Source organism: Jaculus jaculus, chromosome 18 (genome assembly GCF_020740685.1).
Source record: "Jaculus jaculus isolate mJacJac1 chromosome 18, mJacJac1.mat.Y.cur, whole genome shotgun sequence".
NCBI classification, from domain to species: domain Eukaryota; kingdom Metazoa; phylum Chordata; class Mammalia; order Rodentia; family Dipodidae; genus Jaculus; species Jaculus jaculus.
Window position 1 is genome coordinate 58,516,205 of NC_059119.1, and position 512,073 is coordinate 59,028,277.

At 41.7% G+C, this 512,073-nt stretch overlaps 4 protein-coding genes across 19 annotated transcripts in view; 3 read left to right on the plus strand and 1 right to left on the minus strand.

Annotated features, from left to right (window-relative positions):
• Ehbp1 (EH domain binding protein 1) overlaps window positions 1–15,311 on the plus strand; it is a 265,866-nt gene extending 250,555 nt beyond the window's left edge. For all 9 annotated transcript variants that reach the window (XM_045137250.1, XM_045137248.1, XM_045137249.1 and 6 more), the window contains 4 exons: window positions 6,465–6,564; window positions 7,582–7,655; window positions 13,939–14,053; window positions 14,264–15,311. In XM_045137250.1, the coding sequence (XP_044993185.1) occupies window positions 6,465–6,564; window positions 7,582–7,655; window positions 13,939–14,053; window positions 14,264–14,354 (380 nt within the window). In that variant the 3' untranslated portion in view covers window positions 14,355–15,311. The remainder of the gene's footprint in view (window positions 1–6,464; window positions 6,565–7,581; window positions 7,656–13,938; window positions 14,054–14,263) is intronic.
• Window positions 15,312–18,792: 3,481 nt separating this feature from the next.
• On the plus strand, window positions 18,793–26,595 carry Otx1 (orthodenticle homeobox 1). Of its 2 annotated transcripts, none has more exons than XM_045137621.1 (5): window positions 18,793–18,814; window positions 20,029–20,098; window positions 21,745–21,949; window positions 22,811–22,962; window positions 24,353–26,595. In XM_045137621.1, exons 3-5 carry the CDS (start codon window positions 21,853–21,855, stop codon window positions 25,157–25,159), a joined length of 1,056 nt encoding a protein of 351 aa, XP_044993556.1. In that variant the 5' UTR covers window positions 18,793–18,814; window positions 20,029–20,098; window positions 21,745–21,852; the 3' UTR covers window positions 25,160–26,595. The 2 variants fall into 2 exon arrangements, with proteins under 2 accessions (XP_044993556.1, XP_004660147.1); XM_004660090.2 differs by lacking the exon at window positions 18,793–18,814 and adding an exon at window positions 19,511–19,592.
• Window positions 26,596–82,488: 55,893 nt separating this feature from the next.
• LOC101606968 (WD repeat containing planar cell polarity effector) lies at window positions 82,489–345,171 on the minus strand. 6 transcript variants are annotated; one of them, XM_045137782.1, is made up of 19 exons: window positions 344,843–345,171; window positions 312,299–312,424; window positions 281,107–281,190; window positions 273,925–273,972; window positions 273,017–273,061; window positions 271,380–271,450; window positions 271,053–271,112; window positions 241,484–241,598; window positions 238,414–238,547; window positions 234,836–235,027; window positions 209,620–210,229; window positions 196,347–196,535; window positions 192,872–192,995; window positions 163,929–163,992; window positions 144,467–144,569; window positions 111,470–111,626; window positions 92,836–92,915; window positions 89,859–89,887; window positions 82,489–83,041 (listed from the first exon to the last, which is right to left on the minus strand). In XM_045137782.1, the coding sequence occupies exons 1-19, from the start codon at window positions 345,117–345,119 to the stop codon at window positions 82,991–82,993; spliced, it is 2,559 nt and encodes an 852-aa protein (XP_044993717.1). In that variant the 5' UTR covers window positions 345,120–345,171; the 3' UTR covers window positions 82,489–82,990. The 6 variants fall into 6 exon arrangements, with proteins under 6 accessions (XP_044993717.1, XP_044993720.1, XP_044993719.1 ...); XM_045137785.1 differs by lacking the exon at window positions 344,843–345,171 and adding an exon at window positions 332,431–332,526; XM_045137784.1 differs by lacking the exon at window positions 281,107–281,190.
• A 740-nt stretch (window positions 345,172–345,911) lies between these two features.
• Window positions 345,912–363,443, plus strand: Mdh1 (malate dehydrogenase 1). Of its 2 annotated transcripts, none has more exons than XM_045137454.1 (9): window positions 345,912–346,057; window positions 352,542–352,640; window positions 353,564–353,660; window positions 355,834–356,009; window positions 358,227–358,349; window positions 360,586–360,762; window positions 361,652–361,765; window positions 362,228–362,317; window positions 363,100–363,443. In XM_045137454.1, the coding sequence occupies exons 1-9, from the start codon at window positions 346,055–346,057 to the stop codon at window positions 363,223–363,225; spliced, it is 1,005 nt and encodes a 334-aa protein (XP_044993389.1). In that variant the 5' UTR covers window positions 345,912–346,054; the 3' UTR covers window positions 363,226–363,443. The 2 variants fall into 2 exon arrangements, with proteins under 2 accessions (XP_044993389.1, XP_044993390.1); XM_045137455.1 differs by lacking the exon at window positions 345,912–346,057 and adding an exon at window positions 348,450–348,470.
• Window positions 363,444–512,073: the final 148,630 nt, after the last annotated feature.

Sequence of the window (512,073 nt, forward strand, 5' to 3'; positions counted from 1 at the left end):
TTAAATGAAAAGTAATGCAGATGTTAATTACATCAATTTAGAGATGCCACAGTGTGTGTGTGTGTGTGTGTGTGTGTGTTAAATGCTGAAAGAAGTTATCCATGACATTTTTTTTTTGTCTTAAAGTTAGAAAGATAAGGCCAGTCATGGTGATATACGCCTTGAATCCTAGGGAGGATGAGGCAGGGGTATCACTGTGAGTTCAAGACCAGCCTGGGCTAGAGTAAGACATTGGAACCCAAGGGCTCTGGAGACTCTGCAATATTATATTTTCCTCTGTACATTTTGTATGTGCGTGTGGTCTACTTGCAGCGTGTACGCACGCTCAGGTGTGTGAGCGCCTTGTGCGTGTGAGTGTGCATGCAGCAGCCCCGGGCCAGCGTCAGGCCAGTTCTGCCTCGTCCTCCGAGACAGCGCTGGAGGGGCCTGGAGGTAGTCCCCACCTCCCTAACTCTAGGATTGCAGGCGCTTGCTCCCACACTTGGCTTTTTTTTTTTTTTAATGTGTTTATTTTAAAAAATTTATTTATTTGAGAGTGACAGAGAGAGAAAGACAAAATGGGTGCGCCAGGGCCTCCAGCCACTGCAAACGAACTCCAGACGCGTGCGCCCCCTTGTGCATCTGGCTCACGTGGGTCCTGGAGAATTGAGCCTTTAATCCCAGCATTCCGGAGGCAGTGCTAAGCGGATTGCCATGAGTTCAAGGGCAGCCTAAGACTACGTAGTGAATTCTAGGTCAGCCTGGGCTAGAGTGAGAACCTACCTCAACAACAAAAAAATTAATTTTTATGTTTTCACCTTTATTTTGGCAAGCAGTAGATTTTTAGCTGTGTTCCATTAGCCCATAATTTTCAATTTTGAACATTCAACAGCATTTCATTTTTAAATACTTAACATTGTTATATGGTCTACTTTACTTTTACATCTCTGAAACTCACTTCAAATAACTAGACTGTCTTTACCTGGAGTCTAGCCACATTGTTGAGTCACTGGCTGTGGACAGCTTCTCTATGTGGCAGTGATGTTGGGTTTGGGTTTTTTTTTTGTTTTTTGTTTTTTTTCTGGCTACAGAGATGGGTTTATAGCTTCAACCTTTTCTTCTCATGACCAATGACACACTAACCTTGATTAACAAAGATTTAAAACGTAACTTGTGTCCGCAGAGTTGAGAAACGTATCCTAGCTCTGACTCTTCCTGCTCCTGCTGTGTCTGTGAGCTCCTGTGAGGACAGGCAGGGAAGTCATCTTGGTCATCTTTACCTTTCTCCAGTTCTTGGCTCCGTGTGGCACACACCGTCACCCCCCCACTTGTTGTCATCTTTAGCTTGCATTTTTAATCTTTGGTACCGTGCTGAGACTTGACATAGATCTTCCCGGTTCATTCCTGTGAGAGCCATTCAAAGTGACTATTACAGACGTGGAGAGCTGAAGCCTGGAAGGGCTGCCAGCTTATCTCAGTGATAGAACCTTTGCCTGGCTTCACCAAAGCCCTACGTTAAATCTTCAACACTGTGAGAAGAAACAAAACAAACTGAAAGCTATTCCACAATCTAAAATGGGGCTCAATTAAAAAAAATTAAACTGGGGCTGGAGGGATGGCTTAGCAGTTAAGACACTTGACTGCAAAGCCTAAGGACCCAGGCTCAGTTCCCCAGGACCCACATAAGCCAGATGCACAAGGTGGCACATGCGTCTGGAGTTCGTTTGCAGTGGCTGGAGGCCCTGGTGTGCCCATTCTCGTTCTCTCTCCCCCTCCCTCCCTTCCTCCCTCCCTCTGTCTCTCTCTCTCTCTCTCTCTCTCTCTCTCTCTCTCTCTCTCTCTCTCTCCCTCTCTTTCTAAATAAATAAATAGGATAATAAAAATTTAAACTGAACAAAGACTATAATGCCTATGGATTCAGTGTTTATCTTAGCTGCATCATATCCAAAATGATCAATTTAACCAGCCACAGAAACTACACAGTATTATACTTGGCGCTGTCAGAATTTAGAGTCATATGCAGAGGTGTTTCTCAGAATTAATGCAAGCAAAAGCTCTTCTTCATTTATAAGAAGTCTTTACTTAAGGTTCATCAGTTCATTTTTAGTTAAGTGCTTTTTCCATAAAATGCTTTGCTATTGGCATATGTGCCCTAACCATATGGCCCTACAGAAATTTTAACCTACTTGAATATATGGTTTATGCGTCTCTTATCATACTTAATTTTGCCGTGTACACATATTTAAAACCACATATCTTAAAACATAATTACAAAAGAAAGGTTTTCTCTATTCCCATTTTTCCCAGACCCATTCCCACTTTTCAATAAATAATTTTACTCATGTTCATCTTAGCATTGTTGTGTCCATCACTCTCTAGGGCGACTTTTGAGTCATGTCAACAGCAAGCCTGTCAGAGGGCTTCAGGACATGGAGTGGACAGAAGAGAGGGCTCAGGAAGGAGGGCAGCTGTACGGTGTGACCCATCGATGGGGCACCTTACAGCTCATGCTTCCTCCTTACTGCAGGGTGGCTAATTGATTTTCTAAGGATACCACTCTCTGCTCTGTGGAATCATGCTTATAAAAGTAACTCGCTGTGTTTTATCCCATTTTACAAAATACACTGAATGTACCTTAAAAAATAAATATACCTTTGTGTTCTAAGAGCCAGCTTGAGCCAAATGTCTATAAGTAGTTAAGATAGTCATGCATTACCTAAAATAACAATGCCTTTAAAGGCTCTTAGCAATGAAATGTTATGGGTAATTTTTTTTTAATACTAAACTGTGGGTTGGGAATGTAGAACAGTGGTGGAGTACTTGCTTGCCACGTCCAAGACCCTGGATTTGAATCTTAGCACTGTAAAAAGGCAAATAAAATCTGATTAATAATTTCAGGTCTGTGACATCATCCTTATTTCAGTCATACTACTTGTGAAAAACAATGAAAACCACATAATCCTTAGAGGAGCTAATGAATTTCTGAAAGAAATCATAGTGTCACTTTTAAAACTTTTAAACCTTTTTTCTTCAGGAGTTGGGTTGCTCTGGTTAATGAACATGTATTCAGCATTTATCATGCATACACTAGAGTGTTGCATACCCTGCTTTCTAATATGTGGATGTCACAACCTGTGTGAAAGGAAGGATGACATGAAATAATATTTACGGACCGTTATTTTTTTCCTACTATTATCTTTAGCTTTATTTACTATCTTCCACAACTCATACTCCAGTTACAGTAAGCAATTAAAAGAAAAAAAAAACTGATGTTAAGAGATTTGTGATGTCAGAAAAAAATGTTGCATTGCTAGAGGCAATAAAAGAAAACCGAATTCTGTAAGAAAGCAAAGTAAAAAATTATATACATATAATTTTCTATGTTACTAGAGATGGTGTTAATGCTAAGGTGAAAATCACTTTGTTTTCGTGATTTTCTTATAATACAATTGTAGTATATGTGAGGTCTATCTTGAACATTTCAGGTCATGTAAATGAAAACAATTCAAGATTTACAAAACTTTCATTATTGACTCTAAGGTGACAAAATGTAGTTGCGATTACAAATTGAAAATAATTTTGAAAGAGAAGTAGTTACTAGGCAAGGTTAAACAAGATTAAATGATTTATGGCCATTTTATAATATAATGACAGTCTTCATTTTAAGCTACAATGTAAAGTGCTTTATTCAGAGATTAGGTATTGTGGCAGAAGCTAAAACTGCCCTTTTTTATAACAGTGCCAGAATACAACCTCTTTTTCTTTTTGCACTAACAAGACTGCTTTACCACCACAGCCCACTCTAAGTAATTAAATCAACCCTTTGTACTTACCGTATTCTCCTCTAGTGACGGCACTAGATCTGATTATATGCTTCATGCATATTCAAAGTACCGCACTGACAGCTCTTTAATGAGCTCTTACTTAATCAGTATGAACAATGTTCATCTTGTTCTTTTTTTCCTCGTGCATTAGAACTAGGAACAGTTGGGAAAAATGAAACATCCAGCATTCATTTGAAAAATATATTGTACTTTGAAAAGTGTCTAAGCTGAGGAAGTTGCATTCTGCCCTTTAAAAGTCTGATGGACAAATTGGATTACTAGTATTGGATTAAATAACAAATGGTTAAAGGAGAAATGAGAAAAGCTCACTGTGATCACAGGCCTTAATATTTTTTTGTTACTTATAAAGCTAAAGGGGTCTTTAACCAGTTATTAAAGTCAAGATTAATTTGTAATGGTTCAACTTACTGGCTTTTAAAAAGCTTTTTAAATTTAAGAAATTTTAAATCCCTATAAACAATATATTAGAACAAGCTTTAATTTTTATTACTAAGCCAAGTACAAATTTCAGTCATTGCCTGCTACCTCAGATAACAATTCAGTGATACAGAATCGGTTTAGTTGATTTCAGTTAATTTAAATAAGCTATGTAGTGATGTGTCATGTGTCTTAAAATATTTGTTAGGCCTTTAGAAATATGAGGTTCTTTTATTATTAGTCATTTCCTAACAATTAAGGGAGGATACTTACCTAGAAATCATAGGCATGAGTTAAACTGAAAATAACATAGCACCACATCAATATTACAGTCAAGGAGGCAGTGTTCCATTGAAGAAAATGATGCTAATTTAGAAGTAGGCTAGTTGATTCTAGTTCTGCCTGAAAGCCTCAATTATAGGTTAAGTTAAACTCAAAACAAAGTTTTAATATGTCTATATTTTTAGAAGCCATTTGAGTTATGAACACAGGACTTATTAGATCCTTAATCAGAGAATAAAATATCATAAATCTACACCTATTAATATTGCACACATGTGTCATTTCACTGATCAAAAAGCTTTCACTAGGGTACAATTGGCCTTTTTCCAAATCGCAAGCTTTTTCTCAGCTTTTTCTCTTTACTCTTTCTTCTTTTGTTGCTACCCAGGGATTTGTGCCTATCGCAGCCTGTATCACATGACCAGTGTCAAGACATCACATGGTCCAAAGTGAATACAAAACCAGCTACCCTGAAGGAGATTAAAAATACTGTAAAATAAGAAAGACTTTTGTTTAACCTCTAAAAGAATCTGTCTTGTTGGCTTCGCACCATTCAGTTTTAACAACACTTAATGGAGGCACCTATGGTCACTGTCCTCCCTAATGATGGAACAACAGATAGCTATTTTACAAGCATGCTCTGAAATTTATGTGTGATCTTTTGCATACAAATCAGCTTTTTGCGTTAGAGTTTAAATTTTTCCTTTAAATTTTTGTTAATTTGGAAATAGCCAAATTAATTATGGCATGCCCAAAATTTATGTAAGTATTAAAATATCTAAGACAGCATGATAAAATATATCATGTCATTTATATAACATCTCACTGAAGTTAAAAGAAAACGTGTATGTGTTTGATAAATGTATGTGTTTGTGGTTTGCAAAGCAATATGCTGACTGTGCTAAAGGAGGGAAGTGAGGCAGGTAAGGTAAAAGAAGACATGATTTTTTTTGTGCCATTATACCTCTTTATAATTGTCTGACTGTTTTTAAATAGACCATCCATTTTCAAACTTTAAAAGGTACTACCTCACTTTAAAAGAAAATAAAATTTAGGGGATGGTCTTAGCAGTGATACATAACTTTTTATTAGATATTTATGTTAAACCTACAGATGCTGTGCAAGAGTTGAACCAAGAATATTAAATAATGATTTAGCAAAGCAAGGTGTAATTCAGGAGAGAAAGGAAAGTATAATTAGGGCCTGTATGCTCTACAAGAACAGCATCAACAGTGTCCCAGCCTTTGTGAGGGGCAGGGTGGAGGGAGAAGGAGAGTGGAATAGGTAAGTGGTATGGTAACTTGTAACTGCCTCCTGCTCATAGTCCCTTATCCACACTGCTTGATTCTTTCTTGAATGAAATATGTTAAACATCGTTTTCATTGTCATTTGTTTTTGTTTTGTTTTATTTTTTTCACAGAGTGCTGTAGGTATTTTTTGTAGTCTTGTCATTTACAATGAACGTAAGAACTTGTAAGTGGTTTATCTTACTGGACTGATGAGTTCCAGGGTGGCATATACACATATGTTATTTTATTTTCCATTAGGAAAATAAGAAAAAGTAAGTTGTTACAAGTAAAAGCTTTCACACAGTCTCTGGACTTCTCTGATCTTCCTCCTAGTATTACAATTCTCATAATGATTTTTTTCAATTTTTTTTTTTAAATCATGACCATATGTCTGTCAGCACCGAGCTCCTCGTTGAAACATAATAGCAAGTCAGCCTCTGGGGAGGATTTAAAAGGTGGAACATTTTGTTTACAGTACTTAGTGTTAATATAATCTACAAGTATGTTCAGGGGGACTAAAATATACTTACTGAATAATACCAGCTTTAAAAGATTGGCTTCTGAGTTTTTGATGTCTACGAACAAGTTGTGTGCTAAACTGTGCTTTGGCCTGCAAATGTTCTGTAATTCTGCTACTCTCTATGAACTGTAGGAAGGAACACTGAAGAAGAGGAATCTATGATGCAGGAGTGGTTTATGCTAGTGAATAAGAAAAATGCCTTGATAAGGAGGATGAACCAGCTCTCTCTTTTGTAAGTACTCATGGTGACACCTGTTTTCATAAAACACGGATCAATCTTGGGCTTTCTGTTGTTACCTGCTTTGAGGCTTCATATTTATGTAAGTTAATTTTTTTCCATGCATTAGAAACCTAGTAAATAACAGATTTCATCTATTCAGTAAGAATTTGTACATGGAGTGATAAAGACCAAAGAAAAGTGTTTATGATTTTTCAAAAGTCAAGGAATAGGAAAAATCTTTGTATTTAATTAAAAAAAAATTACTCATGCAGAAGAGAGAGGAGAAGCCACTAGGAAAAATTGAAGTTTATTGGAGAATAAATTCTATGCTAAACAAAATAAAATTTGGTTAAGAAATTAATGACTTCACATTAAGCCTAGTATGAGTGTACTAATTAAGTGGGGACTAGGCCCAATGTAAATAAACATTCTTAATCTGCAGCAGCATTTAGCTCACCAGAGAACTTCCTGCTCACTCAGGTTCTGCTCCCGAGCAGTTTGTACCCTGTGCCCCCACATGGGGGAAGGGCTCAGTTGACCATGTTTACTTCAATGAAAAACTGTGATTTCGTCATTTCTACCTTGCCCAAACTCCATAAAAGAGTCATGATAAAGCACAAAACTTACCCAGACCCTTTCATTTGTGTATTAACTTTGCACTGGTAATACTGTGATGCTTCTTATATTCTTTTCATATGGACTTTTGAAGACAGGTGTTTACTGTGAACGATGACAAACATTTAAATAGATCCCTATTTTCTCACCTAGCACAAGAAACGTTAAAGAATGGGGCTGCTTATCCTTTAATTAAAATATACCTCTGTGCCATGCACTGCAGGAAAACAGTAAATAGCCCCAGTAAATACTCAATTGAGGAAGATTTTAGGTTTATATATCATTTGTTTAGAGTGGCTTAATGTTAAGTAGAAAAGCCAGTTGTGAGTCCTAAATCAATGTAACCTAAAGGTTCTTTTAAGTGTTTAATGATTTAGTAATTAGCATATTGATGAACTTTTGCAACTTGCCTAGGGAAAAAGAGCAGGACTTAGAGCGAAGGTATGAGCTGCTGAACCGGGACCTGCGGGCCATGCTGGCCGTGGAAGGTAAGAAAAGGGGGCGAGCTTTGTGAAATCTCACTTGGCAAAGAGACTAAGCAGTGGAATACACACCTGGCTCTACTAAGTGTGATCTACCAGCTACCTGCGACATGCAAATAAATGCCTTGGAGGAGCCCAGTTCAGATAGATAAATCACTATCCATGCAGTTAAGAACAAAGTGACCTTAACTTGTGCTTCGGTAAGAGTAAATTTCCATAAAACATAAACTATAAAGGGTTCATTGATTTCTTTATTTTTATTTTTTTGGTTTTTTGACGTAGGGTCTCGCTGTAGCCCAGGCTGACCTGGAATTCACTACGGAGTCTCAGGGTGGCCTTGAACTCACGGCAATCCTCCTACCTCTGCCTCCCGAGTGCTGGGATTAAAGGCGTGTGTCACCATGCCCAGCCTGGGTTAATTGATTTTAATTACATTTTACTTACATGTAATTAAATGTTGCTTCCACTGAGGAGTTTTAGAAAAGACTCTGATTTTTCACCTTTATATTCTAAATTCCACAGTAGTATTTCATTGATACCAGTATTGGAATATGTCACACACCAGTCGACTACACTACTGTAGTTCTGTTCTGTTGTTTTGTTTTGTTTCCCGAGACAAACTCATCTTGCTCTTTATCCCAGTCTAGTCTGGAACTCACTATGTAGGCCAGGCTGGACTTGAACTCATGGTAATCTTCCTACTACTGGGATTACAGGTGTGTGGCTCTACATCTGTCTTGTACTATTGACTTCTAAGACTCAAATTCCTGTTAAGCGAAAATCTAGGCAAGAAGAAAAACCACTTGCACACTTTCCATAATTTGAATAAATTGCATTGGAATCCTATGCATGGTTCATAATATCAGTAAACAACAGCTAGTTTAATTATAGCATTCAATACATAGGATTTTTTAAAGTTCCTAGGTATTTTGTAATACTTTTTTCCTTATATCTCTTAGTTGAAAATGTCATGTAGTTCAAAGATTTCTGCTAAAAGCTAATCCTTGGAGCTCTGTAAAATGGATCTTTTGTCTAATCAATGCAAATTGATTTTCCTATTCTATATTGACCTCTTAACCTGCCCACTGTCCATGGTAATTTCATTCTTCACCTGATAAAGTACCCGATCCATAATAAGTCAATTCTAATTAGTTCAGAAACTAGAAATTTAAGTTTGTAAGGAAAAGCTAAGTGAAGTCTTATATTCTTAAAATATCTTAAATAATATTACTAAGAAATAAAATATAGCCTATTTATTTGTGACCTTATATGTTACAGAAGCTTTATTTTCAGTTACATTTACACCTGTAATCTCATTGATAAATATCACTGATAACACTTCTATATCATTGAGATAGTTGATTTACTTTAAAAGGCTTTAATTTGCTGCATTCTTTCAAATGACTATCAAAGTTTATCATGTATTATTAATAACTATCAAATTTGTCAAGGTAGCTTTTTTAAGTTTTGTGAATTTGCCACTGAAATAAAGTGCGCAAGTACACTAGATGGTATTTTTCCTTGTATATAATGATTCTAGTGATAGTATAATTTTTTACAGATATTAGAAAACTAAATAGTTGAAAAGTTGATACAACCAATACTCTTTGGGATGTGTGTATAATATATGTGTGTATCACTCATCATACAATATATTCTTCATAGATTAATTGTGTATTATACTCACTATAGTGTTTAAAAATACAGCTTAATACTGTATAAAGAGGGCCTTAACATACATAAAAGATCCTAGTTTCCTAGATCATTCTATCCCTATATATAGACTTACAGCCTCGAATAATCTGCTATTATATCTGCCTGACGTTTTAATACACATAGAGGAGCACAGTAGAAGACATATGTTAAATGACTTGATGCACCTAGTAGTCTTTCAAGTTATCATGTTTCTCCCTCTCTCCTTCCCTCCCTTCCCATTCCTCTCTCCTTCCACCACCCCCACACAAACACTTTAAATTACATTGTCCCGTATGTGACTGTGCCTCAAATCTCTGTGTCAGCTTCCATTAAAGGAGAAAAGAGTCCTGAGGAAAGGAGCAGCCTGTTGACTGCAAATAGAGACACTTTCGTGCAGAGACTGCTGTCTCAGTAGCCTGGGCTGGCCATGGGCAGGGCTGCCCTAGCATGGGGCTTCTCCTTGTGGAGCTCAGCTTTGTGAAGACAGTGTCCTCGGAGCCGGCCCCAGCGTACACACATGTGCACTCAGTAGGCTTTTCAAGTGTGAAAACACACACATGGACAATACTAATTGGCTTTGTTTTGCTTTCCTTTGTTTGAAAGTTTATTCCCCTTTCCAGAGCTCATCCTTTTGGTAGCAATTGGATGGTTTTAAACTAAAATATTTTCAAGTACATCTGCTGCTGAAAGCATCCACCAAGTAAAAAGCATAGACTATTAATAGCTGTAGCAAACGGAAGGAAATATTAACAGCTGGGTTTGAGAAAGGGGGGAAGAATTCCACAATCAGTGTCCTGTCTTTTACTTTTCTCCTGAGGGGTTTTCATAGCAGGAGTTTCACTCTACTGAACGAAGTTGTAGGTTCCCTCAAGCTAACAGTCATCTTTTAGATACTTTCCCTATAGTTTTTGTTGTTGTTGTTGTTGTTATTGTGTTCCAGATTATTTAATGCTCCCTTAGGAAAGATAAATTCATTTTTGCACACATTGCGGCGGGCTCTTAGAAAGTGGTGTGTTCATTTTCTGCACAAGAAATGGATCTTCTCTCGGATTTTGTACATCTTGATTTATTCTTGGCTTAGAGTTTGAAGTGGGTACTCTTCTAAAAGGATTTATGCATAGGTTCACTATTTTTGTAGTTATGGTTTATATGATAAGCTTTTTATATTTAAAATCAATATGTAATCCTGTGGAGGAGCTTATCCCCTCAAACCCCATTTGTAAATCTATTTTAGCTTTGTTACACAGCACAGCCACAGTCTTCCATAGATTGATTAGGTACAGCGGTGGAACCCTATCAAATGGCCTGTTCTGATGATGACGCAAACTCTTTCAGGATTGCTAGTTGACTGGAACTAAAGATAAGACTTGACTGCAGTCCCCCAATGCGCTCTTTACAAAACTGGTGTTAATTTTCATCAAAGTGCCAGGTTTATTTACAGTGACAAGGTTGAAGGTTTACTACCAGAACTTTAGATGCTAGTAACGTGTTTATAGGTATTTTCTTGCCTTTTTTTGGTCAAGGTAGTTATTAACTTCAGCAAATACATTGAATCAGGAAATGAGTAATTGGCTCTACCTATAAAAAAAAAAAAGAATTGTTTTTTTTTCTTTAAATTAACAAAACAGCTCATTGCAGATGGATATAAACAGAATCTCTTTATTTCAACACTTTGGCTCAAATGCAGCATCAAAACATAATCCTATTTGTTCTGAGAGGATATGGCTTTTGTAGCAAAAGTACGCTGGAATCTTTAAATTAATCAGAACCCACATTGCAGTCTGTCCGAGCTGTAGTCAGTGCAGCTAGCCAGCTTGCTGTGCTTGGCATGGATGTGAGTAACCCTTTCTGAAAATGCTAACAGGTAACATGCTACCTTCCATGCAGATTTTTAAAACATGACATATCGAGATGAATCTATTTATTAGGGTTTTTTTAAATTTAGCCTTGAGCATAGAGATGTAAATCTTGATTAATTTTAAGTGTAATATTATTTGTAAGTGATCAAAGTGGTTTGCTTAATTTTTCAAATTAGCATTTGAATATATGTGTGCATATATACTTTATTCCCACTATGAGAAAGCCAATACAAAGTCAAGTCTAGTTTTACTCATATAAAAATCTATTTACCACACATAAGGTATTTGCTCTATATGTGACTAAGATTTTATAATGTTGAGTTTAGTAACATAGCCAACAAGGGGAAAAACTCCAAATTTATGCTAGAGTATTTTAAATTCTTTTATCTATTAGATAAAAATTACCTCCATATTTTTAGTTTTAAAGTGTTTTTTCTAGTTATAAATAATGTCACTTTTGAGATAGGAAAAACTTTGAGATTAAAAATATTATTCTATACTTAAAGAATTAGAAAAGTTTTCTCTTTCGTTCATATTGTTAAAGTTCTTTCTAATTTTTCCAACATGAAAGAAATCCTGGTATGTAAGATAACTAATTAATGCCTGAGAGGTGACTCGTCAAGTTCAGAGCAATAATTTAATATAAAGATTATGCTTTTTTGTTTCTAAATGTCATTTTTCTTCTTGGCCAAAATTTTTAGTTTTCTATGTAAATGATTTTCTAAATATTTTCTAGTTGTGAAATTATCAAAGTATTTTGGAAGTAAAGAATTACACATCCAAAGCTTATCATCAGAAAGATTTCTGTGGTTGGAAATTAAATAATATTCATCAAAACTATTAATTTAATTATAAATTTAAGTTGTGATTTTCATGAATTTAGTAGTATCTTTCCTGGGTTAATCTCTCTGGAATTATGATTACGTAAAATAAGCCTGACTTAAAAACAAGAATTAGTTGAGAAAAATTTCCAGTATTCCTGAGGCCTTAGTTTCATTTCAGACCAAAGCAAAAATGATAAATGTGGGTTCTCTTCCATTTTTCTTATTATTACAATTTCTGCATTTAGACGAAGCTTTCCATAAATTCCCTTGTTCCTATCCATGATGTTCGCTTTCTACATGAGAATGTAATAATAATCAGTTATTTAATGTTTTGTGGGTTTTATATGCGATTTGGATAATTAACATGGCATATTCCCTATATGTGTGTTTTTGTGTTCGAGCTCATAATGAAAGCAACAGTGAGAAAACAACTGAGTAAACTTCTAGCTGCTCGCAGCTATTCCAGCCTCTATGGCATGATGATGCATCTCATCTTTAATTTGTAAATACAAGATACTATTCCCTGTTGCACCGGGTGCTTTCATAAGGCTGCTGAGCAGTTAGCTGTCTTGAATAAATTTTGCTTTGGAGGGGGTTGGGGGGATTTGAACCAGCACATTCTTGTGTGGCTTCTGAAGATTCACATGGTAACCAGCGGTGAGCATTGTTAGGTTTATCTGAATAAGCACCAGCCATGTGAGTTTTAACATGATTGCCCAGGGCCATGGAGAGAGGAGAGACTCCCCCCCACCCCCAAAGGATTGCACTCCTGTGTTTTTTGGAAATTTTTGTTGGGTAGAGGGGGCTATAAGAGTCAGTGGCCAGCTCCCCCGCACACACACACCCCAAAGCTGGTGTCCTGTTTCTCTCCAGGCCCTCATTTGTTCTGCTATCTGCCTCATCATCTCCGTCTTTTCTTCATTGTTTACCTTCCTAATGAGGGGGGCGGGGTAGACTGAAGCTTGATTGACAGCTACAAGCCCTTACTGTCTGGCCAGAGAGCAGTTGGCTTTGGTTTCAAAAGTGTGTAAAATGTTAGATTTCGGTCCTATTTTTATTAAATGAAACTTCTGCTCTTCTTAAATTATCATACCATCAAAGGATAGGGTACATATTATTGGGACCTAAACTCTTCATAAAATGGCCCCTACCCATGAAAAAGGCACTACCCGTCGGATTTTTCCGACCTTTAACTTGGGGTTTCAAAAAAAAAAAAAAAGAAATATATAAATATATATATATGTAATTTTTTTTTCCTTTGCAAAAGTACTTTGATTTGAAACCACCCAGCAAATGTGTCCAAGAGAGAACTGGCTGCGATGCTATCGAGAGCTGCAGTGTAATATTGCAGAGCAAATTTATTTTTTTTTTTACTTCAAAGAAAAATGCTAATTAGCCGATTCACTACTTTTAAAGTTATTGTGAAGCATATGGCGCCCAGTGTGAGATACATCCAACTGCTAAAATAGAGCTAGGAGGAAATTAGTGAAGAATGGGCTGTTTGGGGTAAGAGTGGGGGTGGGGAGGAGGGTAGGCTCTGAGGCAGATTCTCCAGCCCTTTCAGGATGATTTTCTCAGCCCCCTCGGCTTCCCCGCCCCCTCATTTACCCACTCCCCCGGCCCCAGCCCCGGGGCCAGCCCCCCGCCCCTCCCCCAGGCCGGGATTCAGGTGCGCTCCTCCGACCCGGGCCGCCCCCCGCCCAGGCTCTGCAGCCCCCGTCCGCGGCCCGCGTCTGGAAAGCAGGGTCTCCGGGTTGGGTCCCTCGCCACGACAGCCAGACAGCCCCAGGAAAGCCTGGCTAGTGGCCCCACGAACCCGGCTTGCTGGGAAACACCCGCATGCTCGCTGGAAAAGGCGGGAAGGGGAGGGCAGAGGCCGTGCCGCGGGTGACTCGCCCCCTGCCCCCGCAGACTGGCAGAAGACCGAGGCCCAGAAGCGGCGGGAGCAGCTGCTCCTGGATGAGCTGGTGGCCCTGGTGAACAAGCGAGACGCGCTGGTCAGGGACCTCGATGCCCAGGAGAAGCAGTGAGTGGGCCCTGGGCTGGGGTCCAGGTGAAGCCACCTCCAGACTGGCCGAGAAGTTTGTGGAAAGTTCGGTCCAGAGATGGGCGGGGGGCTGCGGCCCTGGGGCTCCTTCCCCATTGCTGCTCAGGGTCCAAATACCAGGGGGGAAAGGGACTGCTGTCATCTCCATGAAGAAAAATAATTTTTATTTCCTGTTTGTCTGACATCCAGGGCGGAAGAAGAAGATGAGCATTTGGAGCGAACTCTGGAGCAAAACAAAGGCAAGATGGCCAAGAAAGAGGAGAAATGTGCTCTTCAGTAGCCTTCAGACCTCTCTGCCCCAACATTTCAGTCCTAGGTCCTCAGACCAGAACCAGTCAGACTCGTTGATTTAAAACTTTGTTTTTTTTTTTTTTACATTTTGTTTGGCTGGACTGTACCTGTACCACCAACAACCCCTTTCCTCCTTCCAAATAATGTAAAGAACTCCAAAATAGCTTTGTTTAAGGAAATTTTTTTTTGAGAGTTAATCATCACATCATTTTTTAAAAACCACATGAACTAGATTTGCACAGACATCTTGGGAGTGATTGGTATTGAAGATGCTCAAGAAACTTCAAAAAAAGGGAAAAAAGTGTTTCCCTCATTTTTTTTTTTTTGATGGGAAGAAAATTGGAAACATTTTTGTTGTCATTGTTGGTAACTAGCGTAGTGGTGGGTGGGGTGGGGGGCAAAAACGGGATAAGAAAATTGTCACAGTTTTCTCCAGTCCTACCATATGTAACACCTTGTTACCTAAATTTAGTCGTTAGACCCTACTCATCCTACTTACAGACTGCTTTCTATTTACAAGTGAGGTCTTCAGTTCTTTCGCATTTCACTGTAAGAATAATAGAGTTCCCCTTGGCTTTCCTCAGATGATGGCCTGAGACAAGCCCTGTAGTTTCAAAGGTGAACTGTGAGGACGGGACTAATTGACTTGCTGCAGTTTACAGTTTTATCAACTGATACGCGCCATCTTTTCTCTGAAAATTATTTATTACATCTTGCTTGGTTCCTCCTTCCTGTCGTGTCTCAACATTGGCTCAAAGAATGTTGTTAATATTTATTCTGTGTTGATAAATATCTGTCTTGCCACTATGAGTAAATCTCCCCAATTAATATTTTCTCTCTAGCATAGCACTGTTTTTTTTTTTGTGAAAATGGTTATCTGTTTATTTATTACAATACTGAGTCATATATAAATTTTCAATAAAAGCAGAAACTTTCTTACCTTAAACACTGCTGCTACTTTTCTTGAAGTAAAAAAGGTGTGTGGGAGTTTGTGTATCCGTAAGTTTTCATGTGGGCCAAGGTCCTCTCGAACACGGGGCAAGGACCCTGGACCGAATTTGGAGCTGAGTAAGTTCACTCATCCCTGCGGAGCCCTGCTGACACCGGAATGCAAATTGATAAGTAATTAGTCAGGTTCTTAAGGAGTGTAAACTATCATCTTTTGGAAAGGGTTCTCCCTGTGATGGATTTGACGAAATTTGTGGTTCCACACCCCGGGGGAGGGGGGTATACCACTATCGTGATGAAGCGTCCACATTTTTAATTGTTACAATTTTGCAGTTGTGTGGGGGAGAACTGTCTTCCCACAACCAGTTCGTCTGTAGGTACCGAAGTTAAAGGAAGAGGGTTCTTGCTGGGGCAAGTGGACTGGGGGAGGAGCGTGTGCAGATATGTGTGGATGAGATGAAGGGAAGGATTTGTAGGCCACATTGGAGTAAAAACTGGCCATTCGGTGCATTCCCCTTATTGGGATGTCCAAACAAAGAGAGCTCTTTCAACAAGTCCGCAAACTTTACACTGCAGCCTCGACCTCACCCACACACCGGGCGCACACTTCCTTCCGCGAGTACGCTGCCCGTCCAATGGCAAAGTGAAAACTTGCTCTAGTGGACGTCCTTCGTGGCGAGGTTTTTGTTTGTTTTTTTTCTTTTCCTTATTGCAACTGGAACTAAATGAAATCGGGTATTTTGGGCCTCTTTCTTCAAAGAGGAAAACAGCAAGTTGCTGCTTTCTGGGCTAAATCCAGACTCCTCCTGGACCCGGGGTTAAGTGGCGCACGCAGCCATCTTCAGGTTCCGGAGCCCCGAAGCTTACTGGAGGCGGTCCGCAGTACCCGACCGCACCTCTCGCTGCATTCCAGAAACCCCACATTTGCTGGGGGTGACGAGGGCCCCGGGCTCCCCAGCCTCGTGCGGTTTGCGCTGGGGCCGCTCCGCAGCACCCGAACGCCCCTCAGTGGCCGTGGAGCGCGGCTCCCTGCGACGGGCCACTGCTCGGTGCCCAGTGCTGGCCGCGGGGCACAGTGGGGGGGGGGGAGGGCTCAGTCTCCCCAGAGCAGACATGAACCCAAACCCCGAGAACCCCAGAGATCCTGAGAACCCGCGCGCCATGGCATCCATCAGAGACTTCTGGGAGCCGTGGCCCGCCTGGCTGGCTGGGGCACCCTGCCCGGGACTGCCACGCTCTGGCCAGCCCCTGGCCACAAACGCTCCGCTGACGATCCAAACCCTTCCGAGGCTGGCCAGGTCTTGAGGTCACCTGGATTCCGGATTCCAGGTCAGCGGGGCCCAGGTCCCTCGCCTCCACCCCCTCCCGGCGCGTGGGCCTTAAACTGGGGCAGCCCCCCTCCCCCAACGCTGCCCCACTTTTCCCTCCCCGAGCCACAGCCGGCGGCTGGAACCGTGGCGGCTGCTGGACCGACGTCCCCCACCTGGACATTTGCCTAGCGACGGCCTCCTCAATCCTCCGCGCCGAATTCAAGAAACTTTTATCTCAGTCTCCCTCCCTTCTCCACTCCTCTCCTCCGCTCCAATCTCTCTCACTCTCTCTCCCTCTCCCTCTCTCTCCTCTCTTTTCTTCTCTTAATCCCGAGGTTTTATGGGCTGAGCATTAAGAAAATTCGCCCGCAATTTGGGATTAGATAAATAGTCTCATTAGGGGTGGAGGGAATCCTTGCTACTTGATACCTCGCGGCTTTAACCCCGACACGGGTTGGCAAGCGTCTGGAACCGTGAGCGAGGGACTCCAGCGCGCCGGGCCTTGGGGACCACGCCGGGCACATTCCAGCGCGCGCGGCCACCCCTCGCCTGGCCTAACCCGGGCCCGCTTCCGAGGCTGCCCTTGGGCCGGCCCGGAGGAGGAGGAGGCCGGAGTTGGCTAGAGATGGGAGGGCAGGGGGATCCCCGAGGTCCCATGGCAGGCCAGGCACTCTGGACCCCCCAGCCTGGCCACGGCGCAGCCCGGGACGCCCGCGCGGTCCTGCCCGCCAAACCCGTGCGCCTCAGCCCGCGCCTTTTTCCCTCAAGCCCGGGGCCGGGTGTATTTCGTTTCTTTTCTTTAAACCTCAACAAGATCTCCACGGCTCCAAAGCGGTGTTTTGTTTTGTTTTGTTTTGTTTTACTCGTGGTGGCGACCCGCAAGAGCCTAAGGTGTGTCCTAGCCTGGGCCAGTACTGCGCCCTGTGCTGTTTCTTTTCCTCTTTAAAGGAGCTCTCTCTCTCTCCCTCCCTCCCTCCCTGTCTCTCTCCCCTCTCATTTTTCCTCCTCTCCGTTCTTTCATCCAGCTTTCTCTTTCTTTCCCTTTTGTGAATGGGCCGCGGTGCCTTTGTTCTGGGAGAAGCGCCCATGTCGCTGACTTTTGTGAACCAGAGAAAGATCCTTGTAAAACCTCCTTTTCTCCTTCGTACTCCCCCACGCACACACCCCTCCTTCCCTGCCCCTTTGATTAGATGTTCCCTCATCGTTCAAAAAAAAAAAATGTAATTTCGTTGGTCTGGCGGCCACTTTCTTTGAACATTAGCTCGCTTTCAGCTCCAACTTCAATTAGAAGGAGTTGATTTTGAGGGATCAACAAAAGAGCCGACCAAAGCCTTATTAAAGGTCCTAAGAAGATCTCTCGGGTCCTTTGAGAAGCAGTTAAGGAAACAGTGTGCCCTCCATCATATTCTGTTACCGTATTTTATTCGGACTCCAAAGGAAAGTGTCGCTTGGGGGAGGGGGGAAGGACTTTGATGAGCGGCGGTCGCGGCCCCTTTTCACTCAGCGGGCTCCCCCTTCTTCTGGTCGCCCCCGCCGCCCGGTCAGGTCCCGGGTGCCGAGCGCGGCCCGGGGCGGCGCGGCTGCTCCGCACTGCGGTGCGCACGGCGGCTCCGGGACCGGCTCGCGCGCGCACGCCGCGCTCTCGTTCAAACTTTTCCCAGTGAGGATGGGGAAGATGCGGACAGGAAGCGGGGATTCCTAGAAGGGGCGTTAAGTCAATCCCTAATGTTTCTGTACGGTGTACCATTGAGAAAAAGAAAAGAATGGCATAGTTAAGTGTTGGGCCGAAACCCCCCCCCCTTTTTTTTTTTTTTTGCGCTTTGGAAAATCCACACGGGTAGACGTGTTGGGCAAGTTTATAGGACTGGGAGACAGGGTTTTCCAGTACGAACTATCCGGGGAAAATCGCTTCCAGGCGGCTCCTCTCGTACCTGGAATAATACGCCGAGGAGCGGGGGGTGTGGTGGTGGTCTGGGGCCACAAGTTTTCACTAGGCTGTCCCTAGTAGATGGAGACGTGGGAAGGGACGGGGAGTGTGGAAACGAAAGTTTCTTTCGACTGAGAAGTGGGACTTCTATGTGTGCGTGGAGGATCTGGGCTAAACCGTCTCAGCAGCAGCTTTGAAGACTTGCAGACAGCTTTTGTGGGGGGGGGGGTCGTCACCGGGAACCCTGGAGACGTCGGGGAGCTGGTAAGTGACGGTGGCATCTCCCCCGCCGCTGCTCGTTCCCGGGACCCCGGGGAGGAACTGCTCTCTCCCGCGCTGGGCCAGTGGCCGGAGCCGGCACCCGCCGCCCGCGGCCTCCTCCGCCTCCTCCGCCGCCGGCGCGGGGGCGCAGAGCAAGGAGGGAACCGCGAGGGCGCGCGGTGCCCGAGGAGGGCCAGGGGCCGGTGCGCTCGTAGCCCGCCGCCCCGGAACCGCCGCGCCCACACCCTGGCCCCGAAGCCAGGTGGCTCGCGGAAGAGGAGAAAGAACCGGTTACCCAGCACCTTTTTTTTTTTTTCTTTTTGCCACTCCTTCGGGAGCGCCAAGAGGGCAAAAGAAGGGCGGAGACCCCCCCCCCCACAATCACCACCACCAGGCATGCCTCAGGAACCCCCATGGCTCCCCTCCGCGGCCGGGACTGCACAGCTCTCGGTTCACCCTCTTCGACTCGTTCCGAGCGGAATTTTGCCATCCGTGCCCGGGGACTTAGCGCGCCACCGGGGCGGGGTGGGCAGGCGGGGAGGGCGGGGTATAGTGGGCGGAGGGGGGCGGGGGCGCGCCGAGGTAACCGGGGCTCCGAGCTGCCATTGCCCGGCTCCCTGTCACTCAGCTCGCGCCGGGCCCCCTATTGGCGGCCTCTCCCCGTTACGCACTTGCCTCGCGTTCACATACCCGGGGAGGGCAGTAAGAAAGGTGATCAATCTTCATCAGGCTACATTTCCAATCACCTAAACAACTGAGCAAGACAAGCCACTCCGACAAGGTAAATCGCTTGATTTATTTAGTTTGCCGAGTGACTCTCCAGGACTCTTCCTCCAGGCCCCAAGGGCCTCCGCACTGCACCCAGAGAGTGCAGAGGCGACCTCGAGCCACCTCCCAACTCTGGCCCGCGCATCTTCCTCCCACTTGGCGCTCCCCAACACCACCCCCACTCCCACCCCACCCCCGGCCGTATCTCGGGCGAGGCAGCGTCCTGGTGGCGGTGGCGGTGGGGGGGGGCGTGGGTTGGGGAACGTATGGGACTTTGCAAACAAAGTATCTGTGCAATAAAGTGAAACGCCAAGGAGCACGCACAAAGCTACTTTAAAAAAAGAAAGAAAGAAAGAAAGAGATGGGGGAGGTGGGAAGTTGGGGGGGGGGGGCGCTGAGGGTCCGAGACCATCCGCGAGAGGTAACTCCCGTGCACCTCTGTTTTGCAGGTTGGCTGCCCCGCGGGTCTCGCTGCCTCGGCGCGAGGTAGATGGTGAGCGGCCCCCGGGCTGCGGGCAGGTAAGGAGGAGGCAGCCGCGGGGCCTGGGCCTCCCCTTCCCAACTGAAACCCACCGCCGATCGCCGGGCCCAGGGCAGGTGGGCGGGGCAGGAGGGGGAGGGAGAGGCCTGGTTCTCCTCTCGGGGCGCCCGGGACCCCAGACCGCTAGGCCGGGCCCCGGCGCCCCCTCCCCCGCCTCCTCCGAACTGCTGCTAAGTTAGGAGAAAAGTCTTTGGGCAACTCCTCGCTGCGCCCCAGCAGAACCGCCTCGGCTCCAGTCCTGGTTCCCCGAGGCCCCGGAGTCCTGACTGTTTACCTTTTGGGTCCTCCTTCCCCTAACCCCGTAGTCGATGTCGTAGGTCCCCCCAAGGACTGGAACGTAGTTGCGAGTGGGGGCTGGGATGGGGAGCTGCTTTTAGCTCCGACTTCTCGGCGTGAATTCCCCAGACTAGGTTCCTGGCTTGTTTGACAGAATTCCCGCCAAGCGGGGTGTAGCTTACAAGTGCCTCGGTGGTCCCGGTCCCACTCCCCAGAGCCCCCCACCCCCACCCACACCACCACCACCTTGTGCCAGAGGGTAGGGAGCGCCAGGGGTTCAGAGCCATAGCCTGGCCCTTCCAGCTCTGGGGTGCAAGAGGCTTGCTTTGCAGCTCGAGGCCTAGCTCTCTGTTCTCTATCTGGTTCTGGGGCCTTGGGGGTCAGGCTGGTGTGATGGAAAGAACCCCACGCGGCCCTCTCACTCAGGTCCCCCCCCGCAAATGCTCAAGACCCTTTGGGGGCACTGGACTGGTCACGCTCTATCGAATCAGGATAGGACTCGGGTTGTGTGCGCTGGGACTTGGTAGAAATCCGGAGGCCCCGGCTCCGGGAAGAAAGGCGGGTGGGCGCTTGGAGGCACCCCAGACCTGGGGCGGCATCTTGGAATCTCCACTGCTAACCCCGGTGCTTTCGGTTCTCTGGCTGCCTTTGAGGGGGGGGGGGGGCTCCTGCGGCCTTACGGGCTGCAGTGTCCGGGTGCAGAGGTGGGATTCCGGGTCAGCCACCGCTTAGCGCCGGGGCCCAGGGTTTTGGAAAGGTGATTCGTGGGTTTTGAGGTAGGGGAGCAACCCTGGAGATCTTTGAAGGGACAGACATATCCTGAGTGGGCAAAACGTGCCCAAGCCAGCCTTCCGCACTGCCTCGCCTTAGCCCTCTGCAATGTCTACCTTTTTGCGCCGCTTTCACAAACACTGGAAACAAAATGAAACAACCTCTCATGCTCTGGGCGGCCCTACTGTCCGTGTGCCAAGTGAACATTTGCTTGAGCAATTTGCTTCCCCCGAACTTAAATTTTGACTACACTTGGGATTTTGCACACTCTGCGGTTCCGGCTCTCACCTCCCCAGCCTGTAAACGCCTTTAACTCCTCTCTCCTTTCGACACTCTATGCGTCTTTGGCCCATGTCAAGGAACGTGGGGACACTCCAGGAAAAGTTTACTTTTCCAAAAAAAAAAAAAAAAAAGCGATCTCTGAGCTAAGACTTTGGAGGAATGAAATTCCTTAGGTTGACTGCCCAGTGCAGTTCCCTAGCTGGGAAACCCCCCCCCCCCACCTCAACCTCTTCCCACCCCAGGCTTAGAAGAGCTGGGCGCTGAAGTAATTTCCATGTGTCTCCTGTCTCCCTAGGCCAAACCCCAGACACAACAGCTTGAAGAACTTTGCTGTGGGAGCTCCGAACTGCTCCTAGCCCCAGGCCCCCTGGATTCGTCGGGGCACCTCCACCCGGCTGTTAGCATGATGTCTTACCTCAAACAACCCCCCTATGGCATGAATGGCCTGGGCCTAGCCGGGCCAGCCATGGACCTCCTTCACCCCTCGGTGGGCTACCCCGGTAAGCACTGGCCTTTTACCTTCATCCCCAGGCTGTGTTGAATGTTGGGCTTCCCGGTCTGTCAAATTTGAGCCCACATTGTTGCTAGACAGGCCCAGGGAGATGGATGCACGGTCCCTGGTGGCTTCCACCTACCTCAGGCAGACAGGTTGGAGTAGCTCCATGGCAAAGTGGGCCGGTGCTTGGGAACATTAAAGTGTGACTTTTGAGCGGGTCTCTTGTGGTCCCATCTCCTTCACGTAGTGCGTTTACCCACGGGATTTGTTTTCCCGTGACTGCCACTGGATTTTATCAATCTGTCTTCCATTCCCCGCAGTGAATGACCCATCTGGATACTGGCTAGGCCAAACTTCCCTTACTGGGCCTGCCTGGTGGCACTGGAGAAGGGGAGATTTACTCTCCCTAAATCAGAGTGACCTCTAGACCAGTAACCTATACCAAGTGTTGTGGTGGGGTGGCAGATGATTCCAGCTTAGGTCCTGGGTTCCTTAGCCCCGTATGAACTGTTTTCCAGGTTGTGTGTCTCTGTGCACCTCATCTCTGCTCCTACCCCTCAGCCGGTGTGGGTGTAGGTGTGGGGAGGAGGGGAGATGGTATGGTTTTCTTGTTTGACGTCTCAGAGGCCCAGAGGAAAGGCCCTAAAGTTTGAGACAGAAGCCCCTTGTGGGGCACACGCACTGTGTCCCACCTGTGGCCTTCAGGCCTGGCCCTCCAGGGAAGTGTCTTTTGCTCAGTGCGCGGCCTTTGCTCTAGCCCTGATGGGGTTCTGGGCCTGCCAGAGGACCAGCCTGAGGCCTCTGGCTCCGGCCCCGCGCCCGGCCACCGCTGCTGACTCTAGGCGCCCCGCGTGTCGCCCCGCAGCCACCCCGCGGAAGCAGCGGCGGGAGCGCACCACCTTCACGCGCTCGCAGCTGGACGTGCTCGAGGCGCTTTTCGCCAAGACTCGCTACCCGGACATCTTCATGCGCGAGGAGGTGGCGCTCAAGATCAACCTGCCGGAGTCCAGAGTCCAGGTGCGCGCTGCTGGGGGCCTCTAGGGCGAGGGTTGGGGACGTTAGGGCCTGGAAAGGTCGGGGAGGGTGGGGGGGGTGGTCTGGTGTAGGGAAGGGCTTATGGACCGGACTGCCCCTCTCCAACTCCCCCTAGCGCTGGGCGCCAGACAGGAAAAGGGGAGGAAATTAAAGGAAATGGAGAAAAGCCCAGTGCCTCCTCCCTCCCTCCCCGCGCCGAGCGCCTTCCACGCTGAAAGTCGTTTTTGGAGGATTGCGGGCAGAAGAGCTACGGCTCCCACAATTGATCTTGCTTTTTTTCGGCCACCCCAAAACTTGGCACTTTTTCTAGCGAGGCCCGGATTCTGCTTTTGCCCCTGGTCTCGCTGGACGTGCCAGAGTGGAAGTTGGTGGGAGCTTGGCATTGTCTGGGAATATCCAGTGGTGTCCGTGAGGTGTTAAGTTTTCTCCACCCGAGTGCAAAAATCCAGCTGCCGGCCTTACCATGTCTTTTGTTTATTTTTATTTTTATTGAGGCGAAAGAGCTCCGAAAGTATAGCTCGGATTCTAACTCAGAACTTTCCTTAAGGGTGTTTTTGTCTCGCCTTCTTTCTCCGAAGGCTCGAGAAGGGAGCAAGAACGAAATGCCATGTGCCAGGGGTGGAGGCCCTCCAAGAGGAGTGAGAACTTTTATTACTTAACCATTCCATTTGGTTCCCCACCCGGAGCTCCCCACCCCCCCCAAAAAAATTACCCAACGAAATCTCACCCAGGCTTCCTTCTCGTGAAGCCCCACGTAGTGGAGTACGGCCTCCTTGGGCCTCGCAGGCCATCTGTCCCACCCAGACATTCACCCTGCCCAACTCCAGCCTCCAGGACGCCGCCTCAGTGCCACCGCTCGCTCGGGCCCTAGACTTGGTGACTGCCCCCCACTCCGGTGCTCTGTGTGTCCCCGCTGTTTCCCTGAGCTCTGTGCGTGGAAAGCAGGGCCTCCAAACATACTCGGGGGCTGTTGGGGAAGCAGCCAGCCGCAACAGTTTAGAGAGAGATGGCTGAACTTCTGGCTGGACAGATGCAAACGGTCCGCCCCTCGGGGGCGCAGAGTGGTGCTGAGCGTGGGGAGGTGCGCATCCCTCCTCCTCTGGAGGCAGCTGACTCCGGGGGGGGGGGCTTTGCGCAAAATGATGGGGGAGGAGGAGGGTGCCCGAGCTGGGGGCGCTGCACGTGCTGGGAGGGGGAGGGGAGGGAGAGGGGGCGCGGGCTCGGGAGTGGAAGAGGCTCGGACTCCCGGGGACTTGAGATCCGGGGCGGGACGCCGGAGTCTGGAGGGGCTCCGCTGGCGCCCACCGCCCTGACCCGTTGTGTCCTCCCTCACACACACCCCCCTCCCCTCCCCTGCCCGGCTCAACCTCAGGTCTGGTTCAAGAACCGCCGCGCCAAGTGCCGCCAGCAGCAGCAGAGCGGGAACGGGACGAAGAGCCGGCCGGTGAAGAAGAAGTCGTCTCCGGTGCGCGAGAGCTCCAGCTCCGAGAGCAGCGGTCAGTTCACGCCGCCCGCCGTGTCCAGCTCGGCCTCTTCGTCGAGCTCGGCGTCCAGCGCCTCCGCCAACCCCGCGGCGGCTGCGGGCCTGGGCGGGAATCCGGCCGTGGCCGCCGCGTCCGCCCTGAGCACCCCTGCCGCCTCGTCCATCTGGAGCCCGGCCTCCATCTCCCCCGGATCAGCGCCGGCCTCCGTGTCCATGCCCGAGCCGCTGGCCGCGCCGACCAACGCTTCGTGCATGCAGCGCTCCGTGGCCGCAGGGGCCGCCACCGCCGCTTCGTACCCCATGTCCTACGGCCAGGGCGGCAGCTACGGCCAAGGATACCCTGCGCCCTCCTCCTCCTACTTCGGCGGCGTGGACTGCAGCACGTATTTGGCACCCATGCATTCGCATCACCACCCTCACCAGCTCAGCCCCATTGCGCCCTCCTCCATGGCGGGCCACCACCATCACCCGCACACGCACCATCCGCTGAGCCAGTCTTCGGGCCACCACCACCACCACCACCATCACCACCACCAAGGGTACGGTGGCTCTGGCCTGGCCTTCAATTCGGCCGACTGCTTGGATTATAAGGAGCCCGGCCCTGCCGCCGCTTCCTCTGCCTGGAAACTGAACTTCAACTCCCCCGACTGTCTGGACTACAAGGACCAAACCTCTTGGCGGTTCCAGGTCTTGTGAGCCCAGAAGTCAGAAGAGGAGTAGAAAACGCCAACTACCTTGCGCCCCTCCTTTGGTCCCCATCCTGTTGCTGCTGCTGCTGCTGCGCCACCCGCCTTTGCTTCGGCTTCTCCAAAACTGAAATTTTCACTCCCCAAAAGACGCCCATTGCCTGCCCGGCTGCTCCCATCCTTGTGGCATTTGCTTGGGGTGGGGAGGGGCCTGGGCAAACTCTCCCCTTGCCTGGATGGAGGGCCGGCCGGGCTTTGCCACAGGTTTCCTACAGGGTAGTGTACGCTCTTCCCCTCGGCCCTGAACCCAACTCCTTAAGTCACCTCTCCCAGTCTTTCTGGACAGCTGTTACGCACCTGGAGCCTTCGGAGGCTCGTCGCTCTGACCCTCTCTGTTTGAGCTCACCACTTTTATTTATTCTTTATGGACACCGGCGTCACTGACTGAAGGGTGTCTGCCCTTTAGAGTGTGCCCACACACTATTCTAAGTCAAAACAACCAGTTTCTTCCAGCAGACTGTCGCCTCTTCTCTCGTCCTCAATCAAGCCACCATCTGCAGGCCAGAGCCAGAGCTCCCAGCCTCTCCAGAGGTGGCGCTGGGTCAGGCCAGCAGAAGGGAGTGTACCCCAGCCTCTCTTGCTTGTCCCCTGCCCTGTGCTGGTTCCAGCTTCCGCCCTGGCGGGAATGCTGTACATAGTTGGTCCGTTCCAGGGACCAGTTAAAACTTTTTAGTTGCTGTCGGTTGAACTGAGCATATCTTGTCTTAGCGTCCAAGATACAGAATTTTAAGATATATACACATGCATATATATACACACACACACATATATATATATAACAAAAGCAAAAAATCTTTTCCCTTTGTTCTGCCTCTCGTTCTCAAATGATGGCTCTTTTTATTTTTCAGTTGTTATAAAGCTGTCCTGCCCTCTTCACCTCTTCTCCCTCTGTATTTATTAGAGAAAACAGATTGGTTCCAGGAAGCTGGGCGCGGACGATCAGGAAACAGCTAAGTCACGGTATCTGGGTGGGGGCTTGCCTGGGTAGGGGGGGGTGCAGGAATGAGGTCTAAGCATAGCGTCTAAATTCTGGCTTACAGACCCCCCCCAACAAACAAAATACAACAAAAGAGGTGAAATTACAGCATTATGGAAAACAAATCCAGTCCCCAAGTCCCAGTTCCAATTCCTCTATTGGCTTCTCAGTTTAAAACTTCCCCGTTTTGTCTAGTGAGTTTTTAGTGAACCTTCAATTCTCCAAAATCTATGGAGAACACCTGGTGTATCCATTTTGGTTTTGGCCACTTGGTCCAGTAGGTGGGAAAGTAACTTGTAAATTTGATTTGTCCGGTTGTGAAGATCACAAATTACTTGTTGAAATGTAAGGCAGTCCTTCTCCTCTTCCTCCTTATCGACATTATTTCCCGAAAATAAAAGCAAATTATGAACGGCATGTCACTGTTGCTCTGATTCCAGCCTCAGCTTCTCTGGTCTCGGGGCAGGGTACTCACAGGGAGGGAAACTGTATTAACAACCTGCGAATCAATGATTTAAGTGAAGCTGGGGCCCAAAAAGAATGAGGTGGGCAGTCATGGCAAGAGGAGCCCCCAAAATGTTCCTTTAAGGAGGGTTTCCCCCAAACTACATCAACCTGACCTCTCTCACCCTGGGTTTGACCCCAGATCTCTTCTGCCGTCCAGGTCAGTGACAGGTGTCAGTACTCAATTCCTGAAGTAATTCCTTTCTCTTCAGAGGCAGGAGCCTGGCACTGATTTCACCGTAATTGCCTGCACCAGAAAGAAGAGAGGGGGAGGGGAGGAGGGCAGCGAGGGGGGGAAGGGTTAGCGCTATAAATGTTCTCAGAGCTGAGCCAAAAAGAAAACAAAGCGACCCACCTCCCAAACAAACAAGAAAACAAACAGCCAAAAATAAAAATCCCCGTGTGTGTCCTGCTTGTCCAGGGAGAAGACAATCTTCCCCTCACTGGGTGAGTGGCTTCACTGCGCGGCTGTTGGGGGTGGGGGGTCCCCAGATTCCTCCCACGTGCTAAGATCACCCTCTAAAAACCGTTCGTCTGCGCCAGAAGTGGCTAAAATTATCTTTATTCGTTTTTTTTTTAAAAAGTTTCTTTAAAATACAAACACAAAAATCTGTAAAAGTTGACAGGGATTCGCAGTTCCCTTCCGCGGGCTGGGGTAGTTGGGGGCGCAGGGGGGGAATGCAGGAGGACGCGGCCTGCAAGTTGGGGAGAAACAGCTCCACGTCCCAGTGGGAGTGAGCCTGGCTTAGCCCTTTCCCCACCACCACCACCACCACCACCACCCTGGGGGTCTCCCCCTAGAAATCAGGGTTCAGAACTGTCCAGATTGCTTGGCGAGAGCGCGCGCGCGCGCGCGCGTGGGTGTCAGGCCCGCTCAGCTTGTGCAAGGGCGGGAAGAGGAGGAAGCAACGAAAAGTTTTGCTTGCTTGCGAGGTCACCAGCAGCCCCTGGTACTTTGCATTCCGCGAGGGAGTGGGCACGCAGCTTGGGGGGGGGGGCGATGTGGGGGTCGGGGAGACTGACCCGTCCTGAGGCCGGGCTGGGTTGGAAGGAGGACGAGGAGGAGGAGGAGGAAGCCGTCTTGGCTGCGTCCTCCCTCCTGCTTCCGTCCGCCCAGCTCGTGCCCACTCTTTCTCCAAGCTTGCCCAGGGCGCCGTGGAGCCCCCCGCGGCCCAGCGGGCCCTGCAGGAAGGGGCGGGCTCCCCCGTGGACGGTTCCCTCCCTAGAGAGGGGGTGTCTGCTGGGCTGCACCCCTGAGGGTGGTCAGTATCATGGGCGGAGGGGTCCCCGGGGCCCTGGCCACACATCCCAGGCGGGACCGGGAACCGCGACCACCCGGCGGCCTCCGCTGCCAGGTGCTCAGTTGCCGTCCAGGAGCAGCGGCAGACGGGCCTCCCTCGGTGGGCCTGGGACGCGCGCGCGCGCGACCTTTCCTGGCCCCTACGCCGCTCCGTAGCGGGGGGGAATTTCCCCCCCCCCACCCCCGCCCGCCCAGCTCCACGCGGGGCTACGGGAAGCCTCGAGGGCAACGCGCGGGCGCTCGGCCTCCCGCGGTTCGCGCCCACCTCGAGGAGGCTTCGAGACGCGGCACGTGCTCCGGGCCGCGCCTCCCCTCGGCGCCCGGGGCCCCCGTCGGAGCGGAGCGGAGCGGAAGGTGCTGCCGGGCGCCTGGCGGCCCCGAGGTGGGTGGGGGCGTGGGCAGGCCGGGCAGGGTCACGGTCGCGGTCAAGGTCAGGGCGCCGCGGAGGCCGCAGTCGTGTGCGGGGCAAGGTTCGCCGGCCGCCCGGGCCGAGCCGAGCCGAGCCGGGGGCCCCGCGGAGGACACCTGTGCGCCGGGTCCGCCCGGCCGGGGGCTGGCCGTCGCCGGGGTCACGGTTCTCGGGAAGGACGGAGGACGAGGGTTCCGCCGCTCGCTCGCTCGCTCGCTCGGGTTGGTGCTGGTGTTGGGCCACGCGCAATGGAAACACCCGGATTTGTAAGCAACTGGGAAAGTTTGAACCTGAGAAAACAGAGGTGTTTTTTTTTGTTTTTTTGGCTTTTGTTTTTTGTTTCCTAAAGACATCTTGGAAACCTTCAACGAAATCTCCAGGGTGTCTGTTAAAAGCGGGTGCGCTGTGCTCTCGCTGTACAGGGTCAGAGAGGCCTGCCCCGAAGTGACCGTGTGAGGTGAAAAAGGGTCAAAAAGTGGGTCCCATTTGTCCTTTTGGAGTATATATATGATTTTGAAACTTTTTCAAGGACATTGCATTGGTTTGCTGAAGCTTTGGAAAGGTTGAGCGGAGTAATCCCGTTTGCTGAAGAGTTTTTCCCATCATCTTTAGCGCGGAGATATATACTATGGTGTGTCTCCCCCCTCCCCCCAAAAAAAAATTGTGAGAGTGTGTGTGTGTATATGTGTGTGTGTTTGAGAAAAATCTTAAAAGTCACAGAGGGAAATCTGATGGAGGGGGTTGGGGAAAGGTTAAAAACCGTAAGATACTTCGAAATGTCAGTAAATTCATGCCTGCTGTATTGCCAAAACAAAACAAAACAAAACAAAAAAACCCCAATGATTTCTTATGTCAAAAGAAAATTACCAGGCTTTTCCCCATATATTTTGTTTCCATAGCTGCTGTTATCTTTTCCAATTCAGAAAATAAAAGATGTAAGTTCATTACTAACTGGCAGACTTAATTACAATGTTAATGATGTTATTAATGCCTGATGACAAGGTTTTCTTTAGCGGTACAAAAGCAAAATATATCTGAAATATAGATGCAGGGAACATATATGTTAAAGAGAATCTGTGTCATTACTATTCAAGATCAGAAAATCGCTTGGCTTCTGATGCAGACTTAATTTAAGAACAGCAATATGATATCTTTATAAAATTCCCTAATTAGTCGGGCACAGCAGCTCAAGCCTGTAATCCCGGCACTCAGGGTGGCTGAGGCAGGAAGAGCGGAAGCTCCTCACTAGCCTCATCTGTGGAGTGAGTTCAAGACCAGGCTGAGCTGTTTGAGACCTTATCTCAAAACACACCCCCAAATTTATATATGTATATCCCTAATTAAAAACAGAACAAGTTGTCAACAAATTACAAGTCATTCCATATTGTCCATACTTTCACTTCCTTCCTCCATGCATTTTAATATTTAAAATGAAAATGAGGGAAATCTGAAGTTCAGTGATAATCTCAAACCATGAATTTAAAGAGAAAAGAATGCATTTAAATAAATGTTTGGGCATCTAAATTGTACTTTTAAAAACCAGAAGTTTTTTTTTTTTTTTTCTTGCTGTTTGATACATGGTTCCTGCAAAAGCAATTATGCCTCTCAATCATTGTGTTGATATTTGCTGGTAACTGAATAAGAAAACGTGTGTGTGTGTGTGTGTGTGTGTGTGTGTGTCTGTCTGTCTGTTGGAGGGGAACATTTCATTTTGATCCAGTGTTTTCTTTAATTGTATTTTAAAAATAAGTCGGTTTGTACTTAGAACACATTAGGTTCAAAAGATTTAAAGGGCAAGAAAGTTTTCTGTAATTTAGGTGAAAAGGAAGTCATACATTACAGTATAGCCAATGTTTAAGTTGCTCTTAAAGTATCTTTTTTTTTCCTGGACAGAAAAAAAATACATGGAGATTGTTCTTGAAACTAAGTTGTGTATTACTCTAATATGTAAAATTGTGCATTCATGTTTCTAGGACTATTACTTGAAAGATAAGAACGTATTGAAAAATTTTAGACTTCTTTCTAACCAATAGGACTTAAGCTCCAGTGATCAATGATGAGCCATGAAAATCTAAACAATGAAAATCCATCGTATTTCTAAAAAGTTGTGCCTCTTTTACCCCACTTAAATTCTTTTCTTGGTGTCAAAATTCATCAGAGACAAAACTTCATCCCATTCCAAAGGTCACAAATACTTTTTGTTTTTAAAAGAAAGTTAAATCTCTATTGAACTGCTTATGAAAACTGTTTTAGAATATTTTAGAATTTCTTTTAAATTAGGTTTTAAATTAAGATTTAAGGAACTTGAGTCCAATTTGGGGGGAGGTTGAAGTGGAGTATAAATAAATCATAACTAATTTTGATACTTGGGGGTAAAAACTAAAATGTAAGAGTAAACAGTATCAGATTCAACAGCTTGGTATCTAAAGAGCTTATAAAATATTTTTAGTGTACAAATATTCTTATGTGTGTTCAAAGCTCTAAGTGCTTCTAAGATATACCATCATCTGTCATAGCTATTTCAAATAGGATCATATTTTCTTTTGAAAAAATTTAAAAATTCTACTGTGAAATATACATATGAAAGAAATGATGAAACAGATTTTTAGACTTTAAAGAATAGTAAAATACACATAGACAAGTTTTTAACAAATACTTGGGAAAGTAGCTCTACAGTGGGTTATATTGTCAGTTCAGTGTTTAAACTTCATATTAAACAAACGCGATGTTTTAGGTATTTTTAAAAGTCCATTAGTAATTATCACTACATGTGGATACTTTTTAAGGAGGAAACACATGTTAAATTGGAATATAAAAGTTTTATAGGTCTTTGTAAAGTCATGGTTTCTTGACGGTGCTCCATGCCTGTTTCTTTTTTTTTTTTTTATTAACAACTTCCATGATTGTAAACAATATCCCATGGTAATGCCCTCCCTCCTCCCACTTTCCCCTTTGAAACTCCATCCTCCTTCATATCCCCTCCCCCTCTCAAGCAGTCTCCCTTTCATTTTGATGTCATGATCTTTTCCTCCTATTATGATGGTCTTGTGTAGGTAGTATCAGGCACTGTGAGGTCATGGATATCCAGGCCATTTTGTGTCTGGAGGAGCACATTGTAAGGAGTCCTACCCTTCCTTTGGCTCTTACATTCTTTCTGCCACCTCTTCTGCAATGGACCCTGAGCCTTGAAAGGTGTGATAGAGATATTGCAGTGCTGAACACTCCTGACACTTTCCAGCATCATGATCCATGCCTATTTCTTTTATTTATTTATTTATTTATTTATTTATTTATTTATTTATTTATTTATTTATTTATTTGAGAGCAACAGACACAGAGAGAAAGACAGATAGAGGGAGAGAGAGAGAATGGGCGCGCCAGGGCTTCCAGCCTCTGCAAACGAACTCCAGATGCGTGCGCCCCCTTGTGCATCTGGCTAACGTGGGACCTGGGGAACCTCGAACCGGGGTCCTTAGGCTTCACAGGCAAGCGCTTAACCACTAAGCCATCTCTCCAGCCCCCATGCCTGTTTCTTAATGAAACATACCAAGAGAAACTCTGTTGTTCCCTAAGCAGTTATTTTTGACCTCCTTCAAAGCAATCGTTTTGATATTGATTTCGTTGCTTTGACTCTCAAATCCGTATTTTAAGCTTAGACTTCTCATTTGGATCTGTATATGTACTAAAGAGACCACTGGACATTAGGACTCGTGAACTAACGTGATGTTGGGGACTTACTTTACAACAGTTGAGTAAGAGAGGGAGTGGATAGTTGGTGAGGTTGCCCATGCCTTCAGTCTTAGCACTTAAGAGACTGAGGCAGAAGAATTGCTATGAATTTGAGTCCAGGAAGGGCTATATCAAAAGATGCCATCTCAAAAAACAAAACAGGAAGAGAGGCATAGAAGGAGAGAGAGAGAGAGAGAGGATTGAGTGCGGATGAAACTAGATTAGCACCTGAGTTGATATCTGTTAAAGATGAGACAGAATGAATATGATTTCATTCTATTTTATACATTTTAGGTTCTCACAACAAAGGGCTGGGAATATAGCTTGGTAGTACAGTATTGCTTACCATGCACAAAGTGCTGACATCATGCCCAGCACCAAAAAAAATGGGGGGGGGGTGGATTATCATGGTTTATGGTCTGTAATTGTAGAAGTTGTCAATAAAAAAAAGTTAAAGAAGGTATTTATTAGTTTGTAGAAAATGGTCTTTGCAGTGAGCTGAGGACATTGAGCTTCCTATACTTGGCCATTTACATGCATTTTTCACATATGTTCTGCTCAGATTTTGAGAATTTGGTGTCTGAAGATGAGGATCATAGTAACTTGGTTACTTGTTCAACATGTAAGCAGATGTGGGACTCAGAATTCAAACCCCTTGTTCTTTTGCCATATATAATATTAAATTTACTTATTTGCAAGTAGGGAGGTGGAAAGTGAACATGTGGGCTCACCACGGCTTGGAGCCTCTGCGCAGGAGCTCCAGGTGCCTGTGCTGCTGTGTGCACCTGGTTTCCTTAGGTACGGGGGAATCAAACCCAGGCAGGCAGGCAGGCAGGCAGGCAAGCAGGCTGTGCTTTAACTACTGAGCAGTCTTGTTAGCCCAAGAGCTACTTTCTTAACATTAATTAAAAGAAGGCACATCAAAAAAAAAAAGGAAAATTAGATCACCAATTAATTCATTATTCTGTGCTTGGGGTTGAAGGCAAAGCCTCCCACATGCTAGGGTGGGTGTCTCACGCTGAGCAGTGTCTCCAGCCTGAAGTTGCAAAATTTGGGTTTTGGTAACTGAAAATTATTGTGTGGGATATTTTCACCTTCCTATTTATGGGCACCACTTAAATCTCATTTTAATGAGTTTTTCAGAAAGACAGTAATTGAGCATTAAATGAAGCTAGTCTGACACAAGGTCTCATTTTTCTATTTCCCCACTTAATGCTTTTCTAATTTTAATTTCTAAGTAATTTAAAAATTCCTTACTGGTTGATTCATGTTTATGAATAGTGTTTTCTGTTCTTTACTGAGCCTTTTTTGCTCTTTATGACATTGTTTTGATGTAATTTAGGACTTCCAATCCAGGTAAACTTGAATAAACCAGATAGACAGCTGAGAATCAATTAATGACTCTGTATATGAAGCTTAATTTATTTGTAAAATATTGTTCTGATTAACCAACTTGGGAACATGCTTGTAAGTTTTGAAGCTTGTAGCCTGGTTTTTTTTTTTTTTAAATCTCATTTATGGTAAATCCTTCTCTTTTTAGGTGAATTTCATTTGCAGAACTAAGTCTGAAGATTTAAAAATAACAAGTTGAGTAATAGAGATCATATCACTTTATAGGTTTGCTTTATTTAAACACAAAGAACAAAAGTTTTATTTAAGTTGTACTTTTATATCTACTTTTTTTTAAAGACAGGCTTTCCCTGTAACTCAGGCTGACCTGGAACTCACAGTGATTCTCTTACTTCAGCCTTCTGAGTGCTGGGTTTATAGATGCCCAGCTATTCAGTTTTTAAGTCCCTCAGGATCCTATTCCTACTGAGTTCCTCAGTCTTTCTTTTACATAGTGTAAAAAACTAAGGTCGCAGGGGATGTAGCCCAGTTAGTGGAGTGCTTTCCTGGCATTGCAGAGCCCTGGGCTCAGTCCATGGCACCAAGGGTGGAGTGGCTGCACATCTGTAATCTCAGCATTTGGAGGTAGAGGCATGGATCAGAAGTTCAAGGTCACCTTCTACTACATTGTGACCCTGTCTCCTATAAATAAATGAGGGGGAAAAAACAAATACTTTACCTGGAAAATCAGTGCTGTTTGTTCTTACTTTCTACATTTGAGAAGAGAACAGCATTTTTCTTTGAATTTTCTTAATTGTGTTATAAACTTTGTTATGTACTGACACCAGCACTTGTTCATTCATGCATAACTTTTATTTGAATTAATAATAGGAACTAAGTTTTTGTTGTTTTACCCTGAAACTGTGTTCCAGCCAATTAGTCAGCTAAACCCTTTGTCCCTAGAAAGAAATCACTGAGAGTCCCAGTGCTAAGAGCGGCAAGCCTAAGTGCTAGCTCTGCGTTTCCGTATTCTCAGCTCTTACTGCTGTCAGACACAAGATGGGACTTAATAGAGTTTGCTAAGTGAAAGAGTGAAGTCCAGGGCTGGGGAGACGGCTTAGCCATTAAAGGAACTTACTTGCAAAGCCTGCTGCCTGGCTTCAGTTTCCCAGTACCCACATAAAGCCAAATGCATAAAGTGGGTGTGCGTCTGTGTTCCTTCTGCAATGGGAAAAGGTCCTGGTGTACCATATATGTGCTGTCTCTTTCAAATAAATTTAAGATTTTTTTGAAGGAATAGAGTCCAGTCATCAGCCTTGAAACAGACTTCATCTCAGGTATAAAACTGCCTTTTGTTTTCGTAGGTTTTGACATTAGGTTTGAGTGGACATGATGGCATGCTGTTTAAGTCTTTGTACCTCTCGGGGTCAAGGCTAGGGCTTCACACATGCTAGGCAAGAGCTCTGTCGCTGAGCTGCATTCTCAGCCCTCTTATTCTCTTTTAATCACTTATAAAATCAAGACTTTTGGTCACTTTTGACCATCATATTGCTTATAAAGTAAGAACATTTCAAAATTTAGGTTATTAACGGTTGGTATAAATTTATTTAAAAGTTCATGAAGTTTATATGTACATTAACAATGATGATTGATGCCATGGAATCACCACCACACACAGGTCGAGAAACAGCCGACTTTCCCTGGGTGTCCCTTGGTAGTTACAATCTCTTCTGCTTGCCACAAGGTATTCCTCAGTGTGTTCATAGTAATTGATTTCTTGCATTTCTTCTCTAACATAACTACTTACACTTGCATTCCTAAACAATATGGATTCAATACCCTTTTCATATTCTTACATGAGTAGAATTATATTTTCTTGCTAACTTTTTCAAATGACATTTCATTGTTTATAGTGTATCTGTAGCTGGCTCATTGCTGTTGCTACATGCTTTATAGTGTTCTTCCGTATGAACATGCTGCCATTTACTTGTACTGTTGATGATCAGTTGAATTATTTCACTTCGGGACAACTGCGTCTGTGTCACTTGCAACTCCTGTGTATATGCATCGTTCTGCTCGCATGGCTCTAGTCTATAGAGCATATCTTAGGCATGTGGACATTTGTAAGGGCCTGTAGCTTTTCACTTTAGCTAGATCCTGACAGTTTTCTAAATTGCCTGAGTTAATTTCTATTCCCAAATAGAAAACAAGAAGAGTTTAGTCTTATTACACTCTTAAACCTTGACATTTTGAGAATGTAGTAATAATAGCTCATTGCAGAATTGTTTTATATTTTCTTCATTCCTGAGTAGATTGAGTTCCTTTTCTTATGGTTGTTGTCAGCTTGGTTTCTGTGTTTGTCCGTGTGTGTGTGTGTGTCTCCCTCTCTCCCTCCCTCTCTTTCTCTCTCTCTCTCTCTCTCTCTCTCTCTCTGGTTTTCCAAGGTAGGGCCCCACTCTAGCCCAGGGTGATCTGGAATGTAGTCTCAGGGTGGCCTCGAACTCCTGGTGATCGTCCTGCCTCTACCTCCAGGTGCTGGGATTAAAGGTGTGCACTGCCGCGCCCTGTGATTCCTTCTATTGAAGTGTCTGCTTCTCTGATTGGCAGGAGCTCTCTGTATATGCTGCAGTTTCATTCTAGTTACGTGTGCTGAATATGTTTTTCTACTGTTTGAATTATACTTTTACTTTTTAAGTTTTATTATTTATTACCAAGGAGAGAGAAAGACACACGAGGACCTTCTGACACTGCAGACGAACTCCAGACATATGCGCCACTTTGTGCATCTGGATTTACATGGGGAATCGAACCCAGGCTGCTAGACTTTGCAAGGAAGTACCTCTAACTACTGAGCCATCTCTCCAACCCTGTACTTTTATTATTATTTTTTTTAATGGTGTTGTTTTTAGACAGATTTTCACTACAGTGCAGGCTGATCTGGAACTCACTCTATAGGTCAGGCTCACTTTAAACTCATGGTGCTTCTCCTACCTCAGCCCTCTGAGAGTGAGTTCTGGGAATATGGGCATGAGCCATTATACTGAGCCTTTAATAGTGTTTTTTCAACTAACTGAATTAATTATCATTGGTGCCTTTTGCATGTCTTGTGGAAATCATTTCTTCTTATTCATGAAATTATTTTTTCTATAAAAGATTTCTTTAAAATTTTTATCTTAAATATTTGCTACCTGTTCCCCACTCCCCTTACTAAGGTTGAGCCAAGGGCCTTGTACATGCTTGGCAAGTACTCTGCCTCCTCAGATCTCACCTGACTTGTATGTGTGTGTGACCCTTGGCAATCCTCTTTTTCCTTAAAATTTCATCTGCTCACATAAATGCAAATTCCATTTATTTTTTATTTTTTGAGGTAGGGTCTCACTAGCTCAGGCTAACCTGGAATTCACTATGTAGTCTCAGGGTGGCCTCAAACTTGTGGTAATCTTCCCAGTGAGTGATTGGCAAGTACCATTTTTGTGTGCTAAATCTGTAAATCTGTATTTTAGTGTGGCCTGTACTCCTTAGCTGTGCTCTTGTATCCAGCTGCTTTCTGAAACACTCTACTTGAAGGTCTTTAAAGCATTTCCTACTCTGAAGTCATTGTTTAACTTATTATTTGCTCTTTAGATCAAGTCCTACTGTAAGCCAACATCCCTTGTTGAATCTTTAACTTTTCCGTTTTCTTCATCCAAGCGGCCATTGTGTTCAGGTGAGTCCCCTTCTGAAGTGCATCTCAAATTCACTCGGCCTCATCTCTGGGTCGGTCTGTAGTCACCATTCAGCGTTCTACCTAGTCTGGTGCAATAGCTTTCAAATTGGCTTTCTCTTGTTCTGTTCCTTTTTTTTGGGTCAGTCTTTCATACTGCCACAGGCTATTCTTTCTAACACACCAATTACACCACTTTCCTGCCTTATGACCTCTCATTACCTTCAGTATAACCAACAGTTTTAGATTTTGCACATGACTTCTGCCATTACTCCATAGGAATCTCATATTTTAGCCACACTATACTACTTACTGCTCCCCCTACCCCCCAAAAAAGCCGTGTGCATTTACTGTGACTTGTGTTGATGTTGTTCTCTCTGCTTAGAATAGTCTTCCCTCCCGTTCCTTTCACCAGCCTTCCCTGAGAGAACTCTCCCTATCTCTGAGCCTCCACAGTACTCTGTGCGTACCATTACTGCAGTGCTTGTAGCTATTTGTTTACATCCCTTGCTAGATAATGAGGAGTTTGAAGACAAAGAATGTTGTACTTTTCTTTAATCTTAGCACCCAGGAGGCTCTGATATATAATAGTACTCAAAAATACTTGAATTAAACTTAAGAATTGTGCTAACCTTAGAAAGGGGAAAGGAAATGTTTATAGTATTGAGAAATTGTGAGCAGGAAGAGTACAGTGTACAGGTACAAAATACGACACATAAAATTGAATTTATTTTGAAGAGGGTAACTTGTTTCAAAAAGACATAAAGTACAAAATATTAAATTAGTTTTTAAAAAGAGATTCTCAATACTGCTGAAGAAATTTGTGACTTTTTCTGGGACTACATTAAGCATCTACCATTCTATTATACATTTTATAATATTTTGATCAAACTTACTAACTTACAAGTCTGGAAAGTGCTGGAGAATCAAGTATCCCTTAGATTTAATCAGAGCAGTGATAGGGTATCAGTGTTTACATGTGTTAATTTTGTAGACTCCCATAAAAAGTGAAACTTTTAGTGGGGTACGGTGGCACAAACCTTTAATCCCAGCACTCAGGAGGCAGAGATAGGAGGAGTGCCATGAGTTTAAAGCCAACGTGAGACTCCATAGTGAATTTCAGGTCAGCCTGGGCTAGAGCAAGATCTTTCCTCAAAAACAAAAATAAGCCACAAAAACAACACAAAAATATTTTTATAGTGACTAGAATGCAAATCTTTTTTTTTGTTTGTTTGTTTTTCAAGGTAGGGTTTCATTCTAGCCCAGGCTGACCTGGAATTCATTACATAGTCTCAGGGTGGCCTTGAACTCACCATGATCCTCCTACCTCTGCCTCCCTAGTGCTGGGATTAAAGGTGTGCGCCACCACGCCTGGCTAAAATGCAAATCTTTACTTGAAGCTCATACACCCAAAATTGGGTTGTGGCTAACAGTTTTTATTTTTGTTGTCTTGAAGACTGGTCTAACCCAGGCTGGTCTGGAGCTACAGTGATTCTCCTACTTCAGCCTCCTGGAATTACAGGTGTGAGCCACCACACCCAGCTTGTGCCTAACAGTTTTATACAGCTCAACTGGAGGAGACAGAGTTAGTGTTTAATAACATTATATTTCTCTTCTTAGGCTAGCATAACTCAATTTTAGCATATTGCAAATATAAATGCCCTAAAGAAAATTTAAAAGAAAATTGTCTCTTCATTTAAATACATAATGATGGGCTAGAGAGATGGCTTAGCAGTTAAGGTGCTTGCCCGTAAAGCCAAGGAACCCAGGACCCATGTTAGCCAGATACACAAGGTGGCACATGCATCTGGAGTTCATTTGCAATGGCTGAAGGCCTTCTCTCTCTGTCCGTCTCTCTCTCTCTCTCTCATTCTCTCAAATAAATACATACTTATGGGCTTTTGCTTTGTATTTTTTATGATTTTTGAGCTATCCAAGGCTGGCCTCAAACTCATGATCCTCCTGCCTTAGCTTCCTGAGTGCTAAAATTGTGAGCATAAACCACCACACCTAGTTGATATTCCATCTAAAAATTTGACTGAAGTAAATCTTTAAAGAATCTAGAGAGGGCTGGAGAGATGGCTCAGTGGTTAAAGATGCTTGCTTGCAAGACCTACTAGCCTGGGTTCAGTTTCCCAGCACCTACGTAAAGTTGGATGGTGGTGCCTGCATCTTTGATCCCACTGCTCCTGTGACAATGAGAGGCAGAGCCAGGAGAATCCAAGTATCTCTGGTCAAGTAGTGGGACGTTCATTTGCTTCCTTGCAGCTTTTCTCTCTGAAAGAAAGTGAAGCACAGGCCCGCTGAAGCTGCCCTTTGACCTCCACACAGGCGTGCTGGCATGTACACCCACACACATGTGAACACACAAATACAGAATACAGAAAGAAAAAGAACTTGAGCTGGCCGTAGTGCTGCGCACCTTTAATCCCAGCACTTGGGACGCTGTGGAAGGTGGATCTCTGTGAGTTTGAGGCTAGCCTGAGACACATAGTGAATTCCAGGTCAGCCTGAGCTAGAGCAAGCATCTGCCCTGAAAAGACAGAACCAACCAAACAAAACTTGAAAAAGTTTATACCCTATGGCTCTAATAAATTAGCATCTGATGATAAGTTTATGGATTTTGCAATAAGTCATGTCATAATCATATAAACAATTTCTGGGTAAGTATGACTGATGAATAAATGTGTTTATTTTCATTCTGTTTGGAAAGTAAATTAGAATGTAAGCAAAGGAGTGAAAAAAATGACACAGACTCTTTAAGCACAAACAGAATGTGAGAAGAGACACCGGCACAGGTTTTAAAAGTAGTTATTTGCATCATGCATGTAGGCATGCTAGGCAGGGCCTCTTGCCAAGACAACTAATGCTAGATGCTTCTGCCACATTTTGTTTTCAGATTACATTGGGTGGCTTGGGAATTGAACCTGGGCTACAGGCGTGCAAGCAAGAAACTTTGACTGTTAAGTTACTGCCCCAGCCCTGCCAACATAGCTTTTGAAACTGGAATTTTGGTGGATGAGTGGTAACTAATTGAGTAAAAACAGTTACACACCACCAGCCTGTGAGGCTTCTTACCACCCACCACACTTGGCCATCCAGAGTAGACAATGTGAGCCAACTAGAGCTCTGTCATAGGATGAACTTGCTATGTGTGTCTAGACCTTTGAGCCTGAGAATAAAGTATCATAGGTGAAGTAGGCTACGTAAAGCATACATCATTTTGTTATTATTATTAGTTGTATTTGATTTCAGAAGTGGAATGACAGTGTCTCTTAGGGTTTGGATCTAAAACAGGCTTATGTTTTGAGTATTTGTCCCTCAGCTGGTGGCACTCTTTTGGGGGATCCTGGAAGCTTTGGGAAGTGGGCCTATGTGGGGGAAGTAGGTTAGTAGGGGTGGCTTTTTGTCTTTCCCTCTGCTTCCTGGTTGACTGCAAAGGGAATGCTGCTCTCTACCACAAACTCCCATCACCATGATGAGAATGGCTCTCCCGTGTCCTGCCCAACAGTGATAGAATGAAGCCTTTGAAACTGGGAACCAAAAATAAATCTTTCATCTCATAAGTAGTTTTTGTCAGTTATTTTGGTCACAGTGATGCAAAAGCCACCCAATCAGTGTTTAAGAAAGAACATCCATTGCTTTGTTATTTCAGCCAGTGAAACTGAAATGGAATGTGTGTGTTTTATTCTGTGGGGATGAGGCTGGAAGCAAGGACGTCGGGCATTCTTAGCAAGTGCTCTCCCTCCCGAGCCACTCTCCCAGCCTAGCTCCACACTGTCCAGCGGAGTAGTCGCTAGCCACAGGTGCCTTTTAAAGGTGCGCATGTCAGGGCCAGAGTAGTGGCTGAGGATTGAACCCAAGGATTTGTGCATCCTAAACTCTACCAGGGAACTGTACCCCAAGTCCACATGTGGCTTTTCTGTTTCAAAAGCTAATCTGAATTGACTAATGTAATTAATCAAATATTGAGAAAAAAACATAAAACTCATTTTGGTTGGCATGGGGGTGCATGCCTTTAGTCCCAGCATTCAGGAGGCCGAGGTAGGAGAATCACTGAGTTCAAGGCCAACCTGAGACTACATAATGAATTCCAGGCCAGCCTGGGCTAGAGCAAGACACTACCTTAAAAAAAAAAAATAAGGGATTGGAGAGATGGCTTAGCGGTTAAGTGCTTGCCTGTGAAGCCTAAGGACCCCGGTTCGAGGCTCGGTTCCCCAGGTCCCACGTTAGCCAGATGCACAAGGGGGCACACGTGTCTGGAGTTCGTTTGCAGAGGCTGGAAGCCATGGTGCGCCCATTCTCTCTCTCTCCCTCTATCTGTCTTTCTCTCTGTGTCTGTCGCTCTCAAATAAATAAATAATTAAAAATAAAATAAAACTCTTTTTGGATATCAGAGTGAATTAAAAGTGAATATGTAATTAATTTATTTTAATTGCTTATTAAAATATTATGAACATTGAGTTAAATAACATATTTTAAAAATAGTTTTATTAGTTTTTCCTAATACTGATTCAGAAAAAGTTAAATTATATATGTTGCTCCTATAATTTTCTTTAATTCACCTTTGATTACAGACATTAATGTCATGTATGATTTCTTAGTCTGTATCTTACAGAGGTTGTTTAGAAAGAAACTCTTAAGTGGAGCCCTTCCACCCTTTTTTTTTTTTTTCTTTTAAGGTAAGGTCTTGCTCTGGCCCAGGATGACCTGGAATTCATTATGTAGTCTCAGGGTGGCCTTGAACTCGTGGTGAGCCTCCTACCTCTGCCTCCTGAGTGCTCAGATTAAAGGCATGTGCCACCATGCCTGGCTTAAGACCTTATTCTTACCCTGAAGTACCTCTCAGTTGCATCTAAAGTGCTATAATATATACTTATAGCACATTACAAAATTGCTGGCATTGTGAATCATAGTCTGTTAATTGCATAAAAAGGAGTTACCAGTGATGGTTAATCTCTTGTTGACAGGATTTAGAATCACCATGAAAACAAATCTCTTGTCATGTCTCTTACGGATTTTATAAATTGGGACCTACCCTTACTGTGGGTAGTGTCATTCCATGGGTTGGGTCCTGGACTGGATAAAAAGGAGAAAGATTGGCTGGAGAGATGGCTCAGAGGCTAAAGGTGCTTGCTTGCCAAGACTGATGCCCTGGGTTCTATTCCTTAGTACCCACAAAAAGCCAGACACACAAAGTGACACCTGTATCTAGAGTTTGCTTGCATGTCAGGAGGCATGCCTATTTGTTTTCTCTTCCCATCTCTTTCTTAAATAAATACATGTTTAAAGCATAGAGCTGAGTGAACAGCATTCAACTGTCTCTGCTTCCTCTCTGCTATGTGAGGATGTGATGCCTGCTTTCCCATCCTGCCAAGCTTTCCCATCATGACGATTCTACCCTCTGGAACTCTGAGACAAAGTAAGCCCTGTCCTTCCTTCAGCTGCTTCTGCTTGGGTAGTTTGTCCAGAAACAGGAAAGTAACTAGTATGTTACCTAAAGTTGTCAGTAGACTTCTTGCTAAAATCTGTAATCTGTAATTTTGGTTACCCATTCAACATGGCTCTTTAGCACAACTTTTCCCCTGAGTCTACACAATTTTCTTTCTGTACATGATTAGTGAATGACAAAAAAAAAAAAAAAATCACACGGGGCAGGGGATGGTTTAGCAGTTAAGGCGTTTGCCTGCAAAGCCAAAGGATCCCGGTTTGACTCTCCAGGACTTACATAAGCCAGATGCACAAGGGGGCACATGCATCTGGAGTTTGTTTGCAGTGTCTGGAGACCTTGGCAAACCAATTCTCTTCTGCATCTTTCTCTCTCTCAAATAAATAAAATATATTTTAAAAAAGACTCATTAAAGCCAGGCGTGGTAGCGCACGCCTTTAATCCCAGCACTTGGAAGGCAGAGGTAGACAGGATAGAATTGCTGTGAGTTCGAGGCCACCCTGAGATTACATAATGAATTCCAGGTCATCCTGGGGTAGAGCGAGACCCTACCTCGAAAAAAAAAAGTTATTTAAAAAAGGTCACGGAGCTGAGCCCACTGAATATACCATAGAGTCATGAGTACCAACATCACCTTGAGTTCTTAAGCTTTTTTGTTCCCTTTTGAGTTTCCCTAGACATTTTTTTTTTTTTTTTGGCCAAGTCTTCATAGTGATTATTTGAAGCATCCTTCATTCATCTTGAAACTTCTATCCTTGCGTCTGCACATGACTATACTACTATCTACAGTAGAGGGGATCAGAGAAGAATGCCATTCACTCGGAACTAACATACCCTTAGTCTTATTTTCATCCACTTACTTCTGTCCAGTGCTCGGTAGATTTGCCTGTCTGCGGCGGATCTGTGTCCATGTCCTGAGTCGTCTCCCTTCTGCTGCTTCACAGGCCCCTTTTGTCACCTTCAGTCTCTTTCCATACTGCTCAGTGTCAGAGGCGTGTGTGTGTGTGTCTCCTTACCTTCACTATCTTCACAATCCTCTTTTGACCCTTTCCTTCTATACCTTCACCGTCATGTCATCTTTTATTTTTATTAATTTTTATTTTTTGGTTTTTCGAGGTAGGGTCACATTCTAGCCCAGGCTGACCTGGAATTCACTATGTCGTCGCAGGGTGGCCTCGAACTCACAGTGATCCTCCTCCCTCTGCCTCTCGAGTGCTGGGATTAAAGGTCCGTGCCACCACGCCCGGCCCTCTTCATCTTTTAAGTATTGAGCTTCTTGAAGGAACAATCTGCTCATTATTTCCACATCATCACTTTCATTGCTGCTTCATTCATTGCAGCAATTCTGCTGCTCCTGACAGTGCTTGTGCCAAGTCACTCACATGTCTGTCGTCCGTTGCAGCAATTTTCAGTCTTAATCACACTTAACTTTTATCACACTTGATGTTAGTAGTCATTTTATCTTCTATGAAACACTTTAACATTTTTCCGGCACTAAGGATTGAGCCGAGGTTCTCACAAATGCTGGGCAAGTATCCTATTACTGAGACACACAGACTCTACTTAGTTTTCTTCCTAGTCTTCTTTGTGACTACTCTTTTTCTGCTTGCCTATTAAATTTTGGTTTTACTTAAGATTTCTATTTAGGATTGACTTCTCACTTTACATACCCTTAGTGGATAATTAATTCATGCCCACATCTTCAGTTGTGCTCAGTCTAAATCTGTATCTTCTGCATTGATCTCTAGACCAATTTAGATCTGCTTCCTGCAGATACCACAGTACCATGGTATGACATCTATTCCTTGTGCTTTGTTTTCTGTATCAGTGAATTATAACACTATCAGCCCCTAAGACAAAAAAGGAAAATGGAATTGTCAATATTCCTTTGACATTCCACAAGTCTCTGTCGGTTACTAAATTCAGCCCATTTCATGACTTAACAGCTCTTAATTCTATTCACCCACCTTTATTTCATGTAAATATGAATGTCACTATAATCTCTTACCTAGTCTATTCAAATAACCTAACTGCCTCATCTTGAGTCTTATTCCTGTGTATAAACCTGTTGTAGCTCTTGTCCAAAGATAGCCCCCCGTGAATCACACGTCCCAGGATTCATGGCCTTGTGTACTGAACCAGAGCTGACCCTGTCACTCCCTTCAAAGATGTTTGCAATGAAGCAGAAGTAACTGTGCTTATGATTCAGGCTTCAGTCTTACCAATGCCTGATAGCTTTAATTTTGTGCTTTAAGTGCCTCATAAGTACTCCTACCCTGTTGGAGGACCACTTCAGAAGAAAGGGCCTGAAACCAAATGGAAACTAAACGCAAAGACCAGACATCCCAAGTAAACCTTTTTTCTTTTTTTTCTTTTTGGTGTTTTGAGGTAGGGTCTTGCCCTATCCCAGGCTGACCTGGAATTCGATGTGTAGTCTCAGGATGGCCTCGAACTCATGGCACTACACTCACCTCTGCCTCCTAAGTGCTGGGATTAAGGGTGTGTGCCACCATGCCTGGCAAGAGTCATCTTAAATATTCCATGCCTGACCCTTACCCATGGATTTAGCTGTAGGTAGTGTCAAATGCAGCTGGGAACTGCCTAACTGAATCAAATCAATTAACAGACAACCAAGAGAGAAAATGATATTTGGTTTAAAGCACTAAACTTTGTGGTTATGTATTTAACAATAGATGAAAACAAAAAATACTACTACTTCCTACTATAGTCTCTTGTCTGGAATTTACCATTGACATTTTAAGCTCTGTCTTCTCTAAGCTGCTTGAAGTTCCATGAGCTCATTGTGCTTTTTCTGCTGCTGTTAGAAACATTTTAGTTTCATAACCACTCTCACTACCACATTCTTACTCAACTTTTGGGTCTTTGCTTAAACATTACTACAATCTCAGGTGAGTAAGTTAATTGCATTGCTTATATACTATTGAAGTAAATACTATTTATTGGCAGAATAATGGTTAAGAGTAGAGAGCTGAACGTAATTTTAAAATTACTTGTAACCAGAAAGTGTGCGTGTGTGTGTGTGACAGAGAGAGAGAGAGAGAGAGAGAGAGAGAGAGAGAGAGAGAGAGAGAGAGAGAGAGAGAGAGAGGGAGGGAGGGAGGGAGGGAGGGAGGGAGAGAGAGATGGGCACACCAGAGCAAACTCAGGCACATATGCAATTTTGTGCTTCTGGCTTTACATGGGTACTGGAGAATTGAACCTGAGCTGCCAGGCTTTGCAAACAAGTGCTTTTAACCACTGAGCTATCTCTCCAGCCCTATTTTTTAATTTTTTAAATAATCACTTTTATTATTATGACCTTTTTTGATGGACCTTGGTTCTCCTTAGCGTTTGTTGCCATCTTTAAAAAAAGAGCAGATTCTCCAAGCAACAGTGAGAGTGACATGGATCAAGGGGAGTAGACATAGTGCTTTCATACTTTTTGATGGGCATACCCTCTCTTCTAAGCCAAAAAACAGTGGGAGCTCCTCCCTACAGTCCATGCCCTTCTTACCCATAGGCTTCTGACTTGGTGCTCAGTGCCTGGTATGAATTTCCTTCCACTGAATGGGCCTCATATCCAATCAGAGAGCAGGTGATTAACCTATCACCTGTGCGCCATTGTTGCACAGGTGTGTGCCTCATGACTGGATGGTGGATTTTACAGCTTATTCACACTGTTGCTGTCTTTATCCCCCGTAGCTCACACAACACCTTCCATACTATGAGGGCTGGAAGCTGCTTCCTTCTCAGTTTATTCTCCTTTTGTAATTTTACATTTTTTTCTTGACAACTTTCATAATTATAGACAATAAAGCATGACAACGCACCCCCTATGGCAATCTTGAGGGGAAGTTTCAGCATGGCAGGAAAGGGATGGTACAAAGGAGGCTGGACATCACTTCTTGATTGAGTAGCTGGCAGAAAACAGCAAGAATGAAATGAGCTCTGGCAAGAGGAAGCTGGGTATAGCAATCCTCAGATCATGCCCAGCAACATACCTCCTTCAGTAAGGTTCCACCTCCTAAACTGCCACCAAGTAGGGACCAAGCATTCAAGCCACATGAGTCTAACCATCATAAACCTTTACCATCTTAACTGTTTTTAAAAACATTTATAGCCAGGCATCGTGGTGCACATCTTTAATCCCAGCACTTGGGAGGCAGAGGTAGGTGGACTGCTATGAGTTTGAGACCACTCTGAGACTACAAAGTGAATTCCAGATCAGCCTGGGCTAAAGTGAGCCCCTACTTTGAAAACCCCCCGAAGTTATTTATTTATTTATGAGAGAGAGAGAGAGAGAAAGAATGGGTGTGCCAGGGCCTCTAGCCACTGCAAATGAACTCCAGATGTATGTGCCACTTTATGCATCTGGCTTTACACGGGCACTGAAGAATCAAACCTAGGCCCTTGGGCTTTGCAGGCAAATGCCTTAACCATTGAGCAATCTCTTCATCCCTATCTCAACTATTTTAAGTGTAAGTTTAGTATTCATACAACTACATTGTGCAATCAATCTCCAGCACTTTTCATCTAAGAAAAGTGAAACTCTCTGCTAGCTCAAGCACAGCGTCTTTTACTCCCCTCCCCACGTCCACAGAAACTGCGCTTCCTTCTGTCTCTATGAATTTGACTGTCGTGTAGAAATAGCTTGTGTCACTTCACAGTGTTCTCAAAATTCATTGATGTTGTCACATGTGTCAGAGCTCCTTCTTTATGAAAGCAGAATAATATTGCACTACACACCCAGGCACATTTTACCTTCTCTTCCGTAGTGAGCTTTTGTGTCCTGCTCTGACCACGAGAGCGTGAGCGCACCAGGTCACTAGAGTGTCACGGCAAAGGTCTCCACTGGTTGACTTCACAGTTTTTTTTCCTCCCAGTTGTACAGACTTGATGTTCCAAGATCGAGATACCCACAGGGTTGTCTTCTCTTGATGCCTCTTTTCGTGTAGACTGTATTCCCACACATGGTCTTTTTTTTTTTTTGTATGTATGTGCATATTCTTGGTGTCTTTTCCTTTATATTTTTAGAGACAAGGTCTCATGTAGCCCAGGCTGTCCCCAAACTTGCTGTGTAGTAAAGAAGGACCTTAAACTTTGGGTCCTCTTGCTTTCCATCTCCAAAGTGCTGGCATGAGAGGTGTGTACAACCATGGCTGGTTAATACCGTGTTGCGTTTTGAATTCAGGGTATCATGAATGCTAGGCAGGCACTGTACCAACTGAGCTACATCCCTACTCTCTTCCTTTTCTTACAAGGCTACCAGTCACATTGACTATTCAGGATACATATATCACTTCATTTAATATTAATTACCTTTAAAATATATGCCCTCCAAAAATAGACTCCAAAGATAGGAAAAGTTATGGAATGGATTGGTAGACATGGAAGAACACCATCAGGCTTGACAAACTGTGAATTAGGATATCTACATATGGAATTAGGAGAGCAGCGCTTGACGATTCAGCCTAGAACAACAAATGTCTGCTTGAGACCCTGATTTTCATTCTTCTGTACGTATACCCAGAAATGGAATTGCTGGATCCTGTGCTAACTTTGTTTAAAAAATTTTGAAGGAGGTTTGAGAAGATGTCTCCGTGGATAAGAGTGTCCACAGCTCAAGCATGAAGACGTGTGTGGCACCCAGGTCCCACATACATGAGCCAGGCATGACCGTGAGTTACTGTAACACAAGTACTGAGAGAAATGAAATGGGGATGGCTGGGGCTTCCTGGCCGCCAGTCTAACAGAGCTGGAGAGCTCCAGGTGAGAGTCAGTGGGAGACGGTCATGTAAATAGGGTGGAATAGTGATAGAGGAGGGTACCCATTGTGCTCCTGTGCGTGTGTACAGAGCTTATGTCTGCAAACATATGTGCATATTCCTCCTGCAGCACCCCCATTTATTAAAGAAACATTTATTAAAGAACCTCTATTAAGGTGACCATAACCACATTATCATTTTATAACATTATAATGTTCAAGGATGTCAATTTCTATATATCTTCACCAAGACTCATTTTCTGTTCTCTTCTTTCAAAATAATGGCTATCCTAATAGATGCTTTTTTTTTTTTGTATTATTGTAAATGAAACTGTTTGCCTTATTTCTCAGGTTGCTCATTGCTGATCTATAGAAATACAAATGTCGATGAAGTATTCTGTAACTTTTGTTTAATTTTATTTATTTATTTACTTTGGTTTTTCGAGGTAGGGTCTCACTCTGGTCCAGGCTGATGTGGAATTAATTATGGAGTCTCAGGGTGGCCTTGAACTCACGGCGATCCTCCTACCTCTGCCTCCCAAGTGCTGGGATTAAAGGTGTGTGCCACCACGCCCGGCTTTTGTTTAATTTGATAAAGACAAGGTCCCGCTGTGTAACTCAGGCTAACCTCAAACTGACTATGTAGCCCCAGGGTAGCCTCCAACTCACCATCGTTCTGCATCAGTCTCCACACTCAGTGTGTATCCCACAGTTTTGCTCAGTTAGTTCATTCAGTCTTATCAGATTTACATGAATTCTTCAGGGTGTTCTATGTAGACGACCACATCATCTCTGAACAGAGATAGTTTTACTTCTTCCATTCCATGGAACCTTTTTATTTTTCCTTCTCTGATTGCTCTGGCTTGAGCTACCAACACAATGTTGAACAGAAGTAGAAAAAGTACATGGAAGGCAGACTTTCATACGTGTGGCACTAACTTGATTCGATTGTGGAAACATAAGAGCTTATTAAGCACGAGAGGAAAAAGTCTGAGATAGAAAAAGGATGGGAGAACATCATGAGACTTTACAAGACATTTGAATAGAGGAAGAGTCGGGGACAGCCAGGAATCACCCACCACTAGGAGGCAACCCCTAGCTATGCCAGGCTCTGTCTGAAGGCTGCATTCTAAAAGCTGTGAGTAGCTATAACGGATGTGCACCAAATACGACAGGTATTCTGTAGTTTAGGAATCAACACAGAGTGAAAATGAGTAGGTTAGTTTACAAGAGTTTTCTGTGATGCTTGGCTTCGTTGATACAATTTATTTCTAACGCTAACGCTTTTCGTGCTAACACTGAAAGAACCCTACTAATGATCCTCCATGATAAGCAAGTGTGTCTCAGGCAACATGGGGTCTGAGTTATCCTAGTTCGAGACGCCTTTAACTTGTTTATTTGTCAACTGAGGTGTTTTCTTGTCTTGCCTTTATCTTGAAATAAGTTTGACTATTTGTGAAAATAAAAGGCTTAATCACTCCTTTTATTTTTAGTTAGCAGCGATTTAGGTATCATTCACTCAAGCATTTTCAAATATAATTTATGTTTTGTGGATTTCCATCTCTCTTCTTATCTTCTCATTCTTCCCCCTATTTTTCCTCCCCCACCCATATCATATGTATTTTTTGACTTTCCCTACCCCATCTTCCATTTTCCAGGTCATCTCTTTATATTTTGGTTACAGTTCTATCTTTATAGCTTTAATTCACATTTGTCCCTATATATGCATATTTATAGAAGTTGCAAGCAAAGAATTGCATATCAGAAAGAACACGTGGCTTTGGTTTTTCTGAGTTTGTGTTACTTCACTTAATATGATTCTTTCCAAATCCATCCATTTTCCTGCAGACTTAATAATTTCATTTTTACACACTGCTAAATATAATTTGATTTTGTGTATGCACCACATTCTCATCCATCCATCCGTCAATGGACATCTTGGCTGATTCCAGTTATGTCAACAATTATAAATAGAGTTGTGATAAACAGTGGATGTGCAAACACCTCTGTAGTAGAGTATAGAATCCTGGGGTAAAAATTATATTTAAGGGGCTGGAGAGATGGCATAGCAGTTAAGGCATTTGCTTGCAACGCCTAGCCTAAGGATCCATGTTCAAATTGCCAGATCCCATGTTAGCAAGACACACAAAGGTGAGGCAAATGCAAGTTTACACATGCCCACTAGGTGGCATAAGTGTCTGGAGTTCAATTTCAGTAGCTCAGGCCCTGGTGCGCCAACTGTCTCTCTTCAATAAAAAATTAGAAATAATTGTATTTAACATATAATAGCTGGGTCATATGGGAGAAGTACTTCTAACTATGTATGTATTTATTTGAGAGAGAAGGAGGGGGAGAATGGGTGCACCAGGGACTCCAGCTGCTGCAAACAAACTCCAGATGCATGTGATGACACTTTATGCATCTGGCTTTACATGGGTACCAGGAATTGACCTTGGGTCATTAGGCTTTACAGGCAAGTCATCTCTCCAGCTCATGTTGTCTGCTTTCTTAAGAAAAGCCATTCTGACTGGAGTAAGATGGTATCTCAAAGTTGTTTTAACTTGTATTGCCCTGATAGCTAGTGATGTTGAACATTTTTTGATGTACTCATTGGCTATTTGTGTTCCTTCTTTTGTGGACTGTCAGTTCATTTTATTAGCCAATTTGGTGACTGGCAGATTTACTTTTTTGATCTTTAATTTTTGCAGTTCTTAGTAAACTCTGGTTATCAGCCCCTTGTCTGAAGAATAGGTGGCAAAGATATTATCCCATTCTTCAGGCTAACTGTTCACTTTGCTGATGGTTTCTTTTTCTGGGCAGAAACTTTTTTAATTTCATGTAGTTGTGATTTGTTGGGTTACTTGTTGATTTGTGGTGCTATTTCCAGAACTATTGGCATCCTGTTCATAAAGTTCTTGCCTATGCCCATATTCAATAGCATGCTCCCTATTTTTTCATCTAAAATTTTTTCTATTTTAGGTTTTAGATGGAGGTCTTTGATCCACTTTGAACTGATATTTGTACAGGGTGAGAGACATGGATCTAAATTCATTTTTCTGCAGGCAGATGTCAGGTTTTGCCAGCCTTCTTGAATAAGGTATTTTTCTGCTGGATGTTTTTGGCTCTTTTATCAAAGACTAGGTGACCACAGTGGCATATTTTTATTGTTGTGTCCTCTATTCTTTTCTACTGGCTCATATATCTCTGTTTGTGCTGGTACCTGTTGCATTTATCAGTATTGCCTACAGTATAATTTGTGTATAATTGGGTATTATGTTACCTCCAGCTGTGTTCTTTGTCCTTAGATTGATTTGCTTATTCATGGTCTTTTATAATAACTTTCATATGAATTCCTGGATCATTTTTTTCTAGGTTAATGAGAAATGCCATTGGAATTTTGATGGGAAATGTGTTGAATCTGTATATTACTTTTGGTAGGGAGCCATTTCACAATGTTAATTCTGCCAGTCCAGGTGCATGACAGGTCTTTCTATCATGTAGAATCCTCTTTGATTTCTTTATGTATTGTTTTGAAGTTTTCACTGTAGAGACCTTTCACATTTTGGGTAAGTTTATTCCTAAATCCTTACGTTTTTGGAGAACTATTGTAAATGGGATGTTTTCCTTGATTTCTTTCTCTGCAAGTTAATTATTGGAATATATGATAGCTACAGATCTTTATGTATAGATTTTGTATTCTACAACTTTACTGAAAGCACGTATTAACCCTAGGAATTGTTCTGAAGTTTCATTAGGTCTTTAAAGGGCAGAGTCATGTCATCTGCAAATAGGGATGGTTTCACTTCTTCCTTTCCTACTTCAGTTCCTTTTATGCCTTTTTCCTTATCTTACAGCTCTAGCTAGGACTTCAAGCCCAGTTCCAAATAGAAGTGGTGAGAATGGACATCCACTTCTCCCTGTTTTTAAAGAAAATGTCCTCAGTATTTTTCCCATCTGTAATTTGGATTTGTAATATATAGTCATTAATAATAGTAGTAGTAGTAGTAGTAGTAGTAGTAGTAGTAGTAGTAGTATCATCATTATTGGGTTTTTGAGGTAGGGTCTCACTCTAGCCCAGGCTGACTCGGAATTCACTATGGAGTCTCAGGGTGGCCTTGAACTCACAGTGATCCTCCTACATCTGCCTCCCAAGTGCTAGGATTAAAGGTGTGTGCCACCATGCCCAGCTGGCCTTTATTATATTGAAGTATTTTGCATCTATTCCAACTGTCTTGAAAAACCTTTTCTCTAGGAAGATATGAAAACATATTTTTACCCCAGATAGAGCTCAGATGGCAGACCAAAGTACTATTGCACCAACACCAGTTTGGTGAACCAGTGAGTTTCTTGGGGTTACTTACAGAGAATGGAGAGGGATTATTTATAGGAACATGGAGCCCCCAGAGCAGCTGCTTTTATGGGGCTCCTTGTGTTAAGACTACTTCTTGGATGCTTCTCCCTCAACTGCAGGATGAGGGCTTACTCAGAGACCAAGAGGTTTCATCCCACCCTGAATGATACCTTCTCATGGCTGCTTCAAGGAGCTCCTTGTTCCTGCCCAGAAGTATGGAGGCCACAGAGCAGCTTATTAGTGGGAATCACTGTGTGGGGATGACCCCACAGCTGCTCCTTTCTCCGTCTCAGGGTGAGGGCTTCCTTGCAGAGCACAGAGACTCCAGAGAAACTGCCTTGATGGAGCTCACTGGTCCTTGCACTTTCGCCCTGTATTCTACTCTATCTGTCTACCCCTGAGGCCCCCGAACTCCCATGCATTATGTTACACGTCTGGAGCAGGGGACGCTTGAGATCTCAGGTGAGGGTCTGATCATCCTCCCCACAGTTTCCCTTGTGAGTTGTCCCAGAAGGTTTTGATAACAGCTGGCAATAGTAGTTTACTGCTCGCACTGCAGAGGAATTTGCCACACAGCACTGACTTTCCAGGACCGTCGTCGTGCAGGCATGTTGACTTTGTTGGATGCCTTTTCTGCATCAGTTGAGATTATGATGTGATTTCTATTTTTACGTTTCTTTATGTGGTGTATTGCGTTTATTGATTTACATAGATTGAACCAAACTTGCATACCTGGAATGAATCCCACTCGGGTCGTCGTGGATAATCTTCTTAATGTCTTCTTCAGTTTGCAAGGGAGATTGGGCTGTAGTTTTCTTTTTTGGTTGTGTCTTTATCTAGTTTAGGGATCAGGGTGATGTTGGCTTTGTAGAGTGAATTTGAGAATGTTCCTTTGCTTTCTATATTGTGATTCACCTCAAGAGTTGGCATTAGATCAGCCTTGAAAGTTTGATAGACTTCTGTGGTGAATCAATCTGTTCAGGGCTTCTTTGTGGGGAGGGTTTTTGCAATATTTTTTATTTTTATGATTTATTTGCAAGGGAGGAGAGAGAGACTGAGAGAGCATTTATTGCCACTATAAGTGAAATCCAGATGTATGTACCACTTTGTGCATATGGCTTTACATGGGTAAAGGAGTTTGAACCCAGGCTATGAGGTTTTGGAAGCAAGCACCTTTTACCATTGAGCCATCTCTCCAGCCCTAATGTTTTAAATTATAGCTTCTGCTTTATTGCTTTAATGGGTCTGTTTAAGTTACTGATGTCCTCCACTTTAACTTTGGGGGGGTAGGTATGTTTAGAAATTTGTCCATTTTTGCTAGGCTTTCTACCTTTTTGGAATATAAGTTTTCAAAGCATTCTCCAACAGATCCCATTTTTGTCTCTAATTTTGTGAATTTGGTGAAGCCTTCTTTCCAGCACCAAATTTTTCTTGATATGAGTTTATGTGTATGATTTTCTTGACTTTGTCCTCCATCTGTGAGGTTTGTCCTTCATGATTTATGTACATATTAGCTTGTTGTTCTGATATGTTTTTATTTGGCCATTGCTTCCATTTCTGCTTGATTCTTTATCTGCATTCACTTCGAAGACTGCCTTGTTGAGATCTTGAATATGTTTTAGCTCATTCATGCGCCTGTTGGACGTATCTACATGGTTGTTTATTGTTTTTAGAAGTAAATTACATGGCTTATTTTCAATAATTATAAAGCTGTCAATTAAAAATGTAAAACAAAAAAAAAGAAGTAAAGCTGTAAATTCTTTTTCTGACATTCCAGCTGCCTTATTTTCTAAGAGTTTGGAGTGTTGTGGTCCATGCTTTGATGTGTCTTGTGATCTGTGGGATAGATATACCCCACCACCTGTGTTTTCTTCCCCTTTTCCCTTCTGTCTGGTTGTTTCTCTTGTGTTGTGTAAGTTCTTTTAGTTTCATTTAAGAGTGTGTTTCTATTAAGTTTATAGAGAGTAGGCCCAGTGCAGAGTCCCACAGGTTTATGGGTAGTTTCAGTTTTGTCAGCTGTATGGCAACCCCTTGTGCTTCTGTTCTACTTCTTTTGGTTTGTATTAGAATTAATATATAATATTCAGTAATTTATACCAGCGTGGTTTTGTAGTGGTGTGGCTATTAGGGCATTATCATCCCTAGCCAGGAAATAGTGGGTATATAAAAAGTAAAAACCCAGCTGGAGAAATTACTCATTGGCTAAAGGCACTTACATGCAAAGCCTAGTGGCCCAGGTTCAACTCCTCAGCACTCACATAAAGCCAGATGCACAAAGTGGGGCATACATCTGGAGTTCATTTGTAGTGGCAGGAGGTCCTGATGTGTCCATTTTCTATATTCTTGCAAATAAATAAATAAATAATATTTTTAAAAGGTTCCACAAAAGCAAAAAAAAAAAAAAAAAAAAAGTAGACCTATAAAGAATTGAGAAAGCAAGGAGAGAGAAGAAAAGGAGAAAGTGAAAAATGACAAGAGAAAACAAAGGGCAGAAAAAAAAGTTAAAAACATCCCATAACACCAATACTCAACAACACAAAACTAAGCAAAACAATACAATACATAACTAAATAGAGCAACGACAGCCAAAACTAAATAAAAAAGAGAGACCTGCCAGGGATCTACTCATAAATATGTACATCTAATATCCATTTAAAGTTGAGCATATTTAGTCATGATGACATATTGATTGATTTCTGCAAAGAGTTAAATACCCAAACAGTCTAGAGTGGTGTTCATAGGTTGAGAAACAATGCCAGTGGCTTCAGTTTATATGATTTGGAGGTATATATAGATTCTCTGCAGCTGTTACCTCTCATACTGCATACAGCCTCTGTAAGCGCTAAGCTGGACTGGCCTAAAGGCAACTTGTGGGTTGAGTCAGAATAATTTTTATGGTGCTGCAACTTTCGGTGATGATTGGTGATGGGTTTATAGCTCATTTCTGCTTACTGCTATTTTATGAAAGTTTATTATTATAAACTATTGTTTCTGTGAATCAGTTGATTCATCTGTATGTGACCGGATCTGTTTTTATGCTTAGAATGTCTTCTGTTAGAATCGCCTCCTTAAGTGAAAGGATGTATAGGATACTTTCATATAGGGCTGTCATCTCTGAGAGTAAACTGAAAATTTTAGGAAATTCTGTCATAACATGTTCATGAACAGTCATGACTCCACAGTCTATACCTTTATTAAATTCTTAGGAATAACTGGTTTATATTTTTAGCTTCTGCCACCCAGCTGGCAAGAAAAGGCAGCTGTGTGACTGCAGTCGTCTGAAGGCAAAGCTGCATGCATGGCCTCTGCTGGCCTTCCGCCTGCCGTGCTGCTCGAGGCCCTGCCGCCCCTTTCCTTCGCTCCGCTCCTCCCTCTGTGAGCTCCTCTCTGCTGACGGACGGCGCAGCTGTCACCTCACGTCGACTGTAAAAGCTATCTAACCAGCCTAAGCATCCCAGTTTTATCAAGCTTAAAACTTACCTTTGTATGTCCGAGTGCCCTCTCCAGCTACCTGAGCTCATGTGCATCTGTGTTTCCATAAGTCGGCTGTCCTTTTATGAATGCCAGTATTTATGCTAACCCATCTTTGCTCCTTTCTCTAGTAGTCTCAAGGGATTTAATTTTGTCCATTACTTAAATTCAGGCTCCTATGCCTTTCTGGGTTTTTCATCACTTAATTCATCATCATTCTTACTGGGTTCTTCTAGAATCTTGCCACATCCTTTCTCCCTTTTAGGCAGTCAGCCCTCTGTCACGATGAACATACACTGCTGATGTTATCCAGTTAATCTCTAGGACATACAGATTAAGCTCTACCTTATCCTGAGCACCCAAGGATCCTAAGACTGTCGCCCAACTATGGAGACTTTTTCCTACCAATAGCTAGAAGATAACTGTTTTTGCATAGTCCGGTGGTGGTTCTTACTGCTGTTTCATTGACTACTGTGAATTACATAAAGGCAGACAGTATAGATTATACCTCTTTGTGATTCAGCATAATAAAATACAATGCTCATAGTAAAGGCTTCCTGAAAAGTCATTTTATCTTAAATATACTATGTGTACCTGAAGTTCCCTATGTGTACCTTAAGTATTATCTTTTATTATTTAATCATGGTTTGTTCAATTACATTATACTAAATCCAGTCCAATCCTTATTTTTATGGAGCTAAAGTTTATAGGAAAATAGTCCTCAATCACATTGAAATGAACAACTTTCCTTTTCTTTTTAAAAAATATTTTATTTATTTATTAGATAGAAAGAGAAAGAGAGAGGTAGATAGAGAAAATGAAAGAATGGGTGCGCCAGGGCCTTCAGCCACTGTAAACGAACTCCAGACGCATGCACCCCCTTGTGCATCTGGCTTTTGTGGGTCCTGGGGTATTGAACTGGGGTCCTTAGGCTTTGCAGGCAAATGCCTTAACTGCTAAGCCATTTCACCAGCCCAACTTTCCTTTTCTTTATTTCCCCTGTGTATGATGTGTGTATATGTGTATGCATGTGTGTGTGTGAATGTGGGCCTGTATGTGCCTCAGCACAGGTGTGAAGATCAGAGGACAACTCTCTTGGTCCTCAATGTCCATCTTGCTTGAAGCAGGGTGTCTCCTTGTTCACCACTGGTTCATTAGGCTAGCTGGCCTGCAAACTTCCATGAAATTCTGTCTCCACCTTAACTTGTCCAGTTGACAGGACCTAACATCACCTGTGAAGGAAGGATTACCCAGATTAGGTAAAACCCGGGGGCATGCCTGTGAAGGATTATTTCAATTAGGTTAATCGAGGTGGGAAGACACCTTACCTGAGGCAGCACCATTCTACAGTCCTGGGGCCTGGACAGATGGCTGAACAGCAGTGCTTATCACTCTCCACTTCCTCCCTGCTGATGTGATGATGAGACACCAGCTTCCTGCCCCTGCCATGCTCCCCACAGGGACTTACTTCACCCTCTGGATCTGTAAACTGAAGGAAACCTTTCCTTCCTTAACCTGACTTTTTTCAGGTATTTTGTTCCATCAGTGAGAAGCTGGCTAAGAAGTACACCTGTCTGCCATGGTGCCCAGGTTCTGGAGAACCAAACTCAGGTGCTCACACTGTGTAACACGTGTTTTATACTGAGCCATCTGTGCAGGCCAACACCTTTTTTTTTTTTTTTTAAGTAACTGTTTTTGCAACATGTTTATTATCCTGAAAAAATTATGGCTAATATAGCTTATTCATAATGCCTTATATTAAGCAATTATATTAGTTATTTTTCATCTGTGAAACCACAAGACGAGAGAAACAACTTCAAAGAACTTACTGTGGTTCTTGGTTTTATTGGTGTCAGTCCATCATGGTAGGAAGGTGGTTCATACTATAGTGGCCAGGAAGCAGGTGAGACCGAGTGCTGAAGCTGCACTGGCTTCCTCCATTTTCCATTTTATTGTCTTAGATCCCCCTCTCATGAGATGGCACTGCCCACATTCAGGGTGCATAGTCTCCTATCAATCAACCCTTGCTGGAAACATGCTCACCAACACACACAGAGTTGTCCCTAGCCAATCCTGTAGCTACTTCTAAATTCAAACAAGCCAGTCAAAACCAGCCATCACAGGAACAAGGGAATCTAATAAGTAAAATTTTAGATATTTCAAGATGTAAAGGCTTAGGAATGATTACATTAGAAATCTCTAGAAAGGAATCAGATGCTTGCACATGCAAACAAAACTACCTTGAAACATGCAAACTGACTGGCATGTGTTGCATTGAAAAAGCATTCTCTTATAGCATGATTTTCTGCAATGGTAAGGAACTCTTAACAAGGTTCTAAACTGCATTTCTGAAAAATTCAGGAAATACCAAATCCATGCAAAACTGAATTATGTTTATTTGCAATATGGAGTTAAAATGTATGCTTCCATGAATATAAAGAAGGTTTCCCTCGTGAAAACTATATATTAAGAGCTGAAAATGATGGGGACAGTTCTTTGATTAACTGTATCATTTCCTCTTATTTCCTGCCCACTACATATCAGTAGTACCCTGAACAGTCCAACAATCAATTGTAACCGTAAACTACCCACCCAATTTTCTATAACAGTTTTTAAATATTTTAGATTTAGGGGCTGGGATATCACTTATTGGATAAAGTGCTTGCTGTCCAAGCGTGAGGACTGGAGTTCCGAACCCTTGAGCCCACCCAAACACCGCTGGGCATGCTGACCACCGGGAATCCCAGTAGTTGGGAAGTGAAGACGGGATCCCTAGGGTCAAGTAGCTAGTGAGGCTGAATCAGTGAGCTCTGGGCTCAAGTGCAAGACCCCGCCTCAGCAAAGAAAGTACAAGACCCCGCCTCGGCAAAGAAAACATCCTCTGGCTCCTACATTCTTGTGCAGTGTTCTGAGCCATGGAGGGTGACAGAGATGTCCCATTTATGAATGAGTACTCAGGAGTCATTTATTCTCAGCACTTTGGCCAGATATATGTCTATAAACCGGCTCATGGCAAAGAGAAATGTCTCTGATCAAGGCTGTCAGCAACACTAATCTATGGGTATAAATATAAATATTAAGAAAACAGTTTTACAACTGGTTCATTTAGCAAAACAAGAGTTGTAAGTTCTCAACAAGGGCCTTTTATGAACTCTGCAGCCATGGACTTCTAATGAACCATGTTTATTATACCAGGCATGAATACCTCTTCCAGTGTAACAGGCCTCAAGTCCAATCAGAAAGTTACTGGACACCCTCAAAACGTCATGCCATTATGGCACCAGTGGGTATATGTCTAACTTGCATGGTTGTCGGTGGAACTGAGAGCTCACAGTTGGGTAAGACTGGACGAAGTTTCTTTCTGAGCAGCCTGCATGGCACCTTCCAGCACTGTAAAAACTAGCCACTGTGGAGAAAGCCTCCAGCTCAGTTCCTGCTTGATTTCTTTGCATTTCGCAGTCAAAGAGCACAGTATCCTCAGTAACAGAGTTCCCGTCTAGTTTGGGTGGGAAACCAAGAGTGAAGGCACCTTGAGTTTCCATCATCAACACTGAATTGTAAAGACGATTCCCTCCCTCCTTTGTACCCTGTCAGCTGTACCTAGGCTGGGCTCAGCTAGTTCCTATTGAGCTTAGTGCTCTTTGGAGGAAGGGGAGCGTTTTCTAGAATTCTGTTTCTTGTTGGAGGGCTTGTGGAATGCTGCCTGGTCATGTTATCGTGGAGCTTTGCTCATCCCCATCCTTTCATTCAGGGTCTCCTGATCGTGTGAGGCTGGTGATTGTGGGGGGACCCTTCACCTGTTCCGTGGCTGTGTGGGAGGACAGGCAGCTCCAGGCAGCCAGCTCACCGTGGCCCTTCCTTATTAGCAGCTGCGCTCTCCGGCTGCTCAGTGAGGAGCTTACCTGGCTTCTAAAGTTTGCTTAGCATTCTTGTCTCCTGCTAAAACGACATGTATTGTGTAGAATTGTGCCTCTTCCACCTCCCCCCATTTTGTTTGTAAGACCCTTTTTCCACTATCCTATCCAGAAGTCCTTTGTATGTTAAATCTATGGAGAAGCAATTGGATGCTGCACCTTCCAGCATTACCAGGGAGACTAGAGGTGCGATTCATCCTCAGTGACCTCCAGTCTTGCTACTTCCTGTCTAACTACCTCACATTGGTAGACAGGAAAATGTTCAGATTATTAAGGAATCTTCCCAAATTGTAATTTTGTCTGGCTGGGATCACCACTGTAGACAAATACTTGGTTTTTCCTCATTTCTTCAGAGGTTTTCTGGCATCTATAGCAAAGACGTAGAAAAATTCCTTAGCATATTATTACTGCTGATTGACCCTGGTAGATCATTGATAGATACTGGTTTATTTGAGTGATAATACAGCTAGTATATTTTGGAAGGTTGACTTCTCTATGGTGGGAATTCTTGACTTTATGGATACAAATGGTAAGCTGTGATTTTTCTGTTTTAGATTATCTACTTTATAACATTCTTGGTAAACATTTTTATTTTGGAAATCTTAGAAAGTAAAGTGAAAAAAAATATAATGAACAGGCACCTTCCCGAAACATAGCATTAATAAGTGATCAGTTCAGGGTAGTTCTATACTACCTTGTACACAGCCCCACTCAGTTATTTTGAATGAACATGCAATAATAGGAAAATAACATCTGAAAGTTTGTTTTTTTTTTCCCGAGGTAGAGTCTCACTGTAGTCCATGCTGACCTGGAAATCACTATGTGGTCACAGGTTGGCCTTGAACTCATGGCAATCCTCCTACCTCTGCCTCCTGAGTGCTGTAAGTAAAGTCATGTGCCACCACACCCAGCTCATATCTGAAATTTTTTATAAAACTTGAATATTGTTAAAAATCAGCATTGTAGCTCATGATTTGTTTCAAAACATTACTACATTCCTGCTAAAGCAAGTCATCCATATTCTACAATTTTATGTATCTTTTTGTTTAAGATGTGCTAAACTGATTTTGAGATTTACATTTAATTTGAATTTGACTTCTTCCCTTTTGGTTATCTCTCTACATATACAAATATATACATAAACTTATATGCACATACATAAATATGCATATCTGTGAAGCCTTCCCTTCAACATGTTGGTATGTGCCTGTTATTTCAGTACCTAGGAGGCTGAGGCAGTGAGATTGCAATTACACAGACCCTGTCTCAAGAAAAATAACAAAGACATCTACTTTTCATATTAATGAACCTTTATATAAAGGATTAGATAGTAAGATGAAAAGTTGAGTGTTTCTTAGGCTACTGAGACTATGGATAATGCTTAGGGAAATAGTTTTTAATTTTTTGTACTACTAAGAAAATGAAGTGGAGTTTCCACTCGTATCTGTGGAACATGGGAAGCATCAGCTGTGTTCCACAGACAGCCAAAGAAGAGCGCTGAGAGCGCTGCAGCAAGTGAGCGTGGCTTCTGTCTGAAAGGACACCTTTGTTTGCTCGTTCACGTGCTTTGGAGATGAGGGACTCACGCTGCAGGCCAGTCTGACCTTGAGTTCGCAGTCTCCCTCTTGAGCATGCGTGTACCACCGGGCTCACCTACAGCTTACTGTTGATGCCTGATTTTGCTCCACACTATGGGGTTACTTCAGGCAGTCTGAAAGCAAGACTAAAGTGTTCAGTTTGTTGAAAAATTTTACAAACCTCTATAATCTGTGAGTGTTTTATTATAGACTTGGAGGAGTATTAAATAATTTGTCACACGATCCATACATTGTCAATATAAATTATTTTAAAATTCATTAAAATATCTAAATAAAGGAATATATCTTATGCATGCATTTTAATCTTGACTATTACATTTAGTCTTAATAATTTCTTGTCAGTTGTGAAGGAAGGTGTATTAAAAAGTTGGTCATTTGTTAATAGTAAATTATAGTCCATATTAAAAGGACATATCATCTATATGTATGAAGGTTGTCAATAAAATATTAAACAATTAAATACATTTTCTGTTTTCTTTTGATTTTTGACACATGATCTCAGTATGTTGTCTAGGTTGACCTCAAACCCTTAGCTTGAAGGGTCCTCCTTCAGTGTCTTGACTAGCTAGGAGCATTGGTATTGGTCACCTGTTCTTGTTGTAAACATTTTTACGTGTTAAGTGCTGACTAGGAAAATTTAAAATATATTATCTTAAGAAGATTTATTTGACAGACAAATAAGCATCTCTGCCAGTTTTTGCATCATTACTTTTGGCAGGATAATTAACTGTAATGCCAAGATTGAGATATATGGTAGCTAGAGTTATAGATGATCCAAAAATTCATTCTCAAACTGTGATATTTCTAACATCAGTAGGAAGAGGAATATAGATTACAAATAACTAGGTGTATACCTAGCTTTAATAAGTACTGTAATAAATAAAAGTAGTGTCTGATAAAAAGATGAGAACTTTAAACTATTATGGCTTTAAAGCTTTCAAGTTAAAAAAAAATATATATTTAAGCGGCTGTGGTGGCGCACGCCTTTAATCCCAGCACTCAGGAGGCAGAGGTAGGAGGATCACCTTGAGTTCGAGGCCAGCCTGAGACTCCATAGTGAATTCCAGGTCAGTCTGGGCTAGAGTGAGACCCTACCTCGGGGGGACCAAAATAATATTAAAAGCCTTTTTCATTCTGTTAAGTTTTTGTAGTAAATAATGATACATAAAGATAGTAATCCTCAGTTTTTCTTCAGAGCAAAAGCCTAACTTCAGGCAGTTTCTCTCTTGCCCTCTCACCTCCTCCCCTCACACACCCCATATGTGCACTTACATGCACACACTTAACCCCTTTCCCTACAAAAGTGACAGAACCAAGTTCTGTATGAATAGATGAAGATTTCTGTTGACATTGTTGGCCAGGCTATCTTAAATGGTAGTGCACTCAACGCAGGGCAGCTTGAGTGAGGAAGGCCTGAAATCTTGTCTGCTAAGCCTGTGACGGGTGCGGCTGATGTGTTCCCAGAGAGGGCCTGACACAGGTGGGAGAGCTCAGAGCTGCTTCCCACTCCAGAACAAAGGAACCAAAGCAGACAGGAATGTCTACGCTGACAATTTTAAATGTTTCTTCAGTACCTTATTCAGAGCAGGATGATAATAGCTCATGCCATTTGGCTTATAATAAAAGATTTATTACATCCACAGAAAACAGCTTAATATTTATCTTCTACACTTATATAAAGAACCATTGTTTTCCTATCATTTATCATTAGAGTTATTTATTCACGCTCATGAAGGATTGAGATAGTGACTCTGGTGGTTTGATTCAGGTGTCCCCCATAAACTCAGGTGTTCTGAATGCTAGGTTCTCAGCTGATGGAGATTTGGGAATTTAACACCTGCTGGAGGCAGTGTATTGTTGGTGGCAGGCTTATGGGTGTTATAGCCAGTGTCACCTTGCCAGTGTTTGGCACACTCTCCTGTTGCTATGGTTCATCTTATGTTGGCCAGGGGGTGATGTCCACCCTCTGCTCATGCCTTCGTTTTCCCCTGCCATTGTGGAGATTCTCCTTGACACTGTAAGCCAAAATAAACCTCTTTTTCCCACAAGCTGCTCTTGGTTGGGTGGTTTCTACCAGCAGTGCGAACCTAGTTGCAATGGTAAAGTGGTAGTGAGGAGTGGGATTGCTGCTAGACACCTGATGCTGGCTTTGGCCTTTTGGAGCTGATTTTTAAGAGGAATTAGGAAGGATTCGAAACCTTGGCCTAAGAGACACCTTGCAGTGCTGTAAGTACAGCTTGATGGGCTATTCTGGTCAGAGTTGAAAGACCTGAATGCAGTAAGAACTGTGGGCTATGAGGTTTGGTTTATGAGGGTGAGGGAGAGCTTTGCCTGAACTGGGCTAGCAGTTTTTATGAGAAGCTTGCAGTTATGCCTGTGTCCTGAGAAGTTGTGCAGGGTTGCTTTGCGTAGAAATGAGCTGGTGTGAGCAGAGGGATATGGCACAGAAAGGAAAATCTTTGGGTGAACTGCTGCCTATTCAGCTGCAATTGAGACACTACCACCATTGAGATTGGGTCAGCTGACCTGCACTGGGGTAGTAGGAAGAACGTAGACTCTTTTGAAGGGGCCTGAGTGCACAAGGAGTGTCCTATTCTTCAAAGTCTGCTTTATTCCCCCATGGATTAACAAATTAGCACCCTACTTGGTATTGTGGAGTATAAGAAATGCAGGAAAGAGAGGGTCATTGAGTTTGTAATACGGTCTTGTGTTTCAGGAATGGCCATGGGCAGTGTGAAGCAGGTTTGCTGGATGTCTGCATGGAGACCCCATGGGGCCATGAGGATGAACCGTGGCTTGCAGTGGAGACCCAGTGGAGATGTTGTGACCACGAGATGGCTGCTGAGGAAAGCTGCTGGCCCCAGATGAAGTTTTCCAGGACTGTGAGTAGCCTAGCTGGAGGGGCGGAATTGGAACTCCAGAGACTTGTTGCTGGTTAGAAGTATTAGAATGGGAGATTTGTCACTAACTAGAGTTGTTGGACCTGAAGCTACAGAGTTTGGTGTTTGCCCTGGTTGTTTTAATTCTTGTATTGGTTGAATATTTCTTTGTCATGCCCAATGCCATCTTTTGCAGTGTGAATGTTTATTCTGTGCCATTATGTTTTTGGGGGGAGATTTTTGGTATAATGGCTCAGTTAAAAGCTCTTGGACGATGGGGATATTTGAACATCATTGGGATTGATAAAAACTATGGGGGCTGTTAAAGTTGGACTGAATGCATTGTATTTTACATCATGTATGGATGGAGCCAAGGTCAGAATGTGGTGGTTTGATTCAGGTGTCCCCCATAAACTTAAGTTGTTTTGAATGCTAGGTTCTCAGCTGATGGAGATTTGGGAATTAACACCTCCTGGAGGCAGTGTATTTGGGGGGGGGGCTTATGGGTGTTATCGCAGTTTCCCCTTGCCATTGTTTGGCACACTCTTCTGTTCCTGTTGTCCACCTTCTGTTGGTCAGGAGGTGATGTTCACCCTCTGCTTATGCCATCATTTTCCCCTGCCATTGTGGAGATTCTCCTTGATACCGTGAGCCTAAATATACCTCTTTTTCCCACAAGCTGCTCTTGGTTGGGTGATTTCTACCAGCAGTGAGACCTGACTGCCACAGTGACCTATACTTGATCTTAACCACTCCCTACCTTTTTGTGGTATTTACAGTTTATTTCTATGCTCATTATATTCCAGCCACAAATTTTTTTTGTGTGTGTTTGTTGCTTTTTCCTTATTTCAAAAGCCAAGATTGTTACTCTTTTGGAACTTTGATCTTTCCTATTCTTAAAAATGTTGCATTCTCTCATCTGCACATTTTCAGTAGTAGTTTGTTCATTGTGTGACAGCTGGAATCTTTGCATGGCTGTTTTCATTTTATCTGTTAAGTCTTTCATTTTTATTTTTAATATTTATTTATTTGCAAGAGAGAGAGAAAGATAGAGAAAGAGAGAGAAAGAGAATAGGAGCATCAGGGCCTCCAGCCACTACAAACGAACTCTAGACACATGCGCCCCCTTGTGCATCTGGCTAACGTGGGTCCTGGGGAATTGAACCGAGGTCCTTTGGCTTTGCAGGCAAAGGCCTTAACCACTAAGCCACCCCTCCAGCCCAGCACTCTTTGTTCTTTCTTCTGCTTGTGTTCTATCTTACCTGCGTTCCGGGAAGCGTATAGCCTGAGGCAAAGAGAACTCTGCCTCCTCAAACCTGTTCTGTCAGTCTGCTCCACAGCCTCAGCTGAGGGGGACTCTAGCAACCCCTGTCTTGGTGCTTGTGCTCTTAGCCAGCGCTTCATCTTTTGAGACTCTACTCTTAAGTTTTGAAGTTTGGGATCTCATTAAATGATGTTTCAAAGAAAGGGCTTTCCATATCTTTCCACACCTAAATAGGCAAATGTAGACTCCGTGTGTGTGTGTGTGTTTGTAGAACTTAAATATCCAGCTCCATGTGTACCAGTGTCTTGGGCTGCTAGACAGATGCAATGAGGGCAAAAATGCCTGGAGGACATATTTCATATGGATACATCATGTGTTGGCACCCTCTTTTCCCTCGTCCCTGTCCCCATACCATTGGGGACCCTCCTCAGTGTGGTTGCAGGTACTCCCAATGGAGTTGTGGTTTATGCGTTGTGTGAGCAGCAGTCAGTTATTTTGGGGGGAGGGAATGCCTCTGGGCATGATGTCCCAACCTGTGGCTCTTACAATTTTTCTGACCCCCCTTCGGCAAAATTCCCTGAGCCGTGGTGGGTGAGTTTTACGTGTACTTCAGTGATGAGCTCTTAGGAGCCTCTGGATCTCTGCTTTGGTAGGAGTTGAGTGTCCTCAGGGTCTGTCTCCACCCTGGGGCTGATTATCAGGTTCAGCATGGAAACAGACTCCCCAGTTCTTGCTCTGTGGATTCAGCTGTGGCTTGTCTTAAAGTGCCAGGGGAAGTTTATCTCACTTCCTTCTGAAAAAGAGAAGCCAACTCTCCAATGGAGAGTGGAGCCAGCATACTTTAAAATGGGATAATAAGCATTATTAATTTAGGGAGAATCTGATGTCTGTAACCCCGTTTTTAGCCAAAGCCTAGTGAGAGTTTGACACTAGAGAGCATAGTCTTTGTCTGCATAGGATTCAGTCCTGGTTCCCAATTCCAGATACGGGTTCCCTTACACTGAGCGGATCTCTTAACCAGTCAGAAAGCTGTTGGTTACCCACCAAGGCTGTGTGCCACTATTGCACTGGCATGTACGTCCTGTCAGGGTGCTTGCTTCTGAGTAGCTTAGGCCTCTGGTTGCTCAGACCATTATTGGCCACTTTCCTCCAGAAACTCATGTAGCATTTTTCAGCACTAGATGGGCTGACTGTTGGGCTGTCTTCCAGATCCCAGCCAGGTTGCTCCATGCTCTTTGTTGGCAGCATATGGTGTCTTCAGTTACAGGATCTACCTTTTGCCTCAGGCAGGTAGTCAAGTGCTTTGACAGAAACCTGTCTTGTTTTGAGGACTTCGTAGGTCTCACCAATCATTGAGTAGCAACTGATTTCTAGTACTGGGGAGTTACAAGCCAGAGGGGATGAGCGTTTTTAAGCGCAGGCTTCCTCCCACCCTCTCCAGGGCCCTTCTTTTCAGGAGCTCCCCTGGCTCCTTTTGAGTACATCTGTCTCCAGGGGTAAAGGCTTCTATGGTACCAGTTCCTTTTGGATTTTGTTTTGTCTGTTTTTCCCTTCCCTTCCCCCCAAACCTTTCAATCCCTATTGTCTGGGCCTTGAGTTGCCTATCAGGTATGTCAGCAACTCGAGCTGGTCCAGATTAGGAACTGGAACCGAAGATAAGTGAGACCATGGGCATTTGTCTTTCTGTGATTTTGTAAGTACGCGGAGTATGATCTGTTCCAAGTCTGTCCATTTTTCTACCAATTTAATTGCATTGTTTTTTTTCTTACTGCTGAGTAGAATTCCATTGTGTAAATGCACTACAACTTTGCTGTGCATTCATCCAATGATGGGCACCTAGGTTGATTCCAGTTCTTAAGTGTAATGAATTGAGCAACTGTAAACATGGTTGAGCAAATATTTCTGTAGTGAATCATGGAATATTTAGGATAAATGCCCAGTAAGGAAATAACTGGGTCTTTTGGTAGCTCTTTGTTCATCCTTTACAAGGATCTCCATATTGATGTATGTAGATGTTCAAGTTCACATTTCCACCAACAGTGGATGAGGGTTCTTCTTTCCCCACATCCTCGCCAACATTTGTTGTCATTAGATTTTTTATTTTTTTTATGATTGCCACCCTTACTGGAGTAAAGTGGAATCTCATGGTTGTCTCAACTTGCATTGTGATGATGATTATGGATGTTGAACATTTTCTTAAGTGTGTGTTTACCACTTGTATTTCTTCCTCTGAGAATTCCCTGTTTAATTCTCTACCCCATTTTTGGAGTAGGTTGGTTGATTTTTTTTTTTTTTAATTGCTTAGTTTTTTTGAGTTCTTTATAGATTCTAGGTATTAGGCTCTGTCAGTGGTATAGCTGGTGAAGATTTTCTCCCATTCTATAGGTAATGTATTGGTTCTGCAAAAGCTTTTTAGCTTCATGAAATCTCATTGGTTGAGTGATTGTTTGATTTCCTGTGCTACTGGGGTTTTGTTCAGAAAGTCTTTTCTCACTCCTATATTGTAGAGAGTGCCTTGTATTTTTTTCTTCCAGTAGAAGTGTTTCAGGTCTTATATTGAGGTCTTTAATCCATATGAACTTGATTTTTGTATATGGTGAAATGTCTAGTTTTATTTTTCTGCATATGGTTATCCAATTTGTCCAGTACCATTTGTTTTTTTCTCTAATCTACTTCACTGGCACCTTTGTCAAAGATCAAGTAGCTGTAGTTACTTGACCTATGATCTGGGTCTTCATTTCTGTTTCATTGGTCTATGTTTCTGTTTCATGCCAGTACTATGCTGTTTTTGTTACTATGGATTTGTAACATAGCTTTAGATCGGGTATAGTGAGATTGGGAATAAGACAGGGTGCCCACTCTCACCACTGCTCTTCAACATAATACTTGAAGTACTAGCCCAAGCAACAAGACAGGAGAAAGAAATAAAAGGGATACAAATTGGAAAGGAAAAAATCAAGTTAGCCCTATTTGCAAATGACATGATCCTATACACAAGTGACCCAATAATCTCCATCTCAAAACTTCTAAAGGTGATTAATTCCTTCAGTAAAGTGGCCGGGTACAAAATCATCACACTAAAATCAGTAGCCTTTCTATATGCAGAGGACAAATACAGAGAGAAAGAAATCAGCAAGGCTGTCCCATTTTCAAGAGCAACAACAACAACAAAAAACTAAGTACCTTGGAATAATACATTAACCAAGGATGTGAAAGACCTATATAATGAAAACATCAAAAACCCAAGAAAAAAATTGAGGAGGACTTGAGAAGATGGAAAGAGTCCCCATGCTCCTGGATAGGCAGAATTGTGGAAATGGCAATTCTATCAAAAGCAATATACAGCTTTAATGCAATACCAATAAAAATTATATCATCATGCTTCACAGAAATAGAAATAATCTCAAAATTCATATGAAATGGAAAAAGGCCTCGGATATCCAAACATATCCTCAGGAAAAGAAATACCTGATCTAAAGTTGTGTTCCTTTTTTCTAAATATATTTTTCCTTATTTGTTTATTTGAAAGAAAGATAGAGGAAAGCAGATAGAAAGAACGGGCACACCAGGGCTTCCAGCCACTGCAAGAACTCCAGATGCATGTGCCACCTTGTGCATCTGGCTTACCTGGGTCCTGGTGAATTACACCACATCCTTTGGCTTTGTTGGCAAATACTTTAACTTCTCTTTTCGTTTTTCGAGGTGGGGTCTCACTCTAGCTCAGGCTGACCTGGAATTCACTATGTAGACTCAGGGTGCCCTTAACTCACGGTGATCCTCCTACCTCTGCTTGGGGTTAAAGGTGTGCGCCCCCACGCCCGTCTCCCTGTGCTCCATAAAAGGATAAAACTCTCCTTGTCTGCTTTAGATACACAAGCAAGCATGTGAGATGCAGTTGAGCCTCAATATAAGTTAAAAGAGTAAAAATCTTTGGCTGTAAACAATATTGAAGAATGAATGTCCTCCTATAAGGACATCCCTCCCTCTGCTGGTTTAGCTCTCAAAAGCAAACAGTGTTACTGATTTAGATCTTCATGACCAGTTTTTCAACTTTTAATCTTTTGTGTCACTAAGCCTATTTTACATCTCAAAGAGAAAGGAATGTAAACTTCCTAAATGTTTTTTTTTCCTCTTGGAGTATATCCAGATGTTATGTATGTCCATGATCATTCTTTGTAGATGTTGGTTTTTATGCATTTTTTTTTTTCAGAAAGACAACCTGGAAATATTTTATATATATATATATATATATATATATATATATATATATATGTATGTATATATATATATATATATATATATATATGTGTATGTATATATGTATATATATATATATACACACACACACACACACACACACACATACACATACATACATACACACACACACATATATACATATATATGTAAAATGGGTGTGTGTGTGTATATATACACACACACATATGTGTACATATATATGCACATACATACATACATACACATACACACACATAATGCACATATATTATAGAAATCCATCCATCAATATACTCAGCCACATATATAGATGAGTAACAAAACTTGTAACCACTTCAGTTTTTTAATTTATATTGTACATGAGTTTATTATTGTTTTTGTTTTTAAGTATATTTTAGCATACCATCTTAAAATGTATGTGAATATGTTTGAATGTGAGTGCTTTGATGATATATTAAAGGGCCTTATAAGTATACACTCATAAACTTAAGTACTATTAACTGATTTCCAGTAAAATTGTTCTAATAAAAAGAAGTTTTTGTTGTTTCTGTTTTGAGACAGTCTCAGGTCTCTAGCTGAGGTTGGCCTAGAACTCACTGTTCGGTCCATGCTGGACTCTAACCCAAGGTTAACTCCAGGCTGAGCTTCCTGAGTACTGGGATTACAGGCATGTACCATCATGCCTGGCTTACAAATTCATTTCTTCTTTTGAGACAAGGCTGGCCTTGAACTCAAAATCACCCAGCTTCTACTTCCCAAGTGATGAGATTACAGCTCTGTGCCACCAAGTCTGGCAGAAAAAATTTTTAGTAATTTTATGATGTGGTGACTTTTTTTTTTCCTGGAACAAAACACCTGACTGTGGAAAGAAAGGGTTTATTTTGAGGAGATACTTCGCCAGCATGAGGAAGGTGTGGCAGAGCAGGAAGCCTGGGCCGTGGCTCTACATCAGCGAGAGGGAACCGGCAGAGTGAGGCCACTGACACCCAGTAGGACTGGACTAATAAAGTCCAAGATCGGGCCCCCAGAGACACACCTCCTCCAGCCAGGCTGCACCTCCCAAAGATCCTACAGCCATCTCACACTAATGCCAGCTGGGAATAAAGTACTCAAAACACATGGGCCGATGGGGGACATTCATCCAAACCACCACACTTACATAACACATGAAAAATACTGATGTGTAAATTATGTTAGTATAAATATGAGAGAATAGAGGAGTTTTGAATGCAAGCACACTATTGGTGTAGATTGTAGGCAGTATGGATTTAAACTCTGGGATTCTTTTTAAATATTTTTTTGATCATTTTTGTTTATTTATTTGAGAGCGACACACAGAGAAAGAGGCAGAGAGAGAGAGAGAGAATGGGCGCGCCAGGGCCTCCAGCCACTGCAGACGAACTCCAGATGCTTGTGCCACCCTGTGCATCTGGCTTACATGGGTCCTGGGGAATCGAGCCTCAAACCGGGGTCCTTAGGCTTCACAGGCAAGCACCTAACTGCTAAGCCATCTCTCTAGCCCACCTCTGGGATTTTTAAGGTTTAAGCTCCATGTCTTTTTTTAAAGTAAGGCATATTTTTTCCCCTTAGAGCAGTTTTAAGCTCACAGCAAAATTGAGGGGATGCTACAGAGATTTCCCTGCCCCCTTCTGTCTGCATCTCCCACCAGCATGATAAGTTTGTTGTAGTTGATGATAACTACTCCAAGTCCACAGTTCTGCATAAAGTTTACTCTTGCTCTTGTGTATTTTGTGGGTTTTGATGAATGTATACTGGCATATTTGTGTGGTTATACTATCTTACAGGACAGCTTCATTGCTCCAAGGTCTCCTGTGCACTACTTACTAATCTTCCTTATTCCTGCAATGTCTACACCTACAGGCCTTTTTATGTTCATGGTTTTGCCTTTTCCAGAAACTTATGTAATAAATGACTTCTTCAGATTGACTTCTTTCCTAATAATAGCCCCGATACTCTATCCTTCCCTTGATCCACTGTGCTTTCCACAAAGCTTTATATGTATTTGACTTATTAAAATTTTCATTTCCTTATTTGGTTGCTTTCTTTCATTTTTATTAAATCTCTGTGTTGAATTCTACTTTCATGTTTGTTATTGACATCTTTATATCATCCAAGTGTTTGTTTTTTTCTTGGAATTCATCAGGTGTATAATTGTATTCTGATTAATTTTAACATACTTTTTGAATTTGTGTGGGATTTCATGTAACTTACTGTGGTTGGGGGGTATTGCTGTGGATTTACTAGTTTTTGGGGGCATTTGTGTCGCCTTAGTTTTTCATGTATTCTGTGTTTTTATGTTGGGACTTGTGCATATGGGTTATATCACTGGTTGTATTTTTGTTTCTTTTAAGTCATCCTTTTGGTTTAAGGGAAAGTGTTTTCAGTGCTTAATAGGGACTTCATTGATTCTTTGTGTTGTTATTTTTATATCTATTACATTAATTTTTTGCTCTGATCTTTAGCATTTCTTTCCATCTACAAATTTTGGATTTGGCTTGTTCATTTTTTGTAAGATGTTAAGGTGCCTCATTAAGTTTTTTTTTTTATTTTATTTGTCTGATTTTTAAACAACGTAACATTTATAGCTATAAACTGCCTTCTTAAGACCATTTTCATGGCATTTCAGTTTCTGGTATGTTATGTTGTAATTTGCATTTTACTTCAGGAAGGTTTTTATTGCCCTCCTTGATTTCTTTGATGATTCATTCATCATACAATGCTGTGTTCTTCAATATTGATGAGTTTGTGTATGTTCTGTAGTTTCTCTTGCTATTGATTTGTGGTTTTAGTCTATTGTTATTCAGTAAAATGTAAGAAGTTATTTCAGGGCTAGAGAGATGGCTTAGCGGTTAGGTGCTTGCCTGAAAAGCCAAAGGACCCAGGCTTGATTCCCCAGGACCCACGTAAACCAGATTCACAAGATGGCACATTCATCTGGAGCTCGTTTGCAGTGGTTATTCTGTTTCTATTTGCCTCTTTCTTTCAAATAAATAAATAATACAAAATATAAAAAATAAAAAATTATTCTAATTTCTTTTTACTTGTTAAGTGTCACTTTATTCCTAAAATGGCCTATATTGGAGAAATTTCCATGGGATGCTGTGTTTGAGTGGAGTATTCAATAGATGTCTATTAAGCTGACATTTGATTTACAGAGTCATTTAACTCTGATGTTTCTTCATTGATCTGTCTGTCTATTGATGAGAGTGAGGTACTGAATTTACTCATAAGTATTGTGTTTGGATCAATCTGTACCTTCATTCCAGCAGTGTTTGTTTTAGGACACTGGCCACACCACCATTCTGTGCATGTCTGCTGAGAGTTGTGATGTCCTTGTGATGATTGAATAGAATAGCTACCCTAAGTCAATGTGGAGTGACATCATTTATCTCTTGTGACTAATTTCATTTTTAAACCCATTTTTTCATATGCTATGATTGTCATCTTTGCTTTTTTTTCTAGTTACATTAGCTTCAAATAGCCTTTCCTATCCTTGTACCCTAAAGTTGTGTTTGTATTTGTAAGTGAAGTACATTTTCTGGAGGAAACAAGTAAATGGTTACTGTATTTTTATCCAACCTGCTACACTATGTCTTTTGATTGGAGAATTGAGAACATTAATATTCAAATTTATAATCCTAATTTGCCTATTTGCCATTCCAGTATTGCTTGTTTGTTTGTTTATTCATTTATTTTGTGGTTGTTTTTACCTTTCTTTTCTGTGTGTAGAATTCCTTCAAGTGCTAGTTTAATTGTAACAAATTACTTTGTCTTGTTTCTTTACCATGGAACAATGTTCTCCTTCAATTATTGAAGGATATATTTCTTGAGTACAATAAATCAGTTGGCCATTGTCTTTGAGAACTTGAATATATAGTTCCACGCCTTCTTGATTTTCAGTTTCTTTTGAGAACCCAGCTGTGATTTTAATGGGTTTGCCTTTACACTTGACTTTGTACTTCTCTTGCAGCTTGCAATATACTTTATTTGTTCTACTTAGTTTTTTAACTATAATACAATGTAGGGAGTTTTCTCTTCTGGTCCAGTCTATTGGGTCTTTTAAATACCTCCTCTGTCTGGAATGTTATTTCTGGATTAAAGAACTTTTATGATATGATTTTATTGAATGTATTTTTTTATGTCTCTAGTTTGAAATTGTTGTTCAATGCTTATGATTCATAGGTTTGTTCTTCTAATGATGTCTCATTGATCTTTCATTTGTTTCTACTTTCTTACTATTATATCTTTGTCATTGTCTGAATGTTATAATTCATCTACCTCACTTTCAGTTCCTAACACACTTTTACTTGACCCATTTTAATTGTGAGCCTTTCCGTTGAATTTTTTTTTTCTTTTTGGAGGTAGGGTCTCACTCTAGCCCAGGTTGATCTGGAATTCACTATGTAGTCTCAGAGTGGCCTTGAATTCATGACAATCCTCCTACCTCTGCCTCCCTAGTACTGGGATCAAAGGCATGTGCCACCACTCTCGGCTCCATTGAATTCTAATAGTCTTATGTAGTCCAGGCTGGCCTTGAACTGAGGATGATCTTGAACGTATGGTTCTACTTCCTCCACTCTTCGCCTGTGCTACAATTACAGGCGTATGTCATTGCACTCGTTCTTTGTGATGCAGGGGCTCTAATCCAAGACTCTGTACATGGTAGGCAAGTGCTGTATCAACTGAGCTACAAGCCCTTCCCTGTGTGTTTTATTTAACTTGCTGATATTTTCCTTTCCAGTATTTCAATTTGATCTTTTCAGTATTTCTTGTTATTGGATTCCACATTCATATCATGCATATACTTCCTTGTTACATTCAGTTATGTGCTCTTTGGGTTGGAGAGGTTGCTTAGTGTTTAAGGCACTTGTCTGCAAAGCTTGAGGACCCAGGTTCAGCTCCCTAGGACCCACATAAGCCAGATGCACAAGATGGTGCATGTGTGCGGAGTTTGTTTGTGGTGGTTAGAGGCCCTGGATGTCCATTCTCTCTCTATCTGCCTCTTCCCCCCTTCTCCAAATAAATAATAAATAAATAAAATATTTTAAAAATCAATTATGTCCTCTTTGATTTCATTGAATGTTCTTACAAACATTAGTTTGAATACTTTGGGTTTTCATTTAATTCACTCATTGAAAGCTATTACTATGGGATTAGTAATTTTAGGACTCATGTTGCTTTATTTATTCATCTTTCTTGTGCTTCTCTATTGTGTCATGTACATGTGTGTTTAGGTCAATGATTAGGGGAGGAAAGTGTTCATTTCAGCTTGCAGTTCCAGAGTCAGCCATGTCAGGGAAAGCAAGGCTAGAGCAGAAAGCAAGGAGGGTCACGGGGCCACATCAGCAGGAACTGGGCAGTATCTCAGCAGTTAGACCTTCAGCCTGTTGCTCGGGGCAGCAGGCTTAATCCCAGCAGTACTAAGAGTAGACTACAAACTGCAGAAGCAACTATAACTGAAAACCCAGGACTAATCAATATAAATTGTGATCTAAAAAATTGCCTCTTCAACTCCAGCACTTTTTGGGAAGAAAAGAAACATGTATTCACTAAGAAAATTATTTCTGAAATTATGAATATAAAGGAAATAAGTAGAGTAAAACTAACAATTAATATTAGGATGACTGAAAAAATAGAGGGGAAAGTAACAAAAGGAGAGAACAATAAAGACAAGGGGAGGTGATTAGGCAGCTTTGGCTTAATTTAAAGTGAAAAGAGAAATAAGTAAAGAGATGGGATCAGACAAGCTAAAATAATCCAGGTAGGCCCCCAACTCCAGGCATCTGTATTCTTCTTGGGAAAAGCATATTACAAAAGAATTAAAAAGAAAGTAGAAAGAGCAGGACAAAGTTGGTCCACTGAATTACAGGGACATATAAAAGTAAAGAAAAGTGAGCTGGATTGGAATTGTATCAGTTACTTTCTCATTTGCTGGGGCAGAATTCCTGACCAGAAGTAGCTTTGGAAGTAGAGTTTACTTAGGTTTGTAGTTCTGAAGGGAAGAGTACGTCGTGGAGGAGAAAGCCTGGCAGGAGGAGGGATCCAGAGTCGTGTCGTTACACCGGCAGGGACGAGGTAAAGAGTGGTCAGTGTTAAATACTCAGCCAACTTCCTCCTTTATCTGGTCCAGGAGCCTAGCCTGCTGGACGGGGATGGGGTGGTGATGCCCATAGGGTTGATATGGTAGGCACTCCTCCCTGAACTAATCTAATCTAGAAAATCCCTCACAGACATGATCAGAGATGTGTTTCTGTGGTGATACTAAATCATGTCAAGTTTACAATTACAAATTATACATCACAGGGAAGCAGCCTCTTGCCTGGTCACTGCTGCAGGCCCTGAATCTAGGAAGTTCTTTCCAGGAAAAAAATTTTGGATATCAGTAATACCTCTGGGTAGTCCTTTAAGAGCCCCCTCTAGGTTGGGTCATAGAAGTTGTTCCTACCTCTGAATGATGCTTTGCAGGTCAGACTGTGGAAGCCTGTAATATCGCTGAATGATTGGGGTAGGAGTGGCCTCGTTCATACATGTATATAGAGCCTGAACTTCTCTGGTCTACTCCAGACTATGTAGACCAGATTTCCCCCTTGCCAAACACCATGTGGTCCAGTGTTACTCCCCCTCCTCCTCTCCCTCCACAAAAGCTTAGTATACTCTTTCTCTGGGTTCCCTCAGTTTGTGGACCAGGAAGATGCTTTTGCTTTTAGGTTCACTAAGATGATGACTTGATAGAGGTCTTCAAAAAATGGTTTCTTGGAATGGGGAGATAGCTTCGTGGTTAAAGGTGCTTATTTACAAAGCCTACTCTTTGGGATTTGATTCCCCAGTACCCACAAAAAGTCAGATGTACCAAGTGGCACATATGTCTGGAGTTCATTTGCAGTGTCAGGAGGCCTTGGAATACCCATACTCTCTCAAATAAATTAATGAATAAATATATAAGTGGATAAAGATAAAAATAAAAAATAGCTTCTTAATCCTGCTAGCTAGAGTACCAAATGCTCAGAAGAGTGGCTTTCTCAACCCTTCCTCTTTCTTCATTTAGCTTCGCTTCTTAGTTTTTGTCTCCCACCTCACCCGTTTTTCTAAAATGTATGTTACTGGGCTGGAGAGATGGCTTGATGGTTAAGGCGCTTCCCTGGGAAGCCTAAGGACTCAGGCTCGATTCCCCAGGACTCATGTAAGCCAGATGCACAAGGGGCACATGCATCTGGAGTTCATTTGCAGTGGCTGGAGGCCCTGGTGTGCCCATTCTCTCTCTCTCTTAATAAAAAAAGGCTTTTTAAAAAAAAAATGTAGGTTACTGAAAACACAGTGTAGGTTTTCTTAGATAATTTCTTTGTTTTAAGCCATAGTTTAGACCCTTTTCAGTTAAACACCTTGCTAGGAGAATATTCCCAAATCGAGTTTGGTTGCTCTGGAAAGGACCCCGCCTCCTGTCCTGCTTTGCACTTTCCTTTTTGACACTGAAACTAGTGTTTCACCATCACTCGCTTCTTGGGATAGCGGTAATCCAACTACCACCCCACCCCATTTATTTTCCAGAGATTCAAGCAGCCATGCATGGGTGTAGTCTGCCATCTTCTGGAACTTTGATTTGTATTTATAGTGTCTCTTTTGGAACATAAACATTTAATTGCATTGAAATCCAGTGTGTGAACTCTTTTGTTTTACATTGATGTCTGTGACTCATTTTAACTTAATTTTTGTGACAGTTTATAATTAATGTGTACAGATTTTATTTTATTTTTGCATGTGGATGTCTATTTGTTCCAACACAATTTGTTGAAAAGGCTTATATTTTGCCCCTTGTGTTACCTTTGACCCTTTATCAAAGAAATATTAACTACATACAGCCACTCTATTTCTGTACCATTGACGAATACGGCTTCTCTTTCTCCAGTAACAGCATGTTGTGATTATCACAGCTTTCCAGCAAGTCTTGAAGTGGCAGTGTTAGCTCTCTGGCAGAGTTGTTACCTCACCCCTGGCAGTGTGTTGAATTTCAGGTCTTGCAGCCTTGTTACAATAGCATATGAATTACAAGTGTTTTCTTACATCTCATCAATTCGTTTGGAATTTCTCATGACTTAAAAAAAGAAACTAAAAATAAAATTATGAAGTAGGGTTATAGTTCTAGATTATTAGTATGTAAGGATAGTCTTAGCAAAACTTAGCTTTTTCTGGTGTTACTTCAGAAGTTAGATCTCAAGGAATTTCTTCTAGAGCCCTCAACATCATATTAATATAAAATTAAAGGTTACACTTTTTAAATTTTTGTTTGAGACACAGAGAGACAGGTGATAGCTAGCTAGCTAGCTAAATAGGTAGATAGATGGATGGATGGATGGACGGACAGACAGACACAGAGAGATTGAGTATGGGCATGTCAGGGTCTCCTGCCATTGCAAATGAACTCCAGACACATGCACCACTTTGTTCAACTGGCTTTACATGGGTACTGGGGAATTTCCTGAACTTGTGGAGACTTGCATTGTGCCCTTATATGTGATCTGTTTCAGAGATAATTCCATGAGCTCTGAGAATGATGTATAGTCTGCAGAGATAGGGTGGAGTGTTCTGTAACATCCATTTGACCTGTGGTGGTGTTTAGCTACATTGTTTCTCTGTTTACATGATGGTTATTGATGCTACTGGGTATTAAAGTCTACTTTGCACTTTATTCCTGATCTAATTTTTAGTAGATCTTGCCTTATAAAATTTGATGCACACATATTAATATTGTAATATCTTATTTTTTAATTATTTTATTACTTTTGATTACTTTGACTTAAAGTCAGATTTTAGTATAGCCACACCTGCTTGTTTGCCTACTTTAAGAAATCAAGCTCACCTACCAGCTTAATGTTTAGAAAAAAGAAATCAGTATATTTTAATCCATAAAAATCTTCACAGGAATTCATGCAGAATTTTGTAAGCACCATGTGTGTAAAGATAATGTTACTTATTTTCTTAACAGCACTTGGGATTTAATTCAGGACCCTGTGTGTGTTAGGTGTATACTCTTACCATGGAGCTGTATAGCCATCCCAGTAATGTGACTTAGAAAAACAAAGCATTGACTCAGTCCAAATATAAGAGTGTGATTTAAATAAACTTAGGAAACTTCTTCAGAGGACTATGATGCAGCCATTAAAAATGGTGCTCACGCCAGGTGTTGTGGCACCTGTGTGTCACACCAGCACTTGAGGGGCAGAGGGAGGAGGACCAGGAGGTGACGGTCAGCCTGGGCTGCATGAGACTGTCTCCAAAGAACATTTTTACGGTGTCCTACCTTTCCCTTGTGTTTGAACTTGTTATTAATTTTGACTTCCTGGTTTATCTCCTCTACCTTGTCCTTGAGCTCTGATAGTCTGTCCTCCACTTGATCTATTCTCTTTTTGAGCTTTTCTTGAAGGCCTTTTAAATGAGTTATTTCATTTTTTTAAATTTTTTAATTTTTTTTTCTTGTTTGTTTTTATTTATTTGAGAGTGAAAGAGGCAGATGGAGAGAGAGAGAATGGGCGCGCCAGGGCCTCCAGCCACTGCAAACAAACTCCAGACGCATGCGTCCCCTTGTGCATCTGGCTAACGTGGGACTCGAGCCTCGAACCAAGGTCTTAGGCTTCGCAAGCAAGTGCTTAATGGCTAAGCCATCTCTCCAGCCCATTATTTCCTGTTTGTTTTCTATTGTTTTTTTTTTCTAGCATTTCCATATCTTGATTGAATTCCATTTTCATTTCGTGGTTTGACTCTTACTGTCTCTTGAAAGTAATTTCTGCATTTGGTCATGTCTTCATTGAGTTTATGCCACTGGCCATTGAGTTCTTTCTTTTGTTGTTTTGTTGATTTTTATATATTTCATTCATTTATGTATTGAGATTTTTAGTTTCTTCCATTTTATTTAGCTGTTTACTGAGTTATTTTTGTTGATTCTCTTCCATTTCATTCAGCTGTCCTTTTAACTCCTCTTTGAGTATTTCTTGCTCTTCTTGTAGATTTTGTTCCATTTTATATATATGTTTGGAGTTTCCTCCCAGTCTCTATGGGAGGCTTCTATCATGGGCCTAGGCATTTTGCGTGGGTATATTTTGCTTTGTGTCTTGTGTTGTTTGTTTTGCACTGGGGTTTGTCTGTCTTGAGATAGTCCTCTTGCCATGCTCAGAATGCAGCTCTTGTGGAGCCTGTGTTGAGTGGTCTGGTCAGCCTTGATCAAGGTGAGTGTGGATGGCAGTCTATCCGCGGGTCTGTGCTTGGAGCACTTGAATCGGAGTAGCCTCTTCTCTTGGGTCAGCCTCCAGCTCTGGGTGAGACCTGCTCACCTGGGCTCTGGTTTTACAGAGCTACTCACCGCGCAGGACTCGGGAGTGTGGTCAGCTCTGGGATCCCTGCTGGGGGCAGTAGTGGAGAGGAAATTCCTGCACAGTGTGGCTGACTTGTAATTCTGGCAAGTGGGAGGTCAGGTACCCATGTGGGGAAAAGAGGAAGCTTGTCTGGCACTACTCACTGCCTGGGGCTTGGGAGCGTGATCAGCTCCCGGCTCCCCTATTAGTATTTTTGTTCTTAAGTATTTCTTATCCTAAGTTGAGTTATAGGAGTTCTTTTTGTATTCTAGGTATTAATGTCATAATTTGAAAATATTCTTCCATTTATAGCTTGTCTTTTCATGCCAGTGATAGTCATATGATGTACATACATGAATCCAGTGTATCTATTTTTATATTTGTTGCCGTGTTATGTCAAGAGATCCTTACCAGATTTAATGTAACTGATAATTTCCACATATTTTTAATGGGTTTTTATAATTTTAGGCCCTTGATCCATTTTGAGTTAGAGGGGTGAGAATGGGCATGCCAGGGCCTCCAGCCACTGCAAACGATTTTCAGACGCATATGCCACCATGTGCATCTGGCTTACATGGGACCTGGGTCTTTAGTCTTCAGAATCAGACTCCACTGTTCAGTTATTGGACAGAGTATGTTGAGGAAATATAAGGTAATAGGTCTTGGGAGGGATAGTTAACTGAGTACAGACGTATGATGACTGATCTTCATTGTCAGCTTGGCTGATTCAGCATCTCGTAGGTTTGATGAGATAGGCCTCTGGTGGTCTGTGAGGGAGGTTCCACAAAGGACAAACCAGGGTGAGAATACACGCTCTAACTATGCGTGACACTAACCTATGAGCTGGGGACCGTGACAGGATGAAAGGGCAAGGGGGTATGGAGAGCAAGCTAGTATCTTCTTTCTTCTGCTTGCCACATCCTCCCTGGCATTGATAGGCTGACGCCTCTGAAGCCATGAGCCCAAGTCGGTTCCTGCCTGCAGTTGTTTCAGGTATTGTGGTCCTGCAAGAGGACTGCTACCGAAAGAGCTAGCCTAACAAGGTGTGTGCACAAATGTCTTCTGACTTTCCCCTTTCTGTATTTGAAGATAAGAACTTTGCATCTTTTTCTTGAGAATTGCAACTCTTGCTTTAAAGATATATCATGAATGTTATCATTTTGCAAAAAAAAAAAAAAAAATTAGCTCTCTAGCCTCTGGCCTTTCCAACCTGTCTTAGTTCATGGGATTTATTGTGAAAATTATTTCTGAGAAGTTTGGAGACTTAGATAAAGTGAGACCGACTAGGAAGTCCCTTCCTGCTCAAGGAATACTCTTACCTCTTCCTGTTTTCTTATGATACAGATAAATGCTGGCTTGATTTATCAGAAAAGATTGCTGGCTTTGTATTGACTCTTGGAAATCGGGTTCTATTCTCTGTGGATGGTGCAGAGGAAGTGTTGTTTGCTAGAAGATCGCCATCTGAGTGTCTTCTCACTTCTGCATCTATGTAAAGTTGAAGCTTGATTTTGCCCACCTTCCCATGTCCTGTCTTCTGGTAGAGGCATAGATTAATAGGAAGCAGAATGGAAAATCTGAAGTATAAAAGTGTCTGGTTTACTTTTAATTATGTGTACTTTTTTCAAAAGATGTCATTATAGACTCCTGTGATGATTTGACTCAGGTGTCCCTGTAAATTTAGGTTCTGAATTCTAGGTTCCCAGCTGATGGAGATTTGGGAACTAGCGTCTCTTGGAGGTGGTGTATTGCTATGGGTGGACTTAGGGGTGTCACAGCCAGTGTCCCCTTGCTGTTATCCACCCTCTCTACTCATGTCATCATTTTCCCTGTCATGACAGAGCGTCCTCTCAAGCTGCTCTTGGTTGGGTGATTTCTGCCAGCAGTGTAAACCTTACTGCCACAGCATCCAAATGTGAAATTTATTACCTGCTAATGAGTGATTGGCAAATGGTCTGAGATTTTTGCCCTGCTCTGCAGTTAAAGTTAAAGAACTATAGTTTCATGGACACTGCTAGAAAACATTAAGGCTCTTGGGGTTAGAGACAGAGGATGATTTATTGCAGATATAGTAGCCAGAGCATCAGAACTTTTTTCATTAGCACTTTGTTTTTGCAATTATTCATGACACTAGTGTACTCTTGAGTTGTTTCAATAGAGAAGCTCACATCTCTCCTAGGAAGCATTAAGTCCCATAGCAATAGCATCTGTGCCCTGAGGGGAAGTCACTTGTTAATAACAAAGATCTCAAAGACCCATGGAGAAATTTCTACATACTGTAGGTCTGGGTTAAAAGTTTTGCCTAATATTTTATTTTTGTAGTATAATTTATTAATGTAAATAAGACTAGAGGAAAAATTAAAAATAGTAGAGAAAACAAAGTATAAAGCTTTTTTTTTTGGTAATTATTCAAATAAATAGGCTAATGACCTTTATTTAGGATCATTTCACTGTTGTATGTTGCATATGTCATCTTTTAGTAAAATACATACAGGGAAACTATAATGGAATCAGGCCATGTAGAGGTTACTTTGTTATAATTTATACCAAACCAAAATGAACCATTTTAAGAGAACCACCATCTCCAACATCCTGCAAATAAGGAGATAAAAAATAATTAAAATCATGTTTAAACAGTAAAAAACAGACTTAATTTAGTAAGAATGAAATTGTTTAAAATGTTCAAGGTTTATATAAAGCATGGAACTGCATATTTACCTTAATAAGTTATTGATATGTATTCATAAAAACCAGTCCAAGAAGGAAGATGTTGGTTGAAACTTGGAAGTGCTCAGGTAATGATAGATAAAATACTGTGTCCTCTAAAGGTTTCTCTAGAACATGCACCTTTTGGTGTGTGCACCATTCCCACAGGCAAAGGCAGCTTCGGGTGCCCTCCTCGACCGCTCTCTGCCTTAGCTTCTTGAGGCTGAACCTGAACTTGCCTGTTTTTCTTTTCTTATTAGACTGGCTGACAGGAATCAACTCTTATCCAGTAAACACTTACCTACTAAGTCTGGTCCCCAGACTGAACATGGCAGTTTCCACATGTGTACACATATGTTCTGTTCACAATCCCCTCCCATGGCCTTCTTGTGATGAGTAGCCCTCTCACTGAACTCTTCCTTTTATTTTGATGTAGGGTCTCACTCTGTCCCAGGCTGACCTAGGTCAGCCTGTTTGCCTCTACCTCCCCCCTCCCCATGCTGGGATGAAAGGCATGTGCGCTCATACCCATGCCTGGCTTTGACTTTTTGTCTGTCTTCATCATCTAGGGTTAATGGTGACGGGCTAATACTGTGCACGTCCAGATCCCCACCGCATTTCACAGCATGTTCCTGTTCCGTGAGCTTGGTCAGATGTAGCAGACACGTGTGTCATGAAGCACGAGCTCCCAGTGATCACTTACTCGTAGCATTTTGACAAGCACTGAGTTTCTCCAACAACTACTGCTGTCTGTGTAAAGAAGCTTCTCTGACCAAAGGAGAGAGCAGCCTGTCTACGGGCTTATGTCTAAGAAATTGGAGGCACAGAGCATGCACGTGTAGGCAACAACAGTGCTAGCTTCCCTATAGGGCCTGTGCACTCCAAGCTGTAGGCTTTTGACTAGGTTTTCTGTACTAAGCACCAATCTTGTGTATTTTTAAAGACTAGGTGTTTAGTAGAGCCTCTCGAGGCAATGGACCATAAAACAGAAACGACTACTGGCCCTGGTAATTGCATTTGATGAAGGTAAAAAGAGACAGCAATGAGAAACACTGTTTTCAAATTTCATCTCGTCCAGGCTGACCTGGAATGCACTATGTACTCTCGGGGTGGCCTCGAACTCACCATGATCCTCCTATTTTTGCCTCCCGAGTGCTGGGATTAAAGGTGTGCACCACAGCACACGGGATTTTAATATTAAACGATTATTTTTGTTGTTGTTTTCTAAGGTAGGGTCTCAGTCTAGCTCAGGCTGACCTGGAATTCACTCTGTAGTCTCAGGGTGGCCTCAAACTCTTGCGATCCTCCTACCTCTGCCTCCCGGGTGCTGGGATTAAAGGCGTGAGCCACTACGCCCGGCTTATTAATGGATTCTTAAAAGTAAGGGTGAGGGATTCTATTTGAAAAATAACAAATACAAAGGGGACAGTTTTTGAAAATTTGAAGACAGCCTACTTAGGGTTGAGCTGACAAAGGTAGAGTAGGAATAAGAGCTGTTACAGGGTCATGTAATCCTGGAGATGCTGTTCTTCAAGTTTCGGTAAAAATGTATTTTACAATAATTTAGGGTAGAAGTGTGACTTAGCAGTAGAATGCTTTAGTCTAGCATGTGCTAGGAATGCACACACACAGAGGGAGAGGAATGATTGTCTTAAAATTCTTTTCACTAAGAAACGCATTTCAAGAAAAGCTTTGCATTATTCAAAGAAGTTTATAGCTGTTAAGTAGGAGAAAATTGTATATATGTATGTATGTGCCTATGGATGTTGAAGTATACAGAATTAAAAACAAAAATCTGGAAAAACAGATAGCAAGAAGAATGAGTAATTTAATACTGCCTCAGGCTGGTGTGTGTGCTGGCAAGTTTAGTGGTTTTTAAGTAGCTTTCAAGTTAAAACAAAATATTATAAGTGCTGTCATTTTAAAAACATAAGCTCTAACCCATGGCTTATACAACACCATACCAAAGTCTTGGTTTCTACATGATTAGAATGGTTACTGAGGAACAAGAGCTGTGCTCCTGCTTCCTAAACTACAGAGGCTGTTGGCAAATTATTTTATTTTCCTACTATCTAGATATATTTGGTTGCTGGAAGGTCAAACTGCTTATCCAAGAAGTGTTATGCATTTAGCCATTTCCTTTCTCTCTCTAAACCTGTCTTTTCGTTCTTTTTGTTTGTTTGTTTGTTTGTTTTTTTGAGATAGGATTTCACTCTAGCCCAGGCTGGCCTCAAACTCCTGGCAATCCTCCTACCTCAGCCTTCCAAGTGAATGTTGGGATTAAAGGTGTGTGCCAGTCCTTCTTTATCTCTTTTTCTTTGCAGTGGTCCCAGGATTTAAAAATAAAATAAACTCTTCCTTTGACATTTTTGCTTTAGAATCTATCGCTTTTGTAAAAGATTTACTTTAGACATTTCCATGCTAAATAATCTCTGCTTGTAACCTATTTATCTTAGATGTATTTTAAAAATATTTTCTTTTTATTATTAGAGAGAATGAGCAGGCCACCTTGTGCATCTTGCTTACTTGGGTTCTAGGGAATCAAACCTGGATCCTTCGGCTTCGTAGGCAGACACCTTAACCTCTAAGCCATTTCTCCAACCCAGAGTATGTTTTGAAGGTTAACAAAATACAGTATTTTATATCTGGTTAAGTAACATTATTAAAAGTAAAGAATTAAATAAAATTTACTCAGGGCTGGAGGGATTGCTCAGCGGTCAAGGCACTTGCTGGGAAGCGAAAGGACCCTCCAGGACCCACAAAAAGCTGGGGACGCATGTGATTGGAGTTCATTTGCAGTGGCTGGAGGCCCTGGCGCTCCCATTCTCTGTCTCTGCTTGCAAATAAATAAAATAAAAATAAAATTATTTCAAGCATAGCTGAAATGTATATGTAATTCTTTTAAAAAATATTTATTTTACTGCAGGGAGAGAATGGGCATGCAAGTGTCTCTAGCCATTGCAAATGAACTCCAGATGCATGTGCTACCTTGTGCATCTGGCTTTACATGGGTACTGTGGAATTGAACTTGGGTCATAATAAGACTTGGGAGACAAGTGCTATACTTGCTGAGCTATCTCTGCAGCCTTGCTACAGTTCTTTATATATATATTTTTGTCTCTGGACATTTTTGGATGTTTATCAAATACAATAGCTTTACTTAAACATTCCTGTTTTAATTAAGCTTATGTTGTTTTTAATTTTTTTTAAAGTAAATAACCCTATGTTGGACATTCTTACATATTTTTTCCTGTTATAAAACTGTACACATAGAATTATTTGAGTAAAACATGAAATTTTAGCCCTTGGTAAATTCTGTTACTTTATCTTTACTAGTTTGGGGGGAGGTAATTTTGATTGGTAATGGGAAGTTGTAGTTTGAAGGGAGGCTGATCTTGATTTTATTAAGTGTTGAAACTTTGCTTACCCTTGACTGATTGAAAGTACATGTTAATTCCTGTAGCAATTCACAGCAGCAAGGGGCTTTCCCCAGTTCCTCACTGGATTTCCTCATGGGCTTGAGTGCTTGTGCCGCACCCTGCTGCTGTTACCTAAGGCTAGGTGATCCCAGGTCACTTTCTGTTCAGTGTGCTCAGACTTAACTAAGCAAATTCACCAGGCAAGTTAAGGTTTGTTTTGCTATAAATGAGATTTTAGTCTGTTGTTCACTTACTATAGTTTGTTTTTCTTTAAGTGATCATGCCATTATATGGATTAGGTTTCCTCGGTGTCACTAATGGTATATTATAAAGTTTCTTATTTAACAATACGTTCCAGAAGGCGAATGTTTTTAGAGCTACAAGAAACCTTAAAAGTCCCTAATGTTTCATCTTATACCTGGGCAGACTGGGGCTCATTGCAAGTACCAGGGACACTTGTTTAGTGATAGGGTTAGGATAAGAATTAAGCTCTTATTTCTTTGTGAAATTCTCTTTATTCTTCAGTATTTTTTTTTTTTTTTTTGAGATAGGGTCTCACTCTAGCCCAGGCTGACCTGGAATTCACTATGTAGTCTCAGGGTGGCCTTGAACTCTCAGTGATCCTCCTACCTCTGCCTCCCAAGTGCTGGGATTAAAGGCGTGCGCCACCACGCCTGGCTCTTATTCTTCAGTATTTTTATGAACATACAACAAACATGATCCACATGCTGCTTGGTGACTATGACTGCCTGTAACGATGCTCTGTGGCTTGCAGGCATGCCAGTAGCCTATCTTGTGTAGCACATATAATTTCTTTTACAAAGCTGTTAATTCGGGGTTTATTATTGAATATTAAATGTGCTTCTTGGGACATCATTAATATTACTCATTCTGCTAGTCTGACAACCAATCTCAAATTGGTGGTTGACAGACATGATGATGGATCAAAACCTATCAGAGTAGAAATCCGAAGGCTAAAAAGAGCTCAGCACTAAATCAGGCTGCCAACAGGCCTGCCGTGGCTCAGGGGACATCGGGGAAGAGCCGAGTGTGTAGAAATGCCCCGAGGCACGGGACTGACTGGGGGTCTTCCAGTTTAAACACTTGTCCTTTTCCACCTGTATTCAGCTGACTGCTTATGTGCATCCTGGTCGAGTCTTCCTTCACTAGGAATTTATTTTGAAGAAAGCTAATTCTATTCACATGAATGTGGATAATGATTATCCTCTTTTGAGGTATAAATAAGAATGGGTTTTTTTCTTATTCATTGTAGCTGCCTGTGGGGTAAATTATGATATATCTCAGCTACAACCTTTTAAAATGTATGAGAAACTTGCCAAGGTAGACTGTCTCTTATCAATGAATACTCTGCCAAACTGTAAGGAAGCTACACGTGGGGATGTCACAGGACAGAAGCATTAGCTAAGCAGTGGTGGAGTCACTTTCCCTGCAGGGAAAAAATGCTGTCAGAAAACATTTTGTTTTCATAGAGACTAATACAAATTATTCCAAAATCATGACAACATAATTCTTTGTTTTTCTACAGAGAGAATATGAATAGGGAAATGTGAAGTTGTACACAGGCACCTGAGTTCACTATTAGAAAAAGAGGTAATAACTACAGTAAAAAGATTTACTCTGAAAGTTACTATAAAACATTAGAGAATTTTCTGCCTGGATCCACATTCAGTATATCCCAGAAAGGATTTTTTCCCCATTTTTCTTTGTTGCCACTTATACTAGGGATTGGATCCATGGCTTCAGTAATGATAGGGGTCAGGGTTACTTAAGTACTATAGTATCTATCTGTTTTTGGTTTTTAGAATTAAACTACATATTCTGATGAGGCCTATGTCATGGTAAAAATGAGATATGTCATTATGAAAATATGTACTGATTAAAAATCAGTGGGTAAGGCACTTGCCTACAAATCTAAGGACTCTGGTTTGATTCACCAGTACCCACAGAAAGCCAGATGCACAATGTGGCTAAAGGTCATGGTGAACCCATTCTCTGCCCCTTTCTCCGAAATGAAATATTAAAAAAAAAGGGGGGGGGCTGGAGCGAAGCCTCAGGACACTGGTTCGAGGCTCAATTCCCCAGGGCCCATATTAGCCAGATATACAAGGGGGCTCTCACATCTGGAGTTTGTTTGCAGTGGCTGGAAGACCTGGCGTGCCTATTCTCTCTCTCAGATAAATAATAAAAAAACAGTGGCAATATTTACCTTAACCATAAACTAGCCTACAGACTGAGCAGAAATGAACTTTTATTTTAAGAAAATTACTTGGGGGAGGGTCTGGGGACATTGCTTAGTGTTCAAAGGCACTTTTTTACACAGTCTACTGACCCAGGTTCATTTCCCAAGCACCCATATAAAGCAGGATGCTAAGTAGCATGTGATCTCAGTGTACCTATAATGATGGGAGGTGGCTCTCAGGGCAGCTAGTGTGATGTCCACTGGCAGCAGGGTAGGTAGTTTGTAGCCACAAGAGACTCTCTCAAAGAAGGGGAAGCCCAGGCACCATAGAGTGCCATATGGCCCAGTATACTCCACACAGAAAAGTCAACCAACCAAAATTAGACCAGGCTCAAAAGAGGACAAAGTCCAAGAATGTACCGCAATGCATCATGGAAGGGATTAAAATCTAACCTCACAGTTACAACCTTAACATTAGTGGTCTTAACTCACCCATCAAAAGACACAAGTTGACAGGGTGGATAAAAAAATGAACCCTTATATCTGTCTTTAGTGGGGTTCTTGAAGATAGCAGACACCTCTTCAGGGAGAAAAGCCAGAAAATGATATTCCAAGCAAATGGAAAAAAGGTGTCGCTACATTGGTATCTGATAAAATAGACTTCAAACCAAAAGTAATGCAAAAGGATGAAGAAGTCCACTTCTTCCTCATCAAGGGAACAATCCAACATGAGAACATTGCAATCAAATCTTTATGTGTCAAACACAGGTGCACCATAGTTCGTTAAACAAAACCTACTTTACAACAAAATAGAAATAAACACCAACCTAGTTGGAGACTTCAGTACTCCACTATCATCAATAGGTCATCCAAGCAGAAAATCAACAGGGAAATAATAGCTCTCTAGCCATTGTATTATCACACAGTTTTGTCAGTTTTTAAGTCCTGGTGACTTTTTTTGAGAAGGTAAATATTTATCTAGAATTAATATAGACCAACTGAATATTTTTTGATTTCAAATAATCATATACAGTATGTTTCTCTTATAAAATCTAAATGTTTAACAGTATAAAAAGTTTCTTACCTGTGCTCTGCAATCTTCTTTCAGTTCGCCTAAAACAAAAGATCACAATATAAATTATCCTAAAATCTAATAAAAGATCTAAATGAAAAATTTTTTTAAATTCATTTTTTTCACTAAAATACTTAGAGTAATTATACATTAAAATGCTAAAACTTTAGAGAATACAATAATCATATGAAAGTGCTGATTATTCTTGTACACACCTTAAGTGTACATGCACGTTTGGAGGCCAGGTTGGTGTTGGGTGTCTTCCTCAGTCACTTTCTGCCCTGCTTTCTGAGAGAAGGTCTTTCTTGAATCTGGCCGGACAAGCCAGCCAGGAAGCACTGGCTTCTCCTGTCTCCTTCCCAGTGCTGAGGTTCCAGGAGCATGCCACCACACTGGACAATTTTATGTGGGTGTCAGGGATCTGAACACAGAGCTTCATATCTCCCCAGACAACCTGCCAATGCTTTTCTTTTTAAGAGGATGTCACATGAGCATGGCAAGTAATTTTCACCTAAATGTAGTTCTGTCTAGGGAGTGTTGGTGGTTACCTGTAGAGTTGTCCAGAGAAGTTTTTTTTTATCCGTATAAATGAGAAAGAAAGCTATAATTGATTTACATCTTATCGCTTCTAAAAGCTGCACTATACTTACTGACTTTAATGATTTCTAAAGCATAATTTTAACATAGTACTTATTTTTATATATGATGTGAGGAAGCTGTCATTACTACTATAACCTAACAATTAATTCTTAACAGATGGAAGGTAGGAATTAATTTAAATATTCTGGTTTGAAATATTGGCAACAGGTATATCTGATATTTACAAATAACAGTTATGTCTTTCTCTTGTACCACTTAGTAAATATATGCACTATTTATTTGACATTAGTCTAACTTAACTTACTAATCTCCATTATTTAATCTAGTTTCCTAACTAGATTATACTTCCAGTGGGGTTTATTTGCAGCATCTTATTTTTCTCCATTGAAATCCTAGCATGAGATAATGCTTGATGATGATATTTCTATAAATATACACGGGACTTGCTTGTTGTTAACTCTAGGTTACTTGCTACTGGAGGCTTTTTTATGTAGCTTAGGATATTTTGTTTATATACTTTATTCATAATATTTCTAGCATGATATAAAGCCATATCTTCAAATCTAATTGTATTTTTTCATATGGCAGTTAACATGAAAAATAATTTATCAACTTCTATGTATATACACATTTAAATACTATAATAAGATGCTTATCTCTTGATTTTTAGGAGTAGAAAATTAGTAATCTCTTCAGCATTTGGTCCAAAATTTATCAATTGATGGCCAGTGCCTTCTACTAAACCAAACTAAAACAAAACGACCCTGTTTTAATCTACGCAAGTCCATGAAAGTATTCCACAGTTTGTAAAACTACTCATAGTACTTTGTGTAGTTTTCCATATAATTGTATAATTATTGCCTTGTTCCTCACACCTTTATTCTAAAAAACTTTTAAAAAATATATGCTGTCTCAATATGCTATATCCATCTTCTTTCTTAAAGTACACCACATTTTTCATATAAAAGGAAGTTATCATTCATAGGAAAAAGTGTTACCCGAACTCATGATCCTCCTGCTTCAGCCTTCTGAGTACTGGCATTTTAGGGGTACATATCTAAGCCCAATGCCTCTGTGCCTGTCTTTTAAACTTTGCATTTGAAAGCCTGAAAAGACAGTTGCTATGATGTGAATTCATGTTGAAATTTGGTCATCAGTGGCAATTCAGAAAGTAACTTGGTAATTATGAGGGACCCATGCAGTTATGTAGAAGGTCTAGATTGGCCGCAAGAGTGAAGCTGCTGCCAGATTTTGAAATTCTGCCCTTTAGAACTGAGACCCAAATAAATTTCCTTTATAAATGATCGCAGGTATTTTATTATTACAGCAGACAGTGGACTAAGATAGAATGAGTGGGTCGGGCTAGATTCACTTTTCTGGTCTTAGTTTGGACACTCACATGCTGAATATTTTTGGCCCTGCAAATCGTCTCTGTACACCGTTTGTATTTTGTTCCTAAACGTGTGTGTGCAGTTCTGTTTGTTTGCGAAGGACATCTTGGCTGTCACTGGTTACTACTTCTACCACTTTCAGAGAATGTATATGCATGTCTATTTTGTATTGTAGTACTTTGCACATTTCTTTACTACTAAATTGGGCAAGAAGCCCAGAGTTCAAAGTATAATATATGGGCTTACAGCATATGCATCATGAAAAGTTTTATAGAGATTCCATAGGTCTGGAGTAAGGCACCTGATTCTGAATCAGCATCAGGAGTGCCACAGATTCACCAAATGTATCCATTTATTTGCATGCTCATTAAACTTAGCCTTAGGGCTGGAGAGATGTCTTAGTGGTTAAGGTGCTTGCCTGCAAAGCCAAAGGATTCCCCAGGACCCACAAGGGGCACATATATATCATTTGCAGTGGCTGGAGGCTCTGGTGCACCCCCCCCCTCGACCTGCCTATTTCTCTCCCTCAAAAAAATAAATAAATTAAAAAAAACTTAGCTTTAGTTAGAATCAGATAATTTTATATTACTTCAGCCAAGAGCAGTCTTAGAGTGACTAGAAATGCTCACAGTTTTATTTTTATTTACTTACAGAAAGCTCTTAAAAATTCTAGTATTGAGGCTGGGGAGAAAGCTTAGTTGGTTAGGCCCTTGCCCCTGACGCGTGAGGACCTGAGTTCAGATCCTTAGTACCCACATAAAACCTGGAGAGGTAGAGACAGGACCCCAAGGGCATCCTGGCTACATAGTCTAGCCAAAGTGAGCTTTAGGATTAGTGAGCAGTCTTGTCTCAAAAAGTAAAGTGGATATCAATTGAGGAAGAACCTGATGCCTTTCACGTGTACATTCATCAACAGTGTGTCCACACACAAAACATGTATAACACACAAACACTTAAAATATAACATTGCTTTTACATTACATTTTGGATATTATTACCTTCTGCATTATAGGAACTAATCAGCAAAGATCCAGTACAGATGTTATTTTCATGTTCAGTCCTTCTGTCAATCATCTCTCTAAGTAAAAAAAGGATTAAGAAAGAAAACATGCAAGGTTAGAAATGTTGTGGATATAACTATAATTTAAAGCTTAAAAAAGTATTAAATATTCTTAAATTTATGATTTTAAAAAATATAAAAATTTACCATGGAACTTTGCAACAATATAATAATTTTAAGGTTATTACATTAAAACATGGAAAGCCACTTAAACTGTAATGCAAAGTAAGCTATGATTTTATAGTGCAATTCTCAAGACGAAAGTTATTTATTCTAGCCATTTCATTTCATTGCTTATTTTTGTGCCATGTATCTCCATTGCTTGTTAGTGAAGAAGAACCAGTAGGCCTTTTGCATATGTCTTAGATATATCCTCAGCACTCTGAGTTTTCAGTCTCCCCCATTGGCCACTAATTGCAAAAGTAAGATTCTGTAATCCTGTTTATGTTCTTAGATTAGTGTGCTTGGGGATAGGTTTGAATTCTAGCCCAAAACCCACGCAGAGAGGTCTGAGTTTGGTGGTTGTTCCTCTCTGCTTGGATGTATGAAAGCAGGTTCTTGCATCATTGATGGACCCCCCCCCACTGCATTTGAAAGCTTGAAATAAATCCCTTCCTCCCAGAAATGTGGAGTTGTCTGCTATATCCAGAGTTCTCCTTTATATGTTACTATAGACTTAAATAAATCGGAGTTAGTTATATAATAATTTTGTTTTCAAATGTTAATTGCTTAAAGTATAATACATTAAAATTAACAGACACTTAGATTCATGTCACTTCCACAACACTAAGTTCATGGAACAGTTAGATCATGCAATTAAACATAGTCATCCTTCATCATAATGCCTGACAATCATGATTTTTTCCTCTATAGTTTTGATCTCATGAATGTTATATAATTATAATCATACAAAAAATGATGGTTACAAAAGCTTATGCTGTAATTTTTTTTTTTTAATATTTACTTATTTGAGAGAGAGGAAAAGAATATGGGTGTGCCAAGGCCTCTAGCTACTACAAATGAATCTAGACACATGAGCCACTTTTTGCATCTGGCTTTATGTGGGTTACTGGGGAACACCTGGGTCCTTGGGCTGTACTGGCAAGCACCTTAACTACTAAACCATCTCTCCAGCCCATGACCATCTTTTATTATTCACTATAATGCCCATGATAGTGTTCTAACTGGTTGTCTTAATCAGCTTTACTTTGCTGGGATGAACTCCCAAATCAGGCCCACTTTATGGGAGGAATGACATTAATTTGAAGCTTACAGACCCAGGGGAGGTTCCAGAATGGTGGGAGAAACTTGAATAAAATGGAATCTATTGGGGGACAGCCATTCAAACTACCACACTGGTTAAGTATATCAGTAAGTCATTGCTTTTTATTTCTGAGCAGTATTCCATTTTATTGATGTGCCAATTTAATTGCCTATTGTAGGACTTCATTTTTTTTTGAAAAATAATACTCATCAATTTTCCTGAGAAGTTGGATAAACTGATAGTTCTTTTAGTAAATTTATATGTCATATTCTTATCAGTAGTTTCACAAACATTTCCCCAGCATCTATTTTATCAACTTCATTATATTTTTTGGCACAATTTTTAGTTGTCTCAAAATACTTTGTATTGATGTGCTGGATATTTAGATTTCTGCTAAACACTGGAAATACTGGTGGTCAAATGGAGGTACGTGGCAGTACTCACTGGGAGAGACAGATTTATATGGGGGCCTGAGCTTACAAGTACTCATTAAGTACTTTGTGTTACTAGTATTTCTGTTGCTCTATATAACCTTATGACTGTATGTTTTCAAAATGAATATGTGGATAACAAGAACTACTTGTAACTGAATTTTACATTTTTATTGTAGTTTATGAAGTGTAAAGTATGCTCATACAAGTAGTGATGCCATGTAAAGCCCACTAATAAAGGTTTATGGGTCTTAAAGTATATAACATAAATAAAGCTTTCAATATACAATTATACTTTCATGTCTTTCACTTCATTTAGTTAATAAAAAGTCAAAACAGTACTTAAAGTAAAGGCTTTTGTTTTTCGACTTCAGAGAGCTAGTTCTGTAAAAGTTATTGTAAAAAGCTCATTTCTTCAATATTTCTTTAAATATATTGAAACTCCAAAATGTGCCCTCTTTTCACAATAAACATCAGTAAACCAGAAAACATGATGAACAGATGCAAGACTGGTGGAAAAACTTTCGTTTGGAGGACTTCCAGTTAAGATGGTTTCATAGGAACCACACCAAAGCAGCCGAGGGGAAAAAAAGCCGAAAATAAACACAGCAAAATACACTTTTCTACTAAAAAACGAGGTGTAGGAGAGGTCCAGATCCCACAGAAATGGCTCCAGCAGTGGTGAAACCAGGTCTGTGTGGTCACAGCCATAAGGCTCAGCCTGCTTGCAAACTCAAGAATCGTGAAGGGAGGAGGGGCTCCTGAGGAAGAGGTGAAGGATAAAATGGGTAAGAACCTAAAGGTTGGGGTCTCAGACATCCCTATGCTCCCTCAAATCTCATACTGCTACTGAAGGACTCAGGAGCCAGAGGGACGCCACGACAGGCTTCAGAGTCACCAGTAGGCCCAAGTTTCTGTTTCCCAGCAAGGTTTAAATAAGAATTTAACAGTTACTGAAAAAAATACCACAAATTGCTTATGCCATACATTTCTATAGTCATAAGACAAGTTGCTTAAGTTCCTCAAACACACATAGCCAATCACAATAAAGGCTACCTAATCTGCTTGAACTTCCCCCTAGCCCCCTGCCCACCAGCTCTGCCCCCCCCCCCAGAGCATCCTAAGCCTATCAGAAAAATACAAGTGCAGTTACTACTTAAATCTACCAATCATGGAACCATTACCCTACTTCTTTGTTCAAAGCCCTATAAAAAACCTGCCCCACTGCTGCTCAGGGCTCTTGTACGGATCCATTGCGTTGGTGAAGTCAAGAGTCCGAGCTTAAGTCCGAAATAAAGCTCCTTGCCTTTGCATACGTGTTTGGTTCTCCTTGGTGGTCACTGGGGGCGCTGGGCATAACAAGGACCAGCAGGAGAACTTTAGCCACCATCCACAGCCTCTCCTCCCCCACTGCAAGCAGCAGAGACCTGGGGAAGGGAGCTCATCCACACAGCACATGGCACAGGTGATCCCAGCAGCGATCCAATGACCCCGGCAGCCTAGCTGAGCCCACAGCGCAGCAAAGAGGGACCCAAGCAGGAGCACAGCATAGCTGAGACCAAGACCCTCACCAAAGGTGACTGGGGTCACACCAGCTCAGCACCCGCCACATGAACCTGGCATAGAGGCTTGAATCTGAAGTGCTAACTGCACCTTCCATGTCAGGATAAATTACATGTCAAATATGATGGATGGTTGGATTTGCCATTCTATTTTTTAGAAAAATATTTTATATATTTACTTATTTGACAAAGAAAGAGGGAGGGAGAGAAAAAGAATGGGCATGTCAGGACCTCCAGCCACTGCTAATGTGGGTCCTGGGGAATTGAACCTGGGTCATTTAGCTTTGCAGGCAAATGCCTTAACTGCTAAGCCATCCCTCCAGTCCAGGATTTGCCATTCTTAAATAAGCTATATTTTGGGCTTCTTATTTATTGCTTCCTGATTTATACTGCCTTTTTCCCTATTCTGTCATTTGTTAGGGGAGGGTCTCACTTGGTCACAAGCTGACTTGGAGCCCTCAACAGACCAGAAATCTTAGCCTCCTACTTGGCAGGACTAAGGGTGAGGGGCAGCACCCATCCTAAGGGACTGTGGCTTTGTGAGAGGATTTGGTTGTCATAACACCTGCTCTTGCATAAACACTCCGTGCTGTTTTTCATTGAATGTGTACATTGATTAGTTAAATTTTAGAATCTGCCTGTATTTTGTTCTACTCAGTCTACTTGAATTCTCTCATAGCAGGCAAACCCAACATTTAGGGTCACTATTGTAGTTACTCTGAGAGGCTTAAGAGCCGCACCTTAAGCTCCTACCCTGAAGATACATAACACCAGATTGATTGATACATCTATAATAATACTGCTGCGAATTAGAAAATCCAAGCATTACATTAACCCAATTACAAAAATATGTAGAATACAAGAAACACAAAAATATCAAGACAATATAAATCCACCAAAAAGTATTAATGCATCAGAAATGACCTCCAATGAGATTAATTTAGAGGAAATGCCTGAGAAAGATTTCAAAGAGGAAATCAAGGAAATGAAAGAAGATGCAGGAAACAGAAATAATAAAAACCAGTCAGAATTACTAGCAATGAAGAACACAGTTAATGAAATAAAAAACTGTAGAAAATCTCACCAGTAGAATGGATGAAGGAGAGGACAGAATATCTAAACTTGAAGACCAGGTAGCAGATCTAATAAATCCAACAAAGAGAAAGACAAACTAATAGGAAAGTATGAGTGAGAATTTCAAGATATTTGGGACACTATGAAAAGATCAAACATAAGAATTCAGGGCATAGTAGAAGGAAAAAAAATTACACTCCAAAGGCATAGTAAGCATCCTCAACAAAATCATAGAAGAAAACTTCCCCCAAATTGGGAAAGAGGTGCCAGCGCAGATACAGAAATCCTTTAGAACTCCAACCAGACAAAACCTGGAAAGAACCTCTCCTCGCCATATTATAATCAAACTACCAAAAACACAAACCAAAGACAAAATATTGAAAGCAGAGAGAACAATCAAGTTACCTACAAAAGCAAGCCCATCAGGATCACATCAGATTACTCAACACAAACTTTAAAAGCCAGAAGGTGTAATGTATTCCAAGTTCTGAAAGATAACAACTATCAACCAAGGTTACTTTATCCTGCAAAGCTATCTGTTCAAATAGACGAGGAATAAGGACATTCCACAACAAAAGCAGGCTAAAGGAGTATTTGAAGACAAAACCAGCTCTACAGAAAATACTTGAAAGAATTCTCCACGCTGAAGAGAAAGAAAAGCACACATATGAGGAACCTGGAAAAAAAACAAACAATACTCAAATACTAGTTAACACAAGAGAGCAAAGGTAAACCCAGAAGAACTACAAAAAAGTGGCAAAACTAAATACCCACCTTTCAATAATATCTCTTAATATCCATGGCCTCAGTGCCCCAACCAAAAGACATAGGTTTGCAGACTGGATTAAAAAGCAGGAACCTACAATTTGTTGTCTCCAAGCAACCCACCTTTCTACAAAGGATGGACACTATCTTAGGGTGAAAGGTTGGAAAAGGGTGTTTCAAGTAAATGGGCCTAGAAAACAAGCAGGGGTTGCTATCCTAATATCTGACAAGGTAGACTTCGGTCCAACATTAGTTAAGAAAGATACAGATGGTCAGTTATATTGATTAAAGGCACACTCCAACAAGAGGACATTACAATCCTAAACATATGCATCTAACATGGGGGCTCCCAAATTCATCAAACAAACACTATTAGAACTAAGGTCACAGATAACACCAAACACCGTGGTGGTGGGTGACTTTAACACCCCACTCTCATCAATTGACAGGTCATCCCGGGAAAAAATAAACAGAGGCATCTGGACTAAATGAGGTCATAGAAGGAATGGACCTAACAGATTTTTACAGGACATTTCATCCAAAGGCTGCAGAATATACATTCTTTTCAGCAGCACATGGAACATTCTCTAAAATAGACCATATATTAAGACACAAAGCAAATCTTAACAAATTCAGGAAAATTGAAATAATTCCTTGCATTCTATCTGACCATAATGGAATCAAACTACAAATCAATAGCAAGTAAGCTATAGAGCATACACAAAATTACGGAAACTAAATACGCTACTAAATGATGAATGGGTCAATGAAGAAATCAATAAGGAAATCAAAATTAATAGAGTCAAATAATGAGAATACAACATACCAAAATCTGGGACACAATGAAGGCAGTCCTAAGAGGTAAATTTATAGCCTTAAGTGCCTATATTAAGAAATTAGAAAGTACACAAGTAAACGCAAGTAAATGCTTCACCTTAAAGCCTTGGAGAAAGAAAAACAAGGCAAACCAAAAAGAAGTAGATGGGAAGAAATAATAAAGATTAGGGCAGAAACTAATGAAATACAAACCAAAAACACAATCCAAAGACTCAATGAAACAAAAAGTTGGTTCTTTGAAAGGATTAAACAAGATTGATAAACCCTTAGCAAATCTGACCAAAAGAAAGACAGAAGAGACACAAATTAATGAAATCAGAGATGAAAAAGGCAACATCACAACAGATACTAGAGAAATTCAAAAAAATCATAGGGACATACTATAAAAACATATATTCCAGTAAGTATGAAAATCTGAAAGAAATGGATGATTTCCCTGATTTATGTGATCTACCTAAATTAAATCAAGATGAGATTAATCACTTAAATATACCTATATAACAAGTATGGAGATCCAAGCAGTTATCAAAAATCTCCCAACTAAAAATAGTCCAGGACAGATGGATTCACTGCTGAATTTTACCAGACCTTGAAGGAAGAGTTAACACCATTGCTTCTTAAGCTTGTCCATAAAATAGAAAATGAAAGAATCCTACCAAACTTCTTCTATGAAGCCAGCATTACCCTGATACCAAAACCAGGCAAAGATAGAACAAAAAAAAAAAAATTACAGACCAATCTCCTTCATGAACATAGATGCAAATATTCTTAACAAAATATTGGCAAACAGAATATAAGAATATATCAGAAAGATCATTCACCCTGACCAAGTAGGCTTTATCCCAGAGATGCAGGGATGGTTGAACATACACAAACCCATAAATGTAATACATTATATAAATGGACTGAAGAACAAAAATCACATGATCATCTCATTGGACGCAGAGAAAGCATTTGACAAAATCCAACATCCCTTCATGATAAAAGTCCTATAGAAACTGGAAATAGAAGGAACATATCTCAAAATAATAAAGGCTATTTATGACAAGTCTACAGCCAACATATTACTAAATGGGAAAAAACTGGAAATCAGGAAGACGACAAGGGTGTCTACTCTCCCCACTTTTATTTAATATATTACTGGAAGTCTTAGCCATAGCAATAGGGCAAGAGACATTCACAAAAGGGGTACAAATTGGAAAGGAAGAGATCAAGTTATTATTTGCAGATGATATGATTATATAAAGGACCCTAAAAACTCTACCAGCAAACTGTTAGAGCTGATAAACACTTATAGCCATATACCAGTATACAAAATAAAAACACAGAAATCAGTAGCCTTCATATATGCTAACAATTAACACACAGAGGATGAAATCAGAGAATCACTCCTATTCACAATTGCATAAAAAAAAAAAAGTACCTTGGCGTAAACCTAACCAAGAAAGTGAAGGATCTCTACAATGAAAACTTTAAAACACTTAAGCAAGAAATTGTGGAAGACACTAGGAAATGGAAAGACATCCCTTGTTCTTAGTTTGGAAGAATCAATATTGTGAAAATGGAAATCTTAACCAAAAGCAATCTACACATTTAACACAATCCCCACCAAAGTTCCAATGACATTCTTCACAGAAATAGAAAAAACAATCCAAAAATTCGTCTGGAAGCACAAAAAACCTCAATGTCTCAAAGAATTATGAGCAATAAAAATACGGCTGGTGATATCACCATACCGATTTTAACCTACACTCCAGAACCATAGTAATAAAACAGCATGGTACTGGCAAAAAAGCAGATAATGTAGATCAGTGGAGCAGAATAGAGGACCCAGATGTAAGTCCGGGTAGCTATAGCCACCTGATATTTGACAAAAATGCCAAAAATACTGAAGAAAAGACAGCCTCTTCAGCAAATGGTGCTGGGAAAAATGGTTATGTATCTGTAGGATGAAAATAGGTCCTTACCTCTCTCCATGAAAAAGAATTAAGTCCAAAGGGATCAAAGACCTTAATATCAGACCTGAAACTGCTAGAGGAAAAAGTAGGGGGAAGACTTTAACATACTGATCTTGGCAAGGACTCTCTGAATATAACCCCAGTTACTTAGTCAATAAAACCACAGATTAACCGCTGGGACCTCATAAAATTACAAAGCTTTTGTAGGGCAAAAGATACTGTGAATAGATCAAAGAGGCAACCTACAGAATGGGAGAAAATCTTTGGCCAGCTCTACATCTGATGGAGGATTAATATCTAGGATATACAAAGAACTCAAAAAATTAATAAGAAATCAACCCAATTAAAAAATAGGCTAGGGAATGAAATAGAGAATTCTCAAAAGAAAAAATACAGATGGCATATAAACATCTAAAAAAAAGTTCTACATCCCTAGTCATCAAGGAAATGCAGATTAAAACTACATTGAGATTCCATCTCACTCCTGTCAGATTAGCTACCATCATGAAAACAAGTGATCATAAATGCTGGTGAGGATGTGGAAAAAGAGGAACCTTTCTACATTGTTGATGGGAATGCAATCTGGTCCAGCCATTGTGGAGGTTCCTGAGTAAGCTAAAAATAGATCTACCATATGACCCAGCTATAGCACCCATAGGCAAAAATGGGAGTGAAAAGACCCAAAGTGAGGTCAGGGGGTGAGAGTGAGTAAAGGAAGGGTGGAGGGAGGGCTAATCAAAATCTAAGGGGATATAAAGAATTCATATGGAAACCTACTTCTTTGGGCAATGGAACACACAGGATCCATAGATGGTTACCAGAAAATTTCAGTGCCAGGGATGGGATACCTTCCAGTGAGTTGTTGGCCAGGGAGGTCCCTGATGCCCCCAAAACATTACAGGCCATTGCAGAGGCCCTTGGTTTGCCACCAGGAATAGATGGTAAGACCCTATTGCTAAAGACACCACATACTTGGGCTGCAAGGTCACTGACAAATCCTGCTGGAGTTGCGCTGAAAACCTCCTCCATGTAAACCAGCTGACAGCTGGAAAAAGCCATGCTGCATGCAGTACAATGGGAGAGAGGGAAATCACCAGTGAAGATACCCAACAGTGGACACTGCAAGCCTCATGTTTGGCCAGCCAGGCCAAGTGAGCCACTGGGTGCAATAGTGGCACATCTGTCTTGGGGGGAAACCAACTGCCCTCTAATTGAACTGGAAACCCACTCCATGGGAGGGAAAACATCCCTGATACTGAAAACCAACAACAGGGTTAGTCATGAACCCTAGGGGTGTAACGTCTGCTGGTGTCTGGCTAAAAGTATATACTTTGCTCACCAAACTGCCCAGTAAGCTGTTTTCTTAATGTTTATACCCATATATTAATGCTGCTCTCACTTTTGGTTAGAGAAGCTTCTCTTTTCAGATGTCAGTGACCTTGGGATGACTCAGAAGGCAGCATGATGCTAAGAAGAAGAGACTGAGGAGTTCTCAGCACTGAAACATCTCAAATTACACCTTCAATGGTTCAGGGTCCATTGCAGAAGAGGTGGCAGAAAGAATGTAAGGGCCAAAGGATGGGTAGGACTCTTTCCAATGCTCTTCCAGACACAAAATGGCCTGGATATCCATGACCTCACAGTGCCTGACACTACCTTCACAAGACCATCATGATAGGAGGAAAACATGATGACATCAAATAAAAGAGACTGATGGAGAGAGGGAGGGGATATGATGGAGAGTTTCAAAGGTGAAAGCAGGGGGAGAGAGGAAATTACCATTTGATATTGTTTACAATTATGGAAGTTGTCAGTAACAAAAGAAAAACATTCCTTTGTCTTTTTGTTTAACTTATATTTTCTTTTTCACAGTTTATTTATTTATTGGTTTTTTTTTTTTTTTTTTTGAGGTAAGTTCTTGCTCTAGCCCAGGCTGACCTGGACTTCACTATATAGTCTCAGGGTGGCCTTGAACTCATGGTGATCCTCCTACCTCTGCCTCCTGAGTGCTGGGATTAAAGGTGTGTGCCACCACACCTGGCTTATTTATTTATTTATTTATTGTTAGTTTAATTTACTGGATTATTACCTATTTGTCTCTCTCTTGTTTTCATTTTTATTACTTATTTGAGAGCAACAGAGAGAGAGAGACAATGGGCGCGCCAGGGCCTCGAGCCACTGCAGACAAACTCCAGATGCATGCGCCCCCTTGTGCTTCTGGCTAACATGGGTCCTGGAGAATTGAGCCTTGAACTGGGGTCCTTAGGCTTCACAGGCAAGTGCTGAACTGCTAAGCCATCTCTGCAGCCCTTGTTATTTATTGTTGAGCCAGGTCTCATTATATAGCCCCGCTGACCTGGAACTCACTCTATACACCAGGCTTACTCTGAATCTGCCTGTGCTGCCTCCTGACATTAAAGGTATTTGCCACCATGTCGGGCCCTCACAATTCCACAATCAGCTGTCTTAAACACTGCCTTAGAGTCAGGGAAAATCTTTTAATTGCTAAACTTCTGAAACATTTTCATTCTTACGTTTTAAAAAGAGATTTGAAGATTGTTTATCGTTTTCAGAAAAATGTTTAAAATTGGCTAACTTTAGTCATATATTAAGGCCTAGAAAAACGTCTTCTGGGAATTTCTAGTTTCATTGGCAGCAAACTTAAAACACCTAGTGGGCCTAATATGAATTTAATCAGGTCTGTCTAATATGTACTAAAGCTACCTTAAGATCTCAACAATTATAAATGTTCAGTATCGTCCACATTAATTTTGGTTTACGATGCAGAAAGGGACTTCATAGACATATGCCATATGTTCTCTTTCCATTCCAAGTTAACAAGAAGCAAAAGACTGAGATGAATAAACAAGGTCAACTGAGGCTGAGCCAAATTAGACAACAGAATAATCATCAGATTTTCTGTTGGCAGGGAAAATTTGTTTGGAGCCAATCCTCATGAATTATAGGCTGTAAAAATTTTTTTTGGTAAGTCCATTGGCAGGCATTATGTTGACAATTTCTTTGTTTTGTAAACACTGAAAATTTTCCTCAGTTTTATTGTTTCAAGGCATACAGCACATCCTGAATAAATGTATATTTTTGGTTTATTCCAATAGCTTGCTTAGATATGAATCATAAAATGAATCAAATGAAAATTTACCTTTTAACAGGATAGTATTTCATTTGGCGTTTTTAAAAGTATGAATTTAGATACAGTAAGTAGCAAGAAACTAACAAGTATTAAAATGAATTTATGATTGTAGATATTACAGTAGATAAATATGCAAATGCAAAGTTAATTTACTGTTCAATACAAATTTTAGACCTTGAAGGAATAATCTAACACAAATGAGAAATGAGGCCATAGAGAAGTTGATTAGTTTATGGTAGCACCAAATCTAAAGGCAATTATTTTTAGTTTAGTCTTAGTATCATGGATCTCAATTATACACTGCCCTCCTCACTAGATATGACTTTTAAAAATCTAAACTATGGTTTGAGTTACATAAATTTGTTCTGTTACCAAGTAAGATATATGAAAAACCAATCATTTGACTAATGATATTAATAAAATAGAGCAATTCTCAGCCAGAAAAAAGAAAAACCTTTTGAATAATAGTATTAGTGACAAAAAAGCATAAAGTAGGGGCTGGAGAGATTGCTCATTGGTTATGGCAGTTGTCTGCAAAGCCTAGAGACCCAGGTTCAATTCTCCAGTACCCACATAAAGCCAGATGCAGAGTAGTGCATGCATCTGGAGTTCATTTTCAACAGCTGGAGTCCCTGGTCTGTCCATTCTCACTGTCTGTCTGCTTGCAAATAAATAATATTAAGAAAGCATAAAATATAAAAGTTTCATAAAAGTTTTAAGTCTTATTTCACATAATGGCCAATTATTATAAACAGTCATTTCAATGTGTTTTAATTTAGAAACTCATTGTTTTGTAGCTGTGATACTTTTTTATAGCATTTTGGGATTCCTAGAGGGAATCTGCATTTGTTTTACTTATGGTCTGCTTCCTCCATTTAAAACTAGCAATGAGTTCAGTCTTCATACTGAATTACTCTGACACCGACTCCTCTCTAATCCATATTTAACGGTTATATTAGGCCTATCTAGATAATCAATCCCCAGTCTAAGGTCATATAATTTGCAACCTTGATTCTCTCTACTTTTAATTAACCCTTGCCATGTAATTTAACATATTCAGAAGTTCTAGAAATTAGGACATGGATACTTCTGGGAAATCGGGCAGACAGCCTGCCTGCATATACTCTAATATCCTATGACAGCTTCTCACTCATTAAAGACCTAATTGCATGGCCTAGAAAGGCCCTCAATCATTTTCCTCCTCCATGCAGTCCTTTCCTTACATTGCAGCTATGTTGGCTCCTGTTACTTGAACCTCTCAAACTTCTTTATAACCTTGGGTCAGTCTTCTCTTGCTGGAATTCTCTGTCCCTTCACCACATATGTAGATGAGTCCTTGCCATTCAAGTTTTAACTCAGATACTTGCTTCCCAGTAAAGATTTCTCTGATCAGATTCTTTGTGTTTTCTTAATATTTACCATTAATTGAAAGACCTTCACTCACATGATTCGTTTGTTTCTTATCTGTTTTATGTTTTGAGACAGGGTATCACTACGTTGACCTGGCTGCCCCAAACTTGCTGGCCTCAAACTCCTAGGTGAGCCTCTTGCCTGTGCCCCTAGAAGGCTGAGATTACAAACACCAACACACCCAACTGCCGTGTCACCCTCCCCACGTGCCCGAGAGCTCCGTGCACGCAGAGGGCCTAGAACAAATGCACCGCTGACCGGCCACACGCCCTCTGCGTGCCCGGGCTGTGATCCGGCTTGGGGAGATGGGCACGTCTGGTGAGTGTGCTGTCACTGCCTTCATGGAATGTACGTGTTATCAAGGACCCAGGTCATTCTTGACTAGATAGTGAGTTTGAGACTAGCCTGGGCTATATGAAAGCCATTTTTAAAAAACAAAGTTTTATCTTTTCAAAAAAAATACTTCCAGTTGCTATTTTATTGAGTGTTTTCATTAGGAACAGGGGTCAAATTTTATCAAAGGCTATTTTGATATGATGTTAGGAGATTTGTTTTAGTTAGTTACGTCTCACAAAAGATAGGATCCTGGTAGTCTTTGGTAAGAGAGCACTTAGATCAAATTGATATATATATGTAAGCATGAAGAATAAAAAAGCACACTAAGTTGTTTGTACATGATAGATGACAAAGGGAAATTTGTAAGAGTCACTGATATATCTACGATTATGATAGAATATTTGTGGGTAATTTCTTGGTAAATGACAAAATGAACATTTGTTAATATATACATTGTTTACAGAAAGGCAAACCAGGTACAGAAATATTGTTTGAGAAAATATATATCAAGAAGTAAATAGCTAGGAGTGGTGGTGCATGCCTTTAATCCCAGCACTTGGGAGGCAGAGGGAGGAGGATCACCTTGAGTTTGAGGCCACCCTGAGACTACATACTGAATCCCAGGTCAGCCTGATATAGTGAAATCCTACTGCACAAAAGCAAATAAGAAGTAAACAATTGAGATGGGGAGGTAATATAATGTAGAATGGAATTTCAAAGGAGAAAGTGTCAGGGGGGAGGGAGGGAATTACCATGTGATTTTTTTTTATAATCATGGAAAATGTTAATAAAAATTTAAAAATTAAAAAAAAGTGGGGGAAGGCAAGATGGCCCAGTGGTTAAGGAGACACTTGCCTGCAATGCCTAATGACCTAGGTTCAATTCCCCAGTACCCACATAAAGTGGTCCTGGTGCACTCATTCATGCATTATTCTCTCTCCTTGCAAATAAATAAAATGTTTTTAGCTAGGATAAAAAAAAAACAATAAAACAATAAAAAATAAATACTTATGATTGAGGGGAATAAGGAAAAAAAAGAAGTAAACAATATGACAAGAATATAAAAGCTATCATTTGTCACACAAGATTATATATATGTACACGCATGTGAGGGCAGTAAGCAAATGTCAGCCATTAGCAAAATCTCATTTTTCAGTTAAGCCTACTGGCATGTTATGAATATTCTGTAACTGTGGACCAAAAAGTTCAGAGATGGGAAGAGTAAAAACTTAGAAATAGTCATCATTTTTACTAACCGCATATCTACTAGGATGATGTCTGACATGAATGAATCTGCAAAACTGGACTAACTTTGTATTTCCAGGAGAGGTCCAGGTGTTGAATTGTCTGTTAATATTCGATATTTTTATATTTGCATCCAAGAATTATAGGACTATCTGATCTTTGAAGGCTTCATAGAATTTTGCCAAACTATCTGGATCAGCTGCTTTTTAATGGAATTACTTTGTTGAATTCTTTTATGGGAACTGGCACATTGCAGACATCTAAATCCATCCACCTCTGGAAATCTGTATTTGCGGCTCTATCTATTTCACTTTCAAAGAAATCTGAAATGTAGTCTCATGATTTAACCCCCCCCCCTTTTTTTTGTTGTTTTTTTAGAGGTAGGGTCTCACTGTAGTCCAGGCTGACCTGGAATTCACTCTGTAGTCTCAGAATGTCCTCTAACTTAACGGTGATCCTACCTCTGCCTCCCTAGTGCTGGGACTAAAGGCGTGTGCCACCACGCCCAGTTACAAAAAAAAAACCTTTGATGGTTAACTTCTTCATCTGACTTACAGTATTTATATTTCTATTGATCAAATGGGACTGTTTTTTTTTTTTTTTTTTTGCAGAAATGTCTGTACTTGATGTCTTAATTAGAATGATAGGTTTTTTTTTTCTTCTAGCAGGTGCCAATAGCTGTAGTTTGAATGCAAGTTGCCCATTTTTATAAATAAAGTTTTATTAGACCACCTCTGTTCTTTTATGTATTTTCATTTCTTTAGGCAGGTTCCACTCCAGCCCAGGCTGACATATAACTCACTCTGTAGCCATGGCTGGCTTTGAACTCAAGGCAACCCTCCTACCTCAGCCTCCCAGGTACTGGGATTACGAAGGTGTACCATCACACCCAGCTCTCATTTATGTATCTTCTAAGCCACTTTTGTGCACCAGCAACAGAGTTGAATTATAACAGTGAACATATGAACCATAAACTCAAGTCTGTACTATAACCATTTTTTTTTTTTTTTTTTTTTGGTTTTTTGAGGTAGGGTCTCACTCTGGTCCAGGCTGACCTGGAATTAACTCTGTCATCTCAGGGTGGCCTTGAACTCATGGCGATCCTCCTACCTCTGCCTCCCAAGTGCTGGGATTAAAGGCATGTGTACTATAACCATTTTGGAAAAGGTTTAGTCTTGACTGACTCATTAATTGCTGCTGTGATCATTATTCCATATTATAAGTTTGATCTCTCATTTTTAGAGCTTTAAAATTAGAACGATTTCATTTATTTTATTTTTGTGTGCACACATGTGTGGAGGCCAGAGAACAACCTCAGGTATCCTTTCTCAGGTGCCATCCATCCACATTTCTTTGAGACAGGATCTCTTTCTCACTGGCCTACAATTGACGCTGTAGGCTAGACTGGCGATTTAGAGAGCCCCAGGAGCAGGCCTTCCTCCACGTGTCTAGTGCTCAGACTACAAGTGCTTGCCACCAGGCTTGGCTGTTTTGCATTCTAGTGAAGACTCAGGTTTTCATGCTTACAAGGCAAGAACTTTACTAACTGAGCTGTCACCTCAGCTAGCATATTTGTTTTGTCTTTTTTTTTTCCCTGATAAAAATGCTTGGTAGCATTAGTTTTGCACTAATCAGTCATTCCTTTTGAAATGTCCCTATATTTAAATATAAAATGCTTTCAGTGTTCTTCCTTTAAAAAACATCATTGCTTAGAGTGGAGTTGTGAAGGGGGAAGTGGGGGGAGAGAGGGAATTATCATGACTTACTGTCTGTCATTATGGAAGTTGTCAATAATAAATAAATCTTTTTTAAGTGAGAAAAGAAAGAAACGTTGCTGCATTTCTGCTGTTACTCGTGGTAAAGCGCTGTGCGATCTCTTGGAAGAAGATGGCCAAAGACTGCAGGCACTGACCTCCACACGCCCTGGGGAAAGGATCGTGCAAAGCTGGATAATGGCTATGAGAAGGTTTGGGTGGTAGCCGAAACTGTCCCATTTCAGAAGTTAAAAAATAGGAATCTTTACCACGCAGCAAAGCGCATACTGCAGGGTCTGTCCTAGGTGGACTGGGGTTGGTCTGGGAGCTCTTTCCACCCAGTGAGGTGGAGTGACTGCAGCCATGGTAGGAAACAGAGAAAAGGTCCATTCTAAAGAGAAGACGAAGGGAAACGGTTGCCCAGCAGTAGCCCAGGGAGGAGAGATGCAGGGGAAAGCTCCTTTTAGCCCTTCTCCAGAAGAGGAGAAAGACCCAGTTGTGTGCCCCTCCCCCCCAGGGTATCATGTATCAGGACTGGCCTCAAACTATACTATGTAGCTGAGGATGACCTTGATTTTCTGCCTCCAAACAAAATTCTCAGTATATATGACCTATCAAAATTAAACAGATGAGATTGAAAACGTTAATCAACTCTATCTAAGTACAAATATTGAAGCACTAATAAGAAATTTCTCAGTAAAAAAGCCCAGAACCAGATGCATTCCCTGCTAAATTAGAGTAGACCTTTCCCCCCAGTGGTCAGGAGGCTGAGGCAGGAGGACTACTCTGATTTTGAGGCCAGGCTGGGCTAGAGTGAGACCATACCTTAAAAAAAATTCTGTATAGGATCAATCTAAAGGAGACTTAGATGCATGAAAGAATTTGTGACTAAAAACAGGTTAAAAGCCCATGACTGGGAAGATCATATGTCCAAGGGGGGAACTTGCTATTGTTGTGCCAAGTTAAATTTTATTATACATATTTATATTCTTACCTACAGATTAGTTTGCTCTCGGTCCTAGGCAAAAATGCTCCCCTGCTCCATCCCCCAGCAGTGGGAGGCAGTAGGAGTAGAGACTCATGACTGATCAAAGTACTAAAAATCACTGGCTGGCTAAGTGTACCCGGTCCTACATGGGAACTATACGTCACGTGCTTCAGTGCCCACTTACGCTTGGCTTACTCAGCTCGCTGTCTCCACTACCTGGTCAGGCTGGGCTGCAGCCCCTGCCCTCACTGCCCTGCCCTCCTGCGGTCAGCAGACCAGTCAGCCCTATTTCATCTTCCTTGGCTTTCTCTTCTGATCCCTTACGCCCGTTGGGGCCAAGCACAGTTTAGGGATTCCAGAAGATGCAAAGACCCAACTCAGCTGGCCGCAGCCATAGCTCCCCTCACTTGTCATCTCCGCACCCCTCCTGGAGCTCCACCCGTGACCTTCAGTCTGTCCTTCTGCAGGAACCAGTCTTCTGTGGCCAAGCGTATGAATGAACAGTGGGTCATTGAAGAAATCGTGGAGAGAATCTAAACATCTAAAGTCCCATGAAAATGGTAGCACAACCTACCAGGACGTCTGGCAGACAGGTTAAAGTGGTTTTAGGAGGAAAGATGATAGGTACGGAAGCGTGTGCTAAGCCCTAAGTGCTTCCGTTTAAGGTCAGCGGGGCCAGGTGCGGAGCACATGCCTTTCATCCCAGCCCTCCAGAGGCGCGGTGGGTGGACGGCTGCGAGGCTGGGACTACAGAGTGAGGTCCAGGTCACCTGGGCTACAGCGAGACCTTGCCTTAACTCCCACCCCCTCCCCCAAAAATGAGAGGCACTAAACAATCTAATAATGCGACTCAAAGTTTAGAGAATAAGAGCCAGGCTGGAGAGATGACCGAGGGATTAAAGGACCTTGCTGGCAAAGTCTGAAGGCCCAGTACTCATGGAAAGCCAGGTGCACAAAGTGCTGCAGAAAACAGATGGAACTGGAAGTTATCACATTAAGCAAAGTAGTCCAGACTCTGAAAGATAAGTCGTACGTATTTCTATCTTAAGCAGATCTCAAATTTAAATTTATTACAATATTGTTATTTATCTGTAAACAGAAGAAGGGAAAGGAGACAATGGGTGCCCCAGGGCCTCTTGCTACTGCAAACGAACTCCAGACGCATGTGCCACCTTGTGCATCTGTCTTTCTATAGGGACTGGGGGGTTGACCCGAGCTATTAGGCTTTGCAAGCCACTGCGCCATCTCCTCAGCCTCTTAGATTTTAATTCTTGTAAAAGGGGGTACATATATGTGTATATATGGGGTGTGGGTATGGGTCATGACACTAGAGAGGAGACCACGGGAGGGGGAAAAGATCTTAAGGGAGCTAAAGAGGGTAACAGCGTGCATGTGGCGTCAAAGTGCAACGGGACGATGGTGACGAAAGGGATCCAATAGGCGGGGCCAGAGAGTGAGTAAGGAAGGTCAACAAGCACAACGACGCAGTCAGGCCCAAAACTGTGTGCTGGTTTAAAAATATCTATGAAAAATGTATTCCAATAGACTATGTTAGTTTCATTGAGATCTAGAAGAACACTAATTTCGACAATATTCTTTTACATTCATGTCTGCTCCGTCATGCTTGCTTTTCCACAACTTAAGTGTAGCAATGTCTTAACCATGAGAACATAACAGTTTTTCCTTCACACTTTGAGGTATTCATGCTTAGCTGCTAATTTGCATTTGAGCATGAGCTATTTACAATGTGGAATACTAAATACTTGTGAAGTAAAATTTCAGTTCAATATCTCTTACCTGTTAGAAGAGCCATTTGGCATTTTTTGCTGAATAATATGTCTCTGCTTTGGACCAACAGAAGGAAGATTACTTGCAAATGTGTTCTCAGGTGCTAAAGATAGGCCAGCAAAAGCTTCATTTAACATATCCCTTCTGTCCAGTGGCTCCAGGAGATCTGTTTTATTAAAAATATATATATATACATAAATCAATAAGAAGAGTCAAATACATGTTCTGCTAAGTAGCTCATAAGTATGATTACCGAAAAACTTTCATATTCACTGTTAGAACTTACTGTTTTATTAATTTGCTATGTAGCACACAATGGACATCTACCATTTTATAGCCCTTTGTAGGTCCTATCATTCTTATACACACCTCTGCCAGGGGAGCTTGATAACAATAAGAATGCCAGGGGCACAGTTGGTTAGCATGTGGTTCTTATATGATAGCCTAATAATGAATGTTTCAAGTTCACATTTCAAAGCTCAGTTACATTTTGCCTATTCATAGTATTTTTCGCATAGTACTAATCAAATACTATGTTCTTATTATCCAATTACCATACTATTCTGCTGTTTTGGAAAACTAAGAAATAAACAGCAAAATAGTTTAGTTTACTACGTAGTCTCAGGGTGGTCTCGAACTCACGGTGATCCTCCTACCTCTGCCTCCCGAGTTCTGGGATTAAAGGTGTGCGCCACCATGCTTGGCTAATATTTCTGTCTCTTTATTTAATTCTGTTTTCATATCCTAAATTGACTTTCTTATTTTATTCTATTTTTGTTCTCCTGGAATTCATTCAGGAGTTTAATGTATATCCTCTTTGAACATATTTATAGTTACTTTAAAAAATTTGTTTGTCTGGATTTCATGTAAGTTGCTCTCACAAGAGGAGATTACTATAGATTAGTAATTTTTGGAGATCTGTTATGTTGTATTTTCACATTACTTGTGTTTTTGCACTGGGCTTGTATACCTGGAGTTAATTCCAGTCCCTTTTCTTCTTTCAGTGGAGGTGTTTGTCATGGTCAAGAGGTCTAAATTGTGGCTGAGTTCAAGGTGACATTTTCCTCAGTTAGACTGTTTTTCAAGACACCATGCTTCATCCCTAGAGTTGAGTATTGTCAAAAACAACAGTCTCTTGAGCCCAGCGTGGTGGCACATGCCTTTGGAGCACTCAGGAGGCAGAGGTAGGAGGGTTGCCCTGAGTTTGAGGCCACCCTGTGACTACGTAGTGAATTCCAGGTCAGCTTGGACTAGAGTGAAACCCTACCTTTTGAAAAACCAAAAACCAAACAAAATGAACAAACGAACAACAACAACAACAAAAAAAAAAACAAAAAAAAAACAAAAACAAGTCTCTAGACAGGGATAAACACACTAAAAAGGTAGGATGACATTTAAGTGCAAAATAATCACTCCTTAAGTACCAGTTGTTTCAGGGAATAAAGTACACGGATGGATAGCACTGTGTGCACCAATATATTAGTTTTTGTGGGCATGTGTGGAAAGAAAAAGAAGAGCAAAATATGGTGGGCCTAATGATTAACATTGACAAGAAGTACAAGAGGGGACCGTAAATAGAAGGGAGAGCTGTAGGTAAGAAAAGGGATTAGCTGGGCTTTGAGGTGGCTCAGTAGTTACAGGCACTTATTTGTAAAGCCTGACGGCCTGGGTTTGATTTCCCCAGTCCCCGTGTAAAGCCAGATACACAAAGTGGTACATGTGTCTATAGTCTGTAATGGCAGGAGGCCCTGGGATGCCATTCTCTCCATCCCTCTCTCAAATAAATAAATAAGTAAAATATAAAAACATAAGGGGTGGGGTGTGGAAGCCTTGGTTGTTTCAGGGTTGGCTGAGAAACAAGGGATAAAGATATGCAGCCTGTTAGCACAGAGCAGTCTCATCTCTAGGGAAGATGAGCCACAGACACTCTGAATATCAGGCCGCCCTATATCCTCTGGGAGTAGAAAGAAAACAAAACACAGGAAAGAGGGCTGGAGAAATGGCTTAGCGGTTAAGGCATTTGCCTGAGAAACCTAAGGACCCAGGTTGGATTCCCCAGGACTTAGGTAAGCCAGCTGCACAAGGTGGTACATACTTCTGGAGTTTGTTTACAATGGTTGGAGGTCTTGGTGCACCAATTCTCTCTCTCTCTCTCTCAAAAAAAAAGAAAGGAAAGGAAAGGAAAGGAAAAGAGAAAGAAGTAAGAGGAGACCCATGGGGGATTGGGCTAGCTTGCTAGATGGATCTTGGAATTATATATAAAGGAATAGCTGTAGGAGAGGAGAGAGCTGGATGGAAATATAAAATATTGAAACTCATGGTTTGATTTTGGGATTTTTTGTCTCAGTGCTGTGAGTTCCCATGTTCCTCTTCCCTCTGAGGTAGGCACTGGGTGTCTTTCCCAGCCACCCTCCACATTTGTTCATTGATAAAGGGTCTCTCCCTAAGCGGCAGCACACTGGTTCTATTGGACTAGAGAGGCTCTACTTCCCATGCTGGGATTACAGGTACACGTCACAATGCTAGCCGTTTGCCCGGGGTTCAGGCACAGTAAGCAGTCCCACACTAGCCATTCCCTAGTCACAGCATTGATTTTTTTCCTGTTGTCTTTCTGTCCTAATCTTATTTCCTTCCTTCTTGTACCTTTGAGTTAGTTTGATTTCTTCCTTCTCTGGTTTCATCACGTGTAAAGGCAGGTTGTTGATTAGAGATGTTTTTCTTTTTTAATGTGAGTGTCTACAATCTTAAGCCCATCTTTCAGCAACACTTGCATTGAAGCTCACTTCTTCAGGTATTGTGCAATTTTCACTTCCACTTGTCTCAAGAGGGTCCCTCTTCTTCACCTATTTTGGTATGTATTGTTAATATTCAAGTATTTGTGAATTTTCTGTTTTTTCTTCCTTTGTTGTCTTCTGGTCTTATTCAACTGTGATTAGAATTTTACATGATTTTAATCTTTTGAGCTTTTTATTTAAAAACTTATTTTAGGGACGGGGTGTAGCTCACTGTCAAGAGTTCTTACCTGGTATAACTTGAGGCTCTGACTGATCCGCAGGACAAGGAAAGGGAAAAACCTACTTATTTTATGTCCTTTTGGTCAGCCCAGGAAAGAGCATGTTCCATGTGCACTTGACAAGAATGTGTGTTCTACAGTTGTTGGGTGAGCGTTTTGGGTATGTCTCTCATGTCCCTGGCATAGCTGAGACCCTTTCTTCTACAGAGAACATGACAGAACTATTAAGTGCCTAGAATTAAGCTTTGGTAATTTTTCCTAGAACAGCTGTTTTGAACTGGAAGTCCATGTACCACGTTCAGTTTGCCAGTGCTTGACCTGCAGTATTTAAAAATTACTTTTCACTACTTACAGTCAAAATGACAGTTTTACATAAAAATTCAGAGCACTGGTTTTTTTTTTTCTTAAAAAAAAAAAATCAAAAGGTTTGGAAGCATTTGGCTGCAGTAGAGTGTGCACTGCCCATTTTAGTGAAGTAGGCACAGTTCACTTAATCCTAGGTTCCAGGTTGAGTTATCTGCTACATTTGTCACACTTACACTCCTGAAGCTTTAGGACTTTTATGCTTTAGAACTGGGTCACCAAAGTATACGTAATAGGCCAAATGTACCCCTCTAACTGGTTTTGTATGGTTCCTGACATTTTATTTATATATATATTATTTTTATATATAATTTTGTAATACAAACAAGTGTATGTGTGTGTATATGTATGTATGTGTGTATACACACACACACACACACACACACACACACTTCAGGCAATTGGAAAAATAGCGATATATTCTTAGGTGTGAAAAATCACATGAAAGCCAAATTTTAGTTTTATTGAAACATAGATACACTTGTTTGTAGTACAAAATTGGCGTAAGGTTAAACATAAACAATGTTAAGAGTTGAGTACTTAACTTATTTGTGACTTATAAAGCTAAAAAATACCTTTCTGATCCTTGTAAAACATTTGCTGTAGAAAAGTAGGAAAAGTTCCCTTTGCTCCTTTTTATTCTTTTGTTTCTTATGTATTGCCTCACCTTTCTTCTTCTATTTATATGTACTTATAGGATAGAATTATTTAATTTCGTATCATACAAAGCAAGAAGAATGAAAAAATTAGGAGACCTGGAACCTGTCTCTGCTTTTAAGTATCATTTTAGACAAATCATCTCATCTCTCTGAGCTCTTATTTCCACACTGGTTCAACTAAAGGGCTAAATTAGATCATCTTTAAAATTCCATGAAGCAAACAAATAACAGTAAAAAAACTAAGGTGAGTAAAAGTGTAAAGGAGCTGGACTGGGACATGACTGGGACATTCAGTTGCCTGGTGGCTAGGATAGGAACAATCACCCCTTCACTGAGTTAGGCCGTCCACGGACGTGGTCTCCAGTTGTCCAAGGACCTTGTCAAACCCCGCAACATAGGTATGATTGCTCCACTTGCTGATACAGAAACTAAGGATCCAAAAGGTTAATTGGCTTCCCCCAAACCAGCAACTATTAAATGGCTAAGAATCAAGGCTTATACCTAAAATGTTGGATATTAACACTGTGCTGTTTCATCTCAGCAAACTGTCAGACGTACAAGAACAGAAGCAAGCTTAGAACTACTGCTACACGTTTGTCTTCTGACATGAATGCCCTGTTTTCTCTGGCCATCTTCAGATTATTTTTTACATCTAATCTCTTGTTGGCTTTATACCTTCAAAGGAGATATCCTTGCCATTCTAAAACCTCCAAGGGATTTTTAGGGTAAAACACATTTCAAGATGTGTAATAACATGGAAGAATGAAAATCTTTTATAATATTGTTTGTTAAACTGACAGCTCCACTTAACAGAAGCCATTAAAATATTTACAAAGTAGCAGCTGCTCTCGTTAAAAAATACAGCTTTTTGGAGGCATAAAAATAAACAAGCTGATAAATACTAGACAAGCCATTTGACAGGTTCTTTGTGTACATTGCACGGTGTTTAGAAAATTCTGATATTTACAGAGCAATTATATTGTAAAAGCTTTTAAGTTAAAAGGACACAGATTTAGCAAGAACTGGACTGTTTAAAAGAATTTTTCAGATCCACCTTTTTATCCAATTTATGCACTCTTTAAACATAATCTTATAAAAAGTGTTAGTCTTTTGGTATGTGTTATTTTGTTTTAAAAATAAGCTTTGTCCTTACAAGATAATTAGAAATGAACCAATCTCTATTGGGCTCAGTTGAGTTCTACACTATCCTGGAATTTCAATCGTGGCTCTTAAAAAAATATAGCTTAATATCTGCATTTTTTTCCTTAGCATTCTAAGTTAATATTATATACTAGCCAGTGATTTTTGTCTTTTTAACAAAACCATCAGAATAAACACGAATTATTAGAACTTACCAATGACAAATTTTAATTTCTTCAAAAGATAGTAGTGATATGCAACTTAGGAATGAATATATGCATATTTATGTTATAGGTACATATATAATATATACCTATATAAAAAGATAATGTAAATATATACATATTATATATATATCCCCTTATATTTCATATGTATACATATATATATGTCCTACATATCCTTAAACCAATCTTGATAGTTACATAGAAAATAGATACTGGTCAAGTCTCTGAGATAATGTGAGTCCCCTGGTTTTATTTGATGACTTCTACCTATTGGTAAGAGCATTAGGCTAAAAGTAAAACCTTCTTCCAGTGACTTATAAAACTGTGGCTTATGAATAACTTGACAAAACCACATAATTTCATTGATAACTTTTTATTTAAGGCATAGAGTAATTCAAAACCTTTAAAATATTTGGTATTATTCTTTTTCTGTCAGTAAGTTCATCCTTTTCACTTTTTTTTTTTTTGAGCCAGAGGGCTCACTGTTTTACTCTGGCTGATCCTCCTCTGTTGGCCTTGAGAGTGTTTATAGATGTAGACTACTGTACCCCAACAAGACATTTTGCTTAGTTTTCTCAAATATAACATTTCCATGTTGTTTGTAAGGAAGAATGATAGTTTATCTTTTAGAGCTAGAAAATGACAGGAGAGGTAGGAGAATGCTCAGAAATTGTGACCAGCTGGGAAATAATATAAAACAAGCAAGAAGACCTAAGAGGATTAATGTTAGGTATAATGTTAAGAGGTTCCATACTAGTTATGAAATAATTAAATTGGAAACGGTCATAATGAAGTAACTCGGCTCAGAAACAGATATGCCATGCGTTCTTTTTCATACTACAGATTGTACTTCCAAATTTCTAGGTTAGTGACTATGAGTTGAGGTATCTGTACAGGCCAAGAATCTAAAAAGGAGCCATGGAGGTTTCTGAGGGGGAGAAGGGGCTGGTGTGAGGATAAATTAAAACTAAAGATATGTGGCCATATAGAAACCTACTTCTTGGTAAGCTATAATATAAAAAACACATTTGAACAAAAGACCCCTATGCAGGCGGATAAAGCTGCTCCCAGAAGTTATAGGTTATTACTGGTAACTCACAGTGCCAGGAATGAGATACTTCTCAATGAGTTGCCAGTCAAAGAAGCCACTGAGGCTCATAAAACAGTACAACTTGTTTCCATTGCTCTTGGGAAGCCACCAAAACTAAGTGATGAACCCTTATTGCCAAAGGCACCATATTTGGTTGTAAGACACAGAGAAGAGAGACTCGTTGGAAACTTCCTCCCTGCTGGATACTGTTCTCTGTACCAGAAGATGTTGTGCAAGCTCCTGGAGGAGAAGAGGCATCCGACAGTCCTGCCCAGCTGTAGACCCCTTTATATAACACAGCCATCCTGCCAGGCAAGACATGCCCACTGGTGCAACGACAGCGGCATGAAGGTGATAGGAGGAACCAGCCACCTTCTGATTGGATTTGAGGTCCACTCCCCAGGAGGGATTGCATGCTGGTACTGTAAACCTGGCCAAAAGCCTATGGCTGGGGACACAGGCCTTCGAGAGAAACTTTCTACTGTGATTATGATGAATGCACAACTTATCAAACTGCCTTCGCAATATCTTTGACCTCTGGTCAGTACTGCCTGAGGCCTCAGTCACAGGAGTCACTGGCTTCGCACAGGGAAGCTGAGGCGCAGAGGCAGAGCAGAACTGTGAGAACCAGTGAGTACTGTTTGCTTGGCCCTCACCTAAACCAGAGCCCAGGGAGCTTCCTGGGAAATGGGGCAGAAAGAAGGTGAGCACAGGAGGAAGGGGAGGAGGGCTGTGAAGCTCTCATCTAGATACAACGTGGCCATTACACTTCAGCACTCACAGCACCTGGGGTTTTCAGCAGGAGGTGGAGCCTGTCTGTTTCACCATTAATGAGGGAAGGCCATGTGAGACCCCAGACCTCCCAGAGGAGCTGATGGCAGCTAAGGACTGCTGGAAAAGGACGAATCAGGCTCATTAGTGGTGCAGCCACTGGTAAATGCCCATTCCACGGTAAATAACCTTCCACCCACGATCATGCAGGCAACCCTAAGTTAACTACGGAGTTAAAAAAAAAAAAGGCATGAATGTATGATGGGGATTAGTGAAAAAAATGGGTGTCAATGGACAGGGGAATAGGATCAAAATAACATTACACACATGTATGGAAATGTCACAACATCTCAAGAGTGGAAAAATAATTATAAAAAAGTTCTGCATCATTGGTCCTAACTACATCAAAGTAGTATGCCATGTCCTCCAGTATAAGGATATCAGCATATGGGGCTGGAGAGATGGTTTAACAGTTAAGCCCTTGCCTGTGAAGCCTAAGGACCCTGGTTCAAGGCTTAATTCCCCAGGACCCATGTTAGGCAGATGCACAAAGGGGCTCACACATCTGGAGTTTGTTTGCAGTGGCTGGAGGTCCTGGCACACCCTTTCTCTCTCTTTCTCCCTCTCTCTCTCTCTCTCTCTGCCTCTTTCTCTGTTACTTTCAAATAAATAAATAAAAATAAAAAAATTTTAAAAAAGAATATCAGCATATGTTCTATTGACAGTTTTGGTTACATTATAAAACTAAGCAAAAACTAACACAATGCCTAGGTATAAAATGCATATTATGATATATTATCATATTTCCATATAACACACTTGTTTTTAACATTGAGGAGTTTTTTTCTTGTCATTTCAGAGATCATTGACTAATTGATTTGCATAAATGGAAATAACTACTTATCACTCATTCTTTGGAAAGATGTAAATACATTGAATTTTAAGTAGATTTTTCATTCTTTTGAAAAATAGTTATTTATTTTCAAAGAGAGTGAATATGGGCATGCCAGGGCCTGTAGCCATTGCAGATGAACTCCAGATGCATGTACCACTTTGTTCATGTGGATTTACATAGGCACTGGGGAATCAAATCCAGGCCACCAGGTTTTAAAAACAAGTCCTTTAACTGTGGAACTGTCTCTCCAGTTCTTTTTGTTTAAAGGATTATTATTATTATTAACAATACAAGGTCTCATTACATAGCTCAGATTGGTCTTGAACCTGCAGTCATTCTACTTCAGACCCCTGAATGCAGTGTTTACATATGTTACAACTCGTGTCTTGTGATGAAAGTGTTTTATGAGAATTTTATGTTCTGTTGTCATTAGTATGTACTGACTGGTCTGTTGAGTTTCAGTTTCATATGCTATCAAAGTTTATCATATGAGAAAGAAAATATCAGGCCAATCTATTTCAGAGTAGATATGTAGGTAAACAAATTCTATTAAAGGTCAGATATTATACCTTATTTGTCCCAGGTCAGTCAGAAAATGTGGTGAATACCTAGAATTACCAAATTTATTTATTGTATTTCAATAGTATATTGTTAATTTTCTATAATTCAAATATAGTGGCAAGATACTAATTATTGTTTTATTTTTGTATTTACTATCAACTACATCTTCCTGGGTAGAGCCATTTTTTAAATTTATTCATGGCCCTTTGGAGGGTTCTAATGTTTTCTGCAGTCAAGTTAAGTTTACTGTCAAAAACTGAACACTATGAGATGGTTCTGTTCAATTTCATTGATATGATTGTTGGTTCTTTGATGGTTTGCTTCCAGTTCAGCAATTTGTTTGATCAGAGTCTCATTGGTTATTATGTTTTCATTTGGGGAATGAATTTGTTGATTTCTCTATAATTCCATTGGAGGCTTCCATCGTAGGACTAGGCATCCTTGGTGTAGATACATGTTTTCTAACTTTCATTGGCTCTTTTGCATTATCTACCCATTTTAGGGAGACTCATTATTTTATTGAGGAGGATGTAAGTTTTTCTCCTTTGGCTGGTGCACCCTGTGACTCAGGTGTCTGGGGGTGTTGGCCAGTCAGGATTCCACAGCTCATACAGGGAGCAGGCCTCTCCAAGCAAGGCACAATGGGACCTACCAGGACCAGAGGACTGTGAGGAGTCAGGAAATAGGGATCTGGCCTACTTATGCTGTGCTGTGCCCTCCAGTGCAGACTGGCTCAGAATTGAGAGGGTCCAGGAAACGGGCGTCTGGCCTACTCACTCCATACCGTGTGCCCGCACAGACTGGCACAGGGAACCCACACCAGGAAGCTCAAAGGTGCTTATATTAAGGCCTCCTTATATATAACAATATTTACAAATTATAATAAAGGCTTCTTTTCAAATATTAACAAATACTACTCCTCATAATTTTTTCTTGATTCGGTTTGCTAGTATTTGAGAGTTTTTATAGTGGCATTCATTGGTGAGAATGGTCTATAGTGAAATATTTCATAGGTTTCAGTTAAATGTAGTTTTTCTTGAGATGAATTTTGAGATTGTTCTCCCTTTTAACATGCTGAACAAGATTAATAAGCATTTGACAATTTCATTTTTACAAGGTTGGAAGAACTTCCCTTTAGACTAGGAGTTTGATTGTGATAGAAGCACTTTACTCTTTCTATTTTGCTTCTAAGGTAATTTATACCTAAGAATAATTGCTAGTCTAGTAAATTGTACTTTTCTTAGGAATTACTCATTCCATTTAAGTGTTTAAATTTCTTTCTACAGAGTTGGGTAGCCTCATAACATTTCAAATTTTCTTTATTTGGAATAGTAATTATTCTTTTTCAGGTCATATATTTTAATGTGTTATTTTTATTTGAAATTTACTGATTTTTATTGAAGTTTTTTTTTTTTTTTTGCAAGCCTAAGATGCAGCCAATTTTTCCTAAATGTTCCCAAGAGCACTGGAAACAAATCTGTACCCTCCATTTCCAGGGCTCCTTACAGACCTGCTTCACGGAGCATATCATTTAGGTATCTGGGTCCTTCCTAAATTTTTGTCCACTTCATCATTGTTTTGAGATAAGTATATTAAAAGTCCTCTTTACTTTGGGGTTTTTATTTTTCCTCTGATACCTTCTACCTTCTGCTTAAGAAGCTGATGCTGTGTAATTGCAGGTGTTCACGTGTCACGCCTTCACTGTGGAGCGCAGCTTTTAACATTATTGTATCCTTTATCTTTTTGATATAAGTTCTGATTATCAGACATCAAAACCAGATATAATTTATTTTCACTTGCATCATTTTCTTTTTTAATTTTAAACTTTCTGAATCAATCTAGCCTACTTCCTCTCCTTTCCCCAAAGCCACGTGTGTCTACCTGTCAATCTTATATGCAACACAGTTGAATTTTATAATTTTATTTTTGTTTTTTTGAGGTGGGGTCTAGTCCAGGCTGACCTGGAATTCATGATGTAGTCTCAGGCTGGCCTTGAACTCACAGTGATCCTCCTACTTCTCACTCTAAAGTACTGGGATTAAAGGCATATGCCACCACACCCAGCTACAGTTGGGTTTTGATTTGTTATCTTTTTGGTAAATAAGTTCATATACTTTATTGAGATGACCTTTATATTTGCCTCAGATTTGCTATGTTGTTTTATTTTATTGTAAAGCTTACTTGGTTTTCATGCAGGATCAGTTACAGGACGCCCTATGCATCCCAAATCTGCAGATGCTCAAATTCCTTATATAAATAGCACAGTATTTGCATATAATCTACATATATTTTTCCATATACTTTAAATCATCTCTGGGCTGTTATAGCTCAATGGTAGAGTGCTTGCCTTGTATGACAGGTTCAATTCCTAATGCCACACACACAAAAAGTCTCTAGATCACTTGTAATGCCTAATATAATGTAAATGCTATGTAAACAGTTGTTAGTACTATGTTGTTTAGGGAGTAATGACTTTAAAGATCTATATATGATCAATATACATACAGTTTTTCCCCAAATATTTTCCACCCATAGTTTGTTGAATTCATAGATCTGAAACCTGTGGATATGGAAGGCATACATACATACATAAACAGATGGTGCCAGTCTTACTTTATATGAATATGTACATTTTAATGCATATGCAGGCTTGTGTTTCTATACCTTTATATGACTTTAGATACCTATCATTTCCAGAAAAGCATTATCTGTTGGTTCCTATTTGTGAGCAAAATTTAGCTACACATTTTTACCTTTCCTTTTCTTCTTCACAATATTAGCAATATTTTAGTAGCATTGGAATTAAACCTAGGAACATGTGCATGATAGTTAAGCATATTTCCATTCCTAAGTTGATGTTAGATATTTTAAAAATATTTTTAATTATTTATAAGCAGAAAGAGAGGGGGGAAAGAATGGGTGTACCAGGGCTTCTTCCTGCTGCAATGGAACTCCACATACATAGGCCACTTTGTACATCTGGCTTTATATGGGTAAAGGGAAATCAAACTCAGGCCATCGGACTTTGCAAGCAAGCACTTTAACCACTGAGCCATCTCTACAGCCCCTAAAGCTTTAAGTAATATAATTTCATACATCCAGCCAGCACCTGTAAGGCAATCATTGTACTTTTACTCTATTTGTTCTCTCCAGTTTTGATAGTTTTACTGTATTGTGTTACCAACTCTCTTTATTTATTTATTTATTTTGGTTTTTCTGAGGTCGGGTCTCACTGTAGCTCAGGCTGTCCTGGAATTCACTATGTGGTCTCAGTGGCCTTGAACTCACGGTGATCTCTTACCCTTGCCTCCCGAGTGCTGGGATTAAAGGCGTGTGCCACTATGCCCGGTTTCACTGACTCTTTTTAAGTGGTTCACTCAGTAGCACTGAGTATATTTACAACTGTTGCTGTGAGACAGAGCTCCAGAATTTTGTCTTCTTGTTAAACTATCAATTAAACATTTCTCTGTCTATTAAGTCTCCATCCCTTGATGATAACCTTTCTACTGTCTGTTCCTATGCTTTTTGACTCCTTTAGATCATTTGTGAGTGAAAACACAGCTTTTGTTCATATGTGACTAGCTTCATTTATAGTAGATATCTTTTATTTTACTAATGGATATTGATTTTCTAAAAGTATGGGTTTAATAACATTGTCATACATGTATATGATATATATTGATCATACTTATCCTTGCTACCCTTCTGCTCTACCCACAGAGTACACCTGTTCCTCTTTTCTAGAAACCCCTTTCTAGTTCCATTGGAGGGGTAAGTACATGTACGTGTGTGTGCAGGTAGAAGGCTAGAGGACAGCCTTGGGTGACCTTTGGGTAACATCCACCTTTTGGACAGGGTCTCTCACTGGACTGGAACCCACCCACTGAACTGAATAGGATGATCAGTGAGCTCTACGATGTGTCTGTCTTCTATGCATTGGCTTACAAGCATGTGCTACAATGGCCAGCTTTGTAAAACGTAAGTTCTGGGGATTGAACTTGGGCCCTCATGCAAGCATTTCACTGATGGAGCCATTGCCCAGATCATCTTTAAATTGTACTTTCTGCATGGGGGAGAAGATAGGTGACGTTTGTCTGAGTCTGGCTTATTCTGCTGTGATGATACTCTCTAGTGGCGACCACTTTCCATAAACAAGATGACTACATATAGATACGCTTATCACAGTCACCGTAATTTTTAATTCCCATATAAAATGAATGTATAAAATTTTTAAACATGCAAAACTATACAAATTTAAGTCATGTAGGTAATTTAGAAAATGGCCAAAACCTAGCTTCCTGTAATATGAGAAGTCAAGGTTACAGTTGGACTGGGCTACATAATGAGACAATGTCTCAATTTAAAAATTTTTTAATTAATGGGAAGATGGGTCAGTGGTTGAAGGTGTTTGCTTGCAAAGCCTGCCCATCTGGTTTCAGTTTCCCAGGTCCCCAAGTAAGCCAGATGAGCCAGTGCACGTGAGACCCTGGCATGCTTCCTCCTTGCTTCACACAGGCAAATACATTAATAAAGACAAAAGAAGGCCAAATTAAATGCTTTTTCCCTAAAGCTTCATTAGCAGAGAAAAAGTTGTCTGTCTTTTGAGACAGGGACTCATGAAGCCCACCCTGACCTGTAGTACTAGGTAGCTGAGAATGACCATGAACTACTGATTCCCCTTGCCCTCACCTCTCAAGTTCTGGGATTACAGGCATGAGCCACTGTGCGTGGCTCCTCTAAGAAATAAAAGTAAAAATTTTAAATTGAAACAGTTTCTACTAAGGGATACTTATAAATAAATATATGGTGTATATAAAGTATGTATGAACTATAACATGATATGGAATTTGATTAGGTTAACTTAAGAGAAGTTTTACTTATTAGCACAGAGAGATATACAGGAGAGGGGGAGAGGGATGAGGGAGAATGGGTGCACCAGGGCTTCTAGCCATTGTAAATGAGTGCCAGATATATGTACAACTTTGTGAATCTGGATTTACATGGGTACTGGGGAATCAAACCTGGGTCGTTAGGTTTTGCAGACAATGGCCTTAATCACTGAACCATCTCTCCACCCCTAAGAGAAATATTTTGAGTCATTACTTCCACTTATTTATTAACTGGTAAGGCTTTTGAATCTAACAAGTACTTCAAACAAGAATCTGGATAAAATGAATACCTTATATTTTTTCCATTGAAGCACTGTCTATAAAGTAAGAAACAAAACAGTGTCCCTGACAGGGGTTGCCTAACTGTGGTCACGCCATATCCAGTCTTCTGGCTGTTGGTCTGTCACCTGTGAGCTAAGAATGAACTTAGATTTTTTTATATTGATTTTTTTGAGAGAGGGGGAGAGAATGGGTGCACCAGGGTCTATAGCCACTGCAAACAAACTCCAGATGCATGCGCCACCATGTGTATCTGATTTAAATGGGTACTGAGGAATTGAACCTGGGTCCTTAAGCTTCACAGGCAAGTGCCTTAACAGCTAAGCCATCTCCCCAGCCCCTAAATTTAAAATTTTAATGGTTAGAAAAATGTCAAAGAAAGAGTATTTTGTGACATCAATATTATGTGCAATGTATATTTATACCTATTAAGATTTAATGAAATGTACTTGATCTTCCATTCATATGTTGACGGGCTTTGCACTGTGCATGGAGTAGATGTGACAGAAATTGTAAGTCGTACAAAACCCAATACACTTCTTGGTTGGTCCTTTACAGAAAAATTTGCCCATTTGTCTTTTAAAGCATTTCATTGACCTCACAAAGCTGGTTCCATTAGAACCAGAAGTTTTAAATCTTCTTCCCCAATTTTATTTTAGTTTTAACCAAGTGATCAAATAAAAAGTTAACAAATTGAGAGTCAAACCACCTGTTTAAGTTTCATTTATAACAGGTAAATTCTTGAGAGCAACAAATAAAATATTTGGAATAGCTTTCTTTCTCTTGAACTAAAATCGTCAGCTGTCATCTCGGAGCAAAAGGGAAGACTAACATATCATTTTGTGCTGGAGCACATAATTAATGGACCAGTGCACACATTGATGAGTTTAGATGAAAAGTGTCTGAAATCTGAACTACTGGCTTTCTTTCCTTGTTACTTCAAAACTGGTTTGGGCTTTAAACATCAACTTACAGGTGTTTGTCTTTTCTTATTTGTCAGGTAAATAGTCTTCCCAAGACATAGTCTGGTCTACCTCGAAAAGAAAACCCCAGGAGGCCCACAGTGAAGCACAAGGAAGGAGGGCAGTGCCTGGTGCTCATGCAGGTTTCTCTCCTGAGCATTTCTTTCAGCAGTGAAGCATCAGGAGTGGTATCACTGATACTTATATTGCTGAGTCATCTTCAAGCAAATGCTTGTTCATTTATAATAAATGAATTAAAACCTTTAATACTTATCTAAAAGCTAGACATAGGAAGTATTACCTTATTGACATTTAGGAAAATTTTTACTGTTGCAAGTCAGGTTATAGTCAAGGAAAGAGAGAATTATAGGGTTTTTACTATCCTATACTGTATCTCTCTGTATAGTTTGAATTTGTTTTTGAGTTCATATTTCTTTTAGTAAGGTGAGGATAACATATAATATATACTAACTTTTTAAAAAAGGAAATAAGGATCAGATATCTCATGGTCAGGAAGGAATATTTAAACTATTAGTAAAAAGTCAGTCAACTAATACTTGTTTTTCTTTTTTTCAGTTCAGTCTTATATTCATCTAATACTCTGCTAACAATCATATATTTTGGCTTCTTCAATTATAATGTTTTAATTTAACTGGGCACTTCTCAAAAATATCATCTGCTTTAAGAAAGATTGTTTTGTAATTTCTTTAAAATACCTTGACTATTAATATACACTTTAATAAAGCATATAGTATTTTAGAATGCAGATTTAAAGCCCATTACAGAAGTTAAAAAATAATTTGGTCTTTTTTGTGATAAATATAATTTGGACTTTAATTTGAAATACTTGTTGAATATCTCATCTGAAGTATATTGGTGGTTGAATTATCTAACTAGGATATTTAAATATATAGTTTGTATATGTATGTGCATACACAGTGTAATAAATCTTTGCAATGCTCTTTACTGCTAGGTTTTCCTTATTTAGTTTTTTCCAGATGGGTGCTTTTATGAGTCAAAACGTAGGAACATTTTCAGAATTTACCTCTAGGCATTAAGGCAAAAAGAAGTGAGGGTATTACATCCTGACTTGTTTAAAACATCACTACACTAGTCTGAATGACAGCGTGTAATTTACAAGCAGGGTGTGGCTAATAAAGTCACTGAAGCAGACATAAGCATAGGTTTTCCCTTATATACACTCCTGGCCTGTCAGTCACTTCTCCCAAATGCTTTGTTGCACAGGCATGCCAATAACTAAAAGCACATTTCACCAGTTTTGTGCCCAAAGGCTTTTGAAAGGCTATGCAACCAAACCAGTGTTTGGAAATACCTGATTAAAGCTGAAGCCTTTATGAAGAGACTTTTATTTCCTCCAGGAGTAAAAGCATCATTGTGTTTTCTTAAAGTAACTGCTATAATGCATCAAGAATAAAATCATGTTATTAAGACAGTTAGTCTCTTGTTTTTCCTTATTTCCAGCATTTTTTATATTTCCAGAAAGTATTTACATGAATAATTTAGATTTTCCTGACGAGGTAAGAAGGTTCAGGGTGACATGGCTGTAGACCAACTTACACCTTCCAATGGCTTAGTGCATAGTTATGCATGCGGCACAGGAACAACCTATGGCTTGGCACAGTTCACCCCTTCCCCGCTGCCCGCACGTGGCATTCTTAATAATTTCCTTCTGATCTCTGCATTATCTGGTATGTTCTAGCCCATGTGTGGTAATTTAGCACATCGTTTCAACTTAAAGGTACAGATACGGGTAGTAAAATCAGGGCAGTAGACAATAAACATTGTGCATGTGTTAGTACTTTCCAGTGTTAGAAAACTGGTTTCCATTACATCAGATTTCAAAAGCAGACAAGGGGAGTACAGGCATTTCACTTCATGCACACCTTCTCGTATTGTGACGGGGGCAAGGAGCCAGGAGTGTTCCATACACCACAAGTAGCTGTAGAGCTTGTCGTCCAAGTATTACCCATCTATCTTTTCTCCACTTGAACAGTAAGTAGGGGAAAAAGGGTTCTCCTTTTAGGATAAGTCTCTCAGCAATGCCTTTTACAACTGAATATGAACTGTGGGGAGAAGATGAAGGAAATAATGGTGGAGGAAAGCTTGTATGCCTGTACTGGTCACACTGAGGGGCTGGTCAGACCAGGGACACTAGTGAGCACATAGCACATATATGATTGTCAAGGTCAAAGACATCTGAGGATTTGTTCTAAATCCATTCTGGGGCTGTGCTGAAGGGTATATGCACAGCAGGCGTCCAATGTGGGATAACAAGCTGGCATGGGATGCTAATAGCTGTCCAGTGCGCAGCAGGGTAGTGGTGCTTTTCTTCACATACAGAACCAGGAGTTTTGTCACATAACTTCCCCATCCCCTGCTTAGCACCCTAGGGAGCTTTACTTGAAAAGGGTCTTCATGTGGTCAGGCATGACTGCAAGTTGGGGATAGAATTTGTTTTCATTTAGTTATTTCAGCTACACAACTGACAGAGACCTAATATCTAGAATCTATAAAGAACTTAAAGAACTAAGCAATAAAAGAAGTAAGCAGTCCACTCAGAAAATGGGGCAGAGAACTGAATAGAGAATTCTCAAAGGAAGAAATACAAATGGCTAATGCATACATAAGAAAATGTTCAACATCCTAACCATCAGGGAAATGCACATTAAAACTATGAGATACCACCTTAATTCAGTCAGGATGGCAATCATTAAAATATCAAATGACAATATATGTCAGCGAGGATGTGGGAAAAGAGGAACCCTCGTTACTGCTGGTGTGAGTATAAATTTGTAGAACCCCTGTGGAAATCAATATGGAGACTTCTGAAAAAGAGGAAATAAAGCTACCAATGATCCAACTAATCCTCTACTCCACACTTCACTGTAGCGATATTTGCTCAACCATGTTTATAGCTGCTCAATTCATCATAGCTAAGAACTGGAATCAACCCAGATGCCCATTATTGGACGAATGGATAATGAAGATGTAGTACATTCACACAATGAGATTCTACTCAGCAGTAAGGATGGACTTGGAACAGATCATACTTGGCGAACTCACACAAACACAGAAAGGCAAACACAACATATTCTCACTCCTCTCTGTTTCTGTACCTGGAGCAGCCTGAGTTGTTGGCATACATGAAAGGCACCTTGAGGGACAAACAATAGGTATGGAAGGGTCATGGGGAGTTGCAGTCAAAAGGGCTCTCCTTTGTGATTTCTCCATGTATAGCAACATCTACCCAATTTTCAACAAAGGTGGCCAAAACATCCTCTGGAGAAAAGTCAGCCTCTTACACCAGTGATGAGGGGAAAACTAGTTAACTTGCATTTAGAAGAATGAAATTAGATCTATATTCTTATCCTGTAGAAAAACTAATTCAAAATGGGTCAAAGACTTTAATAGAAGATCTTAAGCTCTAGAACTACAATAAGAAACATAGGGGAAAATACTGTCATGTGCACACATAGACAAAGAAGTTCCCGAAAAAGACTTCATCAGCTCAGGAAATAGTCACATAAATTGACAAACAGAACAATATGAAATGAAAAAGATTCTATACACAAAAGGTAACAAGGGTGAAGACACAGCCCACAGAATGGGAGGAAAATCAGCAATTAAGACATCTGACTGGGAATTAATATCTAGAATTTATAGGTAAAAACTTAAATATTGGGCTGGAGAGATGGCTTAGTGGTTAAAGCACTTGCCTGCAAAGCCAAAGGACCCAGGTTTGATTCCACAGGGTGCACATAAGCCAGATGCACAAAGGAGTGCATGTGTCTGGAGTTCGTTTGCATCAGGTAAAGGCCCTAGTGTGCCTATTCTCTCTCTCTCAAATAATAAAAATAGAAAATATTAAAACTTAAACACCAAAAAAGTCCAAATTATCTAATTAAAGGGAAAAAATGGATTAAACAGACAGTTAACAAAATCCAGTAAATATATCAAAAAAATGTTCAATATCCTTACTTATTAGGGAAAAGCAAATCAAAAGAAAAAAAAAATCACATGAAGATTCCATCAAAGTGGCTATCATTAACAAAATAACCAGCAACAATTGCTGGTCCTTGGGAAGGAAGAAACTCTTACACAATCTCGGTGTGAATGTAAATTAGTTCAGCTGCTATGGAAATCCACATGGAGGTGCCTCAAAAAACTAGACAAGTAACATGGCGCAGCTATAAAACTCCTGGGCACATACTTGAAGTATGACTCACCATACTAGACTTATAATAGCACTATGTACATAGGCAATTAGGGAATCAGCCTACATATTCATCAACAGATGAATGGATAAAGAAGTTGTGGTATTTGTAAACAATGAAGATTCCTTTTCTTTCTTTCTCTTTTCTTTTCTCCCTGAGGTAGGGCATCTTTCAGTAGCCCAGGTTGTTTTAGAATTAGTCTCAGGCTGGCTTTGAACTCACCGTGATCCTCATTCCTTAGCCTCCCAAGAGTTGAAGTTGAAGATGTACACTACCATGCCTGGCTTGGTGGAGTTTTATTCAACCAATAAAAAAAAAAAAATTATACCATTTACAAGAAATTGTTACATGAAATAAGCCATACCCAGAAAGATAAATATCACGCTTATTCTCATATATAGAATCTATATATTTTTAAATATTTTATTTATTTGAAAGTGGGGGATGGGCACACCAGGGCCTCCAGCCACTGCACGTAAACTTCAGATGCATGTCCCACCTTGTGCATCTGACTTTATATGGGTACTGGGGAATCAAGCTTGGGTCCTTTGGCTTTACCAGCAAGCTCCTTAACCTAAGCCATCTCTTCAGCCCAAGAATCTTATCTATCTTTTTTTTTTTTTTTTTTTTTTTGTATTTAGAAGTAAGGTTTCCCTCTAGCCCAGGCTGACCTGGAATCCACAATGTAGTCTCAGGGTGGCCTTGAACTCATAGTGATCCTCCTACCTCTGCCTCCCAAGTACTGGGATTAAAGGTGTGCACCACCACGCCCAGCTGGACCTTTTTTTTTTTTTGATATAAAACAAACGAGTTTTTATTGGAATTTTGTCAGTATAGATCTATTTGTGGAATAAAATCTATTTCCTTTTTTTTTTTTTTGTTTTTGTTTTTGTTTTTCGAGGTAGGATCTCACTCTAGCTGAGGCTGACCTGGAATTAATTATGTAGTCTCAGGGTGGCCTCGAACTCATGGCACTCCTCCTACCTCTGTCTCCCGAGTGCTGGGATTAAAGGCATGTGCCACCACGCCCGGCTCCATAAAATATATTTGTATATAATTCTGTTCCTGTAACTTAATATATAGTGTTATAAATTCATGTGTTATTTTCACATTTTTCACGCTTTTGCCCTCTATTTTCACTTAGGCTTCAAAGTCATTGTGTCCTAACTACCAAATACAAAACTGCTGCCATCACAAAGCACAAGCTCGTAAGCCTCTCTCATAATGACTGTCACATACATTAGACCCACTTTAGTGAGTGCAGTGAGTGACTGCTTGGTTAGTTTCTAGAATTTATTCTTGTGTATTTTTCAGGTGCTGCTGTATCTTACGCACACAGTACTCTTGCTGCATGTGGGCCAGTACACCTCTTTGTATATGCACAGCTGCTCATGTATGAGTGGGTGGGCATGCCAGAGGGAGAAGGTGGGTATCTTCCTTAATTGCTCTTCCCTTTTTATTCGAGATCGTGTCTCCTGCTAAACGTTGGGCTCATGGATTTGGATTTGGCTAAACTACCTAGCCAATGAGCCCCAGGGGTTCCCCATCTTTGTTTCCCCTCCCCAGAACAACCTGGATTACAATGATGCTTGGGGAATTCCAGGGACCTGGACTTTGGCCCTCATGAATTTACAGCAAGCCCTTTACCCGCTGAGCGATGATCCCAGCCTGTCAACAGCATTGAAAATGTAGATTCTGTTCGTTTTCTACTAAAACACAACAGCTGCATATTGTAATATAATTATTGCCCTGCCCACTGCTCCCTTGAGTATAGTCAATACAGATTACCCAAAAGAAACAAAAACAGCCGGGCGTGGTGGCGCCTTTAATCCCAGCACTCGGGAGGCAGAGGTAGGAGGATCGCCATGAGTTCAAGGCCACCCTGAGACTACAGAGTTAATTCCAGGTCAGCCTGGACCAGAGTGAGACCCTACCTCGAAAAACCAAAAAAAAAAAAAAAGAAACAAAAACAGTGTCAGAACTTGCAGATAACATATCACGTCACCTGAAGATAATTATAATCTTGCACAAGATGTCATTGACCTAGACAGTGAAAATTAGTGAATCGTATACTTTATGATGGCTTAAAATAAATCTTATGTTGTATAGATTTTACAAAAAGGCCATTGACAATATTTAAACAGGTTGAGTATCTCTAAAACCTAAGTTCTAACTTGATGCCATCAGTAAAAGATGCCTAACCTAACCTCACATGACTGGTCACAGAAACCATAGGTACTTTATAAACATTGTCTAATGTGCACTTTATTGTGCAAGCTGTAATATCAGGGGGACTCCTTTATCAGGACTCTTAGGGAGGAGAATAATGAATTCCAGGTCAGCCTGTGTAATACAATGAGACCCAAATCTCCAAAAAAATGTACAGATTATTCTATTATATGTATGAGGTTTATATGAAACATAAATGAATATTTTTGTTAAGAATTGGGCCCTATCCCCAAAATATCTCATGTATATGTAAATACTCTAAACTCCAAAAATATCCAAACTCTAAAACACTTCTACATTCCAAGTATTTTGGATAAAATAGACTGAAGTATTTTTTAAATCACTTGAAAGATAAGAAGCCAAGATGGTTGAATAGAGTTGCCTTGTGCATGACTCCAACAGAGAAATGTGGGAATGAAGGAAAAATTATGTTTCTAGGAGTCTGATTGAGAGAGAGAGAGTTCTGTCAATCTGCAAGAAAGCAGTACAGGTGTACAGAGAAAAGAACAAAGCCAGTTATAAATTCAACCCTGGTTCTCTGGACGAAGTTTGGGTGAGGTCGAGGGAGAAGTCCATCTTGTTCTTTAAGAAAAGGTAAGGAGGCTATACCAGCAAACCCCATCATAGCAAGATACTGGCATTCCAAATTGCAAAGCTCCTGACCTCACAGACCTTTAAATCCAGTTTGTGGAGTGGGGTATGGTTTCTGTGCTCTAATGACAGAACTCACATCGACCCTGCACCAGCTGCTGCCAGATACCATCATGTGTTAGGAGCCAGCATCTGTTCCTGTGGTACCACACAGGGTAGACCACAGCCCGCTCATTGTTCTGAAGTTTTAGAACCACTGTGCGGGAGCGCCACAAGCCCAATCCCCACCCACACTTGCCGGGTTCCTGTTAAGCTTCCTTTCCTAGTTCACAGGCTAATGACTGCTAGGGCATAGTTCTAGGGTCACATATGGCTCTGTTTCTCAAACAGAGCCAGGGAAGGGCAAGACAAGTCTCTCAGTCTTAGAACACAGTTACCAGTGTTTCAGAACCTTTACATCCGTATTCTTCCATTGTGTTGTAGGGAAAGTTTCCTACTATGATCTTGAAACTGACTTTTAGTATTTAAAAAAAAAAAAAAATCAAAACACTGGCATCACCAATAGCTGTACTTTGGGACCAGTTGCAGGTCTGTGTTCTGCAGCTCCAAGGCTGTGGTTACCAACACTGGAAGCCTCAATATTACTCAAGCTCAGTATGTGGGACCTAGGAAAGTTTTTCTCACAGTTCAAGCCCTTGATGTCACAGCTGGTCATGCTCAAAACCTGACATGACCCAAATTTGTCATTTGGGACCTAGAGAAGGTGCCTATCTAGGAATGACACTACCATTATCACAAGCCCTAGCATTGTCCATAGTAATCCTAGAGAAATTTAGAGAAGTCAGTATAATACCAGATGTACCAATATCAAGGAAAGAAAGTGAAGTCAGGCATGGTGGTATGTAGCTTTAATCCCAGCACTCAGGAGGCAGAGGTAGGAGGATCACCATGAATTCAAGGCCACTCTGAGACTACATAGTGAATTCCAGTGAGACCCTACCTTGAAGAAGAAGGAAAAAAAGGGGAACACAAGATAAAGAAATAGAAATATGGCATTTCTAAGAAACTCAATTTTCCAGAAATAGATCCAACTTTCCATGATAAGAACTCAAGAAGGAAAAGGGAAATAGTGACAAGCATTGAAAATCAATTTCATGGATATTTCTTAAATCTTCAAGGTGATATAGACATTCACACACAGGTAGTTGCAAAGACCCGAACTCAGATTCAAATAAAAAGAACCTCCACTGAGGCACGCTACAGTCAAAAATCTCAAAAGTACACAATAGCTAGTCTGGGTATGTAACTCCATAATAGTGTTTAACATGCACAAAGCCTTGGTTTTTGCACCCAGCTCTGGAAAAAAAAAAAAAAAAGACAAAGAGGAAATTCTAAAAGCAACAAAATAAAAGTTTTGAGTTACATTAATAAGGGAGTACATGGTAGACTTCAAGTAAAAATTTCAGCAGAAACCTTATAAGCCAGAAGACAAATGGGTGCAATGGCAAAAAAAAACAAAAAAACAAAAAAACAAAAAAACCTGCCCATCATGTACACCCAGAAAAAACATTGTTTAGAAGTAGGAGTGAAGTTTTCCCCAGACATGCAAAAGACTAAGTCATCACAAACAGGACTACAAGAAATTCAAGAAATAAATAAAAGGATAATAACAATATTAAAGAAAAAACACAAATGTATGAAATTCACTAGGTGAACAGACATATTAAAGATAAAGAAACATTTCAGCACTGAAGAAAACTAGCAAATTACAGACAGGTAGAAAAGAACATAAAAAACAAGGAGAAAGCAATTAGCAAAACTACAGAGTGATATTTATAGTTATCAACAATAAGCCTGAATGTAAATGGGTTAACTCAAAAGACATTGGCTGTCCTAATAGATTTTTAAAAAACAACCCAGCTACATGCTACCCACAAGAAACTCACTGCACTGACAAAGAAAGAAACTTACTCAGCAGTTACAGTTCTTGCCTGCAAAGCCTGAGAACTCAGGTTCGATTCCCCAGAATTCATGTAAGCCAGATGCACATAGTAGTGCATGTGTCTGGAATTCATTTGCAGTGGCTAGAGGCCCTGGCACACCCACTCACTTTCTGTTTCTCCTTGCTTCTTACATTTGAAAATATCAGAACGCATGATATGTAAATCCCTGCGAGCCCAGTTTAAAACAACCAACCAGCCAACCTCCCTGGAAAACCTAGAACAAATAGAAAATTTCACATGAGATTACAGGAGTTATTAATTCTCTCATCTAAAAAAAAAAAAATACAGGAAGATTTCCTCAGTGGTTCTGACAGCAGTGTAGGCCAAACCCATTAGAGCAGTAAGCTACACAGGTACAAAGATGTCCAACTCAGTGGTTTCCTAGGAAGTGGGTCAGGTTAGGAGCTGGTTCTCAGCTCAAGGAATGCAGCTGAATGCACAGCAAGAAGGTTGGCTGTTACTAGTAGAACAGTCTACAAAAACACCTGATAGCACTCCAGGCAGGGTACACATGCTGTAGATCTTATGGTGCCTGCACTGATGGCCATGTGGATCCACCTAGTACCCAGAGGATTTTCCTTTTTTGCCTTCCCATCACGCACTGCTGTCTTGATGTGCACATTCTACTGTGGCTACAGGGATGACCTTCTTATTGACCAAAAGGTTTTTGGACAGTCATGGGAGATGGCAGTGTTTGAATGCATATCTTTAAAGATAGATGAGAATGATCACTGTAATGAAAGACATTTGTTTTATTCAGGTAAAGCCATTAACAAATACAGATTTTGTCTGAGATCCCCCTCCATTCCAGAGTGAAAGGGGACCTGAATGATTTTTTGTTTTGCACTTAACAAGGCCATGCGGATGAGTTTCCTGGACCTGTTGGGACTATGCTAAGTCAAAGAAGAGTTCATAAAAGTCTTCAGTACATATTTATAAGATCCCTAGTCATCTCTTTGCGATTTTTTTTTTTTTTTTTGATTTCTGCTACTGGGACCAAAGGTTATATTATAGCTATTATAATGGTGATTCCCATGGGGAGATTTATAGAGCCACTGACCATCTAGATAAAATAGTAAGTGTATTATATAATATTTATATACTATGGCTTTTAATAATTATCTAAATACCATAGCACTATGTGTGGAAGGCATCCCACAGGGGAGTCTGTCACGCAGCCCCAGAAGAAGATACTGAATGTGAGTTTTTCCTTTTGAATGATTCCCAGTCAAGAGAGTATAGGACGGTCAAGACATCTCAGTGGGGTTATGCAGCGGGAGCACGTACGTCCCTCTGAAGCTCCGAGTCCCGAGAGAGAGGCCACCTGCACACGTGCGTTCTCTCCGCTGGGTCCCAGGCTGCCTTCGCCAGGATGCCGATTGTGGTTTTGGCCCAGGGTGATGGGAGCGGAGGGAGGATCTGAAACCTGAGACCAGAGAAACTTCCTTCTTTTCTAGTAGGTGTAGTCCTCCTTAATTTCAATTTGTTAAAAAAATACCTTACAGTTTTGGGAAGTGCAAAGAGGGCTATCAGTAATATTTTGAGTAAGAAAGATGACAATGTAAAGGTACAGTTTTGGCAGATAGTTCTTTGAGAGTAACCTGTAAAGCATTCCTCATATCCTAAACTTATACCCTATGCAGACTTCTGTACACATATTCTGCTTTTAGAATAGTTTTCAAATTGTGTACAGGAAAAAGAATGGAAGCTTTCAAATAAAAATTGTATTTATAAATGAGTTTTCGCTTGAAAGAATAAATCTCATACATTTTAGCCATAAAATAACATCCTATTTGTACCCTGTTGCAGTAACTTGCATGTAACTGAGATGTTTATAGTAAGTGAAATAAAAGACCCCAAAAGACAAATGCCACATATTCTGACTCATTGGTGGGAACTAAAACATTGATGTTATCAAGGAAAAGTCTAGAGTAGTGGTTTCTAACTAGTGGGAAAGCCAGCGGAGAGGAAGGATAAAGAAGTCAAACAAGAGGCACCTAAGCACAGAAAGGGGAAATTAGTGATGGCTTTCTGGAACATGAGACTTAAAAGAGTCTATCATAATGACTAGAGAAGTACCAAATTCCCAAATAGATAAAATTATTGCTGTTTGAAGAGATGTGTTTATAACTTTCATTTAATGACATGTATATACATGTATCAAATTGTATACTCCATAAAGATACATAACTATTATTCCTCAATAAAATTAAGAAAGAGGAAGACAAATAATTAAAGATAAAAGGAAATAATTTGTAAATTCAAGTAGGATAAAGGAATTACCAGCGTATCAGTACTACATCTAAGAATAGAAGTTGGAAAAAGATAAGTTATTTTTAAATTCTCAGTTACAAATCATGTGTGTATTATTATATGTGACTGTGTTCATATATTCACACCCTAGGAATAAAGGATGAATGATACAGTTAACTAGAGCAACCAGCCTCAGTGTCGTCTTGGGTTAGACTAAGTCTAGTTTGGGATCCGATTAAGATGGTCATCTCGTAGTCTTGAATTAGACTAAGCTGTGATGTTTACCTGTGGTTGGCAGAGTGAAGGCAAACCCTCTCAGGAGGATATAACACCATTAAAGCCTTCTTGTTTATTTACTTTTCATATTTTATTTTCATTTACTTATTTGAGAGAAAGAGAAAGGCAGATAGAGAAAGAGAATAGGTACGCCAGGGCCTCCAGCCACTACAGAAGAACTCCAGACACGTGTGCTACCTGGTGCATCTGCCTTACGTGGGTCCTGGGGAGTCGAACTGGGTCTTTTGTCTCTACAAGCAAGCGCCTTAACCACTCAGCCACCTCTCCAGCCCCACTGGAAGTATAATCAAGCCTCCTGGAGCAGAGTCAGCCAGCGTCTTCCAGTCTTTCTCTTGAGCCATCCCTCATTTATCACCCAGCAGTACTGTTTTGTCTGCTTCATGCTTTTTTCCCATCTTTTTCTTATGAAAGAGAGAGAAAGAATTGACACACCAGGGCCTCCAGCCACTGGAATCAAACTCCAGACGTGTGCAACCCTGTGCACTTGCATCACCTTGGGCATCTGGCTTATATGGGATCTGAAAAGTCAAACATGGGTCCTTAGGCTTCTCAGCTAAGTGCCTTAACCACCAAGCCATCTCTCCAGCCCTTATTCTCCTTTTTATTCTTTCATTACCAATATGTTTTGTCAATACCAATATCCAAAATTAATTTTATTTCTATGCATAAAAGATAAATATAGATATGTATAGAAAACAAATTATAAAATATACCATTTGTATGAGCACATATGCCTTCAAACCTATAAGCAAATATAAGAAAAATATTTAAAGCCTGTATATAATTATGAAACACTATCAAGAAAATCAAAAATTTAAATAAGGAAGTAGATAGAGCAAGTGCAACATTCATTGTTATAAAGATGATTCTCAACAAATCATTTACAAATTCAGTACAAATTCAAAGCCCTACCAATATTTTTTTCAGTCTCAAAATTTTTAAAAATGATTCTCAAGGTCTGGGGAGAAGCTTCAGAAGTTGGGAGTGTTTGCTGTGTTAGCATGAGGGTCTGAGACCACTCAGTTCTGTTCCCAGCACCCACATAAACAGCTGGGAGTGGTCGCACCTGCCTGTGAGCTCAGTCCTATAGAGGGTGGAGACCAGAAGCAAAGACGGTGAAAAGGTAGCTCTAGGTTAAACGAGTCACTGCGTCTCAAGGAAGCAGGCAGAGGAGCAAAAAGAGGACACTGGATGTGCTCCTCTGGACTCCACACGCATGCACACAGGGCATGTGTGACCACGAGCACATGCTCATACAACATCACATCACACACCACACCATAATACCCTACACATACATGCCAACATGTTTTTCGAGACTTTTTAGGTTCACGTAAAATTAAGCAGAAGAAACGGATTACCCACATGTCCTCTGCTCTTACTCAGGTAGCTTCACGCCTTAACGTCATCACCCACTAAAGTGATGCATTTGTTACAAGTGATGAACAGTCTGTAACTTCACTTCAGTGTCGCCTAGAGCCGTGGTCACAGCAGGGCTCCCCCTGGGAGCGGTCCGTTCTGCGGTTTTTGAGAAATGCACAATGACAGGTTCAAGCCTTGGCATTATACAAAAGAGCTTCTCTGACCTAAGAATTTTTTATTTAAATATCTTTTGTTCATTATTTATTTATTTGAGAGCGACAGACACAGAGAGAAAGACAGATAAAGGGAGAGAGAGAGAGAATGGGTGAGCCAGGGCTTCCAGCCACTGCAAATGAACTCCAGACCCGTGTGACCCCTTGTGCATCTGGCTAATGTGGGTCCTGGGGAACCGAGCCTCGAACCAGGGTCCTTAGGCTTCACAGGCAAGCGCTTAACCGCTAAGCCATCTCTCCAGCCCTGACCTAAGAGTCTTGTGCTTTACCTATTCACTCCCCTTTCTTCCCTAGTCCCTGGCAGCCACAGAACTCTACTGTGTGGAGTTTTGCCTTAGTAAGAGGAACAGTTACTAAAAAAGCAAGTTCTTTGCATGGTTTTGAAAAATGTCAAGGACTATGCTAATGATATGTTACTGGTAACAAAAGAGGTAAATAATGATTCAGATTTTGTTAAATTTTATGAATAGGCAAAAAATGAACACACTAATTTTAGCAATTATCTGCAGCTAATAATAATAGAACTTCACCTTTTTACTGTATTCTTTGTATTGCAGTCTCTGAAATTCTCCATTAAGCACGAATGAATTTTTATACTAGAGCTTTTAAATTATCTTTTAAAGATGATGACAACTTATAAAGCTCTATAGCTTTTTATAGCATAGTATCTGAAAGATCATATATGATAAATATATTTGGAAATATAATGTATTTGGAAGAATTTTACAACACGCAAATGTGTAGACGGTCACATCAAGTGCAGCTGGGATGTCTGTTAGATGCTTATCTCCGACATAAGGATTATATAAAGAGTTGTTTTCCATTTTCCTTTTCTTTTTCTATCCTTTCAATCTCACTGTATCAGATGAATTGCTAGTTGGCCCTACTGGTATCTTTTGTTTTTATGGTCACCAGTGTTTTGCTGGGTGCATAATCACACTATCAAAGACATTCCCTAGACCCTCTTAGTTAATACAGCCTTCTGACTAGGTTGTGCTAAATGGGACACAGCAGAGAACCTCGGTAGGTTAGACTTGGCAAGAAAGTAATTTTAGCCCTCCGTTCTGTTCTTTTCTGTGGACTCGGATACACATCTTCAGTGATGCACACTAAGGTCCTGGGACATAGCTCAAGACTGCCAAGAAGGAATGAAATCCTTTCCTTGGTAAGTCATTGTGTTTGTGGTCTCCTGTTTGGTGGAACCCTAGAATTACTCGATAAGAAATACCCTATTGGTATTAGAACACTGGTAGTGTACCACAGTGACGCTCATGTGAGATGACACGAAGCAGATCATGAAAGTGCAAATACACAGCTTTTGCATCATACTACAGAATGATATCAGTCTTAACTTTTTTTGGCTTATATTATAAATGATTTAATTATAAAGATACAATCTTAAGGAAAATCTTTTAATTTTTTGTTTTAATTTACCAGCACAGAGAGACAGAAAGGAGAGAGAGGGGGAGGTAGGGTGATAAAAGCCACGGCAGGACCTTTACTCACTGCAAGTGAACTCCAAACACATGCGGCATTTTGTTCACCTGGCTTTACATGGGTGCTGGGGACTCAAACTCAGGTTGTTAGGGTTTGCCAGCAAGTGCCTTAACTGCTGAGCCATCTCTCAAACCATTAAGGAAAATTGTATAGGATACTGATTCCAACTACTTTCCTGACAAAAATGTCATTAAATGCCATGTTTAAAAAGAATGTAAGAGCAAGGCGTGGTGCCACACGCCTTCCATCCCAGCACCGGGAGGCAGAGGTAGGAGGATCGCCAAGAGTTCGAGGTCATCCTGAGACAACATAATGAATTCCAGGTCAGCCTAGACCAGAATGAGACCCTACCTCAAAAACCAAAATAAATAAAAGAATATGAATGAGCTGGACTTGGTGGCACATGCCTTTAATCCCAGTACTCAGGAAGCAGAAGTAGGAAGATCACCATGAGTTCAAGGCCAGCCTGAGAGACTATACAGTGAATTCCAGGACATCCTGGGCTAGGAGTGAGACCTACCTCAAAACAAAAAAAAAGAAAGAAAACTTAAATAGGTAAGAATCAATTTATAGTTAACAAGAATCAACATTTTTGTATTATATTTCATGCATGTTACATCTTATCACTCAAAAATGTTTATGACTGAAAATGCATCCTTTAATTTTGGAAAGCACTGTTAATATCTAGCATCACTGAGCTTCATTCTTTGACAGACACTATATATAGCATGAATTAACCTCATAACAACTCATAACCTAGGTACCAATAATATCATGTAACAATAAGGAAAGTTAGGCACAGAAAAGGCAAATTGCTTGCAAATGACAGTAATAAGTCTGAGGCCAAAGTTAATATTCACAATGTTATCATGGTACAGAATTTTACATCCTTCCTACAAAGCCATTTTTATAAAGTTTAAATAAAGTTTAAGGAGATATTGTTTAGTGGTTAGGGTGCTTGCCTGCAAAGCCAAAGGACCTAGGTTCAATTCCCCAGGGCCCACGTGAGCCAGATGTGCAAGGTGGCACATCTGAAGGCCCTGGCATGCCCATTCCCCCCCCCCCAAAGAAATAAAATAATTTTAAAGAATTTAAAAACTTTAAATAAAAATTATCAAATTGTAAAGATTATCAGCTTTATCTTTCAGTTTTTGCTTTTGTGTTATTAGCAATTGTATCCAATGCTTTTGTTTTTCAGGTTCTCCTATGTAGGTGGACCAACTTAAGTAGTCTTTTTAAAAATATTTTTATTCTGGGCTAGAGTGAGACCCTACCTCGAAAAACCAAAAAAAATATATATATATATTTTTATTGGGCTGGAGAGATGGCTCTTCCTCTCTGCCTCTTTCTTTCTCTCAAATAAATAGAGGTGTTTTTTTTTTTTTAAGTTTTTAAAGTTTTGTTGTTATTTGAGAGATAGAGAGGCAGATAGAGAGAATAGGCATGCCACGGTCTCCAGCCACTGCAAACGAACTCCAGACACATGTGCCACCTTGTGCATCTGGCTTACGTGGGTCCTGGAGAATTGAACCTGGGTCCTTTGGCTTTGTAGGCAAGCACCTTAACTGTTACGCCATCTCTCCAGCCCAAGACTCTTAGTACTTTGGCTTCTTTCTTAATTGGAAAACCAAAAATTTAGTTATTTTTTGCCTTGGGAAAAGTTTGAGAAAACAATGAATTAAACTGAAGGAATTTAAGAGAAATTAGCTTTCTCCAGCCTGATATAGGTTGTAATGAAGAGTTAGGAAGAGATCAGGATTAGGAGCCTATAGATTCCTTTAAAAAAATCCATTTGGAGCCGGGCATGGTGGCCTATGTCTTTAATCCAAGCACTATGTGTATGTGGGGGGGGGGGCACAGAGGTAAGACGATGGAGGATCACTATGAGTGAGACCAGCCTGGGACTACAGAGTGAGGGCCAGGTCAGCCTGAGCTAGAGTGAGACCCAACTTCAACCCCACCCCAAAAAAATCCAGTTGGAATTGTGACCGAGTCACCCAGTTTTCTAGAACAAAAGCATCATCTAAGAGATTACCTCTTGCTAGTTACTAGTGTTACTGAACATTATGCTTATTAGGTAATAATTATTTAGAAGAGAAAAGAAGCCACCAGACTTCAAAGAAAGTGTTTGCTAGAAATAAGGCTGGGCTCAAAGGAGGAACACCATGTTTGCTTGAGGGATTATCAGCTGGCCATAGTAACACTATCACAGAATACAGCAAACAACAAAATGTGTTTTGGTAAACAGGCAGATTTCTTCCTTTTTCTGAAATTTCATGTTAATTACCGCACATTTTCTTCTATCTTGAGTATATTTAAATAGGTACTTAAAATGAAAAGATAACCTACATTATATCTTATACTCTAGTAGAAAAAGCAGCTGGGTACGGATTAACTTCTTGCTATGTTTTCTTAAGTGGCTAAAGAGAAAGGAGTCATAAGGTATCATCATTCCTGATGGCATGGTTCATCACTTAGGTAAAAGTAACTTCTCACAAATATAGATCATAATTCACTGAGTTTTGGTGAGGACCGAATTCATTTAGCTATTACTTAGAATGTCTGTCACATGGGAAGAGTTCCATTAACATTAGTTGTTATTAATATTTCACAAGGAGGCAGGATCATAGTCCCAGGAAAGAAAAAAGTTCTAGTGACAGACCAACTGAACTCATTCTTCCCTGATACTAGTCTATGAGCGGATACGTGAAAGTGGTCTGTCACTTTTTGGGTTGATGTACAACTCTCTCGGGTAAAAAGGAGGAGAATCAAGTCCTGGTTTGCAGATTGAGGACTACCTTGGTTATATGGCTTGGTGTACCTTACAGTACCACCTGCAAGTCTATTATAAACCTCATTTTCATTTGTCTGTGGATTGTCCATGACACAAGTTTCTAGAAGATTCCCATTTGGGAAGGGCCTGAAAATAGTTTAATAGCTGTTTTTACTGATAGGTCATCTTAGGCTTTGTTTTATGATTGTTATAGACAAAGTCATCAATTATGAGCTGCTCTTAGACAACACTACCATAGGTTCCAGTTTTCAAAGAAAACCAAATCACATCACAAACCCAAAATCCTGCATGAAACACTCTGAGTCAGAAGAGAATTCAAGATATGACATGTCTGTGTATAAAAAGTGGGTACAGAAGTTTCTGGGTTGGTCGTTACAACACTGGTAACAAAAATACTCAGCCCACATCTCATGCAAAGTCTTTTTTTAAACTTCCTGCTAAACAGTGATTGTAACTATCATCGATTATCAACTTTATATACAATTCCAACTTTTTCAGCAATACCAAAGAATTTCTTAAGGCGTAAAATTCTTGTTTTTAAAGACACTGCTTTTACCAAGACAGTAACTCAAATTAGTCAACCATGCCCTAAAAAAGTTAATAGCAATGATATTAAATATTGATTAAGACAAAAAGCACTTTAAAAAACGGATTAATTCTTACCAACTCCAGAAGATATTGATTCTGCATCAATGTCACAAGCTCTTTTCCTTGCAACTTCCGCTAATGCCAGTTCACCTTTATCCAGAGCGAGGTAATGAATATCCTTAGTAAACAAAGGAAAAGAAAAGGTTGATCAAAAAGTAATCTTGGTCAAGTTAAAAAGGAGAGGTTGAAAGGAAGAAATAGATTACAAAATATATACGGTCAATGAATATTCTTTATTGTTTTTTAAATTTCTCAGCATTCTTTTCTAGTACAAGTTAGTTTTTCTTAATTAGACACCACACAAGTAGCTGAATAATCTCATGCTCTAAAGGGAAGATACATATTTTTAACAAGCTGACATACTTAGGAATATGTTATGAAATAAAAACCTTAATTGCTTGTTTTCATTTATTTTGGGGGAATGGGAGATTTCAAGTCTGAGGGAGTTGCTTTATCACACCCACTGTTTCTTTTTGTGCACACATGTGTATGTGCATATGTGCACATAAATGGTCATATTTGTGAAGCCACATGTGTGTGCAGGTGTGTATACCTGAGTATGTACCTACAACCTGCATGTGGAATCCAGAGAGCTACCTCAGGTATTGTACTCCGGGTACATGGTCCATCTCTCTTTGAGACAAGGCCTCTTATGAGCTACAACTCACTCATTAAGCCCGACTGTCTTGCAAGTGAGCCCCAAGAATTTGCTGCTCATGGCATGAATGGCACTGGCCTTCCAGGCATATGATAGACATACTGGGGACTGAATTCGGGACTTGACGCTTGCGTGGGCAACACTTCATCTACTGAGCTATCATCCTAGCGCTATCCCCACTTTTAAATTTTATTTTTATTTTTTAATTATTACTATTATTTTGGTTTCTCAAGGTAGGGTCTTGCTGTAGCCCAAGCTGACCTGGAATTCACTATATAGTCTCAGGGTGGCCTTGAACTCGTAGTGATCCTCCTACCTCTGCCTCCCAAGTGCTGGCATTAAAGACATGCACCACCATGACTGGCCCCTCTTTTTAAAGAATATATTTTAAAAAAATTTTTATTTATTTGAGAGCGACAGACACAGAGAGAAAGACAGATAGAGGGAGAGAGAGAGAATGGGTGCGCCAGGGCTTCCAGCCTCTGCAAACGAACTCCAGACGCGTGCGCCCCCTTGTGCATCTGGCTAACGTGGGACCTGGGGAACCGAGCCTCGAACGGGGTCCTTAGGCTTCACAGGCAAGCGCTTAACTGCTAAGCCATCTCTCCAGCCCTGGCCCCCCTTTTTGTAAAAAATGAAAACAATGAGGCAGTCATCACTATGTAGTCCAGGTTGGTTTCATACTTCTGAGATAGCAAATGATTAGTGCCTACAAGTACTGGTCATTGTTCTTGAGTATACAGTGTCAGTCTCAAGAAACTTTGAACTGAGTGAAAAGAGACTAGGAGAAAATGATAGTTGATGATTTAAAAGATAGGATAGATTTTATAGCAGGCATTTGCACAGAGTAGAACTAAGGATGAGGAACTGATTCTAGATTTGAGTTTGGACCAGAGCTAACCTGTGATTGCCTAGCTGCAACATAAGAGTGGCCTTTACATTTTCAGATGGTTGAAGAACTATGCTCAGTCATGATGGTGAACTTTGAAAGGCTTTAGTATTAGCTTTTGCTGTGGACTTGAAAATGTTTCAAGCTAAAATTACAAGGCAAAACTGCTTATATGAAACATAATGTGATAAATCATTTTGATGAGAACTAACATTGAATTGCAAGTAATGTCAGGCCTATACTGTCAAAAGCTTTTTTCCCCCAAGTAATATCTACATTCCTATAAAAATTCTCAGAAATATATTATAATTTCAAACTACATCGATGTTTTTTCAGGCCTCTATGCAAGTGAAGAGAAAATTTCCATATCCGAAAATCCACTTAGTGTGTAATTGAGGAACTTCAATTGAAAATGATTTGCAATGTAATGACATGCTAAAAGGTATTCTAGCCTTTTGGCTAATAGAATTCTGAAAATGCCTTCCGATCTGTGAATATGCTCAATCAAAATCCTATCTCCTGGCCAAGATGACAACTTAGAAGCCTCACCTATGAAACCTGGGAAACAAAAGAAGCAAGATAGTAATACACAGCATGCTTTCTTTTTTGCAAGGGACAAAATCTGTGAATGAGTTCATTCAGCAAGGTGAGCGTTCTGCCGAGAAGCAACATAGAACTGCTGTTCATCAGTGTGGATGAGCATGGACCAGTACCCCCATCCACCAGTGATGCTGTGGGAAGGCTGGAAACTGAGGGGTGGGGGGGAGTGCTTCTCTGCATGTAAAGCGGCCTTGCAAGATCAGAACCCAAGAGAAGACAGGGACCAGCTGAATTCCATGCAGCACCACTAGGCAATGTCACGTACTCTCTTCCAGCATCAGGAACACCTGGGATCGCAGAGGGCCAGGGGTCTCATCTGCACCTTCTCCCTACGCCTAGCCCAGATGAGCAAGGAAGGCGACAGTATCCTGGGGGAGGGGGTGCACTCTTCACTACCTATCCTAGGAAGACCAGAAAAACACCCAGAGTTAGATGGCCTAGTCGCCACTGGGGCAAAACAACCAGAATCCCATTCATGGTCTAATTGGAAGTGCAGATCACACTTCCCGTAAGAGGGCAGGGAGGTCGATAAGGCAGCGTACCCCAGGGAGGAAAGGAATTCAAACCCATCCTGCCAGTGAAGAACTATTGACCACTACAATACCTTACCTTGTTTGGAATTTAATATACCTTTAGTATGCTTTGTCTTTTAAATCATAAGTCAGCTAGGATTTATGTTTGCCATTTATGATATTTTTATCATTTTATTTTCTAAAGTTTCTGGTTTTATTTTTTAGGAATTTGTTTTGAGAAAGACTGAGGATGGGCACATCCAGGGCCTCCAGCCGCTGCAACCCTCCTTGTGGCACATGTGCCTCATGCCGCACACATGTGCACGGTGTGTCTGGATTACATGTGACCTGGAGGTTTGGACATGTGTCCTTGGGCTTTGCAGGCAAGTGCCCATCTCTCCAGCCCCATTTTTGACATATTTTTTAGATCTCTGCTCATACATAGGTATTTGATGATGGTTTGTGTTGGATATTTATCAGTGAGATTTTAGGATTCTTATATATACTTTCTCCACCCACTCTACTATTGTGATCACTCTACTACCATTCACATGCACAATGGAGATGCTCTTGTGCTCATTCTAAATGCTTCTCCAAGTTCTCTCCTCTTTGCAACATATTACTACAACCTCCCACAGATATGCTCAAAAAGTGGAGGTCCCAACAGCTTCAAGCACCCATCCTCTCCTAGACACTATTGCTACCTTCAATTTTTTTTCCAAAGTTAACACTAGTCCCAATCACAATCCACCCTACTTTTCTCTCATTTATAAGTAAACAAAAATCATATTATACTCAAATATTACCTGTGCCTTTATCTACAAGTTAGTGAAATCAAAGGAACCATTGTTAATTTGCTACTAAAATAACTGCACAGTTGAAAGTATCACTACCTTTGGTCACCCCTGCTATTGGTATGCTGCTCTGGGAGTAATATAGAGTCCTCACTTGGTAACATAAGCTCCTAGACTCACAAGATAGCTTTTGAATTACATGCTTAAGACTATATCTGGTATAATAAAAAGGTAATCCAAGTAATGAAATAACGCAAGATGTGAAAATGCAAATACAATAACATAACAAACACAAGAAGCAAGACAATGCAACTTCTCCAATTATGAGTTCTGCAATAATGGTCAAGAGTTAGAAAGAATTAGACGAAAGGCCAGAGAATTCAAAAGAATGATTGTGAATATGTTCAAAGACATCAAAGAAGACCAATTCCTGAAGGAAATCCAAGAGAGCACAAGGATTTGGCTGGATGAAATAAGGTAGTCAATATCTGATAGAACTAAAGAGATGGGAGTAACTGAAGAGAAAATGATATAAAACGCTGGAAATGAAACCCACAATAAATCCAGCAAGATAAAAAAGTCATGAAGGAAGCCTCACCAATAGATGGACCAAGGAAGACAGAATATCTGAGCTTGAAGACAGGTGGAGGAATTAGAGCATTCCAACATAAATTAATAAGGTACAAGCCAGAGTTTCAAGACATTTGGGATACCAGGAAGAGGTCAAGTCTAAGAAATATGGACATAGGAGGAGAATAATTTCAGTCTTAAGGCATAGGAAGTATTTTCAACAAAATCAGAGAAGAAAAATTTCCCAAAATCATGGAAAGTGCAAATATAGGAAATATTTAGAACACCAAAAGAATCCACAGACCAAAAAATAGAGTAAATGAGTATTCAGACCAAAAGAATTATGTTAAAGAAGAAAAAAACAAAACAAAACACCAAGTCAGGCATAAAGGCAGGCACTTGAAAACAAGGAGAAAAGAAATCACTCAGCAAAACCTGAAAAGCAGGAAAGTTTGGAATGTTGGATGTCACATTCAGAAAAACAATAGCTGCCAACCCAGACCACTACACTCAGCAAAGACATCTGTCATGATTGATGGAGTAAGAAGAGTTTTTCATGATAAAAATAGGCTAAATGACTTCCTAACCATGCAGTCAACTCTATGGAAAATACTTGAAGGAATTCTGGTTGAAGAGAAGGAAAAACACATATATAAGGCTACAGGAAAAAAAAATGCTTGAGTAGTTAATTAAAAAGAATAGAAAAATATTAAGCACTGAAACAATTAGTAAGAATACACATTTCAATACTAATTCTGATATAAATGCATAAGCACAATGGATTTTTTTTTAAAGGCAGGATCCTTCTGTTGGTACCTACAAGAAACACACCTCTCCATAAAAGACAGACACTACCTACCTTAGGGTGAAAAGATGAAAAATAGCATTTCAAGCACACAAGGCTAGGAAAAAAGTCAGTGATATTGTTGTCGTATCTGAGAAGATAGACGTCAAATCAACATTACTCATAAGAAATAAAGAAAATAGCGCTGGAGAGATGGCTTAGTGGTTAAGGCACTTGCTTGCGAAGCCTAAGGACCCAAGTTCCATTCCCCAGAATCCACGTAAGCCAGATGCACATGGTGGCACATGCATCTGGAGTTTGCTTGCACTAGCCAGAGGCCTTGGTGTTCTCCCTAAATATCTGCCTCTCTCTCATATAATAACAATTTTTTTTTTTTAAAGCAGGAACCAGGTGTGGTGGCATATGCCTTTCATCATAGCATTTGCAAGGTTGAGGTAGGAGGATCTCTGTGAGTTTGAGGCCACCCTGAGAGTACATAGTGAATTCCAGGTCAGTTGGGGCTACAGCAAGACCCTATCTCAAAAATAAAAAAAAAATTAAAAAAGAAATGAAGATAATACTGACGAAGGGCGCAGTCCAACAAGAGTGAATTACTATTCTAAAGGGATGTGCACCCAACACAGGTGTACTCAGTTAAACAAATGGTAGATATATTGTAACAGATTAACCCCAGCACAACAGTAGTGGATGACTTTACGACCCTATTCACATCAATTGAAAGGTCTCCTGAGCCAAAAAATGAAAAAAAGTGACATCTTAACAGTGAGATGTGATTTTTGCAAACCTTAAGTTTCAATACTTGGGAGACTGAGACAGGAGGATTTCTGTGTGTTCCAGGCTAGTTAGGGCTACATAATAAGTTTTAGGTCGTCCTCAGTTAAAGTGAGACCTTGCCTCAAAAAAAAAAAAAAAAAAAAAAAAAAAAAAAAAAAAAAGGACACATCATGAATCATGGTCAGTTTATTTCAGGAGAGGCCCCACTACTAGTACCAATTTTTGGTATTAGTTGCTTTTCTCATTGCTGTGAGAAAATATCTTTCAAAAGAAAATCAAGAAACAGAGTTTATTATGGTTCTCCTACTGAGGTTACAAGTACGTCTTGCTGAGAAGTCATGTCAGCCCCATGTGAGGTGACTGATCATACTGAGGGCACAGTACGCCCTGGTGGGAAGTCATGTCAGCACCGTGCGAGGTGACTGATCATATTGAGGGCACAGTGTGAAGTGGCTAATGATATTGCTGTGCCCACAGTCCAGACACAGACAAAGATGGATGCTGGTGCCCAGTTCTCTTTTTCCTTGTTCAGTCCAGGATCTGAGCCTATCGAATGATCCTGCCCACATTCTATTGTGTTATCTCAATTAACTCAAACTAGAAAACTTACAGACATGCCTTGAGCCTTATTTTACTAGTGATTCTAGACTGTGTCAAGTTGGTAATCAATATTAATCATCACAATCTCTGTTTTGGTCATTTTTGATAAGTTTGTGAAACTGATTCATTTTTGCAAAGAACCAAGCCTTCATTTTATTGATTCTATGTGTTATTTGTTTAGGTCCCATTTCATTAATTTCTGATCTGATGTTTATTACACCTTTCTGGTTTCAGGCTTGGCTTGGTCATGTTTCATGAGAACTTGCGGTACACATTTATTTGAGATCTGTACTTCAATGTAAGTGGTCTAACTATACATATTCCTCATAGAATGGGTTTGTTTTCTCTTAAACTATTTGATAAGTTTTGATTTCATTTCAATTGGTACTAAGTCTTTTAAAATTTCCTTCTTGATTTCTTCAATTAATTATTGGTAATCAAGTGTATACTGTCACTCTCTAGCTATTTGTATAGGTTCTTTAGCTATTGTCTTGTAGTTTTATTCCACTATGATCTGATAAAATACAAGAGGTTATTTTGGGGCTGGAAAGATGGCTTAGCAGTTAAGATGCTTACCTGCAAAGCCTAAAGACACAGGTCCAGTTCTCAAGTACCTGCAAGAGCCTGACGTACAAGTGTCCAGTGTGTCTACCATGCGTCTAGTTCGTTTGCAGCAGCTGTCCTAGTGTGTCCATTCTCTCTCTCTGCTTCTCTCAAATAAATATTTTAAAAGATTATTTTTATTTTTTAATTTTTGGTAAGACTTGCTTTCTGACAGAATGGTGTATTTTAGAGAAGGTTCCCTAGGTTGCTGTGCAGTGTACTCTGTATCTGTTGCATAGAATATTGTGTAGAGGAAGACTTCCGGGTAAGATGGTGGATTGGAGCCACGCCAAGCCAGCCGAGGGAGGGATTTAAGCAAAAATCCCAGCAAAATACATTCTTTTTCTGAAAAGTAAAGGAGTATAGGTCATTCTTAGACACGGTGGAGAAGCTGGGGAGATCAAGATCCACCAGAAAGGAGGAAAATGGCCAGAGTCCCACCTGAGGGGCTCACAGCCCAGGACCTGTGCTCCACACCTGCCCAGTGCCACCCCACGAGGCGTGCAGAGACCAAGCAATAGATTTTTCAAGTCCATCAGCCTTCTTGCAAAGTGAAGAAATCTGAAGGGAAGACAGCTGAGGTCAACTAAAGAGCTACTGAAAGTGCGAGCAACTCCGGAAGTCTGAGCTCTCCCATCCCCCCCCACCAGAACCAGGAACCTCCAGCACTCAGCCCCCAGTGGCAGCTCAGCCTGCAGAGCCCATCAGAGGTGCAGCTGCACAGCACGACACTGAGGGATCGAGGCGGGCACTCAGCATTGGTGAGATGGAAGCCACCCCAAAATGTAACTAGGCTGACTGACCAAAAGGAAAAAAAAAAAAAAAAAAAAAAGGTACACAGGCGTGCACTGCAAGAGCTAATCTCTTTCCTGGTCAGGGCAGGTTATGAGGCAGATGTTCTGGGTTGGCTTTACCATTTTCAAATAACCTGTATTTGGGGGTGGAATATTGTTTCCTTTGATTCTTTTGTATATATAGGGCCTTTGTTTTTTGCTTCTGTCAATTGGGGGCAGAGCCTGATCCAGATCCAGGTTGACCTGGGACCCAATTCAGAACAAAAATCTCTCTCTCCCAGCTGACAGGATTAAGGGTTTAGAACAACACACACCATTAGTGATTTTGGCTTTATATGACTATCTGTTTTAATCCCCACCACTGCATACTTTCTGCTGGTTTTTATTGATTGTGTATGTTACTCAGTTGCAGTTTAGAATCTGCCAATAAATTATTCCACCCAGTACACTAGATTACTTGCTTAGCAAGCAAACTCAACTCCTAAGATTACTTCTGTGGCTTGATTAGGGGACAAAAGCTACACCTGGCACCTTGAACTCATATCCTGAGGGTGTATACAGATGGATTACCACATCTGGGAACACTACAGATAAGTAGAAAACCCAAGCATCAAATCAATTCAGGATGCAAAAGTCACTACAATATTATACAAGAAACTAAAAGAATCAAGACAATACAGTCCCACCAAAAACTATGAAGTCATCAGAAATGATCGCTAATGAGACTGTTTTAGATGAAATACCTGACAAAGATTAAGAAAATGATGGTATTCATGCTCAAAGAAATCAGAGAAGAAATGAAGGGAATCAAAGAAGAAAACAAAGGAATTAAGCAAGAAAACAAACTTCTGAAAGAGAACACAAGAAACCAGCTTAATGAAATATAGAGGTCATTACAAGAAATGAGTAAGGAAATAGAAATACTGAAGAAAAACCAGGCTGAAATCCTGGCTCTGAAGAATACAACCTATGTGGAAAGTCTCACCAGTGGAATGGATGCAGAAGAGAAGAGCTTATCTAAACTAGAAGACCAGGTGGCAGATCTAATATAGTGCAACAAAGAGAAAGACAAGTGAATAGCAAGGTATGAATGGGAATTTCAAGATATGTTTGATCTTTTCATAGTTATCTGGATAAGAATTCAGGGTGTAACAGAAAGAGAAGAATTTCCATCCAGAGGCTTAGTAGGTGTTTTTAACAAAATCATAGAAGAAAAATTTCCCCCAAATTGGAAAGGAAATGGCAGTGCGGATACAAGAAGCTTTTAGAACACCAAACAGACAAAACCTGGAAAGAACCTCTCCTCTCCATGTTTTAATTAAAACTACTAAACACACAAACCAAAGAAAATATATTGAAAGCAGTTAGAAGAAGCAAGTAACCTACAAAGGCAAGCCCATCAGAATAACTGCAGACTACTCAACACAAACTTTAAAAGCCAGAAGGGCTTGGAATGATGTATTCCAAGTTCTGAAAGATTACAACTGTCAACCAAGGTTACTTTATCCTGCAAAGCTATCAATCCAAATTGATGGAGAAATAAGGACATTCCACAACAAAAACAGGCTAAAGGAATTTCTGACAACTAAAACAGCTCTACAGAAAATACTTGAAGGAATTATTAATGCTGAAGAGAAAGCAAAATATACAAAGGAGGAAATAGGAAAAAATAAACCACACTCAAATAGCAGTTAAAACAAATGAGTAAAAGGAAAACAGGAAACATTACAAAATAAGAATGGTGAGAATGAATGCATACTTTTCAATAATGACTCTTAATATCAGTGGCCTCAGTGCACCATCCAGAAGACAGGCTTGCAGACTGGATTAAAAGGCAGGATCTGCCATTTGTTGTCTCCAGTAAACTCATCTCTCAATAAAACATAGATACCGCCTTAGGGTGAAAGGATGAAAAACAGTATTTCAAGCAAATGGGCCTAGAAAACAAGCAGGGGTTGCTATCCTAATATCTGACAGGATAGACTTCAAACCAACATTAGTGAAGATAAAGAAGGTCGTTTTATGCTGATTAAAGGAACACTCCAGCAGGAGGACATTACAATCCTAAACATATATGCGCCTAACATGGGGGGCTCCCAATTTCAAACACTATTAGACTTATGGTCGCAGAAAATATCAAACACAATTGTAGTGTGAGACTTTACCCCACTCTCATCAATTGACAGGTCATCCTGGCAAAAAATAAACAGAGAGACATCTGAATTAAATGATGTCATGGAACAAATGGTTCTAACAGATATCTATAAAACATCCCATCCAAATGCTACAGAATATACATTTTTCTCAGCAACACATGATACATTCTCTAAAATAGACCATATATTAGGACACAAAGCAAATCTCCACAAATATAGGAAAATTGAAATAATCCCTTGTACTCTATCTGACCACAATGGGATTAAGCTGCAAATCAGCAACAAGAAAAGCTACAAAGCATACAGAAATTCATGGAGACTAAGCAGCACACTATTGAATGATTAGTGGGTCATTGAAGAAATCAAAAAGGAAATCAGTACATTCATAGAATCAAATGATGATGACAACACAACATACCAAAACCTTTGTGACACAATGAAGGCAGTCCTAAGAGGTAAATTTATAGCTCTAAGTGCCTATATTAAGAAATTAGGCAAGCCGGGCATGGTGGCGCACGCCTTTAATCCCAGCACTCGGGAGGCAGAAGTTGGAGGATCACCATGAGTTCCAGGCCACCCTGAGACTACACAGTGAATTCCAGGTCAGCCTGGACCAGAGTGAGACCCTACAAAAAAAAAAAAAAGAAGTTAGAGTGTTCACAAATAAACAATTTAGTGATCTACCTTAAGGCCTTGGAAAAAGAAGAACAAGGCAAACCAAAAAGCAGTAGATGAGAAGAAATCATAAAGATTAAGGCAGAAATTAATGAAATAGAAACAACAACAACAACAAAAAAATCCAAAGAATCAACAAAAGAGTTGGTTCTTTGAAAGGATTAACAAGATTGATAAACCTTTAGCAAATCTGACCAGAAGAAAGCGAGAAGAGATACAAATTAATAAAATTAGAGACGAAAAAGTCACCATTATAACAGATACCAAAGAAATTCAGGCAATTATAAGGACATGCTTTAAGAATACATATGCCTCTAAGTTTGCAAATGGATGATTTCCTTGATTCATATGACTTACCAAAATTAAACCAAGATGAGATAAACCATTTAAATAGACCTATAACAAGTACAGAGATCCAAGCAGTTATTAAAAAATCTCCTAACTAAAAAAAAATCCCAGGCCTAGGTGGATTCACTGGTGAGTTTTGCCAGACCTTCATGGAAGAACTAACATCAATGCATCTCAAACTTTTCCATAAAATAGAAAAGAAAGGAATTCTACCAAGCTCCTTCTATGAAGCCAGCATCACCCTCATACCAAAAACCAGGCAAAGGCAGAACAAAAAAAAAAAGAAGAAGAAGAAAGAAAGGAAGAAAGAAAGAAAGAAAGAGAAAGAAAGAAAATAAATTATAGTGGATTCTTACAACTCCTGGCCCATCAGGTATTCTTATATTGAATTCCAGTTACAAATTTCAAAAACATATACACACATTTCTAGAGTTTCAGTTCAGGAAGGAAGATATTTAAGGTGTACTCGATTTGCTATCTTAAGAAAAGGTGCATTTATTAATTCTTCTGAGACTTCTGATCAGAACAATTTAAATTTGAACGTCTAAGCTAGGTTTGTGTCAGTAGGTTCCATAAAACTGGGTGTCTGTAACATTCCAAAATGCAATTATAATGCAAACAAATCATAAGCCTGGTTTCAGAAGTCAGCAGGTACAAAACTCTGAAGACATAAAGATGGTGCCAAGGAAGCAATTCTATGTCAACTTGATCACCAAGCAAGTGCCCAGGACTAGCAGATGTAAGCCACCCTACAAAGCCCATGCCAACGAAAGACAAACTACCCAACAGTCCCATGCCAAAGGAAAGCACAGATGGCTGGAGAGCAGCAGCTATAGGTCTTTTTATAGCATTATCAGATGGCACAGTTGACATTCCAAATGGCCCTATGCCAATGGCCAAGGTAGTTAGGGATGCCAGCATGAGAGTGCTCAGAAGGCACACTCATCTTCACTCCATCCAAGATGGGCCAGAGAGGCAATCCTGGGTGGCTTTTATGCCACAATGAGTAAAGCAAAATTAGTGTCACTTATGCTACAGCAATAATTCGGTTGGAGAGGTTACCTGAAGTTTCAAAACCAGAATAAAGTCCTAATGACAGACTTAGAAGCAGAATTCAAGCCAAGACTTCCCAAACCACCGATTCTACCTAGAAAATACACGAACAGCAAAGAATCTTGAATTATGACAGTAAAGGAAAATTTCTATCTAGAAAATAATCTGTCTCACAAAATTTCAACTATACTTCAAAATTTACTTTTGCTCAACTATTGGACAGTAAGTTGTCAATATACCCTTTAATGCTTTACTATTTCACACAAAACCAAAAAGCAACAAAATCATGAAGCTAACATTCATAACCTACACACTTGAACATTTCAGTTGTCTCAATACTTTTCTTCCTATCAGAAAGATCCACCTCTTAACATATTCCGTTTTCATACCTTTGTTTACTTCCTCATCTTACTCGGCTGTTTGCATCATTCTGAAACTCAAGTAGGCGTTTATCTGTGTGCTTTGAATTCTGTGGATTTTATTCAGGCACTTACCTGTTTCTTTATGCCATATTCATAATCACTCTTTTGAGTTGTCTGCTTTTTCCTCTAAGTAGCATTCACGAGTGTTCTCTACTATGAGATTAGTAATTCTTGAAGGAGACATATTATCTGGGTTTTTCATGTTACCCAGTATGTGTTGATACTTGCCTATCTAGAGATTGGAATTCAAAGAGAATACTAGCAGAGGAATGAAATTATAAAGTCAATAAAAGCTTTATGAGGAATTCAATAAAGAGACAGACATACAAAAAAACTGAAATTTTAGAAACAAAAAAAAAACTCAGTAAGTAAAACAGCAACAAGACTTCAATAGAATAAAAAAATAGAATATAAACTAGGGGATCCAGACACTGACAAAGTTAAATTAAGGAAAAATTAATGCACAATTTATATGGGATGCCATTAAAAGACCAACTTTACGACTCATAGGGATAAAAGCAGAACTACAGTATAATATAGAAGAATAAACAGTCTATTCAAGAAAATCATCGTAAAAAAAAATTCCAAATCTAGAGAAAGAGCTAAACATCCACACTCAGGAGGCATATAGACCAAATTGACAAGAACGGTCCATAAAGCTCTACTTATAGCATTTCGCGTCTTGTCTGTGCAAAGCTCTAAACTCTTCCATATTCCTCTGCAACCTTGACCCAGAGACCACAGCCAGTCCCACTGCAGCGATGGCCGTACTCGTGACTCCTTTTCTCCAGCAGCTGCCACCTTGTTGCTGGGGAAAACACATTTGACAAGAAGCAGCAGTTTATGGGAGGAAAGGACTTCTATTCAAAAATACCACTAAGAGCACAACAACGAAGAGAATGAAGATAAAAACATAGCCAATAAGCTAATTGAAGAAATAAATGAAAGACTATAAACAGTTCACACAAAAAAAGGTAAAGATGCTAACATGGCTCAGGGAATTCTGCAGAAGAGAGGACAGATAAGAGCCACAAGTTGGGACATTTTGCACAGAGACATTGCCTCTTACTGACTGCTGCCCCCATAATGTGTGACCCACAATTCCCATGGGGTTGACCTCCATCCTCAGTGAGGAGGGAAGGGATGGTACCAACATGTGATGTTTACATATGAACTATGTCCATATCCAATCATAAAGATAATTAAGAATTAAAAAGGTAAGGACGGGAGCCATACTGTGAGAAGATGCAGCATCGAAGATGGCAGGAGTGCCTCCCGGCCAGTCAGAAGCTCCACTGGCAGAGACTGTCTGCTTGAAATAGTTTGGAACTTTGGAGTACATTGAAGGCTTGAAACTTCCATGGAAACACTTTGTTATAAATTGATAAAGTTGATAAATTGCAGTTAATTTTGGTCAATTCTAGATGAGAGCACAGGAGCAACTACTGAAGACCCATCTCCAGCCATGGTGGGCAACTGCGCATAGCTTCCCTAAGCGCTCACGGTCCACTGTAGGGACCCAGGGTAGGCTAAGTACCCTGCCTTCCAACTACATGATGCTTCAGAGTACGGAAGTGCCGGCAGAAGCGGCTCATCGCTAGATTCACGCGTACTTCACTGGTGATGGCTCCTCTCTCGTGTGAACTGAGCGCAAGATTTAAAGGACTACCTCTCTCCTTCTTCTTTTTCTCCTCTGGATAACTCAACATTAAAGACTAGGACACTGCACATACATGGGAAATTAAAATATGACCATGAAGACCAAGTAAAGGAAAATGATGCGGGTAAAAAAGACCCAAGAAGACTGGAAGTTTACACCTCAGTATGCACCTTAGCACATACCCTAAAATAAAAAATTTTAAATCTAAAAATTAAGTAACAAAGTATAGTGAACTCTGTGGAAAAGTAATATAGTTATCATATTCTTAGATTTAAATAATTAGCTTCAACAAAAATGTTGCAAGGCATACAGAAAAACAACATTACAAATGAACCAAACAGAAATATAAAGAAGGTGATAGAAAACATAAAAGTAAACCAAAAGGAGATTCAGGAGCTGAAAATCACAATCATTGAAATGAAAACTTATTAAAATATCTTAAAGGCAGACTCAAGAAGGGAGAAGGAACTGTAAAACTTACGTGTGTGTCTATGGAAATTATCACTGTAAGGGAAGAGGAAGAAAAGATGCGAGGAAACTAAGCATAGCCTCAGGGGCCTGTAAAACATCATGCTGATCAGTGTAGGCATTTGATCATCCTAGGAGGAGAAATAGATCCAGCAAAAATATTTGAAGAAATAATGGCTGAAAACTCCCCAAATTTGATAGAATATATAAATATATACATCTAAGAAATTCAACGAACATCCAGAAAAACTCTGACTGGTACCATACATTGGATCAAAAGCCCATGGCTGGGGAGGTCACAGGCTATCGGAAGAAATGTACCTATTGGTCATGTTTAATAGACATTTTGTCAAACTGTTTCTTACCTATTTATGTTTAATCTCATAGCTTAGTGCTGCTCTCAGCCTTGAACAAAAAGGCTTCTTTTGCAGTTGACTGAGGTTAAAACAGATGGATATTTGGTCAAAGTGCCAAGAATAAATGACTATTGAGTATTCTGGCCTGAATGGGACTACAATACCATCCCTTTCAAGGCTCAGAAAAACAGTGAAAGAGGGGGTGGAAAGAATGTAAGAGCAGGATGATCAGGAGGAAGGAATGGTGTAGAATGCTGTCTTCTGGACATGATGTGGCCATGCATTTGTGAACTCACAACATACGTGGTTTCATGCACAAGGCTGAGCCTGTTAGCATTCCATCATGGAGTGGAGTGGGGTGAGCTCAGAACCCATCTCTCCATGGAGGCAGCCTACTAGTAGTGTCTGTGGGAGGAGGAGTCACGTTTTCAGTGATGTCATCACTGGCAAGCTGCCCACGCTCCAGTTAGTAACCGCTCTAAACCCACATCTTCAAGTCAGCAACCTTAACTAAACTCTGAGTCAACAACAAACACATGAGCGCAGAAAGTGGACCAGGTGGGAAGAGGAACAGTTTGGGGGTCAGAGAAAGGGGCATAAGAGAGGGTAATGGGGGGCGAGTATGACCAAAATGCATACATGTATGAAATTTTCAAAAAGAAAACTAATGTTTGAAAATAAAATTTTCAAAAGATAAAAAACTTAAAAGCAGCATGAGAAAATTGACTTTCACATATGATGGACCGCCAATAAGATTATCAGCAGATTTCTCATTAGAATCATTGGGGCCAAAAAGTAGTAGGCGTATATATTCAAAATAATTTCTTTGAAAAGCTGTTAACCAAGTGTGCTATATCTGGTATAAATGAAAGAGAAATTAAGACATTCCTGAACAAAAGCCAGGGGCTATACTGTCATTCAGCCTACCTTGCAAAAAGAAATTGTGCAACTGAATTCTGCAAGACATCATACAGTTAGTCTTAATCATATGAATAAATCAAGATCTCAATAGAAGTAATTACATGGGAAATGATCAAATGTATTATTGCAACAATGGTCTGTAACCTTAGTCTTCATTTTGTATACGATTTAAGACAGTGATATAGTTTTTAAATTATTCTAAAAGCTACTGTTACTATAGCTTTGTTTTATAACCTTATGTTGCATTTTTACACACAAGATTAATATATTTAAAAGAATTTTTACTTCATGTTTGGGAGCACAAATGCATAGTAAAGTAATTTTGTGACATCAAAAACTAAAGGAATGGGGACTCTGAAGGAGAATTTTGGTATTTTTTAATGTTTAACTGATACAAGTCTAAATTGGGGCATGGTAACTTTAGAATGTCAATCATTAAGCCCCACACAAAGAAAACAGCCATAGAATACATTCCAAAGGAAAACAAACAAAATAGTCAACTAAGTCTAGGAATTGTGGCTCAGGGCTCTAATCCCAGCACTTGAGAGGCTAAGGTAGAAGGATCACTTCATTGGAGGCAAGCCTGGGCTACAGAGGGAGTTCCAGGTCAGCTTGAATTAGAGTGAAACCATGCCTCAAAAGAAAACCAACCAAAGAAGAGAAAAATAGGTGTTTTGGAAATAACTTAAGCATATAGAATACAAAAACCAGAAGAAACCAGTAAAGTAACAAAAGACCATCATCAGAAATTATTTCAAATGTTAATGCATTAAATTTCTAGTCAAAAGATAGTTCAAGATAGAAGATTCCACTACAAGGATGTAAGAGACTTGTCATAGCTCCAAAGACACAAATAACTTGAAAATAAAAATGGAAATAGTAAGAAAAATATAGCACATGTAGCTATATTAATATAAGAAAAAAATAGACTTTAAATAAAAGTTCCAAGTGAAAAAGACATTACATATTAACGAAAGGCAATGCAGCAAGAAGATACAATAACAATAAGAAATATCAATAAGCAATCATGCAAGTATGGGAAATAAAAACATGCAGAATTGGAAGAATAGTTCTATAGTAATAGTTGGAAAGACTACAATACCCTATTTTCAAGAGTTGTTAGGAAAGAACAGAAAAAATGAAAGTAAGGAAGTAGAGGACTAAACACAATAAATCAACTAACTAGATCTAACAAACATACAGGACATTTTGCCAGAGAACAGAAGCATCCAGGTTCCTTTCAAATTTCCCAGTATGCCAGGTATTGTCACAAACTAAGCCAAAATAAGTTCAAAAAGATGTAACTGGGCTTGAGGATAGAACTCAGTAAAATACTTGTCTTGTAAGCATGAGAACGGAGTTAAATCCTCAGAACCCATATAAAAGTGCCAGGCGTGGGAGCATATGCTTTTTCAGTCCCAGGGAAGGGGAGGCAGACAGGCAGATTCCTGGCTATTGCTGGCCACGCAGACTAGCCCGATTGGCAATCTCCAGACTAATGATAGAATGTTTAAAAAGGAAGTATGACATCCCAGAGGACACAGACTACAGTACGTGTACACACACACACACACACACACACACACTTTTAAAATTCATGGATTCTAGATAGCCAGTTTTATCTTGAGTGAAAAGAACAGTGCTGGAGGGATGGCCACACGGATTCCGAGACGGCAGCGTAGCGCCCACATGAAAGCCCCTGGGCCGGTCAGTGGGGCAGAAGACCTAGACATCAGCCCACAGCACCACACCCACCCGATTTCTGACAAAGGTACCAAAGAATACACACTGGAGGGAAGACGGAAACTTGAACAAAGGCTGCTGAGAAAACTGGGTCTCTGCATGCAGAAGAATAGAAGCAGACCTTGTGTTAGAAAGCTGGCTCAGTGGTTAAAGACACTTTTTTGCAAAGCCTGAGAGCCTGACTTTTATTTCCTAGGACTCATGTAAAGCCAGATGCGCAAAATTGTACACGTGTCTGGAGTTGGTCGGCAGTGGCTAGAGGTCCTGGCATACCTATTCTCTCTCTCTCTCTCTCTTTCAAAAAAGAAGCAACATAAATGAATATTTTTAAGAACAGATCCATACTACCCACCCCGCACAAAACCAACTGCAAACTGGTCAAGGATGTCAACATAGGACCCGACATTGCAGGTGCTGGAGGGGAAGGTAAGCGTGCACCTCGACACAGGTGTAGGGAAGGACTTTCGGAGAAGGACTGCAGTTGCTCAAAAGAGAAGAGCAACGACAGACAAACAGGACCTCATGAACTAGAAAGCTTTCATATAGCAAAGGAATGTGCCAGTCAAGTAAAGAGGCAGCCTACAGAATATGAGAAAATCTTTGCTAGCTTTACATTTGATAGACTGAGGATTGGTATACAAAAGTGCTCAACATCCTTAACTTCAGGGAAATACAAATCAGAACTACTTTGAAATTCCAGCTCACTTTAGTCAAAATGGCTTTCTTTCATCAAGAAAACAAAAACGCACGCTGGTGAGGCTGCGGGGAAAGAACCCTTTCGGGTGGCAGTGAAAACGGAGACAGTCCATGGTGCGGCGGTTTCTCAACAAGCTACAGATAGAACTACCGATGAAGGGAGCAAGCTCAGTAACGACGGGCCCACCGATGTGTGGGATGTAGCCCGTGGCTTAAAGTGACTGCTCTTGTAATCAGAGCGCACGAGTGTTCGGGGCCAGCCGAGCCCAGTAAGTCATAACCCTCAGTCCCTTTCTTTAAGCAATGTTTAACGATTATCCAAAGTCAAAAGCTCCTCACCCTTTGCTCTTGCAATGTACTACTTGTTCACACACTACTGGATTCTGTCTGTCCCATAAACGTGCAAGAGCGCGTGCCCGCCTGCAGGAGAGAGGAAGCCACAGCCGTGGTGACAGCAGATGCCGCAGGTTTACCCATGGGTTAACTGCACTTTCCTTTTTTTGTGTGTGTGTGTGTGTTTATTTTTATTTATTTGAGAATGACAGAGAGAGACAGAAAGAGGCAGAGAGAGCCAAGTGAGAATGGGCACGCCAGGGCCTCCAGCCACTGCAAAAGGAACTCCAGATGCGTGTGCCCCCTTGTGCATCTGGCTAACGTGGGTCCTGGGGAATCAAGCCTCGAACCAGGGTCCTTAGGCTTCACAGGCAAGCGCTTAACTGCTAAGCCATCTCTCCAGCCCTCCTTTCCTTTCTTTTAGGGAGCTGCTAGAGGCAGCTAGCCCACTCTTGGGATGGGGTACCAGGAGTTAGCCAGCCCACCTCTCGGGCTGTGGTCTGAGAAGAAGTTTGCCCACTTCTGGACAGGACCGTGCCAGAGGCTATTCTTCTCTAATCTCACTCTTCACTGTGGTGACTTTACAATTAATGTCAAAGCGATCCTAATTTGTTACTTCTCACTGAAATCTACAAGAAGATGCAGCAATTTCAAGATCTGTGGGACATGCTTCTCCCGAGTCCCAGCTTTTGCCCCTGTGCTGGCTCAGAAAACGGGTTAGAAAGACATTTAAACTGATTACATACAAAGGTGTCGTCCCTTCATATAAAGGCACAGGACGAGAAAAGTTCAAGAATTATAAATACTTAGAAAAACATAGGTGATCCTTTGGCCCTGGCAAGGAAAATGTCAACAAGTCAAAGGATGTTCGATCACTATTGACCAGTTGCTGGAAGGCAGAGCTGCAGCCAAGACAGAATAATGCTTCCCACCACGTGTCTAAGGCTACAAACGACACTAATCCTTTTTAATAGCCACAAAAGTTGACAACTTACGAGGCGCTTAGAAATGAAGGCACAAAACAGATCACCTCTGGGAAGGACTCACCATAAACAAGTCACGAGCACCAATGTCAACAGCTAGAAGAAATGCCTTTTCAAATCTCTGGTACCTATGCCAAAGGAAAAGAGAAGATTTATTTGTAAATAAAACTGTATAAAAGGAGAGTTGCAATGTTTAATGTATTTATTTGGTATTGTTTTCATCCTTCTGACAGAAAACATGTTTTCCAACAGGAGAGATTTGGCCTCCTAGGGTTTTCAATATGCCAAATGTTCTCATGTACTTTGACGGAGCCTGCAGAGAGCTTGCATACAACAAGGATAAGCCTAACTTAAAGTAGACGTCACTGAATGTGGGAAAATGACAGCTTAGGAAATATGCTTTTCATGATTTTGACTTAATTGCATTTTATGAGAGAAGATTACAAAGAATAAATATAGCAAGAGTAATTAACAAATTAAAATCATACTTTTGTATTACTAAGGTAAAATTTGAGGTGTCAAATCTTACATTATTACAAAATTCTCACTTCTATAAGTTTTGAAAAACAAAATCCTAGTTTGGCTTAAAAGAATATAAATGATTTCTATTTATTTGAAGATGACACTTCCCATAATTAAATTTTCTTTATGAATGACTGGGGGGGACAAATAAGTTGTCAAAGTACTCAGACAAAAGCTAGTTGCCTACAGTTTCCAGTGCTGGGAAGGTAGACACAGGAGGCTCCTCAGGCTTGCAGGCCAGTTAATGTAGGCTCTCACTCTTGGTTGCAGATTCTGTTTTATTTTACAGATGGCAGTGAAAACAGGAGAGAACAAAGATCCATCGATAACACAACAAGATCGCTAATTGCCCACCATGAGACATGCCACCTCTACCGCATCTGCCGGGGCTGAGAAGACATTGCAGAAAGGATGACGTGAACACTGCTCTTACTGCTAGCCTGACAGCCAGCTCCAGGTTGATGATGACAAACACAGTGACCAACCAAAACCCATCAAAACAGAAATCCCGGGGCTCAACACTAAATCAGCCTGCTAACAGGCTTGCCATGGCTCAGGAACATTGTGGTAAAAGGTTTAAAAAGATTCTAAGAACCACAGAGTGGGTAGGAATGTCCTGAAGCATGCCCCCTCTGCTGTCCCACAGGAACTGACTGAGGTCTTCATGACCCCACAGTGAATACCACAACCCCAGTGGATCCCTAGGGAAACAAGAGTAGGGGTATGGGGTTAAGAATATAACATCCCCCCTCCCCCACACACATTAAAGTTTAAAAAATCTCGGGGCCTGAAGAGATGGCTTAGCAGTTAAGGCACTTAGTTGCAAAGCCAAAGGACCTGTGTTTGATTTCCCAGAACCCACATAAAGCCAGATGTACAAGGTGACGCATGTGTCTGGAGTTGCTTTGCAGTGGCTAGATACCTTCGTGTGCACATTGTCTGTCTGCCTGCCTCTCTCTCTAATAAATAAAATATTTTAAAGAATCTTCTTGGGATCACCAAATAAACCAGGGGGAGGGGATGAGCCAAGCTGACATACAGTGTACTCTTCTACCACAAAGTTAAGTGTGTAAGGAATTGTTGACCAAGATAAGAGCCCTACAGAAAAGCAAGAGGGAGCTAGGAGCTTCTCACAATCATCTAGGGCCGGACTCCAGCTAGTTGCCACTGGGAAGTGCTTCTCCTCCCTAGGCCCTGCCTAAGCCGGCCAGAACAGAACTGCGGGGAAGGGATTCTCCTACTCACTGTAAAATCAAACACCCTGCAGGAGGAGACAGCAGGGACAAGCTGCTCCAGAACCCCATCAGGCAACTTTCCACAACTTCCTCCCCCCTTTCCCAGCACCATGAACACCACTGGAGGTCTCAGGTGACAAGGGCTCTAGACCACCCTCCCCCCCCCCCGCCCCCCCCACACACACACAGCATGCAGCACAGCAGAAGTGAAGATCAGACCTGCCAAACCAGCTAAGCCAGGCCCATCGCACACAAGAGGGAACCAGCTTCATGCTGAACGCGGGTGATAGACAGTCACCACAGAAGGTAAACGGGGCTGTTTTACACGGGTGCGAACACAGCCCAAACCCCAGTCCGCAGGCTTGCGCTGGAAGTGCTGACTGCACCTTCCATACCAGGGCAGATGGCTGAAGAAGAGACTTCTGGGGAGGGAAAGAATTCAAACCTAGCCCACAAGACAAAAACAAGGACTTTTTAGATTTGATCTAAGTTTAGTCTACTTTGATACTCTTCAATAGGATAAACTTTTGTCACTTTTGATTTGCCTTAGCTTTTAATGCCCTTTTTACTTTTTCCTTACCTGGGGACAGAGTCTTACTCTAGCCCAGGCTGACCAGGCACCCAGTGTAGCCCAGGCATCTTAGCCTCCCCCTGACCTGGAGGAGGGCATGAGCCCTATGCTTGCCCAGCTTAGGGGCCTTTGGTTTTGTTTGTTGTCAACCTAACTTATGCACAAAAACATGATGCTAGTTCTCTTTCTGTTCTATATTGCTCAGCTGGATTTTAGATTTACTTTGTATTTTTCTCCACCCAGCTTGCTACTGGGATCTTTCTACTATTAGTAACACATACAACATTACACTTTCGTCTCTTTCCAACCTCTATTCCACATTTCTCCTCCTTATTCCCTCCTTTTAAATTTCCATAAGTACAAACTTCCATGGCCTCAAAAAACCTCTAAAGTCTGTGGAAACTGGAAGCATCCCAACTTCACTCAGCTCGATACTTGAGCAGCCCACATCATTTTCACAGTGATACTAGACTTCATCCTCTTCCCGCACGGTTCCCATTCCTAACCCCAGCATAATTCATACCTGTTTATTCAGTTGCCCACAAGCAATTACTGTAGCCAAAGTGAATATTGTTAATTCGCTACTACACGATTTATGTGATAGGTATATCCAACAGTGTGTATATCACTTCTGCCCCCACTGTTGAAGTTATACAGAAGCCACTTTTGACCCCATGAGATCTTACCCTGAAGATATGAGTGAAAAGAAGAGGAAAAAGCACATGCATGAGACAACAAGAAAGAAGAAACCATGTTTGAATAATAGTTAATCCAAGAGACTAAGAAAAATGACAGGTACCCATGAAATCCAGAAAAATCATAAGGACATACATTAAAAACATACTCTACTAAACGGGAAAAATCTCAAAGAAACGGATGAATTTCTAGATATATATGATTTACTAGAATTAAAGTAAATGAGAGAAAGCATTTAAAAAAAAAAAAAACCTTAACAAGCAACGAGATCGAAGCATTTGTCAAAATAATCTCCTAAGTGAAAGGATTCTCTGGTGAGTGTTAGCAGAGCTTCACAGAAGAACTAGCATCTGGGTTCTCAGATCACCCCATAAACGGAACTCTTTTTATGAAGCCAGCACTACCCAGATACAAAAACCAGATGAAGGTACAGCAACAACAAAACAATTATAGACCATGAACATAGATATAAAAATTCTCAACAAAATACAAGCCAACAATACAGAAACACATAGAAAATACCATTGACCTTGATCAAGTGGGCTTTATTCCAAAGATCCAAGAATGGTTCAACATATTCAAATCAATAGATATAAAACATGTAAACGGACTCAGGGGCAGAAGTCACATGATCTACATAGATGTGGACAAGGAAATAGAGAAAATACAACATTCCTTCAGGATAAAAGTCCTAAAGAAACTAGGGATGGAAGGAACATGTCAACATAATATGGAGTATTTATGACAACACTACAGTCAACACCACACTCAATTTTTGTAAAACTCAAAGCATTTCCACTACAACTAGATAAAGAAAGGAGTGTCCACTTATATTGTTTAATATCTTATTGGAAGTCTTAGTCACGGCAATAAGAGACTCAAATGCAAGGGAGACAAATAGAAGGAGAATAACAGGAAGAAGTTCAATTATCATTTGCAAATGCGATGTTCTGTGTATACATAAGGATCCTAAAGACTCTTAGAAAATTTAGAGCTGATAAGCGCTTTCAGCAAATAGCAGGATAAAAATTAACACACAGAGGGGCAGGGATGAGGGAAAGGCTGTATCAACACATGATGTATCCATACTTAGTACGTCCATAATTAATAAAAAAAGAACCAAAACATAAACAGAAATGAGCAGCCTTCCTAAACAACAAGTGAGGTAACCTAGGCTCAGAAAGTCGACCACCACATTGGCTCTCATATATGGATCCTAGCTTCAAATGTTTAGATTTGTATATGAGTTGAAGTAAACATGAGTAGTAAAGACCAGGAAGATACAAAGGGGGTATGAGGGAGGGAGGGGGGGCCAAGGTGAGGTTGTAGTACATATTTAAGTACAGGAGTAGAATACTGGGTGAAGTCATCTAAGAGGGGTCAGGGCAGGAGATGCAGGAGAAGAGTAGGTAGGAGGAGGATAAATCAAGTTGAAAATGTTATGAATAAACCATATCTTTGCTAGCTAAACCAATATATGTTAAAATAAAAAAGGAATGTTTGGGCAGAAGTACTCTGTGGGGTGGGGGAGATAATGCTATAACCAGAAGCCATAGACTGGTACTAGAAAATTTCAATGCCAAGGGGGATACCTTCTCGTGAGTTGTGGGTCAGAAAGGCTCCTGATGCCCCAGACATTACAGGCCATTGCCAAGGCTCTCTGTTGCCCACCTGAACTAGATGGTAAGACCCTCTTGCTGAAGACTCCACAAGCACGGGCTGCAGGCCACCGAGAAGAGAAGCAGGAGCTGAGCTGAAAGCCTCTCCACTGTTTTAGCTGTGAGAATGCGGAGAGAGCCAGGCAGAGTATTGGGGAGAAAAGCTATCACCACTCTTAACCAGCAATGAACCCTATTAGTTTTAGGGTTGGCCAGCCAGGCAAAAGATAGCAACTGTTGCAAGAAAGGCAGGTTTCATAAGGGGGAAACCAACTGTTCTCCAATTAGATTTGAGGTCCATTCCATGGGAGGGAATTCCTGCCCCGGTACTGAAAACCTAGTCAAACACTTATGGCTGGGGAGGCCATAAATCCTAAAAGGGAAACAAATGCTATTGTCTGGCTAAATGGATATGCTGTGCTCATCAAAATGTCCTATACTTAATGCTTATGCCCATATGCTAATGCTACCCTCACTTTTAGTTAGGGGCTTCTCTGCTCCAATGGTGGGGACCACTGGGGTGACTCACAGCTCATCAGAGTGCTAAGAAGTCACAGTGGAGTGTTCAACACTGAGACATCTCTATCACATCCTCAAGGTTCAGGGACCACTGTGGAACAGGTCATAACAGAACGAAAGATGCAAAGGCAAGGGAAGAGCGTTTACAGTACTATCTCCTAGACATCAAGTGGCCTTGACAGTCATGAGCTCCCAGTGGCTGATCTCCCTATGCAAGGTCTATGATGGGGTGAAAACATGACGACATAGAAATCAGAGAGAGTTCGAGGTCAGCCTGGGCTAGAGTGAGACCCTACCTCGGAAAAAAAAAAAGGCATTAGAGAGAGACTAGCTGGAAAAAGAAGGGATGCAGTGGAGGGATGGGGTAAGGAAGGGTGGGGAGGAGGAAAGGGAGAGCAGTGGGAGAGGACGGTGATCATGGTATGTTGTCTACATTTATAAAGGTTGTCCATAAAAAGTAAAAAATAAATTGGTGGGCATTCCCACGACACTGCGCCTGCGTGGCTGCAAAACCAGCACGGCGTGGACAATACAAAGTTCCCCTGCCAGCTTAGGTGGCAGCGGGCCCCTTGCACGGCGGCTGTAGCAGGCTGCGTGCTTGAGTGGCTGAACCTGGGAGAGCTGTCTCTAGGCAGTCACGTGAAAAATGAACCCCCCCCCCCCCCAGCAGGAGCAATCATTTTTAAAACTTTCTAATGACAACTTCCAAATACAGACAATATGCCATGATCACAATTCTCTCCAACCACCCTCATTCTCTCACTTCCGAATGCCCCCCGCCCCCACCACCAAGTATCTTCCTCTCACCTGGTCTCTCTTCTGTTTCGAAGTCATGACATTTTCCCCTCCTATTATGCAAGTGTAGGCAGCATCAGCCACTGTGAGGTCATGAATGCCATAGCCACTGACCGTCTTTTTGTTTTTGGTTTTTTTTTTTTTGTTTGTTTTTTTTTTAAGTGAAATCTTTCAAGCGAGTTTGCAGTTATTCGGCATCTTACAGCCTGCAAAGGACAGGGGCTCTCTGCTTCCTAACATCTTGAGGCTCCTTTCCTTGTGACCCAATGCAGATTGCTCGGCTTCGTTTCGATGGTTCTACTGTCCTTAACGTGTGTGACCTGCACTCACACTGTAACTTTGTTCATGGTTTTATTCTTGCCAAACTGGCTCCTCCTGCATTGCTGCTCTGCTTTTGTTTCCAATTCTCACTATAACCCTAGCTAAAATGGTCATGGCTCAAATGCTATATTATCCTGAAGTTACTTCCCCAAAATAAATCAGCCTATTATTTTGAATGGTGTCCGACTTAAATTTCTGTGACAGAATGTAGCCAAGAAAGTCACCTGGCACACGTGTGTGGTTCTCTTTGCTCGCTTTCTGGTTTAAAAAGTACTTTTACTCAGAATACTGGAAGATCCTCAGGTTGATTTCATTTGTTTTCTAGTCTCAGGAATTACAGTCCTTCACTACCAATTACTTAATCATAAAAACAATTTTAGGCCTGGATAGATGGCTTAGCAGTTAAGGTGCTTGCCTGTGAAGCCTGAGGACACAGGTTCAATTCCCCACATAAGCCAGATGCACAAGGTGGTGGCATGTGTCTGGAGTTAGTCTGCAGCGACCAGAGGCTCTGGCATCCCCATTATCTCTATCTGACTCCCCCACAATAAATAAAATATTCAAAAAACTGTAAATGCATTTTACCCAGGTTAATAACTATCTATGGCAATAAGATCAATCTGTTACTAGCTATATATCATAGCTGATAGAAAGACATTCTAGACATAAAAGCATTAATAAACGTTATTGAATATTAAGAATAACAGGTAATATTTACTGAAAAAATTCCATGCAATTTCTTGATCTTTACATGTATTATTTCATCTTAACAATGACTTTTTCAGGTTGATGCTATTATCCTCATTTGATGAGAAAACTCACATACAGAGAATAGCTGGTCAGTAAAATAAAGGACACCAAATTGTTTAAATTTAAGTTAAATAAATTAATCTCAGATAACCTATTTCTTTAGTATAAGCATATTCTTGGATAATGTTTAGTATAGACTTTTATTAAGTAACTCTTTGCTATCTATAGTTCAAATTTAACTAGGGATTTGATGTTTTTGCTAAATGTACTTAAGATCCCCTAACTACTCCCTTGTACAGGGTGGGGAGGAACGCCTAGGCTGAACCCCAAGCCCTCCCCGTTGAACTGCTCTGCCATCACTGGTGGTTGTAGGCTTACACATCCTTCTTCAGAGTGAGTCTCAGATTTTGGGGTTTTCTGAGTTCAAGATTAGAAATATAGTGTAGTCATTAGAAAGGAATGATCAGGTGGCTCCTTTGTCTGGATACTATACCACAGAAAACCGAAGCCACCCCCACTCCTTGGCACCTTTCATGTTTAGGGACTCAAACTTCTGTCAGTTTGGTCACTTTCACTTAAAATCATAATAAAGGCTGGGTAGACAGCCCCGCTGGTAAAGTTCATGCCTTGCAAGCACAAAAACCTGAGGAACTGAGTTCAATACCCAGGGTCTACACTGAGCACAAACGCCAGGCACGGGGGCGTACACTTGCAACCCTAGCCGAGAGGGAAGACACCTGGAGCTTGTTGGCCAGTCTGGCCTACTTGGCAAATTCCAGTGAGAGATCCTGGCTTTTAAAAGGTGGCTGGGACCTCAGGAACCAATCTGAGGCTGTTCTGTGGCATCCGCACACACACGAAGTAAATCTCAGCAACTCACACTGTAGCGTGAGAGACAGTCATAAAGACAAATGTAGGTTACTACTTCTAAGTCACGAAACACAAAACATTTTCTTTCCTGTAATTTTATTATTTTAGCTTAAATCGAAACCCAAGTAAAATTCTTCCTCTGCTCTGTACCATATCAATCCAACCCTTACATAAGACTATTTTCTGTTTCTAGATGAGCTCTTTCCACATGGATTCTTTCTAAAGATGAACTACACATTATTAGGCACAAAATATCAAAAATGAAAGTTATCAGCAGTTTTCATTAATTAGTAGTGGTGACAGTCAGAGTCATTTAGAAAGAACACTCTAAGTTAATTTCTTCCCTTTTTAACCCTTATATGTAGATTTATAGACTGTCGCAGCCAGATTCACATTGCTGACAAAAAACACCTGACCAAGAGCAGCTTGTTGGGGGAAAAAAGGGATTTATTTTGGCTTACAGATTCTAGGAGAAGCTCCATGACGGCGGAGAAAACGATGACATGAAGAAAGCGTGGATATCACCTCCTGACCAACATCAGGTGGACAACAGCAACAGGAGAGTGTGCCACACACTGCCAAGGCGAAACTGGCTATTATACCCTTAAGCCCACCCCCAACAATACACTGCCTCCTGGAGGTGTTAATTCCCAAATCTCCATCAGCTGGGAACCTAGCATTCAAAACACCTAAGTTTATGGGGCACACCTGAATCAAACCACCACACAGACCATTTATTAAAATGATAAATTTAAAGTTTCAATTCATCTGGCTTAGGAATAGACTTATTTCTTGAAGGAGAAAAGTACACTTATGAAACTGACTGGATCTACCTGTGCATCCCAACTGGGCTCATCTCTGCTCACAAGAAACTCAGAAATCATTGCCATTTGGTTGCAGGCTCCCCTGGGAGTGAGGGAGGAAGGCTACATCCCAGCCTCGTTTCTAACAGGCTGAAATGGAAGAACGTGTGGGGCAGAGATTTCTTCCCCTCGACGCTGCCTTTCTTTGCTGGACGTGCCCTTCCAGGCTCTCTAACAGCTCTGTTTGTGCTCACCGTGGCTGGCCCCTGGGCGCTGTAGGCTCAAGGCTTAGGCAGTGAGCAGCTGAGGACCATTGTCCACTGGTCTCAGGTCTCTGCCCTTTCTCTTTGGAACACAGTATAGAAGGTGCGCTCAAGAGGGGCTGTGGTGCGCTGGAAAGAAGGTGCTGACCTCTACCAGAACATTCCCTGGGGCAGACACAGGGACAGTACAGGCTCTGACCCAGGGGCCCGGCTCTCTGCTGTGGACGCTGATGTCCACTCCTCAGCAATGCAGTGAGTCTGACATGAATTTCCGGACCCCTGCACTGTATACCATGGTTGCATTGTCCATCCTTATACCAGTCTTATTCCTATATTTTCTATGGTTTTTGACAATTATCAATTATAACTTTAATCTGCACAGCACCTTATAGGGAGCAGGTGCTTTCTAGTGAATGCCATCAGATAGAATTCTTTGGAAAGATGGGAGAAGCAGGAGGTTTAACTTCTCAGTTACTTTGACTTTGCCAGAGGCCTCTTAGTCTTTGGTAGAAGGGGAGATAAACTGACCTTTAACTCCCTTTTTTTTGAGACAAGGACCCCTGTAGTCCAAGCTGTTGGTGGTCTTAAACTCACAATCTTCCTGCGCCAGCCTCATGAGTGCTCACATGGTCTGTACTGTCACAGTCAGTTATAAGACTTAAAAATTAACTCCACGACGGATGGTCAGTTTAGATGCAATTTAAAAGAAGTCTAATTTTTCCCTTTTCGAGTTAAAATTCATTGTCAAGGATTCTGTAAGTTCTCACTTGGCCTCCGGTGTTCATTAGTTCTGGAGATGCTTGCTCCTAGGGTGGCCTCACTGTAGACACACTTCATTCTTTCCTCCTAGAACTCATTCCTTTCTTCAGCCTACTTATCCTTTGTACCCATCTCCTTCTCCCAGATGCCCCCTTCACTCTCCTCACATCCCCGTCTCTCCCTCTTATATCCATATCCAAATACCACTTCCCCAGTAGTTGATCTTAGCCAAATCCAACCACATCATGCTGGGCTCCTACATTCACATTTAAACATCCCTGTCAACGAATGACCTTGTAAAATGTCTTTGGGGCTGATGAAGTAAGAAACTTCCTCTTTTGTGTTTGCATACCCAAAGCAAAACGATAAATCTTTAAAAAGTAGTGTTCAGACAATCCAATTACAAAACAAAGAACAACGAAGAGATATTTCATCAGTGGGTCTACAGATGGGAAATAAACACAGGAAAAGTTGCTTGATGTCAGCAGCCATCAGGAAAATGGGACTGAAACTCACTGAGCTTTCGCTACATATCTGGTAAACAATGAGGAGAAAGCAGAGCTCTTATACAGCACGGTAGTGTCCTCTACAATCATGCCTCCACTACACGGCACAAAACTTAACAAACATGGGCTGGAGAGATGGCTTAGCGGTTAAGCGCTTGCCTGTGAAGCCTAAGGACCCCGGTTCGAGGCTCGGTTCCCCAGGTCCCACGTTAGCCATATGCACAAGGGGGCGCACGCGTCTGGAGTTTGTTTGCAGAGGCTGGAGGCCCTGGCGCGCCCATTCTCTCTCTCCCTCTATCTGTCTTTCTCTCTGTGTCTGTCACTCTCAAATAAATAAATAAATTTTAAAAAATTAAAAAAAAAAACTTAACAAACACACTCGCAGTCACTTGCCCTAGAGAAGTGAAAATTCTCATCCACAAAAACCTGAACACACATCTTCGAACAGGCTGTTTTTAATACCCCCAAAGTGGGAAGAAACAAAATACCTCTTGATAGGTGAATTCCCTGATACATATTTTCAATTGCATATTTTAAAACATCTCTTGGGAGATTCAGACTGGCAGGTTTTAGGCATATGTAAAAAGCAGAATTTGTTAACACATTTCTTAAAAAACATTCTTTCCCTAAACAATGCAAAACAAAACAAACCTCAGTTTTGACTTAAGCTCTAAGTCAAATAATAGAAGGCTGGCTGTGCAACTTGAATTATTCACAATATTTTAAGCAGTTAGTCTTGACTTCTAGATGACACTAGTAAATATTTCTGTCTCACAAAAGCTAAACAAGCAAGCTTTTTGCCCCTTCCAGAAAGCCTATTAACTTTCATGTTTTTAATTCTCTGAATTTATTTCTAGTTGTCTAACACGACGGCCATCATTCCTTATTATAAGCATACAGTTTTAAGAGAGGACTCCCTTAGATATCCAGCAAGAATATCTATTACCCTTTCCTCCCAATGACAACCTTCCTGTTGTACTAACCTCTGACTACTTAGCTGCTTCTCCGAAGTCAGTGTTTATCTCTGGATACAGGCATGAGGCCTGTTCTCAGTAGAGTGCTCCAGGCTAAAGGCAGAAGTTAATTAAAAACTGCTGATAACAGCTCCTGGCACCTGTTGTTTCTCACTTCTTTTGCTCAAGCCTCAGTCTGCCAAAGTCTATCATTTACTTCAATAAGGCTCTGCAGCTCTGCTTCCAATCTCTTGTAGGACGTCCGCTGCGGTGATCATTTAACTTAACAGGAAAGTGTTTTATTGAATAAACCTATCAGGACGACCACCCAGCCGTGAGCACAGGCAGCTCTATCACCACCCTAGTGAAGAGCAAACTGCATTCGAATGATAAATATCAATACTGCACAGATTCCATAGCTCAGTAATTGTAGTGATAGGGAAAGGAACACAGAAAACCAATTAAATATATATCACTCTTCTGACGCAGATTGGGAGCAAGGTCGCTTTGTTGTCTTTGTTTTTTTAAATGTTTTATTTATTTGAGAGAGAAAAATTGTGAAAGTGAGTATGGGTGTGCTATGGCCTCCTGTCACTGCAAATGAACTCCAGACACATGTGTCACTTCGTGCACCTGCCATTACATCATCCCATGGGTACTGGGGAATCCAACCTGGACTGCAGGCTTTGCAAGCAAGTTCATTTTAGTGCTGATCCATCTCTCTAGCCCCCAGGGTACCTTTAAAAAAAAATAGTCAGGGCTGGAGAGATGGCTTAGCGGTTAAGCACCTGCCTGTGAAGCCTAAGGACCCTGGTTCGAGGCTTGGTTCCCCAGGACCCATGTTAGCCAGATGCCCAAGGGAGCGCACGTGTTTGGAGTTCGTTTGCAGTGGCTGGAAGCCCTGGCGCGCCCATTCCCTCTCTCTCTTTCTTTCTCTCTCTTCCTCTTTCTCTGTCTGTCACTCTCAAATAAATAATAAAAAAAATTAAAAATTAAAAAAAAATAGGTAGTCATATAGGAACTGGCCCAAAGGAACATGGATGCTCTTGCCCTGGAGAGACTAGAACTCCAGTCTGATTCAGTCTAATCCAAAACGGTGAAGCAGTAGCTTCCTGATGTTTCCTGAACTTTCCATAGGCTTAGCACCTGTGGGCCGGCCCTCCCGGAGCCAGTGTCCCCCAGGGTCCACCAACCAATCAAGACGCAGAGACTTTGAGGCAACGAGGGACATCCTAATTGGACGTCTAGTTCATACGAAGGGACTCGAGGCGAGCCAGTGTGTGTGAGAGAGGTTTTTCTCTGGCCTTGCTTCTCCCCTTCCAGCCATGCTAGGAGGGAAGGAATTCCTCTTGGCTGGGGGGGGGGGGGGGGAGGGGCTTCCCTGCTTTTTTTTTTTCTCTTGTGTTTCCACTCTCCCTTAGTAAATTCTGTGTAACTTACTCTTCTCAATGTCCATGTTTTCAAGTCTTGCTAAATAGGGACAAGAACTTAAGACCTGAAAGCCCGTGACTCCGGGATGCTAAGCTCGCCTTGAGCCCAGTCTCCGTCCCAAATCATTACAGAGATCTCATCCCATAACTCTTCCATCTCTCTGGCAGATCTTAGAAGCGGGTGTTCATGACAGGTGACGATTGAGGGAAGTAAGAGAATCGTTTAGCACTGAGAAAAAGCAGGTCGAAGCCTGGGGAGGTAACTCAGCCAGTGATGCACTGGCCATGCAAGTGCGAGGACCAGGACCCCTGCCTTCTGCTACAAGCCCAGCCCCGCAGCCGTGGGCACTACCAGCCCTGCCCAGGGGGAAACAGGACAAGCCCTCGCCCTTCTGCTTCCTTCGTCAAGCTGAATAGGCGAGTTCTGGGTTCACTGTAAGCCCTGTCTCAAGAAACAAAATAGAGAGCAATAAAGGAAGACACCCGATGTCTACCTCTGGCATCCAGACGTATGTATACAAGCGTGCCAACACACACACACACACACACACACACACACACACACACACACACACAGAGAGAGAGAGAGAGAGAGAGAGAGAGAGAAGGAGAGAGAGAGGGAGGGTGAGAGACAGAGAAAGAAATGGGGGAAGGGGGAAGAAGATCCAAATCAGGATTCTCAGTTTGAATCACCTAGACACATAAGATATGAAAGTTCTTTATGAGTCATTGATTATAGGTGAGACACTGAAAACAATGCATAAAGTTGATAGGGAAGAAACCAATGAGAATAAGTGAGAAACATGTACATAGCAGATGAAGCAAGGTTACATTGTGGCACAATAGCGAGTGATGTAACACACACTTGAGCTGAAATAGCCTTCATAGCCATCGCTGGAATGGCCTGGATTGTTCTGAGGATGGTTTACAGCCTCGGCAGCTTCCTAGGGACAGAGTTTCTGCTACTTTCGGCCCCATTCTTCACCCGTGGCATGCACGGCACAGGATAAAAAAAACAACAAACCATGGAGTGGATGATGCTATGTATAAAATAAAATAAAAAAAAAAAAGCAAACGGGTTTGAAAATCAGGCTGCGCATCTAGCTTAGGGCAGTGAGCCGCTCTGAGCACTGAGGTAGGCGCTCTCCCTCCTTGGCTTACCGTGGGCAGCAGTGATCTGCTTCCAAGCGCCAGCCCAAGTCTGTCTTTTCTTTTTCCCAACAGCTAAGAGGGAAGGGAAGGAGGACAAGATGGACAAACGTACAAGCTGGATTCTGAAGGGTGGCCATCAGGCAGCAGAGCTCCAAGATTCACAGCATTTCAGAAGGCAGTAATTCTTTGAAAAATAGGAGGGTTCTAAGGTTTCTAAATTTTTGTTTTTCACTTAAAATTTTTTTTTTGTTTATTTTTATTTATTTGAGAGCGACAGACATAGAGAGAAAGACAGATAGAGGGAGAGAGAAAGAATGGGCGCGCCAGGGCTTCCAGCCTCTGCAAACGAACTCCAGACGTGTGCGCCCCCTTGTGCATCTGGCTAACATGGGTCCTGGGGAACCGAGCCTCGAACTGGGGTCCTTAGGCTTCACAGGCAAGCGCTTAACCGCTAAGCCATCTCTCCAGCCCCTGTTTTTCATTTTTTAATGAGCCAATGTTAACATCCATATCCTAGTAACATCAATAGAATCCTGTTTTTCTCTCAACCTTAGAAGGAAGGGGAAGGGAAAAGAGGACTTGAAACAGGACACGATATTCTGCTCAGAAATGTGAGGTTCCTAGAGAGCTTTTCCGCTCTCTTCCATCTCCACACTGTCACACGAAGCACTCCCAAAGTGGCCAGATCGGGATTCTGGAATCCCCACTGTCGGGGAGTAAACCACATCTTAGCACCCCGAGGGTTGTAGGGGGGAATGCGGCTTCCTCCCACCCACCCCTCACGTCACACACCGCACATCCCATGCAAGGCATTTCCCTGGCAGTGTAAGAACCCACCACCCCTCCTTGAAATGTCTTAAAAGTGCCTCTGATCCTGTTTTCTTCCTTTCCCCTTCCAATTCCTTAATTAATTTCTCTGAACTTTAATCAGTCTTGGACCCAAGAAACAAGTCATCTTGTTTCTCCATTTTTGAACCTGAACCTTTCTCATTTTCTCTCTCTTTTTTACTGTTTTTATGTTTGTTGCTTCTCCTTATTTTTGGGTGTTGACGTTTTTGTTTTAATCTAATTTCATTTTTGTTTTTCAACATAGGTTCTTACTCTAGCCCAGGCTGACCTGGAATTCACCATGTAGCCTCAGGATGACTTTGAACTCACAGCGATCATAATCATCCTACCTCTGCCTCCCGAGTGCTGGGATTAAAGATGGGCATCACCACACCTGGCCCTAATTGCATTTTTTAAGGCAAGTCCATTAGACTGGCCTTTTTTTTTTTAATGTGAGAGAGTGAGAGTGAGTGAGAGAGGGGGAGGGGGTAGAGAACTGGCATGCCAGGGACTCCAACCACTACAATTGAACTCCAGACCTGTGCACCACCTTGTACACATGTGCGAAGTTGCACATTTGTGTCGCTTTGTGCATCTGGCTTATGGGGGATTTGAAGAGTTGAATGTGGGTCTTTTGGCTTCTCAGGCAAGCCCCTTAACCATTAAGCCATCTCCCCAGCCCATACTTAATGACTTTTTAAAAAAAAATTATTTATTTATTTATTTATTTGAGAGTGACAGACACAGAGAGAAAGATAGATAGATGGAGAGAGAGAGAGAATGGGCGCGCCAGGGCTTCCAGCCTCTGCAAACGAACTCCAGACGTGTGCGCCCCCTTGTGCATCTTGCTAACGTGGGACCTGGGGAACCGAGCCTCAAACCGGGGTCCTTAGGCTTCACAGGCAAGCGCTTAACCGCTAAGCCATCTCTCCAGCCCACTTAATGACTTTTTACATTAACTGTTAAGCTATTGTATTTAAAACTCTATGACCAAAAAAACCTTTATGACCATCCCTCCATGCTTCTTTCCTATGTGTGCATGTGTGTACACTCTATGCACATGTGTGCAGATGCAAATGCCCCATGCACATGTGTGAAGCGGTCACAAGATGATGTCAGGTGTTCTGCATTGCTATTCTACCTCATTTCTCCAAGACAGAATCACACTAAAACCAAAGCTTATATTTTTCATTACATTGTTTGACCAGAGGTCACTCAAGTCAGAGATGGGGCTGCAGGCATATGTGAAGGTGCCAGGCTTTTTATGTGGGTGTTGGGAATTAGCCTCAGGTCCTCAAGCTTGCACAGCAAAACTAACCAGAGGCCATATCCCCAGCCAGCTTCCCCATCTTTCTAGACCCACAAAACTCTAACCACAAGGGCATCTCCACAACCCAGCCTGTTTCCCCATCTTTCTAGACCCACAAAAATCTCTCTCTTCATTCCTACATTTTTTTCAGTTAGCTTCTTATTGCTGAACAAAATACGCAACTAGAAGCAGCACTTATTTCCACAGAGGGTCTCGGGGGAGGCCTCAACACGGCAGGAAAGCACAAGAAAGGACAGAGAGCGGGTTTCTCATCAGCTACAGCAACGTCACCAGAGCTGGACAAAGGCAACAGAAAAACAACACGCCAGCTTCAGTGATAAACACAGACGCAAAAGTGTTCAACAAAATAGGTACTAATAAAAATCAAGAATACATTAAGAAGATTTTATACATGACCAGGATAGTTCTATCCCAGACAGGCAAATTCAGTTCAATATATTAATAGCATGTTTGCATATAATTTGCATATAATATTGATATACAAATAATAAACATAATTTACTATATTAATAGACTTAAAAACATAAGTCATATGATCATCTCAATAGACTCAGAAAAGATACTGGACAAAATTCAATATGCCTTTATGATGAAAGTTATGGAGAAATTAGAAATAGATGAAACATACCTCAAAGTCATAAAGAAAACTTTAAGACACTAAAAATATGAAATAAAAGACAAGGTAGGCATGGTGGCATACACCTTTAATCCCAGCACTCAGGAGGCAGAGGTAGGAGGATTGCTGTTAGTTCCAAGCCAGCCGGAGACTACACAGTGAATTCCAGGTCAGCCTGGACTAGAGCGAGACCCTACCTCAAAAAACAAAAAATGTAATAAAAAAAGCCAGCCAAGATGGCGACCGCCTAGCTGCGCTGCAAATCCCAGGGAAAGAAAGATAGATGCAGATCCTAAAAAGAGAGCCACCCCGTCATCCCTCAAAAGGGCCCCGACTGAAACTAAGGAAAATTGGTGAAACAAGCAAGGGTGCTGTTTTCCTGATGAACGGGATACCAGCACAGGGGGAAGGAGACCAACTCAGAGAAAAATCAACGCCTACCAAATCAGAGAGCCAGAGCCTCAGAGGCCCCCAACACCTCATCACTGAAGCAGACCAAAAATGAACCCAACATGGCTCAGGGAAATTTTGTGGAAGAGGGGGCGGAATGAATGTCAGAGCCACATGTTGGGTCAAGATATGCAGAGATATTTATCGTACCAATAACTGTGGGCTAACTCCACAATGCACAGCCCATATACCTCAACAAGGAGGGGCCAATGGGGAGGGGGTAGGTCACGGATGAGCCTAATTATGGTACCAAACTGCCTGTATTTACTGAATAGAAAACTAATATATATATGGTTAAAAAATAAATAAGAGCCAAGAATTTTTAATACTCATAAAAAATGTAATAAAAAAAGAAGACACCAGACATTAAAACAACCTTCCAGGTTTCTGGTTGGTTGGTAGAATCAGTATTGTAAAAATGGCTATACTACCAAAAGTACTCTAGAGATTCAATGCAATGCTCATTAAAGTTCCAATGATAATCTTCTCAGAAGTAGGGAAAAAAATAAAAACCCAAACCATGTGGCTGGAGAAAACTGGTTCTCCACCCACAGAAGAATGAAATTAGACTCATATTTCTCATCCCATTCAAAGATTGATTCAAAATAAATCAATGACTTTTGTTGTTGTTTTTTGGGGTGGCCTCAAACTCACAGCGATCCTCCTACCTCTGCTGGGATTACAGGCATGTGCCCAGACGGCCCAGATAACCTCCTTTTTAAAGAAAATAGCATCCCTATTAGCTTTATCCTTCAATAGGCTAGATCTTGCCCTTGGGGCCTCTTTCCTATTGTCCCGATGGAGGGCAGCTGGACCAAGTGTCAACAGAAGCAATCACTTAAAAAATGGCCACTGAGGGCTGGAGAGGTGGCTTAGAACTTGCCTGCAAACCCAAAGGACCTCAGTTTGATTTCCCAGGACCCACATAAGCCAGATACACAAGATGGCACATGTGTCTGGAGTTCCTCTGCAGTGGCTGGAGCTCTGGTGCACCCATTCTCTTCCCTTCTCTCTCTCTCTCTCTGCTTCTTTTTCTCTCTCAAATAAATAAATAAAAACAAAATTTTTAAAAATGGCCACTGAATCAGCTGTAGTTTATGTCAAGGAACTGAAACTGCTCACATTTCTTCCAATGCCAAACTCCACATCTTCCACCCTCTTGTGTTCTGTATTTTCCTTCACCAAACACAGATGTCTGTTACTTCTGAATCCAGCTTTTTCTTAGTTCTCAGGACTTTGCGATTGCAGTAGTGTTCAGAAAGTTCTTACCTATGCCTAGAACTTCCGATGTAATCCATATGTTTTCTTCTAGTATTTTCAGCATTTCCAATTTTACAGAAAAGTCATTGAGCCAAGCCTGTATGGAGGCACATGCCTTTAATCCCAGCACTCAGGAGGCAGAGGGAGGAGGATCACCGTGTGTTCGAGGCCACCCTGAGACTACATAATGAATTCCAGTTCAGCCTGGGCTAGAGTGAGACCCTACCTCAGAAAAAAAAAAATTACCTTCTAATTCATTCCTATATAATAAACCTCTCCAATTTCTCAGTACTAAGATATACTCTAGATTCATTTTTAAAAAAAATATGTATTTAAAGATGTAGCCCAGGCTGACAGCAAATTCATTATTCTCCTGCCTCATCACCTTCAGCATTTGCCTAGGGGTAAGTATCACAACTGGTGATGCAGATGCTGAAATAATTAATACAATGTTACAAATGCCAATGATCTTGTCTTTCCTTTCCCTCTTTTACTCAAGCTGTGTGCTCCGAACAACCGTGGGTACAGCTTGCTGTTTCGTTTGTTCATCTGTAACAGGGAGTGGCACACGTTCTCTCCAGATTTAAAAACACTTTAGGGATACATGATCGTTAACACAACTCACCTCGGCCATTATGACATGAAAGCAATCATAGATGATAAGGAAAGTAATGTTCTTGGCTGTGTTCCAACAGAACTGTATTTACAAAACTCAGGGTGTGTGGGGGGTGCAGATTGTAGTTACCTGATTCCTGTTTTAGGTAATCAGCCTTGGAATTTGCAGTGAAGGACCTGTAGTGACTTGAAAAGGGTGGAAGATACCGATGTGAAAAAGGCTGAGGAAAGAATCAAATTCATAGCACAAATTTGAATTCAGTACCTCATGGGTGATATGGGAGGAATGAGGTCCTATGGGTAATGTGTGGAACTAGTGAGGTCTCCTCAGCATTGGACAATCTACTCAGTGGTATGTTCTACTAAACTAACCCCATACACACAGTACAAAGTGGATTTTGAGAGTCTGGAGGGAAGGCATGTTGAATGTGAAAATCTTGATAAAAGGTTAGAAAACGTTTCACTTAAGACAGGAGAAGTAATTTTCTACATTTACTGTGCCACATGGTAACTATAGCTAATAACAAAGTGTTATATATTTTTAAAATGATAAAATACATTTTAACATCAAAAAAACTGATGAGTTGACAGATACGTTAATTAGGACAACATATACATATATCAAAACATTTCATTTTACACCATAAATATGCATAATTATATTACTCCTATCAGTAGTAGATTAGAAGCTAAAATCATGGTCTCTTGATCTCTTAGCACTGGCTTTCTTTGGGTAATCCTTATTTTTCCCCCCTAATGGAAAAACCAAACACACAATCAACATCTTTTATGTTCTGAGAACGCCTGGCTATAGATTTGCTTCATCCTAGCTAAGAGAAAATGGTCCCAGGTAGACATCAGGCAACATGAACAATGTTATAGAGCAGCACCCTCCAATGACATAAGATTCCAAGCTGTCTAACACTCCCAGAAATGGTTCATCATAAAAAGCATGCTTTGTATGTAACCAAATTATGATTACAAATATTACTAGAATGATCAGATACACAGTGCTGCACATGCTATTTGAATCTAAAGTACCTTTGTGTGCCATTTTTCATGACTGATTTTCCATAATTATTTACTTAGACCTCAAAAATATAGAACCCACTAAGTAGAAAAAGCTTATCTTATGGGACATAGAATGGACTCTTCTATTCAAAGAAGTCTGAGAAACAAGATTGCAGATGCTGAGAAAGGAGGAAACCGTAAAAATAAAGGAAAATTGTACTCACCTACACTTATTCCAACCCTAGTAGTTAAATAGCCTAAGGGTTTATCTAATTTTATTTATTTTTATTTATTTATTTGAGAATGACAGAGAGAGAGAGAGAGAGAGAGAGAGAGAGAGAGAGAGAGAGAGAGAGAGGGAGAGAATGGGCGCGCCAGGGCCTCCAGCCACTGAAAACGAACTCCAGATGCCTGCCCCACCTTGTGCATCTGGCTTATGTGGGTCCTGGGGAATTGAGCCTTTAACCAGGGTCCTTAGGCTTCACAGGCAAGCACTTAACCACTAAGCCATCTCTCTAGCCCCAGGTTTTAAACGAATTTCAAAAGGAAGCATTTCCTTATTTTCTTCTAAAGCAGTCTCACTCGGGTAATATTGCCTTCAAAGGGGCATTCTGTTTTTTGAGACAGTGTAGAATATATCCTCAGATGGCCTCCCCATGTAGCTGAGGATGGACTCAAATGTGTGGTCCTTTGGCTCTACCTCCTGAGGGCTGGGATTAAAGCAATAGACCAGCACACCTGTTTTCACGCAGGACTGGGGGTTCAGCCAGGGCTTCACACATGCTAGATAAGCAACCTACCAACCAAGCTGCATCCCATCCCCAAAAGGTGGATCTTAGGTATTGAGAAAAATTATATATTACTATGATTTGTTGCAGGGATTGGAAAGAATAGATACTACAATGATTTGCTGCCTTCCAAAATTCACTTTAGTTCCTTTCACTTTAAATATATGAAAAAAGAGCGCTGGAGAAATGGCTCAGTGGTTAAGGCACTTTCCTGTGAAACCTAAGGACTCATGGTTGACTCTGCAGGTCCCACATAAGCCAGACGCACAGTTATGCATTGTGCAAGGTCTCACATGCAGACAAAGGAGTGCACACATCTGGAGTTCGATTGCAGTGGCATGCCAATTCTCCCTTTCTCTCTTGAATGGGTGGAACTGGAAAGGATTATATTAAGTGAGGTAACCCAAGCCCAGAAAGCCAAATGTCACATGTTCTCTGTCATATGTGGATCCTAGCTACAAATGTATAGACTTGTGTGTGATCTGGAACCAACAATCAGTTGCAGAGGCCCATAAGCTAGAAAAAAGGCTATAAGGGAGGGAGGAAAGGGAAGGTCTTAAGGGAATGGTATTATATATATGTAAGTAGAAGAACACCATGTGCATCTGGCTTATGTGGGCCCTAGAGAATCGAACCTGGGTCCTTAGGTTCATAGGCATGTGCCTTAACCACTAAGCCATCTCTCCAGCCCCAAAATGGCATTGTTGTGGGGAGGGAGTTGTGGTAAGTTCTTGCTGTAGCCCAGGCAGACCTGAAATTAAACATGTAGTCTCAGGATGGCCTTGAACTCACAGAGATCCTCCTACCTCTGCCTCCTGAGTGCTGGGATTAAAGGCATGTGCCGCCATACCTGGTGCAAAATGATATTTTTTAAAAAAAATTATTTTTATTTATTTATGAGAGAGAGAGAGAGAGACAGAGACAGGCAGAGAGACAGAGACAATGGGTGCACAAGGGCCTCTAGCCACTGCAAATTCCAGACACATGCGCCACTTTGTGCATCTGGCTTACGTGAGTCCTGGAGAATTGAATCACTGTGAGTTCAAGGCTAGTCTGGGCTACAATGAGTTCTAAGTCAGGCTGGACTAGAGTGAAAGCCTACTTTAAAAAAAATAGCAAAAACCAATTTTATTAAAAGTTGAAGTCTCAGGCTGGAAAGATGGTTCAGTGGTTAACATACTTGCCTGCAAAGCCTAAGATCCCAGGTTTGATTCACTATTACCCACATAAAGCTAGATGCACAAGGTGGCATATGCATCTGGAGTTTGTTTGCAGTGGCTAGAGGCCCTAACATGACCATTCTCTATCTGCCTCTTTGTCTCACTCTCTTTCTCTCTTATTCTCAAATAAATAAAATATTATTAAAAAGTTGCAATCTCCCTATCTCACCACCCAATACTCCTATAATAGTTTAAGGATTGCCCCCATGCCCCATATATTTATGATTTTATTAAAGTTTGTAATTTAGATCTGCAGCTATCTTACTATATTTTCTCATAAAACAATAAATCAAATATTTTTAAGTATTTTATTTTAATTAATTTATTTATTTGAGAGAGAAAGAGAAAGCGCAGAGAGACAGAGAGAGACGAGAGAATAGGCACTCCAGGGCCTCCAGCTATGCAAACAAACTCCAAATGGATGTGCCACCTTGTGCATCTGGCTTATGTGGAACCCGAGGAATTAAACCTATCTTCTTTGGCTCTGCAGGCAAACACCTTAACAACTAAGCAATCTCTCCAACCCAAATATTTTTTTATTTCTAAGCAATAAAGCTCCCTCTCCCCAATTATGCTTATTATTTCAAAAACATTAAAAAAAAAAAAAAAAGAAACACTTCTGGGCCGGGCATGGTGGCGCACACCTTTAATCCCAGCACTCGGGAGGCAGAGGTAGGAGGATCATCGTGAGTTCAAGGCCACCCTGAGACTCCATAGTGAGTTCCAGGTCAGCCTGAGCTACAGTGAGACCCTACCTTGAACAACAACAACAACAACAAAAAGCAAAAACACTTCTTTTTCTCCATCAAAATCATACTGATATGACATAATGGTGTCAGAAACCAATAATTACATGAGGAAGAAAAACATAAAGTGATTAGTAACTCTTTAAAACTCATGCTGTTTCTATGTTAATAAAAGCCCTTTATGTGTCATATTCTATTGAAGTGTTTGCTTTCATTTCGTCATTATTTACACATTCCTACTATAGTTTCTATTTGTTGATGAACAGCTCTTACTTGCTAATACTTTCCTATGAAAGCTTCTTGAAAACTCCCCAATTTCACAGAAGCAGAAAGGTGAGCTAAGTTCTAAACTTATTTTAAGCCAAGTTACATTTGTCTTCTGTAGGTGCCTTCCAGCTCAATAATGAATGAATTAAGATTATCACTTATTCAACTTTTATTACAACACCTTATTGACTAACTTACATCTTCGGGAACATTTCTTAATGAGAATGGATCATTTTGAACACAAAGATGGCAGGAAAAGGTGAGAAGCGAGCTTTAAAACATGGATATTCTAGAGCTGGGCGTGGTGGCGCACGCTTTTAATCCCAGCACTCAGGAGGCAAAGGAGGAGGGTCGCTGTGAGTTCGAGGTCACCCTGAGACTCCATAGTGAATTCCAGGTCAGCTTGTACTAGAGTGAGACTCTACCTCGAAAAACAAAAACAAAACAAAACAACAACAACAAAAAAGAACATTGATATTCTTGAACTTGGATAAAGGCATCCAGGTAATGTAATTAAAATGAGTGTAATACATTCTTTTTTTTTTTTACAAAAGCCTGGGTTTATGGTAGAAAAAACTAACAAGGAGTTTGCAAGGAGCCATGAGAGAGGAATGAGAAGGGAGGGCTTCAGAGAAGAGTGCAGCAGATAGTATAAGCAGAGAGGCAGAATACTAGGGGCAAAATTGTCTAAGTGGGGTCAGGAGGACAGAATGAAAGAAAGGAGAATATATGAGGTGGGTTAGTTAATATTAAAGAAGTTATAAATACGCCATATGAAAATCATTTCTTTGTGAGCAAAATAATACACATGTTAAAAAAAGAGTTTGGACAGAAGTACCCTGTGTGGATAGATAATACTATACACAGAAACTATAAATTGTTACAAGAAAAATCCAGTGCCAGGGGTGGATACCTTCCAGTGAGGTGAGTTGTTGGTCAGGAAGGCCCCGATGCACCCCAAAACATTACCATCCATCGACAAGGTTCTTGGTAGCCCATCAGAACTAGATGCTAAGATACTATTGCTGAAGACACTACCTGCTTGGGACACAGGACACTGATAAAACAAGCCGGAAGCCTTCTCCCTGTTGGCTGTCATAGTGCTGAAAAGGGTTAAACAGCGTGCTTTGGAGAAAAGTCATCCACAGGGACTGGAGAGATGGTGTAGCAGTTAAGGCTTTTGCCTGCAAAGCCTATGTACCCAGGTTCGATTCCCCAGGACCCACATAAGCCAGATGCACAAGGTGGTGCATGCATCTGGAGTTTGTTTGCAGTGGCTAGAAGCCCTGAACCACCATTCTCTCTATATATATTCTCTCTCTCTCCTTCCCTCTATCTCTCTGAAATAAATACTTTTTTTGTTTGTTTGTTTTTTCGAGGTAAGATCTCACTCTAGTTCGGGCTGATCTGGAATTCACAGTCTCAGGATGGCCTTGAGCTCACAGCAATCCTCCTACCCCTGCCTTCTGAGTGCTGGGATTAAAGGCATGTGCCACCATGCCCAGATTAAATAAAATTTTTTTAAATTTTATTTTATTTTATTTATTTGAGAGTGACAGAGAGAGAAAGAGGCAGAGATAGAGAGAGAGAGAATGGGCGCGCCAGGGCTTCCAGCCACTGCAACCGAACTCCAGACGCGTGTGCCCCCTTGTGCATCTGGCTAACGTGGGACCTGGGGAACCGAGCCTCGAACCGGGGTCCTTAGGCTTCACAGGCAAGCGCTTAACCACTAAGCCATCTCTCCAGCCCTAAATAAAATTTTTTAAAGGTCATCAATCATCTCAACCAGCAGTAAACCCTGTGAGCTCCACAAGTGACTAACCAGGGAAGATGTGGCCACCGGTGCAATAGTGGCATGACTGTCACGGGAGTGATCAGTGGTAATCAGCCGCTGTCTGGTGGCATCTAGGCTCCTCCACAGAAGGACATTCATGCCTAGGGCTGAAAACAGACAAAAGCCTGTGGCTGGGAAGGTCATAAGCCCTAAGGGGGAAGCTAAGTGGTTATATCATGCCCACCAAATCGCCCTCTAAATACTTATGTTGATGTCCAAATATTAGTGCTGCTTTCATTTTTTGGTTAAAAAGGCTTCTCTTTTCAGATGGTGGTGTCTACTGGGGAGACGTCCTGGGAAAAAGTGGCAGTGGTGTGTTCAGCACCGACACATCTGTATTACACCTTCCAAGGCTCAGCAAACATTGCCAGAAAGACAGTAGAAAGAACGCAAAGAGCCAAAAGAAGGGGAGAAATGCTTTGAACTCTGTCCTCTACACAGCACGTGGCCTCGGCACTTGTGACCTCACAGTGGCTGGTACCACCTACCCTTGCAAGAGCTGCATAATAGGAGGAAAAGAACTGATAACATCAAAGATAGACTAGTTGGGAAAAGGAGGGGATTCAGTGGAGGGGGTATTCAAAATGGGGAAAGGAGGAGGTTGTAAGGGGGATTATGATCATGGTATGTTGTCTATATGTACAGTGGTTAAAAAAAAAAGTTAAGGGGGCTGGAGAGATGGCTTAGCAGTTGAGTGCTTGCCTGTGAAGCCTAAGGGCCATGGTTCAAGGCTCCATTCTCCAGGACCCACGTTAACCAGATGCACAAGGGGGCGCACGTGTCTGGAGTTTGTTTGCATAGGCTGGAGGCCCTGGCGTGCCCATTCTCTCTCTCTGTCTCTATCTGCCTCTTCCTCTCTCTGTCACTCTCAAATAAATAAATAAACAAAAAAAATTTTTAAAAAAAGTTAAAAAGGAGCCAGGCATGGTGGCGCACACCTTTAATCCCAGCCCTTGAGAGGTAGAGGTAGTAGGATTGCCATGAGTTCAACGCCACTCTGAGACTACATAGTGAATTCCAGGTCAGCCTGGACTAACGTGAAACCCTACCTTGAAAAAAAAAAAGTTGAAAAGGGGTTATGGAGAGTGCTCAGCGGTTAAAAGTGCTTGCAAAGCCTGCCAGGCTGGGTTCAATTCCCTACCATCCACGAAAAGTCAGATGCACAAAGTGGCACATATATCTGGAGTTTGTTTGTAGTGGCAAAAGGTTCTTTTATGCCCATTCATTTGTATTTTCTCTCCCTCTCTCCAAATGAATAAATAAAAATATTTTTTAAGTTAAAAAAAAAACCCAACTGCTCTTGGGTTGGCTAACAGATCTGCTCAATGGAAAGGAAACCATATGTGGAACTGGGAAACAAGTCAGAATCATATCCAGATAATGATTCTGCTTTCCACTGTCAAGCTCCCACGAACCTTAGTCTATAAGAGGGTCTACACCCTTTTAATTCTCTCCAAACTAATAATGGTTATATAATTTAATTGGTGCTGACTTCATTTTCCACTGGAGAACATGCTCCTGTTTTTCAGATGGGAGCTGGACCTCAGGAGATAAATGACCCAGTTCACTCCATCACAGCCTCAGCTGAAACCACAGAGGAATTGGGGAAATGAGCAAGAGAGCTGCTTTCTTAGTGAATCTGATATCAGCACAAGGGTGATGGAGAACTGAGGACCCTCAATACCTACCAAACCAGAGATCCAGAGGCTCCTAAATGCCCCTCACTGAAATAGACTTAAAATGCTTCCAGCATGGTTCAGGGAATTTTGCAGATTTTTTTTTTTTTTGGTAGGAAGATTGTTAGATCCACAAGTTGGGACATCTTGCACCGAGACATTGCCTCTCCCCACATAATGCATGACCCACAACCCCATGGGGTTGACCTGCATCCCCAATGAGGAAGGCCTCTTCAGAAAAGGGGCAGGGAGGAGGGAAAGGATGGTACCAACATGCGTTGTTTACACACAAAATATGTCCATGTCTAACAAAAAAAATTGCTTAAATTTAAAAAAATGTTTTGTTTTTGTTTTTTTTTTTTAAACTAGACGTAGCCAATCCTAGTCCCATGTGAGTGACTGCAGCTATATCCCTACCCCCATGGGACTCATTTTCTTCATCTTTATTTTAAAATGCTATCAGATGGTCTATTCTTTAATTTTTTAAGAAGCGAATTAAAATAATGATTAGTTAAAGCACAGGAAGCCATGCAATTCTAGTACTTTACAAATACCCGTTTCTCGTTCCCTAGGCAGAACTTCTTGGCAATAGATTAAATAAAAGAATGATTCCAACTTAGGCTGTCTTATTTAATTTCTATGAAATTTACTTTTCATAATGCTATGTATAGCCTACTATCAAAAGAACTCGCAGACACTCATTATAACTGAAATAGTAGCAAAGCATTTACAGAGAGAAAACATGAAAAGGCTAGTACAGCCCGAGGGAAAACGTCCAACCCCAGATATAACCTTAGGGGAAAGGTAGAATCTAATGCTGATAGCAACGACAGTCACTTTGTCAAACACATCCAGTGAACAAAAGCACTGCACATCAGTAGAACATGAGCATCCTAGGACACGTAGGTTGCAAAAGTACAAATAACGTCATTAAACCAGATAGACTAAAGACACAAGAAGGCAGCCAAGAGTTAGTCGCCAAAATCATGGATCCTGCGTGTTCATCTTTGGGCTCATGAGGTTCAAAGACATGGGGAAAACAGAAGAGTCATCACAGCCAAGAACAGAGCCCTACGTTCAAACACATGTGACTTCAACTGCAACATATTTAGGACAGGCTCATTCATGGAAGACTGATTCCAGGGTGAAGCATCTCTTGACCTATGATAGCATCACTCACATAAAAAAGATAAAAAGGCAAGATTCACTTAACTTTCTTGGCTTCTAAAATGTGCTGTTTTCTAAAAGTTTCAACGCTGTGTGGAGTTCAAGTTTACTTTACATGTAGAAAATTAATTACAGAACATGAGTATTTGTATGCTAGGGCACCTCCTCAAAGCTTGACCAAAAGTTTTCTCCCTCTTTGGGGTGATCCAACATTTACCTATCAGCCTATTCTTCTGCAGATGACAACTTCTAATTATTTTACAAGGTAGCATCTAAAAATGATACACCAAATGATAGACGTGTGATCACCAGGAGCAGGACACGTGGAAAACTACTTCAATATTTGGCATCACTTCTACTCGACCTACACAGGCCACTGACCATCTACGTCTCAGTTTACTCATCCAGTAGATGATAATACACCCTTTACAAAGTTGTCCTGAGATAAAAAACGATAGAATATATATCAAAGTTTTTGAAAGATTAATTAGGCACTAGATCAATTAGATTATATTATTTATGAAACTTTATACTAAAAGCAACCCTTTCATGTAGTCCTTTCTTACAATTTTATATTATAAAATATATCATACCCAAAAGTATACTAGGTAGATATTTACAATTAAAGAGCAATGATTTTAATACACCCTGATATGCCACCTCAGAAATGGGTCATTACTTTAAGGCGTGCACCTGTTGTATTAAATTTCGTTTTTACTTCCAACCATTCCTAACTTTTTTTTGCTAATTATTTCCTTGCTTTTATTTATAGTATCATGGCATTTTTCTGACCCTAATCTACCTAATCACTCCTTTTTTCCCATTCATCTGTTTACCCCCCCGTTTTGTGAATATACACTTGTCCTTCAACCCCTATAGTATTTTCCTCAGAGCAGTTTTTGACATTATTATTATTAAGTTAGTTATACAATCTTTAAGGTTGAAAGAACATTTGTATACATGTCAGGCAAAGAAAACGAGGTGCAGTGAGGAAAACAATTGGCCACAATGCATGAGAGAACAATGGGCAACTCTTTCTATAAGCATTTAGGAAAGTCAAGCCACAGTGACTGCCTCAGAGCTCTGCACCATATGCTTAGCTTCAACTTAAGGATCCATCTTTAGTGCTTGGAGCAAAATTCAGTTAACATTTGTATCTAGAGAAAGCGCTGTTAAAGAATACTTATGAAATAAAGGTCCTAAGCAATATTCAAATATTTTTTAAAAGGAAAACAAGAGCAAATGAAATAGACTATTAGTAGAAGATTTCTTTTTTTTTTTTCTTTTCTTTTCTTTTAGGAGATGGACTGTCTGAAAATAGCCGTATTATATTCTCTTTAGAGATGGCTCCTTACATAGGTAACCCTGACACAAGCAATCCAAAGATGCCATTCACCTGAGCAAGTGGTGGAAGAATCTTCTCGCATATTTGCTGACTGGGTCTCGATATTCCAAAATGGTCGCATCCAGAAGCGGTCTCGTTGGAGCATAGAAGGTCCCAAGGCTTGCCTCGAGCTGCGCTGTGGGATTTAAGCACAGCAGCTCAGCGAAGGGACTCCTTCAATTACAACAGAATACTCGTGTTTGCAGTCAGTCAGGCTTTGCGAACTTGGATGAAATGTGAGCTTGTTGCAGGAAAGATGAAATTAAATTATGACAGCTGGTACAAAAACAAACCTGTGTATAAACTTTCACTTGAGGCAAAGCTGACAATGACTCCGAGCAACAAAAAGCTGTCAAAACTGAAGAAATCCATAATGAACCAACCTCTCACCACAAATGGGTAATTAAAACAGTGACTCATCACAGTTTGAACTAGTATTTCCAGTAAAATCAATTCGCAGAGTGCTTAACATTTGCTCCCTTTAGCTGAAAAGAGAAACTAGCATTTTCACACAGGGAACTGAAATTAGTAGAGTTCTTTTAAATAAAAAAAAAAAAAGTCAAGTAACCCAAATGAAAGCAGGCATATTACAGTAAGAAATGTGTGTCTGTGTTGCGGTTTTAGGAGAACCACGAAGGTGCCCCAAACCTTGCTGTAAGCAAGGCTCTTTGTTTGTCCATGTGAGAAAGCGGGTACCCAGGGAGAAGAAAGGACTGCAAGAGGACTGTGGGGAAAGGGGTGGAGGGGAAGGCTGGAAGATAAGGCCCATTCAGTCTCCTCGTCAGCAGTGCCCACCAACGTGCCCGGGTTTCTTTCCAGAAATACCTGGAAGTTACCATACGCTGAGAATATAAGTATATATAAGAACGCTACAGTTCATGGTTAGATGCCTCTAGTTTTTATGTTTGCAGCTCTGGGTTGAATAAACAAGTCATCATTTAGCAAAACCCTCTAGTGTTGGGCATACTTAGATTTGGAAGTAGTAAATGCCTCGTGAGAATAATTGCTATAGACTTGACTAAGCTGTTAGTAATTTCTTTTATTTTAATGGCAAATCGAGACAGTAAAGTAAGATGAATTTTAGAGGCATTTTCTTTCCAAACAGCAGTTAATTTAGATTAAAATTGAATGCAGCAACACTGTTGTGAAAACAAGCCAGGCTCTCCGCCATTGCTTGTTTTCTTGACAGCATGTTTCATTTATCTGAAATGTCCTAACCTACCTGGAGTACTCATAAGTCCCAGCACAGTTACAGATTCATTAGATAGCCCAGCTTGATGTTTAAGGCAGAAATGAGGATCTCAAAGATAACCACAACATGTCTACAAATAAAATTGCTCACTGGGTATCACTAATGAAAGAACAGCCAATTACCATGGCACATTTCTTGGATTCAGATAGAATACATATCAATAGAAAAATCTGAATGTTTTAGAAATGTGTTTCATAGTTACTTGAGGGGAAATGCTCTTATCTACTTTGAATGTACATGTTGTTATAACTCAAGATATGTACACATTTTATTTTAATAGCCTAACATAAAAGGTTTTTATTTTCTCATCTCCCCAATATGGCTCTGATCTGATAATGCCAATTGATCTGATAATCCCTAATCATCTTTCTTACAATACGGCAACCTTACAATGTAAATTCACTGAGGTGCTAGCAATATCTGTGACCTAAGTGAGACTCAACATCTCATCCTCCCATATTTCCTCACCTGTGAATTTAGGGTCTCTTACATAGACTGTGGGTATCACGGCCTCTCTGCAGTTAAATGCTGCACTGTGAACTCTATGTCCTATATCATATGTTTCCTTTAGAGACTTTGCCTTGCTGTTACCATAGTTGATGTTGCTTTTAAATAGCCACTTGGTCTTCAGAATGTGTCAATACTGAGAAATAATTGCTTGGGATAATTCTGCAGACAGAGATATACTACTAATATATACCCTAATCTCTCAGAGAAATACTTTTTATTTTTCACCAGTATTTACTGAATACCTACTATGGGCCACAAATTGTGGTGGGCATTTTCTTAGTATAGAAATCTTGGAATCTCCATAGATGAGTCTGAACTACTTTTGAAAATTCCAGTTACATTAAATATTTATTTATTATGGGACTTCTGTAAGTTAGGCCAAGATCTATAATATAAACATCCTTGGAGGAGTAGGAACTTATTGGCTAACTGCAGAATTCTTTATTTTGTAAATATAATAAAAACAAAGAAAATCTATTAATATGCACTGAAAATAGTAACAAAGAAAATGTCCTACAGTAAAATCTATTGACAACTGGGGTGTTGGCTCATGTCTTATAATCCCAGCACTCAGAAAGCTGAGGTAGAGGATCATTGTGAGTTCCAGGTGGGCCAGGGCTAGAGTGAGACCCTGCCTCAAACAAACAAAACAAAAATTATTGACATATATCCTGGTTTTCATAGCTTACAAATTACTTAGTAATAACTTCTCATTAGCCAAGATCGCCCAACATTAATATTAATGCTCATCACAAAGACATTTGACCTTGTACGTATGCACAATTCATAAAATATATGCTAGACATTGGCAAATATAAAGACTTATCTTCATTATTATATGTGTCTTTTTATTCCCCCCCCCCCCCAATGTGCTATCTCTTTTGCCAAGATGGGAAAAAGTTACTTGCTGAGTAAAGACGAGGGAATCCAAGCGAGCAGAAGGGGTGTGAGGATCAAAAGCACAAGGTGGAGGGATTTAGACCAGGAGGAGCCGTCTGGGCTACAACTGTGACACACACAAGAAGCAAGTGTGAAGATCTATTGTCTGGGTAGATGACCTGGATGTGAGAAAAAAGATACGAATGTCTAAAAATATTGATGTCTAATATGGAGGGAGGAAGAAAGACCTTTGCTTGGTGCCCTTTGTCTAGCAGACTCCAGAGAATAATGCAAGTTTTGATCAAGGTTTGAAATTTGAGAATATTCCACACACGGGCTTGACTGAATTGTACAATGACTGTATTGTGAATTCCACAAGCATATACATACAAGTTGTGCTTGATGTTAATAAAACACCATATAGTAAGTACAGTGGAGAGAGTAGTTATTTGATACCTGATCCTTTTCGTTTTAAGATAGCTTTGAGAGTTTTGTTCTTCTATAGCCAATAACACAATTAAATAACATCCTAAAAAAAAAAAAAAAACTCACTCAAAAATGTACTTCATGGGCTGGAGAGTTGCCTTGGCAGTTAAGACACTTGCCTGCAAAGCCCAAGAACCCAGGTTTGGTTCCCCAGGACCCACGTGAGCCAGGTGCACAAGGCGTCTGGATGCATGTGTCTGGAGTTTGTTCGCAGAAGCTAAAGGCACTCGTGTACACATTCCCTTTCTCTCTATCTGCCTCTTTCTCTCTCTCTCAAATAAAATAAATAAATAAATTTTTTTTAAAAAAAGTATTTCATGTACGTGTAAAGCCAACTTATGAAATATATTGAGGTCTGACCTTCTCTCTCTGGAGTAAGCCTTTGTCGAAGAAGATGGTTCACAATGGCGCTCATGCTGACAAGGCACTGTGGGCCCTGAGAGTCCCAGTTCATGCTGTTCAGGATGTTGATTGCCTCACAGATCTCATCATAGTGAATGTACTGGAAGATGATATCTACCAGGCCCAGCTGTCCTTGAGTGAGGATACCTGTTACAAAACGTGGAGAACCGGGTCAATCTTTTAAAATCCAAAGTAAAATAACAAAAACAAAGTTAACTTTTTCATAAAGGGGAGAAAAAAAAAAAAGCTAATCATTCCTTGCATAAGTGTGAAAAGTCTAGGACTGATCCCTTTCACAACCAATATTTGCTATAAAATATCTGGGGACAAAGGGGGCACATTTGCTTATCCTTTCAAAATGAAAGAAAATCCACTTTCAATCTTAGAAGATCAAGAGCATTAAGTAAAAAAGTTCAGGCAGAGGCATTCTGCCCTTGTTTTATTTAGAAAAGGCGGATGTCATTTGAAACTAATGATTTATGTGCGTTAAATGACAATAACTAGGAGAGTTTTAAAGCACCTTTCTGTTTTATTTTGTTTTCTCATCTTTTAAATATGGTTAACTGTAAAATCTTTCTTCTTTTGTCAGGGTCTACTGATCTGAGCAAGTCTACAAAACCTCAGTACAAATAATCATAAAGCTAAATGAGAAAATGTCTATAAAATTACCTTGCAACATATAAATCGTTATAAAAACATCACTGCAATTCTTTTTATTACTATCATCATTCTTTAACTGGAATATTTATAGGTCTCAAGATTTTCAAAATATATTAGTTCATGAGAAGTTCGTCATAATAACTTCAAGTCACATCAGAATAAAAACGTGTGCTATATCAAACAGGACTCAACTTGATAGGGAATCTGGGGAATTGCCCTAACTATTCCAAGCAGTAAAACTTTATTATTCCTTTTGGGTTGGGAGAATCAACAATTGAAACTAATCAAAAGCCTTCATTAGCCTTCAGCCCAACACTGGAAGTCCTCATAAATCAGGGTACCTCTTTGACAACAGATATTAATGTATGAGCTTTGCAGGAAACTGAAAAGATCTGACATCTGTTGACTCTATATATACCATAAGCAGAAATTCTACTAGTAGCAAAATAAATTGATCTGTTGAGAATAAGGGCTAACATAATCATAATCAAACAGGCCAAAGATTATAAAGAAAACCTTATTTTAGTGGAAGGGGGTTAGAGAATGTACAGAGAAACAAACAAATAAGTGATGAAAGTCTTTGCATCTGAAATCACACATACTAGAAAATAACACAATACTTTTAAAGGGTCAAGAGATAAAAATAAAATAAATTAATCAAGAGCCTTATACCCTTATAAAATGGGTTCAAAATTAATACAGAAACATAAAATCCTTTATTGTACCTAATAACAGAGTTGTGAAATAACAGTGACAAAACTGATAGAACTGAAAGTAGAAAAAAGAAAAAGCAACTATACAATCATGGCTGGAGAGTTCATAAATTATTTTATGAATCAAGGAACACTTCAACAGAAAACAAAAAAATACTTGAAAACACTATAAATTAAAAATTAACATCCATCAAACTTTTTTTTTTTTTTTTTTAAGACATGGTCTCATGTATCCTAGCCTGGCCCCAAACTCACTGAGTAACTGCTGTGGTATGAATGAATATAAAATGTCTTCCATAAATTTATATGTTTGAGCACTTGGTCACCAGGTGGTGGTGCTGCTGGGGAAGGTGGTGGAACCTTTAGAACCAGAGACTTGCTAAAAGAAGTGGGTTGTGCCGGGCGTGGTGGCGCATGCCTTTAATCCCAGCACTCGGGAGGCAGAGGTAGGAGGATTGCCATGAGTTCAAGGCCACCCTGAGATGACAGAGTTAATTCCAGGTCAGCCTGGACCAGAGTGAGACTCTACCTCAAAAAAAGAAAAAAAAAAAAAAAAGAAGTGGGTTGTTGTGGGGTGGAGGCAGGGGCTGGGGAGTGGGGGTGGAGGTGTGCTTAAGTCCTTGGAACTACAGCCTCACCTCCGGTGACTGCTCTCCCTCTGACTGCAACGTGACCAGCTGCTCTTCATGCTTGTGCAACTGCGCCTTCCCTGCCGTGGAACTTCCCCCTGAAACTGTAAGCCACAATGAACCCTTGCCTTACTCAAGTTACCTCTGGCCAGGTATTTGACCACAGCAACAAGGAAAGTGACGAAAGCAGAACATCGTCACCAGTCCGTGGGGCTGTCACTGTGATAGAGCCGGCCATGTGAGCCACCGACTTTGGAAACTGGTTAGTGGGAGGAACATGCAAGAGTTTGGAACTTTGAGCTAGAGAAGCCTCACAATGAATGCTGTGAGCAGAGATTAAGGAGCCATGCTGGTAGGAGGTTGAGAAACCAAGGCCAAGAGCGACAACGAAACTCTACGTAGGGAAATAGGCTAGAGGCAGTTCATGCCATATTGTAACAAGGAATCTGGCTATATTCTGCGTGTGTCCTGAGAAACTGAGGCTGAGGCAAGGTTGAAGGTGTGTTTGGAGGAAACTTCAAGGCAGACTAAGACTGATTCTGTGGCATGGCTTCTTTTGACTGTTCTTATACAGATCTTCAGTGAAACAGAACAACAAGCAAAAAGATTTTTTTTAAAAAAAAATGTGTCATTTGGGAAGACAGGAGCAAGTTTGAGATCTCCCATAATGACCAAGCTGAGACTGGAAAAAGAGTGACTTTTTAAAGAGGTCAGCACCACTGAAAAGCAGCCTGCACTGGGGCAACAGGGAAGGCGTGCTGAGGGTAAGACCCTCTCCATAGTTGGTGAGAGCAGAAATTCTTCTGAAGGGAAGATATGGAAGGAGTTCTCTTCTCCTGGAAAGCAACGTCCTAGGGAAGTGATTTTCAAGGGTTAGCACCCGGGCTGTTACAACTGTGGTCCCAGGAAGCCAGGTGGTCTCCCCAGTCTGACAGTAGAACTTGCTCACACCATCCATGTGGTATTGGCTTTCTGGGCAGCATAGAAAATGCAAGACTGAGGGAGCTGTGAAGTATTTCACAGCCATTGAGGCCAGGCCATGAATGGAAGAGTTGGAGTCCCTGCATGGAGACCCTCAGAAACCTCTGGGTGAAGCTGTAAGGTAACCTCTAAGTTGCAAAGGAGACCCCCAAAGATGCTGGGCATGCTAGGAACCATAGAACATCTTCAAGAAGCTTTAGGCTCAGAGTGGGATTCTACCCAAGAGAGAGACAATGTGTGGCACAAACACCAGATTTTTCAGGGTCTACTCTACCCAAGCCTTTGAAAGCCTGGAGGATTTCATGGTGGGTCACAGAGCAGACGTGGAGCTGCAGGAGTTGATGCTTGCCTTGCTTTGGCTTCAGTCTCACTTTGGACAGATCTTTTACTTGTCTCTATTCCACTCTTGTGGAATTGGAATGTTTTACTTTTGCTATTATATGTTGAAAGCATATAGTTTGTTTTAAAAAATATTTTATTTACTGATAAACAGAGAGAGAGAGAGAGAGAGACGAGAAAGAGAAAAAGAAACAATATGAATGGATACACCAGGGCCTCTAGCCACTTGTAAACAAACTCTAGATGCGTGTGCCACTTTGTGCATCTTGCTTTATGTGGGTGCTGGGGAACTGAACATGAGCTGTTAGGCTTTGCAGGTAAGTGCCTTAACCCCTGTCATTCCTGCAGCCCTAATTTGTTTTTTGATTTATAGATGGTCCCAGTTAAAAGACTGCCTTGAATCTCACAGGAGACGTTAAACTTTCATGCAATGCTGAGGCTGTTAAAGGCTATGGTGACTTCAGAGGTTGGACCGAGTGCATTTTGTGTTATGAGATGGCTGAGAGTCTATAAGGGTGAAATTTTATGGTTGAAATGTAAAATGACCTTCATAGGTCCTGTTTCGAAGTCTTGGTCCCCAGCTGGTGGCGCTGTTTGGGGAAATGTGGCACGTTGAGGAGGCGGAGCCTTGCTAGAGGAAGCAGGTCACCCGAGGCGGGCCAAGCTTCACTTTCTGCTCATGCCTGCTTCCCGATTCCAGAATGAGGGGCTCTGCTTCATGGTCCTGCTGTCGTGCCCTTCCCATCACTAAACTCTCCCTCAACTGTAAGCCAAAGTAAACCCTTTCTTTCCTTAAGTTACTTCTGGTCAGGTATTTGGTCACAGCAATGAGTAAAGTCTCTAATATAGTAGCTGAGATTAATCTTGACCTTCTGATCCTCCTACCTCCACTTCCCAAATGCTAGGAGCAGTCGGTCGTGGTGATGCACGCCTTTAATCCCAGCACTTGGGAAGCAGAGGATCACCATGAGTTTGAGGCCGCCCTGAGACTACATAGAGAATTGCAGGTCACCCTGAGCTAAAGTGAGACCCTACCTCAAAAAACCAAAAAAAGAAAAAGAAAGAAAGAAAGAAAGAAAGAAAGAAAGAAAGAAAGAAAGAAAGAAAGAAAGAAAGAAAGAAGGAAAGAAAGAAAGAAGGAAAGAAAGAAAAAGAAAACAGATGCTAGGAGTGAAAAAGCATCATGGTGTGCCCATTCTCATTTTCATTCTCTCCCCCGCCCATCCCTCTGTCTGTTTTCTCCTCTCTCTTTCTCTCTCTCTTGTTGTCTTATTCTTTCTCTTTCAAATAAATAAAATGTTGTTTTAAAATGGCATGTACCACCAGGTCCCATTTTGTATGGGGTTCTAGGGAGCAAACCTAGAGCTTTGTACATGCTAGGCAAGGATTCTGCTGACTTAACTATAACCCCAACTCAACACATGTGCAATACTTTATCCAATACAGTCCTTCAGAGTGAACACAGGACCTAAACCAAGCCACAGCATATGCTGAGTAATATGACAAGCTGTAATATATTTCAAAGGGTTGAAAGCATAAAAAAGGAAATCATATATAAAAAAAATCTGGAAAATCTTCAAATATTTAGTATTTTGACCTATGGGTCAAAGAAAACATATAGTCTGTTAGAAATATTCTGAACTGAATTAAACTGAAAACATAACACATTAAAAGATAGAAGTATAGCATTACTTAGTAGAAATGTTGTAGTCTTAGTCATTTCAATTAGAAAAGAAGAAAATGCTAAAATTGGCAAACCAATTTTCAATATCAAGTACCTAGGAGAAGGACAAATTAAATAACTTTCTATCATATCAACTTGAATTTATTGTTCACAAACCTTTAAACACATATACGTGTGTGTGCGCACATGTGCACACACAAATCCCTGATGTCTTCACTGGTGAATTTTATAAATTAAACCTGTGCAAGAGTGGCACACAGCCTAGGTGGGTAACCAGTGACTCTCTAAGAGTGGCTATAAGATCCACTCAGTGGAAAGGAACCCATAACTGGAACTAGGAACCAAGTCAGAACCCTGTGGAGACCAAGGTGATGGACTCCAGTGAGAAGCTCCTGCTAGCTTTCACCAAAATCTCTCTAAATTAACAGTGCTTATCCCCTCACTTTCCATGGGACAGCCTGTTTTTGTTTTTCAGAAAGCAGTGAAAACCAAGGACAACAATAATCTACCAACAAGACAAGAGTAGACAGCTGACTTCCTGACGGGAGATGAACCACCCCTCACACAGCAGCCAGGGCCCTGGTGAAACCACAGAGGAACTGGCGAGCTGAGCAAGAGTGCTGCTTCCACCGTGAGCCTGATATAACCTGGCCAGGGTGATGGAGACAGACGCTGAAGCAGAAATCCAGAAGCTTCTGAGAACTCAACACTAAAGTAGACTTAAAGCTGACCCACCAAAGCTGAGGGAAGAAGGGGCAGAGAAAATTCAAGAGCCACAGGGTGGGAGGGAACATCCAGAGATGTAGCGCTCATCTCTACAACTCCATAGTGAACGTCAGCAGTTCCACTAAGGAGGGGCCCTCAGGAGGGTGGGGACATGGAGGAGGGCAAGGATGGTACCAACATCGGCTGTGTCATACAGAGTTTCTAATTAACTAAAAGAAAGAACTAATTATACAATCTCTATAAATACTTCCAAAATTATTTCATTAGGTTAGCATTATATCACCAACCAAAGTGATAAAGACATTATAAAAAAGTTTTAAAAAATTATACCAAATAGTCCCCACAAACAAACCCCAGTGTCCTAAACAGAATATTGAATAACCCAGAAACATACAAAAAGATGTCATAAACAAGTAAGATTTATCCCAGAGTTGTAGTCATTTAACCATCTGAAAACCAATCAATGTAACTCTGTGTACAACTTGATAAAAAAAATATTTAGTAAATAAAGAAAAAATGCTTGAAAACTTCAGGATTAACTCCATAGGTATAAACAGATTTGGAACAAAGGGATACTTCCAAACTTAATAACATTAGACTTTTAATAAAAAATATTTTCCATTTAAGAGTAGACACCAAGCAAATATGCCTTCTCTTTTTACTTCTATTACTACTTGATATCTTAGCTAGTGTAACAAGGGAAGTAAAGAAAAATATACAGATTTAAGAAGACATAAAACTTTTTACTGTTTGTCATGATCATCTATAAAGAAAACTCTAGAGAATACAGGATTCCAGAATATTTAAAAATTTTATCTTCACATAATCACAGCAGACAACCCAAAATTAATTAAATTGTAACTTATAATAGCATTCCCCAAACACGAAATAAAGATACAACTAAAAAATATTTACAATATCTTTACACTTAAAACTATAAAATACTGCAGAGAGAAATTAATAAATACTGAAGTAAGTGGAAAGAAATTCTTGGTTCATGGAGCAGGAGACTCAATAGTACTAATTTCTCACTCCTCTCCAAATTCATCTATAGATTCAATATGATCTAAATTGAAATCTTATCAGGTTTTTGGGTAGAAACTGACAAGCCACTTTTAAAATTCAGACAAAAATGCAAAATATCTAGGATATCCAAAGTAATCTGAGGGAGAAAAGATGGAGGGTTAACGATACCCAGCTTCCAGCTTTGTTAGTGCCGAGTTTTGAAGACACTGTGCCTTGCTCAAGCATGGCCACACCGCTCAGTGGAAGAGACCAGTTCTAAGCACGAGCCCACCAGTGGTCAGTGGGATTCAGCAGCAGGAGCCGCTCTTTCCCAGACTGGTGCTGAACAACTGAAGGCTTGTTGTGGAGAGCCAAGCTCAACATTATCAAGACAGACCGTACACCGAAACCTAAAAACTAAACCATATGTCGCAGTCCGGTTCGCACTGCTGGCAGAAATCACCCAACCAAGAGCAGCTTGTGGGAAAAAGAGGTTTATTTTGGCTTACAGGCTCGAGGGGAAGCTCCACAATGGTAGTGGAAAATGATGGCATGAGCAGAGGGTGGACGTCACGCCTTGGCCAACATAAGGTGGACAACAGGAACAGGAGAGTGTGCCAAACACTGGCAAGGGGACACTGGCTATAACACCCATAAGCCCGCTCCCAACAATACACTCCCCCCAGGAGGCGTTAATTCCCAAATCTCCCTCAGCTGGGAACCTAGCATTCAGAACACCTAAGTGTATGGGGGACGCCTGAATCAAAACACCACACTCCAGCCCTTGCCCCATAAACTGATAACCATCCATGATGTAAAATGCAATGCATTCAGTCTGACTTTAAGAGTCCCCATAGTTTTTATCAATCCTAATGATGTTCAAACATCTCCATAATACAAGGTCTTTTAACTGAGCCATAATACCAAAAAATTAAACTCCAAAACCCATAATGGCACAAAATAAACACTCACCCTGCAAAAGATGGCATTGGGCATAGCAAAGAAATATTCAATCAATACAAGATTTAAAACAACCAGGGCTGTAGCTCCAAGTCCAACAACTCTAGTTAGTAACAAATTTGCCATTTCAATAATTCTAACCAGCAACAAGTCTCTGGAATTCCAATTCCGCCCCTCTAGCTAGGCTACTCACAGTCCTGGGAAACTTCATCGGGGCCGGCAGCTCCTCAGCAGCCATCTCGTGGTCCCCGCATCTCCACTGGGTCTCCACTGCAAGCCACGGTTCATCCTCATGGCCCCATGGGGTCTCCATGCAGGCATCCAGCAAACCTGCTTCACACTGCCCATGGCCATTTCCAAAACACAAGACCGTGTTGCAAACTCAATGACCCTCTCTTTCCTGCATTTCTTATACTCCACAATACCAAGTAGGGTGCCAATTTGTTAATCCAGGGGGGAATAAAGCAGACTTTGAAGAACAGGACACTCCTTGAGCACTCAGGCCCTTTCAAAAGAGTTTACATTCTTCCTGTTGCCCCAGTGCAGGTTAGCTGGCCCAATCTCAAAGGTTGTAATTTCTCAACTGCAGCTGAACAGGAAGAAGTTCACCCAAAGATTTTTCTTTCTGTGCCATATCCCTCTGCTCATGCCAGTTCATTTCTATGCAAAGCAACCCTGTACAACTTCTCAGGACACGGGCATAACAGCAAGCTTCTCACACAAACTGCTAGCCCAGTCCAGGCAAAGCTCTTTCTCGCCCTCATATGCCAAACCTCACAGTCCATAGTTCTTACTGCAATCAGGTCTTTCAACTCTGACCAGAATATTCCATCAAGCTGTACACAGCACTGCAAGGCATCTGTTAGGCCAAGGTTTCAAATTCTTCCACATTTCTCTTAAAAATCGGCTCCAAAAGGCCAAAACCACACAGTCAGGTGTCTAGCAGCAATCCCACTCCTTGGTACCACTTTACTGTTGCAGTCAGGTTCATATTGCTGGTAGAAATCACCCAATTAAGAGCAGCTTGTTGGGGAAGGAGGTTTATTTTGGCTTACAGGCTCAAGGGGACACTCCACGGTGGCATGAGCAGAGGGTGGACATCATGCCCTGGCCAACATAAGGTGGACAACAGGAACAGAAGAGTATGCCAAACACTGGCAAGGGGAAACTGGCTATAACATCCATAAGCCTGCCCCGAACAATACACTGCCTCTAGGAGGCGTTAATTCCCAAATGTCCATCAGCTGGGTACCTAGTATTCAGAACACCTAAGTTTATGGGGGACACCTGGATCAAACCACCACACCATAAAAGTGGTATAATAAACTCCTTGCAACCTTGAGGTATATTTTTTAGGTCCATAAATAATTAATTAAGTTGGGCGTGTTGATGCATGCCTTTAATCCCAGCACTTGGGAGGCAGACGTAAACTGATCACCATGAGTTCAAGGCCGCCCTGAGACCACATAGTGAATTCCAGGTCAGCCTGGGTTAGAGAGAGACCTTACCTCAAAAAAGCAAACAAAAAAATTAATTAGATTTCAATTCAGAATATCATGTTAAAAATAAAAAAAAAATCAACTGTACACTGGAAGAAAAGGTTCACAATACAAGGATTTAAAAATGACTGGTAGTCCAAAATACATATTTAAGAGAGTTCTTACCAACCATTTATGTGTAGCAATCCATTTAAATTTGGACAAAAGAAAGATATTTCTTTAGGGAAAATTTGTGACAGAACCCTAGTAGTCACGAATGACATGAAAATTAATAATACTTCACACTTATTAGAATGGCTAAAATTTTAAAAGACCATTAATGTCACGTTACGAAGATACGGAGTAGCTGACCGTCTCAAACCATCATTAGCAGGTACACTGAAGAGAAACTCTTAACCTGTACAAAACTAAAACCTGAGGAGCCCCCAAACTTTCACGAGTGGGCAGCGGAGTCCTAAAAGATGATCATGAGGTGCCATGACAGTGGAGGGGGTCAGCCACCACCAAATACCGCAAAGCCATCAAGGAACAAGAGCAGTACATTTATCGAGTAGGATGTCCCAGAGACACAAACAGGGACACGGCGTTCTCAGGATGCAATGGGAAATGAAGAAGCCCAGAAGGTCACAGGTCACCATTCGGTGGTATCACAACCTCAGCCATGCAGGGAAAGTGAACATTTGATCATCAAGATGGGGGACACATTTAAAGAGGAGTGTATTTTTTTAAATTTTTATTTCTATGGTATGGCTTGGACCTCTGTATCTGCCAATACAGCACTTGCGGAATTCGGGGTACGCAGAGAGTTAAGTGTGAGAAAATGAAGGTGTCAAAGGGAAGGGGGCGAGGCCCGCAGTGAGAGTGGTGGGGGAACTGTCTAGGACAAGAGGAAAGAGTCTCTTTTCTCTGAACTGGAAGAAGAAAAAGGTACGTGTGCACAGAAAGAAGTAGTTGGACGGGTGGTGAAGGCCAATTACAAGCTGAGATCCTCAGTGGAGAGAATTGATCATGTGTGTTGAAAGAATCTAAAAAGAAATAGTGTTGGATAAAAAAGGCTCGGACGAGAATGGGAGGGCTTTAATATCTTAATCTTATTATTAGGGCCTCCTCCTTAGGAAACGAACCTTAGTCTATGTATGTGAAAATATGGGATGATGACTATAGCATAAAGCCATTCTGAATACCGTACGTTTCTTTATGTAAGATAATGTTTATTAGCTTCCCTATTGGGAGCATGGCACTCTTCTAGCTGAGGAAGACACATATTTGGAATTCTTCTAATAACAGAAGAGATGTTCTTTTCATACCCAACCACTGTGAGAAGTAAGAAGGGAAACTACTTTAGAATAGAGCTTTCCTTCCAACACTGCACTAACTGACCTAATCTAGGAGTCAAACTCCAGAAATCTTAGCATATTGGCATCAGCTACTGCCACGTTTACATATGACAGCATTCTATTTTAAACTATGATCTATGATTTGTCTTTACAATTTTAAATTGTAAGCTACACCTTTCATGTCAAATTTTCCAAAGGCTTGCATAACAAGTATCTCAAAAAGAATCTCATAAACGATCTCTCTTGGGGAAACTGCACATGAAACTACCTGTTTACATATGCAGCAACTTGAATTATACATGAAAATGCCACATGGATGCCCAGAATCAGCTCTGTGTTAATTCAAGAAGTATATTAATTTTTTGGATGTATTTAGTAGCAGATCATAAGAAAAATCTGTTCTTTAAAACTGGGTTTTCTTTTTTTTAAAAAAAAATTGCTAGTTGGAATCTACTATTTCAAGTAATCTTTCTCAGGAAAGATAATTTGATATAAATATTAATCTTATAATTCATTAAAGATGTAAAACAAAGGTTTCAAAAATCCTTAGAAACCCCACATTTAGATCTTTTAAAGATCCTCTAAGACTATACAATTTCCCTAGCCCATAAAATTTAAATGAAAATAAAATTTAAAATGATAAATGTCAGTTGCAGAAGTTATCACCTTTTTATTTGAATGTTTGACTTCTATTGGATAATTCTATTCCAAGAGACCTTCTTGGGAAAAAGAGGTGACAGCCAACTCATTGCCTAATTGATTTAGGAACAGAGCCCAGGGAGACAGTCCAATTAAGTTTACAAGCTGGCAATTAGCAGGAAGCCCTCTAAATCCCTACACTGAGAGCCTGTTTACTTCAGTAGAAACACAAATGGGCTGAAGATAGCAAGAGAAAGCTGTGCTTTTTGCAAAGCTGTTGTGAGTAGGCTGACGAGGAGGGCGAAAGACAAGCTAGGCTTATATGGTCAGACAGTCTTCTGCTTGACAGGTAACTGAGAGGAAAAGATGAGAGAGAGAGAGAGAGGAACAGGGAGAAGAGGTAGAGAGAGAAAGAGAGGGAGAAACATCCACTAATTAGTGTTATGTACCGAGACAATAACAACTGTTAAACATGTAGATGGGCAAAGTGTAACTGGATTATCTCATAAGAAAAGAGATTCCAAATATTTTCAACAATATTAACATTATTAGGAATAGATTTGCCTGCATATTTATTATGTAGAAAGGACATAGACATCATTAGATGTATTACATCCTTTCAGATTAATCAAGTCATTTTAACTAGATTTATTTCATGTGTTGAATTTCAGAGACAAGCTATGGCTATTTAATAAATACTACAATACCTTTCAAATCTTAACTTTGTATCATATAGCCAAATTGTGTAAGGTTTTAAAAATATATTTCCCTATCTTTTCAAGTAGCCATAACATACAATAATTTATCAAGATTACAAACCTAAGTGAGGTTCCCTTCAAAATTTCAACTATACAAACCACCGAGAGTAGTTCTTGCTATTTCAGGACATACCCAAGAATACCAAGCTACAAAACCTAATAGTCACTGGAATAAAATTTCACTTGGAAGTTTTCTGGTTTAAATGAGCTACATTAATTTACTTTTAGCCAGATTAATTAAGGCATAATTAAAATTAGCTACATTAATTTAAATTAATATAATTTATAGATACTGATAAAGTGGTTTGGATATTTTAATCCAAGAAGGAAAAAACACCGAAAAAATTACAAAAAGATCTTTAGCTAATTTTAACTCTATATCTGACTTAAAATTTTTTACACATTTGCTGCACATAATTCCAACCTGGGAAGCAACAGACATAGATAATGTAAAGTAAAATTTACAGAAAAAGCATTGTATTCCAACAACACAGAGCTTCTTCTTTGCAATGAATATAGAAGGTACATTTTAAATTTGACCTTAATTTAATTTAATTTGACTTAAGGAATATTTTCGTTGGGAAATTTATTTTAGATATTATCAAAAGTGAAAATTCAAGGGCTGGAGGGATGGCTCAGCGGTTAAGACGTTTGCCTGCAAAGCCAAAGGACCCAGATTCAATTTCCCAGGACCCACGTAAACCAGATGCACAAGGAGGGCACAAGTATCTGGACTTTGTTGGCAGTGGCTGGAGGCCCTGGCACGCCCATTCTCTCTCTCTCTTCCCCTCACTCTTTAAATAAATAAATAAATAATAATTTTTTTTTTAAAGTGAAAAGTGGGCTGGAGAGATGATGTAGCGGTTAAGTGCTTGCCTGTGAAGCCTAAGGACCCCGGTTCAGGCTCAATTCCCCAGGACCCACGTTAGCCAAGGGGGTGCACGCATCGAGTTCACTGGCAGTGGCTGGAGGCCCTGGCATGTCCCTTCCCCCCACCCTTTCTCAGATTGCTCTCAAATAAATAAATATAAAAAAATAAATTATAAAAAAGTGAAAAGTCAGGCCTTTAATCATCGTGATGGACAATAAGTGCAGTTCCAAAAGTCTTCAACATCTAATATTCCTTTGACAGAAAATTTTCAATAAAGCCTTTCCCGAGAAATGATATGGAAATACTGGCAGGTAAACATACCCATGATCTGACAAGTCAAAAAAAGTCTGCATTGTACGAGCAGAGGACTATATTAGCCTTAGTGACGTTGTCATTGGAAACACGGCCCTTACTGACTTCTTTGACTTACCAAGTTTAAACGAAAGCACACCCAGAGGTCCTCTGTGGAACCTGAGGAAGAGCCGGTCATAAATGTCCCCCCTGTCCAGCTTCTGAGGGGCGGAGGGAGGAGCTACCCACTGCATGTGAACGAGGCTGCTGGGGACGTGGAAGAATCCGTTCAAGTGCAGAGCCTCGCTGGGCAGGCAGTCTTCAGCCAAGAGCTGGATGCTAATAGGAGACAGAGCCATATCGAAAACTTGCAGCTCTCCTTGGTTGCTGCCAACCAGCAGAATGGCACCACTTGGGTGGCAGCTTATTAATGAAGGCAAAAGTTCAGCCTGGGCCAAGAGAGTCACCCGGCGATGAGTGTCATAGAGAACGATGGAAGAATCTTCGCAGCCCAGAACCAGCTTGTCTTCACTGGGGTCCTGGCCGCAGCTGATGGCCTTCGCTCGCAGGGGGATCCTGGTGACTGACAGACAATGGATTTTGTTCCGCACATACTCGTAGACACAGCTGTCGGCCACGGGCTCCGCGTCCGCCCCGCTGGAGCGCTCCACGGTGAGTATCCGACGCGGATGTCCCGCACCAAAGCGGACATCTAGGGGGTTCCCCTCTGTGCGAACGGAGCTCAGAACCTGGAAGACATGTGTCAAGTGCGTGAAGTCCGACCTTTCCTTCTGCTGTCACACACAGGGCAGCGTTCCTACCCAGAAACCTGCTTTTACCTGCAACTGCGCTTTAATGAAACACTGACAACGCATAAGCAGAGGGACACAGGAAGCACACCCGTGGCTCAAACAGCACAGCTTCAGGAGCTAAGCTCTAAGACTGCCACTTGAACCCTTGGCTTGGAAAATCTTTAAGTTGGTTAACACTATATGCCTACCACAGCATATAAAAACTACAGAGGGGCTGGAGAGATGGCTTAGCGGTTAAGCGCTTGCCTGTGAAGCCTAAGGACCCCGGTTCGAGGCTCGGCTCCCCAGGCCCCACGTTAGCCAGGTGCACAAGGGGGCGCATGCGTCTGGAGTTCATTTGCAGAGGCTGGAAGCCCTGGTGCGCCCATTCTCTCTCTCTCTCTCCCTCTATCTGTCTTTCTCTCTGTGTCTGTCGCTCTCAAATAAATAAATAAAAAATTTAAAAAAATTAATTTAAAAACTACAGAGATAGGCTTTTAGTAAAATAATGTGACCAGGAAAAAACAAATCCTTATAACTTAGAAAGACCTAGAGGACCAGAAAGAGTTAACTAATGTTTCCACTCACCAGCCTTACCAACTTTGACAGCATTAATAATTGGCCAGAAATATATTTCTACTTAGTAGGGTCGGGTAAAGACAAACATTCTAGTTTTATTAACAGTCTTATGGCATTATTTTTCTATCATAAAACACACAACAGATTGCTATGTAGATAAATGATCAATAGAAAGAAAGAATGTAGTGCACTGGCTTTAAAACAAGTTAAATTAAAGCTAATAAATGACATGATGTGTTAATACTGGTAAAGTACAATTTCAGCAGCAACACTGGTATAGAAAGGATCAGCCCTTCCTTCCTGCCTACAAGAAACACCAGTGCAGAGCAATCTGACAGGCCGGGGATAGGGAGACAACACAGGTCGAAAGTGGTTACCTTTTCAAACATGAGGATTGGACGTAAAACAGGGAAGAGTGGCCACGTGTGCTTATCATTTTAGCACTAAGGAGGCGTAGAAGGTCAGATGCAGGGGACTTGCTGGCCAGCCGGTACAGCCTACCTGGGCAACTCCAAGTCAAGGAGAGACTCTGTCTCAAAACAAGTGGATAGTGCTTGACAAGGACAAGACTCAAGGTCGCCCTCTGGCCTTCACACACATGCACATACATACGCACGCACACCTGCACGCACACATGCATGTGCACGCACGCGCGCGCACACACACACGCACACTCACGCACACAAAACCAGGCCATTCACATTATTCATATGTAAATGATAGATGGTCAAGAAACCAGGAGGGCATTACCAATGAGGATATTCTCTAACACTCAGTCAAAAATTTCAAACATCAAATGGTGTAGAAACATGAAATAACACTTGTGACAAAATGCAAAACCTCGTTAAATCTGAGATCCATCCTTAATGTAAGCGTACCAACGAGATTTTCCTGTGACACTGTCATGTGGGAATGCAGGATATTAGCATTAGAATCCACTGTGCTAGTTTCTTGTGAGTTAACTTACCTCAGATACACAGATGGGCATGGTCACACACCTGTAACCCCAGACCTATGGGCAGCAGAGACTGGAGAATTGCCAGGACTCACAAAAGAAAAGATCAGTAAGAGACCCCAGCTCCAGGATGAGCAGGTAGAAAAGCAATGGAGGGGAAGCAGACATTCCTCTCTCTCCACCACCCAGGGAGCCACATGAGCACATACATATGCATGTACTGTAACCACACTGCAACATATTACACACATGCATGCAAAACAACTGCATAAAAGGAACTACATAAAGCTGTCTTACAAAACGCTGGGCTGGGGAAGGAAACGGCAGATGATGTGACTTTTCAGAAATCCAGCTTACACATCATTACCAACTCCATCTCTTAAACTGAATACCTCTGCATTCACCCTCCACTTCAGATCTTTCAATAGCAGCTCACTGCATCTCCTCGAAAACAGACCACTACAGGACATAGGCAAGTCTTTTTTTTTTTTTTTTTTTTTTTTTGTTTTTCGAGGTAGGGTCTCAGTCTAGCTCAGGCTAACCTGGAATTCACTATGTAGTCTCAGGGTGGCCTCGAACTCACGGCGATCCTCCTACCTCTTTCTCCTGAGTGCTGGGATTAAAGGCATGCTCCACCACACCTGGCTGGCAATTCTTTCTTTCTCTCACGCCTTTGGCCTACTCTTGTTTTCCTTTCTTGTCTAATAAATATTTCAGTATTAACTGTGGACTCCTCTCCCTCGGGGAGAGCACAGAGGCTCCAGAGGAGAGGAGCGTCTGTCTCCACTCATTGTAAATCTCAAGGCTAGCGTCTCGAGAAAAGACAGGTTACCAAGGATTTAACCGGTTTCATGCAAGATAAGGACCCAACCTCGAGCGTAAACTGTGCCCTAGATGCCCGGGTTTGACGACACAGGCGCAGTTGCATAAAGCGCTGTTCGACAGCATGATGGCCGCAGGCAGCTCGGCAAGACCTGGGCTACGGTCACATCAGAATCCTCCCCGACGCTTGTACTTCACGTGCTCAGTCTCCGGTTTCCGGAGCTATTTTGAATGGGAGCAGGCCACCCAAGGCAGGTCTCTGACGGTTGTACCGAACACCCTTGTCCTGGCCTCGCCCCGTCTGCTTCACCTGCCTCATGTCAACACGGCTCTTCCGCTGTCCTCACGGCGCCATGCCCCCCACGCCAGGCACGATCCCTCAGGGACGCTGAGCCGAAATAAGCCTTCATCCCGCACGTCGTTCTGCCGGGTGGTTCTGTCATAGTGACGAGACAGCAATACAAAGCCTGGCCGCACAGAACTGGATGACGGCTGGGACCAGCCTGACCCTTGGTTCTCAGGCCACTGGAATGGCTTGCAGGAGGAACTTGGAAGAGCCTGGGGACAGTCTGGAGACGTCCTGGCACGCTGCGAGCGGGAGCTCGGAAGCCCAGCGCCTGGAAGACACGCGACCTGGAACTGGACGAGAGGCCACATTGCGCCCGTGTTCTAAAAATCTGAGCTCAAAAGTGATGCCCCGGTTTACTTGGCAGAGGAATTGGCAAGACAGGCAGCATATAGGCTGCAGCGTGGTTGATTATTGGCAGTTTATTTTTAAAAAATTGATTATTGGCAGTGTTTAGGCTTCCCAGGAGAGATGCAGAGAACAAAAGGCAAAACGGGCCAATCTGAACAATGAACATCTGGGCACAGGAAGAAGCACACACACAGGGAGAGTTGAGGACAAAGGAAGTGTCGCTGAAGAAAACCACGCATTACACTAGGTCGAGAGAAAAGGTGCCTCAAGGGAAAGACCTCTCCCTTCAGAGGCTCTGGGCATAAAAGTAGAAACCCATTTGAAAGAGTTTCACTTGAAAGGGGAGCACCTAAACAGATAAAATAAAGAAGGGGCTTCAGGGTGCCCTGCTGGAAAACTGGGCACTTAAGGAATCATTCTCTTGCTTCAGGCACTCAGAGGCCTCAACAGCCATTGCCTAAGGGGATATGGCCGTACCTGGAGCTGCTGCAAATAAGTGTTGCTGCAGGGTGCTGGGGTTTTTTGTTTGTTTGTTTGTTTGTTTTTTTCCGAGGTAGGGTCTCACTCTGGCCCACACTGACTTAGAGTTTACTCTGTAGTCTCAGGGTGGCCTCGAACTCACGGTGATCCTCCTACCTCTGCCTCCCCAGTGCTGGGATTAAAAGCATGCGCCACTACGCCCGGCTCCTGTCCTCTTTCTCTAGGTTTCGCTATTTTGTTTTGTTTTGTCCTTTTTAGGTAGGGTCTCACTCTAGCCCAGGCTGACCTGGAATTCACTCTGTAGTCTCGGGGTGGCCTCGAACTCATGGGGATCCTCCTACCTCTGCCTCCCGAGTTCTGGGATTAAAGGCATGCGCCACCACGCCCCACTAGGGTGTTGGTTTTGCAAAGCATAGAGAACACAGGAATTATAGGGCTATAGAGGTGTCCACCAAGATTTCCCAGAATATTCGGTGAGGCTAAGGAATGTGTATGCGGGTCACAATCACTTTAGGGAACCCCTGACAGGGCTTAAGCCACAGTGGAACTCCAGGATGTTGGAGAGGCCAAGATCATGGAATGTCTGCCAAGAAACGCGGCAGCCCAAGAGAGGACATGCTTGCCGCACAGAGGGAGGGCACAGAGGTGAGGGCACAGAGCCTGTTGAGAGCTGAGATGGTGCCACCACATGCCTCAGCTGCTCCGTGTGGAGCTCCAGGGTTCACTGCTTTTTCTGGGAGGCGTCCCTCTTGCTTAGTTCAATCTTTCCTTCCTGTCTTCCGTTCTTCCCTTTTGGAGTGGGAATATTTACTCTGTGCTGGTGCACCTTGGAATGATAGGGCTTTCTTTTGATTTTTTTTTTTTTTTTTAGGGATTCACAGCGAAGAGAGCGCCTTCAGTCTCAGAAGAGATTTTGGCTTTGGACTTTTGAAAAGTGTTGGAACCGTCAAAACTGGGGGACTTTGGATGTCAGACTAATGGAATGTTGTATTATGCAATACCCACGAGCCTTTAGGTGCCAGAACCAGAAAGTCAGGGTTTGAATCAAGGATGGTTTCAATTCAAAATGCCCCCACAGATTCATGTTTATTTATTTATTTATTTTTAATATTTGGCCTCCATCTTTCTGAGCTTAACTTGAAGGCTTTGGAGATTTTAGAGGTAGAACCTGACTGGGAAAATTAGGTCACCAGGGTGGGCATTTGAAGACCACGGCCACCCTTGATTCCAGAACAGCGCTGGCTGCTCCCCATTTTCTGCCACGTGAGGGATCCCTGGCATATATTCCCATGGCCACGACCTCTGCACTTCCCTCCCGCCACAGTGGATGGAGGCTTGAGCCAAAACGACACTGGTCCCCAAGCTGTATCTATCAGGTGTGTGTTCACAGCAGTGCAAAATTATAACAAAACAACTGATAACTGTTTGCTCACATTTTTTTCCTTTATTTCTGTGTTCTCATTACTTTCCTGCCCTGTACTTTCCCAGCTGTATCACTTCACTTATATCTTGTCTAAAGCCCGGTTTTCATCCACAGCAACTCAAGTCTTTCTTAGCAGTCATTCTTTTTTTAAAAATTATTTATTTATTTATTTGAGAGCGACAGACACAGAGAGAAAGACAGATAGAGGGGGAGAGAGAGAATGGGCGCGCCAGGGCTTCCAGCCACTGCAAACAAACTCCAGACGCGTGCGCCCCCTTGTGCATCTGGCTAACGTGGGACCTGGGGAACCGAGCCTTGAACCAGGGTCCTTAGGCTTCACAGGCAAGCGCTTAACCGCTAAGCCATCTCTGCAGCCCATCATTGTTATCCTTAACAAAGTGACTAAATGCATCCTAATTTTCTGAACTCCTGCCGGCTCGGTGGCACTTCTCCTAAATCTACGCCATATCCCCGCCAGAGCCCCAACGAGTGCTTATCTTGTGATGTGTAGCCTTCTGTTTGTGTCTAGTGTTTAGTCACACAGCCTCATGTTCACTGCAAGCTTTAGAAAACCTGGCTAGTAGGTTTTGCATTGTTTTGTACCTGTGAGGGATCAAGCGAGAACTATGCTAATGGTATGCATGCCATAAGCCTTTTAAAGTTGTAAAAAGACAAAACCAGACAAAACATTGGGTGGTGGATGAAATATCATATCCTACAGAAAGCTTGAAGTGGAACCCTTAGGACATACTGTATATTTTATTTATTTATTTATTATTATTGTTACTGTTTTGTTTTGTTAAGGTAGGGTCTCACTCTGGCTCAGGCTGACCTGCAACTAACTCTGTAGTCTCAGGGCGCCCTCCATCTCAGGGCGATCCTCCTACCTCTGCCTCCCCAGTGCTGGGATTAAAGGCGTGCGCCACCACACCCAGCCATACTGTATATTTTAAACTGAAAAAAAAAAAATCAAGAAAATTGAGGAGCCAGATAATGAGGGAATCTGCTCTTACACCACGAAAACCTGGAGGAAGGGGTCCAGTCATGTGGCAGTGTGTCCTACAAGCCACAAGTTAGGCTTGAAGATCCAAAAGAAGCATCCCAGGCTTCCTCACGTCTGGAAGCTGCGAGGCACCTTACAATAGGCTCGGCCAGTCCGTCTAGAGACAGAGGAAAGGGCGAGGACGACCATGGGGCTACCTCTACTTTGCTTCAATGCTATCAACCCCAGACTACCCTAAACACGGAGCCAAGTTAGAATAGAGCTTGCTGTTGTCCAAATAACCTTTCAGATGCTCATATATGCTGATGAGGCTACTGAGCCACCTGGCTAGCCCACAAATCTCTTAATCCATCCCAACTCTGCTTCATATTGACTCATCACAAATTCATTTCTGAGATGAAGCCAAGAACCCCGGCTTCGCCTGAGTCGAGGGCTGCCACGGTGGTACTGTGCAATTGTGTCTACATCCCACGCCCACTGCCACTCACAGTTGATATCTGCCTTAGGGAGGAAGATGTCTTGCATCGAATAAGTAAAAATCCCATGCAATGGGTGGTGGTGTGAAGCACTTTCCTGCAATGCATGAGGCCCTGGGTTTGGTGCCCACCCAGGACTACAAAAACAAACAAACAAAAAATCTATAAAATTGGGGGCTGGAGAGATGGCTTAGCGGTTAAGTGCTTGCCTGTGAAGCCTAAGGACTCCGGTTCAAGGCTCGGTTCCCCAGGTCCCACGTTAGCCAGATGCACAAGGGGTCGCACGCATCTGGAGTTCGTTTGCAGAGGCTGGAAGCCCTGGCACGCCCATTCTCTCTCTCTCCCTCTACCTGTCTTTCTCTCTGTGTCCGTCGCTCTCAAATAAATAAATAAATAAAATTTAAAAAAATCTATAAAATTGTAAAAATTAACAAAAAACCCTTGGGATGCATGATTTTCCATAAAGAGTAATCCATTCAATAATAATAAGCACGTAGGGACGTCGGGTTAGCATGATGGAGTAGGAGCCTCACTGAGGAAACCTAAGGAAGGAAACGGAGGCGAGATGACATGCCATCTGCTCTTTCAAACAAAGTCAAGATGTGTGAGGCACTTGCTCAGCCAGGTGAGACCCATGCTGAGAAACAGGAGGGAGCTACTGGGAAAAGGAGCAGCTGGACAGAAGAGGGCTTCAGCTGGCCGCTGCTGGGAGGTCCTCTCCTCGCCCTGCCCAGGCTGAGCTAGCAAGAGCTCGGGCTTCTACAGGTTAGGGATTCTCCGCGGACACCACCAGGCAAATCAACGGAACCTGAAGGAATACACAACAGGGGCCAGCTACGCAGCTACAAGACGCCTCCAGACAGCTTTCCACGACGTCCCCTCAGACGCACGCCAGCGCTAGGAACACCAAGGGCCCCACGCCACCTTCCAACAGCATCCAGACCAGCTGACCCAAAAGGCTGGCCAACCTAACCAGTTTAGACAAGCCCATGATGCACCAGAGGGAACCAATTTACATCTCAACCGATGTGAGATAGAAGCTCACAGGAAAAGGTCACTGCACTGGTTCACCCAAAGCTGGGCGTACAGTTTTGAACTGGAATTGCTAACTGCACCTTCCATAAGACGGGAGATTACTATTGGGAAAAAAAAAAAAATCCAAGATACCTTCCAGTGAGTTGTTGGCCATGGAGGTCCCTGTTCCCTCCAAAACATTAGAGGCTATTGCCAAGGCCCTTGGCTTCCCATGAGTAACAGATGGTAAGACTCTATTGCTGAAGACTTCAATGCCTGGGCAGCAAGGTCACTGAGAAATCAAGCTGGTGCTGAGCTGAAAACCTTCTCCCTGTAGACCAGTCAACTGAAAGCTGGAAAAAGCTGCACTGCATGCAGCCCTATGGGAGACAGAAGTCATCAGCTGTGAAAACAGTGGACACTGGAAGCCTCAAGTTTGGCCAGATAGACCAAATGACCAAACAAGTACAACAGTGGCATGTCTGCTCTGGGGGAAACCAATTGCTTTCTAACTGGACTGGAGGCCTCCCTTATGGGAGGGAATACATGCCTGGCATTGAAAATAACCAAAAGCCTTAGGGGTATAAAGCCTGCTCTTGTTGAGCTAAGTGCATATATTATTATCACCAAACTGCCCTGAAGGCACTACACTTAATGTTCATATTCATGTATTAATGCTACTCTCACTTTTGCTTAGAGAAGCTTCTCTTTTCAGAGGGTGATGACCACTGGGATGACATAAAAGGCAACACAGTGCTGAGAAGTGACAGAGGAGTGTCCAGCACTGAAACATCTCTATCACACCCTCCAAGGCCCAGGGTCCATTGCGAAAGAGGTGCAGAAAGAACGTAAGAGCCAAAGGAAGGGCACCACTCCTTACAATGCAACTGCTCAAACAGGAATTGGCCTCGATATCCATCACTTCGCAGTGCCTAGCAATACCTTTACAAGACTCATATAATAGAGAAAAAGACAACGACATCGAAATAAAAGAGAGACTAACGGAGAGAGGAAGGGGATATGATGGAGAGTGGAGTTGTGAAGGAGAAAGTGCGGGAGGGGAGGGAATTATCATGGTTTATTGTCTGTAAGTACAGAAGTTGTCAGTAAGAAAAATTTAAAAAATAATAAAACAGGAGCTGGAGAGATGGCTTAGCAGTTAAGGGACTTGATAGCAAAGCCAAAGGACCCAGGTTCAATTCCCTAGTACCCATGTAAGGCCAGAAGCACAAGGTGGAGCTTGATTGCAGTGGCTACAGGCACTGGCACTTCCGTTCTCTCTCTTTCTTTTTCTCAAACAAATAAATAATTTAAAATTTAAAAAAAAGAAAGGGGTAGAATTAAAAACTTAGCCCACTAAGGCTAAAATATAGACTTTTTAGATCTGATGCATGCTTCATATACTTTGCCTTTTTAAAATAATTTGTGTGGTAGAGTTACCTTTGATATTTCTTAATTTTAGAGCTGTTTTTGAGGCAGGGTCTCACTAGCCCAGGCTGACCTGGAACTCAATGCAGCCATAAGCCCACAGCTAACCTCCTACTTCAGCCTCCTCAGCGATGGGAGTAAAGGAATGAGCCACCACACCTGGTTTATGGTGTGTTTTTTTTTTTTTTTTAAATCTATACTCATGGGCTGGAGGGATGGCTTAGCAATTAAGGCACTTGCCTGCAAAGCCAAAGGACACAGGTTTGACTCCCCAGGACCCACGTAAGCCAGCTACACAAAGTGGTACATGCATTTGGAGTTCATTTGCATTTCCCCCTCTCATAATCAAATAAATAACATCTCTACACACACACACACTCCATGCTGATTTTGCTTATGTTTATATATTGTTCAACTGGATTTTAGGTTTATTCTGTATTTTCATCAATCCAGTCTATTATTGAGATCTATCTAATACTTTTGCCAGATACAACTAGTTTACTTTCCCTCTCTTTACAAATTAATTTTCAGGGGCTGGAGGGATGGCTTAGCAGTTAAGGCATTTGCCTTCAAAGCCAAAGAACCCAGGTTCGATTCCCCAGGAAACACGTTAGCCAAATGCACAAGGGGGCGCAGGTGTCTGGAGTTCGTTTGCAGTGGCTGGAGGCCCTGGTGCACCCGTTCTCTCCTTCTCTCTCCCTCTTTCTCTGTCAAATAAATAACTAAATATATATATATTAAAAAATTAATTTCTACATTAACTCCTTATCCCTTCCTCTTTGTTCTCTATAACAACACCCTTCTATAGCCTCAGCAACCTCTAAAATCTGTGGAAATAACAGTACTCCAACTTCCCTCTCCCAACTACTTGTGCCATCTCTATCTTGTAAACATTAATATTAATCCTCGTCCTACCGTATACCCTTCCCACTTCTAAGTGATTAAAACCCTAGCACACTTCACACCAGCCTTGCCCCTTTACCCACCAGCATTACTGGAGCCCACAAGACCAGTGTTGTTAATTTGTTCCTAGAACATCCACAAAGCAGGCATGGTCCATCAGCTTGAGCCACTCTGGCTATTACTCTGGGAGTATGATAGTGCTCACGTCTGGCACTTGAGTTCCTACCCTGAAGAGATGAGTTATAACACACATGCCTAAGACTATACAGCTGATAAACAGAAGATCCAAGCCATGAAATAACCCAAGGTGTGAAGACCCCAAACGAGGAATGTAAGAGACAAAAAACATCAAGACAAAATAACTCCTCCAAAAGCTATAAATCCAACAGCAATGATCTCCAGTGAGACCAAATCAGATTCAATGCCAGACAGAGAATTCAAAAGAATGATTAGAAGTATGTGCAAATAAATCAAAGGAATCAAAGAAAAACTCCTGAAGGAGAATACAGAATATCAACCTAGTGAAACAAGGTTAACAGAAGATACAAGTAAGGAAACAAAAATACTGAAGAAAAGCCTATCTGAAATGCTAGAAATGAAAAACATAGTAGGTCAAATAGAAACCTCTGCACGAAGCATCACCGAACAAGGGATCCAGGCAAGGAATACCTGACCTTGAAGACAAGGTAGAGGCCTTGGAACATCTCAACAAAGAGAAAGATAAATTAATGAGAAGATAGGAGCACAAAAAATAAGACATTCTAAGTATTCTGGGCATAGTAAAAAGAGAATTTCAATCTGAATGAATAGTGAATATTTACAATAAAATCACAGAAGAAATTTCCCGAAATTAAGGGAAGAGATGCCAGTACAGATACAGGGTATATTTAGAACACCAAACAGACAAGACCAAAAAATAACCTCTCCTTGTCATATTATGGTCACACTACTAAATACACATCTAGTTTCATTCTTATACGTATAGATACCCAGTTTTCCCAGTATCCATTTGATAAAGAGGCTGGCACTTTAAAGGCAAGCCCATCAGAATGTCTTAACAAAAAAAGCGTTTAAAAACCAGAAGAGCTTAAAATGATTAAAAAAAAAAAAATGGACCCCAGCTAAAGGAATATATATATAGAAGCACTAAGCAAGCTCTACAGGAAACACTAAATGGAACCCCTTGGACAGAAGAATAGGAGAAGCCCATACACAAAGCACAATAAAGAATAAACCATGCCGGAACCAACAAAAACAGCATGGCGCTGGCACGAAAACAAACATGTAGACCCACGAAACTGAATTAGAAGACCCAGATTAAATTCAGTCAGCTACAGCCCACCTAATGTTTGACAAAATTGCCAAAAAATGAAATTCACAGGAGATAAGACAGCCTCTTTTACAAATGGGTGCTGGGAAAACTGGGTATCTAGATTAAAAGAAAGAAAGTAGATGCTTACCTTTCTCTATGCACAAGAATCAACTTCCAATGGATAAAGACCTTAGCGTTGGACCCGAAGCACTGAAACTGTAAAGGGAGATGTAGGGGAGATGCTTCAACAGGGAGACACAGGTCACAACTTTCTGAACAGAACTGCAGAGAACAAGACCACCAACCAACCAATGGGACCTCATGAAATTCAAAAGCTTTTGTGCAGCAAAGGACACTGTTAAATGAGACGGCCTGCAGAATGAGAGCAAGTCTTTTCCAAGTATACATCTAGTAGATCTTTGTATATCTAGGATATACAAAGAACTCAAAAACTAAATAAAAATAAGTCAAACAAGCCGGGCGTGGTGGCGCACTAGGGAGGCAGAGGTAGGAGGATCACCGTGAGTTTGAGGCCACCCTGAGACTACAGAGTGAATTCCAGGGCTAGGGTGAGACCCTACCTCAAAAAACTAAAAAGTAAATAACTAAATAAAATAAATAAAAACATTTTAAAAATGAAACAACCCACTCAAAAATCGACTGTAGAACTGAATCAAAAGTTCTTAACAGAATAAATACAAATTGCCAATTATGTTCAACTTCCATAGCCATCTGGGAAATGAAAAGTAAAACTGCCTTGGTAATCCATCTAACTCCTGTCAAAATGGCTATCATCAAGAAATCAAATGACAAGAAATGCTGGTAATAGTGTGGGGACAGAAGCACCCTTCTCCATTGTTGGTGGGAATGTAAACTGATACAGTCATTGTGAAAAGCAGTGTGGAAGTGCCAGAGACAGCTAAAAACGGACATACCATATGACTCAGCCCTCCAAGTGCTGGAATATCTCCTAAGAACTCTGCCTGGCACTGCAGAGATCCTTGCTCGCTCATGGTTACTGCTGCTCTAGGCACGGTAGTTAGGAGATGGGACCAGCATTGATGCCCATCCACTGATGAATGAGTAATGAAGATGTGGTCTGATAGGCAATGGAGTTCTTCCTATGTTTACAGGTTTTATTAGATTATAAATAGAACTTCAGAGAAGGAAGTAGGACAGGGCTTGTACCCAATAGGGTTCCCTGAAATGGGGAAAGCCAGAGCTCAGAGAAGGGAGGGAGAGAAAATACAGAAAGGCCCTGCCCATGAGAAGGCAGAAGAGGCATCAAGCTGGAGCTCAGCTGGAAGCCTCATCCCTGTTGACTGTCATAGTTCTGGAAAGTTCTATGCAGCCTGCTGGGGGAGAAAAGTCATCACCGGGCTTAACCGGCGGTGGAGCCTACAAGCTACACAACTGACCAGCCAGACAAAATGTGCCAACTGGCCCAATGGTGCTATGTCTATTATGGGGGGGGCAATCCAGCTGCTCTCTGAGCGAGTTCAAGTCCCTCTCCTTGGGAGGGATTTCATGCCCGGTACTGAAAACTTAGTCAAAAGCCTATGGCTGGCCAGGCGTGGTGGCGCACGCCTTTAATCCCAGCACTTGGGAGGCAGAGGTAGGAGGATTACCATGAGTTTGAGGCCACCCTGAGACTACATAGGGAATTCCAGGTCAGCCTGAGCCAGAGTGAGACCCTATCTTGAAAAACCTATGGCTGATGAGGTCCTAAGCCCCAGTTGGAATGGAAGCTACCACTTTTGTTTAGCTAAATTGATATACTATGCCCATCAAGTTACCCTCTAAATATTTATGCTTATGCCCACATATTAATGCTAACCTCACTTTTGGCCAGAGAAGCTGCTCTTTTCAGATGGCAGTAACTACTGGCAAGATTCAAAGTGAAAGGGCTGGGGAGGGGTGGCAGTGGGCTGTGCGGCACCAGGAGACAGCTTCGCCAGGCCCTCTGAGGCTCAGGGGACATTGCAGAGCAGGTAACGGGAAGACTGTGAGGGCCAAAGGCGAGGGAGGGGACCGGGGTACTTCCGGAATCCTGTCTTTGCACTCGTGACTGCTCAGTGGCTGAGGCTACATGTACAAGACCTGCATGATATGGGGAAGGGGGAATGACCCCATCAAAATAGAAGAGAGACTAGTTGCAAAGAGGGGGCTAGCAGAGGGGGAAGTCAAGAGGGGGAACAAAGAGTGGTAGGGGGGATCATGATGAGGAGACATTGTGTACGGAGATTAGAAATAAAAAAGTTTAAAATTAAAAAGGAAGATATATACTGTGCTAACCACTTTCCAAATCTCATCTTAGTCTTTTCAATGTTCCAAAGTTAGAATCATGATCTATACTCTAGACAAAAGGACAATGAGGGCCACAAGATGCTAAGAACAAGGCACACTGCCTGGTGAACACAGGTTACGTACAGTGTACATGACTCATTGTTTCTGCATGTAATTAGAGGGCAGAAGACCACGAGGAACTAGGAACACTGATATTGGAATGTATCCTCATGGAAGGAAGAAAGACAGAAAGAGGAAGGGATTCAGGGGATAAAATTAGTGGTCAGACACTGAACCCTAGGAGGAAACTTTGTTTTGCCTAACTAAGGACATGTGGAAGAAGCTGACTTTTAAGATGCTTCATCCTTAGATTGATTCAATTCGGTAGAATTAGCGAATGTGCTCTATAAATATGAATGATAAAATATCCCCAAAGGACCCAAATAGAATTGTCTCCTCAAAACAAAAATTATTCACACGTGAACTAATACTGATAGTTTAACACCCCAGTTTCTTCTCTGGTATGCCATGGGGGTTTTGAAAGTAGCACTATGTCAAGAACAGCCAGGGTTGAGACACTCAGAATGATGTTTTGTTAACATTATCCAAAATATCTATGTACTCAGGTCCAGAATTTTCTTCCAAGTTGGACCTGACACTCTAGCTATGACAAACGACCCTGAAGAGTAGAAGACATTAAGAGGATCTGCTCCTGTTTGGGCAAAAGAGAGTTTGAAGTCTTGGCCAAGCTGACCTCTTAGAATTATAGTTGGCACATCTGTAAAATAAGGATTTACTTATATATGTTGCAGGATTACTGTAAGAATTAAAAATATGCAAAGAATAGGGAAGCTCTCAATAAACACTAAACAATTCTTCCTTCACAGAAAGCACTGAGTTCTTCTGCAAGGACTGAACATAACAAAAGGAATAAAGAAAGCACTGATAACCAGATAAAATCCACACTTGGTGACTTAAAACTTTAAAAAATTATAGATGATACTTACATGCATGTCAACTGTAAATATGGAAGATAATTTTAAGCACAGAAAAGATGTAGCTTGGAGGCTAATGTTAAATGGAATTCATTTAACTGATACTGCATTTAGCATATAGTAATGGCTCAGTAAATACTATTGACAAATTAGTGGAAAATGAAAAACCAAAGACTTATAATGTGAAAAGCCAGTTGAGGGCTGGAGAGATGATTTAGTGGTGAAGGCCTGGGAAGCCTGAGGACCCATATTTGACTCTCCAGGTCCCATGTAAGCCACACACACACAAAGTGTGCAAGCATGCAAGGTTGCACATGCGTACCAGGTGGCACACGTGTTTGGCGTTTGCAGTGGCTGGAGGCCCTGGGCACACCAATTCTCTCTCTCTCATTAAAAAAAAAATATATTAAAAAAGTCCGTTGAAAGTACGATTCTGAGGCAACATGGGGGGATACAACACAGTAAAAGCATGGAGACAGAGCAGTGTTTTAGTTGACCCTCACACACGGTCAGAAGTAGCCACTGGGGGAAGACTGTGTTCCAGACATAGGTGACTCTGGCCCACTGTCTTACTGTTTGGTAAATATATAAATAGGTAAAAAACAAATTTAAAAATTCAAGCAAAGAAAGTTACTATATAAGGCCATGAAATTTCTTAATTTCAAGTATAAGCAAGCTGATCATATTAATCCAAACAGAATTGTTTTAGCCAAGTTGAAACCTTTTTAGGCTAAGCCAGCCGAAGGATCATGGAGACGTTCAACTTTCATTCTTTTTTTTTTTAGTTTTTCCAGGTAGGGTCTCACTGTAGCCCAGGCTATCCTGGAATTCACTACACAGTCTCAGGGTGGCCTCGAACTCACAGTGATCCTCCTCCCTCTGCCTCCCGAGTGCTGGGATTAAAGGTGTGTGCCATCACGCAGCCTCACTTTCATTCTTTAAAATAGAAACCAAAAACACCTAAGCTGGGAAGACAGCTAAGCAGGTGAAGGCGCCTGCTTGTAAGCTTGCCAACCCACGACTGATTCTTTTTAACACCCATGTAGAGCCAGGTGCAAACTGATGTATGAGTCTATAATCCCAATGCGCCTTCAGCAATGGAGGCAGAGCCAAGAGAATTCCAACGCACTCGTTCTCTCTACCTGCCTCTTTGTCTGTCTGTTGCTCTCAAATAAATAAATAAAAATAAGCAATAAAAAATTATCAGAGGAACCAGGCGTGGTGGTGCACACCTTTAATCCCAGAACTCGGGAGGCAGAAGTAGGAGGATTGCCGTGAGTCATAATTCAATATTACTAATGCCATCCCTGTAAAATATTATAAATTCAGAAAGAATGAAAAATAATCATAGTAAGTTAGAGTTGCTCAAAAATGGTAGGCTTCATATTTTAGCTAGAGAGCATATCTCTAGTGACTCTTTTTAAAATCATCAGCGTATAAATCAAGGCTCGATTTGCCAGGACCCACATTATTCTAAAAGCGGTCTTTTCTGGCACTTAAACTTCTACCAGTAGCTAAATCAGGTTGCTGGAAAGATTATACAGCAAAACAAGAAGTTCTTAGCTTATCACTAGGACTTATTCGGACATCTACATTTCTACCACCGCCATTCGCTTTGCAGAAACTTTTAGGAACAAAAGATAAAAAATACATTTTACTTTTGCTTCTTTTTTATGAAACACTCAAAACACAAATGAAAGTAGAAAGAAAAATATATGAAAAGCAGCTTTAAGAGATACTATCTCTTTGCCTCAATTTTAAGAATGAAATACCACATTTAACAGTTGAAGCCTGCCAGACCCCAATCTCCTTCTCTCCCTTCCCAGAGGCAACAACACTATTGTGAATTAGGTATTTACCCCTGTGGATATCACCAGTCATCAATGTAGAACAAAGAGCTCTTCTCAATGTTCTCTCTCTCTCTCTCTCTCTCTCTCAGCTGAGATATGAACCTTTGGCCTCACATATGCAAGGCAAGTGCTCTACCACTGAGCTATGTTCCCAGTCCCTCTGTTTCACAAGTTTGTATAAATGTTATCATGCTGAATTATATTGTTATTAATTTTTGTTCAGCTCTTTTGAGATGTCACACAATTGCATAGCTCTACTTTAATCCTTCTGTGTAGTATTGGACTCTCTGAGTGCACCACAAAATGTGTTTTTATTTTCCTGCTAGGAGACTTTCAAGCTTGTGAGGAAGGGGGATGTGCATGTATATATGATCAGGAAATGAAGGTAGGGCCCCCCACATGCCAGGCCAGTACTCTACCACTGAGATATGTACCCCCAGCCCTTAAGTTTGAAACAAGGTGCCTCTCAGCCGCCCAGGAACACCTTCAGTCTGTGACCCTCCTGCCACAGCCTCCTGAGTAGCTTACATTCAGGCCTCTGCTGACAGACCGGGCTTTTCTTCGGGTGCAGAATAGTGTTGTTCCCACAGAAAGCAAGAATACTTATCCCACCTTACAGCAGTTTTATGAACCACAAAAATGCCCAGTTAGCACAATCAAGTATAATACAGACTTGGGGAGAAAGGGTCCCTTGGTCTATACCGGTTATAATATTTGAGGTAATCAATTGGCCTTATTCAGTGAAAACACATCTAATTAACATAATGAAGTCAACTAGTTATAACATCTAATTTTTATATATAGTTCAAATAAAAATATGCAACGTTAGTTTCATGTGTAACGAGTTCAGTCCATGAACATTACTGTAATGTTTCTTGTACCTACTCATCACTAAGCTGGTATGATCAAAAAAGTGCTAACGCTTCGGATGTTTTTAAGTACTTTATCACTATTACAAACAGCCACGATCAACACTGCTGTGCCTGGCTCCTGACGCACGCACGTGGACTGGTTTTCCTGGAGCGGGAAGCGTCCCCGCACCTTCACTTGCATTAGTTAGCACCATGATCCTCTCCGTCAGGGTTTACTCATGTTTTCTCCAAGAAGCAGTGAATAAGAGATCCCGACTGTGCCACATATTTACTTATTTTAAATATGATCAACTCAAAACAAAATGGCAACATTTGTTTTCAAAGGGATGTAACCCCTACTTTAATGGCATTTTAATGAATTCTGACATTTGCAAGTAGGCTAAATATATGAATGGCATACAGCATAAAAAGGAAAGGTTAGAAAAATGAACATATCGTCTGCAAAGTGTGAACAATCTCTTCCCGTCGTTTTCAGTATGTGAAACTGTGCATTATTATAATTACATGTTTGTATTAATATAAGTCCTTGCGGCTGGGTAGGTGGCTCAGAAGTTAAAGGCGCTCACGCCCACATGGAAGTGGCATCTGCATCCGGAGCTTGTTTGCAGGGGTGCAAGGCCCTAGCAAGCCCATTCTCTCTCTCTTTCCCTTTCTGTCTTTCTCAAATAAAGTAAAAATTATATATGTATACATACATACACATCATACACACATATACATAATTTTCCAGTATACAGAACTACTTGCTACAAAAGTGCAATATGCAATCTATATGCCATATATCAAAAACTTGCAACCAGGTGTGGTGGCACATGCTTTTAATCCCAGCACTCAGGAGGCAGAGGTAGGAGGATCACCATGAGTTCGAGGCCACCCTGAGACTATAGTAAATTCCAGGTCAGCCTGGTCTAGAGACCCTACCTCGAAAAACCAAAAGAAAAAAAAAAAACTTGCATTATGAATCAGTAGGCAGATAGGGGGACACAGTAAAGACCCCCTGATATTCAACAAAGGGACAAAGATAAGTCTACAGAGAAAGGACAGTATTTTCAACAATGGAAAAGTATAGTTTTTCTATAACTTTTCATAAGCAAAACCATGAGTCTAAGCATAGACCTTATAAATAACAAAATTTAGGCTAAAGCTAAAGGGATTTGTCATGACGCATTAACATAGCATCCCTGCTTCTGGCAAGGCAGCAGTGGTGGTGCTGTGCTCTTTAAAATTTCTTTAAATCCTCAAATAAAAGTTTCATTTACAGTGCAAAATCAAAAATCTATAAATGGCTAGATAAGGATTAATAGACAACAGTTCATGTACCAACTACATGATAGAATAATGTATGCTAATTATAATTATTTTAAAATGAAGCAAAAATGAGCAAAACGTAGGCAAAATATTTTTAATGTGCTCAGTAATATCTGGCACTAGAGACAGTGTTAGTATGATTAGCCTGGGAATGTAGGTTTGTACTATGGGACAAAATAAAAAGCAAGTATGAGATCTTATACATTTCCTGTGTCTATCTCTACAAACTAAGAGTATTGGCAGAAATACGGCTGTAACACAGAATTTAAATTAGGAACTCTGCAGGGCTGAATTTGAGTTAATATGGACATAGTATGAACAGGTATATAAACAACCTCTCTCTACTGAAGAAATCTAGAAATAATGACCAAGCAAAAACCAACAGGCCAACATCCTTACTTGGGCTCAAAATATCAGGGAAAGCCATGTCTTAGGGGAGAAGTCGAGTTCCTTGTAGGACTGGAAATACAGAAAATAAGCATGAAACACTGACACAGAAGATCGTGGGGAAGCTAGCGGAAGTCATGACCAAAAAACCAGACAACTTATTAGTCAAATATGAGGTCAATCTAAGCTTCTAAGAGAATGCAACGGCAATTCATGAAACATAAAAAATGACTGAAAAACTATACGTTAATAATGTTATTTTAAAAACAGAAGTTTATCACATCATCAGGGAATCCGTTCGCTATCTTGACAACTCGTAAACAAGCAGACGTGCGTGCTGCTTATCTAATATACAGCAGACCACAGATGAATGAAGGTGACTCTTTATAAGAGTCTTCAAGTAACAAATGAAAAGAAGCATGTAACATTAGTTGACCTGAACATCAGTAGCTACCACCGCAGGAACAACTAGGAAAGCAAATGGACTTGAGATTATCTCCTAAGAGAAGTCTCACCCACACTGACTACTGGCTGGCAGGTCTTCAAAGGACAGCGAAGCGTGTTGAAGCATATCATGCGGGCGTGCACAAGAGCCACACTGCAGAGCACTCGACTTTCAGCAGAGGAGTTTTCAGAAAAGAATGGGATGGATGGGAACATGCAGGTTAAAAAGACTTACACTATACATTAAAATGCTCCAAATGGGTAATACTAAAGTACGGTGCCTGAGAACAAGCAATTAGGTGAAGAAAAGTATATATGCGTGTGTGTGTTTACACTATGTGTGTGTGTGTATACATATATCTCAAATGTGTATATATATATATACATATATATATATATATATATAAAGTTTTTATTTTTAGAGTAATTAAAGTCATGAGATTAGTTACTCTGGGGGAAGAGGTAGTGGCTATAATTGTGCCAGAAAACAGGGAGGTATTTCAGGGAATTGCAAAGTTGTGTTTCTCTACCTGGGTCCTGGAACCAGGGATGTGTTTGCCTTATAATAGTTCATGAAGCAATGAATCTCTTTGCTTAGTTAGCATTTACAAAACCTGGTATACCTAAAAGAGAATATGTATGTCACTTGTCAAAATGTATATAAATTCCTAAGATGTTTCCTACATATGTTGACTTGATTACATCTGTAGTATTTTCCAGACTCTTCTGTCCAATTGTACAATATTAGTGGTTGGACACATTATTACTTCATATCAATTACTACAAAAAAATCACTGCAAAAATACTTAATGCCTATGAGGAACTGAGTATAGTGCCTACTACATCAGCATGCAGTAGACAGAAGCTCAGGGCAAGCCTGGGCTACATAGCGAGTTTGAAGACAGCCTAGGCTGCATGATACACTGTCTTAAGAAAACTAAGCCATACCAAAAAAAAAATCTTATGAGATATTCCTGAAGCTCTAGCAACAGGTTTTAAAGTTGAATTGATTTGTTTACATTTTTGTGATTAATCTGGTAAACAAATTCAGGTGAACTTTCCCGAGCAGGGTATTGTCATTACTAGATTTTTAAAAAGCTAAAATAGCAGCTTAGATATAAATCATTTGCAATTAATTATTGCCAAAATGAATGAATAATTCTAGAAAGATGGTGATAACTTTGCAAAATGGAGTATAAGGGACATGAAGTAATTTTAATGAAAATAGCTACCATATTTATATGATAATCCACAATACACTGTTAAAATATATATTTGGGTTTTCAATGTAGGGTCTTGCTCTAGCCCAGGATGAACTGGAATTCACTATGTAGTCTGTGGCTGGCCTCGAACTCACAGAAATCCTCCTATCTCAGCATCCCAAGGGCTGGGATTAAAGGTGTGTGCCACCACACCTGGCTTTAAAATGTATTTTCTAATGATTAAAAAATTGGGAGGGGGGTTGGCACTATTAAGTGTTTTTCCAAAGATTTTTTTCCTTAAACTACATAATTCTCTTGATCTATACTTCTAATTAAGATATGGATTGCCAGGCTGGAGAGATGACTTAGTGGTTAAGGTGCTTGCCTACGAAGCCTACAAACCCAGGTTCAATTCCCCAGGACTCACATAAGCCAATGCACAAGGTGGCAAGTTTCTGGAGTTCATTTGCAGTGGCAAGAGGCCCTGGTGTACCCATTCTCTCTCTACCTCTGTCTCTCAAATAAATAAATAAAAATTTATAAAAAGGGGGCTGGAGAGATAGCTTAGTGGTCAAGTGCTTGCCTGTGAAGCCTAAGGACCCTGGTTCAAGGCTTTATTCCCCAGGACCCACATTAGCCAAATGCACAAGGGGTCACATGCATCTGGAGTTCGTATGCAGTGGCTGGAGGCCCTGGTGAGCCCATTCTCCCCTCCCCACCCCCATCTACCTCTTTCTCTCTGTCTGTTGCTCTCAAATAAATAAACACAAATAAACAAAAACAATTTTAAAAATTATAAGAAGGATATGGACTATTGTTTAGCTCTCTGGTGTGAAATTACACCAGTAGTTTTCTGATATCAACAAAATAAATTTTAATTGTTTGTCCTCTAAAAGATAATTCAGTCACAAAGAGCTTACTTCCATTTCCTTTCATGTTTAGATGCTTAGTAAGCCAATTTTCCACTTAGCCTCTATTGTTAAAATTCTTATATGCTTTAATATGTGGGCTTTATCCTATCTGTTATGCAAAAAAAAGATAGGAATTTTTAAAAACTTTTTGTACAACAGAATTACCTTGGAAACCTGTGAAAGATTATTGATGTCTCCTCCTGACCAGAGATTCAGAGGGAAGTAGCCTAGGCGGGCCCCTTCTGAAAGTTCTGCTCTGCATATTGCCCAGGACAGAAACAATTGTTCCAGGACCACTGTCCAAACAAAACGTTACTATTTTTCTGATGGAATTTGGATGGGAAATGGTTTTTAAAGATTTTATAGCTTAACAGATCCAAAGATTATATTATAAAGCGGCTATCTCTCTCTCATTTTTTATCCCTCCCTTCTTTACTTTTCTTTAGTTTTGGCTAGAATTTTAGGGCTCACATATTATTATTACTATTATTTTATTTAGATGATTAGTTCAAGAAGTTCTCTGGCTGCCAGTGAAAATATTAAAGGTATAATGCTTGAATTCTGGTTGCTCTAGTTAATGATTTTCTAAAAAAAAAGTTATATCACAGATAAAATTTTTATGCACATAAGTATAAAACAATTACTCGCTATATATTTCTTTCAAAAAACATTCACATTTTACATATTGTTGTTCACAAGAGTTTATGAAAGACAATTTTTCAAAATTTTTCCAATAGTAATATTTTGTTTAAAATAAGTTAAAAAGGATCACTTATGAAACAAAAATCCTTGACAAGAAAACGGATACCATAAGAAATTAGAAATGAAGGGGAATATTATGATTAAAACACAAATTATGGAAGAACTCAACAAAAAATAGAGTCCTCCCCCAGAAAAAAAAGACATTTTTTAGTAAATTTTTAAAAATACTTTATTTCCTTTGGTACCATTTCAAAGAGGACTAAAAGGAAAATCTAGCTATATAACTCTGCAGTGTTAGTACACTTTTGGCACTGAACCTAGAATAGATCACTTTTAAAAGGTAGAATTATGCACTAACCTCATATAGGAGCACATTGTGAAACGCCTTTTCTCTTTCTTTCTTATTGTCTAAGCAGAATCACTCTGCTGGCCATCGCTAGCGCTTATGGGCACTTTACCTGTAGTACAGCGATGCTTTCACACAGGTATGAGTTTTTGTATTTGCCTCTCACTGGTAAACATGTGGGTTCTTACAGGCAAAGTAGTTTCTTATTCATATCTACTAGGATGAAATACAGTGCTTATGCATGGTGACGCTCAGTAGCTGCTGAATGGAAGGGCTAATAAGCCCATGAGTACATTCACATGGCTAAAGCATAGGTTCATGTAAGAAACAGACACTGGAGGGCTGGAGAGATGGCTTAGCGGTTAAGCGCTTGCCTGTGAAGCCTAAGGACCCTGGTTCGAGGCTCGGTTCCCCAGGTCCCACGTTAGCCAGATGCACAAGGGGGCACACGTTCGTTTGCAGAGGCTGGAAGCCCTGGCACGCCCATTCTCTCTCTCTCCCGCTATCTGTCTTTCTCTCTGTGTCTGTCACTCTCAAATAAATAAATAAAAAAAAAATTAAAAAAAAAAGAAACAGACACTGGAAAGGTGGGTCAAGGCCCACCATTGTGGGCTGCTCAGTGCCAAGGTCGAGTTTGGGTTCCCATCTATTGCAGACATTTGAGGAGGAAATGACAAAATCCTATCTATGCTTCAGAATCCATAGAAGCACAATTTAGAGAGCTGTCAGCAGCCTGGGCATAACCTATCCAGTTTAAATGTATTCTTTTGAAAGTAAGACAATTAATTTAGGATTAAAAAAAAAAAGGAAAACCTAGAGCATAGGACTAGTGAGAAGCAGGCAGAAACTTAGAGTGGCTAAACTTGATTAAGGCCAGACAGGTACTATAGGGTATAAATGCCAGGTAAACCTAGTTCCTTCAACTCCAAAGACCATGATCCAGATGGCTCAGACCACAAAGGATGCTGACCAAGGATGTCCAATCTTTTGCCTTCTCTTGGTCACATTTGATAAGTAAGTGTCTTGAGTCACTACACATTAAAGACCAGAGCTACACCATTTTAGGAAACTATTTTCAAATAAAATTACTTGGTAAATGTATAACTGAAAGCTGATTTAATTATTTTCTTCTTTTATGACAGAATATTTAATAATACTTAAATTCACATTAGCTTAATTATATTAAGTCATCTCGATGACACCTTTTGTTCAATGACCTTCTGAACCCCCAATCAATAAAATGGTGGTCATAAACAGGAAATATACAGGACTAGGGAAAACTTCTTTAGCAAAGAAGTGATTTTACTCATTACAGCAGAATAAGGAAAGTTCCAGAAAAAGGAAACTAAGACATCTATAGCAGACTGCAAGAATTCTTAAAGATGACTATATATATATATATATACATATATATATATCTCAAACATAAATACATAAATATTAGGACTTTTAAATCTTAAAAGACAGCCTGAAATGAGGCATGGCGGGACATGCCTTTGATCTCAATACTCCAGAGGCTGAGGCAGGAGAAGCAGGAGTTCTGATCTACCTAACAAAACTCAGTCTCACAAACAGAAACAAGCAAACCCAAAAGACAGTCTGGAATCGTAAAAAAACTAGACCTAATCATTTTGTCTCAGAATACCAAATTTGAGAAATACTTCTTGAAGTCTCAAAGATAATAGATTTCAAGGGAAATATTGGAATGTAATGTTTCACCCAAGTAAAACTGTGACTAAAAGTAAGGTCTATTTTTTTTTTTTTTTACTTTTAAAAAGAAACAAAATTAATTATAAAAAGGTATTGGCATCAATACACATCTCTCCATTAACTTAGCTCCACTCTCTAAATGAAGAAGGTCTGGTACACAGGGCTAGTAACTTTCTCCAGCACAGAGAGGAGTCAGGTAGTCGGGGGAGAATGAGAAATCGAGCTCAAAGCCTGGGCTGTAACCACTGCTCTCCCCCAGCCGGACCTGAAACTGCCTTGTTACATTTGAGCTGTGATAAGTTTTAGGCTCTCATTTCCTATGTAATTTCCTTGTATGGCTATTTGAAGGAAAATGAATATAAGTTTAAAAGCATATTCACACATATTTCAAACTAGAAGACGGACAGTACTGTTTTATTTGCACTTCACTGAAAGGTGGACATTGGTTTTAGGATTTACCTCTAGTCTTCCTTGAGCACAACCTAGGAGCAGCAGGTTGGCTCTGTCTTTCTCAGAAGAAATTGGAGTCCAAGGCCAAGCCTCATCACTGACCAGTGGCCACCAGCAGACAACTATATCCTGTGCACAATTAATAGCCAGATGACGCTCTGTTGTCTTATTTGCTGGCCCAGAGATGTCATAATAGGAAACCTAATGGTTAAAAAAAAAACATGCAAAAACATTTCCTTTAAAACATGCAAAATCTTCGGAATATTTCAAAAATTAAAGCATCTGTAAATGTAGATGCATGCAAGTAAATATGCATCTTAAACATGTGCGTAAGAAGGTGTCAGGATTTACCAAATTCTTTTGACACATAGATAAAAAAGACATATGTTCAAAATTCTCCCCATTTTTAGCTGAGGAAAGGAAAAGAAAAATTTGAGTTGGGGGGAATTAGATGTCGCAATTCCAATCAATACCGAAATGTACAGTCATGGTTGCATGGCAGTATCGACCTGCACGTGGATTTAAGACCATCTGTATTGCATGACGAGCTCAGTGCTGCTGGCCAAATGCTGACCAGGAGTGTCTGACTGTTTAAGACATAACACATTAACAATGACTGACAACAATAAAGGGAAAAACAACTTGAGGCAAATATCTCTTAAAATATATGAGATATATACACGTATATTCTGCATAAAAGGGATAAGCCATGGCATCATGCGTAAAAGTTTATGCAGCTTCTGAGGACCCTGCCTCTCTCTCTCTTAGGAAGGATTTGTAGAATTTATTATTCAAACTATGTTATTTTGGAACATGGTTATTTGAAAACATAAGCACGGCACCATCTGGGTGACACATGCCAAGGAAATATAGATTGCACCGTATTTCTGCTTAAGGAATTAATGGAAGGTTGATAGCTTGGAAGGAGAAAAAAAAAACTATCTTGCCATTGCTGGTCAGCAATAATCGAACCACTTTCTGGGGATTAAGCGCATGGCTAAGCCTACTGGACCAGACACTAGCAAAGGGCAGGGGGTCTTCTTATCAGAGGAATGCTTCTGGAGCCAGTCTCACTACATGACAGATTGCTTTCATATTCCTGTCTGCAAGGCAACAAAGGATGGCAGTAATGCGATAATGCCAGAGTGCAATGGGTGTTAAGAACCCGTTGCATTTATGTATTGTATTTAGTAAATAATCAGGCTCATCCAAATTGTGATCTCACCACTCAACCAAGGCCATTAAAATCAAGGTTAATGCTTTAATAATCCTCTGCTATTTTTTTCAATATGGTCAAAAGGAACCCTTTTCTATTTGCATGGTCATAATATTATTGACCTCTTCATCCTCTGAATGCACATCAAAAGGAACCGAAATCAAAGTAATTACTGTTGTTGTTCTCTTGCGGTAAACATTTAACTCCTTGCTCTATTCCTTCACTGTTGAATGGAATTGGATTTTTAAAATTAGGCAGGAAGGCTTGTTAAAGGTCAACAGTTGCAGGATATTTACCCGAAATTCTTTTTTCCCCAAATTATTTCAATCTTAAATAACGACACAAAGGCACAGGTATAAAGAAAATCAGAGCTATTATACTCTATATCACTGCCACGTTCCAAACTTCAAGTGGGCAATAAAACACAAGTGAACTTTATGCTGTTAAATTCAAATAATTGTATTTAAGTTCTCAATTGTTATTAATGCAATTTTCTTCTTATTTGAGCAAAATGCCCCAACGTAATTGCTAAGTACTTTAAAATATACATACATATTTTGATGGCCAACTCAACATGCGGGCATGTTACCTACAAATTGCTAGATGAGAAAATTGAGTCAAAATGAAGGACTGACATTTTCAGTTCTTATATAATGAAAACTAGTTATAATATTTGAAATTTTTGTGTTTCCTTTGAGTTTTCATGATATTGGTATTTTGTCATAATGACAAGCATGGCAAGTAAAATGAATAAGTTTCCTAAAATATCCTTCCAGTGGGCAAATGGTAGTAATGACTAATTATCATGTATCTATATTTTAAATACTGAAGCAAGAAATTAAATTCATGGGCTTTTCAAAGGGAAGCATATTAATTCTCTAATGTATAGAAGTGGTGTGGAGTGCCCTTGTTCCAAATTTTCCAAATCCAAAGGCAGAAGGAATGATATAATTCCCTTATTTCAAGAATAAAGACTATTTTCAACATTTTTTCATAACAACAATTGACACCCGAGTGTCAATTTTCTCTGCTCTCATTAACAGGTATCTCTCAGTCTAAAAGATTCACCAAGCTACATATCACATCTAAAATAAACTGAGTAGTCATTCAACTTAGCATTAACAACAATTACTTTAAATTTCTTCAGTTGATGAATATTGGCATATTTCAGGACTACTATTAAGAGATAACATTTCAAATAAATCCATGTTAACCCTTTGGAAAATAATAGCCTTGTAAGGATGCTAAAATGATTTTTTACTATATAATACACGAGTATCAAAAATTTCCAATTAAAGAAAATCATTATTATACAAAATTTGATAGAAGCTCTACAAATCTGGCAAGCAAGCCAGACTATAGTTTGTTATGACCATGAAAAACTTGTCTCAGGTATTTTTATTCCATGCTAAAACTTTTTAAAAATAAGAATAAATGTTTCTACTTAAAACTAAATTGTCTCTGCATCATAATCACCTCAGCCATTATAACCAATAACACCAAAGTGTAACACTTAGGTAAAAATCCAATTTTTCCAACAATACATACAAGCTGCAAGCTACAGAGCTGGTTTCTAAACATCTTTGCCTTTCCCAGCACAAGAGAGCATCTTTTTCAAGGAGGCTGTAATATCACTGTTCCCAGTGAACAGTGAACTGTCTCAAATCCACGTCACAGACGCTGGATCAGTCTTGCAAATACAAGTCACTGCTGAAAAGAGGCCTTGGACTGAAACAGCCTGGAAAATGTATTAGATCCTCATCCTGGCAGGGAGTGTGCCTGTCCAGCACTTAAAATGTAATGTGGCAACATTTAAACACATCATTTAAAATAAAAATCCAGCCTGGACAGATGTAAGTAAAGTCCCTGATACAAGGAAACAAATTACCTGGAGTAAGTGAAGATGATGCCAGAAAGAAATTTCTTTTTGTATTAACAAAAAGTATTAACTGTGTTAACAGTTGTGTGTGTGTGGGGGGGGGGGGTAGACATCTTCCCATTACTCATTACATTTTTCTGTTACTATTTCAAAGTACCTTTTTCCTTTTTTGTAATGGAAACCAGTGCAGTTACATGGATTCTTAGGGGGAAATGAAAATGGTGTATATACAACCACTGGCAAGAAAATCAACTTTATCCTCCATAAGTACTGTATGAACTGCCACTGTTGGCCACCACCACAGTGGAAGTACAAAAAAGAAAAGAAAAAAAAAGCATAGCCACTATTTGTAGTGAAATCAGCTTAATCTTTGAATAATTCAGAATTCTCTGAAATTAGAAATGTTCAAGAATAATAAGCATAATATTAACCCACAGAATACTCTGGTATACATTAAATTAATAATACCACCATACACATTGAAATTTTTACCTTATAATCCAAAGCCGAGAGTTTTTCCAATCTTTTATTTATGTCAGGAGAATCCATTTTCTTGGTAAACTGAATAAAGCATAGTTTATTTTGTGCCAAAAATGTTAAGATGATGAAACTGTCTGTGAGAAGAGCTACAACAATGATTTAATGATACCAAGTTAGAATAAAATAATGCAGTTATATTTTTTCTATTAAAACATTATAAGAAGCTATTTTTAGAACATAGTTATTGACTGAAATTACTAAAATCTCTTAAACATAATGATGTTTTACAAGAATCTTAAAGATATTAGCAACAAATAACTTCCAATATAATCATATAGATTTGATATTTTTCAATTTGCAGTAATGTTTAGGGGCCACCCTCAAATGAAATATATGTGGAACCAGGGTTTAAAAAGCATAAACAGAAGACAATTTTGAACCTGAAAGTAAAGATAGATACTGTGATTTGTTCTGGCACAAATTATCACATAAATATAGACTTTACATAAAGATAGAACTAATTCATTTGAGAATAGAGTAGATGGATGCTGATCAGTATTCTCTAACAATCTCATTTTTTATTTATTTATTTTTTGTCTTTTTGTTTTGTCTTGTCTTGTTTTTCAGGGTAGGGTCTCGCTCTAACCCAGGCTGACCTGGAATTCACTATGTAGTTTCAGGGTGGCCTGGAACTCATGGCGATCCTCCTACTTCTACCTCCTGAGCACTGGGATTAAAGGCATGCACCACCACGTCCAGCTCTCATTTTTTTGTCTTTTATTATTTCATTTTGGCATGTGGTATGTGTGTGCATGTATGTATACACGTTGTGGATGCACATGTAGGCACAGATGCATGTCTAGACCACATGATGACTTGAGGTGTCATCCTAAAGTGAATCACCTACCTCTTTTTGAGACAATGTCTTTCATTGGCCTGGAGCTTGCCAATTGGGGTACACTGGCTGGATGGCCAGTGAGCACCAGGAATTTGCCCATCTCTACCCGCCCCCCCCCCCATTTCAGGTGCAGGCCTCTACTTTCAGCGTTTATGTGGGCAGGCAGAATGGAATCCAGGCAAGCTCTTTACCCGTGAGGTAAACTCTCCCTAGACCCTGATGTTTTCTTAAGTTAAGTTTTGTTCTTTTGAGGGCAATACAAGCTGAATGAAATAAAGCATTTTACACCTAATTTGTACATTGCATAAATTAATCTTTAATAATGAAGATTAACAAAAAATACTCCTACAACTTTATTTCTAAAACATATAAACAGGAAACAGGTAGATAATGTCACAAGCTATATAAAAGGGTTAATAATGTTCTAAGAAATGACTGCTAAGAACATGAAATAGAGATCTGAAGAATGCTTACATTGTTCCTAGCCAAAATAAATTAATGAAGATCTCATATGCATATTTATTGCTGCACCCTTGGATGTGCAAGCAGCAGCCAACAGAGAGCTGCTAAGAAACCTCATTGTCACCATGTTTCATGAAGGAATATTATCTCAGGAACAAAGCAAGAAACAAATGTAACAAGATTAGAAAGAAGAATTAGAAATTCAAGAATTCAAGAATTAGAAAGAATGATTAGAAAGAATAGCAGCTAAAGCTCCCTTTAAATTAAGTTTGTATAGGGAAACATCAGTATAGCAAAATTTTAACAGTGACCATTGCAGCGACAGTGTCAGCAAAGGGCTTATTATCGGGACGTGAAGATGGAACTCTTCCCGAGCATGTTGCTGCACGCAGAGGAAAGGACTTGCCTGCACCCCGGTCCTGTTTGTTACTATCCGTGGTGCTGCTAACCAAACTAATCCTGCCAAGTCCTTTCTTTCAGATGACACATGGTGTCTGACTTCACTCAGAGACAGCTCCTGGAGCACGCAGCTCTGTCCTTTTACTAGAAATACATCTTCCTTTGGGTATTCAGTTTAAGATACTGATCATTTTAAAAAATATTCTACTGTTTATTTATTTATTTGAAACAGAGAAAGGCATAGGCAGAGAGAGAGCGAGCGAGCAAGGGAGAGAGAATGAGTGTGCCATGGCTTCCAGCCACTGCAAACAAACTCCAGACGCATGTGCATCTGGCTTACGTGGGTCCTGGGGAACCGAACCGAGGTCCTTTGGCTTTGCAGGCTAGTGCCTTAATTGCTAAGCCATCTCTCCAGCCCTGATACTGATTATTTTTAATCTGTCATGATAATGAAATTTGCTTTTAGATCTCAAATCAAAGAACATAATCTTCAAAATCTGGAGTCAGCGAGGATAGAATGCAGGTGGGTCCTGCAGTCAGAACTTACGTTCAAGCCTCAGCTCGGCCAGTCACTGGCTACATAAGACTGGCCGTGTTCTGAGCAGCTCAGCTTCCATTCCCTTATCTATGAAAATGACAATAACCAACCCTTATGTGGTTGCTTTCTTGGATCAGATGGGATGGGTAGAATGGCAGCCAGTACAGAGCCCTTACAGCTCCACAAAGATCAGCAACCTTCCCACTCAATAATCACTTTTTTTCCCATGTTCTTTGTACCAATCAGGCAACAAATGCTTATGCTGTCACTTATCAGTAGATTTACCCTGTAAACTGACATTATTTTTTGATATTTAAAAATATATCCCCAAATCTCTCAAAAGGTAGTATTCAAGTATTTCAATAACAAAGAACCTTCTTACAAGAATCAAAGGACATATGATATTTTACTTATGAAATTTGTCTTGTTGGCAAACTTGGGTTATTTACTCAAAAAATCCACTTGAAAGTGAAAAAAAAATTTGGAATGTCAATAATAGAGGAATGATTTTGAAAGAATAAAAAGCTTATCTTCAATATATATTCAAAATATTTTAAAGAGTGGAAAATCTATAGAATATGGGCCTAATACTTAACAAGAAAAAAAAAAAAAGCAATGTTAGTTGAAACTTGTTTTGGTTCCAGGGGTTTTAAGTATGCTATTACAAGCAATTACTTGTTGTATTTGCAAGTCCCCAGTGGTAATAATTAGTCTACCTGTTGATACAGTATTTCTCCTGCCCTACTGTTAATGTAGGCAATGGATTTGCACATGGGGATAATTACCATCGCTGATGGTGTCTGAGATGAGCTTCCCCACCAGGCTTCTGTCAATCACCACTTTCTCCAGCTGTGGCCCAGAAAGGCTTAGCCACACCAGCACACCTGAACCAAAGAGAAGCTTAAAAAGGAAAAAAAGAAAGAAAGAAAAGTTAAGGGGGAAAGGTGAGGGAGACACGCTGAAAATTGGAATCTTTAAAAACCTCTCATCAATAATACAACTTACATAGATATTTGCACATGCATTTATACCATGTAATTATAAAGGTTTCTTAACTTAAAAACAAAAATCAGCATTCTGAATACAAACAGGAGGCTAAATGATGCAATGTATGGAATGCATTGATTAAAGCTGTGTGGAGAAACCAAATTTATTGCATGTTTATTAGAACCCTGATCATTTAAATTCTTAAAAAGTATGCCGGGCATGGTGGCACACGCCTTTCATCCCAGCACTTGGGAGGCAGAGGTAGCAGGAGCTTCAGGTCAACCTGGGCTAGAGCAAAACCCAACCTCAAAACACTAAAAAAACAAAAATAAAAAAGTGCCCATGCCAAATAAAATGCCCCTTTTGTTTTGTATTCAGAAAGTGTAATATTGTCTATTAAAATGTTCACAAGTTTACAGTTTATTGTATGAAACAAAAAAATGTCTTGAGGGGCTGGAGAGATGGCTTAGCGGTTAAGTGCTTGCCTGTGAAGCCTAAGGATCCTGGTTCGAGGCTCCATTCTCCAGTACTCACGTAAGTCAGATGCATAAGGGGGCACATGCATCTGGAGTTCGTTTGAAGGCCCTGATGCGCCCATTGTCTCTCTCTCTGTCTCTTTTTCTCTCTGACTCTCTCAAATAAATTTAAAAAATATCTTGAGGTTTGGATAGTTATTACTACCCATTAAATACAGAAGAAGGAAGCCACAATTATATTATAAACAGTTACTATAAGAATTTATGTGGAATTTAAGCCCTACTTCTGAAAATGAAGATCTTATCAGCCTAGAAAGATAAAATACATGTAAATCGAGACAATTAAGTAAAATGTTAAACTTTAAAAGTTCTAAATAAATAACACTTTCGAAAAATGATTTTACAAAGTATAACAAAGCCTCCAGGTTTTATCAATACAAGTGTTCAACCATACACTCAACAAAAGATGCTTGGATATCACCATTATAACTTTGCACTGCTCCTTTCCATTTGTAGCAGCATAATTCATTCATCTCCAAATGTTTAAAACTTCTGAAAGAAATCTGCATATGTATATGCTTATTATCTATGAGATTTTGAAATATCAACATTGGAAGAAATTGTTTCACCTTCAAGGCAACAGACTCAAAGCTGGTGAATCATGGAATAGCATATGGCATAAGAAGAAAAAAAACCCAATTGTCAGTAAACTAATCATGAATATGCTAGCCAAACGCAAAGACAACTTCATTTTAAACAAAACTGGGGAATCCCCCACCCACCTAAGCCATCACGTCCCAGGGAGCAGAGGGTTCTGTGTGAAGAGTGACTTGGGCATGTGTCACAGATGAGAGACCATTGTCTTAGGAAAAAACACACACACACACACACACACACACACACACACACACACTCTTCTCCTGCTGCTAGAATCCTTGTTCTGAGCAATACAAACTTTATTTTTACTTCATTTAATGACTGCCCTGGTTAAACTCAGTTCCTCTGTAGGGGTACACAGCAGGGGTGATAGGAAGACTTAAGTTTTGGAAAGTAATAAAAGAAGGCATATTTGTTCCAAGACTTTCTAAAGACATAAAAAAAAAATCTCTACTGAATTACATCCAGCCCTACAACATAATTTGATGGCAATTGTTGATACAAGATCCCTATGGGAATGCTCCCACAGCAACAGAGGCATGTGGTCTTCACTACCCAAACTTTCAGGAAAAAAAAAATCTTTTATATTTAGTCTTTACCTTAATAGATTTTCTCCTTTCCATTTTGCTCAAAATATCACTAAAACCTACCTATTTCTACTTGTTTTTATTTATTATATTTTATATCTGTTTCTTGAGCAAGTCTTTGCTTAATTATTCACTGAGGCTAGCTCCTTACAGATATTGAGTGAGCCACAGTTAGCTTTATATCTTCAGGGTCTGTGAAATGCTGGGTGCATAGGAAGTGCTCAGTAAATGTTTAGAGAAACAATCATAACTAACTCATTTATTCCTATGGGGAGGCTAAAACTGATTTAAAGATTTTTATTGGCTATTCATGTGTTTTATATTTAATGAAGACTGAATGTTGACTATTAACATGCACTTGCCTAAACTTAATGTCTCAAAATCAATCATATATAATCCTCAAAGTATTAACCCTAGATTCATAAAGAGAAGCAGAGACAGACACCAGGAAGTGAAATGAAGTGACGTCACTGAGCTCACTATACATCCTGGGAATTCTGGGGCAACTGAGCAGGTGGCGACTCTGGACCTCGAGGTTAAGCCTAAAGCTTCCTTCTTAGATCTTCACTTGGGGTTTTCTTCAATTGTATCTCTAAATACCAAAGACAATAGCGTGGTGGTTACGAACACACGCTCTGACATCAGCATGGACTAGCTGTGTGACACAGATAGTTATTTAACCTCTTTGTATTTATATTTCCTTATTTGCAATACTAACTTATTTTATTTATTTATTTTTTGTTTTTTTGAGGTATGGTCTCACTCTGGTCCAGGCTGACCTGGAATTTACTATGTAGTCTCAGGGTGGCCTCAAACTCATAGTGATCCTCCTACCTTTGGCTCCTGAGTGCTGGGATTAAAGGCGTGCGCCACCACGCCTGGCAAACCTATTTTTAATAAAGTGTTTTCTACATGTCTTGTCTTGTGACTTTTATTTTTATTAGAGAAAGAGGGAGAGGGAGAGAGAGAGAGATTGAGAGAGAGAGAGAGACAGAGACAGAGAATGGGCTCACCAGGGCCTCTAGCCACTGTAAACAAACTCCAGACACATGTGCTACCAGGTGCGTCTGGCTTACATGGGACCAGAGAATCGAACCTGAGTCCTTAGGCTTCGCAGGCAAGCACCCTAACCCTAATTGACAAGGTACCTGCAAGTTTCTTTAGAACTCTGTAATTTGTCCAAGCTTTTCTTTTTCCTGATTTTCTGCTATCAACATTACTAGCATGAAAAAACCCTTGTCCTCAGAAAGAAACCATTCTACCCACACATGAGCATGCATTGTGCTGTGAGTTTTAAGAGGCCAGTTTTGTGGGATAGAGAAGAAAATTACAGCCTGGGGGAGTGAATGAAAGAGGGAATTATGGACTGGAGAGATTGCTTAGTGGTTAAGGCACTTGCCTGCAAAGACTAAGGAAGGACCCAGGTTTGATTCCCCAGGACCCACGAAACCCAGATGCACATGGTGGTGCATGTGTCTGGAGTTTGTTTGCAATGGATGGAGCCCCTGGTGTGTCCATTCTCTCAATCTTCCTTGTTCTCTCTCTCAAATAAATAAACATATTTAAAAGAAAAAGGGAATTAATGCTAGAAAGAATTTGAAAAATTCTTGGCATGGGAGAAACCATGCATGCATCATGTGATCTGCACATGGAGATAGCAGCAGGGACCTGCGCCCTATGCACTTTGTCCAGTGAGCTTGAGTATCTCTTCATATATTTACCCACCATCCCCTAAATACAGTTAGCACATTGGATGAGCCAGGCGCTGTTCTGAATGCTCAAGATACATCAGTGACTAAAACAGACAATGCCTTTATTCTCCTGTCCTCATGGAGCTTACTTTTGAGTGTGGATACAGATGATAATCAACTAGTTTTAATATCATTTCAGTTAGTAATAAGAACTATGGAGGAAAAGAAGCCAAAATAAACTTGGGTCTTTGGGAAGGCACTGTTTTGAGAGGGATGACTACTAAAGGAAAAAGGGGCTGGAGAGATGGCTTAGCGGTTAAGCGCTTGCCTGTGAAGCCTAAGGACCCCGGTTTGAGGCTCGATTCTCCAGGACCCATGTTAGCCAGATGCACAAGGGGGCGCACACATCTGGGGTTCGTTTTCAGTGGCTGGAGGCCCTGGTGTGCCCATTCTGTCTCTCTCTCTATCTGCCTCTTTCTCTCTCTTTGTCCATCGCTTTCAAATAAATAAAAAATAAATAAATAAAAGAAAATGGCCTTCTTGGAGAGATGACACTGGAGGACAGACCCAAATAAAGAAAATGCACAGGTCACATGAGTGTCTGCAGAAAGGAAGTCTGAGGCGGAGAGAAGGCAACAAAAGGCTAAGGTTAGAAAGTGGCTGGGACGGCCGCGGAATGCTGGTCGGGGCACCGGGACGGACAAGTAGCGCGGGCCGGGAAGAGGGAGGTGGGCAGGCGGTCAAGGGGCAGCTTATATCAGAGCTTGTCGACAAGGAGCCATTGGGTGGAACGCAGTGCGAAATTACAATCCAGATTTTATTTTTAAAGTGTTTCATCTATTTGAGAGAGACAGAGAAAAACAGACTATGAGTGTGCCAGGGCCTCCTGCCGTTGCACGTGAACTCCAGATTTGTGCACCATTTTGTGCGTATCTGGTGTTACATGGCTACCGGGGAATTGAACCAAGGCCACCAGGCTTTGCAAGAAAGTGCCTTTAGCTGCTGAGCCATCTCTCCAGCCCCTACAATATATCTATCCATCTATCTATCTATCTATATTTATTTATTTATTTTTGGTTTTTCAAGGTAGGGTCTCACTCTAGCCCAGGCTGACCTGGGATTCACCACAGAGTCTCAGGGTGGCCTCGAACTCACAGCGATCCTCCTACCTCTGCCTCCCGAGTGCTGGGATTAAAGGTGTGGACCACCACGCCCAGCTACAATCTATATTCTAAAGGACACAGGACAAAAGTGGAAGCAAGGAATCCATTACAAGGCAATGGTCCCAAGAGAAGATAAGGGCTTAACCTAGAATAGCCATGCTAGAGGAAATATTGTGGGAAAACTTAAAGATGTCAACAGTATCTACTTGCACTTCCTGAAATTTGGATATGGCATATAAGAAAAAGACTCGATGTCTGGGCCTAAGAAATTGGGCTTAACTGAGGTGAAGAATGTTAGAGGAAAAGCAAAGTAGATTATGGAGAAGAAAGAGTTTGGTTTGGGGTACATTCAGGGTGTCTGTGGACATGCAGGAAGAGATATACAACAAACAATTAGAAATGAACAAGAAGTTCAAGGTGGAGTGGTGGCTAATGTCATCAACTATATAAAGGTCGTCTTCAAACTCATGGAAATGGACAAGCACTCCTCAAAAAAAAAAAAAAAAAAAAATCATTGGAAACAGAGAAAGGTCTGAAGCCCGAATTCTGGGAGATTCTAACCATTAGTGGTAGGCTAGCCGTATGACGCTAAGCCATTGAACGTCACCGCGTCTTCATGTCCTCATCTGAAGAAAACGCATGACACTATCTGCTTCATAGCAGGAGATTTTGTTTGAGAAATCAAGTTAAGCATCTGACTGAAACAAAGTTTGGGCATTTGTTAGGAGTCGAGGCATGCCAACCAATTCAGATCTCTGAGCGTCCTTCCCTGACTGACACCAGCTTTTGGAATATGAAGATGCAAATAAAGTAATAAGCTATGAATGTGTTTCACTGAAGAGCCTGTGGGGAGGATAAAGTTTCCAAGTAATGACGCCAAAATCATTCCTGCATGTGATACAAGAGATAACTACAGTAGGGGGAAAATAAATCGTCTGAAACTCAGAGAAAGAATATTCTAGTCCAAACAGGAAAGTTCTAGTCTCCTCTGCCTGTTTAACCAAAACAATTCCTCCAAAACACAAAGCCTGTTGAGAAGATTTAGAACCAGGAGGGAAAAGGGCACCAAGGTCCTCTTCTCTGGCAAAGGGCGAAGGATTCTGGCAGCTCAGAAAATGAGAAGAGAAGGGCCCAAGGGACAAGAGAATGGGCGCGCCAGGGCCTCCAGCCACTGCGAACAAACTCCAGACGCCTGAGCCACCTCGTGCATCTGGCTTCCTTTGGCTTTGCAGGCAAACGCCTTAACCGCTAAGCCATCTCTCCAGCCCATCATGCTTTCGTTTCAAGAAACTCTGACATGATTCTTAGGTTGTTCAAATGGCTCTGCAAAGTATTTCCTCTTAACATTACGATCTACATTCTTAAATTCAACACCTAACTGGGAGCAAAATGATGAGAAAAAGTGATATCGGAAGATATCATTAGGACAAAATATAGAGGGATGAGGGCAAGAGGTAAGTAAAGGGCTTGCTTTGCAAGTATGAACCCATGCACAAGTGGTGGGAACGGTGGTTCATGCTTGGATCTCATGGGGGGGGGGGGGTAGAGACCAGATCACGCCCGAGGCTGGCTAGCTGGGCAGTGTGGCTTCACTGGTGAACTCCGGCCAATGACAGAGCTTGCATCACAAGCAGTGAGCAGCGCTCCTGAGGACTGAAGCCCCAAGTTGCCCTATGACCTCTTCCCTGCATGCTCCCGTGTGCTCCTCAACATGCATACACTGAAACTTTAATCAAAAACATAAATACTGAGGGTGAAACGGTCTACATGGGGTGAAGGGAGAGGATGAAGAAGAGGGGCTGGGAGGAAATTTAACCCATATCTAAGTTGTTATGAATAAGCCACAAAAGAAAGAGATAAGGGCCAAGCAAGGTGGCACATGCCTTTAATCCCAGCACTCAGGAGGCAAAGGTACGAGGACTGCCGTGAGTTCAAGACCACCTTGAGAAAACATGGTGAATTCCAGGTCAGCCTGAGCTAGAGCAAGACCATACCTAAAAAGAGAGAGAGAGAGAGAGAGAGAGAGAGAGAGGACGGGGGGAGGTTTGGACAGAAATGTCTTGTAGAGACAGACAATATTATGCCCAGAAATCATATTGATTGTTATTAGAAAAATTTCAGTGCCAGGGTCAGGAGACCTTCCAGCAAGTTGTTGGCCAAGGAGGCCCCTGATGCCCCCCAAACATCGTAGGCTATTAGCAAGGCTCTTTGCTGTCCACCAAAACTGCATGGTAAGACCCTATTGCTGAATGCTACTCACGCCCCGGCTGCAGGTCCCTGAGAAACCAAGCTGGAGCAGAGGTGGCATAGAAATGCCCATCACACCGGCAAAGCATTGCAGAAGAGGTGAAGGAAAGAATGGAAAAGCCAAAGCAAGGGAGGAGTGTATGGCAATACTGTCGTCCACAGACAAAGTGGCCATGGTATTGATGACCTCGCCATGGCTTAGGCTACGTACACAAGACCAGCATATCAGGAGGAAAGAAAATGCTGGCGTCAAAGTGGAAGAGACTCTACTTGGAAAGAAGGGATTGAGTGGAGTGGGGAACATGGGAGGGGAGAGGGAAGGTGGTGGAAGGGGGTCCTGACCATGGCTTATTGTCTGTATTTGTTGTTGATAAAAAGTTTAAAAATACATTCAATACCAAAATGCCAAAAACCTATGTGAGTGTTTCCCACATACCAGGTATATCCAGACGGAGACGGGATAGCAAACAAAGCAGTCACAAATTGGTAGAATGTGTACAAAATACAGGAAACCTTATCTTAGAGGGAAAAGGTTTAGGTTAGGGTGGATGACTACCTCCTAAAAGAGGTGGCTTATACCCATAAGGAACAGAAATATTGTAATCTGGCCTCAAGCACTGATGGGCTGGTTTAAGTAATTGGTAGCCATGTTGCAATAGTGATCACAGACAATTCATTGAATTCAGAATTCCCACAGGGTAAGAGCCTTGCCTCCCCCCGCCCCACACCACCAATCCACGTGACTGCTATAATATCTGAGTAGAACAGAAAAGGGAAATGGAAGTCATCTATGATGGGCAGGCAGCAGAGACAGATCCCATGAAAATAAGAGTTCTATGGGCTGGAGGGATGGCTTAGCAGTTAAGGCATTTACCTGCAAAGCCAAAGGACCCTGGTTCAATTCCCCAGGACCCATGTTAGCCAGATGCACATGGGGGCCCATGCATCTGGAGGTCGTTTGCAGTGGCTGGAAGCCCTGGTGCACCCATTCTCTCACCCTGTTTCTCTGTCTAATAAATAAATAAAAATAAAAATAAATTTTTAAAAAAAAAAAGAAAATAAGAGTTCTATGGGAGACGAGTGTGGTAAAGCTTACAATTCCAAGAGGCAACTCAGACAGTGAATTCTAGGGAAGAGAGTCCTGCCCTGGAGTGAATGTGCATCATGATGGAACTTAATGCAGGCCCCCTCCAACTGTCCAATCCTTGGGTTGAATTCTGTAAAAAACTTGGAGAACTAGGAAAACAGTGGGAAAAATATATATAATATATAATATAAATGTATAACATATATGCTATATATATTATATATAATAAAAATATTATAAATATATAATATATAAATAAATAAACAAAAAAAGCAAAATAACTAACTAAAGATGTTAGAGAAAGTGAAAGAGCTGACACAAGACAGTCTACACTCTCTCCCTTACTAAGGTAGCAACGTCATTAATATTCTAACTTGCTTTTCAGTGGGCTTCTATGCAATACTGCACCTGATGGTCTTACAACTCTTTTCTTCACTCTCTGCCAATGGCTTTCAGCCAGACATGATTCTAGCCATCAGGGGACAACTGGACCAGAGTGGAGCCATCTTACGTATTAGCCACCTCCACAGATCCTTATCTGCAAAGAGTGCTTGTGGAAGCCAAGGCCTTCCCAAGTCTCCTTCAGACAGAGTTGAGGCTCCTCAGAATCTAATCATTTTAGAGGGTCAAGTTGCCCTCTGTCATCAGTGAGGAGCTGGTCAGGTGCGTCTGTCCAACGGCGCAGTGAACAGGGCACAGGGCAGACCTGGAGCCTGCAGAAGAGCTGCTTGGCGTGTCCCTAAGCGGGTTCAGTGCAATGATGACTAATGCCAGTTGTCAAGATAGAGTGAGAGCCCCAGGGTGAGTCACCGAGCTGGAGGTACCTGAGCACGAGAGGAATATCCTGTTGGAACACCTCCCGCTGCGCTCCGACTCCCTGCTCACCCATCAGCCTTATTATCTGTAATTCAGCCTCTTGAGTAATTCATCCATCAGGTGGGAATGCCTCCGGCAAATAAGCAATTTCTATGATGCCAGATAGATCGCTCGTTGTGAGCTGATAAATTGCCACTGCAGTCAATAAATCAGCTGTCTCGGAGTTTGGCTATTGTGCATGCTGTTAGTACAAGAAAATAAATAAAGATAACATAAGAGATAGATGAGTTTAATTAATCAGAAAATTTCTGCCCATGTCCACGGTACATTCTTGAGGTGGGGTGAAATTTTAAAAGTTACAAATGTACACAAGCAGTACTATCCAATTTTACTACAGGGGGCAGAAAAAAGGATAGCAAAGGCATACCAAAGTTGCAAAAGAACAAGAACATGTCAAAAAGAAAACACTCAAAACTAAAGGTGGCACACGTCACAGAGGCGAAACGGCGCTAGAGGATATGAGATAAGTTTAAGTTCTTGCCTTACGCGACTTTTATATTGATTTTTAAAAATCACGTTGGGGTGTTATTTTTCCATATACCATTTCTAAAATAATCAGGGAGCTCTTAAAACATCTGGTCACAAATATGTTTCACAGTTTCTGCCTGAAAAGAGATGGGAGAAAGCCACGCCTAAAGAGTCAGAATACTGAAAAACATTACAGAAAGGATGGAGGAGGATTGCAGAATGGGTCCAGCAAGTTCACTTAGAAATTTCTTTTTTGGTTTTTCACTCTGACCCAGGCTGACCTGGAATTCACTGTGTAGTCTCAGGGTGGCCTCAAACTCACGGCGATCCTCCTACCTCCGCCTCCCGAGTGCTGGGATTAAAGACATGTGCCACCATGCCTGGCTTTCATTTATAAATTTCTAACACAACCTGTTTATAAGGGTATTCTCATTATTTGTCTTTGTTCAATTTCTTCATTTACTATAAAGATTACCACTGACAATTGTAGAGCATGGTATAAACAGTGGACCACTATGTACCTATAAATAATGAGGTACCTGTAGATTGTTAGCAAGTGTGTTATATACTGTCCTATACAGCAAACTGCACATATATACATGGAATACTAAAGCAATATATATTTATTTTATTCTACATTAGTAATAAAATATATATTTACTCCAGTTATTTTAAAATGGATAGTTCATACAAATATGCAGGTGTATCAGAAAGACAAAAAAAAAAAACCCTAAAAATGGCAATCACCATTGGGGGAAGACTGCATTTACAGTAAGAAAATATTTACTGGTTTTTTTTTTTTTTTTTTTTTTTTTTTGTATTGTATGCCATTTTATAACCAAACAGTCTTAAATTTTTTAAATTTAAATTTAAAAACATTAAAGGGGATAACCTTCAATAGGAGTATGGGGGGATTGTCTGGAAAGAGACATGGAGAGGGTGGGATGAAGCCTAATCCTGAAACATTTGGCTCTGGCTTGTGACTGAAATTGGTCACAACCCACATTGAGCTGTTGGTCGTAGAGAACTATGAGGTCCCCAAAACAAGACAGGCTTCTGTGAAAGCACTTGATTATGCACCTGAGGTAAAAGGCGCGACTCTATTGTTGAAGATACCACATGCTGCGGACAGGACATCAAGAGATCGAGCTAAAATCTGGAAGGAAGCCGGTTTTCAGACGCTAGAAAGTGCTACATGAGAAGCTGGGAGAAAATGGCCAACAATGTAGTGAGCAAACAGGGGACGCTGCTATGCAAAAGCAACCAGTCTGACAAGATGTCCATACCCATGCAATAGTAGCATCCAGCCTAGATGGGTAACCAAAGGCTCTCTGATTGGCTAAGAGTCCCACTCAGTGGAAAGGAACCCATACTTGGAACTGGGAGCCAAGGCAGAATCCTATGGGGACCAGGATCATGGACTCTAACTAGAAGCTCCCACTAGTCTCTGTCCAAAACAGAGGCCACACCCATCAAAATCTCTCTTAATTACCTATGCATAGCCCCTTTAACTTATGCTGAGCCCACTCTCTGCTGGAGAATCTGTTTTCTTTCTTTCTTTTTTTCTTTCTTTCTTTCTTTCTTTCTTTCTTTCTTTCTTTCTTTCTTTCTTTCTTTCTTTCTTTTATTTATTTATTTATTTGAGAGCGACAGACACAGAGAGAAAGACAGATAGAGGGAGAGAGAGAGAATGGGCGCGCCAGGGCTTCCAGCCTCTGCAAACGAACTCCAGACGCGTGCGCCCCCTTGTGCATCTGGCTAACGTGGGACCTGGTGAACCGAGCCTCGAACCCGGGTCCTTAGGCTTCACAAGCAAGCGCTCAACCGCTAAGCCATCTCTCCAGCCCCTGTTTTTCTTTTATAGAAGGCAGCAAAAACTGAGAACAACCAAAACCTATCAATAAGACAAGAAAAGAGAGCTGACCCTCCATCGTGAGATAAGAGAACCCTCACACATCAGCTGGAGCCCAGGTGAGACCACAGAGGAATTGGCGAGATGAGCAAGAGCTCTGCTTCCACAGCCAGCCTGACAACCCATGCCAGGGTGATGGAGACAGACACTGAAGATATTGAAGACGCACCAAAGCAGAAATCCAGAAGCTGCTGAGAGCTCAGCACTAAAGTAGACTTAAAACACAACTGCCACGGCTCAGGGAATTTTGAGAAAGAGGTGAGAGAAAGAATGTCAGAGCCACAGACTGGAAGGGAATATCCAGAGGCATTGCTCCCTCACAACCCCCCCAACAACTGCTGCTCCAACAACTCATAACCCACAATCCCATGAGGAATACCAGCAATCCCAATGAGGAAGACCCTCACGGAATGGGGCAGATGGGAGGGAAATGATGGTACCAACACATGATGTAGCCATACAAAATTTCTACTTAATATTTTAAAAAAGGAAAACATCAAAAAGGGAATTAAATCAGAGTTAAATCTTTAGCTCCTTTGGTTTGAGACTGTCATGTTTGATTGCTTACCCTTACTTAAAAATATTTAAATTCACCAGTGGATTCTGTAATGTTCTGTCCATTTTCTCACTAGGAAAGAACTCAACAAATGACTTTTATAACTTCCAGTCTTCTCTATGATCCATGTTAATGTAGCATCAAAACAAAAATGTTTCTCAAATGAAATATTTTCAAATTTTCTGAAAATCTTACATACTTATAACATGATAGGACTCTCTTCAAGACTATATATATAGTATATTATATATATATATATACATATATATATATATATATATATATAATATATATATTCCTACAATGGGATAACTTCCTAATTTATAGAACATAGAATGCTATGATGTTTAAGTATAAAAGAAACTCAGATTATTGTTGTTACTAAATATCTAAATGTATCTTTTAAGACAAAGTCTCAAAATAAGAATGAGGGGTGCTGGGGGAAAAAGAGAAAGGGAAATAAATTAAAATAAAAATTGTTGAAAGTGGAAAAATACAAAATATTTGTGTGAATGTTATAACCTCTTTCCTAAATCTTTCAATGAAGACGATGGAATAGAAAAGACCCAGAGCTGGAACCACAAAGAGTACACAGAAGTAAATGAAGGTGTGATACCGGAACTACAGAGGGTATAGTACACAGAGGTGGATGGAGACGTGACACCAGAACCACAGAGTGTTCACAGAGGTGGATGGAGACGTGACACAGAACCACAGAGTGTTCACAGAGGTAGATGGAGACGTGACACCAGAACCACAGAGTGTTCACAGAGGTAGATGGAGACGTGACACCAGAACCACAGAGGGTTCACAGAGGTAGATGGAGACGTGACACAGAACCACAGAGTGTTCACAGAGGTGGATGGAGACGTGACACCAGAACCACAGAGTGTTCACAGAGGTGGATGGAGACATGACACCAGAACCACAGAGGGTTCACAGAGGTAGATGGAGACGTGACACCAGAACCACAGAGGGTTCACAGAGGTAGATGGAGACGTGACACCAGAACCACAGAGGGTTCACAGAGGTAGATGGAGACGTGACACCAGAACCACAGAGTGTTCACAGAGGTGGATGGAGACGTGACACCAGAACCACAGAGGGTGCACAGAGGTGGATGGAGACGTGACACAGAACCACAGAGTGTTCACAGAGGTAGATGGAGATGTGACACAGAACCACAGAGTGTTCACAGAGGTAGATGGAGATGTGACACCAGAACCACAGAGTGTTCACAGAGGTGGATGGAGACGTGACACCAAAACCACAGAGTGTTCACAGAGGTGGATGGAGACGTGACACAGAACCACAGAGTGTTCACAGAGGTGGATGGAGATGTGACACAGAACCACAGAGTGTTCACAGAGGTAGATGGAGACGTGACACCAAAACCACAGAGTGTTCACAGAGGTGGATGGAGACGTGACAAAGAACCACAGAGTGTTCACAGAGGTGGATGGAGACGTGACACCAGAACCACAGAGTGTTCACAGAGGTGGATGGAGACGTGACACCAGAACCATTCACAGAGGTAGATGGAGACGTGACACAGAACCACAGAGGGTTCACAGAGGTGGATGGAGACGTGACACAGAACCACAGAGTGTTCACAGAGGTAGATGGAGACGTGACACCAGAACCACAGAGGGTTCACAGAGGTAGATGGAGACGTGACACAGAACCACAGAGTGTTCACAGAGGTGGATGGAGACGTGACACAGAATCACAGAGTGTTCACAGAGGTGGATGGAGACATGACACCAGAACCACAGAGGGTTCACAGAGGTAGATGGAGACGTGACACAGAACCACAGAGTGTTCACAGAGGTGGATGGAGACGTGACACAGAACCACAGAGTGTTCACAGAGGTAGATGGAGATGTGACACAGAACCACAGAGTGTTCACAGAGGTGGATGGAGATGTGACACAGAACCACAGAGTGTTCACAGAGGTAGATGGAGACGTGACACCAGAACCACAGAGGGTTCACAGAGGTAGATGGAGACGTGACACAGAACCACAGAGTGTTCACAGAGGTGGATGGAGACGTGACACAGAATCACAGAGTGTTCACAGAGGTGGATGGAGACATGACACCAGAACCACAGAGGGTTCACAGAGGTAGATGGAGACGTGACACAGAACCACAGAGTGTTCACAGAGGTGGATGGAGATGTGACACAGAACCACAGAGTGTTCACAGAGGTGGATGGAGATGTGACACAGAACCACAGAGTGTTCACAGAGGTAGATGGAGACGTGACACCAAAACCACAGAGTGTTCACAGAGGTGGATGGAGACGTGACAAAGAACCACAGAGTGTTCACAGAGGTGGATGGAGACGTGACACCAGAACCACAGAGTGTTCACAGAGGTGGATGGAGACGTGACACAGAACCACAGAGTGTTCACAGAGGTGGATGGAGACGTGACACAGAACCACAGAGTGTTCACAGAGGTGGATGGAGACGTGACACCAGAACCACAGTGTTCACAGAGGTAGATGGAGACGTGACACAGAACCACAGAGTGTTCACAGAGGTAGATGGAGACGTGACACAGTACCACAGAGTGTTCACAGAGGTAGATGGAGATGTGACACCAGAACCACAGAGTGTTCACAGAGGTGGATGGAGACGTGACACAGAACCACAGAGTGTTCACAGAGGTAGATGGAGATGTGACACAGAACCACAGAGTGTTCACAGAGGTGGATGGAGATGTGACACAGAACCACAGAGTGTTCACAGAGGTAGATGGAGACGTGACACCAAAACCACAGAGTGTTCACAGAGGTGGATGGAGACGTGACAAAGAACCACAGAGTGTTCACAGAGGTGGATGGAGACGTGACACCAGAACCACAGAGTGTTCACAGAGGTAGATGGAGACATGACACAGAACCACAGAGTGTTCACAGAGGTGGATGGAGACGTGACACAGAACCACAGAGTGTTCACAGAGGTGGATGGAGACGTGACACAGAACCACAGAGTGTTCACAGAGGTGGATGGAGACGTGACACCAGAACCACAGTGTTCACAGAGGTAGATGGAGACGTGACACAGAACCACAGAGTGTTCACAGAGGTAGATGGAGACGTGACACAGTACCACAGAGTGTTCACAGAGGTAGATGGAGATGTGACACCAGAACCACAGAGTGTTCACAGAGGTGGATGGAGACGTGACACAGAACCACAGAGTGTTCACAGAGGTAGATGGAGACGTGACACAGAACCACAGAGTGTTCACAGAGGTAGATGGAGACGTGACACCAGAACCACAGAGTGTTCACAGAGGTGGATGGAGACGTGACACCAGAACCACAGAGGGTTCACAGAGGTGGATGGAGACGTGACACAGAACCACAGAGTGTTCACAGAGGTAGATGGAGACGTGACACCAGAACCACAGAGGGTGCACAGAGGTGGATGGAGACGTGACACAGAACCACAGAGTGTTCACAGAGGTGGATGGAGACATGACACCAGAACCAGAGAGTGTTCACAGAGGTGGATGGAGATGTGTCCCAGAACCACAGAGTGTTCACAGAGGTGGATAGAGATGTGATACAGAACCACAGAGTGTTCACAGAGGTGGATGGAGACGTGACACCAGAATCACAGAGTGTTCACAGAGGTAGATGGAGACGTGACACCAGAACCACAGAGTGTTCACAGAGGTAGATGGAGACGTGACACAGAACCACAGAGTGTTCACAGAGGTAGATGGAGACGTGACACAGAACCACAGAGTGTTCACAGAGGTGGATGGAGACGTGACACAGAACCACAGAGTGTTCACAGAGGTGGATGGAGACGTGACACAGAACCACAGAGTGTTCACAGAGGTGGATGGAGACGTGACACCAGAACCACAGAGGGTTCACAGAGGTGGATGGAGACGTGACACCAGAACCACAGAGTGTTCACAGAGGTGGATGGAGACGTGACACAGAACCACAGAGTGTTCACAGAGGTGGATGGAGACGTGACACAGAACCACAGAGTGTTCACAGAGGTGGATGGAGACGTGACACAGAACCACAGAGTGTTCACAGAGGTGGATGGAGACGTGACACAGAACCACAGAGTGTTCACAGAGGTGGATGGAGACGTGACACAGAACCACAGAGTGTTCACAGAGGTGGATGGAGACGTGACACAGAACCACAGAGTGTTCACAGAGGTGGATGGAGACGTGACACAGAACCACAGAGTGTTCACAGAGGTGGATGGAGACGTGACACCAGAACCACAGAGTGTTCACAGAGGTAGATGGAGACGTGACACAGAACCACAGAGTGTTCACAGAGGTAGATGGAGACGTGACACCAGAACCACAGAGTGTTCACAGAGGTGGATGGAGACATGACACAGAACCACAGAGTGTTCACAGAGGTGGATGGAGACGTGACACAGAACCACAGAGTGTTCACAGAGGTGGATGGAGACGTGACACAGAACCACAGAGTGTTCACAGAGGTGGATGGAGACGTGACACAGAACCACAGAGTGTTCACAGAGGTGGATGGAGACGTGACACCAGAACCACAGAGTGTTCACAGAGGTGGATGGAGACGTGACACCAGAACCACAGAGTGTTCACAGAGGTGGATGTAGACGTGACACAGAACCACAGAGGGTTCACAGAGGTAGATGGAGACGTGACACAGAACCACAGAGGGTTCACAGAGGTGGATGGAGATGTGACACCAGAACCACAGAGTGTTCACAGAGGTAGATGGTGACGTGACACAGAACCACAGAGTGTTCACAGAGGTGGATGGAGACGTGACACAGAACCACAGAGTGTTCACAGAGGTGGATGGAGACGTGACACAGAACCACAGAGGGTTCACAGAGGTAGATGGAGACGTGACACAGAACCACAGAGGGTTCACAGAGGTAGATGGAGACGTGACACAGAACCACAGAGGGTATACAGAAGTAGATGGTGCTGTAATACTGGTAACAAAACAGAAGATACTGCTTGCCAAGGAAGTCTTCCCAGAAAAACGGGTAACTCGTCTTGGTTTTAAGGTGAGGAATGTGTTACCTCCCAGAAAGGGAAGCAAAGGGCATACCAGCAAGAACTACCAGCAAGAACTATGAGCAATTTGTACAAAGGCCCTGCAGCAAGAGAAATAAGATTGCACATCAGGGATTGACAGGGACCTTGTGTAGCTGGGGAGTTGAGATGGAAGAGTATGAAGTTAGTTTAAAAGAGAGCCCAGGTCACGTTTGTCTTTATAAAAGGCTAGTGTTAGGCTATATTTTATCAAACTTAACTTATTGATTTAACATTTGGTTTGAATAATACACTCCAGTAGCAGCTAAAGAAAATAACAAGAGATTACAGAAAGATATGCAATGAAAATATCTGTTCCACCCTGCTCCCTCCCTCATGTATTCCTCTACCCCTGTTCTCATTAACTGTGGGTTCCAGTTTCCTATCTACCCTTTGCAGTGGTTGAGGGGTTTGAAGCAAAGGAGTAATTTGTTTTCAAGTGTTACTGTGGCTACAGTGTAGAAAACAGATGGTGGGGCAAAATGGATGCTGGCAAAGCACTGAGGAACAAAGGTCAAAGCAGTCCGCAAGTGAGGTGGTTATTGCTGGACATGTGAGAAAGAGACGGAGGGCTTCAGGAAGAGGCAGTTGGGTAAAGAAGATCATTCCAAGGGCAAATGGTTAACTTCCTGGTCATCGTGAACAGATGTAAAGCAGAACCGTTCACTAAAGGTGGGAACAGAAGAGGAGGCTGTGGGGCTCTGAGGTCTGTTTGAATAGGTTTGTGATGCCCAAGGGAAGCTGTAAGTAGGGAGCTCCGTTTATAGTTTTGAAGAACAGAAGAAAGTGCTAAGCACTAGAAAGGAGCCATGTAAGCTATGGGTTTACATTTCATAACCCAGAAACTCAAGAGTGGACAGCTGATGGCTTAGAACTGGCCTTGAGATATTGCAACATTAAAGGTAGAACAGGAGATGAAGGGCCTGGAAAGGAGCTAGAGGACAATGGTTGAAGAGGCAGAAGGAACATCAGAAGATCAAAGTGCAAGCTATCTAAGAGAATAAAGTATTTCAACACTAAGGGAATCAGTAACGTTAGAGGCTGTTCTGTGGAAGATGGGGATTTGTTAAATGTCCACTGGCTTGGGCAAAACAAGTTTCCTTCAATCTCTGAGGAATGTTTTGCAGTGTAACAATCAGGAGAAGACATCTACTGACTTTGACTGAATGCTAAATATGCAATGAGGAACAGACAACAGAGACTCCAAATACAGACAATTTTTTTGGAGAAATGGGATTTTCAAGAAAAGGAATAAGACATGGTGGTACCTGGAGAGGAATGTGGGATTGAATAAGAGCTGTTTGTTTAAATGAAAAAGACTGGGACCTATTTAAAAGCAAAGTGGGACTCTCAAGTGACCCTGGATAGTAAAAACAACTTTGAAAAAGACAAAACTTGACAACTCCCGATTTCAAAACATACTAGAAAGTCACAGTAAACAGGGCTGGAGAGATGGCTCAATAGTTAAAGGCACTTGTCACAGCCTGGGTTTGATTGCCTAGGACCCACCTAAAGCCAGATACACAATATGGTTCATGTGTCTAGAGTTCACATGCAGTGGCAAGAGGCCCTGGTACTCCCACACTCAATAATATTATCTCTCTTTCTCTCCCTGTCTCTCTCAAAAGAATAAAAATGCCTTTTTTAAAAAGAAAGTTATAATAAACCAAAACAGTGCAATACTGGCATAAAGAAACACATAGATCAATGGACTATATCCCAGAAATAAACCTTTACACACGCCAGACAGTCTTTGACTAAGTACCAAGACTACTCAATGGGAAAGGATAGTGTCTTCTAGTACCAGAAAAACTGATATCCATGTACAAATACAGCTGAGCCCTTACCTTATACCTTATAATTTATAATGTATAAACATTACCTCAAATAGATTAAAGGCTACAAGGTATGACCTAGGCATAGTGGCACATGCCTTTAATCCCAGCACTCAGGGGATTGTTGTGAGTTTGAGGTCAACCTGACAGCACATAGTAAATTCCAGGTCAGCCTGGACTAGAGTGAGACCCGATCTCCAAAATAAATAAATAAATAAATAAAAATATTACAATGTCAGATGCAAAAAAAACTTCTGAAAGAAATATACAGGAAAGCATCATGACATATGGGTTTGCAGGTATGTTGAGGACCCAAAGTACACTTAACAGAAATAAACAAATAATGCTATATCAAACACTAAAAACTCTGACAATCTCAGCTGTCAACTTGATTGGGTCTGGATTCAAGTAAGAGACACTCCTCTTGGGCAGGTCTGCAGGGTGTTTCCAGGAAGGATTAACTGAGGGGAGAAGACCTTCCCCAAATGTGGGCAGTCTTTCCAGTGGCAGTCTAAAAATATATAAATTCTAGAAAAAAGCAGGCTTTGTGCCTGGCTGCTGTTGCTTCTTGCTGAGAGTACAACCACCCTGTCGTCACCGTCCCTCACTGACGTCGGAACGCATCTTCTTCACCCTTGCATGAGCCCAGCTCCATTAATGACGAGCTCAAAGGAAATGTAGCACAAGCTAATTTTTAAGTTCTGACCTAACTGCAACCAGATATTGGGTCTGAAAGAAGTCTGTTCTCTTTTGGGGGTTTGAGACATCTCCCAATAACCCTGTGAGTTCACCGGCAGGCCCCGGGTGCCTGGGCGCACACTCTGAGCTTAGGTGGAAGGCTTGGCCTCAGACAGCAGGAAGGACAGAAACAAGGGTGCTGAAAGAGGGGCAGTTCATCTGGTTGGGATGGAGCGGAAACTGGGGTTTCACTATTCCACCTAGGATTCTCCCTAGACCAATGCGACTCTGAGACAACAGGTACTTCACTGTGAGGAGGTACTGTGGGTATGGATATAGACAGACACAGAGGGCTGGATTAGGCTTAGCCGTTAAGGCACTTGCCTGCAAAGCCGAAGGACCCAGGTTTGATTCCACAGGACCCACATAAACCAGATGCACATGGTGGAGCATGCGTCTGGAGTTTGTTTGCAGTGGCTACAGGCCCTGGCATGCCCAGCTCCCCTCTCATAAATAAATAAAAAAATTTAAATAGATATAGATAGGTATAGATATCAAACATTACAATTCTTTGTCATTTTGTAGTTATTTGGTAAGGCAGTTTATCTACTAACTTAATAGCGTTTTAAAAAATTATAAAGCTAAGAGGTATAAATTAAAATCTGGCAAAAGTACTTGAAGTGTTTTCTCTACCAGTTACACTGGCATATGCATAATGTCTCAAATATCATGAATATAAAGCTGCTCAGTTCCTATACTTAACCTTAATAGTTTATAACATAATTCTAGCTGGCACATTTTAACCTGGGCATAAATACAAAGTTTCCAATTTGAAATAACTAAGTTCTTATATAAAAACTTAGTACAGATATTCAAATACAAGGTTCTAAACATCTTCTAACAATCTTAATATGGAAATACAATCTTACCACCCCCTTTAAAAAGTGAAAACTGGGGCTGGAGAGATGGCTTAGTGGTTAAGGCACTTGCCTGTGAAGCCTAACGACCCATGTTTGACTCTCCAGATCCCACATAAGCCAGATGCACAAAGGTAAGGCAAACACAAGGTCGCACATGCACACTAGGTGGCGCAAGTGCCTGGAGTTCAATTATGGTGGCTGAGGCCCTGGCACACCAACTCTGTCTCTCTCTCTCTTGTGCTGTCTCTAAAAATAGTGGAAAATATTTATATATGTTTACTTATACTTTGTAAATCACATGGAAATTAACCAAGTAAGAATTAGACTATTCAGATTTTGATCTTTACATTTATACATATTTACTGTTTGCTGTAACAATATATAAAGGAAACTCAAAGACTTAAAATGGCTTCCTTTGTAGCATAATAACTTGAAGCTTCCAAAGCATAAATATAAGTAAATATAATTAAAAATATAATTAGCCGGGCGTGGTGGCGCACGTCTTTAATCCCAGCACTCGGGAGGCAGAGGTAGGATGATCACTGTGAGTTCAAGGCCACCCTGAGACTCCATAGTGAATTCCAGGTCAGCCTGAGCTAGAGTGAGACCCTACCTCAAAAAAAAAAAAAAAAAAAAAAAAAAAAAAAAAAAATATATATATATATATATATATATATATAATTAAATATAAGTAACAAGCATGGAACTAGAAATGTTTTAAACTTAGAACAATTAATAAAAGAGAAGACAAAAATTTATAAAAAGAGAAGGAAGAAAATGCTGTTGATCATAGAAGATATGTTATTGTAATGGTCAATTCTTTATACCATAATCATGTTCCAAAAATGGGTTCATATTTTGATATATTCATTTTTTTTTAGCTAGGCTGTGATCACTTTCAGAATTTAAGACTTCTTTTCTCCTGCCTCCTTGCGCTGCAGTGAAGAAGTTTCAATCTTGTGATCTGTGCATGTGTCTTGTTTTGCTTTTACTGAAATAATCGCGCTTTTTTTTCCTGAAATTCACAAGATGTGGCTTTTAAAAATTTTTCTAAAATACACCTATGGATCTTTTTTCAATCCTTGGGTACTTTCAAGCTTAAGTGTACATCCTCCAGTGTTTGGAATTTTTCTATTATTTCTTTGTTTCTCACCTGTGTTTTATATTAGGAGCTCGACAGTGGACATGTTTGGCCTGATGCGCTAATATTCTCGTCCTCTGTCACCTACGCTTCATCAGAAAATCCTTCTGTAGTGCTGTTCCACGTGATAGGACATTTTGGTTTTGCCTTTCAGTTCTATGAACTGTTCCCTTTATGCTTTCACCGTCTTGTTCAAGGTGGATGATAATGCTTGTGTTTTTCAGCACTGGGGACTGAACTCCTGATGAGCTATGCAACATTCTCAGCAGTGACCTGTCATTTCTTATTTTGTACCAATTCCTTTTCTTTTTACCTAATTATTCTACCTTTTAAAAAATATCATGCTATTATGGTTTCCAGGATGTAATAGAACAGCTCCTATTATTTCTGTGAGTATTAATTTTAATTCTCTGAATTCAATTCTAGTTGTTGCCTGTCCTTAATTCTCTCTCTTTTCTGAATGGCTTAGCCTCAAACTTGAGCTCTCAGATTTCCACATGGAAATTTTTTCTCAGCAATATGGTGACCTCTGTCTCTATGGTTATATAGAAAAGTGATTAAAAAGTTGATTTTCATGAGCAGACTCCTTGACTTGGCCTTTATTTTTGAAACATATTAATTAGCACGTCTACCTTTTTAGAGAAAACAGCCAAATACCAGTACTTATCAGTTTCGCTCTGGCAAGAGTATACTTGTGTTTTGAAGAGAAAGGGCTTATAATAAACAATTCAACACAAACATAAACTCGGCTGTGGTAGGGAAAGAGCTAGACAAAAATCTCACCATTGCCTTATTCTCAGTCTAGTCCCTCACTTCTGGACTCTCCAGTGCTCACTGCCTGTGAGTCCAGGCATCCTCTGGTTTGTAATCCATAGAAAATGATGCTCTCACGGGCTCTTAACATAATTCTCTTGTTCTCAGTTCTACATTATTATACACTTAATACTTCCAAAATCGAGTTCCCTTCCAGCTTTGTCCAACACAAAACGCTTACTACCTATCAGTGGACTTTCTAGAGCCAGCGACGTCAGCAAGGTCTCTGCTTTGTGAAGTTACGAAGCACATAGCCACTTAAATTTGTGACATCCGCACTTGACTGACACCTCTCATTGCCGTGGTCTTTTCCTTCTCTTTGTCCTTAGGAGTTTTCTCCTCTTCTTCTTTCCCTTACTATAATTTTTTAAAAATATTTTTTGTTCATTTTTTATTTATTTATTTGAGAGCGACAGACACAGGGAGAAAGACAGATAGAGGGAGAGAGAAAGAATGGGTGCGTCAGGGCCTCCAGCCACTGCAAACGAACTCCAGACTTACTGTAATTTAATCAAAGTGTGAGAGGCAGTGAGAATGACTACATTACTTTAATGATCTAGATTTAACAGGAAGACCAATGCATGTTCCATGTCTTCCTGTGACTGAAGGTATTTGTTTGTTTGTTTGTTTGTTTTTCCGAGGTAGGGTCTCCCTCTAGCTCAGGCTGACCTGGAATTCACTATGTAGTCTCAGGGTGGCCTCGAACTTACAGTGATCCTCCTACTTCTGCCTCCTGAGTGCTGGGATTAAAGGTGTGCATCACCACGCCCAGCTGAAGGTATTTTTACTTGAATTTTTTTTTATATTTATGCCTTGCTGAAGAGTAGTGGTAAGGGGTACACATAGTGACTAAAAACATGAACTTTGAGGACCTGCTGGTTGAGTCTGGAAGCTAGCACAAGTTACTGCTGCATAATTAGTCAGTGTCTGTGTTTCCTCGTGGACAAAATGGAGATAATCAAAGTAATGACACATGCCTACCATCCCAGAAAACCAGGAGGTTGAGGCAAGAGTATCACTTCAGTATACAAGTTCAAGGCCAGCTTGGCAACACAGTAAAACTCCCTACTTCAAAACCAAAATTCACTTTTACATGAAAAGAAACCAGGAGAGCTGTCTGAAAGAAGACTGTAGACATGGACTCAATAATACTGGTAATGACTTAATTCATTATTTTATTGTGGGGTTCATGTGGGTTTTTTGTATGAAATAGAAAGGAAGCTAGGCGTGGTGGTGCACACCTTTAATCCCAGCACTCGGAAGGCAGAGGTAGGAGGATCGCCATAAGTTCAAGGCCACCCTGAGACTACAGAGTTAACTCCAGGTCAGCCTGGACCAGAGTGAGACCCTACCTCGAAAAACAAACAAACAAACAAAAATAAATAAATAAAAATAAAAATAGAAAGGAACATATATAAAGTATTAAGTTCAGATATTATGCATTGAAATATTCAGACTGTATATATATGTACTGTAAGTATATATCAAGTATAAAAAGCAAATATACATATATACATACACACACACACACATACATATATCAAAAGGAAAAACATCAAAAGATAAGCCGTAATGCTAATTAGTTGGATTAGATGATTGATGGCCACAGAGATTTTTTCTGTGTTTTCCAAATGTTCTAACTTAAGCATCTCAATAATTTTTCTATTTAAAAAATAGTAAAGGGCTGGAGAGATGGCTTAGTGGTTAAGTGCTTGCCTGTGAAGCCTAAGAACCCTGGTTCGAGGCTCGGTTCCCTAGGACCCACGTTAGCCAGATGCACAAGGGGGTGCACACATCTGGAGTTCGTTTGCAGTGGCTGGAGGCCCTGGCATGCCCATTCTCTCTCTCTCTCTCTCTCTCTCTCTCTCTCTCTTTCTATCTGCCTCTTTCTCTCTCTGTCTGTTGCTCTCAAATAAACAAAAATAAACAAAAAAATTTAAAAATAAATAAAAAATAGTAAATATCACTTTGTAAACAAGAAAATATAAAGTACTAAGCTGCTACATATTGGCTAAGATTCAGTGGCCCCAAAGAGCGCCTCAGTTATATGACAGGGACAGCAACCCAACTGCACAGCCTACAATAGTCAAAAGATGTCATCCAATAAACATTCATGGAAAAGTCTTTCCAGGGCCACAACAACAACAACAACAACTACTACTACTACTACTACTACTACTACTACTACTACTACTGCTACTACTGCTACTGTTATTGAGAAAGAGACAGAGAGAGAGAGAGAGAGAATGGGCACGCCAGGATCTTCAGCCCGCTGCAAACAAACTCCAGATGCGTGCGCCCCCTAGTGCACATGTGCAACATTGCATGTTTCTACCACTGCATCTGGCTTATGTGGGACCTGGAGATTTGAACATGAGCTCTTGGGCTTCACAGGCAAGCGCCGTAACCACAAAGCCATCTATATAGCCTGAACCCTTGTTTTTTTTTTTTAAACTATTTAAAGACAATCTATCTTTGCAGACACTTTCTCTCTTGACCAGGAATATCCTCCTTTTACTTTTTTCTTGCCTAACCTATGTCCTACCTTCAAAGCCCAGCTTAAGTTTAGTCATTTCTATGGAAAACAGCAACTTTAATAGGCGACAATCCTTGAACTTTAGATAGTGTATCAAAAAGTGTAACATTTAATCTCAAATTATTCTTTTTCTAGAGGATTTTCTTTAATTTTGTACATTCGTTTTCTTTCTCAAATACACATGAAATTCTTTACAAGTGTTCATGACATGAAAAATTATGAAGACATAAAATTCAAAGGGGGACTATTTAGGAAGAGGAGTTCAGTGGGAGTGGAAGAGGCATAAGGGAGTGTAATATGTGTATATTACAAAGTAAACATGATCAAAATATGTCTGTATGAAATTATCAAAGAAAAATAGTTAAAATGACAAAAAGAATACCATCTAATATTTTCAATAGCCCCTAACACAACGATGAGTTTATTGTTGAGTCCCAATAAATGCCTACTGATAGCTTAATAATAATAAAGTCTTGAGCCTTAGAATTAGTAAAATATTAAACAAGGGGGAAAAAAGTCCTTTAATCCTTTACTCAGGCTCTCTGACATCTAAGCCTTGCACTTTAGAGAGCTAAAGTATTGACAGAGCATCACTATCCTGAGTACTCTTCCTCCTTTTTTAGCTGACTGGGGTTTCTTGTTATCCACTAAATGAAGGACCCTTGAGTTTTCAGTCTTCTCCCAAAATATTCACCTCCCCTCATGAATATACTCTATGAGATGCCTTTTAATCTTTAGGAGGAAATCAAATTAATATTCACACAAGTTGCTAAAAAGAAAGGTTTGGGGCCACAGACATGGCTTAGCAGTTAAAGTGCTTACTGATAAAACCAAAGAACCCAAATTTGAGTCTCCAGTACCCACGTAAAGCCAGATGCACAAGGTGGTGCATGCGGCTGGAGTTCATTTGCGTGGCTAGAGGGCTTGGCATGCCCATTCTCTCTCTATCTGCCTCTCTCTCTCAAATAAATAAAATATAAGGGTTCCCTCTTTTTAAAAAAGATCAGTTTTTATGATTAAAGAAGTTGTGATCAAGTAAGTCCCATAGAGTTATAACTTTTCTGTGACAAACCCATTTATTTGTTTTCATATATTATAATAGCTCACTACAGAAACAGAAGTGGAAACTATCTTTTCTTGGCATGTGAAGACTGTCAGGGTGCAGCTGATTAGATTATCTACTTTTGTAGCTAAAAGTATATACACAAGTCAAAATCATCTAAAAATCAGGGTATATGAAGTGATATGTGTGCCTAATGCAAATATTTTAATAATAATTATATACAGATACGAAGGTGACTTAAGGCACAATACTTTGTGGAATTTGAATTTATACCAGAGTAATAAAGTAATAATGTTTAATGCTGAAACAATTTTTTCCTAAGAAACTTTATAAAAATGATTTAAAAAATTCAAAGCAGGAAGTTGTTAAATATTCTTATTAATTAAATTATTTCAGGAGACAAAAAAGTGAGAATATATTTAATAGGTGGTAAAATAAAAACCCTAAATTGTATCTCTGATCTGTTAATACATCTCAAACTAAGAACACGGATAGTTTGAGAAACAATCCTCAAAAGACAGGATCACCAAAATTGTGCATAGATAAGTCTTGATTTGTAAATTGTTCTGAATTTACAAGTAGAGGAAATGATTTTTTGTATATAAAAATTTATAGATCATTGGTTTGGTAACATAAACTAAGCTGTGGTAATGGTGATAAACAACGACCCCTCCTTATTTGACACAGGGAAAGATTCAAGTTCACATTATACTCTCTTTAAAGTCTCTTCATTGATGACTAAACAAATGCACCTTTTAAGGATGTCTTAAAGAGACACCAGCTAAAAAAAATTCCCTAAATCCTAAATGTATCACCTCTTTAGTGTAAAGTTTATATTAGTAGAATAATAGCATCATCAAAAGACTGGCAGTCCAAAAATGTTAGCACCCAGATACCCAGGAGCATCTTTCTTAAAAACTATACTGTATGGTCAACTGCTGCCATGCTAGGGTTAGAGATTTGGGGAGATCACTAATAGAATGTGAGCACATGTTGCCTTTGGAATTTCTACATTGGATGGTCATAAGAAAATCTTCAGGGAACCTGAGGAGAAAATTTAACTTATTCTACAGCTGGGTATAATTTAATTAAATTTAATACAAAAGTTAACAAAGTTAAGGAATCATTGCCTTAAACCAAAATTCTAGTTTGAGTGCCAAGTTTTTAACGTACTATGATGCTACTAGAGCTTTTAAGGAATGGAATCCACACAAATTTTATAAAGACAGAGTGAAAACCTTGCTTAGAAACTGAAGGAAATGAATAATATGTTTCTCAAAGACCTCTGGGCAGAAGTAAAGTTGCCTTGTTAAAATATATCATTTCAAGAATGTGCTGGGAATAAAAGATGTATTTCAGGAATATCTTATTTATCAAAGAAATTAAACACAAAATAAAATGAGTTATGTCCTATGAGAAATGTTGAAAATACACTCACTGGTATACCAGTCTGGTGGGAATTAGAAAAGCAAGTTTGTAAACACTTTGTCATAAAAACTTTCTTTTCTTAGTTGAATTAATTCAATAATGAGACGCCATTCTATGATATCTCCATCACCCTGATACATACAAAAACTTTTTATTAAAAGGCAATTCAATCTATCTAAAAAAGACTTTTCTGCTGGGATGCTCCACTGCATTTTTTAAGATGCCTGACATGTTCCGACTCACCCTGGGAGATGGTAAGGGTGGAGGCTCTGAGACACACCTCTTAATGTAGGTGGCAGGCTTGCCCTCCAGTCAAATAATTTTGAGTCTGTTTTTAAGGTGAGTAATGGCATTAGGAGCTACAAGGTTGGGTTGTGCTAAGTTTGAAACTTTCTGGGGCACATTTTATATTTCAGTTTTAAAGTTGGATTAATTTTTTGTAAAAATAAGTCATGATTTTAAAATAGCCCAATCTTTTGAAGAGCGTTCACGGGTGAGTTTAAGAAGTGTTATGGTTCTAAAAATATTCACTCATGCTTATAAACAGCATCTGAAAAGTAGAAATGTATGCCAGTTGAGGAGGTAATAGTTAATTCCATGAGAAAGGTAGAGCAGTTTAGACAAAACAATTCAATAAATAAAAAGTTAAAAGAAGAGGAAAAGTAGAATGACAGCTATATTGACAAGGTATCAACACACGTTTATAATTACTACAAGTTTAGGGATTTATAGAGAGAACTATATAGGGCCTAACCTACAAATAAGAATATTTATACGTAAATTCAAATATAAACACAAAATTTAAATTGAAACAGGATATTTGATTTCATAAATCAATTATAATTATTAATAGCAATGATAAAACTTCAATGCATGGATGACTATTCATTACCATACACAAATGACATTTTTAGGCCTATCTGTAAAATGAAGGAATTTCAACCTTATTTTGTGCCCAATATATGCTAACTGATAGGCGCTTATTTTCTAAATCTAGACCCACTGAGTTTAGAATGCCTTGCATAGGTGCTACTAGGGCTGTCTCATAGAATGTTCTAGAATGGAGATATTCTGTATCATTGTCTCATGTGGTAAAATGTTGGGCACTTAAAATGTAAGCAGTACAATGGAGGGACTGAAAATTTAATTTTATTTAATTACTTAAATAGCCACATATAACTAGTGGTTACCCACATAAATATGGCTCAAAATGTTCAAAAGCTGTTACTTGTTTGTTGAATTCCATAAAAATTATAGTCATAAGTGTTCATAAGAATTATATGTACTTATGACATAATATGAATGTATTGTCTTATAACATCTCCATTCAAAAATATTATTAAATCGGGCTGGAGAGATGGCTTAGCAGTTAAGCGCTTGCCTGTGAAGCCTAAGGACCCCGGTTCGAGGCTCGATTCCCCAGGACCCATGTTAGCCAGATGCACAAAGGGGGTGCACACATCTGGAGTTTGTTTGCAGTGGCTGGAGGCCCTGATGCAGCACCCATTCTCTCTCTCTCACCCCCCCTCTTTCTCTCTCTGTCTGCCACTCTCAAATAAATAAATAAAAATAATTTTAAAAGGGGGGGGCTGGAGAGATGGCTTAGCAGTTAAGGCTCTTGCCTACAAAGCTATAAGACCTCAGTTTGATTCCCCAGGACCCACGTTAGCCAGATGCACAAGGGGGCGGCGCACGCGTCTGGAGTTCGTTTGCAGTGAATGGAAGCCCTGGCACGCCCATTCTCTCTCTCTCTCTCTCTCTCTCTCTCTCTCTCTCTGTCTCTCCCTCTTTCTCTGTCTGTCATTCTCAAATAAATAAATAATTTTTAAAAAATTAAAAAAACTTTTAAAAAATATTATTAAATCTATGCCAGTGAACATCTAATATAACATTCAGACAAACCCAAATGAAACACACTATCTGAACAGACTCTGATTAGTGTTACAGGGTGTCAGCACAACCGCACTGATTAACGAGGTAGCTTAGCCTATGCCATTTTGTCTGACGTTCACTTGAGAATGACGAGAATTCAAACTATGGAATATCCACTCCTGGAAAGACTTTTTCCATCATCTATCATAACACAAGAATACCAATTACTACATAGTTTTCAGCTCCATTGGTTATACTGCAAAAGCTTGTCAAACCATTTTACCTGACAGACATATTTGTTCCTCCATTTGCTCAGCACACACTGACTGTTTTGCATCAGCTCCTGAAGGACAACAGAAGAAGAGAAAGTGCAATTGGCTACACACGTTGTCATGATCAGTTAAAGTGCTTCTGATTTCCAAGAAAGAAAGAAAGAAAAAAAAAAAAGATCAACACGCCACACAAAGATGCAACTGTTTTGGAACTTCCCACTGGACAAAGGCAAGCTATCATCACCACGAGAGCTGATCCTTTATGAAAATTAAAGCTGTTGAAAGAGGTTTTAAAACAGATTTGTTTGTTGCCATTTTTGAAACCTTTTGAAAGATACCTCCAACTCTTTGAGTGAGTCTCGAAGTTTTTCTGGGCGTCTATTTTTGAGCGTCCAAGGATAATCTCGGGCTGGCAAATAAAACATGTACTACGTTAGTTAAACATATTTTTTTTCAAAAAAAAAAAAAAGGAAACTCTGCTTAGCAATGTGCTTTAGGAAGATTAAAATAAAACACTTCCCTAACGGACAGGAAGTGGACTTCAGTTCTATCATTAAATGACAGGCTTTTCAAGGACTTTGTAATAAGAACAGGATTTTTACCACAAAATAATCTCGTTGATGATAATTTTGTGATGACAGCCAAAGCAGATTAGAGAGTCTCTGGGAAGTCTGGTAAGCCTGTGAGAATCTGGTAGTATTTCATGATAAATGACCCAGTCTTTACAATTTATATAACTTTTTAATGTAAATAAGTAAGTGTTCAATCCAAAAGAAATTACAAGTACTCCAGGTAGCCTGCTCAAACTGTACATGTTTTGCGAATATGTTAATATGGTGAGAAAAGAAAGAAATAATTTCAATTAAAAGAATATTTCGTAGTGGTACAATGTTAGGTTAACACAAACTAAAACTAGATGTTTTAAAAATTAATAAAACTAGGGATGTTATTCAGGGATAGAGCATTTACCTAGCATACATGAAGCTCTGAGCTCCACCCCAGCACCAACTCCGTACAAATAAATATTCATCATACAAGTAATATTAATAAAATGGTAAACTCTTCCAAAGAATGAATTAATCTTCAGATCTTCCTAATTAATAATTCTAAATGTGAGTTGTACGTATGACTGCATTTATGTTGTGTGTGCATATACAAATTATATATAGATATTTAAATTGGAGAGGACTGCTATATATCTTCTTTCAGCAAATTAATTTGGCTCTATAGACACAATTTTGATGTGCAGAACATATGTAAAAATTTAAAAAATCTGTGTTGCAAATACTAATACAGTATTCTGAAAATTAAATGCCAGATCAACCATAGATCAAGAGGGATTTTCAGCTCTCACTATATTCCAAATAAAAATCTTAGACTGCATTTAGTTTCAAGTCATTAAGACCACATCACATTGTAGCTACGTTACATACATATATATGTAACATATTTATATTTTGAGATCAGCAAAGACTAAATAAAATACTAATACTGTTATTACAATCTGATTTTCTTAAAAGTAAGTACAGCACTTGGGAAGTAGAGGCAGAAGTTCAGGAATGTAAGATCAGCTTTGCACACATAGTGAACTTGAAGCCAGCCTGGGCTATATGAATGACTGTCTCAAAAACAACAAATAAGTAAGTAAGACATGTTAATAAGTTACACAAAGTATGATAATTAAATGTTATCATAATTTAAGCATGACACATGTATTTTAAAGTATTAAGTAATACAAATGCAGCTCATGAAGAAAGGGTATGTTTACATAGCTGATATCTTACCAAAATCATACAGAGCAGAGATTTTAATGGTTTCAATTAGAAACACCTCATAAGTTCATGTGCATAATAGTTTGTAATGATGAGGAATTTGTATAGAATAATGTTTCCAACTTGTTTAGACAGCAGCATATTTTGAAATATTTAACTCTTCACTTTCAAAATAATTCTACAAATATATAAAGTAAACTTACATTCTGCCAGCCTTTGCTTTTCCTCTAAGACACCATGTTCTGTTGCTGACATAGTGACAGAAGAAAGATGAAAAGAGGGGGAAAAGGGGGGAGATTTAGTTTTATGATACTATTGTATTTTGCTGTGTGCTGTTTGAGGGAGTATTGAACATATTGAGATCAGTGCATACTACTAAACTTAAAAATGGACAGTTGAGAAAATACCACAAGAAGGCTGTTGGCATGCCGTGGATCTATTTCCTACGTTTGCAGTGAAAAGGTTTACACAGCACAACAGGTGGGCCAATATCCTGCGCTTCCAATTTTATCAGATAGGGAAAGGAACTGCAACCGAGCCCAGAAAAGCAGCCGCAGTCTGTCTTCCGCGTCAGGCAGTCAGCCCCACTCAGTCCCATGCTGCGTACGCACACAGGACCCTCACACAGCCCCCACTTCAACCGAGAACAGAACAGCAAGTAACTCTAGCTAGGGAGGCCTTTTGGCCCATCACAAAACTTCCAGGATTAGCAGGATTCATCAGATAAAGAAAATCGATCATTCACTCAGAAATGTCTATTCCAGATATCAGGTGAGGATCCAGGAGGCCAGCGTCAGAGCACAAATGCATTAACAATGCCCTCTGCTGGGACACCACTAAATAAACGTGAACAGGCTGTCTTGTTATCAGTCTGATCAGCAGTGAAATGAAAATTCTCACATTCATCTACATTTTTCTCAATATTGCTTTATTTTCCACAGATAGATAGGCATCAACCTCAGCATTTTTTCTCCTAAAGAACTGCAGTAGCTCCTCTTAAATTTTTAGGATTTATCTAAAGCTCACCAACACAGTTTTTAATGGTCACTATTACATTGCCAAGAACATTTCATTTACAAAACTAATTAAGTAGAATAAGTAAGTACTTTACCTGGTGGATCTTTCTTGTCATAATACTGGTAGACACCGATGTCTCTATCTATAGAAAAGAAATAACATTAAATTATGGTTTCAAAAAAAAAAAAAAGTTCTGGAGAAAAAGAAGCCAAACCATACTATATTGGAGGGAAGGTTGGGAGGAAGCAGAAACAGTTCCTTATGTTACTAGAAATAAAATAGCTCAAAAGCATCTGGACATGAGTTCATCTTTTCTAGGGCTATGCAGAAACTGGAAAGTTTATCGATCTAATGAGAAGAATTAGGATGGCATACGGAAACACACAGAACTAGAATGGCGTGAGGGAGAGATTAGTAGAGAACTGAAATCAAGGAAGACCAAGTTTTCTCTTTCACACTTCCTCTGATATTTTTCGCAGGGCGCTACCAAAAGGAACTGCCACTAAGCAATGCCAAATGAAGTCAGTGGATGGAAGAAAATGCCCTAGCTGTTGGATTCTGCGCCGGGGCTTGCTTTCCTCCAATTTAGCTCAAGAGTCTAATTCCCGTCCCACAGCGTTTTGGAGGAAATCTGCGAGAAAGAAAGGGAGGATTACAGGGAGGTATGGATAAATTATTATCTGAAACTTGTTTGGAGTCAAAAAGCTTCCAAGCCTATTCAAATTCAAATGCGTTGCTGGTCTAGGTAGGACTCAGAGTGGAAACTTCCCGAGATGTTGAGATTGATTTAATCGAGAAATCTGTTCTCGCAATTTAAACACAGGAGAACAGAATAATTTTGTCCATATCTATGAATAATGAAATATCACTTTTATTGAAATAACATTTGTATTCTTCCATGCAAAAATAATTCTGTTACTAACATAAGGAGGCTGCAACTGTTTCTCAGCAAGTGGGAGCAGGACAGGCTGCCCCCTAGTGACTGACTCTGTAAAAATTTTGTCAAACTGAAGGATAAAACTCAAAGCTGATAATAATCACATTAAAGTATTGATGATATAATTAATCCTTCAAATATATTTCTCAAAATAGCTAATCAGGTGTCATAGTTATGCTATATTTTGTATATCATGAAATGAATACATACATATGATTGTCAAGAATTCAGTCCTCCTAGTTAGATGTAGAATATCTACTGAGGACTGACTGGGACAGTCTGGCTTCCTGTTAACTTACAATATTTTATTTCTTAACTAGTGGGCGTTTCTGGGTTGCTGACATTTTGATAGGCCACAGCACACTCATGATCTATAACACTTTTCAGTATGTGTGTTACACAATTTTAAAAGTTTCCTGAAAGCTATAAGCCACAGACACTAAGCACACACGTAATATCTTCTATTAAAATACTGTTGCTTATAATTAAACTATCATTCCATATATTTAAATACTGATAATTCTAGAGTAGAACTAGGAAGATCATAAAGAATCCTTAATTTTATTCACACGTCTAACTTTACTACATCTGGCAAGGAAGGTGTCCACATAAGGAAGCCTGCATTATAAGACATGTCAGAGCTGGGGGCTGCAGAGATGACTCAGTGGTTAAAGGTGACTGCTTACCAAGCCTTAAGGTCCTGGTTCGATTCCCCAGCACCCGCATGAAGCCAGATGCATGAAGTGGCACATGCATCTGGAGTTCATTGGCAGAGACCCTGGTGCCCATTCTTTCTCTCTCTCTCTCTTTCTCTTTCCTTGCAAATAAATAAATAAAAATGTTGTTTATTTTTTAAGCAGAGTGTCAGAGCTGCATGGGAGGCTGTGCAGGTAAACTCCGCTGACGTGGGACGGCAGGACACACAGGCCATTCTCCCGGGGCAAGGGCCTGGAATAGAGTATTAGAAGCTGCCCAGGACGAGCAGCCCCATCACATGTGGGGAGGGCACAACTGGTCACAACCCACAGGAGGCTAGAGGGACACCCACGCACAGCAGGCAGTGGCCACAGAAGAAGGGAAAGGGAACCTCAGAATGACTGGAAGACACGGAAGCCTTACGTTTCCTGCTGCCGGAAAATCTAGAACTATGAAAAGGGAAGAAACTTAAACTCCAACTGGAATTGGAGGCACCAGTGGGAAGTCCTGGCTTTTAACAGAGATGGATGAACAGAGGGAGAACGGGGAGGGGCTGCAGTGCTTCCCACACACGCATGGGTGCTTAGGTGTGGATCCCCGGCACCCACGTCAAATCTGGGTGAGGTGTGGCGACACACGCTGTAATCCCAGCACTGGGAGGCAGAGACAGGAGAATTCCAGGGGCCTGCTGGCTAGCTTTTCTAGCCAAATAATTAAACTGCATATTCAATGAAAGATCCTATACCAGAAAATAAGGTAAAAAGAAACTGAGGAAGTCACCCACATCCTCTGGCCACCACATGCAGGAGAATGCATGTGCACATGCACCGTTACACACATGAATGAACGCACATACGAATGCATACATCCATGCACAGCACACACACTCAGTAAACTGAAAACTAAAGAACTGGAATTACTGGGATGGGACCATACATGCCCACACACGCATAGGCATGTTTCTGAAGTCGTGGTTGTTGCTGAGAAAGTCTGGGAGCACACCTTGGCTTCTAGGCACCCCTTTGTAAACAAAACCAAGCTCTTTAGGTAAGTGGCCAATTCCGAGGCTAGAGAAAGGAACGTGCAATATTAACCTGGTATATCTGCTATGCCACAAAGAAAGGCAGTTCGCAACTGCTGACAGAGAGATAAGTGAAAAAGACAAGAAGCCAGTTTGAAGGGTCCCTCCACGCACACCTTAGGAACAACTTAAACACCAAAATAAGTTAGATAGCAATGGATACAACAGGAGATGGGAATCAAAGAGCGAAAAATCAATAATGAATATATTTACAGTTTGATGGGGAACCCGAGATAATTTCAGGGTAATTCCTTGTGTAACCCTGATCAACTACGAAGGACAAAGTTACTCAGCAGTGGAGAAGCCCAGAAGACATCTTAACTAGGTAATCATGAATATCAGCAGAAAAGGGACAAAATGAACTTGTTCCTGCCAAGTAGGATATGCTGAGAACACATCACTTCTGGGATATCCCACCAAACAGGCGTAACCTGAATTTAACTGTGAAGGCACACCAAATATATCCAAAAGGAGGAATAGCCTTAAAAAAAAAAAACTAGCTTAATTTTTTGTTTGTTTGTTTTTCATGGTAGGGTCTCACTCTAGCCCAGGCTGACCTGGAATTCACTATGGAGTCTCAGGGTGGCCTCGAACTCACGGCGATCCTCCTACCTCTGCCTCCCGACTGCTGGGATTAAAGGCATGTGCCATCATGCGCGGCTTAAATTTTCTCAAAAGCTTTAAAGTCTGTAGTTACTCTGTTTACTTTTTTTTTTAATATTTTTTGTTCATTTATTTATTTATTTATTTGAGAGCAACAGACACAGAGAGAAAGACAGATAGAGGGAGAGAGAGAATGGGTGCGCCAGGGGTTCCAGCCTCTGCAAACTAACTCCAGGCGCGTGCGCCCCCTTGTGCATCTGGCTAATGTGGGTCCTGGGGAACCGAGCCTCGAACCAGGGTCCATAGGCTTCATAGGCGAGCACTTAACCGCTAAGCCATCTCTCCAGCCCCTCTGTTTACTTTTTGACAGGAAAGATCTATTCCAAAGTGAAGGATACTAAAGAGACAGGACAGCTATACACAATGTGAGGTTCTGAACAAGACCCTTTTGTTTGAAAAACATGGGCAGTAGTGAGATAGTTAGTAAACTGGTCAATTTAGATTCAGGTGCATCACTGTGGAATTCCTGATTAAGAGTCTCTGTACTGACAGCTTTTCTGTAAGTTTGTGATTTTTTAAAATTAAAAATTAAAAAAAAAAATTCAGCCAGGCATGGAGGTGCACACCTTTAATCCCAACACTCGGGAGGCAGAGGTAGGAGGATTGCCATGAGTTCAAGGCCACACTGAGACTCCATAGTGAATTCCAGGTCTGCCTGAGCTACAGTGAGACCCTACCTCGAAAAACAAAAACAAAAACAAAAAAATCAAATATCAAGCATGATGGAAATATGTCAGTAGGTTATATTAGCTTGGCCTTGACAGAGGGCCTTAAGGAAGCAGTAGGGTTTCACATGGTTCAAAACCAAGAATGCTCCCTACAGATAGAACTGACAAGCCTTCCTAAAGAACCAGGTGGGGGCTGGAGAGATGGCTTAGCGGTTAAGCGCTTGCCTGTGAAGCCTAAGGACCCCGGTTCGAGGCTCGGTTCCCCAGGTCCCACGTTAGCCAGATGCACAAGGGGGCGCACGCGTCTGGAGTTCGTTTGCAGAGGCTGGAAGCCCTGGCGCGCCCATTCTCTCTCTCTCCCTCTATCTGTCTTTCTCTCTGTGCCTGTCGCTCTCAAATAAATAAATAAATAATTAAAAAAAAAAAAAAAGAACCAGGTGGAACAGAACACCTCTGCTCTGCGACAAGGTCACTGCACACCACTGAGCGGTCTAAGAACACTCATTCACTGCCTCGTACAAGGACTGAGAGCTTGACAGATGAAGGGGCAGGGAAGGAGCCTGCTAGGCAAGAAGGAGGGATGAGAGGGAACCTTGGGTAAAAGGAAATCTAGATGAAATCGATCCAATCCCAACCACAGTGTCCAATTTCAGCACTGACAGACTAGGAGAATTTAAGGAGCTAAAAGAGTAATGGTCTCAAAGACAAATACAAAAACCTACTTATACAAAACTAAGAAAAGACTAACTGGAAAATTAGGCAAAGAAGAGGAAAGGTCTTTCACTAAAGATGCCACCAGCAATAATAAAACAAGCTCATTGGCATCTCAGGTCTGTCTCTCTCCTAGTTCCTGTGATAATTTATTTTCACTTTGGAGATTAATTTTTTTCTGTTATGTTCTTTTAATTCACAAGAAACTAGTATAATTTCAATGTTTCCTGGAATGTCTGTATTTTGTTTCATGCTTCCTGGATTCAGTATCTTTCCTTAGGTCTTAGGTACTTTCTTTTTCCTTTCTACATTACTGTGCTTCTTCGGAAATCCTTTCATCTATTTTGTTTGTTTGTTTGTTTATGTTCCTATTGAAGGCATTCCTCAGATATCTGATAATCCTTAGCTAACTGCCAACGAAGGTACTAGAAAGCTACCTAGAAGCTTTGGACACATGAACACAGCTTGTGGTGGAGTAGGCTTCAGGGACCAGGGAACTTCACTGAAAGCCCCCTTCAAATGTTAGCGTAGATCCATTTCCTTCCTCAGAACAATGCTGATGGGCTGTGCCCATCAACACGTCAACTTCCATCCATCTGTTTCCACTGTCTCTGGCTCCCCAAGTTTAGCACCTCCTTGACCGCATTACTTCTTCAAACATGATTTACATGGGTACATATGTGTAGTGTAAGTCATGTGTTCACGTATGTATGTGTGCACCCAGTGTGTGTGTGCGTGCGTGCATGTGTGTGTACATGCCAGAACTGACATCGGGTGTGTTCCTCAATCACTCTCCACTTAATTTTCTTTTGAGACAGGGTTCACCCTAAACTTCAAGCTGACCAATTCAGCTAGACTAGCTGGCCAGTAAGCCTTAATGACCCTCCTCTCTTTGCCTGCCTCTGCGCTAGGGTTGCAGGAACATCTGCCATACCCAGCTTTTACATGAGCATGGGGGATCTGGACTCGGGCCCTCCTGCTTGAGCAGAAAGCATTTTACCCACTGTAGCAGACAGCCTCAGGTTCACTGAGATGAACCCCCCAGACCAGGCACAGTAAATGAGGAAGGGATTTACTGAAGCTCACAGATCCAGGGGAAGTTCCATAATGGCAGAAGAATCTGGCCTGCTTTCACAGGACCAAGCAGAGAGAGAAGCATAAGCCTAAAAGCCAAAAGCCACACAGCACAGCACACCTCAGGAACTCCAGCGAGGCACACTTTGCATGTCTTTAGACTGAAATTGATCCGCCCAGTGACACCGCCTCCAGCCAGGTGGCTGCAGATGCAAACTACAAACTAATAAAACACTGAATATGTTGGGGCCATCTATTCAAACAACCACACCCACTGTGCCATTTCTCCAACACTTCTTTTTACTTTTTAAGCAGACTTTTTATTCTTTCTCCTTTTATTGTTACACTGATAACACATCCCCTCTTACATTATACGCTCTTCAAATTTCTTTACCTTTCCAGAGACAAAAATTAACCATCGGGCTGGAGAGACGGCTTAGCTGTTAAGCGCTCGCCTGTGAAGCCTAAGGACCCCAGCTCAAGACTCGATTCCCCAGGACCCACGTTAGCCAGATGCACAAGGGGGCGCACGCGTCTGGAGTTCATTTGCAGTAGCTGGAGGCCCTGGCGCGCCCATTCTCTCTCTCTCTGTCTGCCTCTTTTTCTGTCTGTCACTTTTAAATAAATAAATTAAAATTAAAAAAAAAAATTAACTGTCATTGGACTTTTTCTCTGTAGGCAACTGATATTCAGATCTTTCAACTCAGGTCATTCCTTCATGTCTACCATTTTTCAAAAACTGTCCAACTGCAGAGGCCCCTTTCCTTTGGTTAGAGGTGCTTGCTGTCAAGCTTTCTGGTCCAGGTCCAGTTCCCCGTGCTCACATACTGCCGGATGCACAAGGTGGTGCCCATGTCTGGAGTCCGTGTGGAGGGGCAAGAGATCCGGGTGTTCACACCCTTTCTCTTTTTCCCTCTCTTTCTCTCTCTCACACACAAATAAATAAAAATGTCCCCTTTTATACTTAAGTATAAAAACCGTTTTGTATAATTCAAGAATAAAATATTCTTGGTTGTTTCTAATAAAATATATTTTATCCTATATTAGCATTGTTAAAACAATTATGCTTCTCAAAAATGCGAAATGCAATAAACAAATAACTGTACATCTTAGTTGTATGTGTGAAACATTGTAACATCAATAGAAATGCCTTTTGCATTAGCTAGTCTGTAAATCTCTATAATTATAAATCAGTTGAAAAATCTTAAAGAAAAAAATTAAACAAGTGTGTTCCATACCAGAAACAACTACTAAACCAATAAAATTACTTCACATAACTGAAAAAAAAAATAACGCAAGCTAACAAATAAGAAGAATAATTAAAAGAAATTATTTTCCATTAACCAAATTTCATTAAGGATAAAGAAGAGAACATGACTCTAGCATTCACTGGTAGGTACTGATAATGATGTAACACATTTGAAAAATATGGAAATTAAGCATTACCCTGAATGTGTAAGGTATTCTTCAAAGACCACAGGTGTAGTTCAGTCAAACAGAAAGACATCTGAAGGCAGAGTGATCCCTGTCCTGTTTAAAAATAATTAAAAAGAGGTGCCAATTAATTATCTTCTTTTACAGAGAAAACCTAGATACCTCAGAAGCAGAAGAACAAATCAGCTGTTACTACTGAGATTTGAGATATGGTCCTTTAAACTAAACTCGTGATGTATATGGCTAACTGTCCAGAAATAAAGTCTAGAAAAGGGAAAACATTTCTTTTTCGGAATTTAGTTTGCCATCATATTGATAAATACATTCTGTGGTGCATGTGTAATATATAAATATTTGAGATCTCTCACATTAAAAAGCTAATGAAAGTGGAATGTGCAAGGGAAATGAGCATAATTACTTAAAAGTAAGCTGTGCAAAACCACATTAATATTCAGGTAGTTTGCTACTCTGTATGTCAAGATGAATCCAGAGAGTCCAACCACATTTTTAAAAAGCCAACACAGTGAAAATCTACATCATCTATTTCCTCCTATGTTGCTAGAGGAGCTACAGAAATATACTATTGAGATATTTTTCAGTCAGGTAGGAACTCACCAATGTGGACTAATTGGGTAAGAGCCACTCTGATTCTGGGAAAAATTAGCATTTTATAAATATTTTTTTTTAATTTGAGGCATTTAAAATATGGCACTATAAAAAAAATAAAATATGGCACTATACTAGATATATACAAGGCCATATATTAAAAAATCACAGCAGGCTACAGAGATGGCTCAGCAGTTAAAGGTGCTTGGCCGCAAAGCCTAATGACCTGGGTTTGATTCCACAATATACACGTAAAGGCAGATGCACAAACTGGCACATGCACCTGGAGTATGTTTGCAGTGGATAGACACTCTGCTGCACCCACTCTTTTTTTTTTCTCTCTCTTTCAATTTCTTTCTCTGTGTGTGAGTGCATGTGAGTGTGTGTGAGTGTGTGTGTGTGTGTGTGTGTGTGTGCACCCAAACATGTGTATGTGTTCTATCTGTCTTTCTCTGCTTGCAAATAAATAAATAAATAATAAAAAATTCATACAGTAATTTAAGCTGGAACATGGACATTCTTTATATAAATCAGAAAAAATCCTCACTGCAACAAACTTCTAGGAAACAAAGTAAGTGTGAAAAGTATTTCTTTTAATGGAAGAAACAAACTTTCAGCTGAACATTTAGGAAAGACTGGAATGTCTCACATGATTCACAAGGGTAGCCACACCACGTAATTTTAGATATATTACAAACTTCCTTGCCCCTTCTCTCATCTTTACAGGACCTGTATACAACTATAATCATCAAAAAATATGTACATTCAACTAAGGAGACACGGTGTACTATAAGCTGAAAAGGCGCAGCGGCAGTCTGAAAGGGAGGTACAATCCCGTCTGAACAGCAGAACTATGAGGAAACCTCAGAAAAGTTGTGAAATGTTAGCAGAAACTCAAAGAAGCCTAAGATTTTGTCTGTTTGGTGATAATGATGATTAGGATAGATAACAGATACCACTAAACCCTTGTTCAAAACATTTTGCATATATTAACTTATTTAATCCTCATAGGCAGTCTTTGAGATGGCACTATCACTACTTCCAATATTAGAAAGCTGGAGGCACAGGGGTAATGCAGCTAGCTGTTAGTCACGACCCACTTGTGTCCTACCCGGACCGGTTCCAGAGGCTCTGCTGGAAACCTCAGCGCTCCGCCATCCTGGTATCTACCCCGCTATAGGAGAGAGGATACGTGGTAAGGCAAAAGGGCGGTGTTCAAAGACATAAAGAAATATGATGGGGGGCTGGAGAGATGGCTTAGCGGTTAAACGCTTGCCTGTGAAGCCTAAGGACCCCGGTTCGAGGCTCGGTTCCCCAGGTCCCACGTTAGCCAGATGCACAAGGGGGCGCACGCGTCTGGAGTTCGTTTGCAGAGGCTGGAAGCCCTGGCGCGCCCATTCTCTCTCTCTCCCTCTATCTGTCCTTCTCTCTGTGTCTGTCACTCTCAAATAAATAAATAAATAAATAAATAATTTAAAAAAAAATTAGTAAGAACGTTTAAAAAAAAAGAAATATGATGGGAAGTGATAGAAAAATGAACTTGAAAAGAGTAGGAAGGTCTCGGGCTATAATAATAGTAAGTTTTGGATTGATCTTAAATTTACTGTCTCTTCCTTTCATTAAAATGTCATCAAAGACCATAGATGAAACAGAGGATGCCTTGACCTCTGGATCTACCTCTGATCACGTCTGCATGCAGGTGACTAAGTGAGTAAGTACTATGTACGGCAGGTGGTTTATGAAGGAAAAGTTTCTGTATATGATAAGTTCACACATTGAGGAGGCATTTCAATTAGAATAGGTTGACATGTCACTGTGAATAAAAAGGATGGGGTGAGCTGGGCGTGGTGGCGCACACCTTTAATCCCAGCACTCGGGAGGCAGAAGTAGGAGGATTGCCATGAGCTCGAGGCCACCCTGAGACTACAGAGTGATTTCCAGGTCAGCCCAACTAGAGTGAGACCCTACCTCGAAAAATCAAAAAAAAAAAGATGTAGTGAAACAGATACAAACTTCCTCTGACACTGAGCATCAGAAATCACCAACTATTAAACTGTACAAGAAATAAAAAGTCCCAGGGGCTGGGAAGATGGCTCAGTGGTTAAAGGTGCTTGCAAAGACTGCCAGCCAAGGTTCAATTCCCCAGTACCCATGTAAAGCTAGATGCACAAACTGCTGTATGTATCTGTAATTTGTTTGCTCCCATACTCTTTCTCTCTCTATTTCCCTCTGTTTTCTTTCTTTCTTTCTTTTCTTTTTTTTTGGGGGGTTGAGGTAGGGTATGGTCTCACTCTAGCTCAGGCTGGCCTGAACTTCATCTGTAGTCTCAAGGTGGCCTTGATCTCACAGTGAGCCTCCTACCACATCCATGTGTCACCCTGTGCATCTGGCTTTTCGTGGGTACTGGGAAATCAAACCTGGGTCCTTTGGCTTTGAAAAAAAGTGCCTTTCCTAAGCCGTCTTTCCAAACCAAATGCATCCTTTTTAATAACCTACTCTTGCTATTCCTTATAGAGTCAAGTACTTTTATTGTGAAAAAGAAGTATAGTTCTACTACCTATATTTTTAAGTTTTTTTTTTTTTTTTTTTTTTTTTTTAAGTAGGATCTTGCTGTAGCTCAGGTTGACCTGGAATTTACTATGTAGTCTCAGGGTGACCTCGGACCTATGGCGATCCTCCTACCTCTGCTTCCCGAGTGCTGGGATTAAAGGTGTGCGCCACCACGCCCAGCTTTGATTAAGTTTGAAAGTACTAAAGTGCTGAGAAGTTACAGAGTTTGAGGAATAGGCAAAGCCTGCTCTGTGGAGATCTATACCAAGAGCAAATATGGTTAGAAGGCTTTGCAAGTGATCCTGCATTAGTTTAGGAGAGACACAGATACCCAAATGTGAGATGTGAGTTATTTCTTGAGCTTCAAATACTTACCAAGAAGATAATACAAACTTAAATAGAATTAGTGGACTAAACAACATGAATTGGTAAAAAAAAAAAAAATCTACAATAGCTAGATACGAAAGACAGAAGCGAATAAAATCAAGGTCCCTTTTTAATCCTCAATATATTGCCACCTTTATACACTGTGCAAGTTTTAAAAAAACACCTTTAAACATCTTGCATCTTACTCAAGAATGCCACGAGTGTAAAAGAATGCTGGTAATTTCCTGATCTGAAAATCTGCCTGAAGCAGGGAGTCAAGACTGAGCTTGTTTTAGTCAAATATTGTATTAATGCATAAATAGTTGTTTTGAAGTAGGAAAGAAAAGAATTTCAGAAGAATCTGAATTGTGCATTTTGGTTAAGAAGGTGGAGGCCGGGACTGAAAAGGCAGAGAAACCAGGGGTACCTGCCAAGCTAGAAAGGCTAGCCCACTCAGCGACCTCGTCCTTCCCTCTGGGGACAAAACCAGCACAAGGGACACAGAACTACAACAAAAGTAACTGTATAGGGCAAAAAGGAGTGGATGGATGCATTAATTTTAAAGTGTACCATTTTACTACTGAATGAGAAAAACAAAGGACAAATAAAACATTACCCATTACTTAAACTTACCTTTTTAAGTATTTTTTGAGCTTTTATAATCTTATGGTTATTTTTTTTTTTACATTTTTATTTATTTATTTATTAGAGAGAGACAGACAGAAAGAGGCAGAGAGAAAGAGAGAGAGAATGGGCGCGCCAGGGCTTCCAGCCACTGCAAACGAACTCCAGATGCGTGCGCCCCCTTGTGCATCTGGCTAATGTGGGACCTGGGGAACCGAGCCTCGAACCGGGGTCCTTAGGCTTCACAGGCCAAGCGCTTAACCGCTAAGCCATCTCTCCAGCCCGGTTATTTTTATTATATAAGGTATTTTAGGTCCGTTTTAGATGTCTCAGAAGACTATTTGGAACCCCAACTCCTAGTCCCCATGAGGAAAATAAACTGCATAATGTAAACTGAATTTGACATCAATTTAGGATGACCATTTGTATGGGGGAAAATCAATGATAGCTAAATTTTAAAAATATTTTTATTTATTTATTTGGGAGGGAGGCAGAGATAGAATGAATGAATGAATATGGTGCACCAGTGCCTCCTGCCTCTGCAAACGAACTCCAGATGCATGCACCATTTTGTGCATTGTGGCTTTACATGGGTACTGGGAATTGAACTCAGGCTGTCAGGCTTTGCAAGCAAGTGCCTTTAACCACTGAGCCATCCCTCCAGCCAAAAATATATTAATTATTTGGAGAAAGATAGAAAATAGACACACCAGGGCCTTTTGCCACTACAAATAAGAAAGCAGATGCTTGTACCCCTTTGTACCTCTTCGCCTTATGTGGGTACTGGAGAATTAAACCTGGGTTAGCCTGGCAGGTTTTGTAAGCCAACACTTTAAGTGCTGAGCTGTCTCCCTAGCCCTGAAATATTTTTTGATAGCTAAAGTTTCAAGACAGAGAAGATCATAGACACCCATATTGTACTAACTATTTAAGTCCTCAGAAAGTTCAACATTTAAAGACACCCTTCATTTTATATTAGAATTAATATTTCCCTTAATCATAATTGTTACTATATAGCCTGAGTTTTTGAAAAAGTAGCATGAAAAATAGTTTTACAAGCACACTGTTGATAATGTTCCTTTGAAAAAATATATTTTATAAGTAGAGATTATTTAGTACTTAATAAATTGCAAAATACATATCTTGTGACAGAGTATGTAGGTATGCAGTTGCCTGACTTCTGAAGTCATCTATTTTGACAGCTATAGGGAAGACAGGAACCTCAAGGGCAAAATAAAACCCTAATGTAAAACACCATAGCAAAAAAAAAAAAAAAGAAAAATTAAAAAGAAGCAAAAAAGAAACTGCTATTGTGGCAAAGATGCCATGGTACCAACATGACACTGAAAATGGATATGAATTAGCGAAATACTCAGAGCCTGAGGGAATCTTTTTGGACATGAGCTTGGAACATACACCTGCTATTTATTATCACATATTTTCACAGGGAGTTAGCTGATACTACCTTGAAATATATAAAGGAAAAAGACAACTAACTAGTGTGAAATTAAAACAGCACTGGTTAGTTGTATTAGCTTTTAGACTCATCATTCGATAACTTCTTAATGACATAAAAATAAGTGTAGCATTCCATGATCACTTTTCTAACACCATTAACACAGCATTGTAAGTACATCCATGAACACATTTAACCAAAGACGGGTCACTACAAGTAAAGATTTTTTAAGTTTTGTTTTTTCAACTTTAAATGAAGCACTTAAGCAATGATAAAGTTCATGGAAAAGAGCAGGGAAGTCACAAATAATGAGATCTCAAGCTTGTGCTAAGTCTATATACATACATACAGATAGATAGATAGATAGATAGATAGATAGATAGAGTATCAAAAGACTGAACTACTAGGGACATTGGCTCATTTGTGATCAGCCTAAAAATATCTAAATATAATTAAATATAACAAACATTTTAGTATTTTCTGTTTGATACTGTACTAGGTGCCTCGGACACAAAGATCTGTAAAACAGGATCTCAACTATCAAATAGTATATAATCCAGTGAGAAGATAACAGGACCATACAAACAACAGTATGAAACTTAGGATCTGTGCTAATTTAGTCACATGAACAAAGGCTAATAAATGGCCAATAAAAGTTCTAGTTTGCTAAAGACATTATCTTGCAAAGTAGAAGCATTTGAGGACAATAGATTTTGGTGAGAGGTGACAGAATTTTAAAAGGAGGGGGAACAAGTCATAAAACATAAATTAAAAAGACATAAGGTGTTCTTGAGTAATAGTAAGCAATTGACCTAACGTGCAGGCACAAATGAATGATATCTTTGAATATCAAATTTCAGAACTAGGACTTAGGTTCACTAAGAGGCTTACAGGAATAATGAAAAGTTTGTAGTCAGGGAAGATATTTTACTGAAAATAATCAATGGGCCAGGCGTGGTGGTGCACTTGGGGAGGCAGAGGTAGGAGGATCTCTATGAGTTCGAGGCCACCCTGAGACTACATAGTGAATTCCAGGTCAGCCTGGGCCAGAGTGAGATCCTACCTAGGAAAAAAAAAAAAAACAGGAAGAAATTGTAATACAAATGGCCTGCTTCGTCATCAGAAGCAACTAAAATAACAGACAATATGCATACTCAGTAAAAAGGCCCTGAGTTGGGATGGTGGTAGTTGGAATATGAAAAAAGTAGTAAGACTCAAGTGATCTTGAAAAAAAAAAAAAGGCAGTGACGTGTGGGCGCGCATGAGCTGTGGGAAGTAAAGCAGAGGGAAGGGCTGGGAGGGCCCCCCCAACCGAAGGGGACCCGGTTATGCATGCATCGGGACTGTGGACATTGGCGGGCCTTCACCAAGCAGGCCTCCCTCCTCTCCCGTGCCCAGCACGCCCTCTGTTCCTAGCGACTGCCTTCACCACTCTGCCCACGCCTCTGTCGTCCTGCTCCCCTCACCACGTGGCTGCCTGTCACCTTTTCACCTTGCTCTCCAATTTGTAACCCGGGCTCTTCCTCATCTTCCTCCTCCTCCTAGGCTGTAAATACAACCTCTTCACCACTGCAGGGAACCCATACTTCATACTTAGAATTCTTTATTGGGGCTGGAGAGATGGCTTAGCGGTTAAGCGCTTGCCTGTGAAGCCTAAGGACCCCGGTTCAAGGCTCGATTCCCCAGGTCCCACGTTAGCCAGATGCACAAGGGGGTGCACGCATCTGGAGTTCGTTTGTAGTGGCTGGAGACCCTGGCATGCCCATTCTCTCTCTCTCTCTCTCTCCCTCTCTCTCTCTCTCTCTCTCTCTCTCTCTCTCTCTCCCTCTTTCCCTGCCTGTCATTTTCAAAGAAATAAATAAACATAAAACAAAACAAAAACAAAATCTTTATTGGCCACACTAGGTTCCCAGGATCCCTTTACCCAGACTTATCCCCATTTGGCTTATTCCAGTCCCAGGCAGAAGCTGTGCCTTAAAACAGCAACGACGTGGTCTAGAAGAGAGAGAAACGCGCCTGCACAAATGTTAACAAGGGGAATTTTGACAGTAAAAGTTTAAGGCTCAAAAGGGAATCATCTTAGCCTACATGTCTATCTAGCTAGAGGTACAGGAAAAAAAAAATCCCTGGAATATAAAAACTACTTTGGACTTTTTAAAACAGAATGCTAAAGCTAATTAATCAGGGCGCAGAAAAAAAATAGGGTCAAGATAAAAATTTTGGTAATTCTCTTACAAGGAGATTATGGAAAAGAATACATTAATATAATTAATGTCAGGAAAGCTATGCGAGAGAAAGTCATATGTGTGTGTGTATGTGGGAATATGGCATACAGTGATCAAACTTGCTGGTTTTGAATTATAATGCAGAAATGACCTCAAAATTACTTAATGATGTCATGTTTTATCAAAGATGCAGTAGTTAAGTCTTCCAAAAAAGGTGTGGTTCTACTGTCTAACTTCTGGGCGCTGGGCCAAAAATGCCTTTATTCTAATCCTGCTGTGACAAATGTACCCAAATCATTTCACCTCTCTGCCTCGATTTCCCTACCTAAAAAAGCAGGGATAATGATACTGACCTACATTTGCAAGGATGTTGCAAGCATTAATTAATGCCATATAATGCTTTGAAGATGAAAAGGGCTCAGCTTTATTAGTAGGCAAGTACAAAACTAACTGCCTGTAAATGAAAACTATATCCTTTAATTTTATTCAAACAGCAGTTATCAAGTAAGTTAACTAGCTCCTTAGTGATATTTAGTTTCTAACCTTATCAAATTACAATCTGAAAGTATATCTACACATTAGAAGCACCGACGAAGAGCATATGTCCTGGGTTTGGTCCGATTTGTCCCTTACAAGCTCATGTGTTTGACGGGCAGTGCCCAGCAAGTGGCATTGTCTGGAAGGTGACGGAAGCTTTGGGGCCTAGCTGGTGGACATAGACAGCTAACGGCAGACTTTTGAAAGTTATACCTGCTCCTAAGTTCTGGTCAAGAACTCTCTGCTTCCTCAGCCACCAGGATGGGGGCACGCTGTGCTACGAATGCGTAACCACCACAAACGGAGCTGCCGCGGCCACCATCTCTCACGGTCCCTGAAGCCGCACCCCAAAACAAACCCTTCCTCCCCGAGGCTGTTTCTAGCAGGTCCTCCGTCGCAGTGAAATACAGGTACCCAGTGGGATGAGGCTCAGTAGGTGCATTGCTCTCCTAGAATATGCATGGTCCTGGGTTCTGTCCCCAGTAGCACGTAAGCCAGGCATGGTGGACCTCGCCTGTCGTCTCTGCATTCAGGACACGGGGACAGAAGGACCCGAAGCTCAAGGCCAGCCTTGCCAAATAGTGAGTTTGAAGCCAGCTTGGGATACATGAGCCCCTGTCTCAAATAACAATAGAAACAACAACTCAAACAACGAACAAAGGGACAAAAAGTAAAGAGCAATGAGTAGGGCATGTAAAGCTCCAGGTCCTGGAAGTCTAGAATAGCATTCCCAATCTTCAGATCAAATAATCAGGACGCCGTTGATAAGGAGTACTTCCTAGAACTACCCCACAGATGAGGAGGTGGCTCAGGGGATAAAGGCACTTGCTTGCAAAGCCTGCCTGCCAGGGAGAACCTTTCCTCAGTACCCATGTAAAGCCGGATGTACAAAGTGGTGCCTGTGTCCAGAGTTCTTTTGCAGAGGCCCTGGCACACCCATGCTTGCGTTCTTCTCCTCTTTCTTTCTCATCTCTCTCTTCTTCCCCACCATTCTCCTTGCAAATGAATACAACTATCAAAAGGTAATACTTTTTTTTTTTTTTTTGAGGTAGGACTTCACTCTAGTCCAGGCTCAGGCTGGCCTCAGACTCTTGGTGATCCTCCTACCTCTGCCTCCCAAGTGCAGGGATTAAAGGTGTGTGCCACCATGCCCTGCTCAAAAAGGTACTACTTTTAACTGTGGAATTTTAGATCTAACACAGAACACTAAGCAATTACATGCTAGAAGCAAGATGCAAAAATTACAAAGCATTATGTCAAAGTACTACTTACCTTTTAAAACAAGCTTTAAATACTTAAAGTATACCAAAATGGAGAGAAATTTCTTAATCCATTTGTGGTGCTTTGAACATAAAATATTCTCAACAGCCTCATGTGTTTGTGATTGAGCCTCATACATTTTTTTAATTTTAATTTTTTTGTTTATTTTAATTTATTTATTTGAGAGTGACAGAGAGAGAAAGAGGCAGATAGAGAGAGAGAAAGAATGGGCGTGCCAGGGCTTCCAGCTGCTGCAAACGAACTCCAGACACATGCGCCCCCTTGTGCATCGGGCTAACATGAGTCCTGGGGAATGGAGCCTCGAACCAGGGTCCTTAAGGCTTCACAGGCAAGCACTTAACCGCTAAGCCATCTCTGCAGCCCTGAGCCACATACTTAATCTGCAGCTGATGGAACCTCTGGAAACAGAGCCTTGCTGGAAAGGGTGTGTCACTGGGGCTGGCATTAGTGTTTTATAGCGTGACTTACCAGTACTAGCTAGCTCACTCCACTTCATCCACACTGCTGAGGAGATGAGATTCCTGGCTCTCAGCTCCTGCCATGCTTTTCTGGCCTTGATAAAACTTTCCCTCAAAAATTTAAGCCAGAGCAGTGACCTTGGGATGACTCAGAAGACATCATGGTTCTGGAAAGAAGTGACCAGAGTGCTCAGTACTGCAATATCTCTATCACACCTTACAAGGCTCAGGGTCTATTGCCAAGGAGGTGGTTGAAAGAATGTAAGAGCCAAAGGAAGGGTAGGACTCCTTACAACATGCTCCCCCCAGACACAAAATGGCCTGGATATCCATGACCTCACAGTGCCTGACACTACCTACACAAGACCATCATAAGAGGAGGAAAAAATCATGACATCAAAATTAAAAGACAGACTGATTGAGATGGGGAGGGGATATGATGCAGAGAGAAGTGTCAAAGGGGAAAGTGGAGGAGGGAGGGTATTGCCATGGGATATTTTTTATAAGTTTATAAGTTAATAAAAAAAAGATTTGAAAAGAAAAAAGAAATTAAGCCAAAGGAAATAAACCCTTTTTCTCAAAAAGCTGCTTCTGGTCAGGAGTTTTATATCAGCAATGAGAAGATAATTGCTACATAAAATTAGTACCAAGAAGTTCTGCAAAATGCTTAGTATTTGGAACTGGTTTGCAGGAGGAATATGGAACAATTTGGAAATTTTGAACCAGAGAAGCTTTACCATTCTGTGATAGAGCTTGATAAGCATTCTAGTGAGTTTTAGAGACCACAGTGCAAAATGAATGTGGAGGCTTGGGTTATGAAGTTTCAGAGGGCAAAGATGGGATTCGATCAAGAGCTGGGCTGGAGGAAGTCTGTGTGATGATCTGGGAGACAGTCTGGCTGCATTCTGCCCTATGCTGGGACTTGAGCCCAGCTGAATTTAAAAGTAATGAAACTGCGTGTTTGGAGGTGAGAAATACAGAGCAGAAAAATATGAAAGATTTAAAGTTTGGTACAGATGGAAGGGTGGACACATTTTGCCCAGGCTTAAAGACTGTGGCTGCTTCAGCTGTGATTGCTAGAGATACCAGCTCTGAGCTGGGCATGGTGGTGGCACATGCCTTTAATCCCAGCACTCAGGAGGCAGAGGTAGGAGGATCATCATGAGTTCAAGGCCACCCTGAGACTACATAGTGAATTCCAGGTCAGCCTGAGCTACAGACGCTCTCTCTGAGAGAGAGACACCAGCTCTGAGCATGGGTCAGCTACTGTGCAGGACAACAGTAGCAGTGCTGATTCTCTTGAAGTGAAAGACCCTGAGTAAAGTCTTCTGGAGGAGCATGCCGCTCCTCAAGGTCAGGCTTGATCCCTCCTGGGTAAACAAATGTGGCAGCATCACCCACCAGGTACTGGCTTTGGAAGCATTAAGATGCAGGAGATAAGTCGGGCATGGCGGCCCACGCCTTTTATCCCAGCACTCGGGAGGCAGTGGTAGGATAGCTTGAGTTCGAGGCCGCCCTGAGACTACATAGTGAATTCCAGGTCAGCCTGGACTAGAGCGAGACCCTACCTCGAAAAACCATAAAATCAAATGCAAGAAATGGAGGGTCACGGATCATTCCATAGGTCTAGGGAGCCACTGAGGCTGAGCAGCGTTAGGGTCAAAGTCCCTACAAAGATGAGCTATGGGTTGTAAAGGAGACCTCAGGAAGCTGGAGACGTCAGGACTATGGGCAGCCGCTAAGGAAAGGTGCTGGTGGGAGGCGGAGTCCAGTCAGGAAGCAAGCAGTACAGCTGGAGGGTAGAACTGCCCACGCCTTTTAAAAAGTTTTTTTTGTTTATTTTTATTTATTTATTTGAAAGCGACGGACACACAGAGAGAGAGAGAGAGAGGCAGATAGAGAGAGAGAGAGAATGGGTGCACCAGGGCCTCCAGCCACTGCAAATGAACTCCAGACGCAGGCGCCCCCTTGTGCATCTGGCTAACGTGGGTCCTGGGGAATCAAGCCTCGAACCAGGGTCCTTAGGCTTCACAGGCAAGCACTTAACCGCTAAGCCATCTCTCCAGCCCAGTCCAAACCTTTTTGAGCCCAAGGAATTTCATTACGCGTCTTGGGTGCTAGACACGGAGTTGCAGGATTTGCTGTTGGCCATCCCGGCTTTCAGTTTTGCATTGATCCCATCCTTTTTTGCTATGCTTCCAATCCTTTTAAAAACAGAGATATTTACTGTGTCATTATGTGTTGGAAGTATGTAACTGTATATTGATTCTTTTAAAAATATTTTTCTTTGTTCATTTGACAGAGAGAAAGAGGGAGAGAGGGAGAATGGGCATGCCAAGGCCTCCAGCCACTGCAAACGAACTTGTGAATCTGGCTTATGTGGGTCTGGGGGAATCAAATCTGGGTCCTCTGGCTTTGCAGGCAAATGCCTTAACTGCTAAGCCATCCCTCCAGCCCTGTATTTTGATTTTTATAGAGCTCACAGATGAGACTTTGGACTTTTGAACAGTGTTGGGACTGGTAAAGACAATGGGCACTTGTAACGTTGGATGAGGGGAAGGAGAGATGGCTTAGTGGTTAAAGGCGCTTGGCTGCAAAACCTGATGGCCCAGGTTCAAGTCCCCAGTATCCATGTAAAGCCAAATGCAAAAAATGGTGCTATGTGTCTGCTGGAGTGAGTTTGTAGTAGCAGTTCATTCATTCACTTTCTCTCTCTCTCTCTCTCTCAAATAAGTACTTAAATAAATAAATCAACAAATGGACTGAGTGGAATTTTCATCATGAGATGGCCTGAGTCTCCAGGGGCCAAGGGCAGAATGCGCTGATTTCAAAGTAAACTGCCTTCTATAGGCTCTTGTGTCTGAACGTGCTTCAGTTGATCCCCAGATAGCAGAGCCTTAGGGAGGGGAGCAGGGCTGGAGGCGTGTCACCGGAGGCAAGCCTTGGGATCTTATGAGCTCACGCTCTCGGCTTCTTCCCTGATGCTGTGGACAGGAGACGTCCAGTTCTCGATCCTGCCCTGCCCTCCAGTCATGTGAAAACTTCCCCTGACAACGCAAGGTGGAAATTAACGATGCACACTGAGAAGGAAACTTGTTACGTCACTGGTCCTTTGTTTTTTCTGGGGTTCTAAAATTACGAGAACCCATATATATTATTTGTTGTGCAAAATGGAAGCTTTTGATGTGAAAAGGAAGCGTCCCTCCTCACTCTCCCTTCCCACACTGATGACAGCAGCTTTTTTCTCTTCTTGTTTTTTTTCTGAGGTAGGGTTTCACTCGAGCTCAGGCTGACCTGGAATTCACTATGGAGTCTCAGGGTGGCCTCGAACTCACAGCCATCCTCCTACCTCTGCCTCCCGAGTGCTGGGATTAAAGGCGTGCGCCACCACGCCCGGCCAACAGCAGTTTTGTAGTACACACTATACTTACCTGGTGTATTCACAATATGTCCACACTCATTCTGACTTGCTTTGTATTTTTATAAAGACAGGATTTTAAAAATAAGTACACCTTGCTTTTTTACTCACGAACAACCCAGCACAGACATTGTCAGCATATCTAATCTAGCTCCATGAAAACTAATTATAACTGAGTTAACCACTCCCTTAATAATTTATCTTGCAAACAACATTATCATGAGAATATATACTAACACCGTGCCAATTTACATTGCTACCCATTAACAGGACTGTCCCATTTCCTGTATCTTAATATCTTGGAACATCATTAAACTTTTACACTGTTGCAAAAAGGACTTTCTTTTCATTGCAAATTTTACTTTATTGTTTTAAATATTTATTTACTTAGGAGAGGGGAGAAGGGAGAGAGGGTGGGCACGCTTGGGACTCCTGTACCACAATGAACTCTGGACACATGCCACTTTGTGCATTTGGCTTTATGTGGGTACTGGGGAATTGAACCCAAGCAGTCAAGCTTTGTAAGCAAGTGCCTTTAACTGCTAAGCCACCTCTCTAGTCCTAATTGTAAATTTTAACTTCCACTCATTATCAGATTAAGCATCTTTATATATTTTTAAATAACTTTGCCTCTGCAATAAATTACATATTCCTATCTTATGCCCACCTTTCTTTATCCCTTTGTATTTATAATAAACTCTTTATTATATATATTGAACATAATCACTTAAATTTTATCAAACATAGAGGAAGAAAGTAAGAAAATGTAGGGCTGGAGAGATGTTTTGGTGGTTAATGTGCTTGCCTGCAAAACCTAAAGACCTATGTTCGACTCCCCAGATCCCATGTAAGCCAGATGCACAAGGTGATACACGCACAAGGTTGCACGTATGCACAAGGCGGCACATGAGTCTGGAGTTCACTTACAGTGGCTAGAGGCCCTCACATACCAATTTTCTCTCTCTCTCTCTCTCTCTTGTTCTCCCTCATAAAAAAAAATAGGCCAGTCTGTTGGGTTTGCTTCAAAAAAAAAAAAAAAAGAAAGAAAGAAAGAAAGAAAGAGAAAAGAAAAAGAAAATATAAAATTCCTAGTTTCTTAAAGAACGAACCCTAACCTAATAGAAAGCTCTGTGGAGTCCATTCAGCTAGTAGTATATAAAATGCCAAATGGATATGGGTCCACAGCCATAAGGGGAATCATTATGGCTATGCATGACTGATCAGCTGTGATTTCTGGATAAAGCAAAAGTTACCAATTTCCAGGTTGTTAGAGAAACTATGTACCATTGTTACTGATAAAAAAGAAATCTTATGTCAGGAAAGAAAAGAAGAAACAATCCCTTCAATTTCATGAACTAATTTCATGGCAAAAAAAAATTTTTAGAAATCTCCTATTGAACTTAAATTTGGAAAACATTTCTCTAGAGCATACTTCAAACTGTTTAATTCATTTAGTTAAATAGATTTTGTCAATTTACATTTTTCATAGTGTAAGCACTTTTGACATTTAGACAATTTATCAATAGCTTGTCTGTGGCAGCCTGCTTCCTCTCCGTTCCACTCATTACATGCAACAAATTAAATTTCACTAATATTTAAAGATCAGTGCTGACCTTTGCATAGCCATTTTCGAGGTTCCTATTAATACAAACATTTTGTTTGCGGATGCTCATTTTAAGTATTTTCCTACACATAGTTTTCAACTATTCCAACGAGACTTATATCTAGTTAAAGTGCTTTGTTCTATGGTCTTGCAATCTTATTGGTACAGCTTATATTGGACATTTTAGGGGAGGAAAAAAAGCATGCTTGCATAAGCAAATAACAGCAATGGAAGTAACAATAATCTCTCACCAACAGGCCCAACACAGGTACCCAGCTTTCTGAAGTTCAAAAATATGGACTTAATACTTTTTAAAGGATGTGCCATAATCACAACAGTAAAAAGGCAAGGAAAAAAGAAGACATATTGGCAATATGATAATGATAATTAATTCTAAATTATAACTATAAGTGTAATTTTATGCTGCACTTGAATAGAAAAAAAGTGACTTTGAACCAAAAATAAATTGAATTTCAGGAATAATTCCTAAAGCTCAATTAAAGACAAGAGAACACTGAAATGCTCTTATCTATACCAGTAACAGTGAAATAATTTTCCAATTCAGCATTACTGTCTTAAAATGTATATAAATCAAAGACTGTTGTGAAGTGAGGGAAAATGAAAAAAAAAAAAAGTCCTTTCTCTACAAATAGGAAAGACATTGAAAAATACTGAGGTGCCCTCCAGCTATACCAACTCAACCCTGTCAGGTTTCACTTGTCAACACTTCGATGACAGATTGCCACCCCCTCCTCTAAAAAACAACCCCCGCCACTGTTGAAAGAAGAGGCTGCTTATAAAAAGTGGAGTATCTCGTGCAACTTGATAGTTGTATACTTTGAAATCGTTCTTTTCTTTAAAAAAAAAAAAGTTAAAAACTTTTTTTCTGTGGTTGCTTTCAAAACTGGAAAGATAAAAAAAAAAAAAAAAAAACCCTGCCTCACATGGTGGGAGGTAAAAGGGTGAATAACATTTTCAAATACCTACTGAATGCACTTTATCGTCGCCATTCCATTGAATTCTCACATGAGCCCTCAGAAATTATCTGCTAGTGTGCGTGGGGGGGGGGGAGTGGAAAGAGAGAGAACGAACATTTTTCCTGGCAGAAAATGGCAGTTTCTCAAAGGAGTACATGTGGTCCCCCGTCCGTACCATCAAGCCTATGGAAACTGAGGTCTATGGAAGTCAAGTACATAATCTAACACCCATCAGTTTGTGAGAAAAACAACTAGGCTTAGAAATCCTCTCCTTCTCCTCTATAAATCCTCTCACCTGAATGTTAGAACCTTTTGACACCTGAGACAGGTGACTTATGTAACTAATTCATAACAAAAGATTTTCTTTTTTTTCCCCAACCAACTTTTACTTTATTCCACTCTCAAAGCTCTTGGAGAAAGTTATCTGCATGCCTATTTGAAAACTATTTTTCACCAGTACAATAGCTTGTAAATCTGTTGATGACCCTGGAATAACTTATTAAAATTGGCATTTGATTTTTTTGGGCACCAGGAATCTTCTCATTATTAACTTAGCAAATTTTACATAAGATATAAAAATGAGCTCCCATGTGAATTACTAACATTTATGGCTTATTGGTAAAATTACTATGTCTAAGGAGTTTGCCTATTTTGACTATTTCCACTAGGTTCTCAGTCCATCAATCCCTGGAAAGTTTGAAATAAAATGCAAACAAGCCCCACATGGTTAATTTATAAGACTGTGCAGTGAATCCTTTAATACTGTGAGTGGGTCTTTTTTATACTGCTTCTTTCCTCACTGGTATTTCACCATTACTAATGGTTTGTCTCAAGATCCTTACTTAAATAAAACTTTTAGTATTTTGTTTCAGGGGTTGAACAGGCAATGAAAGTAGATAACTTAGGAAAGAACAGCCTTTTCTTATTGAAATGAAAGCCTGTGAATAACCACCAATGTTCCTTGGGAAGGGATCAATTTCACCCGAATATATTTAACACTGGCATACATCATCAGGGCTTAAATGTTACTAACTCTCGAATGTAGTAGGAAATTATTACCTGATATTTTAAAATCAGTAGAATAATACAAGGAAGAGTCTATATTATGATCATCTTTTGGCCTAATGCCCAAGCAAATATTGATTAATTTTAAAAGTTTTCAAAATCATACTCTATATTAAATTAGTAAGTTACTCCTTAGTAGAAAAAGTTGTTTGAAACTATATGTCAGCTGATAATTGCTCAATAATGTTAGTTTCTCTGTCATGAGTATTCAACAGCCAGAAAGTAATTTTGATTTCAACAGACCTAAGGAAAAAAATCTAATCAGTCTTACTAGTATTATTTCATCTATTTTTTAATATTTTATTTATTTATTGGAGAGAGAGAAAGAGGCAGAGAGAGAGAGAGAATGGGCACACCAGGGCCTCCAGCCACTACAAACTCCCAACACACGCGCCACCATGTACTTATGTGGGTCCTGGGGAATCAAACTTGGGTCCTTAGGCTTTGCAGGCCAGTGCCTTAACCACTAAGCCATCTCTCCAGCCCTCATCTAATTTTTTTAGTTTGGTTTCAAGCTATAGTTATGTAGTATCTACTGAGTGCTTGAGATTCAGTCAAGTAATACTCCTCAGACTTCTAGGTTCTCTTTCCTTTTCTTTTCCCCACTACAGAAGAAAACTGTAAATGGAGTCTTTCAAGAGGTTATATTAGAGCAACTTCCTAAGAAATAAAACGCTCCTGTGAGCTACATTGAAAACAGATAGGAAAGGGACGCATGGAAATACAAATATGAAAGCCAAAACAAAAATCCAAGTGAACATTTGAGCCAGGCCCAGGTCTACAATCTCAGCTACTCAGAAGGCTGAGGCAAGAAGGTCTCAAGTTCGGGCCTACCTGGCTAATAGGAAGTTCAAGGCCACTCTAGGCAACCTAGTGAGATCATGTCTTAAAATAAAACTGAGAAAAGACTTGGGTATAAACTCAGCTTGCATTGTAGGTACAAGGCCATACTGTTGAGAAAGTCTCCCAAAAGTGAGAAAAAGGATAATATATGTGAGCATGCACAAAGAGAAGAAATGTGGAAAATGAGACTGATTCTGAAAGACAAAAAACCGACAATGGACGGCAAGAAACCATAAAAGAAAACTTTACAGAACTCTACCTGAGCCTCCAGGTTAGAAACCACTAAGTACCCAACAGAGTGAATTCTATGAGCCTCGATATCTGGACACATAATTAGGAAATCCTAAAACACAAGAGAATCAACACAAAGTTTTGAGAGAAGGAAGGGGAAAAAAACCTAACAGATCACTTAAGTAATATTAAGGCATCGAATTTCTCAACAATACTGAAAGTTAGATGACAAGATAGTTACACATTCACATTAAATTTCTGCAAGAAAATAGATCTTGCCAAACTGTCACTGGATGTAAGGTTAGAAACAGACATTCAGAGAAGCAAAGTCTGAAAATTTAACTAATTATGCATTTTTTTTTTCAGGAACTCACTAAGAATGTGTCACATTAAAGAGTGGAATAAAAAGAAAGATGATGGCATAAAACCCAGAAAACAAAGGATCCAACATCCCCCACTGGGTGTGGTGGCTCACGCCTTTAATCCCAGCACTGGGGAGGCAGAGGTAGGAAGATCACCATGAGTGAGTTCCTGGCCATCCTGAGACTCCATAGTGAATTCCAGGCCAGCCTGGGCTAGAGTGAGACCCCACCTAGGAAAAAAATTAAAATAAAATAAAGAATAAAGACAAATGATTTCTAGAATGTGATGGAAGGAAACTCCACAAGGATCATCTGCATCTCACGTAGATGAAAGGAAGTCCATTCTTAACCAAGAAGAATATGTACAAGAAAAAGTAAAATTGGCAGCTATAGATTAACTGCTGCATCTGGATTCAAAGAGGTCTGGGGAAATTAGAAATAAAGAAGTAACTGATTTATATAAAGAGCAAATAAAAATAAGACAATTATTCATTACTAAGAAAACCAAGAATCACAACAAATATAACATGCTACATGTTATGTAAGCTTGGCATAGACAAGTACACAGGCCAATATTTATGTACAATATTGATTAAAAACTGGCCTATGTATTTGTCTATAGAGTGAGATCCTACCTTGAAAAACCAAAATAAATAAATAAATAAAATAAAATTGCATAATTGTGTTGGACAGGAAAAAGAGTGTGGGGAGTGGCTGAATGGGCGGGTGCTGAGGAAGCAGGCTATGACCAAGAAAGATGTGTTTGCACGCCAAGCACTTTGAACTAAAGGCAACTGGAAGAGTCACAGAGAAGGTTTTCCTCCTGTTTCTTGCTTCATTGTGTCCCCTGAAACAGGCAGAAATCAGAGTTCCTGCTCCCATGACAAGTCATGGAAATGAGAATTCCTTTCCTCCATCCTCAAAGCCATGAAACTTAAGTCACTCTCCCTTCTGCCTTGCAGACCCATTCTCAATGGGGAGGGGAGGTAAGTAATGTTATGAAGAAGAAGAAGGAAAAAAAAAAAAAAACACAGCATGGTGCAGAACCCATGGCTAGGAAAACCTGAAACAGTGATCTCTTAAAGTCTGCAATTAAAACAAAAAAAGAACAGGACTAACGAGATGGCTTAGTAGTTAAGGTGTTTTCCTGCAAATCCTAAGGACCCAAGCCAGATGCACAAGGTGGTGCATACATCTGGAGTTCTTTTGCAGTGGCTAGAGGCCCTGGCACACCAATTCTCTCTCTGTGTGTCTCATAAAAAACAAAACAACAAAATTAAAAAACAGTTAAGGCACTTGCCTGCAAAGCCTAAGGACTTAGGTTCAACTACCCACATCCCATGTAACCCAGATGCACATGCTGACACATGCATCTGGAGTTCGTTTGCAGTGGCTGGAGGCCCTGGCACACCCATTCTCTCCCTCTCTCTCTCTCTCTCTCTCTCTACCTCTTTCTCTCTATTGCTTTCAAGTAAATAAAAATAAATGAAAACAAAATTTTAAAAAAGTTGAAGAAGCAAAGCTTAAAGAATCTGACCCACATGCAGTGAGTGGGACGGGCGTGTTCTTCCTGAAGCAGCGTGCAGTGATGGGATAGTCATATATTCTTAAAGAATCTGACCCACCTGCAGTGAGTGGGACGGGCGTGTTCTTCCTGAAGCAGTGTGCAGAGATGAATGGTCATGTATGTCTTAAGCAGGTTGGGCTAAACAAAATCTAGATTGTCCAAAGTTAATTGAAGCATTTCTTAATTTTCACAACGCTGATTAAGAAAAAAAAAGTGAAGATTTAATAGAGAATGTGATGACACTTAAGAGAGGCTGCTCATGATCCAAAAGGGGGAGAAAAAAGCAGAGGGGCCAAGAGAGAGAATGTCAAGCCAGGGCCTCCAGCCACTGTAAGCGAACTCCAGAGGCATGCGCCCCATAGTGCATCTGGCTTACATGGGTCCTGGAGAGTCGAACTGGGATCCTCTGGCTTTGCAGGAGAATGCCTTAACTGCTAAGCCATCTCTCAGGCCCATTTTGTATTTCTTAAAACAAAATTCCACAGTCAGATTTCCTGTGCCACCTGTCTGTTCCATTTGATGGCATCCTTCTATTTGATCACAAATGCTGCCCTTTTTTTTCTTTGACTCTAATCATAACAGACTGTTTTCTTTGGATTTGGCAGTCTTCGTTTCCCAAAAACAAAACAAAAAAGGGAAAGCTTTAAGTAAGTGTGGTTTTCTTTTCTCTTGCTAGACTGTTTTCTCCTAAATGAGTGCCTGCCGTGGCCTTTATAAAATAGGTGAGCAGCATGCAATACTTCTCTAACTTTTCCCAAGTAGGAAGCCAATAGGTGAAAACTAAAATGACTTTGGGTTTCGCTTGGGTTTTTATTTATTTTATCTTTTCGAGGGGAGAGGGATAGAATTTCACTTAAGCTCAGGCCTGGAATCTGCGGTGATCCTCCTGGACTCGGTTTCTTCCTTCTGGTCCTGGGATTATAGGGGAGAGCCACTATGCCCATCAAATAAAAAGGGGGGCTGGAGAGATGGCTTAGCGGTTAAGGTGCTTGCCTGTAAATCCTAAGGACCCATGTTTAACTCTCCAGATCCCACGTAAGCCAGACGCACAAAGGTGAGGCAAATGCAAGATCACGCATTAGGTGGAGCAAGCATCTGGACTTTGATTGCAGTAGCTGAGGCTCTGGTGCACTAATTCTCTCTCTATCTCTCTAAATATATATACACATACATACATATATATAGATATAACTTCTCTCTCTCTCTCTCTCTCTCTCTCTCTCTCTCTCTCTCTCTCTCTCTGTGGGTGTCACATGTGTGTGGAACTCAAAGACAACCTTCATTGTCAGTGCTGCCTTCCGCTTTGTTCTGACGCAGGGTCTCCCTGGTTGTTGGTAGCTGGATTCACCAGGGGAACTGGCCCAGGAGACTCGGGATTCTCCTGTTTCTGCCTTCCTTCTTGACTTAGGCTCGCTGCAATCACAGATGCTCAAACCCCACAGATCCAAACGCAGGTCACCATGCTTGTGTAATCACTGCGCCATCTCTCCAGCCTGAACAAAACCTTTTTTTTTTAAGCTAATTTTTTTTGTTGTTGTTCTTTCGAGGTAGGGTCTCACTCTAGCTCAGGCTGACCTGGAATTCACTCTGTATTCTCAGGGTGGCCTTGAACTCATGGTGATCCTCCTACCTCTGCCTCCCGAGTGCTGGGATTAAAGGCGTGCGCCACTACGCCCAGGTCTGAACAAAAACTTTTGAATGAAGAAATAAGTATGTGCGTGTGTTGACGAACAGAGAGGTAAATATCAGAAAAAAATATATATAAAGCAGTTGCTTCTGAGGAGTTCTGGGGAAGATCACTACTCCTGTTGGTGATTCACCCTAGTGAACTCTTCGACTTTTTATGGTATCTATGCATGGCACTTGGATTTAAAGAAAAAGTAGGTAGGTGCCCACCTCCCACAACTTTATTCAGAACACAGTGACAGATGGGAATAGCAGAATACACTGGGTAAATGCCTCAACCGAGGTGCTCTGCCCTCCCTATGCTCAATAAAGCCTTCAAGGTCTTGGTAAGCATCATTTATCCCCCTTCAAGCTGACGGTGGGTTAAACTTCACAGGCTGCACCAATGACAGAGTTAATCATATTACTCTGACAGGCACTTTCCATGAAAGAATATTTTCTATTAGAAGTGCAACCAGGGTTTTTCTGGGATAATTCACCATTTTAACTTTGCAACATGACATGATGTCATCTGGCATTTAAAAATAGGGTCAAAGCTGCTTGGCTGACCATAGCTAGTTGGCATTTATGATTTAGAGGTGCATATTCTGTGGAGTGTCTGCCTAATATAGCTTCAGGGAGTCAGTAAACAGCCAAATACAGATAAAACTCAGGAGTAAGATCTAGAATGAGAATACAGATTTCAAAGACAACTGCCAAATACATTTTAATAAACAAACCATGGATACATATCCCATCTGATGTAAGTAAGCACTGATAACCAGACATCCTCTTCCTTAATCAAATTTGCATTTATACCAACCACCTAATTTGAAAAACATTGGTATTTGGACAAGTTACTACTTTTGTGATGTGACTTCGTAGCAAACTGTTTAATATACTGAACACCCAAAAGTGCTTTCCATTGAAGATACTCAATAAAAGCCTTACAACTTTAACAGAGAAATGGCCAAATCCTGACAATCACGTCTGTGCTGATGTTATCAACCCTCTGTTTGTATCTAGACCACTAATTATGCCAATAAGGGAAAAATGTACAATTTTTTTTTTCAGGAAAAAGCACTTATTTTTTCCTAAATCTCAAAACAAGTGGAATATCTCCAAATCCATTTCATGTTTGGCCAATGACTACTCTCTTTTCAGCTAACTGCATAATGTCTGCTATATGCTCATTTCAATTTCGCAACTGCAATGAGAAGTAATTCACTGCATTATAAAGGAGAAAAGTGACAGAGCTGTACTTTAAACTTATCCGCAACTCCAAAGCCCATCGTTTTGCCAGTATACGCTTCCTTCACCTTTGGACGCTTCAAATAATTTCCTTTCACGTTCTGATGACTCTGCCCTGGCTGGGCTGTGAGCCTTCATTGTACAAGCCTGTCACCCCAGCCACCGCGTTGGTCACCAGGCACTGTGTGACAGAGTCACTCCACTGCCTGTGAGAAAGCCAACGTGAAGAGGAAGAGACATTGGGCCCTCGCCATGAACTACGCCAAGGCTACACAGAGGAGGAAGGAGAAGGAGAGAAAGGAGGGGAGAGGAGTGGCTGGAGTTTTTCTCACTAACAGCTTCCTCCTTTCTTTTCTGGACTCTGTTTCTTCTTGCAGTTTATCCGGAAGCTAGGCATGGCGGCGCGTGTCTGCAATCCCAGCCCTCGGGAGCTGAGGCAGGCGGATGGCAGAAAGTTGGAGGTCACCTCTGAAGACACAGCCAGTTCCAGGCTAGCACGTGCTACCTAGCAAGACCACATGTCAAAAAATAAAATACCGAGCCAGGCGTGGTGGCGCACACCTTGAATCCCAGCACTCGGGAGGCAGAGGTAGGAGGATCACCATGAGTTCAAGGCCACCCTGAGACTCCATAGAGAATTCCAGGTCAGCCTGAGCTAAAGCGAGACCCTACCTCGACAAACCAAAAAGTAAAAATAAAAATAAAATACTGGGCTGGAGAGATGGGTTAGTGGTTAAGGCATTTGCCTGCAAAGCCAAAGGATCCAGGTTCGACTCTCCAGGACCCATGGAAACCAGATGCACAAGGGAACGCACGTGTCTGCAGTTCGTTTGCACTGGCTGGAGGCCCTGGCGTGCCCATTCTCTTTCCCCCCACCCTCTTTCTCTCTCAACTAAATTAATTAATTAATTAAATAATCTCCTGATTGCTCTACTTCTTTCCAATTCCTATTGCCACTGTAGGCCACTACCTTACCTCTTCTAGAACATTACAGCAACCTCTGATTTCCCTCCCATTTTAACTTGTAAAGCTCCTACAATATATTTCCAGCAAAAATACATCTATTTTTTTTAAAAAGATAATATATCATTCATAGTATTTAACATATATTTTAGGGCTGAAGAGGTGGCTTAGCAGTTAGGGTGCTTGCCTGCAAAGCCAAAAGACCCAGGTTTGATTCTCCAAAAACCACACAAGCCAGATGCACATGGTGGCACATTCGCCTGGAATTCGTTTACAATGGCTGGAGGTCTTGGCGCACCCACTCTCATTCTCTTTTCTCTCTCTCTCTCAAACGAATTAATTAATAAATAAAATATATTTTAACTATAGGAATTAGATTTTGCACACGTGTCCACACACACACACGAGCACACACAGAGTATAGCCACGGCAGGCAGCAGAAGTGTTTGCTCTTTTTCTGAAATTCCAACGACATATGTGTGTAAGGTAAGCTTCGTGGGAAGGCCTTTCAGTGTAGCTGTCATGGCAATAAGAAGAAACAGCAGGGTCCGAGGCCTTGGGACTTCCCCCTGTTTTCCTGGTAGCCAGGAGACAGATCCCAAAGCCCTGCCCAGGGAAGAAAGAGTCTTTTGCCACTTACATCCCCTTTACCCTTGCTTGCCTCTCTGAGCGGTGCACATAACACAATGTGGCCATGTCCCTATACATACAGGAATCAGTCCTTCTACATGTGAAAGAAACTAGATGGCTGTGGTGGTTTGAACTGGGTCTTCCCCATAAACTCACGTGTTCTGAGTGTTTATCCCCAGCCTGTGGCAGCTTGGGAGATGGAGTCTTGCTGGAGGAGGCGATCTGCTGTGACAGAGGAGACGCCCGGCCCCTGCCGTGCTGACCCCAGCCACCGTGAAGCTTTCCTTTCTTCCCATCAGCTGCTTTGGGCCGGTGCCTCGTCCCAGCACTGAGAAGATGGCTGCAACAATGGAGAAACCGCTCTATGCCTGTGGGGAAAAGCTGGGCCAGCAGAGTGAACTCCCGAACTTAGATCTCCACCAGTAAAGACCAGTGGAGAGCCCAAGACTACCAGTCACTTAAGACAGCCAGCAGGAGGTCTGTGGAAATGGCTCAGTTGGAAAGCGATTGCCTTGCAAACATGACGATGTGAGCTTCAACCCCAGCACCCATTTTAAAAAGCTGAACATGGGGGTTGGAGAGATGGCTTAGTGGTTAAGGCGTTTGCTTGCAAAGCCAAAGGACCCAGGTTTGACTCCCCCAGAACCAAGTAAGCCAGATGCACAAGGGGGTGCATGCATCTGGAGTTTGTTTGCAGTGGCTGGAGGCCCTGGCATGCCCATTTCCCATTTTCTCTCTCTCTCTCTCTCTCTCAAATTAAATAAAATATTTTAAAAATAAAAAGAAAGCTGGACATGGTGACATGTGCCTATAGCCCGACTGCTGAAGAGGCAGAAACAAGTCCCTGGGATCCCTGGAGCCCACTGTCCAACCAAGCCAATGAAAGACTCTTATGAGACAGGCCCTGAGGTGAATGACACATGAGGATGCCCTCTGGCCTCCACACACGTGCATACACACATGCATGTGCACCCACCCAAACATCTACTTCCATATATAGTAAGGACACACACACGCACACGCACACACAGAACCAGTAGGAAAAAGAAGAGCTAAGATGAACAGGCTACTGATTTAAATGAAACCTTTAATTCAAAGATAACTTCTTTCCAGGCATGGTGATGCACGCCTTTAATGCCAGCACTGGGGCGGCGGAGGTAGGAGTATCATCGTGAGTTCAAGGCCACCCTGAGACTCCATAGTGAATTCCAGGTCAGCCTGGGCTAGAGTGAAACCCTACCACAAAAAAATAAGTTAAAAAAAAAAAGATAACTTCTTATTTCACTGTTTTCTAGAATCTCCCAGAACAGAGCACTATGCAAAAGAAACAAAGAAAAAGCGTTTGAAATAAAAATTGATTTTTAAAAACATGAAATTAAAATGCCAAATATATATTATATACGTACATTTCTGTTTGCCTTTCTGAGGGGAGTGAAAATTATGTAGAAGTGGGCAGGGCCAAGTCAAACAGTGTTGTGGGCAATTTTTCTAAATCATAAGGATATTATGTCACTTCTCTGAGAAGCCTTAATATGACTCCAGAATGCCCTGAGGGTGAAATCCCAATGCTACGCATGCCTATGAATGAACCAGGTCCGAATATTTGGCTCTAGTCTCCCTTGTGCTCATTGAAATCTTTGAGTCCCATGAGTTACCTAATTTCTTGGCATTCTTACACATTATTTAATCTCAAATGCACTGATCTATCCCCATGTCCTTTTGCTTCCCAACCTTTCACCTGGGAAACCCTAGGCTTCAGGTGAGCCAGACTTTCTTCATTGAGCTTTCCCCAATACCAAGCTCCATCAAGATCTGGTTACATGACCAAACCTGCAGACTGAATACCTTGTACTTTCCTCAGTCAAAACACTCAGTTTACATGTTTAGATAATAATGGTCTATTTACTTGTCTCCTTTATAAGACTATATATAACTTGAGTTACCATAAATAACTGACCCAGATTCTTTTTTAAAAATATATTTTATTTATTTATTTGAGAGAGAATGGGTGCATCAGGGCCTCCAGCCACTGCAACCAAACTTCAGACACAGGCGCCTCCTTGTGCATCTGGCTTACATGGCTCCTAGGGAATCAAACCGGGGTCCTTTGGCTTTGCAAGCAAATGCCTTAACCTCTAAGCCATCTCTATAGCCCTGATCCGGGTTCTTCAAGTCTGGGTCTTTGAACATAGATGTTCTGTAAGTATTTGTTGTGATATGAATGAATAAATGTCTTATTTCTGCCAACAAAAACCTAAGTCTCCTGATGAATTCTATCATATTGTAGACTCAGAAAAAGAACAGAACTTTGTTTTCCTTTTATTTCGGAGTGGTTTTTAAAAGGCTTAATTTTCAAAAGAACATGATGTGCAGTATAAAAGTATATCTCAGCTCAGAGGTTAAAGGCACTTGCGTTACTAAGGGCCTTGGTTCAACTACCCAGGACCCACATAAAGCCAGATGTACAAAGTGGCACATGTGTCTAGAGTTCATTGCAGGGATGGAAGCCCCTGGCGTACCCATTCATTCTCTCTCTAATAAATAAATATTTTTAAAGTGTACCAAATAAACTATTAAAGAAACCTCAAGAATCCTGCGCCGGCGTGGTGGCGCACGCCTTTAATCCCAGCACTTGGAGGCAGAGGTAGGAGGATTGCCATGAGTTCGAGGCCAACCTGAGAATACATAGTGAATTCCAGGTCAGCCTGGGCTAGAGTGAGACCCTACCTCAAAAAACCAAAAAAAAAAAAGAATCCCAGAGTTCAGGCCCCTGCTTTATCTTATGTGTTTGTGTATGGGTGTGTCAGGGTCTCTTGCTACATCAAATGAATGCCCTTCCATCTTTGCATGGGTGGCTGGGTAAATGAACCCAGGCCAGTCAGCTTGGCAAGCAAGTTCCTTTCAATGCTGAGCCATTTCCCCCAGTCTGGGATGGAGAGATGGCTTAGTGGTTAAGGCGTTTGCCTGCAAAGCCAAAGGACCCAGGTTTGATTCCCCAGGACCCATGTAAGCCAGATGCACAAGGGGATGCACGTGCCTGGAGTTTGTTTGCAGTGGCTAGATGCAGTGGCATGCCCATTCTCTCTCTCTCTCTCTCTCTGTGTGTGTGTGTGTGTGTCTGTCTCCCTTTCTCACTCTCTCAAATAAATAAATAAATAAAAATAATTAATATATATAAAATTAATCCCCCCAAACAACTATTATATAACCAAGCCTGTCTAAATTGTTATCATTAGTAATAAAGTGTCATATACAGTTAAAAAGCTAAGTATATAGAGTCCAAAATAAGGTATTAAAACAAAAAATATTCATTAAATATAAATTGATTCATTAATATGCTAGTATAAATTACATAAAACCATCATAATAGGAGGAAAAGATCATGACATCAAAATAAAAAAGACTGGGGCTGAAGGGATGGCTTAGTGGTTAAGGGGTTTGCCTGCAAAGCCAAAGGACCCAGGTTCAATCCCCTAGGACCCACATTAGCCAGATGCACAAGGGGGCATATGTGTCTGGGGTTCATTTGCAGTGGCTGGAGGACCTGGTGTGCCCATTCTCTCCATCTTTCCCTCTTTGTCAAATAAATAAATAAATAAACAAATAAATATTTAAAAATAAGAGACTGATTGAGAGGGGGAGGGGATATGATAAAGAGTAGAGTTTCAAAGTCAAAAGTGAGGGGAGGGAGGGAATTACCATGGGATATTGTTTATAATCATGGAAGTTATCAATAAAAAATAAATTAATAAAAAAAATAAAAAGAAGCACTTGGAAATGTGAATATTCTGTAGAGTTAGAATACTATACTCTAAGGTTAGAGCTTTTACAAGCTTAAAATACTTGAATCTAAAAGATACCACTGACAAAATGCTTTGACAATTCTAACCAAGAGACATTGAGACATGCATTTACTTAGCTATGAGTATGATTCCTATGCCCCAATACATAATACTAGCATAAATCTGCTTAAAATATATCACTGTATATTTTCTTTATTTAATTAAAAATTTTATTAGCAGACAAAGGACTAGGTTTTATTATTTTTGTATTTTTTTTTTTTACCCCCAATGTAGGGTTTCACTATAGCCCAGGCTGACCTGGAATTCACTATGGAGTCTCAGGGTGGCCTTGAACTCAGAGCGATCCTCCCACCTCTGCCTCCTGAGTGCTGGGATCAAAGGCGTGTGCCACCATGTCAGGCTATATTTTCTTTATAGCTAATATCAGCATCAAAATCACTAATGTCCACACCTCCTTGAAAAATAGTTATTCATGTTACTTCAGGGAGGACATTTTAAAGCATATTATGATCGTGATATATATTTTCCAACTGACACGAACTCAGCATCTGCAAGTTTATACTTTTAGAAGTAAGAAAGCATCCAAAACAGTGAAACCAGTACGGTTCACTGTGTAGCAGCCATGAACGCAGATCCTGGCACTTCCAATGATGTAAACAAAGCATGATAAAGAGTGCACATAGGGCTGGAGAGATGGCTTAGTGGTTAAGCGCTTGCCTGTGAAGCCTAAGGACCCTGGTTCGAGGCTCGATTCCCCAGGACCCACGTTAACCAGATGCACAAGGGGGTGCACGCGTCTGGAGTTCGTTTGCAGTGGCTGGAAGACCTGGCGCACCCATTCTCTCTCTTTCTGTCTCTTTCTCTGTCTGTTGCTCTCAAATAAATAAATAAAAATAACCTCCCCCAAAAAAACAGTGTACATATACAGTCATTGCTATTCTTAAAAATCATGACATGGGCTGCAAAATAACTCTATGGCTAGTGAGCATATCTTCAGAACAATGCAATATCAGTCTTTCAAATTTGTGGCAGACACTGTCTTCTCAGATTATTCTCAATGTTCCCTTTTGCAGGTTTTGAACCCAAGTCTCCTAAAAGTTGAACATACTGTTAAAGGATACTGACTACATACATATTGTATGTACATATTTACAAGAAACACAGTTTAACAAAATTAGCACTTGGCAAAATTGAAGGCCCAGATATGTAATTCATTTTTTGAAATTAATTTGCATTTTCTACTAAGATTATGTGACTATCACTGCAATTACATCACTGCAATCTGATTTTCTGATATCTAAAACCCCCTTTACATGGGAAGTACAAGGTAAACGAATCATGCTGGGTGTGGTGGTTCGTGCCTTTAATCCTAGCAGTTGGGAGGCCAAGGCAGAAGAACTGAGAGTCAGAAGCTAACCTGGGTTACACAGCAAGAGTCTTGCTAAAAAAAAAAAAAAAAAAAAAAAAAAACTGGGCTGGAGAGATGGCTTAGCAGTTAAGGCATTTGCCTGAAAAGCCAAAGGACCCATGTTCGATTCCCCAGGACCCACGTAAGCCAGGTGCACAGCAGGGCACATGCATCTGGAGTTCGTTTTCAGGGCTGGAGGCCCTGGCATGCCCATTCTCTCTCTCTCTCTCTCTTTCTGTCTCTCTCCACCTGCCTATTTCTGTATCTATCTCTCTCAAATAAAAATAAAATATTTTTAAAAACTGTACAGACATTACAAGGATGAAAAATAAACAGTTCACTCATTATCATGTTATCATTCAAGGATGATTCTTTGACATTGGCAAAAATTTCTATAACTACAGAAACACTGAATATCTGTCTAATAAATAAAGGCTGAAGAAACAATTTTACCAAAACTTTAATTATTCCAAAGTTGGGTTAATATTAAATTAATTATTCAGTAATGCATTTCTTTCTAGTAATTAAATTATTCTACTCTTTATAGGCAATCAGAAAGCATGAATTAATAGTGTTAATAAGCACTGATATTTATTTCTAGATGTATGAATAGTTGTCATTTCTTTGGTTACTCAGACATTTCATAGTCTCTAGTCTCAGTTAAATAATGTCCACATTTTGGGACATTCAAAATAAAGGCATAAGGTCTGGAGGGATTGCTTAGTGGTTAAGGCGTTTGCCTACAAAGCCAAAGGACCCAAGTTCTATTCCCCAGGACCCACATTGGCCAGATGCAGAAGGGTGCAATCTGGAGTTCATTTGCAGTGGCCGAAGGCCCTGGCACGCCCATTCTCTCTCTCTCCCCCTCTTTCTCTGTCAAAAATAAATAAATAAATAAATATAAAATATTTTTAAAAGTAAAGACATAATATTGTATATAAAGGCCATGTTTGAAGAGCTATATAACTAATGTCAACAATTTTAAAAACTATTGTTAGAAACCACACAGAACCATCTTCTGCAGCACTATTTAGGAGACCTAGAGATGGAATGCAGAACTATTCACGACAATAGAAACCAACATAGAAATATCCATTTTATATTGAACAGCACTTAGTTTACTAATTATATTTATGAAGAAAGAATAGATAGGAATAGTTTCTTAATATTTTTTAAAACTTCAAAATATGTTTTTCTTTTACAACTAGGTCATTTAGACAGCTATAAGGTCACCGTATTAACAACCAGTACAAACAAGATTATTCAAATTTAGGAAGATACGAAGTTCAGAAAGTTCATTACACAAAATGTTCACCTTTAGGGCAAAGAATTCTGCACGCTGTGCGAATGGAGCAGCGCGGTGGTGTAGAGCCCCCTCTTCTGGTGGGATAAGGAATAGACTTGCTGCAGGCGAGCAACACCTCAAACTCCTCCCGCAGGCCTGTGGCAGAACAGAAAACACGAAAGGGGATGTTTTATAGTTTAGATGTTAACAAACACAATTTTCACTTAAGAAAAAGAAGAGGGCTGGAGAGATGGCTTAGCGATTAAGGTGCTTGCCTGCAAAGCCACAGGACCTCGGTTCAATTCCCCAGGACGCAAGTAAGCCAGATGCAAAAGGTGGTGCATGTATCTGGAGTTCATTTGCAGTGGCTGGAGGCCCTGGCCCCCATTCTCCCTCTCTCTCTCTCTCTCTCTCTCTCTCTCTCTCTCTCTCTCTGCCTCTCTCAAATAAATAAATAAAAATAAAATATTCTTTTTTAAAAAGAAAAAATGAAGAAGCATAAGTAAGCTAAAACTATATTATATACTTTCCTAAGACATGATTAAATTCTGTATTTGTTTTTAATTGGCTCCACTAAGATTTAATAAGCATTTTAATTCACAAGAGTTTCAGTAATTATTCGTGAATTTTTTTCAAACTGCATACAAATAGTTCTTACTATGAAGACAACACACTCCAGTATGTAACGAAATTACAATCACGGTTTTTCACTATTCTTAATTGTGCAATGTTGAAGACTTTGAGGTTTATTTCATAAATGCCTTTTTTCCAAACATAAGACCATTTCTTGTGCTTTAAGAAACAATTTATCATAATTGTAAACAGGATAGTAAATATTAAAACACTCAGCAGTCTTTCTTTTGATTTGGATCTAAGTCTTGAGTTTCTTCTGTTTTCTCCTCTGATCCACCAGGTCATTATTAAATGTTGAACACTATAAATAAGATTCATGTAAAATCCAAGGGTATATAGACTCGTACTAACTGCACGCTAATGAAACTACAAACCAACTTTTTTTGTTTGTTTGTTTTTTGACATCACTTTCAAATCTTTTTGGTCTAAATTTTCAGACAGAATGTGAAAATCAGCTGTAGCAATCCCATTACCTTAATGAGCGTTCTATTTGTAACTCCTTACACATCAAACATAAGGCTTACGCAGTTGATACACACAGCTTGCATAGATTATCTTCCACATAGCTAAATAAAACTGTACATATAGAATCCAAATCCAAATTCCTTATACAGCCTAAACAACTTACGGAATGTACACACACACACACACACACACACACACCCCACACACGACACTCGACCAGGCCTCCATGTAGCTAAGAGGTTGAGTTCTAGTCATTAAAAGGATTAACCAAAACAAGGGCCTGCACAGCAGTACTGTGGATGGTATATGCATGAGCTATATGTTTAATAGAGCGTGTCAAATGTGAGGATTCCCGTTCTTGAGACGATATGCGTTACCTAAATGAAATTATTTGAACCCTGAATACTGTGATTCAACAATACCAGCCCGGGAAGGAAGCATTTCTTTTTTCTCCTGAAGTGAATTTGGTACTTCTTAAAAACAGCATTAGAAGAAAAAAACAAAAAACATAGCTCGAAACTAAATTCAGTACTCCCAGACAAGCACCGCGGCTGAGGAGCAGTTCAAAGTTCCTACCACCCATGTCTCAGTCCTGACTCCCAAGGCCAGAGGCTATTCCCAAGGTCATGGCTCTGCAGTCCCTGGCTAATGTAGCGAACATGGCTTCCATTAGATAACGGCAAGTGCAATAGTGAATATACCTTCAGAAACAGCAAGTCATTGCATAAAGGCTGCAGACTAGTAATAACAGCAGTGGTTTTTCAATTTTACGAGTAGTTTCTATAACGTTTGATCTAAAGCTGGATTGCATGACAAAAAATACTAAATTCATACCATTAAAATAGTCATTACATACTACGGCTTCAAAGTTTCAGTAGGGATCAAAATAAATGCAAAATAAAAATATGTATCAGCCAGGCGTGGTGGCGCACCCCTTTCGTCCCAGCACTCGGGAGGCAGAGGTAGGAGGATTGTCGTGAGTTCAAGGCCACCCTGAGACTCCATAGTGAATTCCAGGTCACCCTGGGCTAGAGTGAGACCCTACCTCAAACAACAACAACAACAAAAGTTATATATATATATATAATCGGGGCTGTACAGATGGCTCAGAGGTTAAGGTACTTGCCTACAAAACCCAGGTTTGATTTCCCAGTACCCACAATAAAGCTGGGTGTACAAAGTGGCCCATGCATCTCAAGCTCATTTGTAGTGGCTACAGGCCCTGGCACTGGCACATCCATTCATTCCCTCTCTCTCTCCCTCTCTCTCTCCCTTTCTCTCTCTCTCTCTCTCTCTCTCTCTCCTCTGTCTCTCTCTCTCTCTCTCTCTCTCTCTCTCTCTCTCTGCTCTGTCTCTCTCTGAATTGCAAATACGTTTAAAAGAAATACATAGCATCAAATAAGCCATGAGCAATGAATGGTCCAAATGCTTGGGTTTACAGTACTCCTAAGCAGATTGATGAACGTGCCGAAATTTGTGCACAAATGCATCCACCGCACAAAGAAAAACACTGACTGTAAAATAATTAATGCTGTACAATTTAGAGAAGGTAGAACAGTTTAAGAAACATGCAATTCATATTTACAGTAAAATAATATCACTTCAAAAATATGAAAGATTCAAAAGAAAAATCTAAAGTGATAGTCTCAAAGGGAAGTATAATATGAGAGGGATACAATTTCATAAAACGTAATTTCTAAAACTTATTTTTGTGCAGTTACATATGAATTAAGTTGTTTCAAGGAAAATAACTTAGAACTACATGCTGTTTCACTAAATTAAGGGACTATAAAATCAGCTTTAGAGTACAGCACAAGGTCAGCATGCATGAGACCCTAGGTTTGATCACTGGCACCCCAACTCATCAACAAATGAGTATGTTTTGTGGGAATTTGTGTCTTACAGAGTATGTGACCCACAGAAAAATAACATGACCGTATACATAGTTCATGTAATTCCATCAGTTATGATAATCTACTGATGTATGTAAACTGATTCTGGTTTTTTTGGGATTTTCTTTTTTTTATCAATTCATTGTGCTTTCCTTTATAAACATATCTTCTCATAAAATTTTTATTTATTTATTGGAGAGAAAAACAGAGGAGGAGCTAGAGAGTAATGTGAAGCACCAGGGCCTCTTGCAAAGGAAGTTGAGATGCACTTGCCACTTGGCGCATTTTGTGCATCCAGCTTTGCATACGCGCTGGGGACTCAAACCCGGCTTGTCAGGGGTCACACGCAACTGCTGAGCCGCCTCTCCAGCCAACCTTTTGTGATTTTTAAGTATTTTTCAATGGTGGGGTCACTGGTCAAGAGACACCTCTCCAGCCCCCACCCCCTTGTAATTTTTAGTGAGTATTTTTAAACAGTGAGGTCACTGGTCAATTGTGCTTTTTAGTGAGTGTTTTTAATGATGGGGTCATTGGGTAAGATGTCGCACACCTGAACCCAGCACTTGGGAGGCTGAAGGATTATTTCAAAGTCAAGGTAGGCATGGATAAGATCATCAGACTCCCCCTCACGAAAGTGAAAAAAAAAATCCCATAATAAACCCCAATAACATCAACAACAAAGGCAAGTTAGTCTCATTTTGTGCTTTTGAAATACTGAAAACTATCTAAACGCAAATGTAAAAAAAAACACATTATCCATAAAATCAATGGGAGATTTTTGTTCCTAATTGCCAAATGGACTGTTTTTCAAATTGAAAAATAACTTAAAAGGCAAACAAAAGCTTCCAGAATTAAGATTTAAAACTACAAATCATCTGTACAGAAATATTTTCTTGTCTTCACCTTATTTTTATATACAAATAAACCAGCAATCATTGTTTTTCATTTCAGAAACTGCCTCTTCAATTAAATAACTTAATGACCCGACCTTACACAGGAATGCAAGGGCCTTTGTTAATGGACAAAAGAGGAGAAATATGCCACAAGGAAAGCCACTTTTCAAGTTGTGGCTGCTGAATAATAAAGTGACATATAGCACTGCAGATAATTACTGAAGTTCTAGAGATCTTGGAATTATTTGAAGTAGAAGAGATTAAGCCTAATTATAGATGAAGAGCATTATATAAGGAACATCAGATTGGATGAGCTGTTTAGTTTTTGTTGAGGGGCTGCAGTTAGATTTTTTTCACATGTATGTGTGATATGGTGTGCATGCATGTGTGTGTACATGCATGTGTGTATACATGCTTGGATGGGCGTGCCGATGAGTAGGCAGGCTTCTGGACATGTGTGTGCATATGTGTACAGGCCAGAGGTTGATGTTAGCTGTCGTCCCCAACTGTTCTCCACTCTTTTCTAAGGCCAGCTCTCCCGTGAGCCCAGAGCACTCCGATGTGGCTAGTTTAGCTGGCCAGCTTCCCCGGGGATTCTGTGTCCTCCTCCTGAGCACAGGGATTGCAAGCGCCTGGCATTCACATGGGTGCCGGAGATCTGAACTCTGGTCTGCGTGGCGAGGGCTTTCTCCACCGAGCCATTTCCCCATCCCCATGTCTTAAAACGTGATCATATAAAAACACCTTAAGCAGCCGGGCGTGGTGGCGCACACCATTAATCGCAGCACTTGGGAGGCAGAGGTAGGAGGATCTCCGTGAGTTCGAGGCCTTCCTGAGACCAAAAAGTGAATTCCAGGTCAGCCTGGACCAGAGTGAGACCCTACCTCAAAAAACCAACCCCCCCTCCCAAAAAACAACAAAACCACCTTAAGACGTTTGTGGTCTAAATCTTAAGAAAGAGCTCCCACTGGAATTCCTGACTAATGTGCAGAAGGGGGATTTTTTTTTTTACTTCTATTTCATTATTATAAGAATTATTATTTCCAGAGTTTCCTCAAAGTATAAATTCTCATACAGTTAAAAAGAAAAAAAAAAGGTTCGCTTCAGTATATGGTCGTTACACAACTGCACCACCTAGTGTTGACTAGGCAACAGTGCTACAAATACAATAGACCTTTCTCAGTGTTTACAAAACTGTCTTCGCCACTAGGACAGCTCACCACCCGGCATCAAGCATCCAAACCCAAACGTGCTATCTTTGTTGAGCTTATAGACGTTTAATTGCTTGGGATTTATTAAGATTTTAGGTTTTACTTGTGCTGTATTTAAATTTCTAAATGTGTGTTGAAGTGCATGTTTCAAACAAGTTCAAACTTGCTCCGATTCATATTACTTCAAAAACAATCTGTTTTTTTTTTTTTTTTAATCTGCAATGTCTCAGTGTCAAAATGAACAGAGAAAAGCAAGAACCGGTGGGCAGCCTCGAGCTGGGCAAAGACGGTGGCATGCTTCCTCTTTTCTCTTCATACTTCTGAAGGCAGCAGAGTCCCCGTCCCTGTTCTCCAGTGAGAAGCACATGCTAAACGCTATGCATGTGTGTATAGGAAAAAACACGGGGCCATCGTCTTCAATGAACAATTGCTAGGGTTAAAAAATTAATGTTTCCATTAAAGTATTAAGCAATAACTTCTTTAAATATTATATATATATATATATGTATATATATATATATATATATATATATATACACACACACACATATTCGTGGGTCACAAACTACTGTTGTGAAACTAAATTTGTAACATGAACTGAACATTCAATAAGGCCCATGATGGTCATAAATCACTACGGGGCGTAAGTTCGTGTGACTCACTATAGTCAACACTGTCATTATATGGTTAACATTAAACAGAAGACAAGCTTAAAGGAGAGGAAGGTCCCGGGTAGGGCCTTCCGAAGCCTCGGTGATCTATGCCCTACACCCGGGGCAGCCGAGCTTGGTGCTTTGCCTGCCGAAGGGTGCAGATTACAGAAGTCCCCGGCCGGCAAGTAGAGCAGCTCTCCAAGTAGCCAGCCTCCCGTGCTGCAAGCCAGGAGAGAGCCAAGTACAATTTGGCTTAGAATTGTAGTCCTAACTGTTACCGTGGGTTACGTGTCATCTATCTGTCTGTCTGTCACAGACTGTCAGACAGAGACACTCATGGAGATGGAGTGCCTCAAACCCAACTTCAAGCTAGCCCAGGCTCCACACTTAAACTGCACAAGTCCGAAGTATGGCGAAGGTTCCTTAGACGGCATCCACTTCCTTCATTCTTCCCTGCCGGGCCTCTACCAAGAGGCACTTGCTTATCTCTTAAAATAACTATGATAACCTAACCTTTCTTTTTTATTGAGGGGGGAGGGGTTCAAGGTAGGGTCTCACTCTGGCCCAGGGTGACCTGGAATTCACTATGGAGTCTCAGAGTGGCCTTGAACTCACGGTGATCCTCCTACCTCTGCCTCCCGAGTGCTGAGATTAAAGATGTGTGCCACCATGCCCAGCTATCTAACCTTTCCTTTTTCTTTGGACATTTTCTTTTTCCTCTTCCATCTAGAGAGTGGCCTGTTACCAAAATTTCAACAACAAGTAAGCAACTTACATACTCCTTGGTGCTATGATGTCAAGTACAGCTCAGATCCACCTAAAAATATTTGAGGTAACAGACTTTTTTTGGCAAGCATAATAATTTTTGTCAGAACCACTAAAAGAACAGAAAAAAAGCATGTAACTTCCAAACTAATGGAAGGGAGAAATGCAATAAAAGGATTTCTTTAAAAAAAAAAAATGCCAGTTCAAAAATGAGCTACTTGTGGGCTGGAGAGATGGCTTAGCAGTTAAGGCACTTGCCTGTGAAGCCTAAGGACCCAGGTTCAACTCTCCAGAACTTACATAAACCAGACACACAAGGTCATGCATGCACACAGGTCATACATGTACACAAGGTGGCACAAGTGTCTGGAATTTGAATGCAGTGGCTAGAGGTCCTGGTGTGCCAATTCTCCCCTCTCCCTCATAAAATGAATACTAAAAAAGATGAGCTACTAGTATATACCACTAAAACTCCAAATTACCTAACCCTATGCTACTACACGTAGGCAAGGATGGAGAGCAAGAAAATGCTTTCATTCATTGCTGTTGAAAATGCAAAGTAGAGGGCTGGAGAGATGGCTTAGCGGTTAAGCGCTTGCCTGTGAAGCCTAAGGACCCCGGTTCGAGGCTCGGTTCCCCAGGTCCCACGTTAGCCAGATGCACAAGGGGGCGCACGCATCTGGAGTTCGTTTGCAGAGGCTGGAAGCCCTGGCGCGCCCATTCTCTCTCTCTCCCTCTATCTGTCTTTCTCTCTGTGTCTGTCGCTCTCAAATAAATAAATAATTTAAAAAAAAAAAGAAAATGCAAAGTAGAAGATGGGAACAGTGGTGCACGCCTTTAATCCCAGCTCTCAGAAGACAGAGGTAGGAGAACCACCATGAGTTCAAGGCCAGCCTGGGACTATATAGTGAATTCCAGGTCAGCCTGGGCTAGAGTAAGACCCTACCAGAAATAAGGAAAGAAAGAAAGAGAGAGAGGGGAAGGAAGGAAGGAGAAAGGGAGGGATAGGAGGGAAGGAATGAGGAAGGAAGGGAAGGAAGGAACAAAGGAAGGAAGGGAGAGGGAAGAGGAGGGAGAGAAAGGGAAAGGGAGAAAGGAAGGAAGGAAGGAAAGAAGGGCAAATAGTATAGCCACTCGGGAAGACAGTTTAGCATTTTCTCTTAAAATTAAACATTCTTACCCTATGACCTAACATTTACACTCTTTAGAACTTTTTACTCAAAAAGTTGATATATACATACAAAAAGATATGTAGTGATTTTCAAAGCAGTTTTAAACGTAAGAGACAAACCTGGAAGCACACAGGATGTCCTTCAATAGGTCAAACTACCAATAAATAAACCGCAGTACATTCGGACATGGGAACATGATCCAGCACTGAGAAAAAGCAACTTGAGTCATGAGAAGACAGGACAGAAACTTACAGGCATGTTCCTAAGCCAATCTGAAAAAGCCACTGAGAGCCTCCTCTCCCCCCGCAGGCACTACCCATTCAGGTAAGGTTGGGGGGCTCACTGTCCCCTCCCACCCCTGTGACTGATCGTCCATGGGCCTGGTCTTGTGCAGGTTTTGAGCAGGAAACCAAAACCACCGAATCTATTTGTGCAATGTCTCTATCAAGCTCAGAAGACAGTGTTCCTCAGCATTCCTTCCACCCTCTCTTTCACCATGTTCCCGAAGCATTGGAGAAGGTGGGACCGATGTCCCATTGGGGATCACGCTTTCAACAGTCATTTCTTCCCAGCATTTTAATGAGTTTTGCTTCTCTGTACTCATCATCACCAGACTGAAAAAACAAACTTCCCGGGTCAAAGCTGAGACCAGCACCAATGTACGGGCAGGAACATGAAGACTTAGCAGTTTCAAGGTCAGGTCATTGTCTTTCAGCAAAACAATAGTAGGTTCCCCTCCAGGGTTTATGAGCTTTTAATTACCTTCTTATTTCTGGGACAGAACATCTGACCAAAAGCAGTGATGGAAGGGAAGTGTGGGTTTTGGCTTATAGTCCTGAAGGAAGCTACAGGATGGCAAAGGACATCATGACATGAGCAGGGGCCGGCCACCATCCCCGCGACACCATACCTGCCTCCAACAACACACCTCCTCCAGCAAGGCTTCACCTCCCAAACTGCCATCGGCTGGGCACCAAGCATTCAGGATTTATGGAGGATATCTGATTTGAACCATCACACCAACCCTGGCTATTGACTGAGTTTGCAGTACGAGGCGTGAATTTCCGCCTATGGGTCAGGGCTTCAAATCACATCAGAGAGCAATTGTAACAGTGATACCATTAGTGCACTTAATATTTAATATTCTGGCCTATTAAAAGAACAAGTGCTCTATTATACTACCCCAAAATATGTTATGGAAAGTCCTTTTAAGCTAGGTGTGGTGGTGCATGCCTATAATCCAAGCACTTTAGAGGCCGAGGTAGAAGGATCACCGGGACTTCAAGGGCAGCCTGAGACTATATAGTGAATTCTAGGTCAGCCTGGGCTGAGTGAGACCCTACCTCAAAAAAACAAAAAATAAACAAACAACAACACCGGCTGGAGAGATGGCTTAGCAGTTAATGAGCTTGCCTGCATAAGCCTAACAGGACTCATGTTTGACTCTCCAGGTCCCAAGTCAGTCAGACTCACAAGGTGACACGAGTGTGCAAGACCACACATGCGTACAAGATGGAGCGCGTGTCTGCAGCGGCAGGAGGTCCCAGTGCACCAATTCTCCCTTTCTCTCTCTCTCTCTCTCTCTCTCTCTCTTGCCCATTAAAAAGAAAAAAATTAAAACCAAGAAGTTTTTTTTACTAGTGTCAATATTTAATTTTTTTGTTTTGTTTTGTTTAGTTTTTCGAGGTAGGGTCTCACTCTAGCTCAGGCTGACCTGGAATTCACTAAGTAGTCTCAGGGCGGCCTCGAACTCACGGCGATCCTCCTACCTCTGCCTCCCGAGTGCTGGGATGAAAGGCGTGCGCCACCACGCCTAGCCCTCAATATTTAGCTTTTACTAGTATATAGTAATGGTACAAATAATGGATGGGCTTCTTTTTTTCATTTCATACATGTATAAATGTACTGTGATCATATTCATGTCTGGAATTACCCTTTCCTATTCCACCCCAATTTCATTCCTCTATCCAAATAGTCCTTTGAGGTTTGGAGAGGGGGTGTCTGCTTGCTTGGGGTGTTTTGTGGTTTCTGAAGACAGGATCTTGCTACATAGTCAGGGTTTATATCCAACTCACAATCCTTCTGACTCAGCGCCCACAGTGCTGGTGGTGCAAGTGTGTCACGTGCCTGGCTTTCACGCGGTGTTTGCTGTCTTCATTTTCTGTGGTGCTGCAGCCTGAACTCAGCGCCTTGAGCACACAGACAGATGCCATTCTGCACGGAGCGACATTGCCAGCCCCGTCCTGGGCTTTTTTTTTTACTCATTCCTTATTTTTAGTTTTAGCTTTTGACACTTTCATATATGTATATAATGTATTTTGATCTTATCTCCCCTCATTTTGGACATTATTAAGTTGTACAAAATACTAAGTTGGGGGCTGGAGGGATGGCTTAGTGGTTAAGGCGTTTGCCTGCAAAGCCAAAGGACCCAAGCTCGATTCCCCAGGACCCACATGAGCCAGATGCACAAGGGGGCACACGTGTCTGGAGTTTGTTTGCAGTGGCTGGAAGACCTGGAGTGCCCATTCTCTCTCTCCCCCCACCCCCGTCAAATGAGTAAGTGAATAAAATAAAATAAAAAATATTGAGTTGTTAATTTCATTTGTTAATATTACACTTTTTCTATTTAGTCACTATATTTTTTCCAGTTGTTCCTAGAGAAAGAAATATACCCACACTGTATTAAAATCTATTTTAACTTTTCACCAGGTTCTATAAAGTAATCATATACAAATTGTAGAATATATCTATATTAAGTAACAAGTGTTCATGGATAATGGCACATTAAAAAGTAATTCAAGGAGGCGGGGTGTGGTGATGCAGCCCTTTACCTTTTTATACAGGTAGGAGAGATTTGCCATGAGTTCAAGGCCACCCTGAGACTACATAGTGAATTCCAGGTCAGCCTACCTCAGGAGACCCTACCTCAAAAACACAAAACAAAACAAAAATGTAATTCAAGGGCTGGGGAGATGGCTTCTTGGTTAAGGCACTTGCCTGCAAAGCCTAAGAACTCATGTTCAAACCTCCACATCCTGTGTAGTTAGACGTGCAATGACACAAGTGTGCAGTATTGCACATATGCCACAAGGGGGCGCACATGTCTGGAGTGCATTCATAGCAGGCTGAAGGTCCAGGCATGCTCATTCTTTCTCTCTCTCTCTCAAAACAAAACAAAAAAAATTTTAAGTACTTCAATTTTTAAAAGCTAAGATTGTGATGTATAAACAAAATAGGTAGTCTTTGGAATTTATGACATAAACAGAAAAATAAAAAATGCAGAATGTAAGTGTGGGGGGGAGGGGGGAATTAACATGGGATTTTTTTATAATCATGGAAAATGCTAATAAAAAAAAATTTTAAATGCAGAATGTAAAGAAATGTATAATTAAGTAAGTATCAAAAAGCACTAACAAAGATGCTATGAAATTCCAGAGAAATCACCATGGACCTGCAGTGAATAGAAATATCTTCCTGAAAGGAATAGAACTCACAATATATTTTTTCAGAAGAATAGCAAATATTTAGAAAATAGAGGTAATTGAATGTTTTGGAGCCAAACACTTCTTCAGTGTAAAATAAAATATGTCTAAAGATGAGTTCTACAACGCAATAAAGAAAATAAGTTACTGCTAAACTACACAAGGCACTAAGAGGTGTACAATGAAATTTAACCTGTCTTGGCCAAACAGCACTGAAAGAAAGCAATAAACACATTTTCAATGTCTCTTGGAGAAAGCCCGAAAGTTTTTTTAAGTTTCTTTCTAACCACACCACTGAATGCATATAAAAATAAGCTTGACTCAATTTTTACCAGCTTTTTCCAAGTAACAATAAAATCACAAGTAAATAATGTGAACTCTTCAACTGTTAAATTCCACTTACGAAATATGATACTGCTTTTTCTTTTGTTCTCTTTAAAGACTAAGCATTTATTTCAAGGTTGTAGAAAGTATTTCCCCCATTTTGGTACATGTCAGAGCCAGTTATCTTTACAGCTTTGAAGTTGCTTTAAGGTCTGTCATTTAGTTAGGTAAGGGGAGAATGCCTGGGGTGTTTTGTCCTCCAGGAAGCTATTCTTTCTAATTCTTCTCTGTTAAGAAATGATTTATGCATTTTGAAGTGTTGGGTATTTTTCAAAAGATTTTGTTAAAAAATCAACAAGTCTTATGTCAACACTGTTATACTGCAGGCAGAATTTTCCATTCATCTATTTTGTGTAAACATTTAAACTCACCTTAACATCAATCTGACACTTAAAAAGAAAAACAAAACATTTTTTCTTAGTCCATAGAGCTTTCAATGTGAAATGAGTCATAAGAATACTCACCGTTAGAGAAGTGAGGTCTTTTACCTAACTTTATTATCAAATAGTGTGAAGCTTATGAAAAAATTGCAAGAATAATACAATGGATTCTTAAAGACCACTGACCCAGCTCTCCCACACCCCCCCCCCCCGACTGTTAGTATTTATTTCCCTAAACATCATCTCACTTTCCCAAACCATTTGAAATCAGGTTGTCACCTAATGCTCCATTACTCCTAAAGACGCCAGTGTGCATTCCTAAGACCAAGGACACTAGCCTATTTATCAACACCATCACCATCAAACCAATAAAATACACATGCCTTGAACAGAGATAGAGCGGAATTTGACCCCATTATTCCAGTAATGTTTGGGACCCGATCCAGGACCATGTTTTGCACTGCATTGTCATGTCTCTGCCTTACACCCCTTAAATTTGGAATACTCATGTCCTTTCTTGACATCACTATTACTCAAACTGGTTCCTTCATAGAAGATTTGTTAATTTGGATTTTCATAATTCTTTTATTTTAAATTATTTTTCCTTATTTGTTTGCAAGCAGAGAGAGATTGAGACAGAGAATGGGTGCGCCACCAGGTGCTGCAAACAAACTCCACATACATGTGCCACCTTGTACATCTAGCACTATGTGGATAGTGGGGAATTGAACCTGGATCATTAGGCTTTGTGGGCAAGCACCTTAACCACCGAGCTGTCTCTCCAGCCCTATAAATGAAATTAGATGTGAATTACATATTTGGTAAGCATACCACAAAACTATGCCATTCTAGGTTCATTATACTGGGAGCTACACAATGCCAATTTGTTCCATTACTGGGGTTGGTAACATCTATCAATTGATTAAGATGGCATCTGAGGGCTTAGCAGTTAAGGCACTTGCCTGTGAAGCCTAAGGGCCCAAGTTTGGTTACCCAGTACCCATGTAAGCCAGATGCACAAGGTAAAACATGCATCTGGAGTTCCTTTGCAGTGGGTAAAGGCCCTGGCCCAACCATATTCATTCTTTTTCTCTCTCTAATAAATAAATAATTAAAGATAGACTGTCTAAAGAAATTTTTTAAAGATGGGTTTTGACGTAATTTCCCTCAATATTTTTTTATGTATTAAAGAATAAATAATATGTAGTTTGTTGGCAAATGTTTTGAAATTATATGAATCCTACTTCTTATCAAAGTTTCACATGAGGGCTGGAGAGATGGCTTAGTGGTTAAGTGCTTGTCTGTAAAGCCTAAGGACCCTGGTTCAAGGCTTGATTCCGCAGGACCCATGTTAGCAAGATGCACAAGGGGAAGCACATGTCTGGAGTTCGTTTGCGGTGGCTGAAGGCCCTGGTGCGCCCATTCTCTCTCTCTCTCTCTCCCCCTCTTTCTCTCTCTGTCTGTCGGTCTCAAATAAATAAACAAAAAAAATTTTTGTTTTAATTTTCACATGAATACTGTTCTCAGATGATTTTGCTCAAATCCAAAAGCGATTTTAAAATTCTAGTATTTTTTCTATACTTATTAGCTAGTATTCTACTGTAAGGTACAGCTATTTATTTAGCACTATTTATTCTTATATTTATATCCGTATATACTTGTGAATTTCAATTTACCAAATGAGCTACATTTATCATTATTTATTTTGACATTCAAAATGCACAAGGTTTGGTCAGTAGGGTTCCTGCAAGCCTATCTTTAGACATATGTGCTTTTGAAATAGTTTCATTAGTCTTTCAACACTTTGTTGCTTTAGACATAGCACACCATCTCTGAATCCTTATTCCTTTTAATTTTTAAAAATATTTTCAATGTATTATTTATTTGAGAGAGGGAGAGAGAGAAGGGGTGCACCAGGGCCTCCAGCCACTGCAGGCAAACTCCAGATGCGTGTGCCCCCTTGTGCATCTGGCTAACGTGGGTCCTGGAGAGTCGAACTGTGGTCTTTAGGCTTCACAGGCAAATACCTTAACCGCTAAGCCATTTCCTTTTAATGGGTAGTAACATTTAGAAGCAAAGACCTGGGCACCAGTACGTATGTTCGTTGCTACTAGTTTGTCATTGGTCTAGGCCTTCTCAGAGAGCAGAGCTAGGAAACAGAAGTACATATAGCTTGTACAGACATAGATAACTGTTGGGTCGATGACTGAATGAACAGAGCTTCGAATTCTGGCTTAAGACCCTCCAAAGAACAAGGCTGTGATGCATCTACAACAGCTGTGGCGTACCTGCACACTAATCTAATGGAAACAGAGCAGGTAACAGGGAAGGGGACACAAGCAGACGCCGCACGGTTCTCCAGTCGGGCACCACCTCAGCTTTTCTAGCCAATGACCGTTATTGCCTAAGAACTTTTTATATGAGACCAGCTATGTAGTTGATCTATAAAGTAGATATGCAAAGCAAATATTTACTGATGACAAATCACATAAAGAAACTTGTGGGTTGAAGAGATGGCTTAGAGGCTAAGGTCCTTGCCTGCAAAGCCAAAGGACCAGGTTCCAGTCACCAGGACCCACATGCATCTGGAGTTTGTCTGCAGTGGCTGGAGGCCCTGGCATGCCTATTCCACACCCCCTGTCTCCGTCTCTCTCTCAAAAAAAAATAAAAATTTTAAAAGAGAAAAAAGAAGAAATTTCTTTACAAATACTTTGCTATACATATAATTTCATCATTTACTAAACAAAAGCAAATTTGCATATCAATTAAATTGGTATGTTTATTTATTGTTACATAAAGAAGTGAATCTTGTTAGAATATTTGATTCCACCGAGTACAAAGTTGATCCATATGTTGTTTTATTTTATTTTATTTTTGGTTTTTGGAGGTAGGGTCTCATTCTAGCCCAGGCTGACCTGGAATTTACTATGTAGTCTTAGGGTGGCCTCGAACTCTCAGTGATCCTCCTACCTTTGCCTCCCGAGTGTGGGGATTAAAGGTATGCACCACCAGCCAGCCATACGTTATTTTATGATGGTGCATGCTGAAAATACCACTTCACATAAATATATAGTATGATAGGACATAAGTATGTTTAGGACAACTTCAAAAATTGTTGGAAATTCTGTTGTAACTCAAGCCAAAATGCATTTTATACTTGTTTTGAGGAAATTTAAGTCAGTAACACAAACCTCTATTTTTTAACATTTTATTTTTATTTATTTGACAGAGAAAGAAGGAGAGGGAGAGAGAGAAAAGGAGGAGGGAGAGACTGGTTACTCCAGTGCCTCCAGCCACTGCAAACGAACTCCAGATGTGTGTTCCCCCTTGTGCATCTGGCTAATGTGGGTCCTGGGGAATTCAACCTGGGTCATTTGGCTTTAAGGCAAAAACTTAACAGCTAAGACATCTATTTTTTTAAAAATGCTACCACCACTTTACCTAATTTAATATTTTAAGGTGTCTTGATAATTAAGCAGTTTTTAATTAATTAATTAATTCAAGAGTGACAGACAGAGAGAGAAAGAAGCAGATAGAGATAGAGAATATGTGCACCAGGGCCTCTAGCCACTGCAAACAAACTCCAAACGCGTGCACCCCCTTGTACATCTGGTTAACGTGGGTCCTGGGGAATCGAGCCTCAAACCGGGGTCCTTAGGCTTCACAGGCAAGTGCTTAACCGCTAAGCCATCTCTTCAGCCCAAGCATCTATTTTTTTTGGGGGGGGAGTGAGATAGGGTCTTACTCTAGCTCAAGCTGACCTGGAAATCACTCTGTGGTCTCAGGGTGGCCTGGAACTCATGGCAATCCTCTTACCTCTGCCACCCCAAGGCTGAGATTAAAGGCGTGTGCCACCACACCTGGCTCCAAACATCTATTTCTTAATCAAGCATTGTAACACAATGTAACAAGAAGACATGCTAATTTGATACATCCTGAAGAATGACGGTGGGAAACTATGAAAGCGTCCCTTAATTAAGCCACTGCTTCTTTGTAAGTACGAGTAAAAACACTGTGATTCATGGCACACAACAGTCTCTGATCTGATCCAACAACAGCGTACCTAGAAGCCATAGACTGTTACTAGTAAGTTTTCAGTGCCAGGGATGGGATGCCTTCTAGTGAGTTGTTGGCCAGGGAGGTCCCTGATGCCCCTAAAACATTATAGGCCATTGCTGAGGCCCTTGGTTTCCCACCAGGAATAGATGGTAAGACCCTGTTGCTGAAGACTCCACGTACTTGGGCTGCAAGGCCGCCGAGAAATCCTGCTCGAGCTGAGCTGAAAACCTCCTCCATGTAGACCAGCTGACAGAAAGCTGAAAACAGCTATGCTGTATGCAGCCCCAAGGGAGAGAGAGAAATCACCAGTGAAGATACCCAACAGCAGACACTGCAAGCCGTAAATTTGGTCACCCAGGCCAAATGAGCCAACGGGTGCAATAGTGGCACGTCTGTTATGGGGGAAACCAACTTCCCCTGTACTTGGACAGGAGGGAGGGAATACATCCCTGTTACTGAAAACCTACAACAGAGGTAATCATGAGCCCTAGGAGTGCAACATCTACTAGTACCTGATTAAATGTATATACGAGGCTCACCAAACTGCCCAGTAAGCACTTCTCTTAATGTTCATACCCACATATTAATGCTACTCTCACTTTTGGTCAGAGAAGCTTCTGTTTTCAGATGATGGTGACTGCTGGGATGACTCGAAAGGCTCCGTAGTGCTGAGAAGAAGTGACAGAGGAGTGCTCAGCACTCAGCACAAAATCTCTATCACACCTTCCAAGGCTCAGGATCCATTGTGGAAGAGGTGGCTAAAAGAATGTAAGAGCCAAAGGAAGGGTAGGACTCCTTACAACGTGCTCCTCCAGACACAAAATGGCCTGGATATCCACGACCTCACAGTGCCTGACACTCCTACACAAGATCATCACAAGAGGAGGAAAAGATGATGACATCAAAATAAAAGAGAGACTGATGGAGAGGGGGAGGGGATATGATGGAGAGAGGAATGGCAAAGGGGAACGTGGGGGAAGGAGGGAATTCCCATGGTTCACTGTCTATAATTATGGAAGTTGTCAATTAAACAAATCTGATCAAGGTGCTTGCAGCAGCGCTCGCCAGCCCTGTGTGGCACAAGCGGGCACGAGGATCCAGCTTGACGTTCAGAGCCAAGTCTGCAAGGCAGCCGCGTCCTGCAACACGGTCACGTGAGCGCTGCCGGGAAAGCTGCACGCTCCTTATGCATTCGTATTTGGATTAACTTTTGGTTGTTCAACATTCAGAAACCTTTTACTATTGCCCAATGTTTTTGTGTCTCCCACATTATGTGACCCCCCCGCATGGGGTAGCAACGCAGTTTAAGAAGCCGTGCTTAAGCCTGACAAAGTGTCCCCCAGAAACTGTCGCTTGTGTAACGCATGATATCGGTCTTCTGGGTTCTTGGAAGATGGTACCGTTTAACAGAGTGGCCACAGTGGTGAGGAGAGGAAAAAGTTCTTAAGCGACGCTGGGTCAGGTTCACCGTTGGTTGATTTTAAAAGAAAGGGCCAGGCCTCGAAGGGCTATTCATTACAAAATTCCATAAACACAATGTACAAATGGGGTAAATCTATTCAGAAAAGTAGATTAGTCACCAAGCTGAAAGGAAGACAAAATGGGGGGGGGTGGTTGCCAGTGCATTCAATTAAAATTGTTTTTGAATGAGAGTGGTAAACTTCTGTATGATTTTTGTTGGTGGTGGTGGTTGTGGTGGCTTTTTGTTGTTGTTGTTGCTGATGTTCTCTTTTGTTAAAAAATAAAAAGGTCTCATTAGTAGCCCTGGCTATCCCAGAACTCCCTGTGTAAAACAGGCTGGCCTCCAGTTTGCAGTAATACTCCTGCCTCCTGAGTACTGGGGTTACGGGTATGCTGGGCTATACTTTTGAATATATGAAAAAAATGCTAAATTATGCTATTTACAAGGGTGAATTTTATGGTATATGAATTATATCTCAATAACAAAAGAGGGTAATAGTGCAAGACTCCTCAATGGTACACCAAATAACCAAATATTAACTTTTCAGGATACTTTTTTTTTGGTTTTGCAAGGTAGGGTCTCACTCTGGCCAAGGCTGACCTGGAGTCCACTGTGGAGTCTCAGGATGGCCTCGAACTCACGGCGATCCTCCTACCTGTGCTTCCCAAGTGCTAAGATTAAAGGTGTGCGCCACCACGCCCGGCTTTTTTTTCAGGATCCTTATGTTACCAAGCATCTTTGGCTTTTTTTGTACACCAACTATAGCTATTTTGATAGACACCATTACCATTTGGGGGGAAAGTGGCTCACTAGAAAAGATCAGCTTGTCAAAAGTATCGAAATCTTCAGCTTTTCGTGTCATCGGCTGACAGGCACGTGACCTAGGAAGCTGTCTGTAGTTTCTGAACATGTAGGCATGCTTGAGGCTTCACCGCTAGAATGCTGTACTTGTGGTTTTGTAATACTCGATTCTGCAAAGGTATGATGCATGTTTTTGCTGTTTTGTGCTAACATCTCAATTTCACTCACGGTTTGTCTGCCTACTGTCAAGCCTAGTGTCTGGACTTTTTTTCTCTACTTGATAATTGTCTGTAGAAACCCTTTTTATACTAGAAAGGGAATTTCCTTTTCACTATCATTATCAATTGAACAGAGCACGCAGCTAATTTTTCTTCAACCAAAAAGGCTGAAATGAAAAGCTTAAATTGAAAATTCTAGGGCTGGAGAGATGGCTTAGTGGTTAAGCGCTTGCCTGTGAAGCCTAAGGATCCCAGTTCGAGGCTCGATTCCCCAGGTCCCATGTTAGCCAGATGCACAAGGGGGTGCACACATCTGGAGTTTTTTTGCAGTGGCTGGAGGCCATGGCACGTCCATTCTCTCCCTCTCTCTCTCTCTCTCTCTCTCTGCCTCTTTCTCTCTCTGTCTGTTGCTCTCAAATAAATCAATAAAAATAAAAATAAACAAAAAAATTGAAAATCCTATTATTCAAAATGTATAAACAAATACATATTTGAATAAATATTCAAATGAGTATTTCCAAGTCTGTAGCACTTTGAATTATGACATTAAACTTTAAAAAATTACAGTAAGAACCAAAGATGGTGGCACACACCATTAACCACAGCATTCAGCAGGCAGAGGTAGGAGGATCACCATGAGTTCAAGGCCATCCTGAGACTACATAGTGAATTCCAAGTCAGGTTGGACTAGAGTGAGACCCTACCTTAAAAAAAAAAAAAGTAAAGAAACTACAGTAAAAATTTGGTATATTCCATACTCTTACATAAAGTTTTAAATTTAGTCATAGTTATTTAAAGAAAGATAATAAGTAGGAAATTCAAAATAGCACAACATGTAACCCATAATGATAGACATTATTTCTTTTCAAAATAAAAAAGACAAGAAGTATAATAACTGAGGCCTCATTAAAGATGACTCAACTATTTTTAGAGTTCCAAGTTCAATTAAGTCATCTTGGGTTGCTCAAACAACAAAATTAATAGTCATCATTCTGAAGAATCCAGTTTTAAAAATAATTGGAGATGTAAAATAAAAACCTGGAGATATGCCTAAAGCCTAGGAGAAAAAAAAACTCTACTGAGATATATATAATGCTAAAGTTAACAAAGACAATTGATTTGACAATCCTGAAAATTATAAACCCACAAACCTAACTTTTACCTCCATAAAAATAAAAGGACAAAATTATGCTAACAAGAATAAGATAGGCTATATACTTTTTAAAAATAATGCAATTTTAGAAACTGGCTTAGCATTAGATAAGTATTTTCTACCTTGAAAAAAATTAAAAAAAGGATGAAGTGATCACGAATTGTGTAATGAACCAAAAAAGAGAGGGGGGGAAAGACCTAATCAAGTTCTCTTAAACAGCAGCTAAAAATGATCAAGTGTTTAGTGTGTTTACGTAAACGTAGACCCAAAGGAAAGGCCTACTCTGTGTAAAAGACAAAAGGTAAGATTTATCCTAAAGCATGAAATCCATGAAAAGGATAAGGATGGAACGATTATCAAATCCTAGAGGAGTAAAACTAAAGCCTGTGAGCCCACCCCGATAATGCTGCACCCAGAAACAGTAAGCAGCTACAGGAAGACCCCAGCACAGGGTAGGGCACCTCCCAGTAAGTTGTTGATGAGGAAGGTAGGTCCCTGGTGCCCCCAAAGCAATACAGGCTGTCTCCAAGACGGGTTACCTGACATAGGCAGGCGGCAGGACACGGGAGCTGATGACGCCACGTGCTTCAGTGGCCGGACACTGAGAGGTCAAGCCGGGGCTGAGCAGGAGGCCTTCATCCCGATGGCTGTCATGGTGCTGGAAGGTGCCATGCAGCCTGCTGGGGGAGAAGAGTCATCAACAGTCCCAACCAGCAGTGGAGCCTGGCACCACATACTGGCCCGTCAAGATCGGCTCACTAGCGCAGTGTCTGTTCCGGGGGTGACAAATTGCTCTTTGATTAGATTTGAAGCCTGCCTCATAGGAGGGAATTCATGCCTGGTACTGAAAAGCTAGTCAAAACCCTGCGGCTGGGAAGGTCACACGTAAATCCTAGAGGGGAAGCCAAAGTCTTTCTGGTTTGGGGGTTTTCATCACTAGAAGTTACTACATAAGCTCATTTAGAAAAGGATCCTGGGTAACTGCGGCAGAGAACAAAGGCTTCTTATCTGAGGAAGAATTAACATCTGTACCTGTCATGTCCACAGTTATGAGGATCCAATGGATATCTGCAGTCACCTGAGGGGACTTGGGCAGGAAACACTGAGCAGTGTCAGTTTTCAAAGGCACCTATCACTGAATTCCCATCCTCCCCTCTGAGGACGCAACATCGTCCCTTAAAGTGGGGACGATGTAGAGCGGACAAAGCCATGGCATTTCAGAACTCCTCCAAGGACAGTTGCAAGCAGCAGTCAGTCCCTTTGGAATCCATTTCTTTCTTTTCTTTTTGTATTTTTTTAAATTTTTAATTATTTATTTGAAAGAGGCAGAGAGAGAAAAAATGGGTGTGCCAGGGCCTCCAGCCACTGCAAACTAACTCCACACGCATGTGTCACCTTCTGCATATGGGATACAGACCCTGAGTCCTTTGGCTTTGCAGGCAAGCACCTTAACCACTAAGCCATCTCTCCAGCCTTGGAATCCATTTCTTTCAGCTGAAGTTTCTCTGCTGTGAGTTCATGAGTTTCATGACTATTACATGCAGTAGACAGCATCTCGGAGCACTTCTTCTCATCTTCCAGCTCTCACGTTCTTTCCATCTGTCTCTTCTATCATATTCCCTGAGCTGAGGAGCGGCTGATATTAATGCCCTGTTTAGTTAGGGCTGAGCAGTCAACAGTTGTTTATCCTCAGCACTTAAACCAGTTGTGAGCCTGTGCATTAACCACTGTCCATTGCAGAAAAAAGCTTCTCTTAATCCACGCTGAGAGAAGCACTCATCTGTGTAAGGGCAGGTTGGTAACATAACCACTTAGCAAAACAGCTGTAGTATGTTTCCCCAAAAGCCCACGACATTCCCAGCTATGGGCTTTTGATAAAGTATCCAGTACCACGTATGAATTCCTTCCTGTGGAGTGAGGCTCAAATCTAATCAGAAGTAACTGGTCACCTCCAAAACAGTCATGCCTGGTAGGTTACTATTGTAGCACAAAGGATCCACAGCTGGTTAAGACTATGGATGACTTCCCCCAGCATGCCCAGCAGCCTAGCACCTCTGAGCACTGTGAAAGCTACCGTGGGGAGGAAGCCTTCACCTCCGCTTCATAGTTTCTCTATGCCTGCCACTGAAGTGTGTGATGTCTTCAAAAATAGGATCTTAAAAGCTGGGCGTGGTGGCGCACGCCTTTAATCCCAGCACTCGGAGGCAAAGGTAGGTGGATTGCCATGAGTTCGAGGCCACCCTGAGACTCCATAGTGAATTCCAGATCAGCCTGGGCTAGAGTGAGACCCTACCTTGAAAAACAAAAAAACAAAAAAAAAAGGATCTTATGGGCTGGAGAAATGGCTTATCGGTTGAGGTGCTTACCTACAAAGCCAAAGGACCCAAGTTCAATTCCCCAGCACCCACGGGAGCCAGATGCATGAGATAGATGGTGTATGCATCTGGAGTTTGTTTGCAGCAGCTGGAGGCCCTGACATGCCCATTCTCTCCCTGCCCCCCATAAATAAAAATATTTTTAAACTTCATTTTTATTTATTTATTTGAGAGACAGAAAGAGGGAGAGAGAGAATAGGTGCGCCACGGCCTCCAGCCACTGCAAACGAACTCCAGATTCATGCGCCTCCTTGTGCATCTGGCTAACGTAGGTCTTGGAGAATCAAACTGGGATCCTTTGGCTTTGCAGGCAAATGCTTTAACTGCTAAGCCATCTCTCCCAGCCTCCCCCCACCCAAAATAAAATATTTTAAAACTAGGATTGTCCCATCTAGTTCTAGAACATTCCCAGCTTCGTACATGAGTACTGGGGAAACAAAGTGAGATCTTCACCTTTGTGTGGTAAGTACTTTACCCACTGGGCCATTGTGTTTGGGTAGGCTTTATATTTTCTTAAATTTTCTGGGATACACAGCTCTCCTAAGCCATTGGATTAACTCTTGAAAACAGTGCAAATAACTCTTGAAAACAGGAAAATGGTGTTTTTGCTCTTTACCAGAAAGTCTCCAGCTATGTAGTAATCTTAAGGGTTTTTTTTGGCCAGTTCAGAATGTCATGTCTTCACCTAGGACCAGACTCAATATGACTCAATCTCATTCTTTTGACCAGTGATCAAAGTCTTGCAACTTCAGTTGCTCATTTTACAAACTGTTGATTGAGAGGAGCCCATCTTTTATGACCTTGAGCCTGTTAACATCTGACCAGCTGCCAAAAATATTATTATTGTTCCCACTTGAAGTGCTACATCTTTGCAGTCATGCTGGAAAAACTTGTGGTGACTCTTCACTGGCCAATACCAGTGGCATTACACAAGACACAGTTTGTATTTCTATGGGCAGTAATTTTTTTTTTTTTTTTACATATAAGCTTCTCTTCTCTACAGAGTTGTGAAATAGCTTAGCCAAGATACACATTAAGTTTCAGTCTTTCAGTTTTCCCTAATTTTTCAATATTGGTTCCTCAAGGAGCTCATAGTCATTTGATTTAGCAGTTGTATTACTAGAGGTTTTAGAGCAAAAGCCCAGGCCCCATTTTCACTTTAAAAATTTATCTTTTAGCCGGGCGTGGTGGCGCATGTCTTTAATCCCAGCAGCACTCAGGAGGCAGAGGTAGGAAGACCGCCATGAGTTCAAGGCCACATTGAGACTCCATAGTGAATTCCAGGTCAGCCTGGGCTACAGGGAAACCTTATCTCGAAAAAACAAACAAAAAGAATTTATCTTTTGGGGTCTGGGGAGATTGCTCAGTGGTTAAAGGTATTTGCTTAGAAAGCCTGCTGGCCTGGTTTTCATTCCCCAGCACCCACATAAAGCCAGATGCACAAAGTGGCATGTGGATTTGGAGTTTATTTGCACCAAGAAGCCCTAGTACACTCACTTTTTCTTCCTTCCTTCCTTCCCGTCTCTCCACAATAAATAAATAAATATACATATATACATACATCAAGTAAAAAATATATCCTTGAACAAGTCTGCACAGTAGATAACTAAAACAAAAATAGGTAAACATATACAGCTGCTATCAATATTTCTATAATATAGCCTTGAAAACAATGGCAAAGGTAGGGAGCCTAGAAGATTACTACTGTGATTAAAAATGCAAGCTCAAGAACCAGGTGTGGTGGCTTACGCCTTTAATATCAGCACGCAAGAGGCAGAGGTAGAAGGATCGCCATGAGTTTGAGGCTACCCTGAGACTCCATAGTGAATTCCAGGTTAGCCTAAGCTAGAGTGAGACCCTACCTCAAAAAACCAAAAAAAAAAAAAAAAAAAAAAGTCAAGCTCATTGATACAATTATTTCTCCATTAAGAAATAGAAGGATCCTAGAAATGCATTGTTCTTTTTAAAACTTCTCTATATTAAATAAAATTTCTACATGTTATTGTGGGTGTATGTATATATACTCTATAAGCATACAGGCTATATTACATAGAATACAGTATCTATCCTGTATACTATTATAAATATCACATATTTTACAGCATACTTATACTATCATATATATTGTATACAACCTTCAGTATACACACACTGTAGACAGTATGAAAAAGAACTGTCCTAATACTTAAATATCTAAGTGATCATTGCACCCATTCTCTCTGTCTTTCTCTCTGTGTCTCAAATAAGGCCTCACGGTGCCGAGAAGTGACAGAGGAGAGGTCAGCACTGCAATATCTCTATCACACCTTCCAAGGTTCAGCATCCACTGCGAAAGAGGTGGCAGAAAGAATGTAAGAGCCAAAAGAAGGGCAGGACTCCTTACAGCATGCTCCTCTAGACACAAAATGGCCTGGATATCCGTTGACCTCACAGTGCCTGACACTACCTACACAAGACCATCATAATAGGAGGAAAAGATGATGACATCAAAATAAAAGACAGACTGATTGAGAGGGGGAGGAGAATGGAGTTTCAAAGGGGAAAGTGGGGGGAGGGAGGGGATTACTATGGAATATTGTATACAATTATGGAAGTTGTTAATTATAAAAAATTAAAAATGAAAAACAAAAAAGAATCTAGAGGATAACTATGAATCCTAGACCGATTCTTATATTTTAACTCTTCATTTGAAACAGATACTCAGAATCTGTGTTGGCTAAAAAATATTGACTCCTCACTTGGGCCCAACCAGGCAATTAAAAACAGGATGGGGGCTGGAGAGATGGCTTAGTGGTTAAACACTCGCCTGTGAAGCCTAAGGACCCCGGTTCGAAGCTCAATTCCCCAGGGCCCATGTCAACCAGATGCACAAGGGGGTGCACGCGTCTGGAGTTCGTTTGCAGTGGCTTGAGGCCCTGGCGTGCCTATCTGCCTCTTTCTCTATCTTTCTATCTATCTGCCTCTCTCTCTGTCTGCCGCTCTCAAATAAATAAAAGTAACAACAACAACAAAAAAAAAAACAGGATGGGTGCCTGGCATCTCTGCTGTCATTTTGTATCTTCTTCCTTTATTTGATTCAGCTTCCTGCTTGACTTAGCCTACTAAATCTATCGCATCTCTCTTGAAGGCAGAAGGATAAGAGATAAGTCCCTACTGTCTTAAATCTGCAGTCACCTGGGTTCCCAGAAAACCAAAACCTGGGAGCTGATACCACTTCAGACAAAAGCAACTATCCGAGAGTGAGGCAGCTTGGCAGATCAGAAATAATCGCTTTGCAAGAACCAGATTGGTCCCCTAAGGTGATGGCAGATTAACAATTTATTGACCCTGCTGGCCCGCCTTGCTGGACAAGAGCAGATGCCAACTGGGTGTCCTGAAACTTACCTCAATTCTCACCCACAAGTTAAGGGGCCAGCCCCACAAGGCTACCCCCTTTCACTTCCAATGCCAATCGCAAACCCCGGGTTATGACCTCTGTTCCTGACCAGTATGTTCTAAATCAAGGTTTGAACAGTTTGCTGAAGCAACACAGAAATTTCCCTGGGTTTGTAGAATTTGCTGGAACAGCCCAAAAAACCAAGGACTTGACTTCCTTGTTACATGTTTACTGTTACTTGTAACAGTACTGTTACATGTTACTTATAAAGGACACAGATGACCAGCCAGGAAGAAGAGATTCAAGGTTCTGAGGAAGGGACGGGAAATTTCTAAGTCTCCTCTGGATGAGCCACCTTCCAGAAACCTCCATGTGTTCAGGCATCCAGAGCTGTGTCCTTTCCATTTTAAGGCAAAGTTGATTATCTCACTGGCTGTGGATGAGAAATTCAACCTTCAAAAGTGTGGGGGTGGGGAGGGAGGGAATTACCATGGGATATATTTTATAATCATGGAAAATGTTAATAAAAATTAAAAAAAAAAAAAAAGAAATTCAACCTTCAGACACGGAAGGTGGAAATGGCTGAGAACCTACTTAAGACAGTTGGGTCCTCTAGCAAGTAGCACTTCTGAAGATATACAAAAACTACCACACCCAAGTATGGGTGTGGTGGTGCACGTCTTTAATCCCAGCACTCGGGAGGTAGAGGTAGGAGGACTGTCGTGAGTTCGAGGCCACCCTGAGACTACATAGTGAATTCCAGGTCAGCCTGAGCTAGAATGAAACCCTACCTCAGAAAACCAAATAAAAAATAAAAAAACTACCACACACATACACACCAACCACCACATTAGTATGCAAAAAGATGTATCACTTTGGGGGACTGGAGAGATGGCTTAGCAGTTAAGGCATTTGCCTGCAAAGCCAAAGGATCCTGGTTCAATTCTCCAGGACTCATGTAAGCCGGGGGCAGGGGGGGGTGCATAGGCATCTGGAGTTCATTTGCAGTGTCTGGAATCCCTGGCTTGCCCATTCTCTCCCTCTGTCTCTCTCTCAAATAAATAAATAAAATATTTTTTTTTTAAAAAAAGATGTATCACTTCAGTAATTCCAACGATTTTAGGGTCTGTGTCCAAAAGGAAACAGAGGCAGTGACCAAACATGTTAATTCTGCAATTTCAAACATTTTTTTAATTTCAAATAATAGTAACCAAAAAAAAACCTCCCTTGGCAATTAGTTCTAATAAGTATGGAAGCTTAATTCATATTAGATGCGTATTTCAAATTTACATACTTAATCTCACCTAGGAAGCGACTGTCAAAGCAGCATGTCCTGAATAATCTCACTTCACAGAGTAGCTTGTGAGTTTATATCATGTCCCCAAGAAGACTGAGTGCTCTGGGATTATTGTCAGCCAGACAGCTTTTTAAACATCATCATCTTTAGCCAGTCACACACATAAGGAAAGTATTATGCTTTAAAATAAAGATGGGTTTCCTCTTGTGAAATGAAGTTTATCATTTAGGTAAGTACGCTATGGGACAGTTTCATGTTCTCTAGAATAGAACTGAGCTGGCATTTCATCTCACTTTTCCTTTCCTTTATCTCATTTCAAACATTACTGATGGATTAAATGTTTTATGTACAACAGAAAAAGTACCACACCATTAGAGGTTGGAAATATGCAAAATCGAATAGTCATTTAATCTGAAAGATTCTTGGAAGCTGCTCTTAATTTTAATATTTGAAAACAAAGGATGTTAAGATAAATACAAATTTTCCAAGCTCCCTAGCCTATACCCTCTAGATTGAACAAATATACTTAATATGAAAAATATTTTACCCACATATCAAATATTATGGTGAATATTTGAACAGCAAATACAAACAGTTCTAATCCCAATTAGACTATGGTATGAAATGTTAATGTATTTAAAATTTTTAATTATACATGAAATTAATCTAAACACTGTACTTTAAACAACTGGTTATTAATATTTCATTCAAATTTAAATAGTAAAAACACATAAACAAGTGATACCAAAGGCAGAAAATTTTTAGTGGCAAAATTGCACACTGTAGGAAATCTAATTTTAGCCTCTAGGAAATCTTAACTGTGAACAGTCCAACACAGATAATCATAGAAGTGATTCACGGTGCTTCTTGGGAAAATAATAACTAATAATGCTGCAGTAACAAAATATAAAAATAAAATACTGAGACGTATTTGTGCCTCTTAATTAAGTCAAATTAATGTCGCAGATTTAATTACTAGATATAGTGTCACAATAATGTTAGTGGATAATATAAGGTAGTAAATTACTGAAGGTCCTACTCCTGGTTTCATATGAACTTTCAGCATCATCATTATTTAAAATAGGATTATATAAACATCACAGTATTAACATTGGGTTGATAATTGAGGTGAGTCAGTCACTCAGCCTATGTTGCGTACAGATCAGGACACCGTTCTTAACAGAAGGACAGAATGAGGACACGCTTGTCAACGAGTGCACAGTGACCATTTGCAGAAACTGCTCTTTCCACCAGCCCTAATACACGAGAAGCCAGAGAACATTTCACACACATACAAAATAATGTTTTCAATGTCATGTCCAACTGTGCCATACACATAAATCTTAGTGGGCTAACAATGGGCACCTGGTATATTACATAGGCTGGTACACACTGACGTAAGATGTGCAAAGATTACAGCTAGACATGCAGTTAGATAACCCAGAACTTGGCATATCCAATCTGTTGATAGTCACTGGGTGGAGTATAGAGCAAAGTCTTGACTCAAACATGGAGAATTTACTACCAGTAAATGGTAAAAATCAATTACTCGGGCTGGAGAGATGGCTTAGCGGTTAAGCACTTGCCTGTGAAGCCTAAGGACCCCAGTTCAAGGCTCGATTCCCCAAGACCCACGTTAGCCAGGTGCACAAGGGGGCGCACGCACCTGGAGTTTGTCTGCAATGGCTGGAGGCCCTGGCATGCCCATTCTCTCTCTCTCTCTCTCTCTCTCTCTCTCTGCCTCTTTCTCTCTCTGTCTGTCCCTCTCAAATAAATAAATAAAAATAACATTTAAAAACCACCTAAGGATGAGCTGGAGAAATGGCTTAGTAGTTAAGGCATTTGCCTGCAAAGCCTAAGAACTCAGGTTCGATTCCCCATTGTACATGTAAATGGTGGAACACACATCTGGAGTTTGTTTGCGGTGGCTGGAGGCCGTGGCATGCCCATTCTCTCTCTTTCTCTCCTTTCTTCCCTCGCCCCTCTCCCTCAAATAAATAAATAATCTAAAAAAATATAAAATTATAACAAGAAAGCAACTAAAATAAAATTCTACAGATAAGGTGGGCATGTAGACCCCTGCCCGTGCCTGCTCGGAGTAGGGAGGAACAGGTCTCTCAGCACAGATACCAAGGGAGAGCTTTCCCTGTTCACCAATGCCGTCAAATATGCAGTCCAACAATAAAAAAAAAAAATCTTTAAGCCACGATATTAGTCTTTAATAAAATACCATACATAAAAAATACTCAGATTTGTGTGTATATATGCATATATACAGATGTTAAATAGGTAATAAATATATGTTTTTTGAGAAATGCTTTCATACCGTTACATCCTAAGAAGTAGAAGACTTTCCCCTACTCCCACCCTAGCAACCATCACCTTGATTTCCCGGTTCATCATTGCCCTCCTCTTCTTTAGGAATTTATAAGACACATACGAAATCTTGAATACCAGTGTTTGTTACAAAATTAGTTAGTTGTGTTGCCATGACAAAATGCTTGAGGCTGGGTACTTTATAAAGAACTTGATTTAGCTCACAGGTTAGGAGGCTTAAAGTCCAACACTGAGTAGTTAAAATTGTTTAGGTCCTCACGCTGTGTCACAGCGATAGGTGACATCACAGGACAGGAGCAAGTGACAGCCAACCACACAGCATGTGTAGAAACAGTGCAAACTATAATCCTAAAATTCCAATTGTCATAATCTCAACTGTTGAAATATCAAAATTATTTGAGTCTAAACTCCCCCCCCAAAAAAATCACAATCTAAAGAGATTAAGAAATCTTGATTGTTGAAATCCTGAAGATCTAAATCCTGAGAACCACAATCCCCACTATAAAAAGAACAAGAAATAAACAGAAAAGGAGAAAGTTATGTTTAGAGTTGTGTATTTTGTATCATTAGAATATCTGAGAAGTTTGCAAAAATATGCATGCCATGATTGTCTATTATAGTATCAAAAGTATTCTATGGAGGTTTTGTTGTTTTTTATATGTTCCTCAAATAATTCTCCTAAAAATGTAAATTGCCTTAAATTTTTCATAATTATTTTTCCAAAATAGTAATTTGGAAATTTTAGAGTCTTGAGAATTTGGCATTTTCAGGATTTTAACATTCAAGATCATAGTGTTTAGGATTGTCTTTCAAGATTACGGCTCAAACCCATGCTTGTAGAACCCAAACACATTGGATGGTCTCAACAAACACCTCACTCTCACTGTAACATATTCCACTCTAGACACGGAACCCAGCGCTGAGAAAGGAAGAAGAGCAGATTCAGCACAGTCCTGCTCCCACTGCTAACCTAAAAATGTCTCCGCCTAGGAGACAGCGGTAGACACTGAGAGGCGCAAAACTCATCAAAGGCAGAAAATCAGAGCTTGCAGAGAGCTCAATACTCAAGGAGACTCAAACCTGCTCTCTAAGGATCAGGAAAGGCTGTGGGAAATGTGGTGGAAAGGTTGTAAGAACCACGGGATGGTAAGGAATTTCCTAAGACATTGCTTCTCCTCTTCTCTCCCCCCACCAGGAAAAAGAGTGAGGGTGCATTCATGTCCCCACAACGAACCCCAATAACCCACTGAGGAGTGGCCTCATGAAAATGCGTGTGGGAGAGAGGACACATTCAGAGTATAACCCGATGGGACTGTCACCAGTATGTGCACACAGCAAAGTTCCCAACCAATTGTTTTAAAAAAGTAAACAAGGGCTGGAGAGATGGCTTAGCGGTTAAGCGCTTGCCTGTGAAGCCTAAGGACCCCGGTTCGAGGCTCGATTCCCCAGGACCCACGTTAGCCAGATGCACAAGGGGGCGCACGCATCTGGAGTTCGTTTGCAGAGGCTGGAAGCCCTGGCGCGCCCATTCTCTCTCTCTCCCTCTATCTGTCTTTCTCTCTGTGTCTGTTGCTCTCAAATAAATAAATAATTAATTAATTAAAAAAAAAAAGTAAACAAGCCAGGTGTGGTGGCACATGCCTTTAATCCCAGTCAGAAGGCAGAGGTAGGGGGAGGCAGAAGTAAGAAGATGGCAGTAAGTTCCAGGCCAGCCTCAGACTCCATAGTGAATTCCAGGTCAGCCTGGGCTAGAGTGAGACCCTACCTCGAAAAACCAAAACCAAAAAACAAACAAAAAAAACACCAGCTTGGCATGGTGGCACACACCTTTAATCCTAACACTGGGAAGGCAGAGGCAGAGGTAGGAGGATCACCGTGAGTTTGAGGCCACCCTGAGACTCCATAGTGAATTCCAGGTCAGCCTGGGCTAGAGGGAGACCCTACCTCGAAAAACAAACAAAGTTAACACGAACAATATAATTTGCTAATGAATCTTTGACAAATGAGCCAAAAATATTTAACGGAAAAAAGACAGCTCATTCAATAAATGGTGCTGGCAAAACCGGATATCCACTTGCAGAAGAATGAACTTAGATCTCTCTCTCTCTCTCCCTGTACAAACATCAATCCAAAGTGGACCAAAAACCTCAATCTAAAACCTGAAACAAAGAAAGTGCTAGAGGAAAAAGGGTGAACACACTCCAGGAACAGGCATAAGCAAGAACTTTCTGAACAGGATTTCAGAAACACAGGACAGAGCACTAAGAATCAACAAGAGGTACTACATGAAATTAAAGCTTCTGTACAGCAAAAGAAACCAACGCAGCCACCAGAATGGGAGAAAAACATTTACCACCTATACTTGACACAGGGGGTTATTAGCCACATTTAAAGATCTCCAAAGATTAAACACCAGAAAAATAAACCTGCCAGTCACCAAATGGGCTAATGAAATGAACAAACAGTTCACAAAAGAAGGGAAAAGAAAAAAAAAAAGCGCAAATGGCCAATAAGTGATTAACGTTTGACACCCTTAGCCATCAGGGAAACATATATCAAAACAACTTTTAAGATGTCATCTTATCCAAGTTAGAATGGCTATCACCAAGGAAACAGACAACTGCTGAGGAAGAAGAGGGGAGGCAAGAACCCCTATCCTGTGTTGGTGGGAGTGCAAACTAGTACAGCCATCATGGAAATCAGGGAAGCTCAAAAAGTTGTAAGCAGCCGGGGGTGGTGGCGCACGCCTTTAGTCCCAGCACTCGGGAGGCAGAGGTAGGAGGATCGCCGTGAGTTCGCGGCCACCCTGAGACTACACAGTGAATTCCAGGACAGCCTGAGCTAGAGTGAAACCCTACCTCGAAAAACAAACAACAACAACAACAAAAAGTTATAAACAGTCCTCCCAGATGACCCAGCCATACCTCTCCTCCGCAAATACCCTAAGGCCGCCACACTCCATGAACTAGAGAGATGCGCGCGCGCGCACGCATGTTTACTGCTTCTCCATTTGCAGTCGCTAAGAATTAGAATCGCCAAGCTGCCCGTCGACACATTGGTGGCTAATGAAAACGTGGTATAGAGTCAACGAGATTCTCTTCAACAGGGCAGAAAAAAATAAAGTTATGAAATCTGCAGGAAACTGATGGATTTTAGAAAGAATCCTATTAAGTGAGATGACTCAAAACTTAGAAAGACCAAAAGCACACGTTCCCTCTAATAGACCGGTCTTAGCTTGCAATAGGTATGGATGTATGTATCTGTCTATCATCTATCTGTGTGTATATAAATCTATATATAGAGAGAGAGGTAAATATGGATGAGACCTGTAAAGAACGGACTGCAACCAAAAGTAAACATATAAAGAGATGAGAGGGGGCTGGGAGAGGGGAGGAAGGCTAGATGGGATATATGGAGAGGGGAACAAAAAGAGGTTGGGTACTTTTACGTGTACTTGAAAACACGAGAATGAATGACGATTGACTCCCTGTGTGCCAACAAAAATAAACAGAGATAAGATAGTAAGGTAACATGAAAATGGAGCACCCCCGCAGGCCAGCGCTCACCGGCTTCCCGAGCGGGGCAGATGCAGGCGCAGCCTCCCCACGCGCCCTCCGTCCCGGGCGGAGCGCAGCGCGAGCTCGCCGCCTCTCCGGAGTCTACCGCCTCATCGCTTAGCAACCCGCGAAGCTGTCCGCTCTTCCCGACGCTGCAAGTCCTCCCGCCCCTCAGAAGAAGTGTAAAATGTGGGTTGTTTTTTTTTTTTTTAAGGTTTTTGCTTCCGGGTCGAACCAGCTGTGTGCAGCGGAAGATCTGTTTTGTGTGCAGCGTCAGACCATGCATAGAAGGCTTGCGCGGGTGATCATCGTCGTTTGGGAGTCTCCGGTCTCCTTGGAGTGATGCGCACCCTCCCTCCCTCCACCCATCCACCTACCCATTCATTCATTCATCCATCCATCCATCCTTCCCTCCCTCCACCCACCCATTCATCCCACCCATCCACCCACCCACCTTCCACCCATCCATCCCACCCACCCATCCATCCATCCGTCCATCCATCCATCTGTCCAATTGCTGAGTGCCATCATGCACTTCTGAGCCAAACCAATCAGGTCGTGCTCCAATCACAGAGAGCGAGAATTGGGAGAGAGCGCAGAGAAAAGTGGCGTCAAAAAAAAAAAAAAAGGAAGGAAGGAAGGAAGGAGGGAAGGAAAGAAAGGAAGGAAGGAAGGAAGGAAGGAAGGAAGGAAGGAAGGAAGGAAGGAAGGAAGGAAGGAAGAAGGAAGGAAAGAAAGAAGGAAAGAAGGAAAGAAAGAAAGAAAGAAAGAAAGAAAGAAAGAAAGAAAGAAAGAAAGAAAGAAAGAAAGAAAGAAAGAAAGAAAGAAAGAAAGAAAGAAAGAAAGAAAGAAAGAAAAAAAACTCTGCTTTTTGGGACGTGTAGTTTAGTGCCCGAGAGGCTGCCTCTAACGCCCAATCACAGCCGCGGCAGCCCAAACTACACTTCCCAGAAGGCGCCGCGGCCGCGCGCCGAGCTTCTTGGGACGTGTAGTTTAGTGCCGGAGAGGCTGCTTCGAACGCCCAGCCACAGCCGCGCGGCAGCCCAAACTACACTTCCCAGAAGGCGCCGGGGCCACGAACCGAGCCTCCCGCTGCGAGCACCGCGCAGCGTCGCCCCGCGGGTTCCGCAGTAGAGGTGACCTGGGCTCCGCCGCGTCCGCGTCCTCGTCGTCGGGTTCTCTCGCAGGTGCAGAAGACGCCCCGCCGCGCCACTCGCAGCCATGGTAAGCGTTGCTCCCCGCGTCCTGCACAGTCCTTCGGCGGATGTCTTGCACCGACGGGTTTTGGCGAGGAAAGCAAGTGCACGAGCCATTTGTCGCATTCATTAACCCAATCATGGGGGGTGGGGGGGGGGTGACGGGGAGGCTGCATTGATTTGCACCGGAGGTTCTTGAGATTCTGGAGAAATCGTCGTCCTTGGAGAAGCGCGACCCCATTGGGTCCATGCATGGCTGGGGGTGAGGGGGGGGGCAGTTACAAAATGTTCTCGCAAGGACCGTAAAGGATTTTGATATGGATCATGCGGTTTAATTGGAGGCTCCCAGATGTACCCTAAGCTGTGCTTGCCCTCTTCGAAGGCACGTTGTTTTTAGGGGCATCCACGCCCTTGCAAGCAGCTGGGCCCCGATCGTTGCAGGTAGCTCACCTTGCACTGCACGCAGGGCTCCCCGTTTTCAGGAGACGTGTTGCCGCCATATCTAATTTATTTAAAACCAGGTTTTGACCTCCTTTTTTTTTTTTTTTTTTTTCTGTCGAGCCAGAACACGTTAGCATCACGACTCAAAACGACTAGCACAGATGTTCTGTAGTGCTCTTTCGCTGTGAATTCCAGATCCCTCCTGGGAAGGAACTGTGTAAACCATCTTGGTGAAGCTCTAGGTGGCTCATCTCCATGCCTTGTCCCTGCTGGAGGAGGAGGGGCGGGCTGAGAGCGCACTGACGTAGGAGTAATCTGCCTGCGCACCTTGTGAAGGTGACTTTTGCCACCAGACTGAAGAATATGCAGTCCTTGTGTTTATGTTTGAAATATTTTTCTCCTTTATTTCAAAATACCAACAGGGGTTTGGGGAAGGTGAGAAGATATTTGAATGAACTGGAAATTTCCCAGAAGCTGAAAATGCAAAGGCATCACTCCCTTACCCTGTAGAATGGGAAGGACAGTGGATCTTGCTACTCATTTCCAGGAACTGTTGCCTAGTTATTTGGGCGGATCAGTAGTCAATTTCAATTATGATTTATGCATGTTTTGTCCTAATAGTTTTTGCAAGAAAGGGAAGTAATTGTCCTAGAATTAGGAAATGTACAAATTAGATCTACATGAAACCTTTTGAAGATCTTACCAAAACCCTACATATATAATAAAATTGAGTTTATTGAGACCCGGAATGTGATTGGCACAAGGTCACACGCAGTTTTCACCACTTCCCATCTTACCCTTACTGTATGATATGCATTTATCAGGTCAGTCTGGGATTTTATGTGCAGCAGCTGAAGTTCTGGATGAACCTAGAAACCTGTAAGACAGTCGTGTAAATGATCTGATCACTTTACTCCTTGTAATTCAGAGTACTGGAATTATGAAGTTGGAAGGGAATTTGGAGATGCCGTCTAATCTTAAAACGGAGCCTGGTGAGGTCAAATGATTTTCCCAAGATCACAGATCCAGGGCCCCTGATTATTGTGTTGGTTTTGCTACGAAGTAGATTGAGCCAGACCTTCACTTCTCCCTGGCTGTTTGCTAGGGTGCCACATGGCGCCAGAGATGACCCGGGTGAAGAATTCTGTCAGTTTGCAGTCTCATGTGACAGAATCTGCCTTCCTTCCTCAGAAGGGCATGTGCTCAAATCACTGGTATAGAAAACAGTTGTCTTTTTGCAAGCCAATTCAGTGTTTTGTTGTTTGTTTGTTTGTTTTTATGGCAGGGATTCACCTTAGCCAAGGGTAACCTGGAACTTACCCTGTATATAGCCCTGGCTGGACTCACATTCATGGCCAGCATCCCACCACAGCCTCCTAAATGCTAGAATTCCAGACAGAAGCCACCAAGCCCAGCTTTCAAAGCCTTTTTTGTTTTTCAAGGAAGGGTTTCACTCTAGCCCAGGCTGACCTGGAATTCACTATGTAGTCTCAGGGTGGTCTTGAACCCACGGTGATACTCCTACCTCTACCTCCTGGGTGCTGGGATTAAAGGTGTGCACCACTGCGCCCGGCTCAAAGCCATTTTTAAAGGAACTCTTTGTTGATGTCCACAGAGAAGTGACAGAACATAGGGAGAAATGATCATTACATATCAACTAGAAAGTGAAAAAAAAAGGGAGTGCTTAAATTCAAGCTTTATGACTAAGTCACATGGTCTCAAGATAGAGCCTGTATGTGCAGGAAGGTCATTAGTGCCCTACCAAGTGCAAAGCCATTCTTTTTTGGATCTTGGCAGACTGCCCAACTCTCTGAGCAAAGAATAGAAACCTGCGTTGGCGCTGGCACATTGTGAGAAGCCAGGGGGAGTCTCTTCTCACCAGACACTAACCCTACCCTAATAGGATGGAATTGCCTGGGAAAATAATTTGTCCGGAGACACAGAAGGAAACTGTTGGGGTGGAAATTAGCTGTTCACCACAACCTCTTCACTAAAGACCGGTACCGTGCACACGTTTTTAACTAAAGTCAGTTCCTAAAATGCCCTGCGTTATTAATCATCAGCTGCACTTTCTTTCTGAAATAGTGATTGGCCCCTATCCCCTCATTTCTTATCCTAGCTTGTTTTATATTGTTGAAGCTGTGTGTGTGTGTGTGTGTGTGTGTGTGTTGATTGTGGAGGTGGTGGTGGTCCACTTTGGTTTTTGTTTGTTTTTTGAAGACAGGGTCTCACATGGCTCAGGCCGGCCTCAGATTCACTGTGTGACCAAGACTGACCTTGAACTCTCTAGTCTTCTACCTCGCAAGTGCTGAGATTGCAAGAACGTCATGACTAGCAGACATGTTCTTCCTGACCCCTACCTTCACTTGTGCAGTAAAGACATGTTGCACGCTCTATGAAAGCGTAAACTTGCGTAAGGTAGACTGTTCTCAGGGGAGCTTTACGTGGAGTTGAGCGATAAACATGTAAATAAATAGTGACTACAGGCCGTAAACATCCTCAGAAGAAAAGGTCTGTTGAACAAACAGCAAGCTGTTCTCTGTGTTTTGCATGGGAGCTGCTTCAGTTCTTAAAGGTACCTGTTTTATAGCTACTGTTATCTCCATTTCACTATGAGAAAACAATACAGCGTTCAAGAGCGTAGGTTCCAGAAGCCTTGTCTTAATGGTCGCTCTCTCCTGCCTCCAGGCTCTTTCAGAGACTCCCTCTCTACATCCATTTGCATTGCTCGTAGATTCACTGGCTTAAGTTAGTGCCCAGTCACATGCTAGGAACTTACTGGTTAGCATTTGATTAACATTAAAAATTATGACACTCAAAACTATTAGGGTTCCTCTGTTTCCAATTATGTTCAGTATGCTTCCAAATAATCTTAGAAATTTCAGTCTGTATAAGATCCAGCCATTTCTAAAATAAAAGCTTGCGTTCCAACTATTTGCCAGGTATTTTATTCATTAGGATAGAGCAGTAAATAAAGTAGCTTTTAAGAATTGAGAATAGACATAGTCCCTGAGCAGCTTGTATGCTAAAGAGTGGAATCCAACTTTAAGAGAGGAGACTGAAAAGATAAAAAATATATTCACTATTAAAGATTTTCTATAATAAATAGTAATAACTCCTAGTAATGAAAGCTCAGAATATAAATACTGTGTATAACAGAAAATAACCATATACATTAATACTGCTCTTTGTAAGTCTAATCTATTTTGGAATATAAATACATACTAGAATTGGCTTGGATCCAAGAGATCAGGGGAAATTTTCTCCATAGATTTCTGCAGCTTTTTTTTTTTTTTTGAGGTGTGAATTGGAGTGGTTCCTACTCCTATCCTGGGCATATCTTAGAGGGTGAAATGTACGTGTAGCTTACTATGACCACATTCATTGAACTTTACTGACGATTTTCTTACATGTAAGTAGTAGGTTTTCATCATAATCCCCCTCTCATTACCTGTCGTCTCTCCTCCCCTGTTTTTTTTCCACTGAACCCCTTCTTTTGACTCCCACCATCCATGACAGAATGTTGATGGGCCCAGAAATACACAGACATTGTGCAGGTAATGACAGTTACTGTGAGGTTGTCATGCAAAAGCCACTTCGTGTCGGGAAAATAGCGTAGCATAGAACTCCGCCCCATCCTCTGGCTCTCATGTCCTTCCTGCCGGCTCTTCCTCAGTGTTCCCTGAGCCTTGGAGGGTTTGGTGCAGGCGGCTCATTTAGTGCTGCGCCCAGAGCTGTACTGATTCTCAGTGCTCTGCTGAGTTTTGAGGCTCCTCAGCCGTCCCCCACCAAGTGCAGCAAGAAGTTTCTCTGGCCAGAGGGGAGAGCAGCACAAATCTACGGGCATAAACAAACATCCAGAGAGCAGTTTGATGGGCACAACGTATCCTTTCCGAAAACCAGCAGTGTTCCTCGAGAGGGTATGACCTTCCCAGCCACAGGTTTACAGTGTCAGGTGTGTATTCCCTCCTGCAGAACACAGGCGCCGCATTCGGTAAGAGAGCCGTTGGCCAACCCTGTCATAGACAGGCCACCTTTGCACCAATAGGCACATCTTGCCTGGCTGCTCCATTGTGTAGCTTGCAGAGTCCACTGCTGGGGAGTACCTTGGATGACCTTTCTCCCCGAGCAGCCTACGTAGGATCCTGCACTGTGTCAGGCAGCAGAGAGAAGGCTTCCAGCTGAGTTCCAGCTTGACTTCTCAGTGTCCTTCAGCCAGAGCCTGTGGTGTCTTCAGCTGCACGCTCTTACCGTCAGGGTCTAGCAGGGAACCGAGAGCATTAGCGTTAACCTGTGTGCTGGCCAGGCCTCCTTGACCAGCGACTCACTGGGAGGTCAGATTCATTTTTCTGGAATAGTTGATGCTTATTTCCTTTGACATCTGTGTTCCAAGCTCCTGAGTGCAGCTGGCCTACGGAGCTTAGGGATAGAAGGTTAAAGGAATCTTTCGAGATCATCCACCCTCTTCCCATTTTAGAGGAATGACTCATTTGAAGAGGCAGTAATGAGTAAGGAGAAAACAAGTAAATAGTTCATTTCTTCATACCAGTAGGGACAGAGATGAAAGAATACAAGTATTTGTGCCCAGCATTGTCAGGGGAAAGAATGGTTCACCTTGATTCTATTTTTTAGATTCTCTGAGCTTACTTAAAACTTTCTTTCCATTCCTGCCATCATCATTTTGAATACAGTTGTTTTTATCTGTGTGTCTTACTGCTTTCAGAGTCTGTTGAAATCTGTAATGCTACTTTTTTCTATCACAGCTATTGTGTTTCTTGTATGTTTTCCCCTTGTTTTTAAAAATTATTTTCCCCTTAGAATCAGATTGTCATCTATCAGTACATGTCACTGTCATTATTTATTACTGTTTAATACTAAAATTGATTATAATCCAGATATAATTATTTTCACACTATTTTTTTCCTCTGTCAAAGCAGTTAAGTTAAACATGATTAACTGTTTCATTAAAACTTTTGACTCAGTGTAAATGGGAAGCTGTGATTGCTGTGCATTCTTCCTGGTGGGAAGGATTTTACTGAGCAGATGGGAGCAGGGGATGATGTGTGATAAGGATTTGTGAGGCTCACTGGCCCTCCTGAGGTTTGTATCACCATATAGTGACATTGTAGCTTTATTTTAATGGCAAAATCCCCCCCCCCCGCACACACATGCTCCCAGAAAATGGACAAGATTGTGTAAGTAAATGCATTAAAACACTTTCTGCTCTTGTACAGTGAGAGTTAAATAATGCGTCACGTAAGTACACAGCCAAAGGACATAGGTTGTGTAAGTTGCTTAGTCCAATTATGCATGCTCTGTCTGGTGAATCAAGTCAATAAATTAGCTGTCTGCCAAGCCAGACATCGAGACACTTTAATAAAATGTCACATTCAGGGCTGGAGAGATGCCTTAGCGGTTAAGCGCTTGCCTGTGAAGCCTAAGGACCCCGGTTCGAGGCTCGGTTCCCCAGGTCCCACGTTAGCCAGATGCACAAGGGGGCGCATGCGTCTGGAGTTCGTTTGCAGAGGCTGGAAGCCCTGGCATGCCCATTCTCTCTCTCTCCCTCTATCTGTCTTTCTCTCTGTGTCTATCGCTCTCAAATAAATAAATAAAATAAATAAATTTAAAATGTCACGCTCACCTTTTGTTTTTTCAGAGTAGGGTCTCACTCTAGCCCAGGTTGACCTGGAATTCACTATGTGGTCTCAGGGTCACCTTGAACTTACAGCTTCCCAGTGCAGAAATTAAAGGCATGTGCCACCATGCCCAGCTTGTACATTCACTTTTTAAAGCATTTGTTGTCTGAGTAAAATCCTGAATATCTACCGGGTGTGGTGGCACATGCCTTTAATCCCAGCATTTGAGAGGCAGAGGTAGGAGGATCTCCGAGAGTTCAAGACCACCCTAAGACTACACAGTGAATTCCAGGTCAGCCTGGGCTAGAGTGAGACCCTACCTTGAAAAACCACAAAAAAGATAAATAAATGAAGGTAAAATACAATCCTGAGTATGTAGAACATAAAATAACACTTTTTTAATAGGATGTGAATGATGGTTTTTTTTCATTACAGTCTGAACCAATCAGAGTCCTTGTGACTGGAGCAGCTGGTCAGATTGCATACTCACTGTTGTACAGTATTGGAAATGGATCTGTCTTCGGAAAAGACCAGGTATGGGCATAGCTGTAAATCTTGGTGTAATATAAGAATGTTCTTAATAAGACTGTATTTAGTTGCAAACAGATTATAAAATGGGAAAGGCATAGGCAGCCTCAGTATAAGTGGAAGCTAGTTAAGTGTTTATAGGCAACCTCCAGGCATTCAAAAATGCTCGTAAATCAGAATTATTCCTCCTGGCTGTATTTAGTTAACTTGATGCAGCAAGTAACTGTTAATTTTAAGGTAGCAATGACAGTAACTGTTGAGGAGAGCCCTGTAAGAAAGTTGCTGAATCCCTAACTCCTTGTTCATAAATGAACCAAAACAGGCAGGAAATCTATCCCACTGGAAGCATTCACCCTCAATTCTAGCAAATCTGATTAATATATACTTAAATCCTTTCCTGAGTATTATTTCTCTTGGGCTGGAGAGACGGCTTAGTGGTTAAGGCTCTTGCCTGCAAAGCCTAAGGTTCCCCATTCAATTCCTCAGTACCCACATAAACCAGATGCACAACATGGCACATGCCTCTGGAGTTCATTTGCAGTGGGTAGGATTCCTAGAGAGAGAGTTCTCTCTGTATGTCTGCCTCTTTCTCTCTTCTTCTCTCAAATAAAATAAAATTAAAATAATTATTTTCTTGATCTATAAGTCCTAAATTTCTCCTTCAGTTCAGGTTATCTATGAGCTGAAATCCTGTGTATAGCTAGCTATTAATAAGAACAAGCTATGACATCTCACTTTAAAGTTTGTCACTAATTCATGGAAATTAGGTACATATAAAACAAAAATAGCGAAAGCACATCCGTGTGTGTGTGTGAGAGAGAGAGAGTGAGTGTGTGTGTGTGTGTGTGTGTGTGTGTGTGTCTGTGTAAGAGAGAGAATGAGTGTGAGACGTAACCTTCAGTACTAGCTGCGGCCCTTGCTGTTCGCAGCCTATAGTTCTCGTGCTGTTGGACATCACCCCCATGATGACTGTTCTGGATGGAGTCCTAATGGAACTGCAAGACTGCGCCCTTCCCCTCCTGAAAGGTGAGTTGGGATGCCAAAGAGAAAAGAGTTTATAACATTTTATGTCTTAGAAAAAATAGACATTAGATTGCTACTAAAGTGCAAAACTCTCTCTCTCTCTCTCTTTCTCTCTCTCAAGTAAATAAATAAAAATAAAATATTATTTTTTAAAAAAAAAGGGCTGGAGAGATGGCTTAGTGGTTAAAGCATTTGCCTGCAAAGCCAAAGGACTCAAGTTTGATTCCCCAGGACCCACATTAGCCAGATGCACAAGGGGGCACACACGTCTGGAGTTTGTTTGTAGTGGCTGGAGGCCCTGATGTGCCCATTCTCTCTCAAATAAATAAATAAAAATAAAATATTTTTTAAAAGTGCAAGAGCAAGAAGCTTTCGGTGTCATCTGTTATGCCAATTACATATGATACTGCTCAAGGAGTGTCCTCGTTGGGGTATTATTTAAATTTATTTGGGTGCTAATAGCAATGTCCTGTCATGGAAAACTTTCAATTCTGTAAATTAGTTGGTCCCCGTACGTGGTCCCAGTTCACCGACCAAGCATCAGGTGGAGACACCATCCAAGTTATCCTAATCCTGTGCTGCATAATGTGAAGAGTCGCCATGCAGTCAGCTAAGTGCCCTTGAAAATCATTGAACTATTATATTCCTCAATTGTACAGCAGAAGTCTTAAGTTTACAAATTTGTTAAAATATCAGATCAGATAATAAAGATGCTTGAACCTTTTTCTTCATACCGTCATCATGGTCTTTTTCTTTTGGTGAGGATTAGTTAATGATACTCTCCTAAAAGTTTGCATTAAACAAAATACATGTGTGGGCGCACGCCAAAAGAAAAACCTTCCTCGAATTTCATCTATATTTAGTCAGGAATCATTTCCTAGAAAGGATATTCTGCTCTGTGAACCAGTTGACTGCATGGTTCTGTGAAGGGACACTTACTGGGCCAGGCTTTTTTTTTTTTCCTGGTACCTCCCTGTCCCTACCCTTAGCTCTTCCCAAGTCAACCTCCTGCGTAGCTTTCTTCATTTCATTCTTTTCTCTGCTCAGTTTCTGTCCATCTGTCCGCTTGCTAGCAGGCCCAGCTTCTGTCCTGGCTCTGCTGAAACTGGGCAGGGAAGGCAAGGCAAAGCTCAGCCCATGCTGGTGTATGGCTAGGACAGGGAAGACAGTCTGTCGGTCTGTCTGTCTGTTTTCTCTTAACTGGTGTTCCCTCATACCCCTTTTGGAACTTAGGGAAGCCCAACAGATACAAGCTCACGGGCCCAAAAAGTTACCAACAGAAATGCTAAGTCTTGATGGCCTTTTCAATACAGCCAGCAAAGAAGAGCAACAAGGCATGGGTTTTGCCAAAAAGCAAGTTATAGGTGAGCCGTGCAGCATGTAGTGGCCCTTTGAACTGGCCTAAGGTGAAATTCCAGACTCGCCCTCTTATCATGGTGGCTAGCTAATCTCTTTCAGCCTCAGTTCTATCATCTGTAAAATGTGAAAATTAAGTGTGATAATAATATATAAACCTGTTACCATTACCTCTTCTAGTACAGTGTGCCTCAAGGAATATTATTTTCAATTTGTGATTGGAATCTTAAACATTAAAGTAATTATAATCTAATGGCTACATGAACTTAGTTGCTCATTTATTACCTGTGATAATAACAAATGTTATTTCATAAGCTGTGTTATACCTTGCCTCTTACATAATTATGTAAAAGGTAAAAGATATAGAACTTTTGAAATTACAATTATTGATTTAGGAAATACAAAATAAATGCTGACTTCTGTTCTTACGGAGATTAAATTAATATCTTTCTTGGCCTCTGAATGGTATATCAGTGAGATATGTAAAAGTAAGCATTTTTTTCAGTATGAAAGAGTCAGTAGATTTTGTATAAAAAAAGAAACTTCAGGGCTGGAGAGATGGCTCAGCAGTTAAGGCGCTTGCTCACAAAGCCAAAGGACCCAGGTTCAGTTCCCCAGTACCCATGCAAAGCCAGATGCAGAAGGTGGCACATGCGTCTGGAGTTCATTTGCAATGGCTGGAGGCCCTGGCATGCCTATTCTCTCTCTATGTGCCTCTCTCCCAAAATAAACAATAAATGAATGAATAAATTTTTTTTAAAGAAAGAAACCTGAGGCGTGGGCATTTAAGTGCTTTGAATGTTGTCTGCCTTGTCTACAGATGTCATCGCTACAGATAAAGAAGAGGTTGCCTTTAAAGACCTTGATGTGGCCGTTCTTGTGGGCTCTATGCCAAGGAGGGAAGGCATGGAAAGGAAAGACTTACTGAAAGCAAATGTGAAAATCTTCAAAAGCCAGGGTGCAGCCTTGGACAAATACGCCAAGAAGTCAGTCAAGGTGACTTGCATCATATTTAATGGGGGTTTCATTATTTGCATTTTGAAGTCAGTCATGGTGACAAGAGAAAAAAAAAAATGTCCTGTTTCCAGTTCTATGCAATGGTCAGTAGTTTGCTTGAAAAGGCCTCTCTTTCAGTGTTTTATGTAGTGTAATCTATGGAGAACTGGGCAAAAATATCTTTTTTATATATCCTTTTATGATTACATGAAAATATAGTATTAGTTCTTAAACGTAAAAAAAGAAGTAGAAGCCAGGCGTGGTGGCACACGCCTTTAATCCCAGCACTCGGGAGGCAGAGGTAGGATCGCTGTGAGTTCCAGGCCACTCTGAGACTACATAGTGAATTCCAGGGCAGCCTGGGCTAGAGTGAGACCCTACTCCAAAAAAACAAAAAGAAAAAGAAATAGAGCTTTTTTGCTGTTGGGAATATACGTTCAGACCTTAAGATTCTTGCATGCATGCGTGCATTTGGAAAGAGATTGCTGTCCGCTGCGTTTGTTCTCAGTAGCAGGAAAATGGTGACTTCTGAAGGGTCATTTATAATCAGGTAGAATCTTTATATGCCTGTCTCAAAAACTGAGTTGTAGCGCATGCCTTTAATCCCAGCACTTGGGAGGCAGAGGTAGGAGGATCGCCAAGAGTTTGAGGCCACCCTGTGACTATAGTGAATTCCAGGTCAGACTGAGCTAGAGTGAGACCTCTACCTTGAAAAGCTGAAAAAAGGGGCTGGAGGGATGGCTTAGCGGTTAAGGCATTTGCCTGCAAAGCCAAAGGACCCAGGTTTGATTTCCTAGAATCCACTTTAGCCAAATGCACAAGGGGGCACAAGTGTCTGGAGTTTGTTTGCAGTGGCTGGAAGCCCTGGTGCGCCCATTCTCTCTCTCTTGCTCACTCGCGCCCTCTCTCTCTCTCTCCCCCTCCCTCCCTCCCTCTTTCTCTATAAATAAATAATTTTTTAAAGTATTTAAAAAAACTGAGTTGTTACAATTTCCTGTTCTGTCTGTGTTTAAGCCATTTACATTAGCTTCTCAGTTTGTCTCAATATTATAAAAACTACCCTTTACCAATGCCCTATTTGTGATACTTCATAGATGTCTGCATTTTGACTTTTTTTGTGGACTTCATTATAGATAACTAAACCTTTTTCCTGTAATTATGAACAGCAAATATTGATTAGAAACCCACAGGTCTCTTGGTGAAAGATGCCAAGGTTATTCCAACTGGTGAAATCCAAGCGGCTTAGATTTAGAGTTTGAGGAAGTACAGTGGTCGTCTGTATTTTAGCAAACAGACCAAGTAAATTTTTAGGATTAGGCCAGTTTAAGAAACGTGTGTATATACATGTACGTGTGTGGATGTGAGTGCCCACGGGCCATGGTGCAGGTCTGAGTGCGTCCTTCTGCTTTCTCTTGGAAGCATAAAGCCTGCATTACCAGGTACCTCCCCATCGCACCTAAGTGGAGCCCGGTCCCCCGAACTTTTACCCTCGTGTGCTCTATCTTCCCCCTGAGGTCACAGGACCTCTTGCATCTCTGCATATAGGGAGTGCCTGAGATCTCGGATGGTATCTGACGGCCTTTCCTTCCATGGGGGGAATGTCAACAGGCCCGGTCTTACCAGTTGTCCTTGAATTGCTGCTTTTGATAAAGCTGGCAATAATTGTTTACTGCCTCAATACAGAGGAATGTGCCATACAACAGAGACAACGAGATTTTCCTAAAATTAACTCAAAAAGGAGAGATTTTTTTTTTTTTAATAAATAAATCAACTTCGGATGGAACCATAGACATCTTGTTTTCTGTGGTCTCTGTTTTGGCAGACAAGCAAAGCAGGAAGACATGTGCCTTAGGTCTTAGGTATTGCCAGCTAGAAACTGGCTTATATACATGCCAGTGTCTCACTTAAATGTTCTCAGGACTTAGACTGAACAATAAAAACAACAGGGGAGCCAGGCGTGGTGGCGCACACCTTTAATCCCAGCACTGGGGAGGCAGAGGTAGAAGGATCGCTGTGAGTTCGAGACTCCATAGTGAATTCCAGGTCAGCCTGGAACTAGAGCGAGAGACTACCTTGTAAACACGTGCGCACACACACACACAACGGCAATTATTTATATTTACCTGATATAAACTTGATGTGCAGTCTGCGAGTCAAATTCACAGTCAGGGGATAAGCATATGGTCTGTAAATCCCTGTCCCTCCCATCCATCACAGGTCATTGTCGTGGGGAACCCAGCCAATACGAACTGCCTAACGGCATCCAAGTCGGCTCCCTCCATCCCCAAGGAGAACTTCAGCTGCTTGACTCGCCTGGACCACAACCGTGCCAAGTCTCAAGTAAGAAAAATGGCTTTGAAATCTTAGAACCATCCACTTTAAAACCTTTGTTTCTTACCTTTTTTTTTTTTTTTTTTTTTTTTTTTTGAGGTGGGGTCTCACTCTAGCCCAGGCTGACCTGGAATTCTCTATGTAATCTCAGGGTGGCCTCGAGCTCATGGGGATCCTCCTACCTCTGCCTCCTGAGTGCTGGGATTAAAGGCGTGCGTCACCACGCCAGGCTGTCTCTTACTTTTTAAGTAATTAAGTCTTCGGGCATTTGTTGATTTTTGTTGAGTTAGAAAAATCATTCACTTTATTAAAGGAAAATTATTATTGCATTTATTAGATAAACCAGAGACTAGCCTTCCACCTTAGTATTTTTATCTTCAACTATATTTCTGTTGTGCTAGGGAAAGTTAAAAAGGAAAAGAAACACTACATGTTACGGTTGTTAGATTATTTAGTTCCTACAGGGAGACAAGAGAAGAGATGACATTGGCAAAGCTTTTCTGCTGTTTCCCATGAGGCCTTGGTAGAAGCCGTGGTTGGGAAATCTACTTCCAGAAGCACTGTAGAGTGACACTTTGTCCTCGGGCCAGAAACCGTGTGTCTTGTCAAAGCAGAAGTCATGAAAGATGCCACACGCAGGTCTTGGGCAGTCACTGTCACCTCCCATTCTTTGTTATGCACAAGCCCTGCTTGGGCATCGTGAGACACGTCAGGCCAACACAGTGAGAGCTTGTCCAAGCTTCTGACGTATCTTCCTTTTATAGAAGTCATTTATCCAGCGAGAAAATAATATATCCCAAAGTAATTGTTTCTATCTTGAAATTTGACTAGTCCTCCATACTTTGCTTAGAAACTCAAAGGGCTTAGCTACGTGGTATTGGTTTGCAAACTCCCCTGTTCTGTATATTTACCCAAAAAGTTCATATATATATATATATATATATATATATATATATGTATGTATATACACAATACACATATGCATACATACATACATACATACATGGTCTGCTGATAAAGTAATGTCACAGCACTGTTGATATAAGGGAAAGAAAATTACTGGGGCCAGAGGACTCGTCAGAAAGCTCAAGCAGCAGCCAGGTGTGGTGGCGCACGCCTCTAATCCCAGCACTTGGGAAGTAGAGGTAGGCAGATTGATCGCCATGAGTTCAAGGCCGCCCTGAGACTACATAGTGAATTCCAGGTCAGCCTGAGCTAGAGTGACACCCTACCTGGAAAAAAGAAAAAGCTCAAGCAGACCTATATGACAGAAGCATGTCTAAGGAAGCAAGAAACTATCCTGTGTGTTATCCTGTTGTGTGTTAATTTTGACCTCGTTCCAACATGAATGGCATTAAGAAGTAATACCTGCTGAGTGCAAAGTATCTGTCCTTCACTGTCCAGACAGAACTGCCTTGGCTCAAAGGAGCAAGAGTGGCTAGGGAACATGAACAAAGGAAGTGGGGGTAGTGCCGAGGCCCAGAGAGGACGGGGTCTGGGGGTGGCTCTCCCTCGCTGTACCTTGGAGTGGTTGAAGTTGACTTGAATGAAGGTCATGGGTTCTGACGTTCTTGGTAAAATACATGCTGAGGTATTTAATCCAAACATAAATATAAATACACATGTTTATAAACATGTAGATGTTTTAGATATATTTAACATTTTATTATGAAGTAGTCTGTGTTCAATGCCTTTGTCCAGCTACAGGCTAATGCGGGTGCTCTAAGCATATTTAGGATTGGCTAAGCTCTTTTTGTTATGTTCAGTGTATTAAATGCATTTCAACTTAGAGTAACTTAGATAAGTTTATCAGGCTATGATAAGTGAACGTGCACGTCTGTGGTCTCTTTAGTTTTCTAATGTACAAAACTGGGGACAGTTTAGTTTGGTGATGTGAGTCCCTTTTAGCTCCAAATCTCACACTTAGGATGATTTGAAAATTAACATGTATATGGAATACGATAACATTTTCATCTATGTAAGCTGAGTGTGCCTAAAAGGTCTGATTGCTCATAAGTGCTGAAAAGGGCATCTGCATGCAAGTGTTAGCAACAAACCAAGGATCACATTTATGTGTTCAAAAAATATTAACCTCTTCGTTGCCTGGTAAACTTATTATGCTAACAATCTAAGCAAAAACTGGACATTTCCACAGCTTTTGACCGTAAGGGCTTTTGTCAAACAGGCCGCAATTTGAAATAACAGTTCCTTGCGTCAGTGGTTTCTTTGTTCTTAATGTAAACAGATCGCGATTAAGCTCGGTGTCACCGCCGACGATGTGAAGAACGTCATTATCTGGGGGAACCATTCCTCCACCCAGTACCCGGATGTCAACCACGCCAAGGTGAAGCTGCACGGAAAGGAAGTGGGTGTTTATGAAGCCGTGAAAGATGACAGCTGGCTCAAGGGAGAGTTCATTGCGGTGAGAAAAGTTCGGGGGCTCTCAAGAGCCGGCACAGAAACCTCTCGAGAGCTGCGCCCTGCTGCTGACCCGGCCTCGGGGACAGCTGCACCTTCAGTGTTCTGGTTCTCACAGGGCTTATGGGAGTGTTGCCACCACACTGGGTTTCAAATGGTGTACTTCTGGGTTGGGAAGATACCAAGCCAGTCCTGATCCAGTCTGATCTGGTCTGTTGAGATTGATTATCAAGGTGAGAATAGGCAGAGTTGTCTTGCTATCACCAAGATCCGTTTCTTTCTTGGTAAATATCCTATGTAAAGTTGTACATTGCTTTTTTTTTTAACTTAAAAAAAATTTTTTTTTATTTTTTTATTTTTTATTGTTTGGTTTTTCAAGGTAGGGTCTCACTCTAGCCCAGGTTGACCGGGAATTCACTATGGAGTCTCAGGGTGGCCTCGAACTCACTGCGGTCCTTCTATCTCTTCCTCCTGAGTGCTGGGGTTAAAGGTGTGTGCCACCATGCCTGGCTTAACTTTCTTATTTTTATTTATTTATTTATTTGAGAGAGAGACAGAAAGCGAGAGAGCGAGAATGGGCACGCCAGGGCCTCCAGCCACTGCAAAGGAACTCCAGACACATGTGCTCCCTTGTGCATCTGGCTTACGTGGGTCCTGGGGAATTGAACCAGAGTCCTTTGGCTTTGCAGACAGACACCTTAACCGCTAAGCCATCTCTCCAGTCCCGTACATTTCTTTTTTCAAGAAGACGGGTGCGTCTTCCTAAGGAGCACAGCACTGGAGGGACCACCTCAAGCTGAGGTTGCAGCTTTGACTCCAGGAGTCAAAGAGAGTGAGAGCGTTGCTGCCGTGATCAAATGACGCCGCTTCCGTCCGCTTCTCCCCCTCCCCAGACGGTGCAGCAGCGCGGCGCTGCCGTCATCAAGGCCCGGAAACTGTCCAGCGCCATGTCGGCCGCGAAAGCCATCGCTGACCACATCCGAGACATCTGGTTCGGAACCCCGGAGGTACGGACCCTCGTCTGCAGGGCCCTCTCCTCTTCTGCCCCTGACGCTGCCGTGTACAAGGCAGCGCAGCCTCGGCAGTTCTTGACCCCAACTCGCCTGCCCGCCTGCTAGCCGGGGAACCCCAAGTTCTAAGCTTTCTTATCACCTATTACACGACACACCTCACACAGGGTTGTGGGGATTAAATGCAAGTATGTATAGGAAACCACTTCTCCTGGCTTCCTATGTTATTTGTCCATAGCAACCTCGTCTACAAAATAAGGATGGTGCTTCTCTCTGACCTGCTTCACACGTGATTTGAAAGGGTCAACTAGGGTAATTAATATCCACTGAAGTGCTGGGGCCAGGGAAGTTACACACGTAGGAAAGAAAATGACCTGGCTTGACGTCATTAGTTCATTTGGGAGGTGGGTTGTGTGAACTAATCCCCGTGAGGCCTAAGAATGGGAAACTTTGTTTCAGGGCGAGTTTGTGTCCATGGGCGTTATCTCCGATGGCAACTCCTACGGTGTTCCTGAAGACCTGCTGTACTCGTTCCCCGTTGTGATCAAGGTGAGGGGGTAGGGTTGCGGGTTGCCTCCCTCCTCTGGGAAAGTAGTTGCATGTTTTAAAAAAAAAAAAAAAAAAAACCTATATAATACGGCATTAAAAGTTTTTCCTCTCCTGGCCAGGCGTGGAGGCGCACGCCTTTAATCCCAGCACTCAGGAGGCAGAGATAGGAGGATTGCTGAGAGTTCAAGGACACCCTGAGATGAGATAGTTAATTCCAGGTCAGCCTGGACCAAAAAAAAAGTTTTTCCTTTCAGAAATGAGATGATTTTTTCCCCCCATCTCATTGTATATATTACAACTTGAAACCATTTAAATAATTGAAACTAATTTGGAAAGCAAGATTCAAGCATTTCCTCTAGACATGCAACATTGTTTTATCTCTAATACTGAGTACTTACTAACAGCTTTACTTCTAAATGTGTTCGTGGTTTTCAGCATTGCTCCTTATTATAAACATGCAAAAGTCAGTTGTAAGTTTCTCTAGATTCCCCGCTCAGGATTCAATGAGTTTTTAATTAAATGTTGCTTTTTTTTTCAAATCATATTTCTCTATTAAGTAGGGTTCTGAGCTGGGTGTCTGCTCAGTGGTAGAGCTTTTACCTGGTCTGATCCCCTAATACCACAAAAAAAAGAGAAAAAACTGGATTTTGATTTCTGATTTACCCCTTTAGAATTAGACTTTGAAAATAGGTATACCTTTAGATACAACTTCAAACTAGATTGTTGCTTGGTGAATAATCAGTTCCAGTCTCATTAAATCTTTTGTGCTTGTTATCTGACAGAATAAGACCTGGAAGTTTGTTGAGGGTCTCCCTATCAATGATTTTTCACGTGAGAAAATGGATCTTACTGCAAAGGAATTGGCAGAAGAAAAAGAAACTGCTTTTGAATTCCTTTCCTCTGCGTGACTAGGCCATTATTTTGATGTCAACACATACCCCAAAGCTGAAGAATCTAAATGTCGTCTCTGAGCCTGGTCCCGAATAATAATGATGCTATGCTCAGATTACCTGTGAACATCCGCACGTTCTGAAGATTGTGCGCTTACCGGTAGAGGTCTATTGTGAAAATCTGTCATCATGCTGTTAGTACTGAATTCTAAATAAAAATGCTGATTCAAGTGAAAGTGGCTCGGACTCAACTTTTTAGCTGATATTTAATGTCTTTCTTTTAACTTGGGAAGAGTAGAAAAAGTGTTATAAAGTATTAGTCTCTCAACCTTAACAATGAACCGATGTACTTAAGATTTATTTTCAATTACAGACATTTATACTTTTTGAAACTTAAAGGTTAATTCATGGGTTTTTCTTTTATAATTTGATTTTAAAATTAGCTGTAAGGAGCCGGGCATGGTGGTGCACAACTTTAATCCTAGCACTCCAGAGGCAAAGGTAGGAGGATTGTCATGAGTAAACAAATAACTATAAGAAGGTTACAGATAATATTCTGTCTTCCCTTGTATTCCTTCATAGTAAAATACGGAATCAGTTATATTTCATAGCCAATAAATACCAAGGATTCTTATTTTTCTGTGTGCTCTTAGATTTTTGTAATCCAAGATCATTATTAAGAACAGGCTGGGCGTGGTGGTGCACACCTTTAATCCCAGCACTTTTGGGAGGCTGAGGTGGGAGGCAGAGGTAGGAGGATTGCCGTGAGTTCAAGGCCACCCTGAGACTAAATAGTGAATTCCAGGTCAGCCTGAGCTAAAGTGAGACCCTACTTCGAAAACAAAACAAGACAAAAAAAAAAAAAAAAAAAGAAAGAACATGGTACTGGGGACCAGGGAGATGGCTTGCTGGTTAAAGACACGTTCCTTACAAAGCTTGCCAGCCCAGGTTCAGTTCCCCAGTACCCACTTAAAGCCAGATGCACAAAGTGGTGCATATGTTTAGAGTTTACTTGCAGTGGCAAGAGGCCCTGGTACAATCATACTTTGTCTTTCTTTTTCATAGCAAATACAATTAAAAAAAAAAAAAACAGTAGTGAAAAGGTCCTATTTCCATGACAATATAATGCACTGTCTTCTCTCCGTGCTTCAGGCATTCCCCATGTAAGGTAGACGCTTGGTGTAGTCAGCTCCATGTTGCTGGGCTGAACTTTCAAACCAAACAATTTATGGAAGGAAGGATTTATTTCAGCTCACAGATCTCACAGGGAAGTTTTATCGATGGTTGAAGAAGCTAGCTTCCACTCATCAATCCAAGCAGAGAGAGACACTAAACAGCACCAGAGGGAAGCACAAAACCAGGGGCAAAAACAGCAGGAACCCAGGCAGACCCCAGACTGCTCTGCATACCTTTGGGCTAGAAGTAAGGTCCACCCCCTGTGACATCTTAGGGCAGCACTCCAGGATCCCTCTAAGGATAACCTCCTCCAGGCCGGCTGCTGGAAGTCCAAGTTTTAATAAAACACCCGAGTCTACTCAATACCACAAATCTCTTAGGGCCTAATGTACATAGTACTCATCATGGATGCTCAACTCTTGATTAGATTTGTTCTAAAATCACTTCTACTGAAGCATGCACAAAGCCCCGGGTGTGACCACAGGCAACACTGCGTCTCCGTTACACACCCCCATAACAAGGGGATCAGAAGTTCAGTGTCATCCTTGGCTATATAGGGAGTTTGAGGCCAGACGCATGAGCAAAAAAGCAATCATGATCATTTTAAAATAATAGAAATCAGCTATATCATCAGCTCAAATAAGACCTAGGAAAGAAAAATGTGAGTGAAAGTACTTTCAGAACTATTTAGAAGTATGAAAACAAAATTTCATGTGAAATATGAATGTATAGCAGATTCTCAGATTCTTGAGACATTAGGACTGCAAACCATACTGCTTTTCCAGGTGTTCTTTTTTTTTTTTTTTTTTTTTTAATAAAAAGACAGTGTTGCCGGGCGTGGTGGCGCACGCCTTTAATCCCAGCACTCGGGAGGCAGAGGTAGGAGGATCGCTGTGAGTTCGAGGGCACCCTGAGACTCCATAGTGAATCCCAGGTCAGCCTGGGCTAGAGTGAGACCCTACCTTGAAAAACAAAAACAAAAATAAAAAAATAAAAAAAAAAAGACAGTGCTGACACCAGAGGGGACTGGAAGAAAACATCTTGCTCCTTCCTGTTTGCTTCCTCTTTAATAATCTTTTCTCTACCTTATAGAAGCTTAAAAAAAAAAAAAAAAGAAGAGAAAACATTTTTTTTCCATTTAAATATTTGCTTAAGAAACAGTTTGCTAGTTGATTGCAATCTGTAATACACTTGGTAACATTCAGAAACATCACAACAATGGTTTTTCTGATTGGTTTGTTGTCTTAAAATTTTTCAAGGCATTCGCAGGTTTTTTTCTTAGGTGGGCTCTAGTTTAGAATATTTAGATTTGTGTACGTAGAAGCCAGGAAACTAGAAAGGGGCTTGGCGGGGAGAGGGGCCTGGAAGGGAGATGGCAAGGGAAGGGTTAAGGCCTGGTAGAGTATCTGAAATAAGCACAGCTCTTTTTCCAGGAACTTTAGTTCACGTCATTATCTAGCTAAACTCGTTCTTTTATCTTTTCATCCTGGCCTTTGTCATAATAACATTGTCAGACTTGAACCTGGACGTTTCTGGAGTAAAGTTGCTCAGAGTTATTCCCTGTCCATTTCCTTATTCAGTAGAAAGATCTGTCTGTGTGAGGCACTTTACAAGTCCCATGAACACTGGTGAATTCTTTTTTTTTTTTTTTTTTTTTGAGAAAGGAAAGAAGGGGCTTTATTTTATACACACTTCAGTAAAAATTAACACTGGTGAATTCTATCTTTGGTGAACAAATTAGTTTTCAAATTAAATGAAAATAATATTATTTTATCTTATTGAAGAAATTGTTGGGGATAAGTATCTTAGTGGTAGAATGCTTAGCTGGCACAATATTACAAAACCCAATTATTAAAAAGCCCAATATTACAAAACCAAATTAAAAGTTAAATTTCGTAAATTAAAAAAAAAAAAAAAAAAGGAAAAACCTTAGGCCTGGAAAAAAAAAAAAAAAAAAGCTTCTATTCCATGAAGACAAGGTCAATAGGCCAAGACCAAACTAGGAGGTGAAGATACTTATTTTTAGTTTTTCGAGGTAGGGTCTCACTCTAGCCCAGGCTGACCTGGAATTTGCTATGTAGTCTCAGGTGGCCTCGAACTAACAGTGATCCTCCTACTTCTGCCTCCCGAGTGCTGGGATTAAAGGCGCGCGCCACGCCCAGCTTCTTCAGTTTCTTTTTAACATGCAGATAGAAGTCTACTGTTCACATTTGAGTCCTTATACAGCTTATGATAAGAAATAACAGGGCTTGAGGGATGACATAGTGGTTAAGGTATTTGCCTGCAAAGTCAAAGGACCTAGATTTGATTCCCCAGGATCCACATAAGCCAGATGTACAAGGTGGCACATGTGTCTGGAGTTTATTTGCAGTGGCTGGAGACCCTGACATGCCCATTCTCAATCTCTCTCTCCCTCTCTCTTTCTTCTCTTCTCTCCTCTTCTCTCTCTCTCTCTTTCAAAGAAAAAAGAAAAAACAAATGTGGGCTGGAGAGATGGCTCAGCAGTTAAGGCACTTGCCTGCAAAGCCCAAAGACCCAGGTTCTATTCCCCAGTACCCATGTAAAACCAGACGCACAAGGTGGCACATGTACCTGGAGTTCCTTTGCAGTGGCTAGAGGCCCTGGCATGCCCATTCTCCATTTGTCTATCTGCCTCTCTCTTTCTTAAATAAATAAATAAACAAATAAAATTCTTTCTAAAATAAGAAATGATAAAAGACCATTTTAAAGTTCTAGTGGCTTTGGTATTGCGATTAGTGAACAATTTTACTCCCATAGGTAAATAAATACTATGAAGCAGAGCATAAGTGTATTTATCTGTAGCACTTGGAAGGTGGAGGCAAGAGGACCAGAAGTTTAAGGTCATCACTGGCTACATAGTGAGTTTGAGACCAATCTGGGCTAGAGACTCTATCTCAGAACAAATAAACAAACAAAAAAGCATAAGCAAATAAAGTTAACAGTAATGATGTGGAAAGAACTAAGTGGAATTATAGTTCATAAAATAATTTTCAAAGTTGAAAGAAATCTTTGAAATGATCTAGCAAAGTGGTTTTACCTTCTTTTGCTTCTATCAATAGTATAGCTAATGTCAAGAGCTCATGTAGGTTGTGGTTGGGGGATTGTTTTTGTTTTTGTTTTGTTTTATAAAAAACAAAATGTTTTTCTCTAATGTACTGAAAAGTAAAAGCAGTTAAGAACCGGGCGTGGTGGCGCACACCTTTAATCTCAGCACTTGGGAGGCAGAGGTAGGAGGAGCGCCACGAGTTCGAGGCCACCCTGAGACTAATTCCTGGTCAGCCTGGGCTACAGGGAGACCCTACCTTGGAAAGGAAAAAAACAAAACAAAACAAAGCAAAAAAACAGAGCTGGAGTGAGCAGGAAAACAGGACGTTCAAGACTGGGAGACGAAAGAGGTCTTTCTGCCTTGTCTCTCTAAGCACTAACAACTACCATTTCAACTAGAGGGCTAAATTTAACTCCCAACTACCCCTGTCCAAAATCCAGAACAAGTCTTTGCATATTACGGGAGAAAAATCTACATTAGCCATGGTCTTGATACTGGTGCCATGGCCATAGACCCAAATTTTGGGGGTCCCCATGGACCAAGCTTAGCCACTTGCCCCAGTTGACGAATTGATACAAAGTAGCTGGGAGGTAGTACGGTTTACATTCACCATCATCACTGTGATAATAACCATAATGAGGAGGCACAAAGGAAGCAGCCTTGGCGTTGGGGTTGGCAAGAGCTTGGGAAGGACATAGAGAAGGAGCAGGTCAGGCTGTGTCACCTCGATCAACGACTTGGGTCAGCCACGTGGCACCTTGTCGGTAACCCAGCTGCGGCTACCTGGGAATGGTTTTGACTCTTGAAACGGATGCTTTAAAAATATATATTTTATTTATTTGAGAGAAAGAGAGGCGGATAGAGGAATGGACACACCAAAGCCTCTAGCCACTGAAAACTGGAGACACCTGTCTGTATCGACTATCTTGTGCATCTGGCTGCCGTGGGTTCTGGGGAATTGAACCTGGGTCCTTTGGCTTTGCAGGCAAGCGCCTTAACCGCTAAGCCATCTCTCCAGGCCCCATTGAAAGAGACTTTTATTCATCAGACCTGTTGTTGCTGGCATCCAAGGTGGCTACAGGAAAGAAAGATTCAGAGAATACTTCATAAAGGCAAGATGGAGGAAGAACAACTGCCTTCAGGTTTCTGACAGTGACCGCAGAAGACTCGGCACTCTACCAACTCTGGAATAGAGACTCTAGAAAATTCTATCAAAATTTGAGACTTGGGCTGGAGAGATGCCTTAGCGGTTAAGGCACTTGTCTGCAAAGGCAGAAGGACCCCGGTTTGAAACCCCAGGACCCACGTAAGCCAGATACACAAGAGGGTGCATGCATCTGGAGTTCATTTGCAGTGGCTGGAAGCCCTGGCTCGCCCACTGTCTCCCTCTCTCTCTTTTTCCTCTCTCAAATAAATAAATAAAAATTAAAAATAAAATAAAATGTTTTTTAAAAATTTGAGAATCAAGAAGTGGCTGGGTAATTATCGCATATCATCTTGAGTTACGGATGCTGTAAATGCTGGAAAGCTGGTCACTGACAATCTGTCCATCTTGATGTCCCTGCAAATCTTGAACCTGTCTTTGTTAAGTGTCTTTCTTCCACTGTGAAGGGAGAAGGACCAGTTTTCGAGGCGCACTCCTTAAATGCAGCATTGACCTGGAATATGGTTCAAACTTAAGGCTCAAAAGACAACTGTAAGCTGAAGGCAGAGATGGTGAGTTTTTATCCTGCTTTTAGTTACCCAACAGACAGCTACAGGCCCAAAAGAAGAGTCTGTGCTTGTGACAAAGGTAGCCTGTAAATTCCCATTACAATTTTGCAACAGTGAGAGCAATTATTTATCATATCTTAATGTATATTCACAGGAGTGCTAATGTAGACCACCTGCTTGTAGCCTCGGCTAGCAAACTCAATATAAAAATGTACGAACCATCTTGGATTTAGAGATATATTGAAAGTAAAAGTTAAAAGGTTATGTTGTACTTGCGGGTGAAATTATGACATCAATCCTTCATTATTTCATATATGTGTCTTCTGTTTTGGTTTACAAGTTAAGTTGACATAGTTTGACAGAAAAACAATTTTTTAAAAAAAATTTGTTTATTTTTATTTATTTATTTGAAAGCGTCAGACAGAGAAAGAAAGAGGCAGAGAGAGAAAGAGAGAGAGAGAGAGAATGGGCGCACCAGGGCCTCCAGCCACTGCAAATGAACTCCAGACGCGCGCACCCCCTTGTGCATCTGGCTAATGTGGATCCTGGGGAATCGAGCCTTGAACCAGGGTCCTTACGCATCACAGGGAAGCACTTAACCACTAAACCATCTCTCCAGCCCAGAAAAACAATTTTAATTGCATGTATTTGTCTATGTATCTATCTATATTAATCATATATGTTTTATGTATATATATATATATATACACACATATACATATATATCTATATCTATCTATCTAACTATATATATGTATGTGTGTGTATATATATATATATATATATATATATATATATATATATATATGACAGAGTTCTACCAAAATATGGGACTAAAGGAAACAGCCAGATGCTACTGACATGCTGAATTTTAGAAAGGATGGGATCTTTGGCTTCTGTAAAGAGGTGGAGGCAAAATATAGGAAGGGTTTGAGAGGAAATGTACAATTTATACGTTGCTTTGTCATGCATTTAAGAGTACCTGTGATAAAAGTTATGTCCAGGAGATGTTTTTTTTTTTCTCCTGATACAGATACCTTTCTTTTGTAATGCAAATTTCCTTAACTAAAAGAGTAAACACATATCTTATTTTAAGCAGCTGAGGTCAAGACCAAATTCTCAATTCCCTTTTAGACAAAAATAATTAATATGCCAAAGCAGCATATTTTAGAGTAGGCTTGTTCTAAATCCCTTTGTATGCATGTACATGCAAATTTTTATTTCAACCTTTTATTGGGAAAATACAAACATCTTGTGAAACCACATAGCTTTTAAACATGACATTTAAAAAAAAAAAGAAGGAAAAGTGATTTGTTAAAATTCTTCATATTATATCGTTTGCTTTACCTTATTTATTTTTGTTTATTAGAAAAATGAATTTTGTATTTCAACTACCAAATCCTTGAGGATTGCAACACATTTAAATGAAAAGGAATCTTATGTAAATGCACCACTTTGAGGCTGGAAAAGGAGATGATTTTCTATCCTGCTCAGCTAGCAATGTCCTATTGAGAAAAAGATTCCTCAAAATGCTAAGGCAAGTGTTTAGAATGAAAACTCAGCCAGCATGGAGTGGAGAGCCAGGAAGGCTGTATCTGAAAGGCTTTATTTCCTGGGGCAAACTGCGTCTTTGAACTTAATAAGAGGGAAGCGCAGTCTACAACTTAGATAAAGGGACTGCATTGTGTCCCTTCAACACAGAGAGTGCATTTGTGTACGACCACAATTTAGTAAGAATTTAATTGCCCAGATATCAAGCCTTTCCCATTTTTCCATTTCTTTTCTGAATCTGTTGACTGCAATGGTCCCAATGGCCAGTGGTTATCTTGCCTTCACCCTTTAGAGGTGGTCACAACAGGCTGGCATAATTTTTCATTTAATACTCTTCTTGGCACAATTCCACATGCCCTTGGTTTGCTTTTGAAAGCACGGCACTGTGGCCCTGTTACAATGTGTTACTCTTGCTAAAAAAAAAAAAAAAAAGAGAGAGATAAGCATTTTACTTTAAATTGGTTGTAAATTGTATGGTGTGAGCAGAGCCTATTTCATCTTAATCCATGTTAAAATGTAAAATTAAGTCTAGGCCACTTTCAAATCTCCCAGAATGAGTTTCTTTATTATAAAACCTCTTTCATTTTTAATGCTGCTCTTTTCTCCCAATACATATTAGTCAGCTGGCTATGTGGAGAGAAAAAAAAAAATAATGACGGATAGGGAAGTTTTTAAGTTTGGATCAGTATGCTGGATCATGGATAACTCAGATAATACAGGAAAATTACTCAAACAGCTTTCTTTTAAAAAAAAGAAGAAGAAGAAGAAAAAGAAGAAGAAGCCTAACAGGGTATTTCAAGGATTTGAATAATCATGCTCTTTCAGTGAGTGCCATCCACCTCCCCCGACTCCTGCCCTTGACAAATTGTCATCATCTCTATCAAACTCAATTTGAAATGATTTCCTTCCTCAAAACTCCTACAGAAAATTTTGATATATATTTGTTTGTTGAAGCAAGCACTCACTATAGCCCAGGCTAAACCGGAACTCACTTTGTAGCCCAGGCTGGCCTCCAACTCATGGTCCTCTTACCTCAGCTTCCCAAGCACTGGGAATGTGACAGAGGTCACACCCCCCCTTTTTTAAAGTTGCTTCTTTTTTAAATTTTTTAGAGAGAGAAAATTGGTATGCCATGGCCTCAGCCACTACAATCGAACTCCAGACACTTGCACCACCTAGTGGTCATGTGTGACCTTGCGCTGGCCTCACCGCGTGTGTCTGGCTGTACATGGGATCTGGAGAGTCGAACATGGGTCCTTAGGCTTCACAGGTAAGTGCTGTAACTGCTAAGCCATCTCTCCAGACCCACGGCCCTAGTTAAAGTGTGGGATAAACTACAGTGACTTCTATTCAAGTCTTAAGATTTTTTAAAATTTTTTTATTTATTTGAAGGTGACAGAGAGAGAAAGAGGCAGATATATATAGAGAGAATGGGCACGCCAGGGCCTCCAGCCACTGCAAGCGAACTCCAGACGCGTGCGCCCCCTTGTGCATCTGGCTTATGTGGGTCCTGGGGAATCAAGCCTCGAACCGGGGTCCTTAGGCTTCACAGGCAAGCGCTTAACTGCTAAGCCATCTCTCCAGCCCTTATTTTTTTTTTGAATGTGTGTGTTAGAGGGTAGAAGGAACCCACACAGCCTAAGAAACAGTTTATCTTTCAGCTGTTTGCAAGGTGTTTTCAATCCCCCCATTGTAAATATGGTAGGGTCTGAAATGTCCTCCCGGGTTACCAGAGTAAGTTCAGATTTAGGGCTTCCATATCTTATCTGTCCTGACCCCATTTTCCTGGGATCTGAGGGTTTTTCCAGAGACGTGAGACAGTATTAGGTAAAATGAAGCAGTACTAACCAAAATGCACTAGGTTGTCACCCTAAAATTCAACTTGTTGCCAGTCTTTTCCTATAGAAGTATTATTTGCACACAGTAAAAATCCATCCTTGAAAGCACATAGTTCAGTGAGTGGCAAACGCATAGTTGTATAGCTACTCACCAAAGTACTCTCATCAGGTTGTGCCCGTTTTCATCAACCCAATCTCCTGCCAACCTGCAGATGCTAATAAAAGTTCTGTTCCTATAGTTTTGTGCTGGGATTCAAACACCTGCCTTGCTACTGGGACAGTGTTGATCTCCCAACAGTAGATACAGTTCATTCATCCTACATAGGCTGTCTTCATATACTCTTTTAAAAAATATTTTCGGGCTGGAGAGATGGCTTAGCAGTTAAGCACTTGCCTGTGAAGCCTAAGGACCCCGGTTCAAGGCTCGATTCCCCAGGTCCCACGTTAGCCAGATGCACGAGGGGGCGCACACATCTGGAGTTCGTTTGCAGTGGCTGGAGGCCCTGGAGCACCCATTCTCTCTCTCTCTGTCTCTCTCAATTAAATAAAAATTTAAAAAGTTAAAAAAATATATTTTCATTTTCATTTACTTGAGAGAGAGAAAGAGAAAGGTAGATGAAAGAGAGAGAATGGGTGCTCCAAGGCTTCCAGCCACTGCAAACGAACTCCAGACACTTCCACCACCTTGTGCATCTGGCTTACGTGGGTTCTGAGGAATCGAACCTGGGTCCTTTGGCTTTGAAGGCAAGAGCCTTAACCACTAAGCCATCTCTCCAGCCCCTTTTAATTAATTTTTAAAAATATTTTAATTTATTACTTCATATATTCTCTGCTATTTTGTTCTGTTCAAAAAGCTGGTGCAAGGGGCTGGAGAGATGGCTTCGAGGCTAAGGTATTTGTATTTGTCACCATCCTCAGATTATTCCCACATCCACATTTGTCCCTAATCTTCTACACTTTTGTCTTTTCTAAGATGTTATGTATATAGAATTATATATATATATATATATATACATATATATATATAAACATATATATATATACATATATATATATATATATATATATATATATATATGGCTTTTCATGTCTAGCTTTCTTTTGCCAACAGAATGCCATTGAGATTTATTCACTATATCACATTATAAGTACCGCATGCCTTCTTAGTGCTGAATTTTGTCTTAAATTAAATTAAATTAAATTAAATTAAATTCGGGCCATTCCGCTTTTTATATATTATAATTAGTGCTGCTATGAACATCTGGCAGAAGCTATTTTGAGAATATACATTTTCAATGATCTTGGCTATGTATACCTAGGAGTGAAATTCTTGGGTAATGGAAAACTCTATCTTTAATTTTATGAGGAAATACTGAGCATTTCCCCCACAACAATTCTTACTATATTTCCTTCTTTCATTGAGAACTTTATTATGTGAACACATTGGAAATTATCATATTCCCATCAGGTTATACTCTTATGTCTGTTGTCCCCTCCCCCACTGCAGTGGAGCCCTCCTCACTGGGGTTATTGATCATCACTACGGGGTCATGAATGCGTCAGTCCCTCTCTGTGAGGGAGAGAATGCCTCCGAATACACGTTCCCATCCACGGCTCTTCCGTTCTTTCTGACCTTCCTTCTGCAACCTTCCCTGAGCCTTGGAGGGCGTGTTGTAAAGTCTCCCTTTGTGTTGAGCTCTTGGCAGCCTCTGATTTTCTGCTTTGATGAGTTTTGAGTCTCTTCAGTGTCTCTCCCCGGAGGATGTTCTCAGGCGAGCTTGAGAGCCCCACTGGTGTTTAATCCACTGCTTCGTCTGTGATGTCTCCTAGGTCTTGGCAGATGTGGTAGAGATAACTCGTCTCCTGTTAGGTAATTGGCTTTTCTTTTTTTTCTTGTCATGCTAATGGCTCTTGGGTCTCCCTGATACTCACCAGAATCTGCAAAAAAGCAAGTTCTCTAACCAAGAGTGAGAGCAGCATGGATCAGAAGGAATAAAGATAGACACTAATAAGACTTTCTGACAGGCATAACCTCTCCTTTTAGCCAAAGAACAGTCAAATCTTCCCTCTTGGTTCTATGACCTTCCAAGCCACAGGCTTCTGACTTGGTTCTCAGTATCAGGTGTGAATTCCATCTCAGTGAGAAGGTCTTATGTCCAATCAGAGAGCAGTTGATAACCCCCATAGCCTATGTGCATAGATGAATACATCTGGCCTAGATGGTAATATTTTTTTAAAAAAGATTTTTTTTAAGACAAGAAAAATAAGTAAACTAGCTCACGTATTTTTACTTCACTTTTTTGTCTTATTTTTTAATATTCATATATTAATTATAATAGGAGATTCTCTTTTCTCCCCTTGCTTGGGCCCTCGTTACTCTAGGGGCTCCCCTGTGGTGTGGTGTTCACTGTGGGGTCATGAAGGCCTCAGTCAGTCCCTGTGGGGTAGCAAGGGCACCGTGCCTCATGATAGTCCTACCCACTCTGTGGCTTTTACAATCTTGCTGCTCCCTCTTCTGCAATATTCCCTGAGCCACGGTGGGCCTGTTGGAAGTCTCGTTTAGTGTTGAGCTCTTTTAGCCTCTGGATTTCTGCTTCGACAGGTTTTGATTGATCACCATGTACACTGCCATCACCATGGAGCTGGGGTCAGGTTCGTAGTAAGAGCAGGGGTCATGTTGCTGTTTCCTTGGCAATTTCTCTTGGGCCCTGGGAGATGTGGTCAAAGTGGCTAATCTCATGGTGGGTGGTTAACTATCTTCTTGTCTTAACCATGAATCTTGGCTCTCCTCTGTTTTCTCTGCTATCTGTAGAATAACACAGATTCTCCAACCAAGAGTGAGAGCAGCTTGGGTTAAAGGGGATCTGCAAAGTTATTTGTGGTGTGCCAGCCCACTCTTCTCCAGATAACAGCGGGGGCTTCTCTCTGAAACCTGGGATACCTATCCATGGGGTTCGAACTTGGTGTCCAGTCCCAGATATGAGTTCTCTCCCACTGAGTGGGCCTCGTGTTCAGTCAGAGGACAAGTGGTTACCTGCAGAGTCTGCATGCCACTATTGCACAAGTGTGGACTTCTTGTCAAGCTGGTTGACTTTATGGTCCACAGGGATCCCCTGCTAATTCATGCTGTTGGTGACCGTCACCCTCCCATGGCTCCAGGAGGGCGCTCCAGCACCGAGGGCTAGTCAGGAGGAAGCTAGTTTTTCTTTCAGTTCTAGCCTAGTATTCCACATGATGTCCTGTGGCTGCAGCCTGTGGTTGATTTTATAGCTTGCAGGATTCACTCTTGGTCCACACGGTTGGTGACCCATCACTTGGCCCCAAATTGACCTGGAACTCTTTATAGACCAGAAATCTGAGCCTCCCAGTTGACAGGATTAAGGGTGTGGGGCAACACACATCCCTAGGGACTTTGACTTTGCTAGATTATCTGTCTGTTTTAATACCCACTCTTACATAAATACTCTGTGCTGGTTTAGATTGTGTTTGTGGCTCAGTTGAACGTTAGCATTTGCCTGGTTTTTTTTTTTTTGCTCCATGCAGTCTGCTAGAATACTTGCGTAGCGGGGAAACCCGGCACCTGGGGTCACTTCCGCGGTTATTCTGGGAGGACTCTAAGCAGCACACGTGGCGCCTCTTAAGCTCCTACCCTGAAGATATATAGTGTTGGGTTTACAAATCTAAGAATAATGCAGATAATTAGAAAACCCGAGCATCAGATTAACTCAAGATACAAAAATCTCTACATTATAAGAAACACAAAAAAGTCAAGACAATATGATTCCACCAAAAATTAGAAATCCATCAGAAATGACCTACAGTGATTTTGATGAAATGCCTGACAAATAATTCAAAAGAATGATTATATCTAAGCTCAAAGAAATCAAAGAAGAAATAAAAGGACTCAAATAAAATAGAGACCTGGATCTTTTAGCCTATTCTATTACTCTATTGATGTGTGTGAGTGTGTTGTTTTTTGAGGTAGGGTCTCACTCTAGCCAAGGCTTACCTGGAATTCATTATGTAGTCTCAGGGTGGCCTTGAACTCATGGTGATCCTCCTACCTCTACCTCCCGAGTGCTGGGATTAAAGGCATGCGCCACCATGCCTGGCTCCATGCTGTTTTTATTAGGGTGGTTTTTGAGTATTGAAGCCAAGGCCAAACTCTGGTGCTCTATCCCATAATAGATCTGCTTGTAAAGCCACTGTACTGCTTGCAGAACCTTATTTAGCAATGTAGCTGCTTATAAAAGTCCCCTTTAAGCCAGGCGTGGTAGCACTTGGGAGGCAGAGGTAGGAGGATCACCGTGAGCTCTAGGCCACCCTGAGACTACATAGTGAATTCCAGGTTAACATGAGTGGCAGTGAAACCCTACCTTGAAAACAAAAAACAAACAAAAACAAACCAAAAACAAAACAAAAGTCCCTTTTGTCTAGCTGCCTTTCGATTCTGTAAACCTGCTTGTTGCTAAAGTGCCCTGCTCGTAGCCTTAGTGACACAGAAAATAAATTCAAAACCACCAACGATCTACAAGGTCAGAACTTGCACTAAACTGTCTATATATGTCCTGAGTGAGTGTGGCTCAGGGTTCGGGCTTTGGAAATTACTCCCCTGAGTCTCTGTGGCGTGGATACATCTTCTGACTCCCCAAACTGCCTCCAGTGCCCGTTGTGGGAGCAGTGTTGTGTTGTAACAGTATATGTTGGCATCAGGTAGGGTCATGCCACCAGTAATACCCTTTTTGCTGTGGACATTTTTGGCTATCCAAGCCTTTTGTACTTACATTATATACATTTTCTTTTTGTTGTTTTGGTTTTTCAAGGTAGGGTTTCACTCTAGCTCAGCCTGACCTGAAATTTACTATGTAATCTTAGGGTGGCCTCGAACTCACTGGGATCCTCCTACCTCTGCCTCCCAAGTGCTGGGATTAAAGGCGTGTGCCACCACATGCGGTTTTACATACGAATTTTGCCATGTGTTTTTCTGTTTCTGTGAAGAATGGTGTTGGGATTTTAATCAGCATCACACTGAATCTGTATGTTGCTTTGAGTAAGATGGCCATTTTCATGATATTAATTCTTCCTATCTGTGATCATAGGAGGTCTCTCTTTTGGTGGAATCTTTCAGGTTTCTTAAATGTAGAATTATATAATTTACAAATAAGAATAGTTTGAGCGAGGCATGGTGGCACACACCTTTAATCCCAGCCACTTGGGAGGCAGAGGTAGGAAGATAGCCATGGATTCAAGGCCACCCTGAGACTACCTAGTAAATTCCAGCTCAGCCTGGGACAGAGCAAGACCCTACCTCAAAAACAAAAACTAAACGACAACAACAACAAAAGAATAGTTTGGCTTCTTCCTTTCTAATTAGTATCCCTTTTGTTTCTTTCTCTTGCCTTATGGCTATAACTAAGACCTCAATTACTATGTTAAAATGGTAGGCAAGAGAGTAGGCAACCCTGTCTTCTTCCAGACATTAGTGGGAAGTTTTTCCCATTTAGTATGATGTTTAGATCTGTTGTGTATAGCCTTTATTATGTTGAGACATGATCTCTCCATCCTCTGCCTCTCTAGTATTTTAATAATAAAGGATTGTTGTGTCTTGTCAAAGGCCCTTTCTGTATCTATTGAAATGATCTTGTGATTTCTTACCATAAGTGTATTTACATGGTATGTTATGTTTATTGATTTCTGTATGTTGAAACTTCCCCTGCATTCCTGGGATGAAATCTGCTTGTTGCTAAAGTGCCCTGCTTGTAGCCTTAGTGACGTAGAAAATCGTATTAGATGATATTTTTGATGTATTCTTGGATTTGATGTACAAGAATTTTATTGAGAATATTCACATCTCGGTGCCCCTGGGATATAATTGGTGTCTCTATCTGCTTTTTGGTTTTAGTGTAATCTGGCTTCATAGACCAAGTCAGGGAGCATTCCCTCCTTTTCAATTTTGTGAGGTAACTTGAGAAGCAGCACTTTTAGTTCTTCTATAAAGATTTTGTATAATTTGGTAGTGAATCCATCAGAGCCTGGCCTTTTTTTTTTTTTTTTTTTTTTTTGGTTGGGAGGCTTCTAATTACTTTTTACTTATTTTTTGTTTTTTTTTTAAATATATATATGTATACATATATTTATTTATTTATTTATGAGGGGGAGAGAGAGAATGGGAGTGCCAAGGCCTCCAGCCACAGCAAATAAGCTCCAGACACATGCAACCCCTTGTGCATCTGGCTTACGTGGGTCCTGGAGAGTCGAACTGGAATCCTTAGGCTTTGCAGGTAAATGCCTTAACTACTGAGCCATCTCTCCAGCCCTTAATTACTTTTTAAATCTCGCTAGAGGTTATAGTTATATTCAGGTAATTTATCTCTTTATAGGTCATATGAGTCAAGAAATTTTACTTCTTTCAGATTTTTCCAGCTTGTGGAATATTGGCTTTTGAACTATGTCCTAATGAGTCTCCCAGTTCCATTGTTATCTGTTGTAACATCTCCTTTTTTAAAAAATTTTTATTTTATTTATTTATTTATTTGAGAGCAACAGACAGAGAGAAAGACAGATAGAGGGAGAGAGAGAGAATGGGCGCACCAGGGCTTCCAGCCTTTGCAAACGAACTCCAGACGCGTGCGCCCCCTTGTGCATCTGGCTAACGTGGGACCTGGGGAACCAAGCCTCAAACCGGGGTCCTTAGGCTTCACAGGCAAGCACTTAACCGCTAAGCCATCTCTTCAGCCCAACATCTCCTTTTTTATTTCTATTTTTGAAATATTTTCTTTTTATTGACTTATTTGAGAGATAGAAAGAGAGGGAGAGAGAAGGAGAGAATGGGCATGTCAGGACCTCCAGCTGTTGCAAACAAACTCCAGATTCATGCACACCCTCTACATCTGGCCTTCGTGGGGCCTGTGGAATGGAAGCTGGGTCGCTTGGCTTTGCAGGCCTGTACCTTAACCACTAAGCCTTTTCTCCAGCCTTTTATTTCTAACTTCTTGACTAGAGCCTTCTCTCTTTGTATTTTGATCAGTTTGGCTAGGTGCTTATTTATTTTTATTTTTTAAATTGGTTTCTTCGTTTTTAATTCATTGATTTCTTTCTTGATCTTTTTTTTTTTTTTTTTTTTTGCTTTTTGAGGTAGGGTCTTACTCTAGCTCAGGCTGACCTGGAATTCACTATATAGTCTCAGGGTGGCCTCGAACTCATGGCAGTCCTCCTACCTCTGCCTCCCTAGTGCTGGGATTAAAAGTGTGCACCACTATGCCCGGCTTCCCTTGATCGTTTTTTGTTGTTTGTTTTTCAAGGTAGGATTTCACTCTAGCCCCAGCTGACCTGGAATTCACTATATAGTCTCAGGGTGGCCTCGAACTCATGGCAATCCTACTGTCCCTCCCTTTCAAGTGCTGGGATCAAAGGTGTGCATCACCACCCCCGGCTATTTGCCTTGATCTTGATTATTTTTTCTGTCTTGTACTTTGAATTCGGTTGTTCTTGTTTTTACAAAGTGTTCAGGTGGATCACTAAGTTACTAATTTTAGATCTCTTTATTTTTGTAATGTGGGCATTTGAAAGCTATAAACCTCCCTCTTTTGACCACCTTTATTGTGTCCCTTAAGTTTTGGTATATTGTGTTTCATTCTCATTCAGTTCTAAAAATGTTTTGACTTCTTATTTGATTTCTTCAATGACTTATTCATCATTTAAATGTATGTTGTTTATTCACTCGTGTGTTTTTATTGTTTCTCATGTTACTTTCTAGCTTTATTGTACTGTGATTGGATATAATACAGGGAACTGTGTCAGTTTTTCTGAATTTGTGGAGACTTGCTTTGTGTCCTAATACATGATCTATTTTAGAGAAGGCTCCATGTGCTACTGAGGAGAATGTATATTTTGCAGCATTTGGATAGAATGCGCTGTAGATGTCTGCTAAGTCCATTTGATCTCTGGTGTTGTTTAGCTCCATTTTCTCTCTGTTTTCTGTTTAGATGATCTGTACAGCTTCTGTGTGTCTGGAACAAGGTATTGAGACAGTCCTTTGGAAAGACTGGCTGGAATGTTCTCTTCCAGATCTTTGCTAACACGGGGATATAGTTTGCACAGATTTGCTCAGAGCCATAGTTCTTAATCTTTAGCTTGAGGCAGTTTTCTGCAAAGCTTGCTAGAACACATTGTTGGGCCCCATATACTGACTTTATGACCTAGTAAGTCTGTAGCTGGTGCCCAGGAATTTGTAACTCCAGAAAGTTCCCCAGTGATGCATATGCTGCTGTGTGAATTTCTGCCTTCAGAAATGATTTACAACTTAATCTCATTGAAAAGCATTTTTTTTTTTTCAAGTATGTTCTCACTCTACCCCAGGATGACCTGGAATTCACTCTGTAGCTTCAGACTGGCCTTGAATTTACAGCAATCCTCCTACCTTACTCTCCCAAGTGCTGGGATTAAAGGTATGCACCACCATGCCTAGCTGAAAAGCATTTTGATTCGGACTTACCCATCCCAGTGGATTTAGTACTGATGTTTGCCATGGCATATATATTATATCATACCTATTTATTTGTGAGAGACAGAAAGATGCAGGGGCCAGAGAAGGTAGGAAGAGAATGGGTGTGCCAGGGCCTCCAGCCACTGCAAATGAACTCCAGACACATGTGCCACCTTGTGCATCTGGCTTACATGGGTACTGGGAAATTGAATCTGGGTCCTTTGGCTTTGCAAGCAAGTGCCTTAAGTGATGTCATCTCTCCATCCCTATATTCTTTTATTATTATTTATTTATTTGAGAGGGAGAAAGAAGCAGAGAGAGAGAGAGAGAGAGAGAGACAATGGGCATGCCAGGGCCTCCAGCCACTGTAAACGAACTCCAGCCACATGTGCCCCCTTGTGCATATGGCTTATATGGGTCCTGGAGAGTCGAACCAGGATCCCCTGGCTTTGTAGACAATTGAGTTAACCACTAAGCCATCTCTCCAACCCCTCCATCTCTATATTCTTATCTTAATGACCTACATGCCCCTTTACTTGGCTTATCAGGAGAAAATTGAGATACAGGAAAAAGGATAAGGTCTCAGTGGCTCATGTTGCCATGAATAAAAATAGGAGTGAGGAAAAAGAAGTCAGAAGAATGCTGACTTGATGCTGTTGCTTCTGGTGTCGGCCCTTGGCCAGTCTGAGGGCTCTTGGGAGGTCCTCCTTAGAACCACTAATCAGATTTCTTAGTAACTGACCAGCTGTCGTGGGGTGTTGGAGGATTACAGAAAAGAACAGGAACTTTGGTTCACTTGCAGGGAGAGGTGCCACGCGCTGCCTTGGCAAAGCCTCTGGTAGGATGATAAAATGATTACAGCTACTGGAGGCAACATAGTGCTTTTCAATTGCCTCGCCAGGTGTCTTGCTACGCGGGCTGAAAGATGGAGACTGGAGTGTTAGCTGCAGCCCGGTGGGTGTGGGCTTGCGGGATCTCGAGACAAACCTGTGACTATCATCCGACAGAAACAACATTCCCATGGGGTGACAAACAAGAGTATGGATGAGGTCACCCTGTCAGTCCAGTCTGATCGTAGTCCTGAATGTTAACAGACACAAATTCAATCCTTACTTTTAAAGCTCTTAAGAATAGCAGCTTAGTCTTTCCTTTAATGAATGTAATACGTTCCTTAAAAAAATATTCACAGGACTGGAGAGATGGCTTAGCAGTTAAGGCGTTTGCCTGCAAAGCCAAAGGATCCGGGTTTGACTCTCCAGGACCCACATTAGCCAGATGCACAAGGGGGGGGCATGCATCTGGTGTTCGTTTGCAGTGGCTGAAGGCCCTGGCACGCCCATTCTCTCTCTTTCTCTCTCTGCCTCTGTCTGTCTCTCTCAAATAAATAAAAATAAGGTTAAAAAAATCACAAATATTTTAGGATAGAAAACATGAAATCATAAAAATCAAGGTAGTACATGGTGTTAAGAGAAAAATCACTTTTTACTAGAGATGAAGTATGTGTGTGTGTGTGTGTATGTGTGTGTACCCAGAGACTTATTTTTAGAAATTGGCTTAAACATTTAAAATCTTACAAAATTGGTTTGCTTCTGGGTAAAATAGCAGATTAGAAGTCTCAGCAATAGAACTTGGGGAAAGGAAAACAGTCAGGATAACACTCAATGACCTCTTCCTGCAAAAGACAAGCTCATTAAGTAAACTTACTAAGCAGGATGACTCCCCTGCAGGAGACAGGTGGAAGCCACCGTGAGCTGGCAAAGTGGCGCCGGTGAGTGCAGTGAATACCACCAGGAAGTACTTCTGGCACCCATGGGCCCCTTGTGGGAACCCAAAGAAACCTACGGAGTAAGGAGACCAGCCGAGGTCCATGAGCACCTTCAGGCAGTGTCCCCTAAGCCATCCTCCGCCATGCACCAGCACTGGGGACGCTAAGACTGCTGCAGAGACCAAAGGTCCCCAGTCACCCTGTCCCCACACAGCACTGGGCCAAGCAGGGAGCGAACCAAGCGTGGAGCCGGCTGGACTCCAGCTCAGTGCGGGTGGACCAGAACCTCGCTCCCAAAAGTAACTGGCCTGAACACTTTGGGGCAATAATACACCAAATTTTAATCTATAGGTTTGAACTAGAAGTGAAAATTGTGAGTCTTCTATCTTAGTGCAGTTTACTAAGTGAAATGTCACAGGGAAGGGGGAAAAAAATCAAAATTTATCCTAGCCAGAAGAAATACTGACTAAGGCAATATTTTTCTTTTTAAATTTAATGTGCTATTATCATAGTGTGCCTTTTTGACAGTATGTTGTAGTTAATGTTTGTAATTTTTAGTGTTTGTTTGTTTGTTTGTTTGTTTGTTTTTCAAGGTAGGGTCTCACTCTAATCCAGGCTGACCTGGAATTCACTATGTAGTCTCAGTCAGGGTGGCCTCAAACTCACGGTGATCTTCCTATCTCTGCCTCCCTAGTGCTGGGATTAAAGTCTCATTTTTAGTATTTTACATTCAATTGCCTATTATTGGCATGTGTATTGTGTGGGGTGTAGATGTGTGTGGACACACACGTGTGGACGGGTACATGTATACGTGAGTGTGAATGCACGTGAAGGCCAGAAGCTGACGTCAGATGTCACTCTATCACTCCATCACTCTTTGTCTTGCTCTTTGAGCCAGTCTCTTGCTAAACTTGGAGCTCACCAATTTGGCCAGATGAGCCCCAAGAATCCCCTGTGTTCACCTCTCCAGGGCTGGGGTCATAAGGCATGCATTACCAAACCCAGAGACAGAGAGGCCCAGCATCTTACGTGGACAGTTGTGCAACAAGCACTTTACCCACTGACCCGTCTCCCTGGGCCTTTATTGCCTACGTGCATTGCACACACATCTCATAATGGTTTTTCTTCTGTTTGTACTTTTCTCAAGTGTTAAGATTGCTCTATATGCTTCTCCACACAGCCTAAAACCAATCACTCGCCTGCACTCTTCCCAACACGACTAGTGTACTTTCCCTTTCATTCAACCTCTTTTCCTTTCTTTCTCCTTATGTCCTCCTCACTTTTTAAAATATTTTCTAAAGTTTTATTTATTTATTTGAGGGAGAGAAGGAGAGAGAAAGAGGCAGCTAGAGAAATGGGCACTCAGGGCCTCTAGCCACTGCAAACGAACTCCAGACACATGCGTTCCCCTTGTGCATTTGGTTTATGTGGGTCCTGGGGAATTGAACCTGGGTCCTTTGGCTTTGCAGGCAAATGCCTTAACAGCTAAGCCATCTCTCCAGCCCCTGTCCTCTTTATACATAACAACAACAGCCTTCCATAGCTTTAATGACCTCTAAAATCTTTGAACCTTAGCAATATCTCGGGTTTCCCACCTCATCCTTTTCAAAGTTGATCTAATACTAGCCCCTATCTCCACCTACCCTATTTTCCCCACTTTTCCAACTGCTGAACTTAAGCCACGGCTCCGCTGTATAGAGGAAAAGAAATAATTTCAACCTAAAGCCTGCTTCAATTCGAGGGATGAAATATTGCAGTTCTGAGAAGCTATTTGTTCAGATTACACATGGTGAAATGTCCCTGTGGATGCCCACATGGACAACAGCATGAAATTCACAGCTGCCTCTTGCCACTTTTGTACATAAAATCTGGCGTGTGGATGACACAATCTCTGGGTGAAGAGGCTCACAAGACTTTATGTAATCCCTAAATCCTTATGAAATTCACTTGCCTGAACTTTGACTGAGGACCAGTAAAGCCCTCAGATGAAGCCGATCTCAATTCAAGAGTAGGTGTGTGTGTGTGTTTATGCACACAAGTGACAGAGGAAGGGAAGAATTAATTTGATCGAAATCAGTACTATATCAGAGTCTATAAGTAGGCAAAGATATGGAAGGATCCACCAAGATCCACCTTCGCCCACTTCAGAGTCTCCATCAAGTACTTTACCAACACTGGAGACTCAGTTTCTTTTGTTAAAGCTTGACAATTAAAAAAACCAAAAAGTCTTAGATTCTGAGAAAAAGGTTTTGGTAGAGAGAGTAGAGATGACATGAACCTAAGACTAAAACGTATCTGAAACATCACTGCTCCTGGAAACAAGCTAAAGCTACTACAGGCTGAACTACTGTTAGCTCCAGGGTTACAAAATTCAAGTCCAGTTCCATGTGGATGACCTCATTCCCATTTGTTTTCAGCCAAAATGTATGCAGATGGATGTGGTCTCTGAGAGAAATTAATTGTAGGGCTATGGCTCTTAAAAAGTCACTATGAAGCCGTGGTAGGGCCTCACATCTATAATCCCAGCACCTGGAAAGCTGGGGTAGGAGGATCACTGTATGTACAAGGCCAGCCTGGGCTTGTGAGTTCCAGTCAGCCTGGACGAGAGTGAGACCTGGCTTCATAAAATAAAGAAACAACAACAACAACAAAAAAAAGAGTCTGCACTCTTTCTTATCATACCTGCCCTACAAAGTCTAGGTAACAAGACAAAATGAAACAACTCTCTCCAGACATGGAACAATAGCCAATGTAGCACTATGCTGTTGACTAGAAAGGACTAAAACAAGGTAGATCCTACAATCGCTCTGGCTTGCCTTCTAGAAGTAATTTTCAGGAAATGGTTCTGGAAGGGGGAACCCAAGGAGAACCTAGTGGTCTTCTGAATAGAAACAGAAATTATACATGGTGCCCAGGAGGGAATGGCTTTACAGAGAGAGAGATGAAGAAATCTACCCAGATGTTCTTTTGCAACTTCAGCTGGCTATCAGTTTGTGCATGCATGGGGTGAACCCCCATAAGGCGCAGGACAAAGAACTTGGAAAGAAAAATACTTAGACAGGGTAAGCCAAATAGTGCCCAAAGCTTACATGGGATGGAAACTGAATTGGGTTCTGTTGCAGTTATGCTTGTTTATTTATTTACTTATTTTTATATACTTATTTATTTGAGAAAGAGAGAGAGAGAATGGGTGCATCAGGACCTCCAGCCCTATAAATGAACTCTGGATGCATGTGCCACCTTGTGTGTCTGGCTTACATGGGTCTTGGGGAGGTGAACCTGGGTCTTCAGGCTTCATAGGCAAGTGCCTTAATGGCCAAGCCATCTCTCCAGCTCCCTCTTTTTTTTTTTTTTTTTTGACAGGGGGGCACCTTACGGGAGGGAAGGGTTTCTCTCAGGCTTACAGTTTCTAGGAGAAGCTTCATCATGATGGGGAAACCATGGTAACTGGCTCACTTCATGTATCAGCTACAGAGACAGAGCAGGAGCCGCAAGAGTGAGCTCACTCTCTGTTCCCCTGGGCTGAACAACCCCAGTGTCCCCAGAAACATGCCTCCTCCAGCACGGCTCCACCTCCCAAAGGCCCCGCCAGGTGGGGACTCCCTAGAAAGTTGAATCACAAACACGAAAGGCCATGGGGGACATTTATTTTAAAAATATTTATTTACTTATTTATTTTTATTTGACAGAGAAAGAAGGAGAGAGAAAGAGAGAGAATAAGTGTGCCAGGGCCTCCAGCCACTGCAAACCAATTCCAGATGCATGCGTCCCCTTGTGCATCTGGCTAATGTGGGTCCTGGGTAATTTAACTTGGGCCCTTTGGCTTTGCAGGCAAACACCTTAACTGCTAAGCCATCCCTCCAGCCTCATGGGGGACATTTTATATTCAAATTGCCACAGGGTCCAGCCAGCCAAAGTAAAGAGACACTGCTGAATATATGAGGAATTCAGTAGACCTCAGTTAGGTTAAACCTTAAGGACAGGGTTTAGACTTACAGAAAGTCTATTCCATTTTCTTGCAAAGAAACTTCAGACACATGCACCTTCTTTGTGCACCTGGCTTACATGTGTAGTGGGGAATCGAACCTAGGTCCTTAGGCTTTTCAAGCAAGCACCTTACCTGCTAAGGCATCTGTCCAGCCCTATTATTTATATATTTTGAGAGATGCAGCTAGAGAGAGAATGTCAAAGATTCTTAATGCACATAGAGACAAAATGTATATGTGCCTTTCTTTTCTACCATTTAACCTCCAAAGTGTCATGCCATACATGTTGCTCTAAGATGTTTTATCCATTTGATGGTGTATCAAGGAGGTCGTTCCTTACCAATACATGAACAGATTTCCCTCCCTCCCTCCTCCCTCCCTCCCTTCTTCCTCCCTCTCTCCCTTTCTTCACTCCTTCCTTCCTCCCTCCCTGCCCTCTCTCTCCCTCCATCCTTTCCTTCCTTCCATAGCTATAAATTTATCTGAACTTAAAACATGGGTACTCAGTGCCTTCTGCTGTCAACTGTGAGTACCAGTTGCCAATGCTGGGAGCAGAAGACTCCAAGTGATGCTTATGACCACTGTGCTCAGCTCTTACTCCAACAACCTGTCTCCTCTCTCAACACCAGTGAGGAGGGAAGTCATGCCCATCTTCTCCCCTTCCCTAGGCATGGAGCTCTACGGCGAACCCTACTTGTTCAGCCCCACATGCAGGCTGGGGTGGGAGCGGAAAAGGCAAATGTGCAGTCCCCAGGACTCATGGAGAATGGTGGCACACGCGTGCAGCCCTGCCACGAGAGGCCTGGGATACTAGCGGGGCGGGAGGCCTGTGGAACCACCTGGCAGCAAGAAATGAGACCGAGCCAGGAAGACACCAGTACAGTGGGATGTAGTCCAAGAGTTCAATGTCGCTAGCCAGAAATGAGTCAGGAGCCAGGGACCAGACCAAGAATGAAGCCTTAGCCTGTTTTGTCACCGCAATGAGACGGTGACGGCCACGGAAATTATTACTTAGAGAGAAAGACAGGAAGAAGCAGACGGACAAGAGAGTGAGTATAGGCACACCAGGGCTTCCTGCCACCGCAAGCAAACTCCAGATGCCTGCACGACTTTGTGATTGGCCTTTACAAGGGTACTCAGGAAATCAAGCCCCGGCCATCAGGGTTTGCAAGCAAGCACCCTCACCCGCTGAGCCATCTCTCCTGCCCCAACTTTGAATTTTAAAAAATATTTTATTTTTACTTATTTATTTGACAGAGAAAGAGGGAGAGAGAAGGAGAGAGTGGGCACGCCAGGGCCTCCAACCACTGCAAACAAACTCCAGACGCATGCGACCCCTTGTGCATCTGGCTTACGTGGGTCCTGGGGAATCAGACCTGTGTCCTTTGGCCTTGCAGGCAAATGCCTTAACTGCTAAGCCAGCCCTCCAGCCCAACTTTGATTTTTTTTAAAATTTTTTAATTTTATTTATTTATTTGAGAGTGACAGACACAGAGAGAAAGACAGATAGAGGGAAAGAGAGAGAATGGGTGTGCCAGGGCCTCTAGCCACTGCAAACGAACTCCAGACGCATGCGCCCCCTTGTGCATCTGGCTAACGTGGGACCTGGGGAACCGAGCCTCAAACCGGGGTCCTTAGGCTTCACAGGCAAGCGCTTAACCGCTAAGCCATCTCTCCAGCCCCCAACTTTGAATTTTTAAATGGCAATTTTTTTCAGCTTTAAGAAGACTTAAGGCCCAGTGTCCGTGACCACAACATGGTTCCCTACAAGTCAGTCTGTTTCATTTTTATTTATTTATTTATCTTGTGGCCCTGAGGGTCAACTGAAGAGTCTTGCTCATGTTAGGCAATTTCTCCACCACTGAGCCACCCCCGCTGTTCCTCGACGCTGTGTTGGAAGTGGTTCGAGTCCAGCTGTTTCACACATGTATATATCCCGCAGTGGCACAGGAAAGCACGCAAGCTTCCGCTAGACTCTGCCCCCCATGATCTGTGTCAAAAGCCCAAATGCCTGGCAAAGGGCAGAGTGGGGATGACTTAGGAAAGCCTTGCCTGGTAGGTGCCAGCTGTTTTTGCAGCTATGAGCTTTTCTGCTGAATTTCTGGGAGCTAACCATGCAGAAAGGTCACTCGGATGCAGGAGAGGTTGGAAGCAGTTTTGTAGGCTGGGCAGCGGGAAGCACAGTTCAAAACAAAATGGAGTGTGGTTTTCCAACCAAAGGAGGCCTTTTCCTTAGTTATTATGAAGTCAAAACAATATGGAAAATTTTAGGAAATATGTCTAAAGTACTAGTTCCTAAAGTTAGGTTATAGCGACCTTTAATACGCAAATAACCGTTTGAACCCTACCCCTACTCTGTGTAATGGGAGAAAGTCCAGTGGTTTGCTAGTTTCCTGACCTAAGTGTTTCTGGGGGACCTTGTGAAATACTGCCGTGTTCCCGAAGTCCAGAGCCAGATTGCCCAGCCTCACTGCTTCCAAGCTCTGCTCCCTCCTCCCTGAAGTCAGCATTCAGCCACACTCCTGCTCACGACTCATTTCAAGAGGCGAAGCACCTTGACTCCAGCCAGATTGGATCTAATACTTGACTGAATACTCAGGGTATCAGAAAGAAATCACAATGCTCAACCCAAAAAGCAATATTAAAATTAGACATAGTGGGTTCCATGGCGGCAGGCGAACTATGTGCCCCACTTCCTGGAGCCCGTGGCTGGTATCGTGTTTGTAAACAGATCTTACAAATGTGATTTTTTTAAAAAAATGTTTTCGAGGTAGGGTCTCACTGTAGCCCAGGCTGACCTGGAACTCACTCTGTAGTCTCAGGCTGGCCTCAGACTCTCAGTGGTCCTCCTACCTCTGCCTCCCCAGGGCTGGGATTTAAGGCGTGTGTCACCACCACAGTGGCATAAATGTGGTTTAACGTTAAGGACCTTGAAAGGAGTAGTTTACCCTGCATAATCCAGGTGGGCGCTAAACCCAATCAAATGTATCATTGTAAGTGAAAAAAATAAAATAAAATAAACAACTCACAGGGGAATACAGAAAAACAGAACAGAGAGGGAGCTACCGGGCAATGTAGCAGAAGTCAGCGTGCTATGGCCACAAGGCAAGGACAGTCTGTAGCCCCTGAAAGCTAAGAGAAGCAACCCTCCAATTCTTCTAGAGTCTTGGGGAAGGAGGGTATTTTTGGCTTTGGATGTCTGGTCCCCAGAGCTGTGAAAGAACGCGTGTCTGCTGGTTAAGTCATCTAGTTCTGTGGTAGTTTGATCCAGCAAGCCTGTGAGACAAATCCAGCAGACACCCCTGGCTTTCCCATGTAGTTCTGACACCGGGGATTCGAGGTCTCCGGAGAATGCAATGGCCACGCCAAGCTCCCACGAGCCTGTGCGCCTCTGGGTTCTTGTCTTGTGAATCAAAGGATTGGAATCCACAGAGCGGACGGTAAGGGTCGGAAAGATTTTATTTAGATTATGGAGGTAGACTTAAGAGAAGAAAGGAAAGTAAGACTCTGTCCAAGGAAGAAAGAGAAGGGTTTTCAGAAAATGAGAACCCCTCTTTGTTACCCAGGTGGGGGTCTTTTACGTGAGCCTCCTGGAGTCCTGACGTCAGGTTCTGGAGTCAAGTTTTCTGGAACAGGACTGAATCCCATGCATTCCTTCCCCTCCCGACAAAGAGGAGTGATAAACTCCAGTCTTCTGTGGAGAGGCTTGGGGAGATAAGACAGAAGCCATCTTCTCCCTTCTTACATTTGTGGCCTGTAGCGATGTAGAATGACCTAGATTCTCCACCTACAGGCCCCAAAATAAGTCCCACATTTAGCCAAGAGAAAACCATCTACTTTGGGGGTCCTGCTTCCCTTAAACTGCCTTAATTGCACAGAATGATTATTCTCTAATCAGGATTATTTTTTTCCTGCTTGTATGTATATGTAGGTGTATGAAGTGTGTGTAAATCGGAGCATACATAAGGGCTTCTAACACAACTATTTGCAGAGAGAGGGGAGGAGGGAGAAAGAGGAGAGAGAGCGAGCAAGAGAGACAGAGAGTGAGAGAGAGAGATCCTCTTTGCTCTAGAATGTAAACAAATGTCCCCAGAAGAGAGCATCAGATAGTTCCAGTGAGGGTCAGTGGAGTGCAAATCTCTCCAGAGCTGCACTTTATCTCTAACCTCCTAAACGTGTTTGTCACTCAGATGTCCTTTAACCTAGTGGCCTGGTGCTCTTTGTGCAGAAAGCCCACAGAGTACAGAAATGTGAAAGTATTCACTGGAAAAGTTATCCCAGTGGTATAGTATATAACAAGAAGCTATCTCTCCCATGAATCCAAAAACCGGGTCATTGATGTTTAGACTTTCCCCACAGACATCACTGTTAGCTGAGAAGCCAAGGTCTCACTGGCTATGACATGAACCACAGTCAGCAGTCCTGTGAGCTATATACCATGTTACCCAGGCTCCCATCAGGCTATTCCTGGTTTACAGCTTGGCCCAGCAGTCTGCTAACTGCTCTCTTGGGCCTCTTTTATACACAGAATATTTGTATACCAGAAATTCTGGAAAGAATCTTGAGTAGTGGGTTAAAATACTTAACTATTAGCTGAGTTTCCCGATTCTTTGCACTTTGTCTTCCTCCAGATTTGGCACCTGTACATGGATTGACTCTGTATGGAAAGGTTTATAATAAAGGGACCAGGGAGCAAAGATGTCAAGATCTTTAAGGACAGTAGCTCAAGTTATCATAGTGCTGTAAAGTGCTAATACTGGGGGAGAAAGGTCATCAACAATCCGCAGGGGACCCCGAGAGCTGCATGACTGGCCCAGAGGTGATGTCCAGCCTTTGCTCATGTCACATCGTCCCCTGCCACCACAGAGCTCCCCCTTGAGTCTGTAAGCCAAAATAAACCCTTTCCTCCCACAAGCTGCTTTTGGCTGGGTGCTTTTTTGCCAGTAACAAGAAAGGCAACTGCGAAGCGGAGCGTGGTGGGGCACGACTTTAATCCCAGCACTCGGGAGGCAGAGGTAGGAGGATCGCTGTGAGTTTGAGGCCACCCTGAGACTACAGAGTGAATTCCAGGTCAGCCTGGGATAGAATGAGACCCTACTTTGAAAAAAAAACCACAATAATTTAAAAAAAAAAAAAAAGGCCACTGCAACAACCTCTTACAACAACCTTCTCAATAGGAACTGTTAATTTGCAGGTGGGAAAACCAAAGCAATAGTTATCAAACGCGTTGTCCAAGGCTACCAGCAAAGAGACCTGACTCCAGAATTTGTGCCTTTCCTACTGTACTATACTGCCTCCTCATGGCTAGAGGATAAAAACACAATCCTAGAAAAACCAGACATTTAGAGATTATATCAGAAGACAGTTAGGGAGTATATAGAAGAAAGGAAATGAGCTAAGAAATTAATGATCAGAGAGCTGGAGGGATTCTTACAAAGAAGGCTCTGTCAGCCAGAAAGGGTCAAGAAAGTTTCAAGGAATGGTGATTGTGCCAATTTGTCAGTGCTATTTCTACGAAGTATCACAAAAACTAGGTGGCTTCAACTATTGAACTATATTGTCTCTCAGCGCTGCAGGTGAGACATCCAAGGTGTGGACAGGGCGGGATTCTGCTGAGGTCTATGAGAGAAGAGTCCACCTCAGGCTTCTTTTCTGGATTCTGGTGGCCTAGTGGGACTCTGCAGCTCATAGGGACATCGTCCCATGTCTGCCTTCACGTGGTTCTCCTTGGGTCTCTTCAGATAGTATTTGTTCTGTGTGTTTTTGTTTGTTTATTTGTTTGTTTTATGAGGTAGGGTCTCACTCTAGCCCAGGATGACCTAGAATCAGGGTGGCCTCAAGTTCACAGAAATCCTCCTACCTCTGCCTCCTGAGTGCTGGGATTAAAAGTGTGCACCACCATACCTGGCTATGTATCTGTATTCTAACCTCCCCCCCTTTTTATAAAGACAGCAGTCATACTGAATTAAGGGATTCATCCTGACCTCTTATGGCTTCATCTTCATTAATTAGATCTACAAGGACCCTACTTCCCAATATAATGATTTGCTGAGATATGGGGGGGGGCACAGAATTTCAACCTGTGAATTTTGGAGAACATATTTCACCCCGTAGCAAAAGTCAACTACATAAAAGAATCAAAGAAGTCAAGAAAGGTATAGGAAAATAAACTACTGGACTTGGCAATTGGAAGGTTTCTCGCCATTTGATGAGAACAATTTCAATGACATAATGCTGATAGACACAGATTGTTGAAATTGACATGGGAGGAGGGGTCTAGAGGAAGACATGTAGGGAACAAGAATAATTTCCGTATGTTTGGTGGGGGAGCAAAGGCCTCCTCTCTTGGCATAGGGAGGCAGATGCTTGAATAGCCTGAGAGTGATGGTGTCAACAGAAATTTCGAGGTCTAGCGGTGTTATTTCCCACATGTGAAGCCAAACCATTAGAAATTGTGACTTAAGTCAACAGCGGCTGGGGGCAGACGTCTGGACCACGTAGGGTCAGATTGTCTTAGTGATTGTTACTCGAAGAAATTTGGGGGAATATTCACACTGAAGTGTCCTGTGTTCCGAAAGGCAGACGTAAGTTTAGATTCCAAGGACCTTCTCTTCTTCTTCCCGCCTGATTGTTAACATCATTCTAATGTCAGAGAATGCTGCAGACGTTATTTCATCCTTTGTAAACAAAATGACTTTCATTTCCTGAAAATGAACTATCTCCTTTGCGTGGAGACATTCCTCTAAAACAGAATAGCTCAAATAACAGCCAATTCAAACCGTTTTTGATTTCAGGACCTGCTGCGTGGTTTCAGTTCTCTTTGCTGTGTGCAGTTTCTGTATTTCTGAAATAGATAAGTTCTGATAGCAACGGTACATGACTGAAAAAACATCAAAATGGCTTCCTTGGTAGGTCTAAAACTCCAGCTTGAAAGCTATGCTTTTTATTCCCTTTCACGTTCCCCTGCTGTCTCAGAGCATTCATTTCTCACACGATCTCGTAGAAACAGACTTGGTGCCCCCCTTCAGGCTGCAAACAGTTTAGCTCCATGTACTAATGACTATCCCCCGGAGTCTAACCTCACCTGGCAGCCAGCGGCTTCTGATCTTTTCGTTACAGCCAAAGCTAGCTCAGTGCCAAGCATTTTTCTCTGTTTCTACCTCGCAGCTTTCATCTGCTTAGCATGGTGAGGGACCACACCGAGCACACTGGAATCTTGCTCTAAATCCCGCCCCACGTGGATACATCTGGCATTCTTTGCTGGGGAACCAAACACATCAACATTGGAATCTTGTCAAATTTCCTACCCACAGAGCCCACTAAATCCACAAAAGGAGACCTACATAGTCGTAATGCAAACGTGTCTTGTTGAAGGTTTAGGAAGTTCATCATACTTGGTGAGATCCTTCACTAAATAAAAGAAACCATCCGGGGCTGCAGAGATGGTTTAGCGGCTAAGGCATTTGCCTGCAGAGCCAAAGGATCCCGGTTCAACTCTCCAGGACCCACGTAAGCCAGATGCACAAGGGGGCGCATGCATCTGGAGTTCATTTGCAGTGGCTGGAGGCCCTGGCACACCCATTCTCTCTCTTTCTCTCTGCCTCTCTCCCTCAAATAAATAAATAAATAAATCAACATCCTCTGGAAACATACATCCTCTGGACACTCAGAGAGATGCATATTAAATTTGTGGGCCTCATTGTTGCAATGAAGATGTTAGAGGTGGACATGGGAGAAAACAGCAAGTAGAACACTTTAGATCTGTGCAGTTTCTATGGCATAAACATCAATAAAGTTAAGAAAGTGTGTGGGTTCCTCAGCAAACTTTTCTGCTTGGGGTTGTGTGTGTGTGTGTGTGTGTGTGTGTTCTATTGACATGCATCTAGTAGATACAGTCATGGGTTGATTATATAAGCCAGGCTAGTGGTAAAACCTGAGCAAGCGCTTTACAGTGACTTCTGAATGAAATTATGAAATGATGTGAGGCTGCTATGTTCACAGTAGTAGCTAACTGCTCATAATTTGTACTGTGTTTGCTGTTGTTGTTTGGGTCTTGGTTTGGTTGGTTTGTTTACCCCTTTTCCAAGGGTAGTTATAGACATGCAAAGGCATTTAGACTGCACTTGGGATGTTTTTGTCCACATATACTCTTTCTTCTCTTCCTCCTTCCAGATCTACAATAAGCTTATTTTTCCCCTCTGTGGTGTCTTTTGTAGGGTAGGGTGGTGGTAACAAGGCAGGGGAGGAAATAAGGAGAGGATTCTGTCTCAGGGGAATAGCAGCTGGATTGAACTAACAGTTGCTGTGCCCTCCCGACTCTGACTGGTGAAATCAAGTTGTCTTTAACTTTTCCCAGGTCTTTCCTTTAATGTTTCAAAAAAAAAAAAAGTAACTCAAGGGCTGGTGAAATGGCTTAGCGGTTAAGGCATTTGCCTGTGAGGCCTAAGGACCTCTGTTTGATTCCCCAGGACCCACGTTATCCAGATGCACAAGGGGGCACACGCATCTTGGAGTTTGTTGGCAGTGGCTGGAGGCTGTGGTGCGCCCATTCTCTCTTTCTATCTGCCTCACTTCTCTCTCTCTTTCAAATAAATCAATAATATTTTTTAAAAGATCAAACAAACAATTGGTTAAGCACTTGCCTGTGAAGCCTAAGAACCATGGTTCAAGGCTCGATTCCCCAGGACCCACGTTAGCCAGATGCACAAGGGGGAGCATGTATCTGGAGTTCCTTTGCTGTGGCTGGAAGCCCTGGCATGCCCATTCTCTCTCTCTCTCTGTCTCTTTCTCTGTCTGTCACTCTCAAATAAATAAATAAAAATAAACAAAAAATTTTTTCAAATAAAGCCATACACTTAAAAAAAATAAAACCGCAATTCAAGTCCCATGCCCCAGTCTGCTCCTGCAAGTTCCATAGGGTTTCTAATACACGTTCGCACCCTCTGGATTCCTCCCTATTGCCTACTTTTCTGTATTTAATTCGTGTTGCTCTTGGATGCCAAACCCGCTTTTGCGTTGTCTTTGGTCCAAAACTTGGAATCTCTGAAGCGCAGAATGCTAACGTGAGTCTGATGCCGTTAATGCCACATCGAAAACAGTTGTCACCTCTGAAGACTGAAGATGCTGCTACTTCCTAGATCAACAATTATGTCTCAGAACACTGGGGGGGGGGGAGGGGAAGGGCACAATTTTTTTCTTTTTCTTTTGGTTTTTCAAAGTAAGGTTTCACTCTAGTCCAGACTGACCTGGAATTCACTCTGTAGTCTCAGGGTGGCCTCGAACTCACGGCGATCCTCCTTCCTCTGCCTCCCGAGTGCTGGGATTAAAGGCGTGCGCCACCACACCCAGCGGGGACGCAGGTTTTTTTTTTTTTTTTTTTTTTTTTTTTTTTTTTTTTTTTTTTTTTTAATTTTTATTAACATTTTCCATGATTATAAAATATATCCCATGGTAATTCCCTCCCTCCCCACCCCCACACTTTCCCGTTTGAAATTCCATTCTCAATCATATTACCTCCCCATTACAATCATTGTAATTACATATATACAATATCAACCTATTAAGTATCCTCCTCCCTTCCTTTCTCCACCCTTTATGTCTCCTTTTCAACTTACTGGCCTCTGCTACTAAGTATTTTCATTCTCACACAGAAGCCCAGTCATCTGTAGCTAGGATCCCCATATGAGGGAGAACATGTGGCGCTTGGCTTTCTGGGCCTGGGTTACCTGACTTAGTATAATACTTTCCAGGTCCATCCATTTTTCTGCAAATTTCATAACTTCATTTTTCTTTACCGCTGAGTAGAACTCCATTGTATAAATGTACCACATCTTCATTATCCACTCATCTGTTGAGGGACATCTAGGCTGGTTCCATTTCCCAGCTATTATAAATTGAGCAGCAATAAACATGGTTGAGCATGTACTTCTAAGGAAATGAGATGAGTCCTTTGGATATATGCCTAGGAGTGCTATAGCTGGGTCATATGGTAGATCAATCTCTAGCTGCTTTAGGAACCTCCACACTGATTTCCACAATGGCTGGACCAGATTGCATTCCCACCAGCAGTGCAGAAGGGTTCCTTTTTTTCCACATCCCCGCCAACATTTATGATCATTTGTTTTCATGATGGTGGCCAATCTGACAGGAGTGAGATGGAATCTCAATGTAGTTTTAATCTGCATTTCCCTGATGACTAGTGACGTAGAACATTTTTTTAGGTGCTTATATGCCATTCGTATTTCTTCCTTTGAGAACTCTCTATTTAGCTCCTTAGCCCATTTTTTGATTGGCCTGTTTGATTCCTTATTAGTTAACTTTTTGAGTTCTTTGTATATCCTAGATATTAATCCTTTATCAGATATATAGCTGGCGAAGATTTTTTCCCATTCTGTAGGTTGCCTCTTTGCTTTTTTCACTGTGTCCTTTGCGGTGCAAAATCTTTGTAATTTCATTAGGTCCCAGTGGTTAATCTGTGGTTTTATTGCCTGAGCAATTGGGGTTGTATTTAGAAAGTCTTTGCCAAGACCAATATGTTGGAGGGTTTCCCCTACTTTTTCCTCTAGCAGTTTCAAAGTTTCCGGTCTGATGTTAAGGTCTTTAATCCATTTGGACTTAATTCTTGTGCATGGCGAGAGAGAAGAATCTATTTTCATCCTTCTGCAGATATTTATCCAGTTTTCAAAACACCATTTGTTGAAGAGGCTGTCTCTTCTCCAATGAGTATTTTTGGCATTTTTATCGAATATCAGGTGGCTATAGCTACTTGGGCTTACATCTGGGTCCTCTATTCTGTTCCACTGATCTACATGTCTGTTTTTGTGCCAGTACCATGCTGTTTTTGTTACTATGGCTCTGTAGTATAGGTTAAAATCAGGTATGGTGATACCACCAGCCTCTTTTTTGTTGCTCAGTATTATTTTAGATATTCGAGGTTTTTTATGATTCCAAATGAATTTTTGGATTGTTTTTTCTATTTCCATGAAGAAAGCCTTTGGAATTTTGATAGGGATTGCATTAAATGTGTAGATTGCTTTAGGTAAGATTGCCATTTTCACGATATTGATTCTCCCAAGCCAGGAACAAGGGATGTTTCTCCACTTTCTAGTGTCTTCTGCAATTTCTCGCTTGAGTGTCTTAAAGTTCTCATTGTATAGATTCTTTACTTCCTTAGTTAGGTTTATTCCAAGGTATTTTATTTTTTTTGATGCAATTGTGAATGGGAGTGATTCTCTGATTTCATCCTCTGTGTGTTTGTTGTTAGCATATATGAAGGCTACTGATTTCTGTGTATTTATTTTGTATCCTGCTACATTGCTGTAGGTTTTGATTAGCTCTAACAGCTTGCTAGTAGAGTCTTTAGGGTCCTTTATGTATAGAATCATGTCATCTGCAAATAGTGATAACTTGATTTCTTCCTTTCCAATTTGTATCCCTTTTATGTGTGTCTCTTGCCTTATTGCTATGGCTAAGACTTCCAAAACTATATTAAATAGAAGTGGAGACAGTGGACACCCTTGTCTTGTTCCTGATTTTAGTGGAAAAGCTTCCAGTTTTTCCCCATTTAGTAATATGTTGGCTGTAGGCTTGTCATAAATAGCCTTTATTATATTGAGATATGTTCCTTCTATTCCCAGTCTCTGTAGGACTTTTATCATGAAGGGATGTTGGATTTTGTCAAATGCTTTCTCTGCATCTAATGAGATGATCATGTGATTTTTGTCCTTCAACCCATTTATGTAATGTATTACATTTATAGATTTGCGTATGTTGAACCATCCCTGCATCTCTGGGATAAAGCCTACTTGGTCAGGGTGAATGATCTTTTTGATATACTCTTGTATTCTGTTTGCCAATATTTTGTTGAGAATTTTTGCATCTATGTTCATGAGGGAGATTGGTCTGTAATTTTCTTTTTTTGTTCTATCTTTGCCTGGTTTTGGTATCAGGGTGATGCTGGCCTCATAGAAGGAGTTTGGTAGGATTCCTTCTTTTTCTATTTCCTGGAAAAGCTTAATAAGCAATGGTGTTAGCTCTTCCTTAAAAGTCTGGTAAAATTCAGCAGTGAATCCATCCGGGCCTGGGCTTTTTTTAGTTGGGAGATTATTGATAACTGCTCGGATCTCCATGTTTGTTATAGGTCTATTTAAGTGATTAATCTCATTTTGATTTAATTTAGGTAGGTCATATAGATCAAGGAAATCATCCATTTCTTTCAGATTTTCATACTTTGTGGAGTATATGCTTTTATAGTATGTCCCTATAATTTTTTGAATTTCTCTGGAATCTGTTGTGATGTTACCTTGTTCATCTCTGATTTTATTAATTTGTGTCTCTTCTCTCTTTCTTTTGGTCAGATTTGCTAAGGGTTTATCAATCTTGTTTATCCTTTCAAAGAACCAACTCTTTGTTTCATTAATTCTTTGGATTGTTCTTTTTGTTTCTATTTCATTAATTTCTGCCCTAATCTTTATTATTTCTTCCCGTCTACTACTTTTTGGTTTGCCTTGTTCTTCTTTTTCCAAGGCTTTAAGGCGAAGCATTAGGTCGTTTACTTGCGACCTTTCTAATTTCTTAATATAGGCACTTAAGGCTATAAATTTACCTCTTAGAACTGCCTTCATTGTGTCCCAGAGATTTTGGTATGTTGTGTTCTCATTATCATTTGACTCTATAAATTTTTTGATTTCCTTTTTGATTTCTTCATTGACCCACTCATCATTTAGTAGTGTATTGTTTAGCTTCCATGATTTTGTGTATGCTCTATAGCCTTTCTTGCTACTGATTTGTAGTTTAATTCCATTGTGGTCAGATAGAATGCAAGGAATTATTTCAATTTTCCTGAATTTGTTAAGATTTGCTTTGTGTCCTAATATATGGTCTATTTTAGAGAATGTTCCATGTGCTGCTGAAAAGAATGTATATTCTGCAGCCTTTGGATGAAATGTCCTGTATATATCTGTTAGGTCCATATCTTCTATGACCTCATTTAGTCCAGATGCCTCTCTGTTTATTCTTTCCCTGGATGACCTGTCAATTGATGAGAGTGGGGTGTTAAAGTCACCCACCACCACCGTGTTTGGTGTTATCTGTGACCTTAGTTCTAATAGTGTTTGTTTGACGAATTTGGGAGCCCCCATGTTAGGTGCATATATGTTTAGGATTGTAATGTCCTCCTGTTGGAGTGTGCCCTTAATCAATATAAAGTGACCTTCCTTATCTTTTTTGACTAACTTCGGACTAAAGTCCACCCTGTCTGATATTAGGATAGCAACCCCTGCTTGTTTTCTAGGCCCATTTGCTTGAAACACCGTCTTCCAACCTTTCACCCTAAGATAATGTCTATCCTTTGTAGAAAGGTGAGTTTCTTGAAGACAACAAATTGTAGGATCCTGCTTTTTAACCCAGTCTGCAAATCTATGTCTTTTCGTTGGGGCATTGAGACCGTTGATATTAAGAGATATTATTGAAAGGTGTGTATTTATGTTTGCCATTTGTGTGTGTGTGTGTGTGTTACTTGTTCTACCTGTGCTCTCTTCTGTTAACTGGTATTTGAGTATGGCTGGTTTTTTCTAGGTTCCTTATATGTGTGCTTTTCCTTTTGTTCAGCATGGAGGATTCTATCAAGTATTTTCTGTAGAGCTGGTTTTGTCTTCAGATATTCCTTTAACCTGCTTTTGTCATGGAATGTCTTTATTTCTCCATCTATTTGGATGGATAACTTTGCAGGATAAAGTAACCTTGGTTGACAGTTGTTATCTTTCAGAACTTGGAATATATCACTCCAGGCCCTTCTGGCTTTAAAAGTTTGTGTTGAATAATCTGCTGTAATCCTGATGGGCTTGCTTTTGTAGGTAACTTGATTTTTCTCTCTAACTGCTTTCAATATTTTTTCTTTGGTTTGTGTGTTTGGAAGTTTGAGTATAATGTGGCGAGGAGAGTTTCTTTCTGGGTTTTGTCTGGCTGGGGTTCTAAAGGCTTCCTGTATCTGTATTGGCACCTCTTTCCCAATTTGGGGAAAATTTTCCTCTATGATTTTGTTGAAGATGCCTACTATGCCTCTGGAGTGGAATTCTTCTCCTTCTACTATGCCCTGAATTCTTATATTGGATCTTTTCATAGTGTCCCGAATATCTTGAAATTCCCACTCGTACTTTTCTATAAGTTTGTCTTTCTCTTTGTTGGACTGCATTAGGTCTGCCACCTGATCTTCTAGCTTAGATATTCTGTCCTCTCCCTCATCCATCCTACTGGTGAGATTTTCTACAGAGTTTTTTATTTCATTAACTGTGTTCTTCATTGCTAATAATTCTGACTGGTTTTTCTTTATTATTTCTATTTCTCTATTTATGTCTTGTATTGCCTTCTTTATTTCATTAAATTGGTGTCCTGCCTCTTCTTTGATTCCTTTGATTTCCTCTTTGATTTCCTCTTTGATTTCTTCTTTGGTTGTATTCATGTGTTCTTTGACCTCTTTGAACATATTTATAATTATTCTTTTGAACTCTTTCTCAGGCATTTCCTCTAACTCTTTCTCACTGGAGGACATTTCTGATGCATTAATACTTTTAGGTGGATTTATATCGGGGGACGCAGGTTTTAAAGCAACCCATGGTACTGAATTTAGGTGGTAGCAAACACGTGTACAGTTTGTAAGGTACTGCAAAGCTCAAGACGGTCACTTATATGAGCCACAGAGTGAAATACAATAAAGAAACCTCGGCAAGCCCAAATGCCATTAAGCTGAGGCAGCTAACTCCAGGACGCCCCTGGTTTACGACTCAAAATAACTTCTTAATTTGAGTTGCATCCATTTGTTCTGGTCTCTTTAAACCTGTGCTTTTGACCTTCCTCCCTGGCTCTGAAGAGCAGGACGGACCTTGAACCAAAGTCCTCCATCTTCTCCATCAGCCGGCTTTTCAACTACCGTTGCTTTTCTGTCTCCGACTCAATCTTCCTCTCACCTTCAGTGAGCTGTTGTGTGGGAGCAGCAGATGTGGCTCTGGGGATCACTTACACGATCTTTTCAAAGGGATATCAGTTGAGAGATGGCTGCACATGGGTGACTATTACAGGACCAAATAGGACTCAAAGTGAGATGCCAGGCACCTCTGTTCCTAGAGCCATGGGTCTGGTCTAGCTTTTTGTTTTTTTTGTAGAGAGGCCCTGGCTGGCTGTCTCTAGGGCCATCTCTCACTTTCGTAAATCCTGTCTCCTGTCACTCCTCACACTTCAAAATTGAAATGTCGGGCTGGAGAGATGGCTTAGTGGTGAAGCGCTTGCCTGTGAAGCCTAAGGACCCCGGTTCGAGGCTCGGTTCCCCAGGTCCCACGTTAGCCAGATGCACAAGGGGGCGCACGCGTCTGGAGTTCGTTTGCAGAGGCTGGAAGCCCTGGCGCGCCCATTCTCTCTCTCTCCCTCTATCTGTCTTTCTCTCTGTGTCTGTTGCTCTCAAATAAATAAATTAATTTAAAAAAAAAATTGAAATGTCAACCTGGGCGTGGTGCCACGTGCCTTTAATCCCAGCACTCGGGAGGCAGAGGTAGGAGGATCGCCGTGAGTTCGAGGCCACCCTGAGACTACATAGAGAATTCCAGGTCAGCTTGAGCTAAAGTGAGACCCTACCTCAAAAAAAAATTTTTTTTTGAAATGTCAGTGTCTCAAGAAAACTGAAAAGTCAGAACATGCAAGTAATCTCTCCACAAATGAAACCCATGTCTTACAGAAAACTGGCAGAAAAGTGCAGCCCGCATCATTCTGCGTCTGGTGTCCTTGGCTTGGCCTTTGCATAAGCACAGAACTCAGAGTGCCTCTGCTCCAGCTTCAAAAGGACAAGTGTCTTCTCCAAAAGAAAATCCAGAAATGCACTTTTTAAACTCTAATTTTGCATTTTTTTTATCCCTGTCTCTTTTTTATTTTTAGTTTTTTTGTATGAGATTCAAATAGGCAGGAATTTGATCTAAATCTGCTTTTGACATATCACCCATTTATTTGTGCTTAGTATAATTTTAAAGATACAAATTTTTTTTTTAAATTATTTTTATTTATTTATTTGAGAGAGAGACAGAGAAAGGGAGAGGAAGGGAGAGAGAATGGGCATGTCAGGGCCTGTAGCCACTGCAAATGAACTCCAGACACATGCATCACCTTGTGCATCTGGCTAATGTGGGTCCTAGGGAATCGAACCTGGGTCCTTAGGCTTTGCAGGAAAGTGCCTTACTGCTAAGCCATCTGTCCAGCCCACAAATTTCCCTTAAAAAAATTTTTTTTTGTTCATTTTTATTTATTTTTTGAGAGTGACAGAGAGAGAAAGAGGCAAATAAAGACAGAGAGGATGGGCACGCCAGGGCCTCCAGCCACTGCAAACGAACTCCAGACGCGTGTGCCCCCTTGTGCATCTGGCTAACGTGGGTCCTGGGGAATTGAGCCTTGAACCATGGTTCTTAGGCTTCACAGGCAAACGCTTAACTGCTAAGCCATCTCTCCAGCCCACAAATTCCTTTTTATAGTAAGTTCCATTGCTAGGAAGGAAAGCACAGGCTTGAAACACTGATACTAACATCCTCTCAGCCAAAGCCTTGTCAACAGCCCCGAGCGACCTCCGGAGCTCCCAAGTTGGCAGCTGTGGGCGAGAGGTGTGAGTCAGTGACATGTTTGTCCTTTCCAGGCCTCAAGATCCGCAGTCAGGCAAAACACTAAGAGGAGCCCCGCCTGTTTGTTCTCCTTGGGACTGCAGAAGAAAAATGAGGAAATCTGGCATGATGTCAACGGCAGCTAAAGCTAGTGTGACACAAAGAACTTATAGGTCTAAACTCAACAAGGATACCGGGTGTGCTCAAATATAAGCTAAGCAATCCGCGTCTTCTACAGTGTTCAATATTTTTGGTGACAGGCTCTCACTCTAGTCCAGACTGGCCCGGAACTCAGGTCACGACAATCCTCCTACCTCAGCCTCTGGGATCATAGATGTGAGTCACCATGACCAGCTCAATGTTTAATTTCTTAGAGTATAGACTCTTGGTATGTTCAGTTCAAAGCTTTTCTCTTGCAACGTATATTTCCTCCAAACCCCACCGGTGCGGCTAAGTGCTGTGCGTAGACGGCTGCACTATTCAGTGCAGAGAGCGCCATTCGCGTTGCGGTGTAGGAACAATTAGCCCTACTGTCGTCCAGTGAACAGGTTGAAAGACAGTACAGGGAGCCTCCGCTCCAAGCTATGGTCTGGTAATTGTGTGAACTCAGGGACGTTTTTATCCTCTTTAAGTTTCATATTCCTGAATTACAAAAACGGAATGACAATGATTTGCTAAGAATGCTGTGAGTTGTGGCTGGTTAGCTCAGTCCCCGCCGAGAATTTATAAATGAGTCCAGTTCATAATCTCCTCTCCTTTTTTTTTTTTTTGGTTTTTCAAGGTAGGGTCTCACTCTGGTTCAGGCTGACCTAGAATTTACTTTGCAGTTTCAGGGTGGCCTCGAACTCATGGCGATCCTCCTACCTCTGCCTCCTGAGTGCTGGGATTAAAGGCGTGTGCCACCATGCCTGGCTTCCTCTCCTCTTAATCTGATAAATGATCTCTAAACTTTAAAAGGAGAATTTGTGGCTGGAGAGACGGCTTAGCGGTTAAGGTGCTTGCCTGCAGAGCCAAAGGACCCAGGACCTACATAAGCCTCTCTTTCTGTCTCTTTCTCTCTCTCTCAAATAAATGATTAAAAATAAAACACTAAAAAAGAGAGCGAGAGGTGCACGCCTTTAATCCCAGCACTAGGTAGGCAGAGATAGGAGGATCGCCGTGAGTTCGAGGCCACCCTGAGACTACATAGTGAATTCCGGGTCAGCCTAGGCTAAAGCGAGACCCTACTTTGAAAAACCAAAAATGAAAAAAAGAGAGAGAATTGCTGTTGTGAGGACTAAATGAGGCAAAGTGACCAAGGACATGGTAATTACTATTAGGTACTACTGATAAAAATAAAAATGACTAACTTTTTGATACTCCAACTTCCCGTTTCTCTGATTTTTCAGCGCACACAGCATTTGCGTGGGACAAGAGCACATCGCTGTATCAAAGGTTCTCAAAGACTCTAATGATGTGATTGTAAATAGTAATTCCCAGGAAGCTCCTTCAGGGTGGCTTGCATTCATGTCAGCGGATCTTTGCCTTTCGCTCTATTCCAGATGGGTGATTGTCACAGGACACTCATATTCACTGTCCTGTCTTGACCTTGTCCACCTGGACCCTTTCTCATCCTCTTCCATCCCAGTAACTGCCCACCTCACAGAGCCTACATGGATCGTGCAGGTGTGAAGCCTGGTGGAAAGAGGGGTGTACTGGGCCCTGGTATAGGAAGCTGCAAGGACCAGACCCAAGGACGCAGAGAAAGGAGCCTTTTCTTCCTGTCTTGCCTTTGACTGCCACGTGTGCTTCCACGAGAAGAAGCTGTAGAGGTCACAAATTAGCAAAACGGCAGGGAGATCATAGTGTTCAATGTGCGTACCGGAAAGGGTGTGGTGAAGTGGCAAAAATTAAAAAAAAAAAAAACAAGGAAAAATAGATGAACTAAGATTGGGACTAGAAATGATGAAAGCCTACAATGACCACTTTGTCAACTTAACATCCAAGTCTGGGCATTGTCAGAAAAAGTGTTTGAAGTTATAATTCACACTTTGGACATTCCCCGGGGCAATGGGAGCAAACTGTGGCATATATATATAAAATGAGAGGGGAGAGGAAAAGCAAACAGGGGGAAAAAAAAGACTGTAAAAAAAAAATGAAGACGTAAGAAGGGAATCTAAAAACAATGAAAATGAATTTCCAGCTCTTGTAGAACCAGTGAAAGGCATGGTTGACACTGGAGTCATAAAAGTTGTCCCCAGAGTGACCGTGAGGGGGATCAGTGAAGGGGCCAAACTGACGCCATGACAGGCTTCAGTAAATTGCCGTCCTAACTACGCCTACGTTTCGTTTTCCCAGAGAGGCTGGCAAGACTTCTGGGAAAGGGCGGGCTGGTAATCAGCAGTGACCCTGACACGTGGCCCCAGAAGAGAGCCACCCGGGGGCTGAGTCAGTTCCTGGAGACGTGTCCAAACGTGCCCAGACATGTCCCGTTCACGCCAACCAATCAGAGACGTACAGCTGTGACTGCTGCTCGCCTAGCCGATCGTTTTAAAAGATCACCGAGGGCTGGAGGGATGGCTTACAGTTAAGGTGTTTGCCTGCAAAGCCAAAGGACCCAGGTTCAATTCCCCAGGACCCATGTTAGCCAGATGCACAAGAGGACGCATGCATCTGGAGTTTGTTTGCAGTGGCTGGAGGCCCTGTTGTGCCTATTCTCCTTCCCCCTCCTTTCTCTGTCAAATAAATAAATAAATATAAAATATTAAAAACAAATTAAAAAAAAAATAAAAGATCATCGAACCCCACCTGGAATTCCCCCGGCTGTGCTTAAAAGGGGCCTACAAGCTCCTCCCGGCATCTCCGTTTTGTATGAATGGTTGACCCCACACGCTGGCTGATTCTGTAGAATAAATGCTCTTTGCTTTTACATACTATTTGAGTCCGGGGTCTTTCTCGGATCCTTACATTAGGATCTTTTTTCTGCTGATGACATAATTCTACCCAATTCCCGAGACTGCCTTGAATATTGCCCTAGTCCTCAATTTCAGGGAGCATAATTGGTCAAGGTGTCAGTATCTATATTGTGAAGGTCATCATGGCATTTCTCATGAGGCCATACTTCCCATTGGCTGCTTCTTGTCAATAGCAAAGTCCAACCTGTCATTAATAGCTCTACTCAGACAAACCAATTGCTATAAATCTTTGGATGACTACTTCAGTTTAAGAACAGCCCTAATGGACAACTTAGCTGTTTGGAAATCTAGAAGGTTCCACACATGTTCTCTTCCCTATTTCTCACCAAGGGTCAGGCTTACTTCCTGAATTGACAGCCTTGCCTGTCTTGCCCATAATCTCCACCACTATCCCCCTTATCTCCCTCCCAAATTTCCCTTCCAGTGAGTCCCTTTTATTGTTTGGTTTTTGGTTTTTCGAGGTAGGGTTTCACTCTAGCTCAGGCTGACCTGGAATTCACTATGGAGTCTCAGGGTGACCTCGAATTTATGGCGATCCCCCTACCTCTGCCTCCCGAGTGCTGGGATTAAAGGCGTGTGCCACCATGCCCTGCTGAAGACCAACAAACTGCTTTTTTTATGCGAGAGAGAGGGAGAGCGAGAGTGAGAGTGAGAGCGAGAGCGAGAGCGAGAGCGAGAGCGAGAGCGAGAGAGAGAGAGAGAGAGAGAGAATGAGGGAGAACTGGCCCACCAGGGCCTGCAGTCAGTGCAATCAAACATCAAATGCACGCATCATGTTCTGCACATGTGTGACCTTGTGTGCTTACGTCACTTTGTGTGTCTGGCTTACATGGGACCTTGAGAGTTGAACCTGGGAACCTGGGTCCTTTGGCTTCACATGCAAGTGCCTTAACCTCTAAGCCACCTCTCCAGCTCCAAAGTTAAACTTTTAACGCATTCTGAACTTGTCTTTTTGGTGTGGTGCTAATCTCCAGCCATACATACATTTCATTAATCTTTAATCCTCGGCTGCCATTCCTTTAAAGTTCTAAAGTTCTCCAGTTCTTTCTTCCTTTCTTTCTTTCTTTTTTTTTTAAAGACAGGAAAGGCAGCATTGTCATATGCTTTTTTATACTCTGGTTTTTAGTAAAACTATGCTTAATCCATACATTATTTTTTTTTCTTTCTATTTTTGCTTTTTCAAGGTAGGGTTTCTCTCTAGCCCAGCAATTTATTATTTTCTATTTAAGTACAATATGGAATTATTAAACCACAAAAAAACCTTCTTCTCTTTCAAAAAAGACTCATTTGCAAATCAGAAAGTTTTCAATCTACTGTTTCTTGTAGAAGAAGAAGGACTTCCAGTGTTTACTTGGAAGTAATTTTTGGGATGTGACACAAAAATACAATCCCAGACAAACAGAGTTTGTAGCTGAGCAACCTCGCGGGGAGAACTCTGAGTGGAGAAGCCCACAGCTGAAAGGGGAGCTCGCCTTCCATTAGAGAAAGTTTACTGTCAAGGTTATGGGTCTAGAGTTCAAGTAGCAGGTAACTAATTAAGGAACTTAAAGAAAGTATACCTGGTGGTTATTTATAAAGGCTAATTATTAAAGATTACACATGAACAAGATTATGGACTTATCCTATCTAAAGGGAAGCCAGGGAGGAATTAGAAAAGAATTCTGTGTGCAGAGGTGGTAGAGGGTGACGCCTTACTGATAAGGCAACCAACACGTCAGATTTAGAAGAAAACAGAACAGCAAAGAATACTTGAAAACAGCATATATAAGAGTAAGGAAATGTATTTACTGTTGGAGATTAGCACCATGCCAATAAGACAGGTTCAGATGCATTAAAAGTTTAATTTGGGGGGCTAGAGAGATGGCTTAGCAATTAAGGTGCTTGCTTACAAAGCCAAAGGACCCAGGTTCGACTCCCCAGTACCCATGTAAAGCCAGATGCACATGGTGGTGCATGTGTCTGGAGTTCATTTGCAGCAGCTAGAGGCCCTGACACTCTCCCCCACTCTCTCAAATAAATAAAATCAAAATATGTATTTTTTAAAAGTTCAACTTTGACTTCTATCTTGTTATTGGGATAATTCACCTGATTAAAAACAGCTCATAGAAGGAAAGCTGTAGTTTGCTTCTGTAATCAAAGCCTGCCTCTGGCCAGATGGGAGGCAGAGAAAGAAGAATTTTCCAGAAGCTTGTGGATGGGGAATAAATAGAGTGTTGAACAAGAAACCCTGCCACAAAAAGTGAGGTGAAAGGAGAGGACCAACTCCAGCATTGTCCTGTAACCCTTGACGCCCACAACATGCCCACACTCATACACATGAATGCACACACACAGTAAGTATGATGTTTGATTGCACTGAAGTTATCTAACACTACTTGGTTCACTCTAGAGCAGAAGTAAGTCCTTCTATGGCAGAAGATCCCCTAATTCAGGGTCACAAATTGTCTCTAGAGTTTTTCTCTTAAAAAATATTTAAAAAAATTTTTTTATACATTTTTATTTATTTATTTGAGAGTGACAGAGACAGAAAGAGGCACAGTGAGAGAGAGTGAGAGAGAGAAAGGATGTGCCAGGGCTTCCAGCCACTGCAAATGAACTCCAGACGCGTGCGCCCCCTTGTGCATCTGGCTAACGTGAATCCTGGAGAATCAAGCCTCGAACCGGGGTCCTTAGGCTTCACAGGCAAGCCCTTAACCACTAAGCCATCTCTCCAGCCCCCACACCCAAAATTATTTTTATGCATTTGAAAGAGAGAAAAAAAAGAGGCAGGTAGAGTGAGAGAATGGGCATACTAGGGCCTCTAGCCACTGCAAACAAACTCTAGATGTGTGCACCCCCTTGTGCATCTGGCTAACGTGGGTCCTGGGGATTTGAACCTGGGCCCTTTGGCTTTGCAGGCAAGTGCCTTCACCATTAAACCATCTCTCCAGCCCTCTAGAGTTTTTCATATTCAGTGTTCATCAAGAAAACAAGATTTAAAAAAAAAAAAAAGAAAAGAAGATTTAACTCAAAACTAGAATGAAAGCAGGTAATAGAAACAAATCTATAGACCTTTTTCTTTGTCAGAAAATCCCCCAAACTGTGCTTGAAATTGCTTTAAAACAAAAAAGCCTAAAAGCCACCCAGAAAAAAATCAAAGCAAAACAACATCAACCCCCTCCACACACACACTTACGCCTATCATAGCCAATGTGCTAGAAAAAAAAAAAAAAAATCCAAAAGCAAAGACAAAAGTCTTAAGAGCACCCAGATAACAAAAGACATAAAGAAACAGCAATGAGCCGGGCGTGGTGGCGCACACCTTTAATCCCAGCACTAGGGAGGCAGAGGTAGGAGGATCGCCATGAGTTCGAGGCCACCCTGAGACTCCATAGTGAATCCCAGGTCAGCCTGGGCTAGAGTGAGACCCTACCTCGAAAAACCAAAAAAAAAAAAAAAAAAAAAAAAAAAAAAAAAAGAAACAGCAATGAGATTAAACTGAGAGCTGAGTTTAATCAGAGAAATGGAAACCAGAGTAAACGCAGTGATGTCTTCAAAATGCTAACAGAAAATTACTAGCCACCTACAATTCTATACCCAGGGAAGAGAGCCTTCAAAAAGGAGTCAAATACAGCATTTATAGACTAGAAATTGAGTGAATTTGTCACTAAAATAATATAAAAGTGTATTCTCCAGTGGAAGGAAAATAATCTTTGAGAAAAGTTGGGGTGCAAGAGGACTGAAAAGCAATAGAGAGGGTCACCTTGAAATCTTCATGCATGTTGATTGTATATATTTTGTTGAATAGACATCTTGGTAGATGCTTCAACATATTTGTTTAATACTTAGTACCTCTTTTTTAATATTTTTTATTTTTATTTATTTATTTGAGAGTGACAGGCACAGAGAGAAAGAGGCAGAGAGAGAGAGAGGAGAATGGGCACACCAGGGCTTCTAGCCACTGCAAACGAACTCCAGACGCATGCGCTCCCCTTGTGCATCTGGCTAACGTGGGTCCTGGGGAGCCAAGCCTTGAGCCAGGGTCCTTAGGCTTCACAGGCAAGCACTTAACCACTAAACCATGTTTCCAGCCCAAATATTTTTATTTATTTAGTTGAAAGGGAGAGAAAGAAAGAGAATGGGCATGCCAGGGCCTCAAGCCACTGGAAACAAACCCCAGACGCATGTGCCGCCTTGTGCATCTGACCTACGTGGGTCCTGAGGAATCAAACCTGGGTCCTTTGGCTTTGCAGGCAAGCACATTAACCTCCAAGCCATCTCTCCAGCCCCTGTTTTTTTTTTGGGGGGGGGTAGGTTTTCACTCTAGTCTAGGTTGACCTGGAATTCACTATGTCATCTCAGGGTGGCCTTGAACTCATGGTGATGACCTTCCTACCTCAGCCTCCTAGATGCTGGGATTAGCGCTTGGCCAGCACCCTGCTTTAAAGTGTTCTTGTGACTGGAGTCGCAGCCAGTTGGTGAGGAGCGCCAAGCAGATGAGGTCCAGCCGCTTGTCCCAAAAGACCAGACACAATCAAAGGGGTGGTAAAGTTCAAGAGGAATTTATTCCAGGGAGGAAACAGCTTAACACTGGTCTCTGTCAAGTGCTAAATCCTTGGTGGGGACAGTCGCAACGCCCTCCGTGAGGGTGATGTTCCCGAGGGCCTTGTCACGTCAAGGCTGGCTGCTGCTGTGTGAACGGTTTTGACTGTTGCCACAAGATGTTGACCCTAAGACCTGCTGTTTCTGGAATCTGAGGCAACTGACAAAGGATAAATCAGAGAGGCAAGATGGAGTCAGGATGGCGGCTGGTCATCCTGGGCAAACGCAGGGACTGGAGACTGGTGGGTGTCGCTAGAGTGGCCTGAGACAGGATGCTGTAAGAGCTGGCGGTTATGGCGTCAGTGTTGAAGAGAGAAAAAATGACTAGTTTTAGGTGAAAACTCATCAAATTATTAACCTACAGTTGAACAGGAATCTGACTCGAAGTTTAAAGTTGTAAAGGTGCCATATACAATCTGAAGGCAGAGACAAAACCCCCAAAACCATGCTTGAAATTGCTTAAAAACAAACAAACAAGCCGGGCATGGTGGCGCACACCTTTAATCCCAGCACTCGGTAGGCAGAGGTAGGAGGATTGCTGTGAGTTCAAGGCCACCCTGAGACTAGATAGTGAATTCCAGGCCTGAGCTAGGGTGAGACCCTATCTTGAAAAAAATAAAAAAGTTAGTAGGGGGGCTAGAGAGATGGCTTAGCAGTTAAGGTGCTTGCCTATAAAACCAAAGGACCCAAGTTCAATTCCCAGGACCCATGTAAGCCAGATGCACAAGGTGGCACATACGTCTGGAGTTAGTTTGTAGTTGCTGGAATCCCTGGTGTTGTGCCCATTATCTCTCTCTCTCTTCTCTCTCTCTCACTCTGCCTCTTTCCACCTCTCAAATAAATAAATAAAGATAAAATATTTTTTTAAAAGCCCAGAAACACACCCAGGAAAAAAAAAGTCAGAGCAAAACAAAGAAAACTACACTTATACATCTCATAGCCAAGGTGCTAAAAAAAAAAAATCAAAAAGGAAGAAACAAGCTTTTTTTCTATTTATAATTAGCCATCAGGCATCTATAGGCCCAAGTTGCTTTTAGCAAAAGCCTCTACGTCTCTATTACATTCTCACTTAAGGAATATTCACTTGACTTTCATAATCTATGAGAAACAAATGTTTATATCAATTTGAAATGCTTGGCTAGGGTTGGGGAAATGACTTAGTGGTTAAGGCGTTTGCCTGCAAAGCCTAAGGACCCTGGTTCAATTCCCCAGGAACCACATAAACCAGAAGCACAAGGTGGCACATGCGTCTAGAGTTCCTTTGCAGTGGCTGGAGGCCCTGGCACGCCCATTCATTCTTCTCTCTGCCTTTTCCTCACTCTCTCTTTCTCTCTCTCTGTCAAATAAATAAAGAAATAAAATATTTTACAAAAATGCTTGGCTATAAGTATTTGAAAACCTAATAGTAATAGATTTTAAAAGATGGGCTCATTCTGCTCATAGAACAAGACATTTAATGCAAATTTAATCCATGTTCATCCTAGTTAATCTTCATTGTCAACTTGACTAGATTAAGACTAAGAGATTAGTGCAGTATACCTCTGGGTCTGGGATTGTGAGGGAGGCTCCATAGCCAGCTAAATGAGGAGGGCTCTGAGCTAATCAATAGGACGGTCCCTCCATGGCTTCATCATACGGTAGCCTTCCTGGGAGGTGGTGAAATGTGGGAGGTGTGGCCTCATTGAGGATATGTTTTGAGGCTGTATCTCTTGCTGGCTTCTTCCTATGGGCCCCATTCCTGGCCACTGAGAAGTGAAGAAAAACTTCTATTATTACACACTCTCAGGCTCTAAGAAAACGGGACCCAGTGACCATCGGTTGAACCTTCCGAAGCTATGAGTCCAGATGAGTCCTTCTTACTTTAAATTGTTTCTGTGAGGTATTTTGGCCACAGAGACACAAAAGGAACTATTATTACTTGTAGCCACACAGTGCAATCAGGGATCTGGCTTTTATCTTTTTGATCCCTCATTCTCTGTTGGCTTTTGATTGCATTTTGTTTCTTTTTCCAGCGCTTCAGATGGGGTTTTCAGCCTTGGGCATGCTGGGAAAGTGCTCTACCGCTGAGCTACCTTCAATGGTCAATAGACAGGCAAGGCACAGAAACATTGGCAAGTTGCTTGTGGTGGGTAGCAATGCGCCTGATGTGGAACATAAACACTGAGGAGATTCGGCAGCTCTCTGGAGCTAGCTATAATGGTGTGGGTCCAGGCAGAAGGTACTTGATTCCTGGTATGTGTTTCTGAATCCAGTAGTTCCTCTCATGGTCTATTATTGGGGGCAGCAGTGTCTAGTTTTGTTGCACTACTCTGAGAGCTATTTATTTATTTTTAATTTAGAGAGAATGAGAGCAAGAGAGAGAGAGAATTGGTGCATCAGGGCCTCAGCCACTGCAATTGAATTCCAGACATTTGCGCCACCTAGTGGGCATGTGCAACCTTGCGCTTGCCTCACCTTTATGGATCTGGCTTACATGGGATCTGGAGAGTTGAACATGGGTCCTAAGGCTTCACAGGCAAGTGCTGTAACTGCTAAACCATCTCTCCAGTCCCCGAGAGCTAGTTTTGAAGACCCAGCCTGGAGCTTTTATCTACCTAATATTTGCTAAGTGTCTAATTCCATATATTAAATGCCTTTGCTTAAAATAACCAGTTCTTGTTTTTCTGTCATAGACCCTGACATACAATTTGCCTTGGTCTATTGCTCTGTCTTCCCAGTACCCATACTTAATCTTTACATCAAATATATAGTTCAATCAGAGGCAACCATTCCTTCCCCAGATTTCAGCCAGTTCTTGCATTTAGCTGGAGTAAGTTTTACTTCTCTCTCTGAGAGTCACATGGAGTTCATTTACTTATGGCATTCCTGGTCTACCACATGTGAAGATGACACAGGATGCCTGCTGTATGAACATAACACATGGTACCATCTGTGACCATGGCACGCATAGAAACCTGTTGGGTGGAAATCATTAGATTCATGGTTGGCTTAATCCACAAATGGTATGTGTGTGTGGGTGAGGAACTTGAGGGTATGGAGGGCTGACTGTAATACTGTATATCAAATTGAGAAGTCAATGTGCATTCATAGCCTTATATATATATATTTTGTCATGACTGGAGAGATGGCTCAGTGGTTAATGGCACTTGCTTCCAAAGCCTCCAAAGACTTGCGTTCAATTTCCCAGCCACCCATATAAAGTTACACAGGTATTTGTCTTCAGTGGCAAGAGACCCCGGTGCACACACACACACATGCATGCACACATGTACACACACAAGTTAAATATATAATCTATATATTTATCTGGCTCTGTTGTAAGCAGCAGGATTATAAAATGTAGCATTTTACCCACAACTAAATCCTTCCGACCCACCTCTCAGTCCTTACTATTATTTTATTGATTTTTATTTTATTTTACTTATTTGAAAGGGAGAGAGAGAGAATGGGCATGCCAGGGCATTCAGCCACTGCAAACAAACTCCAGACACATGTGCTGCCTTGTGCATCTGGCTAACATGGGTCCTGGGGAATTGAACTTGGGTCCTTTGGCTTTGCAGGCAAGCGCCTTAACCACTAAGCAATCTCTCCAGCTCAGTCCTTAGTATTATGGTCCATTAAACTGAACATAGATCTTGGAAGGCAGGTGTCTCCATCACCTGGAGGCAAGAAAGAATTATGTTCTGTCTGAAGCATTTTGTCTTTCTTTCTTTCTTTCTTTCTTTCTTTCTTTCTTTCTTTCTTTCTTTCTTTCTTTCTTTCTTTCTTTCTTTCTTTCTTTCTTTGAGAGCAACAGACACAGAGAGAAAGACAGATAGAGGGAGAGAGAGAGAATGGGCACGCCAGGGCTTCCAGCCTCTGCTGACGAACTCCAGACGCGTGCGCCCCCTTGTGTATCAGGCTAACGTGGGAACTGGGGAACCGAGCCTCGAACTGGGGTCCTTAGGCTTCACAGGCAAGCACTTAACCGCTAAGCCATCTCTCCAGCCCGCATTTTGTCATTCTTAGAAAACAAGTAGACACAGATAGCAATACTAAGAGCACAAAATGATGTTGTACAAAGGACTTTCCCCTGAGCATGTCGGCGTGTGAACAGCAGACCACACATGACGGTGGTTATAATAATGGGTGATCGGAATTGAGACAATATCAACTATGCCGGAAAAGGAAAGCAAGTTAAAAGGGGTAAAAATGTAGTTGCTGTATGAGAGAAAAGTACAAGGTTTACTTTGTCATTGACTTAAAAAACAGAGAGGTGTTTATCTGTACAGATTTTAAAATGTGTATACTACAAAGCATTTTGTGCACATGTGTTGCATTTTTCTATACTATTGGGAAGATGTGTACAAAATCTTAAATGAGTAAAACAATTCTGTAAAACCTGGGATCTAATCATCTTCCAGACAGGATTGATTTTTTTCCCATTAGTCCAGTACCAGGTTACTCTACGCATTTCTTCCTAGAAAGAAATTTTCCTCGGGTATTGCTTGGGCTATGAATTTCTAGCTATACCCTTATGGGGAGTATGTGCTCTTCTTAGAGCCTTTATAAATTCAGAGGAAAAACATTTCTTTTTTTTTTTTTTTTTTTTTTGGTTTTTAGAGGTAGGGTCTCACTCTGGCTCAGGCTGACCTGGAATTCACTATGTAGTCTCAGGGTGGCCTCGAACTCACGGCGATCCTCCTACCCCTGCCTCCCGAGTGCTGGGATTAAAGGCGTGCGCCACCACACCCGGCTAAACATTTCTTATAGGTAGTACACACCATTGACCAGAAGGTGGCTCCACAGAGCAACAAAAACTCAGTAGAAATCATTGAAGTATGATACATGTGTAAGTCATTTGTGCTAGAAATTATTTTGACACTGTATGAGTTATTTTCATTGCCATAATGCATTGGATTTAAAGAAAATATCTGCTTTGATTAATTAATTTAGACAGGATAAATACCTTGGAAAAAATTAGAGACAAATGCTTTTCAATTTCAATATGAAATTGCTATTATTAATGTCTGATTTAAAATCTATCAGCCAGGGGCCTGCGGTTAAGGCATTTGCCTGCAAAGCCAAAGGACCCAGGTTCGATTCTCCAGGACCCATGTAAGCCAGCTGCATAAGGGTACATGCATTTGGAGTTCGTTTGCAGTGGCTAGAGGTCCTGGCATGACCATTCTCTCTGTCTGCCTCTCTTCTCTCTCTCTCTCTCTCTCTCTCTCTCTCTCTCTCTCTCCTTGCAAATAAATAAATAAAAATTAAAAAAAAATCTATCAGCCAGGTGTGGAGGCACATGCCTTTAATCCCAAGCACTTGGGAGGCAGAGGAAGGAGGATCACCATGAGTTCAAGGCCACCCTGAGACTCCATAGTGAATTCCAGGTCAACCTGGGCTAGAGTGAGACCCTACCTCAAAAAACAACAACAAAAAAGATAGTTATAATGCTATATTTTTAAGGAGTAATGTTAAGAAAAATGTTTACACTTGTTCAGAATGGACAATATTATTTTTGAAATATTTTTCACCAGTAATTGTTTGAATCTATGGATGTAGACCTGATGGACTCAGAGGGATTACTGGATTTTTACACTGATATCATGCTTTATAACTTAAAGAGAATGCTCATGTACCCATAAATATTAGCAACTCTTTTTTATTTTAATATTTTATTTTTATTTATTTATTTGACAGAGAAAGAGAAGAAAGAGAGAGAGAGAGAGACAGAGAATGGGCTTGCCAAGGCCTCCAGCCACTGCAAACGAACTCCAGACACATGGGCCCCCTTGTGCACCTGGCTAACATGGATCCTGGGGAATCAAACCTGGGTCCTTTGGCTTTGTAGGCAAACACCTTGACCGCTAAGCCATCCCTCCAGCCCAAATATTAGCAACTCTTTAAGAAAAGGTGAAGATGGCGTAATGCTACTTGACAGTGTTAGCAGTAATGTAGTAACATAACTAGGCAGAGGAAAAAGTTAATTACAGATTATAACAGGCAGCTGTAAATTAATGGTGGTGATGAAAGTGGGCCTGGACAGTGGGGGTGGGGATTGAAATAGGCAGGGGAAGCAGAAGAGTTGGTGTCCTGTCAGTCCTGGGGTATTGAGACTTATCTAGAAAATAAAGAGACCTCAACTTAGCACTGTGCAGTGCAGGTTTTGTGGGAAGCGAGGTTGGTAAAGGAGATGGGAGCCGTTGTGAAGATCTTTGACAGCTTAGAAACACAGGACCAAGTAACTCACAGCCCGCTCCCGGACGCTCATTTAGTTTCTCAAGGCACTCAAATTGCAAATTGCATTTGCAGGAGAACATTAGGATTGAAAATATTACTAGAGATGTTTGAAGTTTTGCAACTGCACAAGTCCTTTATTGATTAATGGGCCTTTCACTAATGCTTATAAAGTGTCTGAAAACTCCACAGCTACTTAATGTACACATCAGCCAGGAACACTCCTTTTCCCCTTTCGTTTTAGGTCCCAGGAATAACCACACAAGCCAAAGCACATGGGCAAGGCCGAATTTTACTTCTTCAGGAGGGCACACAGGAAAGCAGGCACACACAGCCACAGTCTGCTGTGGTTATTTTTATATACTTTTTAAAAATTCATTTGAGAGAGAGAGAATTGGCACCCCAGGGCTTCAGCCACTGCAATCAAGCTCCAAATGCTTGCGCCATCTAGTGGGCATGTTCAACCTTGCACTTGCCTCACCTTTGTGCATCTGGCTTACGTGGGATCTGTAGAGTCAAACATGGGTCCTCAGGCTTCACAGCAAGCACTTTAACTGCTAAGCCATCTCTCCAGCCCTCTGCTGTGTTTTTATTCCCAGCACAGGAAAGGTCCTTGGCCTCACCTTGTTTGCTTAGTCTGGCCTCTCATTCTATAAGAATTGGCTAGTTTGTACTGCAAGCAAAAGGGGGAGGTAGGCCTCTGTGGTCTTGGTGGGGCATTCCAGATATTCCAAGAGGTAGGAGGAGAGAGACCATACAAGATGGCTTCTTTCATTCACAAAGACTATTTTGTCTTTCCTTTCACTATCTATGCTAATACTATTTCATAAAATTGAATGTCATTTTTCTGCCTCATTTACAGTGCTTTCATACTAATTATCTGTATGTCTTAAAATTTTCTCTGCACATATTAGGCCTTTATCGTTCTGCCTCTCTCTCTCTCAGTAAAGGTATTTTAACAGAAAAACATATTTACAAGGGGTTAAGGAATACATACATATATATATATATATATATATATATACATATATTGTCACTTGCATGATTTAGAAGGAGTTGTCATTAAGGGAGCCAGTAGTTGAAGAGTGTTGAGCCAATGAGCTGTGACAGAGCTCCAAAGTGAATATCTTTCTCTTGGCTCAATGTGCGGATGTTATCGGGCCCATAGGGGAAATCTAGGTCATTGCACTTTACTACAGGCTAGACAGGTCAGAAGGGTCTGTTCTTCCCTTATCTCTGTCCCCCAGGGAGTCCTTCCGCCCTCTTCTGAGAAGTTCTTCCTGGAGAATGAAGATTTCTGGGAAGATTGCCCTCTTCTAGAAATCCTGACCCCAGGCCCCTGATGTGAGGACTAGACTGGCCATACTGGCTGCCTATCAGGGCTCACGTAAAAATCCCCTACCTGTCATGAGATGGATGGGCTTTTCCAAACCTCTCTCGCCTTCCTAGGTGAGAGCTCTGCCTTCCTCCCCTCTCTTGCAGCTCTCCCTCCTAAAGCTCTATGGCATAATACAGTCTTTGTGGACCTCATTCTCTGGTCAGTGGATTTTATTTTTCAAATTCCTAAGACATATGCGGGGTGTGGTGGCTCATGCCTTTAATCCCAGCACTTGCAAGGCAGAGGTAGGAGGATCACCATGAGTTCGAGGCTACCCTGAGACTACATAGTGCATTCCAGGTCAGCATTGTCTAGAGTGAAACTCTACCTCGATAAACAACCAAAATAAACCAAACAAATCCCTAGAACAAGAATCCAGGAAGATCCCAAAATTATTGGTGCATTGGCATATATTGGTACATTGACAAGGAACCCCAAAATTCCCATATCAGTGTGACAAATAATTTAGGTATTGTCTAAAGTAATGTAGAGATAAATGATTGCTGAAGTGACTCAATCAGAATTGGCGTGATTTGAAAACATTACAGAAAAATCTCCAAGCTTTTGAAAAGATGAGGGTGGCTGACCCTCACTGCAACGCTGAGAGACACTTCATGGTTTTCTATGGTGTGAATGCAATTCCTTTCCATTTTTCTCCTTTCTTCAAGTGTTGTCAGCATGTACTTAGTATTTCAATGAAAAGCTGTTTTTAAAAATCATTCTTGTATTTATTTATTTTTGGTTTTCTGAGGTAGGGTCTCACGCTAGCCCAGGCTGACCTGGAATTCACTTTGTAGTCTCAGGGTGGCCTCGAACTCACGGCGATCCTACCTCTGCCTCCCGAGTGCTGGGACTAAAGGAGTGTGCCACCATGGCTGGCTCATTCTTGTTTTGCTTTGAGACAATTTCACATATTCCTGGCTGGCCTCAAACTCACTTATGTAGCTGAGGATAATCTTGAACTTCTGGTCCTCCTGCCTCCACTTTCCCAGTGCTGGGATTATAGACATGTGCCACCAAGCCTCGTTTATGCAGGGGGACTGAATCCAGGGGCTTCTTGTGTGCAAAACAAACACTCTACCAGCTGAGCTACACTCCTAACCCCTAATATGTCATTCTTTTAAAAAAAAAATTATTTATTTATTTACTTGAGAGAGTGAAAGACAAAGAGAGAGAGAGAGAATGGGTGTGCCAGGGCCTCTTACCACTGCAACCAAACTCTAGACTCATGCGCCACCTTGTGCATCTGGCTTACATGGGTCCTGGAGAATCGAACCGGCATCCTTTAGCTTTGCCTTAACCACTAAGCCATCTCTCCAGACCTAAAATGTCATTCTTGACTTAGAAATTTCACTCTTATGTAAAGTCAGTGACATACTTGGTTCCAGTAGCATGGCATCTCTATGTAGTAAAAATGCGTCCAAGTAAAAAAAAAAAAGAAAGAAAAATTGGGGTCTCAGTTCCAAGTGCAAAGACTAAGCTGTGGGGAGCAGTCTGTAATGGGGTTCTTGGCTTCTAAAAGTAGAAAGCAGAGCTGGAGAGATGGCTTAGTGGTTAAGCGCTTGCCTGTGAAGCCTAAGGACCCTGGTTTGAGGCTCGATGCCCCAGGACCCACGTTAGCCAGATGCACAAGGGGGCGCACACATCTGGAGTTCGTTTGCAGTGGCTGGAGGCCCTGGCACGCCCATTCTCTCCCTCTCTCTCTCTCTCTCTCTCTCTCTCTCTGCTCTGCCTCTTTCTCCGTCTGTAACTTTCAAATAAATAAATAAACATTAAAAAAAATGTAGAAAGCATAGGAAAGCAAGTCAGTAGACTTCTACCAATTGTGTTAAGAAATATGGGTAAACTCTGCCAGATGCACACTCGATAACCTCGTGAAGAGGGAAAAGTGACCTCGCCGAGACCCATGGCAAATAGGTTTTCAAATTTTAACCTATGAAAGCTAGAGATAAGAAAAGGCAGGAAAAACACTGATTAGACTGAGAAGGGGTCAACTTTCACATGGTTCGAAGTTACAGGCCAAATTCTGGGAGAGAGAAAAATAGCTCAGTGGAAAATAAGAAACAAAAACACGGATAACTGCAAGAGCGAAATGTTCAGAAACACCAACACAGTCACAGATTCACACTTGCTAAACAAAAGTGGAACGTATTTTGGTACGACTTTAATATTAATTTATCTTAATTTTCCTTTTTTCTTTTTTTTTTTTTGTAGGAAAAAGAGGTTTATTTTGGCTTCCAGGCTCGAGGGGAAGCTCCACAATGGCAGGGGCAAACGATGGCATGAGCAGAGGGTGGGCATCACCCCCTGGCCCACATGAGGCAGATCATAGCAATAGCAACAGGAAAGTGTGCCAAACACTGGCATGAGGAAACTGACTATAACATACATAAGCCCACCCCCAACAATACACTGTCTCCAGGAGGCATTAATTCCCAAATCTCTATCAGCTGGGAACCTAGCATCCAGAAATATAAGTTTATGGGGGACATCTGAATCAAATGACCACATTCCGCCCCTGGTCCCCATAAACTGATAACCATCCATGATGTAAAATGCAATGTATTCATCCAACTTTAAAAGTCACCATGATGTTTATCAATTCCAATGATGTTCATACAGCCCCATAGTTCAAGATCTTTTAACTGAGCCATCATACCAAAAAAATCCCCTCCAAAACCTATAATGGCACAGTAATTCTCCTTTTTTCATTGAAATAAATGTGCGAGTGAGAAATGACAGTAAAGAAATATGAAATGAATGAGGAATGCACAAATGGAAGACAATAGTGTTTCTCAGTTTTCTACTTTAATAAAAATTTCTTTGTATTGCATGAAAAAATTATTTCTTGCTTATATGAAACTCAAATTTAATGGCATATCCTGTATGACACAGCTCCCTCCCAGGGCCTCACTGTGGCCTCTAGAGGGCAGTTCAGAGCAGGACTCTTGCTGAACTCCAAAATAGCAGGGCTTAGCAGACATACATGTATGTATGTATGTTTGTATGTATGTATGTATGTATGTTTATATATATACATACACACACATGCATACATATATATATATCGATTCAAAATGTCTTGGGTTTGCCGTGAGAGGAAAAAAAATTGGTTTATTTTTTTTTTTTCACAAAATCTCACAATTTCAAGCCATTTGAAGGACTCAGGAGGGGTGGCCAGATACAACCCCAAGCATTTCAACTATTAAAGTTACAAAGAAAGATCCGGGAGGCTGCAAGAACTGGCTGCTCCTATGGGATTGGTGGATAAAGCCTTCTTTAAGGCAATGTCTTTTGAGCTGGACCTTAGAGACGGACTGAACTTTTATAGAACAAGCTAGGAAGAGAAGTAAGGGAAATGACAAGGATGAGGAAATGAGAGTTTGGAATTGTAAAGGGGGAAAAAAAAAAGCCATATGATAGCAGAATGAGGAGTCTTGTTATCTAGAATACAGGGATCCTGTAACCAAGACAAATGAAAACAAAAACAAGAGCAAGCCGGGCGTGGTGGCGCACGCCTTTGATCCCAGCACTCGGGAGGCAGAGGTAGGAGGATCACTGAGAGTTCGAGGCCACCCTGAGATTATGTAGTGAATTCCAGGTCAGCCTGGGCTAGGGTGAGACCCTACCTTGGACAAAAAAAGGTAAAAAACAAAAACAAAAACCAAATATTGAATGCAAGACGCCACGGCTGCCATCAATGTCAGATGCACTCTGATGTCAGAGATGTTTAGAATGTCTTAAAAAAAAAACTGGGTCGGGGCTGGAGAGCTGGCTTAGCAGTTAAGCGCTTGCCTGTGAAGCCTAAGGACCCTGGTTCGAGGCTCGGTTCCCCAGGACCCACGTTAGCCAGATGCACAAGGGAGTGTGTGCATCTGGAGTTCATTCACAGTGGCTGGAGGCCCTGGCATGTCCATTCTCTCTCTCTCTCTCTGCCTGTCTGTCACTCTCAAATAAAAAAAAAAAAAAAATTAAAAAAAAACCCTGAGTCTTAGAGTTGTTGACACACACTTCATGGGGCCATATTCTAGAATGTCTAAAAAAAACCAGAAGAGGTAAGAAGAGACGATGGTACCACAAACAACAACAAAGCTCAAGGACTGAATGCTGGAGAGCAGGGGAGTGAGGTGCTGTTTTGGGATTGCTCGGTTGCTGTGGGTGAGGCTGAGGCAAGAAGCACTCTGCTAAAAGTGACGCGTTCCTGAGGGCGCAGTAGACACGGAAAAATCAAGTCAGCGACCTTCACAGACCTGTTGACTGAAACAAAGATGGATTCCAGAAGGACAGTGAAGAGTCCAGCACGCCCGCCACTGAATGTGTGGTTCCTACTGACACTGTTTATTGGCTGCACAGAGCAGCAGTGACATCTAATTTCCATCTCTGACGACAGTGGCAACACAGAAATCAGTGGTCCAGAGAGGAAAATGACCCGCATGGTTTGGCAAGGTGCTTCAGGTAAGGAAGCTGAAAGCCCGAAAGATGCTGTGTCTGCATTCTAACACCGCCAAAAATCAAAGAAAAGGTTCTCTTCCCTGCGGCCGATGTGGGGTGACAGCGGTTATCTGTGGAGTGCCCTGGGTCTTTAGTTACTGAGCTTTCTCCTGCATGCCAAAACTTGAGAGAACCCAGAGGAAAGCATGGGAGGGACCTCTTACAGCATAGTGCTGCAGTACACTTGAGATGCATTTTGATTCAGATATAGTGGAGAGCATTTTGAGACAGGGCTGCGGGGAGAGAAGGTGGCCATGCTTTGGTAGAAGCAAGAAGGATGCGTTGCTGGGGCATGGAGGCGCTCTGAGGCTAACCATGAGTTCGAGGCCACCCTGAGACTACATAGTGAATTCCAGGTCAGCCTGAGCTAGAGTGAGACCCTACCTCGGAAAACAAAAATAAATAAATAAATAAATAAATGAAGAAGAAGACAAAAACTCTGAAGAGTTAGGTAAACTCTATGTCTGGTGAATTCATGGAAATTTTTTGGAACATATACCTGGCCTTTCGAATTTGATCCTAGAGAAATGAGACTTTCCTTCCACAAAATTCCCTTGGGGTTGTGTAGGTCAGAATGCAGGATTTGATGGGAATGGTGGTATTTCCAGTTTTGCTTTCATTTATAAGCCTCCATTAATTTCCCATGCATTCGAGACAGAAATAATACTTGCAAACGGTCACATAGTTGATGGGATGCCCTGATTCCTATTTTGGGATCAAACCGACTTTCATCAGTCACGTAAGCCTTGTGCGTTCGCTGGGAACTTGCCCTCTGTGCTGGCAAGAAGAGGAAAAGCCCCGTGTGCAGCCAAAAGCACATCACGTAACAACCTCTAATTCAATGAGGAACCTGGGTTTGGTTTATATGAGCAGTGATTCCAGGGACTATCCAAAAATATTCCTGAGTTGTTAATTTAGATCAGATGCATCTCCATAAATGTTTTGAAATAGCTCAAGAAAGAAGATTGGTGAGAAATGGATATTGGCTCTCATACAAAGAGCAATTTCTCCGATCCTTGGAAAATGTGCAGTGAACTTTAGGGCTCTGACTAGCCCAGTTTAAGGTGATATTCTGTGATATGGGAAGAGATGAACTTAAGGTCTTCACATAAATTTTTCTGTGAACCAAATCTTCCCAAGTATGTTTGAAGCTTGGAATGTCAGACTCACTCTTGCCTGTTACAATGAATTATGTACATATGAGTTTTAAAGCTGGGCATGGTAGTGCATGCCTTTAATCCCAGCCCTTGGGAGGCACAGGTAGGAGGATCACCGTGAGTTCGAGGCCACCCTGAGACTACATAGTGAATTCCAGGTCAGCCTGAGCTAGAGCGAGACCCTACCTCAGAAGACCAAAAAAAAAAAAAAAAAAAAAGTTTTAAGACATAATCATCTCTCTCTTTTCAAAACTGTGCCTTCTAAAAGGAGCATCTTTCCCTATGGAAAGACATGACCCTCTCCCATATCATTATTTCTCTAATCTACCCCTATATTATCTGATCAAAGAGGACATCTGTCTAGCTCCAAGCTGCCCTGCCTCCCTGTCCTCTTGTGACCTATCTGTTTGAACTTGAATTCATCCTCTCCAAAAGCATGTGACTTGGGCAGCTTAATGTCAGGGACCAAGGCTGAACTATTCTAGACACAGCGCATTAGCAGCAGACTGAATCTTCAGTCTCAGGCTCTCCAGGGCTCTCTGGGGACATGGTCTCTGGCCTCCCAGCCAGTTGGACTGCAATGACTCTGTACTCCTAAATCACAGCATGGCATGGCTCACAGTGGATGTGCTCATTTTTCTGGATGCTCCATGTGGGCACCTTGCTATGCTGACCTGAATAAAACCTGTAAGAAGGAGCGGGGATCCTGTTTCTCATTCATTCTGTCTTGACGCTAAAGGCCAGCGTGACTTACTCGCACACGTAACTCTAGGTGCGTTCACTTTTTCCTACAGCCTCTCGCTGGCACCGCAGGATGGGCACAAGTTGTGTATTATTCAGCATCCCACTTCCGTTCACTAACGATGCCGTAAGAGGCGTGGTCAGTGGAGACACAAAGCAGACCTTTACAGCCTCTTACCCAGCGGAGCTCAGCTCGGTGACGTCCACAACTGTATTTTCATAAGGGGGCCCCCTCCAACACTCTGTACGCCAGGGGAGACTCCAGGGCCCTCGCGTGGGTAATTTCAGGCGCATGTTTCACATTGTTTGCGCACCACTATGCTGGAGAGTTGAGGGATGTAGAAATGTGGCCCAGTGTGGTCTCGAGAGCCATCTGGCCAGTGTGGGTTTTCTGATGGATCCGTGTGATAAAGGCTGGAGCTAGAGCCTTGCAAATCACTATTCCTCCATCTTCAAATTTCCACCATTTGCCTGGGAGGTAGTTTTTACTTTCAGTTGTTTTTTTTACAAAGTGTATTTTTTTTTTTTTCCCATCTCAACCAAAGTTGAGTGTGGGATTTATTTATTTGAGAGAGGGAAAGAGAGAGAGAGAATTGGGCACACCAGGGCCTCCAGCCACTGCAAACGAACTCCAGATGCAGGCACCTCCTTGTGCATCTGGCTTACGTGGGTCCTGAGGAATCAAACCAAAGTCCTTTGGCTTTGCAGGAAAGTGCCTTAACAGTTAAGCCATCTCTCCAGTCCCCCCTTTCTAACAATTTTTATGTAAGAGAGATAAAAAGGGTGCACTATGGCCTCCAGCTGTTGCAAATGAACTCCTGACGCACACGCCACCTTGTGCAGCTGGCTTACGTGTATCCTGGGGAATCGAGCCTGGGTCCTTTGGCTTTGGAGGCAAACGCCTTAACCGCTAAGCAATCTCTCCAGCCCCCACTTTCAGTTTTAAATCAAGTGCTGTCATGCTGTGACTAATTAGGACCCTGCTGGTCTGAGTTGTGGGTTCTGTCACCCCCTTGGAGGCCACAAGTCTTGCCTCTCAGCCTGCTTTAGAGTTTTCCTGAAGAGCACGGCGTGCCGGCTTTGACGTCCTGGACCATGCGTGATTCCCACCATGTTCACACCACCATATACAACTTCCACAAGTTCAAGGATTTCTTCGCATCCATTATGTCTTTCCCTCATAGGTTGATAAGACCCCTTTTTTCTTTTTCTTTTTCTTTTTTTTTTTTTGAGGTAGGGTCTCGCTCTAGCCCAGGCTGACCTGGAATTCACTAAGGAGTCTCAGGGTGGCCTTGAACTCACAGCAATCCTCATATCTCTGCCTCCCGGGTGCTGGGATTAAAGGCGGGCGCCACCACACCCAGCTAGTCCCCCTCTTTTTTTTTTTTAATATCATGCCCTGTGAACATGGAGAATGGGGAGGGAGCATTTTGAGTCTGTGTGTGTATAGATCCGTGGCCCTGCTGCCAGTCAGAGGGCTCAGGTCGATGCGGAGTTCTGGGGTGGAATTCAGGATCCGCGCAGAGTACCCAGCAGGGCGTTCTCTCCTCCACAAAACTGCTACCAAAGGTGAACCACTCAGCCTTGGAGCCCATGGGAGGCTGGTCCATTAAGTATGAATTGGTACCGGGGGTCCTTGCCCCAACACAGGAAGGGCTGGTTCTCCACCAGATCCATTGGTCCACTGGTACCAGTGAGTTCTCTCCTAGCCTCCCCCAGTCCTGGAACTCAGGGAGGTAGAATCATTGTCTCTGACTCCTGAACAAGAATTCCATTCACCCCCCCCACAAAAGAAAATAAATGTCATCGCCTCTATTCCTTTGTGCTGGCAGGGGCTCAGGGGATTCACACCCAAAGGTTGGGCCCTGAAGGCACTGGAGCCTTGTTTTATACCCTCTGTTAGCTTTAGTGGCACAGTAATGTGTTCCGATGGGGCACTCTGTGCCACAGGGACGCTGCGTGCATGGGGACACATAGTTGTCCTCCCTTTGTCTTGACCACACCACATGGCAGGGACACATCTTGCCTTGCAGGTCAGTTGTGAAGTACACAGGGTCCCCAGCTGGGTAGGATTGGTGATGCCTCTTCTCTATCACCAGCTCGTGTCTTCTGACATGGAGAAAGACAGCCAGCATGCTTGAAGGGGCCCTCTGCGACCTCCCTCAGCAACGGCTCATCAGGAGGTTACCTCCTACCTGGCGCTGGGATTTTCAGAGTAGGGGACCTTTGTCTAAATACAGTTTTTAAAATTCATATTTTATTTTGTCTTATTGTTTATTTTTATTTATTTATTTGTTTGAGAGTGACAGACGCAGAGAGAAAAGACGCAGATATATAGAGAATGGGCACACCAGGGCCTCTAGCCATTGCAAATGAACTCCAGACCCATGAGCCCCCTTGTGCATCTGGCTTACGTGCAGGTGCTGGGGAATCCAGCCTCGAACCTAGGTCCTTAAGGCTTCACAGGCAAGCGCTTATCGAACCTGGGTCCTTTGGCTTTGGAGGCCAATACCTTAACCACTAAGCCATCTCTCCAGCCGAAATAAATTGTTTATGAGAGAGAGAGAGAGAGAATTGGTCCACCAGGGCCTCCAGCCACTGCAGTCAAACTCCTGACACGTGCGCCCCCTTGTGTGCATGTGCGACCTTGCGAGCTTGTGTCACCTGACGCATCTGGCTCTCGCAATACCTGTTGAACATGGGTTTGAGGCTGCGCAGGCAAGTGCCTTAGCCGCTCAGCCGTCTTTCCAGCCCAAATAATATTTTTTAAATATTTTATTTTTATTTATTTATTCTTTTGACCGAGAAAGAGAGAGAAAGAGAGAGAATGGGCATGCCAGAGCCCCAGGCACTGAAAATGAACTCCAGACACGTGCGCCCCGTTGTGCATCTGCCTAACGTGGGTCCTGGGGAATAGAACCTGAGTCCTTTGGCTTTGCAGGCAAACGCCTTGACTGCTAAGCCATCCCTGCAGTCCCAAACAATTTGTTTAAAGGTAGTTTATTTTTTATTTATTTATTTTTATTTATTTATTTGCGAGTTACAGACACAGAGAGAAAGAGGCAGAGAGAGAGAGAAGGAATGGACACACCAAAGCCTCCAGCCACTGCAAACCAACTCCAGACGCATGCACCCCCTTGTGCATCTGGCTTACATGGGTCCTGGGGAATCCAACCAGGATCCTTAGGCTTCACAGGTAAGTGCCTTAACTGCTAAGCCATTTCCCCAGAAACAGACCAGTAGTTTCTAGGATAGTATGATAATTAAGTTGGTAAAGTGAGCCATCAAATATTCAAATTGTGGCTCCTTAAGATGATGGCAAAAGCTGGAGCCCAACCCTGACTTCTGACTTCTCAGACTGTTTTTCAGGTTTTCCTCAGACTAACCTTATCAGAATTGGCTTCTTCACCACCAGCAATTATCTTAATTGGGTTTGAGGTTAATTGTATAGCAATATGGCCAAAAGCAATAGATCTGTACCACTGAGCAAACATATTAAAGGAGGGGACAAGCCCGGAAGCCAGGTGTGGTAGTCCAGGCCTGTAATCCCAGCTCTTGGCACCAGGAATTAAAGATCATCCTTGGCTATAGTATTGTGTTTGAGGCAAGCCTAGGCCACAGAAAAGACTCTAGAGAAAGAAAGAAAGAGAGAGAGAGAGAGAGAGAGAGAGAGAGAGAGAGAGGGAAAGAAAGAAAGAAAGAAAGAAAGAAAGAAAGAAAGAAAGAAAGAAAGAAAGAAAGAAGGAGGAGGAGGAGGAAGAGAAGGAAGGAAGGAGGAGGGAGGGAGGGGGAGAGAGAAAGAGGGAAAGAAGGAAGGGAGGAAGGAGGGAAGGAGAGAGGGAGGGAGGGAGGGAAGAAGAAAACACGACAAACCGGCGTCTGGCCTGGGGGACAGATCTGAGATTTCCTCCTCTGCTACGTCATGGAGACCGGCTATTGTGTATTAGTTGGCACCTTTGCTGCCAACAACTATCTGTGCCTTTTGACTCTCACAAAACTCTCTGACTGTTCAGAGACCTCTACTTCCTCTGTGAAGAAGTTCATTTGATTAATGTTGTGGATTTCTCCTTCAAGAATAAATTTCCAGGTGTGGTGGTGCACGCCTTTAATCCCAGCACTCGGGAGGCAGAGGTAGGAGGATCACCGTGAGTTCAAGGCCAGCCTGTGACTACATAGTGAATTCCAGGTCAGCCAGAGCCAGAGTGAGACCCTACCTTGAAAAAAAGAAAAAAAAAAAAAAAAAAAGAATAAATGGAGGGCATGGTTACCATAGGATCAAGCAATCCCACTCAATACAGAAAAAAAAACAAAAACAAAAAAAAAACAACGGGCTGGCTGGAGAGATGGCTTAGCAGTTAAGCACTTGCCTGTGAAGCCTAAGGATCCCGGTTCAAGGCTCAATTCTCCAGGACCCACGTTAGCCAGATGCACAAGGAGTTTGTTTGTAGTGCCTGGAGGCCCTGGCTCACCCATTCTCTCTCTCTCTCTCTCTCTGCCTCTTTCTATGTCTGTTGCTCTCAAATAAACAAATAAAAATTTAAAAAAACCTTGAAAGCAAATATTCAAAAAAATGCTACTGCACGAATGTTCACATCAACACTATTCACAACAGCTAAAAGGTGGAACCATGGGTGAATGGATAAAACAAACTGTGGTTTATGTACTCAATAAAATATTACTCATTCAAAAATAATGCGGGCAAACCTTGAAACTGTTATGCTATGTGCGATCCAGGTCACATATTGTATGATTCCGTGTACACAGAGAAACGTGAACACGCGCAGACACAAGCAAATAAATGAGTGCAAGAGTGTTGCGATTTCCATGGAGTTCTTCATGGGGTGACAAAATATCTTTGAATCTGATATAGACGGCAGCTGTACAACACTGTGGATGTACTAAATGTCGTTGAGATGAATTTCCTTTCAGTAAAAATAACTTGAAAATGGGCTGGAGGGATGACTTAGTGGTTAAAATGTTTGCCTGCAAAGCCAAAGGACCCAGGTTCAATTCCCCAGGACCCACGTTAGCCAGATGCACAAGAGGACATGTGAGTGTGGAGGTCATTTGCAGTAGCTGGAGACCCTGGTGCACCCATTCTCTCCCATTCTCTTCCTCTCTCTCTCTCTCTCCCCTCTCCCTCCTTCTCTGTCAAATCAATAAATTTTAAAAATAAAATATATTTTAGAAAAACTTGAAAATGACTGTAAAGAGTCACACTTCAACTCTGCATTAAGTGCTGTGCGGCTCAGACTAGGTCCCCAGTCCTAAGCAACAGGCCTAGAAGCCACAGGTAGAGAAATGACTGCACCAGATCCTGACAATGAGAAACTGCGTTAGCCACCTGTAACATGCCAGATTCCTAAAGAGAAGACTGACAGGAGAGAAATTATATCTAGTCCTCGTATGTGTCAGCAGCCATTTCAAAATAGAAGAACAATTCATTTCTCTGATAGCTACCAAGCTCAGGGTTAGATTTTTCCATGTTTCACAAAAATGTACTTTTGATAAAAATTGGTATACTGGACTTTAATGAAAAGAAATATTGCACTTGGTGATCTGTAGAAGAAAAATAATTTATTTCTGTTCACACATTTCTTTACATTTAAATTCCTTAAAAATATTTTTATTTATTTATATGCATGGAGAGAGAGAGAAAGAGAATGAAGGGGTGTGTCAGGTCCTCTAGTAGCTGCAAATGACGCCAGATGCATCAGATACATGTGCCACTTTGTACATCTGGCTTTATGTGGGTACTAGGGAATCCAATCAGGGTCATGAGTCCTTGTAGGCAAGTGCCTTAACCGTTGAACCATCTTTCCAGTTCACATTAAATTATTTTTTAGTATTTTATTTTTTTTATTTATTTGAGAGGGAGAAAAAGAGACAGATAGAGGGAAAGAAGCAGAGATGAAGGGAATAGCTAGGGTCTCCAGCCACTGCAAACAAACTCTAGACACATGTGCCACCTTGTGCATCTGGCTTAAATGGGTCCTGGGGAATCGAACCTGGGTCCCTTGCCTTTGCAGTCAAGTGCTTTAGCCACTAAGCCATCCCTCCAGCCCTCACATTTAGACGCGTAATGCAAAGATAAAGATAAAAATTCTTTGCTTCTCATAGAGAGGAGAGGGGCATGACAGGATTGCCATTCATCACAACATCAGAAGGGCAGGAATGACAGCCAGTGCTTTCCGAAATAGATCCAGGGAGGGTTAGAAAGAAAAAGTAAAATGACGAGAGGCAGTCGTAAGGGAACTTCGTGTCTGAATTTGACAGCTGTGTTCGCCCCGTCTTCCTTGAGAAAGGAGGAAAATGAGTCAACTGCATAGATATTACATGTATTAAATATGCTTTTGTTGTCAAAATTAAAAGTGAGACTAAAATAAGACATTAAGAGAGGCTACAATGTTCCTTCAGGTGGCATTTGAAACCTAGGTGGGAGGTGTAGGCAGGAGGATCAGGTCATCCTCGGCTACATGGAAAGTTCTAGGCCAGCCTGGGTTTCACGAAAGCAAGCCTCCAAACATGAAAGAGGAGGAGGAGGAATCCTTTTCTCTGGGACATAGAGGGACTTGAGCTGTGAAGTGACAGCCTGCATCTCTGACTTCAGGGATTGTGAAAATAGGTTAGGACAAAGACAACCACAGTCCAATGTCTCCACAGACCAGTATCTAATCTACTTCCTTCATGATAATGTCCCTGCGTGAGTGAGGATCAAGGCCATTATTCTCTGTGACGTAATTGCAATCAGTTGAAATTTTTCACCTCAGGGAAAATTTCCTTTCTGCAGATGAAAAAGGTCTTACTTTACCTTTCTTTGTTCTCACAAATTCACTTCATCATCTGTTTGGCATTATTATCACTTTTCATTTTGTTTGTTCGTTTTTCCGAGGTAGGGTCTCACTCTAGTTCTGGCTGACCTGGAATTCACTATATAGACTCATAGCAATCCCCCTACCTCTGCCTCCCGAGTGCTGCTGAGATTAAAGGCGTGCGCCCCCATGCACGGATATTTATCACTATTTTTAAAGCTCTTTATTGTTCTCTGAAATGCATATCATTGCCCAACTTAGGAAAAAAACATGAGATTTCCAAATAAAAAGATGTCCATACTTTTAATTCCAGGAAAGACAGAGGCAGAGAGCTCCCTGTGAGTTTGAGGCCAGCCTAGGACTACAGAGTGAGTTCCAGGTCAGCCTGGGCTAGAGAGAGACCCTTCCTGGAAAAGAACAGACAACAATGAAGATAGCAGAAAGAAATGTCGGGATTGGAGAGCTGGCTTCGTGGCTAAAGGCTTTTGTTTGCAAAGCCTGACAGCTCAGGTTTGATTTTGCAGTACGCACGTAAAGCCAGATGAACAAAGTGGCACATTCATCTGGAGTTTTGCAATGGCAGCAGGCTCTGGTGTGCCCTCTCTCTCTCTCTCTCTCAATCTCCTACCACACTATATTGGGCCCATCAGCATTCTGTCGTGGATGGTGGAAAAGAGCAAAAAGTAGAGAGAGGAAGCTGGGCTTGGTGGTACATGCCTTTCATCCCAGCACTAGGGAGACAGAGGTAGGAGAATTGCCATGAATTTGAGGCCACCCTGAGATGACACAGTGAAAGTGAATTCCAGGTCAGCTTGAGCTAGAGTGAAACCCTACCTCGAAAAAAGAACAAGAGGAGGAGGAGGGAAAGACATAAAGACATCAAAGTAGGAGAGGGGCTGAATGAACAGAAAGGGTTCAGTGGGAGGGGCATAAGGAAGGGAGAGAGAGGAGCAAAAGGAACAGGAGACGATTATGATCAAAACACATTATATACATGTGTGAAAACTATCCATAAAACTTTTTATTTAAGCTGGGCATGGTGGCACACTCAGGAGGCAGAGGTAGGAGGATCACTGTCAGTGTGAGACCAGCCTGATATGACTACATAGTAAATTCTAGGTCAGCCTGGGCTAGAGTGAGGCCGATCCTCCTTTGAAAAGCTAAATATATATATTTTTTTAAAAAACCCTTTATTTTATTTTACTTTTTAAAAAAATTTTTATTTTTTTAATTTTTATTAACATTTTCCATGATTATAAAAAAATCCCATGGTAATTCCCTACCCCCCCCACACTTTCCCCTTTGAAATTCCGTTCTCCATCATATTACTTCCCCATCTCAATCATTGTAGTTTACTTTTTCCTATCCTTGATAAGAACAGAGACTTTGCTGTGTTAGGCATGCTGGAGCTGACAGAGAAAGAAGGAAAAGGGCATACCTGCTTATGACTGCTCATGTAGGGTTTGTTTGGGCTTTATTAAAAAAAAAAAATGCATGCCTTTAATCCCAGCACTCAGGAGGCAGAGGTAGGATTGTCGTGAGTTCGAGGCCACCCTGAGACTCCATAGTGAATTCCTGAACTAGAGTGAGACCCTACCTCGGGGAAAAAAAAATACATCTGGGGCTGGAGAGATGGCTTAGCAGTTGAGGCACTTGCCTGTGAAGCCAAAGGACTCAGATTCAATTCCCCAGAACCCGATGCCAATGCCAGATGCACAAGGTGGCACATGTGTCTGGAATTCATTTGCAGTGGCTGGAGGCCCTGGTGCACCCAATCTCTCTCATAAATAAGTAAAAATCCCCCTCTCATAAATAAGTAAATAAATAAACAAATGAAACAGTTTTTTAGAACCTGAAGCTGTCTGTTCACTACCCAGCTGCTTTGACAGAACTACCTCGGCAGGAACTGTGATGAGATTCTCAGGAATGTTTCAGAGACATATCTCTCCCACTGAAATAGGCAGGAGGAAGAATTACCAACTCACTTGATTGCAGGATGGAGTGAGTGTGAAAGTTTTTCTTACCATCCCTCAAGAAGCCAGAAATCTTTTCCCTTAAGGACTTCACCAAAGAGCTCCTGTCAACAAATACTGCCAATACACGCCTGCGCTGGTTTGAACATGACATGTCTCCCACAGCCTCATGCGTCTGTGGTAAAGCCTCATCCTTGACCCCCCAGCTATGGCACCTTCGGGAGGTGGATCCTTGCTAGAGGAGGTGGGTCACTAGGGGAGACCCTCAGGATTTTGCTCTTTGGAGATACACAAATAAAATCCTTTGTTGATGGCTGCAGAGATATCTTAGTGGTTAAGGTGCTTGCCCCTGAAGCCTAAGGACCCAGGTTCAATTCTCCAGGTCCCACCTAAGCCAGATGCACAAGGGGGCACATGCGTCTGGAGTTCGTTTGCAGTGGCTGGAGGGCCTGGCGTGCCCATTCTCTCTCTCTCTCCTGCTGTCTCTAATAAATACACACATAGAAACAAATCAGAAAAAAAATCCTTTGTTGAAACTCAAAAAGAAAACCCACAAAAATAATACTTGAGTTGTCCACCTATTTGGTGGACACCTATTTCTACTCTGTAGAAGGCCACAAATAAACTTTGGCATGGGAGAAGCTGGGCTGTGAAGGGTGTGGTCAAGGGGGGAGTAGGGTAGGGAGCATAGAGGAGATACTAATTTTTTATTTTATTTTATTTTTTTGAGACACTGTCATATGTACCCTGGTTGGCCTCAAGCTCGCTATGTAGCCAAGAATGACCCTGACCTTCTAATCTTCCTGCCCCTACCTCTGAAATACTAGGATTATAGATACACCACTCCAGTTTATGCAGCGCTGGGAATCAAACCCAGGCCTTCCTGAGTGCTAAGTAAGCACCCTGAGGACTGAGCGCTACCCCCAGCCGAAGGAGGTAGTGCCAGCTCTTCACGGGAAAATAGGAAACTGGCCCTGGCATGAGGAGGTCCTCAAACTGACCAGTAGGAACTAATTCTACTCTTATTGTTATTATTTTTTCAGGCCCAAAGGTTTGGGTGAGGTAAGGAGACAATAAATGATGTAGTTATTACACAGAACCACTTAGTAGCAGAAGTGAAGTTTGAATTCAGGAGTACATATTAACAATCTATACAAGTAAATTCTCTCTAGTGAAATAAACTGGCCACTTCTGGAAGCCCAGGTAATAAAAGGTAAATAAATATATGGTGCTTAATATGCTAGCATTTTGCAAATATACATATATCTTAATCTCATTCTGGTAGTATTTTGATGTTTTAATCAAACTGACAATTTCATACTCCTTTACTTAAGAGATCTTTTTAAAATAAAGCAATAGTACAAAAGCAAGACTGGAAACTTAAATATCTGAATAACAAGTAATTTTTATGACATATCATTATGGTTTTCTATGACTTTAAAGCTCAAAGGTTATAGTGATTGACATGTAAACTCTGTGGACACTTCTGGTGAAGGAAAGGTCAGTCTGCAGATCAGCCCAAAAAAAAAAAAAAAAACACATGATACAACGAGGGTTTAGGAGCCTGTGTAAAGCCTCGGCCAAAAGCTAGTCCTGTTTCTATATTTACTTTTCACCTCCAAAGAAAATTCCACTGTCATTCCTTAGAGCTACGAACAAAGTCCTTGGCTAGATCTTGAGTCATTTAGAAAGCCAAGTGATGTAGAAGATAGAGAATAATGTATCATGAGATTGATTCTTTTTTTAATATTTTATTTTTATCTATTTATTTGCAAGCAGAGAGAGAGAGGCAGGAGAGAGAGAGAGAGAGAGAGCGAGAGAGAGAGAGCAAGTGTGCCCAGACCTCTAGCTACTGAAAATGAATTCCAGGTGTATGGGCCACTTTGTACATCTGGCTTTACATGGGTACTGGGGAATCGAACCTAGCCCCTCATGAAATTTATTCTTAAAGAAAAATGGAAATTTGTACTCGGCTCATTAAGAAAGAAGGAAAGAAAGAGAAGATCACCTAGAGCATGGAAGATACACAAGACACTGTGAATGTGGAATTTAGACAAGAAAGAACCAAAGCGGGTCTACCTCAGCCCGTAACTGAGATAAAGGACATCGTAAATTCCCAGCACTCACAGCAGCCTTTTGTTGTGAAAACAAACAAGGAAGCCATGGCATTTGGAGCAAACACCTGCTTCCTGGCGTCTCTCCATGTTAAACCGGGGGGGCTTTTACACTACTTGGAGGCGATTTCAAGCTCCTCCCAAGCCACTGGGGGGGACCCTGGGTAATTCCCACTGCAACCAGGCCTTAGCCAACTGCAGTTCTGTGCTGTGTGCAACGGGAAGATGCGCTGAGCATGAGAGGGAATGAGCGCAGAGTCAGCAGTCCATCGTCCACTTGAGGATGTGCCTAGAGCTGCTCGGCCAAGGATTCATCCAAAATGAGCACAAAATGAGCAAAATGAGTCAGGCCGCAGAGCTAAGAGAAGAACTTCAGTGTGGGGCAGCATGACGTGGGAGCTAAGGCTGTAGCCAAATATCTCTGACAACAACCCATGAGCCGGGTGTGGCGGCGCACGCCTTTAATCCCAGCACTTGGGAGGCAGAGGTAGGAGGATCGCCATGAGTTCGAGGCCAGCCTGAGACTACATAGTGAATTCTAGGTCAGTCTGGGCTAGAGTGAGACTCTACCTCAAAAAATTTAAAAAAAGAACAACCCATGAAATGTTCAAAAGGAGGGAGAACTAAAAGGCTTCACCTAATGCTTTGAAGGATTACTTTTTTGGTCTGTCCAACTGTAAAGTTTTAGGTATTAGCCCTTAAACCCAGCTGGAAGCATGGTGGCGCACTCCTTTAATCCCAGTACTCAGGAGGCAGAGGTGGGAGGATCACTGTGAGTTTGAGGCCACCCTGACTCTACATTGTGAATTCCAGATCAGCATGAGCTAAAGTAAGTCACTGCCTTGAAAAACCAAGGAAAAATAATAATAATAAAAATTTAAAAAGAAAGAAAACAAAACAAAACAAAAACCCCAAAACCAGTGATTCTCAAACTATTTCATGAAGTTGAAAGAAAAAGGAATATGGAGGAGTTTAATAAACCAGAATTACACTAATAGCAAACCCAGACAGAGCCACAATAAAAAAATAAACTATAGACAAATATCCCCTAATAAACATAAATGCAAGAATTCTCAAAAAAAAAATACTTGCAGGCCTCATTCAGGAAAATATCAAAGATCATTCAGCTTGATCAAGTCAGCTTTCTTCCAGAGATGCAGGAATGGTTTAACATATAAAAGTCAATAAGCATCACATATAGACTCAAGGACGGAAACCACATGATCACCTCTGTAGAGGCAGGAATGGTCTGAATTAGTCAAATTCTCGTTGCTATGAGAAAATAAGTGACAAAAACTCAATTGAAGGGACAGAGGATTATTTCAGCTTAAAATTGAAGGTTGCAGTCCATCAATGAGGGAAAAGCACGGCCGGGACAGGAAGGTTGTATCACATCATCGCATCGAGTGGAGCAATCAACGCATGCCGCCTTCTCAGCGAGCTTTCTCCTTTTATCTACTTATCTATGTATTTGACAGAGAGAAAGAGGGAGAGACAGAGAATGGGCACGCCAGGGCCTCCAACCACTGCAAAAGAACTCCAGATGCATGCGCCACCTTGTGCTGGCTGATATGGGTCCTGAGGAACTGAACCTGGGTCCTCTGGCTTTGCAGGCAAACGCCTTAACTGCTAAGCCATCCCTCCAGCCCAACTTTCTCCTTTTTATACAGTTCAGGAACCCTGCTCATGGGATGGTGCTACACATAGTTAGGGTGGGTCCAGGCCCTCCCACTTCAACTAATCTAATCTATAAAATCCCTCACAGACACTATCAGAAATTTGTTTCCATGGTGATTCTCAATCTTGTCGAGTTGACAACCAGATGTTAACCAACACAAGGCCCTTGACGGGCTCTGACATCCTTTCGTGATAAACACTGAAGAAACTAGGGATGACTATATATATATATATGTATATATATATATATATATTATATATATATATATATATATATATATATATATATATATATATATATCTGAACATAACAAAGGTTATCTATAGCATACAGCCCAAATCGTGCTAAGTGGAGGAAATACACAAAGTGTTCCCACTAAGATCTGGAACAAGACAAGGGTGTCCACTAATATAGTGCTTGAAATCTTAGAGTGGTAAAACAAGAGGGGAAAAACACATAAGGGATACAAATTGAAAAGAAAGCAGTCAAACTATCCTTATGTTCAGATGATATGGTTCAATATATGAGGCCCTAACTACTTCACCAGAAAACTCCGAGAGCTGACAAACACTTTCAGCAAAGAGGCCGGGTAGAAAATTGACACGTTAAATAGCAGCAGCCTTCTTGTATACCAAGGATAAACATACTGAGAAAGATATCAGAGAAACAGTACCATTCAAAATAGCCACCCCCCCAAAAAAAAGTATAATGGAATATTCCTAACCAAAGAAATGAAAGACTTCTATAAGGAAAATTTTAAAACACGGATGAAAGATATTAAAAACAACAGAAGATAGAAAGATCTCCTATGTTCATGGATTAAAAGAATTGATATCATGAAAATGGGCATTCTATCCAAACCATATACAGATTCAATGTAATCCAAATCAAAATTCCAGTGCAATTCTTCATAGAAATAGATAATTTACTCTTAAAACCCCCTCCTGCCTTCTAATGAGCAGGAGCTCTCTTTGCTTTGGGCATTGCCCTCTCCTGCCTTTTCTTGGGCAGGTGCTCTTCATGATCTCTCCTCTTTCCTTCTCTTAATCTAGTACAGTCTCTTAAAATTAAAAAAAAAGATTATATGATTGGGTGTGGTGGTGCACGCCTTTAATCCCAGCACTTGGGAGGCAGAGGTAGGAGGATTGCCATGAGTTCAGGGCCACCCTGAGATTACATAGTGAATTCCAGGCAATCCTGGGCTAGAGTGAGACCCTCCCTCGAACAGGAAGCCATCAGAGAACTCTAAAGGGAAACACAGGAGACAAAAGGGGTTGTGTGATTATTAACTGAAACCAAAGATGTTATGAAAATTCCATTGGGAAACTCACTCTTCATTGGCTAATTTTAGAAAAGTAATTAAAGAGAGCAAGTGATTAAAAAGAAAGAGCATGTGCCCAGGCAGAAGTAACCTGTGGGGGTGGATAATCCTGCTCTCAGGGAACACTGGTCGTTACAAGAAGACCCCAGTGCCAGGACTACGATACATACCCAGTGAGTTCAAGTGAGTTCAGGGAGGTCTCAGGGGCCATCTAAACCATGCAAGTCCTTGTCAATATTCTTGGTTGCCCACCAGAATTAGATGGTGAGTCACGCTTGCTAAAGACATAGCATGCAGGGCACCGAGAGATCAAGCTGTGACTGAGTTGGGCGGCACCCTACTGGCTCATTGTCATAGGGCTGGAAGGTGTTGTTGGGCTGCTGGGGAGAAAAGTCATTAATAGTTTTACCCAGTGGCAGATCCACCATGTGTCCTAAGGGACAGATTAGCCAAGCAAGATGCGCCCACTGCTGTAATAGTGGCACGGCTGTTACAGGCATAACCAGCTGCTGTCAGAGTGTGTTTGAGGTCTGCTCCACGGGAGAGAGACTGGTACGTGGAACTGAAAGCCTGGTCAGAAGCCTGTGTGGGTAGGAAGGTGCCAGATACTAGGGACAAGACGCTGCTACTGGTTGGCCAAATCGATGTGCTGTGCGCATCAAATTACCCTCTAGTTACGTCTATTCTCGCCTTTGGCTAGAGAAGTTTCTTTATTCAGATGGCGGTGGCTATTGGAGAGACTAAACACTTGCCAAAGTCCTGAGAGTGAGTGCCTGTCAAGTGCCCAACAACAAGGAGACATCTCTCCCATGCCCTCCAAGGCTCGGGACATGTGGCAGGAGGGGTTGAAGAATGTAAGAGCCGGCAGGTGGGGTATGGTGCTTTGTGATGCTGTCTTCTGGACATGATGTGGTTACACTGCATTCATGGCCTGTCCCCCAGCAGCTGTTGCTGCCCACACCAGACGCACACAATGTGGGCTCATCCACATTTCAACATGGGTTATAAAGGAGGAACAGAAAACAATTCATCAAGACAGAAAGACTCATTAGAAATGAGAATGGGATCAGTGGAGGGGTGTACTGGAGAGATCACAGAAGGTAATGGGAGGGAGGGGATTAAGATCAAAACATATACATCACGTGCCTTTGGAAAACTGTTGATAAATTTTTAAAAAGAAATTAATTATAAGCTGAAAAAGAAGGAGGCTGATACTTTTATCCTAGAAATCACAGGTCATACTATGGCAAAAAAAAGAAAAAAAAAAAAAGACCACATAGGTTTGATTCCAACTCTCTTTGTGTGTGTGTGTATGTGTGTGTATGTCTGTGATGTTTAATCTTCATTGATAACTTGACACATTTAGAATAAGCTGTTCGATTTTTCTTTTTATTTATTAGAGACAGAGAGAGGGAGAGAGAGAGAGAGGGAGAATGGGCATGCCAGGGCCTCCAGCTACTGCAAATGGGTTGCAGACACACGCGCCACCTTGTGCATCTGGCTTACATGGGTTCTCGGGAATTGAGCCTGGGCTTTGGCTTTGCAGGCAGGAACTTTAACCACTAAGCAATCTGTCCATCCCTGGGAGCATTTTATAGATGCTCATTCTTCTAATATTTGCTCCTTGGTTTGTGACTGTACATATGTACGTCTCTCTCTCTCTCTCTCTCACACACACACACACACACACACATGGTATGTGTGTGGGTGGAATGTGTGTGTGACTGAACTTGTCCACATTTTAAAATGTTTTATTGACAACTTCCATAAGCATAGACAATATACCATGATCATAATCTCCTTTCACTATCCACTTGTTCCACTCTCAAATTCCCCCTCCACTGAATCCCTTCCTCTTTCCAAATAGTCACTGTTCCATTTTTTTATTTTAATTTTTAAATTTTTTTATTTATGAGAGAGAGAGAGAATGGGTGCACTAGGGCCTCTAGCCACTGCAAAAGAACTTCAAATGTGTGCGCCCTCATGTTCATCAGGTTACATGGGTTCTGGGGATTCAAACTTGGGTCCTTAGGCTTCACAGGCAAGTGCCTTAACTGCTAAACCATCTCTCCAGCCCCACTCTTCTATTTTGATGTCATCATTTCCCCCTCCTATTAAGCAGGTCTCGGAGTAAGTGGCACAGCCACTGTGAGGTCACAAATATCAAAGCCCCTCTGTGATTAGAAGACAATATTGTCAGCATCTTCCCTGAGGGTGTGACCGAGATGTCTCACTCAGTGATGACCACTCCACTGTCACTTACCAGCACGCTGGTGAGTTTTGATTTGCCCCAGTGGTCACTGCCATAGGAAAAGAGAAGCTCCTCTAACCAAAGGTGAGAGTCGAGTAGAGTTAATATGCATAAATACAAGTATTTAGAGAAGGCAGTTTGGCGGGCATAATATAGCTATTTAGTCAGATAACAGTAGTAGTTTGCCCCTAAGGCTTATAACCTCCCTTTCCATGGGCTTTTGATTGGGTTTTCGGTACCAGGCATAAATTCCCTCTCATGGAGCAGGGCTCAAATCCAATCAGAGAGCAGCTGATTTTTCCCATAACAGATATGCCACCTGCTGCGGTCAGGTTCGCATTGGTAGCAGAAGTCACCCGAACAAGAGCAGCTTCTAGGAAAAAGAGGTTTATTTTGCCTTACAGACTCAAGGGGAAGCTCTACAATGGCAGAGGAAAACGATGGCATGAGCAGAGGGTGTACATCATGGCCAATATAAGGGGGACAGTAGCAACAGGAGAGTGTGCCAAACACTGGCAAGGGGAAACTGGCTATAACACCCATAAGCCTGCTCCCAACAATACACTGCCTCCAGGAGGCGTTAATTCCCTAATCTCCATCAGCTGGGAACCTAGCATTCAGAACACCTGAGTTAATGAAGGACACCTGAACCAAATCACCACATTCCGCCCTGGTCCCCATAAATTGATAACTATCCATGATGTAAAATGCAATTCATTCAGTCCAACTTTAAAAGTCTCCATAGGGCTGGAGAGATGGCTTAGCGGTTAAACGCTTGCCTGTGAAGCCTAAGGACCCCGGTTCGAGGCTTGCTTCCCCAGGTCCCACGTTAGCCAGATGCACAAGGGGGTGCACACGTCTGGAGTTCATTTGCAGAGGCTGGAAGCCCTGGCACGCCCATTCTCTCTCCCTCTATCTGTCTTTCTCTCTGTGTCTGTCACTCTCAAATAAATAAATTAAAAAAAAAAAGTCTCCAGAGTTTTTATAAATCCTAATGATCTTTAAACATTCCCATAGTCCAAGATCTTCTTTTTTTTTAAAGGCTTCTGATAAAGGGCCTTTTTTTTTTAAATTTTATTTATTTATTTGAGAGCGACAGACACAAAGAGAAAGACAGATAGAGGGAGAGAGAGAGAATGGGCGCACCAGGGCTTCCAGCCTCTGCAAACGAACTCCAGACGCGTGCGCCCCTGGTGCATCTGGCTAATGGGGGACCTGGGGAACCGAGCCTCGAACCGGGGTCCTTAGGCTTCACAGGCAAGGGCTTAACCGCTAAGCCATCTCTCCAGCCTGTCCAAGATCTTTTAACTCAGCCATAATTAAAACGAAACCAACCCTAATGGCACAGAATAAACATTCACACTGCAACGATGGCATTGGGCATAGCAAAGAAATATTTAACTAGCACAAGATTATAAACAACCAGGACAAACATCAAATTCTGTATCTCCAAGTCCATCAACTCTAGCCAGTGACAAGATGCCAAGCCCAATAATTCTAACCAATGACACATTTTTGGAGTTCCAATTCCGCCCCACCAGCTAGGCTACTCACAGTTCTGGAAAACTTCATCCAGGGCCGGCAGCTCTCCTCAGCAGCCATCTCGTGGTCCCGGCATCTCCACTGGGTCTCCACTGCAACCCACGGTCCATCCTCACGGCTCCATCAGGTCTCCCTCTATGCAGGCAGCCAGCAAACCTGCTTCACACTGCCCATGGCCGTTTCCAAAACATAAGTCTGTGTTGCCAATTCAATGACCCTCTCTTTCCTGCATTTCTTATACTCCACAATAACAGGTGGGCTGCCAATTTGTTAATCCAGGGAGAATAAAGCAGACTGAAGAACAGGACACTCCTTGAGCACTCAGGCCCCTTCAAACGACTCTCATTCTTTCTATTGTCCCAATGCCGGTCAGCTGGCCCAGTCTCAAAGGTTGTAATCTCGCACACAACTGCAGCCGAAGGACAGCAGTTTCAGCCCCCAAATTTCACTACTTTTGGTGCCATATCCCTCTGCACATACCGGTACAATTCTATGCAGTGCAACCCTGCACAACTTCTCAAGACACAGGCAGGCAGAACGCAGCAAGCCTCTCACACAAGCTGCTTCTAACCCAGTCCAGCAAAGCTCTTTCTGACCCCCATAAGCCAAACCTCACAGTCCATAGTTCTTGCTGCATTCAGGTCTTTCAACTCTGACCAGAACAGTCCATCACGCTGCATTTACAGCACTGCATCTCTTAGGTCAAGAGTTCAAATCCTTCCACATTCTTCCTGCAAAGCAGCTCCAAAAGGCCAAAGCCACAGGATTCTAGCAGTAATGGCATCACCCCTCAGTAAAAACTTTACTGTTACAGCTAGGTTCGCGTTGCTGGCAGGAAACACCTGACCAAGGGCAGCTGGTGGGTTTATTTTGCCTTACAGACTCGAAGGGAAGCTCCGTGATGACAGGAGAAGATGATGGCATGAGCAGAGGGTGGACATCACCTCCTGGCCAACATCAGGTGGACAACAACAGCAGGAGAGTGTGCCAAATGCTGGCAGGAGGACACTGGTTATAATTCCATAAGCCCGCCCCCAACACTACACTGCCTCCAGAAGGTGTTAATTCCCAAATCTCTATCAGCTGGGAACCTAGCCTTCGGAACACCTAAGTTTATGGGGGACACCTGAATCAAACCACCACATCACCGTTGCACCTGTTGGTATATTTGACCTGGCTATCTAACTGTAAAGCTTACAGGGTCGACTGTAGCTTCAGACCATTGATGACTTTTCTCCCCCCAACAGGCCACATAGATCTTTCTATCGTCCTGACAGCTCATCAACAGGAAGGAGACTTCCAGCTCAGCTACACCTTGATTTCTCAGTGACCTGCAGCCCAAGCGTTGCAGTCAGGCTCACATTGCTGGCAGAAAACACCCAACCAAAAGCAGCTTGTGGGCAAAAAGTGGGTTATTTTGCATTACAGACTCAAAAGGAAGCTCCATGATGGCAGGGGGAAATGATGGCATAAGAAGAGGGTGGACATCACCTCCCGGCCAACGTAAGATGGACAATAGCAACAGAATGTGTCAAACACTGGCAAGGGGAAGCTGGCTATAATGCCCATAAGCCCGCCCTCAACAACACACTGCTTCCAGGAGGCATTAATTTCCAAATCTCCATCAGCTGGGAACCTAGCATTCAGAACATCTAAGCTTATGGGGGACACCTGAATAAAATCACTATATTTGGGCTGGAGAGATTGCTTACTGGTTAAGCGCTTGCCTGTGAAGCCTAAGGTCTCCGGTTCAAGGCTCCATTCCCCAGGACCCACGTTAGCCAGATGCACAAGAGGGCGCACGCATCTGGAGTTCGTTTGCAGTGGCTGCGTACCCATTCTCTCTCTCTCTCTCTCTCTCTCTCTCTCTCTCTCTCTCTCTCTCTCTCTCTCTCGCTTTCAACTAAATAAATAAAAATGAACAACAAAACAAAAAATTTTAAAAAAACACTATATTTCACCAACTCCCATAAACTGATAACCATTTATGATGTAAAATGCAATGCAGTCAGTCCAACTTTAAAACTTCCCATAGTTTTATCAATCCCAATGATATTCAAATAATTCCATAGTCCATGATCTTTTAACTGAGCCATAATACCAAGAAAAAAGACCATAATGGCACAGAATAAACATTCACACTGCAAAGATGGCATTGGGCATAGCAAAGAAATATTCAACCAATACAAAATTTGAAACAACCAGGGCAAACATCAAACTCTGTAGCTCCAAGTCCAACAACTCTAATCAATGATAAATCTCCAAATCTGATAATTCTAACCAGCAACAAGTCTCTAGAGTTCCAATTCCGCCCCTCCAGCTAGGCTACTCACAGTTCTGGAAAACTTCATCCAGGGCCGGCAGCTCTCCTCAGCAGCCATCTCGTGGTCCTGGCATCTCCACTGGGTCTCCACTGCAACCCATGGTCCATCCTCATGGCTCCATCAGGTCTCTATGCAGGCAATGTTACGTCACACTGCCCATGGCAATTTCTAAAACACAAGACCATGTTTCAAATTCAATGACCCTCTCTTTCCTGAATTTCTTATACTCTGCAATACCAGCTGGGGTGCCAATTTGTTAATCCAGGGTGGAATAATACAGACTTTGATGATCAGGACATTCCTTGAGCACTCAGACCCCTTCAAAAGACTCTGCAGTCTTCCTGTTGTCCTAATGTAGGTCAGCTGGCCCAATCTCAAAGGCTGTAATCTCTCATAGAATTGCAGCTGAATGGGCAGAAGTTTCAGCCCAAAGATTTCATTTTTTTCTGTGCCATATCCCTCTGTTCACACCAGTCCATTTCTATGCAATGCAACCCTGCACAAATTATCAAGACATAGGCAGGCAGAACACAGCAAGCTTCTCTTACAAATTGCTTCTAGCCCAGTCCAGGCAAAGCTCTTTCTCTCCCTCATAAGCCAAACCTCACAGTCCATAGTTCTTATTGCATTCAGGTCTTTCAACTCTGACCAGAATCGTCCATCAACCTGTACTTAGAGCACAGCAAGGCAGCTCTTAGGCCAAGGTTTCAAATCTTTCCACATTCCTCCTACAAAGCAGCTCCCAAAGGCCAAAGCCACACAGTCAGGATTCTAGCAGCAATGACACCACTCCTTAGTACCAACTTTACTGTTGCAGTCAGGTTCACATTGCTGGCAGGAAACTCCTGACTAAGAGCAGCTTTTGAGAAAAAAATGGTTTATTTTGGCTTACAGACTCAAGGGGAAGCTCCATGATGGCAGGGAGAAATGATGGCATGAGCAGAGGGTGGACATCACCTCCTGGGCAACATCAAGTAGACAACAGCAACAGGAAAGTTTGTCAAACACTAACAAGAAGAAACTGGCTATAGCACCCATAAGTCTGCCCCTAACAATACACTTCCTCCAGGAGGCATTAATTCTCAAATCTCTACCAGCTGGGAACTAGCATTCAGAACACCTAAGTTTATGGGGGACACCTGAATCAAACCACCATACCAACCATGTGGAATTGTCAGCAGAAAGGTCTTACCATGTAGTTCTGGTGGGAAACCAAGTGTCTTGGCAATCAATATCCTCTCATGTTTGGGGGGGGGGAGTGCATTAGGGGCCTCCCTGGCCAACAAGAAGCTGGAAATTATCTCACCCCTGGATCTAAAATTTTCTAAAAAAATAAAAAAATAAAATTTTCTAGTAACAATCTCTATCTTCTGGACACATCACACACCGCTACAGGGTGGTTTTACCCAATCTCTCTCTCTCTCTCTATTTTGACATATGTATTGTTGTCTGGCGAAGAGGTAGGTTTTCATATGGCTTATTCATAGCATCTTAAAGTTTGGTTAACCTTCCTCAGAGTTCCTCCTTTCCTCCTTTTTCACAGTTTTTAAAAATTTCTATAAGCACAGAAATAAAAGCAACAAGGCTTATCGAAAGAAATTTAATAGTGGATGGGATGCCAGAATTCTCTCATAAAAACAAAAAGTAGGGTTCAGGTTGGAGGGATGGCTTAGCAGTTAAGGCGTTGGCCTGCAAAGCCAAAGGATCCTGGTTCAACTGACTCTTCAGGACCCACATAAGCCAGATGCACAAGGGGGCATGTGCGTCTGGAGTTTATTTGCAGTGGCTGGAGGACCTGGCGTGCCCATTCTCTCCCTCTCTGTTCCTCCTTCTCTCTCTCAAATAAATAAATAAATAAAATATATTTTTTAAAAAGTAGGGCTGGAGAGGTGGCTTACCAGTTAAGGCACTTGCCTGCAAAACCTAAGAACACAAGTTTGATTCTCTATGCATGCGGTGCATGCGTCTGGAGTCCGTTTTCAGTAGCTAGAGGCCCTGACTCTCCCATTCTCTCTATCTGCCTCTCTCTCGTAAATAAACACATAAATAAATAAAGTGAGATAGAAGATGAGTTTTTGCTGAACTTCTCAGGTGTTTGATACTGTGCCAAGAATGACATACTGGTTAGGGGCACATGAAGTCTAGGGTCAGCCTGGCATGGTGGCACATGCCTTTAATGCCAGCACTCTGGAGGCAGAGGTAGGAGGATCGCTGTGAATTCAAGGCCACCCTGAGACTACAGAGTGAGTTCCAGGTCAGCCTGAGCCAGATTGACACCCTACCTTGAAAAAAACAAGAACAAACAAACAAACAAATTCTAGGGTCAAACTGCCTGCATTCAAATCATGGCTCTCACATATTAGCTATACATCTTCAGGCAGTTTAATTAATCTTTCTATGCTATTCATACCCATTTTGTTAGCCTCGTGATGATAAACAGAAAAGAAGTGACATGAATAAAAAGACCAGTATGAAGGACAGATACAAAAAAATTATATATATATATATATATATATATTAGATGTATAATATAAAATTATATCTAAACTTTTTAAGAAAAGGGGGCTAGACAGATGCTTGCCTGCAAAGCCAGAGGGCCCAGGTTTGATTCCCCAGGACCCACGTAAGTCATATGCGCAAAGTAGCACATGCGTCTGGAGTTTGCAGCAGCTGGAGGCCCTGGCATGCCCATTGTCTCTCTTTCTCTCTCTCCCCTCCCTCCCTGCCTCTTTCTCTCTCAAATAAAGAAATAAAAATAATTTTTAAAACTTCATTTCAGTCAGGGTCCTTGAATCCCTCAAGGAACTTATAGGCAAAGTGGGTCATAACTTTTAACCAATGGTAGTCCTTTTTAGAAATACTCCAAGAGCTAGGAGAAAGTATGGTAGCTTACAGCTGATTGAGGCCCAGGTTCACTATCAACCAGTATCAACTCCATGCCCACACTTGAAACTACAACCACTCAAATCAGACCCACTGACTCAAGTCTCTATGCACTGACCCACAGCTGTTAGCAGAGAAACTGACTGAGGAGACACATTAGGCCAGGGAAGAGGCCAAAGGCAGGAATCCCGCTGCCAGCCTGTATCATTTACTTTCTTGTTGCTGGGACCAAGCACCCGGTCAGAAAGAAAGATGGTCGCAATCACAAAGTCCAGGAGAGAATGAACCGGATGAGCTAGGAAGGAATCCACCATGCCCTACACAGTAAACTAGCAAAAATACTAAAAGAGAGAAAAGAAAAAGAATAAACAATACTCCAACCCACCAGAAAAATAATGAAAAAAAATCATAGGAATTAATAAACATCTTTCAATCATAACCCTACATATAAATAGTTTAGACTCACCAACAAAGAACCACAGATTGGCAGACTGGGATCAAGACACGAGATCCACCTGCAGGTTGCCTCTAAGATGCACAGCCTACTGTCCAGGACTGAGACAAAGGATGGAAGGAAATCTGTCACCTGAACGGAAGCCAGAAGCAAGCTAGAGTAACTGATGCTCTGATGCCTGATAAACTAGACTTCTACCCTCAATTGCTAACAAAGAAAGCTACTGCATATTCATGTAAAGAAGAAGAATTAACAAGAGAAATATATGTGCACCAAACCTTGAGGGCCCCAATGAACATAGACACAAAAATTCTCCATGCAATGCTCACAAACGGTGCTGAGAACACATTAATAATAGGCGCTAACCAAGTTATCTTCAGCCCACTGATGCTTTGCAGTGTACTTAATAAACTATCTTTCTAAAGGGGAGGAAAAAAATTTTTTTGTTTGGGCTGGAGAGAGGGCTTAGCAGTTAAGTGCTTGTCTGTGAAGCCTAAGGACCCCGGTTCGAGGCTCGATTCCCCAGGACCCACATTAGCTAGATGCACAAGGGGGCGCACGTATCTGGAATTCGTCTACAGTGGCTGGAAGCCCTGGTGCGCCCATTCTCTCTCTCTCTCCCTCTTTCTCTGTCGCTCTCAAATAAATAAATAAATAAAAATAAACCAAAAAAAAATTTTGTTTATGTACTTGAGAGGGACATTTATTTGAGAGGGACAGATGGCAGAGAGAGAGAGCGGGAGAGAGAGAGAGAGAATGGGCGTGCCAGGGCCTCCAGCCACTGCAAATGAACTCCAGATGCATGTGCCCTTTCTGCATCTGGCTTATGTGGGTCCTGGGGAATCAAGCCTCTAACTTCTCGGTCCCCTTCTTTCCCCCAAATGACTTCTACTTTCATGTGACACATACTCCATTTCTCTCTCACACATACATCCTCTCCCTGTCCTCTGAGAAGGAAATTAAGAAATAGATGAGAACTGCAGTAACAACCTGGCCGACCACCTCTGTTTATCTGCACATCACTGCAGGTCTGGGACGCTGCGCTACCACACAGAGCCTGGGTCCTTAAGCTTTGCAGGCAAGTGCCTTCCCCATTAAGCCATTTCTGCAGCTAACCCCATTCTGATTTGTTTGTTTGAGGCATCTCAACTCTGGCACAGGCTGACCTAGAACTTACTGTGTAGTCCAGGTTGACTTTGAACTCATGGCAATCCTTCTAACCTCATGCTCCCAAGTGCTGGGATTAAAGATGTGTACCACCATGCCCAACTGAAGAAATCTATCTTTAATCTGGTATAAAATAAGAGATGGGGCTGGAGAGATGGTTTAGTGGTTAAGGCACTTGCCTGTGAAGCCTAAGGACTGAGGTTCAACTCCCCAGTACCTACATAAGCCACATGCACAAGGTGGCACATGTGTCTGGAGTTCCTTTGCACTAAGCTTATGGTATGCTGGACAATAAAGGCTTGAAACTTACAAAAACAAAACTGACTGAATTCCAAAAGAAGACATGGAAAATTCATTTTTGGGAAGGAAATGCAGTTATGCTCAGGAGGGTTTAACTGAAGAGAATTTAATGAATAGCCTCTTTACAGAGGCATACGCACTATCCAGGGAACAAGAGAGGCTGATAAGGCACAACGATAAGCAGTTAGCCCCTCGGGCATAAGGAACCTGTGCTGGATGAGAGCTGGGGCTGGGGGAAGAGGTGCTGCTCAGAGCTCCTCAGACCCATGCGGGTTGGCAGCCAGAGTCCTGCTGATACAGGAGGAAGGGGAACAGAATGGACAGATTAATTCCCTGACCTTTCATTGTACCTGCACACTGATCTGTTGACACCAACCTCACCAAACAAACCCAAGTGGAAGCCGGAGGGCAGGAAAGTAGGGCAGAGAAAGGCCAAGAAGGATCTTGTAAAGCAAACAGAGAAGAGTCAGCAGGGCAGCCCGGGGAGTAAGTATTGGTACAATTTCATCAGCTGTGAATGGATCAGGTGACCAGCAGTTAGATAAATATTTGTACCCAATGAGCACCAAGCTTGACTGAGCAGATAGGGTGTATGTGTTGAGAAAGAGCAAGTGAGAGAGTGAGGGGACGAGAGCGTATTTACAATAGACTCTTTTGTAAATGTTTGTTGTGTATAAGCCAAGGAATTCAAGTGCTAAAGAATGGTGACATGCAAAACACAAGTGGCAATCAGTTTAAAAGACAGATGTGTATGTATTAAAAATGAAACTACAGGGCTGGAGAGATGGCTTAGTGGTTAAGCGCTTGCCTGTGAAGCCTAAGGACCCCGGTTCGAGGCTCAGTTCCCCAGGTCCCACATTAGCCAGATGCACAAGGGGGCACACGCGTCTGGGGTTCGTTTGCAGAGGCTGGAAGCCCTAGCGCACCCATTCTCTCTCTCTCCCTCTATCTGTCTTTCTCTCTGTGTCTGTCGCTCTCAAATAAATAAAAATTTAAAAAAATTAAAAAAAATAAATAAAAATGAAACTACAGATGTATTCTGTAAGTGAAAGGAAAAAGTATATAATGCTATAGATAGAAGGCTAATATTTGCATAAAAACATCTATCCCTACTTACACATGCATAGAAAATGTCTAGATTCCTAAGAACTCATTAAAAATGGTTACCTCTGGGGTAAAATTATAATTTGCTCTTTCTTTTTCTTAGTTTTTGTTTGTAAATTTCAGAGTTAAATCTTTTATATTCTATTTATTTATTTGAAGGGGAATGGGCACAGATAGAGGGAAACACGGGTGCACCAGGGCCTTTAGCCACCACAGACTCCAGACGCGTGCTCCACCCTGTGCATCTGGCCTGTGTGGGTACTGGGGAGTTGATTCCAGGTCCACAGGCCTCATAGGCAAGAGCCCCAACCACTAAGCCATCTCTCCAGTCCTAGATCTTTGACACTATTTATAACATTGTTAAAAATCAAATACAGGGGGCTGGAGAAATGGCTTAGCAGTTAAGACTCGCCTGTGAAGCCTAAGAACCCTGGTTCGATTCCCCAGAACCCATGTTAGCCAGATGCACAAGGTGGCACATGCGTCTGGAGTTCGTTTGCAGTGGCTGGAGGACCTGGCACGCCCATTCTCTCTCTCTCTTCTCTTTTCTCTGTCACTCTCAAATAAATAAATAAATAAATAAAAATCAAATACGGGAGTGGGGAAAGCAAGCAAAAAAAAAAAAAACTGTATGTAAAAATGCACAATAGACTTGAGATCTATCTCTACCAACTTTTCTTTTCTTCTTCTTCTTCTTCTTTTTTTTTTTTTTCAGTGAAAGTAGAGTTTATTACTCAGGGGCCAAACAGCTTGAGGCAGCCCTCCAAAGAAGCTTTGGCCCGGAGCAGAGATTTTATTTCCATTTTATAGTTTTCATAGCCAAGGGGAGGGGTAAGTGAACAAACAAGACGTGGCAGTTTGCTTTGCGTATCAATCATTCCTGGAGTCAGGCCACCCGAACAATGGACTCCATTTTACTGTGCTTTGACCTAAACTGTCTTTCCTTCCTAGCATCCCTTTGGGCCCTTTGTGGACAGTTCCTTCTTTGGAATTTTTCCATCTGCTGACAAAGATTAAGTTTTAGCTCCTTAGCAATTAACTCCTACAGTAATTCGGTGAACTAGTTCAAGTTTTAGCTTCTTTTCTACCACGATACTCTGAAACACGGTTTCTGGGCTGGAGAGATTCCGTCCACTTTCTGTTCTCAGGCCACTCTCAGCACAGACTCCCTAATTTGGTGGTAGATGCCCACGTCTACCACCTGCTACCCCCACTTCTTAGGCCATCTGCGTTCTTGATGATTTCAGGGTTAACTATCTCAAAATAAACAAAAAACAAAAAAACAAAACAAAAACCTCTTCTGCATGCACCATCATGCTCCTTAATCAGACTGACTGCACGATCCCCTCCCCTGTGTCTACAGAATGGTTTTTAAGCGTGGAGACTTGTTTCAAATAAAGTCAGAAATTTGGGTAAGCACTCAGTCCTTAATGTAATCCCAGCACTCCTTAATGTAATCCCAACATAATGCCTTTCCCATTTATATCTTTACTAAAACCAAGATTAATGTTATTTTTATTGCTTAGAAAAATTAACAAAGAAATTCCAAACAGCTTACCCAGATATAAAAAGATTTGAGAAATATAAAAAAGGCAGAGGAGTTAGAAATGTTGCTAGAGAAAATTTAGGTTTAGATACCTGGGGTACCCACTGTCATAGTTTCAGATGAGTGTCACCCAGGTTTTCTGAGGTCAACAACGGTGTCTTGTAAGGAGAAGTTGGTCTGTGTGGGGTGAGAAATCTGAATCTAATAAGAGTTTATTTCCTGGAGGAAACTTCGATATGATACCTGTTCCTAATGGATAAACTCGCCTAGCTTTAGCTTTTATTTCTCTTGTTTTTCCTTTCTCAGAAGCTCATTTTGGACATGCTCTAGAACTAATTCTGAATTCTTAGGTATCATACTTATAAGCCTGTTATCATAAGTTATATTGTCTTCCTTTAGAAATCGTGTATGCCGTTTTTACTTAATTTTCCCAGGATGTTTGCTATGTATTTTTCAAGAAGATAATGGATGTTTTCCAAAAGGGATAGATCTTAGAATCTTTGGGTAAAGAAGCCAAAAAGCTTTAGTCAATTTTTAAAATTGGTGACATTTCTTCATTTAATCAACAGTCTAAAATATTGACAATCACAGGTACAATGAATGTTTAATTTAATAGGCTATATTTTAAACATAGAATTGTAATTTAATAGCAATGCCTCAAGTAGGGGCACTTATTTTTATTAGACTTTTCCCTACTGTTATGGCAATAGTTGTCAAGATCTACCCCAATGGAAAAATATGCAAGCTAGGCATTTAGATAAAACCTAATCACCAAGTTTTAGGTGGTTCCTTCAGTAAGAGGATGAAACAAAATCTTTCTTCTTTTCCTGTAAATCTTACTAAGGGCAGAACAATATTTAAGAACATCTCATTGTTAGTTTTATCTCATGGGATTTAATTTTGAGATTAGAAATTTGAAAAACCTTTAATTATGGTTAAATTAGTTATGCCCATGTTTTTTTTTTTTTTTGTTTTTTTTTTTTTTTTTTTTTTTTTTTTTTTCTGAGGTAGGGTCTCCCTCTAGCCCAGGCTGACCTGGAATTCACTATGTAGTCTCAGGGTGGTCTCAATCTCACAGCAATCCTCCTACCTCTGCCTCCCAAGTGCTGGAATTAAAGGCCTGCGCCACCACGTCCGACCCTATGTCATCTTTTTAAAAGTTTATTTTTCCCCCTTGCAAGTGTCTGTGCATGGGTGCATGGGTGTGCACTTGTGTGGAAGCCAGAGATCAGCAACATTCATCCTCCTCCTCAATTGCTCTCCACCTCCATTTTTCTTTTTTTTTTTTAATTTTTAAAATTTTTTTTATTCATTATTTATTTATTTATTTGAGAGCTACAGACACAGAGAGAAAGACACATAGAGGGAGAGAGAGAGAATGGGGGCGCCAGGGCTTCCAGCCACTGCAAACGAACTCCAGACGTGTGCGCCCCCTTGTGCATCTGGCTAACGTGGGACCTGGGGAACCGAGCCTCGAACCGGGGTCCTTAGGCTTCACAGGCAAGCGCTTAACCGCTAAGCCATCTCTCCAGCCCCCCATTTTTCTTTGAAACAGTTTCTCACTGAGCTTGCAGCTCCTCGATAGCCAGACTAGCTCAGTACCCCAGGGGTACGTATGTCTCCGTTTCCCCAGAACTGGGGCCGCAGGCTGCTGCCACCACGCTCTGCCCGTGTGGAGGTGCTGATCAGGTTCCCATGTTTATGTGGCGGGCAGCCACTAACTGAGCCACATTCCCAGCCCCTTCTTTACTCCTCAATGCTCAGGATCTTTTTTCACAACATACTTTGACTTTCTAGTCTTGTGGTCATCTGTTTCCTTTTTGGAGCAATCGTTTCCCTTAGACAAAAAGTCTCCATATTTAATCCTTTCTTGCCTAACAGTATTTCTATTTTGACCTTCTTTATAAAAAATGCATTTTATATGTCTTTACTTGATTTTTTTTTCATTTTAATTCATCTTTAAAGCTAAAAACACAGAGGTGAATTATTGTCCTGAATATATCAAAAACAGAGAAATGATAATTATGCTGTAATGAAATACATTAGGATCATCTATAAGCCTTAAAAGCCTTTGTATGCTTTTAAGCAAGGCTAGGCGGATTTAAAAATGACTTTTTTTTTTTTAATTTAAAGTTCTACAACCTTTTAGAGCTGTATTTTACCCAGGCTTGGTCAAGATAAGCATCTTGAAAAACCTGTTTTCCAAAGGAGTCAGTAGAATCACAAATCATCTAAATGTTTACATTTCTACATACTCATAAGCTGGGTGGGGTAGTTCATACCTTTAATTCTAGTACTCAGGAGACTGAGGTTGAAGATTGCCTTGAGTCTGAGGCCAGCCTGGGCTACAGAGTAAGTTCCAGATCAGCCGGGGTAGAGTGGGACCCTGCCTCAAAAACAAAACACATAAACAGCAACAAAAAGATGGTGGATAGCTCTGGGGGAAACCAACTGCACTCTAATTGGACTGAAGGCCTGCTCTATGGGAGGGAATACGTGCTTGGTACTGAAAACCTAATCAAAAGCCTATGGCAGGAGAGGTCATGAGCCTCAGGGTATAAAGCCTGCTCTTGTCTGGATAAACGCATATATTACTCTCACCAAATTGCCCTGAAATCACTACACTTAATGTTCATACTCATATATTAATGTTACTCTCACTTCTGGTTAGAGAAGCTTCTCTTTTCAGATGGTGATGACCACTGGGATGACCCAAAAGGCAACATAGTGCTGAGAAGAAAGGACTGAGGAGTGTCCAGCAATGAAACATCTCTCACCCTCCAAGGCTCAGGGTCCATAGCAGAAGAGGTGGCGGAAAGAATGTAAGAACCAAAGGAAAGGTACCACTCCCTACATAAAACTGTCCAGCCAGAAATTGGCCTCAATATCCAAGACCTTTCAGTGCCTAGCAGTACCCACACAAGACCCTCATAATAGGAGAAAAAGATGATGACGTCAAATTAAAAGAGAGACGTATGGATAGAGGGAAGGGATATGATGGAGAGCAGAGCTATGAAGGACAAAGTGCGGGGGAGAGGAGGGAAATACCATGGTTTGTTGTCTGTAAGTATAGAAATTGGCAATAACTATATGTGTGTGTGTGTGTGTGTGTGTGTGTGTGTGTGTGTATGATGGCAGGTATATACATACACACACACACCTCTCCATATACTAGGCATGCCAAAAATAGTCATTTTAGCCAGGAGTGGTGGCACATGCCTCTAATCCCAGCACTTGGGAGGCAGAGGTAGGAGGATCTCCATGAGTTTGAGGCCACCCTGAGACTATGTAGTTAATTCCAGGTCAGCCTGGACGAGAGTGAGACCCTACCTTGAAAAAAAAATGTCATTTTTATGGAGTGGCCATAGATTTTGTTAGTTACACAGTAATGTTAGTCTATTGCCTAGGACTTTGTTTACCACTCAGAAAGCAAATTCGGATCCTCTGGTTAGTGTTAACAGCTATTTTCTCGTTGCGGGGATAAAGCACCTGATGAACGCTGTTCAGGAGAGGAAGGATGGTGTTTTGGCTTGTCCTGAGGGCAAGCTGCATCATGGCAGGAGAAAGCATGGTGTGAGCAGAGGCAATGTCACCTGTGCCACAGCGGGTGGAAAACAGTACCAGGAGAGTGAGCCAAACGAACACTGGCAGATAGGGGAATAGCTACCGGTAAAATAAGGAGACACCATTTTAAGCATTTATGCTCCAGGTTTCCAGGGAAGAACTTCCGGAATCCCTGGGCAGAACTTACTGCCTGCCCTGGGACCTTGGGCAAGACTTCAGGGTTCCCTGGTCAGGTCTTGCCTGTCCTGCAAACAAGCATGCATCTGGAGTTCATTTGCAGTGGCTGGAGGCCCTGGTGTACCCATTCTCCCTCCCTCTCTCTCTTTCTCTATTTCTCTATCTGCCTCTCTCTCTCAAATAAATGCATAAATAAAAATAAAATTTTTTAAAAAATATATAATGGCACAGAATAAACATTCAAACTGCAAAAGATGGCATTGAAAGGAAAGATTGAACCACGAACCACTACAAGATCTAAAAGAAACAGGACAAACATCTACTCCCACAGCTCCAAGTTCCACATCTCTGAACAGTGGTGAAATCTCTGAAGTTCCAATTCAGCCCCTCCAGCAGGGCTGCCCGCAGCTAAGGTAAAACTCCAATCAAAATCCTGCAGCTCTCCTTGGCAGCTGCCCCACAGTCCTGGTATATCCAGAACACCCTCAGGTCTGCACTGCGAACCAGTTTATCCACGCCACAGATCCAGCTGAGTGTTTATGCAGGTAATCCAAGCCTGCTCTGCTCGCCCAGTGGCCATTTAAAATAAAATAAAAAACACGTTGTAAATATGATAACCCTCTCTTTCCTGCAATTGTTATACGTCCATAGTACCAAATGGGCTACCAAATATTTTAGGGTTCCCTATTCCTCAAGGTCAGGCAGAAAAGCTTAACAATGTTGCCCATGTGGTACTGGTTTTAGAAGCATGAAAAATGCAAGCAACGAGGGTCATGGAGGGTGTGACAGTTCCAGGGAGCCGCTGAGACTAAACCACGTGAGGCAGGGTCAAAATCCATGCGAGGAGGCCCAGATAGGCCATTGCGTAAGGCTGTAGAAATGAACCGTAAATTGCGATGGAGGCCCTAGGGTGTTGGGGATGCCAGGATCACAGGACATCTGCCATTAAAAGCTGTAGTCTCAGGGCAGATCCTGCCCAGTAGAGAGGAGTGGAGCTTCCGAAGTGCTTTAGAGCTCAGGAGATTTCATTATGAGTCCTAAATACTGGGCATGGAAATACAGGATTTGATGTTTTCTCTTTTTTTTCCCCCCACTCTTGTGTTGTCCCATTATTTCCTTGTTGCCCTGTTCTTATTTTATTTTGTGAGTCTGAATATTTATTCTGGGATAGTACATGCTGGAAGTATATAACTTGTGTTTTGACACAATGGCTCACAGTTAAAAGAGTGCCTGGGTTCAATCCCCGAGGACCCACTTAAAGCCAGATGCATAAAGTGGCACACACATCTGGAGTTCATTTGGAGTGGCAAAAAAAAGTCCTAGTGAACCTATTCTCTGTCTTTCTCTTTCTCTCCTTTCACAAATAAATAAACAATTTCTTTTTATTTATTTGAGAGAGAGAGAATGGGTTCACCAAGGCCTTCAGCCACTGCAAATGAATTCCAGACGCGTGTGCCCCCTTGTGCATCTGGCTTACGTAGGTCCTGGGGAATCGAGCCTAGGTCCTTTGGCTTTGCAGGCAAGCACCTTAACCACTAATCTATCTCCCCAACCCCAAAGTATATTTTAAAATTTTTTTTATTTATTTATTTGAGAGCGACAGACACAGAGAGAAAGACAGATGGAGGGAGAGAGAGAGAATGGGCGCGCCAGGGCTTCCAGCCCCTGCAAACGAACTCCAGACGCGGGCGCCCCCTTGTGCATCTGGCTAACGTGGGACCTGGGGAACCGAGCCTCGAACCGGGGTCCTTAGGCTTCACAGGCAAGCGCTTAACCGCTAAGCCATCTCTCCAGCCCCCCAAAGTATTTTTTTAAATGCCAAAATATTCTTTAAGTTTCTTGGGAGTTGGGGCGGGGTGGGGAGTTCTTGAATTTATTCTGTGATTCAGTGCTTACACTTTGTGAGCAAATCAATGGACCAGCCAGGAAAAGTGGCCCATCCAGTGGTCATTTACTTAGCAGCGGATCCGGGACCGTATCTCGTGATCCCTAATCTGGAGCTCTTTCCCCGGACTCTGCTTCCTCCTGATAACACATCAGATGATGTTGCTTTTCTGTTGAAAACAAACCAATATTGCACAACTCAGTTTTCTGTTTTCCTATTTAACACATGAAATAACTGTTGACAATTTTGACCAGATTTGTGCCCAGTCATTAGGTTTCCAATGTTACTTTGTACGATGGAGACAAAACTGTTGTGCAAAAATAAAGATCAAAGAATAAGTTCATATTTTTTATATTTTTAATACTAAGGTGACTTTTTCTTCTTGCATCTTCCCGTGTTGTTTCTTACAGTGCTGAAATTCACTGAATGTCGTCCATGCTCACTTTTCTACCTAGTGCTTCCGCTATTGTCATCATGGGAATAGAACAGGCTTTGCTCCCAGGCAGGGTACATGTGTTGATCAGGGTCTGGAGTCAAGATGGTGGAGGAGTTTCAGGGATAGAGGAGAGCTAGAAAAAAGGAAAGTAGAAAGAGATACTCATGCATGGGTGTGGGTGTACCCTCAAGGGGCATTCATGTTTATTACCTCGTCCGATCTTCACAAGGTTCTTAATAGGTAGGTCCTATTACTGCCGCGGTATTTTATAGGAGGAAGTTGAGTTGACGGGTACCTGACACAGATTACACAGCCAGTTCATGATGAAACTAGTATATGAGCTGAAGCGATCTGATTCCAAAACCCACAGGGAGAAACATTTCTTCCTCTTGGTTATGGAGGTTGATTCATTACCCCTGCCCATTAACACAAAAAAAAGTGTGGCTAGTTAGGTCTGTCCCAGGGTACGTATTCCACAATGACTGAAGTCCCCCAAAAGCACTGACTTCTGCATAAAGTCTCCAGGAAATCTCTCACGTTAACCATTTTGTGTTTAGTGTGTTCGCCATGCTGTGACACTATTACCTTGAACTCTCTGCAACTCTTCTTCCATCACTTCCGAAGTGATGCAGGTGCACAGAGGTAGTGTTATCAACTCTGGCGAAATAGAAGTAAGTAGTGCATGAAAATTCCAGTGACACGGCAAAAAAAAAAAAAAAAAGTGAGAAGTAACAAACTGACCAACTTAAAAGAAAATGGCTTTAAGATCTCATTTAGCGAGTATTTTGCTGAGTGATTATAATCAAGCATGGACTCGTTTGTGTTGAGTACTGTATACTGCGGTGGGCCTACAGAAGGCAGTGAAAATGAAAACCATCTAATTTCATCTTCCTGAGAGCTTGTGATAATGAAGGAATCCAACATGTTGCAAAATGTCCAAGGGTAAGCCAAAGAAAGGCATCCAGGGAGAAGGAATAAAATGCGTAGAGTATGACTGGAAGTACATTTATTTGGCACAATCTTGTGCTTAGACCAATGAAGACTATGACACTACAAAGAGAAGATGAGTGTCAGATAACTGGTGAAGTCAGTCATGATTCTTGGCCACACAAACTTCCTTTACTTCCTGGAAAGGAGGGAGAGAGGGAGGGAGGGAGGTGGGGAGAGAGGGAGGGAGGGAGAAAAACTGGGAACTAGTTAAGGCACTGTATGACTATCGGTATTTAAGATATTTATATACTTCTCACAAACCCACGAGTCATATAGAAGTAATGTATGGAATTACATGGTGATAGCTTTAATGGCGTCATTCCACAGGAGCAATGTAAGAACTGAAAACATCTGAAGAATGAGTAAGATAAGCTAGATGCCAACACAGTGAAAAAAATGGGACATGAAGCAAACTACACTAGCATTGAAGACATGAGGTGGAAAACAGGCTTATACCTGAAAGGCATGACCTGTAAACTAGGTGTACCCCAGAAAGAGAAAAAAGCCAGAATGGAAGACAGCTTCACACTGCACTTATTAACCAAGAGAAATAGCAATCTGTACTCCCCCAAAGGGTGGAGTGTAAATTAAGAAGAGGGACGTATTTCCAGGAATATTACCAATCTAAAGTAAAGTTTGAGTACCTAAAAATTATAGTAAATAATTTAAATGCTAAACCTTAGCATTAAAATAAGCCTTAAAAGCCCATAGGCATTTAAAGGGTAACTATAACTAGTTTAAATTAAGTATAATATGAAACAAAAGTATCTTATATTTCATTTAACAAATGTTATCTAATAAAAATGCTTATGGGGCTGGAGAAATGGCTTAGCAGTTAAGCGCTTGCCTGTGAAGCCTAAGGACCCTGGTTCGAGGCTCGGTTCCCCAGTTCCCATGTTAGCCAGATGCACAAGGGGGCGCACGCATCTGGAGTTCGTTTGCAGAGGCTGGAAGCCCTGGCGTGCCCATTCTCTCTCTCTCCCTCTATCTGTCTTTCTCTCTGTGTCACTCTCAAATAAAAAAAAATAAAATAAAAATTAAAAAAAATGCTTATGATGGCCAGGCATGGTGGTGCACACCTTTAATCCCAGCACTCGGAAGGCAGAGGTAGGAGGATCACTGTGAGTTCGAGGCCACCCTGAGACTCCATAGTGAATTCTAGGTCAGCATGGGCTAGAGTGAGACCCTACCTCAAAAAAAAAAAAAAAAAAAAAAAAAAGAAAAGAAAAGAAAATGCTCATGATGGGCTGCAGAGATGGATTAGAGGTTAAGGCATTTGTCCGCAAAGCCAGATGCACAAGGGGGTACATGCAACCGGAGTTTGTTTGCAGTGGCTGTAGGCCCTGACACACCCATTCTCTCTCTCTCTTTCCCCTTTATTTCTCTCAAATAAATAAAATATATTTAAAACAATGTTCATAGCTGGCATGGTGGTGCAGCACTTGGGAGGCAGAGGTAGGAGGATTGCTGTGAGTTCAAGGCCAACCTGAGACTACATAGTGAATTCCAGTTCGTTCCGGTTCAGCTTGGACTAGAGTGGGACTCTACCTCGAAAAAAATATGTTCATGAGCCGGACATAGTGGTGTACATCTTTAATCATAGCACTTGGGATGTTGAAGTAGGAGCATTGCTGTGAGTTCAAGGCCACCCTGGGCTATGGAGTGACTTCCAGGTCAGCCTGAGCTGGACTGACTCCCTTCCACAAACAGAAAACAAAAAAAAAGTGTTCAGGATAAGAACAGCAACTACCATTGCATGGGCTATGAATAAATATTTTTGAAGTCAGACAAGATTGGGGAAAGAAAGAGGTAAGTGAGAGTTTTCTATAAAAAGCTATGGCTTTTATGCCAAGGAAGGAAGAAGAAGAACGATTCATCTACAAAATGAAGACTTGGCTGTTTTCCTGGTGAACCTGGTATCAGCAGAAGGGTGAAGGAGACAGACACAGGGAACACTCAACTCTTACCAAACCAGACAGCCAGAGACACAGAGGCTCCCAAGACCTCATCACTGAAGTAGACCTAAAATGAATCCAACACGGCTCAGGGCAATTTGCAGAAGAGAGGGCAGAAAGATTGTTGAGCCACAGAGACATTGCCTCTTCCCCATCACCGATGGCTAACCCCACAATGCACGACCCAATGAGGGGGGTCCCTGTGGAGGGAGGAGGACAGGGAGGAGGCTAACGACGGTACCAACATGGTTGTGTACACACTGTGTAAAAGAAAAAAAAATGAAGACTCAGAAAGTAAAAGCATGAGTTCTAGCTATGTAAGAACAGGACATAAATAAATAAAATAGAGAGGTTGGCAAATAAAGGATTAGCAAAGCCACTGAAGAAAAACAATCACTACATTTGTAAGTGGAACACTTTCTGCTTTCATAGTAGATAAATTATTATAAGTAGGTATAGAATATAAACATATTTGTCAGTAAAACATAAGAAACTTAAATGGGTTAATGGAAGTAAATGTACTTTAATATTTTTATTTTTATTTATTTATTTGAGAGCGACAGACAAAGAGAGAAAGAGCCAGAGAGAGAAAGAAAGAGAGAGAATGGGTGCGGCAGGGCCTCCAGCCACTGCAAATGAACTCCAGATGCATGCGCCCCCTTGTGCATCTGGCTAACGTGGGTCCTGGGGAATCGAGCCTCAAACCAGGGTCCTTAGGCTTCACAGGCAAGTGTTTAACCGCTAGGCCATCTCTCCAGCCTGGTAAATGTACTTTAAAACTTACAAGCCAACATGGAGCTAAAAGGCTTCAGGTCACATGGAACACAGCAGCTGGCAGCTGTAGCTTTGACACTCAACCCAGACAGGAAAGAAACGTCTCGCTGAGCTCCACCCTATTCCCTGGGAAACAACATTCTGATGACAACAGCGTTGAAAACCAGAGTGTTGACAAGGGGCTGTCATCTCTCCATTCCTCAGCTCTGGCTGAAAGACCCTCTAGAAAATCCTTCAAATGCATAATGCTCAATTGACATTTAAAAACTGAGATATGATTCACATACTGTGATATACACAGCTGTAAAATGTATAGCTCATTGACTTTAGGATAGTCACAAAATTATGCAACCACTACCATTTTCTAATGATAAGCATTTTCATTACCCTATAAAGCTTCTGTGTATCCATCAGTATAGCCTCTTGTTGCCCCCTCTTATCAGCCCCCAAACCAAGAGTCTATTTTATTTCTTTATGAACCACCTATTCTGGAATTTTAATGTGAATGGACTAGCATAACACATGACCATTTGTTTCTGGCATCTTTCTTTCTTTTCTCTTCTTCTTTTTATTTATTTATTTATTTATTTATTTATTTATTTATTTATTTTTAGGCAGGCATGGTGTTGGCATCTTTCACTTAATATAATGAATTGAAGGGTCATCATTATTGCATATATCAGTACTTTGATCCTTTTTATAGGAAAATAGTATCTTATTATACCATATTTTGTTCATCCATTCACCAGTTGATGAGATTTTCAATTATTTTTTATTTCTGTTCATTTTTTAAGTTTTAAAATATTTTAAAATTATTTTTACATCCAAGTTAATATGTATTTAAATTATACAGCAGGTTCTTTTTTTTCATTTTTTAAGTTTCTATTTATTTAAGATTGAGAAACACAGAGAGAGACAGACAGACAGATAGACAGAGAATGGGTGTGCCAGGACCTCTTGCCACTGCAAATGAACTCCAGATGCATTTGCCACTTAGTGCATTTGGCTTTGCATGGGTGTTGGGGAATCAAGCCCTGGGCTGGCAGGCTTTACAGCAGGTTCTTAAGATAAACTTTACAATTAGGAAGGAAGGAAGAAAAAGCCATAACTTTTCCGGACACCATATGTGAAGCAAGGCCTCAAGTGAATTTCTTGCAGCTCTGAAACTCGTGTTCTAACGTCTTGACTAACATGAATCTTTTTCTTGAGTTGCATAAGAATAACAAATGCTTCAGCGTTGCAGTATGTGAGCAAACAGGAATACAAGCCATCGCTGACAGCTGACCACTACACTATGTCTGAAGAAAGGGAACTGGATATTAATCTCTCCCTAACCTAAAATTTAAGTTACTGTGTTTGTCACACTTCCCCAAAATTTTGCACAAGAAAACCAGATATAGGCAAAGACATATAGGGCACACAGGAATTTCTGATTGTTAAAAATGAGTCCTATGGGGTTGGAGGGATGGCTTAGCGGTTAAGGCATGTGCCTGCAAAGCCAAAGAACCCTAGTTCATTCCCCAGGACCCACGTTAGCCAGATGCACAAGGGGGCGCACACGTCTGAAGTTCGTTTTCAGTGGCTGGAAGCCCTGGCGTGCTCATTCTCTCTCTATCTGTGTCTCTCTCTCCCTCTCTCTCTCTGTCACTCTCAAATAAATAAATAAAAATGAACAAAAAAAAAAAATTAAAAAAAAAAAAGAGTTCAGGGCCCAGTGTGGTGGTGCACGCCTTTAATCCCAGCACTGGGGAGGCAGAGGTAGGAGGATCGCCATGAGTTCAAAGCCACCCTGAGACTCCATAGTGAATTCCAGGTCAGCCTGGGATAGAGTGTGACCCTACCTTGAAAAACAAAACAAACAAAAAAGAGTTGGGGAAGTCCCCAGAGGTATGGAAACCAGCAATAAGGCTGGAACAAAAGTCCAGGACAAGGACTGAACAAGGCACGTGGATGAACAAAGTATAGAACCAGAGCTGACCGCATGTTTCTCCTTGCCGTTAATAGTCTGTAGGGCCTCGCTCTAGCCCAGGCTGACTTGGAATTCACTACACAGTCTCAGGGTGGCCTTGAGCTCTTAGCCATCCTCCTACGTCTGCCTCCCAAATGCTGGAATCAAAGTCGTGCGCCACCTCGTCTAGCTCGGATTTTTTATTTTATTTTTTAGTTCTTCAAGGTAGGGTCTCACTCCAGCTCAGTCTGACCTGGAATTCACTGTGTAGTCTCAGGGTGGCCTCGAACTCACAGCGATCCTCCTACCTCTGCCTCCCCAGTGCTGGTGTTAAAAGCGTGCGCCACCACGCCCAGTTAGGATTTTCCTTTCTTTCAAATACTTAGCCTTTCATGAAGATTCTCTGAGGAGAGTTCTTATAATCGAGTCTGGGTTCTTGGATCCTTGCTTTGGGGCTGGCCGCGGTCCCCGAAGATGCCCAGGCAACTGGGGGGGGGGGTGTGAGCGTGGGAAAGTAAAAGACTTTTGGGAGGAGTTTTGGGGAACAGCTCTCTCAGTTTATTGTCAGTGAAATGGGTTTATAAGTATCTGACGGTGAGGAGAGAGTCCTAAGAGGATTGGACTTACAAGGTTCCTATGAGAACATTCATTCCAGCAGAGGGCAATGGCGGGGGGAGGAGAGGGGCCAGGTGATCTAGGGTCTCAGGGGGATGGGCTGTGTGAAGGCTGATAAGGTGTTTCCTAGGCAACTGTCCAAAGGTTACAGGGCTATGGGCAGAGCCTAAGTTCAGGGGTGCTGGGCTTGGAGGGTGGGTGGCCTCCTGTAGCCTGGAGGTCCTCAGCCATGCCTGGAAGCTCAGGCCCCTCTGCTGAAGGCTCCAGCCTGTGCCTGGCCGTGCCCGACAATGGAGAGTTTAAAGAAGGCAGAAATGGGCCCATTTGCAACATTTCCCACTCACCAGCAAGGAAACTGAGGCGGTGGGGGAGCTGACAAGTGCAGGGAGACCCAGCTGGATGGAACTCTGTCCCTTGATTTCTGGGGTCACCCCTCCACCCACATCACGGGTTGGCTATAACTGAGGTTTTGCAACGAAGTGACCCTTTTAGTTTGCTTTGGCTTTAAAAAAAAAAAAAAGTAGTCTCAAATAAACACCGAGCAAGGAAAAATCAGGCTCTACGAGCACACTGGGCATGTGCAAGGTGTTGCTGTCTGAGTGTGTCCTGTGGTTACCCGCCTCGCTCACCAGCTGTCACAACACGCAGGGTTAAAACGCAGTGTCGCAACCACTTGGCTGTGGAAAATTCTGGCTGCTTGGGGGAATTCCTTAGTTCTTAGAGAGATTTTCAATCTCCAAACTCCCAAACTTTTTTTTTTTTTTCAGAGAAAAATATTTGTTTTTAGTAGAATTTCACTTAGGATCTCAGGCAGTAACTGCAACTCTGCAGCCGTGGGCATTGCACAGATGAAGGGAAAGAGTAGGCATCTCATAATCTGGGTAAGAGAGGAGCGGCTGGTGCCTAAGTCCTTCTTCCTATGCAGAAAGCCGCTCTCTCATGCCAAAGAACAGTGCATTCGGCGGTGTTTCGTTTAATAGGGGTGCTTCGAAAGGGGGAACTGAAAAGCAGGATTGCGCACGGTGCATTTTGTCTTTAAGCTTCAAGTCCCAAGTCTTATAATAATCTTGCTACTTAAAAAAATATATTTATCTATTTATGAGAGAGAGAGAAAGAGGGAGAGAGGGAGAGAATGGGTGCACCAGGGCCTCCAGCCACTGCAAATGATCTCCAGATGCGTACGCCTCCTTGTGCGTCTGGCTTACGTAGGTCCTGAGGGAATCCAACCGGGGTCCTTTGGCTTTGCAGGCAATGGCCTTAACCACTAAGCCATCTTCTCCAGCCCATCTTGCTGCTTTTCTCTCTCTCTCTCCTGTGTGTGTGTGTGTATGTAAGAGAGAGAGAGACAGAGTGAGGGAGAGGTATGAGCACGTGTGTGTGTAAGGCATGAATATGCCACAGCAAGTGTACAGAGGTTACGGGTACTGGCCCTCACTTTCCATCTAGTGTGAGGCAGGTTCTGTTTGTTTGCCACTGAGTGTGCAAGGCTGGCTGGCCCATGAGCTTCTGGGGACTCCCTGTACCCACCTGCTATCTTGCCACAGGCAGCCTAGGGTCACAGCTCCATGTCTCCCAGCCTGCCACTTTATTTTAATGTTACTAGATGTTTTTGATTCTGTAGCATATGTTAGCTTCATCACAAAAAGCAACATGTAGTTCTCTAACCAAGCTTCTCTAACCAAAAAAGAGTAGCATTAATATATGCCATGAATATAAGTGCTTAGAAGGCAGTTTGGTGGCCATCTTATATCCACTTAGCCAGACAACAGCAGTAGTTTTTCCCCTGGGACTTATGACCTCCCCAGCCACAGGCTTTTCACGAAGTTTTCAGTACCAGGAATAAATTCACGAGCACTCCTCACATTTTTCACACTTCTGAAACCAATACCAGGTGTGCAGAACACAGCCGTATTCTTAATTCACAGACAAAATAAGTCATAACTTTGAAAAGCAGGTTCCTTCTCCAGTCAACTCTTTCCAAAAGTGTTTGCATTTCTATGATAGTCTTTCCTCAGGCATCCTTTCCATGGTAAAGCAATTGGACCATCTTCTTTTAAGATTGCTAATGTGTTTGACCATAGCAGATTCAGTAACCTAAAACCAGTCTCAGTGCCTATAATTTTAACTTGCTTGAAGTTTGCCAGCTTAAAATCTTAAAATCTCTCAATCCAATATCTTTAGCCAAGCACATCAGTCCATTACAAATTTAACCTTGATCAAATTCCCTGGGCCTGGGCAGCAGGACGCAGCCAGCCCTTATACCAGTAGCCCAGTTCCAACAAAGTCCTCTGCAGTCTTTCCTTCCCCTTAGAAAGCTTGTCAGCCAAGCCTCGAAGTTCAATGCTGTCTGCACTTAGCATTAGACTCTCATCAGAATAGTCCATAAAACTTGGATTACCACTCCAGAGGCATCTTCAGTTGCAAGCACCAAGTCCATGCCTATTCCTCCAAAACAAAGGTTCCAAAAGATCAACATCCACATAGTTAGGTTCATCTCATCCCACTCCTGGTACCAAATTCTGTAGCAGACAGCTTCAGGTTCACTGAGATGAATTTCCAGACCAGGCACAGTTATGGAGGAAGGGATATTTATTGAAGCTTACAGATCCAGGGGAAGTTCCATAATGGCCAAAGAATCTGGCCTGCTTTCACAGGCCCAAGCAGAGAGGAAGAAATACAAGCCTAAAGGTCAAAAGCCACAGCACACTTCAGGAACTCCAGCTAGGCACACTTTGCATATCTTTAGATTGAAATCTGAAACCCACTACCAGAACTTAAGATCCACCGAGTGACATTGCTTCCAACCAGGTAGCCAGCAGATGCAAACTACAAACAACTGAATACATTGGGTGCCATCTATTCTATTCAAACCACCACAGTCTGCCATGTCTAAGTTTCAAAGAAGCTTCCACACTGATTGCCATAGTGGCTATACCAATTTAGACTCTCACCAGCAGGGAATAAGGGTGTCTCTTATTGCAGATGCTTGCCAAGATTTGTTGTCATTTGTTTTCTTTTTTGTTGATGTTGTTGTTTTTAAATATTTTATTTATTTATTTGCAAGGGAAGAGAGAGGAAGAAAGAAGAGAAACAGAGGTAGAGAGAATATCTTTTTTTTTTTTTAGATTTTTTTGTTTACTTTTATTTGAAAGTGACAGACAGAGAGAAAGAGACAGAGAGAGAGAGAATGGGTGCGCCAGGGCCTCCAGCCATTGCAGACAAACTCCAGATCCCTTGTACATCTGGCTAACGTGGGTCCTGGGGAGTTGAGCCTCGAGCCAGGGTCCTTAGGCTTCACAGGCGAGCACTTAACCACTAAGCCATCTCTCCAGCCCTAGAATGTCTTTTTTTTTTTTTTTTAATTAGTAGTTATTCTGACTTGGGTGAAATGAAATCTCAAAGCAGTTTTAATTGCATTTCCCTGATGGCTAAGGATATTAAAAATACTTATCGATCAGTTGTGTGTCCTCTTTTGAGAACTATCTGTGATGTTCACTAGCCTACTTACTGACTGGCAGTTTGGGGGAATGGCGGTGGTTTAATTTTTATAGTTCTTTGTATATTTTAAATATTAACCCCTTGTCTAATGTGGTAGTTAATTCCTTCCTGAAGTTGCTTCTGGTCATATATTTGGTCACAGAAATGAGAAAATAATTAATATCATTGGCAAGGATTCTCACCCCCCACATTCTGTTGGTGGTTCATTCTGCTTATGGCTTTCTTTGATGCCCAGAATCTTTTTAATTCTATGTAATTCTATTCCTGTGCTATTTTTAGAAAATTCTCACCTATGCCTGTATTTGAAAGTATTTCCTTTATGTTTCTTCCAGCAGTTTCAGTGTTTTTCAGGTTCTAAATTAAGGTCTTTGATAATTTTGAATTGATTTTTATGTTGGTGAAAGATAAGAATCTAATTTCATTTTTTGGAAGTTTTACCGGCACCATTTGTTTATTAGATTGTCTTTTTTTTAAATCCCCAGTTCTGTTTGTCTATATGTCTAGGGTTTTTGTTTTGTTTTGTTTTGTTTTTTTATTTTCGAGGTAGGGTTTCACATTAGCTCAGGCTGACCTGGAATTCACTATGGAGTCTCAGGGTGGCCTCAAACTCACAGTGATCCTCCTACCTCTGCCTCCTGAGTGCTGGGATTAAAGGTGTGTGCCACCACACCCAGCCTATATGTCTAGTTTTGTCCTAGTACTGAGTGGACTTTGTCACTATGTCTCTGTAGTATAATTTGATATTGATATTATGATACCTCCAGCAATATTTTGTCTGCTTAGGATTACATTGGCTATCTGTAGTCTTTTCTCCCCATATATTTATTGTCCTTTTATTTTTTTGTTGTTTATTTTTATTTATTCATTTGAGAGCGACAGACAGAAAGTGGCAAATAAAGAGAATGGGCACACCAGGGCCTCCAGCCACTGCAAACGAACTCCAGATGCATGTGCCCCCTTGTGCATTTGGCTAATGTAGGTCCTGGGGAATCGAGCCTTGATCTGGGGTCCTTAGGCTTCACAGGCAAATGCTTAAGCATTAAGCCATCTCTCCAGCCTTTTAATAATTTTTAAATTAAATCTTGCTCTTTTTAAAGGTTATATAGTCTTGTATTTCCTCTCTGACACCAACACTGACTAAGGGCCCTCCTCAGTGGGTTTTATTGGTATTTACTGACTGAGGGCCCTCCTCAGTGGGGTTACTGGTATTTACTGTGGGATCCTGCAAGCTTCAATCAGTATCTGTATGGGAAATGGGGGGAAGACCATGCCTCAGGCTAATCCTCCCCACCCTGTGGTTCTTTGACAATCTTTCTGTCCTTCTTCCACAATGTTCCCCGAACCAGATTTAGTGTATAGCTCTCTGTAGCCTCTGAATCTCTGTTTTGGTGAGTTTTGAGTGGCCACAGTGTCTGTCACCATCTTGCTGGAGATGGTTGTCAGGCTAGCAGTGAGAGCAGCACTTGCATTGTCACTTTCTCAGCAATGTCTCCTGGATGTTGTGGAGGTGACATATCTCATGACAGGCAGCCAGCTATCTCTTCTTATTGTGCTGATGGATCCTGGATCACCCCAGTATCCTCTGCCATCTTTAAAATGAAACAGATTCTCCAACCAAGATTGGTTGGATTAAAGAAGATAAGCATGTACTATAACTTTAAAATGACATTTGTCTTAACTTTCTTGGTAGCTCTCATCTACACAAGAGCTTCTTAAAGTTCTTCCACCAATGACCCCTTTTTACCTGAGAAATTTTACATGACCTCTGGTATATAGGTGTACTAAATATGCATGAAAGCAAGCACTTAACAATAACAAATCATTAAATAATTTATTTCAAAACAATTCTTTGGTATAAATATAATTTTGCCATTTGTTAAACATGAAAAAAATTTGCACACCAATGACATGGATGTGATTATTAAGTTTTACATCAAGAATTAAATTTCATGGCTGGGGAGATGGCTTAGTGGGTAAAGCACTTGCTGCACAAGCAGGAGGACCCGAGTTCTGATCCCCAAGCCCCTTAAAATCAGGCGTAGTGTCTCATCTGTGATTCCAGAATTCCTCTAGTGAGTCCCTGTAGTCCTTGTGGAAAGATATTGCCAACACTGTCACAGCTACTGATATGTGCAAGGCCTCAAAGGCCTGACCCCCACATTAATGGCATCGAAGATGTTGATGGTCCTTGTCCTGGAGCCAAGGCTGCCACCTCTGGCATCAATATTCATGCCATGGAAAAACGACCCTCTCTATGTCCTAGGTTAACAAAAACATATCCTTTACCTGCTTCTAGGTAATTATTATTTCTTATGTGACATAGAGAGAGAGGGATAAAATGGGTGCACCAGGGCCTCCAGCCACTGCAAACAAACTCCAGACACATGTGCCACCTTGTGCATCTGGCTTATGTGGGTACTGGGGAATTGAACCTAGTTTTTTAGGCTTCACTGGCAAGTGCCTTAACTGCTCAGCCATCTCTCTAGCCCCCAAGTGGGGTTTCTATGGCTACTATTGTTATTCATTGTTCTTGAGATTATCATCACCAATTCCTATGTATTTATATATGTATTTATTCGTATCAATTCAATCCAGAAGTGGGAAATGATAATGGTCACAAATGCTTATGATAAATAAGAAACTAATTTACTTTTTATATGTTTATTTATGCCTCTTTTAGAAATACATAATGAATTTCAAGCATATGTGTATTTGTTTGTTTGTTAAATATCTTATTTATTTGAGGGGGGGCAAACAGAAAGAGAGAATGGGCACACCAGGGCCTCCAGCTACTGCAAACAAACTCCAGATGCTTGTGGCCCCTTGTGCATCTGGCTAACGTGGATCCTGGGGAATCAAACCAGGGTCCTTAGGCTTTACAGGCAAATACCTTAACCACTAAGCCATCTCCTCAGTCTGTACATGTGTATTTGATTAATCTGTGCTTTGGTTAAAATTCAGATATCTGAATACCAAATCTTATTATATTCATAGATACTCACAAAATAATATGAAAGGATCCATTTAAACCTACTTCAAAGCATGTGTGTTTATTACATTTTTCTTTCTAGCTTTTTATTGAAACCTGACAGATAAGCAGAACAGTTCACATGCCATGAATGTATAGCTCACTGAATTCTCACAAACTAAACACACCACGTAGCTAGCACCCAGAGCAAGAAATGGATACCAGTCCCTAGCCATTTCTTTTATGCCCCTGTCATTGAAACTATAACGTTTATGCAGGTTTACTGAAACTTGCCACTTCTACTGTTGGTGGGCATGTGAATTATTTAAATTTTGATCCTCTTCACGAAGTGGTATGATGGGCTGGAGAGATGGCTTGGTGGTTAAGGAACTTGCTTGCAAAGCCTGAAGACCAAGGTTCAATTCCTCAGTACCCATGTAAACCCAGGTGTGCAAAGTGACACATGCACCTGGAGTTCATTTGCAATGACAAGAGGCTCTGGCACACCCATACTCTCTCTTTTCCTCTGCCTCTTTCTACACCAAATAAGTAAATACGTTTTTTAAGAAGTGATGCTATGGACTGGAGAGATGGCTTAGCGGTTAAGCACTTGCCTGTGAAGCCTAAGGACCCCGGTTCAAGGCTCGGTTCCCCAGGTCCCATGTTAGCCAGATGCACAAGGGGGTGCACGCGTCTGGAGTTCGTTTGCAGAGGCTGGAAGCCCTGGCGCGCCCATTCTCTCTCTCTCTCCCTCTATCTGTCTTTCTCTCTGTGTCTGTCGCTCTCAAATAAATAAATAAAAAATTTAAAAAAAAAAAGGAAGTGATGCTATAAGAATTACCCTCGGGCTGGGCATGGTGGCACATGCCTTTAATCCCAGCACTCGGGAGGCAGAGGTAGGAGGATCACCAGGAGTTCAAGGTCACCCTCAGACTACATAGTGAATTCCAGGTCAGCCAGAGCTAGAGTGAAACCCTGCCTTGAAAAGCCAAAAAAAAAAAAAAAAAAAAAAAAAAGAATTATCCTTGGACCAGGCATGGTGGTGCATGCCTTTAATCCCAGCAGTCGGGAGGCAGAGGTAGGAGGTAGGAGGATCGCTGTGAGTTCGAGGCCACCCTGAGACTACATAGTGAATTCCAGGTCAGCCTGGGCTAGAGTGAGACCCTACCTCAGAAAAAGAAAAAAAAAATGACCCTGTATTGTGCATTTCCAGTAAACATGGGCCTGAAAGCAGAATTGTTAGATCACAGGGAATTGCTAGACCACAACTTTAGGAGATAGTGCCAAAAATTTTCCGAAGTGGTTGTGTCAATTTATATTTCTGTTAAAAGTGTACCAGAATTCTAATCCCTCCAAAGTGTCACAAACACTTGGGATTTCACTTATCCTTTTACAGAAAGATAGGCCCGCTGGATCCAAGTCACTAGTACCCTCATCTGACTGTCCCGTATCGTCAGTTCTCTGTACCACTTCTATCACTTTCAAGCAACCAAGGAATCTGTCTTTAATAAATAATTAAGTGGCGTAACTAATTTGTAAAGAGAAATCTTAGTGAACGTGCTCAGTGATAGCCTTTCTGCCATATGCTATGTATGGTTTGTTTATGAATGACAAAATATATTCTCTGTGGGAAGATTTGATTACTATCTGTGTTGCAGATGGGATCTAAATGTGTGGCCAACAAGACTTCACGTTTGGTGAACTGGAAGCTATTTTTGGTAGCAAGTATTCCAACTCAGGGTGGCCTCAAATTCATGGTGATCGTCCTACCTCTGCCTCCCGAGTGCTGGGATTAAAGGCGTGTGCCACGTCTGGCTCCAATGTTACTTTTAACTTAATAAAAGAAAAGTAAGTGCAATGATATAGCTAAGCTTTAGATGAGTTTTTTTTTTTTTTTTTTTTTTTTCATTACGTTTCAGGCATGTTGTGAAGAATTTGATCACATATGCTTTGTCTGGGCTCAGTTCTGATCTTTAGTTAGAATAAGCCTAGAAGGGTGTATTAATTGCATATCCAACACTACATGTGTGGGTTTTTGCCAATAACTTTTGCTTCCTTTTATAAAAAGTTAGCCTAGGAATAGATTGGTAAGGGAAAGAAGGGAGGAAGAGAGGGAACGAGTAAGAAGGAGGGCAAGAGGACTGACGACACAAGCTTAAGCATTATAGAGTGACCTAGCGTTTGACTAAATGTGTCTGTCTGTCCTATTTCCTCGTGGAATAGGTCTATAGGGCCATTAGGGACAGTCAAATGAGAATTTGTGGTGCTCTAGTGGATTCATATTATCTCACTAGTAAGGTAGGTTGCACTCAAAACCTGGTCTTGGACAATCTATTTTATGCAGCCTGCAGTTGCTGTATGGATTCTTTTTGTTTGTGTACAAGAGTTGGAAAGAGATTATCTTGAAATTATCCACCTCAAACTCCACAAATATGGCCACAAACAAAAAGGACCCATACAAGAAGCCTTAAAAATATTGACTATCGGCCTGTAAAGCCAAAGGATCCCAATTCGATTCCCCAGGACCCACATAAGCCAGATGCACAAGGGCGTGCATTGTGTCTAGAGTTCCTTTGTAGTGGCTGGAGGCCCTGGTGTGCCCATTCTCACTGTATCTCTCTCTCTCTCTCACTCAAACAAATAAATAAATAATATTTAATAAATGAATAAATAAATAAAAATATTTAAAAATAAATAAAATAAGAAAGGAAGGAAGGAAAGCAAGCTATACACACACACACACACACACACACACACACACACACACACACACATATATATATATATATGTATGTATATATGTATATATTGACTATCTGTTGTATGCTGTTTACAATGCCACAGGCATGGCCTCATCATATCTGGGTGATGTGGGAAAAGCTGCACCAGGGAAACTCTGATCCTGGGATTTGCATCAGCAGCACAGGTCCAATATAATTAATTGCATCTCATTAACTAGACTGTAAATAATCGGTTGGTTATGATTGAAAAGGAACTGAGTATTTAATATGCAAGGTCAGCATGACTCAGGTAAATGGGAGAAGGGGAAATAATATTTCCTAAGCCTTAATGTTCATGCCAAGGAGCATACGTTTGTGTCCTTTACATCTCCAAACAACCCTGTGGAATTGCTACTGTCTGTTTTCATGTGGCAGATGGGTTAACAAGTCTTGGAGGGATTGATGTTATAAGTGATGTGGTGAGTTTGGATCTAGATCTGCCCAACTCCTATGCAGGTTTGTTTTGTTTTGTTTTGTTTTGCTTTGTTTTATTTTAAAAATTATTTATTTATTTGAGAGTGACAGACACAGAGAGAAAGGCAGATAGAGGGAGAGAGAGAGAACGGGTGTGCCAGGGCTTCCAGGCTCTGCAAACGAACTCCAGATGTATGCGCCCCCTTGTGCATCTGGCTAACGTGGGATCTGGGGAACTGAACCTCGAACTGGGGTCCTTAGGCTTCACAGGCAAGTGGTTAACCGCTAAGCCATCTCTCCAGCCCCTGCTTTGTTTTTTTGAGGTAGGTTCTCACTCTAGCTCAGGCTGACCTGGAATTCACTATGTAGTCTCAGGGTGGCCTTGAACGCAAGGCGATCCTCCTACCTCTGCCTCCCGAGTGCTGGGATTAAAGGCGTGGGTTGCCACGCCCGGCTCCTATGCTATTTTTCTCTAAGTGGTCTCCCCTTCCTGGAAGTTATTAGCAGTATTACCAACTGTGCACTAAGTGGAGATTACTGATAGGCTGCTACGTGTAGCACGCCACGTTGCTCCCCTACTTAGAATCACAGAATCAAGCTGGGCGTGGTGGTGCACGCCTTTAATCCCATCACTCAGGAGGCAGAGGTAGGAGGATTGCTGTGAGTTCAAGGCCACCTTGAGACTACATAGTGAATCCCAAGTCAGCCTGGGCAGAGAGAGACCCTAACCTCGAAAAACCAAAAGAAAAAAAAAAAAAAAAAGAATCAGAGAATGAGACCTAAGTATTTCTGTCAACATTACCTTGGGCTAAATGGATTCAGTTACAGGCTGTTCTTACCCACTGGCTGCCAGGGAAAATGGAAGAACAGCTGCTGGAAAGATCTGCTAATTCCTGTGGGTACTTTGTGACATTATCCAAACTTCAAATTCTAAAGGGTTGATATTGAAGTTAAAAAAAATTTTTTTTCAAGATATATTCCTAGGAATGAGGAGATTTTTTTTCAGAAACTTATTTTATTGGTATTTTTTAGACTTGTCAAGTAATATATATGAAATTTAATCCCAAGTAATGAATACTCACATGACCGTTCACAGCATTAAGAGTCTGAAAGGTCATGTGCAAAGTTGAGCAACTTCGTATCGTGTTCTTACTAGGGAGATTACATTGTAGACCTTGTCATATGAAAGAGCTTTTTAAAAATACCACAAGCTGCTTAAAGGTCGAGATTGATTGCATGATAATTTTACATTTTGTTCAAGTTAATAACTGGAAATTAAATAAAAAGTCATTCGCTGCTTTTTATTTTTCCTGACTTCAAAAGCTTAAGTTTACCAGTAGAAATCATTTATCTCAATCTAAGGATCAGAGGGTGCCCTGATCAAAGGTTGGCCACATGTTGGCAGAAACAATTTCTCTACATTATCTTTGGAAGGAAAATTAAGACTGATTTGTCTTATCTGCACTCACAGCGCATTCCATCTGTATTCATTGTGGTGGTGTGGGGAGGATGTGGTGAGGAAAAGGAATTTTCATTTTATTTTACAAGTGCAGAAACTGAAATGGAGAAATGGTTAAGGTTGTAGCATCCTTGGGTACATGACGCTCTTAGCTGGACTGCATTTCCTCTCTAAGTAGAGCTCTTACTTTATAGTTTGGATTAAGGAAGCGGCATCTTCTCCTCTCTAATCTGAGCTGTGATAACCAGGCAGTCCTCCCCTCTTGCTCTCTGGCCTTCTTTTGTGCTGACCTTTGATTCACAATCACATCGCTCCTCTTTTGCTTTCAGTCAACAAGACTCTCAGAACAGGACAAAGACTCAACTCTTAGAACAGAACCACTTTAACATCACTGCTGGAAAAAGACTACTGGACACAATTCTGTGAAAAATAATGCTCTTCCATTGTAATGTTTACTATTATAGTCCATTAGTTTCATAATTCTGTCCATGGTGAAAGCAAATACTGTCAGGCTAAGGCATACAAGACTCAGATTCGCCTTCGAAAACTGTCAACCCCTCTTATGTAATGAACTAAATCATTAAGATTAGATTGCATTAGGAAAAAACTTGAATAGGATTGGAGAGATGGCTTAGCAGCTAAGGCATTTGCCTTCAAAGCCTAAGGAACCAGGTTTGATTCCCTAGTACCCACATAGGCCAGATGCACAAGGTGGTGCATATGGCTAGAGTTTGTTTGCATAGCTGGAGACCCTGGCATGCCCATTCTCTCCCTCTCTCTCTCTCTTTCTCTCAAATAAATAAATAAATAATATCTTAAGAAAGTGAATAAAAGAAACAATGAAAAAGGAAGGCTGGCCGGGCATAGTGGCGCACGCTGTTAATCCCAGCACTCGGGAGGCAGAGGGAGGAGGATCGCCATGAGTTCGAGGCCACCCTGAGACTACATAGGGAATTCCAGGTCAGCCTGGGCTAAAATGAGACCCTACCTTGAAAAAGAAAAGAAAAAAAAAAAAAAAAAACAAGAAAGAAAGAAAAAAAGAAAGAGGAAAGCTTACATCCTAAAGGGAAATTAATTTGCAATCACATTTTTCTAATTATACATCTTCTAGTGCTTTCACATTTGACAAGTCTTTTATATGATTCTCCCCTTGGAATTTTTCTCATTATAGAAACCTTCCATTTTTTCCCATGATTTTAAGCCCCCTTTTCTCTGCCCACTGCCATCGCTTGCCTAAAGTTTCCCCACCTGTCTGTAACAGTACCTGAATCTCCAGCATCAGCTTTGTTCCTTTCAGATTAAATAGATGCTTCCGTACTTAAAACTCATAGTCACGTCATTGAAAATTATCCCAGTGCAATTATTTGTATTGCCTTAACATTCTCTGATTTCTTAAACACATCTGCAGATGTTTCAACAAACCAAACAGCAGAGGAATATATGTTAAATTTTAGTTTTTCATTTTATATTGTTTACTATATTCATAATCTAATATAAGGTATGTAGTTATCATGGTATTTTTTAAAGCTACTTATTTATTTATTTATTTGACAGACACAGAGTTAGACAGAAAGAGAGAGGAGAGAGAGAATGGGCACACCAGGGCCTCAAGCCTCTGTTAACAAACTCCAGACACATGTGCCATCTTGTGCATTTTGCTTATGTGGATCCTGGGGAATCAAACCTAGGTCTTTTGGCTTTGCAGGCAAGTATCTTAACCACTAAGCCATCTCTCCAACCCAGCTTTATATTTTTTAAGTTTTATTAATTTATTTGCAATCAGACAGAGAAAGAGAGAAAAAAATGGGCACATCAGGGCCTCTTACCTATGCAAATGAACTCTAGATGCATGGGCCTACTTTGTGTATCCTGCTTAATGTGGGTACTGAGGAACTGAACCTAAGCCATTAGGCTTTGCAAGCAAATGCCTTTAACCTCTGAGCAATCTCCCAGTCCATATTTATTTTTTGTTAGACGTGGTAATGATTTTCTAACTGTGGTTTTATTGTGGCCTTATCATTTAAAAAGTTTAGAGCCTGGATATTGGTCCTATAGCTCTGTATTATGGCAAAGACCACACAGAGCAAGGTGTCAGAATTAGGATTTGAATTGAATCTGATCTCAAGAAACTCCAGTATAAGGGCCAGTGCTCTGGAGAGATGGCTCAGTGGATAAAGTGCTTGCCTCCAATATAAGGACCAGAAAGAGACCACCCTGGAGAAGAATATGGTAATAAATACAGGAATTAGCCAGGCGTGGTGGTGCACACCTTTAATCCCAGTACTTGGGAGGCAGAGGTAGGTGGATCACCATGAGTTCGAGGCCACCCTGGATTACATAGTGAATTCCAGGTTAGCCTGGGCTAGAGTGAGACCCTACCTCGAAAAATGAAAAAGAAAAAAAGTAAATAATAAATACAGGAAATGTTCTTTGTACATTGTATAAGTTAAATTGATTTTAGTATTATATCTTCAGTGTAACATAAATAGCATAAGTATCCATTTATTTTTAAATGTGTTTTTAAATAATAACCATAGAGATTTAGTGATAAAATACAACATCATTAATATTTTATAATCTATGTGAAATCTGAACACTTTATTTTATTTTATTTTATTTTATTTTATTTTTAAAGGTAGAGTCTCACTCTAGCCTAGGCTGACCTGGAATGTACTCTGTAGTCCCAGGCTGGTCTCGAACTCACAGCGATCCACCTACCTCTTTCTCCCCAGTGCTGGGATTAAAGGCATGCACTAACACACCCAGTGAGAACTCTTGTTTCTTGTGATATCTTTTCCTTCATTTTTCTTTACAATTTTATTAAGTATTATGCCTCACTAAACAACAGATTGTGTTGTGTTTTATTTTTTTGTTTGGTTGTTTGTTTTTGTTTTTGTTTTTGTTTTTGTTTTTGAGCTAGGGTCTCACTGTAGCCCAGGCTGACCTGGAATTCACTATGGAGTCTCAGGGTGGCCTCGAACTCACGGAGATCCTTCTACCTTTGCCTTCCGAGTGCTGGCATTAAAGGCGTGCACCACCACACCCAGCTTGATTTTAAACATCATATAAGTGTTAACACACTGCTTGCCACTAGTTTTCACTCACCTATTTAGCTCAATATTGTTGATAATATTCATTTATGTTGACACATGTAGCTGTAATTTAATTTTTATTTCTGCATAGTTGTATTATTTTTCTAGACTGTCCTTGGGCTTCACAGTCAAGTGCCTTATCTGAAAATAGAACTCTATCTCTCTCCATGCACAAGAATTAAGTCCAAATGGATCAGAGACCTTAATGTCAGACCTAAAGCTCTGAAACTGCCAGAGGAAAAAGTAGGGAAGCCCTTCAACATACTGGTCTTGGCAAAGACTTTTTGACTGTAACCCCAGTTGCTCAGGAAATAAAACCATGGACCAACCACTGAGACCTCATGAAATTACAAAGCTGTTGTACAGCAAGGGACACTGTGACTAGAGCAAAGATGCAACCTCCAGAATGGGAGAAAATCTTTGCCAGCTATACACTTTCAACTCCAGTATATACCAAGCCTGGGTATGTACCCAGTAAAGTTCTCATGCTCATCAAGAGACATGTAGAGGGCTGGAGAGATGGCTTAGTGGTTAAGCACTTGCCTGTGAAGCCTAAGGACCCCGGTTCGAGGCTCGGTTCCCCAGGTCCCACGTTAGCCAGATGCACAAGGGGGCACACGCATCTGGAGTTCGTTTGCAGAGGCTGGAAGCCCTGGCGCGCCCATTCTCTCTCTCCCTCTATCTGTCTTTCTCTCTGTGTCTGTCACTCTCAAATAAATAAATAAATAATTTTTAAAAATATTAAAAAAAAAAAGAGACATGTAGATGTGAGCTCATAGGTATAGCATCACTAATAGCCTCAGAGAAGTTAAGATTCTTCATGGAAACAGAATGACCTGTGTGTGTGAGAGTGCCTGTTTGTGAAGAGATTTGTTTTAAGGAATGACTCATCCAACTGTAGAAGTTTAGGAGAGGCTAACAGATTGGAGACTGAAAAGAATAAAAAGCATAATTCAAGTTCAAAAGCAGTCTGCTTGTAAACCAGGGAAAACTATTATTCTAGATGAATTCTGAAGGCATTCTGCTGGCAGAATTTTTTCTTATTCCTAGAGGCAGTTCTTTTGTCTTATCAAGCCTTTAATTTGGTCAGATGAGGTTTATCCACACTAAGCCCGAGGACCTATGTTCGATTCTCCAGACCCCACAAAAGCTAGACGCACAAGGTGATGAAAGCACGCACAGTGGGGGTGCACACAAGGCAGAGCACGCGTCTGAAGTTTGATTCCAGTGGCTGGAGGCCCTGGCACACCAGTTCTCTCCCTTTCCCACTCTCTCATAAAAAAAGGAAGGGCAGTCCGTTTGGCTCGCCTCAAAAAAAAAAAAAAAGCAACTTACACACTTCCAACACAGAATGACTAGAGTAAACTTTCCCAATCCAAAAAGAAGGGAGTGAGCCTCACAAAGAAAGATCAAACCAAAGAAAGACTGAAACCCAGCAGGCAAACTCCAAATCTTGCAGGTCCATCATCTAGCACTTACAGTGAAGTCATCTGGGCCCGAAAGGACCTTCTAACTATGCTTGCTAGAGCACTCACAGCCTCTCTTGGGGCCTCTCTACTCTGAAGTTGAGCTTTCCTTAGCCAATGTCCTGTGGTTCTGCCCCCCCCCCTTACACACACACAACATTCTGGGGATTCCATTGCAACTTACAGTTCACCTTCATAGCTTCATTCAGTGGCCCATTGGGGCCTCCTTGCAACTATGACCAGGCCAAACGTTGCCTGGCCCTCAATGCCTCTCTGGAGCTGTTAAAGCAAGATTCCATGACCCTCTCAATCCTGCGTCTTTCATGCCTCCAAAACTAGTACCACATGCGTGGCGCCGGCTGCCAAGTTTTGCTGCTAGCTTGGAATGTAGTCTGGCTCCCTTGGGTCACATCTGTGTAGCAGTTTTCATCTGTTTTCTCAGCACTGAATGTCCTGTCTTGAGATTTCCCCTGCTGAACAAACTGTATTCGAGTTTAGCATCAATCAAGTTATCAGGGCATGGGCAAAATGCTGCCAGTTTCTCTGACAGCATGTAATAACATGACCTGCCTTTAGCTCTCCACCACGACCTGGTAAAAGTCATTTTCCCTCTCTGCAACCTCATAAACTGGGCCTCCACTGTCTGCATTTCCCTCAGCATTCTTGTCTTCCCAGCTCCCATCAGATTGCTTGTAGCACTCCAGGGCTATTCCAGCTCAAAGTTCCAAACTCTTCGACCTTCTCCTTACCACCCGTTCCAAAGGCCACATAGTCAGAGCTACAATAGCAATGGCCCCACTGGGCACTAGTTTTATGTTGAGTTAATTTCTTATAGCTGGGACAAAATACCGTGACCAAAAGCATCAAAGGAAAAGGTTTAGTGGTGGCACATGCCTTTAATCCCAACACTCGGGAGGCAGAGGTAGGAGGATCACTGAGTTCAAGAGCACCCTGACAGTACATAGTGAATTCCAGGTCAGTCTGGACTAGAGTGAAACCCTACCTCGAAAACAAACCAACAAATGAACAAACAACAACAAAAAAAAGTAAATGGTTTATTTTTGTTCACATTTCCAGGTTACAGTCCACCATGGGGGGGAGGGGCAGACGTGGCAGCTTGAAGAAACTGATGACCTTTAGCCCATAGTTGAGGAAGTAGAGAGTGGGTATTCCCACCTCAGTTAACCTAATCTAAATGATCGCTCATGGGCATGCCCAGATGTTCAGTTCCTAGATGATTCTAGATCCTGCCAAGTTGAAAATTCATACAAACCCTTGTAGGCCACATTCATAACTATCCTTAGTATGCCTAAAATCCTCAGGCCACACACTGAACATATCTGACACACAGTTTTCCAAGAACCTGAGCTGGTTGGAGCTCTGCAGTCTTCCGCATGTGACTCCCAAGACTGCTGAGTGCATTGCTATCTAGCTGACTAAGCACATCACTGAGGTGGCTTGAATGTGATATGTCTCCCACAGCCTCATATGTTTGCGATTAAGCTCCTGCTTTAATCCCCAGCTGGCTGAGCCTTTGAGAGCTGGAGCCTTGCAAGTGGAGGTGTGCTGCTGGAGTGGGCCTTGGAGTGTCGTAGCCCAGCCCCACTGCTGGCGCTGGTGAGTGCGCATTCTCTGTTTCCTCCCTGCTGAGGTGGAGGTGTGACATGAAGCTATCTGCTCCTGCCATGCTTTTCCTGCCACGACTTCCTTCCAAAGCTGTAAGCTGGAAACAAACCCTATTCTTCCACAAGCGGTTTCTGGTCAGGTGTTTTGTCCCCAAAATGAAAAGGTAACTGCTACAATCACTTGCTTATTCCTCCATAATCTGAGCAGCATAATGAATTGACCTTTGAAACTTAAATAATAGTTATTACTTCAGAGTTTTATGGATTGGAAGCTTGGAAGTGACTTGGAAGGCATAGTAATAATGGCTCAAGTTCTTTCATGAGTTTATAGTCAAGTGGCCAGTATAGGTACAAACTGATGAAAGCCTGACTGGGACTGAGCTGTCTGCTTCTACCGCAGCACTTTAGTATCAGTTATGACCACATAGGCCAGAGTTTTGCCACACAGACTTCTATATGTGGCAATTTCAACGTCCTCATGACATGAAAGCTGATTTCTCTCATAGAAAGTTATTTGAAAGAATGAGAAAAACTTTAATATCTTTGCTAATTCCTTTTTAAAAATATTTTATTTTTATTTTTTTATTTGACAGAGAGAAGGAGGGAGGAAGGGGGTGAGAGAAAGAGGGGGAGGGAGAGAGAGAGAGAGAATGGGTGCACCAGGGCCTCCAGCCACTGCAGACAAACTCCAGACACGTGCACCCCTTGTGCATCTGGCTAATGTGGGTCCTGGGGAATCAAACCTGGGTCCTTTGGCTTTGCAGGCAAACACCTTAACCACTAAGCTATCTCTCCAGCCCTCTTTTCTAATTCTTATGTGCAAATCAAATTTCATGATTTCTGCAACATCCTATTAGGCACACATGTTCGTTGTAAGCATGGGAAGGAAAGGATTGCAAAGTGGTCAAGAGTTTTCAGTAGTCATTTTGGAAGTGATCTGCCACCCAGAAGGACCATGGGTGGGAAGTTTTTTTGACTTTTGTTTTTTGTTTTGTTTTGCTTTTTGAGGAAGGGTCTCACTCTGGCCCAGGCTGACCTGGAATTCACTCTGTATTCTCAGGGTGGCTTCAAACTCATGGCGATCCTCCTACCTCTGCCTCCGAGTGCTGGGATTGAAGGCATGTGCCACCACGCCCAGCTTAGATGGAAAGGTTTTATGGAACAAATTCCACTACAGTGAAGTTATATAACCACTTCTAGTACATCAGAGTCAAGGATTTGTGTAGCATAGCTGTCTATCAAGGTATCTTGTGTATATGTGTATGTGCATGCATGTTTGTAATTTGTGGGCACACTTGTGTGTGTGTAACCCAAACTGTCCAAAGAATCTTCCTCAATCACCTTATCTTTTTTTTTATTATTTGACAGAGAAAGAGGGGAGAGAGAGAATGGGTGCATCAGGGCCTCCAGCCAATGCAGACAAACTCCAGATGTGTGCTCCCCTTGTGCATCTGGCTAACATGTGTCCTGGGGAATCAAACCTGGGTCCTTTGGCTTTGCAGGCAAACACCTTAACCACTAAGCAATCCCTCCAGCCCACCTTTTTTTTTTTTTTTTTTTGAGACAGGGTCTCTCACTAAACCAAGAACTCACCAATTCACCTAGCCTATCTAGCCAGCAAGTCCATAGGAGCCTTTGGTCTCTGCTTGCCCAGTTCTGGGATTAAAGATACCCAGCCTTTATGTGTGCTCTGGGGATCTAAACACAGGTCCTCATGCTTGTGTATGAAGCATTTTACCCACTGAGACACCTCCTCAGCTCTATCTATATGTCTCTTATTATAAGAGAAGAAGGTGAGGGAGCAGTATTTCCATGTACATCTGGAAGTTTCTACTATCGCTGGAAAAAGGAATAGAAGAAAAAACTTTTCAAGAGATGACTATTAAGACAAAAGTAATATAAGTTGATATTAGGTCTGGAGAAGTAGCTCAACCATTAAGAATACTTGCTGCAGGGGCTGGAGGGCTGGCTTAACCATTAAGGCATTTGTCTGCAAAGCCAAAGGACCCAGAGTTGATTCCTCAGGACCCACATTAGCCAGATGCACAAGGGGGTGCACACGTGTCTGGAGTTCCTTTGTAGTGGCTGCAGCCCTGGCATACCCATTCTCTCCCTTGCTCTCTCTCTCTCCCTCTTTCTCTCTGTCAAATAAATAAATATAAATAAAATATTAGAAAAAGAATACTTGCTGCTTAAGCATTAGGGCCTGCCAGGGCCGGAGGCACCCTTACTTTCAGTTAAACTCTCCAGAACTCAGTCAAAAATTGAGTGTGAAAAGCCAGGCATGGTAGCACACACCTTTAATCCCAGCACTCCACAGGAGGCAGAGGTAGGAGGATCGCCATAAATTCGAGACCACCCTGAGAATGCATAATGAATTCCTGGTTAGCCTGAACTAGAGTGAAACTCTACCTTGAAAAGCCAAAAGAAAAAAAGTTGAGTGTGGCCATGCACATTTCTATAGTCCAAGTCTGCAGGTATAGGGAGGGAGACGAGAATCTCTGGGGCTTGCTGATGCAAAAGAACAGCAGCTTTGGGTTAAGGGAGAAACCCCATCTCACGGCATCATGCCAATGAGCAATGAAGAACGACACATGAAGTTCTTCTCTGGCCTCTGCACGCACGCACACACACATACACCACCAATACACCACACATTATACACAACACCATGCATATTCTATACACACACACACAAAGCTCATAACAGTGAACAAGTTTATAACTGTGCATTCAAGCCTACATAACATTTAACTTTTTATGAGTTCATGAAATTATTCTTGTGTACAGCATCTCATAGGCAAAATCTCTGAAATTCCAAATGATTCTTTGAAAAAAAAAATAATAAAACCCAACTTCTCAGCTTTGGTTTCAACAAGTGTTTTCTATTTAGTTCAAGGAACTGACTTTTTAAAAAAAAGGTCCAAAGGGCTGGAGAAGATGGCTTAGTGGTTAAGGCACTTGCCTGTGAAGCCTAAGGACCCAGGTTCAATTCTCCCATGTTAGTCAGATGCACATCGTGGCACATGCATCTGGAGTTCGTTTGAAGTGGTTAGAGGCCCTGGCATGCCCATTCTCTCCTTCTGTCCCTCTGTATCTAATAAATAAATAAGATGATTAAAAAAATGGTGCAAAAATACTACTATTAATGGGTTCTAAGACAAACAATAGGGAAAACATAATTTGTCTACACACTCACAATGTAGAAAATTAGTAACTAGAGAAAAAAAAGTATCCCCGCTTTGAGAATTTCTCTCAGGAAAATGGTTTCTATCCACTGATGAGCCAGAGACAAGAAAACTCCTGTCGTGTTTCACACACAAACAGAAAAATAGCCAGTAGGAGATCAAGTGTTCCATTGCAGGATGTTTTTCATTAGTTCTGTTTAAGGAGGAAGAGATAATCTCTTAGTTGTAATGTGACCCTCAAATGAAGCATGTATTTCTTCCTAATTTGTCTCAAGTATGCTGTTTTGGTTTTGAATAATATCCTTCAGCAATTAAATGCAACTGAAAACACTTCTTTGTCCTAAGCAACTCTTCTACTAACCAGGTTGTGTGCTGGGACTGGCTTGGTTAGAATGATAGAAGTGGCACTTGGTGACAGTTGTGTGTTCTCTAAATGGTTGCATGCGGCTCTGTTTCCAGCTCTACTTATACCTTATATCGGAGACAAGTGTGAACCAGATGGTAAAATCTTGTCACTGATTACTCATCATTCCATGACATCTTTGTTTATGGAAAATACATATCAGGCCTGGAGAGATGGCTTAGCGGTGAAGGTATTTGCTTACAGGGCCAAAGGAGCTCAGTTCAGTTCCCCAAGACCCACGTAAACCAGATGCACAATGGGGGGCCACATTTGTCTGGAGTTTGTTTGCAGTGGCAGGAGGCCCTGGTGTGCTCTTTCTCTCTCTCAAATAAAATAAAGAAAATATATTTTAAAAAAGGAAAAATAAAGCTGGGCGTGGTGGCGCACACCTTTAATCCCAACACTCAGGAGGCAGAGGTAGGAGGATCACTGTGAGTTCGAGGCCACCCTGAGACTACATAGAGAATTCCAGGTCAGCCTGAGCTAAAGTGAGACCCTACCTCGTAAAACAAAAAAAAAAAAAAAAAAAAGGAAAAATACATGTTATACATTTTTAATAGAATTTAATAATTTTGACCACAAAACAAGGAGTAGAAGAAAGTATATAAGAGATAAAACTGCAAATCTTGACTGTCATTTTTTAGCTGGGAAATCATGGGCAAACCATTTAATCTTTTAAATTCTACTTTATTCATATAAATAGGAAAACTAACAATCTCCTTTTAAAAATGTTTGAGTGGGCTGGGCATGGTGGTGCACGCCTTTAATCCCAGCACTATAAAGGCAGAGGTAGGAGGATCGCCATGAGTTCAAGACCACTCTGAGACTACAGAGTGAATTCCAGGCCAGCCTGGACTAGAGTGAGACCCTACCTCAAAACAACAACAACAACAACAACAAAATGTTTGCATGGATTTTTTTAAATTTATTTTTTGAGAACAACAGAGAGAGAAATAGGCAGATAGATATATATATAGAGAGAGAATGGGTGCGCCAGGGCCTCCAGCCACTGCAAACGAACTCCAGATGTGTGCGCCCCTTATTATGCATCTGGCAAACATGGGACCTGGGGAACCGAGCCTCGAACCGGGGTCTTAAGGCTTCACAGGCAAGTGCCTAACTGCTAAACCATTTCTCCAGCCCATGTTTGCATGGATTTAATCAGGAACAAATGTGGAAACACTTCGCAAGCATTTGTATGGTGTACAAAGGTTCCGCTTGTTGGCCCTGTAATCCTCTTAATCTAATACGAGAATTTCATGCGTGGGAAAATTCAGGCAGAGCCATCAAGTAACTTGCATAGAATCATATATACAAAAGGCATTCTCTTAGCTCAGTGCATTTATCACTATACTGTACCCCCAAAGTCATTTGCAGGGTTCATAAGCAATTAAGGCAACACGGTGGGTATGGGAACAAATCGATTGTCCATGGGTAGTGGGCATTAAGGGTGGTGCACTATGGACTACTGAGTGCCTTGTTCAGCACACAGGGCACAATCTATTGGCAGTATATGCCTGCGTCTGTACAAGTAATGCATACCATCCATTTAACTAGCTAGACGAAAAACCTGCTCATTCCTAAGAGGTGGCACATTTCACAGTGTTTCTCGACTCTTTAGAGCTGGCTAGAGATGAAAATGGAGGAGGAAGGGTTTTCAGAAGGAGAAACAGGAACCACACACAAAGAACAATCCGCAAAAAGGAGCTTCCCAAAATCAGAGCATTTTTTAAGAGTTTATGATTTATTTATTTGTTTATTAGAGACAGAGAGAGGGAGAGAGAAAGAGAGAGAATGGGCACACCAGGGCCTCTAGCCACTGCAAATGAACTCCAGACACATGCGCCCCTTGTGCATCTGGTTTACGTGGGACCTGGAGAATTGAACCAGGGTCCTTCAGCTTCACATGCAAATGCCTTAACTGCTAAGCTATCTCTCCAGCCTCCCAAATCAGAGTTTTATCAGGGAACATTACTCTACTATAGGCAGTGAGTTGGCCTGCAAAATTTCTCTGCAGTAGGATTTCAGAATCCCTGCAAACCTGTATCCAATGTGCATTTTCCATTTCCCCACAAGTAAAGCATTTATTACAATGACTGTTCCTGCTCCAGCATTATATATTAGGTGAAAGGAGACAGAAGTTGTTTGTTTTTCTTTTTTCTTTTTTTAACTTCACAGGTGTGGGTACAGAAGCGACAACATGACTAGAAAATACCATACCTTGGACTTGAGAGATGGCTTTGCAGTAAAGGCGCTTGCCTGTGAAGCCTAAGGACCCATGTTCTACTCTCCGGGTCCCACATAAGCCAGATGCTCAAAGGTGAGGCAAGCACAAGGTTGCACATGCCCACTAGGCGGCGCAAGCATCTGGAGTTCGATTGCAGTGGCTGAGGCCCTGGCAATGTTCTATCTCTTGCTCCCTCTCTCTAAAAATTAAAAAAAGAAGGAAGGAAGGGAGGGAGGGAGGTAGGGAGGGAGGGAGGGAGGGAAGGGCTGAGCAGATGGCTTAGCAGTTAAGGCATCTGCCTGCAAAGCCAAAGGACCTCAGTTTGACTCTCTAGAACCTCCACAAGCCAGATGCACAAGGGGGCGCATTCATCTGGAGTTCGTCCTGCAGTGGCTGGAGGCTCCGGTGCACCCATTCTCTCTCTCAAATAAATAAGTAAATCTATCTTTTAAAAAAAAAAAAAAGGAAATACCATACCTCATCCAGAAGCCATAGGCTATTACAGAAAAATCTCAGTGCTAGGGGTGAGATACCTCCCAGTGAGTTGTTGGTCAAGGAGATCCCTGAGGGCCCCCCTCCTCCAAACCATATAGGAGATTGCCAGTGGTCATGGCTGCCCACCAGAATTAGTTGGTAAGACTTATTCCTGAAGATGGAACATGCCTCAGCGGCAAGACCCTGAGAAATCAAGCTACAACTGAGCTGGCAGCCTTCCCCCTGCTGGTTAGCTGTCATGTTGGAAAATGTTACGCAGCCTGCAGTGGGAGAAAAGGCATCAACAACCTCAACCAGCAGTGAGCCCTGCAAAACTCCACACTTGGCCAGCCAGGAAGGATGTGGCCACCGGTGCAATAGTGGCATGACTGTCACGGGAGTGATCAGTGGTAATCAGCCACTGTCTGGTGGCATCTAGGCTCCTCCACAGAAGGACATTCATGCCTAGGACTGAAAACAGACAAAAGCCTATGGCTGGGAAGGTCATAAGCCCTAAGAGGGAAGCTAAGTGGTTATATTATGCCCACCAAATCACCCTCTAAATACTTATGTTGATGCCAATATATTAGTCCTGCTTTCATTTTGGTTAGAGTCGTCTCTATTTAGATGGTAGTGACTATGAGAGAGACTCAAAACTCATCAACATGCTGAGCAGTGTGAGAGCTGAGTGTTTAGCACTAAATGAGACATCTCTACTACACTCTTGGGAACCAGTGACAAAGAGGTGGCAGAAAGAGTGGGAGGAGCCAGAGGAAAGGGAGGAGTGCTTTGGAATGCTGGCTTCCACACATCAGATTGCTGTTGCATTCATGACCTGTCAGCGGCCGTCGTTTCTGGCCCAACATCTGCATAATGTTGGGCCCATCAACGTGTTGTCACAGATGATGGAGGAGGCCAAAAAAAATGACATCCACAACAGAAGAGAGATTAGTGGGAAAGAAGGAGTCCAGTAGAAAGGGGAGGGGATGGGCTGGAGAGATGGCTTAGCGGTTAAGCGCTTGCCTGTGAAGCCTAAGGACCTCGGTTCGAGGCTCGGTTCCCCAGGTCCCACGTTAGCCAGATGCACAAGGGGGCGCACGCGTCTGGAGTTCGTTTGCAGAGGCTGGAAGCCCTGGCGCGCCCATTCTCTCTCTATCTGTCTTTCTCTCTGTGTCTGTCACTCTCAAATAAATAAATTAATTAAAAAAAGAAAGAAAGAAAGGGGCGGGGAGAGAACAAAGTAATGTGGGGGGATTGTGATAAAAATACCTTATATATGTATATGAAAACTATCAATTCAAAATTTTAAAAAAAAAAAATACCACACCTTACTTCATGGCCATAGATTGTGAACTTGATGCCATGTTTGCATGAGTTTCCAGGGTTTTCTGCCTGTGATGTGGGTGAGGATAGTTTACATCTTAGAAACAGAGTGAACCAAATAATTGGAACGTTTTAAATACTCTGGTTCTTCCTGGAAGGTGGCAGGATTGTGCTTCTCTGCCTTCAGAATTCACCATGGATGGGGAATTGACTTTAAATTGACAATAAAATGTGACTATAAAAATTCTTTAAGATGCTATGCATTATTCACATTTCCTCTTCTGTTCTACTGTAGTGAGGACAGAGCTGAGTCCCTGAACCACTAAGAGGAACAGAACCTCCTTCCATGCTTCTCAATGTTCTGCATGCCAAATGAATAAGAAATGTGTGAGATAAAGCCACTGGGATAAGAATCATGTTACTTACTACAACAAAAAGCAACCTGTCCTTCTTATAAAGAATCAATTTTGGGCTGGAGAGATGGCTCAATGGTTAAGGCGTTTTCCATCAAAGGCAAAGGACCCAGGTTCGATTCCCCAGGACCCACATAAGCCAGATGCACAAGGGGGTGCATGTGTCTGAAATTCATTTGCAGTGGCTAGAGGCCCCGGTGCGCCCATTCTATCCCTCTCCCTCTTTCTCTGTCAAATGAATAAACAAATAAAATATTTTTTGAAAGAAACAGTTTTATTAATTCATTGATACAGTTTCCTTCTTAAAAGAGCTTTACAGAGCTGGGCAGGTGGCTCTGCAATTAAAGGTACTTGCTGGCAGACTGGGGTGATGTCTCGGCAGTAAAATGTACTTGCTTTGAAACATGTTTGACCAGGATTCAACTCCCCAGTACCCATGTAAAGCCAGATGTATCTGGAGTTGTTTTGCAGGAGTGTACCCATACTTAACTCTCTCTTGCCCAAATAAATAGATAAGTAAATAAAATGTTTTCCTTTAAGGGTGCTTGCTTGCAAAGCTTGCTGGGCTGGGGTCACGTCCCCAGTACCCACACAAAGCCTGACGCACAGTGGCCATCTGCAATGCCAACATGCCCATGACAAGGAGAGGTGGAGCCAAGAGAATCCGGAGTTTGTGAGCAGCTTGTCTGATGGTCCTTTGAAGATGGGCAATGCATTTGCCGAGGCAAGAAGTTCTCTCTCAAAGGAACAGGGACATGATCAATTTACTGTAGGTTTATATATTAAAGTTCTCAATGTCAAAATAAATACTCTGACTTCCACACACATGCCATGGCGTGTATGCCCCACCCCAACATAAATTAACTAATTAATACCTTTAAAAAGCTTAACAAGAGGGCTGGAGAGATGGCTTAGCGGTTAAGCCCTTGCCTGTGAAGCCTAAGGACCCCGGTTCAAGGCTCGATTCCCTAGGACCCACGTTAGCCAGATGCACAAGGGGGCGCATGCATCTGGAATTCGTCTGTAGTGGCTGGAAGCCCTGGCACGCCCATTCTCTCTCTCCCTGCCTCTTTCTCTGTCCGTCGCTCTCAAATAAATAAATAAAAATAAACCAAAAAAATTAAAAAAAAAAAAGCTTGACAAGGAAGGTCAATGTTGACCAACCTGAAATAAAGTTTGTCTTTAAAATAAAACAAACTAGGGCTGGAGAGATGGCTTAGCAGTTAAGTGCTTGCTTGTGAAGTCTAAGGATCCCAGTTCGAGGCTTGGTTCCCCAGGACCCACGGTAGCCAGATGCACAAGAGGGAACACACATTTGGAGTTCATTTGCAGTGGCTGGAGGCCCTGGCACGCCCATTCTCTATCTGTCTCTTTCCCTCTCTCTCTGTCACTCTCAAATAAATAAATAAAAATGAACAAAAATATTTTAAAAAAAACTAACCCAATAAATCGCATTGCCTGTAAACAGGTAGAATCATTTACCAACAATAGCCAATGATCTAGTTATCTGCATTTCTTTATTCTTGGCTAGAATTTGTGCCATTGTGTGGAACTGCCAATGTAGACAACTACGTGAGTGTGTACATGCACACGTGTGCAGCATGATGCCTGATTTGCACTCTTGCTGTATACATATTTCTGTAGTTTTTCTTACGGAATTATGTCTGTACTTTAATTTGCATAGAATCACGTTGCTACTGAAATGGAGATAAGATTAACTAAGGGGAGATTTTAATAGTGGGAGGAAAAGGAAACATTTTCTTCCTTGTAACATAACATGAGACAGAACTAAACAGCCCAACATAATTGAATTGGAAAGTTTTCACACATACACTCACACACACACATCAGGTTTAATTCTGCAGAAGAGGCCTCCCACGAGGTGCCACAAGTTAACCCTCTATGGCAAAAATAAGGAGAGTGGAAAATTTTTTCCAGAATTTAAAGGTCTCTACAAATTTTTTATTTTTACATACAACTGCTTAACTTATGGTTTGCATGGTTCATTGTATGCCAGAGAAGCTCTTTAACTTTTCAGAAGCTGCAGGGCTGGAGACGAGTCAGTGATGGAGTGCTCGCTCAGTAAGCACAGGCCTTGGTTTGATCACCAGCACTGACAGGAACGCTATAGCAGAGTTGCCATTAAAGCTAATGAGGCATAGCTTCAGGACCCTTCCAAGGTCCTTCGAGGGGAACTTAGTCATTTTGCAAGCAGCATCTTTAGTCACTGAGCCATCTCCCAAGCCCCAAGCAATTTTGTATTAGTAATTAAAAAAAAAAAAGCAACTCATCTACAAACCTAATTATAGGACTTTCAGACCCATGCAACCTGGATCTGCCAATAAATTAAAATAGCAAGCTGTCAATGGAGGATGGACCATAAGCCTCCGGTTCTTTCTGTTAAGATCTTCCTAATAGCCCAAGGGGATTGGCTGAAGCAATGGCCCAGCAGCTAAGTGCATTTGCTGCACAGACATGAGGGCCTGAGAGAGCTGAGACCATCTGAGTTTGAATCTCCAGAACCCAAGTTAAATAGTTGTGCATGGCCACACATGCCTGTAACCCCAGTTATGTAAGGGAGCAGAGATCCAGGAATCTCTGGAGCTAGCAAAAGAAAACAAAAACAAACAAACAAACAAAAAAGAACAGCAAGCTCTAAGATCAGCACGACTCCAGCTCAAACAAGAATGAAAGGAAGAGCAATGGTGCGGACACCCAGTGTTCTGCTCCAGCCACCACAGCCATGTGCACCCCTTTGTGCTTAGGTGCATGTGCATACACCACACACACACACACACACACACACACACACACACACACACATACATGACACTCATACACATAAGTAAGAAAAAAAAGAAGAACTGAGGTTAAATCAGGTGGTTCAATTGGTCTTCAGTATCTTCGAAAAGATGTGCCATTCCTTTTGTTATTGCCTGTCGTATCACATATGATATTAACTATTCTTTGAGCTGAGGTTCTACTTTTTAAATCCTGGAAACTAATAATAATGTTTTAAAATTACAAATCAGACGGAAATGGTGGCAACATGCCTTTAATCTCAGTACTATGAGTTCCAGGGTCAGCTTGGGTTATAGAATAAGAGACTCTTGTTTCAAAAACATTTTTTATTGGAGCAAACGGGAATATTAATAGAAGTCTTAACCATGTTATTATTTTTTTTTTTAGAACGATTGCATATCATCAACTCTTTCTGCCCAGTGTTCAGGCAAGGCAAAGTTGAGATACTTGAAGTTGTCTCTATGGTAGGCTTAAATGGATGAAAATTAAACAATCTAAAGATTTTTCTTTTTTTCTTTTTTCTTTTTTTTTTTTTGGCTTTTCAAGGTAGGGTTTCACTCTAGCTCACACTGACCTGGAATTCACTACAAAGTCTCAGGGTGGCCTCGAACTCACAGTGATCCTCCTACCTCTGCCTCCCGAGTGCCAACTACTTGAGCTCAGCTAAAGATTTGACATGAAAATGACGTTTATATGCTGAGGAGGGTATAAAAGAATGTAATGACCTTTTTTATCAGCTTACAGCCAATAAATTGGTCATTTCTGGTTTGAGTCAATGTGAACCATATAAGAACTACATGAAATGGCCAAGATAACATATATACTTCAATGTCACAGAAGGTAAAAATGTTAGTTGAGTAAATAAATTCATTTTCAGTTGAAAATAATAAAACTAGTGAAATTTATATAAAATGCACATGTTAATTTAGTATGATTAAAACTCATGAAAGTGGGCTGGAAAGATCCTCAGCGTTTAAGGCACTTACCTGCAAAACCTAACAACCCAGGTTTGCTTCTTAATCCATGTAAAGCCAGATGCACAAAGTGATGCATACATCTGGAGCATATGCAGTGGCAAGAGGCCCTGGCATGCCCCAATTCTCTCCCTCCCCCTTCTCTGCTGGGAGGCTGAGGTAGAAGGATTGCTGTGAGTTCAAGGCCAGTCTGAGAGCACACAGTGAATCTCAGGTCAGCCTGGGCTACAGTAAATCCCTACCTTGAAAACCAAAAATAAAAAATAAAAGCAAAACTCATATTATGGGCTAGAGGGATGGCTTAGCAGTTAAGGCATTTGCCTGCAAAGCCAAAGGACCCAGGCACAATTCCCCAGGACCCATATAAGCCAGGCCCTGGCATGCCCATTCTCTCACTCTCTCTCCCTCTTTCTCTGTCAAGTAAACAAATAAAATCTTTTTAACTCATCTTATTTACTCTGAAATATAATAGAAAAAGGTATTTTGTTTGATGAACTTATGTAGGAAATCCACTAAAATAATAGATCTAGAGATTAGTCAGAAGTCTGTTTTTTTGTTTTTTTTTTTCATCATGGCTATTTTTGTGTAACAACTATTTGCTACCAGAAGTTTGTTTTTAAAAATAGAAACTTTAGTTAATAGAGTAAATTCAACTGGCTTCAAAATGGTACCTGGGGGATTGGTGACAGATGGTCAGATGTCTTGGGAACTCTATGACCTCAGTGATAACCTACTAAAGTTCTGAAACTTTCTTATAAGAGAATTTTCATAATTGTTATTTTTATTGAGCTAAGGTTCATATAACATAAAACTAACGATTTGAAATTGTACAGTTCAAGGGCTGGGGAGATAAAGGTGCTTGCTTTGCAAGGTCTGTTGGCCCGAGTTTAATTCCTCAGTACCCATATAAAGCCAGATGCACAAAGTGGTGCATGCATCTGGAGTTAGTTTGCAGTGGCAAGAGGCCCTAGCATGCATATTCTCTCTCTCTCTCTTTCTCTCTCTCCCTCCCCTCTTCTGCTTGAAAATAGATGGAGAAGGATTGCTGTGAGTTTGAGACCAGCCTGAGACTGCATAGTTAATTCCAAGTCAGCCAGGGCTAGAGTGAGACCCTACCTTGGAAAACCAAAATATATAAATAAAATTGCACAATTCATAGCATTGAGTACCTTCACAATGTTATACATTCAACAACACAAAAACTAATTTCCTCTAAAAAAATTCATAATAGCGGCATTAATAATAAGGGTTTGTAGGACCAGCCATGGATTATCTATGATTGGAAGGGTCATGCCTTGTCACTTTGGTTTCTGAAGAGGTGAGCAGGGTCTGTCCTGTGGAAGGGCATAGACTTTATAAGCTTTGAGAAAGCTCCTGGGCCGACTTCAGAAGACCAAAATGTCAACTGAGTTTAGAAACATACTTAAGATTTTCCAGACTTGTATGACTTTGAACTACCAAAAAAAAAAAAAAAAAAAAAAAAAACTAGACAATCGAGAAACATGGCAAGGGCTGGGACCATTGCTTAGTGATTAAAGACGCTCTCTTACAAAGCCAGCTGGCCCAAGTTCGATTTCCCAGCAACCCACATCAAGCCAGATGCAAAAGTGGCGCATATGTCTGGCATTTGTTTGTAGCTTCAAGTGACCCTGGTGTGGCCATATACATGATAAATTAATTAATCAGGGGCTGGAGAGGTGGCTTAGTGGTTGAGGCGCTTGCCTGCAAAGTCAAAGGACCCAGGTTCAATTCCCCAGTACCCACATGAGACAGATGCCCAAGGTGGCACATGCATCTGGAGTTTGTTTGCAGTGGCTAGAGGCCCTGAAGCACTCATTTTCTCATTCTCTCTCTCTCTCAAATAAATAAAAATAAACTTTAAAAAAAGGGATTAAAAAATTAATAATAAATAAAAGAAATGTGGCAAGTGGCGGTGCTCTCACTTTTGCTCAGAGGAGCTTCTTTTTGCAGAAGGCAATGACTACTAGGGAGACCCAAAACACGTCAAAGTGCTTAGAGTGACTGTCGAGTGCTCCGGGCTACAGGAGATGTGGCTCTCACATCCTCTAAGGCTCAGGGAACATTGCTGAAGGAGTGGAAGGAATGTAAGACCCAGAGAACAGGGAGGAGCGCTTTGGAATGCCATCTTCCAGACACGAAGAGGCAGTTGCACGCATGACCTCAGCAGCTGTCGTTAAGACCTGAGCAAGGCTGGGCCCATCAGCATTCTGTCATGGACGATGGAGGAGGAAAAAACACAAGCCACCAAAATAGAAGAGAGCCTGGTTGGCAAGAGGATATGAAAATTGTAAAAAAAAAAAGCTGGGAGTGGTGGCGCACACCTTTAATCCCAGCACTCAGGAGACAGAGGTAGGAGGATCGCCATGAGTTCGAGGCCAGCTTGGACTACGGTGTGTTTCAGGTCAGCTTGCGCTGTAGTGAGACCCTACCTCAAAAATACAAAAAGAAAGAAAGAAAGAAATGTGGATGGGCTGGGGAAAGGGTTTAGCAGTTAAAGATGCTTGTTTGCAAAGCCTGCTGGCCAGGGTTGGCCCTGGTTCAATTCCCCAGTACCCAAGTAAAGCCCATATGCACAAAGTGGCACATGTGATAGAATTTGTTTGCAGAGGTAAGAGGCTGTGGTGTGTCCATTCATTCTCTCTCTCGTCACAAATAAAACAAAATGAAATAAAATAATTTTTAAAAAAGAAATGTGGCAATTTGTTTTTAAATACATATAAATTCAGAATACATCAATGGAATAGAAAGGGGGAAGGACTACACACAGCCTCCCAAAATTACCTCCTTATCACCTTGACTCTCTTGGTGAGGGATGGATATGGGGGCATGGGCTGTTTATTTATAGAATGAACCAAAATGCCTCTGAGAAGAAAACTGACCTTCAGGAAAGAGCAGGGAGGAAGATTCTGGCCAAGAACAAAGGCTGAATCACTAACAGGGTGAGGTCTTTCTGACCTCCGTGTTATAGTTGGGAACATGGTGAGCAAAAACAGAAAGCTGAAAAAACTACATAAGAAGGGAGTGTCATGAAATGGGATAAGGCAGTTCATCTACTCAACAAATGCCACAGGCAGCATTAAGTGGCAAATATTTGTTACACACATATGAACATGATGGTAATCAAGAAAGACACACTCATTGCTCCCAAGAATTTCACAGTCTAAAGGTCAATATTTAAAATAGGATTGCAGGGCTGGGGAGATGGCTCAGTGGTTAAAGGCGCTTGCTTGCAAAGCCTCACAGCCTAGGTTCAATTCTCCAGTACCCACGGTAAAGTCAGATGCACAAAGCGGCAACACGCTTCTGGAGTTCATTTGCAGCAGCAAGATGCTCTGGCACACCCACATCCATTCTCTCTCTCTATTTTTTCTCTCTCTCAAATAAATAAATAAATATATATATATATATATATATATTTTTTTAAATAGGATTGCATGCACAAGAGGTGGCAGAAAGAATGTAAGAGCCAAAGGAAGGGGAGGAGTGTTTACTGTCTTCCAGACACCAAATGGTCATGGCATTTATGACCCCACAGTGGCTGAGGCTGTCTTCACAAGATCTGCATAATAGGAGGGAAAAAGCGATGACATTAAAATAGAAGAGAGACTAGTTGGAAAGAAGGGATTCAGTGAATGGGGAACAGGGAAGGGGAGAAAGGGAATGTGGTAGGATGAGATTATGATCAAGGTATATTGTCTATATGTATGGAGGTAGTCAACAAAAAGTGAAAAATTAGGTCTGGAGGAATGGCTTAGCAGTTAAGGCATTTGCCTACAAAGCCAAGGGATCCTGGTTTGATTCCCCAGGACCCACGTTAGCCAGATGCACAAAAAGGCACACATGTCTGGTTCGTTTGCAGTGGCTGGAGGCCCTGGCATGCCCATTCTCTCCCTCTTTCTCTTTCAAATAAATAGGTAAACAAAAATAAAATATTTTTTAAAGTGAAAAAATTTTTAAAGGGATTGGATAATTAATTATAATAAAGGCTATTGGTGATTAGCTCAGTAGGCTATGTCAGCGTGTGACAGGGAGACCCAGTGTGCTCTGGAAGGGTGGTGAGGCTTTCCCTGGGCAAATAGTTTAGCTGAGACCCGAAGGATATGGCGTTGGGAAGGCGACAGGGCGAGGGCAGTTGGCCCAGCATGTTTAAACAGGCTGAGGCGGGGGAGCTTAAGTATGAGGCTAGTGGTCACAAGCTTATGACCTAGAGAGGAAAAGACCGCAGCACGGTTTGTGAAGGAGTGGTAGCTGCTTTGCCGCGCTTGCCTGCTCAGCATCCTACTCCAAAGGCTGCCAAACACAATTCAAAGAATACAGAACAAGATGGGCCTTGGGGGGTCTTGGGGAAATGAGTTAAGGGGTCATCTGCTTTTTCCTTCTAGCTAAGTGCATAAAGCCAGGTGCAGTCAGGTCCCAGGTTTTAGACTTCTATGCCACGTTGTCCTAAGTATGCAGAGTTAGTACCTTCCAGAAACTCCAGAATTGTTCTAGAATTTGCACTGAACCTCATGCCAGAAACCAAAGCTGGGTATCATGGTACTTGCAGAGCTGGTACTGGCAAAGCTGCTGTGCTGCCAAATTCAGGTCTGCTTGTACACGGGAAATCGCCCGCAACATCAAGTCCTCTGTTGCAGGAAGGGTGCCACTATCTTTGTTTTATATCTCTCCATTATACCAGGGCCTGGTTTTTATTTTTTTAATATATTTTATTTATTTATTTATTTGAGAGAAAGGAGAGAGGTGGGTGGAGAGAGAATGGGCACACCAGGGCAAACAAACTCCAGACACGTGTGCCCCCTTGTGCATCTGGCTAACGTGGGTCCTGGAGAATTGGACCGGGATCCTTTGGCTTTTTAGGCAAATGCTTTAACCACTAAGCCATCTCTCCAGCCCCAGGGTCTGGTTTCTAATCAGGTATTTCTTCATAACTACTGTGGGTGGAAATAGTTTTTCCAGCCATTCTTAGCTCCAAGAGGCCTCAGAAACTGCCCAGAGTGTTCAGAACAGTATATTGGTATTTGATAGGGAATTCAGAATTACAGTTGTAATGAATGGGGCTGAGGGACAGAGCTCAAAGTAGACAGTTCTGCCAAAGAAGTTTCCAGCTTCCCAAAAGAGCTCGTATGCAACATCTAGAGGCCCTGGCTTGCCCATTCTCTCTCTCTCTCTCTTCTCTCTCAAATAAATAAATAAGATATTCAAAGTGGGGGTCGGGGAGAGAGAATAAGTACTGTTTGCAGAGATGGGAGAGAATGGCAGCACAGCGATTCTTACTGCTGCCTCTCATCTATGAGTTAACACATAATTGGCTACTTACATTCTTTTTTTTATTATTTGAGAGAGGGAAAGAGTGACAGAGAGAAAGAATGGGCATTCCAGGACCTCCAGCCACGTGAAAAGAATTCCAGATGCATGCTCCCCCTTGTGCATCTGGCTTACGTGGGCACTGGGGAATTGAACGAAGGTCCTTTGGCTTTGCAGGCAAATGCCTTAACCACTAAGCCATCCCTCCAGCCCAATAACTTATATTCTATTAATACCATACATTTCATTGACTGAAATACCAACACTTCATTCTTGGAATAAATAGAACTTGATTATGTATATTATCCTACTATGCATCCCTGGATTATTTGCGTATATATATATGTTTGTACATACACATGTATAATTTTTAAAACATTTTTTGAGGCAAGATCTCACTATGTAGCCCAGATTTACTCATGGTGACCCTACTGCCTCAAGTTCCCAAGTGTTGAGATTACAAGCATGCACCACTATGCCTGGCAAGTTTGGTAATTGTTATGGGTACTTTTGCAGGTTGTGGAAGATGTCGACCTGTATTTTCTTCTTGCATTGTACCTGTGTGTTTTGGTATCAGGTTATGTACTTTTATTAAACAAGTTGGCAAATTTCCTCTTTTAGTCTGTCCTCCTAAACAGTTAATATAAAACAAATGTCTGATTTTGCTTAATAACATTTATCAGCCAGCCTGGAGGGTTTGTGTATGCCAGAGGAAGGTTTTGAATTATAGATTAAATGTTCTATTTTGTTAACAAAGAGAAGGTTATTCTTCAGCTCCCACTTCTTTTTGTTTTTTCAAAATATATTTTATTTATTTGAGGAGGAAGGAGGGAAGGAGAGAATGGGCATGCCAGGGCCTCCAGCCGCTGCAAAGAAACTCCAGATGCATGGGCCACCTTGCGCATCTGGCTTACTTGGGTCCTGGGGAGTCACACCTGGGTCCTTTGACTTTGCAGGCAAGTGCCTTAACCACTAAGCCATCTCTCCAGCCTCAGCTCCCACTTCTGATTGGGCCAAGTATGTCCTTGGGAGTTCTGTGCTTAGAAGGGAAAACAGGAAAAATATCTGGTCAAGCAAGTTCACCAATACGGTATCATTCTGGTGAAGAGCAGACTAATCCCTCTGTTTTTCCAGATTGTATTCCGACCAGCCCTCCGTGAGGCACAAGTGAACTCTTAGCACTCTTTAGTAATGGAAAGTTTGTCTCATGATAGAATATATGCACGATATGCATTTGTTAAACATAATGTATGTGCCAGCCTTCCTTTGGACCACTTAGGACTAGAGACCCACTCTTCCACATGACACAATTTGGACTTATGCAAGTCAGAAGCAAACAGCTATGCATAGCTAAAAACATGAGTACAGGGGCACAATAACAAAAAAAAGTATATTTAATGTTATGTTTTATTTGAAAAAACTAGATTTTTTCCTACCCCAAATAAGAAATAATGCTTGGGGGGGAGGGAGGGTATTACCAGGGCTATTATTTATAATCATGGAAGTTGTTAATAAAAATTTGGAAAAAAAAGAAATAAAGCTTAAATTAAAAATTGAGACTTTTTAATAATGGAGAGGGAAGATTGGGCCTGTTGACAATCCCTTATACAAAGAGAGGATGGTGGCTAGAGAGATGGCTTAGCGGTTAAGGCATTTGCCTGCAAAGCCAAAGGAACCAGGTTCAATTCCCCAGGACCCACATAAGCCAGATGCACAAGGTGGCACATGTGTCTGGAGTTTGTTTGCAGCTGCCAGAAACCCTGGACCACCTATTTTCTCCTTCCCTCTCTCCCCCTCTTTCAAATAAATAAATATTAATATTAAAACCAAACAAAGAGGGGTAGGCGTGTCAGCAGACACTCACTTGAGATGTCAGCCATACCATACCCTCTTGCTCCTCCATCTCAGCTGTATGTAATTCTGTCCACATCAAATGTGGTTTCATGATCTTGGGAGATGCTAGAGTGTACAGTGTGGGGAAAATTAACTGAAGAAGGATTCCATGTAGGCAGCCATGAGGAGCTTGCTATGCATGCTGGGGGGAGACTTTCCAGAAGTGCAGCTAGGTTGGGGTAATCTTTAGTCCTGTAAGGAACCCCTCACCCATGCTCTATAATTAAGCCCATTACATTCAATGTTTCCCTAAGGTGAACCTTGGTTCTGCACTTTGGTCTGTCATCAGTGTCCTCTCTGTGGGGAGCAGACGTTTGCTCACATCTTCCCAGGGGAAAGTTTACGCAACAATGTGAAGTTCAATTAAGAAGAAAGTGAAACCTTTGGATTAACAAACAATCCCGTTATGGAATGTTGTTAGGATAGCCCCATACAGGCTTGAAAAGGGCACCTAAGTGACCATTTTACCCGACAGGCACAGGGGCTTGGCAGCCAGGATTTGCTCCGGACACTGCCAGTGGCATATGTATGTTCAGCACAGCCTCATGAAACCCTAACCTACATGCTGACCTCTATGGACAGCATGGCCTCCCACGTTGTTTTCACTGTGGCGAGAAACAACTCTGTCATTATCCAGCCACTTAAATGGTGACACCCTGAGACACTCACATGTTGTTCATCAAGTAAGACAGACATGACATAAAGCATGATCCATGGAAACAGACTGCAAACTATTCCAGATTCCATGAAATCATGATAGAATCCAAAAAAACAAAATGATTCATACTCTCAGGAGGTATAAAACCGAGCAAGTGCGAACACCACACGCACAGAGATTTTCTGGTTTTGCCACTTGACGGATTCCAAGCACCGTGAATGTTCTGGCATAAAACACGTACCCAATAAGCATGTTAAGTGAATGGGCAGTAAAGATCATTAGGTAAGGAAAAGGCATCATTTCTAGTACAGTCTTACATTCTCAGAATCGTGACTATTCCTGCCCTTCCCTGTCGTACACCTCCTTTGATATTTTAATTACAAAAACTAGCATATCCTAGAAATATTATTACATTCCATATTCTATTTTCTTTCTCTTTGTTGGTTTTTAGTTTTTGAGGTAGGGTCTCACTCCAGCCCAAGCTGTCCTGGAATTCATTATGTAACCTCAGGGTGGCCTCAAACTCATGGCCATCCTCCTACCTCTGCCTCCTGAGTGCTGGGATTAAGGGCATGCACCACCACACCCCTGGACCTATATTCTGATATGTATATGTATGTTCTAAGTAAAATAAACACAAAACATGAAGGTTTAAACTGGAGAAAGACATTATGGGTTCCACAATCTTATAGAACTAGGGACTGGGGAATTAAAAGAAAATCTAGAGGAGCAGAATGCCTAAGACTAGACCTAGTGGGCAAGGGTACCTTCAGAAAAGAAAAAAAAAAAAATCCATCTAAGACCAAAGCTACCTGATTTGTAATTCTACCAAGGTTCAACCACCTTCCTATAGTACAATAAGATGAAAGGTTTCTCTACCTAGATGCACTGCTAGAAGTGTTGAACTTGGGGGGCTGAGGAGACAGCTCAATCATACAGTGTTTGTTTGGCGAGCACAAGGACGCGAGTGCCATCCCCAGAACCCATGTACCAAAGCCAGAGGTGCCTGACCATAATGTCAGTGCTGGGGAGGTAGAGATGAGCAGATCCCCGGGACTTTCTAGCCAGTCAGTCTGTCTTACCGAGCTACATACGCACCAGACTGAATACATTTCTGAAGCATCGGAGAAGATGACAAAGTAGAACTGGGGAGCTCTAGGCCAATAAGAGACCCTGTCTCAGAAAAGTCACACATGGTGGCACATGCCTATAATCCTAGTGCTGAGGAAGTGTAGGCAAGAGAAGAATGTCTAGGACTCACTGGCTTGCCAGCCCAGCCTACTTGGTGAGCTCCAGACCAATGAACCCCTGTCTCAAGCAGAAGAAAAAGGGATGGAGAGGTGGCTCAGCAGTTAAGCGCTTGCCTATGAAGCCTAAGGACCCCAGTTTGAGGCTTGATTCCCCAGGACCCACGTTAGCCAGATGCACAAGGGAGTGCACGTGTCTGGAGTTCGTGTGCAGTGGCTGGACGCCCTGGCACGCCCATTCTCTGTCTATCTGCCTCTTTCTCTGTCTGTCTGTTACTCTCAAATAAATAAATAAATAAAAAGAAGAAGAAAAAAGAATAAATGGTGTTCCTCAGTGATGACACCAAAGTTGTACCCTGACTTCCACATGCACATGCATCTGCACATACATGTTCACAGGCCCACACATAACACTAAAATGTGCATTTATTGGGAAAGATATGTTTTATCTTATACCAACTTGATTTCCACCTAAAAATTTAAAGGCACTATTAATTAAAGGTACTGAAACTATTAAGAAGAAAATGTGATATTGTGACCATTTTACTTTGTTTTGACTTTTTTTCCCCACCCCTTGGTGTTGAGGACTGAACCCAGGGCCTTGTGCTTGCTAGGCAAGCGTTCATCCACTGAGCTAACTGAGCTAAACTTGTCACTATTTTAGAACAGACTCCTCTAAAAGATGTATTTATAGCAAGTACACATCAGAGCAGGATTACCTAAAACTGGAGGTAAATTTGAGAACAGGCTATAATCCAATCTATTAATGAAAAGAACCACATAAATACTTACTAAAGTATGAATTCAAAATGATAAGTACATGAAACTGATATTGGCAAAACTGAGGCCAATAGCACATTGACTCTTTTTCTTTTAATCTTAAAAATAACTCATGAACCAGCACAAGGGTGAAGGAGATCAACACAGAGGAAAATCAACTCCTACCAAATCAGATATCCAGAGACCCAGAGGCCCCCAACACCTCATCACTGAAGCAGACTAAAAATGAACCCAACATGGCTCAGGGAAACTTTGCAGAAGAGGGAGTGGAAAGAATGTCAGAGCCACATGTTGGGTCACGATGCACAGAGACATTTTTCCTACCCATAACTGTGGGCTAACTCCACAATGCATGACTCATATACCTCAACAAGGAGGGGCCGGGGGTCAGGGGTAGGACATGATGAGCCTAACAATGGTACCAAACTGACTGTATTCCCTGAGTACAAAACTAATTAATAAAAAAATGGGAAAAAAACTCATGATATTTAGCACAGCTGCAGATGTATGTTGCAACATGTTTAGAGCTAGAACCACAGAGTTCTTTAAGACATGTGTACAAACCAGCAGTACAAGTTTCCAGACTGATATTCCAGTATAGTCATGTACAAGAGAGGCAGGCGAAATACAGTATTGATGGTTATGACTCTCAGGGCATTAACCAAGTCAGCTTTCTTGCTTTCTTTCTTATTACTATTATTATTTTTACTTTTTTGAGGCAAGCCCAACAGAGTGGCCCTTTTCATATGTGAGAGAGAGAGGGCCTCCAGCCACTTCAATCGAACTCCAGACATGTGTGCCCCCTTGTGGACATGTGTGATCTTGCATGCTCGCATCACTGTGCATCTGGCTTACATGGGACCTGCATATTCAAACATGGGTCCTTAGGCTTCACAGGCAAGCGCCTTAACTACTAACCATCTCTCCAACCCCCCAAGGCAGTTTTCTAATGGGGAATCTGGTCAGACACATAGTAAACAAGAGAATTTTTCTAAATAAATTTTCTAACTTCAGATTTTTACACTAGAGGTGAAATATGTGGTTCAGTGCTACAGACTTAGTAGTGGGACACCGCGAAGACTCTCTGTAGCCCCAGCCTGGCGCACATTTCCAGGGATGCATTTAAGGAGTTCTCTGCCCGATGCTCAACACGGATTTGCTTCCGATTTATTCATTTGTTTCATTATAAGAAATATGAACATTAGCCAAGAGAAACACGCTGCTCTGGTTTGTTTTGTCTGTTGGGCAACTGATTAAAAAAGAAACAAAAGTAAATCTTAGCTGGGCCTAATGCCTTTAATCCCGGCACTCGGGAAGCAGATGTAGGAGCATCACTTTGAGTTTGAGTTTGAAATCACTATGTAGTCTCAGGGTGGCCTTGAACTCATGGTGATCCTCCTACCTCTGCCTCCCAAGTGCTGGGACTAACGGTGTGTGCCACCACACCTGGCTAAACTTTTTTTTTTTAAAAAAAAGGAAAACAAATTAGAAAACAAGTTTAAAGAAAAGGATAGTAGCTACATTTTTTGAATTATTGATACAATCTAAATTGAATTTATAAAATTAAAAATTGTAATTATTGGGCTGGAGAGATGACTTAGCAGTTAAGGCACTTGCCTGTGAAACCTAAGGAGCCAGGTTCAATTCCCCAGGACCACATAAGCCAGATGCATAAAGTGGTGCATTTGTCTGGCATTTGTTTGCAGTGTCTGGAGGCCCTGGAGCATCAATTCTTTTTATCTGTCTCTCTCTCTGTCTTTAATAAATATTTTTTAATTCATATTTTTTCTTTAATAAATAAATAAAATATTTCAAAAAATTATAATTCTTAAGACCAGGCATGGTGATCACACCTTTAATCCCAGCACTTGGGAGGCAGAGGTAGGAGGAGCACTAAGAGTTCAAGGCCATCCTGAAACTATATAATGAATTCCAGGTCAGCCTGGGCTAGAGTAACACCCTACCTTGAAAAAAAGTGTAATTATTAAAAAGAAAAGAAACATAGCTCAAAGAAATGTTTCTCTCCTTTTTTTTTTTTTTTTACTTTATTTATTTGCAAGCAGAGAGAGAGAAGAGAGACAGACAGAATGGACACACCAGGGCCTCCAGCCATTGCAAATGAACTCCATGCACATGTGCCACCTTGTGCATCTGGCTTACATAGATTCTGGGGAATCGAACCTGGATCCTTAAGACTTTTCAAGCAAGTGCCTCAACCCTAAGCCATCTCTCCAGCCCTGAAGAAATGCATTTCTAAACATATGTATATTTGTTTGACTACACTTTAGACAGAAAGATGGTTTTTATCGTTTTGGTTTGCTATCAGTTTTAGTAGATTTCAAGAATGAAAGCAGGACTGGGGAGACAGCTCAGTTGACCAAGAGCTTGTTCACAAGCCTAACAAACAATGGGAGTATTCCGTGCAGAATTCCAAGTTAAAACATTTTTTCTTGAATGAATATGCATTTCGTGATGTGATATGATTTTGTTTATGTTCCGTTACTGATGCAGTCAGGTTTGCACTGCTGGCAGAAATCACCTGACCAAGAGCAGTTTGTGGGGACAAAGGGTTTATTTTGGCTTACAGACTGGAGGGGAAGCTCCATGATGGCAGGGGAAAATGATGGCATGAGCAGAGGGGGGACATCCCCTCCTCGCTAACATCAGGTGAACAATAGCAAAAGGAGAGTGTGTCAAACACTAGCAATGGCTATAACACCCATAAGTCCGCCCCCAACAACACACTGCCTCCAGGAGGAATTAATTCCCAAATCCCCATCAGCTGGGAATCTAGCAACCAGAACACTTCAGTGTATGGGGGACACTTGAATCAAACCAACATATTCCTGGGCCCCATAAACTGATAACCATCCATGATGTAAAATGCAATGTATTCACCCAACTTTAAAAGTCCTCATAGTTTTTATCAATCCTAATGATGTTCAAACATCCCCATAGTCCAAGATCTTTCAACTGAGCCATAATACCCCCCAAAAAATCTCTTAAAAGCCCATAATGGTACAGAATAAACAACCACACTGCAAAGATGGCATTGGGCATAGCAAAGAAATATTCAACCAATAACAAGATTTAAAACAACCAGGGCTAACATCAAACTCTGTAGCTCCAAGTCCAACAACTCTAGTTAGTGGCAAACCTCCCATTCCAATAACTCTAACCTAGCAGCAAATCTCTGGAGTTCCAATTCCGCCCCGCCAGCTAGGTACTCACAGTCCTGGAAAACTTCATCCCAGGCAGCTTCTCGAGGTCCCGATGTCTTCACTGGGTCTTCAGTGTAATTCACGGTTCATCCTCACAGCTTCATGCAGGCATCCAGCAAACCTGCTTCACACTGCCCATGGCCATTTCCAAAACACAAGACCATGTTGCAAATTCAATGAGCCTTCTCTTTCCCGCATTTCTTATACTCCATAACACCAGGTGGGGTGCCAGTTTGTTAATCCAGGGGGGAATAAAGCAGATTTTGAAGAACAGGACACTCTGAGCATTCCAGTCCCTTCAAAAGAAGCTACATTCTTTCTGTTGTCCCACAATGCAGGTCAGCTGGCCCAATCTCAATGGTTGTAATTTCTCATACAATTGCAGCTGAATGGGCAGCAATTTAGGCCCAAAGATTTTATTTTTTCTGTGCTATATCCCTCTGTTTACATCAGGCTGTTTCTGTGTGATGCAACTTTGCACACTCTTAGGACATGGGCATAACAGCAAGCCTCTCTCAAACAAGCTGCTTCTAGCCCAGTACCAGGAAAGCTCTTTTTTACCCTCATAACCCAAACCTCACAGTCTATACTTTTTACTGCATTCAAGTCTTTCAACTCTGATCAGAATAGTCCATCAAGCTATACTTACAGCACTGCAAGGTGTCTCTTAGGAAAAAGTTTCAAATTCATCCACATTCCTCTTGAAAATCAGTTCCTAAAGGCCAAAGCCACACAGTCAGGATTCTAGCAGTAATGACACCAATCCTCAGTACCAACTTTACTATTGCCATCAGGTTCGCGTTGCTTGCAGAAATCACCCAACCAAGAGCAGCTTGTGGGGGAAAAAGAGTTTATTTTGGCTTACAGACTCAAGGAGAAACTCCATGATGGCAAGGGAAAACGATGGCATGAGTAGAGGGGTGGACATCACCTCCTGGCCAACATCAGGTGGACATTAACAACAGGAGAGTGTGCCAAACACTGGCATGGGGACACTGGGTATAACACCCATAAGCCTGCCCCCAACAATACACCGCCTCCAGGAGGCGCTAATTCCCAAATTGCAATCAGCTGGGAACCTAGCATTCAGAACACCTGAGTGTATGGGCCACACCTGAATCAAACCACCACAACTGGGGAGACAGCTCAGTTGATGAAGGGCTTGTTCTCAAGCCTAACAACCTGGGCATTCCATGCAGAGTTCCAAGTTAAAGCATTTTTCACTTGAAAGAATATGCATATCGTGATGTGATGTGATTTTATGTCCCCAGTTGACAATATCTCCAACCTAAAATAATAACTTAAAAATTTCTGAGCTGGGTGTGGTGGCACACATCTTTAATCCCAGCACTCAGGAGGCTGGCTAATGAAGGAGGATCAATGTGAGTTTGAGGCCAGGGAGGGGCACAGAATGGGGGTCAGGTCAGCTTGGAGTGAGACCCTGCCTTGAAAAAAAAGTCCTTGGTTATTTCATTTCTACAATTGCTAAAAGTCTAGCAGAGAAACAATGAAAACAAAAAATGAGTGGCTTAGGCCAACTATGATTGGGATTTTGACTGGTATTCAGAGAAGAACTAGAAGGGAGACAAGGAAAAGTTCAGCTTTGAAGCAGAACTCAGAGGAGAAGGCTGACAGCGCAGATCTGCAAGCAATGGCATCAAGGGAAGAACTGTCTTTAATTTTTTAAAATTTATTTATTTGAGAAAGATAGAGAGAGAAGGTGGCACATAGGTAGAGAATGGGCATGCCAGGGCCTCCAGCCACTGCCAACAAACTCCAGGTGCATGTGCCCCCTTGTGCATCTGGCTAACATGGGTCCTGGGGAATCGAGCCTTGAACCGGGGCCCTTAGGCTTCACAGGCAAGCACTTAACTGCTAAGCCATCTCTCCAACCCCAGAGAAGGACTTTCTTTAGTGCGAGTACATTCTATCTTTCATGAAATAATGATTTCTACCCCCTTAGCATGTTTCAGGTGAATCAGCTTTCCTGAAGGGTGGTCTTGTGGGTAGGTGACTGGCAGGCTCAGTTGGATTTACTCTTAGGGAAGGGAGGAACCTTAGTGTGCCTTTATAATCTCTGGGGTAGTTTAGAATGGTGTGTCTCCACCCATAACCAGAAGTAGACTTCGTGTTCTATCCTTCAGCCAGGAGAAAGTAACTTTACCTCGACAAAGCCCTGATACCTGCACCTTCTCTCTTTTACCAGGGAAAGAGGATGTAGGTTCAAAGCTGATTGTGGGGAGGAGGTCCATCCCAGACATTCTCCAAGACTGCTGATGCCTGCCCTCAAGAGCTGAGACCCAGTCATGGTATGATTCAGGTGTCCCCCATAAACTTCCATCGTCGGAATGCCAGGTCCTCAGCTGTTGGCAATTTGGGAATTGGATCCTCCTGGAGATTTATTGTTGGGGGAGAGCTTATGAGTGTTATAGCCAGTGTGGTGGTTCGATTCAGGTGTCCCCCATAAACTTAGGTGTTCTGAATGCTAGGTTCCTCAGCTGATGGGTATTTGGGAATTAATGCCTCCTGGAAGCAGTGTATTGTTGGGGGCGGGCTCATGGGTGTTATAGCCAGTTTCCCCATGCCAGTGTTTGGCACACTCTCCTGTTGTTATTGTCCACCTGATGTTGACCAGGGGTGATGTCCACCCTCTGCTCATGCCATCGTTTTACCCTGCCATCATAGAGCTTCCCCTTCAAGCCTGTAAGCCAAAATAAACCTCTTCTTCCCACAAGCTGCTCTTCGTTGGGTGATTTCTACCAGCAATGCAAACCTGCCTGCAACAGCCAGATTCCCCTTGCCAGTGTTTGGCACACTCTCCTGCTGCTGTTGTCCACCTGATGTTGGCCAGGAGGTGATGTACCCCCTCTGCTCATGCCATCATTCCCCCCTGCCATCATGGAGCTTCCTCTTGAGTCTGTAAGCAAAAATAAACCTTTTTTTCCAACAAGCTTCTCTTGCTCGGGTGACTTCTGCCAGCAATGTGAACCTGACTGCAACAGTAAAATTGGTACTGTGAAATGGGGTCACTACTTCTGGAAACCTGGCTGTGTAGCTTTTGTATTTTTAGAGCTGAGTTTTGAGAGGAATGTGGAAGAATTTGAAACCTTGGCCTAATAGGCACCTTGCAGTTCTGTAAGTACAGCTTGATGGACCCTTCTGGTTGGAGTTGAAAGATCTGAAAGCAATAGAAACTTCCCCTCGAGACTGTAAGCTAAAATAAACCCTTTTTTATTCCCACAAGCTGCTCTTGGTCAGGTGTTTTCTGCCAGCAATGAGAAACTGACTGCAACAGACCCTAAATTCATTTAGGACCTGGGTAGTGAATCAATCTGGCTACTTACAGCTGAAGGGAAATGGAGAAGGGCTTAAGGGCTTCACTGTGTCTAACCTGGAAGTTGATCAAGAGACACAAATATATTTCAACTGCAGTGAGACCATCTGAGAGTGGATGAATGAATAAATGTGAACAAGGAGAGAGAACATCGAGGCAGAAACCAGGTAACCAAGGTCCATAAAAATAACACAATCACAGGGCTGGAGGGATGGCTTAGTGATTAAGGTGTTTGCCTGCAAAGCCAAAGGACCCAAGTTCGATTCCCCAGGACTCACATTAGCCAGATGCAAAAGGGGGTTCATGCATCTGGAGTTCATTTGCAGTGGTTGAAGGTCCTGGCATACCCATTCTTTCTCTGTCTGCCCCTTTCTCTGTCAAATAAATAAATAATAAAATATTTTAAAAATAACATGATCACTACTAAGATTATCCAGAGATTCAGTTCTGAAACTGCTCACCAGAAGGGTTAGAATCTGAGAGGGCTTGAACCTGACTTTGTAGATGTTGTAAAGCAACGCTAGAATTATATAAACTACACACTGAGCATTTTGTTGACAGGAAAATCATGAAAGTCCTTGAATCTGATGACAGCTGATATGGCCACCACCATCCTACTTTGCATGTCAGTATCCCATACTCAGGGTTTAATGGGGAGGTCTGTGAGGTTTGAAACATTGTCTGTCCCCCTTTAAAGTCTAGTTCTTTCTGTTCAGTATTAACCCCGTAAATAGCTAAAACTTAACTTTCAAAAATAATTATTTTTAGATACTGGATCCCACCCCCACATTCCCCTGCATTGGTGTGGGGGCTGGGACCCTGCACATGGGCAGAGTAAGTAGGCCTGGGCTCTCAGTTCCCTGCCTCCCAGTTCCCCTGCCATTGGTACGGGGCAGCTGAGACCCGCCTTCAGCACTAGTGGGCCTGGGCTCCAGGTTCCTCACCTCTTAGTTCCCCAGCTGGGCTCCGGTTTGTCCTGCTGCTGGTGTGGAGTGGCTGGGACCCTACACACGGTGTCCAGAAGCAGTGGGCCCAGCTTCCCATTCCTCAGTGGGGAAGGGAGGGAACCACTGGATCCCCACATGTGTTGTTGATGCAGGATTTTGGGGTTCGGCAGGGGCCTCTCAGAATTTCTGAACTCCAAGTTTTGGGTTCTGTCCTACCTTTAATAAAGCATTAATTGAGCTGGGCATGTTAATGCATACCTTTAATTTAATCCCAGCACTTGAGAGGCAGAGGCAGGATTGCGGTGAGTTCAAGGCCACCCTGAGAATACAGAATGAATTCCAGGACAGCCTGAGTGAGAGTGAGACCCTCCCTTGAAAAGCCAAAAACAACAACAACAACAAAAAGAATTGCCAGGCATGGTGGTGCATAACTTGAATCCCAGCACTCAGGAGGCAGAGGTAGGAGGGTTGCTGTAAGTTCAAGACCACCCTGAGACTACATAGTGAATTCCAGATCATCCTGGGCTACAGCGAGACCCTACCCTGCCTCGAAAAACCAAAAAACAAGAATTAATGAGGAGGGCAGTGGCTGCTGTTTGGGTAGGGATGGTTGAGTTGAGGGTCAGTCACAAGCAGGGCCATCGTGAGTTGTCAGACTGTGAACAAAAGCTACACCGTAGTAATACAGCTGATCTTGAGATGTCAGACCACGACACAAAACTGACAACACACAACACCCCGCAAAGGGAACCCCACCCAAATGACCCAGTCCCACAGAGGAAGCCTCCAGTGACAGAAGAGAGGAAACC

What these genes read in the sequence shown, in the direction of transcription:
- Otx1 (XM_045137621.1), top strand. Translation starts at nt 21,853, where the DNA reads ATGATGTCTTACCTCAAACAACCCCCCTATGGCATGAATGGCCTGGGC. An exon ending in CCCCTCGGTGGGCTACCCCG is followed by an intron (nt 21,950 to 22,810) that starts GTAAGCACTGGC and finishes GTCGCCCCGCAG; the next exon opens with CCACCCCGCGGAAGCAGCGG. An exon ending in TGCCGGAGTCCAGAGTCCAG is followed by an intron (nt 22,963 to 24,352) that starts GTGCGCGCTGCT and finishes GCTCAACCTCAG; the next exon opens with GTCTGGTTCAAGAACCGCCG.
- LOC101606968 (XM_045137782.1), bottom strand. Translation starts at nt 345,119, where the DNA reads ATGCATGGTCTGACGCTGCACACAAAACAGATCTTCCGCTGCACACAG. An exon ending in CAGAATTCTTTGCCCTAAAG is followed by an intron (nt 281,191 to 312,298) that starts GTGAACATTTTG and finishes ATTTTTAAACAG; the next exon opens with GACAGGGATCACTCTGCCTT. An exon ending in TAGTTCCTATAATGCAGAAG is followed by an intron (nt 89,888 to 92,835) that starts GTAATAATATCC and finishes CTTTTGTTTTAG; the next exon opens with GCGAACTGAAAGAAGATTGC.
- Mdh1 (XM_045137454.1), top strand. An exon ending in CTGTCTTCGGAAAAGACCAG is followed by an intron (nt 352,641 to 353,563) that starts GTATGGGCATAG and finishes TGCTGTTCGCAG; the next exon opens with CCTATAGTTCTCGTGCTGTT. An exon ending in TCTGGTTCGGAACCCCGGAG is followed by an intron (nt 361,766 to 362,227) that starts GTACGGACCCTC and finishes ACTTTGTTTCAG; the next exon opens with GGCGAGTTTGTGTCCATGGG.